Below are 438,259 nucleotides of genomic sequence, written 5' to 3' on the forward strand. Positions count from 1 at the left end.
GATAAACTAAGTGTAATATAATCAACGCGCCACCAAATTGTTTTAGTTTAGCCGGAAATGAAATTGTTTACTTCTCAGTGCCTGTGTTCATAAATATATTATTCGATGCATTTTTAGTACTTCGATGCGTATACTATACTTAAATAACAGAAATAACGCTTTACATACTACGAAACTTGTTAATTATGATGTATAAATATGGTTTAAGGCTGAGAAATATTGCAGTCACAAAGTAGTCGCAAATGTTTCGACTTTGTGTCGACTCTGTGTAGACACATGACACGCGCTGTCAAAAGTAATAACAAAGTTATTGGATTTGCAAAATGGCTCCTTGTGTTCATTTGTTTTCAGATATTCTCAAAGTGTAAAAATGCCGTGGTCAGAGATGGGACTTAATAGATTAACTGTTTATTCGACTAATTAATGGAATAAAAAAAGTTAATTCTCAAATTTTAATCACGATTAGTTTAGTCGACCTAACATAGATTGAAATTGAATTAATCTGAACATTAATCGAATAAATTATCGATTAAATCTCGGTTGGAAGTTGACAGGGGGCCATTTATGTACGTAAAAATAATAGAAATGTCTTGCATGCAGATGGTAGCCAAACACTTTGTCATAAAAGTCGAGATGGGTGTCGATTTATAGCTTTTAGGGAGTGCCGATTTCGAAAATGATGACCATTTTGGAATCCAAAATGGCCGCCATGCACTGTGTCATAAAAGTCGTCATGGATGTTGTTTTATACGTTTTAGGGGGCCCCAATTTTGAAAATGATGACCATTTTGGAGTCCAAAATGGCGGCCATGCACTATGCCATAAAAGTCGTCATGGGTGTCGTTTTATAGGTTTTAGGAGGCGCAGATTTCAAAAATGATGACCATTTTGGATTCCAAGATGGCGGCCATGCACTATGTCATAAAAGTCGTCATGGATGTCGTTTTATAGGTTTTAGGGGGCCCCGATTTAGAAAATGATGACCATTTTGAAATCCAATATGGCGGCCATGCACTATGTCATAAAAGTCGTCATGGGTGTCATTTTATAGGTTTTGGGGGGGCGCAGATTTCAAAAATGATGACCATTTTGGATTCCAAGATGGCGGCCATGCACTATGTCATAAAAGTCGTCATGGATGTCGTTTTATAGGTTTTGGGGGGCGCAGATTTAGAAAATGATGACCATTTTGGAATCCAGAATGGCGGCCATGCACTATGTCATAAAAGTCGTCATGGGTGTCGTTTTATAGGTTTTGGGGGGCGCAGATTTAGAAAATGATGACCATTTTGGAATCCAGAATGGCGGCCATGCACTATGTCATAAAAGTCGTCATGGGTGTCGTTTTATAGGTTTTGGGGGGCGCAGATTTCGAAAATGATGACCATTTTCGATTCCAAAATGGCGGCCATGCACTATGTCATAAAATTCGTCATGGATGTCGTTTTATGGGTTTTAGGGGGCCCCGATTTAGAAAATGATGACCATTTTGTAATCCAGAATGGCGGCCATGCACTATGTCATAAAAGTCGTCATGGGTGTCGTTTTATAGGTTTTGGGGGGCGCAGATTTCGAAAATGATGTCCATTTTGGAATCCAAAATTGCGGCCATGCACTATGTCATAAAAGTCGTCATGGATGTCGTTTTATAGGTTTTGGGGGGCTCCAATTTTGAAAATGATGACCATTTTGGAATCCAAAATGGCGGCCATGCACTATGCCATAAAAGTCGTCATGGGTGTCGTTTTATAGGTTTTGGGGGGCGCAGATTTAGAAAATGATGACCATTTTGGATTCCAAAATGGTGGCCATGCACTATGTCATATAAGTCGTCATGGGTGTCGTTTTATAGGATTTAGGGGGCGCAGATTTCGAAAACGATGACCATTTTGGATTCCAAGATGGCGGCCATGCACTATGTCATAAAAGTCGTCATGGATGTCGTTTTATAGGTTTTAGGGGACGCAGATTTCGAAAATGATGGCCATTTTGGAATCCAAAATGGCGGCCATGCACTATGTCATAAAAGTCGTCATGGGTGTCGTTTTATAGGTTTTGGGGGGCGCAGATTTAGAAAATGATGACCATTTTGGATTCCAAAATGGTGGCCATGCACTATGTCATATAAGTCGTCATGGGTGTCGTTTTATAGGTTTTAGGGGGCGCAGATTTCGAAAACGATGACCATTTTGGATTCCAAGATGGCGGCCATGCACTATGTCATAAAAGTCGTCATGGATGTCGTTTTATAGGTTTTAGGGAGCGCAGATTTCGAAAATAATAACTATTTTGGAATCCAAGATGGCGGCCATGCACTATGTTAAAAGTCGATATGGATGTCGTTTTGTTGGTCATGGTCATCATTTTCGAAATCTGCTTTTCCTAACACCTATAAATCAACATCTATGACGGCTTATATGACAAAGTGCACGGCAGACATCTTGGAATCCAAAATGGTCATCATTTTCGAATTCTGCACTCCCTAAAACCTATAAAACGATATCCATGACGACTTTTATGACAAAATACGTAGCCGCCATCTTGGAATATAAAATGATCATAGTTTTCGAATTCTGCACTCCCTAAAACCTATAAATCGACATCCGTGACGACGCAAGTTATCTTTATTTTCAGATCTAACAAATTGCTACAGAATACAAAGGACAAAAAAAGAAGCGAGGAGGTAATGAATTAAGCAAAAATACAGATGATTCCTCGACGCAATTGGATGCTTCTTAAATTGTGTCCAGATTTTTTTGTCATAAAAGTTTTTATTTTTCACATATTACTCTCACAAGTTCCGTGACATTTCGACCTTGTAATTTTTTAAGTAAATGTTTTTGTTTATCTATGAGGATCTCACTAGAATAATATAATCAAGGTATGTTTATATTTGATGATTGAAATAGTAACGCAAAAAAAAAAATATATTTGTGTTTATATTCCTGCCGAAGACTTTTATTTTTCCTTTTCCTTCTACACAAGTTTGGTCAAGTAATAAGAATTTAGGGCTCTCAATTTTATTTTGACTTCTACAACAGTAAAGCTACGAGGCCATGTTTGGTATCGTTTTCGTATAAATGCGCAGTACCAAATTTAGTTATGGTATCACATTGACACCATTCCAAAGTAAAAACATATAAACTTACTTTCTTTTAAACTCCTCTTCACGCTTAAACTGCTGAACAGTTTTAATTTAAATTTAGTACACATATATTTTGAGTCCCGAGACAGGACATAAAAAGTTATCTCAAAAATCATCCTTTAAAGGTGTGAAATGAGGTGTAGGGGGGAATTCAGAATTGACTTCTTGAAGTTAATACTGTTTAAGTTTAGGTTTGAAGTCATGTTTTTTTTATCATTTTTAACTAAATCAAAGATGTAGACCATCCCAAATTTAATATAAATCGGTTCAGCGGTTATTGATTTCCCGTACAAATTTCCACGCCACTTTTCACACCTTCAAAAGGTTGCTTGGTTATAAGATCTATCCTATGTCCTGTTCCGGGACGCAAACTATTTCTATACCAAATTTCAACGAAATCGATTCAGCGGTTAAGCGTCAAGAGGAGTTTAAAAAAAAACCGGCTAAGTGCGAGTCGGACGAGCGTATTAAGGGTTCCGTTATTCCGTACATTAAGTCCGACGCGCGCTTAACTGCACATTTCTAATAGGTTTTCCTGTCATCTATAGGTAAAGAACTATTTTGTGTATTCAGACGGACAGACATACAGACGCACGAGTGATCCTATAAGGATTCCGTTTTTTGCTTTTGAGGTACGGAACCCTGAAAAGATTTTTTTTAATTTTGTGGAATGGTGTCAATGTGATACCTTAAATGGATTCAGCAACCCATATTTATACGAAAACGATACCATACACGGCCTAGCACCTTCACTGATGTAGATATATCAAGATAATATTGAGAGCCCTAAATAAACTTTCAAGAGCGGATATCTCAAAAACTATTCAACATATCGAAAAAATTGACTGAATAAACTTGTAACAAATTAAATTAACTTTCATTTTGTATAAGTGGCCATGTCGCTAAGATGCATAGTTTCCGAGATATAATCGAAAAACCGGAAAATGGGACCATCAAAGCCCCCTCTCTTCCCCCTGCTCAAGGGCTACGGCCGGGGACTTTTGATATGTTCACCTCCTAACTTGTCCAAACCAAGTTACAGAGTCAAAAATTGTGTTCCGAGCATTTCCCTCTACAACGTTTTGGAGCATTCGTTGGCTGACCTAAGTAGCTTATTGCATTTCTTTAAAAACTTTTCTGTAAAAGGTTGACGGGTGTTGGGTGTTTATATGGTTTTCATTTGCATCGCCCATGATGACTTACTAGAATTACTTACGAGCACACGAGACACTAATAGTAGTTTGACAAACCTTGGTTTTCAAGAGGTATTTTATATTGACATTTGCTGTCACAAATTTTCTGTCAGATTTAGTCGCAAACCGCACGCAAAGTGCACACAAATGTGTCGACACCTTGTTACGGAAAAGTGTACACACGGCGACGACACTTTGTTTCGAAACAATTCTAGACACATTGTGTGGACTCTGTTACGACACATCTGACATTTAAATCATAAATCATAAATCATAAATCATTTATTTTTCGTGATAAACTTAGTGTACATACAAAAGTAACATGCAAGGCTTTTAATACAAACATAATTACAAATTGTTTACCACGAAATGGGCTCGCCTCAGCATAATGCTGACCCGAGAGTCGGCGCTGGTCTTCCGGCGAGTCCATTTTGGTGGGCCACGATCGCAGCTGTACGGCACGGCCTCGTAGAACTGAACGCAACCATGCGGCGGCTGCCAGCGCCATCTGGCCTACGGGTGTGACAAATGACAGATAACCTAAAAGGCAATGCCGCACAGACAGGGTGCTAACAATAACAATTGAGAATAATAGAACATTTCAAACATAAAACACATGGAATAACTGTGAAAACATTACAAATATTCGGATACAAACAAACAACATAAATAAATAAGACTACATACGTGATTAACGTTAAAAAAGGTTACCAAACACACTGTTTATTCTGTTTACCAAAGTGAGAAGTGAAGGAGAGATCAAGAAAATATCTCTTACATAAAAGGCAGATAAAACACACGCGCAAACAGACAGCGATAAAGAAGGGATATGACAGCAAAACTATACATACAGACGCATTGGGTTACTTACAGTGAGGAAAGGACATAAAAAACAGGTATTTATTATTATACAATTGCATTGCTATTTAGGATATACATATTAAAATTCAATCTAAAAATATTCTATTTATAATTATAATTACCTTAATATAGTTATTGACGAGTAGTTATATTCGCCAGTAATTACATTAAAAGCAACTGGTGTCATGCCTTAAAGTTTCCTGTTGCCGCTGGTGTTGTAGTGTGAATATTTTGAGTTTGGCTTTAAAACTTATAATACTTTCTAGGTTCCTGAGAGGGGGTGGAATGTTATTCCAGCAACGGGTGGCCATGTACTTGAAACTCCCACGGAAGGCAGCTGTAGCATGTCGAGGAGTTACCAACTGCACGCTGCAATTACGTGCGCCAAGTGATCTACGAGTGGACAATTTAGTTACCACTTTGATGATTCTGCGACTGGAATGGTTATATGGGCTGCCGGCCTAGCCAAGGTTATAATCGCTATCGCTTCGACAACGAAAAGCATTATGTCTCTCTATCACTCTTCCATATTAGTGCGACAGTGACAGTTGCGTTTCGATCGCTACGGAGCGTAAGCGATCGGCATCTTGGCTACGCGGCCTGCGTATACTCGGTGGATTCATCGAGAACCTACCGCCGATACCCATTTAGGGTTTGTTGATTGGTGCAAATCTAACTAAGCCTGCTCTGTACAGTCAGCAGCAGAAGTTACTAAGCGGGCGAGGTGTTCAAAATGATCTCGACGCGACTTTATTGTTTAGAGAATAAGAGCGTGTCAAGGTAATTTTGAACACCTCGCCCGCTTAGCAACTTCTGCTGCTGACTGTACTTTCACAGTTCACTGAGTTTCCATTCACAACATTCATAGTGACGCGCTCGTACCCAGATGGTTCTTTCAGTCCCTTTTATAGAACTACCAGGAAGTATTTAATAAGGTCTTACGTTGACAGGCACACACGACTTTAAGCCTGCTCTGTGGTTTTACCTGGTCGGTGGAAGAACTAGCAATGCACTCACGAGAACTTTCCAAAGTTGCAAAACTTTCCTTTGAGAATTTCTCGGTAACTTCTGAGAATGTTCTCGAGAACGAGAATTTATTTACGTAATTTATACCATGAATATTCACGATAGTTTAGGTGTAGTTCTTATAAATAATATAATTATTTTCTGAGCTGCATTCCAGTTTACTCCAGTTATCAATTATCATCTTATCAACGGACAGTAAAATCCATGTCTATTGAAGTAATTATAGTAATTGACATTGTTATATAAATAAGGTACTACGACAAAGTTTAAACAATAATTTCCATGTTGCAGGAATGTTCTGAGAACATTCTCGAGAACGTTACCGCTTTTTGGGAATGTTCTGCAATTTGTACATAGCTAGGAAGAACCCCACTGGTTTACAATATTTATAAACAATGTTCTATTAGGTTCTCTTACAGATATAGTAGGAAGTGTAACCCTATCAAGTGTAGAGTATATATGTACCTTGACTGGTATAAATTATAACTTTATGCCTACTCTATAGTTTCACCGTTGGATGGGGTTCTGCTCACAACAGTGATCGTGACGCGCGCATAGCCTGATGGTTCTTTCAAGCTCTTGTTGTAGATGATGTTCTTGGCCAGGAGACGGCAGCGGATCACCGTGCTGTTGGTCACTGGAACAGAATAAAGAATGACTCACGTTAGACCGGGCCGTGTCCGGGCCGGAGCTTCCGGCGCTTACTTTTCTATGATATGACAGGCGATCACGTGATGCTTTCCATAGACGATGCGCCGGAAGCTCCGGGTCGGACACGGCCCGATCTAACGTGATGAGTCATCGTTAACAGTATTAAATCAGGAACCATTACCTAAAATTTTTTAATAAAGAGTTTTAATTGGACCATTCTTAAGGGGCCCACAGACTACCAGTTCGCCGGATGATAGAGTTAGACCGTAAAAAATCTGCAGCGATTTTGATAGCCCACGCAGTGCAAGTGTCATTTTAAACGTCAAACTTTTATGAAATTAAACGTATAAATAACACTTACACTGCGTGCTGGGCTATCAAATCCGCTGCAGACTTTTATTGGTGCGACTATATCAGCCTGTCAATTAAATGCAAAAGGTGACAGTTCCGAACAATTGACAGGCAGATATCGTCCGGCGGACTGGTAATCTGTTGGTCCCTTTAGTTCCACGTGAGGCTAACATTGCAGTCATTGACGAGAGGAGCGAAGGTCTCCGTTTCTGCTTGAACGAAAATACTTTCGTATGTCGGGATGTTCTCCTCTACAGGGGACCGATTTTTGAAATTCGACCACTCGATTTCGTGTATTTCGTTAAATGATATCTCGACTACTGGGCGTTTAAATGCTACTAATAGAATTGAAATCCAGTGGTCAATATCACTAGATTCCAAATTTCGATCGCTCGTATTTCCAACGATTTTCGAGTGACGAAATCGAGCGATCAAATTTCAAAAAACGGCCCCCAGGTCGCATTTCTCACCGATTCTCGTGAAATTTTGTGAGCAGCTTCATGTGTAGATTTTTTGTCGATTCATGCACATTTTGGAAACATTATAAAATGGTTTCCGAGGTCTACACCTCACTAGTATACTTAGGTACCTTGTTTGAGTCTGACAGCTACTATAGGGTTCCTATACGTAGCACCAGCCTTGTAGGTCCGGAAGGCGGGTAGCGCGCGTCCCCACGGGTACTCCAGTTCCACTTGATGGTTCTCATCCCAGCACCACGCCCACACCCGGGAACGCTGGAAATAATAAGTATTATGACTCCTCTACACGATGGGCCAACGCCGGCCACTCCAAGGGACGCAGCCATGCGGTAGAATGAGATAGCAATATCACTTGCTCCCTCCAACGCATAAATGCGTCCCTTGGAGTGCCCGGCGTTGGCCCATCGTATAGAGGAGCCATGAGGCATTAGAAGATCGACCAACCCGGAATTTGACGCAGCTTTTTTTAATGCAGTTACCTATAGTTAAATATTACAAGCTTAATTTTTACGTTTGTATTTTCGGGTCAAATATTGCAAGCTAAATCAGACTCACTACCCATTATTCGATTGAGGACAATGGACAACGAATGGTCTTCACATATACATGTACAGTCAGCCAAAAAAGTGGTCTACCACTTTTCGACTATCTGATTGATAGAGGCCAAAAGTGGTAGACCACTTTCTTGGCTGACCGTACCTATAATTTTTGGTTTAAATCATTAAATCAGTTATTCATTTGCAAGAATGTAGTACACAAAACAAGTACTTAAAATTTAAAAATGTCCAATAACTATGTACATTCTGCTTAACAAAGCATGCAAAGAAGGTTTGCTTAAACTAAACTTAACTATTACTTTTAAGTATATTATTATAGGAAAGTTAGATATTCATATTTCCAAAACGAGAATTTTCTTTACTCCTAATTTATTCTCTGCTTTCTCTTTATGAAGATAAAACGATTTAAAACTTGTAGGTACTGCGACTTACTTCTGCCGGAGTTGCCAGATTCTTGATGTGATCAACCAGCTCCGTAGGAAAGTCCTCAGGCAGACTGGCAGCGTCGTCATAATAGTGGGGCTCCCAGTCGATTATCTGAAGCACACAGTATTATATTATTAGCACCAGCATACGTGGATCTTCTTCTTTATATTTAAGAGCTGTGCTCTTGTCGGTGGGGCAATCTCCAACTCGTCCGGTCTTCTGGAGCTGGTATGACACGACCTGAACCTTTTCTTTTATTTGGATGAATTATTTTTTCTGTATTTTCCCTTCTATGGTGTTCTTAAGGAAAAGGTCGTGTCGTAGCAGATGTCCACAATTAGTACGCCTCGTCTTCTATTTTGTATTGTCTTTATTATATTTCTATTCTCGTTAATCCTATCTAGAATCCTACAGATCCGTCTTCAAAAACAATGTGACATGTCATAAATTAATGGTCGTTATTAGGAATTTCACGTCACCAAATAAACCGGTAGTTACAATTTTAATATTTCATCAATTCCCTAGGATCCCAATATCAAATCTTGAACTTCTGACTTCATGGCTATTGAGACCAACTGCTGCCTTTCAAATTTTCCACTAATGCTCAGCCTTTTGGAGAAATCAGAGTACAAATATAAAAAGAAACTAATGAAATATCCTAATTTTAAAATAAAAATAGCAAGGATCAAACCAACACGTCTTTCAAAAATAGTAAAACAACTATATACAAACTTTTCAGTTCAATGACATTAATTTAAACATAGGTACCCTGTTTAATTTGAGGAGGAGACACGGAGTGTCCGGGTATCCGAAATTATCTGCGGGCACACAATCCGCATGCCCGTACAGCGGGTCGGTCACGTACGCTGCAACAAGAACCATATGGCTCCTCTACACGATGGACCAGCGCCGGCCACTCCAAGGGACGCAGCCATGCGGTAGAATGAGATAGCAATATCACTTGCTCCCTTTAACGCATAAATGCGTCCCTTGGAGTGGCTGGCCCATCGTGTAGAGGAGCCAATAGATTATGGATGCTGACGCGACCCCGTAAGGCCGCGAAAAGTGTCAAATTCAATACAGTAGGCTCGCGAAAAGGAAGCAGAATCCAGGCTTCACCTGCGTCGGCTGCGTCCCTTGGATCAAAAAGTTTGGAGAGAGAATTTTGTTTTAGAGGCCGCGTCTAAAGCCCCATTTAGACTATTCAAGAACTTGCAAGCAATATTCAATGCATTGCTAACTACAGAGTATAATTAATTTCAGTCGAACGACCAAATACCGCAGCGTATCGAAAATCGCATGCAAGTTCTTGACACGTCTAAATGGGGCTTTAAGACAGACCGACCGTGCCATTCAAACACGCTTTTTGCTAGTACCTATTAATGCTGTTTTTCATGACCTAAGGAAATAGGATAATAGAGTCATACTTCGACTTCGTATTTGTAAAGACATCAAGCTTGAGAATATTTACCTTAATGAAGTAGGATTTTACAAGATTCCGTGATTTGTATACCGCATACTGATCGTAAGCATTTTTTTGAGCTCTGCAGGGCTAATTGTTACGTTTTATGACAAGTGATAAAAATACGACCATGATACCGCCGCTGAGCACTAAATACTCTAAAGTTTTAGTAAAAATTCCTCAAAATATAATCCCGTACCTTAAAGTTGATGTTACGTGAGCGTAATAACCGATTATAACAGTCGAACTGCTTACAAATTATCGCAAACAAAATATTGCGTTTTTCTAAAAACTAAACTTACGCGCAAAAAAGTCGTTCAGCTGGTCAACGTACATGTTGGTTGAGTTCGCATCACCGTGGTCGATTTTGATTTCACCCGTGACCGATAGAGGGCGCGCTGTTACACCTGGATTTGAACCTGAAATAAAATATTTAAAAACCTTAACTCGCTGAATAACTGCGATATTCAACAAACCATACGTTGAGATAAAAGCAAACGAAAGGAGAACCTAAGTATTAACTGAACGTTCTGAAACATATTTGTCCGATTTTCATTTGTTTGAATTTGAACAGCGTGCATTGAGACTGTTCGCATACATTTGCTTTTGCTTATAAATATATCATGGGAGCCAGATGGGAGAGGGCTTGGCGGTTTTATCTGCGTGTACGTCTACTACTATCTAGTCTACGGTCTAACTTCTAAGTCAGGGGTTGCCGCTCTTTTGAGGAACAATTGCGGCTCTACGAGTGACCCAAAAAATTAACACTTGGGAGTTCTTAGACCCCTGTAAACAAAATTTTTCCTTTGAGCTTCCTAAAACGTGATTAGTAGTTGGCTCTTTATCGTTATAGTTATAGTTAATTTATTTATAAAATAATAATTTTACACGTCACATCATAAAAATATATCACAATTATTAATAGTAAATCACACACATATAAAACAATAATTTTGTGGTACCTACATCTACATATATCACATGCTTATTTTTGTCGAGTATGTATGTAGACAGTTAGTGGTTCGACTTTATACTTTTTTTTTTAGTAACTAGGTAGGTACATACTTTTTACTTACTTAAGAAATCACGCAACGAATAAAACGCAGTAGAGACTAAGTAAGATTTCAGTTTTGATATGAACAAGTTATTGTTTCTAGCGGTCTTTATGTCATCGGGGACTTGATTATAGATTTTAGGACCGATGTAGTTGAGACACTTTTTTGCCTTGGCCAACCGCGTTCGAGGAGCGCGGAGCTCCTGGCCGCGCCTGAGGTGATACTTGGGTTCATCAGCGTTTGATTGGAACTGTTCTAGGTTACATATCACCAGCTTTGCTACCTCGAGGATGTAAAGGGAAGGTAGTGTTAGGATTTTTTGACCTATGAACAGCTCTTTGGCTGGATGATCCCATTTGACGCCGGCTACTACACGGATTGCGCGCTTTTGTAGTCTGAAGACTCTTTCACGGTCAGCGGCGTCACCCCAAAGATCTACACCATATGATAATATGGAGTGGAAGTATCCAAAGTATGCCTTCTTGACGTTGTCGGTGTGCAAACTTGGGCGCAGTCTAGTGAGCGCGAAGCAGGCAGCAGCGAGGCGGTCACACAGCGCATCGATGTGCGGTCCCCACGATAGACCTGAGTCGATAGTCAGCCCTAAATATTTGACTATGTCCACTTGCGGCACAGGTAGGCCATTGCAGGTGATATTAAGGGTGTGCTCTCTCGCCCCACGCAGGCCGAAGTGGACAATATTGGTTTTCTCGATATTTAGGGCCATTCCGTTCGCTGCGAACCACGCCGCGACCTGGTCCATCACTCTGCCCAGTTTTAGTTTAAGTTTAAGTTTAAGTTCTCAAAAGTTATCTCAAAAGTTTTCCCATATTATGAGTATGACAGTTACCAATGAGGGACTGGTCCAGTGTGTAGGTAGGCCGGTCCTTGTTGAGGCTGAGGAGCAGGCCCCCCATGCAGATAGCGAACATTAGAGCCAGCACCGCGTAGAACACCAGGTAGAATGTTATCACGATTCCTGAAATATTGGACATTTTCCTTCAACATTACCACAGTTAAAGTAAAAGTCAAAGTTAAAATATTCTTTATTCAAGTAAGTACTAGGTATAGCATTAGCAACAAACACTTTAGTTAGTTTTTTTAGCATTAGAAATAAGGTAAACAATCTTATTGTCTTTTAATTGAAAAACACATTTTAAAAATAAGTTACGGCAAATATGTAACAATTATGAATCTATGAATCTAATACGATCATTTTAAATATTCTTCTGCTTTCATAAGTAATAGTTATATACTTACTGATTTTTAAAAAGCGTTTTTCAATTAAAAGACACGTCAAGATCGCTTACCTTCTTGCAAGTTCTTTCTAATGCTAAAAAAAACGAACTATAGACCGGGCCGGAGCTTCCGACGCTTCGTTTATTATGGAAAGCACCACGTGATAATCGATATAAAAAATGACATGTCGAACGCCTCGGCCCGGGCACGGCCCGGTCTAGCGTGAGTCATCCTTAAATCGTCTTCTTCTTCTTCTTTAAGTGCCTTCTCCATCCCGGAGGTTGGCGACCTTATGTCTATATGCCATTCTATCTGAAGTCATGCGAATTAGTTTTTCTGTACTGCCCACGTCCAACCAGTCTCTTATGTTCCGTGTCCATGATATTCTCCTTCTCCCACGTCCTCGTTTCCCTTCAATCTTCCCTTCGATAATTAGTTCGTCTTAAAAACTAACGTAAGTAAACGTAAGTAAATCGTCTTAAAAACGCTAAAAAAGTGGCGGTCTGGCGGATAATTTGGTAAAGAGACTCTTTTAACAACGGAATGACAGTGATTGTTAAATGATTTTCGGGATTACCCAACTCCCGAAATTACCCGAACACACCTTACGGTATATGTCGCCACTTAATGTAATGGACAATGGAATGCATGCCATTGATAGACTTTATTAATTTGGGGCCGTTTAAATTAAAAGGTCCTTTCAATCTTCAATCAGCAACTATAAATACCTACCACATACGTAGGTAAGTCTTATCAGTAAAATCAATACCTATTAGCTACATCAAGTGAAACAAAAATACCCTCACAAACACTATAGTTCGTTTTTTAGCATTAGAAAGAACTTGAAAGAAGGTAAGCGATCTTGACATGTCTTTTAATTGAAAAACGCTTTTTAAAAATCAGTAACTATTACTTTACTTATGAAGATGCTATACGTGCTATCACTAGGCTTCCTCCATGGGGAAGTTGTAGAGAACACTTTAAGAGTCTGAGAATACTTACTGTACCTAGCCTCTACATACTAGTTCTTTTAACGGATGTTATCAAGTTATGAAACGGAATCCGAAATGGTGTTGCGGGAAGCCTCTAGGACTAAGAACTTGACTCCAAAATTAGCTCCGAGACTGGAGGTTGTAGAACACAGCGCCAGAGTTCAAGCGGTCAGATTGTTTAACAAGATGCCTACAGATTTTAAAGTTTTAAAATGCGCCGCAACTTTTAGAGATAAGTTAAATGTATATTTGTTAGAAAAATGCTGTTATGACATTAGTGATTTTTAATGTAACACTTATTATTTATTGTTGCTGACATAAACTTATATACTTAATTGATTATTATTTATTTATTTTCTTACTTTATTATGAATTTGCTGTGGTTGTTTGTTGAAACGTTTAATGTCATAATAGAATTTATTTATTGAATAATCATGTATGTTTTGCATGCGTTTTTGTTTTGTTCACTAGGTTAATCATAATTGTATATATGTATATATATTGAATATTCAAACACGATGTAAATTGTTCTTGAATAAATAAACTGAAACTGAAACTGAAAGCAGAAGAATATAAGTGATCGTATTAGATTGATAAATATTACATATTTGCCGTAACTTATTTTTAAAATGCGTTTTTCAATAAAAAGACATATCAAGATTGTTTACCTTATTTCTAATGCTAAAAAAATCGAACTATAGCGACTGCGTCAACTTAAATGTACAAAGGAGAACTTATCCTTATATACAAGAAAAAAATTAAAATAAACTAATAATTATTTATGTACCTACAGTCACAAGGCATTGTTATGCCATTAAGGGTTCTAGTTAAAATGGAAATTCTATAGCGTAAGTATTGAGCAACCAATATAGCTAGGACCCTAAATGGCGCAACAATCGCAGAGCGTGATTGTACAGTTAGGAAATTATGGTTCAATTATTACAACAATAAAATAAACCTATGTGTAAGGTTTACTCGGGTAATTCCGAATGTCGAAAACTGTCGGATAATTCCGAAAAGAGACTTTTATTATGATGGAATTAAGGGTGATTTTCATCTGAATTTCGGAATTATCCGACATTCGGTATTACCCGAATACACCTTATTAAATTAAAATAAATATCTCAAAAACAAAAAACCTCAAAAAAAGATACAAAACTGTAATATGACTGTCATCTAATACATATTATAAGAAGAGTATAATATAAATGATTGCCTGACGTATTTACGGCGAGAAATGGGAGCGGCTAAATGCGGCCGCCAAGAATAGACGCGTCGATGCGGTTGGCCCGCGGCTACACTTTCTTTTTTATATAATCATTTTCTTTTTCAATCACTTAATTTTAAATTAAGTTCCATGAGACAAAAAATTCGGTCATGGTTCACTCCATACAAAAACGATTCTGAGTGCTCACTCATAATTTTTCCCGTTCTAGAACCTAGATCAGTCGCTATCCCTTGGTTTACTTGCGTTCCTATTCCCATCGGATCAACTTACCTCCGGCACGTTTAACCCCGCTCTCCCCTATTCAGATTAGTAAATCTTTCGCCAATCTGATTCTGATTCAATTTCCCGAGCGAATCAGGAGGTGCGGACGCAAATACCATTTTGGCTCGCCGAATTCAACCACCGTAATGACCGATATTACCGATAAATTGAGGTGCGGACGCAAGAATACCAATTTGTGAGGCCAGTATTTTCGTTCTGGGGCATTTTTTATTTATTTAGAGGGCCTTAATATTACTATAAATCAAAAATTGGAGATTGACGCCTATTCCGTTTCTCCCCGTCTGGATATACAACTTTATACGATACTTAACTGAATGATGTAAAAGCCTGACCACTAACCAGGAATATAATATGATGATCACGCGCCATGTTGCGGAATTTTATTATTTTTACAGTAGGCACATATGGTCGTACTTTTCCGCACTAGTGCGGAAAACACCACTTTTCGTGCGTATGTCAAAAGTTTAAAGGGCCATCATACTTATGTAGATAGGTGCTGTCAAACGTTGTACGATACACGTGCGGATAAGTAGTTCAGCAAGCAACTCGTGTCGCTTTAAAACACTCCCTTCGGTCGTGTTTTAATCTATAGATTAAAATATAAAAATGTATTTTGCAGACGGTACCTAACCTAACACACATTTATACCGGGTGTGGCCTGTAATATGAGCAAAAAATTCAACCGTAGGCTGTACTCCTCATACTGACCAACATTTGTAAAGCGACTTTTAAAAATAACTTGTGGTTTGATTTTTAATACAGTTTAAAGTTTATTCTAAGACGCAATGCATTGCGAATTTTGTTATGTTTAAGGCGTGACAAGCAACGTCAATCACAATGGTATGGCGTGGTGATGGCGTCCATTGAAGATAATATGTATTTATTTTGTATGAATAATAGGGAGTCTAGATAATTACTTCATAATTTTTAAAAGTTGTTGAACAAAAGTGTCATGGTTTGAGGAATACAATCTATGTTTTAATTATTTGCTCGTGTTACAGGCCACACCCGGTATAAAGATTACGGGAACTGAACGGCTATTAAAAATAACCCTAAGAATGGTACAAAGCCCGACCTTGTACCGGCAATCATTGTGCAGCCTCAATGGTTCGGACCCGGCCCCGTTTGTATAGAAACCTGATCTCAATGCGTGTGATTATAGATTGTATATACTGTAGTATGTAGTATGTACATTCGCCATCAGATATATCGGAGCGGCCAAGGTATTCACAATATCTGAACACGTACTCAAAGCCTTGACAATAGAGGTGTGTTCAGATATTTGTGAGCGCCTTGGCCGCTCCGATATATCTAATGGCGACTGTACTAACCTAAGGCCTAGGATACGTTGTAAGTTTTACTTACGTAAGTAGGGACACAGCTATACTACAGAATGAGAGATGAATCTTTATCCCATTGCATTCCAACAAATAGCAAAAAACTTAAATTTACAGGTGTCTCTTAGGATGCTAATTATAATAATGAATAATGAATAATTATTTATTGGTAAATAGTTATTTACACGTCATAGTAGGTACATTATGATATTATACAAGGTTGTAAACACATTTAAACTTATACTTATTTACATAGCATAATTTTAACTTAACATATTATTAAATAACGTTATAGTTTCCAGTTTGTGTTTTAATTTCCTAATTTATGATTGGGCCAATGACTTGTAGTCGGAGGAAAAATCATCTATTTTATGTATAACAAGCTAATTGTATTAATATAGCCTTTAGTTTCCTAACAAACATCTTATCGGTTGGTGTTTGTTTTATATTGTCATTCAATGTGTTAGGTATATAGTTTTATCCCGAGTACGTCCAGGGTTTTTTTTTGACTTGGCGAGCCGTAATATTCAATGAAAGGGTTTTATTCTAATAATTATATCACATCATAACTTTTCAGTCACTTTATTAAAATTACAATAAACATAATTTTCATAAGTTCATAACATACCAAGTTTGGGCTTCTCCAGATAAATAATTGAAAATAAATTGAAAATTATAAATTTCATCGTTTTTTTTTTTACCAATTTTAACCTATTAACGTTTTGCTTAGAGTCTGCCCTCCTCCTTTTCTTTAAAGTCGGTTAAAAACCAAAGCGGACGGAGGTTAGGTAAAAATAGAAGCTATCTTTACATTCGTGTTTTCGGAGACTAAAATAATCTTACAAACCAAACCTTTCTGGAGGTCAAACATTTTACTTTTACGAGTATACCTAATGATATTTAGAAGAGCATCACAATTGTTTTTTTTTTCATTTCTCATGCTCTGAAAGTGGGTCATTGTTTACCTATACCTAAAGTTTCTGCAGAAAGTGATACGTTTCGGCTCTAGGGCGTTTTAATTTCCAAGGTAGGTAGGTACCTACCTACGTTTATTTTTTATTTTTTAAAAGCAATTGAAATATTTAAATGGATTTGTTGTACCTACAATTTCCATTCGAATATTTAACTCCTCATTTCACAAATTAACGATAAATTTACCTAAATTATTATACATATATAGGTACCTAACTGAAGGTAAGATACAGTGGCGTTCAAAAGTGCATGGATAGAAGTCAGCCGTAATGCTTTAATACATATTATCGTTGAAACATCTCCATGCACTTCTGAACGCCACTGTCGGCGCGATTAGGGATTAACTAGATACAATATAGTAAAGATATGTGACGTCCCACGGGAAAAGGTACCTTATGGCGGTTGGCGCTTACGCTATTATTAACGCCGCTCCAATATTATTTCGGCGCTATGTGACGTAAGCGCCAGCCGCCATAAGGTACCTGTTTCCGTGGAACGTCACATATCTTCACTATTTCATATCTAGTGAATCTCTAATTAAATTCCCGAATCGCGGCGCCAGCCGTCATAAGGTACCTTTTGCAGTGGAACGTCACATATCTTCACTATTTCATATCTAGTGAATCTCTAATTAATTTCCCGAATCGCGGCGCCAGCCGTCATAAGGTACCTTTTGCAGTGGAACGTCACATATCTTCACTATTTCATATCTAGTGAATCTCTAATTCATTTCCCGAATCGAGCCGTGTATCTACCTATAGTCCTATACCATTTGTCGGCAGTGCTGAATCACGTCCTTATCTCTAACCACCTACGTATTAAATAAACGACATCCCGTCTCAGCTTCCTTCCATCCCGCTGTAGGTAAGGACGCCTTATGATTTATGAAGCGCGGTGGGGCCGAAGGCCGGCCTCCCCCACATCCCGACTTGGACCGATTAGCCATACGAATGACCCGACATCACAGCTGACAGCGATTTGCTAAAGTGCATAGAGAAGACAAATTTGCAACAACTATCAAAATCGGTGCAGACTTTTTTTGGTCAAACTCTACCAACTTTACGAATGAATTCTAGTCATAAAGTGGGTAGGTATCCACTTTTGCTTTTTCAGCTGTATGTACAATGCCAGGGTCTAAAGCCAGGAAATTAGAAAGAAACAAAACATGGTGCGCCGCGCGAAAAAATCAGCTGTTCTACAGAAAACATTGACTGATTCAATATAATCAAACCACAAGTTATTTTAAAAAGTCGCTAAACAAATGTTGGTCAGTATGAGGAGTACAGCCTACTGTTTAATTTTATGCTCATATTACAGGCCACACCCGGTATATTCATCCTTCAGAGTTTGGTCAGAGATAACAAAAGCACCCTATACGGTTACCTACATGAATCGGACGTGTGTCAAATCGGGCCCTGAGGGCCTAATACCGCGACCCACGTTCGACGTGTTGCCTCCCTGTCACCCTATACGAACTCACAAGTGCGACAGAGAGGCAACACGTCGAACGTGGTTCGCGGTAGGCCCTCCGCATGCATTGCCTAGGAACTATAGTACATATTATACATATGAATATGACGTCCGCAGTTCACTTCAATTATCGAATAATTAATCATTTCCTTCACTAGGGCGTTATCTATCCTATTACTGTGACCCTGTAACCGTTTTTAAGGGCTATTTGAGTACAACATTTACAACATTACTTTTTTAGCTATGATGATGAGAGAGGGAGGCAACAGGCCTTTGGTCTCGGTATCAGCCTTTGGTCTCGGTATCATACGAGCCATCAACCCGGTCCAAGGGAGAGCAGAGTTACCTTCTCTGTCTCTCCACTTGGATAACTCCTGTCCGGCGCGTCCTTGCCGCGGGGGTGGGCACCTCTTTGCTTCAGTAGGCCGGAGCATGGGGGTGGCTAAGTTCGGATGGGGACCCAGTTTCGTGGGGTATAACACGGATCCCATGCCCTGGGTAACGGGCGAAGACCCTAACGGCTGTGAAGGCGAAGATGGCGGAACATCAAATCGGCGGAACAGGCGGAAGGGGCACAACCCCAGCATTGAGCTACCCTTACATAAATGAGGTCTACAGGTCATGCTGGAGCTACGTTACTGGGCAGGGTGACGTAGTAGATTTGGTGGCGGAAGAGACTCCTAGCAGTCCAACGGCAGCAATCACAGTCCTCCACGAGGATTACTGTCTTGGCGTCAGGCGGCAGCCGGCCGTAAAACGACACAGCCAACCACCCATTTCTTGTCCAAATATGAAAGTACACAAAGATAAGTCTATGATAAATGCTAGGGCGTCCCCCGGAAGCGACGGTCGAAGAAACGAGCGCTCATCGATGCGAATGGCCACTTGGAACGTCGGATCTATGACGGGCAGAAGTGCCGAACTGACAACAGTCTTAAAAAGACGGCAAATCGATGTGTGTTGTGTACAAGAGACCAAGTGGAAGGGGTCAAAGTCAAGAAACATCGGCAATGGCTACAAACTTATTTACCACGGAACATCTACCACCAGGAACGGCGTCGGCATTATAGTCTCAGAATACTGGACTCAGCGCATAGTGAAAGTAACCAGACAAAGTGACCGACTCATACAAGTGAAACTAGCACTGGATAAACAGCCCTGCTTCAACGTGATATCTGCGTACGCGCCACAGTCCGGCACCTGTGAGGCAGAGAAAGAGATTTTCTGGGAAGGTCTGAGTGGCCTTCTATCAGATATCCCAAGTGATGAAACTATCCATCTTGGCGGTGACCTAAATGGCCACGTGGGATCGTCAAATAGAAATGCGGAAAGATGTCATGGTGGGTTCGGGTACGGAACCCGAAATAGTGATGGGGAGACCATTATAGAGATGGCGTCGAAGTTTGACCTTGCTATAATAAACACCTTCTTCCAAAAGAAAGATGATCATCTAGTAACATACCGAAGTGGTGGAAAGTCGACGCAGATTGATTATACTCTTGCAAGACGTATACACTTAGGTAGATACAGGGACAGTAAGGTTATACCTGGGGAGTCACTGACAACCCAGCACAGAATATTGGTCACCTCATATAAACTCCCCAAGCCTTTAAAACGAAATCAACAAAACCAGGTTCCAAAAATCAAATGGAGATCACTATCAGAACCGGTAGGACAAATTTTCGCACAGGAATTAAGGGATGCATTTATGGATAGAAAAGATTCAGATTCAACTGCCGCAGAAATGTGGAATAATTTTGAGATCTCGTGTAAAAATGCTGCGGAAAAACATCTAGGTCGTACGAAGGCAGGAAAAGGGCCGTTTAAAGAAACAGCTTGGTGGAACAAAGAGGTGAAAAACGCTGTCGCCAAAAAGAAAGAGGCTTTTAAATCCTGGCAGTCCACAAATGAAGAGGCAGACCGTTTGTTATACAATGACCTCAAACAGCAAGCCAAACGAACCGTGGCTATATCCAGAGCTAAATCCTACCAAGCATTTTATGACAAATTGGAAAACGCCGACAGCCAAGTAGACATACATAAACTGGCAAAATCGCGTCATAACAGCACCAAAGACATAACAACGGTCAAATACATAAATGGCGCATCTGGTAAACTTCTAACTCAAGATAAAGATATTCGGGATAGATGGTTACAGTACTACCAAGACCTATTAAATGTATCACACCCGAGAAACTCAAACATGTCTCAACCTAATCCAGTTTATGGCCCGCTTCCGGCGATAACACCTATGGAACTTAAGAAAGCTTTATTCCAAATGAAAAATAACAAAGCTACGGGACCGGATGAAATCCCGTCAGAAGTCTGGAAGCACTTAGGCGAAGAAGGCATGCTCTGGTTATCTGAAATGCTTAACAAACTTATACAAGGTCAACCAATACCTGAAAGCTGGAGAAACAGTCTTCTTATACCATTTTACAAAGGGAAGGGAGATGTGAGAGATTGTGGTAACTACCGCGCTATCAAGCTTATGTCCCACTCCCTAAAAATCTGGGAAAGAGTTGTGAGTAACAGATTAAACCAACTAATATCATTAACTCCAAATCAATGTGGCTTTGTAGCTGAAAAAGGAACATCGGATGCTATACAAACTATACGCATACTACTAGAGAAGACAAAAGCCAACAAAACGAACTTACACATGATCTTCATTGATTTGGAAAAAGCCTTCGACCATATCCCTCGTGACCTTATCTGGGAAGCACTGAGAAGTCAGCTGGTGCCGGAAAGCTACATCTCGCTAATAAAAGATATGTACACAGATGTGAAGACGCAAGTCGTGAGCCCAGCAGGTAGAAGTGATAGTTTCTCCATAACAACCGGTGTCCACCAGGGCTCTACACTCAGCCCGTTACTTTTCAATGTAACAATGGACTACCTCACGAAAAGTTGCCAAAAACCCGTACCTTGGAACATCCTTTACGCGGACGATGTTGCACTCATCTCAGAGGATATAGACGACCTCCAACACACATTTAACACCTGGATAGATGCACTTGAAAAAAATGGCCTCAAGATTAGTAGAAAGAAAACTGAACATATGTCGTGTGTGTTTGATGGCACTTCCGACGCCAGCAACTTTGAGATCTACATCGGCGCAACAAAAATCCCTACTGTGTGCCAGTTCAAATACTTAGGATCCATTATCAGCAACGATGGCAAGATCGATAAAGATGTCACACATAGAACCACAGTAGGTTGGCAAAAATGGAGAGAACTGACTGGCGTAATATGCGATAAGAAAATGCCAATAAAAGTAAAAGGGAAAATCTATAAAAGTGCAATAAGACCCGCTCTCTTATACGGCTCGGAATGCTGGGCAACATGTAAACAACAAATAAATAAAATGCATGTTACAGAAATGCGCATGTTACGCTGGTCAGGAGGAGTCACACTGTTGGATAAAATCCGTAACGACTTTATTAGAGGGAGTTTCAAAGTCGCACCAATATCTGATAAACTTAAAGAAAATCGTCTCCGGTGGTACGGGCATATTCTACGTCGCCCAGAAGATCATATGGTTAAGATAGCCCTAAATATGCCGACACAAAAACGAGGAAAAGGAAGACCACCTGCCACCTGGCTGACGACAGTCGAAAAAGACATGAAAGATGTAAATACAGACGCTGAAATAGCCAAAAATCGTGGATTATGGAGGAAAAGGACAAGAAAGGCCGACCCCAAGTAAATGGGAAAAGGTCAAGGAGGAAGAAGAAGAAGAAGAAGATGAGAGAGGGAGGCAACACATTACTACCTTATAAAGGCCTGTGCATACCGGCTGCGTGTGCGTGACGTGCACGTGCGCGTGCGGCGTTGTAGTATACAGATCCTTATGAGAGACGGCACACCGCTTTCGTGACGTGTGCGTGTGCGGCTCCAACATTTTAGCGCACGCACACGCTGACGTCACGCACACGCAAGCCGGTGTGGCTCGGCCTTAAAACAAAGTCCCCCGTCGCGTCTCTCTGTTTGTACCATAGACCTATACTACAGGTACAATTCGTTTTTTTTTAGCATTAGAAATAAGGTAAACAATCTTAATGTGTCTTTTAATTGAAAAACACATTTTAAAAATAAATTAGGGCAAATATCTAACAATTATGAATCTAATTCGATCATTTATATTCTTCTGCTTTCATAAGTAATAGTTACTGATTTTAAAAAGCGTTTTTCAATTAAAAGACATGTCAAGATAGCTTACCTTCTTTCAAGTTCTTTCTAATGCTAAAATCGGGCTATACGCCTCCGTGACGGACAAATCATACGCAAAGCGACAATATTAAAAACACTTTTTAACATTCCTGACAACATAACAAAATCAATCTACGTAATTCAGTCGGGTTATTTGTTGCCCACCATAAACCATACTAAATTTCTGGTGGGGAACAAACAAAAAGTGAGACTGACAAGGACAAGCAATGATACCGCTTTCTCTGCTACTCCTACTGAAATTTTCATAAGTGCATCTCGTTCGGTCGTTTGGCCCCTCCCCCTTGTCATCTCTATATTATTGTACCTCTATGATTTGTATGTATGTTTGCGATAAACTCAAAAACCACTGAACGCATTTTGCATGCAATTTAACCTATCAATAGAGTGATTCTTGAGGAAGATTTAGGTGTATAATTTCTAAAGGTTTTGTGTAACTAGTGTTGCCAGATGGTCGGGATTTGGCGGGATTCTCCCGATTTTTAGCATGTGTTCCCGATTCCCGACAAAGTGTAAACTGTCCCGAAAAACAGCTTCTCGTAATAAAACAATAATTTCAAGTTCCGAACTGTCGTCGAGCGAGCGAACTGACGTAGTGCCAGCAATGTAAAATATCGTTGTTTTTAATACAATTACTTTAGTTTGAATGTATTTTTTTTTCCCCGACTTATGTCCCAAAATCCCGAAAAATTGCTGTTGTTTCCCGATTATAGCGCCTTTCGATCTGGCAACCCTACACCGTGCGAAGCCGGATCGCTAGTTACAAATAAGGTTAATTAAATAAACATCACCTTTATCTATCTATTGTTTTTATTTCACACTTCGTCCTACTGTGACATTATGAATACCACATTGTCTTCTCGCCCTTACTTGGTCAAGCGTAGGTGTAGGTGCATATGTGACGTCCAACGGGTAAAGGTACCTTATGGCGGTTGGCGCTTACGCTATTATTAACGCCGCTCCAATATTATTGCGGCGCTATGCGACGTAAGCGCCAGCCGCCATAAGCTACCTTTTGCCGTGGAACATCGCATATTAGGTTCATTAACATAATAAATAATGATGTTTTGACTTGCTTTTGGAAGTGATAACGGCTAGCGAGATAAGATGGAATGTCGAATATTCAATTGTTTTGGGTTGTTAAAATAACTTTCTGATTACATACTATACACATAGGGGCATTAACTCGTTAATCGCTAATTAGCGAGAGCATTTCGATTACCGGTGCCCATTAGCTATTCCAGGGTGTCACATGCGTGTCGCTGTTTAAAAATCTGTATCTTTATTTTTAAGAATCCCATAATTCCTTCGAGAAAACCTTGGCAGGAAGGTAATTTCACATGCAGCTAGAGCGTTCGCGGATGAGTTTACCATATGGTTTAAACAGTATATAATACCAAAATTAGTCGAACGAAAATTATATAAAATGGTAGATTTTACCGTCTAAAACACAATAAACAGGCCGCGTAGCCAAGATGCCAATCGCTAACGCTCCGTAGCGATCGAAACGCAACTGTTACTGTCACACTAATATGGAAGAGTGATAGAGATACATAATGCTTTTCGTTGTCGAAGCGATAGCGATTGTAACCTTGGCTAGGGAGCCAGGCCGCGTAGCCAAGATGCCAATCGCTAACGCTCCGTAGCGATCGAAACGCAACTGTCACTGTCACACTAATGTGGAAGAGTGATAGAGATACATAATGCTTTTCGTTGTCGAAGCGATAGCGATTGTAACCTTGGCTAGCTACCCTGGCCGCGTAGCCAACCTGCCAATCGCTAACGCTAGGTAGCGATCGAAACGCAACTGTCACTGTCGCACTTATAAGGAAGAGTGATAGAGAAACACAAAGCGTTTCGTTGTCGAAGCGATAGCGATTGTAACCTTGGCTAGGGAGCCAGGGCATTGGGTAGTCGATTCGGAAACCGGACCATCATTTTATTAGTATCCAAGTTAACCCTTTATAAGGCATAAGGGTGTCAGGAATTATGCCAATATGAACCCTATCACTTTAAGTTAAAGTTCAAAATTAGGTGGGAAATATATTCCCTCTGCCTTATAAAAATTATCTTATTAATCCTTTGCCGCATAAGGACAGTTATAATATTCAACTCTATTGATAGTTATTAAAGATCAAATTCACCATTTTTTTTGACATGAAGTACCTTAGGGTTAACTTGCCGTGAGTTTAAGCACCTATATGTAGGTATAAAATTTATGCATATGGCCCGATTCGAACTTTTAGATACGTCAATTAATAGGTCTAGAAACGATACGAGTATAGATTAGATTATGTCAGTGTCAACAGTGACGTTTTTGTTTGAAGAAAGTCTTCTTCGAATCGGGCAGATATATTAGGTATTACGTCTACATAAATGGCATGCAAATGCTCGGTGATCATTGTGAGCGATAGCAATCAATGATCAAAGGCTTGGTCAATCTGCTGTGCACACGACATGGGCATGACCATATTGACCATTATGACATTATTGTACCTAATGATTGATTACATCCATTGCATAATTAGCAACAACGTAGCGAAGTATTCGATGGAGGTGGATTCTAATTAAGCAATTTGTGATGGTTTTGATATGACATTGATGATTGTCTTGGTATAATTATATACTCTTGGTGAATGGCGCGCATAACACGCACCACTTTCACTTCATCTATACTCTGTATTTTAGGTATTTAAATAAAAGTAAACAAACAATTTGTACATTTTCGGGTAGTTATAACATTTATTGGTTAACCAACCAAATACAAAACCGCCTGGATCAGTCACTGAACTACCTGACTTTAACCTACATTATTTGATCATGTAATGTTTTCATCTACCCTCAACTGGCTTAAGGAACCATTTGAGGGTAGATTTTGTTTACTTCTATTTAAATACCTAAAGATATACAGACTATAGTAATGACGTAGAATCTACGTCGTAGATCTAACAGTTATTTTGTTACAAGTGAAGATTAATATGGCCTGGAAAATATCGAAATCCTCTTCGCATTTTAGAACAAAAGACCTGCATATTTACTTTTGCATACATAAACAACATCCCACATAAGTAGCAGAAATGCTAGCCGAGCGAAACGAGCTGCAATGTTACACACCGGATCAAATTGCTGATAAACTTGGTTAGTGTAGGTACTGTAGGTCCAATATGTATAGCGATTTAGCTGAATGTTACCATAGAATAAATAATAGTAACAAAACGCGTCTGTTACGATCAGCACTAGGTGGCCACAGCGCCACGCGCGGCTTATGGCTTTCCCCAAAATTAGGGTGGAACGGATGTACTTTTAGCTACCTGTAGCAAAGCGACGAAATCACGGAGTGAGCCACGCCTGCCGTTACTTCGAAAGCGAGTTAGTTATGAAAATTACAAATATTAGGTATAGTTGTATTTTCATAACTAACCCGCTTTTTTAAGATCATAGTTCTAAACAGTCCGCTTAAAAAACATTCAACTAAATACATATCTAATAAACTTGAAGCACTTTCTACTGTAGCGTAACAACAGTAACTTAGATGCCTTGTTAATAGCGTCTCAGTAGCGTAAGTACCTGACCGTTGATCTCTCTCTCAAATCCCTCTAACTTCATTTTTTCATTAAAATAGTTTTATAATAAAAAAAACCGTGGAGACCGGATGAATGCTCTTCAGCCAAAAAAAAACCCTTCAATCTGATGGAGCAACGAATGACAGACAAGACGTCCCTAAATGACTTGCACGTTTTAGAACCATACTATTTAAATTTACCGCGATTTCGTTGCTTTGCTACAGGTAGCTAAAAGTACATCCGTTCCACCCCAATTTTGGGGAAAGCCATAAGCCGCGCGTGGCGCTGTCGCCACCTAGCGGCCATATCTGTGCTGATCGTAACAGACGCGTTTTGTTAGAGAGTGAGTCTTCTGTACCTAGTACTATTATTTATTTATTCTGTGGTAACGACGGCCCCAAATAACCCCAATGCACCTTACTTAAAAACTGAATTAAACTTGGTATAGCTTAGTCGACCACTTCGAGACCTCTGTCTAGCAAATTAAAAACAGGCGAATGGAACGAACGACCTAAATGTACATAACATTTCGATATGTCCCTAAAACAACAATACACAATAATGCAATTTTGTAAATACATTTTAAATACATATTTGGGGCATTATCTATGAAAAGGGACCTTATTGTCGATGGCGCTTACGCCGCACAACGTTGCGCAGCATTGTATTTATATCGGAGCATCGTTAATAATGGCGTAAGCGCCATCGACAATAAGGTCCCTTTTCATAGATAACGTCACATTTATAAACGGTACCTATTATAAAGTTAACAAATAACTATGCAAGAGTGAACCGGATTAAAAACAAGTTTTACTGGAAATAAACGATAGCAGGGGTGCTTTTTAAGGGCTGTGGACCGGCTATAAGATTAAGTAAATTGTATAAGTAGGTGGTTTGAAAAGTAAGTTAAAATGTGGACTTTATTTAAGGGAGGGGGGTGAATATAGTGTGAAAGTTTTAATGCACACGCCTTTCGTTAGAAACTTGTAGGTAATTTAATTTTAATTTTATTTATACACTGAATTAATAAAGAAGCATAGTGAAACATAATTATACAAAAATATTGTGTTGTAAAAATTATATTTTCCTTATTACAAAATATTGAGATAAATGAATTTACTTTTTACAATTTTATGAAACCACATAATGTAGGCAACCTCAAACCACATAATCATGACTGGAGGAATTCGATTTCAGTAGATGATTAATGTGGATTACCGTATGATGTCTACGAAAACTAGAACATATTAATATTTTTTATACATAGGGCACGAATGGCACGATTAAAGAGATCTGACATTTGAGATGAACTGTAGCTATAACTTAGGTACCAAATTATCTGCCATAATCCCTAAAATAATAATAAACAACTTAGCACCTGCTCCCTGTCAATAAATACTGAACCATCTAGATTTTACGGCAAACTCAAAACTTACAATAAATTCCACATTAACAAAAATATATATCAACATGACATTATGAAAATTAAAAAAGTTTATTGTTTTAAACAGTACAATTTGAATACAATTAGACCTGACTCCTCCTTGTAAGTATATGTATACCTGTATCAGGAGAACCCGCTATGCAAAACAATAACATAAAATGAAGGTACCTACTAACTTCACATAAATATTTACAATAATTTACATACAATCAAACTTACCCCACCGTTTCGGTGTGCGTCCCAGAAAACTCTTCTCCTCAGGATTATAAATGGCCTTTCCAACTCTGTGATACCATGGCCCCGTAGGGGGTGGTGCGCGCACCCATTCGGCCATATGACCGACGTCCGTACCATTCGATTTACCCGCCATTTTGAAAACTTAAAACACGTGCGCCTCTCTCGGCTTTCGAGACTCGACTGAGATGCGATTACTAGAGTGTATGCGCGTACGCTGCTATTCATCCAAAATGGCTTAAGTCTCATAGAGTTATTATGAATGATTGTTTTTTTTTAATTGCGTGGACGAACCACGTGTACGGTACACACGTGCGGGATCTGGGACGAGTAAATAAACATGTATAATGGGTTTTTTGTAGTGATGTACCGACTATTGATTTGGCCGACTAGCCGACTAGCCGACTAATCGGCGCTCGAATGGCCGATTAGTCGGCCGACTAGTCGGCTAGTCGGCCAGATCATTAGTTTCGTATAAGTTCAGGTGAAAAACAATAGTTTTGCTCTTTAGGTTGCGCTATTTGTATATTAGCTTGGCTAAAAGGTGTTCTCTACATGTTCAAAGACCTATCACAAGAATCCTCGTTCTATTTCTGTCTTTCTTTTATTTTGCGATCCTGAGCAGACCGTCAGTAGGTACAACTTGTAGGAGGTATTTCCAAGGCTCTATTTCTCGTACGTAGTCGCCAGTTAAGAACCTATCCCCTGGGGTCAGCGTCTTTTCGAGCAACGCATTTTGCAATAACATTAATAGTTCCCCATGGTTCCTCCATTAAAAAAAACAAAAACTGAATTATAATAAAATCCTTTAAGTATAGAACTTGGCCATGAAATTACACGAGAATCAGTTGAGATCGACCTGTAGAGGAAAACACCAGCCTACCACCATACGATAACGATCGGGTCTCTATTGTTTCCCAAATAGTTTTAAGTCATAATGTATTGTTTGTCCGAATTTTCGTTAGTCATAATTGGTTTTTCTCAGAAACGCGGATTTTTTCAGGATTGCCATAAAACAAACCTAACCTAACCTAACCTATCTACAGAATAACCTTACGAAAAGCCTGAAAAGTCAACGGTTTCAGTTTTATGACTAACGATAATATGACAAACAATACATTATGACTTAAAACTTTATGGGAAACAAAGGGACCCCATAACGATCAAACGGTCAATTATATGAACAAAAGTTTTCACACCCTGAATACGTATTTTGGTAAAATAGACATAAAACATATGGTAAATATTGACTGTTGGCTTCTTTTTTCTGTTTTTCTTTCACTAATAAGGTGCCGACTAATCGGCCATTTTTGCCGACTAGTCGCCGACTAATCGCCGACTACAAATGTGGCCGGATAGTCGGCTTTCCCGACTAGTCGGCGACTAGTCGGTACATCCCTAGTTTTTTGTGATGATGCGTTTGGTTTTGGATTTGGATACGCCTTGAGACAAGGAGGGATCTGTTTATGTCTAGTAATGTTTTCAGGCGTTATGTATATTTTTATAAAGAATCTTCAAATAACTACCTTATACCATAGTCCATATCCTTTTTGCATATTTATTTTAAATCCTGCAGCATCAACAAGTGTACTGTGTTTGGACTGTTTTATGGTAGATTTTTATCATACCCATCCGAAAATATCGAGACTTTACAATTCAAATCTGATTTTGGCATCAAGTAATTTTCTATATAATAATACAACCACATTTGAGACATATCAATAATATAGATTATTAACTGATATCTACAACTAAATTTAAATTTCAATTCACTAATCATGGAATGGAATTCCTTGCCGGCGTCTATATTTCCGTGCTCTTATAACCCGGCAACCTTCAAATCAAGAGTGAACAGGCACCTTCTGGGCGAGCTCGCTCCATCGTAGGCCACGTCTACGCCTCGGCTAGTCTGTGGCCATGAGTAAACCCATGCATAATAAAAAAAAAATAATAATAATAAATCATAATACTGGCATTAAAACAAGGAAAATGATAACAGCACATTGCATGGTTTTGATATTTTTATTTTATAAAAACTCTAAGGCACACATTACATTCGTCTTAAAATGTTATGATACAAAAATGATAAAAAATAAATTTAATTACAATGGACGGACGACAAGTTACGCATAAGTCACATTTTCGTCTTAAAAAACATTTGAGATAATGTAAAAAATATGTATATAAATTCTTGATATAACAATGATTTAGGTCAAATAATAAAATACCACCACTATGTTCATGGCCAGTTAAAGTAGAAATAATCAAAAATATATATTTTCATTCACTGGAATTGATACCTTTCATTCTTATAAGTATAAAAACCGTGATATTTTATAAAACAGTAAAAGCAAAAATAAGGGCAAAAACTAGTGATAAAATATATGTATTTTAAGGAAAAAAAACATATATTTAAGGTACAGTTACTTACACTAATAAGTTACACAACGAAGGCCGCAAAAATATGTGACGCGTTCTTATTGCACTACAAATAAGATCGTGTCAGATATTTTTGGCGCCTTCGGCGTGTAACATATTATTGCTGATACATGAGTTACATGAATTCTACTATTTACTAGGATACTAAAAATATTACTTAAATTGATAATTTTGGTTTACTTTCAATAGTTTCAATATGAAGGTAATAAAAGCCCTCTGCGTATAAATTATACCAAAAATATAAATAAAATATACCAAAAATATAGTTTGTAAACTAAATTCAAATAGAAGTAAAGACAGATTAAAAATAAGAATTGTAAAATTCTTGTTGTCAGTCTTTCATCTAAAATATTCTATGGTTATTTTTGTAGAGAATTATTTTACAAAATTAATAATGCATGTTTACACATTAAGAATACATCACACAAATAAACATAAACTTTAAAACTAAAACAGATCTTTAGTTTAGTCTCGACATAAAAAGCTTATTATTTACTCATAAGAACATATTTTAGACCCATTTTATGAGTTCTGCAGCTAATAGCACTGGTGGGTTAGTACACTAACGTTTATTTTTGAAATAACTTTTAAGGCACAATATTTTATAGTTAATCAATCAATAGTATTTTATGCAAACGTTGTTTAAGAGAGGTCAAAAAAGGCGAGTGGCGTGAGTAACAATTTGAGGCGAAGCCGAAAATTGTTAATAAAGACGCCACGAGTATTTTTTGACTCAGTTAAACAACGTTGCATACAAAACTTTTTCTACGGCCACTTACTTTGAAATAAAATTGAAAATTTAACAAATCTTTTTAATTCAAGAAGTAGCAAAAATAAAGAGTACTGGCGGGAAAAGAATGAATGAAATTAAAAAAAAAAACATGTCTATGGTTCACTTATTTGTCAGAGATGACATTTAAAATAAGGTTGGCACAACACTGTATTTCATTCCATATTTTTTAAGTGGTCATTACACGAAGTATCGTAAACTCGCCTAAAAGATACTGCGTGTATGCACAAATTCTTTTTGGGGAATAGACTAAAGACTTGTCTTGACAACTATAATGTAGAGTTTTAAAGGTGTGTGCACGACCCTTTAAATGACAAATAAAAGTACGGGAGTAGAAATTTTTTTAACATAGAAATCGGAATTAAAAACAATGATACATGTATAATGGTTATTTAAAATATGTATAGTAAACATATTCTTGCTGTGAACAATACGAGTAGTGCATTATTAATTAGAAAAAAAATCGCACATAGTTGAATAAACGCTAGTATACTAAATTTATTAAAATATCAAAAGCAAGCTAAGTCAATATAAAAATCTCGGAAGGTAGATGTGGCAATTTTTTAAGGCTTATTTCTACGGTGGGTCTACTCCTATTACATATACATACAAACAAACATTGGCATTTGTTATAATAATATTAATAATACACAATTAATACAAACACATTAAAATGGACGATAGTGTAAAGTCACTTCAGCTTACAAAATATCATACAATATCAAAACATCATGGACGGAGTTGTAATAAGTGTATAAAAATATGTCTTATTGCTTATTTAGATTAAAATGCTTATTATTGCTATGGAAATGTATATATATAAATGCTAGCTGATATATGAGGAGATTCATTAATTATTTATAAGTCATTTTTGCGTCGGTCTACTGAAAAGACCATTAGGTCTACTGCATAGAAAGGACTTTTCTTCTAAAAAAAATGATGTTTACATATAGTTTACAAGGTTTCCAAGTATTATGGAATGGATAAACTATGGTCTTTTTAGTAGACCGGATGAGAAGACTTTAAAATTACGTTTTAAATCATTTTTAAGAACTTAATTTTAAGTTTTTTCATAGGTCTTCTAAAAGCAAAGTTGGTCTTTTGAGAATACCATGTCAGTATCATGATTTCCCTAAATGTAGAGGTCAAATTGATTTTACTATTTTCTTACTTGTACTAGTAGCTGGGGCCCGTTTCTCAAAAGCTTGTAACTTGTAATACAAGTGGAAGTCCTTTTCTAACAAAAGCTATCAAAAACTGGCATCTGCTTGTATTACAAATTACAAGCTTTTGAGAAACGGGCCCCTTGTGTTGTCTACTCGATCATAAGTTCAAAATGGACGATTCCCTGTCTTTCTTTTCGGTTATAAATGATGTTCTTCGCCCACGCTCGGCACTCGATGTTGATTACTATGCCAGCTGGAAATAAAAAGTAACAATCCGAAATAAAATTCGACTACTCCAATTTGTCATAGCAGCGTCATATAGATAGCAATACCGTGTACCGATATATTTGGCAACTTTAGCCCTCGCTATATATTTGAAGCTGACTGTCCAACCAATCTGTCTGAATAGTAAAAAAAACCGGTCAAGTGCGAGTCGGACTCGCGTTTCAAGGGTTCCGTACATAAGTCCGACTCACGCTTGAATGCTTATTTCTAATAGGTTTTCCTATCATCTTTAGGTAAAATACTATTTTGTGTATTTTGTTCAAAATGTAAGGCCCAGTAGTTTCAGAGATAAAGGGGAGGAATGGTCGGATTGGTCGGACAGACAGACGCACGAGTAATCCTATAAGGATTCCGTTTTTCCTTTTAAGGTGCGGAACCCTAAAAATCACTCTTATTTGAAGTGTACAGGAGGTACAGTCAAATATTAGATTTCTATGCCACTTCATACCTTGTCACAGTGACAATCACTATGAAAACTGAGAGGGATACAAAGTAGCAAAAAATATCAAATTCCTTTACGGGTGTACCCATTTTATGGGTGTACCCATGCCAAATTACAGCTTACTAACATTAATGATTATTCTAAACAGGACGGACTGGCTACAAAGTAGATAACGAAACCCTAAAATCATATGGATAATTTTCCTTCATCTTAAGGTGGTTCTCCTTGCTCGATTTTCATACAACTTTCTTGGCACCCTAGCTCCTATTATATAGGGTTTCTTCACTTGTATATGTAATGTTTGGGTAGTATATATATTTCTGTCTTCGCAGAACGTAAAAAAATACTAGATTTTGATTAAAATTATTAAGAAAAAAGCCTTTGAATATTGGTAAAATTTTGCCTCATTGCTTGTTTGTGTGAGTGATGCTTATAGTATCGGTGTAATTCTAACATGGCGACTTCATTTGACAAGCAATCATTTTTAATTTGTCAAAGCTGTAACAGATGGCACTTTAAAACCGCAACACAGATTACCTGTGTATTTTGTTTTATTTTCACTCAATAGAGGGAGGTATATTTAATGCACAAAGCATGTTACGAGTATACCTACTCATTTAAGAATCTCCTTTCTGATATAATTTCATTCCCAGATTTAATATAACTTAATAATTATTATGATTATTACACAATAAAATACATTTACATATTTATAGAAAGGTCAGTCCAAACAATCATTCGCGTTTACAGTCGTCCACCGAAAACCCTTGTGAATTCTGCTTTCGTTTCGGTAGAAATATAAATGTTCTCTGGAAAAGCCTATATTTATTGTAACAATGATTTTTAAACTAAAATACCTGGCTATATTTTTCTCAAAAATATATAGGTACCTATGTGGAGAAAAATGTCATCTTCTTGTAAATAAACAAGATTCTATAATATCTTCTGCTTGTGCATAACAATAACATTAGTAGATGATATTTTTAGGGTTCCGTACCCAAAGGGTAAAACGGGACCCTATTACTAAGGCTTCGCTGTCCGTCCGTCTGTCCGTCTGTCTGTCACCAGGCTGTATCTCACGAACCGTGATAGCTAGACAGTTGAAATTTTCACAGATGATGTATTTCTGTTGCCGCTATAACAACAAATACTAAAAACAGAATAAAATAAAGATTTAAATGGGGCTCCCATACAACAAACGTGATTTTTGACCAAAGTTAAGCAACGTCGGGAGTGGTCAGTACTTGGATGGGTGACCGTTTTTTTTTGCTTTTTTTTTGTTTTTTTTTTGCATTATGGTACGGAACCCTTCGTGCGCGAGTCCGACTCGCACTTGCCTGGTTTTTTTTCCAAAAATGCTGCTTTTCACCCGAGTTAAAACACTCTACTTTTCATTTCGCATACGAGGAAAGTAAAACGCATGTGTTTTTTTAAATACATTTTTATAGTAGGTATTTTTGAGAGTAGGTATTTTCAATTAACAATTTGGCCAAAAGTATCGTTATTTATGGAATGGGGAGTCAAATATCAGAATGGAAATTGTATAACAAATCCATTTATACCCAAATTTCAATTGCTTATTGTAAAAAGAATAATAAAATCGTACTTGGAATTGGAACCTAAACTGCTCTAGTGCAGTAACGTATCATTTCTTGCACACCTTTTACAACAACAATGACCCTCTTTCATATATTCGGCCAAATTGTGCTTTTTGAAAAACTAATTACAAGCCTTTTATGAATGTAGAATGATACCTTAGGGTATGGTGCTTTACGCACACTAGCGTCCCTTCCCCTCCCCCTGACGCAACCCCCCCTTTTTGCATGAAATATGTCCCGGTTCACAGTTTTTTACATTTTTTGAGGAAAGTATATATTTTAGGAAAAAAGTGTCAATGAAAGAAATAATCCTTAATAAATTCTTAATAAAAAAGGTCATATTCATTTTTTTTATATGATGCACCTAATTCATGTATTAGCTTGTCAAAATTCGAAATAACATAGTTTTTACTTAGGGTTCGAAACTCATTTATTATACACGGTGTAACATGAGGAAACCGAATAATTTTAACAGCGTATTCCTGATCACGTTTAGAGACAAAAATGTCCTATAAACTTTTTGAAATTCGCCTAGTTTCAGAGTTAACACCAATTAAAAAAAAAACATGTTTCTCTTGTTACATAGTTCAAAACGCCTTTTTGATGGCGATGTTGCTACTATGGGATTTAGTCTAAATATCCTTATTGATATGTCAAAAAGTGACAAGTAACACTTTGAAAAAACTAAGTTTTACGAAAAAAAACCATTTTAAGTGACAAGTTTACCAATAGCATTTAATTTTTATGTACAAATTCATTCATAAAATTAAAAAAAAAAACCAAACAAAATTTTTTTTTTTGGCGAAATTAACCTAAACACATATTACATCTTTTCCTTTTTTGACCTCATGTATACATTTTACGATAAAAGTGTCAATGAAAGAAATAGTTCCTTATTAAATTCTTAGTAAAAAAGGTTATATTCATTTTATAACACTTATTATACAAGGTGTCCTCAAGAAATGCGAAAGATTTTATTTCTGAGGTCAAAAGAAGGAAAAAATGTATGTATGAGTTTAGGTCAATTTCGCCGAAAACAATTTTTTTTATTGTTTTTAGGGTTCCGTACCTCAAAAGGAAAAAACGGAACCCTTATAGGATCACTCGTGCGTCTGTCTGTCTGTCCGTCTGTCACAGCCGATTTTCTCCGGAACTACTGGACCAATCAAGTTGAAATCTGATACACATATGTAAGTTTGTAAACAAATGAATTTTAAACATGGGGGCCACTTTTGGGGGGTAAATGAAAAAATTCAAAAATAAAAATTTTCAAACTATATCATATTACATATCAAATGAAAGAGCTTATTTTAAGGATCTCAAATATATATTTTTTAAAATTTTTGAATAAACAGTTTAGAAGTTATTCAAGAAAATAGGCAAAAATGACTATCCCCCCCCCCCCTTTATCTCCGAAACTACAAGGTTTAAAATTTTGAAAAAATACATAAAATAGGTCTATACCTATAGATGACAGGAAAACCTATTAGAAATGTACAGTCAAGCGTGAGTCGGACTTAATTACAGTTTTTGATCCGACTCCTACGGATTTTTTAAAGATTTCACTCACGTTTCGCATAAATAATGTTTAGTTTTAAGTTTATAAAATACATATGTATGTTAGTCTGTAAGGTATTTGTAATATGGGCCTTGTTCCCTGAATTAAATATCTAAATAAATAAATAAAAAATAAAAAAATACATTGTTAAAAATTGTGTAATATACGGAACCCTTGGAACGCGAGTCCGACTCGCACTTGGCCGCTTTTTTTTAATTTTTTGAATATATATATTATATATGTATGTACATAAAAAGTAAATGTTATTGGTAAACTTGTCAGTTAACATGGATTTTTACTTTTTTTTCGTAAAACATAGTTTTTGCAACGTGTTACTTAATTGTCACTTTTTGACATATCAATAGGGATATTTAGACTAAATCCAAACAACAACATCGCCATCAAAAAGGCGTTTTGAACTATGTAACAATAGAAACTTGTTTTTTTTTTAAATTGGTATTAACTCTGAAACTAGCCGCATTTCAAAAAAGTTTATAGGACATTTTTGTATCTAAATATGATCAGGAATACGCTGTCAAAATTATTCGGGTTCCTCGTGTTACACTGTGTATAATAAATGAGTTTCGAATCCTAAGTAAAAACTATGTTATTTCGAATTTTGACAAGCTAATACATGAATTAGGTGCATCATATAAAAAAATGAATAAGACCTTTTTTATTAAGAATTTATTAAGGATTATTTCTTTCATTGACACTTTTTTCCTAAAATATATACTTTCCTCAAAAAATGTAAAAAACTGTGAACCGGGACATATTTCATGCAAAAAGGGGGGGTTGCGTCAGGGGGAGGGGAAGGGACGCTAGTGTGCGTAAAGCACCATACCCTAAGGTATCATACTACATTCATAAAAGGCTGGCTATAATTAGTTTGTCTTCCCCATACATTAGAACACAATTTAACCGAATCATATTTCTTGTTCTTGTCTCTCGATAATTTAATCAATTTGCAACATAAGTAGAAGAATCCTCATATATCCATAAATATCAAAATATAAAAGGACATACATTTTCAGAAGATTTCCCCGCGTGCGACGTTGCCAAATGGTTTAAAGTACAACATGCTCGCAACGTTGGATGTCAATAAGTCGACAATGAAAAATTATATTTCAAATCAATTCAAACTTGATATTTTTGACAGTAATGGGTTACTTAAATAAGAAGGCATTTTTCGCCCGGGTCTACTATGGTCAAATGGTCTAGTGGCTTTTAGCTATTGAGTATAAGTCTAACAAGTTGAACAGCATGACAGGGTTCAAACCACGAACAAAGACTCATTTCTTTTTGTATTTATTTTATTTCATCTTTTTGGTAATTTTATATGCCTTATTTTAAAAGTTATTTTAAGTAAATGTGTTGTATTTGATTATTTCATGTAGGTATATCATTTCAATAAAATTTTGGAAACTTTTATTTTATACCTGGTCAAGCAAATCTTGTCAGTAAAAAAAGGCGCGAAATCCAAATGTTCTATTTTTTTGCAGATGACGTCTCTCTCCTTTTTGATTTTAAAAATAATGAAAATTTTAATTTAAAACTGACACAAACCTTAAATCATATCAATCTGTGGATGCGCGACCATAATCTAGCAATAAATTCAAACAAAACCAAATTGATTCAATTTTATCCTTACCAAAGAACTCCATTACAATTAAAATTATCGCTTAATAACACAGAAATTGAAGAAGTAGATAATTTCAAACTCTTAGGTATTACTCTCGATAACCATATGAACTGGAAAACACATATATTAAACACTAAAACCAAGATATCACAGTTTTTGTATGGACTCTTTACGCTTCGCAAAACCACTAACTTCAGTACTGCACTAGCCGCTTACTATGCCTTCGCTAATTCATGGTTCAGATATGGAATTTTAACATGGGGAAACAGCACAGATGTGCATGACTTGTTTGTCATGCAAAAAAAATGCGTTCGTGTGCTAGTCGGAATCCGAAATTGGGATAGCTGCAAACCTTATTTCATCAAACACGGCATACTCACTCTTCCATGCCTTTACATCTTAGAGTTATGTATATATGTAAGAAAAAACATACATTTGTTCAAAGAGATACAGAATAAAAGACAAAAATACAAACTTGAATTACCCCAGCCAAACTTAGAAATATACCGCAAAAGCCCTCATTATGCGGCAGTAAAATATTATAATCACCTCCCAAATTATTTAAAATCAGTGGAAAGTGACACTTCGTATACAAAGAAGTTGAAATCGTTCCTTGCTGAAAAAGCATATTATTCAGTAACCGATTTTCTCACTGACAGTTTTGTTAAATAAGTTAGTTTATAGTAAATAAGTTTTGATCTCCTAAACTTATAAAGCTAGTTTGTAGTATTTTTTCTTAATATGTACCTACTTATATTAAGGAAATGTTTGCCATACCCTATTAGGGTCCATGAGATACTATTATTTTGTAACAACTTGTTTTTTACCATGGTGCAATAAACGATATTCTATTCTATTCTATTCTATTCTATGAACGATATCCCTTCGCGCCTACATTTTTCAAATTTGCCGCCTTTTTCTACTGACAAGATCTGCTTGACCAGCTATACTTCGTCGATAGTTGACTTCTTATGTACCTATTCTGCGATCCTAATTAGCCTCATGCATGACTTTTTTTAAATTATTTTAATCATTATTTATATCCTTTGAAAACCGGAAAATAAAAATACTTTTATATATCTTCCCATAATATTATTAAAAAATAATCAAATTACTGAAAATGTTTTACTCACGTAAGTTTAGTTTCGAAGAATAACATACGCTTAAAATAATTCAAAAGAGAATGTTAAAATTATAAAATAAAAAAAAATTGGCATTGTCGGGGTTTGAACCATGTATCTTAGCTACAATCTGATTTTTTTTCAAAATAGAGGCTACGGGTGCCACGAGCACATGACAGTTGATGGTCGAAAACATTAGTTGCTTCTGAATGCCTTGTAATTCTTAATCGTTGCTCAAACAAGAATTTATTATTTAATTTCCAATCTTTTTTCAACAATAAACATTTCATCCGCTGCGCCCTCTAGGTTACTTTACTGTAACATTACGAATCTGCTGACATTTGACACTGACTTTAAGGTGACTTTAAGTACGTAAGTGTGCGTGAATGCAAGAAATTGCAATATTTTGCAGTTGGATTCCGGTAATAACGAAATGAGACAATGTTGAGTTGAACATGTCTCGATTTGGATGTAGTATTTTTTATAGTTTTCGCACATATCAACACATCTTATGAAACTTTGTATTTTGGGAGAAATAGTGAAAATCCACAATTCGTGCACAGTGACGCCATCTTTTGGCTGATAATCGGCATCCCATCCCTAGACATCCACCTTAATAAACATACGTTACACGATAAGGCGAGTATGCGTGAATAATTACTACTTCAATGTTAAATAAACTTATTAAATTGGTTGTAAGTACAACTTTACTTCTAGGACTCTGTAGATACACAGCGACTGATGGATTAAGATAGCCTTCAGCGTTTTTATACGGATAGAAGTCACCGAGTCGTCGAGTTCTAGAGTAGCCCCATACTATAATGCCGTAACGCAGAACTGAGTCGACATAACCATGATATGCGTTCAAACTAAAACTCTGTTAATCTGTACTCAATCTACCGCCGCGGGGTGAGGTTATATCTTCTAAGTTATTATAATATGGTTGTACTTACTTCTAGGTCTCTTTAGATACAGCGCGACCAGTGGACTGAGATAGCCCTCGGCGTTCTCGTACGGATAGTAGTAGCCGGGGAAGCCTCGGTGCGGGAGGTACTGCACGGGGCCAATATTCTCGCGGTCGGCCGGCGTCTCGCCCTGGCAGGATATCCAGATCATGTTCGTCTAGAAATAAATAAATATTAGGTAACATCTTACACAGATCAACCTAACCCCAAACTAAGCAAAGCTTGTACTATGGGTGTTAGGCGACGATGTACATACTTATATAGATAAATACATACTTATATACATAGATTACAACCATGACTCAATAACAAATATCTGTGTTAGCACACAAATAAATACCCTAACCGGGATTCGAACCCAGGACCATTGGCTTCGCAGGCAGGGTCACTACCCACTAGGCCAGACTGGTTTGTCAAACAATTCAACAAATAGCAGATGTTTTGTTATATTTCAAAGTTACCAAATTGTGAGGTAGAAACATATAAACCCAAACTCAATAAAGTTGCTTAGCGCCACTTGCGTCATCCCACTAACCCGGGGTTAACCGGTTTAACCGTTAACCCAGTGTCTAATTGTACTGGCAACCATAGTAACTCCAGGTTTAACCCTGGCTAATTCCTGTGTCATATATATGTCGGCGGCCGATCGTAAGATCAGGCAGATCGTAAAGTTCCTGTGTATTGTTTTGAGGATAGTCACATTAAACCAATATATAGGTAAGATAGGTTCGTTAGGTTGCTTCAGATGCCCGAAGGGCAAACTGCCCCGAAATAGGATCCGTCGATTCAGGGAATGAGTCAAAGATTTTTACATTTCACGATATGCCTGAACTTACGATCGGTCGCCGACATATACATAGAGATGTATATGAATACATACATGGTTGTTAGCACTGGATAGACTCCTGATATGTTGCTGCAGATCTTCTGGCATGTCAGGAGGCAATTCGTGGGGCTCGTAGAACTCTGGTCTCCAACCATATATTCTGGAATAAATAAATATTATAGGACCTTCTTACACAAATTGAGTAAGCACCACAGTAAACTCAAGTAGGCTTGTGTTATAATATTTGCGGTGGTTCTTAGCTATGTTTGATAGAAATCGATTCAGCAGTATCAGCTCTTTTCCAAAATGATGAGGCATTTTGGCACGAAATGGTTTTTTGCATGCTTAGGGTTCCGAACCCAAATGGTAAAAACAGGACCCTATTACTAAAACTCCGCTGTCCGTCCGTCTTTTTGTCTGTCACCAGGATGTAACTCATGAACCGTGATAGCTAGACAGTTGAAATTTTCACAGATGATGTATTTCTGTTGCCACTATAACCACAAATACTAAAAAACAAAAAAATATTCAAGTGGGGCTCCCAAACGTCATTTTTTTGCCGTATTTCGGATGGTTCCGCCTTATAGTGCGAGTCCGACTCGCACTTGTCCTTTTATTAGGGTTCCGTACCTCAAAAGGAAAAAACGGAACCTTTATAGGATCACTCGTGCGTCTGTCTGTCTGTCCGTCTGTCACAGCCTATTTTCTCGGAAACTACTGAACCAATTAAGTTAAAATTTGGTACACATATGTAAATTTAAAATTATAAAAAAAATATGTCCATATTTTTTTATAATTTTTAAATACATAGGTTCGAAGTTATTTAAGTAAATAGCCAAATAATTACCATTCCCCGCCCCGCCTTTATCTCCGAAACTAATGGGTCTAAAATTTTGAATAACATACTCAAAATATACTTCTTTACGTATAGATGACAGGAAAACCTATTAGAAATGTGCAGTCAAGCGTGACTCGGACTTATGTACGGAACCCTAGAAACGCGAGTCCTAATACTCGCACTTGGCCGGTTTTTTTTAATAGTTATTGTCTTACTTGTTAAGCTTCAAGAAGATGCAGGGTGAACTCTTGTGGAAGGAGAAGTGGTTCTCCTCGGTGCAGGGCTCGTACCCGCTGCGTATGTCGACGTCGCAGATCTTGCCGGGCGGGGGCGAGCGGTTCCAGTCGCAGTCGTGGATGTTCTGACCGGCGCCGGCCGTTTGGCCCTTGCGCTTGTACACTGGAAAAAGTTATTGGCAAAAATTCATTTCACAGTACATAATTATGGTCCTATTTTTCCGCACTCGTGCGAGAAATAGCACTTTTCGTGCGTATGTCAAAAGTTTAAAGGGCCATATGTACCAGGGATGTTGCGAATATTCGCATCCGCATCCGCGGAACATCCGCATTATTTTCAACATCCGCATCCGCATTATTTTCAACATCCGCATCCGCATAAAATCGATGCGGAGCATCCGCATGATGCGGATGTCGACCAAGTAGGTAACAGGAACGGCGGCGCAAGTGCTAGGTAATTTCGTCATTATATATGTATAACGAAATCGTCTAGATCCCGAAAAACATTAAGCAAGGCAAGTTATTGTTTATTAATTAAAACACACCTATATTCTTGTTCAAATACTACACGTTTCGTTTTTTTTTAAATATAAAATACTAAAAATGTAACATTTGACTTTCTTTGTGTACCGAATAGAGATGCACCGGATATCCGGTTACTATCCGGTATCCGGCCTATCCGGCCATTATTTTACTATCCGGCCGGATACCGGATAGTGCCCTACTATCCGGCCGGATACCGGATAGTAACATTGCTTGATTTCGGAGTAAACAAATTGGATTTAAGAAACAGACACGGTCATAATCGTACTTGTTTATTATTTTAAAAGAATTTAATAATTCCACTAACATGCACGCGCACTCATTTCGAACCTAGAAATGAGTCCGCGCGAACGTTTACTAGGAAACAGGTCAAACCGGCAGAATGCGCACCTGAAAAACCGAAATGTAGGTATAGTTCCGCCGGCCGAATATCCGGCGGCCGGATACCGGATATTCGGCCAGTGTCTAGGCCGGATATCCGGTATCCGGTATCCGGCCAAACAACTATCCGTTGCATCTCTAGTACCGAATCTTGACATCCGCATCCGCATCCGCGAATGTGAGGCTTTAAATATCCGCATCCGCGGATGCGGATGTCAAAATAAATATCTGCATCCGCAACATCCCTGATATGTACTGTAAAACGTTGTACGATACACGTGCGAATAGGTAATTTTTAAATTTCGAATTTCCTCTTCTCTGCACTTACTTGTATCGTAAATAACTAATTTGGTACAAGCTTTTATCGCTGACTGTAATTTTCTTTCCACAGACAACTAATACTCGTCGAGACAATTTTAAAAACCCCAAACACAATTAGGTTGCGTTGTTTTATACCCATACCTATACTTATCGTATGGGGCTGTCCATAAATTACGTCATCGATTTTTGATGATTTTTGACCGCCCCCCCCCCCCTAAAATCATCCAAAAATCATGCTTCAAATGACCCCTTTCCTCCTACGTCATGCTACCATCATCCGATGTCCAGACCCCCCCCCCCCCCCCTAAATGTATGAATAGCCCCTATTACCTGATAGGAATTCTTTGAGCGCGTCCTCCCAGTATTTGTAGCTGTCGTATCCGGTGCCCTTGTACCAGATGAGGGTGCTCCTGACGTCCGGGGGCAGGGGCCGGAAACCGAGCCCAGGGCTGGTGCCGATTACGCTGTACTCTTGCTGTAATGAAACCGTTTCAGTTTGAATGAATGAATGAATGAAAACATTTATTTTCAGGCAACTATTGGCCCATAGGTAAATACCTTAAAACTAGGATACATATTATTGCAAAAATTACTAAATATATCGTAAAACTAAAAACACAATTATGGCTGCAATGCAGTTCGCAACTCCGCAGTGTCAGTGTTTGGTTACAGCAGTGTCAGTGTTTGGCGCAGACCACCTCGACTACTATAGTTCGTTTTTTTTAGCATTAGAAATAAGGTAAACAATCTTGATGTGTCTTTTAATTGAAAAACACATTTTTAAAATAAGTTACGGCAAATTTATATTCTTCTGCTTTCATAAGTAATAGTTATTGATTTTTAAAAAGCGTTTTTCAATTAAAAGACATGTCAAGATTGCTTACCTTCTTGCAAGTTCTTTCTAATGCTAAAAAAAACGAACTATAGACGAAAGCACAAAGTTGAGTAGAAATAACATAAAAAATATATAAATTAAAAAAGTGTAGTGAACAGTGAACACTTAAATAAAATGGCCCAAATGTCGTGTCATGAGTCACTTTCACACTCACATAGTTGTTAGAACGTGACAGACATAGTGACATACGTCAAATATTACGTCTATACTTCGTTTTTTTTACCGTTAGAAATTGGGTAAACAATCTTGACGTCTTTTAATTGAAAAACACGTTTTAAAAATAAGTTACGGCAAATATGTAACAATTATGAATCTAATACGATCATTTATATTCGTCTGCTTTCATAAGTAATAGTTATTGATTTTTAAAAAGCGTTTTTCAATTAAAAAACTTGTCAAGATCGCTTACCTTCTTGCAAGTTCTTTCTAAAAAAATCGAACTATAGTTACGATAAGGATTAGATATGTCAGTGTCTAAAGTGACGTTTTTGTTTGAAGAAACGTCACTTTTGACACTATCGCATCTATACGTAATATTTGGCGTATCTTAAAGTTCGAATAGGGCCGACAGACGATAAAGAGGCGGCCATGCTAACGCCGCATATGTGCTTAACACCAATAATAAAGAGCTTTTATGCTGCCCAGAAATAACTTGCAGTATCTTCGAGTAATCTATGTGAATAGGTTATGAACCGGAGTTTGCTAGACTAAACTAGACCTTATATCATCACAATAAGGTTAATACTTGTGTAATTGTTGTCTATCCCTTTAACGGGCATAGGTGTCAGAAATTATGCAAAATAGAAACCTATCACTATGCAATAAAGTTCAATATCAAAATGGGAAATATGTTCGTCGGCCTCATTAAGGGCTATGGTAAAATTAGAGCTTTAAAGTTGTCCAGAAATAACATCCAGTATTTTGGAGTAATCTATGAAAATAGTTCAAGAACCAGAGTTTGCTAGGCTAAACTAGACCTTATACCATGGCAATTAGGTTTATTTCTAGAGTAATTGTAGTTGGTACCTGCAACCGCGGTACTCGGGGGTTGATGAACTGCTGCATGAAGGTAGTCATGCAGATGGCGAATAGCAGCACCAGGGACGAGTAGAAGATCAGGTAGAACAGCAGGAGTTTACCTGTGGACAAATAGAGTTTGTATTTAAGAATTTTAAGATTTAACATGAATAAAATCGCCGCTATATGATCTAAGTTACACTCTCATTTTAAAATGGCATTCTGAAATGACATCAAATTTGACGTTAACATTCAGTAACATACAGATTCAGTGCATTCACAAATAGAATCCATGTCTACAATGTTTACATAAAACCCCCCTCCATTTGACCCCATGTCTGACCTCTGATTAATTGGCTTACGAGGCTTCTTCTAATTGGATCTTACACAAGTGTATCTTATTAATCCTATTTGTTTTATCACGGTTCATGTAAATCCAAGCGTTGATAGCCTATTACTTACCGTAATGACTGAGATCATAATGCTATCTCCTTCTCCCTTGTTAATACCAACCAAGAGTGAAAGAGATGGCATTATGACCTGACTTGGCACTTAGTTTTGCGAGTAGTACAACGGAAAGGACTTTCTTTAGTATGAATTAAGATTATGCATCTTTCCTGTGAACATCATACCATAAACAGACTTTAAAACCTAAATTTCTTCTTTTTCTTCATTCCCCTTAGCCTTCTTGAGCTTACTGTTGGGCTTAGTTAATTTATGTAAAAAATGTCCTATAAAAAAAAAATATATATTATAGGACATTTTTACACAAATTGACTAAGCCCCACGGTAAGCTCAAGAAGGCTTGTGTTGTGGGTACTCAGACAACGATATATATAATATACAAATACTTAAATACATAGAAAACACCCATGACTCAGGAACAAATATCTGTATCATCATACAAATAAATGCCCTTACTGGGATTTGAACCCAGGACCATTGGCTTCGCAGGCAGGGTCACTACCCACTAGGCCAGAGGCCGGTCGTCGAAATATAATAATATTTATTTACTTATTTATTCTCTTTATTCTCCGTCGAATTTGTGAGGGCATCGAACAAACTCCCCGAAGATGTGGTTTCAGCACAAAATGCGAACCAATTTAAAAATAAATTAGACAACCACATCTATACATCTACTTGTCAACGATAACTATCAATGATTACTGGATACAGGCAATATCAGTTGTCGCAACTGCCTGCCTGCTTACAGAATAATAAAATCATTATTTTCTTTATTTATCTTTCGTCTTAAGTTAGGTTTGTTATAATATGAATATAAAAGTAAAATATGAAAACACTTACAAAACAATAAAAAATACATATAAACACATTATAAATCATTATTATTATTATTCTTAGAGCAGTTGTGGTCACATTGAACGACAAACGATTCTATGCCAGTTCTGCCTGGCAGATGCTTCTCTAGCACATGTATGTGTTAAGTGGGGTGTTGGTAACGGCCGCCTTTATCTGATCGGTCCAACGCATTGGGGAACATCCACTTGACCTATAGCCTAACTTCCTTATTCACAAACGTTTACTAGTAATTTTTTTTATTTATTATTTTATTTAAGCCTTTGTTTTTCCTTAAATAGTATTTCATTATGATGTTGTTGTTTATTTTACTATATTAAGGACCCCTTTCGGGTATAGGCCTCTTCCAATTCTTTCCACCTTTTTCGGTCTTTTGCCGTGATCAGCCAATTTTCTCCGGCTGTGGCTATGATGTCCCTGGACCATCTTGTTATGGGTTTTCCCGCCTTCCTTTTGCCATGGGGTCCTGGCCACTTTGTGACTTTGTTGGTCCATCTGTCATCTGTCAATCTTCCTATGTGGCCGATAGATGTAGACGATAATAATAGTTTGTCCCTTTTCATGATACCAAAAGCAATTATTATCGGCTAGTCAACTTTAGTAAACGTTTATGAATAAGGGGATAAATTTTTACTCTATCCTTATCATCATCTTCCTCGCGTTATCCCGGCATTTACATATCGATTAGTTTTTTTTATCGTAACGATAAGAAAGTAATAAAAATATGAAACTAATTAACAATGAAAGGAAACATTAAACAAAAGCAAAAAGCAGTTATGAACTAATTGACAATCAAAGACGACCCATCTGGGTCATCTGCAAAATTGTTTACGAACTGTGTAACCTGACACAAAGTAGTTTTTGTAAAGGTAAGCCACACCCTCATTGTTTTTAAACTAATTGACAATTAAACATCACATAAAGTGTACTCCCCTGTTAAAACTAACTTATGTACTAAGTACGTTAAAGTACTAAAATCAAAACTTACCCCAACCCCTCAGCGATCTTCCCCTGGATGCATTTTTATCGAGAAAATGCGAATGCTTTCGTGAAAAAAAATCGCTGCCACTTCGCACCCCCTGGAATCTGGAGGGTTTTCTTTCAATTTCGAATTCTTCTAGCTTTGGATTTCGAGCCATTGTTATTAACTTAATACACTATTTCATAAATAGCCGAAATAAACAATGAAAATAATACGCCCAGCGGCGGCGTTGTCCCAACCGCTTTTCGTGGACGTGACAGAACTAGTGATGGACGATGGACCAATGCGGTAGTAATAAGTGTTACCGATTTTTTTCCCAATTTAATTTAAATTAAGTAAATATGTCTGAAACAAATATTCCCATATTATATTTGATAAAATAATGTTGTAATACAAATTTAAACAGACATTTTAAACCTAGAAAAACGTATGATTATTATCATATTTTAATTAGTAACCACTCCAATGAAAACAGACTAACTGAAAAAACAACTGTCAAACTATATTGTCTATTAAACTTCAGTCAATGAATTGAAGGAAGTCGATGAAGGGATTATTATTTACTTATTTCTCAATAATTCTTACTAGATTCAATCAAAAAATTCATTCACAACAATGTCATCGTCCTTTAATAAGATGATTATCATCGTTGGATTCATATCTCTATTCCATTCGGCGTTTTCTGCCGCACAACGTAAGATATCACACTGAAGTTTATTTTCACATTATATCCCTAAAAAACAGCACACTCATTATTTGGATGTTTCAGATCGATCATACCTACGAATAACTGCACAAGAGTTCACCGGGTTACCTTTGGACGTAAGTATTTCGGAATTTAAAATTGTGTACCATATCCGCTAGTTCCACTACCCAAAGTTTGTCTAAAGTTATCGCTTCGTAGTTCGTAGCTATAAGACCTCATGTTGTGTTCTTTATTTGTGAATTACATTGTTTTAATTCCTGTTTGGTAAGCAATAAAGACATAAATTCTGACCATGTTAACTTTGCAGAACCTTGGCAGTAAGAATGCATAGATATCCTTATAAGCTCTACACTTGACATAGCTCTTGTTATGAAAACTTAGCGTGGTATGACTTTTTTTAATGATAATTATTATGATCTAAAAACAATGATCTAAATAGTTTATAAAATGTTGTATTTTATTGTAATTGGTTGAATAATTGTTAAATTTTTTTACAGATTGTAGTTCAAGCAGTAACCAGCCTATTTGCAGTAATGTGGGGAGTCTTAAATGTAGCTGGCAACCTCCGTGAGATCCATGCTGCAGCAGAGCTCAATGCCATCAAATGGGACACCCAGCGCAATCTGCCCTCATTCTACATCTTTAACCATCGGGGCAAGGCTCTGTCTGCCGAGTACCTACCTCCTAGTAGCAAGGCAGAATTAGAACATTTAGAATAATGTAGGTTTATTATTTATTGTGTATAAGGGTAAATAAATTGGTTAATTTATAACATCCTGTGTTGTATCTCCCTGCCTAACTTGTTTATTTTCTAGTCTAAACACTTAATAGGGTGATAAAATATTTAACATACTATTCACTGTGGTATAGGGTTAATGGAATCCCATAGATATATGTGTTAAATATGAATCAAGCTAATTGGCACAATAAAAGTGACAGATAATTATAACTTGTATAACGACTACTACTACTACCATACTACTATTTATACTTTTTATTACATTGTAAACCATGTCCAGTTTGTCTGGAAGAAATTGCTTTTAGTGGTATGATCACCTGTTGTCTACCTTAGTAGTTTATTTATATTGTAGTTCTCTTTGAGTATCTCTTTTCTTGTATATCTCTATTTGATGAACAAAAAGAGAATTACCTTTTTTCATCAACAATTAAAATAGAAAGGATTCTTTCACTAAAACAGACAAAAATGTAAGAATAATAACTTTATTCTTAACAGTATTGGTACTTAAAATTAAGACAATAATTGGCCCTCGCCACAAAGACCTAAGTCTACATACACTTCTCAAAATTATATACAGTGGATTTCATTTATTACGACTGGTTGTAGTGACCATTCGGCTATAGCGACGTAAAATCCAAGTCCCATGGATTTAAAGCATATTTTAGTAAAAGATTCATGTGGATATAGCAACTTCGGGTGTAGCGCCGAATTCGGGTGTAGCGACGATTTTTAATGAACCATTTGTAACAAGTTCTTAGAAATCCCATGCAGATACTGCGACCGGAGTCGGTCGTCAAAGGACATAGAGCTTTACTTTCTTATCTTTTGTTTACATCGACAGATGGTTAGCAAATGTGGTGACCTTTTGTTTATTGGTAGATATTGACTATTTAGATTCACTCGTTCGAAACAGTACAAACAGCAACACTCCTAACTGTACATCAGTGGACCTTATTACAAAACGCATAAGGTCCACGGATGTACAGTTAACAGTGTGGGCGATGGTACTAACGTTACGGATTTAAATTGATACATATATGTCTTTATCTTTTTACCTTTGCCTATAACGACTTCCGGATATAACGACGAAATTTCGGTGGTCCCTTCATTGTCGTTATATCCGAAATCCATTGTATAACCTAAAAAGTAGCTACCTAAAGCTTTAACTAGGTACAACATATACTTAACAATCATTATATGGGGCATTATCTATGAAAAGGGACCTTATTGTCGATGGCGCTTACGCTACACAGCGTCACGCGGCATTGTGTTTACATCGGAGCATCGTTAATAATGGCATAAGCGCCATCGACAATAAGGTCCCTTTTCATAGATAACGTCACATATCAATACACATACACAATGTACAGTATTAAAACTGACAAAGTAGTAAAATATAATAAGGTGAAGTCAAATTATATCTGGCTACTTTGCCTTTTTATACTTAACTCAAAACTGGCAACTGAAATCATAATGCTATCTCCTTTACCCTTGTTAAGACCAACCAAGAGTGAAAGGGATGGCATTATGACCTGAGTCGCCACTTAGTTTTGCGGCAAGTATAGTATGTACAGAGTTAACATTGTAAGTCCCCAATTTGAGCTTTGAACTCTAATACAAATAAAAGAAAACAAAAATTGCCTTGAATCTTACAAAGTTATCCAAATTGGAGGTTAACTGTCCTTAAACTAAATTAGAGGCTGTATTTATTACTTCTCATAGATATTTTTTTGAACATAAAAGATTTGTTTGTAACAAACAACTAAAAACACATAATCATAGAAAGTGCTCCATCTAGCCCTTGTGGCGAGGGCCAACAGCTCACTCTCACAGTCAATATAGTCACACTACCACTGCCGCATGTAGACATACTACCGCCGGCCACCTCTGAAGCCACCTCCGCGGCCGCCGCCGCCACGCCCGAAGCCTCCGCCTCGTCCACCGCCTCCGAAGCCGCCGCCCCCGCCGCCGAAGCCGCCGCCACCGCCTCGGCCGCCGAAACCGCCGCGGCCGCCTCCTCCTCGGCCGCCAAACCCTCCGCCCCCGCCTCGACCACCTCCTCTGCCCCCGAAACCACCCCCACCTCTTCCACCGCCGCCCCTACCCCCTCGGCCGCCGCGCTTCGCACCAGGCGGCTGCGGAAGAAACCTCTTCAACGGCAACAATTTCGCCGGATCAATATAAAACTGCTGTCCATCCTTAAAACTCTTGGCTTTTATATTTTCACCTAGCTTAACTGAAACGTAGTAGTCTCGCAGATTGCCAAAGATCTCGTCAATTTTGCCGATTTGCTCTTTGTTTTCTAGATAAATGGGCGCGTTGAAGTAAGGTACGTCCTCAATGTCGACTTTGCAGACCAGGTCGTCCTGCACTGTCCAGCCGTAGTGCCCCAGAGGCGTCACGCTTTCAGGGGGGCCCATATCTTGTTGTCTGAAACCTCCTCCGCCGCCGCCGCGTCCTCGGCCTCCGCCGAAGCCGCCGCGGCCTCCCCGGCCTCCGCCGCCACCACCACCGCCTCGGCCGCCGAAGCCGCGTCCGCCACCGCCACCACCTCTACCACGGAACGACATTTTCACTGATAAACACGAAACAAAATGAAGCTAACCTCAAAACGCCATGCGTCGGCGAATGTCATGCGAACGCAGCGATTGAGCGTGTTTATTTTGACATTGACACTTGACAGTGTCATCGAGTTACCAGTAAATAATGAAAAAATCCCGTAAGTATTTTTATTGAACGATGTTTGTTCATAGTTCATCACCAAAAAATTATTAACTGTAGAAGAGTCTAGTCTTCATGCGACCAAAAACGTACCATGAAACTTAAAATACAGTAAATGAATGTATATTTATTATTTACACGATTAGAGTCAGACCAAGCTAATTTTAAAGCGATTTTGACAGCACAGACAGACAATTGTTTCTTTAAAAGTCATAATTTCATACAATAACTCTTGCACAGTCTGTGCTGTCAATATCACTGCCTAGTTAGCTTGGTCTGACTTTTACGCAGTGTACAAAAAAACAAATGTGTTTGACATGTAAAAAAAACTACTACAAAATGTACGAAAATAAGTTTTTACGTTAGACCTAGCCACCAAGTTAAGTTGGCAGTGATTTTGATTGCACAGACTGTGCAAGTGTTATTTTCAATGTCAAACGTCCATGAAATTATGACATTTAAAATAACACTTGCACAGTTCGTGCTATCAAAATACTGCCAAGTTAGTTTAGTCTAACTTCTAATTACATACCTCCTACAAACAAACAACGTCATTTACACAAATTCTCTAAGAATATCATAAAATATCCCTAATTTAGATGCGTATACTCAATGCTGGCAATACTTCCATAGACAACATATTTTTGTCATAGACTTATAATTATATAAAGACGGTGTGTCAGCGAGCTGTCACTGTTGCCACTTTTGTTTAGTGTACGATTAACAATGAGGCCCACGTTGCTGTAGCCATGTCGATAAAGTCATATCGATAAACTATCGACATTTCTTGCAATTTTAATTTTACTTCAAAGGCTTAACGATACCTAAAATGACCAAAAACGCTTTTATTCTTTATTGTGGTTATCAGGTCACAATTTTATAGTCACGCCCCAGCAGGGAACCAAGGGAAAGTTCAGATATTTAATTAAAATACATAAATACCTCCTAAAATAGGTGTTCCGCAATAATTGAATTATATTATTATATTATAATATATTCATTATCCATTAGCATTTCAATTATGTTTATGTTCAACGAAGATATTGAAGCTTCACTTAATCGCTATTTCGTTCCGCTGTGTAGCGTTTATCGATATATAACATGATTAAAATCGACTTTTCACATCCCTAAAAGAGCACACATATACGCCTTTAGGCACACATACACAGACTGGGCGCATCAAGAAAGGCAACACTTGATTTGAAGTCCACCTTGTCAACAGTATGGTTGTCCTTTTTTGACAAACGGCATTTTAAAAGAGCGAGGAGAGAGAAATGATACTAGTTGCTGCGTCTTGAAAGAGAACAGAAAAGGTTGGGCCCTTGATTTTTGTACAAGTTTACTTGATGTCGCACATTGTCGCATGGTGTAAGCTCGTCTTTACAATATTTAATAGGTTTTTTGTCTATGGTTGATTCGATTTTAATTGTCTAGTATTCCTCTGTGTTTTTAATTGTCTATAGTCACCTAATTTTCGTCGTTTTGAGTTTGATTTGTAGAAAGAACGAAAACATTTAAACATTATCAAAATAAAACACTTAATTTAGCAAGGATTTTACTATCCTTGTGTGTTGTAATTAAGTGTAACGTGTTATTGTTTCTTTCCCGTTTAGATAGTGTTCATGGCGGCTCAAGAAGATGAGATTAAAAGTCTTAAGGAGAAAAATAATGAATTGGTGCAAAAGGTTCAGTATTGGAAGATGACGGCGGCTCAGAGGGAAAATGATAAGTTGGAGCTAATGAAAGAGATCAATGAGCTGAGGCTCAAAGTGATTGTAAGTTTTACAGTTGCTCAACATCGCAGGAAACAGCTGTAAATGACAGGTCAATGACCGTGAAAGTCCCTTAATTTACCTTAAGGTTTAGTTTAGTCTTTATCGAATTTTCGGGTTAATGAAAATTTATGGATATTGCCTTGTAAAATTGCGACTATATTGAACTTACTCTTGCATGACTTTTAGGGTTCTGTACCCAAAGGGTAAAAATGGGACCCTATTACTAAGACTCCACTGTCCGTCGATTTGTCTATCACCAGGCTTTATCTTATAAACCATGATAGCTAGCTAGACAGTTGAAATTTATTCAATCACAGATGATTTATTTCTGTTGCTGCTATAACAAAAAATACGGAACCCTCGGTGGTCGAGTCCAACTCGCACTTGAAATCAAGTAATTTTACGAAATCATTTTTTTTCAGTAACCATACTGAATTATATTCCAAGCAAGGAAACCGCGAACCACTAATATAGGGCCCTGGAAGCTCCTAAAATCGTCTGCCAAGTTACTTGCAAACAATTGGTTGACCTTAATTAATATTATTGGTGTTTTAATCTGAAAAACCAGTGGTGTATTCGCCATAAAGTCCAGTAGGCCTAGCCTAGGGTACCCGAATATTAGGGGCGGAAGTCTATATGATGGGTGCTGAGAAAAGGGCAGCCAATTCTTAGTATCCTAGGGCGGCCTAGACTGCAAATTTGCCACTATCTGGAAAAAAATCATTTCTTTAAATTTAAGCAAATCTACCAACATAGGTGGTTGCAACATCGTCCTGGCATCGCCACTATGAGACGAGGCCAGGTTGATGTGGAAACTATATTTAAATGTGATGTAGTGGTGTAGGTAATACTTCACTACTACATCATTATTATTATTAGATCTCATTACGGGGGTGACATTGTCACACGGGGGTGACATTGTCCCTGCGTGACAAAACCCCTTATAAAAAAAAAGAAAAAAAAAATTAAAGCATGGCTCCAACTGGTTACACGTCATATCATTATCTTTTCCAGCGTCTCAAAAGCGGCGGTGCCGCAGACGCTCGCAAGCTAGATGCTGCACTCCAACAAGCTAGCGAGCAGGCTCTCTCCCATCTTGTGCAGGCCTCGAGTGCCGTCGCTCGCACCATTGAGTTAGCCAAAACTTATATGAGAGACCGGGAAGGTAAATTTCTTTTTAAAAGTTAGTTACATTTAAATATTATAAATATTAAATAAATAAATATTATATCCCATTTTTTACACAAATTGACTAAGTCCCACGGTAAGCTCAAGAAGGCTTGTGTTGTGGGTACTTAGACAACGATATATATGTAATATATAAATACTTAAATACATAGAAAACAACCATGACTCAGGAACAAATATCTGTATCATCAAGGTATCATCATACAAATAAATGCCCTTACCAGGATTCGAACCCGGGACCATCGGCTTCATAGGCAGGGTCACTACCCACTAGGCCAGACCAGTCGTCAAATTTATATCAGTTCAATGGTCAAATAAGTCCAAGAAAAAGGCTGTCCTGTGATACCACTGTCTACATATAACTACTGGGTGGTCCAATCCAAATCTTGACATCCAAGAATTTTTTTTAGATTCCACATTGTGGGCTATCAGAATATACCCCATGTATGTTAGCCGATTTTTCACATTTTTTTAATTTTTGTTAAAAAAATTCGGGGCAGAAATCTATTTTTTTTTATAATACTTAGTGTAAAACAATAATAAATGTTACTTTTTCTTTATTTATTTTATCCCTTTAATATTTTTACAAACTGATTTATCCATTTTTTTTAAACAAAAAGACTATTAAGTATGGGCGGCTTGCTCCCGGATATGTAAGGACTCCTGATCACGGAAAGGCCTAACTAAGTACTTGGTTAACTTGGTACTTAATATCAATTATCCGTTTAAACACAGGTGCAGACACAGTGTCTCCAAGATGGAGCAACATCAGCAATTCCACCGAGAAGGTGCACCGGGTGCCTCCCATGATGATGGGCGGACAGTCCATACAGCCCGTAGTCTCACTTAGCAGGGCTACTCTCAACATTAACACTTCTAGTAAGTATGATTTTTTTTTGTAAGTAGGATTATAAGATACAGATGTATAGTTCGTTTATTTTAGCATTAGAAAGAAGTACAAAGAAGATAAGCGATCTTGACATGTCTTTTAATTGTAAAACGCTTTATAAAAATCAGTAACTATTACTTATGAAAGCAGGAGAATATAAATGATCGTATTAGATTCATAATTGTTACATATTTGCTGTGACTTATTTTTAAAACGAGTTTTTCAATTAAAATACACATCAAGATTGTTTACCTTTTTTCTAATGCTAAAAAAACGAACTATAGTGCATAATTGTTTTCCATCGTATTTTCTGGGAAACGTTCGTATTTTTCAATCTACTTCAGTCAACGTCAGTAGGTACTTTTTGTACCGACACTGACTGAAATAGAAAAACACGTTTCCGTTAAAATACGATGGAAGACTACATAATTCTGTACATATACATATACAGCCATTTTTTCATTATTCAAGATTAAGATTTACTTACAATGTCAGTTATTAAAACTGTTGATGGCCAATGATAGATTTAGAGTGACATCCCATTTCCAACTGCAGCTGCAATACTGTTCATTTTACTATGGAAATTGACAATGACAGCGACGCGTTTCCATAGTAAAATGAACAGTATTACAGCTGCAGTTGGAAATGGAATGTCACTTTTAATTTGATACACGGGATACTACCATGGTTTACGAGTGTATTTAGTGTACAATTTAAATAATTTATCAAAACTATTTTTGATTTATTTTCCTTTAAATTTCTAATGGAATTATTTATTTTCAGGACAAACAGCTAGGAGTCCAAACTCTAGTCGCAATGTTACCGTTAGAGCCTTACCAATGCACATGCTACAAGGTACGTTTCACTACTACTATAGTTCGTTTTTTTTAGCATTAGAAAGAACTTGCAAGAAGGTAAGCGATCTTAACATGTCTTTTAATTTAAAAACCAAAAACTATTACTTATGAAAGCAGAAGAATATAAATGATCGTATTAGATTCATAATTGTTACATATTTACCGTAACTTATTTTTAAAATGTGTTTTTCAATTAAAAGACACATCAAGATGCTTAAATGGAGTTGGGCGGGACATGTTGCTAGGCAGAGTGATGGCAGGTGGACCAAAAGGTTGACGGATTGGTGGCCGCTTTCGGATGAAAGAAGCGCCTGGCGTCCGTTAGCTCGTTGGGTGGATGACATTCGGAAAATTGCGGGGCACTTTTGGATGAGACTAGCCCAGGACCGGGATAAGTGGCGTACACGAAGAGAGGCCTATGCTCAACAGTGGGCGACTGAAGGCTAGAATAATGATGATGATGATGATGAGACAGGAAGTGGCCATAGGAACTGTAATATAACAATGCAATCCTAATTGCGTCGGGAGTTTTTAGAATTGTCTCGATGAGTATTATAGTTGCCTGTTGAAATAAAAGTACAATCAGCGAAAAAAGTTTGAATTCAAAAATGACATTTTTGACAAAAAAATATTTTAAAATAAGCTAATGTAATTCGCCAGTAACTGGCCACCCTAAACTAAAAATGAATTCTATGCACCTACACGGTGTAACATGAGTAAACCGAATAATTTTAACAGGGTATTCCTGATCATATTTAAAGACATAAATGTCCTATAAACTTTTTTGAAATTAGCCTAGTTTTAAATTAATATTATTCCTCATGTTACACCGTGTATATACGGAATTCATTTTATTATAAGGTGCCTATTATTGAAGGCTGGCTAAAGTATATTTATTTGGTACACTAAAATGACATTTCATAGTATGAAATGACATTTTATGTTCATATTATGAAATGTCAGTTTAGTCTACGGAATAAAAAAATAGATTTTAGAGCCTACTGTAGTGGCCATTTACTGGCGAATTACGCTATGTATTTGAAAATTAAAGTGTCACCCGACAAAGTGTTTCTAGGCATTTACTCACCAGATGACGCTTTTTAAATTTCGTTGAGAGTTTATGTGAATGGTTAATTTCAGATGTATACATTCCGCTGACGAGGATAGACATGAGGGACATTCCGAACCACAACGAGACTGAACAAGAGGCTGCCGACGACAGCGGGGACAACATCCCGTTTGACTGTGAGTTTGTTACCAGTCCTACCATACCAACTGGCGACTGGGATCATAATGCTATCTCCTTTACCCTTGTTAAGTCCAACCAAGAGTGAAAGCGATGGCATTATGATCTGACTCGCCACTTATTGTTAGTTTTGCGGCAAGTATAAACTTATAAATGAAATATAATTTGTAAATGACTGTCTCATTTCAATCATAGACAAAGAGAATCATACTATCTTTGTCTTACAGTAGTACTAGCACCCAAAAGAAAAGGATGAGTATAGTTTTCCTGGTTCTTACTGACTGACAAATTAGTTTAACCAAGCTATAAATAGGCATCGGAGTTTTCACCGCACGGTAAGATTATAGTGAGTTATGCAGTCGATTTTACATTAAAATTAAATTCTTACTTATCCTTGTTTGCAAGTGTTATTTGTAAATCATAATTTCATAGACTTTGAGTTTAAAATAACACTTGCACAGTGTGTGCTGTCAAAATCGTTGCAGAGATATCTTGGTCTAACTCTAATAATTGTTTTTTTCCAGCAAGCATGGAGGAGGTGGCCGAGGAACCTCAAAACATGACCGACGATGACGATTACGAATCATCGTAAGTGTTTTTTGCAACTACTACACTGATATTTCTGGAATTAGAGGTTAATCGAAAAATCTTCAATTACTGGCCACTGTTTAATAACTAGCCAGTATAGCCACCTTATACTAAAAATGAATTCTATTCACCTATTGAATTTAATATAAACAGAATTCATTTTAGAAAAGGCATTTAATAACTGGCCACCCAGCAATAACTGGCCACCTTATACTAAAATGAATTCTGTTCACCTATAAACAGAATTCATTTTAGTATATAATCAACATTATATAAGGTTTCAATAACTAGCCACCTTTTACCTATACTAAAATGAATTATGTTTATAAGAGAATAGAACTCAATTTTAGTATAAGGTGGCCAGTTATTAAACAGTGGCCAGTATTTGACGAATTACCCTATTTCAGACGAAATAAAGTGTCGTAGTTTGAGGAGTAGAGTAATCTGTTCAACCCTTTTCCAGGCATAGTACGATTTGTCGACCACATACGCGCCACTAGAATTTCAACTTTAGCATTCCGATTTAAGATTCAAATTAGATTGCACTTTCGAGAAATTTGGAATATATTTGGATTTTTTGGAATTATTTGGATTAATTGGAATATATTTGGATTTTTTGGGAAAACCTTGTAGATTGGTGCAGTCTGGAAAAGGGTTAAGGCACTGGTCCCACCGCGAGCTAGTAAGCTATGAGCTATCGGCTATAAACACGAACAAAAGATAAGCACTCCCGTGTAAATAAAAGAGACACGGCGATATTTATAGTTACTCGCCCAGGCGGTGAGCTATAAATATTGCCGTGTCTCTTTTATTTACACGGGAGTGCTTATCTTTTGTTCGTGTTTATAATAATAATAATAAATCCGTTTATTTAAGACATCATAGGTCCAACACATCGCATTACAAATTACATAGGATTAAATTACAATTTCCATAGGATTAACAATAAAATAATAAACAATAAAAATTTTGAAATATTTGAACATTCCTGACATTTATAAAAATAAAATAACGAAATCACATTTAAAATATAAAATTGTTCAGTTAAAAATAATAAGTTACTTAAATTAGAATAAATTCATTAAAATATTGTAAAATCGTTGTCAAATAAATTAAAATATAAAAAGTCAAAATAATAAAAATAATAAAAATGTCAAGAATTTCAAATTAGGCACAGTCAGATGAATTCATAAATAACATGTTACTAATAAAATCCAAAATAAAATAAAAAAAATATAATACTACCTAATAATACTATATACATAACCTTACTTTACATTACTATTTACATGTATTGACATGCAGTGGTTCATGTAAGGGCAATCAAACCTGCTGGAGATCATGTCCAAGATGGTGTTGGGGCTAGCACGCACTCTGCAGAGCAAGGATGCGCACCGCCTGCGCAGAGTGGTGAAGAAGCACGCGGTGCGCGCCTCCGCGAACATGCCCGATGCACTGCAGTGGCGCGGCAACCCCAACATCACCCTGAACGCATCATTATATTGGACGCGTAGGGCGCTGAGAGATTTGCGTGTGTGATGAGCCCATAGAGTGCACGTATACAATGAGGTACAGTAAGCTCGGAAAAGAGTCACTTTGACCTCTCTCGTGCATCGCACAAATCTACGAGCTAGCATATTCGCCCTGACTGCCAGCGCCCTACGCTCCCTCTCGATGTCAGCGTCATCCATCAAATTGTCCGTGAGCAGGTGACCTAGGTATTTAAATTGCCTTACATGGCTAAGTTCGACCCCATTCAACCTAATTGGAGGCACATTTTCTGGTAAACGAGTTCCAGACCTGAAAACCATTACTTCACTCTTTTTAGAGTTATATATCAAACCGTGAGTAGATGCATAGTCTTCACATATCCGAAGCAGTCTCCTTAACCCGCAGACCGACGCGCTCAGCAGCGCCATGTCGTCCGCGTAGCTTAGGTTATTAACACACACGCCATCTATGTGGCAGCCGACATGTTGGCTGCTGAGCGCGACGATCAGCGCGTTCACATATACATTGAACAACTTCGGTGAAGTCAACCCACCCTGTCTGACCCCACACTGTAACCTGTAAGGCTCGGAGAGCTTATCGGCCCACCGAACATTATTTATTTGGTTATTATACCAATATTTAAAAATATTCATTACTCTAACAGGCACGTTAGACTCTCCAAGCTTTTTCCATAACAGATCATAACTTACTAAGTCAAAAGCCTTAGATAAGTCGAGGAATAAGGCGTAAACAGGTGTTTTCCGTGTGGTATAGTACCTAACGACATGCTTAAGGCTCAGTATGGCGGACTCAGTAGACAATCCGGGTTTGAACCCAAACTGATTGTCATGGACTGTCAGATATTTATCCAACTGAACATTAAGCAAGCCGTCAAGAACCTTAGCCAGAATAGTCGCTAAGGAAATAGGCCTATAGTCAGGGCCGGATTAAGCATGTCGGGGCCCCTAGGCAGTACGAGGCTCGGGGCCCCCCACAGTCAATTCTGTACACAGCATATTCAGTACAGGGAAATAAGTTTGCGTTTTTAATTTCAATCTTCAGCGTCGGCCAAGCCGATCCTAATCGAACGATGTCTTTTTCGCTCTTATTGCGTGGACTTAAAGCTTATTCTATTGGTTTTGGCCGATTCCGCGTCGCGTCAAGTGTGGGGAGAGCCCGTTAGGCTTAAGGTCAATTCCCAGTGGAATACCAAAGATGTGACCTTCAGCGTCACTTTCCTATCTACCTCTATTGGCAAAATTTAAGCGAGGAAAGCTAAGCTCAACTAGTGCCGCAAAGTTGATTTTCTCTATAGTTAATATTTTGCGAGGCTGAACAGCGATTGTCCGACCATAAGACCAAACGCCGAGCCACATGATTAGAATCCATATGTTAAAATCACTTAAATTACTAGAGTTAGACCAAGATAAGGCTGTAACAATTTTGATAGCACTCGCAGTGCAGGTGTTATTTTAAACGTCAAAACTTCTATGAAATTATGACGTATAAATAATACTTGTACTGCGTATGCTATCAAAATCATTGCATACTTTGGTCTAACTCTATTCATTCACCAGTCAAGCTAACATGTCGATGATAAAGGGGACAAGTAAAGAACCAAAAATAAACGCGAGCGCAGCGAGCGCGAATTTTTTTTCGCAAATTGTGAAAGCGTGTTAAAAGGCCGGGTATCGATCTTCATCTGGGCCTAAATGTCCGAACTGCCCCAGTGAGGCGAGCTTTCGTGCGAAGTCAAAGCCGTGCTTCATCAGGCTTCAGGATAAATAGTTGAGCACAGACACGAACCAATGTCTATTGTATTAAAAAGCGAGACCGCAGGCCAAGCGTGGCGCAACGAGGCCAAAGGCTAAGCTGAAGTAGAGGAGATGTGGAACACAAACCAATGGTAAATTGAGGTAAAAAGTGGGGCTAAAGGTCGAGCATTCCTATGAAAAACTGGGAACACGTTCGTCTTCTTTCTTTTTTATTCAATAGTCCTCGTGATTCTGAGTCTAACTAACCCAAAAGTTGATGGTTGTTCGAAAAAAAGTGAACAATTTTTCCTGAAAATCCCTATTATTACAACTTTACAACAGGTACGCAGAATACGCCCCGTAAACTGTAACGCTTTAATTTTATTACAGTATTTCATGAATTTAAAGAATGGATCGAAAAAAAAACAATAACAAAGCATACCTACTCAAAGAATAAAAAAATTACTCATGAATTTTGACCCTATGGAACAAAATTTTATTTGGTGCACGGTGAGCCATCGGGGCCCCCTAGCAGAGCCGGGGCCCCCTAGCCGAGGCGGGGCCCCTAGGCAGTTGCCTACTTTGACTTAGGGTTAATCCGGCCCTGCCTATAGTTACTCTTATCCGATATATCCCCCACCTTACTCTTTACTATAGGCACTACAATAGTTCTCATTAATTCCATAGGCAAATATGAGTGGCGGAGACATAGCGAATAAAACATTGCAAGCACTCTGGGCAAATGCGGCCCGGCGTAACGAAGATGCTCAACACTGAGACCATCGTGACCGGGTGACTTTCCTCTAGACATCTGTTTGAGCACTTGTGCCACATCTTTAGCCGAAATTTCGAGAACTGGGTCATCAGATTTAATCTCAGTGTCAAGCATCGACGTGGACGGTCCGAGTGGTGACTTCACCGCAAAATGGTTTTTAAATAAAGTAGCTATTTCTACAGGGTCGGTCACACCATTCATGCTCACAGGCAAGCCAGGCGCAGGGTTTAATTTATTAGTCGTTTTCCAGAAACTCCGAAAGTCATTCCTTGAGTGATGTAATGCAAGTTTGTCCATTTTAATTTGATCTTGATGGTTTTGACACCACCTTAATCTTGACTTAAATATTCTACGGCTTGCACACATCGCCTCATATAACCGACCCGTCGAAGGTTTACCGGATTCATCCCACACCTTGAAGGCTAGTCTAGCCTGCCTGTGTGCCTCACCTACGTGCCTATTCCATCCAATAACACACTTCGCCTTTTTTCTTTTGGGATCACTACCACGATAACTTAGCATAGCAGCCTGTCTGAGAGCAGTCACGATACTCAAATATATACGAGAAATGTCACTTTTGTGCCCCTCATTCATACAAATATTTGACCTACAACATTCACTCATTTCATGTGGAAAGTCAATTGAATTTAATAAATCATTACAAAGCATTGTATAATGGCTAATCTGATGCGCATTTCTGTGCCCCCATTTAACCTTAAGATTATTACAATCAAATGTATTAGGATCATTTTTCTGTCTAATAACACCTAAATTAATTCGTAAACATAACGGAAAATGATCGGACCAAACTGTGTTATAGTCAACATACACATTCATAACAGACTTCAGTGCAGTCTCAGTCACCAAACAATGGTCTAGCCACCGTCTAGATCCATGAGCATCGCTTATGAAGGTGTATGTTTCCGACGACAAGCCCAAAATATCTGTATCCGCTATAGTCCACTCGCGCTCACTACAGAAATCCGACAACTCAGTAAAAAACAAACCGCTAGGATGCGCATTCAAATCCCCGAGTATATACACAGACTCACAGTTAGCATTATCCACTATAGCACTCACCGCACCGAGACAATCCGTGAACTCCGCTAAGTTGCTATGCCTGTCTGTAGGCATATATACACTCGCAACCAGTATGTGGCGCTTTTCAATAACTATTTTAATCGCACAAACACGCGGGTTGTCACAGCTTAATACAGACACATCACGAAATACGCTTTTTCGCCACAGAAGGGCAACGCCACCATAGGGCCTGCCACGTAACATACCTACGGTAGTGTCAACTGCCGAAGTTCCCGTGGTACCAAACTCATCATCAATACTACTTAAATACGACACTTCACCCGGTAGTAACCAAGTTTCTTGAAGAGCAACCAGATCGGAGCACCTGCATATTTCCCTAATACTCTCAAGAGAACGCTTCACATTCTTGCAGTTATAACTAGGGCTCCCGGTATCCGTGTTACACGCCGAAACGAATACCCGTGTTCTTAAGACCGGCGGTGCTAAGAATACGGTTTACACGGAACCGCCGGGATCCAGATACGTATCCAAGAAACGTTCCCAAGAAACGTTTCTCAGATACGTATCTCCGTTTACACGGGTACTTAACACCGGCCCGAACGGATCCGAAACAGTTTGAGCCAATCAATGCTCTAGGTCTGGGTATGCAAGGTCTAGTATTGAATGTTGAATTCAGATGAACTCGTTTGGCGTACGATTTTTTAAAAATTACATATAACAGTTTTAACACATGTATTAATATAACATATTTAGCCAACTATACAATATATGAATGGAAGTAGGTGTCCCTATTCTATATAGTCTACTATTTTTAATTTTAAACCTACTCGTCCCTAGTTTAGAACCTTATTTTTTTTACTATTATTGCTTTTAAGCTAATTAAGCCGTGTGCCTGCTACACTGCCACATCTCAAAAAACCGTTTTTTCGAGAAATCGCGTCTCAAAGTTGTGAGAGTATAGTTCAGGGTGTTTAATACGATCTTACTCCTTTAGTTTTAGGTCTATGAATTTAAAATTTAGCTTTTTTTACTCGGAATGATATAACCTTCCTTATGACCACGCCACTTTTTAAAAGAAATGTATATTTTTTAAGACACAAGGCCCTAAAGACAGGTATTTAGAGTTGTGGCCGTATTGCAGAAACGTTTTTTAAAGATTTTGGGATGCGGCCAAATTTAAACACAAAATTATTGGATAAAGGTTACCATGCAAATATAAATTAAAAACACCAAAATAGTTAAAATCCCTTTATTTTATCAATTCTGATAGGAACAAGATCACTGTACGCGATAATATGTGTAACTCAACTAATTATCATTTTCTAGGACGCAACTCAAAAGCTTCATTTAAAACGTGTGCTATATAGCCACAACTCAAAAGGGCCGTCTGAGGGCCTGCCGCGAACCACGTTCGACGTGTTGCCTCTTTGTCGCACTTGTAAATTCGTAGGTAAGTGTGACAGGAAGGCAACACGTCGAACGTGGTTCGCGGTAGTCCCTCAGTTCATGTGCGAACGCCGCGGGAGCAGGCGGCAGACTGGTAAGTGGCTGGTGGTGGCTGTATTGCAGGGAATCGTCTGACAATTTATGGTCAAATGCATAAGGCCACTTGTGAGAAAAGGGCTCTTAAAGACCTTTTTTGCTATGGCTCTCGAAATAAGGTCGTAAATTGAACAATTTTGATTACGAATCTGCAATAATCCAGAAAATTAAAAGTTTTGAATTGTGGCCGTATAGCAGGCACACGGCGAATTTTTCATTACATAATACATTTCAATCAAAGAAACACATTTTATATATAATGGTGTAAGTTATATAGTTTCGCGAAGAATAGGTGTGCAGACAAATACTACCTGCTACTACTTTGTGGTTATTTGTTATTTTTATCAATTACCTAACTGTTGCGCGAGAACAGCAAATCTACCAATGCTGCAAAAAAAAGTACACACAAGCGGCATTTGAAACGCAGGATTTCACGCGAGAACCTTAAAAACCCATGCTAGCTTGGTTACCTTGCAATTATATTGTCAAATACATTAAGATAGAACTCGAAATTGGTAATCATTCATGTTCACTTGGGTCACTTTCACACTAGTGCTCAGGTAATAAATGCCGGCCGGTGGTGTTCCATTCATTTTAGAACGTATTGTTTTCCAATACCCTTTTGTCTGATATCGCCGAAAACAAGTAGCGTCCCAAACTATTATCAGAACTGCCACAACCAATTATAAGCTTTATGTCGGTGTAATAAGGAGAACCTACTAGGGTAAAGGCACCAGTAGTCAGCCTTATAACGACTTTTTTAAGTTTGAACTTTCGGCATTTCTACAGGATTACTCGGAAAATTAAACAAATGACATAGTTAGATCAATTGTTTATCATAATTTTAAAACAAAATATTTAAAAAAATAACAATCCTCTTTATAATATCTCTAATTTAGTTTAAACAAAAAGTGGCACTTTTCTCCAGTAGTCAGCCTCCAAAATCCAGTAAGCAGCCTCTGTGTACCCAGTACTCAGCCTTTATAATATTCATAATGATTTGATCAAAATCACTTATATTTATATCATAACCAACAATATGATTATCATTATTATTTTTTGTATATCTTTTTTTTTTATTAGTACATACAATTCTTATGACACGAAATTTGTTAGTTATGTACTTAACTAAAAAAGTTGTCAAGCGGACCCCAGGCTCCCATGAGCCGTGGCAAAAATGCCGGGATAACGCGAGGAGGAAGAACCTATTCGGTAAAAAATAATGAAACGATTCTATGCAGATCTAATTATCATTAATAAACAAAGTCTTATACCTACCAGGAAAAAGCAAAGTGATAAATAGTTATGTATAGTTAACGTCATAAATATGTATACACTTTTGAACCTTATTTCAATTAGATAGGGTTTAAAAATGTGGACTTATTTTTGGCGGCGATGTACCAAGCAAAGTCAATGGCTGAGTATTGGATCCGCGAACTGAAGTGAAGAAGTTCCAGTGGTCAGCCGCATTATAACGTAATTTCAAATGCGGCTGACTACTGGATTTTACTTAAAATTGACTAGGGCATGCTAAACTAAATTTGAAAATGTAAATTTAACGGTCCTAACGGTCGCATTGGCTCGAAAATAATAAAATAAACGAATAACCCAAAGGTCAGCCGTGGGGGGCTGAACACTGGATTTTTTGGAAAAAAGTGTTATCCAGTGGCCAGCCCCCTCAATTTATAAGTGAAATATTGTTATTTTCATCAAAACGTAATCCAATTTAATAGATAAACTAATAATCAATCCAAACATTAACAAAAATAATAACTTATAACATTAAAACATAGTTTTTCTTGCCTGTTAAGAGAACACCACGTGCAGAAAAAAATATGGCGGACATGACACTTTTGCACTCTTCGACAAACAGCACCTGTATGAACGAGTATATTTCTTCTCCCCGTTCCCTCACCACACCTGTCGTGTGACGTATTAACCAATAAGGAATCAAAGCTCCTATTTGAGTAATCGCGATTTGTTTAAACGAATATACCAGATATTTATGACCAATAAACGACTCAAAAGGCTGACCACTGGTCCCTGGCTGGCCACTGGTGCTGTTACCCTAGTCTACACATATGAAATTGTAAGAAATGCAGCGGCTAAAATTAAAGAAGCAAATGTATCCAAGCAAATGAACAAGTAATAAATATGACTTTTAAAATATTGTGTTTAAGTAGGTATGACTCCAGTTCGCCACTTAGTCGGCCAATTCGTAAAATACGGTCTTTCCAAGTTACTTTAATTTAAAATATTTTTGTTGTTTTGTTGCTAAAAATTGTAAATTTATTAGTACAGTCTTAAAGTTCATTTTATATGATAATAAGATAATGAATTTAAGAAAAGTCTTACTTTCTGTAAAAACAAGTTTATTTGAAGTCTTATATAAAATACTATTTTGATAAGTAGCATAGGTATACTGTACATATTTCTAATTTTCTACTCGTATTGCAACATTGCAAGGAAAAACTACCTGCTCAGAAATGGTTATGTAAACCGTTTATTGAATTTCGACTCTATGAACCACGGAATAAGGTTAAATATGACGGAAACTCGTCATGAATCTTTTGTCTATTTATTTGTAGCTCTTAAGTACGCCGGTTCGTTCCTTCGCTACTTGTCAAGGACGTGTCCGGAGCCACGGGTAAATAAGATCCGTTTCTTCGAATACCCGTTTATCCGTGGAGACGGATCTTAATTACACGTTTCTTAATTACACGTGCGGAACGGGCCAGAAAACCGTGTACGTGTTATTCGGAAACGGGTATTCGAAACGTGTAAACGAAACACGGATTCGACCGCGAGCCCTAGTTATAACTGACAAACTGATTTGACGTTATATTCATTAACTTAACGTATTTGTAGGAACAGTTCCGGATCCAGGGATTATACTCGTAACTTCCCTGGGCTTATTATTCACAAAGCGTCTAAATATGATACCTTCGGGCCACAGCTTATCCTCTAAAAACAATGACAACTTGTGCTGTGGTACAAAAAATTTATACGCATCGTAGTCATTATGTTTTTTAATGGCAATTTTATGAAGCCTGACGATTTCATGCGTTTTGTCCCGAATGTAATTGGCAATGTCGTCCTCTGCCGTGTCCTTATGCACGTTGGTGATAAGTATCGGTACCTTCATCACAGCGGCTTTGAAATTAGAATTTGACTCGCACGCTACGCCTCGTTTGCCTATAAGCCGTTTTTGCAGTATAGTCTTACGGCTCTCAACTTTCTTCCACTCATTCGGGTTCAGCTCAGGACTTTTTTCTGCACCTCGACTAGATACTGTCGTCTTAACGACGTCCGCCAACAATTTAGTCTTGTTATTTATAAAAGTGCATTCGCTGTTCGCATTGCTGTTACTAACAGGTAAACATACTCCAGCGGTCAGCTGTTTAGTTATCTCGTACGATGACGTCATCGCGGGTTCAAGTTCAACCGTCGCTGCATCTATGCTATCGCGGCGCTCAGGTGTACCCTCTTTGGCGCACGGTGAATTGCAATCATTATTCGCTGACAATATTTGGCTTTGCAACAGACTATCATTATGTGTTTCTCGAGCTGAAATATTACTATGCAGACATGAGGGCTGCTGTGGACTATTGGTGGTAACATCGAGATGAGTAAAACCAGTCGGACCGCTATCGAGATAAGCGCCGCGCCGTTTGTTTACATTGCAGTACGAGTCCATAATAGCGGGTGTACACCTTAAATTATTGAGCTCATGTCTGATCTCCTGTACTTGTTCGGCTGTTGCAAACCTAGATCGCATGTCGGCAACCTCAGCTTGGACTTTCAGTAGGTCTTTCAATAGCTTTGAAACGTCGATGTGATCATAGCTTAGAGGCGGCAACTTGTCCAGATCACGGGCAACAAATATAGGCATAAATTCAGGATCCGTATTTTTGAACACACTTATAATGTCCTCTAAGTCACGTTGTTCTCTGCCTTCGCCTTTTCTTAAGATTTTGCGTTTATTGATAGGCAGGGATTCAAATAATAACGATTTTGACGTCTTGATTTCCATTGACGAGAACGACGACTTGCATATTCGCACTAGAGTATCCTCCGTTGAAACACTGAGTTTATTCTGAATATAAGCTAATAATTCATCTATCACTATATTACACGTATTACACTTCAAAGTGGACATCTTTTTAGCGGCCACTACCGTAGTGCAGCGATAAGTGCACACACCCGTCGTACCCGAATGCGCGCGAGCAACTGCCGATAGCTCATAGCTTAGCGATGTTACGATTCGACTTCACAAATCGGTTCAAACCGATTTAGGTCTGAAGTCGACTAAATCGACGTGAGTGTTCCGTAAATCGACTTAAGATACGTTCACCCGCTCTAAACGCATCCTTTCATATTTGTTGATGCGTCACTTTCATTTGACATATTGAGGATTAAAATGTACGCAAATCGATTTCAAACCACGAAGAAAAATGTTGCCATGCACATTGCCGCCATTATTGAGTCGAGTCGAAACTTGGTATCTACAGGTAAAGTAAAATGAAACTTATTGTTTATGTTGTAAGGTTCAATTTCCGCAATTTCGCATGGGCTTAAAGCGATTGATTTGGCGGTATACTTGGATCGGTTTGGCAGTTTTGCGCGGCGTCGATTTGCTAACTCAACGATTCGCGACAATGACACGAAATCGCACGAGACCGCACGCTCTTTCCTGCTTTCTCGTATAGTGCTTTCCCGTTTTAGCTTTAGAAATTATAAAATTGTGATTTACCGCGCAACAAAACTAAAAAAATATTACAAAACTTTTAAGTCAAAATTTTTGCTGTCGATCGGATCGAACAAAGCGTAAAATTGACAATTCAATTTCCTCAACTCAAAGACTACGGAGCGGTTTGAACTACTGATACTTAAAAAGTAGAAGTTAAATCGACTTGGCCAAATCGGTTTGCAAACCGATTTGGGTTTAAATCGGAGTCGACTTATTCGGTTTGAAAATTTTTCGATTTGGCCCATCACTATCATAGCTTACTAGCTCGCGGTGGGACCAGTGCCTAAGGTATTTGCTGTTACAGGCCACAACCGGTATAAATTATTATGTTTCCGCAGGCGAAGATTAGACATAGTGACGGAAGACGTCGAACCGGAGGGTGAAGAACAGACACCACCTAGGTAATTACCAGGGCCCGGAATTTTGGGTGCGGCTATTGACAGATTGTAGGGAGAGAGCAACGCTTTTTAGGGTTCCGTACCTCAAAAGTAAAAAATTATAGGATCACTCGTGCGTCCGTCTGTCTGTCCGACCATTCCCCCCCCCCCCCCTTAATCACTGAAACTACTGGGTCTAAAATTTTGAAAAAAATACACAAAATGACAGGAAAACCTATTAGAAACGTGCAGTCAAGCGAGAGTCGGACTTATGTCGCCTTGGAACGTGAGTCCGACTCGCACTTGACCGGTTTTTATTTATATTATAAATTTCAGACTATTACTGTATATTCAACCAGTTTGTAATTTGTACTTTATTTCCATAGAGCTAGAGTGGACAATCCCCTGGAGGGTCCCAGCTGGTTACTGGACGCGCCGCGTGAGCCTGACTCCACTACTGAAGAGGCTCTTAACACACCTAACACTGACAGTCCTGAGGTAATACCGTAAAAAAACATTTCATTTGGAATTATTACTAAATATTGATTATTACAATTATTACCTTAAAGATGTTGAAAGTTTTCCAGTATAGGGTAATTCGCCAGTAACTGGCCAACGGCAAATAACTGGCCACCCTAAACTAAAAATGAATTCTTTTTTTTTTGTTAGCCTGGATAAGTGTCCCACTGCTGGGCAAAGGCCTCCCCTCGTTTCCTCCACTCAACCCTGTCTTTTGTAGTTTCCCGCCAACCCGGAGAAAATACGTCCAAGTCGTCCCGCCATCTCCTTTTCGGTCTGCCTGCACTCCGGCTAGCACCATCTATGGTGTTCCGTGGGTCCCACTCCGTAACCATTTTGGCCCACCTTTCAGGGTGCTCTCATTCTTTGAATAAACAAAATTAATTTAAGTATAAGATTTCAAATACTGGCCAGCCTTCAATAACTAGCCATTTTATATTAATAGTACATTATTGTCGAGGCTCGGAAGTAGCTACTTGCAGGCTGAGGATTCGTTTTAAACGGACGACCTTGGGAGTCCGTTTAATTGAATCCGAAGCCAGCAAGTAGCCTTCCAGCCGAGTCATATATAGTGCTTTTCTCAAAAATGGTACAAGAAATATAAATATCATAGAAATATTTTACAAAAGCAACGTTCTTACATATATATTTTGACAGAAAAAAGCCCTTGCCGCCTTTTTATTTTTTTAATAAAAAAATAGAAGTGTATTTTTCTGCCAAAAATACTCCAACCTATTTGAGACATCTAAATAGTCGCGGTACTAATCATCTGTTTGGCTGTTTAATGGGCCTGTGCCTTCATTTGATATGGTCATTTCAACTTTTAAAAAGTTTGGAACTCGACAAATAATGGAATTTGTATGCAACATTGCAGTCCCAAAATCGAGACTGCAATGTTTTTAACTTTTTAATTTTTGACTGACCATAAACTACGCGCTTCGCGACCTATTTTTTAGACGGCAAAGTCGACTTTGCCGTCCATTTTTGAGAAAAATGTATTCTGTTTATAGGTGAATATAGAATTCATTTTTAGTTTAGGGTGGCCAGTTACTAACAGGTGGCCAGTTATTAACAGGTGGCCAATTACTAATAGGTCAGGTCAGTTACGAATTACCCTAATTTTGACTTTTCGATTTGGTGGTTACGCGAAAATAACCTCTCGTTCAATAATACTGTAGGGTGTATTTTGATTGTCGTGCAGGCCCTGCCGGAGCCGGACTTGGCGGCGCGCGTGTTCACGCCCACCGTGCGCCGGCGCCGGCGCTCCCCCCCGCCGCCCCCGCCACCCGCGAGGGACGACCTCAACGGGTATGTATAACCACAGAATAACTAATTGCATTAATAGTACATTGTGCAACATGGGGCGTAAGTTAAATCGCGACGGCTCGCTGGAGCGATTTATAGACTCGAGTTTGCAATATTATTACGCCCCGAGTTACACACGATGTTTTTCATCACACTTGCGATACAAAAATTAAGTATAAAGATAAAAAAACTGTTAATTATGGCACTAGAAACTTCATAACTCCCTAGGGAAAACGCTTTTTCTATAACTCCCGCTAAACCTGCGTGCTATTGCACATTTAGTGAGCGAGTGCGATGAAATAGTATTATCATACAGAACGGCCGCGCACCGCCCCGCCCCGACTCGCATTACCTCGCCCCGCGACTGGCCGCGACATGAATCTGGCGGACTTCTGGCGTCCTCTCAGTAAAACGACTTACCCACACATACACAATGACGCGTCACAAACGTGCCGCGCACACATATAAACGCAAATGATTTTTAATGTTTGGCGTGTCCACCTTGTGGTATAGTGTATATAAATTACCTATTTATGGTGATCGATTCGATTTTACTCGGTGGGACTTGATCCCCCGACCAAAAACGGTCATATATGGTAGATATATTCGCTGTATTGAGTAAGGTCTTGGTAGCTCAGATGGAAGTGCACCGGGCTAGCGATCGAGTGGTCATCGATTCAAGTCCCACCCAAAACAGTGAATTTTTGTGAAAGTTTTTATGTCCACTAATATTAAAAAAAAAAAATTAAAGGTCTTACGTATACGAAATCTGCATATTCGGATTCGTATTTGGCGTCTCGAAAAACGTGTCTAGGATTTTCATTGGCCTAGGGGAGCCCCTTAATTTGTTTCGAAGCACAAAAATCGGCTTTCCTAGGATAGCGGTGCCGTCATATAGCGGCCGTTTCCATACTAAATAATACGGGTAAATATGGATGTCGTAGTCTACAACCCCGCACCACAAAACAGATAGGAACAGAAGTCAATCACATGTATGTACTTCACTTTTCATACCTACGTTCGGCGGTCGCTCTAGGGTTGTTAACTATAGCTTATGCACAAAAAACTATCGTGGTAGTGGCACTCGTATCAGCTCGTATCTAGTTGTTTGATTTATTGTTGAGGATGGAACGGAAATATAAATTAATAATAACTGAATTATTTTAATTTTAATGTCATTGTTAAACTGGTAGTTAAAAAAACGATAATTCACCGTTTATTGTTGAATTTAAACAACCATCTACTGAACATTTATAATAACTTTTTGTTTTGTTTCTCCATTATTGCACAAAAAAGTTCACAGACGCGTGTCTCAAGCGGATGGCACTCGCGCTCGCACTGGTCCCAACCGGTCCGAGATATCGTGTCCGTGAGCAGTGTCTATGTGTGTGTTGCTCGAGCGCGCTTTGTATGTAGATTGATTTCTGTACCTATCTGTTTTGTGCCCGCACCGCTATCCTAGGAAACTAGAGCATAAGGAGTTTTTTTTTTCAGTTCACTGTCCTGTTCCCGAGTCCTCCAAGTCCTGGTACCTAAATTACTAGTGACGGACCCAACGTCGCCCGCCCACAAGCGACCGAAGCCGCGCTTCGACGCGCCCAGCCCTAACGGAGCCACCGACTCGCGAGTCATCGTGTCGTGAGTACATTGTAAATATAGTGTAAATATACACATGTAAATCCTCTAGAGCAGCGGTTCTCAAACTTTTTTGGTGACGGAACCCTTTTGGAAAGCGAAATATTTGACGGATCCCCAAATTAAATATTTTCGTTCGTCACTGTCGACCAGATATACCTATTGTTATTTTCTTATTATTACAAGTATTTTCGTGGAACCCCAACAGAGGCTTTGCGGAACCCTAGGGTTCCGCGGAACACACTTTGAGAATGGCAGCTGTAGAGTCTAGACGGAGCTTAGAGAAATTATTTCATAAAACCGATGCTGCCAAAAATACAGGGGTGCGGGGGATGAGGTGAGCGAGTCCCGTGCCGTGATTGGTCCGTTCAAAGACACGGGCATCACACAAAGACACTTTGACTCGAAAATGGAGTAAAACTACCGTATATTTGTGGCAGAGGGGGTAGCGCTACTATGCTCAGTCTGGAGGATGTCTTGTCTGTGAGTTAGTCAAACCAATTTGTCAGCCAGTAAGAACCAGGAAAACTACGCTCATCCTTTTCTTTTGGGTGCTAGCACTAGTGTAATGGGGCCCACTGATTAACAGTCCGCTGGACGGTATCGGCCTGTCAGTTGTTCGGAACTGTCAAAATTTTGTTCTAACTGACAGGCCGATACCGTCCGGCGGACTGTTAATCAGTGGGCCCCTTAAGACAAAATAGTATGATTCTAGCTCTCTGTCTATGATTGAAATGAGACATTCCTTTGACAAACTATGTTATACAGTCAGCAGCAGAAGTTGCTAAGCGGGCGAGGTGCTTAAAATTAGTAAAATTACACGCTCTTATTCTCTTAACAATAAAACCGCGTCAAGATCATTTTGAACACCTCGCCCGCTTAGCAATTTCTGTTGTTAACTTTACCTGCTGACGATCTGTCTGGCCTAGTGGGTGGGTGCCTATGAAGCTGGTCCCGGGTTTGAATCTCGGTAAGGGCATGTAATTGTGTGATGAGGACAAGCAACCCATACCATTTGACAGTTCGTGGACTAATAATATTAAGAAATGACTCCCTAGTATAACCAGGCGTGCGAAACCCCTGACTTCGGTCAAACTCGGCTCCGCTCGGCTCAGCATTGCTCCGAGCAATTATTAGGGTTGGCACCACTTGACTTCCTTTTGCGTGCACGACCACAGATAAAGATAATCACTTGATTTTTGACAACCCTAAATAGCCGAAAGGGATAGTGCCATATATTAGAAAGAGACAGCATGATTCGACCCTGAACCGCTGTCAAACTTCGTTTTTGTAGGAAGTTTCGTTTCTGTACGGTTATTAATTATTCTGTGGTATAACTTTAAATTGTATAATTATTTATTACTAACAGGGAAGAATTAGAATCTCAAGCCAGAGAAATAGAGTCGGGCGAGCCTAGCCGCACGCCCACCAATAAACGCAACGACAGCAGACAGGGGCAAAACCAACAGCAGAGTTACAGGGACCAAGAGGGGCAGGGGCAACAAGAGAGTTACAGGTACCGGTATTACATGCCTTCTTCTTCCTGGCGTTATCCCGGCATTTCGCCACGGCTCATGAGAGCCTGGGGTCCGCTTGACAACTAATCCCATGATTTGACGTAGGCACTAGTTTTTACGAAAGCGACTGCCATCTGACCTTCCAACCCAGAGGGTAAACTGTAACGGTGCGTGTAACGAAGCGTTACACTATCGACCTTCATACTATTTCTGGCACCATACAAATTCTAAATTCCTTTTTGAAATTCAAATCCTATTCCAAATTCCATTCAATGATTTTTATTTTCAGTTCGATCACATACTTTGATCGATAAACATCATTTTATCTAACGGACTGTACTTCCCAAGTTTCTAAACACGACCGTTTAAGTGTGATTTTTATTAGTAAACGTAATAATTCATAAGTGCGTGCAGTTCAGTATAGTGCTCGTTTTGTGGCCCTGCACACCTTCCAGATATATACCTACATCATCACCAAGGCACATATTGTAAGTTATTTGATTTCTAACCTTCTGAATTACGAAAGTATTTTTATACATACCTATCTGTTAACACGTAACCTGTATTGTTACAGGTGCCTTTTTATTTAAATATTAAATACCCCTCATCGCTCTGGATCCTGACTTTCATTCCCATCATCCCCGTGAGGCTCCTCTACCTGCCCCCTCACACTGGCGCTACCAACGTGATCGAATCCAGAACACCCCTACGACGAACCTACCCACCCACCCTACGACGCAGAGCAGCCCTTCTCTTCGTGCCTCCTCCGCTACGCTCGTGCTCCTACACCACGCCGACGCCTACTACTTTTGACGACATTTTTTTTTTATCAATTTTATATATCTTGTAATAGTTAGCATAAGATCTTTTCAAAATTCTAAAAGGTTATAGTCGACCCAACCCAAATTTTCGCAATATCTCTCGGCCTAACATCATTTTATTTAATTTTCTATTTTACAACCAACCTTTTATCTAATCCTCAACCGTTTAACCAAAATTTCCCCCTTAAATAACCAATTACATATACATCTATCATCATTCATCATCTTATACCAATTTACCTATATCTATTTTCTAATCCCTATTATGCCAGCGTCCTACGCTTTTTGTCGCGCCACGTAACAAAACTCTTAACATAGTGATTACACAAAACATCTATCACATACAATTACACAATCCAAGATTTCCACTGAAATCTCACAAATTGGTTTCAATCCTAAGTGTTTTTAAAACTCCTTGGAGTCACTGAAGTGCGAACCAATCCTGACTTACGGCAGTACTGTTGGAGATAATCCGATAGCTTATCCTTCACCCGATTAAATAAATATACACAACTAAGCCTAATATCAATAAACTTCTCCTTTCGATTCAATAAAAAATAAAATTTAATAACTACATATTTTATTTATATTGATAACATCAATTATTATCTTCGTAATAGGTATCCACTTTAATAAACAATGAATCCAGCACTATTAAATAAACCTGAACTCATCTATGAGCTCAAACTCAGGAACATTCAGTTCCCAGCCACCGCGCAGGCTGATGATTTAAGACAGCTCCTCACTCCAAATTTATTCGCGGACCCGTGTTCGAATCTCTCCAGCCCATATGATCTTGAACAGGATATCACCGAAATTAGCAGATGCCTCACAATAGTTTCTTCTCAGCTACAGCTTGCGACCACCAACCAAGCGAAGCACGATAGAATAGCGGTTTTCTTATTTCATTTATGTAACAGAATAGAACGTCTCCATATTACCACTGAATTATCTCCAGAAATTATTGACAACTATTCGAAAATATGCGAATTATTGTCAAAATGTCAAACAAAATTTAACATGTCACAACCGTCAACAACAACGTCAACTTACGCGTCAGCAACCTCTTTGATAGATGATTCCACAAATTTAGACCTACTTGCTCGAAAATTAACCAACCTCTCTGAAGCAAAACCAAGCGATTTTAAAAAATTCAACTATAAAGGCGATAGTTGCCCTTATGATTTTATTCGAAACATCGAAGAGTTTGCAACTGCGCGTAACATTGACGACAAACGCTTACACAAATATATATACGATTTTTTATCAGGCACTCCTTTAGATTGGTATAGGTCAAAGAAAACAACCCTTACAGATTGGAAATCATTTAAAACCCACTTCTTAAAAGATTTCGAATTGCATGACCATGACCACAACTTACTACAAAATATACATTCCCGTAAACAAAAACAACATGAACGAATAATAATGTATTTTTCAGCCATGGAAGCCCTCTTTTCCAAATTACATGAACCCCTTTCTGAAAAACAAAAAATAGATATCCTCCGTAGAAACATGAGCCCTTATTACAGTTCCAGATTAGTTCCTACAGATGTTACGTCTATAGACACATTATTCCAATCGTGCAAATGGTACGAAAGCTGTAATACTACCTCTACTTATAGCTCTAGCAACTATACCAACATTCAACAAGATTCTAACCATACCCCCCCTTCCCAACCGTACATACCACCATTCCCATTTAATAAACCGGTCCATACTGTAACAGCACCACCTTCTACGTTACGTTACTCCTGTCCGCGTTGCAGAACAAACGATCATTCTTTAGATATTTGTACAAGTAAAAATATAGTATGCTTCCGCTGTGGCAAACAAAATGTCACTTTTGCAAAATGTACAGTTTGCCATAAATTTCCAAAAAACGCATAAAGGAGAAAAGTAACTTAAATAAAACTACTGCTACAGAATGGAACCAATGGTTAGATACCATTAAATTATTTATGTCATCATACAATACTACATCAGCACTTTTCACTCAAGATCCATACGATGAACGACCTTATGTCAACATCCAGACAAATAATTTAACTTTATGTGGCCTCTTAGACAGTGGCAGTGCTTTAACTATTTTCGGAAATAATTCCCATAAAATTCTCTCATCCCACAATTTTACCATAAATTACGACCATAAAGTCGTAGGCTCTGTAGCCGACGGCTACCCTATATACTCTATTGGTACAATTCAACTACCAATTTCGTACAAAAATATTGTGGCTATTATTACCGCTCATGTTATCCCTACTGTAAAGCAACCCTTGATTCTAGGCACAAATTTTTGGAGAAAATTCAATATAGCTCCCCACATATTACCTGACATAACGTCATATTCTGATAAACATATAGATACCCTAGTTATTTCCACCTGCGACCAACACATCACTAATTATGACAACCTTTCTGAAACTCAACAGTTAATTTCAGATACTATTATTGAAAAATTTAAAAATATTTCAACAGAAACCAAACCCTTAGGACGAACCCACCTCATTGAACATCACATAGATACCGGTGACCATCCACCAATCAAACAGCGATGCTATAGGCTTTCTCCGGAGAAACAAAAAGCTTTATGCAAAGAAGTTGATGAAATGCTAAAGCTTAATGTTATCGAACCCTGTGAAAGCCCATGGCTAAACCCTGTCATAATAACTCCTAAAAAAGATGGAACGTGGCGTTTTTGCATCGACAGCCGTAAACTAAATTCGATTACGCGCAAAGATGCCTACAAACTCCCACTCATTTCTGACATTCTAGATAATCTAAAAAATGCTAAATATCTATCATCGATAGACATAGCAAAAGCATTTTGGGAAATACCCCTACGCCCTTCCGATAGACCTAAAACTAGTTTCCATGTACCCTCAAAAGGCATGTACATGTTTCGCGTAATGCCTTTTGGATTGACTAATGCCCCTGCTACACAACAACGCTTTATGGATGCGTTATTCCCTTCTGACAACCTTGATAACTCAGTATTTACCTACTTAGATGATATTATCATCATAAGTAATACTTTCGATGAACACATCACTTTACTTAATAAAGTTTACCAAAGGCTAGTACAAGCCAACATTACTATAAACTTCCCCAAGTGTTCATTTTTCAAAAAAGAACTTAAATATCTTGGTTACATAGTTAATGAACACGGCTTTCAAACAGATCCTGACAAGGTTAAGGCAATACTTAACATCCCACCTCCCACAACTCCTCGAGAAGTTAAAAAGTTCCTAGGTACAGCAAGTTGGTATAGACGCTTTATCCCCGATTTCAGCACAAAGGTTGCACCACTAACTAAACTTACCTCCACTTCCAAAAAAGCACCACCATTTAAATGGACATCACTAGAAGACAATGCCTTTAAATCCATTAAAGAAGCTCTAGTCTCTACCCCTGTTCTTGCTTGCCCAGACTTCTCAAAACCCTTCGCAGTCCACTGTGATGCATCCAGCTTCGGCATCGGTGCCATGCTGACCCAAGAATTTGATGGCGTTGAGAAACCCATTGCTTATATGAGCAAATCCCTAACTGGTCCCCAAAGAAATTACTCAATTACAGAAAGAGAACTCTTAAGTGTCTTACTAGCCCTAGAACATTGGCGTTGCTATCTTGACAACGGCTTAAAGTTCACAATCTACACAGACCATTCCGCATTACAATGGTTTCTCCATCTAGATAATCCAACCGGACGTCTAGCCCGCTGGAGTATTCGTCTATCTACATTTAACTTCGAAATTAAACATAAACGTGGTAAAGATCATCTAATCCCTGACGCTTTATCACGCTTACCTTCAGTAGACGTTATTAACTACAATAGTTCTAATACCAATGACGACTGGTATAATAATATCTACGCTAAATGCAGTTCTAACCCCAACACCACTCCAGATTACATAATACATAATAATAAATTATACCGATACTCAAAAACACCTTCGTTACTCCAATCTGAGTATAATTGGAAAGAAGTTATCCCACTAGAGTACAGAATACCCATTATCACAGAAAATCATTCCACCCCAACTTGCGCTCATTTCGGAACATTTAAAACATACAATAAAGTTAAATTGAAATATTTTTGGCCAGGAATGTACAAAGATATTTCAAATTTTATTGCCAAATGCGAGACTTGCTTAGCTTGCAAACACCAAACCCAACTAAAACTTGGCCTAATGGGTAAACCTAAGCAATGCTCTCGACCCTTTCAATGCATTTCAATAGATTTGATCGGCCCCTTGCCTACTACACTAAAACACAACAGATTCATCTTTGTCGTTACTTGCTGTTTTTCAAAATACTGCCTCCTCTTTGCGATTAAACGTGCTACGTCATCAGTAATCGTTCATATTCTAGAAAACCTAGTTTTCCTAGTGTACGGAATCCCACAGACCATAATTCTTGACCATGGTCCTCAATTCGTTAGTCAAGAGACAACGGATTTATTCCACTCCTATCAGATCCCAAAAATACACTATTGCGCAATTAAATGCGCCCAACCAAATCCCGTGGAGAGATATAATAAAGTTGTTACCACAGCAATATCCTCATTCATACAGGATGACCACAGGAATTGGGATATCAACCTACATAAGATACAATTTGCTATTAATACTTCCGTAAATGAAACAACAAATTATACTCCTTCTTTCCTTGTATTTGGTCGCGAATTAGTCACATGTGGATCAGCATACGATAAATCTGATCTCACAGATGATATTATATTCGCGCCCAGAGACGAATACGCTGATAATCTTGGTCTTCTCCAGCCTGTCTTCTCCGAAGTACAAGCCCGTCTTTGGAGAGCACACCAAACCAATTCTTCATCGTATAATAAACATCACCAACATTTCGAATTCAACGAAAATGACATCGTCTGGAAACGAAATTACGCAATTAGTAATTCTCCTAAACACTATTCTGCTAAACTTGCACCCAAGTTTATTAAATGTTCTATCCTAAAAAAAATATCACCCTTAGTATATGTCCTACAAGACATGTCCGGCAAAATGCTCGGACGATGGCATATTAGAGACCTTAAACCTCTCCCCAAAATTCTAAAATAAATAATATACTGTTTTTCCTTAATTAGATTCTTATTTGGCTCAAACTTAGCTACTTTTCTCCTAAGCTCCTAACTTGTAAAATATTGTATATAATGTTATACATTTATAATTATATCTCATCCCCATTATACATTTCGGACTCATTACATTTCGTACATACCTACTTAGTACGAATTTATACGTTCATTTATACTATTTAATTTATATAACGTTATATTACGTTCATATAACGTTACTCAAAACTAACTCTACCAGAGTTAGAACAATACTTATTTATATATTTCTTCCCTTGACATAACGTTCATATTTACGTACTTAGGTACATACGTACCGTACAGTACATTTATTAATTCCATTAAGGAATTATCTTATAATATTTTGTAGTAATCCTACATTCCATACGGCATTACTTTGTTGAATAAATTTCAACAATCGTACTCTTTGTAGGTACACATTATTGTAGATATTATATTTAGATTCATTAATATTCAGCGGGTGGTTACTGATTAATAAGCCTTAATACCAATGGAGAGCGATTTAATGAGTACGTCCTCTACTTAAAGGAGTACTCTATTGAAACTTATTTTGGTTAAACAATTAACCAAAATTTTATAAGATGATGTATGAATGACCTTTGGTATGCATGTTTAAATCGCCTCTCTTGTATGATAAACATTGTATATAACATCCCCACCTTCTAAATTTATCACTCATACCCATATTCATTACATTATATTTACATTACGGAAAAATCCTTTGGCCATAAGCCCCAGGATTTTCCCTTCCAGGGCGACCCCGGTAGTGTAACGGTGCGTGTAACGAAGCGTTACACTATCGACCTTCATACTATTTCTGGCACCATACAAATTCTAAATTCCTTTTTGAAATTCAAATCCTATTCCAAATTCCATTCAATGATTTTTATTTTCAGTTCGATCACATACTTTGATCGATAAACATCATTTTATCTAACGGACTGTACTTCCCAAGTTTCTAAACACGACCGTTTAAGTGTGATTTTTATTAGTAAACGTAATAATTCATAAGTGCGTGCAGTTCAGTATAGTGCTCGTTTTGTGGCCCTGCACACCTTCCAGATATATACCTACATCATCACCAAGGCACATATTGTAAGTTATTTGATTTCTAACCTTCTGAATTACGAAAGTATTTTTATACATACCTATCTGTTAACACGTAACCTGTATTGTTACAGGTGCCTTTTTATTTAAATATTAAATACCCCTCATCGCTCTGGATCCTGACTTTCATTCCCATCATCCCCGTGAGGCTCCTCTACCTGCCCCCTCACATAAACTAGGCCTTATTGGGATTAGTCCGGTTTCCTCACGATGTTTTCCTTCACCGAAAAGCGACTGGTAAATATCAAATGATATTTCGTACATAAGTTCCGAAAAACTCATTGGTACGAGCCGGGGTTTGAACTCGCGACCTTCAGATTGCAAGTCGCACGCTCTCACCGCTAGGCCACCAGCGCTTCCACCGTACCAGTATTACATGTAAAATCATAAAAAATCGAAATGTGTAATGTAATTATAGTTTTTTTTTAGCATTAGAAAATGACTACGCAATCTTGACGTGTATTAGCTTTTTTAAAATCAGTAACTATTACTAATGAAAACAAAAGAATGTAAATAATCGTACAGGATTCGTAATTGTTACATATTTGCCGTGACTTATTATTCAATAACAAGATTCGTCAAGATCGTTTACCTTTTATCTAATGCTAAATAATGCTAAAAACGAGCTATAGTCAGACCGTAAAAAGTCTGCAGCGGATTTGATAGCCCACGAAGTGTAATGGTGCGACTATATCATGGACGACTGACGACGACGAATGCACTTAATGTGTGTTTTCATTACAATCTACATAATTGGTTACTTTCTGCACTTATTATACAATAGTTATTTACGATACAAGTGCGAAAAATAGGAAATTCGCAACGAGTGGCGAATTACCTACGAGTATCGTACGTTTTACAGTACATACATAGCCCTTTAAATTTTTGACACAGTTACGTAATGTGCTTATTATAGCACAGTGTGTCGTAATGGAGCATCAGATGTACTGTAAATAAGTATTTTCCACAGGAGAGACAGCGGTGACAGCGATAGCGGAAGCGGAGCGGACAGGGTCAGCGAGGGCAGGACGCGGCGGAACCGGAAACCGGTCACTTATAAAGAGAAGCCTTTAAATCGGTATGTTGTTATATTTTTTACAGTACATAATATGGTCCTTCTTTCCTTGTGTCACATTTCCTTGCCCCCCACTCCTGTGACGTAATCATGGTTGCCCCCGATAGCGATAGCGGAGCGGACAGAGTTCGTGAGATCAGAACTAGACGCAACAGGATGCCTGTCTGTTATAAAGAGAAGCCTTTAAATAGGTATGGTGATTTATTTTAAACTAGCTTCGTCCCTAACTTCACCTGCCCATTGATGATAATGTTTAGTAAAAAATTATATCCTATGGTGGCCAGTTATTGACCTTATTATACTAAAATGAATACTGTTTATAACAGAATTCATTTTAGTATAGGGTGGCCAGTTATTAAAAAGTGGCCAGTAGGTAATTGACGACGCATGCCTGGCGCTTGTAGCAAAGAGTTATAAGTTGTGAAAGAGATGTCAAGTGTAAGAATATCGTGCTTTAGATTTGATAGTTGATGTAGATGGCGCTGTACAGCTCCGTTACTGGCCACCGGGTAATAAGTGGCCACCCTAAACTAAAAATGAATTCAATTAACCTATGAACAGAATTCATTGTAGTATATAATAAACATTATATAAGGTTTCAATAACCGGCCACCCTCAATAACTTTCTGTTTATAGGAGAATAAAGTTCATTTTTAGTTTTGGGTGGCCAGTTACTAACAGGTGGCCAGGTACTGGCGAATTTTACTTAACAATATCATTTTTTCCGACGTCATTTAATTTTTTTTTCAGGAAACTGCGGAGATGATAACAGCCGTCGACTGTAGGCGAATTACACAATTATATTAATTACTTATTTATTGTTTTTATTACTATTTACGGTTACAGTTTACAGTGTAACATTATCTGTACCAAAATTTACTTCTTCCCACCTTAACTATTTTCAATGGTCTGCCTAGTATAGGACCCAATAATTGCGTTATAATGTAATTTTTAGAAGGTTATTAGAAGCTTTTATTTAATATAAAACGTTCGTATGTAATTATGTAAGTTGTCTTCAAAATTGACTGTGTAACCAGTATTTAGAAAATTGTTAACATCACAGTTGATATTGTTTGTTTTAGGGCCCTATCCCACTGGCGAGTTCGCTCGAGCGCGCAACGAGTTCGATATTCGCTAGTGTGATAGAGCCCTTAGCTTTATTTTTATAGTGAAAGTTAAATTGGTATTGTTTGATCTGAGGCAAAAATAGATAAAATTAAAATAAAAAACCGGTCAAGTGCGAGTTGTACTCGCGTTCCAAGGGTTCCGCACATAAGTCTGACTCACGCTTGACTGCACATTTCTAATAGATTTTCCTGTCAAATTTATAGGTAAAGTACTATTTTGTGTATTTTTTTCAAAATTTTCAGAGGTAGTACTTTCAGAGATAAAAGGGGAGGGGGGAATGGTCGGACAGACAGACAGACCCACGAGTGATCCTATAAGGGTTCCGTTTTTTTCTTTTGAGGTACGGAACCCTAAAAAACATTTATTCCTAACTTCTAAATAAACTGAATTTTAAAATAGACTGCCCATATAACCATTCCAGTCGCAGAATCATCAAAGTGGTAACTAAATGTCAGATGTGTCGTAACAGAGTCCACACAATGTGTCTAGAATTGTTTCGAAACAAAGTGTCGTCGCCGTGTGTACACTTTTCCGTAACAAGGTGTCGACACATTTGTGTGCACTTTGCGTGCGGTTTGCGACTAAATCTGACAGCAAATTTGTGACAGCAAATGTCAATATAAAATACCTCTTGAAAACCAAGGTTTGTCAAACTACTATTAGTGTCTCGTGTGCTCGTAAGTAATTCTAGTAAGTCATCATGGGCGATGCAAATGATAATAATCGACCAAAACCATATAAACACCCAACACCCGTCAACCTTTTACAGAAAAGTTTTTAAAGAAATGCAATAAGCTACTTAGGTCAGCCAACGAATGCTCAAAAAAGTTGTAGAGGGAAATGCTCGGAACACAATTTTTGACTCTGTAACTTGGTTTGGACAAGTTAGGAGGTGAACATATCAAAAGTCCCCGGCCGTAACCCTTGAGCGGGGGGAAGAGAGGGGGCTTTGAATGTCCCATTTTCCGGTTTTTCGATTATATCTCGGAAACTATGCATCTTAGCGACATGGCCACTTATACAAAATGAAAGTTAATTTAATTTGTTACAAGTTTATTCAGTCAATTTTTTCGATATGTTGAATAGTTTTTGAGATATCCGCTCTTGAAAGTTTAGTTTATTTAGGGCTCTCAATTTTATCTTGATATATCTACATCAGTGAAGGTGCTAGGCCGTGTATGGTATCGTTTTCGTATAAATCTGGGTTGCTGAATCCATTTAAGGTATCACATTGAAACCATTCCACAAAATTAAAAAAATCTTTTTAGGGTTCCGTACCTCAAAAGCAAAAAACGGAATCCTTATAGGATCACTCGTGCGTCTGTATGTCTGTCTGTCTGAATACACAAAATAGTTCTTTGCCTATAGATGTCAGGAAAACCTATTAGAAATGTGCAGTCAAGCGCGAGTCGGACTTAATGTACTGAACCCTTAATACGCGAGTCCGACTCGCACTTGGTCGGTTTTTTTTAAACTCCTCTTGACGCTTAACCGCTGAACCGATTTCGTTGAAATTTGGTATAGAAATAGTTTGCGTCCCGGAACAGGACATAGGATAGATCTTATAACCAAAATCATCTTTTGAAGGTGTGACAAGTGGCGTGGAAATTTGTACGGGAAATCAATAACCGCTGAACCGATTTATATTAAATTTGGGATGGTCTACATCTTTGATTTAGTTAAAAATGATAAAAAAAAACATGACCTCAAACCTAAACTTGAAACAGTATTAACTTCAAGAAGTCAATTCTGAATTCCCCCCTACACCTCATTTCACACCTTTGAAGGATGATTTTTGAGATAACTTATGTCCTGTCTCGGGACTCAAAATATATGTGTACTAAATTTAAATTAAAACTGTTCAGCAGTGTAAACGTGAAGAGGAGTTTAAAAGAAAGTAAGTTTATATGTTTTTACTTTGGAATGGTGTCAATGTGATACCATAACTAAATTTGCTGCGAATTTATACGAAAACGATACCAAACATGGCCTCGTAGCTTTACTGTTGTAGAAGTCAAAATAAAATTGAGAGCCCTAAATTCTTATTACTTGACCAAACTTGTGTAGAAGGAAAAGGAAAAATAAAAGTCTTCGGCAGGAATATAAGACACAAATATAATTTTTTTTTGCGTTACTATTTCAATTATCAAATATAAACATACCTTGATTATATTATTCTAGTGAGATCCTCACAGATAAACAAAAACATTTACTTAAAAAATTACAAGGTCGAAATGTCACGGAACTTGTGAGAGTAATACGTGAAAAATAAAAACTTTTATGACAAAAAAATCTGGACACAATTTAAGAAGCATCCAATTGCGTCGAGGAATCATCTGTATTTTTGCTTGTTTCATTACCTCCTCGCTTCTTTTTTTGTCCTTTGTATTCTGTAGCAATTTGTTAGATCTGAAAATAAAGATAACTTGCGTCGTCACGGATGTCGATTTATAGGTCCCTAAAGGGAGTGCAGAATTCGAAAACGATGATCATTTTATAATCCAAGATGGCCGCTACGTATTTTGTCATAAAAGTCGTCATGAATATCGTTTTATAGGTTTTAGGAAGTGCCGATTTCGAAAATGATGACCAGTTTGGAATCCAAGATGTGTGCCGTGCACTTTGTCATAAAAGTCGTCATGGATATCGTTTTATAGGTTTTAAGGAGTGCAGAATTCGAAAATGATGACCATTCTGGATTCCAAGATGTCTGCCGTGCACTTTGTCATATAAGCCGTCATAGATGTTGATTTATAGGTGTTAGGAAGAGCAGATTTCGAAAATGATGACCATGAATGACCAACAAAACGACATCCATGTCGACTTTTAACATAGTGCATGGCCGCCATCTTCGATTCCAAAATAGTTATTATTTTCGAAATCTGCGCTCCCTAAAACCTATAAAATGACAGCCATGACGACTTTAATAACATACTGCATGGCCGCCATTTTGGATTCCAAAATGGTCACCATTTTCGAAATCAGGGCCCCCTAAAACCTATAAAACGACACCCATGACAACTTTTATGACATAGTGCGTGGCCGCCATTTTGGATTCCAAAATGGCCATCATTTTCGAAATCTGCGTCCCCTAAAACCTACAAAACAACATCCATGACGACTTTTATGACATAGTGCATGGCCGCCATCTTGGAATCCAAAATGGTCATCGTTTTCGAAATCTGCGCCCCCTAAAACCTATAAAACGACACCCATGACGACTTTTATGACATAGTGCATGGCCACCATTTTGGAATCCAAAATGGTCATCATTTTCTAAATCTGCGCCCCCCAAAACCTATAAAACGACACCCATGACAACTTTTATGACAGTGCATGGCCGCCATTTTGGATTTCAAAATGGTCATCATTTTCTAAATCGGGGCCCCCTAAAACCTATAAAACGACATCCATGACGACTTTTATGACATAGTGCATGGCCGCCATTTTGGAATCGAAAATGGTTATCGTTTCGTAATCTGCGCCCCCCCAAAACCTATAAAACGACACCCATGACAACTTTCATGACATAGTGCATGGCCGCCATTCTGGATTCCAAAATGGTCATCATTTTCGAAAGCGGGGCCGTAAAACCTATAAAACGACATCCATGACGACTTTTATAACATAGTGCATGGCCGCCATTTTGGAATCCAAAATGGTCATCGTTTTCGAAATCTGCGCCCCCTAAAACCTATAAAACGACACCCATGACGACTTTTATGACATAGTGCATGGCCACCATTTTGGAATCCAAAATGGTCATCATTTTCTAAATCTGCGCCCCCCAAAACCTATAAAACGACATCCATGACGACTTTTATGACATAGTGCATGGCCGCCATTTTGGAATCGAAAATGGTTATCGTTTTCGAAATCTGCGCCCCCCAAAACCTATAAAACGACACCCATGACGACTTTTATGACATAGTGCATGGCCGCCATTTTGAATTTCAAAATGGTCATCATTTTCTAAATCGGGGCCCCCTAAAACCCATAAAACGACATCCATGACGACTTTTATGACATAGTGCATGGCCGCCATTTTGGAATCGAAAATGGTTATCGTTTTCGAAATCTGCGCCCCCCAAAACCTATAAAACGACACCCATGACGACTTTTATGACATAGTGCATGGCCGCCATTCTGGATTCCAAAATGGCCATCATTTTCGAAAGCGGGGCCCCCTAAAACCTATAAAACAACATCCATGACGACTTTTATGACATAGTACATGGCCGCCATCTTGGAATCCAAATTGGTCATTGTTTTCGAAATCTGCGCCCCTTAAAACCTATAAAACGACACCCATGACGACTTTTATGACATAGTGCATGGCCACCATTTTGGAATCCAAAATGGTCATCATTTTCTAAATCTGCGCCCCCCAAAACCTATAAAACGACACCCATGACGACTTTTATAACATAGTGCATGGCCGCCATTTTGGATTTCAAAATGGTCATCATTTTCTAAATCGGGGCCCCCTAAAACCTATAAAACGACATCCATGACGACTTTTATGACATAGTGCATGGCCGCCATCTTGGAATCCAAAATGGTCATCATTTTTGAAATCTGCGCCTCCTAAAACCTATAAAACGACACCCCTGACGACTTTTATGGCATAGTGCATGGCCGCCATTTTGGATTCCAAAATGGTCATCATTTTCAAAATTGGGGCCCCCTAAAACGTATAAAACGACATCCATGACGACTTTTATGACACAGTGCATGGCCGCCATTTTGGATTCCAAAATGGTCATCATTTTCGAAATCGGCACTCCCTAAAACCTATAAATCGACACCCATCTCGACATTTATGACAAAGTGTTTGGCTACCATCTGCATGCAAGACATTTCTATTATTTTTACGTACAAAAATGGCCCCCTGTCAACTTCCAACCGAATCTATGTTAGGTCGACTAAACTAATCGTGATTAAAATTTGAGGATTAACTTTTTTTATTCCATTAATTAGTCGAATAAACAGTTAATCTATTAAGTCCCATCTCTGACCACGTCATTTTTACACTTTGAGAATATCTGAAAACAAATGAACACAAGGAGCCATTTTGCAAATCCAGTAACTTTGTTATTACTTTTGACAGCGCGTGTCATGTGTCTACACAGAGTCGACACAAAGTCGAAACATTTGCGACTACTTTGTGACTGCAATATTTCTCAGCCTTAAACCATATTTATACATCATAATTAACAAGTTTCGTAGTATGTAAAGCGTTATTTCTGTTATTTAAGTATAGTATACGCATCGAAGTACTAAAAATGCATCAAATAATATATTTATGAACACAAGCACTGAGAAGTAAACAATTTCATTTCCGGCTAAACTAAAACAATGTGGTGGCGCGTTGATTATATTACACTTAGTTTATCAAATCACTCGAGCAGTTTAATTCCCCATAATAATTTAAGTCCTATTGTAATATAAATGCAAACAATATATAATTACGTCTTGTAATCCGTTTTAGAGATGGCGTATTAATGTCACTTATTTTTATTTAACTATTTTTCCATCTGACAGTTTCCATTTGACAGGAACAAAATGAACGAATGAACGAATGATTTTGGCATAAAGTAGTCGCAAACCCGAAACAATGTGTGCACACGGCGACCACACTTTATGTCACTTTGTGTCATGTGTCGACCCTTCCCCATTTCTGGTAACTGTGTCGACACGGCGACGACTCTGCGACTGGAATTGTGACCGAAACAGACGGTGTCGACACAAGATGTGTCTACACCGCGTCGTAACGGCGACTGGAAATGGTTGTATGGGTGACATATATGTTTTAGATACATATTTTACCTCGTACCGCTCAATGCACATTACGATGTACTCTGTTTCAATGGAATTTCAACTTTCATAAAAACAAACACAGTAGCATATCCTTTGTCTCGTAAAATTTTCGAAACTCCTCTATCATTTTAAATGGTGAGCGGCACGAGGTTAAAACAAAACATTTTTTTTTTGAGATATAGGGTAATTCGCCAGTAACTGGCCACCCTATACTAAAAATGAATTCTATTCGCCTACAAACAGAATTCATTTTAGTATACGGTGGCTAGTTATTGAAACCTTATACTAAAATAAATTATGTTTATAGGTGAATATAATTTCATTTTTAGTTTAGGGTGGCCAGTTATTGGCCGGTAGCCAGTTATTGGCGAATTACCCTAATAGACATCTGATATTCTCAAAATCTTTATTATTTTTAATGTTGAGTGTTACAAATAAGTTGTTGTTTGTTATGCAAAGGGAAAAAATGGTGTATTACCTCGCTTGCTTAGTTCTAGACCTAAGCGTAAGATAAAAAGTCGAGGGTTTCACAGCACGAGAGTGAAGTCTTGTAGAAATAAAATACCTGAATATTACATTGTGCAACATGGAGCGTACACACAATGTTTTTCATCACACATGCAATACAAAAATTAAGTATAAAGACAAAAAATTGTTAATTATGGCAGAAACTTCATAATTACCTAGGGAGAACGCTTTTTCTATAACTCCCGCTAAACCTGCGTGCAATTCCACATTTACTGAGCGAGTGTGATGAAAATATTTTAAAATTGAGAAGCAATAAATTGATACCACATCTCTAGATCCAATAAACTAGTGCCTTAGGATTTTACCAAAAACCATAGTCTAGCAAACCTTATTTAAAATATTATGTTAAATGTTTTCAAGATTTTGTTCACACATGCAATTCATACAAACGATTACATACAATAGCCATTCATTGTACAAAATTAATATTATGTTAAACTTATTTATTATTTAAAAAAATATTAGTGGGAAATGACATGTATTGTTGAATAATTAGAATTTAATTTAAATATCAAAATTAACTTAATGTCACAAATCAGATCTCTCACATGATTTAACAGTTAACTTGATCTAGGTGAAAATCTAATAAATAGCTAAGTTTTCTACCTATTATGGCTAGGCTTGCTACTTAAATAAAAATGTTAATGTGGCAAGCAGTATTTTGCCATATTAAAGTTTTTCTTAATGTCACATATTTATATACCTATAGCACGTTTTATTTGTCGTGTGAATCAATTGTTACTCGTCGCCATGGCTATATTCTCTAAAATATTAATACCCGAGGGCCCATTTCTCGATCGCTATTAGACTAACATTATTTAATCCATGAACTGTCAAATCGTAGGAGTTACCGTGGCAACATTAGTCTAATCTTGGGCCCATTTCTCAAACGATATAAGTCTAATATTATTAGTGTGTTGTCATGGCAACCCATACAATTTGACAGTTCGTGGACTAATAATATTAGTCTAATATCGCTCGAGAAATGGGCCCCTTGTCAGTGGCAAAAATTAGTTATGCTCTGGTTTCCTAAGATAGCGGTGCCGTCATATAGCGGCCGTCTCCAAAAAAAAATACTACGACATTCATAGTTAGCCGTATTTATTTGTATGGAGACGACCGCTATATGACGGCACCGCTATCCTAGGAAAACCGAGCTTTAGACCAAGGCAAGTCTGCAACGATTTTGAGAGCACGTATAATTTCATAGAAGTTTGACGTTTTAAATAACACTTGCACTGTGTGTGATATCAAAATCGTTGAAGACTTTTCTTGGTCTAACTCTATGAATTTGTTTTTTTTTTTCCATTTGTTGACCGCCACCATATATGGAATGATTTATATGAAAACACCTATTCCCATACCGGTGGGGACAAATGGGAAATACACCATGAATTTGTTTAGATATTATTGCAATCGTAGGCTTGCTAGCCCGGATATGTTTCATAGACTGAAATAAATTGTAATATTACTTATTTCTGTTGTTTCTTTTTTACATGTTTTATTTCACTTGCCTACATGTTAGTTTTGGTCAAATCTTGGAACCGGTATTACAACTGCCCCACCGGAAAGTTCCCGAAATTGGGAATATTACGTAAGACTGCGTAGGGGGCGCCACCAGCACAAACTATAAACGGGTTGCCTTGTTTGAAATAAAACCAAAATTGTATTCACATGTATTTATTACCAAGTAAATTAAATACAATGGAATATTAAGTAAACGTCTCGCTATAACAGATAAACTTAAATGTAACCTTAAACAAAATTCTTAAACACCTATCGAGGAGTGCCATTGCAAAGTAGACTTTCTTGTTATAGATTTATAGTTTATTATTTGTTTTTAACGATTGATGAGCGAAATTGGTGTTTAAGGCACTAATCTACACTTTTAGGGGACAGGTTAAAAAGGTGTTTATTTAATAAAATACAATCATTATAACGATATTTCGACTTTAGATCATAACAGTAAGTTTATACATGGAGATAGTATGTTGTTGATATGCGGAAAAATTGTAGGTACATAGTTAAAAAAAAATTATTTTGTTTGGTTCCAAATCAAGACAGTTGGAGTTGGAACCAATAATCTACGGGTTTGTAACCCCATTGCGAAGCGATTGTTTACGAATTAACCCATTCAGCGCTAATCAGTTCGCGGTGTCGTTGTGCCTTGAAGCGTTTTCGCTACATACCGGGAAACCCATGTTATCGGCTACGCGGTAGCGTTACGACCGTAGCTCAGCGGTGAATGTGTTAAGGCCTTAACTATTGTATAGTTAGTATAGTATATAGGTACTGAACTTTGAAATGCATCCTTGCCCATAGTCTAATAAAACTTGGTCTTCTCTTCCCAGAGTGACACAAGCCTACGTCACAATAACATGGCCGCTATATATAGCGCTATCGCATATTATCATATAGCGCTGTCGCACGATGACGTAGGCTTGTGTCAGTCAGGTGACCTAGAAAAGACTGGAAGAGAGTACCAGGCGGAGCATATTATTATACCATGTCCTTGCCCCTGGGCATAGTAACAGGAGATTGATACACGAAACCTGGCGCGGATTGAAAAAAACTTTGACAGTTGAATACAAATCTCGTGTCAACTTTTATGAATGGCTTAGGGTGGTATTCCACCTGTCCAATGTCAGTGCGTCTCACTCTCATTAAAGCAAAATGTGAGACGCAATACACATTGGACAAATAAATTGAACAGTACGGCTACCATCAGTTTGGCATTGACATAAACGCTATCGTGAACGTAATTTACTTTATATATATCAGTTTCGCACTAATATGTCAGTACGAGCGAGATGCATAGAAAGTAAAAGTGTTTTCCAAAAAAAGTGTACATTTCATTCTGTCTTCAAAATATTGACTTGTTGGGCTCATTTTACTCAGAATCATTTGTACATTCACGCCTCATACATGAAAAAATGCGTCCCAAAATTTTGTATGAAAAAAAAAATTCCAGTGCGTCACGTTCATACAAATAAAAAAATAAATTCATACAAGAATGTGACGATCTGGAAAGGAAATTTTTGGACACATTTTTTTATGTATGAGGCGTGAATGTACTAATGATTCTGAGTAAAATGAGCCCAAGAAGTCAATATTTTGAAGACATGAATGAAATGTCCACTTTTTTGGAAAACGCTCAAATTACGTTCACGGTAACGTTTATCTCAATGCCAAACTGATGGTAGCCGTACAGGCGGGAATACCATCCTTATTCAGAGTAAATTTGTGGTGATTCACTGGGGTTTCTCCTTGTTGTCGGGCGGCGCGGGGGAGGGCTGCAGCGTGATGGCGGCTGTGGCCTCCGGCGCCGCCCCGTCCTGGTAACAACGTATAGGATTTTAGCCTCCTTTGACCTAGCTTTTCGGTGAAGGAAAACATCGTGAGGAAACCTGCATACATCAGCGAAGAAATCCAAAGGTGTATGTGAAGTCCCCAATCCGCATTGGGCTAGCGTGGGGACGATAGCCCTTTCGTGCTTGAGAGGAGGCCTGTGCCCAGCAGTGGGACGTATATAGGCTAGATTATTATATTATACACTGAGAGAAAAGTACAACAAAAATACACTTAGAATTACAAAAATAAACTTAATCCGGGGACAAGGAGAGTTAACTAATAGGAACAAATTGACTTTTGCAATTTCTATTAGTTCTTGCAATTTCTATTATCTGTTTGTTGAAATTATATTTGGGATTCCTGAGCTGTTTGTAGAAATAAATAAACTTTACGGAAATAGTGAAACGTCCATAATTATTACTAAAACTTCATTTTTTTTTCCCAGTACAGAACTGTTTTTTAATTCCTGGTGATGATTTTTCTCTCAGTGTAGTATTATTATTGACCTCAGTAAATCCTAACGCCATCGTGCATAAACCTTGTCGGAATGGTTGGTATTGGTCTATAGCCGCGCGTCTGTTAACGCCTGGTATACCTAGGCCCACTTGCACCATTCCACAAACCCGGGGTTAACCGGATAAACTTGGCGTTACCATGGTTACCAGTACAATTTGACATTAAGTTAAAGGTTTAACCGCTTAACTACGGGTTAGTGGAATGATGCAAGTGGGCCCTAAGGGTTAAGAACAAGATTCAATGAGTTACAAACCTGCTCGTCTGTCGTAACAGTACTACTCCCCGGCTGTTTGTGCCGTTTCTCCACGTGTCCGAAGCAGTGCTCGCACTCATCATCGCTATCTTCCGAGTCTGATTCGCCGAACGCCTTCGGCTTCTCGTAGATACAGCAACCTGGAAAACGTTAGTATTGGTTGGTTGGTATATTCGAGGGTAGTACAATTTTTCACCTAGACAGTAAAAATGAAAACATACACTTCTTCCTTCCGTTATCCCGGTTTTTCGCCATGGCTCATGAGAGCCTGGGGTCCGCTTGACAACTAATCCCATGATTTGACGTAGGCACTAGTTTTTACGAAAGCGACTGCCATCTGACTTTCCAACACAGAGGGTAAACTAGGCTTATTGGAATTAGTCCGGTTTCCTCACGATGTTTTCCTTCACCGAAAAGCGACTGGTAAATATCAAATGATATTTCGTACAAAGTTCCGAAAAACTTGTGGCGCACCGCAATGCTGGCTGCCCACAACCCGGCTGCACGTCTATGTTCTACGTCAATGTCATTCCGACACAACGAAATTTTCCTTGTACAGCGCGGAAGCCTAAATCTTATTTCCGAATCAAATTGTAAATTAATCATTGTAAATAATTCTCTCATTACATGTAAATATTCGTCATCTCTATCTCCGCGTATTATTTCATATAAATAGTGCTCTAGGCAAGAACACTAAATTGGTGACCCGCGACATTCAAAATTTTCAAAATGACCGACGAATTCGAAGATTCCGTTTGCGAGAAAATAGAGCCCGAACGATCAGGCGCCGCGGTGGATCGGTTAACCATGAGGTTACCACCATTTTGGGCAGAAGATGCGGAAGTTTGGTTCGCCCAGGTCGAGGCGCAGTTCGCCGTTTGGGGCGTGAAAGCGGATTCCACGAAATACTTCCAAGTTATCAGAGAGCTAGATCCCAAAACGGCTCGAGAAGTACGGGATATCATAACGAAGCCCCCAGAAACAGATAAATACGAAAAGTTGAAAAAACAATTGATCGACCGTCTGTCAACGTCGCAGGAAAACAAAAGACGTCAGTTGCTGCAATTTGAAGAACTTGGAGACAGGAAGCCAAGCCAATTCCTTCGGCACCTTCGAGGATTAGCTGGCGATAGTGTCACTGACGATTTTCTCCGAAGTTTGTGGTCCACTCGCCTACCTACTCAAGTGCAAGCGATCATCGCGTCTCAGAAGACGGCTTCTTTAGACGACATCGCGATCCTTGCAGACCAAATCTTAGACGTGACACCTTGTTCTTCTTTTAAGCAGGTTGCAAGCATGACTTCGTTCGAAGACATGTTTAAGAAGATGGAGCAATCTATAACGGCGCGCATCCAGAGCGAAATGACTCAACAAATTGCTCAGCTAAGCACCGGTAACAGCAGCGGTCAGCGACGTCCGCGTTTTAACAGGAGCAGGTCGCGCAGTCGCAGCAGATCGAAGTCTCACGGTCGGTATCACGCTGTCAAATCAGGTATGTGCTGGTATCATAGTCACTTTAGTACCAACGCACGGAATTGCATTCCGCCGTGCAACTTTAAAGCGGAAAACTAGCAAGACAGTCTACCGTGGCGGCTGCTGACTGTCCTCCTACTAAAACCTGCCGCCTATTTATCACGGACAGAGTAACTAAAATTCAATACCTCATTGATACCGGATCTGACCTCTGCGTTCTGCCACGCCATTTTATGCCTAAATGCAAGTCGCCTGACAACTACTCGCTTACTGCCGCTAATGGTTCGCTCATACATACATACGGCATAATCAAGCAAAAGTTGGACATAGGATTACGCAGAGATTTTATTTGGAACTTTGTCGTAGCAAATGTAAACAAACCTATACTTGGCGCTGATTTTCTTGCACATTATGGTATTCTTATCGATTGCAGAAATAAAAGGCTACTTATAGACAGCTTAACAACCTTGTCTACTACGGGACAGCTTAAGCACTGCAACCAACCCAGCGTTAAGGCAATTTCGGGTGACAGTGAGTACCACCGCTTGCTAGCAGAGTATCCCAGTTTGACGAAACCATCTGGACTGCCGCGAGAGGTAAAGCATTCCACTGTTCACTACATCCGAACTACTCCAGGCCGCGTAGCCAAGATGCCAATCGCTAACGCTCCGTAGCGATCGAAACGCAACTGTCACTGTCACACTAATGGGGAAGAGTGATAGAGATACATAATGCTTTTCGTTGTCGAAGCGATAGCGATTGTAACCTTGGCTAGGGGGCCAGGTCCTCCTACCTTCTGTAGACCACGCCGTTTAGCTCCAGATCGCCTGAAGATTGCTAAGGAGCAGTTTGAAGAGATGCTTCGCGACGGTGTAGCGCAACCATCTGATTCACCGTGGGCGTCGGCGCTACATATGGTGCCAAAGAAAGGCAATGGTTGGCGGCCGTGCGGGGATTACCGCGCGCTGAACGCACGCACTATCCCTGACAGATACCCTGTCCGCCACATAGAGGACTACGCACATCGACTATAGGTTATAGGTTATAGGTTATCGCGGGCTTGTTTTCCGCAACTCGACGTCTATTATTGCGCCTATTTTGCGTGATGGGATGGCGGCACTATTCCTGCCAACCCAACTCCACCAAGAAGCCTAGCAGACCCTTAATGTTGCCGACGACTTCTGGGAGAGACCCCGGTGAGCCGAGGTGTTGTGCCCGGTATTTTGCCACCCCTGGGCATTCGAGAATGACGTGGGCGGCTGTCTCCTCTGCCTCCATGCATGCTCTGCAGAGGGGGCTATCTGTAACACGTAGGGTTAATAGGTGTTTGTTAAATGAGGCGTGTCCAGTTATTGCCCCAGCTAAAAGCCGGAGCTGTGGTCTCTTCAGCTGTCGAAGCCTCCGCGACAGATTGGGGTTGAGTGTCGGGAGGGCTTCCTTCGCCTGCCTGCATGTGCCTAGGTTAGACCAATATTGCTGGTGTTTTACCTTGGTGTTGTGTCGCAGCGTGTTCCGGAGCCAGGCATATGGCAGAGGTAGGATTGGCTCAGGTCCTGCCACCTTCAGTTCCGAGCCTCCTCTCGCCAGGATGTCGGCTGCATCGTTACCTCGTGAGTTGCTGTGTCCTTTGATCCACTGCAGAGTTACGCCATTGGTGGTACATACCTCTGACAGAGCTTTGTGACATTCGTAAATTAGCCCTGAAGTGAAAGTATAACTTTGTAGAGCTTGTAGTACGCACATCGACTAGCTGGTAGTAAAATATTTTCAAAAATAGATTTAGTTAAAGCTTACAACCAAATTCCCGTATACAAAGATGATATCTGCAAAACTTCAATTACGACTCCATTTGGAATGTTCTCCTTCCCATTCATGCCATTTGGACTCCGAAACGCTGCCCAAACCTTTCAACGGTTCCTGGATGAGGTGCTCAGAGATCTGGACTTCGTGTACTCCTACATCGATGACGTGCTCATCTTTTCTAAAGATGCCGAGCAGCACTTGGATCATCTACGGCAAGTTTTCGATAGGTTCCATGAGTACGGTATGCTCATCAATGAATCCAAATGTTCTTTTGGCCAGAAAGAAGTCACATTCCTAGGATTTACTGTCTCTGAGGAAGGCACGCGTCCCATCGACGAGAAGGTAAAGATTATGCAGGAATTTCCTCCTCCAAAGACCGTCGGTGGCTTACGCAGGTTTCTCGGCATGCTGAACTTTTATAGAAGATTCGTTCCTCACGCTGCCGAACACCAAGCCCCTCTTCACGACATGCTAACAGGACCTAAGCTGAAAAGTTCGTCTGCACTAACTTGGACAGATCAACAGTTAGAGGCATTTCAGAACTGTAAGTCTAGTCTTGCAAACTCTACATTACTGGCTCATCCCATTATGGACGCAGAACTAGCTCTAGTTACTGATGCTTCAAGCACGACCTTGGCCGGCGTTTTACAACAGTTGGTGCAAGGACAGTGGCAACCACTTGCTTTCTTCTCAAAGAAGATGACACGGCAACAGACGCAATACAGCGCGTATGATCGGGAGTTGCTTGCTATATATGAAAGTGTCAAACATTTCCGCTACATGGTAGAAGGCAGACATTTCGTCATTTACACGGATCATAAACCTATCACCTTCGCCTTTCAGCAAAAAGACAGGAAATGTTCCCCGAGACAATTCAATTACCTTGATTTCATTTCGCAGTTCACAAGCGACATCAGACACATCTCCGGGAAAGACAACATCACCGCTGACACGCTCTCCCGTATCGAGACCATTGCCGTGCCACCAGACTTCGAAGCCATCGCGCAAGCTCAGCAGGAAGACCCAGAACTACAAGACCTTCTTGCCAATCGATCTTCGTCACTGAAGCTTGAGAAAGTACCCGTACCAGGTACCAATGTTTATTTATATTGTGACACGTCTCAAGCAAAGCCACGTCCGTTTATCGTCAAGCAGCATCGACAGAAGATATTTAACACCATCCATGGCATGAGTCATCCGGGTACGAGATCCACAATCAAACTTGTTACTCAGAGATTCGTGTGGCCATCTGTACGCAAAGATTGCGGTACCTGGGTACGTGCATGCGAATCGTGTCAACGTGCCAAAGTGCAACGTCATACCTCCTCTCCTCTTGGAAATTTCAAATTACCAGAAGAAAGGTTTAGTCATGTTCACATTGATCTGGTCGGCCACCTTCATCAGGATTCCGTTACCTTTTCACAGCCATTGACAGGTACACACGGTGGCCCGAGGCAAAGCCACTGTCTGATATCACGGCTGAAACGGTAGCCCATGCATTCTACGATACTTGGATATCGCGTTTTGGTTGTCCTCAAACCGTAACTACTGACCAAGGACGTCAATTTACCTCACGTATGTTTAAGGTCTTGGCAGAGCTTTGTGGTGCACAGCTGCGTCACACGACGGCTTATCATCCTCAAGCCAATTCGATGGTGGAGCGTCTTCACCGCTCCCTGAAAGCTGCCATCATGGCCCACAACAGCACGAGGTGGACTGAGGTGTTGCCGATCGTCCTACTCGGCATAAGAAGTGCGTGGAAGGAAGACATCAAATGCTCAGCTGCAGAGATGGTGTATGGTGAGCCTTTACGCATCCCGGGTGAGTTCTTTCATTCTCATACCTCAAACACCCTGCAGCCTGATGATTTTGTCACTCAGTTGAAACGCCAGATGTCACACCTCAGACCCGTCCCCGCATCAAGGCACGGAAACAAATCAGTCTTTGTTCACAAGGACCTAAGTTCATGCAGCCATGTTTTCCTTAGACAGGATGCACTGCGTGGATCACTAGAACCGCCATACACAGGCCCATATCGCGTGCTAAATAGAACGGACAAGACCGTCACACTGGATTTACTACGAGGACCAGTGACAGTCTCCATTGACCGCGTCAAACCAGCTTACATGCAGAGCGACACAGCTTCACCTACAGGCACAAGTGCTAAGCCTACTCAAGCTGTTGTCCCGGTGAGAACCACTCGGTCTGGCCGGAAAGTAACCTTTCCTTCTCATTTACAGGCAGGACTCTGATTCTCCCAGGGGGGTCCTGTGGCGCACCGCAATGCTGGCTGCCCACAACCCGGCTGCACGTCTATGTTCTACGTCAATGTCATTCCGACACAACGAAATTTTCCTTGTACAGCGCGGAAGCCTAAATCTTATTTCCGAATCAAATTGTAAATTAATCATTGTAAATAATTCTCTCATTACATGTAAATATTCGTCATCTCTATCTCCGCGTATTATTTCATATAAATAGTGCTCTAGGCAAGAACACTAAAAACTCATTGGTACGAGCCGGGGTTTGAACCCGCGACCTCCAGATTGCAAGTCGCACGCTCTCACCGCTAGGCCACCAGCGCTTCAAAAATGAAAACATACACAAGAAAGAAAAATACGTCACGGTAGTCTATCTCGCGGGCGGGATACTGTCGCGTCAATCATGTGCAGACAGAGCGGCTACCGCAAAAACCGAGATTCGCAAATTGCGGGGATCTTTCTCTTTTACTCCAACGAAGGCGTAATTAGAGTGACAGAGAAAAATCCCCGCAATTTGCGAACTTCGATTTTCGCGGTTATAGCCCAGTAACTATTAGTGTAAATTTCATTCGATAGCGTGACGTGACGTACACAGAGAAAAATCATCACCAGGAATTAAAAAACAGTGGGAAAAAATGAAGTTTTTGTAATAATTATGGACGTTTCACTATTTCTGTAAAGTTTATTTATTTCTACAAACAGCTCAGTAATCCCAAATATAATTTCAACAAACAGATAGTAGAAATTGCAAGAACTAATAGAAATTGCAAAAGTCAATTTGTTCCTATTAGTTAACTCTCCTTGTCCCCGGATTAAGTTTATTTTTGTAATTCTAAGAGTATTTTTGTTGTACTTTTCTCTCAGTGTATGCGTTGTCATTTTGTATGGGACTTGATTTGAAAACGTCCCCCTTGGCGCGCTTCAAAATCCCATACAAACTGAGACTTATCAGCAACGCGTAGGTATATCCGTCACGCAATCGAATGAAATTTCAGAATCAGAATCTTTTTATTTACAATAGGGTTCTGTTTTTTTTTTCACGATCCTAGTAACACTTACACTTGGACTTCTTCTTATTCATGTGTTCATTGTCGACGGTGTCGTCCGTCCAGACGACCTTCTTCCGGGACTTGCGCGGCCGGAGGGTTATCACCGCTACCGGCTCTGCGGGCTGAGAGAAGAACAAAATTACCTTATAAAAACCGGGCAAGTGCGAGTCGGACTCGCGCACGAAGGGTTCCGTACCATAATGCAAAAAAAAAGCAAAAAATAAACGGTCACCCATCCAAGTACTGACCACTCCCGACGTTGCTTAACTTAGGTCAAAAATCACGTTTGTTGTATGGGAGCCCCATTTAAATCTTTATTTTATTCTGTTTTTAGTATTTGTTGTTATAGCGGCAACAATCATCTGTGAAAATTTCAACTGTCTAGCTATCACGGTTCGTGAGATACAGCCTGGTGACAGACAGACGGACAGACGGACGGACAGCGAAGTCTTAGTAATAGGGTCCCATTTTACCCTTTGGGTACGGAACCCTAAAAATGTTAAGGAACAATAAATGCAGATACAATCAAAACCACAAATACACATAAAATATGATGCAAGGGATGGAGCTACCCTGTAAGCAAAAATATATCCGTTTTGGGTAACACCGGTCTTCCCTATGTAACATATTGTACTAAGGTATACAATTAAATTAAACTAATGAATCGTCTCGATTTTGATACTTACAGTAAACACTTTTTTGCCATAGGTAAGAAATAAGATCTTAGACGCCATAAATATTAAACTAAAGTATTTACTAAACAAGACCGCGTGATCAAGTCGGCTAACTAAACCACAATGTGAGATGAATACAAATGAACTGAAGATTGTTTACATTGAACTGAGTTTACCTCCACTTTTATAGTTTCACAAATACACTAATTTGATTAGCATGACGTCAATAATAAGAAATCTAGGTATTTAAATCAGAATTCACTGAACCGTTGAATTGAATAGGTACCTAATAACGAGAATAAATTGATTTCAAAGTTGAGGAGCATTGTTTTCTTATCAACATGTACTTAAAAAAGTAAAACGAAAATATTTACCTACAAATATGATTAGTTTACATATTATTTTTATGTGAGAGTGGTAACTTCTATAATAGCCTCGAGTGAACAAAACCAGCGTAATACGCCTTAAGTCTATGTCCTTAAGGTTTAAATTTAAATGTATTTCAATATACGTTATCAAGACCACAAGTCTAGCATTTAAAGAACTAATTCTTATTTATTTGGGTTATTTTTCACGTTTCGAGATAGTTGATCCTTGTGCCGTCCGCTATACAAAATTATTGCCAGGGAAGTTTGAACCTAGTTGTATTTTTAATTGGGTTGAATTTCATTGTTTTGAATATTTTATGTGACAAACGAAATGCTACTTTGTTTTTTTTTATAAAAGTTGATATTCCATTGAAACGGAGTGTGCATCGTAATGTACATTGGGCGAGATAAGGGATAGGTGCGATAAGTTCCTAAAGATACTTTACATCAAGATATTTATTTGAACGCAAGTTTCTAAATGCAAGGAAAGGATAAGGAAGTTATTAAAATACGCGTGTAATTAAAAAACGTATTTATTAAAAAAATATTTACTTTCGTAAATACAATGTAAACTCATATATAGTTCCCATATATCGTCACTCTCTATAACGTCGACATGGTTATAGTTTCTTTACTTTAATATTAATTTATCTCTATATATCCCTCTTAAAAATATAACGAAAACTATAGCGTCAAAAAACATCCGGTCCCTTGAGTGTTGCTATGTAGTTTACATTGTAATACAATTCAATCATCATCGCACAACTTTAGCGTTAAACAACCCATCTATTTTCCCATCATCATACCCAAGGAATTCCGACAAAATTTCTTTAGTATGTTGTCCAAGCGTTGGCGGAGCCGTTCTCGCATAGTTCCCCCCTGCACTATATACCGTCGGCGGCCCCACCAGCTTTACCGACCCTACTGCTGGATGAGGCAGCTCTTTTACCAACCCTATAGCTTTTACATGCTCATCTTCGAAAACATCCTTCATCTTATTAACAGGACCATTTGGAAACGAGGCGTTTTGGAATAATTTCATCCATTCTTTATTAGTTTTAGTTTTGATAACTTCACTTATAATTTTTATTATTTCATCTCTGTTCTTAACTCTGTCTGAGTTATCTTTAAATCGCTCATCATTAATCAATTCCTCTTTCTTAATGATTCTACAGAAATCTGCAAATTGAGCGTTAGACCCTGTACCGATGACTAGCTCTCCATCTTTAGTTTCAAACGCTTGGTAAGGTACTAGATTAGCATGAGCAGTACCCCAGCGTTGCACCTCGATACCGCAATTCAAGTAAACGCTAGCTAAATTAATCATGCTTGAAATTTGTGTGGAAAGTAAATTGCAGTCGATTTTTTGTCCTTTCCCGGTTATTTGTCTGTAGTAAAGGGCAGCCATGACGGCGCCGAAGGAGTGCAGGCCTGTGGTTAGGTCGGTGATGGCCACGCCGGGCTTGGCGGGGCGGCCGTTGCGTTCGCCGGTCGCGTTCACTAGGCCGCCCATTGCTGCGGCTACGACGTCGTAACTGAAAGGTTATAGTTAGGTGCGACTAACATTTAAAAAAATTAACACACCTAGAATCGGAAGAAGCTCTGCATGGCATTTGCAATGACGAAGTGTGGAAATGTCAGGATTAATGTCAAATTTATATGAAATGTGACGATTATACATATATGACGTTATCTATGAAAAGGACAGTAATGTCGATGGAGCTTACGCCATTAATAACGGTGCTCCGATATAAATACAATGCCGCGTAGCCAGCGTTCAGCGTAAGCGCCATAAGGTCCTTTGTCATATATAATGCCCCATATAATAATAATGTTGCGCTATAATATAAATTAACCTCTATAATAGCAACAATCTCTAGACAATTCATATTTCTAGTCAGGTATATATTTTCTTTCTTTTCTTACTTTGTATGTATTTTAATATATTTCTCATTATTTCTTTTTAATTTGAGACCTAGTCTTACCCTGGTTTGTTAGCATAAGGCCCCGTGGGCCCGAAGCCAGTTACAGCGCAGTATATCAGCATGGGGTTGATTTGGCTGAGTCTCTCGTACCCGACCTGCATCTTATCCAACTTTCCCGGCAAGAAGTTTTCCACCATCACATCACACTTCTTGGCTAAGTCATACATCACATTCTTGCCTGAAATTCAATTTAAATTTCCTTCAATGTTAATATTTTACATTCAAAAGTTAATCCGTACAACTACATTAACATTAACGGAATAAAAAGAATTTAATGCCAGAAAAGTTAGTAATAGAAACAGATTGTTATTTAAAAAAATAAAACAATATTTATTTTGAGAGTAATCATAGATGTTTTATCAAGGTAACATAATCTTTGATAATGTTTATCATTCACTCGGGTGTTCAATGTTCATAAGATTGTTTTGATAAAATAAGATGTTTATTGAACTTCACACCGAACCTATTAGAAAGGAAAATAAATTCTTGGGACTTATGTACCTTGAAACTGTTCTTTAATACTTGCGTGGTTGTAGCAAGAGTGAAAGGGACATTAAAAAAAAACAACCATTTAATATGCGCACTATGGCACTGGGGCAATCAGCCAAACCCACTGCTAACCTTTTTAACAATATGCAAGTTATGTATGCCCCAGCAGGATTAATAGTTAATTTCTTAATATTGTTACAAAAGTACTAAATATAGAGACAGCTTACCTTTTTGTGACTTCAAGTCCAAACAAATACTCTTCTTGTTCCTGTTCACTGCTAAATAGTAGAACGAGTCCTTGTTGCTATCACCGTTCATGAAGGGAGGCCCCCATTTTCTGCTCTCATCCCCATCAATACTCTCCACTTTTATCACGTTCGCCCCCAAGTCCCCAAGGGTCATAGTACAGAACGGACCAGCCACGATCCTGGTCAAATCTAACACGTTCACATCGCTCAAAAGCCCGGGTAACTTCGTCGAATAATCCGCCGTTGATAAGCAAAATTGCTTGGACGGAATAACAATTTTTTTAAACATGGCCATAATATTATCTTGTCACGATCGAATGCAAATGAGCACTATAACTAACATACGGTCTGTTATCTCGTCAGATACATGAGTAAACAATAGTAGACAAAGTACCTCTTGGATCTGAGATGGGACGGTCGCTACCGCCGTGCTCGTGGTCGCCATTTCTTCAGGTCGCAGTCGCTCACCCATCAAAATAATTTGCACGTAAACATGAAACAATTTTCTCACATTATAAGCTGGTAAATATTAAGTGGTTAGCATGTGACTGCCGTAAACCGAGATTGATTGAATTTCGGATTTTTATTATCTTCAGATTGACACTATTGACAGGTGTGCTCTGAGAGTGACAGTGACGGGAGTTAAAGCAGTTCAGAAGACTTTTTTTGTATTCATATAATGTAGAACTAAAAATTATGCGGAAATTCTGCATATCATTAAAATTCAATCAAGTATAATTAAAATTTTATCATTTTTATAAATTATATTAAAGTATCGTAGTTATGGTACAGTTTTTTTAAAGTTTGAATCTGATGGTTTATATGATTAAATAGTTTCTGAACGTACACATACACTAAAACGTCAGAGTGACATTTGTTTCCCTTCCCGTGTATGTTTTTGTGTTTTTGTTCAATCATCACGCATATATTTATTGAATTTTATTTGATACCAAGGTTTGATAATCACCTAGAGCCATGGAAAAAGAATTAGATAGAGTAATCGAAGAGATAATGGCCACGCCGAACGTGAACGGTTGCCTAGTCGCGGATCACCAAGGGCTCTGTTTGGCGTCGAAGGGTGCCGCGCACGTTGACTCGGCGGGCGTAGTCGTGGCGATATCGGAGCAGGCCTGCAAGATACAGCCCAACCTGAAGCCGCCGACCGTCTGCCTGGAGACCGACACTAAGCAGTGTCTCATACAGCGGCACGGGACGATCACGGGAGCCATTTTCAAGCAAAAGGCTTAGTAAGTTTACTGATGTTATTCTTCTGTAAGGGTGTTTTGAAATGAGTTAGCCATGGATTAAAAAACAATGATTCCCTACCAAACGGCTGTCAATATCTTATTTTTATAATGGGAGAGTTGCCTGACAATCATTAAGCATGATAGGAAATGCTGATCAAGTTTACAGTATTGTAATAGACAGTAGAGTAATTGGGATTCTAATATTTTGTATATTTTATTGTTGCAGGTACCGTCACCCACACTGTTAACTGACAGTTTGTAAACCTTATTACGAAAGGCATAAGGTCCACTGATGAACAATTAAAAGTGTTGCTGTCTGTACCATAGACAAGACCAACTTATGTAAATTGGATTAATACTTTATTATAATCAATAATCATCATCTAATTCAACTATATGGAGCAGTAGGCTGTAAAGAATAAAAGTACTATGATTGTGAGATTAGCATTGCCATGTATGTATGTTGTCCATGTCTAGATTTATCAGTCTATTCATTTTCAATCTATTTATGTCAATTTTTGGAACAGAACTCCTAGCCTGGTAAAAATGTCCCTTTATTTAACATAGGGCCTAGCAACATTAACTAAAGTTTCATTTTGTCTGTAAATTTTACATTTTTCAAATATTTTACTTTGACCACATAAGTCACAAAGGGCATGACATAATTGTTATACTTACTTTTATAAAAATTCCAATAGATTATTTATAAGGTTGAATATAAAAAGAAAATTTGAATTTAAGAAAATGTATAATTTAGCTTTATATTTGTAATATAATCTATTATAAGTTTATTACTACAACGTTTCTTTTACCAACTGTAGAACTCCTTGCTTACTTGTTTAACCAATTAATACAAAATTGGTAACCAGTCACCTAGCCTATGGCAGGCGTGTCTCACTCTGCGATTTCGTTGCTTTGCTACAGGTAGCTAAAAGTACATCCGTTCGGCCCAATTTTAGGGTTTGCCATAAGCCGCGCGTGGCGCTGTCGCCACCTAGCGGCCATATCTGTGCTGATCGTGACAGACGCTTTTTGTTAGAGAGTGAGTCTTCTGTACTTAGTACTATTATTTATTCTGGCTCAACTTCAGCAGTGCCATTATATTTCCTTCAGCAGTATATTTCCATACTTTCAACCAGTGTGGATGATAGTACAGTCACCTGCAATAATATGTTACTCTTCAAAGGCCCAAAAATATGTTACACGCTCTTATGGCCCTACAAATAAGATCGTGTCAGATATTTTTGCGGCCTTTGTTGTGTAACATATTATTACAGGTGACTGTACAGTCATAGTCATCATCAAATTAATAGATAATTTATATATTGCATCCCATTCTCATAACTATGGTAACAAAAGTGTTGCAATATACCGGGTGTGGCTTGTAATATGAGCAAAAAATTAAACTGTAGGCTGTACTCCTCATACTGACCAACATTTGATCAGCGACTTTTAAAAATAACTTGTGGTTTGATTTTAAATACACTTTAAAGTTTATTCTAAGAAGCAATGTTAGTATTACGAATTTTGTTATCTTTAAGGCGTGACAAGCAACGTCAATCACAATGATATGGCGTGGCGATGGCGTCCATTGAAGTTAATATTGATTTTGTATGAAAAATAGGGTTAGAGTCCCTATTTTTCATACTTCATAATTGTTAAAAGTTGTTGAACAAAAGCGTCATCGTTTGAGGAGTACAATCTATGTTTTAATTATTTGCTCGTGTTACAGGCCACACCCGGTATATGACCACTTCGCCTGTCACTATTTCATGCTGACTGTACTTATTCCTTGATATTTTAAAACTAATAGTGAGACTTTGTATTCCTCTAATGTAAAATTTACATAAACATGATTCATTACCGCGGTTTGGCAAAGAGGCCGCGGAAGACGAAATATGATTTATTGCCGGAATATTATTTACGACTGAGCATTCCAAAAACTCTCAGATCTGTTATGCTACAGAATTATCGTGAATTATAAAAAATAACGCTCAGAATAGAATTGATTACCCAGTACCCACACTTTATTATCAGTATAATAGGTATTACCTAACCTACTTATGCCAAAGTAACAGCTTATCAGTACGAATTTACATGTGCGGTAGGCTCTCTAATAAGTATGTGCTTGTATAGTGTTTCCTGTTTCTTCTTCAATACATACTAGGATAAGACTAAGGCTATCAACTTCAAATTATTAGGTAGGCCTTTGGGAATCTAGTTGGACGCTCCGCCATTGTGCCCTTGAAAGTGTAGTCAAGATGTATAAAATCTAAGTTATCTAAGAATAAATCATACCCTCGAATTTTCCAGCGAAAGCATGTTTTAGGGGTAATAAAGAAGCCTTAGAGCGCTATGTCCATTAGCTCACAGTTTTAAACCTTAACCCTCTGACCGACAACACGTACGCGGACGAGCACGGATAAGGTTGATATTGGGCTGTAACCGCATGCGTCATCAGTTGGCGATCAAAGGGTTAATCTTCATGCATTCGTATTTCGTAATACCTAAGATTTACGATTATCTAAAATATCTAAATCAATGAATCATTGGTATAGTGTGCATATACCTATACCTACTTGTAATATATGCGCTCATACACCCATAAAACGGCCCACTGATCCTGACTCCTCTGATCCGCTGCCAAATTACACAATGTCTACACTTTTAGCGAAGTGATCCTTGTTTACTTTTGCGGTCTGAATTAACGTCTGAACAGCTGTTGGGGTGTTGGGTGCTTAAAAATACGTTTAACACGTGAGGCGAAACCAAAATTGTAGGTTTTATATTTAATTTATACGTTACGCTTTAAAAATCAAGGGCAAATGCCATATCAAAATCATAAATCAGAATCGGTTCCATATTGGGAGATTGTGTATTCAAATTAGGGTTCGTAGCGCTACTTAAACAAATGAGAATGGTTTTTGGTCAGTTTACAAACATGAAAAACACAACTTGTCAGTCAGTATATAGGTAAGAACCAGGAAAAATATACTCGTCCCTTTTGGTGCTAGTACCAGTACCAACGTAAACAGGAACGTCTTAAACTATGCTGGGGGAGCCCTATAAGAATTTGGGGCCCTTTTGGAAAGTAAAGAAAGCGAATTAACCCTTTAACCATTTGACATTCCTTTCTAGTCATTCGATTTCGAAACGTAATTCTTATTAGTAGAGATGCGTTTTTGTTTTAAATATGATGGCAAGTATATGTTGCCGCTACGGACTATATTATAGTCCGTAGCGGCAACATACAACCCTTTATATTATAAAGGGTTACGAACATTTTTCTACTATAGTATGATCTTCTATTTATTATGGGAATTAAATATACTGTTACTGTGTGTCCTTCGGGGCCCCCTGACGATGGGGGATGGGGGCCATGGGCCCCGTGGGCCCTTATGGTAAAACAGTACTGAACGTAAGACAAAGTAAATATGATTCTCTCTGGCTACTCGTATGTTTGAAATGAGACTCAAAAATCTCATTTATAGAGCCAAACTAAATATTGCTTTTAATCTAGTTCCTCTGTCCATATTACTGACATACATACCTAAGAATAACCCTCTCAATAACACTAGTTTCATTCAGTCCTCCATCAGTGTAATCGGTTGGCTGCCGGCCAACTGGGCTATTTCCGATGTACCAGCAGATCAGCGGATTTCAGTTTAAATTAAACAGATGTACCTACCATTACCAGTATTATGATTAAATCCATCTACCTAGAGTTACACCAAGAAATGACTGCAACTATTTTGATAGCATTCATCATCATCGCAGTGCAAGTGTTATTTATACGTCATAATTTCGCAGACGTTTAAAATAACAGTTGCACTGCGTGTGCTATCAAAATCGTTACAGACTTATCTTGGTCTAAATCTACCTATCTTGGTATACTTAAATACATACGCGGCCTCCTTTGACGAAGTGTCAGTCAGTGGTGTCGCTAAAAGCTAAATTGAAAAAGCTATGGCTCTCAAACGAAACAAGAGACAGTTGCCAACTGTCCAAGGCTTTTATAGATGGCGCCAGCATAGGTTAGGTTAGGTAGGTAGGCATAGGCATCCTGGTCATAGAATTTAAAAAAATGATTATAAATCTAATTTAATTAGTTTTTGAGATTATCGTTAACATACAAACACACAGACAGATAGACGAGGACTTTGTTTTATAAGGTGTATAGTGTTTGGTTCATAATTTCTTCATACAATTTCGCAGCTGTACGATTGTCGTCTTGCCTTAGTCCTAGATAAGAAATGAAAAAAAAAATCAAAGAGAATTCACATTTTGTTAAAAAAACTTTATTACAAATCTGTTGCCTAACAAAATCGGAGTTTTCATTCGTAGAGCTGTGATGTCTTTCTCTCTTTACTTATTATTTGGAATGCCCTGCACTTCTCTCCCGTTGGTGCCATCTGCCATCCCTCTGATCTTCCTTCTTAACTGTTCTTCCTAAATGCTTACATTGCTTAACTTAACTTATTAAGATTACGGTTTCTTAAAGTTAGCCGCCCCTCATCTTGGTTGTGAGCCGAACATCTGTAAAGATAGAAAAGTTATGTTAAGTAAAATATTCTGAAGCAAGCTAAATAGGTAGGTACAGTCAGAATCAATAGTGTCGAATGAAAGAACGCATCGCGCCAAAAGTATCTGCATGTCACCCTGGGTTAATTACTTTTGTAAATAGGATTTTTTTTTGTCAGCCTGGTTAAGTGTCCTCTACTGGGCAAAAGGCCTCCCCTCGCTTATTCTTCCACTCAATCCGGACAAAATACGTCCAAGTCGTCCCGCCATCTCCTTTTCGGTCTGCCTGCACTCCGGCTAGCACCATCTATAGCAGTGGTTCTTAACCTTTTCAGTCCGGTCACCCCTATGACTAACTAGGGAACCTGATTTTACCCCTCCTCCCAATGGTAATAAAAAATAAAACGTGTACGTTTGTTGTATTATTATATTAGGTTAGTTTATTACCCCCGTAAATTTTTTTACCCCCACGGGGGTAATTACCCCCAGGTTAAGAACCACTGATCTATAGTGTTCCGTGGGTCCCACTCCGTAACCATTTTGGCCCACCTTTCAGGGTGCATGCAGGCAGACATGTCAATAGGAATAGGAATTTATGGCAGTCAAAAGTAGGGGAGACTTAGGAAAGTTGAAACTAAACTTTTTGGTCATAATCATAACTTTGTTGTATTAGAACCTCTCCAACGCTTTTAGGTACACTTATATATTCCGATTATTCCGGCCATAAATGCGCTGATAACGGAATATCTCCTCGCGATGTTACTTTGAAAAATTATCCTTGAAATTTTATTTTCTTCACTTCTAGCCACATACCTACGTATTTTTGTACATTCTACTAAATACCCAATATGAAAAAGTTCATTTCTTTCGTCAAATAGCAAAACGAATTATAAAATAAACTAGGTAATAAAGAAAATGTAATGTTACTGTGGAAGATTAGCCTCACTAAAATGTCACAAGAATAACTGTAAAATAACAGCGAAAACTATTTTTGCTACTCCTTGACGCAGAGAACACATTTTTATACTTCAATTTAAAATGTCACGATATACGTTATTCACGTTATTTTTGATGCGTTACGAACGTGATATCATGTCTGTATTAAACGTTCTTGTATGTTTATTTTAACTTTCAGAAACGACATTCATATGTCAGGTTTGGTTTACTCTCGGTTTACTGTATGTCGCTCACTGGTAGACTTTTTTTTAGTAGATCACACATATTGTTGACTTTGTTGAACACGTTACCTAACTATTCGATTTATAAAAATTGTATGTCAAATCGTATAATTGTTCAATACGCAAATAAATAAAATGTAAAATTTGTATTTTATACAATCTAGTTATAATAGTGAGCTTTTCACTCGAGTATCGTAATGTATGTAATTGACATTATATAGTTCACTAAAGTGTTTGGTAAATTAACGTAATGAAGCCATTAGGTATGAGGAGTAGAAAATAGTTATTTACGACACAAGTGCGGAAAAGAGGAACACGACCGAAGGGAGTGTTTTAAATCGACGTTCGTTAAATCGAGTTGCGAATTACCTATTCGCACGTGTATCGTACAACGTTTTACAGTACATATGGCCCTTTAAACTTTTGTCATACGCACGAAAAGTGCTATTTTACGCACTTAAGTGGGAAAATAGGGCCATATTACTGTAAAATATTTAGCGCCATCTACAACGATTACTATTCTCGCGGCGTTGTATGAGGGTTGCCAGTCTTCTTTATTCTCTAGCCTCGGGTGCTACTACGTCTATCAAGAACAGTGCTATAACCGCGAAAATCGAAGTTCGCAAATTGCGGGAATCTTTCTCCGTCTCTCTTATTACGCTTTCATTGGAGTAAAAGAGAAAAATCCCCGCAATTTGCGAATTTCAGTTTTTACGGTAAGCCTGCAGGGTGCCTAGTCAAGATACTAAATGCTATTCTGTCTCTCTATCGCACAAATATATTATGTAAGAGTGACAGAGAGACAGCAAGCGTTTCGTAGTCGTAGCGCAATCGATTTGCATTATGGCTAGGCCCCCAGCTCGCTACAATTATCACGAGGACCGGTAACTCTTGATACCTATTCAACTACATATTCATATAACGCGGTGCGTCGTCTATCCACAACATATCTATGGCCCCTAGCGCCGCAGAGACAAATGACGATCGCAGGAAACTTGGCACCTTGTCTGATCTGTCGCAATTCGAATACCGCTGTTTAATTAATATGCGGATGACTAATGTGATTCTAAATGGTGGTAATTAGGAGGGTAATTATAATGTAATGTAACTAATTACCTAAATACTTTATGTGACTGACATATACAGCGTTATTTTGTCTGGTAACCTCTGAAAGGTGGAAGCGATTCAAAATGTCACATATTTACCCATTGCATCGGTTCAATCGAAAACTTACAAGTGGTCAAAAAATAATTTGCAGTCTTTGAAGATAATATATGTAACATACCTAATAAGTATTACAAAAAGACACAACAAAGCTTATAGAGTCTTAAAATTCTCATAAATAGACAATTTCAGGAAAAAATAGATAGTTAAGTAGGTACTTGTTATTTACTTATAGTTCGTTTTTTTAGCATTAGAAAAAAGATAAACAATCTTGATGTGTCTTTTAATTGAAAAACACGTTTTAAAAATAAGTCACAGCAAATATGTTACAATTATGAATCTAATACGATCATTTATATTCTTCTGCTTTCATAAGTAATAGTTACTGATTTTTATAAAGCGTTTTACAATTAAAAGACATGTCAAGATCGCTTACCTTCTTTGTACTTCTTTCTAATGCTAAAAAAACGAACTATAATGGAATGGATTCTCCAATGAGAATGACAGGCCATGCCAGTCAGACTGACAGGTGGTGATTTGCCTAAAACGTGAGAGTGCAGACCAAACATAAGTATTACCCATTCACCCCCTTAAAAAAATAGCCTATATACGTCCCACTGCTGGGCACAGGCCTCCTCTCATGCACGAGAGGGTTTGGGCTATAGTCCCCACGCTAGCCCAATGCGGATTGGGGACTTCACATATACCTTTGAATTTCTTCGCAGATGTATGCAGGTTTCCTCACGATGTTTCCCTTCACCGAAAAGCTAGTGGTAAATAAGGTGGTAAATATGAAATGATATTTTGTAGGTCCTTTAAAAACTAAATATATGTATCTAGCTAAATACATTACTCAATGGAGAGTCAAGAGTGAAAGAACTAGAATGCCAATGACAGTCGGACTGACAGGCGGTGATTTGTCAAAACGAAAAGGTGTGGATGTGGATACTTGAATGTCGGCCGGAAATACCCGGTGTATTTATACATGCGTGAAATCGTGCGTGAACTCACGCATTCCTGAATCGTGTGTATACTGCAAAACGTAATTCAAGACCAAAAAAAGTAAGAAATGTTGCCACTTTTTTTTTAGCGCGTCTTGTATTTATGTACAAATAAATAAATAAAAGTACTTTTTTAAATAGTAGGAGTAAAATTACTAATGAATAAATTATCTTAGCGTGATTATTTATCAAAAGGAATTTACAATTTTAGAAACAAATTATTGCAATGGCAACATTGTCTCACTTTTTTTGGTCTTGAATTACGTTTTGCAGTATAATGCAAAACAAAATGGTACTGTAACAGAAAAATAAAATGAGATTATAAGTTCCATAAGTTCATGTGACGGTGTCTGTCGCTTTTGTAAAAGTCCCTCTGCCAATTCTTACGAGTAGGGTGCGAAAGGGTTCGACAGACTAATAAAATCAAAACGATAATTGTAGTAGAGTCAAAAATTAATTTAATTTAATTTATTTATTCAAAAGACAACAATGGCCCATAATGGTAAGGTAGGTTTTATCATGAAATAAAACTATTGAAACGGATTATATCGCGTAGGTATATTGAATTGGTGACGTTTCGAATCCTTTACAGCGTTCGTGGTCAACGGGTGACTGGTCACCCGTAACCGTACCGTGGTTGAGTAACTAATCGCGGTAACCAAAGACAATATTATTATTATATATTTACGTTGTATGTTAAATAAATATATTTTTTTTAAACTAAATGTTAGTAGAACAAAAACAAAAAACGTACAGCAAACAAAAATAAACAGTAGGTATATATTATTATTCATACTCTTCAAATGTTTGCAATAAAACATGAAACATTTTTCACGACATACGTCAATGTTTTTCACTAGTTATTATTGGATCTCTGTCAGATGTAGCTCAGCCGAGTGCGAATTGCATAACAATAACAAATGCATCCCATTATTTCGTAATTCATGAAAACACTCCTGCCAACACGTTTCATAACACCCGCAGTGTATGATAACTTCATTTACATGATGAAATTGTTTTGAAAGCGTTTTACCTACATAATTACGAAATCTGCCCACAAAATTTTCCCAGAGTCAGTCATAAAATGTGATGTATAAAGGAGAACAGTCGTAAGTACCTAATGTAAATCGTTTTTGCCACAAACTAAGGAGAGTTTGCTTGTCAGGTAATTTCGAAAATGGACTCTGGTATGGTCTGGTGGTAGAAATTATTGGTGACTAGCGACCCGCCCCGGCTTCGCACGGGTTACACGAAACCTTAACAAATTATACACCTAAACCTTCCTTAAGAATCACTTTATTGATAAGTGAAAACCGCATGAAAATCCGTTCAGTAGTTTTTGAGTTTTATGAAGTATAAAGATTTTTGGAACTACCCGGGGATTTGGCAGTGATTCGAAACGAGTCGGACCAAGCTTATAATAATGCATGGCATTTGCAATGTCAAAGTGTGGAAATGTGTCATTGTGTTATTCAAATCGGTACAAAGTTAGTTTAGACAGCAGACTACCCAAATACAACCGTTAGGATCTTTGATCTTTTATATAATAAGTTTAAAATGTAGGGAATGTAGCCAGCCTTATGGGCACACTTCCGCAGGGGACAGATCTGGGGGATCTAAGGTAGGTGGGTAAGTTTTATTTATTTATTTATTTTATTAGTTTTAGTTTTAATTTATTTAGTCTATACTTAATTTTAATAATAGTTTGTATAAGTTTTGTTATTGAATAAATTTTTCAGTTTAAAATAAATAAATAATAAATATTATAGGACATTCTTACACACATTGACCAAGTCCCACAGTAAGCTCAAAAAGCCTTGTGTTGTGGGTACTCAGACAACGATATATATGTATAATATTATAAACTTTTATTAAAACAGATATTAAATAACAAAATAAATAAATCATCATTGATCGAGGGTGTTTAGGTATAAGTTTTAATTTGTAATAGGTTTAGTTGTATATTTTTTAATAAAGATATTAAATATAATTATCTAACTATATGTATTATGCGAAAAAAAAACATAAATCTAGCCCTAAATTAGCCTGAGGCATTGTTCCCAGGACCTGTATAATATATAAATACTTAAATACATAGAAAACAACCATGACTCAGGAACAAATATCTGTGACATCACACAAATAAATGCCCTTACTGGAATTCGAACCCAGGACCATCGGCTTCACAGGCAGGGTCACTACCCACTAGGCCAGACCGGTCGTCAGAGTAAAATAATATTTCACATTGCAATTATTGTTATGTTACACATTGTAGTATGGGCCACTTTGAACCACATTGTAGTTCAAAGTGGCCCATACATCTAGTCCGCCTATAACAATAAACTCTAGGAATTTTAACGTTCTTTTACATCCGCCATTTGAAACTGTCATTTGAGCGTTATTGTTTGAATGAAATGTTTGTGATAGAGTGGCATGTTTACCGAACTGAAGTTTGGCACGGACGCAACAATTCGCTAAAAAAACATGGTTAATTGGTCTCGGTTTTTAATATTTCATGAGGCGTTCGTCGAAAAGCGTGTGTGATTATAGAGGCTTAATATTTACAACAGATCAACTATAATTAAAATAAAGTTGGTCAAGCAGATCTTGTCAGTAGAAAAAGGCGGCAAATTTGAAAAATGTAGGCGCGAAGGGATATCGTCTCATAGAAAATTTGAATTTCGCGCCTTTTTCTACTGACAAGATTTGCTTGATCGTCTATATACAAAAGATCTAGACTCAAGTCTTTGAGATTATAAGTTTCTTAACTAAGCCTAACCTTAAACATAACCATGATTACCATGAAACAATGCCTGACTTTATTATTACATATATTAAAGAAATGGTAGCATCTGCTGAGGCCTTTGCCGGAATTAGCTAAAGGTACCTAGAGGTCGTCCTAGAACAAAATTAATTATACCTTATTAAGTAGTAACAAAAAAAACCGAGCAAGTGCGAGTCGGACTCGCGCACGAAGGGTTCCGTACCATAAAGCATATTTGTTGTTATAGCGGCAACAGAAATACATCATCTGTGAAAATTTCAACTGTCTAGCTATCACGGTTCGTGAGATACAGCCTGGTGACAGACAGACGGACGGACGGACGGACAGCGGAGTCTTAGTAATAGGGTCCCGTTTTACCCTTTGGGTACCGAGATTGAGTCCAGTCCATTGCTTGACTTATAAAAGCAGTGCTTGATTGTCAAAAGTTGACGTTTCAAGCGACAACAAAACGTGGCGCCATTTAGTTCAGCTGTCAAAATCGGAGGAGGACAGAACAATACTAGCAACACAACCTACATACCAAACTGTATGTATGTGTAATGACGATGTATGTTTGTCTGCTATGCTATGTCTGTTGTATACCGATTGTACGAGTACCACCACCCACACACTGAGAGAAAAGTACAACAAAAACACACTTAGAATTACAAAAATAAACTTAATCCGGGGACAAGGAGAGTTAACTAATAGGAATAAATTGACTTTTGTAATTTCTATTATCTTTTTGTTGAAATTATATTTGGGATTACTGACCTGTTTGTAGAAATCAATAAACTTTACAGGAATAGTGAAACGTCCATAATTATTACTAAAACTTCATTTTTTCCCCCAGTACAGAACTGTTTTATAATTCCTGGTGATGATTTTTCTCTCAGTGCATTGTTAACTGTACATCGGTGGGCCTTATGCCTTTCGTAATAAGGTCCACCGATGTACAGTGTTGCCGTTTGTACGTCTCTGTAAGCTGTGCGCAAAAGTACCTACCTGAGTAACCATCTGGAATGTTTGCGTACTATTTTTATACCCCGAATAAAACGCGCTCGTTAGAACGATTCAATCGGGATTGTTCGTAAACATTCTACTCGCACGAAAACGTTTTTATGATACGCTTTCTGCTTTATTAACTACAGCCAGAATATTCATTAACTCCGTTTAAAAAATGTTGAAAACTAAGAAGAAAGATTTTACAGTTAATATATATTTTTACCTTTTAGTAGGCAGTAAATTTTTTATTTCTGATTCAATTTTTGATTGAAGCCACACAAATCAATTCTATTACTCACCAATACAATTGCATTGTGGTTTTCCATTAGATAACGTTTAATACTAACGTTTCTGATGGAAAGCTCCTTATTGCACATAAAGCATAAGGACCCTTCTGTGGTGGAAAGTCACATCTTATTTTGTTAAGAAAACAAATGCACCTCTGTTCCAATAAAAAAAGATTTAAATGTAATTGCAGGTAATTATAGTAGGTACCTACTCTACTAGTATAAATGAGAACCGTGGGATGCTAGAGGTTATCATAGTAGGTATAATCGCAGTAAAAGTACCTATCTACATTGTTGACGCATTCAGTTATAATTACTACTTTGACGAGTTTGACGTGACAATTTCAAGTGACAACGCGCTACGAAGGATTCTCATAAATCAGTAAATACCTGCTACGCGCTACGGCGTAGCGCTACGAAAAGAACCATACATCTAGTTAGAGGTCGTACGTGGGTCATTTTGTATAGAAATGTATGTATACCTTATAAGGGATAAGTTTTTATTTTACTAGAGCTTTTGTAAATGAGCGACTGCGAGCGCCTCCGTTTCAGCTTGAGCAAAAATGCTTTTGTAAATCCGGCTGTTCTCCTGTACAAATCGCATCATGGCATTAATCGATTCTGGTGAAATTTTGTGACCAGCGGACGCAAGCAGCACGGTTCCATTTTTATCGACTATCACTATGCGCGTCCCTTTCGCACTTACATATTTGTTAGAACGTGACAGCCATGGTGACAAGCGATAAAAACTCGACCGTGCTAAGCCGCCAGATTCGATAAAAAAAGGTATAAGTATCTTTTAAGTGAACTAGTTTTTGGAAATTTTTCAAAATGGCAGAGCCATGGGCTTTCGCAAGGTCTACGCTATGGCTCATAGAATCACTAGTTGTGTGTGTGGCTTGTGTGTTTATCGCATATTTACAAAATATAATTAGTAATTAATTACCATTGTGACGACAATATGGCGCACAGAAGCGCCGAAGAATTCTGGCAAAGATTTCGCATCACGCCAGTTGCCAAAGAGGTGTGTCAAAATAATTAGAAACCTAGCCCATCCGAACATCATGTTTACACAGCCGAGCCGCAAAATTTACTGACGTCAGGAAAAGCTAATGACCGGGATATCTGACAGCCGGGTGGAATAACTATTTCTCCTCGTTTTTAAGGTTCCGTACCCGAAGGGTAAAAACATGACCATACTAGCTGTTGCCCGCGACTTCGTCCGCGTGGAATCTTATCTTCAACATTTTACATCTTTAGTAGGTAAGTAGGTACCTATAATTTTCATATCCAAGCAATGTTGAAATTAAGTACTTTTCTTTTTTAGCAAGTTGTATGAAGTTTTAAGTTTAGTGGATTTTGATGTTGGTCGCTGAAATTACTTTTCTTGTATTCTCATAATAGGTACCTATGCCCTTATATTCAAGTTCCGCACTCACAAAATATCTGATCTCCATACAAACTTACAACCCCTTTCTCATCACCTTGGGGGATTATTTTCAAAAATGCTTGAATTAGTTTTCATGTTTTTTAATTGAATACCTTTTTTTTTGCAAAATGTTCAAGTTCCTAGCTTAAAATTAAATTTACACCCCAAGACGAACTTTCATCCCCTTTTTAACCCCCTAAGGGGTTGAATTTTTAAGAACGTTGCAATTACTTTTTTTTGAAATCGGCTATTATGTTTTTCTAAGAATTTTCAGCCTTTGTAATGGATTCAAACTTTCAACCCCTTTTTGACCCTGTTAGGGGATGAATTTTACAAAACGCTGAAATTACTTTTCCTGTCTTCTAATAATATCCCTAAATACAAAGATTCAAGTCCCACACTCGAAAAATTTTTAGATATCCATACAAACTTTCAACCCCTTTTTCACCACCTTAGGGGATGAATTTGCAAAAACGCTGAAATAAGTTTTCTTATATTTTAATAATATATCTTTTAACGAAGTTTCAAATTCCTAGCTCAAAAGAAAACTTTAACCCCATACAAACTTTCATCCCCTTTTTAACCCTGTTAGGGGATGAATTTTACAAAACGCTGAAATTACTTTTATTGTCTTCTAATAATATCCCCAAATACAAAGATTCAAGTCCCGCACTCGAAAAAATTTTTGATATCCATACAAACTTTCAACCCCTTTTTCACCACCTTGAGGGATGAATTTTCTAAAACGCTGAAATTAGTTTTCTTGTATTTGAATTTGATACTTTTTTACAAAGTTTCAAGATCCTAGCTTAAAATAAAATTTGCACCCGAAGACGAACTTTCATCCCCTTTTTAACCCCCTTAGGGGTTGAATTTCCAAAAACGTTGCAATCACTTTTTTTTGTAATCGGCTATTATGCCTTTCTAAGAAGTTTCAAAGCATTTGTAATGGATTAAAATTTTCAACCCCTTTTTAACCCTGTTAGGGGATGAATTTTACAAAACGCTGAAATTACTTTTCTCGTCTTCTAATAATATCCCTAAATACAAAGATTCAACTCAACCACTCGAAATTTTTTTTGATTTCCATACAAACTTTCAACCCCTTTTTCACCACCTTAGGGGATGAATTTTCAAAAACGCTGAAATTAGTTTTCTTGTATTTTAATAATATATCTTTTTACGAAGTTTCAAATTCCTAGCTTAAAAGAAAACTTTAACCCCATACAAACTTTCATCCCCTTTTTAACCCCCTTAGGGGTTGAATTTCTCAAAATCGCTTCTTATCTCTTGTACACTTTATAAATGCAATCTGGTGTGCAAATTTCAACTTTCTGGCTTTTGTAGTTTCGGCTCTGCGTTGATGAATCAGTCAGTCAGGACACTTGCATTTATATACAGGGCGTCCCACGGCTATGCCACATGGAGGGAAAGTACCCTAAATATTGTAGATGGAACATTTTACTGAAAGAAGACATTATTTTAGTTTAAAAAACAATTTAAACTGCATTCATAGATTTTTAAATAATTACATGGTTGTACCGGGAATCGAACCCCGCCGCACGAGAAAAAAAATTACCCTGTAGCTTTATCATACCGATCGAAAGGCTTGATCATAAGGATTATTTTTTGCTAAATAACATAGTGTCGGAAATAAAAGGAAGCCCATGAATTTTAACATCTTTAATTCAAAATTAATCAATTTAATTTATCAAATGCTCAAAATGTAGTCTCATTCTGTTGAATACAAAGCCGCACTCTTTTGATTATTTCGCTAAATTTCACATCAAATGTTAAAATTCATGGTCTTCCTTTTGTTTCTGACACTATGTTCTTTAGCAAAAAATAATCCTTATGATCAAGCCTTTCGATCGGTATGATAAAGCTACAGGATGATTTTTTTTCTCGTGCTAGCTCAATAGTGGGACCGGATTTTTGCACGAAAAGTTTTGATAATTCTAAAGTTGAAAAAGTGATACTTATCTGATATAGGACATATTTTTAAGCATATATGCTATATATGATGAAAAGTTAGAACGAGCGTTAGATATAAATTAGGTATTTATATATTTTTAGTAATGATTTTTTAATATTGAATTAAAGTGCAATGTTTAAGTTCCATTGTTTATAATATGTATGACGCTTTATAATGTAAAATTATTAGAAATTTTTTTAACGTGCTTCTTTGTCAAACTACAATTAGCTTATTATTTTGTCGATATTGAATTAAAGTTTAATAAATCCACAACAACATATCTAAATTTATAAGTTAATAGGCAAGCTAAAAAGCTAGAAGAATAAGATATATGCTTTAGAATCAATATGCGTTTTTTGTCCTATAAGATCTAATATTGAATTAGAGTCTGTAAAAATAAGTCTATTACTATAAAATAATATATGCAGCGTATATATGGAAAGTAAGAAATTTCTGTGTGTAGCTTGCATTGTAATAGTAAAATCTAGTTAAAAAGGCGCGAAATTCATAGATACGCCGCGCTGGTCCGTCCGTCGCCGGCGCGGCGCTCGAGAGCCTATCATACCTCGCCCCTCGCACCACCTCCCGCTCAGTAACAGTCTGTCTTTTTTATCATTCATTTGTTTGTTTACCGTGCACATATATAAATTATATGCGGACATTACGTGAAATTAAAATATCTTATTAAGTAAAAATACCTACAGCTGGTCAATCGGATCTTGTCAGTAGAAAGAGGCGGCAAATTTAAAAATGTAGGCGCGAAGGGATATCGTTCCATAGAAAATTTGAATTTCACGCCTTTTTTTAGTGACAAGATTTGCTTGACCAGCTATATTTCATTATCTTGACTAATATTGTAATAAAAATGTACAAGATATTCACAACTATTTTTTACTATAAAATAAAATAATCTTTATTGCAACTTTGAGTTGTTACATAACATTGGTTCCTGGCTCTCAAAGTAGGTTTCCCTGTGTCTCAAGAGCCAGTTCCTTCCCAATTACAAGCGTAGGTAATGTTACAATGTTAGACATTTTATATGTACGACATATTAACAATATTAAAATTAATTTTAAAGAAAGATGAAACTGTGATGTGTGTGTACGCGCGCGTGTGTGAGTATTCTGTGTCTGATTTTTAGAATATGTGTGTGTTTCTGTGTGTTTACGCGCGTGTGTGTCTGGTTATTTTAGAATGTATGTACTAGAACACGCATCGTAATAGCTCTTCTGCTTCAGTATAACTTAATGATTTTAACCAAATCTTAATTTTGTTTTTTAATTGAAAATTACTAATGTTGTTTATATTAAGGGTTTTGTGTGCTTTGTTATATAAGTATGGTGCCAAAAATGAAAAATGCCTTTTAGACCATGCACTATTACAGCGAGGTACGGGGTAGTGAGCTATGCGTTTGTTGCCAAATGTGATTGTAGGGGCTATTAGTCTGTGGTATCTGCGTAATGTTTGATAAATGATAAAACTATACATAGTTTGTCAAAGGACTGTCTCATTTCAAACATAGACAGGGAGAATCATCATACTATCTTTGACTTACACTAGTACTAGCACCCAAAAGAAAAGGATGAATATAGTTTTTTGTTTTTATTTACTGACAAATTGGTTTGACCAACTATACCTATTTCTGGTTCCTATTGTCATGTCCTGTCCTATTCAACGTCAATATCATAATATGTATATTATAAACCAACTGCTCAATATTACACGGTATACATCCTGAATATACAATAAGGTAAGTGGCCTCACTTACCTTATTGTATATTCCGTGTGGGCCGTATATGCCTATACGGCCCACACGGAATACGTATGCCTCACCTTAAATTAAAATGGTTTTTTTTTAATAAACAGGACATGAAGTATGAAAAACTCACTCAAATAGGTTTCTCATTTATTTAAGTTTCTTCATTATACCAAAATAGTTATAAAAATATTACGATACTCTTGGAAAATATACCTTTTATAAAAGTCCTATTATGGGCCTTATTGAACACTACCAGAGTATTACTTAATCCCGCAAAAAATAATCATTTTGACAGTAGGTAATAACAGATTTTATTGTTTTTAACTTAAGAGTTATACATATACAAATAACAATATTTGATACTTCATAACAGGAGGATTTATTTATAATAAGTGAAAATAATTATTTTGGGTCTTAACCTCGTAAGGCCCAACGTCCTATTTTTAGGACTGAGAAATGTAGTCCTTCCGGCCCAAGCAACTATATTAATTTATCAATTAGCGGCCCAGAGTCCTAAAATTAGGTCATTCACTTCTGACACGTACCGATCCTAAATCTTTGCGTGTAAAGAAACCTTTATTTCTTAAATATGGCGGTACTGAACGCAGCTATTATGATTACCTGTCAGTTTGACGTTTGACAATCAAATGACAGTCTTTTGGCACGCGGATGTTGGGAAGATGGCGTCCTCGCGAAAACGTTGTAAGTAAATCCGTTTTTTTCACCAGAATCTTAAATTATTTTAACCTAAATTTAAACAAAAATACTTATTTAAGCTTTGTTTTATGACGATCACTAAAAATTTTTTTCCGTTATGATTTATTTCGAGCAGGAGATGCGAGCAAATTTCGATGTCCTAAAATTAGGTCGATGGAATGTTATTGCATTAGTACAATATAATTGTTTTGTCATAAATTTGGGACATCGGGCGTTTATTCCGAGTGTTGCATTGTTACAGGCTTGAGGGATGCAGAATTAGAAAATTATTTAAATCTAAACGAATCCGACTTAGAAATAAGTGATTACGATGATGACATATTTGATGCGGATTTTCAACCCCCGAGACGTGATCAGCCTTCTTACTCCTCAACATCTTCGTCATCTGAAGATGAAAATGAACTAGTTCCTCCAGAGACCCAGATGGTTACTGCTTCGGTTGGAAATAAAAATGTCACGCCTGCAGAATCTCACATTTCACGCCGTTCTCGTGGAAATTCAAGGACTCGAAGCTGCTCACGTGCTCGTGGTCGGGAAAGGTCATCGCGTGGACGTGGAAGGTCTCAAAGCATGTCCCAAGAAAATCATTCTGTTGTTATCCAAGATATTTCAACTAATGAGTGGACAGAAGGAGAATTCATTCCCAAGTGTATTCCATTTACACAACCAGCATATTTACCAATAAATCCAGAGCATTTGTTCGAGAAATACGATTATCTGCGGCAGTATATAAATGACAGCTTATTGCAAATTATTGTGGACAAATCCAATGAGATGTATTTTGCAAGAAATGGTCGGTTACTGAATTCTATAGTAATACTATAGTAATGTTACAGGAAAAACTATTTTTTATGATGTTTAATTGTTTATGTAAGTAATGTGAGAAACTTGATCTCATCCTTAATAAAGACTAAAGTGCAATTGTTAAACAAAGTTGAGGCTGATGTGATAATATTTTAGAAGAAAGTACTTTTTGTTGATGTTTAGAATACATAAGTTTAGATTTTTTGTACAACTGTAATGTACTACCTACCTATACATAAATAAAAATAATTATGAAATATGTATGTTCGTTTTTATTTAATGATTCACAGCTATTTCATTGGTTTATTGCAAATGTAGTGACTAGATAAAATAACAAATATTTACAAAATATAATCCCAGTGACCTAAAAATAGGACATTTTTTTTTCGAATTATTTTTTAATTAATTTTATTCATAATACTTACATTTACAGTACTTAATAAGACTTCAGCTAAAAACATGCCAATTTCAGATTTTATAGCAAGTAGAAGGTCTGGGCCGCTAGTATAAGTACCTAAAATTAGGCCGTTGGGTAGATATGATAAACGTCCTAAAAATAGCTTGGGCCTTACGAGGCTCAAATAGGTTTCTCATTTATTTAAGTTTCTTCATTATACCAAAATAGTTATAAAAATATTACGATACTCTTGGAAAATATACCTTTTATAAAAGTCCTATTATGGGCTTTTTTTGCCAGTTATCTACGCGATCGAAGGCAGTACGTTCGGCATGGGCATTTTATTTCAGCTCCGTACCATACCAGATCTGGCGTAAGTCAGGGCTCGATATTGGGTCCTTTCTTATTTGGGATAATGATTAATGACTTGGAATCGGTCGTCAAGTATGCAAAATGTTTACTTTATGCCGACGACTTGAAACTTATACGAGTATATAATGTTAAGAGTAGCGGAGACTGTGCCTCTTTGCAAGACGATATTACTTCGGTGGTCAACTGGAGTATTGCAAACAAGCTTCTCTTTAACACAGCGAAGTGTTGTGTATGTACATTCAGTCGTTCCTCCACCCCTCTACATGCTCATTACACACTAGGGACCGAGACTATTGATAGAGTTTTCTCTGTCAAAGATCTTGGTGTGGTTTTTGATGAACGCCTCACTTTTCATGAGCATATGCAGACACTCGCCAAAGGATGTTTTCGTAGACTAGGCTTCGTGATCCGCAATGTCAAGGATTTCCGTGACACTGGGACCATGGCTATCGTTTTCAACGCCTTAGTGAGGAGCAAGCTTGAGGCCTCATCTATTATTTGGAACCCGTACGAGTCTTCTTATGCCTTACTTCTAGAGAAAATCCAAAAGGCCTTTTTGAGATTTATGTACAAAAAAAGATATGGGTACTACCCTTTTTTGTACCCAACAAAATTCATATTAGGCTGCCTTGGATATAATTCTCTAGAGGTAAGGCGTAACAACATCTTACTAACTACTGTCTGTCGCATATTGCGCGGTGACTCGGACTGTCCGGAATTGATAGCTCGAGTTGTGAGGTTTTACGTCCTGGATATTCCTCGAGTCTGTTTGAGGCCGCGAATGCGTCCTCTGTTGGCCGTGCCGGCGGCGCGCACAGTATCGCACAGAAACTCGCCACTCCTCCGCGCGTTATCGCTGCTCAACGCACTCCTGACATCAGCACCAGAGTGTGACTTGTTTGCGTGGAGATGGGCGAATGTGTGCCGGGAGTGTCTGAGGTTTTGTGAGATGATGGATGATAGGCTTTCCAGCACTTGCATTTGAGTTTTAATGTTTAAGTATGTAATTAGTTTATTATGCGGTGTATTGGCATATGCTGTGATGCCGTGTAAATGTATTTAAATAATAAATAATAATAATAAATAAATGATAAAATAAATGAACACTACCAAAGTATTACTTAATCCCGCAAAAAATAATCATTTTGACAGTAGGTAATAACAGATTTTATTGTTTTTAACTTAAGAGTTATACATATACAAATAACAATATTTGATACTTCATAACAGGAGGATTTATTTATAATAAGTGAAAATAATTATTTTGGGTCTTAATAACTAAAGATATAAAAATTGTCTATTTTACGCGAAAATAGTAGGTAACTAAACATAAATCTTTATTAGTTACAGTAGTCTCATCCTTTAACATCTGGGGGCACGGCAGTGCCCCCGCCAAGACGAGAAAAGCGCAAGGGCACTATCTACCTTTTCTCGAAGCGCTTTGTCGTTTTTTGGAACCCTCATAACTTGGGGTTGGATTATACCAGATAAACAAAGTTCTCGGACTTATTAAGCATATCAATTGCATAGCTCTTATACTTTAAATTTTATTCATATCTAAAAACTTCGATTTCGTCACTGACTCACTCACTTGATGATCATCAATACCGGGTACTTCCTGAAGTCCTCTAAGAAGCTGAAATTTGGTATGTAAGATAGTTTTAGTACACAAACAATAAATAAATTCAAAAAAAATTTATCCCTAAGGGGATGAAGATGGGGTTTAATTTTGTATGGGAAATCAATAATCACTGAACCGATTTAGTTGAAATTTGGTATGTAGATAGGTATTGTTATGGGGAAGGATATAGAATAGATTTCAACCTCAAAGTTTACCCTTACGGGGTGAAGGCAGATTTCAACCCCAAAGTTTACCCTTACGGGGTGAAGGGTTTATATGGGGAATCAGTAAGAAGTACATTGTGTAACAGATGCCCCCAGATACTTATTTCAGGATTTTTAATATTAAATCACCCCCAACCCTTTAAATTAGGGGATGGAAGATTGTCATAAACAACTTACAAAAAGAAGTGAAATCCCATCAAAAACATTTTGATGTAAAATGTTGCCCAAACGAAACCATAAGGCTCGCACTGTCAAAAAGTTATCAGATCTCTTGCTAAGCTTCTAACTCTACAAGCCCTCTAACTTTACTAGCTCTACATCAAAAGTGTGTGGCTTGGCCGTTTCGTTTCTACAAGAACTATTGTATGTAAGTATAATACAAAAACCGCCCAAATGCGAGTCGCACTCGCGTTCCAAGGGTTCTGTACATTACACAATTTTTAACAATATATTTTTTTTAGAGAAAAGTGAGTAAAATGTCTTTAAAAAACCCCGTAGGGATCGGAAAACTAGGTACTTAAGTCCGACTCACGCTTGACTGCACATTTCTAATAGGTTTTCCTGTCATCTATAGGAAAAGACCTAATATGTGTATTTTTTTCATAATTTTAGACCCAGTAGATTCGGAGATAAGGGAGGGGGGGGCGGAATGGTCATTTTTTGCGTATTTTCTTAAATAACTTCTAAACTATTTATTTTAAAATTATGAATAAATATATCTGACATTCTTACAATGAGCCCCTTCATTTGATATATATATATTTTTTTTTGAATTTCTATTATTTACTTTACATGTATGTCCTTGGGCTATAGACTTACATGTGTACCTATACCAAATTTCAACTTATTGGTGCAGTAGTTGCGGAGCAAATAGGCTGTGACAGACGGACAGCCAGACACACGAGTGATCCTATAAGGGTTCAGTATTTTTCCTTTTGAGGTACGGAACCCTAAAAATAATGAATTTAATAAATTTTTCACCTTATGCCCATGTGGCGGTAGCGAAACAGTCAAGCCACATATTTTGACTAAGGTGTAGAGTTAGTGAAGTTAGGGCTTGTAGAGTTTGAAGCTTGGCTCGACAAGAGATCTGACAACTTTTTGACAGTGCTAGTCTTATGGTTTCGTCTTAGCAACAAAATTTACATGAAAATGTGTTTGGTGGGATATTTTTTTACAGTATAAATATTTATTCGTAACAGTAAGTATTATCTTTTAACATAATTTTTACAGTACATCTGGTGCTACATTACGACACCGGTGCTATAATAAGCACGTTAAAACACTCCCTTTGACCGTGTTTTAAAATTCGTCACTTGTTGCAAAATATCGATTTTTCGCAATTCTATCGTAAAAGAAAAGAAAACTAACGAAGAGGTTTTACGCATACTGAAAGTTTTGCGTAACTTTTGAATAAAACCATTTATAACCATAATAATACATTTATTGCTTCTCAAAATGTTTCCCTTTACATTCTATGCACATATATTCACTCGCTCGGACCATTTTTGGAAGCATGAGGCCCAATCACTTGACTGCAATTTTTCGACGTGGTGATGAAACGTAGTAACTGCCTTATCCGGGGTCTTAAATGTCAAACCCCAAATTAAATCCTTAATTTTGGGAAATAGATAGAAGTCACAGGGTGCAATGTCTGGATGTTATGGTCGCGCTGATAACGGAAACACCTTTTAAAACGAAATACAATTTTATTTACAGACAATTACACTAATAGGGTCTTGTTAAGACGAGGCTGTTTGTTAGACTGCTATGGTAACGTAAAATTCTAATTATTGAAAGCGACAGGGTTCTAAATCCAAATATAAAATTATGAATATAAAACACAGTATAAAACCTCTTTAGAAGAGCAGGAATACGTCACACTCCCGAGCGGGAAGAACCGGAAGGTTAAGCTACTCTTATTAGTCCAAAATATAATCAAACAGGTGTTGTGGCAACCTCCTGGCTCTTGTTGCTCGTACCTCATTAGTTACATTACAATCATTGCTCTCATTTGTCTCAGTTTGTGTTTGTTCGGTAGAGTCAGTACCAACTAACCTCAAAGACGAGTCAAGTCTGTCATGCGAGTTTAACTCCAGTGGAAAAATGCGTTGAACAGGTCTTACCTTTGTTCCGGCTGCAGTTCTAACACGAACCACTCTACTAACGCCATCAGCACCAGGGTAAACCTCTTCAATTATGGCCAGTGGCCATGACACACGCTTGTCTTCAGTCTCCACCAAGACGACGTCTCCAGGCTGAAGTTGTACAGGTCCATTCCGCTCACGCTTTTGTATGAGTGAACTTATGTACTCGTCCCTGAAACGTTTACGCAAATGTTCACGTAAATCTTGACAATATTGTTGCCGGACGTTGAGAGCTACTCTGTCGACTTCATCAAAGTCGGTTGAATGATTTGACAGCAGCGGCTGAATAAACATTGACGGCGTCAACGGTTGCAGATCCTTCTGACCACCTATGTATGTGAGTGGCCTGCTGTTTATGACCGCTTCACAGTCGCAGAGTACCGTTTGCAGCTCCATAAGCGAGATAGATGCCCTTCCTAAGACTCGACGAAGGATTTGTTTTAGGAATCCTATCAATCTTTCGTAGAACCCTCCCCACCAAGGAGCAGCTGGAGGCAAAAAGTTCCATTTAATCCGCGTAATTGAGGAAAACCGCTGTATTTCGTCCCAATCTAGGGAACCAAACGCATTGTCCAGGCCGCGAAAATTTGTACCGTTGTCGCTGAATATCGTTTCTACCCGTCCTCGACGCGCTACAAATCTCCGAAGTGCCATTAAAAACTCACCAGTTGACAGCGACTCCACAACTTCTAGGTGCACAGCACGGTAAGTAGCACAGGTAAATAGAACGATCCACGCTTTAGCACCAGAGCGTAAAGTCAAAGGTCCAGCTAGATCGGCACCTGAATGTTGAAAAGCCGTGCTCGCCTCCATTCGTTCGTTCGGTAAAACACCGGTGGGCGCTTGGCATCGTTTTGCTTTAAATCGTTTGCATCTTATACAGCGATGTATAATATTCCGAACTAAATTTCTGACGCCGATAATCCAAAATTTCTGGCGTAGATTATTGAGTAGCGTTTGTGCGCCAGCGTGCTTCAGCTCGATGTGTCTGCACTCAACAAGACGCCGAACTATCGGGTCAGATCCGGGAAGAATCACGGGGAACTTGAAATTATAATTTTCATTGCCGAGTGACAGTTTCGTGTTTAGACGTAAAATGTCATTTTCATCTATAAAGGTTTGTATGTTGCGATCATTTACTAAAGAGTTTATGCACCTTTTTTGTACTAACCTTATTAATATATTCTCAGCGTATTCGAACTCTTCGTAAGTTAGCTCCTTCGATGTCGATTTTTTCTTGAATCGTAACATCCAGCAAATCATTCTTACTAGCTTGATGTAGCTTGAGAAGTAGGTTAGCCTGTCTAGGAAAGATTCTTCTTCAACGTGCATGGCGACAGTAACAGTCTTCTTACGTTCGAGATCAGCTTCTGACGAGTTGAGTGCGAAATTTGCAATCGGCCAATGTTCCTCATCCAATCGTAACCACTCTGGGCCCTCCCACCATCGACTTTCTAGGAGTCCCTTGGGGTTGATACCTCTTGAAGGTAGATCAGCAGGGTTCAGATGGCCAGGGACGTGTCTCCAAGCGGAAGTGGGGCTCAAGTTTCTTATCTCCTTCACTCGGTTGGAAACAAAGACGCTCCAAGGTCCTTCACACTTTATCCACGTTATAACGACACTTGAATCTGACCAGTAGTACACCGCACAGTTGGGTAGGGCCAGAGATTCAATAGCTGTCACGGATAGTCTACACGCCAATGTTGCAGCAATCAGCTCCTGTCTCGGAATCGTAATTTTATTAACTGGTGTCACTCTTGAGCGTGCTAGGACAAGGCTTAAATTGACGTCATCACCCTGTTTTGACCGCAAAAATATACAAGCTGAGTAAGCATCCTTGCTTGCGTCAGAAAATACGTGCAAAGAGGTTTCGCACTCCTGTATGGACACGCTTGTAAGTCGTCTGGGAATAACGCAGTCGTTGATGGCGTAAGCTTGTTCTATCCATTTTCTAAATTCTTTGGCCAAATCTTCAGGTAGTTCTTGATCCCAGGTCAATTTCTTACACCACGTTGCCTGCAAGATCTTCTTAGGGATTATGGTCGTGGGGCAGGTAAAACCGATAGGATCGAAAACCCTTTGCGCTACTGAAAGTAACGTTCGTTTGGTCAATTTTTGTTCAACATTATTAAAGTTGACGTTACATTGTAGGGTATCATTTTTCACGTTCCAGATTACACCTAGTATTGACGTGTTTTCGACGTTCTTATCTACCAAAATGGGACTAGAGATCCAACCTCTAAGGTCAAATTTACCGTCTAGCATTACCTTTTTTGATTCGCTTATGAATTTCTTGAGCTCTTCTTCTGATTCCACACTTGTGACGCAGTTGTCTACATAAAACGATTTCTTCAATTTTGCTGCTGTTGCCTGTCACGGTCGCCAGATGTTATGGTCGCGCTGATAACGGAAACACCTTTTAAAACGAAACACAATTTTATTTACAGACAATTACACTAATAGGGTCTTGTTAAGACGAGGCTGTTTGTTAGACTGCTATGGTAACGTAAAATTCTAATTGTTGAAAGCGACAGGGTTCTAAATCCAAATATAAAATTATGAATATAAAACACAGTATAAAACCTCTTTAGAAGAGCAGGAATACGTCACAATCCGTATAAGAGACATTTTCCACGTTTTCGTAATTAAAAAATGTTTTTGCCTTTATTGCGGTATCGGTGGACGCATTATTATGACGCAGGAGGATGCGGCTTCTCGGTCGTCTCTCGCGGTCTTTTTCAATGACTGCGAGCACACAAATGGTAGTGTACTGCTCAGTATTTAACGTTCTTTTATTATTTAAAAGTACGGTACAAAAATGTCGCGTTTAAAAAAAACAGACGATCAAAATGTTTGGCAACGCTTTTGGCTTGTTGAACTTGTATGGGCCTCCTGTCACCTTCGAAAGACCCATTGACTGGACTAATGCCTTTTTTCCGGATTGTAGCAGTAAATCCAGGTTTCATCTCCTGTAACGATGTTATATACAGCATTTGAACTTCCTTGCATATACTTACGCAGCATTTCTCGGCACCAGTCAAAAAGTACCTGTTTTTGGACTGAAGTTAATTCGTGAGGAATCCAAAGACAACAAGGCTTCCTGACTTTTAAATATTCTTGTAAAATCTTTTGTATTTGTCTGAACCTATCCCTAATTGTCCTCAAATTTCGTCATAGGTGATTCGTGGGTTTTCTTCAATGAGTCGTCTCACAGTAGCCACGTTTCCTTGAATGATCGCCGTGGACGGTCGACCATCACGAAAATCATTACCTAGAATAATACTGTCTCTACTAAATTCACCATACCAACGCCTCACGATGCTCAGATGTGGTGCTTCAATCCCAAAAGCATTTTGAAGGCAAGCACTACACTCTTGCGGAGTAAGCGAACTTTTAAAATCATAACAAAATCATAGCTCTAAAAATATTTTCGCGTTAAAGCCACGTTCAACGCACTGACTTACTTTGACAAGCCATTAAAAACAAAAGACGATCGATTTGTCGCCAAAATTTGTCACATTCCATAATCAAAAGCCTGTATTTTTTTAAAATATACAATTCATAATTTAAATGTTTACCAGTGGCCAATAGTGCAAAACATTCAGTATGGCCTATGTAGTAGGAGAGAGGGGGAGTTTGTTAAGAACTATAGACAATAGAAGAGGAAGGATGCTTGGGCACCTGATACGACACGACGAATTTATCAAAAATATCATAGAAGGGAAAGTTGAAGCAAACAGGAAGAGGGGAAGACTAAGGAGAGCGTACATGGATCAAATAAAGGAAAAGATCAACGTCGTGTCGTATCGGGCTGTCAAAGAGAAGGCGGAGGACCGCCAAACATGGAAATTCCACCGACCTATGTATTAACAAAAAAAAGTCACTTGTAATTAGTTACTGCCTTTAAAAAGTATAAGTGCCTCAATGTTATTAGACTTTTTGATTCTTTAAAACGTCTTTAGGTCAATAAAGCAAGTGAAAAAATATTAGAGTTAGACCAAGAAAAGTCTGCAGCAATTTTGACAGCCCACACAGTGCAAGTGTTATTTATAAGTCATAATTTCATAGAAGTTTCTTCAAATCGACCTTATTAATAAGAGATTAAAAATATTGAAAATTATCTTAAAATATTTTAATCTAATATTTCATCTCATACGTTCAATAAGGCCCGGGACTAGACCTTTTTACCTGCACTGACAGTGGGCCTTCTTAGCAACAAGTACAAATTCAGAATAATTGGGAATAATAGGGAGCAACTGCTATTTTTGAATGCTGGGCCTTGTTACCCGCCGGGCCTCATATGCCTGCACCTCACCTACCTTATTTATTTGTTTTACAAGGGGAAAAGTTGTTGATTAACCGCTCGTGCTAATATTGATACCCAAACAAGCGAAACAATTTTTTTTATTAAATAGGAGGCAAACGAGCAGACGGATCACCTGGTGGTTAGCGATTACCGCCGCCCATGGACACCCGCAACACCAGAAGGGTTGCAAGCACGTTGCCGACCTTTAAGATGGGGGTCTTTGAAGGTTTGAAGGTCGTATCGGACAGTTCATTCCACAGTTTGGCTGTGCGAGGCAGGAAGCACATTCACAAATTCAAACATTCTAAAATTGAACCACGAGCGGAGCGAGTGGTTCGTAAAGTTGAACCTTGAGCGTAGTGAAGGTTTCAAGGGACGAAGGTTAAATAAAATTTTCACCACATCAGCTCGTAAAGGCCCTCTTGATTGTTCGAAACGGATAAGAAAAGTGGCATTTAATTTGATGCAAATTTTGAGTTGTTACCGTAGGTAAATTGGATCAGTTGGTTGGTAATATTGACTTTAAAATGATAAATATTGAATAACGTTAGTTTGAAATTGATTTTATGATAAAGTAAATATTATCGGAGATGATCGCTCTTATAAAATGTGTAAATGTATGTCATTTATAACCTAAAAGCGCCAAATTAAGCAAAATTATATTGAAATGACACCTGTGTATTGAATTTGAAGAATACTTTAACAAGGGTAGTTATCTGTATGACAATGCACCTAAAATAATTTTCAAATGTATCTATTATTTCTATACTTAACACGATAACGAATTCTACGTAAACGAAACCGCGGGCAATCCCTAGTACATATAGAAATAAATAAGGGAAGGTAAGTTTCCATTAGTGTACTGTGTAAAATAACTATTTACCATTGATAATAATTTTATAAACGCTTTGCGTATTTTTAAGGGCACCGCGCTAACCGCTAGCCCACGACCGTCGATCGCTGCCTCCTGCCACGGCGCACAGCGCGGCGCGCGCAAACGCCGCGCGTTTGAAATGTAACTTAATATAAGCTCGGAATGCATACTTACGTATCAGTATTTAGTGTCGCCGTGATTTTATATTTCTAATCTTTTGTGTGAGAAGTAAGATCTTTATTATGACCGTGTAATATTAACTCTACAAACTTTAATTCAATATTGGCTATACTGCTTAACGAGAAATCAATATCTAGACAAGCACATTGTCTACATTTCTAACTTTTTACATGTATACTAAGTTGATAGATAATATCGTAATTTTGCAATATCAGCTACTCTAATTCTGTATTTACATAATAATTCCTGTTTTTACGTTCACCAGAAAGCAGCTGTTCCAGATTTCTAAAAACCGAATATTGTGAATAAATTAAAGTGTTATTGAATATGTTAAAGTTTTTTGTAACTTTAATTTTATATTTACATAGTTATTTAGCAAAAATTGAAAATTTAAATATGGCCGAACGCTCCACCTAAAATTTTCTAACTTTTTACATGAATGTTATTTAACATGCTTACAATAACATATCAAAAAAGAAAAAACTTTAATGTTATCAAAACCCATTTTTGTTCCACCGCTGGTCTATGCGGCGGGTTCGATTCCCGGTTCAACCATGTAATTATTTAAAAATCTATGAATGCAGTTTAAATTGTTTTTTAAATTAAAATAATGTCTTCTTTCAGTAAAATGTTCCATCTACAATATTTAGGGTACTTTCCCTCCATGTGGCATAGCCGTGGGACGCCCTGTATATAGATTACTAAGACTCATCTGTCCGTCTCCGTCTGTCTGTCTGTCACCAGGCTGTATCTCATGAACCGTGTTAGTTAATAATTTTCACACATGATGTATTTCTGTTGCCGCTATAACAACAAATATACTAAAAAGTACGGAACCCTCGGTGGGGTCGATGGGAGAGTCCGACTCGCACTTGTCCCGTTTTTAGGGTTACGTACTCAAAGGGTAAAACGGGACCCTATTACTAAGACTCTGCTGTCCGCTGGCTGTCCGTCCGTCCGTCCGTCTATCACCAGGCTGTATCTCACGAACCATGATAGATAGACAATTGAAATTTTCACAGATGATGTATTTCTGTTGCCGTTTTGGATGGGCGACCGCTTTTTTTTTTGCCTTTTTTGCATTATGGTACGGAACCCTTCGTGCGCGAGTCCGACTCGCACTTGCCCGGTTTTTTCTGACCCGTCAGCCAGGGGACAATATAAGCACAATTTGTTAGAACTGTTGAACCATGATCAACTAGTATGATTGGAAGATAAAGGCTACTATCACAAATTAAATAAAAAATTAAAAACCCCCTACGCTATAGGCCAAAAATCTTTTATCATTTTACAAAAGAGCTGATACTCTTCTCACTGCCGGAGCGTTTTTTTTTTTGATTACTAGGCTCACTTGCACCATCCCACTCATTCGGGGTTAACCGGTTAAACTGATAACACAGTGTCAAATTGTACTGGTAACTATGGTAACTTTAGGCTTAACCAGTTAACCCCGCGTTAGTGAATGGTGCAATTGCACTTAAGTGGCTCTTAGTCAAATTTTTGCTTTTTTTTCGAAAATGTTTTTTGCTGCTCTATGTATACGGCACGGGCACGACCTACGATTATTGAACACACACGAATACCAAATGTTAAAAACACGATTTCGAGCACACTTTTTGCTATATTTTTACTGAGACTGACAGAGAAATAACATATTCTTTTGTAGTGAAAAAGGTAAGCAAAAAAGTACCTACCTACCTACATAGGCTAAAATAAGAATAAAATTGGTGTTTATGAAAAATGGCAGTCAAAATGTAAAAAAAAATCTGTGAATTTTGTGTCACTTTGTCTCACATATGTACATAAATATTCTATTTATTGACTCTGTCTTTGATCAATACAATTTTTGTGTTATTTTGAATAGATGCCAGCTTTCCAATGTTTACGCCGATGTCCGACCTCGAAGGAATCTGACTTGTTTATGCGGCTGTTATGTTTTCATTTATTTCGTTTAATACCCTGATTTAAAGCTTTTTGACAAATAAAAATAATATTTAATTGGGAGCATGTTTTTTATAGAGATTGGAAATAAAATAAACTCTAGCGTTTTACGAGTATAATTATAAAGCTTAAAACACATATTTGTGTTTGCCGTGTAATAAAAATCATATTATCGATCATGGGAAAGTATTTATGTCATAAATTTAATAAATCTGTATTAGAATAAGTTATTTACACGTTAATAACGTCGTCGAATTGTCTTCAAATTAAGTTTCAAGTGTATTTAAGAAACATAACCCATTTTGGTAGGTACTCCTGTCTGTTACACGGATATCTATATATAATTACGATTTTTTAGGGAACTTACACTTATTATCATTATCATAATCCAGACCAAAGTAAAGCAAGCACAAGGCTAACAAGTCAAGTGTAGACTTGAAGACTATTAGGCTGAAAAACAGACTTAAATCAGAGGACTCAAAGGCAGGTCCAGTCTTAACAACACATTTAGTCCTAAAACTATTCCAGAGTGTACTTATGTACCTATTGCAGTTACAAGTTATTGACTTTAAAACTGAAAATGCTACTTCGGTCGCACACTAAACTAGTTCCTTATATGCTACCTATTGAGTTTAGTAGCACTAAAATAAGGTAACGTAATTTGTCATGAATGGAATATTCAGAGCCTATTATACTGACCTAATCTAAATAATAGGGGCACGCCAATCCATATGGACTAAAAATGAGTTTACGTGACTCTAAAATAGATAGGTATCTAAAAAAACTTACAGTTTTCGAGTACAGTAGCCATCGGATATTGGAACGGCCAAGGTGCTCATAAATATCTGAATAAAGGCTCGGATAGCGTAAGTAGTTCTCGAGATATTTAGCCATGTGGCAGATGGACAGAGTAGCACCATAACCGAATAATTACCCTTTTGGTATGTAACCCTAAAATAGACTTTAGGAGAAAAGAGAAAAAAATCTAACTTACATTTTTAGAATAATCCAGAGTATAATAGCCACAAGCTAGCCAGCAGCAGCACCAGGATAAGGTAGGTGGCGATGAGGTTAGTGGTCTCCGCGTTAGGCATGGCGACGGTCAACTAGACTGGCAACTGATCGCTGGACTAATCCACTGGACACTGGACAACACGCCGTGCCGCCCACCACCAAGTTATAAATACGGAAGGACACCGACGTTATTTTACATTTTGATGCGATTGGTCAAAGTGGTTATCTAAGTTAGGATGAAAATTTAATTTCAAAATTTTGGGTACAGATGTGTTTAACGTTAGCCAAAATAGATCAACGAAGAAAAGAAATGCCACAAAAATCAGTGCGTTAAATTCTTTAACATTGTTCGTATGAAGTGCGCGGTAAAACCTAATTTTTCATTCATTGTTGGCATTCGGAAAACTTTGAAATAAATAAATAATAGTAAGAACCTACTTACTTAGTATACTTATTTTTTTAAACATCGACCAAATCCCGAAGTGTGCTCAATCAATTGTTGTGGATAGGTAGTACTTTTACTGGGATTCGAACTTAGGACCACGGGCTTAGGCAGTGTCCCTGTCCCTGCCGACTTGGCTATGGTAAATCAAAAATTTAACACGTTTCTAAATCGAACATGTATGTGAAAATCTCAAATGATTGTTACAGAGTGCATTGCATATGTGTAGGCTCCTAACTATTATGTATAGGCACAATCTTACGCAAATTGACCTAGTTCCAAATTATCGCATGTAACATTTACTATAAATAAAGATCAGAGATGGGATCCAAAGTATCCAAACTAGATACTAGCCATACTAGGTACAGGGTGGCGCACTTGGAGTTGGAGGTATACAACTTTTTTTTGCTGCTATTTGTTTTGGTGACAATATGACAGTAGTTGCATGAAATAGTTATTTGTTTTACAAGGGGGCAAAGTTGTTGTTTAACCGCTCGTGCTAATAATGATCCCGAGCAAGCGAAAGATTCCAAAATTGAACCACGAGCGTAGCGAGTGGTTCGAAATGGAATCTTGAGCGTTGCGAGGGTTTCAAAGCACGAGGGTTAAACAAAATTTGCCCCCGAGTGAAACACAAAATTTTTCACCACACCAACCCGAAGCAAATATTAAATGTAAAATATCAAACAAAATCAAACCAAATCAAATCCAAATGAATGTTATTAAATATTTATCATCCAAAATCATCATTTAAAAGTAAATTCTACCTAATTTTGATAGGTATTTTTAATTTTTAGTTTTAGTTATTTTAATTGTGGTTAGTTTTAGTTTTATATTCTTATTATAACATAAATATTCTACCAGCAAACATAAGGAAACAACTCAAAATTTGCATTTGATTACTTTGCCTCACATGGCTAAAATGGATAAAATGCAACTTTGCTATTCGTTTTTGAAGTGCAAAGTAATTCTTTCCGAGCTGGTGTGGTGAAAATTACTTTGTGTAGATACGGCAAATTTGTTATGGGGCGGTTACAAGACGGGGGCAAGTGTCACGAGGCACATTAAAACAAATTGCAATCAAGTAAACAACTAAACTCGCATCAAAACACAGAGGAGTAAAAAGAAACAAAATCGTTTTGACAGTTCCTTGTAGTACCTAGTCAAATACCCTATTGTCGGTTAAACAGCTAAACTCACGTCAAAGCACGGTAGAGTAGATAAGCCACAGAAAGAAGAGCAGGAGCACAAGGATCATGTACGTAGCGGCAAGGTTCACTGTCTCCGCGTTGACTTGCATTATATAACAATAGCTTTGTATCCTTATTGGAAAAGATCTGTCGAAATAGTAAAAAGTATCACTGGAAACAGTTGGTAGCCTCCAGTGCCCGCGATGGACTGTGGTATACGTTACGAGTAGGTACTAAAAAATTCGGTGCACCACAGGGCCAGACTTAGGTATAGTTTTATCCGCTATTAAATTAAGTTAAACTAATACATCTAAACATTCTAAACTCACATCAGAGCACAGTAGAGTAGATAAGCCAGAGGAAGAACAGTAGGATCACGAGGATCATGTAGGTGGCCGCGAGATTCACTGTCTCGGCGTTGACTTGCATTGTAACAGCCGTAACCACCAGTGCCCGCGATGAACTGTGGCATAAACTACTTGAGCATTCTATGGACTGTGCTATACATACATAGTTACCTACCTAGTGGAAATTTCGGCATGGCGCAGAGCCTGACTTGGGCATAGTTTTAACACACAAATATAAAAGTAACCACCTAAACTCACATCAGAGCACAGTAGAGTAGATAAGCCAGAGGAAGAACAGTAGGACCACGAGGATCATGTAGGTGGCCGCGAGATTCACAGTTTCCTGCTGCATGTTGGTAATCTCTACTGCTCGCGATGGACTGTGGTTTACGCTCGTTACTGGAGCTTTTCGTGGAGCACAGGGCCTCACTTGGGTTTTTAAATATTTTTAATAGTCCCTCAAAAAAATTGTTCATAAAATTCTGACTTGCACAAAATAATGCTTTTTCGCTGTGCAATTTGGTCGACGTGATCGGTATAGGTAAGCAAAGCTGACTCGTAGGTACTTATTACAAAAATTTACTGTTTGAAGGTTAGGGACTAAACACAGGTTCCCAAGACCTTAATTGAAACTATACATAAATAAAAAATCTTCATTCTACAAGTTCATGCCATATTAAATAAAGCTTCATGTAATAATCGTTTATTTCAGACAGTAAAGTAAATTTCATTTTTTTCTACAGTTCTTGCGTATTTTTTATTTGTGTCTGTGTGCCACTTATTGGCAAAAGGCCTCCTAAAGACCAAATAAAGCGTCATAGCCAGTAAAAGATGTTAATCAAAATTGCTAAAAATGATTAAACGTTGATAAGACCTTGATTTTCTCCAACGTCGCCATGGATATAGCTTTTCGACCAATGTGCAATTTATCAAATTATTTTCAACGTCTCTACTTACTTGTTTAGACGAGGAAAAGAAAAATGTTCTATTGTCAGTGAAACAAATTCGTGCTGCGTTAAAAAAACGCCGTCGGCACATACCTACCTACGCAACGCTCAATAAAAGTTTTAAGAGAATTCGTAGAAAAATAGACAAACTAATAATAGAAACATGACTCCACTCACAGAGGTCAAGATCGAAGTCATCTATAAATATCAGACACATCTTCCTGGATCTGAAGTGTTACTTAAATAAGGGATTGTTGATACTAAGTACCTCATACTTCGTAATTGTCTATCACAGGAGCTCCTAGAGAGTTTAACACAGACGCGCCTCTTAGTAACCCCGTACATTGTGTTGGGCGTTTTTCGAGCGTAAATTTTAAAGAGGGGATTTTTCCTATTAATCACGGGTAACGCAACAGTACGCACGGTTAATCCCACAAAGCGATTTATTTATAAAAGCCTAAAATAGTACAACACCGTCTATAGATACGGTTTTATAAACGAACATGATGGTTATATACCTACAGATATAGCCACCATATTGGTTTATAAAACGGTTACAGGTAGAGCACTAAGCACTTAAACCAAAGACAATGGACAAAACTCGAGAAAGATCTCCACTATGACGAGTAAAGCAAATGAATGGGGGCGATTCAACTATTCTCTTAAGATCTTTACTAGACCATACGATCTTGACCAGTAGAATATAAAAAGGCACATTTTGGCAGTATGAGACCCCGCACTCGAGTTGCATTACACAGTGTGTTATTCGATCAATCGGCTGATTAAGTTTGACCCTCAATGGACTATTCTTCAAAATCGAAAACATTATTTGCCTCTCTATCGCTTGAATTATACAAGAGCAATAGAAAGGAAAATAAATAAATTAGTCGGCAATGTCACTATACTGGTATACCAATTCTCGCCCCGTCTCCCTTAAGGGGTCCACTGATTACCAGTTCCCGGGACGACATTAGTTAAACGCAAAAGGTGACAGTTCCGAACACCTGACACTGACATGCCGATATCGTCCGGCCACTGGTAATCAGTGGGCCCCTTGAGCCTTAACGCGGTCCAATGTCTTACAATCAAGCTCTAGAACTTTATAGACGCATCGCTTCACAAATCTGTTCTGATCCAGCGTACCGTATTTAGTCTGAGTGGCAAAATGTATTTTTACTCACATGTGGGTGTTAGAACGCCGAATACATGAGCCACAAGGATACCAGCAGCAGGAGCAAGATGCAATAGGTCGCCACTAGGTTGGTACCTTCCGAGGCGTTCAGCATTTTGAGGATGTAAGGTTAGAAGTAGTCACAGACGCGAAACGACAGAGACTGAAAAGATTTTCAACTGTCTTCTGGTATTCTTTGTATAATTGTGAGACGGCAATTGCTTTTTGTCTCTACGTCATTAATTATTCGTGGTGGGGGCGTTCATACAAAAGTTCACAGTACGTTCTTATTTACGTTAAATATTTCCGATTTCTGAATTTTTTCGCTGCCAACTTCGAATGCGCATTTTAATTTTCGACTCGGCCTGGCTCCAAAAACTATTTGTGTCTATGAATGTATAAATAGTTGGTTTCTGATTTCCTTAATAAAATAGTTTAGTTATTTTTATGTCGAAACCTACTGAAAGTCTCGAGATTATGACGCCCATTAGACGTTTCCTGCTTAGTCTTGTGTTTGGGTAAATCCAGATAAAATTTTACATGTTATTTGCAAATTAGCTGAATTGACCCAAAACCTAAAAGTACTTGAAGGATGTACCTTATGTAGATACGTATAAAAGGATATAGTCACATTTTTTATCGTACCTACTGCTGTGGAATTTCTATGTGTGTATAACTGGTCAGGCATCGCCAAGTAGAACAGCCGTAACAGCCATTTGAAAACTCATTGAATTGTTAACTTTTTCTTTCCGAATTAATTCAAAAATTTACCTGTTACGGCTGTTATTTAAGGTAGAGTAGAACATACAACTTTTTTTTTTTATATTAACAGTATTGCTAACAATCGCTCTTTTCTCTAAAAAAATGCTGGAGTTCTCCAGCAGCGCCGAGTCCGGTCCTGTGCGCGTTTATGGCAAGATCTATTTGCGCATGCTCCGACAATGCAGGTACCGGCGTCTGCGCACATCCTCGGATGTCCGGGCCACGCCTAATGCGAACATAGATTTTTGTTAGCGCTTTATAAATATACCAATTTATCACGAAAATCGAAAGAGACGTTTATGGTCCATTTTACACTTTTTAGATTTGAGAATATTCTTCCGATCGCAATAGAAAAAAAACCGCACGAAGGGTTCCGTTCCGTACCATAATGCAAAAAAGGCAAAAAGACGGTCACCCATCCAAGTACTGACCCCGCCCGACGTTGCTTAACTTCGGTCAAAAATCACGTTTGTTGTATGGGAGCCCCCTTAAATCTTTATTTAATTCTGTTTTTAGTATTTGTTGTTATAGCGGCAACAGAAATACATCATCTGTGAAAATTTCAACTGTCTAGCTATCACGGTTCGCGAGATACAGCCTGGTGACAGACGGACGGACGGACGGACGGACGGACAGCAGAGTTTTAGTAATTAGGGTCCCGTTTTACCCTTTGGTTACCGTCATTCAAAGTGTATGAAACACGGTAAAGGAATTGAGATAAAAATTTTAGGACACTTGGAAAGACATACAAAAGTATCTGGGTAAACATAACATTAAATAAATCTATAATGTTTTAGTTTTATATTCCTATTTATGTCTTATAGTAATTTATTTTGTCAGTCTGTCAAGCCATATCCGTCAGTAGAAAAAAGTTTTTAGAATTTTAAATAAATCTAATAAATCACGTCGGGGTCACCAGCTGTGGGACTCCTATTTTAAGATTCAAAGGAATAATTAACCAAGTAAAATTAAAGCGTATTCAATTTATTCTGACATTACAAGAATCAATCTTTTACAATCCAAGTGACACCTAATATGAATTGTCGACTTAGCGGCCTGCTTCGCAGGCGGAGGTAAGCGACCGAAAAAGGTTCGCCACAAATCTAATTAAAAAAGTGTATGTAGATAGAGTGTAGGGTCTGTGCGGAAAGAGAAGAGTCGTGAAATGTATGGGCTCCCCTACGATTCACGACTCTTCTCTTTCCGCACAGACCCTACAACTTTAAATTTGATACAACAATAATTGAGAACGTACTTGGCATTAACTCATTATCATTCATTTAATTACAATAGGAAATTACCAATAAAAAACACCTTGATGCATTGATTATATTTCTGGCGGGTCACAGTTCAATTTCTCTGACCGAATTTCCCTTGACCAATATCTAGAAATAACCACAATTTAAATCAGTTTTGTACTCATTTCAATGAAGCAATTAAACATTGTAACGAAAATTAACAACAGTGTTTACAGTGAGACCTTTGAAAATAACTTTGTTTTTCAATTAGTCGGACAAAAAAAAATAGTTTTGGCACAAATCTTGTTATTTTTAAATGAAAATTTGTTAAATTATCGATGCACTTGTTTGTAAATGCAACAACAAAAGAAAACATTTCTTTACAGTCATTAACTCATTACACATTTGTTTATCGAAACCAGTTGGCATGTACTTATTCGATTCTATTTAAATAATTTTCCAAAAATTATGGAGTACTTAAGTAACAAACATTAAAAATAGAAATAAGTATATAAGTACCTAAATAAACATACGACCCAATCGGCAAACACCTCCTTTTGAAATTATGGAGTCGGTTCATTAATAGAAAAGCCATAAAAGCAGGGTTAAAAGGTAACCCAGGGGAACGTTATCGTGGCAGCGCGTAACTAGAAAAAGTTTAATTTACCCCGATTTTAATAGCATAACGCAATGCAAGTTAGTGTTATTTACACGTCACAATTTCATACAACACTTGCACTGCGTGTGCTATCAAAATCGTTGCAGAGTTGTCTTGGTCTAAGTCTATTTTTGTTGATAAGTGTCGGCACGGATAGGGCAGTGACATGGCCTGCTGAGACTGTCAGCTGTATGAGTGATGACACATGAGATGAGACTTGAGATGTGTCAGCTGAGTACGGGCAAGAGTGTTATTAAATCTATCCTTACACACACAATTCGAAAGGTTGATTGATACTGAAAGCTTGCTATTTTTGTAGATAAGTGTCGGCATCACAGATTTGTCGGCACTCATAGTGACGTGGAGTGCTGGGAATGTCGGCTGTGGGCGTGATGACAGATCAGCATGAGATGCCTCAGCTGGGCACAGTGGCGCCAATACAAGCAGGTTATTAAGTGACTGCAAGATTCTGTTATATGTATATTTATTTTGTCTATGTTGCTTTTCTAAAATTTGGTTTGTTGGTAAAAACTAGCCAAGTCAAATCCTCTATAATTTCAAGATTTTCTACACAGCACAGAACTTGGCACCCATATCAGCTCAATTCTTGTCGGCGAGTCAACAACCACACATTGAACATGACTCTCATTTTACATTTATGTTTTGCTGGGATAAGGTTTACGAATGCTCAGTAACGCAACTGACGACCAGAGAGCTGGCATAGTTACCTCGCTCAACGCATAAGTCTGGCAGTTCAGCGGGATAACGCAGCCAGCATCTTCGGGACCTTGCGGCAGGGGCCTTTATTATTAGATTTAGTTTAGTTTTATTTTAGAATTGTTTGTATTTAGATTAATTGTAATTTTAAGTTGTTTTTATTTATTGTTTTTGACATGTTTTTTGCTCAGTTGCTCTGTGGTTTGTCAGAAGAATGCATGTATTTAGTTGTTCGTAAGATTGAGAATAAACGCTTTATTTTATTTTTTACATATTTAACGTCGATAGTATTTTCGTATAACCGTTGCTACGTGTAATTAACTTCATCTGGAATATATCCAAAATGAATTTACATATTTCATTTCGCAGACGTCGTACAGCGTAAATTATAAACACAAAATAACGCGAAAAAAATATCTACAGCTAGATTTTGGACGGAGTGACGTCACGGACGGTAACACACACTGTCACACTCGCGGTACTTCATTAGCTTATAAATAGTATTCGTGAGATTTATCTGCTTCCGCAGTTATCGGTGTGTGCATCTCTGCTCCCTTAAGTTGTGTTAGTGTGCGCGGTCAGCGCGCGCCTGTGATAGTGGAATTAATAGCGATTGTTTACTATGTGATTTTTTATGTGTGGTGGGTAGGTGCCAATTAAGACAATTTATTCGGCTGATCGCTAAACTTTTATATTTTTTTTCCTTACGTATATACAATTGGTACTGTGGCATTCATTTGTAACTTTTAATAACACCACCGTAGTTCGGACTATTTACTTATATTTTTGATATAAATTATAGACACTTGTTTTAATATTAGCGCCATCTAGCGGCTCCCGTGGGAACTTTTTAAAAGTCTTACGATCGCAATCACAACAGTGAGAGAAATGGTTGTCTGCGCTGCGGCTTGTGGTAAACCCCTTGGAACGACAGGTGTCGCTAAATGCGGCTGCGGGATGACCTACCACAAGGCTTGTGTGGGCATGGGTCAGAATGCGCGCGTCGCGAGTACATGGGCGTGCCCAGCGTGCAAAGCGACGACCCCTCGGCGTGACAACTCCGACAATACGCCGGTGAAGCCGAGTGGGGCCGTCGAGGATGATGCGGGGCTGGAGCAACAGCATGACGTCGCTGAGCAGCTGCGCTTGCTACGCGCGGATTTCGGATCTGTGCGCGACGAAGTTGTGGGCCTGCGCCAAGAGGTGGCGCGCTTCAACGATCTCCTCGGTGGTCTCACTGGCCGACTAGATGTCCTGGAGGAGAAGGTCAGGCGCTTGGAGGAGCGGCCTGTGGACTCCGCCAGCGGCGAGCTGGATGGCAGATTGCAGCCAGGAGCAGCGGAAGAGCTGCAGCAGACGGTGGCACGCCTTCAGCTAGAGTTGAATGACCGCGACCAGGACGCGTTGCTCTCTGACCTTGACATTGGCCATGTTCCTGAGGCGAAGGGAGAAAACGTTGTCCACACGGTCACCGTCCTCGCGGCCAGGTTGGGTGTCGCCTTGGAGCAGCGCGACGTGGTGTTCGCCGAGCGAGTCGGGGCGGTGGGCCGGACCGGGGAAGGGGCCGACAGTGAGGCCGGAGGCCGGCCGCGTCGCGTCGTCGTTAGGCTGGCGCGGCGGCAGCTGCGGGACGAACTGCTGCAGGCCGCCCGCGTTCGGCGAAATTTCACCTTCTCTGTTGACAACCTGCCAGGCCCCCCGCGTCGCGTTTTCGTCAACGAGCGCCTCACACGTACGAACCGCCTCTTGTTCCACAAAGTTCGAGAGCTGTGCAGGGAACATCAGTGGAGGTTCTCGTGGACAAGGCGAGGCCGAATCTATGCCCGACAAGGCGAGGGAAAGCCAGCTTTCTCCATTCGCTCTGACGCAGACCTGCATCGGGTTTTTGGAGTCAGCACCGTTTGAGGTCTGGGCGGGCGTATGTAGCATATATTGTTTTGTCATTACACTATGGGACGGCAATTTCTGTTTGTTTATTTCACTAATTTTTAGCATTTATATAATTATAGAGTTGTTTATAATCTGCAGGCTCTGGTATCTATGCGACACTGGTTCTGTTACTGTTATACATTTTGTTAAAGTTACGTCATCTGTCTGGTGGTCTGTCTGGTCTGAGGAATATCTATATAACTATAATAGTAAATAAAACACTTAAAATAGGTTTGTACAATGCAGGTTCTCTTGGCACAAATCATGACAATTTCATAGCGGCTGCTACTCGGCAGGATGTTGATGTGTTGGCGATCAACGAATCATGGTTAAGGGCGGGTGAAGAAGGGCGGGCGCCGACACTTCCTGGATATAGTTTCCGGCATATTCCTAGACCGCAGGGCGACCGGTCGCGCGGTGGAGGCGTAGGCTTTTATATTAAGCGTAATCTCAAAGCTCGGACCTGGCCTCATCCCGTTGACCCGTTGCATAAGCTGGTGGAGCAGATGTGGATCACTTTTACTCTCAACGGAAAGAAGTTGGTAATCGGAACGGCATACCGACCACCTTGGATGGATCTGCAATTATTTTTTGATGCCTTAACTGACTCAGTTAGTGCAATCCGTGGCTACGATAATCTAATTATACTTGGTGACTTCAATGTTAACTTATTGAATGGCACCGACACAAAAACCACTCAGTTCAATAACTTCATAACAAGTACTGGATTAACTCAATTGGTGTCACAGCCTACGCATTTCACTGACACCAGCCAGACGCTGATCGACGTTGTCTGCTCTGACTTGCGGGCTGCTAGCACTCACATGGATCATGTGGGTTCACTGTATGGTCATTGTCTTGTTGTCTGTAATTTTAATATTAAGCGCGAGAAACTAAAACCTTACCACATTACCTATAGGCCTTTTAAAAATATCTGCGACAAAGATTTAGATGTGGACTTGCGGTGCGTGAGATGGGACTTAATATCAAACCTTGAAAATGTAAATGACATGATTAATGCTTTTAATCAACAAGTACTTAGTCTATTTAATGTACATGCCCCTGTAAAGACGTCCCTAGTTACAACACAATCCTACCCCTGGATTACTGACACCATCAAACATATGATGAGGCTGCGTGACAGTGCTGCGGCAGACTTCCACAAAAACCAGAGTGATGTTAAAAAGAAATACTACAAAGATCTTAAATCTGTTGTAAATAAAGCTTTATATTTTGAAAAAGTTGCATATTTCAAACAAAATATAAATAATAAAATAAAAGAACCTAAAGCTTTATGGAAAAACTTAAAATCAACAGTCTTGCCTAAAAAGGATAAAGAATTACCTACTTTTTTCAATAACCCCGATATCTTAAATATACATTTTCTAGAGCTGCCGGGAACTACAGGTGTCACTATATCACAGCTAACTTATTTTGAGTTCCATAAGCACAATGACTCTGTTTTCCACTTAGATACTATTAATTCTAGCCAGATTATCAAAATAATTAAATGTCTAAAATCTAACGCCGAGGGTTTTGATGGGATAAATTTGAATATGCTTATCTTAACTTTCCCATACACAATTGAGATCATTACAAGCCTAATTAATACCTCTATTGTTACATCCACCTTTCCAGATATCTGGAAGTTAGCATTAGTAAACCCCTTGCCTAAAGTATCAAACCCAACCATGCCTAAAGACCTTAGGCCCATAAGCATACTACCCTGCCTATCTAAAATATTGGAAAAAGTTGTCTGCTCACAGTTAACCACCTACCTAGAAAAAAACAATATTTTGCCAGATGTCCAATCAGGTTTCCGCAAAGGACGTAGTACAATGACTGCTCTATTGGATGTCACTGATAACATTTTGGATGCTCAAGACAAGGGAATGTGCACACTTTTAGTACTCCTCGATTTTTCGAGGGCATTCGATTGTTTGAATATTAACCTGCTATTATCGAAGTTGAGCTACTATGGTTTTGACCATAAAACTGTAATGTGGTTTGCCAGCTATCTGTCTAACCGATCGCAAATTGTAAAAGTGCATCTCAGTGATGGTTCTTCACTTTTTTCTGAGAAAGCCGAGCTAACTAGAGGAGTTCCGCAAGGATCCGTGATTGGCCCGCTCCTGTTTATATTATATTCTGCAGATATTACATCTCACATCACGCATTGCAAATACCACATCTACGCAGATGACATACAAGTATATATATCATGTAAGCCCGCCGATATCAACAGTACCATAGGGAAACTAAATGAAGATCTCACCAGAATTGCTGGATGGGCTACACAAAACTGCCTACTACTTAACCCTAGCAAAACAAAATACCTTGTGTTTGGCAGCAAGCAGCAACTGGCCGGTGCCAGCATTTCAGTGGATGTTCTGCTAATGAACAAACCAGTTGAGAGGGTGTATGAGGCGCGTAACTTAGGTCTCATAATGGACTGCGGACTACGATATGAGAAACATACCGCTGAGACAATTAGGAGTTGCTTTTATAAACTTAAGGTACTATATAAAATTCGGCCATATTTAAGTGAAAACTTGCGCATTCAATTAATTGAATCACTCGTCCTATCAAAGCTGAACTACGTGGATGTTGTGTTTGGGCCAAGACTTCTTGCAAAAACTAAACGACTCATACAGCGTGTTCAAAATGCCTGTGCTCGCTTCTGTTTCGATATTCCGTTGAGAGCTCACGTGACCCCATATCTGAATAGTGTTATATATTGACATGTGGGTAGATGAGAAGATCTGCGGGTACCCCCAGTTCGGTTCTAGCTAGCAAGCCAGCACACGTACGTAACATTCTGGCGACGGGATTTAATTCGGGAATACGCTAAAAGTGCTTTAAACATAGTGTTTGAATGTTTAAAAGTGTGTTTTAACTGTGATGAATAAAATGTCGGTAAAATTTAGTGAATTTCATATGGACAAAGACAATTGGAAAAATTACGTGAATAGGTTCGAATATTGTTTGCTCGCGAATAGTATTCAAACGGACGAGTTAAAAAAAGCGAATTTCTTTGCGGTTTGTGGTCGTGATTTATATGATCTAGTTGAGTCGTTAATTTCACCGAAAAAGATCGCGGACATAACCTATACAACTGTAAGGTCCGCGTTAGACGATCATTTTAATCCAAAACAAAATGAAATAGTGCAATCGTATAAGTTTCATATGAGGTGTCAATCGAGCAGTGAAAATATAAAAGAGTACGTGGCTAGTTTGCGTAAATTGGCTATAGAGTGCAATTTTACAGATTTGGATCGCACGTTGCGCGACCGGTTAGTATGTGGCATTCGTGATAAAGAGATGCAAAAACAACTGTTGCAGCAGACAACATTAACTTTTGATCAAGCGGTAAAATTGGCGTTAACGGCTGAAACGGCGGATGCCGGAGTGATAGTCATGACGACGCCAGCGGTGCCAGCGACGGTAGCGACCTCTAGCGTGGCGCCTACTGGTACAAGCGGTGACGAGCCAATGGAGGTTAATAAAATTAAAGCGAAACCGTTGGAACCGAGCAAGGATTGTTGGCGGTGTGGCAAAAGGCACGGAAATTTCTGTAGGTTCAGATATAGTCGGTGCTATGTATGCAAAAAACAGGGCCATATTGCAGAGGTATGTTCGGATACACGAGACAAAAGTAAGTCAAAAGAATCAAGTCGTTTTAATGGATTGTATGAGGATGTTTTGTGTAATTTAGTGTCGAACAAAGTGGATCCTTTTTATGCAAGTGTGCAATTAAATGGTCGACTAGTAAATTTGGAAGTCGATTCTGGAGCTGCATTTACTATGTTGAGAGAAAGTACAGCGAGGAAAATTTGGAATGGGAACTTGCCAAGGTTGGATGAGTCAAGAGTTAGGTTAACAACCTGGACTAAGAACCAGGTGGAGTTGTTAGGAGAAGCGGCAGTTGATGTAAGGTTTAAGAATATACATAAAAAATTAAACTTGCTGATCGCGAGAGGAAACGGGCCAGATCTGATGGGCCGTGATTGGTTTCCAGAGTTAAAGATAGATATCCAGGGAGTATATAACGTGAAATTGGAGGATGAAGGTATAGATACTTTACTGGAAAAATATAAAGAAGTTTTTCAGTCGGGTTTAGGAAAGTACACCGGCCCAGTAGTAACCATACCTTTGAAACCCGAAGCGAAACCAAAATTTTTGAAGTGTAGGCCTGTGGCGTTTGCAATTAAAGAGAGAGTGTTACAAGAGATTGATAGATTAGTTGCAGAAGATGTTTTGGAACCTGTCAGTCATTCTGAGTTTGCCAGCCCTATAGTACCTATCATTAAGAAGAATGGGAAAGTCAGGCTTTGTGGGGATTACAGGGCCACAGTGAATATGGCTACTGAGACTGATACTTACCCTCTGCCAACTTTAAATGAAGCTTTTGCGGTTTTGCAAGGAGGAGTTATTTTCAGTAAGATAGATTTAGAGCAAGCTTACACCCAGGTTGTAGTTGATGAACCAACTTCAAAATTACTGACTTTAAATACTCCTAAGGGATTATTTAGGTGTAAAAGATTAGCATTTGGGGTTAAAGCCTGTCCTGGAATTTTTCAGCGCATGATGAGCAACTTATTGGCAGGTGTATCAGGAGCAGCGGTACTGCTGGATGATATTGTGGTCACCGGACGCACAATACAAGAACACAGTGACAGACTTCAACGGATATTACAGATCCTTAAGGAAGCCGGGCTGAGAGTCAACAAGGAGAAATGCAAGTTTGGGAAGGCAAGCGTGGAGTTTCTAGGACATGTGATTGATGCCAATGGGCTGCATCCTTGTGGAGACAAGATCAAGGCTATAATGGAGACGCCAGCGCCAAAAAATGTAAAGGAAATGCAAGCTTTTCTTGGATTATTGAATTTTTATGACAGATTTATAGCACAGAAAGCAACTGTAGCAGAACCACTGTACAAGTTATTGCTGAAAGGAGCCAAATGGGTATGGTCACCAAATTGCCAACAAGCTTTTAGTCTTTTAAAAAGAATGTTGACTACCGGGAACACATTAGTACATTATGATTTAAAGAAACCAGTGGTTATTACATGTGATGCTTCGCAGTACGGTCTTGGTGCGGTTCTGGAACACAGGATGGAGGACGGTTCTTTGAGACCAATCATGTTTGCTTCCAGGACGATGAGCTCTCATGAACGGAATTATTCGCAGATTGATAAAGAGGCTGCTGCTATTATTTTTGCTGTACAGAAATTTTACTCATATATCTTTGGCCGTAAGATAGTCATTCAGACGGACCATAAACCACTCTTGGGTATATTTGACCCAAAGAAGCCAATACCTAATGTGATATCACCCAGGATGTTAAGATGGGCTTTATTGTTAAACTCGTACGATTATGAGTTACAATATGTTGAAGGGAAAAAAATTGGGAACGCTGATGCCCTAAGTAGATGGCCCGGTCCTGAAAGCAGTGGAACAGAAGAAGAGCTGCAAGAGGTGAATGTTTTGTTGCTCAATGAGACACCAGTTGAGTTACAGATGACGGCTAAGGATGTGGCTAAATTGAGTAAGACTGATGGTATATTAGCAAAGGTGATGTTCTGGATTAGGAATGGTTGGCCAAGTACAGTAGAAGAGAAATATAGAGATTATTATGTAAGAAGGGATGAATTAACAGAATACAATGATTGTATATTGTGGGGAGGTAGAGTGATTGTGCCTCTGAAGCTACGTGAAAGCGTTCTTAAAGAGCTCCATAGCAATCATGATGGTATAGTCATCACCAAAGCAATAGCAAGGAGTTACTTCTGGTGGCCTGGTCTCGACAGAGATATAGAGAGCTTGATACATAATTGCCAGACTTGTAGAGAAGTAAGGAATATGCCAGCCAAAGTGACCCACAGATGGATTACCCCACCAAAGGCTTGGTCCCGGCTGCATATTGATTTTGCAGGGCCTTTCATGGGCAAAGTTTTCTTAATATTAATTGACTCGTACTCAAAATGGCCGGAGGTCAAAATAGTTAATGAGCAAAGTTCAACTACGGTAATTAATAAGTTAGATGAGATATTTGCTGAACAAGGGCTGCCAGACACCATAGTGAGCGATAACGGAAAAGCGTTTGCGTCAGAAGAGATAAGTCAATATTTTAAACAGAATGGTATTAGACATATACTGGTACCTCCATATCATCCTGCGTCCAATGGACAGGCGGAGAGAACGGTACAGACAATAAAATTGAAGTTAAAGAAGATGCCACATCTTCCATGGTCAACCAGACTGCAAAAGATATTGTATGGTTTGCGGACAACACCCAGTTCTGTCACTGGTAAGACACCCGCGGAACTCCTGAATAATAGACGTTTCCGAACTACATTTGATAGGCTTCACCCCCTTTCGATTCAAGAAAAGGAGACAGAAGATATTGAGGAAAATGAAACAAAACGTGTGAGAGAATTTAGAGTGGGAGAGACAGTCTGTTTCAGGAACTATAGAACTGGGCCTAGATGGTTGGAAGGAACAATAGTCAAAAGGATTGGAGTGTTAAGATATAAAATTAAACAAGGAAATAAATTATTTATTAGACATGTCAACCAGATGCTTGGTTTTACTAGAAGTGGCACAGAAGAAGAAAAACAAGTTGAAATCAAGGCAAGACCATCAAGTAATAGTAAAGAAGTTCAACAAGGGGAAGAAGAAAGAGAAGATGAGGGTTTTGGCACAATAAGAATCCCTCCACCGAGACAGTGGGCAGAGATGATTGGTGTGAAAGGTCCTGAAGAGTGTTTAGTACGGGATTCGGATGATACAGTGCCTAGAAATGAACTGAACAGTAACAAGCGATCCCGGTCGAGTGAAAGCCCACCGTCCAACAGACCATCCTTGAAAAAGATAGCTCTTCAAGAATATGGTAGTACAGACATTGAGTCTGATAGTGGAGATGATGAACATTATAGTGCAGATAGCCAATAGTTAAATAGTTACTAAATAATTACAAAAGACTATGAAAGCATGTTAGGGTATAAGTGAACAATATAGTTAAGTGCATAAACAGTGTAGTTCAAAACTGACTTTCAATATTAAATTCTAAAATGTAGTGAAGTGTCATCTATCCAGAGGGCAAGGCATGTTATATATTGACATGTGGGTAGATGAGAAGATCTGCGGGTACCCCCAGTTCGGTTCTAGCTAGCAAGCCAGCACACGTACGTAACAAATAGCCATAGCATCCTCAAAATGCAACACCGCCGTAAACTACACTTGGCTTGTTTGCTCTTTGGCGTACTGAACTATAAAACTCCTTCATATCTCTTCAACAAGCTATCTTGCATCAAGCTCCGCGAACGCCGTGATTGTGGGATTCATCTGTTGACGCCGCGTCATGCCTCAGCCGCTTTCCGAGGAAGCTTTAAATATTCTGCGTCCCGCTGTTGGAACAACATTCCGCCCCCAGTGAGAAACCTGCAAAATATATATAGTTTTAAAACAAAGCTCAAACAGTATATGCTCAATCACCAGCTTAACCAGGAAACCTGCAGGTTAGAAACCAGCTGCCTGTAGTCAAGACTCTTGCTGTTGTTGTATTGTATTGTAAATTTTGTTACTTACCACAATGTTCTTGTTCCTTCCGCATAGGAGTCAACACCATTCCCGACACGCCATCCTTTTTATCTGTGTCATTTTCATTATGTTTCTATTTGTTTAACTTTGGTGTTGTTTTTGTTTATATATTTTAGCCAACTTTGTAACATTGTTTTCATGACTAAAAAGTTAAAACTGATTGAGATTTTACATAATATTATATTAGATTCACTCACTTTATTGTTTGTCAAATCTGTCATCGAATTTAATTTCGTGTAGCTACCGCTGGCGCTAGTTATGCGCGCTTAATGCCGCGCCACGATGTGACCCGACCGGATTGTACAAGTTCGATCGGTTAATCCGTGTACTTAATTCATCTCTTTTTGTATTAGCTGTGTAAAATGTGTGTAATCTATTTTTCGGTTTATTTTATGTTTCTTTACTAATTTTTTTTGTCTGTTACCTTCCGTGATTATTTCTCACTTGATGGTCTAATCGGAAGATCAGCGCTGGAAGTCGCCAGCAACATGCTGAGATGGGACCATTTCGTGACACTTTATTTTTCACTATGTTTTTTCTATGTATGTCTGTTGTCTGTGTGTTTACGAATAAAAAACTATTCTATTCTATTCTATTCTATTCTATTCTATTTTGCCTGCGACATCGTTCGCCCAGAAGTGCGCCTGCGACTTCTTCCCCTTTTAGTAGGTACCTTCAGCCAGCAGTAGTCTGTGTGGAAAGAGAAGAGTCGTGGAATGTATGAGGCCCAATACAGTCCATGACTCTTCTTTTTCCGAACATACTCTTGAAAAAGGTATACTGGACAGGTACCTACTGGACACGGTACACGGTGTCCAAACCAAATAAACATAAACAAAACTTAACTAAACCACACATTTATATTTTAAACAAATCGCCGTCTTACCTACTAATACTGCTGTATGACTGTAATGGGTGTTGCCAGGGGAGGGCGCGGTGACTGCCCCCCTCCCCCCTCCCGTGAAGTATTATTTTACATAAACAATGAATACCCCTCTTCCCCTCCCCTAGGCCTCCGCAATATCAACTTGTATATTACGTAGGTATATCAAAGAAAATATAGCGATAATTTGAAACAATCTCCATTCTAAATTTCATCTCAATCAGCTCAGCGGTTTAAGCGTGAAGAGGTAACAGAACTAACAGACATACAGAATTACTTTCGCATTTATAATATTACTGATTTAAACCATACACATTTCTGTTAGTTTTCGACCGGTAATGATTCTCCTTGACGTTTTCCTGGATATTTTATTACTGTTTTACGATCTCGCATTTTATAGTCCAGCAGATTGGAACTATTTTAAAGTATTAATTTCCGTTCCGTCCTTGTGTTGTGGTTCGTTCGTTTAAATTAGTTTACATTGGCTATTATCTTGGGCGGGAAATAGCATTACCATTACATTCATTACAAATATTAATTGATTGTAATAGGAATGACACAAAACACCGAGTGACTTACAAAAAGTTTATTCCACTTTCTAGTTAAATTTTAGATGCACCGACCGTTTCTTTTCTCAAACCAGCTGTCAAAGTCCTTCTTGTTCCAAAAGCGCGGCAAAACTAACTGTCACTTGTCAAACATTTAAAAATAAAACTAAGATCCGTTCGAGATATCCATAAAATTTTAGATTAGTATATGTTATAACTGTTATGATATCCTTAATATCTAATAATTGTTACTTACGAGTAGGTGTGTGAAGTTTCTGAAGAATGACTAATTCGTGCTTCTAATACGATAAGAGAATCATAAGTAGGCAATGTTAAAGACTTGCGACCAAAGAATATAATACTCACTAGGAGAAGAACGATAACTCCATACAAAAAAATGTCTTCAAACGTTTATACGTTTATACTAGTAGCGCCGCGTTGTGTACCAAGAACTAAAGTTGACAACCGGTTTAGCCTGGCGGGTATTGGTAGGTAGTAATTCTGTTGATAAACATATTTTTTATCTTCATATCACGAAATATATGAAAGATGCAAATATTACCCCTTGTTTGTGGTATTATCAATTGATTTAAATAAAAGGCATATTTATGTTTATAACATTGTATAATTTTATTTATTAAAAATATGTTTTACATATACACTGAAAATTAAACCCTGACAACTTAATAAAAAAATTTACATTAATAAAGCGCATTCACAAAGTTTCCAGTGTAATACAAATAACATTAGGCACGCCTAGCTATTACACTTTACACACAGATACACTACACTTTACACACGGCATTTTACACAGATTTCCAACTTGTATTCATACATTTCTTCACGGTTAATTAATACGCTTTCCAGATGCATTATGACTCGGTTCCTTCTGAACCCACTAAAACTGTGAATTTCACTCTGGCTGCTTCAACAGCCGTTGCTCCGCATTTAGCACATTTTCTATGTGCATTGCTGTAATCCATGTAGGTACAGACTTACAGTCTTAAGTGGTAGTACCGCTACGTTGTATTTATTATTTAAAGATTTAATAAATAAAATTTTCGTTATGAACTTTAACCACAGCAGTTGGACAGAGTCATTGACAAATATATTTTTTATTATGGTGGGTAGCCGTACCTACCCTCCATATATTTTATGGGCGTTGATGAAGACAGTTGGAAGCAAATATTGAATTTTAAAACTGAATCGCGTATAATTAAGTTTTACGCGTTTTAAGTCCCGTTTTATGATTAATAATGTATAAAATTCGTGATAATTTAAATCAGAGTTGGGAGCAATGTTGCTGTAGAAAAATGTTTTTATTAAACAACTGTACCGCTATTCGGAACCTAATAACAATATTGAGAATGGCAACATTCTGTTGTCGGTCGTATTGTCCTTTTCTTGCATATACGTCCCTCTCTCTCCCACGCTCCCACCACACAGCAGTTTGCTTTTTGGCGGTTGTCGCAAAAAACAAATTTCCAACTCATTGGCTTGCTGTTTTTCCATCTGGAAGGTCGTGAAGCTAAACTGCTGGTGAGTTTTTGAATTTGTACCCCAGTTTAGCTGACTATATTGAAAAACAGTTTCTAACGGCTTTTGCCGTTCGAAATAAATATTTTAAATTTAGTGTCCGTTAAACTATCTAGCAAATAAAAACGATCCGGAATAGTAATGTGTAAGTTTTCAAAGGCTGCCTGCGCGCACCGTGGCTATGCTAATGAAAATACTAAAATACATAATGTTAGAAAACACATCGAGCTGGTAAACCGTGCACTTGTCACCATTAGAATTAATTAATTTTATACCTACATTAAGTCTCTCCTGAGTCTTATTACTTATTACTTAAAATCTTTGTGTTGTCTATAATAACGGTTAAAATTATAACACTTAAATGGTGATGTGTGGAGGCATACCCTTCAGTTTTCAAGTGATTTGTGTTTTCAAATACGAAAGGATCGGATAGTTAATACGTGTTACGTAGAACTTACGTATCAAGGTAGAAGCTTATAGACGTGTAGGGTTTATCTGTCTAAGTATATATCAGCAACTTTCGTTTTATCCCGTTCCGGGTTAAATATAATATTGCAAAATGAATTTTTTTTGGTAATCAACTTGCTGATAAATAACGTGTACCCGCTTAGGAGTCGACGAAGCCTCGCTTCGCGGGGCTTCTATTTCCGCTCTGAGGGGCACAAGGTAACGAACAAACCTACATCGCAAGCATTGCATTTATTTTTGTGGAAAGTGAGTACTTTGGCAGTACGTAAACTTAAATCTGACTAGACAAAGAGAGAGATTAGCATGGTTCTGCGCAAGAATTACATGGAAATCCTTAAGTATTTCACTCCTTATCTACCAACTTATATCTCTCCAACTAGATCTCTGATTTCGAAAAAAAAAAAGGTTAAAATGTAGGTAGATAGGTATATGTTTAACTAAATAACAGGTAGCTTAACTCTTGCATGTAGTTGCTATATGTGCTGGTATTATTTTGGATTTGAATACCTTGATTATTCATTCTATATGTAACTACATACAAGAGGGTCAATCTTTATGCCTACCTACCTACCTACATAAATAGTACCTACACTGGTAAACGTTTTAAATAAAATCGGAAGCCTGTGACTTGAAAGGGCATTAACGATATGGGAATCTTTAGATTGATTCATTGACGAAGACGCATGGTTTGTTTCATATTGTCAAATTATATTCGCTAACTGTAGAGTTAAAGTTTAGTTATGGCAAATCTGCGCGTCACCGTGAATGACACTTTCTAAAAGTGCCTATTAAAGTAAATCCATTCCCCTTGTCGAGCGAAGAACTCGCAACTAAGGGAATATTACCCATAAACTTCATTTGAATGACATTCTTAAGCCTATGTCTGTTATGGTTCCACCTGCGTAAGGTGTGCCTAAGAGAATTTTTTATTCAGTCACAAACTAACGTCAAGTGATTTGTGATGAAACCAATATGTTGTGTACTATGTGTACTATGCGTATCTAAGCCTGCGCAAGGCTGCCATGTTTCCACCTGCGTAAGGTGTGCCAAAGAATCTTTGATTCATTCACAAACTGATGTCAAGTTATTGGTGATGATATTACAACCTACGTAAGCCTGCGCAAGGCATGTCAGAAATTAAATGATATGGTCATAACACAGGCGAGCGAGTAGGCCACAATCATAAAAATATTACAAAGATGAATATGTAAATACCTCCTTTTAGACAAAGTGAAAAGGGTTCTAACAAAATAATGTTCTGGGTAAAAAAAAAAAAAACAGTCGAAATAGGCAAGGCTTCATTAGTCGAGGTTTCATTTTTGTTTACCAATCTATTTTAAGGGTCCCGAACACCCTATTGGCTAAACCCAAATTTGAACATCTCTAAAATTATAATATAATAGCTATAAAAATAACCTAAGATTCCAGGCCTATCTCGACTCATTTTTATTTTAAAGAATCTTTGCACCCTAATATGAAATTGTGGTCTGGAGACGCTAAGCCTCATAACGTGGCATAGATAATAGTAAGAGATTTAGTCACCTAAATTCGACCATAAGCCCAGGCAGAATAGTGATAATTAGAATAAGGTCAATCCTCCAAGGTCCAGATAACCTGTGGACTCTAATTAAATCGGCCTGACTAAGCTCACGACACGACATAGCTTTCGGTTCAATTCTGAAATAAGCTATGTTTAATATCACTCATGGTGTGAAAATAAAACACAAACACAAACAGCCTGCTCAAGGTGTACAAAGGGTTCCGTTTAGCGGCCCTATGAATATCTAAAAAACCTTTGAAGTCTATGCCTGCTATGACAGACTAGAAATTAATATAAATTATATTTGCCTCGAGAGCACTAGTCTTTCAGTTAACATTTTTACGAGTACCTACCTATGTAGGTACACGACATAACCAAGGTTACCTATTTAATTATTATATCCCTGACTGGCATGGTATAGGAAAATGGTCATGTGCTGCACAAGCATGTTGGAAATAAAAATATACAAAACTGACCTAACGGGGCGTTTATGAATGATTTATTTTACACCCTTATGTCTGCCTTGTGACGCTTGAGGATTCGAACCACCTTGATCGTAAGTGCTCCCATGCACAGATTAAGTTTATTTTAAACTACCCATGCCCTAAACTAAAGGTCCTTCTATGCACGGACCAAATATTGTTATCACTTAATTCACTTGTCATTATTCGTCATAGTTTGATACTATACTTTTAACAAATTTACCCACCGTGGAATGTAATGTACCCACTACATAAGGTTTTTAAGAAACAGTGACTTAATGGTTTGCACGTTCTAGTATAACTTCTGGGCGGTCACGTCTAGGGCATGACCCTATAGTTCTCAATTTATACAAATTATAGCATTGTGATACTATTTGCTTTGCACATTGTGAAACAGGAGCAAACCTTGCGAAAAGGCGAAGCTATTTTGAAACGCGAGCACTTTTCAAAAATACATTGTAATATATATAAATATGTCTTTGTCGTGGAACAAGTACACCCAAACAAATGCAGTCATTTATTATAATATGTTGGCAAAACTCTGCCAGAGAGTTATATGTATAGTCTGTCTGTACAGTGTAACCTCAAGGCATCAATGCACTTGAATCTCTTGAAACATGGTGGATCAATTAATTTACACCCCGTCTGTATCTTGCTACTATTACCAAATCTACAAGTTAAGGACCTCAACCTATATATAGGTACCCTTCTTGCTCGAGACCTGTAAAAAATGTAGGTACACTATAATTTCATGCAGTCAAGTGTCGGAAAACTAGGTCCACACACTTAGCACTATCGTGAATATATATCTAAGAACCCTGTATATTGCCTCCCAGGAGGCGGGATGTTATTAGACTAACCTATATAGTAGGCCAGAGATATAGTATACAAAAGTACACTGGCCCAAATTAAGTAATATTATATTTTCAGAATATAAAATAATTTACAATCTTGCTATTATTGAAATATAAACAAGTAACAATTATCCTTAGTTCATAAGGAGGATAAGTATACCTAAATATCTAATAGATTCGACAAAGTGTTGATTCTAGCATTGGATGAAATAGGTCCCTCTTAAAGGGCTGTTGCTCTGCGCTGTTGGCTTTGGGGCCACGGGCGCCCGGCAAAAGGTCGGGGACCCCCTGGTTTCCCACAGCAAATAATGTAAAATCACGAAATAAGCACATAAATTTGTATTTCGGTTAAAAGCACCTATGCGATGAGCTAGGGTTTTCGAATTAAGTATCTTATTCCTTATAATTTACACACTGAATAGAGAAAATTGAATATTCAGAACGAAGTAATGCCTACGAATAGTTTACAGAAATTAAGCCACTTTAGCGGTCAGAACCAATAAAGTTTTAAGGCTTATGTCTACCAGTAGGCACCAGATAAAGTAAACCACTGAGAAACTACTCTTACTACATATATACAAATTAATAAGTAAAATTAAGGTTATGATAGCTAAACATGAATTTAATTAGAATGACTCTGCAAATATTATTGATAAAGTTCTGTGGCAATTCTACATTAACCATTTGAACGCCAAGAATACCAGAAAGCGTCATAACTAGTGTCACGGCGCAGTGAACACATTGAGTGTTGTGGCTTTAAGCTCTCAAAGTAACCTTCACACTTTTAAGTAAGGTTTATTTAAGTACATTGACTCGCGTACTCGTTAGTAAAGCGTTTAAAAGGGTTAAATGCATTTTATAACTATAACCAAGTATATGGTGTACAGCCATTCAATAAATTTAGTGATTCCCACAATTTTATTATTCATAATTTTACTAACTTTGTTTGTGGTGATAGTGATATAACGAATAATTAAAATATTCGTCTACCTAATCCCGATGGATTCTGGAAATAAGAAAGGTCCTGTCCTTGTTATATTCCTGCAACTGCTTACTTTACTATTATAGATATTTATTATCAAATTTGATAATAATTGCTAATTATAAATAAAAAACTACTCTAGTACTTCATTATTTTTATCTTTTCACACTTGAATTACATTACCCCTTAATAACAGATGTTGTATGCTCCTTGAAGAGTAGACTGACTTATCACATCTTCTTTTTCCTAGTTTTCACATACATGTAATTAAGTATAGTACCCTTGTTGTGACTCACTTATTCTTTTTGAACATTTATAGGTACATTAAGTACGTATATAAAATGTTAAGTTAGTATTTAAGTATTTATATATTATATATATCGTTGTCTGAGTACCCACAACACAAGCCTTCTTGAGCTTACCGTGGGGCTTAGTCAATTTGTGTAAAAAATGTCCTATAATATTTATTATTTATTATTATTATTTATTTATTAGTATAATAATATAATGTATGTGTACATTATTAATAACAAATATGAATATGAAATATGAATATCAAATACCTCTCTCCTCACAGGTGTTAAAATAAAGGGTGTACTGCATAATTAATTAAACACTCATAATATAATAATATTACATAATATATATAATAAGTACATGTATATAATCACATTGGCTTGGCGTCTTCCCACCACCAGGCGATAACAAACACGTCTCAATATTATTATTAGGTTCCGAATAGCGGTACAGTTGTTTAATGACAGCGTTTTACACAAAAATAAAACGCTAATTAAATAACTTACCCTATTCGGAACCTAAAGTTTTAATCCTGCCTGGTGTAAATATGTATAATTTTGAGACAATGAGTTGGAAATTTGTTTTTTGCGACAACCGCCAAAAAGCAAACTGCTGTGTGGTGGGAGCGTGGGAGAGAGAGGGACGTATATGCTAGAAAAGGACAATACGACCGACAACAGAATGTTGCCATTCTCAATATTATTATTAGGTTCCGAATAGGGTAAGTTATTTAATTAGCGTTTTATTTTTGTGTAAAACGCTGTCATTTTTATTGCTCGCAACTTTTTCTTGGAGGCCAACGCAGACATAGAAGCTTCAGGCGCACACATGCGCAATTGTTTGGGGACATAACTTTCTTAGGAAGTGAACAGGCCTTGCTTGCGACCCACCCCGGTTTCGCACGGGTAAACTTCAAATTATACACCTAAGTACACCTTACTCAACAATCACTCTCTTCGGAAACTAAACAAAAACAAGGCCAATATAAACTATTTTGACTGATTTTGACGTTTAATTTGACACTTAAAGTAGGTGACGTTGACATTAGAATTATAGTTGCCAGATTAATTATTATCTTAACTTATCTGCCGTGCGTGCCGTGTGTATGACAAATCATTGTCGATTATCATAACGATTTGTCATACACACGGCAGATAAAACTGCGCAGTTCGAACTGCACAGTTTTATCGCTACGATTTATCGTTACGTGTGTAGCCGGGGTAAGTCTTCGTACTTCATTTCATGTTAATTTTGGCTCGCTACGCTCGTGGTTCAATTCTGGAATCTTTCGCTTGCTCGGGTATCAATATTAGCACGAGCGATTAAACAACAACTTTGCCCCCTTGTAAAACAATAGTACATTATTGCAGAGGCCGGGAAAGGGCAATTCGTGGATGAGTTTCGATTTTGTCGGACGACGCGAAGCGGAGTCCGACAAAGAAGACGAATCCACGAATTGCTATTCCTGCCGAGGCATATATAGTGCTTTTCTCCAAACATGCGAGGAAATAAGCTAAAATAATTATTATTTAAGCATCAAGCATCACTCAAATCAAACCTTCACATCCAAAATGTCAAAAACAATTTCCCTCTTTAATTAATTTTTAAAAGTTAAAGGCACAAACTTATTCTGCCATTCAGTACCATTCAATATTCGTTCATTCAATATAATTGCGCAATATAGTTTGTCAAACCAACTTTTCAGTCAGTAAGAACCAGGAAAACTATACCCATCCTTTTCTTTTGGGTGCTAGTACTAGTGTAAGACAAAGATAGTATGATTCTCTTTGTCTATGTTTGAAATGAGAAAGTCCTTTGACAAACTATGTAAGCTTTATGAACACGGATGAGATTTAAAAAAAATATAAAAATAATCTTTGATTTTATTAAGCAGTATTCGCACGATCATACACGTGAAATGATAGCTGATCGGGTCGTGTAGAAGCGGCTCGCGGCAATAATAATTGGCTGTTTGCGTTTTTTATTATTAAAAAGTAAAAAACACTACAGTAATAAGTTATTACTGTAGTGTTTTTTTACTTCCCGTCCGCTAGAACAGGACAGCGATAGTTTGATGTTTTTTAGTTAGAGTTTGACATTAACGAAGAACTTCCCGTACTATTTTTGCTACAGTAAGGTGTACATTTCCGAGCATATTGGAGAAAATAACTATTATGCTTTTACGGTAAATAATTAAAACCTACCCAAATTGTTTATTTTTGTTGTGGCTTACATGATAATTTGTGTATTCTTAACCGATTTCGTATTTTTCTCATGGGGTTGGCACTGGCAAAGGTTTGTATAGATGGCGCCAGCATAGGTTTTATACCGGGTATGGCCTGTAATACGAGCAAAAAATTAAACGGTAGGCTGTACTCCTCATACAGACCAACATTTGTTTAGAAACTTTTAAAAATAACATGTGGATTGATTTTTAATACACTTTAAATCTTATTCTAAGACGCAATGTATTGCGAATTTTGTTTTGTGTAAGGCGTGACAAGCAACGTCAATCACAATGATATGGCGTGGCGATGGCGTTCATTGAAGATAATATTTATTTTGTATGAAAAATAGAGAATCTAGATACTTCATCATTTTTTAAAGTTGTTGAACAAAAGTGTCACCGTTTGAGGAGTACAATCTATGTTTTAATTATTTGCTCATGTTACAGGCCACACCCGGTATACCTGTCTCCAGTTCGGTTCTATGAAATTTGGCTCAAAATAGCACCCAGGCCATATAAATTCCCAAATAAAACAACAAATTGACGCTTATCTTAGGACATCGAGGTAGGGGAGGACAGATGGGCGGACTTTTTAAAACCTGTAGTACTTAATTTTTTTAATAAGCCATACCTAATTTAGCCGTAGCCTCTACTTCCCAGCCGCCGCTTTATAAAGATGTACATAAAACAAGTAAAGTCCGTAGTTTTGTAACTGAGCCCGAGCTAATCCTATTGTCTATTGTTAAGTAAAACCGCTCGTGCCACGTGCCACAACCACCTGCATAAAAACCTGCGTAATTCGGTTACTGAGTGCCGGCGAGTCGAACACTACAGAACAGAACGGATTATGCGATGTTTATGCCATTATTGTTTCCACCTAGTCGCGATTCTACACAATATGAATTCCACGCAGCTGAAGTTTATCACGAGCGTTATTCTTCACAGTCATTATTTCAACACAGTCTTGATTCTACCTAGTAGCGATTCTACACAATATTTGTTCCACACATCTGCAGTTTATCACATGCGTTATTCCTCACAGTCATTATTTCAACACAATCTTGATTCTACCTAGTAGTGATTCTACACAATATTTATTCCACACATCTGCAGTTTATCACATGCGTTATTCCTCACAGTCATTATTTCAACACAATCTTGATTCTACCTAGTAGTGATTCTACACAATATTTATTCCACACATCTGCAGTTTATCACACACAAATATATTACTATACAATCGTCGCAACTCTTATTAATGTTCGACATCGGTCACATTTCTGGTAAAAAGGCACCTTATATGAGTATTTTTTACCCGACTACGGCAACGCAAAAGGAGGGTTATGATTTTGACCGGTATGTATGTGGGTATGTATGTATGTATGTATGTTCATCTGTTCCCTCATAACTTCTAAAGTACTTATTATAATTTAATAAACGATGTGTCATTCGAATCGTCTTAATCGTCCGCTGGTTATAGGTTATATGGCGTCACAAAAAAATGAACACTGCGCCCTCTACAGGTCATTAAGTCACGAACCAAAAAACTAAAATTAAGTAATGATGATGTGTTATACATCATTGGAAAGAGCTCAATTAGCACATTTCAAATATATAAATATTGTTAGCGTTTGCACCCGGCTTTGCTTGCATGCGCCAGATAAAACATTAAATTTTCGGTTAGGTGATTCGAACTATGAATCTACAAGCGCTCTGGATTCTATCCGCGTGTTACGCGACTACGGCGATACAAGAAGGTTTTTGCAAAAGAACTTTGTTTGGCCGCTATACATGGTGTTTTTTTTAATGTCCTGCAACATTTTATAACGTGAATAGGTATAGAAGTCCTGATCAGCCAAAATGTATGAAACAGTCAATTCTTTTACAAGATACGTACGTGTTCCGAAGCCGGGCACCTTCGGCGCCCTCGTACTAAAATTGTCGGGCGTAGCCCGACGTACGCGTTCCAGAGCCGGGCGCCTTCGGCGCCCTCATACTAAAAGAGTCGGGCGGAGCCCGACGTACGCTTCCAAAGCCGGGCGCCTTCGGCGCCCTCATACTAAAAAGTCGGGCGGAGCCCGACGTACGACGTACGCGTTGCAAAGTCGAGCGCCTTCGGCGCCCTCATACTAAAACTCATTTAGTATGAGGGCGGCGAAGGCGCCCGGCTTTGGAACGCGTATGTCGGGCTACGCCCGACTCTTTTAGTATGAGGGCGCCGAAGACGCCCGGCTTTGCAACGCGTACGTCGGGCTCCGCCCGACTCATTTAGTATGAGGGCGGCGAAGGCGCCCGGATTTGGAACGCGTGCGTCGGGCTACGCCCGACTTTTTAGTATGAGGGCGCCAAAGGCGCCTGGCTTTGGAACGCGTATGTCGGGCTACGCCCGACACTTTTAGTATGAGGGCGCCGAAGGCGCCCGGCTCTGGAACGCGTACGTCGGGCTACGCCCGACAATTTTAGTACGAGGGCGCCGAAGGTGCCCGGCTTCGGAACACGTACGTATCTTGTAAAAGAATTGACTGTTTCATACATTTTGGCTGATCAGGACTTCTATACCTATTCACGTTATAAAATGTTGCAGGACATTAAAAAAAACACCATGTATAGCGGCCAAACAAAGTTCTTTTGCAAAAACCTTCTTGTATCGCCGTAGTCGCGTAACACGCGGATAGAATCCAGAGCGCTTGTAGATTCATAGTTCGAATCACCTAACCGAAAATTTAATGTTTTATCTGGCGCATGCAAGCAAAGCCGGGTGCAAACGCTAACAATATTTATATATTTGAAATGTGCTAATTGAGCTCTTTCCAATGATGTATAACACATCATCATTACTTAATTTTAGTTTTTTGGTTCGTGACTTAATGACCTGTAGAGGGCGCAGTGTTCATTTTTTTGTGACGCCATATAACCTATAACCAGCGGACGATTAAGACGATTCGAATGACACATCGTTTATTAAATTATAATAAGTACTTTAGAAGTTATGAGGGAACAGATGAACATACATACATACATACATACCCACATACATACCGGTCAAAATCATAACCCTCCTTTTGCGTTGCCGTAGTCGGGTAAAAAATACTCATATAAGGTGCCTTTTTACCAGAAATGTGACCGATGTCGAACATTAATAAGAGTTGCGACGATTGTATAGTAATATATTTGTGTGTGATAAACTGCAGATGTGTGGAATAAATATTGTGTAGAATCACTACTAGGTAGAATCAAGATTGTGTTGAAATAATGACTGTGAGGAATAACGCATGTGATAAACTGCAGATGTGTGGAATAAATATTGTGTAGAATCACTACTAGGTAGAATCAAGATTGTGTTGAAATAATGACTGTGAGGAATAACGCATGTGATAAACTGCAGATGTGTGGAACAAATATTGTGTAGAATCGCTACTAGGTAGAATCAAGACTGTGTTGAAATAATGACTGTGAAGAATAACGCTCGTGATAAACTTCAGCTGCGTGGAATTCATATTGTGTAGAATCGCGACTAGGTGGAAACAATAATGGCATAAACATCGCATAATCCTACAGAACCAGTCTAAAATGTGTCATCGAGATGCGTAACAAAGGCGCGTTATCGGAGAGCGCACCTACACTGGTTTTTTGAGCGTTGGACTAGCCCGCGCTCGGGTGCCAAATAGAATGAGTATGACCTTTTTTGCAGGTAAGTAGCACGTGCGGTTTTCCTTAACAATAGACAATAGGATTAGCTAAAATAGCAGCGTTTTACCTTACAATAAAACGCATATTAAGCGAAATACCTTATTTGAAGCCTATATTATTATATTTGAGAGAGCAATCCTGATGACCGATGACGTAGCGGTTCATTATTGGCTGACACCTACCGCCATTTTCCCCCACCAGTTTCACCTTTCCAGTTTTTACCACCACCAGGTGAGCTCGGCGCTAACGCGCGCCGTCTGCCTCATTGGTTCTCAAAATATAAACAAAAACGAAGTTGCAATAAGTATACCACTTACCAAGGGGTTGTATTTATTATTTCAATATGAAATAAAATAGACCTACCCGTATCTTGAACTATACAGATGTTGCTTTTTAGAATCTACATGGTAGGAGAAAAAGCAGTGATTCAAAAGTACCCTCAAAGGGCAAAATAAAAGTGATGTGGTTTATTGCAACTGAGTGTTATAGCCACAGGCGATTTTAAAATTATAGGCTTCAAATAAGGTATTTCGCTTAATATGCGTTTTATTGTAAGGTAAAACGCTGCTATTAAGCTTCCTACCGTTATTTGAAGCCTATATTATTATATTTGAGACGTGTCTGTGATCGCCTGGTGGTCAGAAAACGCCAATGTGATTAACTCATCATGATTCGTGAAACTGGTGGAAACAACCAGTACCTACAAGTGCACATTACAATCCGGGTACCCGGGTGAATAGTTTATTTCCACGAACTAAAATGTGAAGTGACATGTTCTACTACATTCCTAGGTAAGGACCTTTATTATGAACAAAAACAATGTATATAAGATCGATATGTTTATTAAAAGTTATTTCTGAAAACACCAAGATAGTTTTATTTTATTTCACCCATCAAACCAAATATCCTTAGGTTATCAAATATCATTTGTGTTTACATTTATTTTAGGATCGACAATCAGCGCAATCCAACTATTTACCTTGCAAAAGGAAAATAAACTTATGTGTTATTCATCCAAGGAATATTAACAGATATCAGTTTGCTAAAGCAGAATACGATTTAATTAGCAGGCACACAAAAACTAGTTTCTAAACAATATTTCCTTAGAGCCTCACTTGTTTATTTTCAAATTCAATATTTCTTCAGAGCTTAACTTCTTATAGCCTTTTCAATTAAAGTAATCCAAATATAAAGTGCACTCATCACCATATTCTAAGCAACATCAGTGATTTCTATTAAGTTTTTAGAATAATTACTATTACGTCTTCTGGGCAGTAATTAATAGATTAGCTGCCACTATTCTCTGCTGTTTAGCATGCTGTGTCCCAACAGTGCCTACTCTGTACAAACTGAACAGAAATGACCATTGAATGATATATTTACAGGCTGCTATTTACAGTTGAATATATTTTCGGTTGTGCCATCACAACTTTCTGTTACCTCTCTCAACGAGTTCAACTAGTTAAACAAATTTTGAACTGCATTTGTAGGCACACAATGCGCAGTTATTCCGTAAGGAAATGACTTTGTAATCTAGAACGTTTCATAGATTCAAGTATAAAGGTCTCATTATGTACCAACCCATACTTAATATACCACCCTATAAAGTGGTTTTATTTTATTACGTGTGTAAGTACCACGGGCCGTACGGTGAAGCACAGACTTTTTTAATTCAACCGCTGTACATAGTAGACTAATACTAAGCAGCAAGAATAATACTAAGGTTTTCCCTCATAGAGGCCTTTATGTAACAATAAGTCTCGTACCATCATGTTAGATGTATTAAAGGCCTTTACACATAAATAAACTTAACTTTGCCCTTAGTTCTAGATCTTATATTACTATGTTTTTGAAGAGAAATGCAAGATAAATAACTCCAAAAACGAGGTTTCAGCATCAATCCATCCCTCTGCATAAGCTATGTTATAGGCGCATAGCTCTCATGAAGTAGTTATTTACTTCATAGATTCGTTCATAGGTTATTGTTACTAAAAATAGGCAATGTATATACGAGTAGGAAGACTCTCACAGAAACAGCCATCTACGAACATTAGTATAGTACATACTAACCTTTGAGGTTGCCTGATTAATGCTTCCAGAGTAATTTTTAGTATTTGATACTGACAATCATAGCCTAGCCGTATTTTAAGATTGAAAGCAGATTTGTATCTTTTTACCTGAAAGGAACTTTGGTCCCCCTCCTTACATAAATGCTAAACCTGTTGTTAGCCTGAAGTCGTCTAGGTAGTCTAGATCATAATCTTTAACGACTTTAACACCAGTGTCATTCACTTGGATTGATAACCAAGCTGGCTTTCTTTCATTTGGACTGACACAGTGTAGTTTAGTTGCCTTGAAGTATGATTATACCAAATAAGGTTCATACACACTCTAAAGTAGGTACGGTTAACTCGTTCACGTCCATTCTGTAGAAGATGCAAAGTTAAAGGGATCCAAAGCTAATTTTCACGCTGCACCCTTACAGGCGGGGTACATTTCAAACATTTTTGTTGTTATGATCACACAAGGGCCTCTTTCTAAAATGTGTTTGGCCCATGGGCCATGGGGCTTGAAGCCATGGCTTCAAATGATGAATGCAGGGTCAAAAACCCTTGAGCCAGTCTAGGGCAATATATTTGTACCATTTAATTTAATGACTCGCAACATTTGCGGCCGATTAAGCCGATCAAAAATAAATTTTAAAATTTTAGTTATACAATTAGTATAACATGATTATTTGCTTGATTGGATGGATCGCGTATGGACACTCTCTAATACAAATTTAGGTTTGTTAAGAGACGGGCTTCACCGCGTCTCATGATAATTATATATACTTAGGGGTCTTTTCAGGGAAAGTTCTGTTTAGTGGAAACGTTATCTATTAATCATTCTTATATGCCCTGCGTAGGCGGGGATTTACGTATGTAATCATCCCCCATGTATATGGGGGATGAATTATTTTAAACAAATTTCATCATTATCATCATCTCAGCCGAACGTCCACTGCTGGACAAAGGCAAATAAATTTATTAAAAAAAGAAATAAAAGGCTTTTATTTCAGGCAGTCAGTATCCATATGCTAAGTAGGTGCTTATAGTATCAAAGCTTTGCAGTATCAATATTGAACCGATTGATACGTGCGCACACAACAAGCTAATAGATGTTTTATGCCCTGCGCAGGCATATTATATGATTTTAATATACTTAGGGCAAACTATGTTAGTCTGACTAGTAAAACAGATGAAAACAAACAAGAGTTTAAAGACAGTTTAGAGACTTTGTCTGACTGTTAGCTGTTCTACTAGAGAACTAGTTATAATTTTCACACCCCTTGCGCAGGCGATACAGTCTTAGTTATATTCTATTACATTAAATACCAAACATACTAGCGTCGTTGGATAATAAATTTCACACGCTTTACGTAAGCGACGGCTACTATTCAGTTGGCTAGCTGATAATATTCACACGCCTGGCGAAAAATTTTAAGATATTAACATGATATGTCTGGCTGAGAAGAGCATATGTTTGACTACCATCTGTTTGTATTAGCTGTTCTCCCAGACTGTATAATTTTCACACGCCTTGCGCAGGCGAGAAAGGGCTTAGCGTTACGAGCCCTGTTGTCATTTAAATAACATTCCATATCAATCTCATAGTATATTTTTTCCGTCAAACCAATGAGTATCTATCGATATGTACATTTGCATAGTACATTCTTTCAACGCTTAAGGGGGCAAGTGTTTTATCTGCTAGCGCAGCAGGAAAATGAAACTTACACGCCTTACGTAGGCGACAGACGGGTACATATTCAGTTGGCCAAATAATAGTATTTACACACCTTGCGCAGGCGTGAAATTTTGAGTGTTGGTATTAAATACGCTTAGCAGCACATTTAACGCCATGTTTACTCGATTTTTCCGCTAATACCCGCTTGCGCAGCAGGATAATCGCTATAGTAGGCCTTTGCCGATATTCTCAATGTAGATAGATATCAGAAACAAAATAATGAAAATAAAATAAAAAATATCTACGCCTTGCGCAGGCGAGAAATCATAGAATAACATGATAATTTAGTATAATGCAACAGTAAACTACTCTGCTTGCGCAGCAGAATAATGAACTTTTGTGCCTTTTACCGGCAGCTGAACTTAACAATCAGATTCAAGTACGTTTTTAGTAATTTTTGACAGGAATGATTGTTATAGCAAAAGATCAATAGTGACTCTCCTATATGTAGCTATGTGCAAAATTAAAACTATTTAATTTCAATCACAAAACTCACAATGACACATAAGCTGACTAAAGACATGCAGTAATAACATACAAGAGTTTCACTTTAAAATCTCTTGCTTTAACTAGATGGTGGTAAATTGTTATGAAGTAAAATCATCTACATTTAAACTTCCAAAGTCGGCACTCTTCAAGAAAACTTTCCAAAGTATATAAACCCAAAGATCGAAAAGCCTATTTTCGATGTAGGTTTGTTAGTTACCTTTTGCCCCTTAGAGCGGAAATAGAAGCCCCGCGAAAGCGGGGCTTCGTTGACCTTAAGGCGGGCCGGACCCTTATTGGGAAGCCAACATGATACTAGAGCCACTACTGTTTAATAGCGCCCCGCCTATACCAGATATGGTATGTACTTATTTGATTGCAGCTGTATCGCTTATTTAGATGGCTTAACCTCTTGCTGGGCCATAAAAATCAAAGGGCTAAACATACCGCACCTTTTTATGATATTTCGATTTCAATGCAAAAGACAATAATTTTTATCACAGTAGTGCCAAAAAATATGGAAATGCACGGAACATGTCAGGTCATATATTAGCTTACTTAATACAATAACACTGTTTGATTAGCATACAATATGACGTCATAGAATGCGTCTTTTTTCCTGACTGCGAAGTAAAACAGTCCTATTTTTAGTCTCCCTCTTGGGGAACAATAAAAACTGTGGCCTATATACATTGCCACTCCCAATTTATACTTTCTCAATGACCTGTTCCGTGCTTATGACGAATCGATTCACTGTAAATAAATCAAATAAATGCTCGTCGCTTACTTACTGCGACGCTGCGCCGATGTGAATCGGTCAGGTGTCAGCTATACTAACGAGGTGACGAACACGAGTTGTTCGCCAAAATATTTAAAATTTAATCTTAAACAGTCGAACGGTAACACCGTTAAAAATACATTAAATACATTAAATTAGTACCTACAAAAATTCTAAGAATCTCAGAACTTCTAAGAATTTTTGTAGTGAACCGTACGCTCCGACAAACAGAACGCCAATGAGGCAGACGGCGCGCGTTAGCGCCGAGCTCACCTGGTGGTGGTAAAAACTGGAAAGGTGAAACTGGTGGGGGAAAATGGCGGTAGGTGTCAGCCAATAATGAACCGCTACGTCATCGGTCATCAGGATTGCTCTCTCAAATATAATAATATAGGCTTCAAATAACGGTAGGAAGCTTAATACAACTTCACAAAACAGTAGACATGCCATAATTTTACCCAAGTTGCACACAAGGCTGTATAGCAGCCGAACAGTACGAATACGCTTGAAGCTAAATATAAAAGCTGTATAAGGGCTGTATAGCCAGCTATAGCCAGCGCAGCCGCCGGGCTCAGTTACGAATCTATACGGACTATACATTTCTATGTAGTTACCGTGGCGCCTGAAGTCGGAGCAATCATCCTGATGAAATTCAGTACTACCAGCTCCTCGAACGATTTTATCGGACTGCCTAGATCCAGATACAGAAAGAAAAATGGTTATTTATTTTTATTATTACCCGAAAGACCTAGTTTTCCCCCACCGCCTACGTAAGTAGGCTAAGTCTAATAAATTTTTGCAATGGGCTACTGTTACTTTGCTTTACCTACTTGCCTTCCGAAATTTCAACTTTACTGCACTAGCAATAAAGTCCAATCCAACTGCTTAACATAAATCAAAAAAAAAATCAAAATACATTTATTTCAGATAACTAAGATCCATACATTGATACATTCGACTCACAATAATATCACAATAAACTATAGTTCGTTTTTTTAGCATTAGAAATAAGGTAAACAATCTTGATGTGTCTTTTATAGTTCGTTTTTATTAGCATCAGAAAGAACTTGCAAGAAGGTAAGCGATCTTGACATGTCTTTTAATTGAAAAACGCTTTTTAAAAATCAATAACTATTACTTATGAAAGAAGAAGAATATAAATGATCGTATTCATAATTGTTACATATTTGTGTTTTTCAATTAAAAGACACATCAAGATTGTTTACCTTATTTCTAATGCTAAAAAAAACGAACTATAATAGAAAAACAAATTTTAAAAATAAGTTACGGCAAATATGTAACAATTATGAATCTAATACGCTCATTTATATTCTTCTGCTTTCATAAGTAATAGTTATTGATTTTTACAAAAGCGTTTTTCAATTAAAAGACATGTAAAGATCGCTTACCTTTTTTCAAGTTCTTTCTAATGCTAAAAAAAACGACAATAATTTTGTAACAACAAAAAGAGGGTACTTAGACAAAACATAAACGTACTAATACAAAATGGCCGGTGCCGCTCCGTCGAAGAAAATGAAGCGGTCGAAATCTTTAGATTCTTTGTTAGAAAATGTGTGTAACAATAGTGAGTGGAACGAGAATTATACTGGTGACGACAGTGGCGTGCAGTCTCATGATGGCTTCTTGAGTTTGGAGAGGAAAGTTGATAAATTAAGTGGTGAGTTCATTTAGTTTAGATGAATTGGAGCGCATTAGGCAATGTATTATATATACTCAGTCTATATTGGTAGGTATTTGTTACTACATAGTTTGAAGACTTGCCCCCTTATTCATAAAACTTTACGGGCCTGATTTAGTTAAATTATGTGTTATCCCTTTCTTACAAATACATAAGTCAAAATGACAGATAAAGACAAACGATTATGCTTAATTGAGGCTTGTAGCGCGTTTATGAATAAGGGGGTTAGTAAGTACCTACCTATAGTCGTTGGAAATTTTCAAATAACCCTTGGTCACATAACCCTTTGTGGTGGAATTTCAAAAAATCCTATCCTATATGTATGTAGGTACCTCTCGCGTCGAATAGTCACGTAGCTGTCACGTAAAATATTTTGAATTAGGCGGTATTGTTGAAGAACGTCTTAAGAATAACGCCTGACAAAAACCTCATCGCAAATCCGTCGGCCCTCCGTAGGTATTAGGTCAGAAAATTTATTTACATAAAAACTTATGTATCTTCAGGCGTGTCTCACTCCGCGATTTCGTCGCTTTGCTACAGGTAGCTAAAAGTAAGTACATCCGTTCGGCCCCAATTTTGGGGTTTGCCATAAGCCGCGCGTGGCGCTGTCGCCACCTAGCGGCCATATCTGTGCTGATAGTGACAGACGCGTTTTGTTAGAGAGTGAGTCTTCTGTACTTAGTACTATTATTTATTCTGTGGTATCTTTTGAATTTGTTTACAAATATTTAGAAATGGAAATAAGGTTTCGTTATTTTTTTTGTTCAAGAATAATTTATTTATACCTACCTATGTTTGTAAACAGCGCGACGAACGCGCGTAGGGTGTTTCTTTTTTTCAAAATTCAAAATGTAGGTATTCTGTCTTTTGAGGCCTACATAAGGGTTCTTTCACAAATCAATACAATACAACATAGCCCCCATTCGCACGACAGCTTTTTCAACGCGCGTTAAAAAAGCGCTTGAATCTGTCCGCACTCTAAATTCGATTTAACGACCAAGGCTTAAAGTCAAAAATCCAACAACGCTTGATAAAAAGCGCCACCGCTGTCGTGTGAATACATACATGATATCCATTTGTGTCATTCTTAAGGCGAGGTAAGCTTTTAGAAACGTAATTTTAATGCCATTTTATTAAGAAACGGCAAAGATTAAACACGTGAAAAAAATATATGTTGTTTTTGAGACCTTTATCTAAGTACGTCGGGTACTCGTAACATAATTGGACAAACTTCGCTCGATAGAAAAAAAATCCAAACATACCCTTATTTTCCACCTTAAAACTCATTTCATTTAAATATTATACTACTTTATGTATTGAAAATCACATCAAAATAAACGTCTGTAATGATGTAATGTCCGTCGGGTTTAATCTTGTTAATTTCGTAACACATATAACTTTAAACTCGAAATTTACGAATTCACGGCACCATTTACTCGCGCCCCCGCTGCCATCTCACCGCTCAGTCCCAAGCGGGACGCGTTGGAGGTCGGACGCTTGCCAATTTTTGAAGCGCTCCATATTACGATTGGCTGATAGTACCTACAGTTCTTCATGGTATAACTCTAGATTTTAAACTCAAGTGGGGTCCCCATATTTCTTCTATTTCAAATAGACTGCGTTCTGCAGCTTTTGCAGTGAGCAAAACGTTTGCTAACCTATGTGTAAACAACTCGATCAGTATATATTTTCATAACTGCCATAGCATTATGTCATCATAAGACAGAAGGAGCAACCGTTCAGATACTATGTAACATTGATACGACCGAATAGTTACTAGAGTTAAACTAAGAAAAGTCTTTAGGCGATTTTGATAGCCCACACAGTGCAAGTATTATTTACACTCATAATTTCATAGAAGTTTGACATTTAAAATAACACTTGCACTGCGTGGGCTATCAAATCCGCTGCAGACTTTTCTTCGTCTAACTCTAAATACCATTTTTGTTCTCCAGAAGAGGGCTATTCAAGCAATATATAAAATGAACCATAGAGACTTATTTAGAGATAAATTTCATTAAATTTACATAATAACAGCGTACTGTCAATACATTTATTAGAATATTCTGTATAATAATATAATATAATATTATTATACCTCAGAATATTCTGTATATAGGTACATAAAAATATTGTTAATTTTAGGAAAATTTGTGACATTCATAATACCTATCGATACCTTTGGGTTCAATTGGCGTAAAAGACATTTTGGCGAAAATTAGTTATATATGCAGTTTTATTCAGAATTCCAAGCGCTTTCGTCCTGCATAGTTAAAATTTCGATATCTTTTAAAAAGTTGCCTTTACGACCCAATTTTTTACTATGATTTTGCAAAAACACCTTAGCTCAGAGACCGTAAATGAACAGACATTTATAAAAATTACATGTTCATAGATGTTATCGTAAAGGTTACCGCTAAATATAAATATTGTTGTAAATGACTCACATTATGTCTTTTGTTGTCCTTTAAGCCCTTCATTTTTCTTGATGATTTTTCATATCGTATGGTCAAGATGGCCATAAAGGACATATTTTAGTATTGATATTATTTTACTTGCCCTTTACAACCCGCCCTAAAAATGATTTTACCATAAGTATATGAAGCGAACCAGGTTGTACAGGACTTTTCTAATATTAATGTGTCTTAATATTATGTTTTGATAATGTGTCTTTTACTACCACCAATTAGTTTCTAAACTCTAAATTCAAAACAAATAGCATGGACGTAGCGGTGTATAATATCAAATATAAAGTTTCCTGGGACCTTTATTACTATAATGTCCTTAAATTTGAAAGCATTTACGCTAAGAGTTTTTCCGCAGTTATCTTTATTCATGGGCGTAAAGGTCTATAATACCAAATTATTAAATAGTTTTATGGGCCCTTTATTACTAAAATGTAATGTTTGCCCTTTAACTTAGAAACCTCAGCTCAGGTTTTTTCAGCAACTATCGTTATTTTACTCGCAGTGGAATCTCTTATAGCCCTGCGACAACATACTGGCCTGTACATAATACACTCTGTACCTTTCTGATTCGCATTTTTTGTTGATTAAGAGAACAAGACAAGTGTATCAGCGACTGCCCATCGCCTCGCTATCCCGATTCTCATCGGAGATGCAGCTTGATCGGGCGCAGGGATATGTTATGCCTGTTATTATTCATCCCTGAGCAGTGGAAGTGGTTGTTTGTGTGTAATTTAATTATTTCTGTCATTGCATGAGCTCGGCTACACTAACTCGTTGATATAAAACAAAAAAACTTCGTTCCAAGCACTTTAAAAAGATTGAAACGTATCTGGACGAAGAAGTAATTAATATTTAATGACCAAATCGGTTTAAATTAATTCGTTTACTTAATTGTTTCATAATCGTTTTCAAAGAAGATACTCGATGATGTATAGAAAGTAAGTTACGCAGACGTTAGCGAATATGTCAGTGTCAAAGTCGTGGTAAGGCTATTGATTAAAAATTCTAATACTAAAAAGCTTTCACATATATCTTATACAAGAATATTCAGTATTACAAAAAAAATGAAAATTGAACGACTGTTCCAATTGAATATTATTATGATTTAAATTTCATCGAACTGAATAAATGAGAGGTAGGACCTTGGACCTTAGGAGGATAGGGGATTATTAAGGACTGTGTTTGACAACTTATACGATCGACAGCAGTATATTTTATCAATGGTATCGATATTATCGAACTTTTGTCCTACAATGTGGTTAATCTATCTAAATGAAACCACACTTAAAGACTAGTTAAATCTCTCAGGTTACCTAAACATTCATAGATGGCTCCGAGTACATTCATACTAAAAAACTCGGCAAGTTCAATAAAATATTTTCCGAACGATAGACAATATTATGTCCACTATACAATAAAACAATTAATATGAGCCTATTTTTAACATTACTTTTAAATTGATCATTTAGGAATAGGAAATCGTACGCAAATTAGTTATTGAACACTCGCTTATCTCGGCAGTCCAGTGTAATATTGCACGCGCCCGGTCAAGACAAGACTGAAGATACCTTTGGGTTCGATTGGCGTAAAGGACAAAATGCTACTTTTCAGGAGACGCGAATAACTGCGATGTTTTGTTTAATGTTGATATATTTTTTTATTTATGGAGCTATATTTTTGATGTGTATTGGAAAAGTATTCAAAATGTTAGTCTCTTTAACCTAAATTAGCGATCATATCTATAAACTAGTTTTGTGCGTTGTGCGCGGGGCCCGAGGGCCCCGCGGTCTTCTTTTTTGTTGTTGGTGCTGTTGTTTGTGCTGTTGTTTGTGCTGTTGTTTTTGGTAATGTTGTTTGTGCTGTAGTTTTGTTTTCCAAAGCGAAAAAGATGTGAAGTTGTACTTTTGCGTCAAAGAAAAGGTCCGCATGCGAGCACTTCATTCCCGCAGCTCGGCCTTCGGCCTCGCGTGCTTGGGAAATCGTAAGGGACGCTCCGGGCCTTCGGCCCTACGCGGAGCTCGGCCTTCGGCCTTCGCTGGGTTTCGAAGCTCAGCGTCGGGCCTTCGGCCCGCCGCTTCGCTTATTAAAACACTTGGAGGGTTGGTTTTGCTTCGGGGTGTAAGCGGGAAGTTGGAGCTTAAACACGACCCAATAGTAAAAGTGTCTTGACAAGCTCACGTCGGGCCTACGGCCTTCGGCCTTCGGCCCGCCGTTTCTCTTGTCTAAGACACTTTTCCTATTGGGTCGTGTTTAAGCTCCAACTTCCCCCTCTCGTGTGACGCTTCGGGCCTTCGGCCCTACGCGGAGCTCGGCCATCGGCCTTCGCAAGCCTCGACGCTCCACCGTCGGGCCTTCGGCCCGCCGGCTCCGCTTATCAAGACAGTTGATTTTGTAGAACGATTGGGACTTCATTCACGCAGCTCGGCCTTCGGCCTCGCGTGCTTGAGAGCTCGTGAGGGACGCTCCGGGCCTTCGGCCCTACGCGGAGCTCGGCCTTCGGCCTTCGCGAGCCTCGACGCTCCGCCGTCGGGCCTTCGGCCCGCCGGCTCCGCTTATCAAGACAGTTGGCTTGGTAGAACGCTTGGAGGCACCGCATTCACGCAGCTCGGCCTTCGGCCTCGCGTTTTGGGAGTCGGGATGCAGGCTCCGGGCCTGACGGCCCGTCGCGGGGTCGGCCTTCGGCCTCCCGGACCAGAGCTCGCCCTTCGGGCTCGCTCAACACAGTTTTTGTATAGGATTTTGCTTTGTTCGTCATTCCCGCGGCGAGGCCTTCGGCCTCGCCCAAAATTACTGGGGGTAGGACACGCTTGGACATTCGGGGTGAAGCTCCGGGCCTGACGGCCCGTCGCGGGGTCGGCCTGCGGCCTCCCGGCCTGAAGCTCGCCCTTCGGGCTCGCTTAAAGTACTTGGAAAATTGGTTTTGCCCGTGTCAGCCGCCATTTTGAATTTTTCCAAAAAATTTTTTTGACATGGTAATCTTGGGCCCCCAAGCTCGCCGCATGCCAAATCTCAGCGCGCTCGGACCAACTTGAAAAAAAAAAAAAAAGTCGGCCATTTTGAAAATTTTTAAATGCAGTTTTATTTCTCTCGAGGTCCTCTATGACATTTGGTCGAGCACCCCCCACCTATCACGCACCGTTTAAAAGTTGCCATACAAAATAAAAGTGGCCATTTTTTCCGCCATCTTGAATTTTTTCGAAATTTTTTTTTACCAAACGAATCCAGGGGACCCCGAGATTCCGTGACCAAAATTTCAGCGCGCTGGGACAAACTTGAAAAACGTCAAAAAAAAAAAGTCGGCCATTTTGAAAAAAAAATGGCGGCGTCAAAAACTGCCAGGGTCCCTCTATGACATTTGGTCGAGCACCCCCCCTCTACCTCTTACCGTTTGGCCGGGCCGTCAAACATTTTTCGACCCGGGAGTCGAATCCAAAAATCCATATTTTTCTGGACCTACATTTTTGGCCCTCTATACGAATCTGTTTTTTTTTTCAACCCATGTGCTACAGTTTCCAAATAAAACATCTATATTAGAAATGAGTGGTAATGTAGCTATATTAGCGATCATATCTATAAATTCAATACGAAAGAAGTTAATGTCCTTTAAAATTGGTCAAAAACACTATGAATGTCAAATTGTTTATATAACAATTTAAAATATGTCTCACGAAAGCTTAATATCGACTATGAATGTCCTTTACGACCATGACATTTTTGATAATTTAGTGAGTCTTGTTTAGTAGGGGGTCGTAAGTGACATTTATTTATTTACTTAAGCTTCATTTGTTCTACAGTCAGGTTGTTATTTATTTATTGATTTTTTTTTTTGTTTTGGGGCTGACTGCAGATCCCATCTGCTGGGTGAAAGCCTCCTCACTTTTTCTCCACTCATCCCTGTCTTGGGCTTTTTGGAGCCAGTCTTTTCCTGCGACGGAGGAGATGTCGTCTATCCATTTCTTTTTGGGTCTTCCTGGGCGCCTCCGTCCTACAGGTCCGGTCCATTTTGTCGTTTCTAATGTCCATCTTTTGTCCCGATATCTGGATACATGACCTGCCCATTGCCATTTTAGATGAAGAGTTTGTGAGAGCACCTGTAAGTTTGGTCTTTTGACGTATTATTTCGCTTCTAATTTTCTGTATTTTCCTTATATTTAATATACTTCTTTCCATAGATCTTTGACAGGTCATTATAGCTTGACGTACTTTATTTGTGAATGTCCAAGTTTGGCTTCCGTAAGTTAGACTAGGCAGGATACAGGTGTCCATTACGATTTTCTTATGGGCTATGCTGTATTCGCCTTTCAAGATTTCCTTCTGGGACCAAAACCTTTTCCATGCTGTGTTTATGCGTCTGTCCACTTCTTCCTCGTTGTTCGATGGGCTAAAAGATATGTGTTTTCCCAAGTATATGTATTATGTCAGCGTAAGTGACATACTCAGACATTTTTATTCTAAATTCAGGGTGTATTCGTTACCAACTACGGTACACATCGACTACCGTAGGCTCAAAGGGTTTAACGGACAAAACGCGATTTTTAGGAGAGCCAAAAACGGTTTGTTTTTGAGAAAAAAAAATCATACCTTTTTGTTTGTTTCAATAAACGGATGACTGTATGTATGGCTTATTCTTAACTTTTTGAGTTCTTTTGAACCGATTACTTGAACTTATAATACAATACTTATTTACGAGAACAGCATATCCGGTACGCCAAAAAACACGACTGTTTTTAAGAAGAGCGTCCCTTACGTCTCTTTTTTATGGTTGTCTTATTAGAAAAAGGGCGTAATGTACTTACAAACAATTTTTGCCACAAAACAATTTTTTTAATTTGTTTATATTACTTCAGCATAATCACTGCTGTCCTACCATCTATATCTATTTATTTATGTCTATCAATACAATTTATAACAATTATTTTTACTATACTATGTAATTTATAACTGGTCATTTACGCCCCCTGAGCTAAGATGTTTTTCCAAAATCATAGTATAAAATTGACAACTTTTAAAGAGATATTGAAATTTTAACTATACAGAACGAAAGCGCTTGGAATTTTGAATAAAACTGTATATATAACTCATTTTCGCCAAAATGTCCTTTACGCCAATTGAACCCAAAAGTATCGATTTCTAAAGCTTATTATATCACACAAGACTACATGAATTATAAAACAACGTGGAATTAAACGTGATTAGAAATGATTGATTTTTATTATTTTACTGTGGAATACTCTACATATAATTATCTATACTTACCACCATAGTAAATTTCATTAAATACTCATCAAAATACGAATTAGCCTATAAACAATCTTAATTTTATTTATTTCGTCAATATATAAAAAATATTCAATATAAATTTCCGAAAAAAATTCGGAACTAACAAACCAGAATACGGATGGCGACAGAATAAGGAAGTAGACGTGTTGCGCGGGAATCGTGCGTGGGGCGCGCGGGGTGCCCCCCTGTCTATTCTATCGCTGCGTCTGCTTCACCCCCTTGAAAACGTAAAACTCCAGTATAAGAGCGCCTTAAACGCTTTTTTAACGCGCGTTGAAAAAGCTGACGTGCGAATGGGGGCTTACAATGACATCATATTATTTAACATTGAGCAAACTTCGGCAGATATCTGCGCGGAGCAGACCCGACTGCTGGCCGACCTGGCGGCGCAGGTCCGCGTCCGGAGCGCCGGCGACGAGCTGGGCGCCGTGCTGGCCGAGCTGCTGGACAAGCTTGCCGAAGACGGGTACGTGAGTTGGCTTGCGTTGCTTGCAAAAATTGAATAGCTGGCTATACAGCCCTTATGCAGCTTATTATTTTGTGAAGTTGTGTTTTATATAGAAGTTAAATATTACATATATATTTTACTATATTTAGGGAAAAGAATGGAGAGAGTGGTGCGAGGAGTCTCCTGAGCGCCATTGAAGCCCGGCCCAGCCTGGAGCGCCGCGTCGGGACTGCGCTGACGGACTTACTGCAGAGCGAGGTAATGACAAATCACGATATGGACGAAATTCGGAATGGCGAATCGCGTTATAGATGAAATTCTTGACGAATCGCGAAACGGACGCGTTATTATATATTGACGAACTGCGTAGTAGGCCGGCTGTGTTTTATGAAATAATGATTTTATTATACCTATTTATGTATTGTACTTTTTATTATATTACCTTATTGTTTTCGGGGGTCTTTTGTGCAATTTCCCCCTAGAAAAGATCCGTCAACTACTCAAGAGCTTTTCCCACCATATCCATGTGTCGGATGATGGAGCTCATGGGTACTTTGTATTTCTTACAGGACTTGAAACAGCGCATAGTGTCGTCAACGACTGAGTCTATTAAGGAGCTTATAAGGAATTTATTCAGCATTGAGGTGTCGTCGCTGTACGTGCCGGTCATGGAGCGCGCGCACCGGCAGCTGCTCAAACATGTCACCAAGATGGCCGCCACTGCGTTTGCTGACCGTAAGTGTTATCATGTCAGCAAAAGTTAAAATTAATTGTAATAGTAAATAGTCTAAGATAAAAATATGGCGCGATTTCGTCGCTTTACTACAGGTAGCTAAAAGTAAATGCGTTCCACACCAATTTTGGTGGCTAGCCATAAGCCGCGCGTGACGCTGTCGCCTAGCGGCCATATCTGTCCTGATCGTAGCAGGCGCGTTTTGTTAAAGAGTGAGTCATACGAAGTAGTATCTTCTTAGTAGTTTATGGAGTGAGTCTTCTGTACCTAGTTAAGTACTATTATTTATTCTGCCGCCAGTTTGACGTCCGAAACAGTTAATTGGCCGGCGCTGTTTCTGACGTATAGCTTGAGGATAACATTTGCATTAAGCATGCCAATATGTCATCGTACGGATATCTTTCCAATCTACTTCTTGTACCATATTTTAAGCAAATAAAGAATTGTATTACTGTTCATTTTTTCCACAGTGGAAGAGAATACCGCATGCAACGCCGAAGCCTTGCGGCAGACGTCACAGTCCTTACAAGCAGCACTGCAGAGGCACGAGAGCTTGTTGAAGCAAGCGTGCGACGGCAGCAGTCGGCTGGTGGATGCTGTCACTAGTACTACAGAGAAGTAGGCTTTAACCTCCTGTTAGTCGAAGATCCTGCCCAACTTTTTATCCGACTTCAAAAAAAAGGAGGTTATCAATTCGACCATATTTTGTTTTTGTATGTAGGTATGTTACCTAATAACTCCGTCATTGGTAAAACGATTTGGAAAATTATTTTTTTGTTTGAAAATATATAGTTCCAAGTTGGTCCCGTCTTTATCAAATCCCTGCAGTTCTGATGATGGAATCCATGAGGAATCCAGGGAACTACTCGAATCTTATAATAGGCATACATATAGCGATTTTGGTGTTTTCATCATATAAAGCAAGTGACGTTCAGAAAAAGTGTAATTTTTTGAGGTGGATACAACGTTGAAATATACCATGGGGTCTTAAAGTGGGTTCTGCTTTTCTCAGGGTCATCGAGCGAGAGCTAAAACAATGGCGTGAAGAAGTCTCCAACACCATGCCGCAAATGTCGGAGTGTGACTCTGGCCGAGCTGAATCTCCGGACCCGCTTCCGGTAGCTAGCCCAGAGCTACCTGAAGTCAACGAAAGTGCTGGCCTGTCTCCTGTCGATCGCATGGTAAGCCTGATGCTAGGAACTGTATGATAAGATGTACCTTTTAACCACTGCATATAGGCCATACACATAAAGCGGGGCGCGTGGCGGGCGGTTACTCGCACCTCATACGGCTCACACCCTGAAATATAAATAAACATGCACGCAGTCTCAGAGGAAATTGCTTTCGTGAACACTCCATTGTATTTACAATACATTTCTGTAAAGGTTTTCTAAAGGAACTACAATAGTTCGGGAAAAGAATGTACGACACTATAGGTTTTGGAAGGCAAGACAATTTGCTTGAAGTTACTTGCGTGTGTACGCTTTTTACAGCCGATTAAATTTCCACAAAGGCCACACGACACTGACTGATAAAACAGCTCTGAGGGCCTATCTTCTCTGTCACTCTAATTACACCGTAACTGGAGCAAAAGAGAAAGATGCCCGCCATCTGAATGACTGCTTTCTGTTCTAGATGTATACAGCGGAAGTATCCATGCTGATCCGCTCCGGCGACGTGAACGGCGCGTTCTCCCGCGCGCTGCTGGCGGCGGACCTGGCGGTGGTGATGTCGGCGTGCCGAGCGGTTGCGGTGGCGGCGCGGCCGGCGCTGGCGCAGCCGGTGCTGCTAAGCCTGCTGCAGCAGCTGGCCACTGACTTGCTGTTGGATACGCCGCTCAAGTGCAGGTAAATTTAGTATTCGCCCTAAAAAAATTGCCCTTTACGTAATGAAGTATGGTGAATGTTCTTGGGCTAGATATGTGTTAACGACATTGGTTCTCTTGTGGGTCTTATCTCCTTAGACGAAGTTCTAGAGATAGATTTTAACTGTGAAACGCTTGTTGCAGTTACTTGGAGTACGCCTTACTAAACCTGAACCCCGCGGATCCCGTGACGCGGGTGCACCTGCCCCTCGTAGTGGGCGAGCTTCATCATTACCTCACCGCCTTCCTACAAAAGTACCCCCACCATTTACAGGCCCACAGAATAGCTACCATTATTGATACTGCACAAAAGCTTCTCTGATACGAAATGTTGCCTGTTGAAATTATTTTTTATTTTTATATTTTATTGAAAATTAGTTTTAAGGCTTGGTAGTTATAATATGCATCATTTTTTTTCTTTTAATTTTAATAGATATTAAAGTTATGAAAGAGAACATGTTTTATTATTTATTTAAATCAGTTATTGAAGCATTTTTTTACACATAATATGTTTTTGATCTTATAAAATTTTTATCACAGAACCCTAAAATACAAACATAATGTTCACGGTTAGTTAAACTTGTGACTCTGCTATAGCTAATAAAAAATTGACAAGAAATGACGTTGAATTTACAGAAATCGAGTTGATGCAGTTGAATGAGTTAAATCGAGTCAATACATTCAAAACTGTCACGATTCCCGAACGAAAGCTCGCGAGTCTTCTGTCAAGCGGGCAGTCAACCCTCATCTGTCAGCGGTTCTATTATTTTGCCTGAATGACGACAGTCTATTTTTGAAAATAAACTAAATATAATGCGATTTGCATAATAAAGCCATTGAGGTCTGAATCAAAAAACCGGATCGAGGGTGCGATAAAATGGCTTCGGCATACGTCCTGTCGTTTATGTTCGTACTGACGCAGTATTTGCTGCTGAACTGTGCGTCGGCGGCCGTGCATAACCACCAGGTGGATACCCAGGAGCGGGAGAGCGATGGCAGCTTCCGAGCGAGAGACTTCGAGCACTACGGAGACTCCGGGCATCATTCAGAGTTCGACCACGAGGCCATCTTAGGTGCGTTGTTTACATCTTTTTGTCTGTCGCATCTGACGTTTTGTGATGCAAACTTTTTACGATAAGCGGCAGTGACGATGTCGTTGAGGCGCGCGCTGGCCGCGGCCGCGCCCGCGGTGCTCATAGTCACGTATTACTATTCCATAGGGAGCGTGAAGGAGGCTGAGGAGTTTGACCAGTTGAGTCCTGAGGAGGCGAAGCACCGGCTCGGCGATCTACTGCTGAAGATGGACCTCAACGGAGATAAGATGATTGACCGGCCGGAGCTCAAAGACTGGATCTTAAATTCTTTCCGGTGAGTCCATTATAGAAATAGTTTACCATCATTTTCTTTATAATCTATTCTTGTTGAAGCATAATGAGAATAATAATTTTGTTACAATTTGACAGTATAAATATCTATAAGCTTAAACTAATAACGCATAGACAGATAGTCCCCATACGGTGAACCTGCCAAAAGTGAAGCCGAAACACGATGGATGTGTGCGTGCGACGCTCGTGTTTTACGCTCAGAAAACACACACATATATACAAAATATGTTGCCAGTATTCATTTACATCTCTCAAAGTAGGGGAATTTTAACAACATCCATACTTGGTTATTAATAATTTGGAAGTGTGTAGATTCGATTTTGTAGCAAAAGCTTTTTGTTTATTTTGGGATTTATTGCATTTCGTTACTTTGTGAAATAAGGTTTAAATAAATAGCTGATATAAGTTTTTACTGTTTTATTTTTATTCAACAAAATAAATGTGCATAAAATAATATATTTTGGGATTTATTGCATTTCGTTACTTTGTGAAATAAGGTTTAAATAAATAGCTGATATAAGTTTTTACTATTTTATTTTTATTCAACAAAATAAATGTGCATAAAATAATAAGAATGAATTTAAATATGACAGAGCATATTCGACTGTGTTTAGTCGGTTTCCAATGTTTCCATATTGCGTCATTCCGATTTAGTCTAATTTTTTCCTTCCATCTCGCAGACAGCAGATCAGTCAGAAAACTGAAACGAACATTACACGTAATAAAAATAAGAAAAAACTAAATACCTAAATAATTAACTTAATTATAATTTTCTATAATTATACAATGAAATTCAATTGAGCGTATTTATTTTAGAATGTAGACGTCATGTCCCATTTGGAGGAAAAAATATTCACTACACTGGCCACATTTAGAAGAAATGGCAGCTGACGAAAATTTGTATTTTTGTATTTACGATTATGTAAAAATATCACCTTAAACTCGGTACTTACGCGTGAAATGTAATATCGGGCGGTTTGTTTTTATTACATGATGTGTTGTGACACATTTCACTGTACAAACAACCATCTTTCCTGTAGTTTTTGATTTTTAAACAGGAGGTGTACACACACCGATTTGACTTTGAGTACTGCGAGGGCCGTTCGAATACGACGATACGAGTGTGACGTGACGTCGCACTTGAAATGGCTTCACTGGGGGTGTACGGACTAGGAATCTATGCCTTATAAATCTATGTCTATAAGGATGCTATGTCCACAATTTAGTAAAAGAATTTATATTTCAAATAAACAATAACTCACTTGAACTCAATCTTCACATAAAGAATAATCTTGTACATAAATTTTGCTATTGTAGTTATGTAGTAACTTCTCAAGTTTGTGATAAGGGCTGATAAACATGTTGCTAGTTACGGAAAAGATTCTTGTTGTAGAAATTGTTGTGACTCTTGTCACAAAATTATTTACTAGAAATTTGTGACAAAGATGTTTTATAATATTTTAAACTTTCGCGTTTTGAACACATATTAACTCACATATTAACTGTGTCGAACCATCAGTAAATCAAGGTAATTGAATATAATTCGCATTAGACCCGTCTATAATGTGAGTTAATATAGAGATGTTTTATCTATATATGGCACACAGTTTTTTTTATCTACACGCTTTTAGGCTCCTTATCTTCTCTTAGGGCCGAAAAGATTAAAAGAGATCAGTAATAGGGTTACCTGGGGCCTGTTTCTCAAAAGCTTGTAACTTGTAATACAAGTGGAAGTCCCTTTCTAACAAAAGCTGTCAAAAAGTGATATCCACTTGTATTATGAGTTACAAGCTTTTGAGAAACTGGCCCCTGCTGTAAGAGTGGTATTATTTTGTATAAGTTATGTCTTGTATTTATATCCGAGATACTAAAATGATAGTTTAATTGATCAATTTACTATAGAATCATCTTGCTTTTGTACCAATTTTCTATTAAAATGACAGGTTTGGACAAATATGAGCAATTTCAGTAGAAAAACAAGGTTAAAGCGTACATTCAAGATTAATATTATGTTAATTTTTTTAGCAAGTTATCCCAAGAAGAGGCAGTAGAGAGGATGAAGGAAGCAGATGATAACCGTGACGGAGTAGTCTCTTGGAGTGAATACTTGTCGGATGCTTTTGGAGTGGACTCCGAGGAGGAGATTCTGCCGGAAGATACAGGGGACACTGGCATGGTATGTAACTTTCAACTTACATTTCATTCCTTTAGGAACAATTACGGCAACTTGCACCATTCACTAACCTGGGGTTAACCAATTAAACTAACCATTGTTACCAGTACAATTTAGCCCTTGGTTAACAGTTTAACCCTGGGTTAGAGGGATAGTGCAAGTGACAGGATAAAATATATTCTAGCTAAAATGTCTGAATATTAGCAGTATACAACTTGTAAACTTATGAATTGTAGTTATCTGTAACGTAAACAATACTCACACTAATAGCTGTTTATTTGATAACATTCACTCTCTTACCGGAAAAAGGTAACAAGCGTACAATCGGGTCTCCATCAGATATATTGGAGTGGCTAAATTATTCACAAATATCTGAACAAAGCCTTTATTATTAAGATGTCATGGTGCGTGTTCAGATATTTTTGAGCACCTTGGCCGCTACGATGTATCTGATCGCGATTGTACTAAACTAAAACACATTATGAACAGCGACTTTATCTCATTGCAATAGGGTTTACAATACCTAATAACAATGGTGTTTAGTTGTTTACGGTATTAAACAAGTGCGGAAGCTCCTGTTTATATTATCGCACGGAAAGAATGAAGAGCATAACACAAATATAAACAACAGTGAGCATTAGGCCTGAGTTACACTTGTAAGTTTTACTTACGTAAGTAGGGACAAAGCTGTTTGTTAGAATGAGATAACGATATTCATCTCTCATTCTGTAGTATAGCCGTGTCCCTACTTACGTAAGTAAAACTTACAAGTGTAACTCAGGCCTTATACCTATACTCTGTATCTTTAGGTATTTAAATAAAAGTAAACAAAATCTATCCTCAAATGGTTTCTTAAGCCAATTAATTGAGAGTAGATGAAAACATTAGACGATCAAATAATAATTTGAAGCCCGCCCAAGGCATTTCTTTTATTTTTAGGGTTCCGTACCCAAAGGGTAAAACGGGACCCTATTACTAAGACTTCGCTGTCCGTCCGTCCGTCTGTCACCAGGCTGTATCTCACGAACTGAAATTTTCACAGATGATGTATTTCTGTTGCCGCTATAACATTAAATACTAAAAACAGAATAAAATTAAGATTTAAATGGGGCTCCCATACAACAAACGTGATTTTTGACCAAAGTTAAGCAACGTCGGGAGTGGTCAGTACTTGGATGGATGACCGTTTTTTTTTGCTTTTTTTTTTGCATTATGGTACGGGTTCCAGTTCGTGCGCGAGTCCGACTCGCACTTGCCCGGTTTTTTAATTAAATTCCTTGATTATTTTAATTCCAGCCCAAAAAAAAGGTAAGTATTTACAATAAATCAATGTACACTGCTACTACTTAGTTTCATAGTTAAAATAATATACATTGAAAACTTCTTTATGGCGAGCATCAACTCAAGTATCTTCTACAAAACATGTGATGGCAAAAATGCAAAGGTTTATTATAGTTTTGAAATTCCACAAGTAAGGTTGTAACAAGGAGACGAAATGTATGGGCCCAGGAGTATATTTTTTTCATGATTTTCATCATTACGGTCCCATGGGAAACCTTGTTCATTCAGTATGACCATCTCAATCCATTTTTGACATTGTGGATCGCTACCCCGAAACCACCAAGTAGTTCCGTCACACATTTTGTCAAGGTATACCGTGCGAAGTCGGGGCGGGTGGCTAGTATTTAGGGTTCCCCCACATCGGGCGTCTTTCGAGCGTCGGCGTCTACAATTCTATGGCCGCTGCTCGACGCAACGTCGACGCAGCGTCGAAGCAACTGCGCAGCGACGTCTACAGTGACGTAGTGTGACCAGAGTCAGCGCTATGGAAAATGACGCCGGCAGACGCCGACACTCGAAAGACGCTAGATGTGGGGGGCCCTTAATATTTTGTCATGAGCATTGACGTAATATATCTAAGGACAGGCCTTACGGGCATTAAAAATGGCACTAGTTCGTGTGTCACTGACGAATTGGAGCCAATCGTGCCGCAACTAGTTGTGACCAATCGCGTGAGTGATGCGAACTCATCAGCCAATCGCGTTGTAGCGGTGTCACACCGCTGTACAGGGGGCCTACCGCGAACCACGTTCGACGTGATGCCTGTCTGTCGCACTTGTAATTTCGTAGGTAAGTGTGACAGGGAGGCAACACGTCGAACGTGGTTCGCGGTAGGCCCTCTGGCCCTTGTCATGCCTCATTATTATTGCCCGTAAGGCCAGTCCTAAGATATCTACGTAAGTTATCATGAGGCTGTTGTTGGCAGCTGGTCCACGAGGAGAAACAGATGTGGGCGGCGGCGGACGCCAACGGCGACGGGACACTGGATATCGACGAGTTTGAGGTCAGTATTCATAATAGGCCTTTTCATCTGTATCGGATATTTTAAGCAGCATCCCGGTAACGACACTTGCGTTCGTGGCTGTATATAGCCCTATGCGAGAGAGGATCCCTCGTCCATACACGCGGCAGGTGTATATGCTCCCCCAGGTAGCCGGGTTGGAGGCCTGCTCGTGGCGCCTCAAGCGTTTTACTTAGATATTTGAGGTCATCTTGTTACACAGATCAACCTAGCCGTCCTAGCCCCAAACCAAGCAAAGCTTGTACTATGGGTGCTAGGCGATAATATACATATTTATATAGATAAGTAAATACATACTTATACATAGAAAACACACTCAGGAACAAATATCTGTGCTCATCACACAAATAAATGCCCTTACCGGGGTTCGAGCCCAGGACCATCGGCTTCGCAAGCAGGGTCACTACCCACTAGGCTAGACTGGTCGTCAAATGAGAGTTTAAAAATGTTTGCGACTTTAGGCTTTTTTAGGGTTCCGTACCCAAAGGGTAAAACGGGACCCTATTACTAAGACTTCGCTGTCCATCCGTCCGTACGTCCGTCCGTCTGTCACCAGGCTGTATCTCACGAACCGTGATAGCTAGACAGTTGAAATTTTCACAGATGATGTATGTCTGTTGCCGCTATAACAACAAATACTAAAAACAGAATAAAATAAAGATTTAAATGGGGCTCCCATGCAACAAACGTGATTTTTGACCAAAGTTAAGCAACGTTAACGTTACAAAGTTAAGTGGTCAGTACTTGGATGGGTGACCGTTTTTTTTTGCTTATTTCTTTTTTTTGCATTATGGTACGGAACCCTTCGTGCGCGAGTCCGACTCGCACTTGCCCGGTTTTTCAGAATACTCATTATATTTTTCTCTCAGGTGTTCACGAATCCGGAGGAACACGAGAAGATGCATGCGTTCCTGCTCGCGCAGACGATGCGGGAGAAGGACAGCAACAAGGACGGCAGCATCAGCTTCGAGGAGTTCATCGGAGACCGGGGTGAGGCTCATTCATTCACTCATTGGCCGTCTAGGACTCTAGGTACATCTACAGGGTATTTGTGACGTTCCACGGAAAAAGGTACCTTATGGCGGCTGTGTTAATATAGCGTAAGCGTCAACCGCCATAAGGTACCTTTACCCGTGGGACGTCACATTTTATCATCCCTTACTCTTAGCATTAATACGGAGTGTGCTCAAATCATATTGAATGACTTTTTTTAAAGTCAAAGTCAAAAATACTTTATTCATGTAGGCCTAGTAACAACTTAACAAGCACTTGCGAACGTTTTAACAAGCACTTATGAACGTTTTTGTAGTATAGGTATTGTCCATAGCAAATAGCAAGTACCTATACAGTCAGCAGCAGAAGTTGCTAAGCGGCCGAGGTGTTCAAAATTACCTTGACACGCTCTAATTCTCTTAACAATAAAGTCGCGTCAAGATCATTTTGAACACCTGGCCCGCTTAGCAACTTCTACTGCTGACTGTACCTATAATAAAACAGACCATAATTCGAGCTCGTATCGATAAAGCTAATCGCTGGCTCGAGTGAATGGTTTTACGTCCGCGATAACGAACTACCTACTCTACCATAAAGGCTCCTGTACACGGTGCCCCCTCCGCGCTGACACAGCACCGCCGCCGCACCTCCGCGCTATGTACACGAGACGAGTAAAGCCCGCCTCCGCGCCGACACCGCACCGATACCGCTCCGCCTCCGCTCCGCACCACATAGCGCGAAGGTGCGGCGGCGGTGCGGTGTCGACGCGGAGGCGGTACCGTGTACACGAGCCCTTGCAGCGGCAGTGCGGTGTCGGCGCGGAGGCGGCACCGTGTACACGTGCCCTAAGCGAGTTCGCTGATCTGTGAAATCCACTCTCGCGTTCGCGGCTTCGTGCCTCGATTCATGCACGAGTGTGGAGCGGTCTTTATGGCGACATATAATAGTAGAAAATAACGAGGGCGCCACTTTCTTCGTAACTGTCACATTTTTGACGTAATATGACATGGCAACAATTTTGTATGGAAATTAGTTCCATTTTATTTAATTTCTAACTCTTTCATGGGCTTATGCCGACCATAGACCTGTATACAGAATAAGGACTGAGTACTTCAACAAAACAGTGTGACCAAGAGAGAAGTCAAACTAGAGGGTCGCCTCTCGTTTTGATTAAGAGAGCAATGACGTCATTAGACAATAAGTATAAGGGCGGCTTCAGACTAGCGTTTTATAAATACGCGCCTATAATACTTGTAGCGTATTCTATGTCTAAGTCGTAATATATAGTTGTTATTTACCTGCATTAGACACTCTTTAACGTCTAGAATCAGATCGAGAAAATTCTGCAGCGATTTTGATAGCCCACGCAGTGGAAGTGTCATTTCAAACGTCAAACTTCTATGAAATTATGACGTGTAAATAACACTTGCACTGCGTGGGCTATCAAAATTGCTGCAGACTTTTCTTGGTCTAACTCCACTGAACCTAAATTTGATCAAGCTTTATTACAACTTACAAGTAATGATGGGGCTACCCGAGGTTTTCATCGATTTTTGACAAGTTTTGAATCGTATCTCTTTTTTTTGCACAACAGATAGAATTATAAGACAAACGGTTATCGGTTCATCAATCTTTTATCTCCGGTTTTGTCCACCGGATTTTGAAAAAAATGAATACTTATTTTTTATGAATTTTTTAAACATTGTCTAAAATCTACATATTTGGGTTCGTCTTCGAAGTCTCGAAAATCGTGTCCAAGGTTTTAAATTTAAACTTATTAACACAAAAGTTATGGCCAGAAAACCAGTTTTTTAGCCTTCTCTTCTTGATCGGGACACTCTTGACAGAGCGGTCGTGGTCATCATTGGAAGTCTCCCTTTGTGACACGTTTGACGGCTCGCCTCCACTCCTCCCTAACGGCTGCGCGTTTAGCGCATTCGTGCAAGGGGCCGTCCATTGCTGCCTTTATTTGGTCCGTCCACCTCATGGGCGACCTTCCTCGCGCTCGGGTACCTTCTACTCTGCCCTGCACCACCAGTCGCTCTATGGACACATCTCCACGTCGAGAAACGTGTCCAAAGAAAGTGAGGATGCGAGCTTGAACGATGGAGGATAGACGCTGCTTGATGCCGAGCTCTTGGAGTATGGAGACGTTGGTGCGGTGTTCGGTCCACGATACTCCAAGCATTCTTCGCCAAGTTTTTTAGCCTAAAGTTGTTCAACTTTGATGCCAGATATCTCGAAGACAATGAACTTTAAAGTAAATATGGAATACTATACAGACGACCGGTCTGGCCTAGTGGGTAGTGACCCTGCCTGCGAAGCCGATGGTCCTGGGTTCGAATCCCAGTAAGGGCATTTATTTGTATGATGATACAGATATTTGTTCCTGAGTCATGGGTGTTTTCTATGTATTTAAGTATGTATTTGTATATTATATATATCGTTGTCTGAGTACCCACAACACAAGCCTTCTTGAGCTTACTGTGGGACTTAGTCAATCTGTGTAAGAATTTCTGTAATATTTATTTATTTATATTGCTTAGAGCCGTTGCTTTTAATATGATAAGCTACAAAAAACATTAGAAAACTAAGGGATTCAGATCGAAGGTCATTGGCGTGGGGGAGCCCCTTAAACAAGATCGTAAACACCAAACTAACTAACTATCTAAATAAACAGGCAGTCATGAATCTATATTTAAGCCAATAATGGCAATTAACACGGCACTGGATTGAACCGGTGACCCGCAGCGGCCGAGGCGAATTCGAATGTTCTCAACATGATTTGATGTTGATGCTGCCGCGCCACCCACATTTCGCGCGTACTTGTATAGAGTGGTTTTGGCATTGACATACATTGTGTAACACGAGGAAACCGAATAATTTTAAACACGCATTTCAGAGGTCAAAAGAAGTAAAAAATGTAATATGAGTTATATGAGTTTAGGTTAATTTCGCTAATAGGTTAATATTATTTTTTGTTTTACTTTTTAAAATTTTTGAATGTATTTGTACATAAAAAATAAATGTTATTGGTAAACTTGTCACTTAAAATTGATTTTTAATTTTGTTTTGTAAAACCTACTTTTTGCAAATTGTTACTGGTCACTTTTTGACATCTATCAATAAGATATTATATAGACTACGTCCCATATCAGCAACATCACCATCAAAAAGGCCTTTTACACTATGTAACAATAAAAACTTGTTTACTTTTTAATTAATATTATCTCTGAAACTAGGCGAATTTCAAAAAAGTTTATATGACAAATTTGTCTCTAAATATGATCAGGAATACGCTGTTAAAATTATTCGGTTTCCTCATGTTACACCGTGTAGATACCTAGGAACTGGCTTTAAGGGCAATAATAATGAGGCATGCATCTTGTGGGCTACATCGGTAGCATAAACGACAAAACGACACATTTACGCCTCGCGCCAAAAATCTGACGGCTCCTATGCTGCCCCCTATAGTTCATGCACAGGCCTATATGGTGCTAAAGACATACTGCGAGTTACTTGAAATCAATATTAAAACGAGTTTATATTTTTATAGTCTGAATGTTGTTCCATGGTAATTTTCATCACACAACAGGACTCTGTTGCTTTAATAGCGAACGGATGCACGTGGCCCTTTGTATGGCTGTAATGTGTCTGGCTCAATATATTTGTTATTGGGTTATTAAAACCGGACTTTACAAGCCGTTGCCATGTCGCCTAATATTTATATGATGGTCTACGTTTAAAAAATAGTATCTATTTCTATTATTTATGAAACCAAAAGAATGTACCTACATACTTAATTATATACTTGCTATATGTATAATTGTTAAGCCGACCACTGACTAACAGTCCGCCGGACTATATCGGCCGGTCAGTTGTTCGGAACTGTCAAATTTTTGTTCTAACTGACAGGCCGGTATCGTCCGGCGGCCTGTTAGTCAGTGGTCGGCTTTACATATGTGCCGTCCCAAAGGTAAAGGTACCTTATGGCGGTTGGCGCTTACGCTATTATTAACGCCGCTCCCATACTACTAGGGTGCTATGAGACGTAAGCGCCAGCCGACATAAGGTATCTTTTTTCGCGGAACGTCACATATTTGCTGTAACTTATTTTTCAAAAGTGTTTTTCAATAAAAATATTGTTTGCACTTTTTCTAATGCTTAAAAAAACGAGGTATAAATATAAATGACAGCGTGATATTAACAGCGTCCGCCTTTTTCAATCGCGCGGTATTAAAATGTGACGGCAGTGGGGAGACACTCCTGACTTCGGGCAATCTCGGCTCCGCTCGGCTCAGCATTGCTTCAAGCAATAATTAGGGTTGCCAACAACAACTTGACGCCCCTTTGCGTGCTCGACCACAGATAAGATAATTTTGACAACCCTAAATAGACGAAAGGAATATTGCCTTAGTTAGAAGGGGATATCATGGGTGACCCTGAATCGCTGTCAAACTTCGGTTTTGTAGGAAGTGTCCTTTCTGTACGGTATGTAGTAGTATTACTTATTCTGTGGTGACGGTTGCTGTATCACACTTCTTTTTTCCTCCCAGCAGTGTCCGGCGACCGGATTGATCTAGCAACTCTATCCTCTAGCCGCCCATACGTCAAACCTTGCAAGGCAAAATTAAATTTTATTTTGTCAACACAAAGTTCAAATTAGAATGGAACAGGAGACCTTTTTATAGGTCTCTGGGCGGCTAGAGGTTAAAAGCATACATTTATAATGTAGACCTCGGCGGACTTTCTCTGATCAGATCGAGGAAATCCTGAAGAAAGGCCAGGTCAAGAGCACCCTAAACCTGCGAGCGTGTATGAGGAATGTTATGAATGTGAAGGAAGCGAAAGAGGTATGTCAGGATCGTAGCAAGTGGAAATCAGTGGTCTCTGCCTACCCCTCAGGGAAATAGGCGTGATTATATGTATGTATGTATGTTATAATGTATTTTCCAGGTGGTCACGACAAAGCGTGGATGGTGGCGGAGCGCGACAAGTTCGACCACGAGCTGGACGCGGACCGCGACGGGAAACTCAACGCGGAGGAGATCCGCCGCTGGATCATACCCGACAACGAGTCAGTATTTCAACATTTAAATACACATGTTGTTTAGAAAAAAGTGTATGGCCCTCAGTGGCGGCGCGTCAAACATATAGCCGGGGCTAATTTGGCTTACATATTTCCTTTACAACTCTGCTCAAACGTCCAAAAACAGGCAAGCCGGTGGGAATCGGCTTTTATGGACGCGCCGCCACTGATTGGCCCTAGGCCTGATCAGAACGGCGTCTTTAGCATTTGCGACGGACGCCAAATAGCCTGAGCAAATTAAAAAAACCTGCGGAAATAATTCGTGTAGTTTTGAAAATTGGTACAGGTATACCTTGTGGTGTCCAGATAAACATACTAAAAGTCCTCGAGGGTAGGGGGGGGTGCTGGGGGTGTAGAGGGGGGTTGAAGGTACTTTTTTTCATATTTTTGCTCATATCTCGAATATCTGTACGAATAGCATTATAATTACTTAAGGCAAAAGTTTTAACATAAAATTTACTACAAATTTGGTTATGTTTATTTTTACTCTGCGATCAATACTTTAGGGGCTACAGGCTGTTAAAGTTAAATAAGTAATAAAAAATAGACGGTTTAAGAAAACGTCGTTTTTTTGTAATTGTTCATCACAAATAAAAAAATTAGCTTAGAGTAAGCAAGCTAAGCAACTTGCTGATAATATATAAAAAAATAGGCCATATGCATGTCGGGCCATGCTCAGTGTAGGGTTCCGTAGTTACCCGTCTGTCAAAATAGACTATTTGCCATAACTCAAAAACAGCTGTACCGATTAGGTTCGCTATATTTTTCCTTGAAAGTATTTACTAAGTTATGTTTTCACGATTTTTTTCATATTTTTTGGACCCATGGTTCAAAGGTTAGGGGAACTAAGGGGTAAATCACAACTTTTTTTCTTTCAGATCGATTATTTCCGAAAATATTAAGTTGATCAAAAAAGGGTGGCTGCCGTACATTAAAAAGGGGATGAAATTTTTTTTCGCTTCCACCCTATAGTGTGGGGTGTCGTTGGATAGGTCTTTTAAAACGAATACGGGTCTTCGAGAACCATTTTTTGATCTGCTTAATATTTTCGGAAATAATCGATCTGAAAGAAATAAAGTTGTGTTTTCCACTTTAGTTCCCCTAACATTTGAACCATGGGTCCAAAAAATAAGAAAAAAATCGTGAAAGTAAAGCTTAGTAAAGACTTTCAGAGAAAAATATAGCTAACCTAATCGATTAAGCAGTTTTTGAGTTTTTGCAAATAGTCTATTTTGACGGACGGGTAACTACGGAACCCTACACTGAGCATGACCCGACATGCTCTTGGCCGGTTTTTTTATATTTTATCAGCAGGTCATTTAGCTTGCTTATTGTCAATTAAAATTTTTATTTATGATGAACAATTATGAAAATACGACGTTTTTTTAAACCGTCTATTTTTTATCTCTTATTTAACTTTAACAGCCTGTAGCTCCTAAAGTATTGATCGCAGAGTAAAAATAAACACAACCAAATTTGTAGTAAATTTTATGTTAAAACTTTTGTCCGAAGTAATTATAATGCAATTCGTACACATTTTCGAGATATGAGCAAAAATATGAAAAAAGGTACCTTCAACCCCCCTCTACACCCCCAGCACACCCCCTACCCTCGAGGACTTTTAGTATGTTTATCTAGACACCACAAGGTATGCCTGTACCAATTTTCAAAACTACACGAATTATTTCCGCAGCTTGCCCAAATTCGGCTTAATTTGACGTGGCTAAAAACTCTTTTGCCATGTGGTGATTTTTGGTCACCATGTTATTTTTTAGGAAACAAGCCTTCGTCAGGCTTCAAGTAATAACGCAGTGAAAGTAATTTGAACTTAAATTATAATTCAGATTTTGTCAGATACAGATTATTGTTCACTTCTTTTTATTTTTTTTCACCACAGTCACTACCTATTTTAAAAAGCTTGTTAGATTGACCGTTTTTTAAGGCACTTCGGAAAGGGGGCCGTAAATAAGTAGATTTATTTATATTTTTTGAGTATATTGATTAAGTCCGCCATTTGTACATTTTTGTATATACTTTGTGCAATAAAGTTTAAATAAATAAATAAATACCGGTGTACTAATATTACGAAGAACAGAAAACTCCTGTTAGAATGCTGACTAATGTGGCAGCTTTCGTTGACCGCCCCCCTTGGTCCCTACAAAGTGTGCCTGCGACAGCCTAAATATAACCTCTAGCCGCCCAGAGACCTATAAAAAGGTCTCCGGTTCCATTCTAATTTGAATTTTGTGTTGACAAAATAAAATTTAATTTTGCTTGGCAATGTTTGACATATGGGCAGCTAGAGGATAATACAAACCCGACTACTGAAACAATCTCAATGTTGGTATAAAGACTCGATTTGTGTAATACTGCCACTTAATATCTTTATATATTTTCCACAGCGAAATCGCACTAGAAGAGGTGGAACATCTTTTCGCCTCGGCCGACGACAACTCAGACGGACGTCTCAGCTTCCCAGAGATCCTCGACCACTACCAGCAGTTCGTGGGGTCCGAGGCCACGGACTACGGCGACCATCTCATGGGAGACCACTTTGACGATGAGCTATAAGCGAGGTATACTTACCAACTTTAAGACGAAACAGGAGAGCGCGTTCTCAATTTTGAGATTTCGAGGTGAATATACCCGTCGCTCTGACCTGGCGTAACGTTAGTGCGATAGGGACAACTTAGGAGAAAAATCCTGCGTAAAATCCTCAAAAATCGAGATTTCGTACTCGACTGTTTCCTCCTCCAAAACTTAACCAATCGTAACGAAATTTGAAAATCTAAATGGTTATGAAATCATCTGTGTCGGACCGTTTTGCTTTTTTGGCTAATTGATATCAGTTTTGAATTCCACGCCATAGTCAATTAGGCCATATTGGCCATTTTTGAAGGGCTATCGCCTTAAAAATATCAATAAAAGCAAAACGGTCCGTCATAGATATTGACAATATTAATGTGTTGAAAAAATCATTGCTCTATAGCTTCAAAAACCACGGAGGAAACAGTCGAGTACGTTTGTAAGGAGAAATGAGCACTCCTGTTGGCTCTTAATGGGGCTACTCGTCAGGTTACTGACTTTGATCATCCCATAGGTGACCGTTTTGAGGGTGAACTCTGGAGAGAACTCAGTGCCATCTTTAACGGAGAGACCAACCAATATAAGCAGTTCGTGGGGTCAGAAACTACGGGTTACGGCGACCATCTCTTGGGAGACCACTTTGACGATGAGCTCTAAGCTAGGAAGCGAGGTATACAGGGTGTCCCAGAATTCGACGTCAAGCCGTAAACGGATGATAGACCAAGTCATAACAGTTATCATAAAAAAACAAAAAAAAATCCAACTCATGTTCTTTAAAATTTATGGTCACTTTAAAAATTCACTAAAAAATCCACACCCTGTAATTATTCAAGATTACACAATAATAAAAAAATTAAAATAAATTGTGGAATTTGTAGTAACAAGAGTTAAAGAACCATCCAACCAGGGTGTGGATTTTTTAGTGAATTTTTAAAGTGACCATAATTTTTAAAGAACATGAGTTGGATTTTTTTTTTGTATTTTTATGATAACTGTTATGACTTGGTCTATCATCCGTTTACGGCTTGACGTCGATTTCTGGGACACCCTGTATATACAATCGCTTGCGCTCGCGGTATTCCACCCATCGGGCGATTCTCGTTTGAACGCCTTGCAGGCAGCCTTGTAAGGTGCAAGGCAAATTTTTCTTAACTGGAACACCGCGAGCGCAGGCGATTGTACCTAGTTTAAAGGGGCTGCTAGTCGATAATAAGGTTCTTTAACCGATTCTGTGCTGATGACACGCCTGCCGTGTCATCAATGTTTTTACGTGTGGCGTATGACACGGGAGGAGTGTCATCATATTCTATGGCGCATGGCATGGCTGCCGTGTCATGAAATGATTGTTCCGCGCCACAGTCAAAAGTTTTCGAAAATGGAACACGCAACGAATCGGTTAAAGAGTCTGAATATAATGAAGAGCTCTTAACATTCGGACACTTTAAGAAAAGGTCAATATACATGTATCAGTTTGTCTTCTACGAATGGCTACTTGTCAGTTTGTGGGGCCAGACACTACGAATTTCGGAGACCATCACATGGGAGACCATTTTGGCGATGAGCTCTGCGAGGTACATATGTGCAGTCAAGTGTAAAAATATGGGTGTAGACAATTTACTCAAAAATATGTCCCATAGTTCTTAATTTGCTGACATAAGAGGTATGGGAAACATTTTTGAAATGATTTGTGCACCCATATTTTACACTTGACTGTACCTACATTAAAGGGGCTACTCGTCATTATAAGGTTCTTTAACCTGTAGCCGCCCAGAGACCTATAAAAAGGTCACCGGTTCCATTTTAATTTGAACTTTGTGTTGACAATATAAAATTTAATTTTGCTTGGCAAGGTTTGACGTATGGGCAGCTAGAGGTTAAGGTGATTGAACCAAATTGTATACTGGCGAATAATTCAGAAATATCTACACCACTAATGTCAGATGTGTAAATATTTTTGAGTATCCGTCTGTGTAAATGTATTTTGCTAATGGCGCTAAGTCAGTCGGAGTTTGTACATAAGTAGAATAATTCTAAATAGAGCGTATATTGTAAAACAGCGTACATAATGATCTGTTTCTCAATGTTTTATTTTAGTTCATATTTTATTTTATTGACTTGATTTGTTTTACTTTGATTTTACATAAACGATAATATAAATTCAATATTATTATTATGCGTTGATATTTACCGTTCTGTATTTTAATATTTATATTAATTCTTTGTTTGCGATAATAAATATTGAGACCATAGTAGTGACGTCTAGGTATAAGAAGTCATACATTTTTTGGAATGTTAAGTAATGAATAATAATAAAATATAATACATATATTAAATGTTAACAACTACCAACCTTGACTGCCAACAAATTAAATAGCTATATCTTCCCAAGGCCCAGTCACATATATATAGAACTCAAAATTTGCCACTGAAATTTAAACCTATAGTGCAGGGAATAGACTTGATATTTATTTGTTTGATAATTTTACAAAACAAAAGAAATGCAACTCTGTTCCAAGTGAATATGGTTTAAATTTAATCGAACTGAAGAAGTACTATAGGCCTTGGACTTTAGAAGGATATCTCAATTATATCGTATTTTAACATGTATTTAACATTTCATTCTCACAAATGTTGAATCCGTTAGATGACTAGTCATAACTACATGTACATAACACATCTATCGCACGCGCATTTATATTGCTATCCCGCTCGCGCAGTGTCATTGACCGCCGTCATCATGTGCGGGACAGCAATATAGTTACACCGCGAGCGATAGAGATAGGAACAGACGGGTCAATGTACGAAATTCCTTGTGCTAAGCGTCCTTTCTTTAGCATTTATGCAATTATGATAATTCAAACCTTAGTTTTTAGGACTAATCATAACATTATTTTTTTATGATTATGACGATTGACATAATAATTAATTATATTTACTGAAACATAAAAATATTTTTAAACATTAAACAATAAACACCAACGTCGCCTATTTGTTGTCTCAACGTAAAGCCTCCTCCACACTCGTGCGCGAATCGCGGCGCGAAGCCGCGAACGTAAGTGTGGCGTCGATTTTCGCAGACAGCGAAATCGACTCCACACTCGCGTTCGCGGCTTCGCCCGCGATTCACGCGCATAGTCTGGAGGGGGCTTAAAACTACTTACAAAGGCCGGTCTAAAAAGGTTTTTTTTTATTGTTATCAAACCCTAAAGTCTTAACCCTTAATTTGGCACAAATGGCACCAAAATTGGTAGTGAGTTCAAACCTCCTTGACCCTCAATGGGAATAGGAAAAAGATACTGTATAACCCCTGATATTAAACTGATAGTTTGATTTATCCGGCCAATTTGTCATTTTAGTACAAAATTGTTTCTAAATAAATAAGAACGATTGGGTAGAAAATTGGCCAATCCAACTGTCAATTTAATATCTAGAATATAAAAACAATTTAATTTTCCGTAATGTTAAAGATTTTAATAAATCTATAATTAAGCTAATTTTATGGTTTGTGGTGATTTTAGTCACTCTCGTTTTAGTCGCATGTTTCGGAGAGCCTAGGTCTCCATTTCCAAGCACCACCCAAGCACTAAAGGAGCCCACTGATTATCAGTTCGCCGGACAATATCGGCCTGTCAGTTAAAAGACACATTTGACAGCTCCGAACAACCGTCCGGCGAACTGGGTAAACTGTAGGCCCCTTCATAGTCCATGACTTCCATGAGTGAGTAGCGGTCACGAAATCACGTGAATGGAATCGTAAAATTACCTTAATGTTAGTATGTCTCGCAATAATTTAAATCTTATATGTATAAAATGTTTCTCAGCAGAAAAACTAAGATCCGAATTTACAAGACCGTGATACGACCTATTTTAACATACGGATGTGAAGCCTGGACACTAACTCTGAAGGAGGAAAATAAGCTGTTGGTGGCCGAAAGGAAGATTCTCCGCAAAATCCTCGGCCCAACGCAGAGACCCGATGGCAGCTGGAGAATCCGAAAGAACGCCGAAGTTGAAGAACTAGCTGCTGAACCAAACATCATTGGTGTGACAAAGGCGCAAAGGCTTCGGTGGCTCGGCCATCTTCAGCGAATGGAAGGTGATCGGGCGGTGAAAAGAGCGTTTGAGGGAAAACCGATAGGACGCCGCCCGGTTGGTCGACCTAGGTATCGATGGGCGGATGTGGTGGACGCTGATCTGCGCGAGCTCCGGGTTGAGAACTGGCGAGACACGGCACAAGACCGGGATCAGTGGCGAGCAGTCGTGTTGGAGGCCAAGACACACTTTGGGTCGCTGCGCCAGAGGAGTAAGTAAGTATAAAATGTTTATTTCAGATTTTTAGAATCCATATTTGTGTCGCTTAACTTCAAACTCGGGTAAATCCATTGGGCCCTCACAGCAAATATCTACCCTATTACGTTTTCTTAATACCAAAATCGCATAATCTGACAGATGGATTTACCCGAGTTTGAAGTTAAGCGACTCATTTGTGTTAGTCTACTTGTGTTAAATCGAATCATAATTTATTTTATTGAATGTGGCCATATACTTTATAGTGTAGTATGATTATTGTTCGAGTGTATTTCTTGTACTTAAGTGACGCAATTGATATGCAAGTACTTGATTATAATAATTTAATAATAAAGTGAGTATTTATTAACATTTTTGTATTCCTACTTCGTGTCTAAATTTTGCTATTGACATATGATTTTCATAGTAACATATAACTTATTAGGGTCAGTTGCACCAACCACATTTGACAGACTGATCAACGCCAGCCGGCGCGCCCCGGCGCGCCACTATGAAACTTTCCATACATACAAATTTAGCACGAACAGTTTGGTGCAACCGACCCTTAGTGTCTTATCGACATAATTTTAGAGTCAAGGGTAAGACTGTTTGCATTAGGGTCTCCCCAGATATATCGACGCGGAATCAGTAAAAGTCGATAGAAAAAAGCTTTTTATGTCTGCGCAATAAGAGCGAAAAAGACTTCATTCGGTATAAAGGTAAGGTATTAGAGCAAAAAATGAAAACGGCAATGCTTAAAATATATATATTTAAAATTAACATCACATATGGCCATCTTATATTATTAGTAAGACTATATTTGTACAAAAGTATGAACTTAACTATGAAACGGAATTTAGAGCCTTAGAGGTAACTAAATTGAATTAGATCCGAAATTATCCAAATCAATGCTAAATGTCTAAAATAAAATTTGAGTAAGCACTACAACTTATAAAACAAACCCCCCCGCCGCGTCTGTCTGTTTGTGTCTATGGGTTTGTATGTTCGCGATAAACTCAAAAACTACGAACGCATTTTCTTGCGGTTTCTCGTATCAATAGTGATTCTTGAGGAAGGTTTAAGTGTATAATTTGTTAACCCGTGCGAAGCCGGGGCGGCTCGCTGGTAATATGAGAAAGAGTCATAGGTATAGTGAGATGATATTGAATTGTCAACCGTATTAAATGGAGAGAAAGTTCAATTTCGCATGAAGAAGATTGTTGTCCTAGCCTATTGCACCTTCTGATTTCGTAGATATTCTTGCCGGAATCCCTGGTTGAGGTGCCAGGCGACCTTCGTGCGGAACCAGACCGGAGCCAACTGGGTGAAGAAAGCCTGCAACAGGAGGGATTCATTTCAGGTTAGTTGGAACAAGTGCAAAGTGGGGTAACTGCGCCTACACGACGAATACAAACATTTTCTTTGTAAGTACTAGACTACAAAGCTTGAAGTTACAATTTGACAAGTCAGTAGCGTCAACACTGGCCGAAACTACATTAAAAACTACATTACAACTCATGGTCCTTCGAACCGCATAGACTCATCGCTGATGGTCCTTCTAACGGGATCCGTACCGTTACTATACTAACCTGAACTCCATGGACCCAGTACCCCGTCGTGTCCTGCACCCTTCTTAACAGTGACTGCATATCTTGCGTATGCTTCAGGGGTAGGAACTAACGGCCCACCGGCCATTACAGTGGCGGAGAACGCGTTCATCTTGGTGGACACGAAGAAGGCGCCACGTGCTAATGGTCCTTCTAACCGGATCCGTACAGTTATTATACTAACCTGAACTCCATGTACCCAGTACCCCGTCGTGTCCTGCACTCGTCCTAACATAGCGACTGCATATCTTGCGTATGCTTCAGGGGTAGGAACTAACGGCCCGCCGGCCATCACAGTGGCGGAGAACGCGTTCATCTTGGTGGACACGAAGAAGGGCGCCACGTGCTAATGGTCCTTCTAACCGGATCCGTACAGTTATTAATGTTATTATACTGACCTGAACTCCGTGGACCCAGTACCCCGTGGTATTCTGTACCCTTCCTAACATAGCGACTGCATATCTTGCGTATGCTTCAGGGGTAGGAACTAACGGCCCGCCGGCCATCACAGTGGCGGAGAACGCGTTCATCTTGGTGGACACGAAGAAGGGCGCCACGTGCTAATGGTCCTAACCGGATTCGTACAGTTATTATACTCAGTGGCGGATTTCCCATAAGGCACAGTAGGCCCGGGCCTAGGGCGGCAAGATATATTAGGGGCGGCAAATTGTGACAAAAAATTCGCTGATGATAACAAAAAATAACTCAAAATTAGACCAGGCAACAAATTCTCAAAAAAGTACCTATAGCGGGAAATGCTTGCAACACAATTTTTGACTTTGTACCTATTTTTATTTGAACTATCTAGGAGGTGAACATATCAAAAGTCCCCGGCCGTAGCTAGCCCTTGAGCCAGGGGAAGAGAGAGGTCTCCGAAACTGCCGGACCAATTAAGTTGAAATTTGGCACACATATGTAAGTTTGTGACCCAAAGATGGACGTGTAACGTAAATAATAGTACATTGTGCAACATGGGGCGTAAGTTGAATATTGCAAACGAGAGTAAGTTAAATCGCGACGGCTTGCCGGAGCGATTTATAGGCTCGAGTTTGCAATATTATTACGCCCCGAGATACACACAATGTTTTTCATCACACTTGCGATACAAAAAATAAGTTTATAGACAAAAAACTGTTAATTATGGCACTAGAAACTTCATAACTCCCTAGGGAAAACGAAATTTCTATAACTCCCGCTACGCCTACGTGCAATTCCACATTTACTGAGCGAGTGTGATGAAAATGAATTTTAAATATGGCCTCCATATTTTGGGGGGTAAATGAGAAAATTTAAAAATAAAGTTTTTCAAACTATATCGTGTTACATATCAATTCCAAGAGCTCATTGTAAGAATCTCAGATTTTTTTTATAATTTTAGGATAAATAGTTTAGCAGTTATTCAAGAAAATAGTTTTTAATGTTTTTGTAGGTACATGAAAGTCAATGTTATTGGTAAAACTGTCACTTAAAATGAAACAGTATTTGCTTATTTTTTTCATAAAACCTATGTTCCTAACATCATGTCACAAGGACGTATAGTTTCTAAGATATAATAAGCGAAAAACCGAAAAATGTGACCTTCAAACCAAAGCCTCAAACTTTTGATATGTTCACCTCCTAACGAGTCCAAAAAAGTTACTAAGTAAAAAATGTGTCCCAAGCATTTCCCTCTATAATATATCTTTCCGTTGCCTGATCTAAATGTACTCAATATGATGGGTGCTGATGCTGAGAAAGGGGCGGCTACAGGGCTTGGGGCCTAGGGCGGCAAAGACTGCAAATCCGCCACTGATTATACTAACCTGAACTCCATGTACCCAGTACCCCGTCGTGTCCTGCACTCGTCCTAACATAGCGACTGCATATCTTGCGTATGCTTCAGGTGTAGGAACTAACGGCCCGCCGGCCATTACAGTGGCGGAGAACGCGTTCATCTTGGTGGACACGAAGAAGGGCGCCACGTGCTAATGGTCCTTCTAACCGGATCCGTACAGTTATTAATACTAACCTGAACTCCATGGACCCAGTACCCCGTCGTGTCCTGCACCCTTCCTAACATAATGACTGCATATCTTGCGTATGCTTCAGGGGTAGGAACTAACGGCCCGCCGGCCATCACAGTGGCGGAGAACGCGTTCATCTTGGTGGACACGAAGAAGGGCGCCACGTGCTAATGGTCCTTCTAACCGGATCCGTACAGTTATTAATGTTATTATACTAACCTGAACTCCATGGACCCAGTACCCCGTGGTATTCTGTACCCGTCCTAACATAGCGACTGCATATCTCGCATATGCTTCAGGGGTAAGAACTAACGGCCCTCCGGCAATCACAGTGGCGGAGAACGCGTTCATCTTGGTGGACACGAAGAAGGCGCCACGTGCTAATGGTCCTTCTAACCAGATCCGTACAGTTATTATACTAGCCTGAACTCCATGGACCCAGTACCCCGTGGTATTCTGTACCCTTCCTAACATAGCGACTGCATATCTTGCGTATGCTTCAGGGGTGGGAACTAACGGCCCGCCGGCCATCACAGTGGCGGAGAACGCGTTCATCTTGGTGGACACGAAGAAGGCGCCACGTGCTAATGGTCCTTCTAACCGGATCCGTACAGTTATTATACGAACCTGAACTCCATGGACCCAGTACCCCGTCGTGTCCTGCACCCTTCCTAACATAGCGACTGCATATCTTGCGTATGCTTCAGGGGTGGGAACTAACGGCCCGCCGGCCATCACAGTGGCGGAGAACGCGTTCATCTTGGTGGACACGAAGAAGGGCGCCACGTGCTGGACGTAGATGCCTTTCGGGGCGTATTCTTCGCGGATGGCGTGCGTGAAGCTACGGAGGTACGCCTGTGGAAATAACAGAATTATTAGAATATATTATTCTTTTGACATAGTAAAAACATAATATGTTCCTACAGTATTTTTAACTAATTAAAACCGTACCGAGATGACGCATAAACTCCCAACTGACGGTGGTCCAGTATACCATTACATGTTGTAAAATAAGTATTTTGCTTTCTCACACGGTCATTAATGAAATGGCCTTGAAATATAATCCTTTTTTTATTTGACAGAAAACGGTAAAAAAATCTGCGCTAGAGCACAAAATAAATACTGCACTGTACATAGAGCACTGTACTGCCGTACAGAAAGGAAACTTCCTACAAAACCGATGTTTGACAGCGGTTCAGGGTCGAATCGTGCTGTCCCTTTCCAATATACCTATGGCACTATCCCTATCGGCTATTTTGAGTTGTCGAAATTCAGCCATTATCTTATCTGTGGTCGTGCACGCAAAGGGACGTCAAGGTGTCAACCCTAATAATTGCTCGGAGCAATGGTGAGCGGAGCGGAGCCGAGTTTGGCCGAAGTCAGGAGTTTCGCAACCCTGGCTAGAGTGAAAGTGCTAATGACACAAAAGAGAGAGACACAGGAGGGAAATAGACAGACCTTAGTTGCTCCATATACAGCCATAAGCGGCATAGGCTGCAGCTCCGACGACGAGGAGATATTAACGATGGCCCCCCGCCCCCGGGTCGCCATGTAAGGCAGCATGGCGCGGGTGAGCATGGTGGCTGCGCCCACGTTGACGACGATTAGGTCCCAGCATCGAGACGGGGGGGCGCAGCACAGCTCGACCGGACATTCGTAGTTTAGGCCTACGTTGTTTACTAGAAAGAAAATTAAGAAATATATAGAGAAATAGGTAAACTTGTGTCCACTCCAGACATGGAGAAAGACCCATTTCAATAGGTTTTAAGCGAACTTTGAGAAAACAATAAAATATAAGCTGAATGAATATATGTACCTATATTAAGTTTACAAAAAAAAAGAAAAAGTAATTTCCAAAGTTTTGTGAACATTAAGCAGGCCACTGACGAGCCTTCCAAATGGATGCCGTTACAATGGATTCATCCAAATGGACGGCATCCTAATATTAAACATTGTACGTTTTTGACATTCACGGACCGATTTTAGATTGCAGCCACGCTATTTGGACTGTTGGAAGGCTCGTCAGTGGCCTCCTTTAGATTCAGGTTAGGTTAGTTATTTTTTCTTTCGTATATATATGAATGACATATTTCAGTTTATAGGTAATTAGGGTTATTGGTTCTTTTTTAGGATTGAAATACTATATGATCTTACTAAGATTATTTCATTTTAGCCACAATTAAATAGGTATTATTGTATTTATTTTTTTGACTTACATATTTTTAATGTGTAGTTCTTTGTATTAATTTATTCATATAATTAACATGTTAAAAACATTGCAACATAGCTCACTTAGGTATCTTCTTACATCATTATCATAGCGATCAATAGGCACTAAAACATTAATTGCTATGGTTTGGCAATGTATAGTATAGGTTGATAGGTTCATGAGTCATGACTTTAGGTCAGAACTTTCACTTTTCGTAATGTACGAGACTATCATATGTATGTTAGGAATCCTAGCCGATTTTTTGTCATAGGTAGGTATTTTAGCTTTTTTTCGAGGACAATTTTTTCTGTCCTATATAGCACAACCGAGGCCAGGCGTGGCTCACTCCGCGATTTCGTCGCTTTGCTACAGGTAGCTAAAAGTACACCCGTTCAACCCCAATTTTGGGGTTTGCCATAAGCCGCGCGTGGCGCTGTCGCCACCTAGCGGCCATATCTGTGCTGATCGTGACAGACGCGTTTTGTTAGAGAGTGAGTCTTCTGTAGCTGTACCTAGTACTATTATTTATTATGTGCCGAGGAATCCTCAATGTTTGAAAAGTTAAAAAATGATGTAGGTAGTATATCTCACCTAAGATCCCCAAGTCCAGGTCTTTGAGCTGTTTCTCTATGTGGGGGTATATCTCGGCGCCCTGCGTGAAGTCCGCCACGATGACCTTGGTCTTCACATGATGCGTCTGCTCTGGAAACGAACGTAGACGGGCTTACCTACATTGACCAACCAGGCGGTCAAGCATAAGTTGCGTTCTCGCGCGCGAGTCCATAGGTACAAGTCGCGCTTGATGTATGGAGTCGCGCGCGAGAATACAACTCACAGAAGCCATTTCATGTATTAATAACTTATAATTTAAATGACTAAGTGATTATTCATAAATATTTCGAAAGGTATACTTTACTATAATACGAATACCTATTTGTGAACGCCTTCGCCCGCTTAGGGCCACCCCACATCCAGCGTCCCTCGAGCATCTCTCGTTATATCTGCTGGTTGCCGTACCACATATAAAACATAGGCATTGAATGCCTTAGCTATCGTCTGTGTATAACAATGTCACATCGACTTATAGGTACTTACCTGCATTTCATACAAAATTGCAAGATACCTATAATATACCTAAACATATTTTAGTGTAGGTGCAACCTAAATCATCCTTTAAGTTATTTGCTGAATCAATTGCCATCTGACCAGTCTGACCTTCCAGCCAAGTCACCTTTATATAAATACATTGTAACAGGACGACTAAATGGATTTATTAAGACGTGTTTAACTTTTAGTAGGTACGTTTAGTGGCTGGGTTTGGGCCATCACATATGTACAGTCACCTGCAATAATATATTACACAACGAAGGCCGCAAAAATATCTGACACGATCTTATTTGTAGAGCCATAATAAGAGCGTGTCACATATTTTTGCGGCCTTCGTTGTGTAATATATTATTGCAGGTGACTGTACGAGCTAAATTATTTCATAAATTTAAAGCCTGAATCGTTTAGGGTTTACGTTACCTATCATAGAGATAGATTTTTCTATTTTGTGACGTGACGTACCTACGCATGTGCGCTAAGTGTAATCTGCATGTATGGGATTTTGCGTTTCCAAAACGTCCCGCTCGGCACGCTGTTCAAATCCCATACTAAAATAAACAATAACGCGAACGCTCGTCATCACACGCTATCGAAAAAAATTTACACTAGGGGTGCTGCATTTATTAAGGTTTTATTTACTGTATCTACCTCTAAGCGCTGGTGGCCTAGCGGTGAGAGCGTGCGACTTGCAATCTGGAGGTCGCGGGTTCGAACCCCGGCTCGTACCAATGAGTTTTTCGGAACTTATGTACGAAATATCATTTGATATTTACCAGTCGCTTTTCGGTGAAGGAAAACATCGTGAGGAAACCGGACTAATTCCAATAAGGCCTAGTTTACCCTCTGGGTTGGAAGGTTGGGTTGCAGTCGCTTTCGTAAAACTAGTGCCTACGTCAAATCATGGGATTAGTTGTCAAGCGGACCCCGGGCATGAGTCGTGGCAAAAATGCCGGGATAACGCCAGGAAGAAGAAGATTTACTGTATCTACCTCGTTATTCGTTTCTTATAAAATTAATAATTTGGTTCATCACTCAATCAAAACGATTCGTGAGGTTGTTGCACGGTGTTGTTTTTTGTAGAAGGACAGTTTGAGGAGACTGATTTTATGCTTTATTTTGAATTTCTGTGCGTCAATAACAGTCTTTCAATGTCAGACTTTATTTACCCAATGAAACCGGATTAAACATTAATTATATTAGGTTGGAAGCCGGTGTTGCTCGAAGTTAGGTACCTATGTAATAAGCTTTTACCTGGTTTTTAAAGCTTATGATTAAGGAATATTACAACCACATCTTAATATTTTATGAAGCCACCCACATTAGGGCTCGCGCTAGCCCAAGTAGCATGGAAGTGTCGGCAACATCAATATAGCAGCCAATTAAGAACTTAGAGTGATTTAAGGGACGTATAAGAGTGTCAGAAAAGATTTAAGCTGTATAAAAGGTACTTTACAGACATTATACAGCTCAAGCTGTATAAAATCATTATAAAGGATTCTGCGGAAGCATGGGGTGCTTTATCAGAATATAAAAAATCTACTATAAAACTAAAAGTGTTGTGAGAGACTACAAGCTAATTCTATCGTAAAAGCTGTATACAGGCTGTATTGTAGTAACACTTGGCACTTTTAGCTGTACAAAAGTATCTGTCAACTCCGTTTTAAAACATTAAGTGTTGTGAAACACTACAAGCTAATTTTATCGTAAAAGCTGTATACAGGCTGTATTGTAGTATCACTTGGCACTTGTAGCTGTACAAATGTATCTGTCAACCCCGTTTTAAAGCTATTTCTTATGGCGAAATCTTACTCTCCTATAAGAATAGTAGTTGTATAACTTCTGTCTGTAAGGGTATTATAAAACCAAATGAATAAATGGCAGCTATAGTACAGCTTTTGTCTGTATTATTGATAGAGTCGCTTATAACAATCTTTTGGCGTAATTTTACACTCGTATAAGTATAGTAGTGTAATGATTTCTGAAAATAAGTGTATTATAAAACTAAAGGAATATATGACAGTTACAGTACAGGTTTTTTATTTGTTATACGGATCTCTAAAGAGAATTATAACTTATGTACGGAGAACCGAAATACAGCCAAACGAATACAAATATTCTATTATAAAGCTGTTTTAATTACAAAAGCTGTAAAAGACACTCCATTTATTACACAGCACAGCTACTAAGATTATAATGCTCTCCAACTATCCTGTAGGCTGTTTAAAAATTGTCGCCATTTTACAATAAAAAAAAAACGTATTTGTAAATATAATTAAAGAAATACTTGCAAATATTTAGACGACTAACGCCGTGTTCTGATTACCAGCTAAAATAAATTGTTTAGCCTTAGAATTAATATTTATAAATATTTTTGATACTCTAACCTTAAAAACAAACAGTAACTTTACCGATTTTTGATATTTTCCTTATGGTTTCTCTTTGTTATTTTGTAGGCGCGTAAATATTTTGCCAGAAAAGATACACAGGTTCACAATAAATAATAATCCGCACTTACAAATAATGTAATATTCCATTTAAGTCCTGTATAATATTTACTTTTACTTTTACCATCCACTATAACACTTTATTGTCGCCATTACTATATTACGAATGAACAAGTTTAAGACATTTTAGTTTCTTAAATGATTATTATTCTCTTGTAATTCTTTCTTATAACTTATTTAAAACTTATATTCTTATATCGTACTTATAAGAGATTATATGTAGTGTTAAGGTTTCCTGTTACACCGAAATATAGCTGTAATGCAGCTATTATGCAGCTTATGTATTGCTTATACAGCTACTCTACAGCTCTAATAACGCCAAAGGCTGTATAATTTGGGCCCTTTTTTTACTTATAAGGGCTGTATAAGCGCTTATACAGCCTTTGTACAGCCTAACTGTACAGCTTATAGTATACAAATAAACTTTAATACAGCTTATATACAGCTTGCAATGCTACTTGGGAGGCAACGTCCATAATGTTTATTTAGTTAGGGTCGCTGTCATCGAAAACGATGAGGAGGACTAGGTACATTATGTACATAATGGTACATGTATAATAATGAAACCCAGGTGACAATCATAGGTTAGTGATGAGATTTAGCTAGGTATTTTTACTTCCTAACGTGAGTTCATACCTTAATAACAGGATGTTCTAATGAAATATAAATATTCACAAAAACTTGATTAAGAACATTCAGACGTCACGTAATTGTGGTCTAAAAATAACTAAAACTGACTTTAACAAGAAGATCATAATCGAATAAGCTAGGTTTAAAAAACGACCTTTGCCTTTGCATGTTATCTAACTACTTGATCTCATATCATACGACTTCTTGATATTTGCATAGATGCATATAAAATAAAGGATCAAAGAATGTTCAAAAGATGAGTTTTCCGTTCGTAGGCGCTTTTCGCTACAAAGCGGAAAAAAGATAAAAGGAGAGTTAAAAAAGGAAGTAATTGTTGTTTACCGACCCCTCTTGCTAATAACGAGACCGGAATTTTGCGACTTTGTAGTCAATTTTTTTAGGGTTCCGTACCCAAAGGGTAAAACGGGACCCTATTACTAAGACTTCGCTGTCCGTCCGTCCGTCCGTCCGTCCGTCCGTCTGTCACCAGGCTGTATCTCACGAACCGTGATAGCTAGACAGTTGAAATTTTCACAGATGATGTATTTCTGTTGCCGCTATAACAACAAATACTAAAAACAGAATAAAATAAAGATTTAAATGGGGCTCCCATACAACAAACGTGATTTTTGACCAAAGTTAAGCAACGTCGGGAGGGGTCAGTACTTGGATGGGTGACCGTTTTCTTTTTGCTTTTTTTACGAGCAAAAAATTAAACTGTAGGCTGTACTCCTCATACTGACCAACATTTGTTCAGCGACTTTTAAAAATAACTTGTGGTTTGATTTCTAATACACTTTAAAGTTTCTTCTAAGACGCAATGTATTGCGAATTTTGTTATGTTTAAGGCGTGACAAGCAATGTCAATCACAATGATATGACGTGGCGATCGCGTCCATTGAAGATAATATTTATTTTGTATGAAAAATAAGGAGTCTAAATACTTCATAATTTTTAAAAGTTGTTGAATAAAAGTGGCACCGTTTGAGGAGTAAAATCTATGTTTTAATTATTTGCTCGTGTTACAGGCCACACCCGGTATACTTACATTAAATAATTACGCTTCTATTAAGTTAATTTATGTGAATAGCATAACAGATAAGTTCCTACTTACCTACAGTGAGTGCGTCAATTATGTATGCTTTCAAAACAAAACGCCCTTAACACTCCTTGGCCACATCATGTAATTTTCTGGGTTCCCACTGACTGATAAGAACGATAATCAGCCCTCGTTTGACCAGCTCGAGGGAGTAATGACACAATATCGCCGGTGTTATACACCTTTCAGTTGAATATTGTTGACGCTCACCTATCTCCTTGGCCACGGCGTGTAGTTTCTCCGGGTTCCGACTGATGAGGACGATGTTCAGCCGTTTAAGCGCCTCGAGGGAGTAATGCCACATATCGCCGGTGTTATACACCTTTCAGTTGAATATTGTTAACACTCACCTATCTCCTTGGCCACGGCGTGTAGTTTCTCCGGGTTCCGACTGATGAGGACGATGTTCAGCCCTCGTTTGGCCAGCTCGAGGGAGTAATGCTTGCCGATGCCGTCCGTGCAGCCCGTCACCGCTGCAAACAAACAATGTCCGTAAGGATTACAACTTTCATGCACGGTTTTGACAAATTGTCTACTATAAGGTGAACATCCCTCCTGTACATACGTCCACAGTTTAAGGGTATCCTCTAAACCTGTTATAATAAAACACTATTTGCATGTGAGCACTACGCGCGACATTCTTGGTGTCCATAAAAACAAAATATTACGTAAATTAGAAATACTTCAGTCTTATTATTATCCCTACTCGTATAAACGCCTTTTAGTGTCGACTAAAAGGCGTATAAGATAATTTGGTGAAGTAAGGTAAAATTGATTGTGCCTTCTGGGGCCCAATGGGCTATTGAGCCTCGGGACTTTTATAAGTGATATAATTTAGATAGGTAATACCTACCTACATAATATTGCATCACTAAAGAACCTGGCCGAGGACCGCGAAAATTGGCGCATACTCCACCGACAAGATTATTTATTTAGAAGTATGTACCTATACACAGACCTATATTTCGGAGATATTGGAAACGGCTCTAACGGTTTCGATGAAAATTGCTATACTTATGGGGGTTTTCGGGGGCGAAAAATCGATCTAGCTAGGTCTTATCTCTAGCAAATTTCATCGAAATCGATAGAGCCGTTTCCGAGATCCGCGAAATATACATACCTACCTATAAATAAATATACAAGAATTGCTCGTTTATAGGTATAAGATTTGTACCTAACTAACCTTATTGTTATTGGATTATCCAGTTCTTAGACCAGTGCCATTCTTCTAACTACGTAATTACGTATCATCTTACCGGTTCACAAACCATCTCGTTGTCTCGTAATGACACAAGATTGTTGCCTTGCGAAACTTCGCTGCTGCTACTGAAGAAAATTATGGCTGGAATACACCGCTTGCGGTTTACAAAACTTAAGATCGGTTTTCCTAGGATAGCGGTACCGTCATTTAGCGGCCGTCTCCATACTATTAAAACTTAAACATACTGATATTTGTATGGAGAAGGCCGCTATACAGGGTGTCCCAGAATTCGACGTCAAGCCGTAAACGGATGATAGACCAAGTCATAACAGTTATCATAAACATACATTTAAAAAAAATCCAACTCATGTTTTTAAAAAATTATGGTCACTTTAAAAATTCACAAAAAAAAATCCACAGCCTGTAATGGTTCTTTAACTCTTGTTACTACTAATTCCATAATGTATTCTAATTTTTTTATTATTGTCTAATCTTGAATAATTACAGGGTGTGGATTTTTTTGTGAATTTTTAAAGTGACCATAATTTTTAAAGAACATGAGTTGGATTCTTTTTTTGTATTTTTATGATAACTGTTATGACTTGGTCTATCATCCGTTTACGGCATGACGTCGAATTCTGGGACCCCCTGTATGACGGCACCGCTATCCTAGGAAACTAGAGCATTAGCGTCGCTGAATTGTTAACTGGTCAATTTGCATTAAGTACCTAAGTACGCTGACTGTTTCTCAAGTGAGTCTTTGTACTTAAAGATGCGTTCAGTTCTAACGAGTGCGCCTTGAGCGCGCAAACTAGGTACATATGTACAATTGTACAGTCAAGGATTTCAATTGCTAAGCCATAAATGTTTACTTTATATTGGAGATTTTATAGTACCTACCAAAGTACCTACCGGACAACCAAACCTTGGCCGTGCAACACCATCAGATATAACGGAGCGGCCAAGGTACTCATAAATATCTGAACACGCATCTGTCAAGGCGTCAGATATTTATTATGAGCAACTCGGCCGCTCCGACATTTTAAACAAATCTGAAATTATTCGGAGCGCGTACATCAGTGCTGAGCGGCTACCGCGAAAACCGAAATTCGCAAATTGCGGGTATCTTTCTCTTTTACTTCAATGAAGGCGTAATTAGAGTGACAGAGAAAAATCCCCGCAATTTGCGAACTTCGATTTTTGCGGTTATAGCCCTGAATCTCTGATCATTTCAGCCCACGCCTGGTGGGGAGTTAAAGTCTTGCACCGCAACCGCTAGCATCAATCATACACTTCTTTAAGAAACGGGTCTCTATCTTAAGTTTAGCTTAAGTAGAAGTCATAAAAACCAGCCGTAAAAGATGTCATAATAATATTAATAATTGAACATGTCAGACACACCTGCATCGTTTGACACGTTTTACGACCAAGCGATGAAAACCATCGTTATTGCCAATAGCAATTTGTACAGAAAAGAAGATAGGTATGTCCCTAACAGAGAGCCTACCGCGAACCACGTTTGACGTGTTGCCTCCCTATCACACTACGAACGAAATTTACAAGTACGACAGAGAGGCAACACGTCGAACGCAGTTCGCGGTAGGCTCTTGTCCGTTACCAATCCACACTTCCTAAATTTTCATGTTTATATGTATTTTAATTTCGTTTAACGCTTTCAACTGCTGCGTACAGTCACCTGCAATAATATGTTACACAACGAAGGCAGCAAAAATATCTGATCCGATTTTATTTGAACAGCCATAAGAGCGTGTCACATATTTTTGCGGCCTTCGAAGAGTAATGGCTCCTCTACAGGATGGGCCAGCGCCGGCCACTCCAAGGGACGCAGCCATGCGGTAGAATGAGAGAACAATATCACTTGCTCCCTTTAACGCATAAATGCGTCCCTTGGAGTGGCCGGCGTTGGCCCATTGTGTAGAGGAGCCCTAACATTATTGCAGGTGACTAGTGACTGAACATATATTTAGGTAGGTGTAGGTAGACCTACTACTGACATCAAGTCTCAAGTACGTACCTAACTGTCCTAACTTTCCACAATAACGTTACGTAGGTACCTAAGTAATACAGCAATATTTTTTTCGTAGGTAATATAAATTTGAAAAAAATTTTGCTGCTTTAAACTTTGAGGGCCTAAGATTTTATTAAACTCTTAGGTGTGATTTTTTCACAATGCGATGGTGAATGATGACCCTAGTTCGGTGCATGACCCGGCATAACCTACGTGTGACCTACTCTTACGTAATGCACCTAGTGCACAGATAAACAATAGATCTGCCTTTCACCGTGCTCATAACTGCACGTACGTGCGGTGTGCAAATTGTGCAATGTAAATGGGCCCTACGTGATGTGTCACACAGTGTTTAATGAGAGTTCGGTACTTAATTTAGGTACCTATAGTACGTGAGATGTTTAAGGTCCTTCAGATTTTGTGAAAGTTAGGCATTGGTCTTTGTATAGGTACTTCAGGACCATTGAACTAGTGGCGTAGCTAGGGGGGGCGACGGGGGCGGACCGTGAACATCAGTAGTGCCACCTATAAAAATTCGTAAAATTATGTAAAATGAAAGCGATAGAGTAAATCCTGAGCTATTTAACATAAATTTTACATAAATTACACTTACTCTTTTTAAATATATTTTACAATTTTGATTGAATTTTGGGGTGACACCCCCAATTTCCGCACCGGGTGCCACCCATGCTAGCTACGCCACTGCATTGAACTAACCATCAGTAGGTACGTCTATTATGCGTCATGTTGTTATCGATCTCCTCCCAAGTGTCCCTATGGGTATATCCCCTCTGCCACAAATGCGGTCGCAAATGCCGGTCCCGCATTGGCCCAATACAGCCAAGAGAGACGTTGTTCCTCGCTTACAGACGCTGCATAAATCATCTGTCATGATGTTAAAGGCCTATGATGTTGTTGTCGTGTCTGTCTCGGTATACCTACTACCGATAGCACAGAATAAATAATAGTACCTGTACTGGGTACAGAAGACTCACTCCTCACTCTAACAAAACGCGTCTGTCACGATCAGCTCAGATATGGCCGCTAGGTGGCGACAGCGCCACGCGCGGCTTATGGCTAGCCACCAAAAATTGGTGTGGAACGGATGTACTTTTAGCTACCCGTTGCAAAGTGACGAAATCGCGGAGTGAGCCACGCCTGCCGATAGTTAAAATGTACAAGTGTTCATACCAAGTAGGTATTTGATTTTTTTTAGTGTTCCGTACAAAACTTTGTTTACGGAACACTTATCTTGTGTTGATTTGCACTTGGTCGGGTTTTTATTGTAGTCAAATCAACAAAGACTAGACTAATCACGATATTAAATATTGATCAGACGTAAATAAATATTGATCATCCGTAACAAGCGGCGTCTTCCGCGAGCAAGAGCCTGATTCTGATTACCTAATATTTTAAAGTTTTGATCCTGTTACGACACGACTCACAGTGTATTTCACGCGCACCAACAAGTGCCCGACCCGACTGCCCATGGGGCACTTATTGGCGCGCCAACCGAGATAACTAATCGTTGATTGAAACCGCTAATCGAAACTTATCAATCAATCAATCAATTTATTTAATTCAGACCATGTCCATAGTGTTAGTATACAGTCCCTTAATATTATTTTAGTACTTAAACCTATACAAAATTATAACAAAATTAATAAATTATAACAACTTATATACTAAGTGTTTCCAGAAGGCGCAAGCAGGTGACTCTTCTGACACTAGGCGCAAGAGGCTGTAAATGGAAATATTCACGTGACTTTTCGTAGCAACAGTCATTCTGATAATTTTGTTTTTTCGTTTGGCGTTTATAGATGTACGATTTGTCATCTTGGCGAAGACCCCAGTGCATTTCGAGCGCACCAATCATTGCGAGCGATCGTCAATGTCGTATCAAAACTTTAGCAAACCGTTAAATCAGAATTGGCATCCTGGTTTCAAGTAAACCCATGGTATGCACAAATACAACAATGTTTATTTAGTAAAGGTACGTCGTAACTGATTCCTAAACAGGTACCTACTTACTACTACAGCCATTCTCAAAGTGTGTTCCGCAAAGCCTCTGTTGGGGTTCCGCGAAAATATACTTGTAATAATAAGAAAAAAACCAGCTCTTCTATACTGTATATCTGGTCCACAGTGATGAACGAAATTTTTTATTTGGGGTTCCGTCAAATATTTCGCTTGCCGAAAGGGTTCCGTCACCAAAAAAGTTTGAGAACCGCTGTCCTAGTAGTACGTACCTGGCTATGTACTTAATAATGCTTAGTATGTATATGTATGTAGTGTACAGTCAATAAATTCCATTGTTGAGCCATTTAGGGTTACATTTGACATTTCATACCGTTAAATACTAATATATTGAAAACCAAATTGACCATACTACCGAAGAATCCCTCAGTGACGACATAGACACCTACTTAGAAATACTACTCGGTACTAAGAGGGGGTTACGTCAGGGGTGCGAATCTCCTGACTTCGGTCAAACTCGGCTCCGCTCGGCTCAGCATTGCTCCGAGCAATTATTAGGGTTGGCACCACTTGACTTCCTTTTGCGTGCACGACCACAGATAAGATAATCACTTGATTTTTGACAGCCCTAAATAGCCGAAAGGGATAGTGCCATATATTAGAAAGGGACAGCATGATCCGACCCTGAACCGCTGTCAAACTTCGTTTTTGTAGGAAGTTTCCTTTCTGTACGGTAGTACTATTAATTATTCTGTGGTTACGTTAAGCTCATTGTGCGCTAGGTGGCGCTGTTCAGTCATATTATAAAGTGTGTCAAGTGTTTTTATCTAGCTAACCCTACAATGATGCATGTAGCTACTTATTTAGCTACCTAGCTACATGTAGTAAAAGCAGTTGACCTTTAAGGTCTGCATAATTTCATATCGTACAGCATTTAATGCACTATGCACTGCACAGGGCTTCGATCATATTGAAAAGTATAAAAACTATAAAAAGTACTACAGCATTTTGACTTATCCAGAATAGAAGGTAAAAAGGCCTTTCTCAATAAAAAAATAATGGTATTTCTAGGCCACATAGTTCGTCATGAAGTAATGGCAAACAAAAGTGCCAATTTTGTTTTGGCTCTCCTGAAAATTTGACTTTTTTCACATTCGGCCATATGGAACTCGAAGCCAGAGTTGATATTGATTAAGTAAATGTACCTATATAGTAGTCAGAATGCAGCGTAAACACGGCTAAGTCAAAGGAATGACGTAGCGCCGTAAATAATGCATTACTTGTATAATCAGACCAAGGTTTTTTTTTTTTTGTAATTGAGTAATTGATTTGAGTCAAACGGTCCTCGCTAGAGATACGGGCGGCCGTTTGCTCTTTGATTCAGTAAGAGCTGTGTTGGTAGTGGATTGCGGTGTCTGTTTAGTGGTTTTGGACAGGTTCCCACAATAGTACGGGTGAACCTGCCCCAAGTTGTTGGTAGGGAGGTATTCGCCATGATGGGCAGCAGAACTGCTGCAAACCAGGTAAGGGTAAAACCCTCAAGAATCTCAACAAGACGAATACAGGTAATAACCTATATTATATCTTGTTGAAATTCCTGAGAGTATCTATTATATATTTCGTGTATGTTATGAATGAGTCCAGTGTTTCTTCTTTTCCTGTGATATGTTTTATATTGTACGGGTCAATATCCTGATATTTCCCACAGATAGTCTCGTGGACACACCTTGCATATGCGTATCTTGGACAGTTCCTAATCAGGTGTTCGATTGTTTGTTTTGTGTCCTTGTCACATGGACAAGCATCATCATTGATTATGTGGAAACGTTTTAAATAGGTTCTATTGTAACCATGGCCTGTTAGTATTTGTGTAAGCTGGAAATTTATGTTTATGTGTTTACGGAGATGTTTGATGTCGTCCAGAGTAGGTAACCATTGTTTGACGTGTTTCCCCGTGGTGCTGTCTGTGTATGCTGTGTTGTGTGTAGTGTATGAGTTGCTTCTAATTTGTGTTTGATGGTAAGACAGAGGGAAGTAGACGTAGTCCGGTGATTTTCGTAGTGTTGCCGCATGCTTGGCCGCGAGATCTTCCCTCTCATTTCCATCTAGGCCAGCATGGGTCTTAATCCAGCAGAAGCTGATCTCCATTTTGAACTTGGCTCCGTTGAAGTCCTTTGCCATCGATTAATTAATAATAGAATTAACTCCTCAGCCGCAGCTATTGACCATGGGCAAGTGTTAAAGATAGATTATTATTCAAGTAGGCATTTACAAACGTGCAATATACCGGCTGTGGCCTGTAAAACGAGCAAATAATTAAAACATAGATTGTACTCCTCAAACGGTGACACTTTTGTTCAAGAACTTTAAAAAATTATGAAGTATTTAAACTCCCTATTTTTCATACAATATAAATATTATCTTCAATGGACGCCATCGCCACGCCATTTCATTGTAATTGACGATTGACGATGCTTGTCACGCCTTAAACATAACAGAATTCGCAATACATTGCGTCTTGGAATTAATTTAAAGTGTATTAAAAATCAAACCACAAGTTATTTTTAAAAGTCGCTGAACAAACCCTAGTAGCATTTTCGTTGGGGCCCACGGTGCCAACGGTAGGGAAAACGTTGGGATGAGGTTCGTTCCGTAGCCAACATTAATTTTGTATTGGCCCACCATCGCATTTACCAACATTCGCTGTGGCACAGATGCCCATCAATGGGCCTTTGTGTATTTTGGTACCGTTGGCTAAACAACGATAATATTCGTTGGCCCAATGATGACATATATCGCATTTACCAACATTGGCAGTGGCAGTGATGCCCAACAATGGGCCTTTGTGTATTTTGCTACCGTTCGCTAAACAACGATAACATTCGTTGGCCCAATGGTGACGAATACCGCATTTACCAACATTGGCTGTGGCATGGATGCCCAACAATGGGCCTTTGTGTATTTTGGTAACGTTGGCTAATCAACGATATCATCCGATGGCCCATTGATGACAAATATCGCATTTACCAACATTGGCTGTGGCACTGATGCCCAACAATGGGCCTTTGTTTATTTTGGTAACGTTGGCTCGTCAACGATATCATACGATGGCCCAATGATGACAAATGTCGCATTTACCAACATTGGCTGTAGCATTGATGCCCAACAATGGGCCTTTGTTTATTTTGGTAACGTTGGCTAATCAACGATATCATCCGATGGCCCAATGACGACAAATATCGCATTTACCAACATTGGCTGTAGCATTGATGTCCAACAACGGGCCTTTGTTTATTTTGGTAACGTTGGCTAATCAACGATATCATCCGATGGCCCAATGACGACAAATATCGCATTTACCAACATTGGCTGTAGCATTGATGCCCAACAATGGGCCTTTGTGTATTTTGGTAACGTTGGCTAATCAACGATATCATCCGATGGCCCAATGATGACAAACATCGCATTTACCAACATTGGCTGTGGCACTGATGCCCAACAATGGGCCTTTGTTTATTTTGGTAACGTTGGCTAATCAACGATATCATCCGATGGCCCAATGACGACAAATATTGCATTTACCAACGTTGGCTGTAGCTTGATGCCCAGCAATGGGCCGTTGTGTATTTTGGTAACGTTAGCTAATCAACGATATCATCCGATGGCCCATTGATGACAAATATCGCATTTACCAACATTGGCTGTGGCACTGATGCCCAACAATGGGCCTTTGTTTATTTTGGTAACGTTGGCTCGTCAACGATATCATACGATGGCCCAATGACGACAAATGTCGCATTTACCAACATTGGCTGTAGCATTGATGCCCAACAATGGGCCTTTGTGTATTTTGCTACCGTTCGCTAAACAACGATAACATTCGTTGGCCCAATGGTGACGAATACCGCATTTACCAACATTGGCTGTGGCACGGATGCGCAACAATGGGCCTTTGTGTATTTTGGTAACGTTGGCTAGTTAATGATATCATCCGATGGCCCAATGATGACAAATATCGCATTTACCAACATTGGCTGTGGCACTGACGCCTAACAATGGGCCTTTGTGTATTTTGGTACCGGTGGCTAAACTTCTTCTACTGCCATGCCCTAGCGGGCGTCGGCGGCCACCTTTGCAAAGTCTTCTCTATTCTCGGCCAGTCTTGTTAGCGTGGCCGCGTCTTTGATGTTTGTCCATTTTTTGATGTTGTCGAGCCAGTTCATCCTCCTTCTTCCCCTTCCCCGTTTCCCCTCTATTTTTCCTTCTATTATAACTTTCAGCAGATTATACTTTTCATTTCTATGTAGATGTCCAAAATGGAATGGATGGAAGCGCTGGTGGCCTAGCGGTGAGAGCGTGCGACTTGCAATCTGGAGGTCGCGGGTTCAAACCCCGGCTCGTACCAATGAGTTTTTCGGAACTTATGTACGAAATATCATTTGATATTTACCAGTCGCTTTTCGGTGAAGGAAAACATCGTGAGGAAACCGGACTAATCCCAATAAGGCCTAGTTTACCCTCTGGGTTGGAAGGTCAGATGGCAGTCGCTTTCGTAAAAACTAGTGCCTACGTCAAATCACGGGATTAGTTGTCAAGCGGACCCCAGGCTCTCATGAGCCGTGGCGAAATGCCGGGATAACGCGAGGAAGAAGAGTAGATGTCCAAAATATGCAATCTTTCTCCGCTTAACTGTGGCTAGTACTTCCTTCTTCTTCTTCATTCTTTTTAAGATCTCTATATTCGTTATTCTTGCGGTCCATGATACTCTCAGCATACGCCTGTACAGCCACATTTCGAAGGCCTCTATTTTCTTTTCTATTTTTTTATTCAAGGTCCATGTTTCAACACCATAATAAAGTATGGATAATACATAGCATTTTACTAGTCTCCACCTTAAATTTAGCTTAATGTCTTTATTGGTATACAATTTTTGCATTTTAATGAAAGCACTACGGGCTATTTCTATTCTCACCCTGATTTCCTGTTCTGGATCCCAGTTTTCACTCAGCCAGCAGCCCAGGTACCTATATTTAGAAACTCTTTCTATTTGTTTACCATCAATCAGAAGCCTGCCTGTTGGAAATGTTGTTTTGCTTATTACCATCAGCTTGGTCTTACTAACGTTCATTTTAAGGTTGTAGTGTTTTACCTTGGTATTTAAGCGGTCCAATAGCTGTTGTAGTTCTTCTATACTGTTAGCTAGTATTACAGTGTCGTCTGCATATCTTATGTTGTTGATATATCTTCCGTTACACTTTATGCCCATCTCAATACCGTCCAATGCTTCCACAAACAAGCGTTCTGAGTAAAGGTTAAATAGGCTTGGAGATGATATGCAGCCTTGGCGTACACCTTTTAGAATTTTCAACTCTTTTGTAGCAGATTGTCCGACCTTGATATGTGCTGTTTGATTCCAATATAGATTCGTGATAATTCTCATATCTTTGTTGTCGACATCTGTGCCATTTATAGCTTCTAGCAGTTGTTCGTGGTTCACAGTATCGAAAGCTTTTTCGAAGTCTATAAAACACGCATATACGTCTTTTTGGTGTTCTAGGCAGTTCTGTACGATTACCTGGATTGCTGTCAGAGCTTCCCTGGTTCCAAGTCCATTTCTAAATCCAAATTGAGTTTCCCCTATGCTGTAGTCAATTTTGTTGTACATTCTGTTGTGTAATATTTTCAAGAAAATTTTAAGGACGTGGCTCATAAGACTTATAAGACGATATTCATTGCAGGTTTTTGCATTGGGTTTTTTAGGGATTGGCAAGAAGGACGATTTCAGCCAGTCGTTAGGTAATTCTCCAGTCTCATAGATGTTATTGAATAGTTTAACTAGTATATCTATTCCAAAATTATCTAATAATTTGATTAATTCTACATGCACACCATCTGGGCCTACAGCTTTTCCTATTTTCATGCTACTGATGGCTTTTTCGACCTCTCTACGAATTATCGATGGTCCTTGTAAATCTCCGGTTATAGTAGGAGGAATTTGGGTTCTATTGTCTTGAAATAGCGTTGTTATATAGGTCTCCCATTCCCTTTTCTGTTCATCTATTTCAATCAGGAGTTCATTTCTATTGTTAAATAAATTTGCTGTGGTGAATTTTCTTCCTGTATTAGTGAATTCTTTTACTTTTTTATGTAAATTGAAACTGTCATGCTTAAGGTCTAATCCCTCTATTTCTAAGCATTTAGATTCCAACCACTTGTCTCTTTCTGTCCGGATATTGGTTCTGATTTCATTATCTATTGTCTTGTATTTTACGCTATCTATTTCTTTATACTGTCTTCTCTCTTCCATTTTTGTTAATATATCTTTGGTTATCCATGGCTTTTTAGTTTCCTTTTTCCAGTAGCCTAATATTTCTTTACCTGTATCAAGAGCAGTCGTTTTGATTTTCTCCCAAATATCTTCATTACTAATAATTGTACCATCGCTTGGAATGGTATCTTGGAAGCGCCTTCTTAGTTCATTATTAATTGTCGCAAGTGTTTTTGATTTTACTTCACTGTCTTTTAGCTTATCTACTGCAATTTTTCCATGTTGTGTATTGTTCCTTTTAACTATTTTCAATTTTAGATTAAGCTTAGCTACTACCGGGTTATGGTCAGACCCAATATCCGCCCCGGGATATGTTTTTACATTGACTATTGAGTTTCTATATCTAGCAGGCACCAATATGTAGTCTATCTGGTTTCGCACTATGTTATCTGATGTGTGTTTGGGTGACGTCCATGTATATAATCGTCTGGGCGGATGCTCAAACCATGTGTTTGCAATGATGAGATCATTTTCCATGCAGAATTGTAATAATCGGTCTCCACTCTCGTTTCTAGCTCCTAAACCATGATTTCCTACATATTTACCCACCGCTCCTTTACCAATTTTTGCATTCAGGTCGCCCAATATCAATGTGAGTTGTTGTGATTTTAATGATTTCATAACCATGTCGATCTCCTTATAAAAGTTTTCTAGGATGGTAGGATCTTCTTCCACTTTTTTAGCTGTTGGTGCATAAATTTGCAGGATGTTCAAGTCAAAAGGCTGACCGCTTAACTGTAGTAGAATACATCGTTCTGACACAGGTAGAAAGTTGGTGACGAATCGGTTCAGCTCCTTTTTGATCATTATTCCTACCCCATGGTAATGATGTTTTTCTGTTGAGGGTTTCCCTGAATAGTAAAGTATGGTGTCATCAGCAGTATATTTTCCGTTGTCTTTCCATCGTACTTCGCTAAGGCCCATTATGTCAATATTTAATCTTTTCATTTCTTGTACAGTGTTTTCAACTTTACCTGGTTTAATTAAACTTCTTACATTCCACGTCGCAAATTTTAACCACTGTTTCTTCTTCTTTATTAGTTTTAATCCCCCGTTGAATTTTCCTGTCCTGGCATCTTCTGTTTCTTCTCTCACGGTAGTATATTTCCCATCACAAGACCCGGAAATCTCGTGACGCCGGGTCGGGCCCGGATCGCATCGAACTGGCTCACTTGATTGACTTTGCATGGTGGCTTTCTTGGAGCTAAATAGGTGTAGTGGGGCCCCAGTTCCTTTTACACCAGCTGTAACCTTGCTGCAAGGTTTGGACGCCGCCGTTGATCTCGAGAGATTCATCCGCCGCCTGTCCTCCTGCTTGCTCCAGCCCGAGCCAGCAGCACGCCCACAGCCTCTACTCCGAATACGTCCGAGAAGCCTGTGGGCGGGGTTTTTTGCGGAGTGTCCATCTCCGGCCTGTGCGGTCCGCGGGAGGTATTTTATTTCCCTCCAGCCCTCTGGTAGTCTCTTCCGACCACCAGGAGGGCCTCCCCTATCCGCCACCTGGGGACGCGCTCTCTAGGGATATAGGCTTCCCCCGAGAGCCGACATTTTCTCAATTTAAATCTCAAAAAACATAAATCTCGCTTACGAAGTTTCGAAGTGCGGTTAGTATATATACAAATTAGAGTGTATAGTAACCATAGTAAATTAGAGTGTGTAGTAAATTAGAGTGTACTTGCTTCGGCAGTAAATATACTAAAATTGGAACGATACAGAGAAGATTAACTACAACTGCTGCCTAGGGCCTTCATGTGGATACAACCAATGCCTACCGTAGTGTAATTGTAATATTTATCAGCAAAGGCCCAACGTCGTATTACACAACCACTTACCTAACGTAGGGTAACTGTAGGACTCGTAAACAAAAGCCCATTACATAATTAGAGTATAGGCCCACTATAAATTACACAACTATTTACCTACGGTAGTATTGTAAGAATCCTACACAAGACCCAACGTTAAAGTTACAATGATGGCCCTTTGTGGGACAAGCTGTGTTGGGCCTTCAACCTGGTGCACGACTACCTACCGACCTACCTGACTTGCCGTTGGGTAATTGTTGAATTTGCAAACAGAAGCACAACGAAAAAATTGCCCTTTTTTAATTTTTTGCAGTTGGCCCTACAGCAAGCTATACGGCCAAATGTAACAATTAACCAACCATCAAACAAATGTGTATAGGCCCTACCACGGCCCAACCAAAACCACCACCGTTGAATAATTGTATGATTTATTTAAATAGGCCCAACGAAAAAAATACTCTAATGGCCCTCTGTTGGGAATCTTCGGGAGGGCCTTTGTCGAGGGCCCTCCAGCAAATCGTACGGCCAAATGTAACAATTAACCAACCATCAAACAAACGTGTATAGGCCCAACCACGGCCCAACCAAAACCACCACCGTTGAATAATTGTATGATTTATTTAAATAGGCCCAACGAAAAAATTACTCTTATGGCCCTCTGTTGGGAATTTTCGGGAGGGCCTTTGTCGAGGGCCCTCCAGCAAATCGTACGGCCAAATATAACGGTTGCCCAACTAATACGTAAACAAAGGCCCAACAAAATCCCTACAAGAAAATGCTATTAGGGAATGTTGGTCAGTATGAGGAGTACAGCCTACAGTTAAATTTTTTGCTCATATTATAGGCCACACCCGGTATGTATAATGCTTAGGATTCCTTATGTTACCTCAGGACTTTCAGGAGTCATAAAACGGAGTCTGACACAGATTTTTAAGGGTTTAAACTTATTTTGTAGTTTATTTATTTCGTTTAGTTGTACCACTGTATATATATTGTATGTAAATATTAGACAATTACTGGACTCAAAAAAAATAAAAAATAAACATAAAAATTGTAGTTCAAGTTAAAAATATACTTTATTCATGTAGGCCTAGCAACAAGCTCTTATGAATCGTAATTAATCTTAATCTAATTATTAGTCTTGTCTCGTGTACGACCTTGAAAATTCTTTTTTGTTGAATTGTTGAAAATTGCTGCTACTTGAAATTGAATTGGAGCATGCGAAATAAAGCCCACGCCAATGACCTTCGATCTGAATCCCTTAGTTTTCCAATGTTTTTTGTAGCTTATTCTGAGACGCGCCAATCACTGAGACGAGTCAAGGTCGTATCAAAACCAGTTAAAAACCATAACAAGTTGGTCTACTGTCTGTGTAAATCTGAATCAGGCTCCAAATGATTTACTAAGTTGCTTAAGTACCTCTTCTGTTATTTTTTTTTACTATCCGTCTGAGATTAATGGTAGACCAATGGGCATAATTTTGAAGTCAAAACGCTGTGTAAAACGGTAGTACTATACTATTAGTTATTCTGTGGTGTAAATACGGCTAACGCAGCACCGTAAATAGGTAATGCATTTGTAGGTATTCGAACAAGGCTTGAACTTGGCTCTGTTCTAGTCCTTTGCATTTGTGAATAAATAATAATATACCTATATACTCATGGAAAATTTTTGAGGAACGCTAAAAAAAGGTTAATTACAGCTGCTGGATTACAGCACCTAAAGTTATTTTTTAGATTGTACCTACCGTAAAATGGGGTGAGTAGGGTCAACACTGAAATTCAAACCTCGATAACATTTATTTTTACATCTGAAAAGTGAATGGTGTTTGTAATTAATAAGTGTTCCGGACGTTTGGATTTTTGTTTTTATTTTATTTTGGGTAGTTCCATTTCATAACTTTGACGATAAAGAGGAACCCACCTTACCCCGTAGTGCCTCGTATTTGGGGTGAGAGGGGTTTTCATACAAAGGTGATTTTGGAAGATTGTTGGATCGATTTTTTTTTTATTATGCGTATTACACCATAGCTCCATTTTAAATTAGAATACATTATTTTGTAGCAGTAGCCTTAAAATCCCTTCTCACCCCGCTCTCAAACCTTCTCTCCCCATTCATAACCCACCTCTCCCCGCGAAACCTACTCACCCCGTTTTACGGTAATGGTAAAAAAATTAAAACTATGTGTCTAAGTTAAAACACCATCATAACAGAATTCTCCTTGACGACACAACTAAGTTCCTTGTATAAGTAATTATAAAATAATTACATAAGTAATTAACTCTAACTAACATAAGTACCAACGACGCGGCGTATCGTTCGGACGTTATCGGCCTGTCAGTTAGAACAAAATTTTGACAGTTCCGAACAACTGACAGGCCGATACTGTGCGGGAGACTATTAATTAGTGGGCCCCTTAAAACAAATAACTTCCTACCTACTTTTATATGTATAATTTAAAGTTGTCGGCCTGTTGTATATGTAAAATTTAATATTTCGGAGTAAATTAGAAATGAACAAACCCTTGTTGTGAGAATTTCAAATATTTTTTTACGAGTAATTTTTATAAGAATGCCTATCCCTCCCTCCCCTATGCATACAAAGCATATGTATATGACGGACTTCAACTCTATTCACAGGTATTAAAGTTCCAATTTCGACAAATATTTTTTATTACATGCATACTGCAATGTCTGCAATAAGGGTGTATTAACTCTTAAGAAAATAGTAAATTAAGAAAATAGGCATTCATTATAACCAGAGAGCGCAACTTTGGTGCCGATGACAGACGTATGACGTGAAGCTAAATACAGAGTGTTGTTATCTAGATTATAGATACTTAAACAAATAACAATTTATTAGCCTCTTTAGTTTACTGATATTGAAACTTGAGAGTTTTTATACGTACTGGCCACGTATAAACACATAACTAACTGTCTTTGTCATGTTAAAAACAAGATTGTTGGAAATGACAACCAATTACTGTTTACTTATTTTTTTATTAGTAAAATATAACCGAAATATTATTGTTTGAAGTCGCTATGAAGTCTTTGCAGCCGTATTTGCAGCAAAAAGCAAGCAATATAGAGAACCATTTGGAAACAACAAAGCATATTGAACGAGAAGGAGATCGTTTCGTATCGTTTTTTAATGTTTACATTATTTTTTTGTGTAAATTACCAAGCATTTTTATAAATAAAGAATTATATATATATATTATCATTATTAAGAATCATTGAGGTGTTACAATGTTGTTTTAAAAAACATCCTATATGCGACTTAACGTCATAATGACGTCATCGGCACCAAAGTTGCGCTCTCTGATTATAACGCATTCAATGTCATTTTTTCAGTCGACCAGTTAACGCAATGACCTTGTTTTGAGTAAGTAAAAAAAAAACAAGAACGGTCTTATTGTAATTACCTGACCTTTACTTCGATTGTCATGCAAATGCTCATCAAATTAAATGAAGCTATCTTCAAGCTATGATCAATCAAGCTTTAATACAATAGCCTACGTATATTAGACAGATCATGAGATCAGTCATAAGCTTCTTTTTTTAATTGTCAAAACATTATACTTACATGAAACACAGACATTACCATTATGACGTGACGTCACGGTCAAGTTATCTTAATTATACACGGTGTAACATGAGTAAACCGAATAATTTTAACCACGCATTTCTGAGGTCAAAAGAAGTAAAAAATGTAATATGACTTTAGGTCAATTTCGACAAAAAAATATATTTTTTGTTTTGTTTTTTTTTTTCAATTTTGTGAATGTATTTGCACATAAATAATAAATGTTATTGGTAGACTTGTCACTTAAAATTGATTTTTACATTTTTTTTTCGTAGAACCTACTTTTTGCGAAGTGTTACTTTTACTTGTCACTTTTTGACATCTATCAATAAGGATATTTAGACTACGTCCCATAGCAGCAACATCACCATCAAAATGGCCACACTACACACAATGCAACAATAAAAACTTGTTTTTTTTTTTTAATTAATAATATCTCTGAAACTAGGCGAATTTCAAAAAAGTTTATAGGACATTTTTAACCGACTTCCAAATCACAAAGAAGGAGGTTATCAATTCGGTTGTATGTTTTTTTTTATTTTTTTTATTTTTTTTTTATTTTTTTTATGTTTGTTACTCCATATCTCCGTCATTACTACATCGATTTTGAAAATTCTTTTTTTGATTGAATGTATATGCATACAGATTGGTCCCGTTTTTGTCAAAACCCAGTTCTGATGATGGGATCCATGAGGAATCGAGGGAACTCCTCAAATCTTAAAGGCATACATATAGTAATTTTTGGATTTTTATCAACAAATCAAGCATATACACCCAAAAAAGTGACATTTGATGAAGTGGAACTGCTGATGATGATCAGAACGGAACTCTTTAACGACGCATAGTTCACGGTTGGCGATTTGTCCTCGTCGTTATGTTTGTTAAGCAAGTTAAGTTTTTAAGCCACATTTTTGTCAAGCTCGAGTTCTGATGATGGGATCCATGAGGAATCAAGGGAACTCCTCAAATCTTAAAGGCATGCGTATAGAGATTTTTGTATTTACATCAGAAAATTAAGCATTTTCATTAAAAACTGTTGCATTTGATGAAGTGGAACTGCTGATGATGATCAGAACAGAACTCTTCAACGACGCATAGTTCACGTTTGGCGATTTTTCCTTTTCGTTATGTTCGTTAAGCAAGTTAAGTTTTTAAGCCACATTTTTGTCAAGCTCGAGTTCTGATGATGGGATCCATAAGGAATCGAGGGAACTCCTCAAATATTAAAGGCATACGTATAGATTTTTTTGTATTTTCATCATAAAATCAAGCATTTACATTAAAAACTGTCGCATTTGATGAAGTGAAACTGCTGATGATGACCAGAACAGAACTCTTCAATGACGCATGGTACACGTTTGGTGATTACGAATTTCGATTTTGACTTGGACTGGGACCCGGACTCGGAGTCATACCCGGATCCGGTTCGGACCCGGACCTGGACTCGGATCCGGATTCGGACCCGGACTCGGACCCGGACTCGGATCCGGACTCGGATCCGGTCTCGGACCCGGACTCGGACCCGGACTCGGACCCGGACTCGGACCCGGACTCGGACCCGGACTCGGACCCGGACCTTGACCCAGAAAACCACTATGATACCTTAACTAAATAAACAACTATGATTACCTACCATAAAATTAATGTAGGTATAAAGTACGATGATGCCAATCTTACTAGCCCCTCCCGCTTAAACCCCCGTACACCGCACGGCATGCGCCATTAAGTGGGTTAGGTTAGGTTTGAACTGCGATCCTCACAGAACCGAACAAGGATTAGGTTAGGTTAGAACTGTGAGCCTTACAGAAACGAAATGCTACTTGAAAAGTGGGTTTGATTAGGTTCGAACTGCGAGCCGCACAGAACCGAACTGCTATCTGAGGAGTGGGTTAGGTTAGGCTAGAACTACGACCCTCATGGCTCCTCTTCACGATGGGCCAACGCCGGCCACTCCACGGGACGCATTTATGCGTTAGAGGGAGCAAGTGATATTGTTATCTCATTCTACCGCATGGCTGCGTCCCTTGGAGTGGCCGGCGTTGGCCCATCCTGTAGAGGAGCCATTATACAGAAGCGAAATGCTAATAGTAGAAAAGTGGGTGGTTTTACCTCCTTTTCTACATAGTGTACCATCTACAATAATCTTTCATCGGCCCCCATGGAAGTCGTTTTTTTTTTCTTAAAAATTATTGTCTCTAAATATGATCAGGAATACGCTATTAAAAATTTTCGGTTTACTCATGTTACACCGTGTATATACATAGATTTTTTTCCGATTATAAAGTGTTTTGTCTCATCGTGCGTGGTGTGGAATTTATTTTAAATACCTACTCGTACAGTCAACAACCCCATTATAGTACTTATTATTAAATTAATGATTGTATTAGGTTTTGTTTTGATATAAGGTCATTGCGCTAGTTTTCGTCCAGTTGACGAAATTTTAATAAATCCTGTCGCACAAATTTTGACTTAATGCAATCCTTAATGTCTAAATATTAAATTTATCTAAGTACATAAAATGATATTTCGCAGGTAGCGAATTAAATATAATACATTAAATTTAGAGATGTATTAGGTCCCCAATGCCGATTTGGAGGTGTAAAGTCTCTCCAAGTGTCATAAGTATAGTATAGTGCAATAAGCCTTAGGAAGGAAAATGGGGACTACTTTTGTAGAGAGAAGTGGTCATCCATTATCCTTTTGAAGATATATTAATTTAAATGGGTGTAGGTACGTTATAACGCATATTAACATGTTATAAAAATACACCGGCTCCGGCTAGGTCAGCAACAGGTTCCGAAACTGACCTAACCTAACAACAATAGCAAAACATAAATTGAGCCTTAACTCACCCGCCCAAGGTCCAAATCGCTTTGACAACGGCTCCACTTCCGATGGCAGGAAAAAGGGCATCAAATAGGACGATATTAATTCCAATGGTGTCCACAGAAAGTTTAGTAAAGAGAAAAACAACACCACCGCTCCAAAAATCGCGAGGATCGTTATTAACATGGCTTATTTTGTTAATCCAATTTTGCATAGGATAAAAAATCGTTACATAAATGCGCGGGAGACTATTTGTTTTGAAGTTTGAAAATGTTCGAAATTGGAATGTTTTTGTTGTGGTTTGTTTGTAAAGACTGCTAGCGAGCGCGTCTCGAGCGCATCACGAATGGGTGTAAACTGAGTGCAGCCTGCAGCCGACTCGTTAAGCGAATGAATGATTTGAATACTTTCGTTCGTTCGTTCATATTATATAAAATGAAACGCCTATACGTAACATTCATGCTACATATTTAGTACCTACACGTGCGTCTTTGCTATTGCACTATCTCCAGTATGTTAGAAACCGATCATAGTGTTATCCCGGTTGCATTTTTAAAAATTCGAGGGATGCGTGTGGCTACTGAGGGAGATGAAAACATTACATGATCAAATAATGTGGGTGAGAGTCAGGTCGTTCAGTGACTGATCCAGGCGGTTTTTTATTTGGTCGGTTAACCAATAAATGTTATAACTACCCGAAAATGTACAAAATTGTTTACTTTTATTTAAATACCTAAAGATACAGCAGATTATATGTACAGTCAGCAACAATAGTATCGGATGAAACGATGCTTCAAATGTATCTGCCACCCTGGAATTCTTGATCTTAAGTATGATTGAAGGTAGGTACCAAAAAAAATCAAAGTGGCTGCCATTTTTTACAAACTCGAAATTTATATTACGGTAAATTTACTACTCTTTAATTAGTTTGTTTTGGGTAAATATGACCTTCACTAAACAGGAAATAACTACTGAAGTGATTATTTGATTTAGATTTAGAATATGATGCCTATTGAATAAGCGCAGCAAATAAGTAAGTATAAGTAAATAAATAAATATTAAAGAACAATCACACAAATCGACCCAGTCCTACAGTAAACTTAATAAAGGCATGTGTTGTGGGTACTAGACGACGATAAATATACTTATTAATAATACAAAATCAGTAGGCATCACATATCCGTGACAAACATACAAAAAATGAGTGCTATAACCATGCTTCGTAGGTCACTACCGACTAGATCGCTATAGGTATATGTAGTAAGTTTCTTTGCATAATAGAAAGAAAGTCTCTCACTTTGCTATAAATAACGCATAATTGAACCCTATTATTTAATAAATAAATCAGTCTCGTCACGACATTCGTGTTGAGTGCACGCGGCGATCTAATATTGTTATTGCATTTATTGTTTACGACGTGCGGTATCTGTTGTCATGCAAGCTGTAGGCTGGTAATTCCGTAAACAACATGTCTACGGAACTACCGGAGTCGGACTTAGGCTCAGACATGGATGTGACAGAAACAGAAGTATTATCACAAAAATCAACATCAGCAGAAGAGAATGAAGTCGTAGAAAAAGTAACAGAAGTTCAGGAGCAGAAAGAAGATAACTTGAATGAGAGGGCTCAAAAACGGGAAAGACAGGATGATGAGCAAGAATCATGGCAAAAAGTTGAAAACCTTAAAAAACCTAAGAAGGAGGCAATAGAAGTATTCATTTCGAGTAGCGAAAAACTACCTAAACAATTTGCCATTGCAAAATTACTTACAATTGCAGGTTTATTCAAGATTAAAAAAATTAAATATATAAATCAGTACAAACTAAAACTCGAGGTGCCCGACGAGACCTATGCAAAAAAGGTAATTGACTGTGAGGAGTTTAAAAAGAAGGAATGGAAAGTTCAACGAGTTACCGAAGTGGAAATGTCTTACGGTATTATAAGGGGGGTTGACCTGGAGCTAACCGACAGCGATATACTTAGGGATATCTCCAGCCCTAGTAATGTCAAGATTGTATCGGCAAAACGGTTACAGAAGAGAGGAGAAGGTAATAAATGGGTACCCAGCGAGGTGGCTAAAGTAATATTTTCCGGATCGCAACTGCCAGCATACGTAAATATAGATAACTTACGCGTCAAGGTCGAACCTTTCATCTTTCCTGCTACGCAATGCTCGAAATGCTGGAAATTCGGACATACTAAAGCCAGATGTTCATCTCGAAATGTTATATGCCCCAAATGCAGCGGTCAACATGAAAACTGCGAGATTGAGATATTCCAATGCGTTAACTGCAAGGGGAATCACATGGCTCTAAATAGATCGTGCCCAGTTTACTTAAAAGAGAAAAAGATAAGGGAATTAATGGCGGAGTTCAACTGCACATATCGGGTTGCTTGCAACATTTATGTTGAACCAGAACAACATGCTCATAAAGAGATCCGTAGCGATAATACCATTCAAGAGCACACATTTCGATTAAATACGCACAACAGTTTTATTGATTTAGATCTGGAAGAAACAAGTCCCCATAAATACGTACCTATCTTATCTTCGTTTGCCCAAACGCTTAAACGTCCTAAGTCACCGCCCGGCAACCGGGCGGTCCCTAGAGACGCAAGTAGCAGCATCAGCAAAAATGAGCGACAACAGTACGAGCGCCCGGCGGACCGCATTCCAGAGAAATCAGCTGATAACACGGAAAACGATCAAGTACACAACTCGCGCAAAGTACATTTTAGTGAGTTATTAAGTCGTTTAAAAGAAATATTATTTTTAAAAGACATTAGTATGCATGAAAAAATTAAAAATATAATTAAGTCCTGTATTGAATGGTTAGTTCTCGTAGTAGTAGATTTTATGTCTGAGTGGCCTATTTTGAAAAGTATTGTGGAAATGTTAACCCGTCATGGAATTTAGTCGTAAAAATAAAAATATGAAGTTGAACATTCTGCAGTGGAATGCGCAAAGTTTAAGACCAAAAGTGTTAGCCCTTGAAAATTTATTACTACGAGAAAAAATCCATATATGTATCATATCGGAAACTTGGCTCGAACCAAATAGCAACTTAAAAATTGGATCTTATAATATCTACAGACAAGACCGCGATGACTCATACGGAGGAATAGCTATAATAACTCATCGATCGATTCGAGCGCAAGTTAATAACTTTAGTTTTCGTAATGGTTGCATACAAATTATGTGTGTTAAGATATTTAATTGTTCGTATTTGCAAAACATTATCGCCGTGTATTGCCCGCCTAGAGTTTCCACTACAACAGATGATTGGAAAATGATATTTTCGAAGTGGAATAGTAAAACATTAATATGTGGTGATTTTAATGGCCACCATCCTAACTGGTCGTGCAAGATTAATGGTAGGGGCTTACAAATATACGATGCCGCGTCTGATTATAATTACGTGTCGCTTAATAATGGTGTAGCTACTTGGGGTAAAATGGTTTTGGACAGATGGTTGTCAAGCTCACCTGACATTACATTTGCATCATCAGACATTGCACTCCGATTTTCTTGGACGGTTTTCAACGAGAGTTTAGGTAGTGATCACTTAATGATTTTCATGTCTACCAAAATCGAACTTAATAACATAAACACACAAAAAAGAAATTTTAAAAAGGCTGATTGGACTAAATATAGGGAAACATTGATTGAGCTCTTTAAAAATAAAAATCTTGATGGGGATCCTCAGCTAGTGTATGACACGTTTTTGCAGTACATTAATTCGGCAGCTAATGAATCAATTCCTCTGATTAAACTTTGTGCTGACCCTACTCGCACGTTTAACATTAAGCCATACTGGACTCCAGAGTTGTCTAGGTCAGTTGCGGTGCGTAGGCAGGCGTTATCTCAACTTAGAAGAAATCCCACTCCGGTTAATTTAAGTACTTATAAACAAAAAACTGCTGAGGCACAGCGCCTAATTAGGAAAGCGGCAGCAGAATCGTTTAAATTTTTTTGTAATAGTATTGACAGCACAGTATCTAGTAGTCATTTATGGAATAAAATGAAATGGTTGAAAGGATACAAAACAGTAAGAAATGCCTTAGATTTCGAAAAATCAGAGCAATTTCTTACCCGTTTAACGCCTGACTATGTGTTACCACAGGACCCAGTCTTTACATCAATAAACCCACAACTTGAAGCACCTATTTCGATTCAAGAACTTAATAATACCATTAAAAAGAAAGACACGGCACCTGGAATCGACGACATTTCTTATTCGATGTTATATAACCTGCCAGATAAACAAATTTTAGTTGATATGTTCAATATGTTTTTGAGTGAAGGAAAAGTACCTACCCAGTGGCGTGACATTAAAGTAATCGCAATACCGAAACCAGGGCGAGATCTCAATGACATCGCATCATTAAGACCCATATCTCTAATTTCTTGCATCTGCAAAACTTTACATACCATTATAACTAGGCGGCTAGAATGGTATTTCGAGAGTAAGAATTTGTTTTCTAGAAATACAGTAGGCTTTCGCAGAACCCAGTCGTGTCTTGATAATTTGGTTCGTCTTGTTACACATATTCAGATAGGGTATACTAATAAACAACAAACCATAGGTTGCTTTGTGGATATAGATAACGCATATAATAATGTTAACATTAGAGCAGTGGTAGAAAAACTAGATGCAGAGGGCGTGGGGTCCTCTATATGTAAATACTTATGGGAATTTCTGAAGGAAAGACATGTATCTGTCACTGAATCTACCGGTAATAGTCTAATCACAAGGTGGACGATGTTAGGATTAGCACAGGGAGATCCAGTGTCTCCGATTCTATTTAATGTAGTCACTACGGACATTTGTAGGAGGATAAATAATGTATACATATCGCAATATGCTGACGACTTTGTGTTATACGTATCAGGACAAAACTTAAGATTTATGACAATTACACTTCAAAGGGCTGTAGATCAAATGTCACAACTGTTGGAAGAGGTTAGCTTACAGGTATCACCAAGCAAAAGCAAAGTTTGTATTTTCTCAAGAGGCAGGACCCGACGTCAAGTTGATGTAAACATAGGAGATGTTAGGCTAGAAAATGTTTCGACAGTTAAATACTTAGGACTATGGTTAGACCAATCTTTAAGGTGGAATAAACAGGTTAACGACATGTGCCAGAAATTAAGAAAATTTTTAAATGTGTTCCACGTTTTGGCAGGTTCTTCATGGGGAGTTCATCCTATACACTTAAGGAGACTATATATTTCAATTATCCGAAGCCGGTTGGAATTTGCATGCTTTCTTTTTGATAACAGTTCTAAAACCAATTTGGATAAGCTAGATAGGGTCCAAAACCAGGCTATGAGAGTGGTTGGAGGTTTTATAAAAACCAGCCCAATACACGTTATGGAATCAGAATTATGTCTTCCACCGTTGTCAGTAAGAAGAAAGTACCTCGCATCAAAATTTTGGTTAAAGGCAAAATCGATCGAAAATAGTGAGAGTATTTCCATTATAGCTAACCTTGCGTCTATGTGTCACCGTAGTCCGTATTGGAATACCAAAAAGAAGCCGCTATTGGTCTTAGTACATAATGAGCTGTCTAATGAAGCAATTCAGTGTTCTCGCATGCTGGAAATGTTTTCACTTTCTACGTGGGTAACAAACATAGATATAAAATCACGAATATGCCTCACAATAGATAATGTCCAGGGACCTAAAAAGGGTTATAGCTCGGTGGACCTACTACGGGAAACTATAAAAACCATTAGGAAAAAGTACAATGAGTTCACTCAGATTTACACTGATGGGTCAAAGATGGGAAACGCGGTCGGAGCGGCATTTTACGATCCTCAAACTAATACCACAGCAGCTTTCAAATTAAACAATAGGATTTCTATAATGGCGGCAGAGCTATACGCAATTACTGAATCGTTGTCATACATACAGTCGTGTAATGGGACAAATTTTGTAGTGCTCAGTGACTCGAAGAGCGCGCTACAACATTTAGCTCGATGTACCTCTGGCGACAGAGGTCTCCCCGTAGCTTACACCATTCTGGATATATATTTAAAGCTTTTAAATAGTGGCAAGAATATACAATTCCAATGGGTTCCATCACATATTAATGTCGTGGGTAACGAAGTTGCGGATATATTTGCTAAAATTGGAGTGGACGAAGGTATTTCTGTAAACTGTATGCCTTTCTTTACCGACTTGCTAAGAGAAGTCAAAATAAAATGTTTTGAAATTTGGAAGGATCACTTCGATAAGAGGTCGAAAGAGAAAGGCATATGGTATAAAACTCTAGTTAGTGAACCACCGAAGATACCCTGGTTCTATGACGCTCAGCTAAACAGACAACTTGTTGTTACGAGCATGCGACTGCGCTCCGGGCACATACCGCTTAATGTGTTCGGGCACCTTATGAGAGTAGTGGATTCTCCAAACTGTTCAAGCTGTGGGGTAAGAGAAGATACCTACCACGCATTGGTGGAGTGTGCTCGGATCGGAGCCGACCGCAGGGCATTTGAAACGCAAGCCAAACTTAACCTAACGGACGTTGGCGTATGTAATATATTGCTGTCTAAACCTACATCTAAGCAGACTATTAAATTGTACCACTTAATAAACAAATTGTTAAATTGTAGACATTAATCATAATTATGTAATTCTTATGAGGCCGGCATCATCGCACAGCGACGAAGGCCTTTCTTTTTCTAAATAAAGATTTAAAAAAAAAAAAAAAAAAATAAAGTTAAAAATTATTGTGGGATAAATATTCTTTCCGCCTTATAAAAAGAATCATCGTCTTCGAATCACGTAGGTAAATTAGTCATAACGACGATTTGAACTTGAAAATTTTAAACTTGAATTCGTAATGCCCCAAACATTATCTATTATGTCAATATTATGCTCAAACGCTAAAACACATCCGCGTGTGACAACGTGTGGTCAAGCCATTACCTATTTAATTTAAATTTAAATTTTAAAGATGTTAGTGGCTGTAATTGTTTGTGTGTTATTAGTAGTGGTAGCACTAATTTTATCGTTAGAACTGGTTTACTTGTGCAAGAATAAAAACGACCAAAATAAGTTTTTACGATGTGGTATGTATTTTTTATTTAAGATAGGTACTATTTTAAGTGTTTTTCGTGTGAAAAGTTCTTGTAGGTAACGATTACTTAGAGTTCTTAATCTCTTACGCTATTATTAATGAATTAAGTGTTTCTGCTTTATTGTAAGTAATTAGAAATGACTTAGGGGTCATTGCGCTAGTTTTCGTCCACTTAACGGAGTTGCAACTAATATTTCATTTTTAATTCAAATAAATAGGACATATCATTCAATTGATATATCTATTGTTTAGACATTAAGGATTCCAATAAAACAAATTATACTTCCTTGTTGGCTCTAAACTTGTCAAGTGATATAGGTATTTAGTTGTGTAGTAACCTTGGCCGACGCCGGCGCCCGTCAAACTAGTGATTAACGCATTAACGCAGTATTGGTTGAGTCGCTGTAATAGTAAAATAGTATTTTTCCGTTATCAAGCTATTTATATGCGAAATTTCATTTTTATTATTGTAAGAAAAACGGAAACAACGCGCCGACTTGCGTTCATGCATGTATAGTAGTGTGCATGCGTAGGGCAGCGTACCAGTAGGTACCATGGTACCAGTACCAGAGAATCACTAGTATTTATCACTATACACGCTGAGCAAGCGGGCGAGGATATACAGGGTGGAAAGATAAGTCGGGCCCTGGAGGGAAACTACCTTAAATCCTTAAGCTGGCTCATTTTACTTAAAGGAGACATTCCTTTATTTTTTTAAAGAAAGAAAACTGCATTCAAAGTATTTATTCTTTTTTTCTTCAATTTGGCTTGTCTAAAAAAAATCTTTAGTACTAAATATTAGATTTTATGGATATTTTGTACGACAGCCGAGTGTAAGACCTAATGTTTCTTGGAGAAATGTTATCATTAACATTAACTGTATCGACTAGTAGAATAAAAGTGCAAGTTTTTATTTTTTGGAATTTTTTGTCGGTTCGAGTCCCGGGCGAGGCAAGCGAGTTTTAGAAAATATTTAAATGCAATTTTGTTTCTTTTTAAAAATAAAGGAATGTCTCCTTTAAGTAAAATGAGCCAGCTTAAGGATTTAAGGTAGTTTCCCTCCAGGGCCCGACTTATCTTTCCACCCTGTATACCTCGGTTACGGTAGGTGGAAACGCAGCCTACAGGCTCGTCAATCTCATCAAGTGTCTACAAATCTCAGTGGCGGATTTGCAGTCTTTGCCGCCCTAGGCCATGTAGCCGCCCCTTTCAAGGCACCCATAATATTGACTACATTTTGAGTTATTTCTTGTTACCATCAGCGAATTTTTTGTCACAATTTGCCGCCCCTAAATATCTTGTCGCCCTAGGCCCGGGCCTACTGTGCCTTAGGGCAAATCCGCCACTGACAAATCTACACAAGTACACACAATTTCATAATTGAAATCGGCGACCCAATGACCTTCCTGATTAAATGGACTTTTATATCATAATGGCTTCTTATTTCCAGTATCATTGGCAACACTACGGAATAAGCGGAAAGGGATAAACACGCTGAAAGAAGAATCTGCCGCTAACGGAAACGGAAACAACGCTGAAACCGTCTGAGAAGAAAACTAATAGACTGCTTGAGAAACTGAAAACTGTGAAAAATAAAGATACTATACTCCTAAAAATACGTGTGTTACCTCATTAGATTCGTCATGATGCCTAGAAAAATGTATTCGAAGCGTGTATTAGCACAAAAAATATCAAAAGTTATAAACAAAAAAGGGGAAAAAGATTTTTTATTTCCCGAATATCTCAAAAAGTATTAATATTTAAGAAACCAAAATAAATATTATAAAAGAGGAGGATATTTCCAATAAAACATTCCATGCTTGCAGAACGTTAGCTCCATTATTTATACTCTTTGTAGGGTAGTCCGTCGAACGGTCGTTAAAGACGCCGCTGTAAGTGAGAGCGAGAAAGAGATATTTTGACCGCACCAAGGTTACGGTCCGGTGCGGTCATCTGTAGACACTATTAAGTACAGATGGTCAAGCAAATCTTGTCAGTAGGAAAAGGCGCGTAATTCAAATTTTCTATGAGACGATAACCCTTCACGAGAAAAAAAAAAGAAAAAGTCAGTAGAAAAAGGCGGCAAATTTAAAATATGTCGGCGCGAAGGGATATCGTCTGATATCGTCTCATAGAAAATTTGAATTTCGCGCCTTTTTCTACGGACAAGATTTGCTTGACCATCTATATATTAGCCAAGAATTGCGCAGAAAGACACAAAGCACACACACAGAAAGTTGGCAAAAAAATGTAGGCGGGAAGGGTTGACGTCCGTCCACACGAAAATTTGAATTACGCGCCGGACGGCCAGACAAGGTGGGCGTGTTTGAGTATAAAATCCAAATAAAATCGCATGCCATTTGTGGCAACGTCTATACAAGCCTTTACTTTAGCATCCACAAAAACAAGAAGCATAGACAAAATAACGTTTTAAAAAAAACGTAGCTGTCAAAATACAAAATGGCCACGGAACTCTCTTTCCGAATGTGCGTTTTGGATTAGACTCGTATTTTTTTGTAGAATAAAAATATATTGATCATTAGAATTCATTTTTAATTATTGTGATTGTTAATTTTCTTTATCATGGATACGGATAAAGATCGTAAACGCAAGAAAGATAAGCATCGTGATGAAGAGAGTCGCAAGGAAAAGAAGTCTAAAAGGGCTCGCTCTAGGTCTCGTTCCCAGGATAAAGATCAAGATAGAGATTCAAACCGAAAGCGGAGGCATTCTAGATCGCAATCACCAGCCGTCAAACGTGAAAGAGATGACCGGAACCGCGAGGAACCCAAAGAAGCGGAGGTCAAAAAAGATGTTCCTGAAAGGAAAGCCAAAGATATAGACATGCTGAATACGAGAACTGGTGGTGCTTACATACCACCGGCGCGGCTGCGGATGATGCAGGCGCAGATCACTGATAAGTCGTCCATGGCGTACCAGAGGCTTGCATGGGAAGCCCTGAAAAAGTCTATACATGGTCACATTAACAAAATTAACGTGGGCAACATAGGCATTATTATCAAGGAGTTATTGAAGGAGAACATAGTCCGCGGTCGCGGTCTCTTGTGCCGTTCAGTAATTCAGGCTCAAGCGGCGTCTCCAACATTCACAAATGTGTATGCAGCATTGGTAGCCGCAGTCAACTCTCGCTTTCCAAACATTGGTGAACTATTACTTAAAAGGCTAGTCATTCAATTTAAGAGGGGTTTCAAACGGAATGACAAACCTACATGTATATCTTCAGCCTCGTTTATTGCACATCTTGTAAACCAACGAGTAGCACATGAGATTATTGCTTTAGAATTGTTGACTCTACTTGTAGAGACTCCTACAGATGATTCTGTTGAGGTGGCAATAGCTTTTCTGAAGGAATGTGGTCAGAAGCTGAGTGAGGTATCATCGAAGGGTGTAAATACCGTGTTTGAGATGTTGCGTAACATTTTGCATGAAGGTCAGCTGGACAAGCGTGTCCAGTACATGATCGAGGTGATGTTCCAAGTGTGGAAGGACGGGTTCAAGGACCACCCGGCGCTGATCGAGGAGTTGGAGCTGGTGCCGGAGGAGGAGCAGTTTACACACTTGCTGATGTTGGACGATGCTACTGACCCTCAGGATATCCTAAGTAAGTATTAACCTAGTATCGAGTTGGCTCGCGAGCCAGCCCGGTATTGATTGCGCGCGGCTGCCGCGCGAGCCAATGTTCGATGGTTTGCCGCGCGATATGGAGACGAGGTGGAGAAAGAAGAAACAGCCTCTCACGTGGTGCTGGAGTGCAGCGGATTGGCCGCATACAGGGCAAAACATCTCGGATCCCCGAGAGACCTCCCCGAGGTCCTACTCAACATGAAAGGTTTGATAGGATTCCTCGAGGAGCTGGGCTGGCAAGACTAGCCCACCCCCTATCACGCAAAATAGGCGCAAGACGTCGAGTTGCGGAAAATCGCCCGTACTACAATACAATACAATGGAGACGAGGCTTTAGGGTAAGTAAGTAAGTAAATCATTTATTCTGCCTAAAATGTGGTGCATTAGTTGGTGGTTGGTTGGTTGGGTGTGTGTATGTTATGTTTGAAGTTAAAAGTTTGATTGAATACTTTTCATTAAGAAAATTACACACAATTCACTGTTTTAGAAAAGTCTTATATTTCAGTCAGATTATATTTAAAAAAAATTTGTTATTACCTGTACAGTGCAACCTACTTTACATTATCATGTCAGAGTTTAGATAAATAGCTGGGTCCACAAAAAGCGAGCATATGCGCGAAAAATTGCCTCGCGCGTAGCTCTGTGTGGATCCGCTAATAGAATTTACACCAAAAAGCTTACAGTTTAAAAATCAAGATGTTTATAGTACATAATAAAATTAACTTACTTATTACACTAACCTACAGATAAAATTGACTTACTAATCTCAGCCATTGACTATTTCAGATGTCTTCAAACATGACGATAAGTATGAAGATAATGAGGACAAATACAAGACACTAAGCAAAGAGATCCTAGGATCTGATGCAGAGTCGGGAGAAGAAGATGGCTCCGGAGAAAGTGGCAGCGAAGAGTCTGATGATGAGGAAGAAGACGGGGAACAGAAGGAAGTCACCATCATTGACAATACGGAGACTAACTTAGTAGCGTTACGGAGGACTATATATTTAACCATTAACTCTAGTTTGGACTTTGAGGAATGCGCACATAAGCTGATGAAAATGCAATTGAAACCAGGACAGGAAGTAGAACTCTGCCACATGTTCCTGGACTGTTGCGCCGAGCAGAGAACATATGAGAAGTTCTACGGATTACTCGCACAACGATTCTGCAATATTAACAGAATGTACATCGGTCCGTTTGAGGAAATCTTCAAAGAATCATATTCCACAGCTCACCGATTAGACACAAATCGCTTGAGGAACGTCAGCAAGTTCTTTGCACATCTGCTGTTCACGGATTCCATAAGCTGGGAGGTGATGGAGTGTGTGAAACTGAACGAAGAGGATACCACGAGCTCGAGCCGCATTTACATCAAGATCTTGTTCCAGGAGTTGGCAGAGTACATGGGGCTCAAGAAACTGAATGATCGGTTGAAGGATCCGTAAGTTCTGATTCAGGAGGTGCTAGCATGCTGTTGTTGGAAAAGCAGCAATTTTCATGATATCATGCTAGCACCTCAATTTAGTAACTTAGTAAGGATACGCGTCGGCAAGAGGCTGCTGCGACCCGGCAGCGACTGCCCGGCAGTCGCCGCACTGCTTTATAGGGATTTGTATGACACACCGTCTGATGCAGGCGGCCGAGCGGCGCGGCACAAGTTTTCGCTTTCGTATATTTAAATTGTCAGACATCGTTATCGTTATTTGAAATAATACGCAACTGAATCGCACAACTGCTAGCACTGACTGCACGTGGCAGTCGGCAGTCGCCCCCCGGTCGCGCCTATCCGAATGCTTACGGCGGCGCTGCCCAGCTGCCACGTTCGGCGGCGGCGGTCGGTCGCGGCAGCGTCTTGCCGAATGCTATCTTCCTCATGCTTTGCTCTATTCCTCAGTTATCAATTATTAGTGATTGATTATTGTAATAGTAAATTTGTGACTGTTTAAATTAAGAATCTAAGATATGATTTTTAGGGTTCCATACCCAAAGGGTAAAAATGGGACCCTATTACTAAGACTCCACTTTCCGTCTGCGCATCTGTCTGTCTGTCAACAGACTATCTCATGAACGGTGACAGCTAGATAGTTAAAATTTTCACAGTTGATGTATTTCTGTTGCCGCTATAGCAACAAATACTAAAAAGTACGGAACCCGCGGTGGGCGAGGTTGACTCGCACTTATCCAGTTTTTTTTTCATGTATATTTTCAATTTAATGTTATGGTAATATTTGTAATGCTGGTATAATTGGAATTTATTAAGGTCTGTAAACTTAAGAGCTCTTCCTACAATTCAACTGTGAATGACAAGATGGACAGACGACCTTGTTAAGGTTGCCGGAAGACGCTGGATGCGGGTCGCTTCCAACCAGCACGTATGGAGGTCGAAGGGGGAGGCCTATGTTCAGCAGTGGATGTCTTATGGCCGAGATGATGATGGTTGACTAATGAGCTGGGTGTGTTGCAGGACGCTGCAGGAGGCGTTCGGCGGCGTATTCCCGCGAGACAACCCCAAGAACACGCGCTTCTCCATCAACTTCTTCACCAGCATCGGCCTCGGAGGCCTCACCGACGAGCTGCGGGACCATCTCAAGCAGATGCCCAAGGTACGTCAATCTTATTTATTTATTTAATTAACCCTTTAACCATTTGACATGCCTTTCTAGTCATTCGATTTCGAACCGTAATTCTTAATGTAGAGATGCGTTTTTGTTTAAAGTATGATGGCAAGTATATTGCCGCTACGGACTAAAGGGTTGAACTTTATTGCACAAAATACAAATAAAATGTACAAATGGCGGACTTAATGCCTGAAAGCATTCTCTACCAGTCAACTATAGGGTTAAACAGATCTTGTGTCAGATATGAGCACAGGTATTGCATTTCTTCTTAAGAAGCCTAGTTCATCATCATCATCATTTCAGCCTATTTCCGTCCCACTGCTGAGCACAGGCCTCCTCTCATGCGCGAGAGGGCTTGGGCTATAGTCCCCACGCTAGCCCAATGCGGATTCAGTGCTAGCAGTTGTGCGAGCCTAGTTACCTTTTGAAATAATTACACAATAGTACAATGTACGTTCAAATTAAAACCGGGATAGGCTGGGTGTAATTAAGTTTACGTGGTTACGGACCGTTGCTCCGTTGTGTAAGCGAGACAGCGCTATGCAAGTATAGAGCGATGTCTCGATTTGCCTGAAAATTGTACTTTTTGATATAAACAGATGTATTTATTAATTATATGCAAAAAAACCTTTGTGTCCAGAACGTGCCGCCGCCGATCACGCAGATCCAGGTGTCCAGCTCGTCCAGCAGCGACTCCAGCTCCTCGTCCAGCGAGTCGTCTAGCTCCAGCGGTAAGTCCACTTTACCGTCATAGTAGCTAGAACTTTACCACCTAAAAAAACTTGTATGCAACCCATATTACAAGTTGCAGTTGGGATGCAGTCAATACTGCAGTTTTGACATTTAGATTTTATTTTTGACATTTAGATTTTATTCTAGAAATTCTAGACTAGTATTTTTTATACATTTTTTTTAATGTTTGACGATCCTTTTGTGAAATTATTAGTGTTAAATTTGATCTGTATAATAATCCAATGTTAAATATTATGGAATAATATTAACATCAATAAATTGCTTTAAAAATTGGATTAAGATTAATTACGATTCATAAGAGCATGTTGCTAGGCCTACATGAATAAAGTATATTTTGAATTGAATTGAATATGTTGGCGAATAACTCCTTTACATCAAGGCGATTGTTTCGTCCTGTTATACTGTGTAGTGTGTAATTGTTAAACATCGGTATCAACGTTCAAATTTCGTGGCACTTGGTAAGGGTCGCAAAAAAAGAAATACATAGGTATCATTGTTTTATTTATTAGTAATAAATAACATTTAATTTATTTTTATTCTTAATCGTACTTTGGTAAACTGTACATATATTTAAAGAGGTTTATATTCTTAATACGTCATAGAACCTCAATACTCATTTCATTATCCATTTGTAAAAAAAATTCTAAATGCCAAATAGGCAACAAATGTCAATTTAATTGTCATGCAAAATAATATGTGGTAAAATCTTCAACGATAATAGTTCTTAAAAACACTTACAACTACAATTTAGCATTGATAAATCTTTACCCAACTCCCTATCAGACTTGAGAAAATGGATTTGACGCAGTATACTGATTTTATATTCACTAACGAAGGTGCTTGCTGTACTATTTGCGAAATGAATATAAAAAAGAAAAGGTACAATATAGAGAAACATTTGAAATCAAAATCTCATCAAGATAAATTATCTGATTCACGCTGCCATTTACAGGATATAATACGAGATAATGCTGATTTCGAAATTAAAGACGATATCGTATATTGCAAATTGTGTAATTCGAAATTATTTCCCTCTAAATCTAGTATCGACCGCCATTTAAAAACAGATTTACACAACAAAATTCATAAAAATAATGCACAAGAAAAAATTAATAAAGATTTAACAGAGTTTATGATTTGTTCGAATATACCGTGGTCAAAATTAGACAATCCTAAATTTAGAAATTTTGTAGAAAACCTTTTAAATCATAAATATGGAAACGATATTACTGTGCCGAGTGAAACAAAAATACGAGTAAAATGCTTACCTGAATTGTATGAAAAGAAAAAAAATGAATTGAAAGAGAAATTACAAAATAAAATGATTTACCTCAGTGTTGATGAAACATCAGATTCCGTGGGAAAAAAAGTGGCAAATATTTTGATCGGAGCTCTAGATGGAACTAGTACCCAGCCACATTTATTTGCTTCTAAGGTATTGGAGGCGACTAACCATTCGACAATAACCAAACTCGTTGAGGGAACCCTTGAAGATCTTTGGGGCGATGAATACAAAAAAAACATGGATAAATTATTATTTTTTATAACGGATGCCGGTTCCTACATGGTAAAAGCAGCTAAAAACCTTGTTCAGAAATATAAAAATATGACTCATGTAACATGCATAGCACATGGATGTAATCGAGTCGCAGAGATAATTAGAAGTCTTTACCCGACCATAAACAGTTTGATTGACTGTATCAAAAAAATATTTCGTAACGCTCCTTCAAGGACAAAATTATTTCATCAAATGTGTGTAAATATTCCTCTACCACCCCGACCCGTGATAACAAGATGGGGAACATGGTTAAATGCTGCCTCATATTATCACATGCATTATGATAAAATCAAATCTGTCATCGATGCCTTAAATCCGCGTGAAGCGAGTGCAATTTCTAAAGCAAAAAAAATTTTCCGTAACCGGAATTTAAAAACTGAGTTACTATTCGTCGATACACACTTTAGTATAATTGCTAAGTCAATAAAATTATTGGAGGATCCAAAACTGAGTCTAGCAGAATCATTAAACATTGTTCATGGTTTGCAAAAAAAAATATCAACGTTAAGGTTACATCAAAATGCCAGAAAAGTTTATTTTAAATTAAAAAGTGTATTAAAGAAAAATCCTGGTTATAAGACTGTACAAATAATTAACCAACTATCTAAAAACAACGAGGCTGAAATACCAGAAAGTGTAAATAAAAACTGTGTGCAAAATTTTCAATGCTTGACATACCTTCCTATTACCTCAGTCAGCGTGGAAAGATCTTTTAGTCATTTAAAATGGATATATTCTTACAGACGTCAAAGATTGACAGCAAAATCTATGGAACAAATTTTAGTGATCTATTCTAACTCGTAAAATATTGTATGCCACACCTGGACATAAAGTGGCTTTTTCCGCACGCTACGCGTACGGATAGAGCCGCTTTCTGGCCAAATGTGCACATATTTTTCCAACACGGGAGGTAATAAAGAAAGCCCTCGATCGCATAATTACGTCCCTCGCTTGCAGCTTGGGCCGCAACAATTGCGATTGCGCGGCCTTTCTTTGTTTTACCACCCTAATTAGGAAATGTACTATTTAGGGGCTTTTTTATTTACATATACAAAATAAAGGTTAAAAATACTAAGTGATTTGTTTGTATTTATTTTTCTGCCAACCGTACATTGCCACGAAATTTGAACGTTGATACCGATGTTTACTAATTGTGTATGCTGCTGACATTTTTATCCTTTTATTGAACAATAAGTAAGCTGAACAAGAAATATTATTATAGAATGAAATTCAATTAGACGTCATTACCACTACTTATAGTTCGTTTTTTTTAGCATTAGAAAGAACTCCACAGAAGTAAGCGTACAGTTTCTATCAGCCTCTTTAATTCTTAATAATTATTGAATTATCTAATGTAGCACGGTCAATACATATAATTTACTTCAATTTATTACCGTTAAAAGTGCCGGATTTGGAACCACAAGCTTACTTCTGCGAAGTTCTTTCTAATGCTAAAAAAAAACGAACTATAGTGTCTGATAAAAAATATATTTTACAATTTTCTTTTGCAGAATCCGAGGAAGAAAACAAAAATGACAAACGCAAGAAATCCAAAAAAGATAAAAATAAAGACAAAGCGCCGAGTCCAGAAAAAGAGAAAGAGAAACCTGTGGAACGCTGGGGACACGACGGGTTCTACGACCAGCACGGACCCGGCGCACGACGCGAGACAGGGGCTCCGCGACCTGACGACGGGTTCGCCCGACCCCGCGACCCGCCGCGGCGGGACAGGAGAAACGTCGATGAACGAAGGGAAAGAAGTCAAGATGATTCTAGAAGACAAGATAGAAGGAACGATGACAGACGAAGGGAGGACTATAGAAGTGACAGGGATAGCGGCTACGAGGACTCCAGAAGACACCAAGAAGATGTAAGAAATGAAGCGCGAAGAAGAGATGATTCGAGAAGCGGCAGAGATAGCGGAATTGAAGACCGTCGCAGAGATGAGTCTAGAGAAGATTCTAGAAAGAATAGAGACAGACGTGATAAGGATGAAGTTAGAGAGAAAAACAGAGAAAGCGACGATCGGCGACGGAGAGACGATAGAGAAAAAGATCGTGATGACAGTGACGATGACGGAGACAGACAAAGAGAACGCAGAAGCAAAAGAAGTGACAAAGATAAAAGTAGTAAAGAAAAACGGAATACAGACAGAAGAAATAGAGAAAGTGATAGTGATTCCGAAGAAGACGGGAGCAAAAATAAAGAAAGAAAACGTAGAGATTCGAGCGAAGAGAAGCGCGGTAAAAAGAAATCTGAAAAGGAAAATATTGAAAGTGGCCGGAAAAGGGATCGAAGGAAAGAGAGTTCAGATTCTGAAGATGAGAGGAGTTCTAAACATGGGACAGAAGATGGTTGGGACATAAGAAGAGCGAGTAGTATAAGAAGGGAGGCTCCGACTGGGTACTGGGACAGTTACAAAGTCGACCCAAGGGAGGAAAAGAGGTCTAAAGATAGGAGGGAGCGCTAAGCAAAATTGATTATTCAAAACAACACTGCGATCACTTGGATGAAAATTTTCAATCGTGAAAAAGTAGTGAATACTTCAATTATTTTGTAACATGACGAAGATGAAGTGTAAAGTACCGATCTGTAAAGACTTAGGCGTAATTCCATATGTTAAATAAGTTATAAATTAAATGAATGTGAACATATTTGTTAATTTATTATTTTCCTTGTCCATGCATACTATTCTCACCTTGAAGACCGTTTCCGAAAGAATGCATTTCTGTTCATAATAAATACATATATATGCAAAATATGAATAAGGTGAATGCAGCCAAATCCATCATAGGGGCTGTTCCGCAAACGCTGCCGTGTAGATGAAATTATCAAATGATTGTCTTATCACAATTAATTTTGCTGTTTTTAGGGTTTCCATGAATCTAGGATATACCTGGATCTGGCATGAGTGGTGGGGGTAACTGACAGAACGGGATAGTCTTATGTATCTTTCAGTAGGAGTAGCAGAGAAAGCGCTATTATTGCTTATCCTTGTCACAGTCTCACTTTTTGTTTGTTCCCCACCTTTTTATTAGTATGGAGAATGGTGGGCAACAAATGAATTCGACCAATCACAGTGTCGCATTTGCGTATGTTTTGTCCAGCGAACTGATATACATGGAAGTATTCTGTCCGCTCAGTTATGACCCAACGTAAACTATTCGATTGTAGGCGATGCTTACAAACTATTCGATTCGCAACTTCAGTTCGTCCGAGATGACAGTCAGTGACGGATGGCTAAATTGATTTATAAAAACAACGTTTTTTTGTAATTAAAAATGTCTTCATGTGTCGTGAAGTGGTGCAGAAGTTATTTTAGTTTATACCAAGGATAGTGGAATCACTTTTCACTTGTAGTAAACAGATAACTTCAGTAAAATTTGGAATAAACATGACGATTTGTTTTCAATACTACCGTGCTAAGCTAAAACGTAACAACTGCATACGACTTTCATAACAACATACGACTTTTTAAATTGCAAGGATAATAGGGATGGTGTTATGCCAAATGAAGTAGACTATTTTATTAACTTGTGCTTGGTTTAGGTATTTTCTATATAATTATAAATGTAGTAGGTAATGAATTCTTTCTTACAGATTTGTATTTTCCTTTTTTATTTCATGAGACGGAGCTGTAAAAAAACTACCTCATTCTTTCAAATTCATAATCAAATTTGATATTATCATTTTACATTACTTTCCATTCAGATTCCCACAAGATGCTATTCGCAGAGAACTATGGAAAAAAGCTGTCCAATTAGAGAGACATGAAATTAAGTGGATGCCTGGAAAGATATCTAGAATATGTTCTATTCATGAGATATATTATAACTCGTGAGATAATCATACCCGGTCTCCTATATGTAGATACACTTCCACTGAATTAATTTAACAAATACACACATTATCTGAAAATGTTGATCATTCGAATCCACCCTCTACCGTCACATATATGTCGGTTCTCTCTCAAGCCATTTTTGACCCGATTCGTGTACCCATGTAAATTTTGCAGGCTGTATAGCCAGTCCGAATTCTAAGATCAAGTTTACCATACATTTACAATGGCGTACTTGACCTTAGAAAAATGGACAGACTATACCTGAATGTGACTTCGCACTGCCATACAAATTGATAATAAAATATACAAAATACTTATTATAGCGGAATACATTTATACAACAATGATATATAAATTTACTTATGTTGAGTTAGTCTGTCATTTCACAACAACATTTTAACTAGTTATCTTTTAATCTGCATTAAATTATTATACGTGTATTATTTGACTGGTTCTTCAATGTATGGCATAAACCTATCCCTGTCCAAGTCATATTCTAATCAAATATGAACCGCAAACTCTCAGCGGCCAGTACGTACAGCAAGAAGGTTATTAGCGGATTAATGTCGCTGATTGGTAGTTATTGACATTATATGCATTTCATCTACACTTAGCTATGTACCATTAGTGTAATAAAGATGACTATTATTTTGTTTACCAGCTTTGATTACAGGCTCTGTAAACGCGTCGTCTTATTTAAATGTAGGCGTAATTTTGTATGTGTGCTAATTTGGCCCGAGAATTTGAACGGTAATGTTCCTAAAGGCGGTTTCCATACTAAATATATGCGTTCACTGGTTTTGTCCCTCACGGAGGCACGCGTATACCGCTTCTATGCGATCCTACCTTCTATGAGGGTTTCGTACCCAAAGGGTAAACCGGATCCTATTACTAAAACTTCACTGTCCGTCTGTCTGTCACCAGGCTGTATCTCATGAACCGTGATAGCTAAAGCTAATAGACAATTGAAGTTTTCACAGATGATGTTTCTGTAGCCGCTATATCTAACAACAAATACTAAAAAGTATGGAACCCTCGGTGGGCGAGTACGACTCGCACTTGTCCGGTTTTTTATTGTGGTTCGGCACTGCTTGCTTTGAATGTAAGTGACAAGAGACTGACAGTTTTGACAATTCTAAAGTAATGTTATTTGATGAACGGTAGTAAACACAATATTTCAAATCTATTAATCAAGACCGGAGGAACTAAAGTACCACTACCACTACAAATCATATCTACAGGGTATTGCAATGGAGACGCTGCTAGGTGCAGTGGGACCGGACACCAGTCCGGTCTCCGAGTCTTCCGTGTCTGCGGGCATTATGGCGTCCTCAGCTCCTCTGATACGGGTCCAGGTATAAGCATAGTTAATACTTTTCATGTTAAGGCCGTTTTGCAACATCCTACATTTAGTAGATTTTGGAAAGTAAAAACGCACGTGGATCTCTCTTAAGGCTGACTTAGACGATGCGAGTTTTATTACATTGCGGGTTTTGATCGGTCGGTTGAATTGGACGCAACCAACAGTCCGCAATGTAACTAAAATCGCATGCGAGTTCGCGCGCCGTCTAAATCAGCCCTTAAGCGGCGGCCGACGTACGCGACCAGCGAGCGGCAAATCAAGACCGTTCATATTGTTCAAATGTTCATACATCTCATCATCATTATATCAGCCAGAGGACGTCCACTGCTGGACATAGGCCTCCCCCAAAGAGTGCCACAATGACCGGTCTTGCGCCACCCGCATCCAGCGGACTCCCGCGACCTTCACCAGATCATCAGTCCACCTTGTGGAGAACCTTTCCGCCCCAACGGCTAGTGGAGCCCTTCATACATCTAGTGGAGTGCAGTATGAAATGAATGGTCTTGGTTTGCCGCTTACCGCCCCGCCATGCAGCCACGTGTGTCCTGGCCCCGGCAATATAATCAGTTAGTCTCAAGAATTAAATGTCTCGCTCACACTCAGGTATTATCAGAAGTGCGAGTGAAACAACAAGAATCAGCTCCCAGCTACTTCGAGTCGCTGAGTAGAAGTGCTGCACCGCCATTCCGACGCCCGGGCAAGGAGATGCGCCCCAGGATTATGTTAGGCACAGTATCGTAATATTCATTAAATAATACTATTCAAACGGATTATAACGCGTATTAGGGCGAGTTGCACCGACCACATTTGACAGACTGATCAACGTCAGCCGGCGCGCCCCAGCGCTTTACTATGAAACTTTCCATACATAAAAATTTAGCGAACTCTTTAACGATACGAACAGTTTGGTGCAACCGACCCTTAGTTATGTATGATACAAGTACGAAATTCGCAACTATTGGCTAATTTAAAAACACGACCGAAAGGGAGTGTTTTAAATCGACAAGAGTTACGGAGTACCTATATTCGCACGTGTATCGTACCGCCGAGCTTAGAATAAGAGCACAGTAACTCATTTTGAAATGTCAATCAATTGTAAACTTTGTACATCTGCTTCACTACCCACTATAGTGGGTAGACCGGTCGCCAAAGACATTAAATACGATCAATTAATCTTGTGTATTGTAATGAACTTGGGTGCTTATGTGGTCAACAGCAGAGGTTGCTAAGCGGTGAGGTGTTCCAAATTACCTTGATACGCTCTCAATTCGCTTAGGGGCTATTCATAAATTACGTCATTTCAATTTAGGGGGAGGGGGGGTCTGGGCATCGGATGACGGTAGCATGAAGTAGGAGGAAATGGGGTCATTTGAAGCATGATTTTTGGATGATTATAGGGGAGGGGGGGTCAAAAATCGATGACGTAATTTATGGACAGCCCCTTAACAATAGTCGCGTCAAGGTCATTTTGAACACCTCGCCCGCTTAGCAACTTCTGCTGCTGACTAAGTTAACCGTCATGTCATAGGCACCATCATGACCGAGCGAGAGGCTATAGAGATGGTGATGGCGACGGCCGACGCCCCTCTCGGACTTTGGAAGTATATCTGTAAGAACTGCTATTATAACTTGCTTTTTAGGGTTCCGTACCCAAAGGGTAAAACGGGACCCTATTACTAAGACTTCGCTGTCCGTCCGTCCGTCCGTCTGTCACCAGGCTGTATCTCACGAACCGTGATAGCTAGACAGTTGAAATTTTCACAGATGATGTATTTCTGTTGCCGCTATCGCTATAACAACAAATACTAAAAACAGAATAAAATAAAGATTTAAATGGGGCTCCCATACAACAAACGTGATTTTTGACCAAAGTTAAGCAACGTCGGGAGTGGTCAGTACTTGGATGGGTGACCGTTTTATTTTTGCTTTTTTTTTTTGCATTATGGTGCGGAACCCTTCGTGCGCGAGTCGACTCGCACTTGCCCGGTTTTTAATTTAACTCATAGTGTTTGTTATTGCTGAATCTTGGTATCAATTACTTTTGGCTCGTTACAATCATCGCTACATCTAATGGCTCCTCTACACGATGGGCCAACGCCGGCCACTCCAAGGGGCAGAATGAGATAGCAATATCACTTGATCCCTCTTACGCATTAATGCGTCCCTTGGAGTGGCCGGCGTTGGCCCATCGTGTAGAGGAGCCATTATAAAACAAAGCCTACGCCGCGTCCCTAGTTGGTTAGACAGTAGACAGATTGATGGATTGTAATTAGGGTTGCCAACCGTACTATATTATATAGTATTGTTCTATATTTTGGCTCTCTGTACTATATACTTTTGAATAGTACGCTAAAATACTATATTTCCGATTAAATGTATATTACACTCATGTTTAGTATTTTATTTAAAAATACTATATTTTTTTGGAAATGTACTATATTTTTGATGCCTTTTTCTGTAAAATACTATATTCCACCAACAAAAAGTTGGCAACCCTAATTGTAATATCTGATATATTTTGTGTAAATACTTGTCTTGACATTTCAGTTAACTTTGTAGTGGAAAAAAAAATAACGGAAAACTTCAATCTGTCCGAGCGTCAGTTCCTTGCGAGTCTTGTGTATGAGGTAAGCTCATAGCTTAATTATGCTGTAGCATTATTAAGCTATAGAATAGCGCTACGGAGTCGAGGAGGCGTAGCACCCGTGACACAGAATAAATAATAGTACTAGGTACAGAAGACTCACTCTCTAACAAAACGCGTCTGTTACGATCAGCACAGATATGGCCGCTAGGTGGCGACAGCGCCACGCGCGGCTTATGGCTTTCCCCAAAATTGGGGTGGAACGGATGTACTTTTAACTACCTGTAGCAAAGCGACGAAATCGCGGAGTGAGCCACGCCTACCCGTGACTCGATCAGTTTCCCTATAAACTTAGGTAATCTTGGCATTGACAGCTAAACTGTAGAATGAACTGTCCCCTGCGGTATTTCCGGACTTTTCGACCTTCAAACCAAGAAAAAGCGTACTCACGTATCCACTCCCCCACCTTAAAGGACGGCAAAGCACTTAACTCTGTTGCTGCGGGTGTCCTTGGGCGACGGAAGGTAATGCTTGCCCTCAGGCGACTCGTCTGCTAGTTTTGTTTATACCACGTCGGTGGCAAACAAGCAAACGGTCCGCCTGATGATAACCTGTCACCATAGCCTTATTTGGACGTTTGCAATTCAGAGGTGTTACATGCGCGTTGCCGACTATTTAAAACCGGGCAAGTGCGAGTCGGACTCGCGCACGAAGGGTTCCGCACCACAATGCAAAAAAACAAAAAACAAAAAAAAACGGTCACCCATCCAAGTACTGACCCCGCCCGACGTTGCTTAACTTTGGTCAAAAATCACGTTTGTTGTATGGGAGCCCCATTTAAATCTTTATTTTATTCTGTTTTTAGTATTTGTTGTTATAGCGGCAACAGAATACATAATCTGTGAAAATTTCAACTGTCTAGCTATCACGGTTCGTGAGATACAGCCTGGTGACAGACGGACGGACGGACGGACAGCGAAGTCTTAGTAATAGGGTCCCGTTTTACCCTTTGGGTACGGAACCCTAAAAACCAGTGCACTTATTATTTGAAGAACCCCATACCTACTGACTCTACTGTACACTCGGGAAACCCTCGACCTCTTTCCGCGTGAGGAAATTCCTCTTACACCCTTTCTTTCGTTTGCCTTCTATATTAAAAAAAAAAGTTGTTTACTTACTTTTTAAATGTTGGAGGTGATTGACTACGCGGCGCAGCGTGACTTCACCGCGAGCAAGTTGGCGTTGATCATCACGCTCTACCTCGACGCGCACAAGTACTTCAAGTGGTCCTACTGGCTGTCCCCGCGCGAGCTGTGGGCTTACTTCATGGAGAACTTGATACGACACTCCATTGAGGTGGGTAGTGTTACTGTACCCTCAGTGGGCGAGTCCGACTCGCACTTGTCCGGTTTATATATACATGTATATATAATATATTTCGATGAAGTTTGCTGCATGGGGGGTTTCGGGGGCGAAAAATCGATCTTTAGGTACCTATTGCAAAACGTAATTCCAGACCAAAAAATTAAGACAATGTTGCCACTTTTTACTGGCGCGTCTTGTATTTTTGTAAAAATAAGTAAATAAAAGTACTTTTTTAAATCATAGGAGTAAAATTACTAATGAATAGATTATCTTAGCGTGATTATTTATCAAAAGGAATTTACTATTTTACAAACAAATTATTGCAGTGGCAACATTATCGTACTTTTTTTTGGTCTTGAATTACGTTTTGCAGTACCTATATTTTAATCTTTCGCGTTTTGAGCCCATATTAACTCACATTATAGACGGATCTAACGCGGATTTTATTCAATTACCTTGATTTACCGACGTTTCGACACAGGTTTCACTGGTCGTGGTGGCGGCTGACTGTGTCCCAGCAAAATGTCAAAACGAATAAAATTCGCGTTAGACCCGTCTATAATGCGAGTTAATATACGTTTTGCAGTTTAGCTAGGTCTTATCTCTGAGAAAACGCGCATTTTTGCATTTGAGCAAAGCTCGGTCTCCCAGATATTAAATGATTATTCGTTCCCCAGTACTCCCCCGAAAGTGTAGAAGTGTTCCAGCCCGAAGAGAGCTACGACATCCTCACACACTTCCACGCAGCGTACATGAGCAACCTGCCGCTCGTGCACATAGCCACCTTCGGCGTCACTCGCCTGCGGATCAACTGGCCATTCAAACCCACTAAGTAGGGGTGGCGTAGGGTAGGCAAGAGGGCAAAATGCCACCGGCCCCAATGGGGTTGGCCGGTCAAAGTACTATACAAATGGCGCCAGCATATGTTTTTACCTGTCAATCCTACGAATAGTGTAAACTTCTTGTTTTTTTTCTTAATGCTAAGCCTTTAAGTCAAATTCCATAGAACAAAACTAGAGACAGGGAAAATCTATGCGGGCGCCATCTATGAAATCCTTCAACAGTTACCCCACCCCATGACATTTTAAACAATCCCATGGTATTTTATTAAACAATCTTTTCTTGTTTAAACCATTTATTTTACTTAAGCATTCACAGCACTTTTCAATTGCTCCTTCAAATGTTTGGGCAACTTCTTTTTCTTTCGCTTCCTAACTTTCCCCTCGCTCACTCCTGCCTTAGCTTCTAGCTTTTTTGCCGATTTATTTTTCTTCTTTTTGCACGACAAAGGATTAGGGTTGTGAGGTTTTTTCTTTTTAATTTGCTGTTTTGTTTCTTCTTGTTTAAGACCAAAGGCTTCTTTCATTATTTTCAATGCCTCATTTTGAGTTTCAGTAATGAAAGGGTTGGCTTCTAGGGCTTTGCCTGCCTTGTCATAGCTTGCTTGTGAAGGTTTTTCAAAAGTGGGAGACTTATTATGTAAATACAGGAGAGGCATACCAGCCTTCTGTCTTAGTTTTTCTTGCAAGTCCCTGTCTTGTGTTGCCACTATATAATGTTTTGGATTTTTCTTACCAACCATAGACAAGATACAGTTTGCTCCAGAAATGGCTTCTTTGTGCCCACATTCATGGGTGCCAAATTGTTTTAAAATGGTCAGGGCACCGTGGGTCTTCTTGGCGATCTTTTCCGTCTCGATTATGATGCATCTTGTGGTCAGGAGTTTTACTTGGCTGTTCAGATACTTGGGTACTTGCTCTTTTATATTAATGTGTTCCTAAAACAGTTATAGTATTGTAAATAAAGATATTTTAAATAGTTACACCAGTGTTTCATTTTGTGTTTGATAAGATTCTTGCTTTAACCCTTAAGTCCGTAGCGGCTACATACTTGACATCATATTTAAAACAAAAGCGCATCTCTACTATAAGAATTACGGTTCTAAATCGAATGACTAGAAAGGAATGTCAAATGGTTAAAGGGTTAAGTGCTTCACACACCTTACTTAATTCAGTAACTGAAGACAGGGGGTAGCTATTAGTTGACACTTCTATATATTGTATTGCATGGTCCTTGTCAAGGACTGAGTTAGGTGTGTGTGAAGTGATTGAGGGACTACTCATAATACATCCTTTTTGTCCCCAAAAAACAAGTCAATGAAACTGCTACTTTAAACATGGCTTACATGCTACCACAGAATAAATAATAGTACTACTGTACAGAAAAGACACTTCCTACAAACCCAAAGTTTGACAGTGGTTCAGGGTTGAATCATGCTATCCCTTTCTAATATATGGCACTATCCCTTTCGGCTATTTAAGGTTGTTAAAATTCAAGTCATTATCTTATCTGTGGTCGTGCATGCAAAAGGAAGCGGTGCCAACGGAGCCAAGTTCGATCGTGAGTGAGGAGTGTCTCCCCACTGACACTACCATTGGTGCCTGCTCTTTTCTTTAGAATAATTTAGCCATGTGTACAGCAGCCTAAAATTAGTTTTAAATACTAAAGGTAATACCTAGGCTAGATTACTGCTCGGTGTTAGCGGCGGGCTCGGGGAAGTTCTCCTGCCAGCGCATGCTCTGCTCCTTGAGCGTGAGGTGCGAGTCCGCGCTGTCGGCCTCGGGGTCCGGCAGCTCCTCCGCCGGCACCGCGATGTCCTCGTCGGGCAGACGCTCCGCGCGCCACTCCTCGTCTACCATGTCCAGCAAACGCCCGTTGCGACGGTATTTACTGTCCATTCTGAACAATTAAAACAACTTTAAAACACGTCTGCATTACCCACGTGTGGTTTAGTGACCGAGCAGTAACCTAGACCGGGTTTTAGCAGTAAAAAACTCACGGTGAATGCGGCGAAGCAAAATGTTCCATCAATCAATACTTGGTAAGGCTGGTGGAAACCGAAGTTGTTATAGTAGAACTTAAGATATTTCTGTACTTTCTTGTAGCGTGTGATTTTCATTTTGTTGGCTTACGAACCTGTTTTATTTAGAAGCGTTTACAAGTGGAAATCAAAAGAAAAACATTCGCAAATTTCGCAATCACGATTCCCACGCTGTGATACCATAGACCATTTGATTTGACAGCTGTCTTTTTTTTTTTGCAGTAGTAAATTTTTTTTAAACAGATTCCAATTATTTGATCATAATCGCATCGTGTAAACTAGGCTTAAACATAAATTTGAAACCATAAACTAAAACTTAACATTTTTTTACGTGACGTATCGGATCCATAGACAACTTTTGTGTGAAACGTCTCGCTCTCTCGCTTCCATGTTTGTTCGTGGTCATTTTGCATTTCTGTGCTAGATTTTCCAGATTAGCATTTAATTGATGATTTTATTCGTGTAACTGTGTAATTAATGAAATTTGTGACATCAAGGCGACCTCGCGAGGACTTGTCGCCCAACAAAAAGCGATAAACGGCGATATAATAACAGGGAGGGTACGTCTTGTTCTATGTCCTTATAATCTAGTAAATGCGTCATTTTATCGAATTTTACAAAAGATCGCAATTGTGGCAGTAGATTTAGGTCTACATTTTACTTTCGTGTAACTTAGGTGTTACGGGGTTAAGGAAAATGTTGCGTTGAGCGTTCTTGAAGGCCTCCAGCTGATTCGGCCGAGGGCGTCACTCGGGGCAATTGGTGCTGAGACGAGTAGGAAACGTTGATACGGCCAGATACGGTTAGTCATCATCACAACAGACACGTTTTCGATTGCGTCTGATAAAAAAGTGTAACTCACAGCTTGTGATGTGGAAAAATGTGCCAAATAGTTTGTGATAAAGTGTCAAGTCCCTTTTGTTTCTTTGTGTGAGCATGACGATACGTCGCTTGATAATGATCTTGTTTACCGTTCTTTATGCCAGTTTACATTATAATCCTGAGCACACAGGCGAGGCAGGGTTGATTAGATAGTTTTTTTCACCTGTTCTTATAAGAGAAGTGAGGCTAGAGAGCTGGTTATTCAGCCATATTTTTTTAATTAATTGCATTAAGAGGTTCTTTATTGGTTGTTTGTATGGCAGCAGTGTGATTGAGACCTGGTCAATGGTTTCTACTTGTGTTTTTGTTGGATTGCTTGCTGGTTAGTATTTTATTGCAAATTATTTCACTTTCAACATTCTGTGGCAACTGATACTATACCTAATTCTTAGTGCTGATAAGATATGATAAACAAAGTTTTTACAATGGGAAATTAAACAAAAACTTAACTTCAATGTATATTGTTTGTTTTTCAAGACAGCTGATGTTTACGAGCCAATTTACTTTAATATTTGATCATATGTTCATATATTTGAAATAAAGCCAATTGTAAATGTAAACATTCATTGCAAAATCAAATGCAGTCAATGTTGTTTCTGTTGCTATTTGTGACAATGACTGTTTGGCTATTTTATAAAATCTTGTTCTTTTCTGTAATAGTACTAAAATAACATTCTTTAGTGTCTGAAATGTTTATATGACATGTAGTTGGCCACTTTCTATTGGAAATTAAATAATGGCAGTAAATCTTCAAATTTACACTTAGATGTAAATTTTCTTCTATAGTTATTAAGAAAATGTTAGGTAGGATGGCCAATAGTAGGGTTGGTTACTTTACATGAAAACCGACATGTGTATGTTTATGTTTATGTGTGTTTATGGTTTGGTAAAGTTAAATTCTACCTTTCTAAGAAGCCTTATCAGCCAAGAAATGACTCCTACAGGTACCAATAGTTGATTTGCTCATGAATCACAGTTGTGAGAACATATACATGATTGATGCAGTGGTTGAATGGTACAGTCTACAGTTTTCCTTATAGTTTGGTGAATTTGTTTCATTTTCCTATTTTGCTAAAATTTGTTTTTCTTTAAGTTGCCCAAAGTATTTGGAATGAAGGGTACCTAATTTCAAATTTGACTGTCAATCTAAAGTTTGGTGTTCCAAAAACTGATCTCTTAGCTCTGATTTGTACTCATTTGATCATCAGTTGTTGTACTTTAAAATCTACTACAAGTATAAAAAAATATATTTTATAGCCATATATCAGGGTTGATAACACTATCCATTACAATTTAGATAAACATCATTACATCAAGAAGGAAAAACAAATGGTTTCTATAATATCACAACAAGTTATAACCTTTTGCCTGTATATGATAAGAATCCTGACTGAATAAAACTTAAAGAATCATCTTAGAGCATTTTTAGGGTTCCGTACCTCAAAAGGAAAAAACGGAACCCTTATAGGATCACTCGTGCGTCTGTCTGTCTGTCTGTCCGTCTGTTACAGCCGATTTTCTCCGGAACTATTGGACCAATCAAGTTGAAATTTGGTACACATATGTAAATTTGTGACCCAAATACGAACATGTAACGTAAACAAATGAATTTTAAACATGGGGGCCACTTTTGGGGGTAAATGAAAAAATTAAAAAATAAAATTTTTCAAACTATATCATGTTACATATCAAATAAAAGAGCTTATTGTAAGGATCTCAAATAATTTTTTTTTATAATTTTGGAATAAACAGTTTAGAAGTTATTCAAGAAAATAGGCAAAAAATTACCATTCCCCCCCCCCTTTATCTCCGAAACTAGTAGGTCTAAAATTTTATACATAAAATAGGTCTATACCTATAGATGACAGGAAAACCTATTAGAAATGTACAGTCAAGAGCGAGTCGGACTTAATTACAGTTTTTGATCTGACCCCTACGGATTTTTTAAAGAGATTTCACTCACGTTTCACATAAAAAATACATTGTTTTGTTAAAAATTGTGTAATATACGGAACCCTTGGAACGCGAGTCCGACTCGCACTTGGCCGGTTTTTTAGAACAATTTTTCCTGCTCCATACAACACAACCGAGGTTTGATCGCTCAATTTCTGACCAGAAATGGTAATGGTTCGGCCTAAATAATATAATTAATATAATAGGCTATCAAGAAATCAACCACTATCTAATTACATTAAACATTTGTAAATTATTTGAAAGTACAATCTAAACTTAAATGGTTATATGATTTATGAAATAACATTATGTAATGTAGCTGTTTTATCTAATAATACTAATATATGGTTCAAATCATAATGAGCTCATAGAATATTGGTTTCTTAGTGTTGGTACAATTTTCATCAGTTAATTGACAATTCTTAAGCCTTATTTCAAGCAGATAAGGTTTACCAATAGTTGCCTATTTAAGTATGTTAATATTAGTAAAATTTTGTCAAGTGTTTATTATTGTCAGTGGTTTTTCTTAAACCAATTGCAAACATTGAAACAGGAATAAATCCCACAAGAAACTCTAATGAGTTACTCTTCTATAGGTTTGTAAAACTATTTTTTTATAGCTGCCAAACAAAACATACAATTTGTGTAATCACACTAATCACCATTCTAAGGACTAGCAATTGATGTATGAGTATTTCTTAGCAAAGATATAGCCACTGAAAAATAGATTTTGTCTATTGTTCACACTGGGTCTATTCTTGATTGTTTATCATAGAGTATTGTGAGACTGAAGCACATTTGGTATGGCAGGAAGCAATGTTTACGTTTTACTTCCAAACATGCCTTTATTTCTCTCTATTTAAAGGTAAACTGCTTGTTACTTATGTTTTGGCCTTGGAATGTATTTTGGAATGAATGTAATGTATGTAAAAGCTACCCTGCAGCCAGACTCACAATTCTGAGCTAGTAGTGTGATGATAAGTATGAGACAAATTTTCAGCGTGCCTCAAATACCAACTCTAAAATGTCTACTAGGTCTCGGACCATAAGGTATTGTAGGGGTAGGGTAGAATTGCAACTTATTCTTTTGTAGGTAATGAGGCGACATGTTTACATATTTTTGACGTCGACTGTGGTGGAATCTGGATGTAGTTACATGTATGTGCATCCTTCAATGAGTTGTAGTGAGAATTTTCATTATTAGCGGTAATTAGTTTCGGCAAGGATAATAAACATAAATAAACGTGTAGGTAGTTAAGTAGTAAGACTGAGAAACAGCCAGCTGTTAGGTACCTAAACCCTCAATGTTTCCAACAGTGTGTAAAGTTGTGCGCTAGTCAGTGTTTGGTAAAGTTAAGTCCTCCCAAAGAACTAGTCAAAACATCCTGGCACCCGTGAACTTTGAATAATAATCCTATGTTAACCAAGAGAGTTAAATACTGCCAAGTGAACACTTTAAACATGTTGTCTACTCCTTTAGACTGGCTTTTTTCCATATATACATACACTCATTGACAAATTTAGAGGAACGCAAATACAATTAATTACTAATTTTGAAATTTAAGGTGCTGTAATCCAGTAATTAAATCTTTTTATGCGTTCCTCTGAATTAGTGCAAGAGTATATATTATAGGTGACTTTTAAGGGATTTTTCTAGTTGTTGTGAAGCATTGATTGAGGGTCGAGCTTATGTGAGCTTTAGAAACTTGTGACAGCACCCAGCGTTCTCATTATCGTTTTGTTTATCCAGGCGATGGCGACAAACAGGAGCGGTGCCGCGCGGCCGAACGGCGCGCCGCAGACCAAAGTGTGCCAGTTCAAGCTGGTGCTGCTCGGCGAGAGCGCCGTGGGCAAGTCCTCGCTGGTGCTGCGCTTCGTCAAGGGCCAGTTCCACGAGTACCAGGAGAGCACGATCGGCGCCGCCTTCCTCACGCAGACCGTGTGCCTCGATGACACCACCGTCAAGTTTGAGATTTGGGACACTGCGGGGCAGGAGAGGTGAGTAAACTAATACCTTACCGTGTTAACTTGTAGGTATGTAGGTACATATGCGGTTTAGTTACACAGGCCTGTTCAAATTCAAAGAAAAAGTGGTCGCCGATTCGAAATTTTGAGTCTTTGTGTGCGTTGAAGTTAGATGCGTACTAAAAGATGAAGAAGAAGAAGAAAAGAAGGGATCCTCGGAATTAAAACCGTAATCCAAACCGCAGCGCAGCATTGTTTGATAACTTATAAAAAATAATTGGTACTTAGTTAATTATCGAGGTTTTTTAAGCTAAGGGACATTGCAAAAATTATACAAGTAATTCATAAACAAAATTAAACCTAAATGTCCTAAATCATCACAACTCGTACACGTTATCATCTCGTACTTCAGAAGAAGCATAACTTCTGATGTTAAATAGTAGTTGGGTCCAAATTCCAAGCTCTACAATGAGTACAGAATGCTTGTTTATGCTTCTTTAGGTATTTTTTACTATATTTCAATAACAATGAGCTATATAAATTTATCCGGTTTATACGATAAATTCTAAGATAACGTTCGATACTTCTGACGCTGGTTTTCGACGTTGAATGCAGATGAAGGAACAATTATCGATAATACTGATGAGTCATCTTGTTTACAACTCGATAGTATTTTGTTTTTTGGAATGCGTTCCTCAATATTCAAGGAAATACAAGGAAAATTCAGACTTCAAAGAGAACTGACAAAATTTACTTAATCGTATGGCATTACATATATATGTAGAGTAGTATACTAACTTAAATATGACCTTTGCTTTAGGAAAAACCACGATTTGGGAATAACTAAAACAAAGAAGGTCCGCGGTGGGACGCATCTGGAAAATACGTCTGAATAATGAATAATATGGTTATTTTTAACCTGCAATTATTTGCAAGCTGTGTTAGAAAAACTAAAATATATTATAAAAACTTAAAATATCTCCAGCGTGTTTTAGGACACGAACAATTAATTCCAGCGTCATCGTCAACTGTCAAGCTATTTGCACACAGGCTGTTATAAATAGTAAACAATATCGCTCGGAAGCGGCGTAATTAGCATGTTTATCAGCGTTATCAGTACATTACTCCCGCACTTATTTGCGCATTGATCTACTTTTTTTTTTATTATTATGCATGGGTTTACTCATGGCCACAGACTAGCCGAGGCGTAGACGTGGCCTACGATGGAGCGAGCTCGCCCAGAAGGTGCCTGTTCACTCTTGATTTGAAGGTTGCCGGGTTATAAGAGCACGGAAATATAGACGCCGGCAAGGAATTCCATTCCTTGGCAGTGCGCATAAGGAAAGTAGAAGCAAAGCGCTTAGTGCGAATTGGCGGAATATCTACCAAGTAAGGATGGAAACCGGCCGTGCGTCTAAAAGTCCGATGGTAGAATGGGGACGGTGGAATGAGCTCGTGTAGCTCTTGGGCACACTCCCCGAAGTGCAACCTGTAGAATACCGACAGGCTGGCGACTTTCCGCCGATCGCGACTACTGCGGACGGTCAACGTCACACATGCCATATTCCACCTTATTGCGTTGGAGTAAGAACATATCTTTTGCGTCGATTGTATTAAAGACATAATCGTTACAAACCTTATAAATAAATATTATAGGACATTTTTACACAAATTGACTAAGCCCCACGGTAAGCTCAAGAAGGCTTGTGTTGTGGGTACTCAGACAACGATATATGTAATACATAAATACTTAAATACATATAAAACAATCATGACTCAGGAACAAATATCTGTATCATAATACAAATAAATGCCCTTACCAGGATTCGAACCCGGGACCATCGGCTTCATAGGCAGGGTCACTACCCACTAGGCCAGACCGGTTGTCGGTGGTCGGTTATGTGACTAGACTTTTATGCTTTACCGAGCGTTTCACGCGCGGTAAAGTTTCCGGATGATCCGTGCGAAGCCGGGGCGGGTCGCTATAGCTTACTGCGCACGGTTTACACAAAACCTTAACAAATTATCCACTTAAACCTTCCTCAAGAATCACTGTATTGATAGGTGGAAACCGCATGAAAATCTGTTTAGCTAATACAGTAGTGGGCAAACTTTCTTCATGAGGGGCCAAAACTTGAAGGAATTTCAGAGCCGGGCCAGATTTACAGCAAAAATGTATTTTTATTATATGGTTGGCCATATTATACATTTTTTTAAATGACCGGCGGCGGGCCAGATAAAACCCTTTCGCGGGCCGGTCCTGTCCCGCGGGCCTTACTTTGCCCACCACTGAGTTAATACCTTTTATCCTTAGGATTGAAAGAACTCATGATTCGAAGTAGAAATAACGTTAAAATTTACAAATTAGAGCAACTGGCTTGGACAGCTTTTAAATTAAATGGTCCAATGTAGATGATTGTAATCCAAACCACAATAGCCTCCAAAGTATGTAAGTAGTATTAATTGATTTAGCCGGCCATACCTGTTTCGCTGTCATTGACTAGGTCAAGTCGCTCGGCCGCTCCACTCGTAAACACGAGTTCATTAAGCGATTACAAACCTATGATGGATGTATCTTCTTTCTCTTATTATACACGTTACTGTAGGCAAACAGACAGACAGACAGACAGGCGGACAGCGGAGTCTTAGTAATAGGGTCCCGTTTTTAACCTTTGGGTATGAATTCATAAAAACCGGGCAAGTGCGACTCGGACTCGCGCACGAAGGGTTTCGTACCATAATGCAAAAAAAAAACACCCATCCAAGTACTGACCACTCCCGACGTTGCTTAACTTTGGTCAAAAATCACGTTTGTTGTATGGGAGCCCCATTTAAATCTTTATTTTATTCTGTTTTTAGTATTTGTTGTTATAGCGGCAACAGAAATACATCATCTGTGCAAATTTCAACTGTCTAGCTATCACGGTTCGTGAGATACAGCCTGGTGACAGACAGACGGACGGACGGACGGACAGCGAAGTCTTAGTAATAGGGTCCCGTTTTACCCTTTGGGTACGAATTCATAAAAAACGGGGTATAGCATCTATAAGTATCGGTATTAGATAGCTACCAAGTAACAATATAACACGGAGTCGTATTGTCCACAGATACCACAGCTTAGCACCCATGTACTACCGAGGGGCTCAGGCCGCCATCGTCGTGTACGACATCACCAACCAGGTCAGTTTGTACATAATACCCATTTTAGGCGGTTATCACACCAGCATTTTTTGGAAAACACACGATAACCGCCTTACCAAATTGGCTGCTCTTGGTTCATGTTCCAAAATATTTAATTTGGTTTATTTCTTTATTCAATACCAGTTTTAAATATATTTACACAATTTTCAATCACGGCTGAATGCCGAATGGGTCTGCGCCTAACCTGTCTAAAAATGACAATATGGCGGACAAATGTTTGAACTGTATGTAATAATAATTGCAATATATTTATGGCTTTACGGCAGCACAATCCCTACTCGCAGTACAGTCGCCGTCACAAATATCGGAGCGGCTAAGGTGCTCAAAAACATCTGAACACGCACTCTAACGCCTTGACAATAGAGGCGTGTTCAGATATTTGTGAGCGCCTTGGCCGCTCCGATATATCTGATGGCGACTGTACCGTCTGTACCGAAATGTTTGTCACAAACGAAGGCATTATTCTTCGTTAGCACGGCAGCAATACGGAGTGAACAGAGCGGATCACATGACTCAGCGAGTCATGAGACAATTATCACACAATGCTTTACATTTCTAATGTTTCCTTTACGTGTGACGTCACACAACATAGCATCATTCATTCATACTCGTAGATCCGTACTCTCTGCTATTATACCTACTCCTTTTTTTCTCCGTAACCATACATTTTCGTTGAACCTACATAATTATAGTGGTGAAATCGGTAGCTCTTAAGGTCCTCTATCGTTGCCATCATTGGCCTTCGTATACCGAACGCGACACTTGTATAACATTTACGAGTACACTTCAGAACCCCTAGTGTGAATTTCATTCGATAGCATGACGAACGTTCGCGTTTGCGTTATTGTCTATTTTTGTATGCAGAGCGTCAAGCGGGACGTTTTGGAAACTCAAAATTTCATACAAAATGACACTTAACGCAAACGCGTAAGTACGTCACGTCACGCTATCGTATGAAATTTGACGTTGAAAGATGTGACGTACTTACGCGTTTGCGTTAAGTGTCATTTTGTATGAAATTTTGAGTCAACCGCGTCCCGACAATGCACGATGGTACAGAGTAGCAGTGTTTTCTTCGCGGCGCTTGCTTCTAACTTCTAATTCGGCGCGCTTATGTAACCGCTTTCACGGTTTCCGGCGCTTCCAGGACGGCAAACAATTCTTTAAACTTGCGCAACTATAACTACTGTTGTTTCAATGTATTTACACTTAAGGGGCATGGAAAACGAAAGGCGTACTAAGTGGCTTTTCCGTTAGTTTAGTATGCGTGTCAGTGCGTAAATAATCGAAGTTGTAGATTAATAGGTGTAGGTAACACCTCTGTTGTCCATCATTTCGTGACCACGGAATTTAGATGGCATAGATGGTAGAAGTTTCTGTCGTGTCGTACAAGGGAGTTAAAAGGCTGGCCCAGCAAAAAGAAGAGTGGCGATTACTCCACCGCCAAGAGTATAGCTCTTAAATACTGATGATGATGAGATGGTAGAATCACGTAAGGTGTATTTGGATAGTTCTGAATGTCCACTTCCAGAAAATCAATATTTTCATCTTGTTAAAGTAGAACATTTTCGGAATTATCTAATATTTGGAAGTGGATCAGTATTACAGTGGAACCTGGATAATTGCAATCTCAAGGGACCGGCCATTTTTTGTCAATTAACCAGGTTTTTCATTTAAGCAGGTCGCGTCAATTAACGAGGTTCAAAAAATCGTTGTGTCAATTATAGAGGTTTTCATTAATAGAGGTTGCGTTCTGACAAATTTCTTTTATGGAGGTGCAAATAACCATTTAAAGTAGATTTACACGCTTACGTTCTGGGTTTCTGGTCTATATATTGCTTCTGTCTATACTTGCACTTTTACACTACATTAATTACCACTTTATTTTCTTATCATTTGGGTTTAAAAAAATCCCTTGAATTGTAAAAGAAAGTTTTATTAGAATGTAAAAAGCATACCTACTTTGTTTTTTATTGATCAAAACTATTTCACCTACTACAGGCTGTGATAGATACCCAATAAATAAATTTAATTCTGGATGGAGATATAAATAAAATGATCATTGCTATTAAAATATTGTTTCTGCTGTCTACAACTACATTATTTCAATTACAGAGGTAATAAGTAAGACTCGTTTCAATAATAGAGGTAAAAACAAGAGCAAAAATAACGGATTTTTTTAGCACAGTGTCAATTATAAAGGTCTTAAGTTGCGATGTGGTCAATTATAGAGGCAAAATTACGAAAAGCACTAAAATCTAAATTGCAATTATAGAGGTTCCAAAATTTCAATTATAGAGGCCTTTTGGTCTCAAGGGACCGGGACCGGACTTTTGGTTGCAATTATTGAGGTTTTCCATTTATCCAGGTGCCAATTAACCAGGTTTCACTGTATTCAGTATTACCCTAAAGGGGCCTAAAGGGTTAGTAGTTTTAGTATAAACTATTTTCTTATATAAATGGTTTTCAAGCAAAATCTCATAAAGTCAGTGCTAATGAACTTCAAGTCAAAATTAATATTTTGACTTTTTCCCATTATTAAGAATTAGACACAGAGACATGGCGGAGAATCGCTGTTTTATCAAGGAACTGTTTGGCATATGACAGGCAATACGCTAATTTAAGGTAGCTGAATAACATACTGTAAGAATTAATGTAAAATACTTAGGCGAAACCTGCTAAAATGATTAAACGGTGCGCACGATCGTGCCGAGGGCTGGTACTGCCAGTAACCTCCATTGCACTTAGCTCCTCATTTGAGCGCGCACGAACAACCTTCCCCTGCCTGAAGAAGCAAGGTTTCTATTGCCAGTATGAATTAAAAGGCCACTGCCATCTTTTTATGACACCTTTTTATAATTGTTTAATGCCATTTCGCGCAGCTTTAGATTTAGATTGTGTTTATTTGCAATAAACATGGTACAATGGTTCTTATGCTATATGTACTTGGATTATCTACTTCTCTCCAAGATGATCAAGTTTTTTGACACTTTCCCGAAATAGCAGAACATAACAGGCATAGTCTTATCTACGGATAGTCGGATAGGTACATAGTACATACCATGTCACAACACCTTACAAAAGACCCTGCCGCTGTCTGTTTGTGTGTTTTTTCGCGATAAACTCAAAAACTACTGAACGGATTTTCATGCGGTTTTTACTTATCAATAGAGTGATTCTTGAGGAAGGTTTAGGTGTATAATTCGTTGACCTGTGCGAGGCCGGGGCGGCGAGTTAGTCATATTACAAACAAATTAAAATTAGTTATTAATTAAAAAGAAACTGTTTTTTTATATTTAGTGTCACTATGATCTGGTTACCCCGCTCTCGCTTTTCAACAAAGTATGCCTGTAACCCCGACGACCTTAGAACCCAGAAATGACGCCCTTAACACACTTGTGACAAGTAGACTATTGTCGTAAATATTGTAATTTAATCAAACGGCTGTGGCTCTCGTAACTCTCAGGGAACCCCTAAACAATGACTCATGTATCGATAAAGCTACTTACAAATTAGTCTGGCTTTGTTGGCAATTTCATGTTGTTATTCAGCTCCGTTCCGTCAGACAGGGGACAACAGTAGTACAGTTTATTACAAGAAATGTTCTACAACGATTTACTAACGTGTTTTGTAGATGGCCCATTATGGGAAGGCCTTAACCACAAAAATGGATGTTTGGATAATTTAAATAACATAAAACCACTGTTTTAAGAGTGATCCAGGGGAAAGTAACCATGGTAAAGAGTGACAAAAAAGAAGTTGATTCGTCATACGATGCCTTGGCCGCAAGATTTGTTACCATTGTACCTAATTCAGATATCATATCACCCTTGGTTTGATACCGATACGCTCTGTAGCTTAAGAGCCAACAGGAGTGGTCATTTCTCCATACAAACGTACTCGACGGTTTTCTTCCGTGGGTTTTGATGCTAAAGCAATGATTTTTTCGACACAGATTAATATTGTCAATATCTGTGTCGGGCCGTTTTGCTTTTTTTGATATTTTTGTTTTTTAAGGCGCTAGTGCCCTTCAAAAATTGGCCAAAATGGCCTAATTGACTATGCCGCAATGAGAGACGTAGTATTCAAAACTGATATTAATTAGCCAAAAAAGCAAAACGGTCCGACACAGATAATTTCATAATCATTTAGATTTCCAAGTTTGGTTAGGATTGGTTAAGTTTTGGAGGAGGAAACAGTCGAGTACGAAACCTCGATTTTTGAGATTTTCACGCAGGATTTTTCGCCTTGTCCTTATCGCACTAGTTTTAGGAGCTGCTCCCGTTAGCGAGACGGGTATATTTACCTAAAATGTTTAAAACTCAGCTCCCGTTTCGTCTTAAGCGTTTGACTGTAAAATTTTCATGTCATCTACGAATGAAATAAGTATAGATGCAAATATCAGTATCACTATTGGTCCGCCGGAGGCGATGCTAATATTATTTATATTGTAAATCAAGTAGTCCAATGAAATTGCTAAAAATAGCTGATTGTAATTGGCGTAAGTTGACTCACACGAAGGCCGCCAGCAAGGTTAGGGAACACCAACAAAATATGACCTTATGTCGATAAACTGAACTTATTACTCATCTCATCTATACAGTTTGATAATAGCCAACTCAAGACCTGCTAGCAACCAATTTGGACTTTGTTACAATACCTTTGGGCCTATTTTGGAAAATCCTTGGCGTTGTTTGAGTTACATGGTGGATATTTGATATTAATTGTCTCTTGTAATATTAGTTGTAGAGAAAAGGCAAGAAACGCCTCAGTATCCGCGTGTTCAAGGACACAATATCGTCACGTTATCAGATAACTGTTAATTGTCGTTTGCGCGATTGTACCTACTGTTTGTACTTAGTCTTCACGTGTGACTATTGTAGGGCCAAAACCAACATGCTTGCAGAGAATGCAGAGTCGTCAATTATTAATCTGGCTGTTTCGCTCGCACTCGCAATCTCTAGCGATGCGTGTTGCAGTTTTCTTTCTTTAATTTTATTACTTTATCGGCTCGTTGGTTTGGGCCGCACTATAGCATCTTGTGATTAGTAGGTTAGTATTACATACCATACCACGTGTTGCGCGCACATGCAAACTAGAAATCGAACATTGTTGACAAAATCCATTTGAATAAATTCGTGTTCGGACTTGACGAAATGAAAGATTTTGACGTTTTACGCGACATCGTAATGAAGGAAATAGGACTGACGCTATTAATCATTGTGTCGCTTGGCTTCAAACTCTGGTAAATCCATTGGACCCTCTCAGCAAATATACGAGTATACCCTATTACCTTTTCTTAATACCAAAATCGCAAAATCTGACAGATGGATTTACCCGAGTTTGAAGTTAAGGGACTCAACCGTGGACTGTCTCTAATAATTACTAAGAAATTAGAATACTTATCGGAATTTGATAGTATTTCCTCCGAGTTTTTCGGCTAAGTTGCTCGTTGATCGTTGCGTCTTGGGCACGATTTGCAGCCTCAACTTGGCGGATATTGATCATGTGACGTGTTGTGAGATTCTTCTGAACTAGGTCAAAATTCTCAGATTTGGTCTAAATAGTTTGATATGTCAGTTTTTATTCACGAGACACCTCTACAGTCAAGGGGTTGTACGTACTGACAGTTGCTATCTGATATAATAGCGTAGGAGCCAAGGCGATCACAAATATCTGAGTAATACTGAGTATAATATACACCACCGTAGTTTGCGGGCATCATAGCCGGTCCGATGCAGTCGCGTAACGTGAACTAATCTAGCCATGGGCAAATTCGCACAGGCGAGGCACTTTTCTGTCAATGTGTATACTCAAAGTAATAAAAAAGGTTGGCTATCTCGGGGTCTTCTTATGTGCGTGACCGTGGGCAAGAGGCCACTTGACCCAGGCCATGCCACTGGTCCGACACATCTGACGGTGAACACTCGGAAGTGTGACCCGGGTAGCCCTGCTAACTGCCAGTTTGCTGAACGTTAACGCCCGGTTGTTGCCATTCGTCTATAAAATAGATAAACTAGTAGCCAAGTTCTCAAATATCTCAATGTATATCTATTTAAGAATACCGTATTCGGTCGGATACATCTGGCCAGACGGACTCGGAAATGTGAACAGGGTCCCGGTGAATGGAATGCGTTTATCTCGCTGGACGTGATAGCGCGCCACATGCCGGGCTAGTGTGACATGTTGCCGCGCGTACGTGGCCATTCATTTATCTACTGTCGACCTGCAGGAAATAGTATCTGTCGTTAATCACGGCCTATTGAAAACACACGTGTTAAGCAGTTTGCTTTTTGTATCACACGTATACTCTCAGGTGCCACAGTTTTATGGTGCGTCCAGGTCTAGCAAATGGGCCTATTTGCGAGTCGAAAATTAATTTTTTTTCGAAGAGGTAGGGACATATCTAAGCATGTATCATTGTGTTGTATCTTGACATTTCAAACACATCCGTACATATTATGTTACCTATTCAGCTCTATTTACAATAGATTAAATGAATTATTTAATAAGTTTTTGGCAAAAAATTCATTTTTGGTACAAGCTGACTGTACTTTTCTTACGTCAGACAACTAATACTCATCGAGACAATTCTAAAAACTTGCTTTGCTGGTTGCGTTGTTTCATCACAGAGTTCCTATGGCCACCTCCTGTCTCAGACTACGCCCCCAGTCATCAAGAAGACGTCGAGGGTGATTATATTATCAGATCACAAGATATAGTTACTTAAAATTGGCGACTAAAAAAATGTGTCTAGACGAGTTGCACCTACTAGTGTTCTAGAATATTGATCCCCTACGTCACATGGAGTCACAGGTCGTGTCGCAGTGTTGTCGTATGTTTGTGGCACTCGCCGCCCACCAGTATCGACGGCGCACTTGTAAGATTTCCGAAGTTCAAGGGCTCACGATACGTCACGATTAACTTAGTTGTTAGTAGGATGTTTTTAGAAACTCATTGAAATATGGAAATGTTATCTTTACGAAAGATAAATAAACATTAGCTAGTCGTAATACATATTAATAAACAACATTAAACAAAACTTATTGCTGTGTGCTGCAATAGTCAAGGGGTCTGAAACAGACGGTACGGACAGTAGATGATATTTATTGCTGGAACAACTTGATAAAGATATTGATATTAATCATTTCTTCTTCATCTTGGTCGTGACCTCATGTATAAGGGATGTGACTCCTATTAGGTATTCTTCCTACCACTGCTCTCCAGGCCTCTCGATCTTCGGCCTGGATCTTTTTCTGCATCGTTACCTCGAGCGAAGTCTGGGTAATTAATAATTTATTAAACACAAAATAGGTACCAGCATTACCAGCCAACTTAAGTGAGATAGATTAAATTTATTGGAATTACCTATGTCACTCCTACAGACTTGGAATTGGGGACTCCCCAATGAGGAAATACCTCTTATCTCAGAAAACCGCAGCCAAATCGAAAATAAAGCTAGACATTCCTCCAGACCCTGCCTGCGAAGCCGATGGTCCTGGGTTCGAATCCCAGTAAGGGCATTTATTTGTATGATGATACAGATATTTGTTCCTGAGTCATGGGTGTTATATATATATATTTGTATATTATTGTATATCGTTGTCTGAGTACCCACAACACAAGCCTTCTTGAGCTTACTGTGGGACTTAGTCAATCTGTGTAAGAATGTCCTATAATATTTATTTATTATTTATTTATTCATATTCAACGTGTATCCAGTCACTGCCAGCGACCTGCTATAAAGCAGGTTGTCTTGTTCGTAGTCACTTTTCGCTACAAAGAGTAAAAACCGTGTTATCGGCTACGCTCGTAGCTTGCGCTGGTAGTGAATGTGTTTACAGACACCAAGTAAAAAGGATATTACTAAACCAAACAAAATAGAAATACGAATCAATGGCTAAAATAATACGTCTTCTATTCAGTGACTTCGATGGTTGGGTGCTTTTTGCTAAACGCTGTCCGTTATCGTTTGCATGCGAATTAAATGTTTTTATCACCGGTTTTTATGTCCGGCTGTATAATTTTAGGCACGGTCACTTATTGTTAAGAAATAGCACCGAACTATATAAAACTCCTACAAACCATATATTCCAATAGCACAGCCGCCATAAAACTTCAATCTTCTGGCCCCCCCTTCCATGTACAAAGAGGAGTTAAACAGGGAGATCCGCTATCGCCGAAGCTCTTCACCAGCACTTTAGAGCACGTGTTCCAAAAACTTGCGCCGCGTTGGGGAGAGAAGGGCTTGATTGTCGGGGAGAGGAGGCTGACCAACCTTCGCTTCGCCGATGATATAGTCTTGTTTTCCTCAACTTCATCCGAGTTACGTCATATGCTAGAAGACCTTAGCAACGCAAGCCTCGAGGTTGGACTGAAGATGAATATGTCAAAGACCAAGGTCATGACAAACAGCACAAAACGTAGGATCGAGATAAACGGAGAACACATCGCATATGTCCAAGAATACCTTTATCTTGGCCAAATAGTCTCTTTCCAGGCGCGACAGGAGAAATAAGTCCAAAGACGCACCGAAAACGCCTGGAAGAGCTATTGGTCAATGAAACACCTGATGAAGGGAGACCTACCTCTATCACTCAAGCGTAGGCTCATGGACATGTGCGTACTTCCAGTTCTCACCTACGGTGCTCAGACCTGGTCATTGACGGAAGCTCAGAAGTCCAAACTCGGGGTTTGCCAGAGAGCTATGGAGCGCAGCATATTAGGTGTAAAATTAAGGGATCGAGTCCGAAACACCACGCTGCGCTCTAAAACTCGAATAATAGACGTAGCTCGGAAAGCGGCCAAGTTAAAATGGGACTGGGCTGGTCATGTCTGCCGAATGCCGGACGACTTGTGGGCCAAGTTAACCACAGAGTGGGAGCCCCACGAGTCTAACCGGGGAGCCGGCAGGCCTCGTCGGCGATGGCGGGATAACTTGGACTCCTTCTTGAGAGGCTGGCCAGATATTGCACTAAATAGAGACGAGTGGAGAAAGAGGGGGGAGGCCTTTGCCCAGCAGTGGGACACAGTGGGCTCTGAATAATAATAATAATAATAGTCCCAATGCCTGCTGAGACCGGCTCATGGGTGTCTATTGTTGCACCTGTGAACGGGTTCCAGCAGGCGTTCTACATGACATAAAAGCTCTCCAAGGGGCCTCTACGTGTTGGATCTGTGTCCCCACGCAAGCCTATCAAAAAACCGGGATTCTAAGGCCCGTGATATCCAAGGAGATACAAATAATAATAACACTTATTGTTATGGGGTGTATTGTATAGTCTAGCTAACTCTGCTCAGCCGGCCTGGCCAAGGTTACAATCGCTATCGCTTCGACAACGAAACGCTTTGTGTCTCTCTATCACTCTTCCATATTAGTGCGATAGTGACAGTTGCGTTTCGATCGCGACTGAGCGTAAGCGATTGCATGGCATTCTGGCTACGCGGCCAGGTCTCGTAGACAACACGCCAATCGCTAACGCTACGTAGCGAACGTAACGCAACTGTCACTGTCACACTGATATGGAAAACTGGAAGAGTGATAGAGAGACACAAAGCGATTCGATGGCGAAGCGCAAGCGATCCTCTCCTAGGCTTTAGCTGCACCACCATAAACATACAATTCTCTCTCTCTCTCTCGGTGTAACTTCGAAAGCGGGATAATTTTGAACATGGCAATTATCTATAAAACCAGCACTTCTCAATCTAGCAACACTTACGCTACGAGGAAGGATATGGGGTAGTTTTTAGCAATAAATACCATTCCAAGCATCAAACGTAATCGCAGGCAGAAGCTAATATGTTATACTTTAAGCATCTAACCTAATATAATGAAAATAGTGAAGCACCCTTAGGGCCACTTGCACCATCCCAGTAACCCGCGGTTAAGCGGTTAAACCATTAACCTAGTGTCAAATTGTACTGGTAACCATGCTAACACCAGGTTTAACCGTTTAACCCCGGGTTGGTGGAATTGTGCAAGTGGGCCTTACTTATTGTCCTTGACTATTCTAAAATTAGTAAATACGTAGTTTATTCCAGTACATTGTTACGTTGGTATTCGCACGGACTCCACATAAATTTGAGCACAGACGACCTTGAGGCCCCTACCGCCCGCGGCGGTGCAGGTGTATTAACTGCATGCCTAGATAAAGGTGCATGCATTAACTAGCATACAGGTGCTATTATTGCAAATATCTGAACACGCCTCTATTGTCAAGCAGCTAGAGTGCTAGTTCAGATACTTTTGAGCACCACGTTCGCTTCAATATATTTGATGGCGACATGTGTAATTAATTAGCGAAAAGCTCAAGTAAAACGCTATTGTATATGATATGGTTCAATGAAAGAGGGTTAAGAATTCAAGATACCCAGGCTTTTAATCCACTTTAAATTCTTTTTGGCGTCCTACTTTTCGACATAATTTTATTTTTACGAGCCGGGTATCCGGGTACCCGTAAATTCGTAAACCCGTGACGATGACGGTGAAATACTATAATAGCCTACCAAATATTGTGTAAATTGATTTATAAAATTTTTCATCACAAACAGTCACTCCGGGAGGAAAACGGGACTACGTTTGTATAGAGAAGCAGTCACGCCTGTCACGAGACGTCGTTCCAAAATTTTGCCCATACTATTACGTCTCACCGACCTGACATGTTCAAGCCGCACGTAGTGTCATCATCATCATCATCTCAGCCATAAGACGTCCACTGCTGAACATAGGCCTCCCCCTTGGACGTGCATTCGTACCGCACGTAGTGTGCACGAAAGAAATATCCAGACATGTATACATTGTATACTACACAACACAGGTTACGTTTCCCGGATTGTCGACGGTCAGTTGAATCGAGCATTGTAATAACTTATCAATTCTACTGGCGCATATAATAGTATTGATGGGAATCCACGCGTCTGAATGTTTAATTAGACGGCTTTATACGCGCCGGTTACATGCGAGCCGAGCTGCGGCCTTGCATGCGCCGCTATTCGTAGGTACAACAACTGCCCAATGTGGACCTTAGCTCTTTGGAATAAGGTTTACGAATGGGCAGTGAACTTTACGATGCCGTGGGGAACAGCTGTAATAGTCGAAAAATAACTGACAGTTACTTTTTAGCTATTGTACTTACCTATATCGTCCGTTTACGTACTCGAAACTTGTTTATAGATGTATCAAAATAACCTGAAATTGATCTTTTTTTTGTTCTTAAAGAAATTGAGAACGTCTGGCTGTGGGTCTTATTAGAGTTATTAGTTATTTGAAATGTGTCAAATAATACGAAAAATAAGTTTTTGATAGATGACCAGCATAAATTTTACTTGTCGCTAGTATTGTTCTATGAGAATTGGCTTAAAATACCACATCAAGGTCATTAAAAAACAAAGCTATGACATTTTTCGTAGGAACGACACGTAAAATCTATGCATGCGCTGTGTTAAATACTTCGACCGGCCAACCCCATTAGAATCTAGTTAACTTGTAGATTACTGTCAAAGAAAATAAATTCGGCGATGACGGTTTTCAACCAAAAAACTTAAAGACCCCTTTTAATTGCAGGACACATTCGGGCGCGCGCGTAACTGGGTAAAAGAGCTGCAGCGGCAGGCATCGCCGTCGATAGTGATCGCGCTCGCCGGCAACAAGAGCGACCTCGCCGCCAAGCGCATGGTCGAGTTCGAGGAGGCGCAGGCGTACGCCGACGAGAACGGCTTGTTGTTTATGGAGACCAGCGCCAAGACCGCCATGAACGTCAACGACATATTCCTAGCGATCGGTAAGTGCAGCTGAACTGGCGAGTTCGAGTTGGAATGGTCGAGTTCCAAGTCATTCGAAGAGGCCCAAGCGTATGCTGACGACTGCTTTTCATGGAGTCCAGCGCCAAGACCGCATTGAACGTCAACGATTTATTTTTAGTGATCGGTAAGTATGCTCGGGCGGCGTCCACAGGTGTGTCTCAACCTTAAGTCAGCGGCTTTGGAGTATCGCATAATCCTAATTCCTAGCGATCGATGGTATCTAGAGAGAGAGATATAGAGAGTGCTGATCAGTAACGGTCATTGTCACTAAGTGTATGGTCGAGTTCAGAAGGCGCAAACCTATGTCGATTCAGACTGTAATCAAAAGTAAAGTTGGAAGTTTCCGAGAAGTTAAGATACTAAACAGCAAACCCAAAACTTTTTTGAAATTAGTAGATTGAAACGTATAATTAAGTGTAAATAATTGCGTTTCAGCGAACAAGTTACCAAAGAGCGAAGGCGGCGGCGGCGCGGCGGCGGGCGGCGCGCGGCGCCTCAACGACGGCGAGCAGCCGCGCGCCTCCTCCTGCTGCAAGTGATACACGGGGCAGGTGCGTACCACACACGAGCACACGCACTGCACAACTGCTACTCGACACGGGTACACATACACGAAGAACGCGAGGATAGGGGGATACTTATAAGATTACATGCGTGTACACAACTAAATACACGACACGACGTCTAAATCTCTCAAAACGGATGAGTGTATGGAATGAACCTTCTTTAGAATGTCAGATACAGGATGGTAGTAGTAGTAGTAGTGACAACCATTATTGTACAAAAAAGAAAACCATTTTCTTACCTGTCTTAAGTAAACTTGATAAATAAAGCCGACAGACATGTAGGTATTGGCTTTTTATCAAAAAAAGTATACCAAATCAAGAAATCTTAGGTATATGAAACATGTTTAGAAAGTGATTATCGTATTATAAAAGCTACATTGCACTACTTAGTTAACTCTGTTAAAAGCCTTTTTTGTCAAATTCCAGATAAATTCGCTACCCTGGTCGGGCGCGCTCGGCGCATGATCCGGTAGCCGCGGCGCCCACGCTAGCTATAATACACGTACGAGATGTAATTAATAAAAGATATATTTAATTTGGTTCATGTTTTAGGGCGGACATAGCGCGGGGACGGCGCGGGCGGCGCGTGTACCTTAGAAAGGTGTACACAATACCACACTATGACCGTGTACACGTATATTCAGAATGTATTTGACTATCTGGGGTAAATTGGGCTATGATTTTGTTTATATCTGAATGGTATTGATGTGTAAACAGATACAAAACTGTAAGGTCAGTTGGTATACGGCCGCTGATTTCTTGTGAAGGGTACACACATGTTAATGGGCATTTTCATTTAACTTGTACAAGTTAAGCGCGACTTAAGTCGTGTTTCAGTAACGTCTAACCGTTACATTCCTGACAAAATGTATGGGATTTGACATTGACCCTCAGTTTTGTAACGATTGCTAACCGGCCGTTAAAGGTGTTCAATTAAGTGAAAATGCCCTAATAACTCGTAGTTACAGAGCTATTTAATATATTAAAACATTTACCCTATAGGGTAAAGTCCCTGCGTGTCCGTACTTGCGCCGCCCGCGCCCGTTTTAGTCTAATCTACAATTAAACAGTTAAATACTTGGTTAGAAAGCTTCACGGTTCTCAAACTTCACTTATTATATTTTAACCACTGAATTTACTTTTACACGCTTTCATTTTAAACTCTCCGGCCGAAGGGTCGCTCCATCGCTGTCCAAATTGTGGTGAAGGTGCATTTACATTCGTTCACTCACATCATTCGATCGTTCATTGTCATTACAGTGTCAAAGGAAACCCATCAATCATTATTATAAAAAACCGCTTATCTGGCACACATTTATAACCTAATAAAGTATAATTGCAATAAATCAATTTATTAGAATCTATGACAAGAAAATATTCTAAACATGATTTACTTTTTTACCCGTGTGACTATTGATATTTATGATCACACAGGAACCTCTATTCAGTGTCCATATTGTCATTTTAAAATTACAATAACACTAAAAAATATTTGATTCAATCGAGCTGGATTCTCGAGAAGGAATATTAAAACCATTAATGAATTATTATCATGAAACATATAACCAAGGCCAATGAAAACGATAACTATTGTCTATAATTTATACAAAAATATTACACGCTTTCATTGTTCTTGTGTTAGTAATGAGTAACAGAGCTCTGTCAAATGTCACGGTTTCTGTCGCTAAATTAAAATCCCGCTCACTCGCATCACTCATGCCTACTATGATATATCAGCTCACCACCGCACCGCCCTACACTTGCATCTCCATAAAGGTCTACAAACTGAACTTTTGATTATAGCTGGCCAGACTGTCAATAAAGACAGTGCACCACATGTCTTAATCATTCAGCGAATGTTGATTTGAAGGGACGCGTGTAATGTCAGGATGGCCGTGTCGGACATGGTAAATTATATTTACAACTGGTAACATTGATATTAAGATAATGTTCCTTTAATGTCAGTGCAATATACGTTTTAGAAAGAGATAATAGTTTATATTTAGCGACTTTCTTATTACTTATTAGTCTTATTGCGTTTGTATAAGATCGTTGTTTTTAAAAATGTTCCCATATTCGTTTTAACGGTAGTTTTTGTTCTGGTCAGCTAAATCAATAGTTAACGGGTAATAATCTTCTGTTTCAAGTAAAACTTGACAGTTACAATGGAGCTAGCACAACTAGTTTCTGTCCCTCTTACTCTGTACTTTATTTAGAGAGACAGCAACTGTGTGTGCCACTTCAGTGTTGCGTCGTGTGGGGCGTCCTCATACACATGTGCATAGTTATTTTAAATTAGATTTACATCTCAGTTAGGACGTTATTTTATATACCTAATAAAATAATCATTGGACAAATTTGTTCTATATTAATTGTATTAGTATATTTTCTGTATGATTATATATTTTTAAGAGAAGTGTTACTAGAGGGGGTGTTGTGGCAGTTAACTTTAATGTAAAGGTTATTATTTAGCATTCCACTCGCCGCTTGCTTCGCGAGTTTATATACAGGAGGGAACTTGGTGGCGCGCCATATGTTAAATGCCAGGGTTTTTAAATATCCCATTTTATTGTATCCTTTGAAGTTGTTGCAACTTTGCCCATTCGGTTTCATGATTTTTCGGGAAAATTATTTTAATCCTTAAATTTTGAGATTATATTTTCCGGGCAATGATAAAGGGTGGGCAAAGTTGAACGATTTTGGGTAATGTAATTTTTCTAACATCTTTCGGGCTTGGCATTATGTAAGCGACAGTACTCTTTATTCTTGGTCGTCTGTGTGCACCGCGTCACTCGTCTATAGTACGTGAAGGGAACGTGTGTAGAAACACCTCGAGAGTGCAAAGTCCTGAAGGCACATTTGAACCGGCTGCTAAGCATGCTTTTTACAATATTAAATCAATTTCAAAACAGGCAAAGTTGCTTATACAATACAGTAATAGGGCAAGGAACTATAGATACAGATATTTATCAATGATATGGGGGTAATGTGGCGTTGTCTAAGTATACAAAAAGGTGCTTCGCGGCCGGTCCGAGAGCGCCTTAAACTTGTATCGCTTAGATTGTTTGTGATAAACTTAACCGCAAAAACGCGTGAAGCTATATTTGTTATTAAAAATGTCCCGACATGTTGTATAGTCCCGGTATAATATTAAAATAGGGCATCGGCGTTCTAAGCCGCCATATTGAATACTTACACACTTGGTCATATCAAATGAAAGCAATCTTCGGAGCTATTTAGAGCCCTGAGTTCATGATAATAAATTAGCATGTGATTTTAAACTGTATTTATCAATATGGCGCCTTAGGATGTGCGGTGCATAGGATAACGAAGATATACTTAATGTAATACATATGGGGTTCCGAATCATATGTAAACTATAGTGCTTTGTAGTCGACACTCGCGTCCTTGCGTTTATGGCGGAGGTCGGTTTGTTTTTTATTACACTTAAATAACGTGTATAATAAATATCATTTAGTGAAATGGTAACTTTTTCTTCAATTGTTAATTTGAAACAATCAATATTTTTTTCTTTTTCACGTCACATGCTCAAAAATATTTGATATTGCCTACTATTCAGATCTCAAAAATGTTTTTTTTTTTCTTATGATGTAAGGCTGATTAAGTATTCATTTTGTAAGGTAACTTTCCCTTGGATTAATACGTGGGCAAAGTTAAAAATTGGCGCTTCCCTAATTAAAAGTGTAATGAAAACGCTATAGTTCCCTCTGCAATAGACGCAGCACGCGGCGCAACAACGTTGACTGGTGCCCGTCGCGAATATTACATATTGTTTATGTATGTCATACGCATCGACGTTGAATTATTGTTTAAATTGTTTCCATCGCGGCTGCACCACTGCAACGTCTTAGTAACACTGAGCTCCCACCGACAGATTCTTGGTGTTCATCAGCAATATATTTTATAGGTGAAAATGTTGTAAATGTATTCGAATTTATTACCTTTCTTCGAAATTATGCCTCTAATTTTCAAAACTTCAATATAAAGGCATCAGTATGTTTTCACGTTCAAAATAGCAATGTCGATGAGCGTGTGATCCTGGCTGGTGGGGCCGAGTGGTTTTGAATTCAGTATAACATAGCCTAGGACCGCGACAAGATAATGGAATTAACTTCGACTGTTCTCGCAACCGGCGTTAACGAAACTGTATGGTACTTTGAAATATTGCAACTTTGCCCAGGGGCAAACTTATAGATACCGTAGAGTGGGGCTAGAAATGTTGAGGCTAGATATGATTCCAATATATAGTTAGAGAAAAAGTTATATTCTGTAATATTTTTTCTTCAAACTTTATTTTTCACATTCTGCCTCAAAATTTATATAGCTACATAGTTACGTCACGGTATTTTTCTTGTTTGCATTGGACTGTATTAAATAAAGTAAATGTGGAACTAGTGGGCAAAGTTGCAAGAAGTAAATGGGGAACTAGTGGGCAAAGTTGCATGTTTCACCGACAGCTTATTCCGTGAAATGTAACGTTTGCGAGCCAGCCGATATGTCGCATCTATAGAACGAAAGATCAACTCAAAACAAATGCCAATTTGGTTTCTATTGAAAGCAGTTAAGGTTGAATTTGGAATGCATTTGTTATGTGACTTGTGCTCTTTAGTTGTGAAGGCGCGATAGTACTGGGGACGAACGGTGACATCCAGGTCAAACTGTATGTTTTTGTATTGTGTAAATATTTTGGATTTATTAAGATTATTATATTGAATAAAAAAAATATTGTAAATGTATGAAGCGTTTTATTTACGTGTGTACTAAAAAAATGTCCCCTAAGTTTCAACACTATCCAGATTTCACAAGTAAGGTTGCAAAATGTTTTTGCAGGCGAAAAATATGGAAAAAAAAGTTTGTAAAAAACCTTAACATTGCAGGTAAAGCATTGGTGCAATGTTTCCTTATTGCTTGGCTAGAGTTGTAAAGTGAAAGGTAGAGAAATAAGTTATGGCCAAAATTTCATTTTTGGTACAAGCGCTTATCGCCGACTGTACTTTTCTTTCCACAGGCAACGAATACTCTGGAGACAATTCTAAAAACCCCAAACACAATTAGCTTTCGTTGTTTTATCACAGAGTTCCTATGGCCACCTCCGGTCTCCATCATCAGATCAGATCGATGATACCATAATATTGCATTGTCACCCGATTTACGTTTGTATGCAAAATTTCAGCTCAATCGGAAACCGGGAAGTGGATCAAAGGACTATGCGTCAAAATTGCCCCAAAACCAACAGAGTTGAGAGTTAGGTCATTAGATCGGTATTTCTCTGTACTTCATTTCGTTCTATGGGCACCAAGCGGAATTTTTAGTCAAAATGTCGTCACCCTTATTACCTAGGCATTAGAGTCCACCGCCGGGTGAGCGCGGCAAATCATTTGTGCTCGCTCGGCGGTGCGCGAACATCTACACTGCAGCAATTAATTTACTTACTTGGACCCTATTGCCTAGCCTAGGAAATAAATGTGACGACATTTTGGCTAAAATACCAATATCTCAGTTCTGCAATGGAATTCCGCTTGGTGCCCATAGAACGAAATGAAGTACAGAGAAATACCTATCTAATGACCTAACTCTCTACTCTGTTAGTTGGGGCAAGGTTCCATACAAAGTTGCCAATGGTCCTTTAACTTACTTGACTTGCAAGATTTGATTACAGACAGACAACGGTCAGGTGAAACTAAATAAAAGCTTGTAAAATGAAAGAAAGCGTCCAATATACACACATTTATTACAGATATGCCGTCCTAACAGTAACGAGGCTACACGGAACAACGGTGTAACTATACAACCATACCTAAACAGGACTGACCTGACTGGCGGCCTGTAGTCATAGTCACCCTATACAGTGTCGTTACACTTATGGTTTATTGAATGTACACCTTATTGCAATTAAATAAGGTCTGTCCATAGTCAGTAAAGTCTCACGGTTTATAAAAAAAAATTACACCTGAGAAACACTACCTACTGTCGATGTCGATAATAGTAATAAATAAGTAGGTAAGTACTTAGTTTATTTTTCTACCAGACTAAGGTGAGGTAAGATACGGCAATGTATAAGGTATGTGTGTCAGGACTGTCAGACACAAAAACTAGTTTTTTTCCGCCAGTCATGGTAAATCCTGTATATAATAATAACTCAACTGACAATCGATTCCATATATAATTTACATGTGTTCTTAATTAGAAATTATTGGATGACTTAAAAAATATAAATAATATAATAATAAATCAATTTTAGATCATTAATGTTTAAAAAAGCACTTTAAAAAATCAGCCATACGATCGGTGTTGCCATCGCTAAAAAGATTGCGTTCAAAAATCTTAGCATGGTAACACCGCAAGCATAAAAAATACAATCACAAAATTGGCGGTGTGAGCAATAATATTTAACCTAACATAAACGTTGAATTGAAATGGTGTAGAATACAGCACAGCTTGCCCATGACGGCTATGACAAACAGATACAACAAGTAATAAGTAGTAGGAATTTGATACCTCAAATCAGTAATACTGATTCTTAGAGTAGAACTCCTAAAAATAGCTGCTTTAAATAGATACTTGAACATTTTTGGTGTATAGGCATATGTTATACAATGATAATATAGGCATATGTTAATTGCGCCACCAACCTGCCACCAAATTGGTGTGGAAAGGATGTACTTTTAGCTACCTGTAGCAAAGCGACGAAATCGCGGAGTGAGCCACGCCTAATTCCGCACAATATCACCTTTAATCATCAATTAGAGTTAAATATGATCGATTGATCGTCTATGGGAGGCTTAACCCTATGACCGCTACAGACGCGCACGTTTAGCCCCCATTCGCACGGCAGCTTTTTCAACGCGCGTTAAAAAAGCGTTTGAATGACACAAATGGATAACCATGTATCTATTCACACGACAGGGTGGCGCTTAATTCAAGCGTTGTTGGATTTTCGACTTTAAGCCTTGGTCGTTAAATTGAATTTAGAGTGCGGACAGATTCAAGCGCTTTTTTAACGCGCGTTTAAAGAGCTCTCGTGCGAATGGGGGTTTACAGTTTATAATGAACCTTGCATGCCAATATAGTACCTATACTAATAGTGTTATTTAACCCCTCTAGTAACACGCGTGTGATACTAAATCAATTTGGCTCTTAGCTACTGAGTATCACACGTGTGTTACTGTAGAGCAATATGGGTCAAATTGCTTTGCATCACTTTTAGTATTATTTATGGTGGTATTTTTGACAAAATATAAATTAAATAGTCATGTTCAAAAGGCTGTTTTCACACCATTCGCAATGCTTTAAATTACAAACGCTCTACCTAAAGACTAGGGTCTTAATAATACGGCCATTACCTAAATATATTACAAAAATATCTGCAGACAGTAACAGTGATATTTCGTTTACGATATAGTGATCTAGGGGTAATAACGGTACCTATTTGTATGATATGAGGGTTAACAAGCGAACTGACGGCCTAGCCAAGGTGAAAACCACTTGCGCTACGACAACGAAACGATTTGTGCCTCTCTATCACTCTTACATATTAGTGGGACAGTGACAGTTGCGTTTCGTTCGCTGAGCGTAAGCGATGGGCATGTTGGCTACGCGGCCTGATTGGTCAGCTGTTGAAGGGAAGATCCATTTCACTTTGACTCCTGAGGGCCCGACCACCAACATCGAAAAACCGAAAATCGTTATCTGCCTCTCTATCGCTCTTGCATATTTGAGCGATAGAGGTAGATAACGATTTTCGATGTTGCCGATAGGCCCTCTGAGATCGTCGCTTCGAGAGTTGACCAAGAAAAGTCTACAACATCGAAGCCATCGAAGGTAATACAAGTTGATTCTGACAACTTTGTCAAACTATTTCGACATCTTACCCCTCATTGGCCACCAATTTTACAACTTATTATTAATCTAAAATTTTCAACCAACAAATGAGCTTCTCTAAACATAACAGAGGTCATTTTCACTTATACAGTTTTGTGTTCAGTATATGTATTGCGTCTGTATCTAACAAAAACTCTACGCTACTATATTTTGCAAATGTGATTTAATTAATGTCTAAACAGTTTATGTATATGCCTACATACAGGATAACAAATTGACATTGCTGTAAAACAATGCTACAACGCAAGAAACAATAAATAATAAAAATATAATACGGTCTTAATACCGAATTCGAAGTCTTAAATTTCAAAAAATGGAAGGATTATGAAAATCGAAAAAATGAGCCTTTAATATTGGAATGTATAAATGAAGGAAGTCATTATCTTTTTAAATAATTATAGAAAATATGAGACAAATTCAGAGGTACCAAAAAAAATGTTTCCAATGGAATAGGTACACAAAATCATGTACCAACGCTCTATTTCGACATAACAAGATATCGTGGTACATATTTAAGGTTAGATATATTATGTTTTTATCCTCGTGCCGCCCAAAGTCAAATATCTAAACAATAGCTGTCAAGGAGCATGACTAACTGGAAAGTCTTTGACTCGGTGAATTTATGTAGTAATTCTTGTGACTAAAATGTCATTCTATGGAACTTGCTAACTATGTAAAAAAAAGTCACTAGTAAATTCGTCATTCTTTGACAATTTCAATATAGTGGTTTGTTTACATAGTTAGCAAGTTCCATATAATGACACTTTACAGCATTCGATTTGAATTGAAAATACGTTATATGGGATGGCACCTCTTTATATTATGTCACTCAGGCCCACTTGCACCATTCCACTAATCCGGGTTAACCGGTTAAACCAGGAGTTGCCATAGTTAGCCATACAATTTCACACTAGGTTAATAGTTTAACCGCTTAACCCCGGGTTAGTGGAATGGTGCAAGTGGGCCTCAGTAATACAGGCCAGTGATTAAACAGAAATCGGATAAGAATATCAATTATGAACTGTATTGCTAAAAGCACAAGACAGTATTTAGATCAACTACGTACAAGTGTATTACCGTCCTAAAACGTCTAGTACTAGTGTTTCACTGTTGACTATTAACTAGAGAAGAAACGCTTTCCAGATAGATTTTCGTACATTGACCCGCGTGTTGCTATCTCTATCGCACGCGTATAATTATATTGCTGTCAAACTAGCACAGTGATATTATATTACGCAAAAACAAGGATTTCGTACTAAATTAAGGACAAAATAGAAAATGTTAAGAACCCGTTCGTTGACATTCAAATACGAAGGAATGAAAATGTTTATCTCGTACAAATAGCAACACTCCTAACTGTACATCGGTGGACCTTATTACAAAAGGCATAAGGTCCACCGATGTACAGTTAACGGTGTGGGCGATGGTACAAGAAATTGACTCGTTTATGTTCGTTACCTAAATATGTGAAGTGTGAAGTGGCGTTTTAACTTTAGTAGCCTTACCACGGCTTTGACTTACTCGAGCGAGATGTATAGAAAGTAAATTACGCACACGCAAGCGAATATCGTCGGGTGACAAGCAAAAGTCACTAAGTACTATCAAAAAATCAAAGTAACAATGCACTTTATTACACTTGTAACACGGTTTATTGTCCAATAATTTCAATGGTGTTAGTTAGTGACTTTTGCTTGTCACCCGAAGATATATCAGTGTCAAACTCGTGGTAAGTTCGTTATACAAAGATGGAAAAAATACGATATACACAATAAATTAGACTATCAACAGCCCTGACTTACGTTAAGGGATTGTAGGGTTTGAGAAAAACACCCTTTTTTAGACCAAACACGATTATTTTAACAAAATTATACAATGTTCAGAAAACGTCCAATACAATAAGTTGGCAACGTTGCAACGGCTTGGTTTGGTCCATTAAGAGTTATTGCGATTTTTTAATACTTTTATTGAACCCCATAAACACAGTGAAAAGAGAAAAGTATAATAAGCCTATCTCCAAAATTGTTTGTAAAAAAAAATACTTATTATGAAAAAAAAACTTCCAGTCTTAGATAAAACTTATTGCACGCTTGTATATTATAAGTTTAGAACAATACTTTTCTCTTTCCCAGTGCTATCAACACATTTAATAATATAACAATATTATAATAAAATTGCAACTAGCCTACCATATTTATTCTATAAATTATTCTATTTATTTACTGAAGTCATCAAATACGTACATATATATAACGTTGGAACACTGTAAACAATCTCACATAACTATATCTACAAGCAACATGTATCATACATTATATTATATGTTTATTACATGAAGAAAAATCGATAATATACTGAGTGTAGTACGAAAATTTGACCATTTAATATAATTAATATTAGCCTCCTTTTACTCACACAATCGGCTAAAAAACGCTATCGAATCTTTCATTCACATAATAAGTAAAATACACCAAACCATACGAAAAAGAACCGTACCGCAATGAAGAAATTCATGACGAAATTGCAGTCAGTGCCCAAGACAGGGTCGAGTACAGAGTTGCATCTCCGTGTGAAAACTCCCCAAAATATAAGAGATAAGAATATGGGTAAAAATTGGCGAAATCGCCAGCTGCCTTAAGGTCCTATTTCGTGAGGTTGGCAAAATGACTGCCTTCAACTTGATACAATTGAAAAAAAATTCAGGCAGTTAAAATACTCTGTGTTATTATATTGTGTATCATTGCTTTTTAAAGGCTGTTTCCTATTTCTTATACCATACAACTCATATTATTGGCCTTCTAGTGTTTAGAATAAAGTCTATTACAGTTAAACTCATGGAAAATGTAGCCGGCGTGTTGTCTTGTGACACCACTAACTACAAAGCAAAGAGAATTGATTGTAATAGAGAGGTAAAGTCTAAGAAAAAATCGTGCCCCTTAGTTTGACATCCAAAACAGATGGCGCTGTACTGCGCCTTCATGTTTTGCGTTCACTGAGTTGTCAAACGTCAACTTTTGACAATCAGAGTTACCGCAAACAGAATGGAGCTGTACAGCGCCATCTCGTATACCTGTTAAAATCTAAACACGAAATTGTCTCAGATTTTACACATCTTACTCAATCAATGTATCTTTGCTACAAAGTGATATCTATTTGGCATTGCTTTTTGGAGGACTTATTACACCTCATGGGCAATGGAATTCACTGCGTGGTTGTATAACTTATAAAAACGTGTGTAGTCTAACTTTAGGAATGCTAAATATAGTGGCCGATAAAAACTAGCCGTCAAGTCTTGGTAACTTTTTTGATATAAATTAGAGTTAATAATAATTTAACATGTTAGAGTTAGACCAAGAAAAGTCTACAGCGATTTTGATAGCCCACGCAGTGCAAGTGTTATTCATACGTCATGATTTCATGGAAGTTTGACGTTTAAAATACCATTGGCACTGCGAGGGCTGTCAAAATTGCTGCAGACTTTTCTTGACTCTAACATTACATTTTACATTTTTAGTTAATTTTGAAATTGTCTTTTTAGAGGATTTAAATTAATTAGGTGACTCGGTTCATCAACTCATACATAAGTTCATAAGTAGCTACCAATATTTGATCTCAGGGCCTCAAGATTATCAAGCAGGCACAGGTTTTTTTTATAGAAACCAGGAATGCATTAAGCAGGCCACTGACGAGCCTTCCAAATGGATGCCGTTACAATGGATTCATCCAAATGGAAGGCATCCTAATATTAAACATTGTACGTTTTTGACATTCACGGACCGATTTTGGATTGCAGCCACGCTATTTGGACTGTTGGAAGGCTCGTCAGTGGCCACCTTTAGACCTGACGGATTGTAGAGTACGTGTTGAAAGTGCCCTAGAATACTACATAAACTGCTGTACAAATGTTTATTAGCGTTAATATAATATCTTCACTTCACATGCTATTAATGTTATTGTACGAAGGCATCAATTTACAGTCTGACAAAAAAAGAGTAGAAATTAAAAAGTGGCAATACTGTAGTGTCGTCCCCTTTTCTTATATAAATTGGTATGGAAGGGACGACACTACAGTATTGCCACTTTTTAATTTCTATTCTTTTGTGCCAGACTATAGATTATACCATCATAAACTTGTCGATTTAAGGTGGTTCGCCTAGGTTACTCAAAACTTAACTCTCGCTAGATGGCACCACTTTTGCAAAATTTCAGGTTTTATTTTTTTGTGAAATAGTCATGGTATTTGTGTACTTAAAAGTATGTTTCGCGCACTCTTTAAATAAATATTGAACTATTAAAATAAACATTGAATACTTCATTGTGCAAAAACCACCTTTTTAATTCGACGGAGTGTTGCTGTCACGCTTTTTCCTACTATTACTCACACATGCAAACAGTGTTTCCGTGATCCTTGTAGTAGACAATTTCACACAACGTAAGTATGTTGCAATAGCGTAACGGTATGTTCGTGGAAATACGTGCAAGAGGATTGGGGTTCAAGACTGGTGCGAGTAGGTAATTTCTTTTTGTTTCTCCTTTGTGTTATCTTACCTTTAAACGAGCAATTATTATGTATATGTTACTGTAAAAGCCCGAAGTACGGCAAAACCTAGGATTTACCGTTAAAACCTAGGTTTTACCGATGCCGATCGGTAAAAGCCCGAAATGTTAAACCTTACTAGTTTACTTCGGGCTTTTACCAACACCGATATGGTAAATCCTAGGTCTTAACCACGGCGACCGGTAAAGTTTGAATCATGCGCTGATTCTTGAGATTATTAGATGAAAAGTAGGTAGGTTTGGATCTCCCGGTTCTGCTGAAGGTGAAAGAGAACTCTACTAGCCTGCATCGTGGCTAGGCACCCAGGTTTAGGTATAGTTAACTTTAAAACCGAATCTGCAACTGGCCACTGTATTGAGTAATAGAAACGCGTTCCGTATGTGTTTCGCTTTCCAGATGACCAGGGTGCCTAGCCAAGATGCCAATGGTTTACGCTCCGTAGCAACCGAAGCGCAGCCGTGTCTGTCGCATTAATATGGCAGAGTGATAGAGAGAGGTATTACCCTAACGTTCGCTACGGAGCGAACGACTGGCATCTTGGCTAGGCACACAGATTAAAACGCTTTTTAAAAATCAAAAACTATTACTTATGAAAGCACAAGAATATAAATGATCGTATTTGATTTATAATTGTTACATATTTGCCGTAACTTATTTTTAAAATGTGTTTTTCAATTAAAAGACACGTCAAGATTGTTTACCTTATTTCTAATGCTAAAAAAACCAACTATAGTAATAATTGTGTTTTTCATTCATAGAAAAAATCCATTATTTTTAACCACAGGAATTTTTATACATTTCTTTTTTATTGCAGTGAGGATGTCCTGATTGTAAAAATAAGAGAGATTAGGTAGAGTATAATTTCTAATTCTTTGTCAAAAATAAACGAATACGTGTAGCCCATACTTAATCAATCGATTTATGATAATAAGAAAAATTTAATAAAAATAAAAAAACAATACGAAATTTAGATGTAACAAAAATACAAAAAGTTATGTTCCAGCATACAATGACTGGGGATCGAACCGGGAATCTTCCTTTTGTAAGCAAAAAAGCGACTGTTTGCATAACACGCCATGATAGTTCTTAGCTAAGCTGACGAACTTCGGGTACTTATTCTCGCTTAGGTCAATTAAGTACCTGTCAAACGTCAGTGTCAACAAAATTGCACTAAACATGACGGCACTCCAAATTCGCTCCGTGGTCAGCCCGGCAACGTCGGAAATGGTATGGCAACGTCGCAAATGTATCTGTACACGACATTTGTGACACACACATACGTAAAATTGATGAAAATTTAACTATGATTTTTGCATGATTTCTGTATGAAACATTGTTTTCCTGTTAATTTCCCGCTAACGAATATTCGAAGGAAGATAAATGCGGAAATATTTATGTACTAATAGTGTGTAGTTACTTCATGAGCTTTGATTGAATTTTGTATGAAAAGCGAACCACCTTAACCCCTTGAGTCCCATCATCTCATCTTCCTCGCGTTGTCGCGTTGCCACGGCTCATGGGAGCCTGGGATCCGCTTAGCAATTAATTCCAAGAATTGACGTAGCCTCTAGTTTTTACGAAAGCGACTGCCATCTGACCGGAAGGTAAACTAAGCTTTATTGGGATTAGTCCGGTTTACTCACGACCCCTTGAAGAGTCCCAAGGATTTTGCTAGCCAAAAAACGACCATGAGGTTTTAAATGTAGAATCGAATTTCGATTGTCATTACTGACGCGATATCGCATCCGTAAGACTCAAGTCAAAGGGTTAGGCTGCGTTTCCAGAGATGTGTGATAATGCGGAACAAGGTATGTGTTTGTTATGAACCAATAAAATCACTTCATTTACCTAAGCATACTCCGCTCACTCGCTCAGCCCAGCTTTAGTGGACGATATTTAATTGGTTCATAACAAACACACCCCGTGTTATGCGTCCTCGCACACCCTTGGTAGAAAAGTAGCCTTAACATTTCGGTGCCGGTCGCCCCGTTTCCAATACAAAATGAACACACGTTTTAATATGTACACTGAATGTGTCAACGTGATTCGGTAAGAGATATTGACGCTAACAAACATTTGTCAAAGTCCTTGAGATCACCTTACACCGACTTGCACCATCCCACTAACCCGGGGTTAAGCGGTTAAACCGCTAACCCAGTGTCAAATTGTATTGGTAACCGTGGTAAGTCCAGGTTTAACCGCTAAACTCCGGGTTAGTGAATGGTGCATATGGCCCTTAAAGTACCAGGGTGGCATAGAGGAGTGGAGATCACTTGCCGGGCACGCCGGTGAAGGAGACGGGCTGCTCGTTGGTGACGAGGCCGGCGCGCGGCGCCGTGGTTGGCAGCCCGGCCTCGATGGTCGCGGCCGACGTCCGCATCTCGTCCGCTGACGCCCTGGTCACAAAGTTAAGTTAGAATAGGTTGGACCTGTTTTCATTGCAAAACGGTTTGATCTAATTCCACTCGTCCTCAAACAACTACGATCTTATAATTAAGAAAATAATGTATGGGTTATTCCCACTAGTTACCACTAAGTTGTTAGCAGTGGTAACTAGTGGGCATTTTATTCCCACCTTTTACTAATGGTAACTACTGGGAAAAAAAATCCCAAAGCTATACCACCAATATGATCGAGCCTTTCCATATCTTATGAAGTTTCCATATGTAACCTTTTGACATGGAAAGTCACATACAGTTTGAACTTCCTATTATTCCGTAACAAGAGTAATAGTCCCAATTTTAATACGTGTTCTTTTTATTCATGGTGCCAATTGGGTAGGTAAAGTTTTTTGAAGATAGGCAAATTATATTTTTTTCCGATAGTATTTATTATAGCGATCACGGAAATGCAGCTCTTTTATTTTTATTTCATTTTATTGATTAAATATAATTTTTTAAATGATAGATATGACGTTTGTGAGATGGAATGGCAGATCCGAGTAATTCCTTTGCAAGTAGTAAATGGGACGAGATAGAAAAAAAAACGATGTCAACTGTCAGTGTCATTTAGCTCTCATTCCCGAAAAATAACGGACAAGCCTCATGTTACCTTGCGAATTGCTATTAATGTTATCATTGAGATTTTCGACGACCTCAGCACGACCCACGGACTTCTGATTCCCCACGACATCTGCGCGTATTTGGACAAAGATTGAATTTACTTTCGATAACTTGGCACTGCATAATAAAATTATTGGACAACGTTTTCTTCCCCACCCCTACACGACGGCCCCTACGCTGACCCTTGGACAGAGTTTTGCAAGAAAAATAAGCGAGTTTATACGAGATTGCGAGCAGATTCTACAAATTTGAAATTATTATCATAACAGTGATAAGCACAATGCCGTTGAATTAGAGGAGCAATGGCCGTATAGGAGTACGTATCCGTGAAATACATAGGTACATAAAACTTTCTTCACTTGTGTTTTGATTTTTATTATTAAATTGCCATGAGCTGTTAAGTTCGTAAACAAGAAATCGGTCTAATTTTTTCTAACAATTTCAACCATCTGTTAGTTTTGTGTGGTTATCCTCATTTTATGAATGTTGTTCTTATTTTCAGGTGGATGTAAACATTCATTGGCGGTATTATACTGATGGCTAATTAGAACCATTGAGCCATGACATACTTCCTTGCAGTGTTATTCGGCTAAGCCTCGAGCATCCTGTGAATCTGTAGGATATAATTATTTCCATAAAAAAGAGCAATCGAATTAGGACCAAGATATCCCGAGAATCTAAAGACATTTTATAAAAAATGCAATAAAATGAAAATGGGAGACTCTTATTTTAACAATGTTACAAGATCATGACAATGTTATGGTCTATACTGATTAAAATTTTAAAACCAACATGTCTTTATCTTTGACTTGAAAATGTACAAATGATTTGGGTTAAGTTTTATGAAATGCAACTTATGCTAAAAATCTATTATTATTATATGTCAAATTATCGTGAACTCGATATTGCTTAAGGCGTATCCAGATTAGTCAATTTTTCGCCAATCTGATTAAATTGCCCGATCGAATCGGGACGTACGGACGCAAACGCCAATTTGGCTCGCCGAATTCAACCGCCGATAATGACCGATAAAATGAGGTGCGGACACAAGAACACCAATTTGTGAGGCTAGTATTTTCGTTATGGGGCATTTTTTCAATTTAAATGGCTCTAATATCACCATAAATCTAAAATTGGAGATTGACGCCAATTTCATTTCTGATCAAATCGACCGATTTGATCAGTCCCGTCTGGATACCGCTTTAGCACCGCGAAAGGGCGCTGCGCGGTGCGCGCGGATTGACGCATGCGCGTACCGTATGCTTAGTATCTATGGTAATATAATTTAAAAAAATATGCAGATAAAAGGCGGCAAAGTTTATTCGTTGTGCAATACTCAATAAGTTACCGCTTGTTATTTTAATACTCGTAATAAACAAAATGAGTTCAAGTGACGAAAACGACCTGGAATAGACGGCACACCGCCCCATTTGAAAGCAGAAGCAAACTTAATAATGAATAACTAGCTTCCTGCTAAGTCCAGGGACAAATACAACAGGACTTACGACATGCTCATGCTGTGGAAGGACACAAGAAGGACAGCCAAAACGCAAGAAACACCTACTCTGAAAGTGGTTTTTAGCGGATTTCTGTGACCAAGTGAAAACTAAAAAGCCATCTACATTTAATATAAACTAAGAATATGCGTTGTTTTTTTAATTGTATTCGCGTCACTTTACCCCTATTAAATACGCTTTACTAAATTGAATTTGTTTTATTTCCTCACATAATTTGAGAATAGTGCTTACTATGTATACCTCAATGGAAGCAAAAATATAGTATTTTTGCGAGTTGATACACTTGCTACTTGTGTATAGTGGCAAATGTATTAAACCCGCAATCAACACTAATCAATATGTAAACAGGCCCCAACGTGAAGCACATTTACCCTACAGACATACTTATCCATATTGACCATATTTGAACCTCTCAACTCTCTTCAAGGGCACGCCACACAGCGTGATTCTATATACTGTTGTAATGTTAATGCTTAAGGATAATAATTTGTGGATTTATAAAATAAAACAAAACGCAATTTACTGGATTTATATTATATTATTTTGGATTTATATTATAAGTTTTCTGACTTTTTGGATTTATATTATAAGTTTTCTGACCAAAATCTTAATTGGATCTCTCAGATCAATTTACTCTCATCACGCGTTATAAAACTTATCTATATCTTTAAAAATATTAGACACCTAGGCGAATCACTGGTAAAGAGTGTTTATTTTGCTTTGTGTCAATCCATAGTAACATATGGTATTGAAGCTTGGGGAGGAGCCAAGAAATCACATCTGATAAAAATTGAACGGGCCCAGCGTGCTATTATCAAGGTCTCAACCTCTAAAAAAATAAGTTATCCCACTGCTCTCATCTATAAGGAGTTTGATGCTCTGACTGTTAGACAGCTATTCATCGTGGCTCTGATTTCCAGACAACACAAAAACACTTCTGGTGTAAAAACTCTGCAAGGACGACGGGATCGAGTCTTCAACATACCACCCTGTAAAACAAAATTCGCTCATAACTTTCAGTTCTTCTTAGGACCCTTCTTGTACAACCGCTTAGCTAAACATATAGATCTGCAGAAGTACACCAACAGAAATTGCAAAATTGCTGTAACTGCATACCTCAAGCAACAAAATTATGAAGATACAGAATCACTACTTAAGATATCATCCTGATAACATGAAACAACATATATAGATAACATAACCAAAGACCTCGAATTGATTTTATGTAGAAGTATGTTTTTCCTGCTGAGCACTGTTGTCTGGCTATACTGTGTATTGTTACGCTTTGCTGACCGTTAAGTTTTATTTGCACCTATATACATACCTACACACATTTATTTATATAGCACACACACAGACACACCATGACTTCACAGACATATCACACGCACAATATACACTAAATAGCACTTTCAAATTATACATTTTTTGCATGTAAATCTAGTACTTAAGTTTATAACATAGCCTGTTTTTATTATTTTAATGTATTTACTCTGATTCATTACCTATATGGGGTGACCAACTATGACATCATGGACCGCGGGCAGAAGGGGAAGGGGGTACCTTGCCGTAATACAGTGTAAACTAGTACGGAGGGTAGCTTGCTTTCGCTATACCTTGCATATCCATAAAAGTAAAAATATATCCATATGTATAGCAATTTACCACACCGCATTTTGTACCTAAGTTAAGTTCTTTTGTAAAGTAAGCAATAAATATATTGATTGATTGATTGATTGATTTCTAAAGTACAGTCGCCATCAGATATATTGGTGCAGCTAGGATGCTCATAAATATCTGAACACGCCTCTATTATCAGGGCGTGCGTGTTCAGATATTGTGAACACCTTGCCGAGCCCATATATAATAGCCAATAACGACCTAGTTATAAGACTATTACAATCTTAATCGTGTATGTATGTATAATACAACAATCACGTTTATATAGTCCTCACAAACGTATAAGTTACCATTTTGGCCAATTAGCTGGGGTTCTAAGGTCCACCACCTTGCATTTTGGAGACAAAGCAAACCGCTTAAAACAGGTGTTCCTGGGGATGATCTGAGCCGATTAAGCCCGGTTGCCAAGAGGTTCCACCCAGCAGGTGGGCAGGGGAGGGGGGGCAAAAGTGGCTCCGGCGCGCCTCACTCTAAGCTATATATCTGCATACATCTAGCAACTATATCAAGTTTGGTGTCTTTTTCGTGTAATTCGAGGATGAAAAATTCATTTCTGTGACTAAATTTTCACTCTTCCATACAAAAAAATCGAGAAATTATAAATTCCAAAAAAATCTTTTAACTTTTTATTTCGAAAATCCTCTACAAAATTAAAACTATGAGGATTTGCTCTAGAAAAAAAATACCTGTGAATAGCCCAGTTATCCTACTATATAGAATAGTAAACTTGTTAAACATTTTTTTTTCATAACTCTGATAAAAAAAATGTTTTGTGTCGCGCGGCGTACCTGCATTGTAAGAGCGGTATGCAGCGTTTAGGATTTTTAAGTATGTTTCGATGGTTTCTGATAAGTTGTTATTCTTCTGGTTGTAGAAAATTACTTCTGGACGTGATATATATACAAATATAAATTAAATGTATAAATATAGATGTTGGGAAAACTTTCGCCAATAGAGTTATTATAAATGTGATAAAATTAACAAAGCAGATATTTGATTAAAATGCGGGTTAAAATACGAGTAAGATATATATTGTTCGCAATTGCCACTATATGCCCATGGGTCCGTGCATTTTAGTTTTTTCTTAACGCAGTTGCACCTCCCTGCGCATTTTGTTTTGCAGCGGCAACGAATAAGCTCTAAACAAGCAGCAGCCGCCGCAGGTATGTAGGCTTGTACATATGGGCTCCCAATAACCATTTTGTTTGGACCAGCTCCAGTCAGCAGGACATGGAAGCTGTTGCTGAGGGGCTATAATCTGTCCCCAAACATAGCCTCCTTGGTAAACTGCACGGAGAATATGTTTACGTAGGTAGCGCATCTTCCATTGGAGGCAGATTCTCTAACTGAAGATTATTTTTTGTAAAAAGTACTTTTCGGCACTCTTTTACACTTGTACTTGTACCTGATCCGAACACTGTAACACAATGCATAGTATCAAAATAATGTCTAAGGACCAATTCACATCTCGTAATTCAAATCTGTTCAGATTTAATATTGTAAGACTCTACCTGTATTTTTAAAAGTTGTTAAAAACATATTTATTAGCGTTAAGGTAGTTTTTAAGCACCGCTGTACTCCTGTCCCGCGCCCGCGCCACCAGCAAAGTCATCCTATGTTCACTTGTAATATACCTATAGGTACATAGTAAGAAAGGGCTACGCTAGGACGGTAGGACAGTGCAAAATTATGTACCTGCTTTTGATGTACTTATAAAAAGAGCGAGCTCATCGCCAACAAACTGCTCCGCAGTTTGGCGAATTTTTGTATTGTGGTACGCATATTTTATATTTCCATGTTATTTTCAATAAAAAAAAAAAAAAAAAACTTGTCATACAAGACAATAACATTTTTTTCCAAAATTGGCTGCTCAATGTTGTTTTGTTTACCGTATTTAAATCCCTCCGGAACATTACAAGGACCACTAAAACCAGGATTGTCAGATCCCTCATATTTCCCACTTTTCTGTATGCTGTATGTCTCACATGGACACTAAGGGCATCCGAAAAACAGAAAGTGAATGCACTAGAGATGTGGTGCTGGAGACGAATGCTGGGGCTATCATGGACTGAGCATCAATTATTGAGGAGCTTGGCATTAAAGAGCGGTTGCTTTCTACGGGCAAAACTCGGTACTCAACTTCTTTCGACACGTGTCTCGTCGAGACGGAACCTCGACAGAACGTCTAGTTGTGCAAGAAAGAGTAGGAAGTGACAGGGCTAGGGGAAGATCTCTAATGAGATGTACTGACCAAACCAAATCAGTGTGTCGGTCACAGTAAGCGAATGCTTACGGAAAGCAGCTCTACGGGAGGAATGGCGACGTGTCGTTAAATGAGTCGCTCAAAAGTTTTCATAATGGCCACGACCACTCTATCAAGAGTGTAACGAAGAAGAAGGCCCTCCGTTACAGCAGGATATGCGCTTTAAGCTTGAAATACGCTTTTTTTCCCTTTCCACACACAAAAGAAACTGTGTTGTAACCTGAAAAGGCGTGGAAGAATGGCAAGACTACTATCCTTTCTGGTCCTGTAAAATAAATCATATATCTATGAGTTACAAATAAAATCATATATTTAAAGAAAGTTTGCAGCACGTGACCATTAGCCCAGTTGACCTGTCTCTTATTGCGGTGACATATTTATTTATTTTATTTACAATTAATGGAAGAACTACAAACGTTAGCTTAAGAAAATGCAATAGCATGGCACGAGAGGAACAGGTGATTCTTTCCTGTGCCAATCCTCCATTAATTGTGAATAAAATAAATATGTCACCGCAGTATACGAGACAGCTCACCAGGGCAATTGGTCAAGTGCTGCAAACTTTCTTTAAATATATGATTTTATTTGTAACGCATAGATATATAATTTATTTTACAGGACCAGAAAGGTCAGAAGTCTTGTCATTCTTCCACACCTTTTCAGGTTGCGACACTGTTTCTTTTTTGTATGGACAGGGAAAAAAGCGTATTTCAAGCTTGGAGCGCATATCCTGCCGTAACGGAGGGGTTTAAATACGGCAAACAAGGCAATATTGAGCAGGCATTGCCAATATTGATAAAAATTGTTATTGTCTTGTATGGCAAGTAAGAGTCTTACAATAGTAAGTATGGACAGATTTGAATTACGAGGTGTGAATTGGCCCCTAGACGTTATTTTAACAAAATGCATAGTATTTTGTTACTGATTTTACGAGTACATCAGGTACAAGTACGAGTGCAAAAGAGTGCCGAAAAGTACTTTTTACAAAAAATTATCTTCAGTTAGAGAATCTGCATCCAATGGAAGATGCCCTACCCACGTAAACATATTTCTCCGTGCAGTTTACCAAGGAGGCTATGTTTGGGGACAGATTATAGCCCCTCAGCAACAGCTTCCATGTCCTGCTGACTGGAGCTGGTCCAAACAAAATGGTTATTGGGAGCCCATATGTACAAGCCTACCTGCGGCGGCTGCTGCTTGTTTAGAGCTTATTCGTTGCCGCTGCAAAACAAAATGGGCAGGGAGGTGCAACTGCGTTAAGAAAAAACTAAAATGCACGGACCCATGGGCATGTAGTGGCAATTGCGAACAATATATATCTTACTCGTATTTTAACCCGCATTTTAATCAAACATCTGCTTTGTTAATTTTATCACATTTATAATAACTATTGGCGAAAGTTTTCCCAACATCTATATTTATACGTTTAATTTATATTTGTATATATATCACGTCCAGAAGTAATTTTCTACAACCAGAAGAATAACAACTTATCAGAAACCATCGAAACATACTTAAAAATCCTAAACGCTGCATACCGCTCTTACAATGCAGGTACGCCGCGCGACACAAAACTTTTTTTTTATCAGAGTTATGAAAAAAAAATGTTTAACAAGTTTACTATTCTATATAGTAGGATAACTGGGCTATTCACAGGTATTTTTTTCTAGAGCAAATCCTCATAGTTTTAATTTTGTAGAAGATTTTCGAAAAAAGAAGTGAAAAGATTTTTTTGGAATTTTTAATTTCTCGATTTTTTGTATGGAAGAGTGAAAATTTAGTCACAGAAATGAATTCTTCATCCTCGAATTACACGAAAAAGACACCAAACTTGATATAGTTGCTAGATGTATGCAGATATATAGCTTAGAGTGAGGCGCGCCGGAGCCACATTTGCCCCCCCTCCCCTGCCCACCTGCTGGGTGGAACCTCTTGGCAACCGGGCTTAATCGGCTCAGATCACCCCCAGAAACACCTGTTCCAAGCGGTTTGCTTTGTCTCCAAAATGCAAGGTCCCCTTAGAAAACAGGACCTTAGAACTTCTGCTAAATATATCTTCAAAGCTTGGCACCGAATCGCTGTTAAAGACTTTGGTGTGCTCAAATACGCTGAATTTGGAAAGTAACGTCTGTACTGTCTTGTAGACGGTACGACGCACTTTGAGTTCATCTCTGTAATATTCTATTTCCATTCGAACGTTTCCGGGATCGTCTCCATCTATTGTGTTGATACTGAGATCCAAAATGACTCGTGTAGCAGTCCAAGAGTCGTGGTGAAGGCGTTAATGAAAATGTTCTCCAAGAAGCAGTGCCAAGTAGTCGAAAGCAATCGTTATCATTATCAAAATATCCGTGTTGAGCGTGCTAGGGACGTTAAAAATACTTATTCTAGAAATCACACCGACATCCAATTACAAGAAAACACAAATGTTTCGTCCGACCATTATTTTCCAATTATTTGCAAGTTATTTTCCAAGAATGACACTGACAGTTGACATCGATTTTTTTTTCTATCTCGTCCCATTTACTACGGCAAAGGAATTAATTACTCGAATCTGCCATTTCACCTCACAAACGTCATATAGATCATTTAAAAAATTATATTTAATCAATAAAATAATATAAAAATAAAAGAGCTGCAATTCCGTGATCGCTATAATGAATACTATCGGGAAAAAATATAATTTGCCTATCTTCAAAAAACTTTACCTACCCAATTGTGTCGCTTACCTTCAAACTCGGGTCTTCAAATTCGACCCTCTCAGCAAATACCTTATTACCTTTTTTTAATACCAAGATCGCATAATCTGACAGATGAGTATGAAGTTAAGCGACTCAATTTAAGTATTGGTATTGAAAAATCAAGCTAAAATAAACTTGACATAGGCGGAACACATGTTCTGAGTACAAAATAATAGCGCTGAAAGAAAATTGAAAAAAAGAAAATCCCGCAAGTTGACGAGAAATAATTGACAACGTAAAATAAAATTTACCCTGGCCGCAGACGTTCGGAATATTCATTCGGTTTCCGTAAGAAATGACAGGTAGGAACGTGTCGATGTCGCTCTACAAATGCATAGCACTGTCTCGCTAGTACAAGTCATTCCGTACGTCTGCGGCCAGGCCGAAACTGCGCGATCACATGCTTTGTGCAACAAAATTGTGCGATGCTGAAAGAAAAGTTGTGTAGCGAAAATATTGAATAAAAAAGGGTAAACGACTAGTACGACTACATTCAAGTCGCCCTCTAGTGGGCAAGAAACAAATGTAATACAACATTTATACAGCGCGGTCACATGCTCCTTGCTACGAACTGCGCGATGCTGAAAGTAAAGATTTATAGCGAAAATACAAAAAAAAAAGCTAAACGACTAAAAGGCAATGTAAAATAAAATTTCAACACATGCCTTGTGCTACAGAATGAAATCAAAGTTTGCTAGCGAAATAACAACGCCATCTAGCGGTTGGTTGAGTTGCCTTTAGTTGGGACGCCACACGTCGGGGTCCTCCATGAGGGTCGCGTGGTGGTCCTGCGGTAGCGGGCCCGGCGGCGTGGCGCCGCCCGCCGCCATCGCCGCCATGTCGTCGCGCGTGCCCCTGAGCCGAGTCACGCCGTATAATGTTGTAGCGATCATTTAGATTTTATAACAAATGACAGTCAGTACCGTCTTTACCATAAGGGCACACGGGGCCCGTGCCCAGGGCCCCCATCCTCAGGGGGCCTCGAAGGACAGACAGTAACAGTGTATTTGATTACCCATAATAAATAGAAGATCATTAGTAGAAAAAATGGCCCTGATGACAGTACAATGCGATCTAAAATTTGGTATTCGGCATTTACTCGGTATATATCCGCAAGGCTCTCAGTTAGTGTTTTGTAAACGTATACCTTTTAATTGGTACTTTACATTGCTGTTTTTTTGTCTAAAATATGAAAAACATTGCATAATCCGATCAGTCAGATTGAGAAATAACTTTATCAAACAGTAGTACCTTCCTAAAAAACTGGTAGGTAACCCATATAAAACGGTAACCGAAGCTTTTTAAATGCATTGTTATTATATGCAGTAAAAAATACAGTAGGTACTAATTAATCATTATAAGTTTACAGGTAAAGAAAATATTCACCAACGAAACTCAACCGGCACAAGGTCAAAGGCCAATTTTTTGCCAATAAAAAGTAGATCAACAAAACACATAAGGAAGTGGCCGTAATGTGTAATGGAGCGAGTCACAATGCTCCGGAAGTCGCAAGGACGAATACCATCTACAGTCGAAAATAAATATTGCATCGCATCTAATCTATTACCACAGAAGAAATAATAGTACTACCGTACAGAAAGGACACTTCCTACAAACCCGAAGTTTGACAGCGATTCAGGGTCGATCATGCTATCCCTTTCTAATATATAGAACTATCCCTTTCGACTATTTAGGGTTGTCAAAATTCAAGTGATTATCTTATCTGTGGTCGTGCACGCACAAGGAAGTCAAGTGGTGCCAACCCTAATAATTACACGGAGCAATGCTGAGCCGAACGGAGCCGAGTTCGACCGAAGTCAGGAGTCTCTCCCCACTGCTATTACCAGAGACTAGTAGAAAGAAAATAACTCAACGCCGCGAGAATTGAATATACTGCAGTCATCAGCGGAAGTTGCTAAGCGGACCAGGTGTTCAAAATGATCTTGACGCGGCTTTATTGTTAAGAGAATAAGAGCGTGTCAAGGTAATTTTGAACACCTCGGCCGCTCAGCAACTTCTGCTGCTGCCTGTACCTATAGTCGCCATTAGATATATCGGAGCGGCCATGTGCTCTAAAATCTTAAAGTCCGGCAACGCTCTAACAACCCTTCTGGTGTTGCGGGTGTCTATGGGCGACGGTAATCGCTTACTACCAGGCGATACGTCTACTCGTTTGCCTCAATATCATAAACAAATATCTGAACACGCACTTGATATTTGTGAGAACCTCGGCCGCTCCGATATATCTGCGACTGTAGATGCTCCCCTAAATATTATTTTTACATTTCAGACTATGATAATTATAATAATAAGTACCTAATAGAATAATTCTACGTGTTGGCACTGTGTCCCCACGCAAGCCTAGCCTATCAAAAAACCGGGATTATATGGGCCCGTGATATCTAAGGAGTACCTAATAGAATAAGAATGACGACTTTGATTAACTTATGACTTATCAACATATTTTTGTGTAAACTCGCACATCTACAAATGTTATTGGCCTCGTTAGTGACAATATAACACAATAATTACGACATGAATGAGCCATCAGCCCGCATTGTAAGTAACCACATTATTAATAATTTGCATAATAACTAACACAAATGACATGACGGCAAATGACGGGCATGGATTCTTGACAAGCAAACATATCCAGACTATACCGAACTTGGGTCCAGCACAGCCACACAGAATTTAATTCTTAAAAGTTTTTTTCCTTTTTTATTGTGGGACCGTAGGGTATCGTCAATTACTGGCCACACTTCAGTAACTAGACACCTTATACTAAAATGAATTCTGTTTATAAGTGAATAGAATTCATTTTTAGTTTAGGGTGGCGAGTTACTAAACAGTGGCCAGTAATTGACGAATTACCCTACCAAAAACACGTGCGGAGTACATATCGCAGACCCAAATGAACTTCTTTTCAGCGTTTACGCAGTTTTAGCCCAAGGGGCTGTCCATAAATTACGTCATCGATTTTTGAACCCTCCCCCCTAAAATCATCCAAAAATCATGTTTCGAATGACCCCGTTGCCTACTACGGCATGCTACCATCATCCGATGTCCACCCCCCCCCACCCCCCCTAATTTGAAATGACGTAATTTATGAATAGCCCTCAACAGAATATTCGGTCGAATATTCATAAGTATTCGCTACGACCTGAACCGAGTATTCGTATTCGGCAAAGTCCATATTCGGCCCATATCTATTTACTAGTCAGTTATACGATAGATACTCACTTCTTGCCGAGCGCCATCATGCCGTAGATGACGCCGGTGGCGAAGATGAGCCCCGAGCCGAACCAGGTGCTGAGGCTCAGGAAACACAGGAAGAACGGGGGAAGAGCCAAGCTGCAAACAATAACAAACATTCTTAGGCTTCCGTACCCAAAGACACAGAATTAATAATAGTACTACCGTCACAGAATAAATAATAGTACTAGGTACAGAAGACTCACTCTCTAACAAAACGCGTCTGTTACGATCAGCACATATATGGCCGCTAGGTGGCGACACGCGCGGCTTATGGCTTTCCCCAAAATTGGTGTGGAACGGATGTACTTTTAGCCACCTGACTACTGACTGACTAAACAATTATAACAGTGCAGCAGAACTGCAGATGTCACTATGATGATTTCAATTAAAAAGGTACTAAGTACACTTGTTACTTAGTCGCTTATGACGTTCTGTATACGAGTTACTTTTGTATTATGCTACTAATTCCCTTGATAAGCTTAACGGTGTGATAATGAACACGATCGTAACGTATGAATGAAATATTGTGTAAATTATCTGTACAAGGAAACACTAGAGTAGAAATAGACCTTAATCTCGTGTCAATAAGGTTTAAATTAAATTATAATAAGTGTTTTGATGTTAAAGTGCAGTTAATGAAAAATGTCTTTACAATATAAACCTTATTATAATGCGGTAAGGTGCAAAATTTAACAATATTACACTTCACGTCCATTGTTTTGTATCGGCGCCATAATTGATCTGTTTCTGAATACAAACCGTGGTTTGGGTTTCCAAAATACTTCAGAGTGTTTAGGTTATTCCGAAAATCACCCATAATTTTGAATAACTGTCCATTTTCGGAATTACCAACAATCTGAGGTAGTGGACACTGGACAGTATCCAGCGCTTGTCAAGATAAAATCATTGTTGAGTAGTAAATATGAGTATGTGCTTTGTGCATGGCTAAATTATTTTTGAACTGCGGCCCGCGAAGCGTTCCAATCCGGCCAGGCTCCAGGTTTTCAGCCCTATCAGTATCAGCCCCCCCCCCCCCCCCCCCTTCGATGCCGACGGTGGCCCGCGCGAAAATTCTGAGGCGCAATATGGCCTTCAGGCAAAAAAGCTTGGAGACCCCTGGTCTACATTATGTTTCACTGATTGAACTGAACATACCCAACATAAGCGGCTGCCTTCTGCCAGTATGGTCGCGATTCCACCTTATCCGACAGCGTCTGGACATAGTCTATAAAGAAGCAGCAACAAGGGGCTTCGCACACGATGACTATGAAGCCCGCTAACATCTGCCAGATGCCCGCGATGAGGCACTGGACATCCAGGAGGATGATGCCCAGGCAGTTGAACAGGCCGAGGATTATTGCAACTGAAACAATACAGAATAAGTTAATAAAATGTATATATTTTTTTGTTATATATATTTTTTGTTCAATTGTATATATAATTTAACCTGTCCTATGTACAATAAATTGTAGTAAGATAATTTAGAAGCATTCATAGTTGATATAGATATGTAGCACACACACATTTCACACACATCACATTTTGTTTTGGATAGATTAATAAAAATGTTTGAAATGCATCATCTAGTTGTCTATGAAATCCAGTGACTCTAGTTTGAAACCACATTCAACACATTACGCATATTATTAGCTTTCAATTACCTGTCTGCTTCTATTCTACCTGGGTTAAAACCAGGGATCGAATACTGGTATATTTTTCATACAAATTAACTGATATTCAATTTCGGTATCTTGTTTATGTATATTTTTGCACTTAATTTAGCTAATCTGATCAATCATTATAGTTACCTAAATACTATTCTATAATATCAAAGAAATAATGTGAACGGTATGACATATTTTTATTTTTAGTTATACCGGTAACGGTCCCTGGTTAAAACTGGTTTGTTACGAATAGAGTGCCTACTGCAAAAATCGAAATTTCGTTATTTGCCTCTTTATCACTCTTACATATTCGACTGGTAGAGCCAGAAAAAAAATTTACATCCGTTTTTTGCAGTACATCCTTAGTAGGTAATTAATGTCAAGCCCCTCAGCCAGGTCCTAAATTGGCCCTAATTACTGACTGTTCTTAATGACATAATACATTTATTTTACATTTTTGTACAGTGAACCTTAATATCAATGTGCAAAGCCATTCGTGGTTTATACAGTTTAAATATAATTTGACCTAATTTTCATCCAGAGCATCTGAAATTCCTAATAGGCGTCTAACTGTCAGATGTGTTTGATAGTATCAGAATTAGTTTTTTTAGCATTAGAAATAAGGTAAACAATCTTGATGTGTCTTTTAATTGAAAAACACGTTTTAAAAATAAGTCACGGCAAATATGTAACAATTATGAATCTAATACTATTCTTCTGCTTTCATAAGTAATCATTACTGATTTTTAAAAAGCATTTTTCAATTAAAAGACACGTCAAGATCGCATACCTTCTTAATGCTAAAAAAAACGAATTATAGTAAAAACAAACAATAATTGTATGAACAAAGCTTATCTGAGACTGGACAGTTGATGATTCACTCAACAGAGGGACAGATAAGGAAAGTAGATAACTAAAGAAAACATAAGTACAAACAAATAAAAAACCCACATCACAGCCAAAAAATGGTATTATATACTGTATTACTATTATTAATCTCTTCTAACAAATTTCACAAGCCATGAATTTATAGTTGGTGTGGACTTGGCGGGAACCGGAATAGATTTCAGATAAAAATATCAAATTAGTTTAAAATTTGCCTAGTCCAGCAGTGGGACACTCTAGGCTCAATTATTATCCTGTTCTATTGGTTAAGTTAATATTTTAAGGGAAATTAATTGTAAGTACTTAAAACCTTTTTAGCGCATATATGGGTCGTATTGCCATTTAATAAGATTGTAAGCCAAAATAATAACTTGAAAAATGCAAACACATTCTAAACTAGCATTGCTACAATCAGGACTTTGTACAGTTGCCATCAGATACTCGGAACAGTCATGTCGCTCATAAATATCAGAACACGCCTCTATTGCCACAGTGTTAGAGTGCATGTACAGATATTGTGAACACCTTGGCCATTCCGATATATCTGATGGAGACTGTACAATTAGCAAAAAGAGCCACAGGAGCTAGCACATATTACGTTGTCACCACCATGAAAATATTTATTAAATAGTTTCTTCATGGCAAAAACATACAGCCTACAAAAGAAAAAATAGTATTTATTTAAAAAAATGTTATTGACCTGTTTATATGAACTAACAAATAAAGTATTAAATCTTTATGAGTAATTAACTACATATGATTGAGCTGCCCACAATTAAATCAAGAGCGCGAAATTTAAGCCTGTCAATAAATACCTACTAGATTAAAAAATATTTAGTTCCCTACGCTTAATGGGTATCTGATAAGATAATGAGTAACAATTAAAACCTGTAGTTCCTAATGCGCACGGCCTATGAAAGGTGTTTAATAGGCGTAATATTACGAGGTATTACGTACTGAAACTGCCAACTGTGCCCAAGCCTCGACCAGCGTAGCGCATCCACCACGATACATCGTCCTTCTGGATGTTGTCTCCGCCCGGCCGGGCCATAAGCATAGTAATCTTGTCTGTCAGCGACTGCAATCAAAGGGCACATGGTTCACGATTCTTCACAACACTTCAATATGGATTAATAGTAAAGTTACGATTAATTATTTCTTACCATTTTCGAAAAATCAATTCACTGTCTGCCTGCCTGCCTTGTCATCTGTCACATAAACTACAGATAACAAAGAAAATAGCAAAGACAAAGAATAATACGTTTTTGTTGCGGGCAAAAAAAAACAAAATAAAATTAATATTGTTTTTTATGAATATGGAATGTAAAAACTTAAATATTTCATGAATCAAGCCAAGCGCGCACCACGATTTTTTGTCGCGCGATAATTTAGTCGCAGAAATGTAACGTATGGGTTTATATGGCGGTGCGCGCATATGCGACAAAAAAATCGCAGCGATTTTAAAATTGTGATTTGTTACATTTTTCCGCGACAGCGCGCGACGCGATTGTCGCAAAGTGAATTGCAGCATACGAAGCTGTATGGCCCCGCGCGCACTGCGATAATAAAATCGCAGCCGGGACCTCAGTCGGCATTTCGCTCTCCAAGCGTCAACATATCGGAAGCTGCTTCTCCAATGGAGTTACAAGATGAGACGCTAGATGTTGACCGTTTAATTATAGAAATAGAAGGAGATCACCTTTGTGGTATAAATACTCAGTCATACAGCGATTGCATATTGTTTCACGACAAGCGACTGGTACGACATCCATGTCGAGAATGAACAAATCGTCGACTTTTTCATCGCAGTGCGCGCACTGAATTTTCTGCGATAAATTACAGCGCGATTCTAAAATCGTGTCGCAAAAATTAAAATCGTGGTGCGCGCTTGGCGTCACGTTTGTGAAAATGTACGTGTCATTTCATATTTGGCAAAAATGGGGTTAGATTTTTTCCTGATCATTTTTCAACTTCATTCAGCTAGAGTCTGTGCGGAAAGAGAAGAGTCGTGGCAGAAACGGGAACTAACATTTTAAATTTTATATGGCAATTAAACAACTGTACCGCTATTCGGAACCTAATAATAATATTGAGAATGGCAACCCTGTTGTCGGTCGTATTGTCCTTTTCTAGCATATACGTCCCTCTCTCTCCCACACTCCCACCACACAGCAGTTTGCTTTTTGGCGGTTGTCGCAAAAACAAATTTCCAACTCATTGGCTTGCTGTTTTTCCATCTGGAAGGTCGTGAAGCTAAACTGCTGGTGAGTTTTTGAATTGTACCCCAGTTTAGCTGACTATATTGAAAAACAGTTTCTAACGGCTTTTGCCGTTCGAAATAAATAATTAAATTTAGTGTCCGTTAAACTATCTAGCAAATAAAAACGATCCGGAATAGTAATGTGTAAGTTTTCAAAGGCTGCCTGCGCGCACCGTGGCTATGCTAATGAAAATACTAAAACACATAATGGTAGAAAACACATCGAGCTGGTAAAGCGTGCACTTGTCACCATTAGAATTTAATTAATATTATACCTACATTAAGTCTCTTCAGAGTCTTATTACTTAATTACTTTAAATCTTTGTGTGTCTATAATAACTGTTGAAATTAGGTATAACACTTAAATGGTGATGTGTGGAGGCATACCCTTCAGTTTTCAAGTGATTTGTGTTTTCGAATACGAAAGGATCGGATAGTTAATACGTGTTACGTAGAACCTACGTATTAAGGTAGAAGCTTATAGACGTGTAGGGTTTATCTGTCCAAGTATCTATCAGCAACTTGTCGGTTTATCCCGTTCCGGGTTAAATATAATATTGCATTTTTGGTAATAAACTTGCTGATAAATAACGTGTACCCGCTTAGGAGTCGACGAAGCCCCGCTTCGCGGGGCTTCTATTTCCGCTCTGAGGGACACAAGGTAACGAACAAACCTACATCGCAAGAATTGCATTTATTTTTGTGGAAAGTGAGTACTTCGGCAGTACGTAAACTTAAGTCTGACTAGATAAAGAGATATATTAGCATGGCTCTGCGCAAGAATGACATGGAAATCCTTAAGTATCTCACTCCTTATCAATTTACATCTCTCCAACTAGATCTTAGATTTTGAAAAAAAAAAAAAAAATGGTTAAAATGTAGGTAGATAGGTATCTCTTTAAATAAATAACAGGTACTAACAGCTTAAAAGAACTCTTGCATGTAGTTGCTATATGTGCTTGTATTATTTTGGATTTGAATAACTTGATTATTCATTCTATATGTAACTATAGGTACATACAAGACGGTTCTTTAAGCCTACCTACCTACCTACATAAATAGTACCTACACTTGTAAACGTTTTAAATAAAATCGGAAGCCTGTGACTTGAAAGGGCATTAACAATATGGGAATGTTTAGATTGATTCATTGACGAAGACGCATGGTTTGCTTCATAATTTCAAATTATATTCGCTAACTGTAGAGTTAAAGTTTAGTCATGGCAAATCTCGTCACCGTGAATGACACTTTCTAAAAGTGCCTATTAAAGTAAATCCTTTCCCCTTGTCGAGCGAAGAACTCGCAACTAAGGGAATATTACCCATAAACATAAACTTCATTTGAATGATATTCTTAAGCTATGTCTGTTATGGTTCCACCTGCGTAAGGTGTGCCTAAGAGAATCTTTTATTCAGTCACAAACTAACGTCAAGTTATTTGTGATGATACCAATATGTTGTGTACCTATTTAAGCCTGCGCAAGGCTGCCATGTTTCCACCTGCGTAAGGTGTGCCAAAGAATCTTTGATTCATTCACAAATTGATGTCAAGTTACTGATCATGATATTACAACCTATATAAGCCTGCGCAAGGCATGTCAGAAATTAAATGATATGGTCATAACACAGGCGAGCGAGTAGGCCACAATCATAAAAATATAACAAAGATGAATATGTAAATACCTCCTTTTGGACAAAGGACAAGTGAAAAGGGTTCTAACAAAATAATGTTCTGGGTAAAAATCAGTCGAAATAGGTTACGTTATTCGAGGTTTCATTTTTGTTTACCAATCTATTTTAAGGGTCCCGGACACCCTATTGGCTAAACTCAAAATTGGAATAATTAACATTTCTAAAATTATAATATAATAGATATGAAATAACCTAAGATTCCAGGCCTATCTCGACTCATTTTTATTTTAAAGATGAAAAAATCTTTGCACCCTAATATAAAATTGTGGTCTAGAGACGCTAAGCCTCATAACGTTGGTGGCATAGATAATACTAAGAGATTTAGTCACCTAAATTCGACCATAAGCCCAGACAGAATATTGATATTTAGAATAAGGTGTGGTCAATCCTCCAAGGTCCAGATAATCTGTGGACTCTAATTAAATCAGGCTCACTTAAGCTCACGACACAACATAGCTTACGGTTCAATTCTGAAATAAGCTATGTTTAATATCACTGATGGTGTGAAAATAAAATTACAAGAGCACAAACAGCCTGCTCAAGGTGTACAAAGGGTTCCGTTTAGCGGCCCTATGAATATCTAAAAACCTTTGAAGTCTATGCCTGCTATGACAGACTAGAAATTAATATAAATTATATTTGCCTCGAGAGCACTAGTCTTTCAGTTAACATTTTTACGAGTACCTACCTATGTAGGTACACGACATAACCAAGGTTAGGTACCTATTTAATTATTATATCCCTGACTGGCATGGTATAGGAAAATTGTCATGTGCTGCACAAGCATGTTGGAAATAAAAATGTACAAAACTGACCTAACGGGGCGTTTATGAATGATTTATTTTACACCCTTATGTCTGCCTTGTGAACCTTGAGGATTCGAACCACCTTGATCGTAAGTGCTCCTATGCACAGATTAAGTTTATTTTAAACTACCCATGCACTAATCTCAAAGGCACGTGCTTCTATGCACGGACCAAATATTGTTATCACTTAATTCACTTAACATTATTCGTCATAGTTTGATACTATACGTTTAACAAATGTACCCACCGTGGAATGTAATGTACCCAGTCATAAGGTTTTTAATAAACAGTGACTTAATGGTTTGCACGAACGATTCTAGTATAACTTCTGGGCGGTCACGTCTAGGGCATGACCCTCTAGTTCTCAATTTATACAAAATTATAGCATTGCGATACTGTTTGCTTTGCACAATGTGAAACAGCAGCAAGCCTTGCGAAAAGGCGAAGCTATTTTGAAAGGCGAGTACTTTTCAAAAATACATTGTAATATATATAAATATGTTTTTGTCGTGGAACAAGTACACCCAAACAAATGCAGTCATTTATATTATATTATAATATGTTGGCAAAACTCTGCAAAAGAGTTATATAGTCTGTCTGTACAGTGTAACTTGAAGGCATCAATGCACATGAATCTCTTGAAACATGGTGGATCAATTAATTTACACCCCGTCTGTGTCTTGCTCCTATTACCAAATCCACAAGTTAAGGACCTCAACCTATATATAGGTACCCTTCTTGCTCGAGACCTGTAAAAAATGTACACAATAATTTCATGCAGTCAAGTGTCGGAAAACTAGATCCACACACTTAGCGATATCGTGAATATATATCCAAGAACTCTGTATATTGCCTCCCAGGAGGCGGGATGTTATTAGACTAACCTATATAGTAGGTAGTAGGCCAGAGATATAGTATACAAAAGTACACTGGCCCAAATTAAGTAATATTATATTTCAGAATATAAAATAATTTACAATCTTGCTATTATTGAAATATAAACAAGTAACAATTATCCTTAGTTCATAAGGAGGATAAGTATACCTAAATATCTAATAGATTCGACAAAGTGTTGATTCTAGCATTGGATAAAATAGGTCCCTCTTAAAGGGCCTCTGCGCTGTGGCTTTGGGGCCACAGGCGCCCGGCAAATGGTCGGGAACCCCCTGGTTTCCCACAGCAAATAATGTAAAATCACGAAATAAGCACATAAATTTGTATTTCGGTTAAAAGCACCTATGCGATGAGCTAGGGTTTCGAATTAAGTATCTGATTCCTTATAATTTACACACTGAATAGAGAAAACTGAATATTCAGAATTAAGCAATGTCTATGAATAGTTTACAGAAATTAAGCCACTTTAGCGGTCAGAACCAATAAAGTTTTAAGGCTTATGTCTACCAGTAGGCACCAGATAAAGTAAACCACTAAGAAACTACTCTTACTACATATATACAAATTATTGAGTAAAATTAAGGTTATGATAGCTAAACATGAATTTAATTAGAATGACTCTGCAAATATTATTGATAAAGTTCTGTGGCAATTCTACACAAGAACACCACAAAGCGTCATAACTAGTGCCACAGCGCAGTGAACAATGAGTGTTGTGGCTTAAGCTCTCATAGTACCTAACCTTCACACTTTTAAGTAAGGTTTATTTATGTATTTACAGTGACTTGCGTTCTCGTTAGTAAAGCATATAAAAGGGTTAAATGCATTTTATAGCTATAACTATAACCTATAACCAAGTATATGGCTTACAGTCATTAAATAAATTTAGTGATTCCCTATGACATTTGAATAAGTACCTAATTTTATTAACTCTGTTTGTGGTGATAGTGATATAACGAATAATTAAAATATTCGTCTACCTAATCCCGAGGGATTCTGGAAATAAGAAAGGTCCTGTCCTTGTTATATTCCTGCAACTGCTTACTTTACTATTATAGATAATTATTATCAAATTTGATAAGAATTGCGACTTATAAATAAAAACTACTCTAGTACGTTATTATTTTTATCTTTTCATACTTGAATTACATTACTCCTTATAACAGATGTTGTATGCTCTTTGAAGAGTAGACTGACTTATCACATCTTCTTTTACCTAGTTTTCACATACCTACATTTAAGTAATTAAGTATAGCACCCTTGTGGTGACTCACTTATTCTTTTTGAACATTTATAAGTACATTAAGTACGTATACAAAATGTTAAGTTAGTATCATAATCATAATATAATGGAATATCAAATTGTATGCTTTACTAAATACCTCTCTCCTCACAGGTGTTAAAATAAAGGGTGTACTGCATAATTAATTAAACACTCATAATATAATAATATTACATATACATAATAAGTACATGTATAATCACATTGGCTTGGCGTCTTCCCACCACCAGGCGATAACAAACACGTCTCAATATTATTATTAGGTTCCGAATAGCGGTACAGTTGTTTAATGACAGCGTTTTACACAAAAATAAAACGCTAATTAAATAACTTACCCTATTCGGAACCTAAAGTTTTAATCCTGCCTGGTGTAATTTTGAGACAATGAGTTGGAAATTTGTTTTTGCGACAACCGCCAAAAAGCAAACTGCTGTGTGGTGGGAGTGTGGGAGAGAGAGGGACGTATATGCTAGAAAAGGACAATACGACCGACAACAGGGTTGCCATTCTCAATATTATTATTAGGTTCCGAATAGGGTAAGTTATTTAATTAGCGTTTTATTTTTGTGTAAAACGCTGTCATCAAACCTTTGACACCTTGTCATGTAAAAAGTAAACAAACTTCTGTCATTGTATATTTATTAACAAAAACCGCAAGTTTTATGTATAAAATATTTTCAAAACACGATAAATCCGTACATAAAACCACAAGGAAAATTATATTTAACATTGTTCGGTTTTGTCAGCGGGAAGAAAACGGCTAAAAGCCGACTATCAACTTACAAAAAGTCGTGGAACGTGTTTCCGCTATTCGCGGGTATTGATGTTGTATTTAATATTAAATAATTACCTATTTAATAAGCCCCCTAAGTAACTTGTCTCCGGTACATAATCGGTAAGTATATTCATTCAAAATATATTAATTTTCATAAATATGCAGGTCATACATGGTCTTTAAAATAACTGACAAATAGTCTTGATACTTGCCATTTTATGCATATTTATATGTAATTTTTTTTTCAGGATTATGTAAAAGTACCTACGGTATCTCGAATAAAAGACCGCTAAGTAGGTGATATGCAAGAATTCGTAATCTACGTGCCGGATTCAAGCACATCCAGTTCAGATGAAGATAGCTGGTTGTTCTGAAGCTAGCTCAAACATAAGTGACATTGAATATTTTAATTCAGACTTCGATTACAAAGAATAAAACTTTTTCTAATAAAATATTTCTTTATTTGTAGGTTCTGTTAGTTACGAAATTATATTTCATATTTAGCAGTGACTTTTCGGTGAAGTAAAACATCGTGAGATGAGAGAACCGGACATATCCCAATAAGGCCTACCTACTTATGCACTATTTTTATCCATAGATTTAGATTTATTTATTTCATAATATAAAATAACTGACAAATATCCATATTTATTATTAATAATGTACACATACATTACAAGTCAAGTTTACAATGGGTGAAATATATCCCAGATAAAATTACAGTTCTATTGCCCAATTTCTACCCGATCTACCCGGTTTTAATAACTGTTGGACTGCACAGATTAGGCAGACATAAATGAGACTCTATCTTGTTTGGTACTAAAATTACAGTTGTATTGGGCAGATTCTTAACTAGTTTTAGCACTTTTAGCAGTTTTGTCAATCGCACTCACTTTTTAGTATCTGAGACATAAAAACAAGTGTGTTTTAAAAAGAAAACTAGTGCCTGCGCTAAATCAGGGGATTGAGTTGACGAGCCGACACCACCACCAGGCTCCGTTTAGTAAGCCGTGGTAAAAAACCGGAACAAAAGGGATTCAAGTATCATGACCTTTAGTGTCGTACTATAATCACGTGACCAGTGTTGTCAGCATAGCAAAAATCATAAAATAGCACTGGCGCGCCCTCAAATCCCACGACTCTTCTCTTTCCGCACAGACTCTACAAAGAGAACAAATGTGCGTTTTGTTATTACACTTATTACCCAGTATTTTTTTTTTTACAAATTATTATTAATCAATATTATAGTATTTAAATTGCTATATATTAACGATTGTTCCAATGTACACATTATCACAAGGGTTTTTTAATCAAGATAGTCTATGTATATATTTTGATAAATGGTAAATTATATAGACTGGACCGAACAAAACGCTTTAAAAAAATTCAATGTCGGTCGGCTTTGTAGCGGATGTCGTTTGTAATTTTACAAATTGCCAATTTTCTGTAAAAGTAGCAGTAGCTCTGCAAATAAGGAATTCTATTTGAAATTCATGAGGGCCTCTGATTAATATCAAAATGCAACCTACGACGATGCTTCCGAAGTTAGCAGATTCTAAGCAGACTATGTAAGTGAATAGTTTAGTTTTTCTTGGAATGTGTGGGACGAAAAACTTTGTTGCAGTTTTGCATAATATTTTCACATTGGCTAGACTAACCCTGAATTTCCCCAATGCCAATGGTTTTATATGTCGCAAAGATATTTCTTTCATAACCTGTTGAATATTTTTTGTATGAGAGAAATGGTTTCAAATGGGTAAGTACTTCAAGGCTTAGGTACAAGTACTGTTTGCCTGAAGTAGTTACTGTTAGAGTATTTGGACTGAAACATTACCTATTATCATTAAGCTTCTTATACAATCTATGGTTCCCTAAGATATAGGTCATATAGGCCTCCCTCAAAGTTCTCCATTCCTTCTCTTGACATCACTGAATTAATATTCTTTATTACTTTTAAATCTAAACATATTGCCAACAGTACAATAGTTAGCTCTGTGTACAATTCAATGTCATTGTAACATTAAAATAGTTATATGACTCATTATACCAATAAAGTTTTTAATAATGTGTCTACCTAGTCTACCTACTCTAAATGCTCTGTTTTCTTTTTCGTAAAAAAGGGCAATAATATTTATTCCAGTTGATGTTTCCAGTTTCTATTCTTTTTTACCATAAACAGCCAGCACCTTAAACTTTTAGATCATTTTCCGATGGTGACGGAGTGTGTAGTTCTGAAGTATATGCCTGTGAGGTGGTAGTGACCACGAATGCGGGTAACCACAATCATGGCAGCTCCAAGGTGAAGCTCAAGAACCTGGTTGACTACAACTGGGAGCCCAAGTTCTACTCGGGGAACCTGCTGGCCGTGCATATGAGTGGGAAATACTTGGCTTATTGTATTAAAGGTATAACTTACAAAGCACTATTTAACCTCTAGCCGCCCATGCGTCAAACCTTGCCAAGCAAAATGACATTTTATTTTGTCAATACAAAGTTCAAATTAGAATGGATAAGAGACTTTTTTATAGGTCTCTGGACGGCTAGAGGTTAATAAAGTTTTTAAGATTCTATTTCAATATGTACAATTGCCATCAGATATATGGGAGCAGCTGAGGTGCTCACAAATATCTGAACACGCCTCTATTGTCAAGGCGTTAGAGTTCAGATGTTTTTGAGCACCTTGGCCGCTCCAATATATCTGATGGCAACTGTACATTGCTTATTTCGCTGTATTATACCATTAGGAGAGTCACTGTGTTTGTACTCTCTGTTTCAATCTCATTAGAACCATTCATAAACCAAATAAAGTAGCTATTTCTCAAAAATCTTAAGTGTTACTAACTATTAAGAAGTTAAATTGGAAAACTCTACTTGTTCATTAAAATAAAAATAAAATTTTTTTTCTACTCACAGGGACTTGGACCATCGTACTTTTTTTGCCTTTAAACAAACACGGATCTAATTTACTTTAACCCTATATAAGGCATACGGGTGTCAGGAATTATGCAAAATTGAACCCAATCACTTTGAAATAAAGTTCAAAATCAGGTGGGAAATATATTCCCTCTGCCTTATAAAGGCATAAATATTACCTTTCAATTGACAGCTCCAAACACAATGAACCCTGGCACTTGGACGGGCATGGTGCGTGTGGTGTACAACCCGGAGATGGGGAACGACCGAAGAGCACTCATCAAGGGGATGAAGGGAGAGGTAACCTTATCCTCCTAAGGCCCAGCCAAACAAATAAAAATCCAGAATTTGCCACTGAAATTTGAACCTTTAGTGCAGGGAATAGAGTAGATTTTGGATTTGTTTGAAAATTGAACGAAACAAAACAAATGCTCTGACTCTGTTCCAATTGAATATGATTTGAATTTCATCGAACTGAATAAGTACTATAGGTAGGACCTTGGGCCTTAGGAGGATATACACCTAATTTTGTAACAGCGCCACCCAAGAATAGCGTCGTTAAGCCTCATTACGCAAAAAAACGGCAACAACATCACGTTTCTTGTATAGGAGCCCCACTTAAATATTTATTTTGATTTTAGTATTTGTTGTTATAGCAGCAACAGAAATACATCATCTGTGAAAATTTCAGCTGTCTAACTATCATGGTTCATGAGTTACAGCCTGGTGACAGAGAGATGGACAGTGGAGTCTTAGTAATAGGGTCCCGTTTTTACCCTTTGGGTACGGAACCCTAAAAAGGTCCAGTTTACTTAACACATTCATTGCCACCAGCCAAACAAAACAAGAAACAGGCGCCAGGCCACAACATTTTCGTCATATAAAGCAGTAGTACTGTAGTGTGGAGTATGTTCCCCTCTCACTGTTCGTTACGTAATTATATAACGATGTATCCAACTTAATTAGGCAGTCTTATAATAAACCTCGTACCAACAATAACTTGTATTTCGCTTACACATCTCCCACATCACAGTACCACAATCCCGACTGTCGGGTCGTCGAACGAAATCATAAAATACCGATAGTCGGGTTTTCGGCAGTGAATGTGTTAACAAATGTTTCTGTTTGCAGGTGCAAGATCTCGCGTTCGCCCACATAATGAACCAGGTGGTGCTGGCCTGCATTGACGAACATGGCAACTTCTATGTCCATGAGATTGAACTTACTGACAGTGGCCTTAGGTAAATATATACACACTTTTTGGGTCACAATTTAAGTATCCAGTAAAAAAAAAAACAATACAAGTAGAAAATTAAAAAAAATTAACACACCGAAACACCCTTAAAGGCGACTCCGCTTATTAAATGCTCTAAGGGCGAACCAGGTCTCATCACAAAACTTGCGATCCTCTACATCATGTTCGCGCCATTCCGTCCGCTGTTCTGCGAGCCACTCCCAGTCTCGGTGGTTGATATGGAAGGCAATCAAATAGCCCAAACATCATTGTTTGTTATAGATGCACCCTAGCGTGTGAGATACGTGAGGATGCGGGTACTCCTGGCGGTCCGCATCGAGTGGTGTGGTGCCCCTACATCCCTGACGACCACGATGCTGAACCTGATGACGTGGCACGCCTGTTGCTAACTACACACGAGAACAAAGGTACCGTAATGTCGTATTTGTCCCTTGAGTTTCAGGGATTTATATATATTTTTTTAGCTATTATGGTGTCCCACTGCTGGGCAAAGGCCTCCCCCCATTGTCTTCCACGACTCCCGACATAGCGCCTGCTCTGGCCAATTGTTGAGAAAGGTGTCTAGGTCGTCCCGCCATCTCCGTCTGGGCCTGCCGCGTCCGCGCCCTTCTGGCATCCACTTGGTAGCCACACTAGCCCATCTGTCTGAATGCATGCGGCAGACGTGAAGGGCCCAGTCCCGTTTGAGCCTAGCAGCCTTCTCGCCGACGTCAGCAATGCGGGTTTTTGCGCGCAGCGTGGTGGTGTTCCGGATATTTCAATTTGCCAGAGTAAAAACGATCTTGTTAGTGTTCAGTTTAGAATTTAACGTACATATTATAATGTGAAGACTACCATAGTTTTAAATCAGGGCCATCAGGAGCCAGCAGTTTTGGGCAAAAATCAGTAAACTTACTACTTTCTGGAGTTTCAAAATGCTGCGGTTTGGCGACCCCTGTCCTAAGATAAGATCTTCTAAACTTTTAGATCAAAATCTTTGTTTATATCCTCGCAGCCCGGATGTGGAACATCAGCGTGGTGGTCCGCGCCCTGGCGAGCACGGAAGGTGTGGGAGTGGGCGGTGCGCTGACTCCTGCGTCAGGACGCGTGCCGGCGGGCGAGCACGGCGCGGCCATCGTGGACGCCGCCTTCTCGCCCGACGGCACCGCGCTCGCCACCGCCGCCGCCGACGGCCTCGTCATGTTCTACCAGGTACAAGCTGCTGCACCAGGACGCGTTTGCAGACCCCTGGCATAATGTCAAACTATAGTCAGTAAAGAGCAAGAGTGTTATTGTGTCTAACAGCGATAATAGACCCTATAGCAATAGGAATAACGTGTATTTTGTCCTGCAGGTGTACACACACAACGAGAGCGCGCCGCGCTGCCTGCACAAGTGGCAGCCGCACGACGGCGCGCCGCTCTCCTGCCTCGCCTTCCTCGACAACCACAACAACACGGACACCGAGTAAGTCAACACTTCCTTGAAATAATTCCGTACACGGCGGGAAGAAGTTGTTATCTGGTGGGAAAAAATGGAAGAAATTTGAACCTTATGTAATTTTATTTAAAGTTCAAATTTCTTCGGTAGAATATCTCGAGTTATCAACTTCTTCCCGCCGTGTACGGAATTATTCGAAACCCCCAAAACAGAAAGGTTATAGTGAGGATAAGCAATTTTGACTATGCGACAAATTTTTCGAATACCACCCCTACTTATTTACACAATCATTCAAGAGCTTAAGCTGCTGACTGCGGCAAATCAAGGTCATTCATATGTACATTGTATTGTCACGCTCCGTGATTGTTACGCCGTTTAGGGTTCTAGCTAAATTGGTCAGTCCATAGCCTAAGTATGGCTCAACCAATTTAGCTGGGACCCTAAATGGCGCAACAACCGCGGAGCGTGATGATAGGATTAGGTTGACCATCTTTTTTTTTTTTAGCGTCCAATTCTGGAAATTCGCCGTGACCGGCGCGGAGAACAACACCGTCATCAAGATCTGGTCCTGCAAGTCGTGGAACTGTCTCCAGACCATCACCTTCACCCCCACCCTGGGCGCAGAGCCCTCCCTTGGCCTCAAGGTGAAACATTAGGGCTTGGAGAGCTATTTATTAGTATTATTATTTTTAGCTTAATTTAATTTATTTACTTTATACTTAATTTTAATAATATCCTAACTTAATTGTGGAAACGAAACATAAATGATATTACTGTATATTTTGATATACATATGTGAAGCAGTCCTTCGACCACCATAGTCGGCAATAGCCGATAAAGGTTACAGTATAAAAATGAACCTTAATACATTCTAATAAAGTATGTCTGTATGATGACGAAGCCTGCGCTGTGGATAGTTTTTGTATATGATATAAAATAGTCGTGGCACTCGTGGCGGTCTAAAGGCGTTCGTGAAATCTATAAAATGCTGTTAAAATTTATACCTTTTATCTGTCTCTTCGTGTGTTTGTTAGAAAGAGACATAACACATTCAAAAATTTATAGAGGATTAATAAGGCAGGGAAAATGTATGCCACACAATGATTTTGGACTTTATTTCAAAGTGTTAGAGTTCAATTTTGCATAATTTCTGACACCGTTATGCCCGCTAAAGGCGTAAATGTTTTTTTTTTACTTGCAGGCCATGCTAGACGCCAGCGCCAACTACCTGCTCCTCTCAGACTTCAAGACGAGGAGCCTGTATGTGCTGAACATGGCGAGAGACAGGGACGACACTATGGCCTACTGCAAAAGTATATCGGAATTCCTGCTCTCGTATCCGGTGCTCAGTTTTTACATATTCGATGCTGGTGAGTTTTGGCTATATGTATTAAAGTGTATTCAGCCTTACCTGTCCTATGATGTAAACAAACACTTCTCGAAGACATTAAATCACACTTTTCTCTGGAATCACACAATAATCATCCCTTAAAATATTGTTGTACACTTAAATAAATTCACAAAGTATTTAAATCAACCAAATTACCATTGAAAAACCTAATTTCTAATAAGATTTTCAACAATAAACGCAGTCGTTTCAAAAATATCTGACATGTAAGCATATGTATATATCTATGTCTTATACTTAACAGCGCCTTGGTCCAGCCAGACTGTAAGCTTATTTGTAAATAAACTGATAAAAAAATGTACGTGTGTGTGTGCATGCGACTTTCTTTTTTTTTGTTTGTTTACACAAATGTTCCTAGTGTGCAACAAACAGTATTATAATGTAAATGTTACAGAGGAGGTGCAGACCAAATGCGAGTCGAGCTGCGACGACCCCTTCCACAGGAACGGCTCGGGCGGCGACGTCGGCGCCTCGCCCGAGGACTTCGACATACATCACGATGTAAGCATACTGTTCACTCACTCACTTAACACCCTTAACGCATGTGCAATTATATGTATTTGTATATATCCTTGTGTATATATATATATATATATATATCTATGTATTTAGTGTACTCTTAGTCTTATGGTATAACATAATTAATATATGTATATAGTTGGTATTTAGAATGTTGATATTTAACTTCGCTCAAAAGTTACGTTTTTTTTTCTGTTTATTTCTCACTGCACCCACATGGACGCTTTTCTGTTTCGCCCTATGGTTGACTGGTAGAGAATGCCTATACCGGCATTAAGTCCGCCTGTTGTACTTTTTGTATGTGCAATAAAGTTTAAAATAAATAAATAAATAAATAATAGTTATTTGTTTTACAAGGGGGCAAAGTTGTTGTTTAACCGCTCGTGCTAATATTGATACCCGAGCAAGCGAAAGATTCCAAAATTGAACCACGAGCGTAGCGACTGGTTCGAAAAATGGAATCTTGAGCGTTGCAAGGGTTTCAAAGCACGAGGGTTAAACAAAATTTGCCCCCGAGTGAAACACAAAATTTTTCACCATACCTACCAACCCTAAGCAAATAATAAATGTAATATATCAAACAAAATCAAACCAAATCAAATCCAAATGAATGTTTTTAAATATTTATTATCCAAAATCATCATTTAAAAGTCAATTCTACCAGCAAATATAAGAAAACAACTCAAAATTTGCATTTGATTACTTTGCCTCACATGTGAATAAAATGCAACTATGCTATTAGTTTTTGAAGTGCAAAGTTAGCCTTTCTGAGCTGGTGTGGTGAAAATGTAATTTACCTGATATATTCGCGGACGGTCTAGAACGCAAAATTACTAGTGTAATGTTTTGCCTATATCCCTTTTAGTCTACATCGCGAACGGTCTAGAACGCAAAATAACCACTTTTTTATATCAATAGGGTATAGGTTAGGTGCGTTATTTATCTTCAAATGGCCGAAGGCCAAACAGCACAGAATATATAATCCGTCGACATCGCTAACGTAAAGATAAAACGACGAAAATGATGTAGGCGTTTTGCGTTTTGGACTGTTCGCAATGTAGACTAAAAGTGATATAGGCAAAACATTATACTAGTCATTTTGCGTTCTAGACCGTCCGCGAATAACCCATTTATCTTATGGCGCTGTCACCCCCTTGCCAGACAAAGAATGGAGGACTTTGGAGCAGGATATCTGGAACCAAAGGACGTAACTTCCTCTGCTATTCAGAGGGAGGGGAGGAAAGTACCCATTAACATCCCCTGCGGCATCACCCTACAACGCCCCCCGACTCATACAACAAACGTGTTTTTTTTGCCGTTTTTTGCGTAAATGGTACGGAAATCTTCGCGCGCGAGACCGACTCGCACTTGTCCGGTATTTTTCTTGTTAAACAAATAATTATTGGTGCAGGAGAGTGTGGGTGCGGGCTGCGGGAGGCGCGCTCGGCTGCGGCTGTACGTGGTGCAGCCCAAGGGCCTGCAGGAGGCCGAGCTGGTGTACGAGCCGCCCACCCCGCAGCCCAGAGACTGCGAGGTGCCTGGTATGTATACTGGTCACCATTATGGATGGTAGAACGCCAAGGCCCACTCAACCCTTAGCCAACGCCTAGGTCCTACGTGTACGCGCTCAACGCAGCTGGCCAACTTTATTGTCACGCGTGCAATAGAGTATTTAAGACCAAGGTCGGCCTGGCCAGCCACATAAGGGCTCACGCTAGACAACGTCCATAATGCTTAATTAGGGTCGCCGTTATCGAAAACGATGAGGAGGACCTATATATGTTAACTTATCATCATACCAGGGACGTTGCGAATATTCGCATCCGCAACCGCGGAACTTCCGCATTATTTTTAAAATCCGCATCTGCATAATATCGACGCGTGGCTTAATGCGGATGCGGATGTGAAATTAGGTAGGTACAGGAACGTCTTTGCAGCGAAGTAAGTGTTAGGTAATTTCGTCACTAGCTAATAGGAATCTCGTTACGTTTTTGTCATTAGTCGATCGAGCACTTTAGTCTTTGACGGACGCCGATATAAATTACTAAAATGATGATAAAAATTACCAAAATGTAATATTTGACGGTTTTTACTGCCAACTTATTCAAAAATATGTCCCATAGTTCTTAATTCGCTGACATAAGAGCTATGGGACATATTTTTAGATGATTAGTGCACCCATATTTATACACTGACTGTACCTAATCTTGACATCCGCGTCCGCATCAAATATTTCGTAAACTCTGCAAGAAAACCAACGCCCCGCTTCTGCTAACTCGTGCTTGCTTCTACACAGTTTTTTCTAATCCTAAAACAAGTGTAACCGCCTCATTTGTGCCAGCAGAAGTGGCCGGCATTCCCGAAGAAGAGTCGACGCCGGCGCTCGCCTCCAGCATCCTCCAGCAACAGAGCCAGCAACTCAAGAACCTGCTCATGCGCAGTCAGGTACGCTCCACGTCTCTGCCTGTGACTTCATATTTATAAGGGGTTTCAAGTTCCCACCGTTTCAGGGTATCCGCCACGTCAAAGCTTTGTGTTCTTTGGCTTTGTATTACAACAGAAAGAAACCTTTTTAATAGCGTTGACCGGTCGAAATATTTTACAGATGGACCCAGCATAGGTTTTGCTGTCAATTCCTGCAATTTTGTCTAATCGTATTGTTTTTTTTAATTTTATGGCTTGGATGCTTTAAGCTAAATCTTGCCAACCTCATTAGCTTAAAAAAGGATTTTCTTTTAAAAAACTTGATTTATGAAAAAATAACGAAGAAATACATTTATTTAACATCTGGGTCACGGAATTAATAATAGTACTAGGTACAGAAGACTCACTCTCTAACAAAACGCGTCTATTACGATCAGGTTAGATATGGCCGCTAGGTGGCCACAGCGCCACGCGCGGCTTATGGCTAGCCACCAAAATTGGTGTGGAACGGATGTACTTTTAGCTACTTGTAGCAAAGCGACGAAATCGCGGAGTGAGCCACGCCTGTCTGGGTATAGAATAACACACAATATAAATTACACAAACTACTTAGATGCTAAACAGGATTCCCCACTCAGCATAAGTTGCGATAAGATACCAGTAGTCGTGATATTACAGACGCAGCCGGGCAGCCTGATCAGCCAGCGACCGGAGTCCCCGGCCGCCATCCCGCCGCTGAACCTGATGACGCCCGACGCGTTCAGCTCGCCGGGCAAGCGCGACGAGGACGACCCGCCGCTCTCCGCCACGCCCGACGTCAGCAAGCCGCGCTCTACAAGTAATTTTTTTTTTGATGACTCAGGGGGGATACTTTTATGGATCTCACTAGCCCGGGAGAAGCTCAGTGGGTATGTCCGACTTCCACGGACTAAACCCCCTGGGGTGTCCCGCCGCGCGCTTTGTTGGCGGGGTTTCGGGAACTCGATTGTAGAGCTCCGATACTCCGTCGGCGTTCTCTTGCGAGCCCATCATTTGGGGCGGCTCTAGCAGCTTACTCCGCTGAAGGCACCTCGGAACACTTGAGGGCCTTCCAGCTCGAAACCTCTTCAGGCGAGTGATCGAACTCCCGAGCCATCACCCGCAGGTTCCCGTTATCCTTGCTGCGAAGGCTCTTCTCCGCCTACCTGACCTCCTTCGACCACAAGTAACATCCCTGAGCTATCCCCTGCTGACCCCTTAAATGAGTCCTCGCCTGCGCCGCCCGCCCGCCGCCCGCACCCCCGCCCCGCCCGTCGGCGCCCCCGCACCGCGCAGGCGAGGACTCGTTTAAGCGGTCGCTCTATAACTTTCAGAATTCAGTTCAGCTTAATATCTTTAACGTTACGTTGGCTCCACTTTTTATTTCTATCAAAATGGCTGGTATTGTTCTATTCCAATTATAATCGTTTGTAGGTCTGTCGGCGGAGGCAGTGGAGCCGGTGAACAAGTTCACGTCGGGCGGGTCCAGCCCCAGCCGGGAGGTGCAGGAGATCATGTCGCACAACGACGACGACGCCTACTACAAGGGCAACATGGTGAGTCACACAAATGATAATTGTTTGTAGGTATATCGGCGGAGGCAGTGGAGCCGGTGAACAAGTTCACGTCGGGCGGGTCCAGTCCCAGTCGAGAAGTACAGGAGATCATGTCGCACAACGACGATGACGCCTACTACAAGGGCAACATGGTGAGTCACACACATGATAATTGTTTGTAGGTCTATCGGCGGAGGCAGTGGAGCCGGTGAACAAGTTCACGTCGGGCGGGTCCAGCCCCAGCCGGGAGGTGCAGGAGATCATGTCGCACAACGACGACGACGCCTACTACAAGGGCAACATGGTGAGTCACACAAATGATAATTGTTTGTAGGTATATCGGCGGAGGCAGTGGAGCCGGTGAACAAGTTCACGTCGGGCGGGTCCAGTCCCAGTCGAGAAGTACAGGAGATCATGTCGCACAACGACGATGACGCCTACTACAAGGGCAACATGGTGAGTCACACAAATGATAATTTTTTGTAGGTATATCGGCGGAGGCAGTGGAGCCGGTGAACAAGTTCACGTCGGGCGGGTCCAGTCCCAGTCGAGAAGTACAGGAGATCATGTCGCACAACGACGATGACGCCTACTACAAGGGCAACATGGTCAGTCACACAAATGATAATTGTTTGTAGGTATATCGGCGGAGGCAGTGGAGCCGGTGAACAAGTTCACGTCGGGCGGGTCCAGCCCCACCCGGGAGGTGCAGGAGATCATGTCGCACAACGACGATGACGCCTACTACAAGGGCAACATGGTGAGTCACACACATGATAATTGTTTGTAGGTCTAGCGGCGGAGGCAGTGGAGCCGGTGAACAAGTTCACGTCGGGCGGGTCCAGCCCCACCCGGGAGGTGCAGGAGATCATGTCGCACAACGACGATGACGCCTACTACAAGGGCAACATGGTGAGTCACACACATGATAATTGTTTGTAGGTCTAGCGGCGGAGGCAGTGGAGCCGGTGAACAAGTTCACGTCGGGCGGGTCCAGCCCCACCCGGGAGGTGCAGGAGATCATGTCGCACAACGACGACGACGCCTACTACAAGGGCAACATGGTCAGTTCACACTACTCGCATGCTACATCTCTCATACTCAAGTGTTTCTTTTATTTTTTGCCATTTTTATATATTGCGATCTTTTTTTGCCACTCTTGTGTTATTTCTAGTCAGGATCGCGAGCCCTTTTCATCCTTATAGGAGACAAAAGTGTCCTAAAATTTCCATACATTTTTCAAACTTTCCTGTAAACATGAGGTAACACAATAGGAAAAAAACTCTGGGGCTTTTTTTATACCATTAGGATCGAAAGAGCTCGTGATTCTCAGTAGAAATAACACAAAAGTGGCATAAACGGTCACAATATACAGTGTGGAAAGATAAGCCGGGCCCTGGAGGGAAACTAACCTTAAATCCTTAAGCTGGCTCATTTTACTTAAAGGAGACTTTCCTTTATGTTTTAAAACCCTTCAACAGAGCAGCTTTGAATAAATCCTGAATTCAAGCCTCATGTCCGCCTGGCGCCTTATATAAAAATACTGCCTAAGAAAAAAATACAAAAAGATGATGTTGAGTTTTCAATTTTTCCTTATATCTTGTGCCCTGTAAAGGGTTAACCGGTAAGGATAATTGCAGTGTTAATAAATAAGATCAAAATAACCTTCTTCATTTGTATTATATAATAGGTAAATATATTATTTCGTGAAACTTAGTATTAGTTAGTTGGTCAAATATCCGGTAGATGTCTCTGTATATAGGATAGAACGCGCTATCGTCTGTTCTTCGTTGTTTACATAGGTACATTTTAAAAATACCCTTGTATGAATTTGGAATTTAGAATATTATATTTTTTGAATTCGTTCTTATTAATTCCAGTAGGAACGAATATTGGAGACAACGAACGGTGTGGGGACTTTCATACATTCGTCAGAAGCTAACTTTTTAATAATGTATGCGTCCCATAGCCGCCGTGGCGGCACCACCATCATGCACCATTGCACATAAATAATAATTTGTTATCAAAGTATAAAGTATGTAATACGTAAGACAAAAATGGTTTCGCCGTCCAGCGCCATCGTGTTCAGCTGTCAAATTTGGTTTACACATCAAAGGGTGGTATTCAACTTGTCCAATTTCTTTGTCACGTTTTGCTTAACCCTTTAACCGCCAGAGTCTGATATATAAGACATTACATATCCAGCTCATTTCGCCACAGTCTGATAAATAAGACAAAGATCTGATTTGGTTTTTACAGCACACTTATAACTCCCGTAGGTAACTATGCCAACCTTACTCTGCGTGGTACAATTACTGTCGGTGGCGACATGAGCATGGTCGATCAAAAATTTCTGGCGGTTAAAAGGTTAAATATCTGTGAGACCGAGCTTTGCTCGCATAAAGGAGGGGGCTTCGATAGATAAGAGTGGAAAATTAATAACACAAGCAGTTGACTTGTTAGTCTTGTTACTACAAGATTTTATTGCGCCGTCAGTGCGCAATAAAATCTTAAAAGTTAAAACATAAAATAGACAAATCGTCGGGTGACAAGCAAAAGTCACTAAGTACCACCACAAGTTCATAGCCATAGTGATCCATATTACTACTAAAAGAAGGTCGATTTTTACACGACTGCCCAAACAAAGAGAGTGTTTTGTTTTTGTTTAATTTTTTTTAGTAATTAGTGACTTTTGCTTGTCACCCGACGAAATATACTTCAGTAAAAACAAGCTTATGAAAGACAAAGAACACATGTAACAGAATATCTGTTTATAACATATTTTATATTTATTGGTTCACCAACAATTGTTTACACTTTGTAAAGTATAACTACAAACGTTTTAACTATTATCGCTTAGCGTAACAATTACTTAAAGGTAAACACCACATGCATTGAATAAAGTAAGATAATTGCATTTACGTTACATACCTAATACCGTTTACAATAATAATGCAGGCATTTACTATTTACTATTGATTATTAACTATACATATATGTAATATAACAATGATACATACCGTTACAGTAACATTGCATTGCGTTATTTATAAACACTTTACAGGCCTGAATCAGCTATGAATCATGTTTATCTGTCGTTTTGACTTGTGTATTTGTAAGCAAGTGACAAAACACAATTTAACTAAATCAGGTCCGCAAAATTTCTTGTTTAAGGGGAACGGACTTTAAGATGCATATTATCTATTACATTGAGTGGATATCACCAGCTTATGATATTATTTTTTACTAAACAGGAGCGAACAGATTTTTTAAAGTGATGCGCAGAGTCAAAGTGTATATCCATTACATGGCTACAACTATTTATTACCTTGCATAATCTTGGGACAGGTGAGTTACTGCCGTGGACCGTCAGTCGGAGCGGGGGGCACAGGGGTGTTATCGGATTACGGGGTATTCTCTTTGGAGCACGGAAGTGAGAAGGCCAAGGAGTTGCGGACAGTCTATGTCATTATTCAATAATTTATACAAAAACATTGCATCCGCAATGCTTCTGCGTAGCGATAATGACTCGAGTTTAAAAAGTTTTAATCTTTGGGCATAAGAAACGGCTGTTTTGGCTTTGCCATCTGCAAAAATCAGGTGCCGCAAGAACCGCTTTTGAACCCGCTCCAGTCTTAAAGAATGAGTAGCATAGTGTGGGCGCCACACTACACTACAATATTCTAATATACTCCTCACAAGGCTGTTGTAAAGCAAAATTTTGGTACTGCTTCGTCGAAACACTTTGGCATTCCTTATAACAAACCCTAACATTTTATATGATTTCTTAGATATATGTTCCACATGAGGGATGAAAGTGAGTGTTTTATCAAACACTACTCCTAAGTCGCGTATTGTGTCGACTTCTTGAAGGTCATTGTTGCCAATGCTGTAATCAGACAAAATGATATTTTGTTTCCTCGTAAACTTGACAAGAACACATTTTTCGGCATTTAAAATCATTTGGTTACTATTACACCAGTGGACCAGCCTGCCCAAGTCACTTCGTAGCAAATCAACATCATTAGCTGAGTTTATTGTGCGTGCAAACTTTAGGTCGTCAGCATACATAAAAATCTTCGAGTATCTAAAACAGTCAGGTATATCATTAATAACGATATTGAACAAAATTGGCCCCAAGTGCGACCCCTGTGGTACCCCTGATGTAATACTGTGCGATGAAGACTTAAAACCATTTACGACTACATAGAACGATCTATTTGTTAAATAGGATTCAAACCATGGCAATAACGAGTGAAAACCATATGCCGATAACTTCATTAACAAAATTTTGTGGCAAACTTTGTCGAAAGCCTTACTAAAGTCTGTGTATACAGGGTGTGGCCTGTAATAAGAGCAAAAAATCAAACTGGAGATTCCTTGGAGTACCCAAAGTTACCACCAAGTGGTCCCGATGGTTCAAAATTCTTAATTTAGGAGAAATTTTAATTTAAAGTCAAGTTTAGCACGCAATGGATTTTAACATTGCGTTACGGTCGCTTAACTGTCGTAAGATGTCATGGTACCGGGACGTCTTGGTACGCGCCTTTTAGTACAAGTTATTTTAAAAATGAATACAGAGTAAAGTAGCTCTTATTATTAGGAAGTCAGAACTCATTCAATATGCAATGACACGTTATGTTTTGTTGACAAACTCGAAATACTTTTTTTTTGCTATGTAAATGGTAAATAAAATATTTTTTAAAATAATTTATTTTCGTAATAAAAACCTCCATAAAACACTTAACTTCATTACCTACCTATTTGAAAAATGCTTTGAACTTTGTCAATATTGACAACTGTCAAGCGAATGCACAACAATTATTTATGTAATCCAATCTTGTTTATGATGGAATTACATGATTGAACGGTGGAGCCAGAAGAAGTTCAAACCAAGCTGTTGCACCGCAAACGATTTCCTGATCGGAGGCAGACTGACAGTGTCATCGTCAACGTTGAACGTAGTGCCACGTTTGCGGGACAACGAGCCTGTCCGGGGCCCGGGACGGCGGTGCAGCCTCCGCCAGCGTGCAGGCGGTGATATGCGAGTCAGCGTGGCGTTATACTAAAGAATAGTCCGCAATTTCGACAACCACCAGTACCAAAAAAAACAGAACTATGTGTATTCTATGGATCTGTCACATAAGTCGTATTAGAGGAGAAAAATTACCTACCTGATTCATAACAGAGTCATTTGAAAGAATAAGGATACCTAATGATACATCGTATTATCGAAAAAGCAATTTATCGGCCAAGATTATGAATGGAAACTGAAAAGTGTTTGTTATTAATTTGTTAGTTGTGAAATGTAAGTACTTGTGTTATGTAGTTGTTCAAGATTAATAAACTCAGTAACTATACGTTTTTGTTTATTATTTTTTCCATGTGATGTAATTATTTACATGAAGCAATAGGCGTAGCTAAGGGTGGTATTCCATCTGTCCAATTTTTTGTCATTTTGTCTCACTCTGCCATTAAGCAAAATGTGAGACAAAATACACAATGGTAGGACAGGTCGAATACCACCCTTACACGTGGCCAAAATGATATTACCATTCCATTTACAAGTACGTTGCGTCATTTGACTACGTGTTAGATAGTTCTACTTATTAGCCCTCAGAAAGTTTCCAAAGTTCCAAAATTTTTATTGAATAGTTTTGGTAGCTTGTCGAAATGGTTATGTAAACTGCAATTCAGTCTCGTTGGACCACATTTTAACGGCTGATCACCAAAACGTCTTTACAGAAACACACCGGGTAATTATTGATAATAATATTTAACATACGTAATTTGCATTCGTGATGGCTTGCCCCAATTTGTTCGTAGGTTTTGGTCGGGTAGTTACACAAATTTCTGTTTTAACAATGACATGCCCTGGCTGTACATGCCCTGGCTCGCTGCCCTCGTGAGAGCAGCGAGACCCTTTGACTCGGCCGGAAAAAGCCGACCACATGACAATCGGAGAACGGCGAGACGAGACAAGGAAGACCGAGACAAGACGAGAGCAGTCTGTACACACTCGCTCTCGGTCTGTCTCGAGGTGTCTCGCGGAAAGTGTACAGCCGGCATAAGCGTGAGCGAGTTTACAAAAGTTATGCAAAAGAGTTAGTTCAAAGTAAAGAGCAACGAGACGGTTAAGATAGAGTCGTACCAAAAAAGATCTGCAGCGGATTTAATAGCCCACGCAGTGCAAGTGTCATTTATACGTCATAATTTCATAGAAGTTTGACGTTTAAAATAACACTTGCACTGCGTGGGATATCAAATCCGCTGCAGACAATTATTGGTCTGACTCTAGCGACAACAGGATCAGTGTGTCCCTTTCTATTATTGCCAGTTCATAGGCCTGAGTTACACTTGTAAGTTTTACTTACGTAAGTAGGGACACGGCTATACTACAGAATGAGAGATGAATATCGTTATCTCATTCTAACAAATAGCTTTGTCCCTACTTACGTAAGTAAAACTTACAAGTGTAACTCAGGCCATAGAAATAATAAAGACGGTACCTATCTATTAGTGATAGAGCTTAGCGAAAAGAAACTGCATTTTTGGCAGAAAGCAAGCCGCTTTGCCCAGTGATACTAGGGACCAATCTGAATGATTTCATCCGAGGAAACACAAATTTCATTCACTAGAATTCAAGATGGCGGACATTTTCCAAAATGGCGGCTGCAATATTTAAAAAAATTATAGACACAAAACGGTTGCACCGATGTTGGTGATTTATATATCGATCAATTCGTATTGACACCTGTAATCGAATAAAAAATATGGAATTTAAGAAATTAAAGATGGCGGCCGAATATTAAGAAAATTGTGTTTTTTTTCTTTAATTTTTTTCCTTCTAATTAAAATAACAACTAAATATTCTATAATATGATCACATATTCTTTAATTTAAATGAAACCTGATAATATTATCTGCAAAATAAAAAAATAATCTTAACAATCCGTTGAGTAGTTTTTGAACTATACGCATTTCAAAAAGCGCGTAACTGCCGTCCGAAACGGCCCGCTCGCGCGGCTCGCGTCAAAACTGTGAACTTTGATGATTTAAAGGCAAAAAAAGAACTGAAAACATGTTTACTATATTTACTGAGCTATAAATAAATAAATAAATTGTTTTTCCGCTAATTATTTGTGACCTTTACGGAAAAAGGTATGGCGGCTGGCGCTTACGTCGCTTAGCACCGGAATAGTATTGGAGCGGCGTTAATAATAGCGTAAGCGCCATCCGCTCTAAGGTACCTATACCCGTGGGTTCAAATTTATTTCTCTTTATCATCTGCGTCCGATGTGTTTGAACAGAAAGAAAAGAAAATTCATATGAAATCAGAACAAAATATACCTAATATAATTAAATTAAATATATAGAGATGAACTACGCCAAACTGTCCCGCCCCTCCATTACTATTTCAATGTGTGTAGTATTGAAATAGTAATGGAGGGCGGGACAGTTTGGCGTAATTTACGTATAAGTACCTTTCGTTTTTGCAGTTGTCTTTGCAAGTGCTGCATTGCACTGTGCAGGGTAGACCCACCCTCTGACACGTGCAGCGCATTGTTTCGCAGCCTTTTTTAGAGCCGCAATGGTCCAGGTATGATAATTCATGCCATATCTCCCTGGCACCAGATCGTTGCGGTTCCCAACTGCCATTAGATGACTTCCAACCCCAAGAGGATGGCAATGACACAGAGGCATCATGAAGAATCAGGTTTCATGGGCATATCACCCCATAAGTGGCCTGCTTGATATGTAAGACGGAGCGCGTGTTTATGTAATGCTGCCGATGTTGGTGGGATGGTGGTTACCAATTTATTATTAGTAGCAAATAGCTCCTTGCGTACCAAGTTGACCAACGAATGTGCTATTTGTGGGTCATATAGGTAGCAGGTGAACTTTTCCAGCATAGCCATGATTTCTTCAGGAAGGCTTTGTAATGGCTGCGATATTTCTTTCAAAGCTGGTGTAACTTCAGGGTGTGACAACCACGTTTTGAAGCAAGACTTCTTTCCTTTTGTATGAAAGTAAGAAGTGTCACACCCTGTAGAGGCGTGAAAGTCACGAAGAGCGGTTGATCTGTCAGGACCCAAAGTATTTGCTATTTTATGAACATCGACATAACGGCCTTTATTTGCAGTCCCAGTTAATAGCCATAACTCTTGCAGGCCACTCTCAATTTAAGTTTGATGAATGATATCTGTAACACCAAAACATCTGTATCGGAAGATCTAATCAAAATATGCCTAATTCCCTGTTCTCAATTTAAGTTTGATGATATGATATCAATAACACCAAAACATCTGTATCGGAAGATCTAATCAAAATACGCCTAATTCCCTGTTCTGCCTGATCTTATGAATAGGAACACATGCGGAAGAAGCTGATGGCCGCATCGTACTTCACGCGAAAGATCGGGAAGAACAGGGAATTAGGCGTATTTTGATTAGATCTTCCGATACAGATGTTTTGGTGTTATTGATATCATATAATCAAACTTTAATTGAGAGTGGCCTGCAAGAGTTATGGCTAATAACTGGGGCTGCAAATAAACGCCGTTATATCGATGTTCACAAATAGCAAATACTTTGGGTCCTGACAGATGAACCGCTCTTGGGGCTTTTACGCCTCTACAGAGTGTGACACTATTTCTTACTTCCATACTAAAGGAAAGAAGTCTTGCTTCAAAACGTGGTTGTCACACCCTGAAGTTACACCAGCTTGAAAGAAATATCGCAGCCATTACAAAACCTTCCTGAAGAAATCATGGCTAAGCTGGAAAAGTTCACCTGCTACCTATATGACCCACAAATAGCACATTCGTCGGTCAACTTGGTACGCAAGGAGCTATTGGCTACTAAAAATAAATTGGTAACCAGCATCTCCCCAACATCGGCAGCATTACATAAACACGCGCCTCGTCTCACATCAAGCAGGCCACTTATGGGGTGATATGCCCTTATTCTTGATGATGCCTCTGTGTCATCGCCATCCTCTTGGGGTTGGAAGTCATCTAATGGCAGTTGGGAATCGCAATGGTCTGATGCCAAGGAGATATGGCGTGAATTATCATACTTGGACCATTGCGGCTCTAAAAAAGGCTGCGAAACAATGCGCTGCACGTGTCAGAGGGTGGGTCTACCCTGCACAGTGCAATGCAGCACTTGCAAAGGCAACTGCAAAAACGGAAGGTACTTATACGTAAATCACGCCAAACTGTCCCGCCCTCCATTACTATTTCAATACTACACACATTGAAATAGTAATGGAGGGGCGGGACAGTTTGGCGTAGTTCAACTCTATATATTTAATTTAATTATATTAGGTATATTTTGTTCTGATTTCATATGAATTTTCTTTTCTTTCTGTTCATACACATCGGACGAAGATGATAAAGAGGAATAAGTTTGAACCCACGGGTATAGGTACCTTAGGGCGGATGGCGCTTAAGCTACTATTAACGCCGCTCCAATAATATTCCGGTGCTATCTAAGCGACGTAAGCCAGCCGCCATACCTTTTCCCGTGAAGGTCACAAATAATAAGCGGAAATACAATTAATTTATTAATTTAAAGCTTAATAAATATAGTAAATATGTTTTCAGTTCTTTTTTTGCCTTTAAATCATTATAGTTCTCAGTTTTGACGCGAGCCGCGCGAGCGGACCGTTTCGTACGGCAGTTACGCGCTTTTTGAAATGCGCATAGTTCAAAAACTACTCAACGGATTGTTAAGATTATTTTTTTATTTTACAGATAATATTATCAGGTTTCATTTAAATTAAAGAATATGTGATCATATTATAGAATATTTAGTTGTTATTTTTATTAGAAGGAAAAAAATTAAAGAAAAAAAACACATTTTTCTTAATATTCGGCCGCCATCTTTAATTTCTTAAATGCCATATTTTTTATTCGATTACAGGTGTCAATACAAATTGATCGATATATCAATCACCAAAATCGGTGCAGCCGTTATGTGTCTATATTTTTTTTAAATATTGCAGCCGCCATTTTGGAAAAGGTCCGCCATCTTGAATTCTAGTGAATGAAATTTGTGTTTCCTCGGATGAAATCATTCAGGTTGGTCCCTAGTATCACTGGGCAAAGCGGCTTGCTTTCTGCCAAAAATGCAGCTTTCGATGTAAATATCGCCGTAAGCCCTACTACTATATCTAGTTTAGTTTTTAATTTCAATTTGTATTTTCATTCTAAGGCGTTAGTTTTGTAGGTTGTTTTAATTTTAGGTTACATTTTATTGTAAATTTAATATTAATTATGTTTATGGTTTAAATAAAAAGTATTCATAATAAAGACAGCATACGTAAAAACAGTTTGTTTAAAGTCATACCCAGAATAGTCTGCAGCGAATTTAATAGCCCCAGCAGTGCAAGTGTTATTTTAAACGTCAAACTTCTATGAAATTATGACGTATAAATGACACATGCTCTGCGTGGGCTATCAAATCCGCTGCAGACTTTTTTTGGTCCAACTCTACAACTGTTTTCTGCCGGGGTACGTCACCTTTCAAAATATCATAAATATTGTAATAAACCTCCACAGGGACCTAAACCATGCATTCGATTGTTTAATCTATTCTCTCTTACAACATACATGACAATCTACGTCAAGTTGCTAATTTATCAAAATAAAGCAAACTTTACAAATAGGTACTTAATAAATAATATTAATTTAGTAAACTAATCAATTATGCACGTGAAATATGAAACATATGGTTTAACGAAACAACAGTAAATGAAAACCGAGCTTTATTGTCAAATCAGAGTTACGAATGTGGGTTGTGGTTGCACCAAATGTGATTCTGGTTGTGATCGCAGTTGTACAGCCAGATGAATTAGCAGTGAAATTCTTCGTTATTTTTGAGAAGGCCCTCCACCCAGTATTGCAAATGTTGATGTCGTGTCGGAGCAAACAGAGAACAGGTTGTACCATCGTTCGTAGCCGTTGTCGTGAAAAAGAATCATCCTTACAAAATTTTAAAAGTGCAAGTTATCTCGTGAAGTGGTTATCCATGTAGTTTGGCGTAGTTATTATCATTTATCAGTGATTTTATTGCACATTTTTTGTTGGAACTGCTTAATAAACAGTTCAAGTTACTTTATAGCGTTTTACTCATTTTGTCCTTTTGTCCGTTAGGCCTATTTGATAAGAAAACTGTTAAGTAATGTTGATTTCCACATTAAGTACTGAACATTAATTGAAAATTGCATACGTTTAAAAAGCAATATTAATACATTTAATAGGATTTTCAATATTATTGAAAACGATCGTAAATGTCAATGTCAAGTATTCCGACTGGACACATAACGTCTGCAGTACATTGCTGGCTCGATTAATTTTGTTAGAAAATAACAGAAAATTATTTTTTCATTTTAATTAATTAAAACTATTTGGACTTAATTCCTCATTACTTAAAGGGCGTATATTTTAATTTTTTGCTCTTATTACAAGCCACACCCTGTATAACATCTGTTTGCTTGCCGGAGTCCATTGCATTTGATAAAAACTCAGTAAATGATATTAAGTTAGAAGTTGTAGACCTACCACTGACAAACCCGTGCTGGAAATCGCTTATGTACATTTTAAAATGTTTTTGAGCATGCGGACAGACAAGGGACTCAAAAATCTTCGCAAACGAACAGAGTATGGAGATTGGTCTGTAGTTCGAAATAGTAGTATCGTCACCAGACTTCAAAGAGAATTTAGCATTTGTCAAAGTAAATTTTCTAGTCATAGTAAATTTACTGCCATTTTTCGACTCACGATTAAAACTTTTAGAACGTTATTTGACTTTGATCCTTGTTCGTTCACTGATATGTGTTAAATTTGTTAGATGTCAACAGGTGCCACCATCTGTAACAGGCTATATTGGTGTTTTGGTTTTTAAGAGCTATGGACTATCAGTGGTACTCCGGGTTCGTGGGTCTGACGCTCTATTGTCACACTACACGTCTGTGATATTCCTAAAAATCTATTTAATAACTAAAAATTAATTTTAACCAGGGAGAATGAGAAAGTATTGGGCGCCAGCACGCTGTAAAGCGTACAGAAAGGTGAAAACTAAGATGAGAAAAGAAAACTATTGTTTAAGCTCGAGACAATTAAATATAATATCAATGTTTCACACAAAAACAGTAGTACAGTAAGGCAATACAGAAAATAACCTTATGCTATTATTATACTAAGAACACTATGCTATCGGACTGGTTACGCAGTCTCAGTTAAAGTTTATTATGTCTATACACTAATTATGCACTGAGCACTTGAAGTTTATTAAGAGGCCACTATTGCGTGAAGCTAATTAAAGTCTATTGATACTAGCACACCTAAATCACGTGTCTATAGGAAGAGGCAGCCTAGCTGTGATCACGTGTCACGCCAGAGGCGCATAGGTGGCAGCCAAAAGCCGCGGTGACACGTGCCGAAACCGTCAGCCACGTGTCCAAGTGACCGCCTATCTACCACGCCAACGTCGCGATGCGCAACAGGAATCACGAGCTCGAAAGAGCCAATAACAAATTAGATCTGACCACACCTGAGTCACGTGTCCGTAGCAGAAGCCGGTGAAGCCGTGGCCACGTGTTGCTCCAATAGCTCACGGGGGCAGCACACAAGTCGCGATGACACACGTCGAAACCGTCGAGGCGTGCGTCCAGGTGGCTGACCAAACCCACAAGCCACAGTCGAGATGAGCAGCACGAAGCTCCAGCCCAAGGTCCACAGCAACGCCCAACGCCGACACGTGCCCGAAGAAAAAAACCCAGGGTAGGGACCGGCATAAAGGCTAAAGGAAAAAAAAACCACATATTGAAACCCAATATATAAAAAAAAGGATTGATTCTCCACTGAAATTAACTGGACAATTACTAAACTGACACACTGATCTGGCATTTACAGGAAAACCTACAAATTGGCCATGCGGTCATCCGACACACATGGGCAAGGACGAAAAAAAAGGTTACATTTCCTACAATAAAATCGCAAATGCTTACCCGGATCTCAAGTGAAGCGATTGAGGGTACACTGCTGACATTTATAAAAATATTTCTTTAAGAATTCCCTACAGGAATTTAATGTAGGACGCCATATTGTGCTGTTTGCTGTAACAAGGAAATGTAAAATCAGTAAAGACGAACGTTATAAAAACCTAGCTATATTTCTATAAAGATTTGCGCGGTGGCTCACCTTGCTACAAAAAGTGGAGGTGTATTTCCATATTTTACTGGGATGGCTCCCGTACAAAGCGACCAGAGAAGATCTGCACCAGCTTCCTCACATGGCTGCGGAAATCTCAGTGACTTGATCACGTTCGACAATCCATTTCCTCTCATGTTATTTTTTTTTCTTATCTATAAACCCACGCGCAGAGCCAAGGAATTTTGCCAGGCATTGCAAACGATGTCCCAAACAATATTTGAAAATTATCATATTATAAGACCAACGATACCGAGTACTAATATTTCAGAAGAATCAAACCTAAATATTTCAACCATTGAAGAAAATATTGAATACTAAATAAGAACCATAATGTTTTCTAGAGCAACAGCTCGCGACTAAGTGTTAAAGTGCCCTCTTGTGCGGATAGATGGCGCTGAAGACAATCTCGTTCGGCCTGTTTTATTACAATGTCGCTGTGAGTATGGAACTAAAAAAAAAGAAATTGCTTTAGTTACGTTTGAAACGTAAACACATCTACACGAGTATAGGCCAAACGTATGGCGCCATACCTTTGGCCTATCCTGAGAAAAATCTAGAATTTGCCACTGAAATTTGAGCCTTTAGTGTAGAGAATAGAGTTGATTTTTGTTTTGTTTGAAAATTAAACGAAACAAAATAAATGCGACTCTGTTCCAAATTGAATATGATTTAGATTTCATCGAACTGAATAAGTTCTATACTGTAACAACATTTTTTTAAAGCCTCATAGGCATTAATATATTTAGTTTCTAATATAAAGGCCATCTAGCGTTGAGCGTTGGTAATACTGGTTTTAATACTTGCATTGATCAACAGAGGGCGTGAGTAGCTCGCTATTGGATTTTTCTTTAATAAAATGTTTACTCTTATTAATTTACCGAAATTAAAATCTTATTAAATATTTTACAACCTTCTTCTTTCCTTTTTGGAAATTATTATTAAGTATCTTTTCTTATTGAAACGAGTTTTGGAGGCGGTATTTATTTACATCGTGCGCGCAACGAAACGCAGCGCAGCAGTGGAAGTATCTTCGGTTTGTTCTGTCAGCTGTCATTTTTATTTCGGATGTGATGGAGTAGGATGTCGATCCGTTTTCTTCAAAGGCCAGTGCGCCATATTGTTTAAATCGCGGCTTAAACCGCTTAATCGTAAGTATTTTTCTTGATCTACGTATCAAATTGTTCGAGACGTGTTCAGTGCTTATTGTTTTATTACTTATTTTCAGGGAGAATATTATGTTCCTCGTACCATAACCTCTGAAGGCCCCATGCATCGACATGAAAGCACGGACTTACAAGCCGGCTTCTTTTCTGCATTGGGTAAGTTGCTCAACCGTTCTGGCGAATTTTAACTCTCGCCGAGGATCGGCCAAGCCACTCATACTTATTGTTTTTTAAATTATTTCCAGGCCTTCAGGAACGGCCTTCAGGCAGGCCTTCAGGCAGGGCTTTCAAGAAAGGGTATTTCAGAAAGAGGTTTATTTAAGAAGAGGTTTTCGTTTACCCCTTCAGTCCCCTAGTTAGTCAAGGGCGTCGGCATGGCCGAGGATGTGCTCCAGACCGCGCTGAGCTGGTGCTTCCTTGGCGGCTTAACTAGCATGGACGTTCGGAGGCGGCGGCTGCGGCACCGGGGTGGTTGAGCTCACCACCACGAATCTGCAAGGCTCGTTTCTCATTCCTTATCTAACTGGAGGTCAGACGGTTTTTATTATTTTATAAAGGCGCCCAATATTCAAATATTTTTACCCCTAGTTACCAAGGTCTTCCAGCCTATTGAAACACAGACTCACCCCCTGTGCTCTAAAAATTAATACCTATTTATTTAAATTACGACTGAGCTAGTTATTATTATAATATTACCTTAAATTTCTTGTTGGTGTAATTAATATACTTGTTAATACCAATTTCTTTATTACTTTTATTTTATACCACTATAGGGCTCCCCGAACCGTTACAATACGTAGGCCCTACTAAGACTCCGCTGTCCGTCCGTCTGTCACCAGGCTGTATCTCACGAACCGTGATAGCTGACGATGATAACAGTTGAAATTTTCACAGATGATGTATTTCTGTTGCCGCTATAACAACAAATACTAAAAAGTACGGAACCCTTGGTGTGCGAGTCCGACTCGCACTTGTCCGGTTTTTAGTGCCTCATTAGCCGGCCGTCCGTTAGATAATATAGGTGATGGCACGTGGGCGTAGGTCGGAAGATCTTGAGGGAGTTGGAGACAAAACAGCGTGTGCTTCTTATGGCGTATATTCGAAAAGTGTCATGAGTACATTACAAATTAGCTAGCCTAAAATAATTAAAACTAATTACAGCGCCACCTATGCACTGTATAGGGAACTAAGTAGGTACCTTTATGTAGATCTAGGCATAAGCTAATAGCTAAGCAATCTAGGGATTCTAGGCTCGATAAAGTACATAAGAGGTGAAATAGATGGCGCTGTTAACTACACAAGTTAACAATAGGTCAATGGTTTGATAACTCGGTTGGTGGGCAGGAGGAAGACTCGGAGTCGCTGCCGGCGGAGGCGGCGTCGCCGGCGCCCGCCTTCACCCCGCTCCCCGCGCCGCTGCCCGCGCTGCCCGACCTGCCGCCCTTGCCTGCAAGTAAGTCCACTCTTACGGCCGAATTTGCTAACGTTTTTTCGACAAATCGATATATGTTTCATTTCTAAAGAATTTCCGCCTTTTGTACTTTTTACTTGTTGAATAAAGTTTAAAATAAATAAATAACATTTCGTGTTGTACAGGCAACGACACGTCCTGGCCCCAGATATCTCTGGCGCAGATCACCGAGGCCAACCAGCGGAAGGCGTCGAGCGACAAGTCCGGTAGCCAGTCGCTCAACAATTCCGTAGCCGTGTCCGAGCGCCCGCCCAGCGCCTCGCCGCGCCGCGACCAGCTCGAGCAGAAGATCGACCAGCTAACCGGTGAGTGATCTGACGACTAGTCGGGCGACCAGTCGCTCAACAACTCCGTTGCCATACATGTTCTAAGATAAAACAAACCCAACGACTTTTAGGTCTCTTACAATTAATAATCAATGTTTGTGTGACTCTTAGGGGCACTTGCACCATCCCATTAATCTGGGCTTAAACAATTATTAATCCATTAAATAGTACTGGTAACTCCAAGTTTAACCGGTTAACCCCCAATTAATCGATGGTGCAAGTGGTTCTTAATGGCTTTATTGTTATGACAGAGCAAGTGACGGCGCTGTCGCGGTCCGTGTCCAGCCTGCGGTCCACCATGGGCGTGTCCGTGCCCGCGCTGGTGCGGCAGGCGGCCGACGAGGCGCTGCAGGCGCACGCGCCGCGCACCGCGCAGGCGGTCGAGGCTGCGCTCACACACGGGTGAGTGTGCTGTGTGTCCAGCCTGCGGGCCACCATGGGCGTGTCCGTGCCCGCGCTGGTGGGGCAGGCGGCCGACGAGGCGCTGCAGGCGCACGCGCTGCGCACCGCGCAGGCGGTCGAGGCTGCGCTCACACACGGGTGAGTGTGCTGTGTGTCCAGCCTTCGGGCCACCATGGGCGTGTCCGTGCCCGCGCTGGTGGGGCAGGCGGCCGACGAGGCGCTGCAGGCGCACGCGCTGCGCACCGCGCAGGCGGTCGAGGCTGCGCTCACACACGGGTGAGTGTGCTGTGTGTCCAGCCTGCGGGCCACCATGGGCGTGTCCGTGCCCGCGCTGGTGGGGCAGGCGGCCGACGAGGCGCTGCAGGCGCACGCGCTGCGCACCGCGCAGGCGGTCGAGGCTGCGCTCACACACGGGTGAGTGTGCTGTGTGTCCAGCCTGCGGGCCACCATGGGCGTGTCCGTGCCCGCGCTGGTGGGGCAGGCGGCCGACGAGGCGCTGCAGGCGCACGCGCTGCGCACCGCGCAGGCGGTCGAGGCTGCGCTCACACACGGGTGAGTGTGCTGTGTGTCCAGCCTGCGGGCCACCATGGGCGTGTCCGTGCCCGCGCTGGTGCGGCAGGCGGCCGACGAGGCGCTGCAGGCGCTTGCGCCGCGCACCGCGCAGGCGGTCCAGGCTGCGCTCACACACGGGTGAGTGTCCTGTGTGTCCAGCCTTCGGGCACAAAACAGATAGGAACAGAAGTCAATCACATGTATGTACTTTACTTTTCATACCTACGCTCGGCGGTCGCTCTAGGGTTGCGAACTATGGCATGCACAAAAACTATCGTGGTAGTGGCACTCGTATCTATCGTATCGTATCTCGAATCTAGTTGTTTGATTTATTGTTGAGGATAAAACGGGAAGAATGGAAATATAAATTAATAATAACATTAATAACTCAAATAGGTATTTTAATTTTAATGTCATTGTTATATTACAAATTTGTCACAGAAAATATCTTGCGATGATTTCGAGATTGCCGACATGCACGATTATCATATTTTAAATTATAATAAATTCGCGTTCTCATGTACAATGTAATAAATTCGCATTTGCATTCTCTCTGAAACCACTGGTAGCTTAAAAAACGACAATTCATCGATTAATATTGAATTTAAACAACCGTCCACTGTACAGTTATAATAACTTTTTTTTTATTTCTCCATTATTGCACAAAAAAGTTTACAGACGCGTGTCTCAAGCACGATGGCACTCGCGCTCACAGTGGTCCCAACCGGTCCGAGATATCGTGTCCGTGAGCAGTGTCTATGTGTGCGTTGCTCGAGCGCGGTTTGTATGTAGGTTGATTTCTGTACCTATCTGTTTTGTGCTTCGGGCCACCATGGGCGTGTCCGTGCCCGCGCTGGTGGGGCAGGCGGCCGACGAGGCGCTGCAGGCGCACGCGCCGCGCACCGCGCAGGCGGTCGAGGCTGCGCTCACACACGGGTGAGTGTGCTGTGTGTCCAGCCTGCGGGTCACCATGGGCGTGTCCGTGCCCGCGCTGGTGGGGCAGGCGGCCGACGAGGCGCTGCAGGCGCACGCGCTGCGCACCGCGCAGGCGGTCGAGGCTGCGCTCACACACGGGTGAGTGTGCTGTGTGTCCAGCCTGCGGGCCACCATGGGCGTGTCCGTGCCCGCGCTGGTGCGGCAGGCGGCCGACGAGGCGCTGCAGGCGCTTGCGCCGCGCACCGCGCAGGCGGTCGAGGCTGCGCTCACACACGGGTGAGTGTGCTGTGTGTCCAGCCTGCGGGCCACCATGGGCGTGTCCGTGCCCGCGCTGGTGCGGCAGGCGGCCGACGAGGCGCTGCAGGCGCTTGCGCCGCGCACCGCGCAGGCGGTCGAGGCTGCGCTCACACACGGGTGAGTGTGCTGTGTGTCCAGCCTTCGGGCCACCATGGGCGTGTCCGTGCCCGCGCTGGTGGGGCAGGCGGCCGACGAGGCGCTGCAGGCGCACGCGCCGCGCACCGCGCAGGCGGTCGAGGCTGCGCTCACACACGGGTGAGTGTGCTGTGTGTCCGCCCATAGTGCGACACACATAGGGAATACACTACACACATTTAAGGGACTCATGTCAGATTGGTTTAACATAACGTTAAAATGATTCGTCAGTATGGAGTGCGTATAAACGACTAACATTTAACGTCATAATGTCGGCGGAACTAATAGATAGAGAGTGATATAATAGAGAGCTTTTCAGTCGAGTACCGTGTTTAGGCAACGAAGCTTGCTGAGTTGCCTAAGTCAGGTACGAGATTGAAAAGCTTGATTATATCACTATTGTATACAATACTTTTTTACGAGCCAACAAAAATAATACTTTAAACTAGTAGAATCATACAAACAAACCAAACCAAAAGTATACACAGCTAAGATACGCAAGCAGCCGCGATACCTTCATACTGGTACGCGCCCCCGCCGCCGCGCCCAGCGTGTTGGTCAATGACACCTTCTCGTAACTCATGAGGCCCTGGTACTTGCTCCGCGCTAAATTAAATTTTTAGACAGTTGTTTTCTCGATTTTGGCCACCGTAGCCTATGGAGACTAACAAGCAACACTAAGTGGTTTTCGTAGTCCATAGATGTTGCTATTTTAAGGGTATCACATGCGCGTTTCTGACTTATGAACCAATTGTTTCTACTATACAACCTAAAATAAATAATTAATTTGAGCTATGGTTTTGTTTCGTCCTGTTGATCGCGGAGAGCTGTGATTGGTCAATTTCATTATAGTTGACTAAACTGTATCGTCATGAATATTATAGTTGAGTTGGGAGCCCACACATTAAAAATACCCAATTGAAGTTTGGTATAAGAAATCTTAATTCAAGAATTATAGTCGACGAGTAGAAAAAATCTATTTTAGTTTCTTTATATCACCATAAAATACTTTATGTCGTATCATTATATTAATGAAGATTTTATGTAACTCTCGGTGTTTAACTCCTTATATGCAGCCTGTCAAATTTAATAATTGAGAAAAGTTACCTTGACATATAAAAATTTAAAGATGTCCACAATATATATATATATATATATATATATATATATATATATATATATATATATATATATATATATATATATATATATATATATATATATATATATATAAGGTATTTTGTTTTCTCGTGTAGCGGGTTCGATTCCCGGTTTAACCATGAAATTATTTAAAATGCAATTCAACTTGCTTTTTAAATCGAAATAATGTCTTCTTTCAGTAAGATGTTCATTTACAATAATTAAGGTACTTTTCCTCCAATGACGCGATAATTTTTTTCCATACATTTTTTTTCCAAAAAAATTAAAAAAGTATGAATGCAACTTTACTAAGTTTTAAAAATAAAATGAAGTCTTCTTTCAGCAAAATATGCTATCTATGATATTTAAGGTACTTTCCCTCCATGTGGCATCGCCGTGGGACGCCCTGTATATAGTCTCGCTGCATACGAGGGGGTTGAGGATTTCCCCACACTTATCGACGCGGAATCCGCTAACGCCCATAGAAAAAAAGCTTTGTCTACGCGATAAGAGCGAAAAAAATGTCGGAAGGCGGTCGTCTTCTTCGCTTCTACTGCGTCGAGTTTTTTTCTTTCTACATTTCCCATTACTGATTCCGCGTCGATAGGTGAGGGGAGAACCTAATAGCCTATTTACATGGTACGAGAACTCACATGCGAGTTTCGTTATATTGCGGTATTTGATCGGTCGGTCGAATGGGATATAACCAATAGTCCGCAATGTAACTAAAATAGCATACGAGTTCGCGCGCCGTCTAAATCAGTACTAATTAGGTATTGATTGTTAGGTGGGAGCGCATCGCGCGCTTGGGCGAGGCGGCCAGCGCGCGCGCCGCGTCGGCGGCCGGCGTGGGCGCCGCCAGGGCGCTCGAGCCGCTCGCCGCCGCGCTGCAGCATGAACTGGCCGCTAAACTTAGTGCCACCGACGCGCTGCTCCGGGACAACATACAGAAACTCGTCACCAGCAAGGTACGCACACCCTGAACGAAAACTACCCTCGCTCGAGTCACGAGCCGCTCCTCGTTCCACCGACGATGTCGACTGAACGAACTCTACGTTATGCAGGATATTAAAAAATTGTGGAGATCCGTTTAAGGGCATATCGTATTGTGATTAAGAAAAAGTAGAAAACAAAATTTTTTTCGACGCGAAAATAGTTATTTGTTTTACAAGGGGGCAAAGTTGTTGTTTAACCGCTCGTGCTAATATTGATACCCGAGCAAGCGTAAGATTCCAAAATTGAACCACGAGCGTAGCGAGTGATTCGAAAAATGGAATCTTAAGCGTTGCGAGGGTTTCAAAGCACGAGGGTTAAACAAAATTTTCCCCCGAGTGAAACACAAAATTTTTCAACACACCAACCCGAAGCAAATATTAAATATAAAATATCAAACAAAATCAAACCAAATCAAATCCAAATGAATGTTATTAAATATTTATCATCCGAAATCAACATTTAAAAGTCAATTCTACCAGCAAACATAAGAAAACAACTCAAAATTTTCTTTTGATTACTTTGCCTCACATGTCGATAAAATTCAACTTTGCTATTCGTTTTTGAAGTGCAAAGTAATTCTTTCCAAGCTGGTGTGGTGAAAAATAATAATTCCGTGAAGCGGGTCGTCTAAGTCGGCCGACTCTCCATACGGAAACCGAAAACTTTACACGTCAAAAATTTTTTTTTTAACTTCTTCGTGATAGGAACGCGATACCGAATAATGCCCTTAAATTTATTCTCACTATTTTTGTTACACCTTGTATATTTCATTTATTCGGTAAGTCATTACTATGTATATATATTTTATTTTGTAGTCAGTAACGGACCGCCTGAGCGCCTCGGTATCGCAGTGTGTCACGAACGCGGTGCGAGACGCGTTCCGGGACGCGATGAAAGATAGCGTGCTGCCGGCCGTCGAGCGAGCGCACGCAGACATGTTCCGACAGGTCAACCAGGCCTTTCAGCAAGGCACTAAGGAATGTGAGTACATTATAATAATTAACGCTTGTATTGATGTTTCTGATCCAGCAATAGGTGGTATTCTAAAGTCTACGATTTATCTCTGCTTTAAGTTAAAAAATTATGTAATAAAAATGTACACAAATCGACTAAGTAGACGTCGGAGGTGTTTGAGTTTCGGTGTGGATGGTACGCGTGCAAAATATGACATTCACAAATATTTTAGACGGTGTTTTTGGCAGCGAAATTGCCAATATTTGCCCTATATTTACGTTAGTAAAAAAATAGCAAGTAAAAGATTGACCGTTGGTAACAAAGCGGTGCCATCTAGCGACATTTTTAGTATCTAAAACAAATAGTATTTCCCATAGTCGCCGCGAACACGGAGGCCAGTGCACGCGCGGCCGTGGAGCGCGGCGCGGCGGGCGCCGTGACGTCACTGCGCGCGGCGCTCACGCGGCACGCCGAGGCGCTGTGCGCCGCGCCGCCGCCGCTCAACCAGCAACATCTAGCCGCCATGCTGCGCGACACCGTGCGACCGTGAGTACAACACGGAGGCTAGCGCTCGCGCGGCCGTGGAGCGCGGCGCGGCGGGCGCCGTGACGTCACTGCGCGCGGCGCTCACGCGGCACGCCGAGGCGCTGTGCGCCGCGCCGCCGCCGCTCAACCAGCAACATCTAGCCGCCATGCTGCGCGACACCGTGCGACCGTGAGTACAACACGGAGGCTAGCGCTCGCGCGGCCGTGGAGCGCGGCGCGGCGGGCGCCGTGACGTCACTGCGCGCGGCGCTCACGCGGCACGCCGAGGCGCTGTGCGCCGCGCCGCCGCCGCTCAACCAGCAACATCTAGCCGCCATGCTGCGCGACACCGTGCGACCGTGAGTACAACACGGAGGCTAGCGCTCGCGCGGCCGTGGAGCGCGGCGCGGCGGGCGCCGTGACGTCACTGCGCGCGGCGCTCACGCGGCACGCCGAGGCGCTGTGCGCCGCGCCGCCGCCGCTCAACCAGCAACATCTAGCCGCCATGCTGCGCGACACCGTGCGACCGTGAGTACAACACGGAGGCTAGCGCTCGCGCGGCCGTGGAGCGCGGCGCGGCGGGCGCCGTGACGTCACTGCGCGCGGCGCTCACGCGGCACGCCGAGGCGCTGTGCGCCGCGCCGCCGCCGCTCAACCAGCAACATCTAGCCGCCATGCTGCGCGACACCGTGCGACCGTGAGTACAACACGGAGGCTAGCGCTCGCGCGGCCGTGGAGCGCGGCGCGGCGGGCGCCGTGACGTCACTGCGCGCGGCGCTCACGCGGCACGCCGAGGCGCTGTGCGCCGCGCCGCCGCCGCTCAACCAGCAACATCTAGCCGCCATGCTGCGCGACACCGTGCGACCGTGAGTACAACACGGAGGCTAGCGCTCGCGCGGCCGTGGAGCGCGGCGCGGCGGGCGCCGTGACGTCACTGCGCGCGGCGCTCACGCGGCACGCCGAGGCGCTGTGCGCCGCGCCGCCGCCGCTCAACCAGCAACATCTAGCCGCCATGCTGCGCGACACCGTGCGACCGTGAGTACAACACGGAGGCTAGCGCTCGCGCGGCCGTGGAGCGCGGCGCGGCGGGCGCCGTGACGTCACTGCGCGCGGCGCTCACGCGGCACGCCGAGGCGCTGTGCGCCGCGCCGCCGCCGCTCAACCAGCAACATCTAGCCGCCATGCTGCGCGACACCGTGCGACCGTGAGTACAACACGGAGGCTAGCGCTCGCGCGGCCGTGGAGCGCGGCGCGGCGGGCGCCGTGACGTCACTGCGCGCGGCGCTCACGCGGCACGCCGAGGCGCTGTGCGCCGCGCCGCCGCCGCTCAACCAGCAACATCTAGCCGCCATGCTGCGCGACACCGTGCGACCGTGAGTACAACACGGAGGCTAGCGCTCGCGCGGCCGTGGAGCGCGGCGCGGCGGGCGCCGTGACGTCACTGCGCGCGGCGCTCACGCGGCACGCCGAGGCGCTGTGCGCCGCGCCGCCGCCGCTCAACCAGCAACATCTAGCCGCCATGCTGCGCGACACCGTGCGACCGTGAGTACAACACGGAGGCTAGCGCTCGCGCGGCCGTGGAGCGCGGCGCGGCGGGCGCCGTGACGTCACTGCGCGCGGCGCTCACGCGGCACGCCGAGGCGCTGTGCGCCGCGCCGCCGCCGCTCAACCAGCAACATCTAGCCGCCATGCTGCGCGACACCGTGCGACCGTGAGTACAACACGGAGGCTAGCGTTCGCGCGGCCGTGGAGCGCGGCGCGGCGGGCGCCGTGACGTCACTGCGCGCGGCGCTCACGCGGCACGCCGAGGCGCTGTGCGCCGCGCCGCCGCCGCTCAACCAGCAACATCTAGCCGCCATGCTGCGCGACACCGTGCGACCGTGAGTACAACACGGAGGCTAGCGCTCGCGCGGCCGTGGAGCGCGGCGCGGCGGGCGCCGTGACGTCACTGCGCGCGGCGCTCACGCGGCACGCCGAGGCGCTGTGCGCCGCGCCGCCGCCGCTCAACCAGCAACATCTAGCCGCCATGCTGCGCGACACCGTGCGACCGTGAGTACAACACGGAGGCTAGCGCTCGCGCGGCCGTGGAGCGCGGCGCGGCGGGCGCCGTGACGTCACTGCGCGCGGCGCTCACGCGGCACGCCGAGGCGCTGTGCGCCGCGCCGCCGCCGCTCAACCAGCAACATCTAGCCGCCATGCTGCGCGACACCGTGCGACCGTGAGTACAACACGGAGGCTAGCGCTCGCGCGGCCGTGGAGCGCGGCGCGGCGGGCGCCGTGACGTCACTGCGCGCGGCGCTCACGCGGCACGCCGAGGCGCTGTGCGCCGCGCCGCCGCCGCTCAACCAGCAACATCTAGCCGCCATGCTGCGCGACACCGTGCGACCGTGAGTACAACACGGAGGCTAGCGCTCGCGCGGCCGTGGAGCGCGGCGCGGCGGGCGCCGTGACGTCACTGCGCGCGGCGCTCACGCGGCACGCCGAGGCGCTGTGCGCCGCGCCGCCGCCGCTCAACCAGCAACATCTAGCCGCCATGCTGCGCGACACCGTGCGACCGTGAGTACAACACGGAGGCTAGCGCTCGCGCGGCCGTGGAGCGCGGCGCGGCGGGCGCCGTGACGTCACTGCGCGCGGCGCTCACGCGGCACGCCGAGGCGCTGTGCGCCGCGCCGCCGCCGCTCAACCAGCAACATCTAGCCGCCATGCTGCGCGACACCGTGCGACCGTGAGTACAACACGGAGGCTAGCGCTCGCGCGGCCGTGGAGCGCGGCGCGGCGGGCGCCGTGACGTCACTGCGCGCGGCGCTCACGCGGCACGCCGAGGCGCTGTGCGCCGCGCCGCCGCCGCTCAACCAGCAACATCTAGCCGCCATGCTGCGCGACACCGTGCGACCGTGAGTACAACACGGAGGCTAGCGCTCGCGCGGCCGTGGAGCGCGGCGCGGCGGGCGCCGTGACGTCACTGCGCGCGGCGCTCACGCGGCACGCCGAGGCGCTGTGCGCCGCGCCGCCGCCGCTCAACCAGCAACATCTAGCCGCCATGCTGCGCGACACCGTGCGACCGTGAGTACAACACGGAGGCTAGCGCTCGCGCGGCCGTGGAGCGCGGCGCGGCGGGCGCCGTGACGTCACTGCGCGCGGCGCTCACGCGGCACGCCGAGGCGCTGTGCGCCGCGCCGCCGCCGCTCAACCAGCAACATCTAGCCGCCATGCTGCGCGACACCGTGCGACCGTGAGTACAACACGGAGGCTAGCGCTCGCGCGGCCGTGGAGCGCGGCGCGGCGGGCGCCGTGACGTCACTGCGCGCGGCGCTCACGCGGCACGCCGAGGCGCTGTGCGCCGCGCCGCCGCCGCTCAACCAGCAACATCTAGCCGCCATGCTGCGCGACACCGTGCGACCGTGAGTACAACACGGAGGCTAGCGCTCGCGCGGCCGTGGAGCGCGGCGCGGCGGGCGCCGTGACGTCACTGCGCGCGGCGCTCACGCGGCACGCCGAGGCGCTGTGCGCCGCGCCGCCGCCGCTCAACCAGCAACATCTAGCCGCCATGCTGCGCGACACCGTGCGACCGTGAGTACAACACGGAGGCTAGCGCTCGCGCGGCCGTGGAGCGCGGCGCGGCGGGCGCCGTGACGTCACTGCGCGCGGCGCTCACGCGGCACGCCGAGGCGCTGTGCGCCGCGCCGCCGCCGCTCAACCAGCAACATCTAGCCGCCATGCTGCGCGACACCGTGCGACCGTGAGTACAACACGGAGGCTAGCGCTCGCGCGGCCGTGGAGCGCGGCGCGGCGGGCGCCGTGACGTCACTGCGCGCGGCGCTCACGCGGCACGCCGAGGCGCTGTGCGCCGCGCCGCCGCCGCTCAACCAGCAACATCTAGCCGCCATGCTGCGCGACACCGTGCGACCGTGAGTACAACACGGAGGCTAGCGCTCGCGCGGCCGTGGAGCGCGGCGCGGCGGGCGCCGTGACGTCACTGCGCGCGGCGCTCACGCGGCACGCCGAGGCGCTGTGCGCCGCGCCGCCGCCGCTCAACCAGCAACATCTAGCCGCCATGCTGCGCGACACCGTGCGACCGTGAGTACAACACGGAGGCTAGCGCTCGCGCGGCCGTGGAGCGCGGCGCGGCGGGCGCCGTGACGTCACTGCGCGCGGCGCTCACGCGGCACGCCGAGGCGCTGTGCGCCGCGCCGCCGCCGCTCAACCAGCAACATCTAGCCGCCATGCTGCGCGACACCGTGCGACCGTGAGTACAACACGGAGGCTAGCGCTCGCGCGGCCGTGGAGCGCGGCGCGGCGGGCGCCGTGACGTCACTGCGCGCGGCGCTCACGCGGCACGCCGAGGCGCTGTGCGCCGCGCCGCCGCCGCTCAACCAGCAACATCTAGCCGCCATGCTGCGCGACACCGTGCGACCGTGAGTACAACACGGAGGCTAGCGCTCGCGCGGCCGTGGAGCGCGGCGCGGCGGGCGCCGTGACGTCACTGCGCGCGGCGCTCACGCGGCACGCCGAGGCGCTGTGCGCCGCGCCGCCGCCGCTCAACCAGCAACATCTAGCCGCCATGCTGCGCGACACCGTGCGACCGTGAGTACAACACGGAGGCTAGCGCTCGCGCGGCCGTGGAGCGCGGCGCGGCGGGCGCCGTGACGTCACTGCGCGCGGCGCTCACGCGGCACGCCGAGGCGCTGTGCGCCGCGCCGCCGCCGCTCAACCAGCAACATCTAGCCGCCATGCTGCGCGACACCGTGCGACCGTGAGTACAACACGGAGGCTAGCGCTCGCGCGGCCGTGGAGCGCGGCGCGGCGGGCGCCGTGACGTCACTGCGCGCGGCGCTCACGCGGCACGCCGAGGCGCTGTGCGCCGCGCCGCCGCCGCTCAACCAGCAACATCTAGCCGCCATGCTGCGCGACACCGTGCGACCGTGAGTACAACACGGAGGCTAGCGCTCGCGCGGCCGTGGAGCGCGGCGCGGCGGGCGCCGTGACGTCACTGCGCGCGGCGCTCACGCGGCACGCCGAGGCGCTGTGCGCCGCGCCGCCGCCGCTCAACCAGCAACATCTAGCCGCCATGCTGCGCGACACCGTGCGACCGTGAGTACAACACGGAGGCTAGCGCTCGCGCGGCCGTGGAGCGCGGCGCGGCGGGCGCCGTGACGTCACTGCGCGCGGCGCTCACGCGGCACGCCGAGGCGCTGTGCGCCGCGCCGCCGCCGCTCAACCAGCAACATCTAGCCGCCATGCTGCGCGACACCGTGCGACCGTGAGTACAACACGGAGGCTAGCGCTCGCGCGGCCGTGGAGCGCGGCGCGGCGGGCGCCGTGACGTCACTGCGCGCGGCGCTCACGCGGCACGCCGAGGCGCTGTGCGCCGCGCCGCCGCCGCTCAACCAGCAACATCTAGCCGCCATGCTGCGCGACACCGTGCGACCGTGAGTACAACACGGAGGCTAGCGCTCGCGCGGCCGTGGAGCGCGGCGCGGCGGGCGCCGTGACGTCACTGCGCGCGGCGCTCACGCGGCACGCCGAGGCGCTGTGCGCCGCGCCGCCGCCGCTCAACCAGCAACATCTAGCCGCCATGCTGCGCGACACCGTGCGACCGTGAGTACAACACGGAGGCTAGCGCTCGCGCGGCCGTGGAGCGCGGCGCGGCGGGCGCCGTGACGTCACTGCGCGCGGCGCTCACGCGGCACGCCGAGGCGCTGTGCGCCGCGCCGCCGCCGCTCAACCAGCAACATCTAGCCGCCATGCTGCGCGACACCGTGCGACCGTGAGTACAACACGGAGGCTAGCGCTCGCGCGGCCGTGGAGCGCGGCGCGGCGGGCGCCGTGACGTCACTGCGCGCGGCGCTCACGCGGCACGCCGAGGCGCTGTGCGCCGCGCCGCCGCCGCTCAACCAGCAACATCTAGCCGCCATGCTGCGCGACACCGTGCGGCCGTGAGTACACCTTCACAAAACATGTTGGACCGATTAACTTAACATTGGTACACATATTTCAGTTTGTAACCCAGAGTAAAGATGGACATTTAACGTCAGAATTTCAATCATAGGGATTACGGGAGATAAACGAAAATATTAATAAGAAAGTTCTGGCAACTATATATTAAATGAAAAAGATCAGTGTAAAAATCTCTCTAATATAAGTGATATATTTGTAAGCATTCCGACATGGTGTGTTCCCCTCCCCCAGGGTGCTGGAGAAGGAGGTGGAGTGGTGGGTGCGGCAGACGCGCAGCCTGCACATGTCGCGCGCGCACTCCCCTGCCACGCCCGCCGGCTCCGTCGCCTCCGCGCACGACCGCCAGGTACACACACACACACACACACACACACCACACACACACACAATGACGCCAACCGCCACTAAACGCACGCTAGACGCTCACGACAAAAAGAATTGGCCACAGTTTTACTGCCATCTTTCGACACATGATTAAAACTTTTAGAACGCCCGCCCGAGCGAGCGAGAACAAAATATTTAGGACCAGTCGCACCAACCACTATTAACGGACTGATTAACGTCACTCGCCAATGAACTATGAAACTTCCCATACAATAAAACTTAGCGAATGCTTTAACAGTCACAGTCGGTTTGGTGCAACCGGCACTTACTCTCAAATCTTCGAGCGACAACACAAGACCGCATTGGCAGGATCGCCATGTGAAGTGGGACGTTGAATGAAACAAAGAATTATTTCATGCAACCGATGATGCCAAAAATGCGGGGGTGCGCGGGACTAGGTGAGCGAAGTCCCGTGCCGTGATTGGTCCGTTCAAAGACACGGACGTCACACAAAGACACTGTCTACTCGAACATGGAGTAAAATTACCGTATGCGTGACAGAGGGGGTAGCGCGACTATGCTCAGTCTGGAGGATGTTTTTTCTGTGAGTACAGACGTATAATGGCTTAAATAACTCTTATACACATATGTTAAAACTATGCTTGTGTGAGGGTGAGGCATAGCGCACACGACAATATATTGTAGATTCGACTAGCAGTAAGACACCAATGATCAGCCTAGTCAGTGGCGGTACTTCCATACAAGCCCAAAAGCCGGGCTTGCCTTAATATTTGCCTTAACGAAATTACGTAGTGATAAGATCAATATAGATTATTTCTAAACCGCGCGCCAAATGAACCCGTATTATTAAATGCAAGCAACAGCGCGCGGACCGCGGCGCCAGCGTGTTGCAAATTTTTGCCGCTGTGGCGCCTCCTCCGCGCGAAAGAAATCAGGCGTAGAATGTTCTAGCTATCCTGCTCGCACTCGTTGGCTTGCAACCGGACTTGCTTTTTCGTCCCGCTCTAGGCGCTCTTAGCCTACAAACCGCCATAAAACGATGTAACTATTTGTTGGCATGTATAGCCATTTTATATGGCGATTTAAGCCTGGCTTTTGGTGTGAAGTTTGCTGCATAAGTTCGCACGGGCACGCGTTTACTTCAAGTGTATTATTATTTAAGGACTGTATCGTTTATTTTAAATACAGATAAAACCTGGTCTAACTGTTGACGTGTGTATTATTTTGTATTACTATGTTCTTAAGGTATAATCTGGGGGTATTTTTAAGCCATATCTGATATAAGAAGGTTTTACATTTATTTTATTTTAGGGACTTTATGATGATTTTAATACCGTCTAGCAAATGTAATTCGGACAAGCCTATCGAGCTTAATTTGAGACTATTTCACCGATTCCTTGGTCCGATTTAAAGAAACAAAAGGTTAATATGCTGCCAAAATATGCCATCTAAGCGCTCCCTTCCCTCGAGCAGGAGTCTCTTCAGTGGAGCTTCCGAAGGACTCAAGCCGTTTCCATCTTTCAGACCACCATGCCGAAAGTGTGGTCTTCCCACAAATTGGGCTCTTGCGAGCGAGTGTCCCCAGAGGGGTTCCCAAATCAAATGTCCCTATCATTCTCGAATGATCTCCAATATGGAGTCCCTGAGAGCCCTATTAACAAAAGGTAGGGTGGCAGTCCCTTGAAGACACAAATCCCACGAAAATTCTGTCTGAATTATTTAGACAATATCACTCCTGAGCCTAAGAAATATATTTTTACCATTTAATCTAATATTGTTTCATTCCAGAGCCACTTTGTAAGTCTGTAATTTCTATGTTTTGTTTTAAATCGAAATTGTTTTTTATCTTATAAATCCTACCTACTTCATACAAAGTTTTCCTGGAGTGACAACATAAATATCTCAAGTTTTAATTATTTTTAGTCATATGACAACCCCGACAACAGATAAGCATCGAGAGGTGCATCTGAATGCAACAGATTATGCAAAGAAATGCAATCAATGTAATTTGTTTTGGACAACGTTAAAAACGTTGAAATTAGAAGAGGTATTTTTCTTTTAGTTATCAATCGACCCAAAATATTTATTTTAAATTTAGAAAAATGTACTACGTTACAGTGTCCTTTTCATGATTGCTCAATTGAACATCCACAGAATAAATGTGGTGAATTTTTATCTTTACATGAAAACGACTTTTTATGCAACATTTTGGATTCCCGTCAATTTCTGACGCCAGCGAAATGAGGGAAACAGCTAAAAGAATCTACCGAAATCCAAAGCCTAACGGACATTCATGGCGTTGCACCATGGCTAGAACAGGTCGATAGAAACGCTCCGTGATGGTTATATTGTATACCAAAGTCGGGGTTGTCGTAAGTAACATGCCATATTCTCTAAAAGGCCACCAAGCACAGATCCAAAACTTTTTTTCCAACTAAAAGAAATGATTAGACTATGCCCAGATGTTTCGCTTTACGAATCATATGTAATTGCTGTTTACATAGTACGATTTTTTTTGTGTAATATCTCGTCTTGTTCGCAAACCGTAAATTTTCTTGTAGTATTTGTCCAAAATCGTTGTAGTTATTCGGGAGGATTGGGTAAATATTGTCCAAACCATATGCTTTACGTGATCTCCCAGGACGAAATGTTACTTATTATTAAAGCACTAATTAAACTATATGTGTAATTTTTTAATAAAAATATAATACCAGAAAAAACGGCTAAGTAAAGTTGTATTCATAACAAACGATACAGTCCTTAGTAGAGTCGGAAGTAACGAAAGCTCAATTTATTTAAGTGAATTTGAATTAAGTAGTGAATGTGGATTTGTTTTTTTGTTGTGACGTTTATAAGTGTTAACAATTGATGAGGTTGTTCCTTGTGACGGTATGAGATGCGTCCACGTATTACTCAACGAAGGCAAGGTAAAATCGTTAAACTTTGTAGAAAAACGGGATATCATGTCAGCGCCAAAACCAACACCAGACTTGTGTATTCTCAGAAAAGTCAGTCGCATTGAGAGAAAATTTTGTACAGCCGTTTATAAAACACAAGGATTGTTGGTTTACTCCAATTAAGGCGTAATTAGAGTAACAGAGAAAGAAGGTACGCCCTCTGATATGTTTGTAAAATTATATCTAGTAGTTATAGTAGTACCTAGTATGCCTAGCTCGCCGCGATACTTACGCTAGCAAATCCATTCATTCTTCATTTGAGTTCAAAGTGAGATTGGACATTTATTACGAAAACATATCTTTCGGCTTGCCTTACTCCGAAACCGTAGGCACGCCGCTGAGCCTAGTATTCATAATAATTTGGTTTAATGAAAGCTATTGGAGCATTCCATGAAATTGTCTACCGTTTGTCCCGTACAAACGCGGATTTTCTGAAGATTTGCAGGTATAGAGTTTTCTTTTCTATGACAAATGGTCAAAAATATGCACAGAAATATAATCGCCTGCTTTAAGTGCCGAAAAAAAGTCGCAACATGGGAAATAAAATGCGTTTGTACGGGACAGCCCGTGGAATGCTCCTATTATGGTATAACATTTGTCCTTTTCAGAAACCTCAACGTCACATGACCCGAAACTGTGTCCAAGAATCCTTACCCTTCCTAGTACAAGTACCATAGCTTATTTTCCTTATTTAATCCTAAGTTTTACATATTTCTTTTTATTTTCAAATACGTAGTAGTATTTTAAAAGTTCTAAAGTAACATATACATCTATTTGCAATGAAATATAATAAAACATTTTAAAATAGAAGTATTAGTAGAAAAAGATAGTGTTATAAGTATTAAGATATCAGTAAGTTCTCATTTTTAAGGTTTCGTAGTCCACTAGGCACTAGGGTTTCTGCTCAAGAATTCTCGAGGCGAGAAATCTCGAGAAATTTGTCTTTCGGCGAGGCGGGAAAAAAAGACTCAATGCCTCGAGAACTCGAGAAATAAATCTCTTGTCATAAGTAAAAAGAAAACAGCGTTGTGTCTATAGTGTATTTCTTTGGTAGTTAAATAAATGTAAACAATGTTTTTTTACATTTTCCAGTACTTCAAATATTTATTAGTTAACCAAATAAATAAAAAAACTGCCTTGATCCGTCGCCTATCGGTCTGGCTTCAGCTGATTTTCATGTTTTGAAACTTTTGAACTACTATTATGTGTAAGTAAATAATTCGTCTCGTTTTAGGTTCATAACTATACTTAGTTTTTTTAACATTAGAAGAAAGGTAAACAATCTTAAAGTGTCTTTTTATTGAAAAACGCTATTAACGCTTTAAAAAAAATCGTTAATATAAAATTGTAAATGATCGTATATATTATTTAGAATTGTTACATATTAGCCGTCACTTATTTTTCATAAAATTTTCAATAAAAAGAGACGTCAAGATCGCTTATCTTCTTTATAATGCTAAAAAACTAATTATGGGGCCATTTAATAACAAATATTACAAAACTAGATTACATACTTTTGATAAATCGAATCACCTCGATATAGGTATTCTCCTATTAGAAAAATATCACAAGTTTGCCACGCATGCACCTATAGTTTTTCTTGTTTGTTGTTCATTTTTGATCATTTGTAGTAACAATAAAATTACCATTTGTCTGATTTTCGATCTAACCTACGACTCCTATGAGTCTAACTTGCAATAAAACAAAAAATAAGTGTTTTTTTAAACTTTCAAAATTTCTCGAGATACTCGAGAAATCGTGGTCGAGAATTCCCGTCCCTCGAGAAATAAAAAAGGTCGAGAAACCAGAAACCCTACTAGGCACCCTTATAGTTTCGCCATGTCCGTCGGTCTGTCCGTATTCTTTTTTGCACCGTGATCGTTAGTGCTAGAAAGCTGAAATTAGGCATGGATTCATAAATTATGCACCGGACGCATCGAATTTTAGTAGTATTTGTAGAAAGTCACACAAGTGCGTCCATTGAACCGTTACCTTATAACTCACTCGAACCTATAGTTCGTTTTTTTTAGCATTAGAAATAAGGTAAACATTTTTGATGTGTCTTTTAATTGAAAAACACATTTTAAAAATAATTTACGGCAAATATGTAACAATTTTATTATGAATCTAATATGATCATGTATATATTCGTCTGCTTTCACAAGTAATAGTTACTGATTTTTTAAAGCGTTTTTCAATTAAAAAACATGTCAAGGTCCTTTACCTTTTTTCAAGTTCTTTCTAATGCTAAAAAAAACGAACTATAATGAAACATATGTTGTACAGATGCAAGTCGCCCAGATCCAGTCGCTGATGAGCAGCGGCGACGTGAACGGCGCGTTCCAGCTGGCGCTGTCCGCCTCCGACCTGGCGCTGGTGATGGCCGCGTGCCGCGCCGCCGACCCCGCCCGCGTGTTCGCGCCGCCCTGCCAGCTGAGACAGCATGTGCTGCTGTCGCTGGTGCAGCAGCTCGCCGCCGACATGGCGCGCGACACCGCGCTCAAGCACAGGTATAACCATGCTTGTATGTAATACCACTCGTAGCAGGCCTGTGCAACTGTCCGCGCGACCTCGAATTCATACCTACACGTTGTACACCGCAGACGGTGCATAAGCCAGTAGGTTGCCATACACGCTCACCGATGGACGCCATTGTGCTCGCTTTAATTTTACAACAAAAGCGGTTTCGCCTCTTAAAACTATCGAAATATTCGTATTTTTTTATATAATGGTGAATAAATAATGCGAACCTAAAAGTGGGGTGTTTTTCAGGAGACTTTCATCAAAAAACGATCGACGTCAAATGCCGTCTTTGGCGTCGTTGTCATAATTTTGCGTTGACGATAATTGCCGTCAGTGGCATTTATTTACATCTGATTATAAGTCTTGTAGCTTGAAAAAAATATTATTTTTTTAATAGCAGAATCCTAAATGAGTGCTCCACTCCCCAGGTACCTAGAAGAAGCCATAATGAACCTGGACCCGTCGAACGCCGTCACTCGCGAGCACCTCCCCGTGGTGGTCCGCGAGCTGCACAAGCAGGTGGTCTCCTTCCTCAACGCCAACCCCACGCACCAGCTCGCGCGCAAGTTCAAGATGCTGCTCATCGTGGCCGACTCGCTCGCCAAGCCCTGACCCTGCTGCTGCCACAACACGTGTCGGTAGTGGTGCACTAGCTGACTATTACACTAGTGGACTAGTAAGGACGCTTAGCGCGAGGAATCTCGTACATCGACCCGCCACTTCCTATACAGTATGTAACTGAACGAAAAGCAATTACTGAAACCCGTTAATGTTTAGATTACTAAGCAACTTTTACTACCAACCCCTAATTCTCGAAAAAAAAATTTAACTCTCCCATAGGAAATTTCAACATCCGACCAGCAAAACGTATGAAACATCCAAATTTTTTTTTTCGTATTTTCAGGGTTGGTCCATAGCAAAAGTTGCTCAGTATGACCTAAACATTAACGGGTTTGAGTAATTGTTTTTCGTTCAGTTACATACTGTATAACGCACGAGTGTATTGCTCAAAGATGTAGAGTTAGACCAAGAAAACTCTGCAGCGATTTCGATAGCCCACGCAGTGCAAGTGTTATTTATACGATAATTTCATAGAAGTTTGACGTTTAAAATAACACTTGCACTGCGTGGGCTGTCAAAATCTCTGCAGACTTTTATTGGTCAAACTCTAGTGCATAATTGTTTTCCATCGTATTTACTCGGAAACGTTCGTATTTGTCATGCTGCTTCAGTCAACCTCAGTACTTTTTTGTACCGAGACTGACTGAGATAGCAAGACATGTTCGTACGTTCCCGTGAAAATACGACGGAAAATAATTATGCACTACATCTGGACACTGATATTTACGGCCTGCGTCATTGGAGGGACAGTAATTAAGCGAGTGCGATAGAGATAGCAAATGTAGGGTCAATGTACATAATTGTTCGTGCTTTTAGTCTTTATTATATCTTAATGTAACCAAAGATTCATTGGTTGTACAACATGTGTAAAGTTAAAACAAATTAGTTGAATTTGTCAACTGGATGGAACTGTTATATGCTCTGGTAGGATAGCGGTGCCGTCATATAGCAGCCGTCTACAAATACGACATCCATATTTAGCCGTATTATTTAGTATGGAGACGGCCGCTATATGACGGCACCGCTATCCTAGGAAACCAGAGCAATAGCGACAGCAAGCAACAGGTATAGGAGGCATGTTTGTTTGACTCTTACCCCCTTATTCATAAACGTTTTCTAAAGTTGACAAGCCGGTAGTAATCGTTTGTCCCTTTCCGACATGATGGTATGATGGAAAGGGACAAACGATTATTATCGGCTTGTCAACTTTAGTAAACGTTTATGAATAAGGGGGTTAAACTTTACTTTTACTATCAATAAATCTTTGGTTGAAATGACTACCAGTGCAGTGAAAAGACACTATCATAGTTAGTGATATATGATTATATGAACAAATTACATGATTGCAGCGGAGTTGATCTGATCAATTTTATTGATATACTTTGTGATTGTCCTGTAAGGAGATATGGCGTTTTTTAATTTGGACCTACTTAAACTATAGACTAGGAATCCTCTAGACCGAGTTTAGAGCAATTATTTCATGCAACCGATGATGCCAAAAATGCGGGGGTGCGCGGGACGAGGTGACCGAAGTCCCGTGCCGTGATTGGTCCGTTCAAAGACACGGACGTCACACAAAGACACTTTCGACTCGAACATGGAGTAAAATTACCGTATGCATGGCAGAGGGGGTAGCGCGACTATGCTCAGTCTGGAGGATGTTTTGTCTGTGACTTAAACAAAAACTATATTTACCAAAAATATCATAAACACAGTTAGAGATTTGCAAGTTGCGGAGTTTCCATAATTTTGGAACTGTTCTCGGAAATTATTGTTCACAGATGCCCAAGGCAATTAGCTGAGTGTACTTGTTCCTCACTTTCGCGTACTTATAGCATTAAATACCTGGGTGTAATAGTTGATAGCAACCTCCGGTGGGAATTACATATTGATACACTAAGTAAAAAAATTAGGAAATTAATCTATATTTTTAAAACCCTTCGCTCAGTAGTCGACCAAATGGCATTAAAAATGGTGTATTTTGCCTTGGCACAATCACTGCTAACCTATTGCATTAGTGTATGGGGTGGTGCTGCGAAAACCTTACTCTTGTGCTTAGAAAGAGCGCAACGTGCAGTCTTAAAGGTAATTTTCAAGAAGCCCTTCAGGTATCCTACCACTGATCTTTATAGGGAGAGTAAAGTGCTGTCGGTACGAGGTCTATTTTTCCGCCAAGTCATTTAAAAAAAACATAAGACCATAACCTTTGATAAAAACCTCAGGAAAAATAAACGTAGAGTTCGTGTCTGTGGTATACAGAAATTTCGCCTGGCAGTTTCAGGACGTCATGTTGATTACCTTAGTTCTAAATTGTACAACAAGGTTAACGACCTTACCGATATATATGCTCTCACACTAAGAGAATGTAAGCAGAAAGTCACTGATTGGCTACAAACGCTAACTTATAACGAGATTGAGGATTGCCTAGCCTCTCATTACTAAAATATAATTCGAGCAACTTACACAACTAACACACATACACACATACACACACACACACACACACACACACACACACACACACACAAACGCGCGAGCGCGAGCACATTCACATTTACAAATTAATCACACTTTCAACTCCTGTGTATTTTTCCGATATTTTTAGTTTTTATTTTTATTATCAGTTCTGTTGTACACTTGTAGATTTAGTACCAAAACCTATATAATAATATAGGTATACTTAATGTTTTCTCCGGGGTGAGAGCCTGGTGAACTGTAATACAGGTTTTTTACCTAGTTCAGACTCCAGTCTCTCACAAAGGATCACAACGTCATCTCGAATTTAAATTTTGTTATCATACTGTGAAATTGTTACAAATCCTTTGTGAGCTGATAAATAAACATTTTTTATTATTATTATTATTGTATGTCTTTCCCATCACGGAACAATGGTGTTCCGGACCTTTGGGAGGCGTGCGCGGAGCCGAAGCCAACACGTAGAGGCCCTTTTGACACTTTAATGAAATGTAAGGGGTACACCGAGCGGATGCTGCCCTTACCCGTGTCATGGGACGCACGCAGAGGCAGCACCCGCCAGGGTGTAAGGGCTATTGAGAGTTGATGAAATCTAAAATGAACTAGGTTATTGGGTGAAAGCGATGGACTAGTACTGAGCTATGGGGTAAAAAACCGGACGCCTGCCTAATAAAACGGTATGCAATTTTATTTCCGGCAGACGGTGACTCGCCCTTACAAGATGGGCCCCCACAAAAAAGCGACATCTAGGATGGCTCAAGGGCAACACCGGTGTGAGCGGCTCAGGGGTGTCGAGAGGTGTGCGCCGCTTTCTACCCAGTGGCTGTTAACAGCCACTGTGCCAACTCGCGTCTTATGCATATTTCACTTCCACCCCTGGAGCTTATAGCTCTAACGACTCCACTCTGGCCGGCCGGCTAAGGCAAGCCAGAGGCAGAGAATCCTGTCCCACCCACCCTCCTTGCGGGTAACAGAACTCCCCAGGAGCACTCGGGTACGTGAGGTCGCTAATCCCCAACAGCTCGCCACAAGCTGCCCTGCGTTGACTGATTGCACTGGTAAAACCAGCGGGCGATGGGGTCGTCACATCCCTACGCCTTATTATTATTATTATTATTCACTAGAAATAATTATTCATTTTGTACATGGAACAGTGTAATTCCATACACATCTTAAGGTGGTATGCCGCCTGTCCAATTTCTTTATTTATCCAATGTGTATTGCGTCTCACATTTTGCTTAGTGATAGAGTGAGACGCAATTACATTGGACCAAGAAATTGGACAGGACAATACCAACCTTACACAATTGTTACAAGTTTTTTTAATTACTCCATGTAAAAATATCGCAATAGTCCCGACACATCAGTAGGCCTGGTAGTAGTGATTCTTCCTAGTTGTTACTTCAATTTTCCAAAATATGTCTAATTTGAATCATACAGTAATTCTATCAGAATTACTATTAAAATGTCCTAACTTTGGACCTAAAGTAAGATTATTTTAGGGCCACCCCACATCTAGCGTCTTTCGAGCGTCCACGGAAAAAGGTACCTTATGGCGGTCGGCGCATACTCAGCACCGCATTACTATTGGAGCGTCGTTATTAATAGCACAAGTGCCAGCCGCCATAAGGTACCTTTACCCGTGGAACGTCACATTTTTTTGTATCCACTGACTGACCAAAGACTGGTCTCTTTATGTTTAGAATTAATCTCACATAAAAAAAAAACATTAAATAAACACATTGAATATGTTGCTGCGTTACTTTTATAATGACATACCTATTGAAAGAAAAACACAAAATGTAATTCGCCTTTTAGAAAAAAATATGCCTTTTTTTTTGTACAATACTAATGACTAAAAGATACTTATGTTAGCGTATCTAAATATACTATCTATAAAACTTCCAGCTTACAAATAATTGTAAATATAATTTATGCTTAAAAGACTGGACGAAAATATAAGTAGACCTAGTTATTCTTATGGATATTATTAGATAAATGTTATTCCTAGACGGGGTCAAGTTAAAGGTCAGATCACACCGGTAGGTGTGCGAAGACGTGCACGTCGTTAGAGCTATGCACGCAAGCGGTGTGCCGTCTCTCTTAATGATCCATTTAATACAACGCCCGCGTGCACGCCTACGCACACGCGTCCGGTGTGCAGTGGCCTTAAATACCCGTTATTGTTTATCCTCTGCCTGTATTTAGTCTCTGAGGGAAAAAAAGTAATATTTGCGATACCTGTTTTCCGTGAACCACATAGGGTAATTCGCCAGTAACTGGCCACCCTAAACTAAAAATGAATTCTATTCACCTGTAAACCGAATTAATTTTAGTTTAAGGTGGTTAGATATTGAAGGCTGGCCAGTTATTGAAACCTTATTAAAAAGGGGCCTTTTTACGATAAAGGAAAATGACACACCATTTCATTGTTACTCAGAAATGTGAGTATTGTTACTCGTCATTAGTCATAAGTATTATATTATAACTTGTAAAAATAAAACATATTTGATTTATAATTTGTGAACTTTCATTTATTCTTTCGTCTGTCTAATTTTTGTTTTAAATACTGTAGTGCATAACCTGGGGGGGTGGTGTCTGGACTGGATGATGATGGTAGCATGAAGTAGGAGGAAACAGGGTCATTCGAAGCATAATTTTTGGATGATTTTATGGGGGACGGGGCAAAAATCGATGACGTAATTTATGGACAGCCCCTATGAACTATCCAATTGAAGAAGAGAAGAGATCCCTTAATTAAAGGGATAAGTTCGCCTTTTTACTAATGACAAATGGTATTTTTTCCTGTTTTGATTTGATTTTTGTACAATCTGTTTTACTACTACTGTCAAAATAAAACTACATTGTATAAATCATAACAGTTTAATGTCATGGCACGATTGACGATAGACTTAACAATAGGTATGTTTCACAACGAAAAAAAACAATGGAATGACATAGGGTGACTACTATAATTTTTGGCCACTCTTAGTGCCAGTTGCACCAACCACATTTGACAGACTGATCATCGTCAGCCGGCGCGCCCCGCGCCTTTACTATGAAACTTTCCATACATAAAAATTTAGCGAACTCTTTAACGTTCGTAACAGTTTGGTGCAACCGACCCTTAACAAATCAGAAAAAAAATATGGCAATAGAAGTCTATTAACACATTCAGCTCCAAGAACCTGACTGTCGGGTACACTGTTCGTAGCGACTACGCGCTCCATACCTGCTACGAGCGTAACCCGTAGCACTTAGGGTGGAATCACATCTGTCAGCATCGAGCCGCATTTTGCGTACGCATCGGAAAGCTGGAAACATGCGTACGCATCTTCATACTAACGAGCAATTTCTCATATATAAAATGCGGCTCGATGCTGACAGATGTGATTCCACCCTTAGTGGCAATAAATGTGTTAAGGCACTCCTTGGCCACTGCCAATAACTACAGCAATCAATCTAGTAAAAAAATGAAAATGACTTATAGTCACATTTTACTTACAAAACATTATTAAGTACTTATCAGTCTTTATTATCAATCCTATTCCTCCTCCTGATCGCCCCCCTCCTGATCACTCTCCTCCTCCTCGACCTCGTCGTAGTCATCGTACGAGTAGTCGTAGTAATCGAAGTCATTGTCCTGGAATTCTTCGTCGGACTGCTCTTCGTCGTCATACTCGTCCATCGTATTCTCGAGGACTACTATCAAGTCTTCATAGTTTGTTTTCATTTCTTCGTATTGCCCGTTGCGCTCAAGCCCTCGGTCTTGCTGTTAAAAAAATAAAAGCGTCATGTTATTTTTCTCAAACAAGCACATACAGAGCGGCTACCGCGAAAACCGAAATATGCAAATTGCGGGGATCTTTCTCTTTTACTCCAACGAAGGCGTAATTAGAGTGACAGAGAAAAATCCCCGCAATTTGTGAACTTTGATTTTCGCGGTTATAGCCCTGAGGTAGTGCATTACGTGCATTTACCATCTTATTTTCACGTAGTCTCCGTGAGTCTTTCGACTTTCAGTCAATCTAAGTACAATAAGTATCGAGGTGAATTAGCATGACAAATACGAACGTTTCCGATAAAATATGATGGTAAAGGATTTAGCACTACATCTGTACATACAGGCTGGATTTTTTAAATGGGCTACCAGGTCCTGTGCTGCTAGGCCACAATCTAACTTTTCTTAAGAGATTATCCCTAACGTTTTGAGTAACAATTATATTGAAAAAAAAAGTTGTTAACGACAAAACCATCTATTTAATCTAAGATCAAAAACGTCTTAGAGATCAAGGTTAGGGCACTAGAAAAGCCACAGCCGAAGTAAAATGTTTATATATTTAGTGAAAAGGAAATAAAACATTTTCACAGGCTTCGAAGCGGCCAACCCCATAGTAACACCTGCAGAAGAGTCTTTAAGACCAAGTTCGGCCTGGCCAGCCACATTCGGGCCCATAACAGGCATAATCCCTAATTTTTTTTTTGAGGTCGCCGTCATCGATGAGGAGGACTATATGTTGTTAGAACACTGAACGGCACTTACTAGTCTGAGATAATACTCGTCGGAGAGGTTGGTGTAGCTGAGGTCGAGCCGCAGCGGCCGGCGCGGGCTGGCCGCGCGCCGCGCCGCCGCCGCGCGCGCCGGCAGCGCGCACGTCAGCCGCTCCGCGCCGCCGATGGTCAGCGACTGCACAGTTACCACAATATTAAATTAGTTAAACTTACTTCTACTAAGCCTTGGCGGCGCCGCTATAAGCGCAAACCGAGTACACGCTCAAGTGGCTTTGAAACGCTAAAATATACGAATGGCCACAGCCACAATCTATAAAACGATACAGCCATTCGACGAAGCCGTCTAGACAGGGCAATCGTGCGGGGTCGAGGGGTGCGCCGCGCGCACCCGAGCTGCATACGTCACCATTGTTTGTAGCTCGGTACTACTTACAGGGCTTATTTGAAATGTTTGTGTTGGAGTGTAAGTCTGTGACAACCCTACTGTGTTCTTGTGCGATGTCGACATATATACGCAAACATCAAAGGCGTCGGTCCACTGTTACTTTTTACACTGTGCCACAGAGCTATAGATTCCATTACACACTCGATGTATTGCAGGTCGTACCCTAAGTCATATTTACGTAGGATTTTGTTTGACTCGGTAGGTTGCCAAGTAGGTGCAAAGTAAGCTTAGACAGAGTCACAGAGCTAGGCGAGTAAGAGCACTTAAACACTGTTATTGAATTTTCCTTGAAGCACAAGCAAATCTTAAAATACGCAAGCGTGTAGCATGCTATACTATTTTAATCTGTTATGTTGGTACTATTGTTCTTTGGTAGTTCTTTGTCGTACATGTTGCTAATGCTTGGAGGACCAAACATATACACGGACTGATCAAATCGCTAGTATGGAAGTCCCGTCTCTTAAAACGTAGTGATTATATTCCCTTTGCACGTACCTGGAGCTGGGGGCAGCCTCGCACCAGCTCGACGACGTCGTCGTCGCGCGCGATGTAGAACTGGTCGAGCCGCAGCGCCGTGAGCCGCGCGCCCGCGTGCCGCCAGATCACGTCCACGCCCATCAGGTCTGCACACTCCAGGACATTAGTGCACTAATCACACACACCTCTATTACTTTAAATAAAAAATAAAATCATTTATTGCATCACAATGATCCATGATGTTATAGTAACAATTTTGACTTAATAACTAAGTTAGTAGGCACAGAAAATATACACAATACGACAAATTGCGGTGACCAATTTGTCGTATTGTGTATATTTTCTGTGGTCGCGGCCACTTAAAAAGCTATCTGCCACTCATTTTATAAGGTCATTGGCAATGAATATGATCCATAAAATGAACTGGCAGCGGAAATACTCAAAAAGTGCCAAAATCAATTAAGACTTTTTAGAAATATGTATTGTTTCTTTTTTAGATGATTTACGTGAGTTTTTCCGTTCAACCGTTTTTCTTTAAATATTTTAAAATATGCCTCACGAAAGTTTAATTTAGATTTTTTTGCTGTGGGACGTACAGTCAGCCAAGAAACTGGTCGACCACTTTTCGACTCTATCATCTAGAGATCTAGAGACTCTATCATCATGATAGAGTCGAAAAGTGGTAAACCACTTTCTTGGCTGCCCGTACCAAATTACAATCTATAAATTGTATGCAGAGATATCAATCACAAGAAAAAATCAATCAAAGATGTGGGTTCGAGTCCCACGCTGACCAGAATTGATCATCGTTCATTTATTCATTGTGATTGACATCTGTACATAGTATTTATAATGGAGTTGGTTAAAAAATACTCACATTGACAGTCTAACAGCTCCAAGCTCTGCAGTTCCTGACAACAGCGCGTAATGACGTCCACATGCCGATACTCCAGTTGATACGTCACACTGAGGTGCCTCAACCGGGGCAGCCGACTCAAGTGCTCAGACACATCCCCATGCACATACCCACCGTGCAGCTCTAGGCATTCCAATTTGGGCATTTTATTCAACACAGACTGCATTTCTCCGTCTATCCTTCGGTCAATGATTGAAATTATTTTGTCGTCCTCAAATGACTCGCTATTACATTCAATGGTGAGCGATTTTAAGTTTGATAAGTTCAAACTATCGAAACAAAGACCATGTAAAGAAGGGCAGTTGCGGATTTCTAGTTTTTCTAAGGCTCTATCAGCTATGAATTTGGTTACATAGCTGTCTTGTATCTGAAAAAAAAAGTATGTTTCTTTGAGTTGTGTAGTGGTGATGAAAATCTTTATTTCAGATTTAGATTGATATTTTGTTAGTAATACTAAAAAAATAATCATCAGCCTAAATACTTGCTTATTCTAATATTTCAAACTAATATTTTGGCAAAAAAGAAATGTCTAATATGTAACCCACTCACTTCAGTATACTTACAGAGCACTCTTGGAAAGAAACCCCGCGCAGGAATGTGAAGTTGTCATTTAAATTGTGTCGGAGCAGTTGTCCGGGCCCAATTACAATACGGGATAACTGTAATCATTTAATTAACTATACACAACAATCTAGTCTAGAAGAAAGTGTGAAAGAACTATCATACACATGCAGTTATTTTAATTTCTTGAGTATGCAGCAGGTCTTGTCTATGCTGTTATTGGTGGAAATTGATAATTAAAAGCTTTTCAATACCAGGAATTTGATCTGTTAAATAAAAGGAAATTTTCCCAATATTATGGTACTTTTGAGGGACCATAGCTCACTCCTGGTACCGGGCGGAATAAATATATTTTTTACGTAACATATGTAATTTTCCGTTGTGTAACAGCAGCATATAAAATTATGTTTTTGTAAATGAAAAGATTTTTTTAGTATACTAAAATTGCATTGAAATTTAAATTGACAGTGAAATAGCACTTATATTGTACAGAGTAGGAAACACTATTTAGTATTTATTCACCAAATTTTATTTGCAAAAAAAAATACTTGTCAACAATACCTGAAGGGCTTCTAAGTTGGGGCAGTTTTCATTGATTATTGCTAGATTTTCCAAATTGTGGCAGTATGCGGACACAACTGATGCCCCCAGTTTGTTGGTCCAATTTATAAACGACTTATATTTAGATGGCTTTAAACCACAGGTACTGTAGTTTTGTTGGATTTCTTCTCTCTCAATGGTAATTCGGACTCCTGTAAAAGAAAACATTGTACATTTGACATTGCAGCATCTTAAACATGTTGCCTGCATTGGGCGGCTAGAATAATGCCAGCATCCTCTAGGCCCAGGGCAGAGCGGCTTGGAGATCACTGGTGGAGAGTGCCCACAATTGTCATGTCCCTCACTGTCCCTCAGCCATGAGGTAACAACAAGGAAAAAGAAGCATCTTAAACCATATGTATAAATATTATACAATTAATGGTAGAGGTTCCTGGAGAAATTGTTAGACCCTTAAAAATATAAAAAGAAACCAGCCAAGAGTGACAAAAAATCACATTTATTGTATGAGAGCCCCACCAAGAAAATCTTTGAAGGCAGAAAATGCCTTGCTGCAAGAACCATTAGTTGAGTTTAAAACAACCAGAAGTAAGGGAAAAAGTAGGTGGATAGCATAGCAGACCCTAAACTGACATCTAGTGATGCAAAAGACTTGAGCCCTGTGAGCCCTTTTTAGGGCTCGCCTCATCTCTTGACACCTAAAAGGCTAATATAGCCTTTTTTATTTCATCATTAAAATAGGGGTTTAGCCTTTTAGGTGTCAAGAGATGTGGCGAGCCCTAAAAAAAGAGCTCTTTGGATCACTACTGACATCAGTAAATTTTTGATAACTAATATAAGATTTTCAACTCAGATCTGTTAATTACAAGATACCATGGAGAATATCATTTTAAAAAAACCTCAGCAGCTTGGAAAAAACTATCAGATCGGTATTATAACAGACTTTAAAAAGAACTACGCCTAAATCAACTAGGTACTACTTACCTTGCAAGTACGTCAGCACCATACCCTGCCACCGGCGGCTGGCGCGCTCTGTCCGTATGAGGTCCTGCGCGGGTACGTACTGCAGCACGGCCCGCCAGCAGTCCTCGTTCAGGTAATCCAGTACCGTTCGTTCATTGTTTACTTCTGGTTCTAACATCTACAATTTAGATAACATTGTTTTTTTTACAACTAGGTAATAATCTACGAACTTTAGCCATTGTTTTACTGTAATATCAAGCCTATACTTACTTTGGTCACTATAAAACCTTAACTTTACTTTGATTTAACTCAACATCAACAAGTTTAACAAAAAATAAGCATGTTTTGGTCAAGTCAATTCAAATTGTTTAGGTTAGCTCTCTAAATGACATTTCACATGATGTTGCCAGTCGACAGTCGCGTTCAGTGGACGTTGTTTTATCAAGAAATCGGTATCAATGGGAATCAACACTACTTGGAGGATATAACCAACGGAGACGCCATGTCTAAAATTTTCGGTACAAAATAGTCTGCCGTTTTTTGCGGGGGAGGGGCACATCAAATGTATAGGTACGTCATGTCAGATAAACGTCAGTCCATACATATGGTTGACATGAGGTTGACCATTGGCCGCCTATTTTCGACAGAGGGGAAGGCCCAAGGCCCCTACCTTTATTGTTCTATTTGACGGCGCAGCAACTAGTATCATTTCTCTCTCCTCGCTTTTTTAAAATGCCATTTGTCAAAAAAGGACAACTATACTGTTGACAAGATGGACTTCAAATCCAAGTGGCCCCTTTTTAGGCGACCCGGGTTGTGCATGTGTGCGTAAAAACGTATATGTGTGCTCTTTTAGGGATGTGAAAAGTCGATTTTAATCATGTTATATATCGATAAACGCTACACAGCGGAACGAAATAGCGATTAATTGAAGCTTCAATATCTTCGTTAAACATAAACATAATTGAAATGCTAATGGATAATGAATATATTATAATGTAATAAAATAATTCAATTATTGAGGACCACCTATTTTAATAGGTATTTATGTATTTTAATTAAATATCTGAACTTTCCCTTGGTTCTCTCCTGGGGCGTGACTACAAAATTGTGATCTGATAACCACAATAAAGAAAAAAAGCGTTTTTGTTCATTTTAGGTATAGTTAAACCTTTGAAGTAAAATTAAAATTGCAAGAAATGTCGGTAGTTTATCGATATGACTTTATCGACATGGCTACAGCAAAGTGGGTCGCTTTGTTAATCGTACACTAAACAAAAAGTGGTCCCACTGACAGCTCGCTTGGAAGGCATCTGTATATATTCTTATATCTATGGGAAGGCCTGTTAATGGCGGCTCCATTGTTAATTACTCCGAGCAACACTACGATCAGTCCTTGTAAAAAAAAGTCATATGCTTTGTTTGCACTGTCTGGTTCTATACTTGCACACGGTACACGGTGCATTTAACTCACACTGACGTACAGTCAGCAGCAGAAGTTGCTAAGCGGGACAGATGTTCAAAATGATCGTGACGCGACTTTATTGTTAAGATAATAAGAACGTGTCAGGGACTTCTTTGTCATTTCTGAGGGGCTATCGCGAAAACCGAAATTCGCAAATTGCGGGGATCTTTCTCTTTTACTCGAATGAAGACGAAATTAGAGTGACAGAGAAAAATGCCCGCAATTTGCGAACTTCGATTTTCGCGGTTATAGCCTTGTAACTTTCCCTTCCTTTTCGTCTTTGGTAGTGATCTGGCCTTTTCGGCCGCGACACCAATCTTTTCACAAAATAAGCTTTCGAGTGATAGAGACAGATAACGATTGTCGATGTTGGCGAGAGACCGCCACCGTGATTGGAGCAAGGCGAAGAGGATGGGAGGCGAGGGCAATACAAAGAGACACATACTTGTTAGTTTCATGAGTTCGTGTATAATTAAACTTTCAGGCTTTCTCCTTCCTTTTTAGGGCGTAGCCAAGAGTTAATCTCGTGGCTTTAAATCAGCTTAGTATAAGGAACAGTAATATCAAGATAAGATAAAACTGGTAACACTTGTAACCCTAGGGTTATTCCCACCTGTTACTACCAACTGGTTACCAAAGGTAACAACTGGACCTTTTGAACGCCAGACAGCGAAGGAATATGCCGTGGCCCGGACGCCAGGCGATCGCGATTTTTTAAGCGGAATTGAACTTTATGGAGTCCCGAGTAAGTCCCCATTTCATTGGCGAAGGTGACGGCAGTAGCCGTAGTTGGCGTCGGCGGCAAGACTTTCCTATGACCGCTACAGCCGACTGTAGCGGTAAAAAAGTAAAAAAATTTTTTTTTCTGATTATTAAACAAGGTACTTATAAAGATACAATAAAACACAAATTAATTAATATTTATGACTTTATTCAATACGACAATGAACCTACAAAAAGTACTTCAACTGCCCACGAACTGAAGCACATCAAGAATTAAAATATAAAATAACCGAACGCGCGGCGCGGCGCTAGGCCGACAAGCATCTCGCATACATGATTCCCGATCGTGAGAAAAAGGCGTCACAATACCCAAGGCGATTGGTCAGAAGGTTACACAAGCTAGTACTTACACCAGAGACCGATCAATAATATAGAATGCTAATTCATTCTCTGAAATAACATTAACTAGTACTTTACTTTTTGACCCTTGGGACCACATCGATAAGTAAGGACGCTAAGCATGAGGAACTACGTACATTGACCCGCTATTTTTTATCTCTATCGCGAGTAATTATATTGCTATAATCCCGCCCGTGATGCTGGCGGTCAATGCCAGTGCGCGAGCGGGACAGCAATATAATTATGCGCGTGTGATAGAGATAGCAAATGGCGGGTCAATGTACGTAGTTCCTCATGCTTGGCGTCCTAACTTTATCTACAGAATAAATTTTCATAGAGTGAGTATCTCTCCCTGTAATCGGTCCCTGTTTACACTAGTCCTTATCAGGACACCGAGCGAAGCCTCCGCGGCAAGCGATACCGACTCTAACTTATATACAATTATTATCCTCCCACTGACCCTAAATTAACCGCGAAAACATACTATAAAATACAGATGTAGTGCATAGTTGTTTTCCATCGTATTTTCACGGAAACTTTCGTATTTGTCATGCTACTTCAGCCAACCTCAGTACTTTTTGTACCGAGACTGACTGAAATAGCAAGACACGTACGTAAGTTTCCGTGAAAATACAATGGAAAATAATAATGTACTACATCTGAACAGGATCCTCTCCGTAACTTAAAACAGATTAATAAACGAATATACATGCGGATTTTATTAAGAATTCGTCACGAATTGGGCTGCTGTTTTTCAGGACCACTAAGGGTTGACAACGCGCGTGTGACACCAGTTTTGCAAGCTGCCATGGGCTAGGTTAACCGTTTATCATAAAGCAAACCTCAAAGTATTAAAAAGATATTCTAATTCAGACTCCGCATGTCTATAAGTTTATTTCCCTGCGCTTAAATGTATCGATATAATTTGTGCCTAACCGAAGTCGATACACATATCACTAGAGCAAAACATCACAGAAGCCGTGCCCGACTCAGCCCCACTACCTTTAAAAAAATATAAAACGCTATGAAAGGCAGTTTTTACACTCTATTGATATATGAGAGCCGATTATGATATAGTGAGGCACTTCTATTTTTATTGTTTCCTTGAGATCGAGTGAGCTCTGTCCGACGCTGGTGAGGCCTGCCCATAGATATCAGGATATTAAGCTGTTTTTGTTTTGTTTTTGTATCCCAGCCGGGATAGCATACGACAGTATCTCGCACGCGAAATAGACTTACCGTCCCTGTTTAGTTAACAGAAAAAGTCGCGCCCCTCCCGTGCTAGGTCTACTGGTGCTGTCATTTTATATATTGGTCATGCCCAATCAAGCTTTTGCACCATTTTTTTCAAAATAACAGCACGGCTAAGTACCACCAGTTTACTGCGAATACTGTGTAAAGTTACACAGACGTTAGGGAAAATGTCAGTTTGACAGTTGACACTGTCACACACAGACTGACACTGACACAGTCGTGATAAGGCCGGTGATTGGTCAGAAAAATTGAGACTTTCGTGGGCCAAAAATTATTTTAAAAATGTCAACCATTAATTAACTTAGCACTGTGGCAAACACAGCCAATAGAATTGGAACCTTTCATTAATCAAACAAAGTTGAAACATTTCTTTTGATGCAAGCAAAAGAAATTCAATCAATACTTTCCTATTAGACATTTATTTAGTACTAGCGGGGTTTACAAGGCTATAATATTCTGATATCAAAGACAGAGCACGCTCAAGCATATCCGAACATGTCTGGATATATCCGAACATGTCTTAGGGCCGACACAACCAGCGCACACCCACGACCAACAATCTTATTTTTCTAAACATTGCAGACCAAATAATTCATTTCAAAAGTGCTGTTATGTGAGTTATCCGTATTTTTATATAGGTTACTAGGGTTGTTACTTTTGGGAAGTGATGACAGATAAGTTTTATGGAGCTAATAACATTTGGTTGCAATGTCCAATGTGAATAATATCCTAACATCATGAGGAGAGTCTTTTCGAAAGGAATTATTTCCCTATGGACACCATACAAAAATAAACCTTTTGAAAAGACGCTCCTCACACGTGACAAACTCCAATGTTCAAAGTATTGTCATATATTTTAAACAACGTTGTTTAGATATTACTAACATGTAGCAAATATGCCACTGGTATCAAATTTAAGTAATTTCATAACTCCAAAGGAGAAACAGGACTAAAAAACGTTAAAATGTGACCAGTGACATATTTCATTAATTAGATCGTTGATCCATACAAACATTTTCGGTCCGATAATACACACAGACGGTAGCAATGGCGAATTATCGATACGAATGTGACAACTTAAATGACATTACCTTTATTATACTTTCCTAAAAATACTGCCGCGTATGATAAACATTTAAAATAATGATATAAGTCTATAAACTATAGGGATGTTTGAATCCCGAACGCCCGCTCAAAACCGTTTAAAACTTGAATGAATTGTTTAAAATGTAGCATGATTTCGATTTTAGCCCTTACGGGATGGAGTTAAGGTTCACGTATAAAACCGGGTAGGAGTTCCAAATGAGATCACGATATGAGGCCTCAGCAATGTTGCCATGATGAAATTAAAAAGTTTGAAATTAAAATTGTTTCATCGAAGCGTGACCACGAGTGTAAGCGGGACGCACCGCAGTTCTAACACCATTGACTCGACGCATTATATTTCCACAGGTCTATTTATCGGGGGGCACGGCAGTGCCCCCGCCAAGTCGAGCGCGAAGCAAACACTGCCGTATTACCTTTATTAATTGCATTAGATGAGTTTCAGACTATTCCGTGTTTCGAATTTGACAGTTACAAGAGATAGATGGCGCTGTACAGCTCAGTGGTTACTCCGGTTGACAAAAAGTTACGATTGACGATTCAGTGACCACAAAATATACGGCGCAGTACAACGCCACCTGTTTCGTTTGTCAAACTACGTGGCACGATTTTCTTAGACTTCACCTCTAATACAATCAATACAAATCAACTACAAATATTTTAAGTTAATTCAATGTAACTATGGTCCATTCAATATTAAGTTAGTTTCCCTCATCGGTATTTGTGGCAATGCATATTAAAATTACGTGAGCAATTAAATATGCATTGCTACGTTTTACCATTACAAAGCCTCTGAAATCCTTAAATAATATTCTATGGACCAGAGTTTGGTATTACTTTGCGATATTTGTAATAGAGTCCCATTTTTATATTTTAAGTTTTTTTAATATTATAAATTACTGCGAATACACGTTTAGAAAAGAAAATAAGTCATAGGCCTTCATTAAATATGTACATACAACTTATTTGATGTTCAACAGGCCAGGTGTTTATTAGTGGACTTTTTTCTGTTTTAAACGTGATTCGTCGCACATCACGTTTCAATATGGACCGTATATGAATAGAAACAAGGTTGAATGTGGAATATCCGGGCGTGGTGGTTGCGCTGGTCGGTGTCCCCCGGCGGGTCCCTCGTGTGTGTGTGTGTGTGAGCCTAGCCGCAGGAGGGCGCGGGCTCGGCGTCGGCGCGCGCGCTCTTGTTCTGCCGCACGAGCTCCGCGCGCCGCTCCTGAAACGAGGGATTCGTTCATTAAGCTCCGCTTTGTCTGTTTATAGCTTACATACTAAAATTATGTCTACTTAATCCGATTGGCCGATTTACACCAGGGTCCTGATTTTGTGCTAAATTGAGAGACCGGCGAATGGGGAAATAGAACTGTAATTTTTGTATCTGGATTGTAAACAAGATCAATGCTGTGTAATATGCAGTCTAAGGCTATCGATATCGACTACCTAGGTAATCTACAAGTCGACTTATGGCCTACCTATAACTACAATAGCTACGTTTTTTATTGTAAACAAGATGTTAACCTTGGCACTGAAGGCAGTCTGCCATCTTGTGGGCTACATTACAAGCTTAAACTTAACATTTACACTTCGCGCCAACAAAAAGGGGGCTGCTGTGCTGTCCCCTACTATTCATACACGCTACCTATATTAAGAAAGTAGTATTCTTGTCCTTAACCGCATTTTTACTTGATTTCCGAACGAATTACAACTGTCAAATTTTGACGTTTGAAAGTTAGGTTAGAAATGAGAATAATAAGTTGAAAGTTAGGTTAGTTTGCCTTGTAACATTCCGTTATTGTATAATTTATTTTATTAGCACTATGTTTGTGGAAGAGAGTGAGGATGTAAGTAATGCTAAAAGCCGTCTTCTGGACGTGTTCGCTGACCTTGACGACGATGAACTAAAAGCTATGGAACAGTGGATCGGTAGTAAACAGTTTAAAAAAGGTACCTATTGTTATCACTTAGTGTTCCTCAAACTAACTTAAATATTTCGTTAAATCCAAAGTCATTTCTTCCCTACTTTGTAAGGCAGACCTAACCATAATCAACTAGTTCTCTGAACAAGTGAATATAATGGAAAAAAATATAGTTGGTCAAACAAGTTTGTCAGTAGAAAAAGATGCGAAATTCAAAGTTTCTATGGGACGATAACCCTCCGCGCCTACATTTTTTAAATTTGCCGCTTTTTTTCTACTGACGAAAATTGCTTGACAGAGTATATGTAACTTTAATTTCCTTTTAATTTTTAATTTTTTCAGATTTAGAAAACAAGAAATCAATAAAACAATCAGAGGAAGTACTAAACAAAATAGCAGACGCGATCAAAGGGATGGTTCCGTTTGAGGCAGAGATGGCAACTGAAAAGATAGAGTTCCCCGCAGTGGGGGATGCAGCGGACTGCAACAGAGTGAACACTCGGCACATGGACGAGTTCCTGTATGACGAGGAGCAGGTTCAGGAGCTCGTGAAAGACGGGAGGCTGTCTAGACATTATTGTCTTGATTGCAATTCACAGAATATTAAAGTAAGCTTCTTTGGTTATGTGCTAAATGTGATTTCAGTTTAACTTTTTATGACCTTACAACCAGTTTTTGTTATCAAATCTTTGAATATGGCATCCCTTTTTAAACCCGTCAGTTCAAAGAAAACATGTCAATACCACAATTGTTTCAACTGCATAAATTTTTTTGGACCATAAGATTATATTACTGATTGTATGGTACCAGCCAGAGATATCATTAAGCACCACTCTCACCATCCCACTAACCTGAGGTTAACTAGTTAAACCTGGGGTTACCATGGTAACCAGTAGAATTTGGCACTGGGTTTACGGTTTATCAGGTTAACCCCAGGCTAGTGGGATAGTGCAAGAGGTGCTTAAGCTAAAGGACAAGGTCAAAAATGTGTAAACAAAAATTTGTGGAAAAGAACTCGCAGTCAAAAGATCAAGTAAACTTTTTTAAAGTAAAGTCATTTTCAGGAGCTGACATACATTTCACATTCCAAGTCCAGAGTACAGCTCCAGTACATATTCAAAGTTCTGCTGCCAAAGGATTTGGAGTGTAAACTAATTTTGGATGTGGGCTCCAGGTTTGGCGGCGTTTTGTTTGGTGTAAGTCATAATATGTTTTTTCATTTGTTTGTGAAAAGGAATGTTTAACTGTTAACTACTGTAATTTAGTTTCCTAGGCAAATTTTTTATGTTACAAAACATGTTTGTATTCTGAAAATTATTCTAGTGTAGCTAATTTCTTTTTCCTTTTCCAGGCATATTATTATACAAACGCTTCAAAGATTATTGGTATCGAACTTAACAAAGAGTGTTGTGAGATACAAGAGAAGGTGATAGCTCAATATAAAATGGACAAAACCAGAATACAAGTAGTAAATTCCGATGTACTAAACAAGGGTGATATAGTAAAGAAATCTGATGTTTGTATCATTAATTGTTTGGACTTTTTCGTGAGTACAGAGGAGCACAAAAGGTTGTGGTATTTTTTCAAAGAGCATTTAAGAAAGGGTAGCTTTGTTGTCCTGGACAGGAGTATTGCCGATACATTGCAGCCTCTGGATATGTTTGACGAGTTTGCGGATTGGCTGAGTGTTAGTAAACCACTTCAATTAGAAAACGAGATCTTGTTTGATGTGGAAGATTTACATGAGTTATATTTGTACACTGTTAATTAATAAGTACAGTCAGCAGCAGAAGTTGGTAAGCGGGCCAGGTGTTCAAAAAATGATCTTGACGCGACTTTTAATAAGAGAATAAGGGTGTGTCAAGGTAATTTTGAATACCTGGCCTGGCCCGCTTACCAACTTATGCTGCTAACTGTACAATAAATATCTAAACAAAGACATTTTTTTAAGTTATAGCACCTACTCACCTGATAATTAGATTTAGTTTTATAGTAAGTATCAGTTGTTTCTGGCCCATAAGATAATATGCCAGCTCTGATTCTATAAACTTTCACCTCTTGTCACTTTGTCCCAGCAATTTTTATTAAGATGACAATAACTTGTATACGAGCATTTTATATTGTTAAGTCCAATCAAGTCCAATTTATCTATACCACACTTTACCACAGAATAAATAATAGTATTTATCTATAATGATGATTGTACATATAGCAGCCACTTGCACAGGTTACATGCATTGTGTAGACAACGCTATAAAGCGTGTGGTTCCAGCTATTAATAACATGTACGAGAGCAATCAACCCACGCAAGTAACCTGCATGATATGCGCGACTGGAGTAAATGAAGCCGCAGCTATAGTTCGTTTTTTAGCATTAAAAAGAACTTTAAAGAAGCGATCTTGACATGCCTTTTAGTTGAAAAACGCTTTTTAAAAGTCAGTAACTATTACTTATGAAAGCAGAAGAATATAAATGATCGTATTAGATTCATAATTGTTACATATTTGCCGTAACTTATTAGTGTTCCGTACAAAACTTTGTTCACGGAACACTTATTTTTAAAATGTGTTTTTAAAATAAAAGACACATCAAGATTGTTTATCTTATTTCTAATGCTAAAAAAAACGAACTATAATACAAATAACTTGCACAAACTGCTTCTCTCTGCGAATAGCTCTCGGCTTTCACCATGTACAAGCACCATAAGTAAATCTTATTTCAGGTCTGCCGTTTAACTGAGGCGGCTGTTAAGGAGTTACTACGTTCAGCTAAGGATTAATAGAAGTCCCAAAAGTCGGCTACCTTCAATCAGAGCACAACTTTTTTATCAACCGCCTGAGATGAAATGGCAGACCTATAGTATACAGGGTGGCTAAAATAACTACATTCCCGTTGCCTGGGAGGTTTTGGGATTATACTGAGCAACTTTTACTATGGGACAACGCCGAAATCGCGAAAAAAAATTTGGCTGATTAAAGTGATTAATTTCTATGGGAGGGTAAATGTTTTTTCGTGATTTCGGGGTTCGTCCCTTAGTAAAAGTTGATCAGTACAATCCCAAAACCTCCCTGGCAACGAGAATGCACTTATTTTTTAGCCACCGTGTATAGTATTAAATTATTATGGTAGATAGTACTAAAAGAACACGGTGGAAAGCCACAGCAATGTGCACCGTACCTCCTCCTTAACAAAGGCGAGTTTCTTCTGTATCTCGAGCTCCCGCTTCTGCTCGGCGGCGCTGAGCTTGGTCTCGATGTCCTTGGTGATCTCCTCCACCTTGGCCGTGACGGTCGAGCGCGCCTCCTCGATCTTAGCGTTCTGATGGCGGATGAGTAACAAAAAATAAGGGAAAAAAAAAATGGTTGAAATAATTGTGATGAGAATGATATGATTCGTTGATTGTGGCCTATCGAGGTTTCTCTTGTATGTTTTTTTTTTAAGTTAGCAGAATCGTTTCGAGAACTTTTGAAACATTTGAAACATCGAAAGGCTATGATATAAAAAATCGACAAAATATAATTTTGGTAGAAAAAAATAAATAACAGGTTGATGTTGGATGATATCCTGTTAATTGTACCTGTGTTGTGGAGTCTGCTCTGCCCTGTAGATTCTGGTTTAGTCAGCGTCGATAGTGATCTTAGTCGCAGTTGTCTAATTCAAACCTCAGGAATCAAAACTGACATTGATGCTTCATGCTGCGATGCCAAAAGTCCGTAGTGCTAAGGCCTACTGTGCTTGGAGGTTTTGGTTATAAACCTTCGGAGGAAGCCTAATTGCCTTTGCAGTTCCACTTGTGATCATGTTACCCAACTGCCACAGCTCAATCAGCACCCGGGGAAATTTAAGTAGCTAATATTGGCATATAACCTAGTTGCCTGCTGATATTGGTATAACACAGGTATTTTTCTGCAGCAGGTCAGTCAGAATTATCAGGGGTTAAATAGCGGTCATTGGACTTGTCTCGGATGGAACTTTCCCAAATGATCTGGACATACCTTGGCTTCTAGAAGACCGTGTTCCTTCCGCACCGATTAAGCCGAAGAATGAGGACCTAAAAGACAATACAGCATGATATCTCACATGATGGCGCCGTTTCTCGCGCTGCTCGGCGTCGCGGGCGAGGCGGCGCTCCTCGGCCTGCTGCAGCTTGTCCTGGATGGAGGCCTCGAGCTGCTGGAAGCGCTCCTGGTTGCCGGCGCGGACCTTGCGCACCTGCTCCTCCTACGGCATATGGCCCAAGCGGACGACATTCAAATGAGGCGGTATGGAGGCAGAACAGTTTTGCTAATGAGTATCAAAGTCTATTAATTCGGCTACCATGGAGATACGAAAAGGGGCTGCTTGACTAGGTAGTTGCTAGGCCGCAGGCTTGCCGAGACAGAACATAATGTGACCGTTTCCCAACATATTAAAAAAAAAGAGCTTTCTCATCGTCAACGTTGTGATGCGCAAAATTAAACAATAAAAATCAGTGTTCCCCCAACTGTTTCCAATAAGGATAAGCGACTGACTTATTAAAATGCAAAAATGTTCTGTTTACTCTCCAGATGACAAAATGGTAGTGAAATTATAAACATTACCTGCCGGCTACCACGGGCGAAGCTCCCCTTATAACGTAGTTAAACATCTCCAGTAACTTATTGGATGGCAAATGGCTGCCAGCGAACGGTTAATCAAATTGGGCCGAGAGTGGCGCCCGTGGAGACGCCGGCAATCAAGGGATGATTTTGTAAAACTAACATCGATATTGTGCGTCGCCTTAGTAATAACACATTAAATGCAATATCATTTTGTTTTCTTGTAGTTTATAATACAGAAAGACAAGACGTCAAATATACCTGATAATGACAGTGTCAAACGCCTTGGTAAAGCCGAGTAGGACTAATAAGTTCACACAACAACACACAAACATTCAATAGTGCAGGAATCGGTAAACTTTTGAGTAGAGCCACAGTAGAAATCACCAGTTGAAGGAATCGTCAACAGCCAACAGTCGTTTACGAACTCCAAGTGTTTGAAGTGTTAATCTTTTGAGTGGCTTGAAGAGCCTCGGTTTGCCGACCCCTGCAACAGTGCAATATTTGGCTGCTAAGCTGGCGTGTACATAGGAATTTCTGAATTCGGACCACAGATCAATGTAGAAGATACAATGTATAAGAATACCTGTCAAATATCAAAAGTGCAACCAAAATCAGTACGGATATGATGGTCGTTCTTGTCTACGTGACAGCATGATAAAACGGTGTCCGTCACTTTCTATCCCACGGTGTTAAAAAGTGAGTTATTTTATCACGTGGATAAAGATGGATAAAGCGACCCATAATACACCGGCGGAATGATGTCAAGTGTATCATTGGAAGTATGGAATGCAGAAATAATATACTGGGTGTCCAGTAATTAATGGATAACCTTAAACCACCGACAGACCTTAGGCTGGTCCATAAAATTCACTTATAGGTCTAGTAGAAGTTTCGTGGTTTTCGAGATAATACAATACAAATACTTACTCTTTATAGTCTTTATTGCACGCCTCATTAGTCTCATTACAAAAAAACAGTTCAAAGAATACAGAAAAGAAGAGGTTTCAGACAACCCTTCCCATACCCTCCCCTTCCCTTTTAGGGGGAGATAATAAAAGGTAGTGGCACTTACATGTTCGCGCAGGCGTTCGAGCATCTTCTTGATGTTCTCGTCGCGCTGCGCGGCCGCCGTGTTCATCTTCTCCTCGATGGCCTTGTACACCTCGGCCGTCTGCTGCTCCAGGGTCAACCTGTACAACAACACCATGTAAGAGGGCCCATAGCCAGGAGAGTAGACAGGAACAAAAGATACGACGCGTCGCGCGAACATTGCAAGAAAGGTTTAGCGATTGTGTGGCTTTTAACATTTTATCCCAATGACACCAAAAGTACATTTCTGATTAGAATTTTGCTAGTCAAATTCCTCGGCTATATTTTATAGTTATACACTGCTATCGTATTCAGGGTTGTTACCCTGAATATTTTTATATAATACGATTGAAAATAAATGAAATTAGATATATTTTCGTAATTTTTATGTGATCGGACTATGGAGACGTGAGTAGCTTGCTTGCTTCGCCCGGGGCACGTCTACACAGACCGAGCTGCTTCGCGCGGAAATTTCCTCGCGCGGCAGCTCGTTCGGTATGAATCCTATTGATGTAGGTTCTCTAGCTCTCTCTCCTGTAAGTCTGATGTCTTCACTGACCTTGTCTTCTCGACGCCCTCGAGATGGTCCTTGAGCCGAGCCCGCAGCTCGTTGATGTACGCCTCGCGCTTCTCCTCGTGGGAGTCCATCTTGGCGTCCAGCGCCTCCTTGGTGCTGGCGATGAAGTTGTTGGACTGCTCGCTGCGGAACCGCGACGCCTCCTCGATCTTGGCCATCTTCTGGGCGATCGCGGCCATTTTGCTGGCTTCCAGACTCTGGAATGGAAATATGATTTTTATTTTATGTTTCGAATGATGTATATTTTTAGGACAACAGCATATAGAATAATTTTTTTTTACGCCAGTGCGCTCTAGCGACGAAAGCATCTCTCATGCCAGCGCGGAATGGCACCAGCACAATGACTGACTCCAAGACAAGATAATCTGGAGCAGACCAACTGGTGAAGCACTTCCACTATACAGAAGAATATAAATGCTAATTTGTAGGTATGAACACCAAACTCTTCTGTTAGGTTCCTGTTGGTGAATACGGTAGCCAGCAGAGTATACTCTGTTGCGGATAAGAGGCCTGAATAGGCCTCAGATTAAAATGTATTAATCAGGATATAACCATACGTAGGAACATTCGTATCCGCGCTCTTCAGCAGCCTGCAGTTTTCCCTGGATTTTCTTCGACTGCAGACATCTTCTCGAGTGGGTCAGCATACCAGGTAGCGACTCTCAGATAAGTATAAAATATACTCACACGTCTCTCTTCGTCAGCCTTCAGTTTCTCCTGTATCTCCTCGACAGACGGGGTCTTCTCAGGGGAGTCGGCGCGGCGCGGCACGGGCACGCCGACGGGCTCGGCGAGAATCACCTCGTACCTTACTCACTTGTATCTGATGTACCCTCTCCTCAATACTCAATACCCTGATGTGGTTATTACCCCTAGATTTTGAAGACCTCTCGAGTAAGGCAGCGCTCCTGGTTGTAGCGACTCCCAGGTAATATAAAGTGTACTCACACGTCTCCTCTCCTCGGCAGCCTTCAGTTTCTCCTGTATCTCCTCGACAGACGGGGTCTTCTCGGGGGAGTCGGCGCGGCGCGGCACGGGCACCCCGACGGGCTCGGCGAGGATCACCTCGTACGCCAGCCCGCCCTTCGACATCTCCTGACAGCGGATTTCGGTCGCTGTCGACAATATGTATCAAATTAAGACAATTGGTAACAAAGTAACAGCCCACATATGATTTTTCTAACTGTCAAATGTCAAATTAGTATGTTTTTCTTCGTTCGCATTTACATTCAGCTTATGTTTTATTTTGGAAAGCGTTTTCACGTCTTAAATGTAGAAGAGTTCGATGAAACTCCTAGAAAAAAAAATGAATATCTTTACCTGAAGTATACGGTAGATTAATTAGACCTACTAGTGCCTTTGGCCAATAATCAAATTCCAATGTATTTAGAATATTATTCAGACCAGTCCAAAAATTGAATAAGGTCTGTCCCCGATAAAAAGTGGTCAGCATTTAATAAAAAAAATATATAAAATAAAAGACAACTGACATCTGTCACTTTGATTGTTAAATAGCGGGAAGAATAAACTATCGTTTAGGGCTATTTGGAGTTTATAAATTCGTAACATTTATAAAATGTCGTCTAGCCAACTGGACATCCGAAAAAAGATCGTGTACACCTACAACCAAAATGTCGGTATATCGCAAGGAAACTTAGCCAAATTATTAAAAGTTCCGAAGTCAACCGTGCAAAAGGTATTGGCTAATTATCAGTCCAGATTGTCTGTTTCAAGAAAAGGTGGTTCGGGTAGAAAACGCGGTCCTGCTGATAAAACTAAGGCAAAAAAAGTAATCGAGCATTTTAAGAAGAATCCAACTCTCTCTGTCCGTGACGTCGCCAGAAAATGTAAGGTATCGAAATCGTATGTCCAAAAAATCAAGCAGCGTGCAGGTTTACGATCGTACAAGGCAACTACAGTTCCTAATCGCGATGCTACAAAGGATAAATTATGTAAAACCCGGGCTCGAAAGTTGTATACAAAATATTTGACGAAGTTTGGTTGTATTTTGATGGACGACGAAACATACGTGAAAGCAGATTTTAAGCAATTACCAGGTTTGCAGTTCTATGTGGCAAATCAAAGAGGGAATGCCGATAAAAAATTTACAACAAAAAAACTTGATAAATTTGAAAAAAAATTCCTTGTCTGGCAAGCCATCTGTACATGTGGTCAAAAAAGCAAATCGTTTGTTACTACGGGTACGATTAACCAATCCATTTACACGAAAGAGTGTTTGAAAAAACGTTTATTGCCGTTTATAAGAAACCACACCGAGCCTGTCATATTCTGGCCTGATTTAGCGTCCTCACATTATGCCAAATCTGTTTTAGAATGGTACACTGAAAATAATATCTCCTTTGTACCGAAATTAGCAAATCCACCAAACTGCCCAGAACTCCGGCCGGTAGAGCATTATTGGGCAATAATGAAAAGAAAATTGAAAAATAGTGGTAAAATTGCTACAAATGAGCAACAGTTCAAAAGAATGTGGGATACGACATGTAAAAAGGTGACCGAAAGTGATGTACAGAGATTGATGGAAGGAGTCCGAAGCAAAGTCAGGGCATTTTACCAGTGTTAATTTGTTAAACAGGAGGTTTATTAATTTTAAAGAACACTAATAAAACTTTAATTTAAATAGCCCATGAAATTGTTTTTCTTAGTTTTTTTTCTAATTTGTCGTTGTAACACCGACCACTTTTTTTCGTGGACGGGCTTTATATCTTGGACTCTTGGTAGGTTTTCGCTATAATAAGGGAATTGATATGGTAATAGTAGCTTGCTGGCTAAAGCGTTGTTACACAAATATTAATAAAATGTTTAGCTACAATGCAGATAATAAAAATATGAAGATAACAACAACAATTCGGTGACAAATTTGAGTAGGTACAAAAATTTGGTGATGGGTGCAAATTTCTAAGTAATTTCTCGTGAAACAATACATTTCCAGGAGAACTTTTCCGGTTAATTTAACTCTGCCAATGCAGGCGACAAAACAGTCTCAAGAAAATTAAATTACAAGGGGCTGCAACAAAGATGAATAAGTAAAAACGGGCAACTGGAGCAGAAGCGTGCATTTTAAATCCCCCTCGATTGTCCGCAGATAATCTCCGCTGAGAAAACAAGTACATAAATTGAATGAATAGTCACTAGGAAATGAATTAAAGAGACGAGTGAGTCTGGACTGCACTTGGGCACGTGGCCAGGATTCTTTCTGTCCGAATTGTTTAATGGTTAACACTAAGCGATATTTCTTGCAGGAGTTTTAAAAGGATTTTTCTGTTGAGCGACGTGCAAAAGGAAATAGCCTGCGTTATAGTATTTTGAGTAGGTATGCAATGTTTAGTGTAAACAGACACACAAACGTCTGGTGCACTGCACAGTAATATCATCACAATTCCACTGCTGAACAAAGGCCTTTAGAGTTTAGAGTATAGCCTCCACGCTTGTCAATGCGTAGGTACAGTCTTCTTTACACTAGATTTCATCTAACTTATTTTTCACTATACTCGTATTGACTTCGCAGAGAGAAAACTCATATAGACGGCGCGAGAACTGCATGCGAGTTGCATTACATTGCGGTATTTGACACTATCTATCTGAGCCTTAAGTAAACGGTGGAAAAGCACCTTCTATTAGCTCACTCACCTGACAATTCCATTTTAAAATTATGCGTATTTATTAGCAGGTAAGTAATTTACTTCCAAAAGACAATGAAATGATTCATCAAATCGATAACAGCGAATATTGCCTACAACTATACACAGTCGGTAGCTAACTAAGAAATGATAACGATAAAGGATACTAATTGTCTACATTAGGTATACATATTGCGGGTCAAAGGATTGTTATCATTCGACAACATGTGTATTAAAAAGGAGAAAGTTGATAACAATGCTACATTTACTAAAGATACAATCAATTGAAAAGAATAAGAACCTTGGTCGCAAGTAATTCAAATAAATATTGCAAATGAAATAATTCTGGAATAATGAATAAATTTGATTTGAGAGTCGCTCAAGAGGGAATTCAAAAATTAAATGCTATATTATTAATATTATTATGTATTATCATTGTGCGTTTATTCCACAGTTTATTCGTTTCGTAATAGGAAACAAAATCTACTAATAGAACGACAATACTACTAGTAATATTAAAATATGACTGAAATGTTTTATTATGTTTTCATTGTACGTTTGTGCGTGTGACAGCCATCAGACAAGTTTAATTTTTGGTTTGAAAGATAGAGAACGTCACAGATAGCATCGAGGTATATCCTATGCCCTTCCCCTGGACTCAAACTATCTCCTTACCGAATTTATTTTAATCGGTTTAAGCGCGAGGTGATGGTGAGAGACAGTGACTTTCGCATTTATAATATTACTATAGGGATCTAGAGACATGCACCTAGACGTCGAGACACTTGGTTCGTGGGGCAGAGGCGCACATATGCTCATTAAGGCGCTTGGGAAAAGGTTGAGGGAGGCAACGGGTGACCCCCGCGCGGGCAGCTTTCTCGCGCAGCGAATTGCCATCGCAATCCAGCGCGGGAACGCTGCCTGCGTGTTGGGCACCCTCCCGAGGGCACCAAATTTTGATAGGTATTTTTAATTTTTAGTTTTAGTTATTTTAATTGTAGTTAGTTTTAGTTTTATATTCCTATTTATGTCTTATAGTAATTTATGTAATTTAATATTTAATAAAATATGCACCTAGGGATTAATATAAGTTTATCTATCTTACTTAGGACATATCAGTTACAACTTTTTACAGGCACATGTAAATTGAACGAGCCAAATTCGTAAGCATAACATTAAAGCTAAATGTGCCCGACGTGCATAGAGGCAGTTTTCCGGGTTTTCCCCACGCCATCGGACGCTACCGTGCCCGTTACTTTTAAATGCGGGTAGGATAAACTTATGACCCTTTAGGTTAGTTTGGGGTCCTGTCCGTGCAATGTTTTTCTTTGCGGAATGTTTTTACGTAAAACTTTATGGTTTCTCGATCGGGATTTTGTTCCATTCATAAGAATTTGTTTACATAAAAAGTAGGAGGGATATTATGTTTATCTGGTATTGATAAATTTTGAAGCCTATTTATTTCGTCCACTACAGACTATTATTACTTTTTTTATTCAGTATTTTGTAACAAACAACGTCATTAATTATATCAGATACATACACTTATCTTTTTTGTTCTTCTGTGTAGAGATAGGTCTTCTTCCAAGTTTTCATGAACAGAAAGAGGACATTTTGTTTTCATGGAAATTAAGTAGTTCTTTATAAAAACCTTTTTTTATAACTAGAGAATAATGGCGTCCTGATATCATTTATTGGCCAACTCGTATTCTTCTACATTCGGTAAAAGAAACATGATCATCCCCAAACAAGTCTTAAACCTAATTTCAAACAAGAACTCCCATAAAACACCATGTATCATCCCTAAAGCTGCAATTTAGAAAAATCCGCGCATCATAGACAAATTTAAACGCCCCTTTATCCCCCACTTAATTAAGTTCCGACATAATTTAGGGGTAATTTTAAAAGCCGGGAGAATTTCCCCGTCGCATAAATTACCGTTATACTCAAGGTCGAGTGTCGCCGAACCTTTACTCACACTTGGGAAAGGACGTAAGATTAGGTAGATTACGTCAGTTTGGCAACTTTTGGCAGCATCTTACGTCATTTTGGGTTGCAGTGTGAACTCTTAACTAAGGGGAGTAATTATGAAAACTTTCTAAGAATGTTGAAGGATGTTTGGGCTTATAACGTTTGTGTTTGCGACCATAATACTCAGAGGGCCTACCGCGAACATTGAATATCATAAACTTCGTTATCTGCCTCTTCACAGCTTTTGAATATTATAGGGTAAAGATATAGATACTTAAGTATATATCAAGGCAAATAGACGAACGAACGTATTTCACGGCAGGCCCACAGGCCCTCTAACTCTAACTCTACCATATCACTTCGCGGAGTGTAATAAATAGAACACACACAAACACAAAAACACAAACAGCATTTATTTAATTACACAAACGGGTCTACCGCGATATAATTATTTCATTGTTTTTACGTCTTTTCGTGACCACATCTGGTGCAACTCAGCTGAAACGTCGGAATTAAAGGTAAAAACAATGAAATTATATCGCGGTAGACCCGTTTGTGTAATTAAATATGTGTACAAAACGCGAGAGTTTAAAGTGATATATTACAAACAGCATTGTTCAATTTGCGACTTCACGGCTAGTCATGAATGTAGACAAACTTCAGTTGCTTTATGAAATTTTCTTCTCGAGGCGGTTTTTCTAGCACGCTTTTGTTTCTGCGAACAATAGCGTTGATACGTGTAATTCCTGAGAGAGTTCCGTGTAAGCCCCTCGAGTGGGGGGAAACCACCCTTCAAGGATGACTCATAAGGACATCACCGTACCTAACTGTACTGTAACTAAAGATATGCGCGATATCTGTTGAATTAGAACGAAAACTCGTAAAACACGGAAATCTGCGAATTCTTTATTGAATATAAAACATGAAATGACGAGTCGTATATTTTTGTTTCACGATCAGAAGAAAGGTGCGCCCAGACCCGTTGTTGACGTGTCGGAAGGCAAGCAAACTATTTGAAGCCAAGGGCATATCGAAAACGTATTCGCCTTTGTGTCCACAATGAAGGTATCGACTATTTCGCTATCGGGTAAGCTTCTTGAGAAGAAACTTCGCTTGTGTTCAGTTCGATAAGTTGGCATTGGGGTTTGTCAATGTATTCGTACCTATCTTTAGCTAAGATTCCAAAAAGTATTTTCTTGAGGTGGGAAATTACGCACAGCTAGCTGCAGGCAGCATCAGTTAATAGTTAATACCCTAAGCGGATTTACTACATTAAAAGGACGGAGACTATTCTGTTTCTTTGCAAAAAGCAGAAGAGATCCATGAATGTTTGATCAGTGAATCAAAAACGTCACCAAACAACTGCGTTCTACAGCTGTGACGCAAGTTCGTGTGTATAGTAAGTTGGCACACAGAGCAGTATTGATTCAACCTTCCTAATGCACTCATGTTAATATTACACGCGTTGCACCAAACACTTACTTATAAATTTGACCTTCTTTGGTTGCTTCGTCCTTGGTTTGCCGACTGGTTTCTTGACTGGTGCCGAGCGCCGGTGTGCTGTGAGGAAACATAGAGTTAGGGGAGGCCTAGCCGCCGCCAAGGCCACGAGGAGATAAAGCCCATTTGCAAATTAATAAAACTCTAGATATAAACCCTATAATGACCCCATACGAATCTTACTCACTGCTAAGACTATTCAAAGGAAATGTATGGTATAAAATAAGTAGTGAAGATTGCTAAAAGTCGGAAAAACGGAATCCTACCGCAAGTACTGCAACAGTGAAAGAAAACAGAAATTTATCGAGTCGCCAACCATTCTTCTTCATTAAGTCATTCCTCGCAGGAAAACGCTCGAGGCAGTTTATTTCAATCAAGAAAAGCGGCAAATATTCATTACGACAAGACCTAGACCTTTAATGGGCAACTTCATATTTCAGCGGGCGACAATCGAAAAGCGATTACTGGCCGATGTTTATTTAAAGACCCTGAGGCCCAAATGAATCGATTGGAACCGACCCGATGCTCGCGTGACTAGCTGAAACGATAAAATGCGAGTATCGATTCGTTATTTTTGATGCTGTTTCATGAAGGTCTTTGTCCGTGACCGCTGACGCATTGTGGAGGACTGTATCCTTTGTTGGACTGGATTGTTGAACAATGTTTGTGTTGATAGGAACGTATAAATAGGAGCGGGCCGCTGGAGCCGTTAATCACTTCGTGCTTACAGTTGCCTGACTCATCTAAGCCGTGGCATGGATTAATTCAACATGAGTAGGTACTCAGGTGTCGTTGTCTTATTTGCTAGAGCTTTGTAGGTGTATGATCAAAGGCAGGATTATTTGCGCAAATATTAACGATTAAATATAAAATAGCGTCATACAACAACATTCATGTCTTATCAAACATAATTTAGTTGGTCCAAAACTTGTCTATTGTCACTTTTATTGTTACAAACACATCTACAACAAAAGTACATTTGTAGACTCTTCAAATAAGTACGGAATGAGTCATATGTAATATTTTCTTTCCGCAACTTTGTTCTTCGTACTTGCAAAAACACCATGAACATAACACGCAACGCTCCCCCCTCCCATGTTACAGTATGTCCCAAAAATTGAGTAGGAAAATAAATCGTCGTTTAGGCAGTTTCGGGTTCGACTTGCCCGAATAGTTGTGAGGTAATAAGGCGACACGAGACGTGAGGAGAATGCTGTGGGGTTGGGTAATCCTTGGCGATAAGTCCAGGGTTACACCAAACGGAGTAGAGACAATTCAAAAAGTGTTAGGATCACTAGAATATAGAAACTTAATTCACTTAAAAAGACTACGGTATTCGTGAGGCGTTACAAAACAAGGTAAAAAATTAAAAGATGGAAGGAATGAGGTAACGTGACACGGCGAGGGCGATATTGGGGATAGGTATTCCTTCACTCATTATAAGGCCTTTAACATCTTGACAGATTTTTATGCAGCGTCTGTAAGCGAGGAACAATGTCTCTCGTGGCTGTATAAGCCAATGCGGGACCAGCATTTGCGACAGCATTTGTGGCAGCTGAAGTAGGGACTGTAGGGAGCCATGTCGGCAGTAACATCAGGTGGATTCTGCCTCATTGCGCGTTCTTCACTATAAGTCCAGAATCCAGATGTACACAAGAGAGTTTGAAGACAGGCAGTAGAGAAAGTAGATGTTGGGAATATCTTAAAATTATGTAATAGGTCTTAGTATTTTTTGAAAAAGCTTCAATTTTCTTCAAAAAATACTAGTCCGGGTGTCCTTCAAGAAATTAAGAGATAGGTAATAAGGCTACAACACAGTATGGGCACGTGAGAGGAATAGATAGGTACTGTGTGCTCGAGTAATCCCTTGCGATAAGCCCAGGCTTACACGAGACACTGCGGAGACATGTCATGGAGAGTTGGAGAGCGTTAAGCTAAGCGTAAAGTATATGTACGGCTTACCTTAAATTAATTTAATATATAGCCTTATTCAAATTACGTGGGACCTTAATGAGTAGGGCATGCAGTACCGTATGATGAGAACCGGGAAGTACCGGTACCGGGTCTTCAATACCGGTTCGTTTAACACCATAAAATTCCCGGGAATTCCCGGGAATATGAGAACCGGGAATTCCCGGGAGCATGCCCTATTAATGAGTCCTATACTGATATAAGATATAGGCAATATGTGTAGGACATGATTGACATTAAGTTTACACAAAAGGTTGCGGAGACAGAATGCAGAGAACCTACTAGAACTAATGGATATAATTAGTAATGTACATTAGTGAGTGACAAAGAAGATATAGAAATAACTACATCCAGAGCAACAACAAAGTAAATGTGACATCAATATCGTTCCACAATCAAAACATCACTTAGTTGCAAATACCTACACGAACAAGAGCTCATAAGCTCGAGACGAAACAACGTGTTCTTTATGCACAATTCTCCGAGAGATAAAACAAACCCGCCAGACCAAATATCCCAGTGAGATTAAGGTTAACTAGTTCGCAACACCGCAGTGAACATGCACATTGCAGATAAACCAACCCTGAGATATAAAAAGCTTTGTTTATGTCCAAACTAAGCCATGTTAACGGGGATAAATCAAAAGCTGAATCAAACCTGGACCCCGGCGGCAATTAAAAAGATCGTAATCACCTAAATCACCTAGTATTTATCAAATATGAAAGTGCTATAGGATATGACGAGAGCTTCATGAAATGTTGATCACCTAACCTAAACCAAGTTAAACCGGGATAAATGAAAGAGTTAAATCAAACCAGAAACAGAACCCCACCAATTATAACATTAAAGAGCGCAAAAAACCTTGTGTAAATAGAATATAAATGTTTGAAATGGCAGTTAAGGCTGAAAGGCAGACCCCTCGGCGCCGCACGATACGACATGTAAACTGATAAAATATTTAGAGCGGCTTTAAACTCGCGAGGGGAGAAATGGTAAATTTACAGCCGTTGGGAATACGTACAAAACGCGACCGCGGAAGTTTTTGGCGGAAACGCATGGCAAATTTGAATTTAGACTGGACTGTGGAACTAGTCGGTATTTTGGGATATGAATTGTTTTCATTAGTGCTGTTGAAGATCTTAAATATTCGGTTTAGTTTATGATATTGCGAGTAATCTTCTGAAGACACTTTGAGAAGCGATGTCTTCACTCAAACAAAGACGTGTAGCAGAACAAGAACATAGATTGTTGTTAGAATCTTAGAATATCTAGTAAATTGCAATTAAACACACTAATTAAGCAAGTATGTACCCAGTTGCTGTAGGTAATTGAAATAATTTATGACTTGTTAGGAAAAAGCACCGTGAAAACTAAGTGTTCATTGTTCTAGCAATTATAAATGGGAATGGAGATTATATAATGAAATACAATACAATAATCTGTACGAAAAATATGATATAAGAAATAAAGTGTTAGAAGTGGATTAAAGCGCTCGACGGCAACATTATGCGTTTTTAATTTCCCCAGTTCCCAACCGTTCAGACAGAAGGGCAAGTGTAGAAAGCATGGACACGTTTGATGCCGGTCTCATTAGTGTGATGGAACGCGGTTGAAGTTTAAATTAAAAGTGCGGCGGTGGCTACGTGCCTCGCAGATGTAATGGCGTGCTTAGTCTTGTCAAGTGGATTGATGTGTGAAATATGTCATCAGAAGGATGGTGGAAAACGGAACACTTAGCTACTGAGATAGTGATTATGAGTTTGGTGTAATTTATTTATTTATTTAGATATTTAATTCGTAATACATGCTGGAGCTGGAGTATGGGACCAGCGTCGGACTCGGGTGACTCGGGTCCGAGTTTAGACAGTTGTCCTAGGCGAACTTATGCAACTTATAAAAGGTACCCCATTGGTATTAGATGGCTTTGGCATATCTGAAGTCACGTCACGCAATTCATTGCAGTTTATTAAGACAACCCCTCTACGAGCAACAATAGCTTTTAACGACTTAAATGGTCACTTTGTCACTCCCGTCTTCTAAAAACTATTTTGATTAGTTGATAAGTACCTAAGCCGTATTTCAATAAATAATTATTATTTGTTAAATATTAATTAGTTATGCTCAATATGCTTATCCCACAGTCCCACACCTAACGCTCGCCTATTCTCCTATGTCACGATTTTAAAAAGAATGAATTCTCAACAAATGTCTTATTTGCCTCAAACTTCAAAACTAAAACGAGCGAAGAGACCTTCTTAAATTCGCAAGTTTCAGCATAACAAGTGTAGCGAGACGAGGCGGGACACGCAAACTTCGGACCTGCAATGCATCACCATTAACTTTACAAGTAGTGTTTTACGTGCTTTAACAAACACAGACAATAAATTAAAATATTTAAAATACGCAGTTATATAACATTTGCGTTCCGAAGTTCCCACCCCATAAGAGCAATGCGAACTAAGCGCCGGTATTTAAATGGAATGTTCCAATGATTGTCCTGTTGCTCCCCGCGGATCAAAAGGGTCCTAAACTTGTTGAGTTAATTAAACTCGACTGTTAATCGCACCCTAAACAATTATGTAATCGCTATCCCCTATGCCTCTTCACAAATTGCCGGTTGACATACCCTCCGAGGTTGATGAGCGTTTGATGACATCACATCTGAATAATGTGCGGTGGAGTTTCGGGATTGTAATGAATACATTTTGAGGTTTTGATTATAGGGGGAGCGTAATAAGTAATTTTGTTCATATAGGAGTCATTGAAATAAAATTAGCAATATAATTCTTGTCAACGTACGGGTAAATTTTATAGGAGATACGTGACGCGACTTTATCGAGACACAAATGTAGACAAGAAAGAGCAAGCTTAACAAATACCTAAGCAAGCTTGATAGTATTGCTAAGGTTGAAGAAACTAAGCAACTCCTAGCATTATGTATTTGTAAAAGCAATGGAATGACAAAAAAATAACAGTTGAAAGGCCAGATGAGTAACAGTATAAAAATTGGTGACTTTCTATTATCCTATTCCTACAGAATCCCCTTTCTCAATGATCCTCCCGTTAATGATCACTGTTTTTAGACTTTTTAGCACAACGACAAGTGGTATCGACTGATTACGTTACTTTACGTCGGCATTGCGTGCTAAAGCACGATCAGCCGGCATTATGTAAAAGCCCTACAGAAACGTGCTACGATTTAACGATCAAAAAGAAAATAAAATTTCATGACGTCGAATTAAATTTTGAAGGGCCAAATAAAACAGTAGTCGAATCGGTCGTAAATTTTACAGTAGATGCTGATGAATTCGATTGATCTCAATTTATTAGAATAGTATTGTGAAGAGACTAAAAGAAAACTGATCACGTTTAAATAGAAAAGCATGATCCCAATCGTGGAGCACATACCCACAAAATGGTTGCCAGATGTAGTGGTACCGTACAAAATGGTGGACGATATAAAGTTTATGTTAAATCAATAGGGCTAGCCGCTAGCTAGCTCTAGTCTGCAGTCGTTCAGCGCAACCTATACGATTTATTCGAAATACGAAACACGTTGAGGTAAAAAACGGAGACAACTGAAACAAATAGTAGATTTCCCAGACTATCAAATAATAGGGCCAAGTAAAATGGTATGCTAAATCAAACCCAACAGCATAAAATACGCAACATTAATTTAAAAATAACATTGACATAGCGACCAGACACAAAACGAAACGACGCCGGCGTAGAGTTTCGCCGGAAAAGTTAGCATAACTTTTCCGTTTCCATCAACAAAGTTCTTACATAATGCCAACAGTTCATGACAGGGGGAGTTTGCAGCTTCGGCCAAATTAATAGGTCTAGATTACACAGGGGGGTTCACACAGCTCTTACTCCGACTGTCCCTCGATGTCCCTTTCACGAGGTTAAGTAATACCGGTAGACCACGTGTTCAGTGTCAAGATTTGAATAACCGGTATCGACGCCCCCACCCCTCGAATCACCGGCCGGCGTTTCTTTGAAGTAAGAGCTTTAGATTTAATGAGGATTTTGTAAAGATATTGTGGTTTGACGTTCAAGCTATGCTACTAGATCACCGTAAAAGCTATAGCGATGTTGTTGTTGTTGTTCAATATAACCACAAGTTTTATATTGTATAAAAGTAGTATAGCGCCAGAGACCAGCATAGATTAGATTAGAAATTAGTCCATTAAGACATTAACGACAACGAAGAATTTGTAATTTGTCTTTTTCCAGTATTAAAACCATCTTTGTTGCATGCGTAAAAGACCAGATCATACAATTACTCGTAGCTACAGACAAGATTAACAACTTGGAAAGGGAAGATATATATGTATAATTCTAACGAAGATCTTATCTTATTTGTAAGGCTATCTAAACAGTCAACAAATGGGCTTTAGTCTCCGTTGTGACAGCGGCCGGCGACGCCGGCTCGGAACAACACGAGCGGCGCCCAGCCGACTCCCAACCTGCAGGCAGGACCGGTGCTCTGCACGAGTGGCAGAAGCACTGCAGCACCGAGTCCCGAACGAGTCCTATCAGCATGATGAAGGATTCAAATTGACTATCTAACGGAACCGAGTCGCGGCGCGGGCGGACTGCGCGACTCTCGCCCGGAAACTGAGCCGCGCCGGGGGGTGTCGGTCGATAGCTACGCCCCGCGCCTCGCCGCCCGCCCTGCGGACCCACCCGCCACCCCATGCGCTGCCGCCCCTAACCTAACTTGATAACCCGCACAAGAAAATAAGCCTACCAAATGGAAAAATAATGTCACCCGCGACATCTATTACGTTACGCGTTCCCGTGAAACGATGGTGAGACGGACCAACCCTTGCACCTTTTTTTTTTATGGTTATGGAAGCATTAATGTAAACTCTTGGAAACACCCTAAGCTGATGCGTCACATCGGCGCAGAAGAGACGGGTGTAAAGTAACATGAAAGGCTAATACGTTTCAGTTTGCTGAAAGCAAACTCAATTCGCAGCCGGGAGGCCTAAGGTCGGGGAAGACAAAACTAATTTAAGAGCCGCCCAGACTCGTGCGGGTCTCGACGGGCTCCTCGCCCATAAAAACAGCAAGTGGGGGGAGGTCGGAGGGGGCACCATGCGGAGGTTCCACCGCCGTCTCGGCGCCGCCGCCCGCAGCCAATTAACGGCCAGCAAGCCACGCTGAATTTGTTTCGCCACTCGAATTGCTTCCGATTGATTTCCGGTGCTCGACATCCTTCATCAATGAATTCACTAACACCCTCTCAATCATCCGCAGCGCTTAAAATTGTCGCTCCGATTAACTGCCGGGGAGTGAGTTAGGTTTCCCACTGAACCGGGTAATTTTCCGGTTTGATATACATATTTTTTCTTAATTTTGATGTAGGGGAAGACGTAAGGACTGCAGTGGTTGGTGGTATAACCTCGTGCACCGGTAACACGGTGGTGCGGCGGATCGATGCGGCCAACAACCCCAAGACCGCTTCCCCCTGCGGTAATAACTGGAAATTCCAGCACCGAGCCACACAGACGTAGCATACACGTTGCTACGGGAATACCGCTCCTGGCGTCCGCCTGACTGACTGCCAGTTGCGATCGTAGCCAACACCTAATTGTTACGTTCATTAAGGAAATTAAAAAAATATCACAACTCGGAATCACTGCTACGGTACGCGCCCCGAATGTGAAGGAACCGAATGTGTCATTTCATTGATAGCCAAAGTTGTAGATTCTTTAAGTTGGGTAACACTCCATCAAAAACACATAAAACCTAAAGCCTGTCAACCCCTAGAATGCAGTAGGAAGATTATATCACGCCGGTGATAAATTAGCTTCCTCAATAAAACTTTGTCTGCGATACCCGGGGGATACGGTGACTAACACAGAGCAAACTTATAAAAGCTACGGCAAGAAAGCCAATAAAAAAACTTTGTCATTATTTTACTCTAACACAGAATTAATTTTACTTTTTAAATTTTGTTTTGCGTCGCAAATAATATAAATGAAATTCCTTGAGTGAAAGTTTAAGTGTAAAAAAGTGTATTTAATATCTGCGTTCACATCTTCACATTAGTGAAAATGTAACTCACACAAAACCATACAAACAAATTTCAGACCAAAGAGCACTTAAGGCACTTGTATTGAAAATTGTTTGAAAATTAAGACATCTTTGCGACTAAGGTTATTATGTCGCCAATTTAATTTAAATCAAGTGGCGCCCAACGTGGGACCGACAATAGTAATTCCATCTCAACCTCTTATTAGACTATACTATATTTTCCTCCTTCAAAGAGCGGCAACAAGTTGAGTCACGTGCCGGCTGGATTTGGCTAAGAATATAATTTGGAGGCGGCAGCGCGCGTCCGCCTGCGACTCTACCCGTATCGATTTTGCCTCGTTTTAGGCTTTGTTTAAACATGACGTTATGACAGGAACACAGCCTACAACAATACCGTTCAGCGCTGTTTCTTACTACCCAGTTTAATATGAAATTTGATGAATAGATACTTTACTAGGATTACTTCTAGAGATGAGAATCTAATATCTGTACATGAAGTATAAAGCAAGAAAATACGTGAGTCAAATAACTTGAACAACATATTGTGTGCCGCGGAACGAGATACTTTCAAGAATATTAAGTACGAAATATGGCTTTGCGTGTTTATGGAGATGATGATCAAGAAAATTCGATATATATTGAAAATGTGTGCTATGCCACACATACTTAATGAGATAAGTCATCGAACGGCAGCACGATTTTTCTTTAAAAAAGGTATTCATTAGAACCTGAATGTTGGGAATTGCGATTATTCTCGTTGTGATGAACATCACGTTCAGACATAAATAATCAGAGTTCGAAGGGTACGTCATTAATATTGACGAAGGACTTCAAAACAAAATTATTTGACCAAGCGATCTTTGATCCTTAATTTCAAATTAAGATCGCGCGGCGTTAATGAGATGAAACTGCATAAAGTTGGACAGTGTTGACTAAATAAACATATAACTTCCAATAGCGCGCGCAAGGAGAGCGCTGGTGGCCTAGCGGTAAGAGCGTGCGACTTGCAATCCGGAGGTCGCGGGTTCAAACCCCGGCTCGTACCAATGAGTTTTTCGGAACTTATGTACGAAATATCATTTGATATTTACCAGTCGCTTTTCGGTGAAGGAAAACATCGTGAGGAAACCTGCATACATCTGCGAAGAAATTCTAAGGTGTATGTGAAGTCCCCAATCCGCATTGGGCTAGCGTGGGGACTATAGCCCAAGCCCTCTCGCGCTCGATAGGAGGCCTGTGCCCAGCAGTGGGACGTATATAGGCTGAGATGATGATGAACTTCCAATATTATTTTAGGGAGAAATCCAATCGTGCCAGCATATGGTTGTGAGGTTGACTCACTAACTACCTTGGGGACAGATTTTCCGCATCTGGATGGCGAAACTTTGCAGGGTTATCGGAGAAAAATTAAGGAGGCGTCTCTGAAAATGAATTTATGGTACATTACGCGAATCATTTAGGCAAGACGTTTTGTAATTCAAATCGGGGCTTTAAATGAGCCGGTTAATAGAGACGAAGAATTTTCTATTCCGCCAGTGGCACATTGTAGGGCGATCACTTATCTCATTAATATTAAAAAGAAAGCCATACTTAGGGGTATCGGCCCCGTAGGTTTGGCGAAACATCAATTCGATATGACTTTCAATATCAAGTGGGGTCGGTTCTGAGGGGTAATATTGCTGTATTATAATGACGCTCGCTTTGTATTGCCGGCGTCTTTATTGCGGTAGTTTGTTTTGCGCTATTGGATTCAATCTCAAAGGGTGACTCGATCCTAATAAGATCTGACACGATTGTATGCGTAACTCAAAGTCAACGTTAAAATGTAATTTCGATAATCGAGTGACATTGTATGAACGTTTATTTATATTGTTAAACAATGTTATAATACAGAAGAGAGGAACGAAAAAAAGTTATATTATACTATTGTAAGTAATAAACTAATAAAATTTTTACCAACGGCTACTGAAAATATTACGTCCCACCAGGCTTTCCCCGATTTGGTATTTACAATGCGATATTGTATCATGTAACTTTGCTTATACCAAAAATAAGAATAAGTAAAGAATCCCAAGAAGTACATTAACAACAAAATGGGTTGAACTTTTTACAGTGAATATTCTGTTTCTTGCCGAGTTAACATTGAAGTTAAATCTCCATAAGTCATAACATCTGTTCGTTTAAAAGCGTGCAGTAAAAGAGCCTTAGCGTGGCGCCATAAAACCGTCGGGACAACCGCCGTCGGCGGAGCCCGTAAAACGAATCAGGCGCCACGGGTCGAACAAGCCCAGTGCGCTTAACATGCTCGTGCTCAACAACACGAGTATGCACGAGGAAAGCTATCAAAGCAGAAGAAGAGAATGGAGAATGTCGGTGACGGCAATGGTAATATAGACTATAGACAAGATAAAGCTGCTTGACAAAGCGTCCTAAAGGCTGACTCGATGACTCAAACAATAAGTCAACATTTAGTATATGAAATGTTTGAGACTTAATTCGAGTTTCAAAGATAAAAAATTTAATCGGTGTAAAAACTTTTTCATTGACGTAGGCCAGGGCGCCATGAAGCTGGGAGAACTTGTTTCATAAATTGGGTCCTTGAAATTTTCATGACATAAGATAAAAATACATATGTATTACATTTGCAACTTGTACATTGTGCGAGTATGTCATCATCATCATCTTAGGCCTCCCCTTGGACCTCCATACGTGCCGGTTGGAAGCGACCCGCATCCAGCGTCTTCCGGCGACCTTAACAAGCGAGTATGTATACGTATGAAATACTTCAGTCCTTTCAGTAGAGAACAATCTAACGTTTGAAAATTTTTGACACCCCCTGCTCCTCAAAGCTTTTTAGCATCTTTAAGCTACTTATTTATTTTATAACCAACGTTAAACCTTAATTAAATCAAGGGGAATTAAAACCAATTACAATCTGGTAACACAAATCGGGACGGCAAGACCGCAGCACGCAGGTCAAATGAAACCACATAATATTTGAAGCCGTATCAGTCTGCGGTCAATTGTAAAGTGTCAGCATGATATCAGGCTCGAGCGAGAGACATCTCTGAAACTAGGTTAAGAATTGAATAAAATTGACTTAGGGCTTTGCACTAATTTCGGCCGTTTGATATCAATTTAAAAGATTCGTTGGGAAAATGTTTCATTAGAATTAAATAAAGGAAGAAACAAGCATCATTATCTCATTGCAACGGCTTGCTTACAGACAATACAGACGTCTCTTGACTTACAAAACCGTCCCAATAAAATATTTTTTGGATTAATATTTAATAATATTATCTATTATTTTATTGGATAATATTTTCTTGCAGAGTTTACAAAATAAACATTTTTAACGGTTAAAAACATTGTTATATAATATAACAATTAACAAAGACCAATAGAAAACAGTTTGTCGGCCTAGACGGAAAAGTTTCGCCGCACAATATTGCGGATGTAATTTGTTCCCGGCTACCGCCGTTCGACTTTACGTCAATATCTAATCTCAACTCTGAGTTCAGGAAACTAAGTATACAATACAAATAGTTTCCAGGCGCTAAAATTACATTGAATACAGTCATTAATGTCATTATATTCACAGATAATGTAAGTCGTATGCAGAATTAGAAAAAGTAAACTGTTAGTTGCAGGTGTGTATTTCATGAGATCACCGTGATCTCGTATTCCTAAATCTGAATTTGAATTTTACGTGGCTTCATAACTTTATTTTTACCTAAAAAGATGTACTTAGTTACAGTCAGTCAGTGTTGGCAAAATATCAATTCGAATTGACGATTGACGATTGAGGATTGACCGATCAATTCGAATTGACGATTGACGATTGACGAAACTAATTCTAAATCTACTGATTGAAGATTGACGATTACTAATCGTTAATTCGAATTGACCGGTCAATCCTCAATCCTCAATCGTCAATTCGGATTGACGATTACTTTGTATGTACACCTAATGTCCTTTTTATTTAGGCCATTTTTTGAAACTGACTAAATGCGTTCCGAAGCGATGTCCGAGTTTACTAAAGGTTCCGAAACATGTTTCTGACGGCATTATGAAGGATGTCCTTTTTGGAACATTTTCGGGACTTTCCTAGAAATTACCCGATTGCGTTTAAAATCGATATCTGAGGTAGCCAGAGGTTTCTAAACATCTTTTCGACTGCAATATTGAAAGGTGTCCTGTTTCGGGACATTTTAGTGTCATTTTTTGAAAGTGACTGCTTGCATTCAAAATCGATATCTAAGGTGCAAAACATGGTTTCAATGGCAATATTTAGATTCTGCCAGGGACAGGAACCGGTTACCTTAACCGGGGTTTTTCATAGAGTTATTTTAGAAGCGGTTGTAAAAACCCCTACCATAACGGTAACCGTCTGATAAGGTAACACTTTGATTCGGTAACCGTATCAGATACGGTTAACCTCTGTTACCGGTAACCGAAATAAAAACCAAGTCTATTCAGTTACCTCATAATAAAGTTTTTGACCAGTTCAAACGATTGTAATCTTTACGCACACTTGAATTCAAGTTGTTATTGAATAACCGAGGTTGGCATGAGCGATCTATGAAGCCTCCAGCATAAACAAGTTTTTTTGCCGTTCCTCTGTTTATCTTTATATCTACCTGTGTGGTGTGTTCTTATTATAAATCTTATTATATTATAAATAAAATAATTAAAAGAAATAAATAATGTAAATAAAATAAATAAAAGTATATAAAATACAAAATAAATAAAATAAATAAATAATATAAATAAAATAAATAAAATAAATAAAATAAATAAAATAAATAAAATAATAAAATAAATAAAATAAATAAAATAAATAAAATAAATAAAATAAATAAAATAAATAAAATAAATAAAATAAATAAAATAAATAAAATAAATAAAATAAATAAAATAAATAAAATAAATAAAATAAATAAAATAAATAAAATAAATAAAATAAATAAAATAAATAAAATCAATAAAATCAATAAAATAAATAAAATAAATAAAATAAATAAAATAAATAAAATAAATAAAATAAATAAATTAAATAAAATCAATAAAATAAATAAAATAAATAAAATAAATAAAATAAATAAAATAAATAAAATAAATAAAATAAATAAAATAAATAAAATAAATAAAATAAATAAAATAAATAAAATAAATAAAATAAATAAAATAAATAAAATAAATAAATAAATAAAATAAAATACTGACATCAGGAACATGTTTCCGAACCTCTGGGAACCTCAGATATCGAATTTAAGTCCAGTAAGTAAGTCCCAAAAACTTACACCTTTGAAAAGTAATCTTAGGGACTATGGTTAATCTAGATTGAGAATTGATTTAATCCGAATTGAGGATTGATGCGTTAATTCAAATTGATTCAATCGGATTGACGCGTCAATCAGAATTGATTCAATTCGAATTGATCAATCCGGATTGATCAATTCGGATTGACGCGTCAATTCGATTGATCAATCCGGATTGATTTAGTTCAGATTGATGCCAACACTGCAGTCAGTTTACGTTTACACTCTCGAATTCTGGTTAAGGTATCAGTTTAGCGAGATACGTAAAGCACTCTTGCATTTACGCCCAAAAAGCACAATTTGAAAGTGGAACTGCTGATGCAGACCATGAAAATTTTTGTAAATTCGGTATTATGTGTTGAAGACTGAGAAAATGAAAAGAAAATGTTAACTATAAACGCAGTTCCTATTTGTAAAGTTAACAGGTAAAGGACGATGTTTAGAGCACAAGTTTAATAACAGTGTCTGGCTGTTATCGGACAAACACGGTTTGTTTCTCGGGCCTGGGGTTACCAGATACAAATTTAGAATTTCCTGACAAGATTCCTGATTTCCGAATATTTTTTCTGACATTCATATTTTTGACGACGACGGGGGTGTCTAGCCGTTAGCGATGATCACCCAATTGAGCCGATAGCCGCGTTTTATTAATTTATTACTTGTATTAATTTAAGTAAATAAAGGTACTTTATAAAAAAAGTCTATCAATTCAATAAAATCCTGACATTTTCGTGTTCCGTCCCCATTCCTGATAAAAGGCCAAAATTCCTGACATGTCAGGAAAATTCCTGTCATCTGGTAACCCTACTCGGGCCGCTATCAGGGGATAATGGGGTAATATTACAATAAACAGTACCGACTCTACTGTCCCGCTGTTTTGGTTACGATGCTCTTGGGAAAGGTGCAGATTGTGCTAATAATATAGCTAAATGTGTAAAGCGATTGAGATAATTTTAGATAAGAGAAGGTACAGGTAAATACGTATGTGTATACTAGCTGTTGCCCGCGACTTCGTCCGCGTGGAATCTTATCTTCAACATTTTACATCTTTAGTACCGTAAAATGGGGTGAGTTGGGTGAAATTTGACTTTCAAACCTCGATAAAATTTTATTTTTACATGTGAAAACTGAATGGTGTATGTATAATAAGTGGTTCGGACGTTTGTATTTTAGTTTGTATTTTATTTTGGGTAGTTCCATTTAATAACTTTGACGATAAAGAGGAAAACCCACCGCACCCCGTAGTGCCTCGTATTTGGGGTGAGAGGATTTTTCATACAAGGTGATTTTGGAAGATTGTCGGATCGATTTTTTTTTATTATGCGTATTACTATAGCCCCATTTTAAATTGGAATACATTATTTTTGTAGCAGGAGCCTTAAAATCCCTTCTCACCCCGGTCTCAAACCTTCTCTCCCCATTCATAACCCAACTCTCCCCGCGAAACCTACTCACCCCGTTTTACGGTACCTATAATTTTCATATCCAAGCAATGTTGAAATTAAGTCATCATTCACATCATCATTTCAGCCTTTATACGTCCCACTGCTGAGCACAGGCCTCCTCTCGAGCGCGAGAGGGCTTGGGCTATAGTCCCCACGCTAGCCCAATGCGGATTGGGGACTTCACATACACCTTTGAATTTGTTCGCAGATGTATGCAGGTTTCCTCACGATGTTTTCCTTCACCGAAAAGCGACTGGTAAATATCAAATGATATTTCGTACATAAGTTCCGAAAAACTCATTGGTACGAGCCGGGGTTTGAACCCGCGACCTCCGGATTGCAAGTCGCACGCTCTTACCGCTAGGCCACCAGCGCTTGAAATTGAAATTAAGTACTTTTATTTTATGAAGTTTTAAGTCAAGTGGATTTTGATTTTGGTTGCTGAAATTACTTTTCTTGTATTCTCATAATAGGTACCTCTACCTACTCGTATGCCCTTATACAAAGATTCAGGTTCCGCACTCACAGAATATCTGATCTCCATACAAACTTTCAACCCCTTTCTCACCACCTCGGGGGATGATTTTCAAAAATGCTTGAATTAGTTTTCATGTTTTTTAATTTAATACCCTTTTTTTGCAAAAAGTTCAAGTTCCTAGCTAAAAATTAAATTTACACCCCAAGACGAACTTTCAACCCCTTAGGGGTTGAATTTCCAAAAACGTTACAATTATTTTTTGTAATCGGCTATTATGTCTTTCTAAGAAGTTTCAAAGCATTTGTAATGGATTCAAACTTTGAACCCCATTTTAACCCTGTTAGGGGATGAATTTTACAAATCGCTGAAATCAAAATACAAAATACAAATACAAATGCGTTTATTTCATTACTTCACAAAATCACTTTGATTGTCTTCTAATAATATCCCCAAATAGGTACAAAGATTCAAATCCCGCGCTCGAAAAAATGTATGATGTCCATACAAACTTTCAACCCCTTTTTCACCAGCTTAGGGGATGAATTTTCAAAAACGCTGAAATTAGTTTTCTTGTATTTTAATTTAAAACGTTTTTACAAAGTTTCAAGTTCCTTGCTTAAAATAAAATTTGCTCCCGCAGACGAACTTTCATCCCCCTTTTACCCCCTTAAGGGTTGAAATTCCAAAAACGATGCAATTATTTTTTTTTGTAATCGGCTATTATGCCTTTCTAAGAAGTTTCAAAACCATTTGTAATGGATTCAAACTTTCAACCCCTTTTTAACCCTGTTAGGGGATGAAATTTACAAAACGCTGAAATCACTTTTCCTGTCTTCTAATAATATCCCTAAATACAAAGATTCAAGTCCCACACTCGAAAAAATGTTTGATATCCATACAAACTTTCAACCCCTTTTTCACCACCTTAGGGGATGAATTTTCAAAAACGCTGAAATTAGTTTTCTTGTATTTTAATAATATATCTTTTAACGAAGTTTCAAATTCGTAGCTCAAAAGAAAACTAACCCCATACAAACTTTCATCCCCTTTTTAACCCTGTTAGGGGATGAATTTTACAAAACGCTGAAATAACTTTTATTGTCTTCTAATAATATCCCCAAATACAAAGATTCAAGTCCCGCGCTCGAAAAAAAATTTGATATCCATACAAACTTTCAACCCCTTTTTCACCACCTTGAGGGATGAATTTTCTAAAACGCTAAAATTAGTTTTCTTGCATTTGAATTTGATACTTTTTTACAAAGTTTCAAGTTTCTAGCTTAAAATAAAATTTGCACCCGAAGACGAATTTTCATCCCCTTTTTAACCCCCTTAGGGGTTGAATTTCCAAAAACGTTGCAATTACTTTTTTGTAATCAGCTATTACGCTTTTCTAAGAAGTTTCAAAGCATTTGTAATGGATTAAAACTTTCAACCCCTTTTAACCCTGTTAGGGGATGAATTTTACAAAACGCTGAAATTACTTTTCCTGTCTTTTAATAATATCCCCAAATACAAAGATTCAAGTCCCGCGTTCGAAAAAAAATTTGATATCCATACAAACTTTCAACCCCTTTTTCACCACCTCAGGGGATGAATTTTCAAAAACGATAACTTCAGAGGCAAAAACTATCATTCTACTGTTACGGGGCCCAAACCAAACTATCTAGACACGCGGCAGCGTGTCAAGCCAAGTTCAAGCATATCTAGTTACACCAAATTTCATCTAACTAGGTTCAGCAATTTAAGCGTGTCACGCTATAGTTACCTACTTATCAAAATGTGAAGAAAAACTCTCTATAAGATAATAATAGATCTACAAAAATTACTCCAAGCACTTATTTTCCCATTTAAGGAAAGGCCTCGCGCGGTATTCTCATTTCCTATGACCTTCGGGCGAGCTGCCTATCTCATCAATCATTGGTCAACGGCTTCTATCCAAACCGTCTGTTATTGTTGACTCATGAGTCATATGTAACGGTTCAAGTCGAATCTGTTTATTCTCATTCGGCTCATTCCACGAAGCTGATTTTGGGACAACAAGACTCAAGCTAAATAAATTAACTGGTTAATTTAGAACTAAATTGGCTAGTCCTAATACATTTTGATCGGACCGAGATTAATCTCCGGCATAAATGCTTTCCAGAAGTTCGCATTCATAAAATTTTATTATAGGTAGTTATGACATGTGAAAAAATATCCCATCTCATACTCGTACAGCTACTCGTAGTCAAAACCAAAACGTGTGCTACTCATACAGAGTTACTGCATTATTTTTGATGACATTATTACGTGATAGAGATTTTTAGTTTTTTCAAAAGCTGTGGTGTTATGTCCATTGTACTTATAGTCATTGTATTTGTGGTTTTATATTATATCAGTGCCTGCAACAATCGAAGCCATGCCATCACTCCAACCAAACGGTTACTGAAAACACATGAGCTTCAAAAATTCATCAATGCAATGCATACACGAACATGGGCATCTCAATTATGGCGAGGGGAGCAAAGATGAATGCATTCCGTATTCATAAGTTGTAGACTGGAATAATCGAAGGAACCGTCGCGAGAACGAGATACAATTACAGAAACACACGCCATAGAGTATTCACCTCATTGCAGTGTTGTACAGTCGCCATCAGATATATCGGAGCGGCCAAGGTGTTCACAATATCTGAACAAGCACTCTAACGCCTCGCCTTGACAATAGAGGCGTGCTCAGATATTTGTGAGCACCTTGGCCGCTCCGCTATATCTGATGGCGACTGTACGCAATGGGTAATTCTCTAAGGTCAAAATTAAATGCTGTTGATGACTATGATGAATGACTCTCCCTCAATTTGTTCAATTCAAATCAGTGCAAAGTTAGCATTGACGGACTACACACATTGGCATACGACATCGTTGGTCTTATGGCCCTCCTTGACGTGATCACCCGTTTTGGGCACATTCCAGCGAATGTGATTGGATGAATTTCTCTAGAGACGTAATAATTTTGACCAATAAGGGGGTGGCAATTCCATTTGCAGAGGGTTTTATCTGTAAAGCAAATTGCTGGAGCGTACCTAAGTGAATTTTCCACTGTAAGACTGAAAAGAAACAAATTGTTTCTGTAATGTTAACCAATAAGCGTTTCGCAAGTTTCTACTAAAAATGGCGCGAAGTTGAAATTAGAAATGCTTTCAACCGAAACGTTGTTGAAATGAAACATTGCGCTCTTTAAATATTCAAGTTTTGCTTTATAAATCTTGTATTTTCTGACCACGACAAATGGACCTATCGAGAGATCTAGCATCCGGACATACCGTCGCCACACCAGATATATCGGAGCAGCCGAGGTGTTCAAAAATATCTGACCACGCACTCTATAGCCTTGAAAATAGAGGCATGTTCAAATATTTGTGAGCGCCTTGGCCGCTCGGATATATCTGATGGTGACTGTACGTTAGGGTGGAGCGAAATCCAAAATTCTTGAATATAGCAATGGAACCCCTCTAAAAGGATGTCTAATTTTTTATTATTTAAGGGAAAAAAAATAAAAAAAATATTGGTATATACTTTTAGCCCTCTACTCTTCGATTATATATAGCTATATATGTATATTTTTAATAAATTTAATTTATGCTTATTTTTTTTTAAACAAGTTTTATTCATTAAATAACATCTTTTTCTTACAGATATACTCGATTCCTATACTTATTTTTGTTTATAACGTATATTTTTATGACATGGTAAAACCACGTAAATAGGGGTTTTATGGAAAATGCCCTTTAATCCGGATATTGTGCACAAATTGGAGTTCTCAACCCATAACAGAATCGTGAAAACTATTTTGAACGTGATAAGATAATAAAAAGAATACTAGTATAAGTATATATATGCCTAACATACGTGTGAACATGACCCAAAAAGGGCGTAAGCGACGCCGAAGGGCGAAATTGGACGCTTACTTAAACATATAAGTAATCGTTTTTTTGCAGTAAAATGATACTTTTCGTAATCAATAACATCGTTACTTTGACACAAGAATGTCTAAAAAAAATAACTCATATTTTTTTTACACTGTAGCATTTTCCATGTTTTGCATGAAATTGCTGTTTAATATGAAATTTTGAAATTATATTATTTTATAAATATTGAAAAATGCGCTAAAATTTTGGTAATAACTTATTATACGCTTATTAAGTATTATATAATTTCAATAAAATGTACACATATTAGTGAAATGGTATATTTTAATAATTGATGAAAATTTACCTTTATTAATTTCTTTAGCGGCCGAGTAGAGGGCTAAAAGTAGTGTTGATTTTGAAAATTTTTATAATCACTATAATCTACTTAACAAACTGCAACTTTTGGTACCGGTTCCACATTTATAATCGAATTTTTATTTTTTTCCATACAACGACGCTCCACCCTACTGTACGTGTAGGTGTGTTACATGAAAGTTCATGTCAAATTTGATGTAGTTTTAAAATTAGAGGGTAACTTCGATTGTATGGCGGCGGCAATGAGCCTGTGTTAAATTTTAATTCAGAACAGAAGACAGACTCTAGATGACATGGAAGTCAAGTCATAATTAAAATGATTGTAATTTGCAGATTAGACCGAGGGTCCAAAGACGATAAAAAACTAGTAAAAGCGCAATTCCACGAATTTATACCTCTGCTAGCCATAAAGTATGAATTAATGGTCCGCCCCTGTATAAGTGTATAATACGGAGGGTTAGGTTTGGGATTTGACTTTGAGAAATTATTTTATTGCTTTTCTGTGGGAGTACTTTGTTGGGAGCCTTATAATTGCTTCTGAAATATAGTCGTTCAGTAATTGTGAGTTTATTTCGAATTTATAATTTTATTGTTCATTGCAATGACCTAGTTTCCTTATTATCTTATAATGATGTTAAGAAAAAGAAAAAACTCGAGATTTAAAATAAAGTGTATTTATTTATATGACAAAAATTTCATAGAATCAAAGTATACCCAATTGAGATTAAATTGTGTGTTGTATTTTACGGGTCACGAAAGGAGAAAGCTATCCAGACCGTCTTTTAAACCGACCTTGTTCTTGATTATGTCGATATTACAAAAAAAATCCGCAATTTCAAGCCCCTCCCAGTAAATCCTGGATCTACTACTGAATCTAAATAGGTTTCAATACTTTCAATTTAGTTGAAGGCATAACTAGAAACCGTTACAAATTAACCGTCGAGTCCACTGATGTCATACACGAGGTAATCGTTTCAATTATATTTCAGAATCAAATAGCACAGTTGCTTTATAAACATTTGAGTTACTTTTAATTCAATAATAACTTTCCAGGACCACAATTAATAAATGTCCTGGAACCTATAATCTGTCTGTCTGCCGGCTTTTATGAAACGCGACTTTGACATGGATAAATTTCTGAATAATGTGATAATTAACGACCAGCTAATGACAGGGAAAAGTTTAATGTTTTCTAACAATAAAACATAAAAATATGCCAACGTAGAGCGCAACGCTTATCAGAAACTGCTATAGAAATCAGGGAAATAATATAAAGGAATGCAAACAAACGGACAAGTGGACTCGGCTTCGATTCTATCTATTTCCACCGGCCCCACAGCATTTACTGAATAAATTATACAATAGGTACTTGAAAGTCCTCAACTCCAATAACACTTAACCTAATTTGAGAACATTGTTTTGTCCAATCTTCCATAACAATGGTGAAACGATGCGTACAAGTCCCCGTTCAATTTGTCTTGTATGTCCCAATGGCGGAGACAAAGTGTGGGTGTCACATCAAAGAGAAAGGAATTCATTATTTATCAAGACATTAGGGAAAGCAATCTTTAATATTAAGACTTTTAAATTAACAAAGCAATACAGAAATTTTAGAGACCGAGAAAGAATTTGTTTTGGGAATTGGTCTATTGGTGAAATAGTTTCGTCAACTGTCTTAAGCCGACCACTGACTTAGTGTTGAGTCGCTCACTCGTGAGGCACCTCATTTGTACCGCTCATTTTGTTAATTTGTCGCAGTACTTCATACCGCAAAAATGTCTTACATCACACATCACACCTCTATTCATTTTACTCATTTACTCGCGCGCATCACAAACACCTCTTGCCACACAAATCATTCACACACTTCAAATTTCAAAAAACTCTTATCCTTTCAATTTCACTCGCGACCCTGAAAACTAATACGCTCCTCATAACCTCGCAAAAGAGTCCCTGGATCGCGCGAGGCGCTCGAGGTGCTCACCCCTCACCCGCTCGCCGACACTCGAAACTCAAATGAAGAAACGAGTAATGGACGTAATGGTCCACACTGTCAACTGCCGAACTACAAACCTTATTGCAACGACAAAAGGTCCACCGAGAAAAGCGCTGAGTTTGTACCGCTCACCGAGGCGTTGTGACATGAACACCTCAAAATGAAACAATGAATTAGAAATACCCAAAGAGGGAGTGAGACAGACACGCGCCGTACTTCAATATCGCCTCGCGTCACCACCGAAAATACGTTAAAAATTAAACACGAAAGACAACAAGCGTAAGCGCTGCAAGCTTTCATACATCTTACGCCTTTTTGATCCTAACTTACGTGTCAAAATGGCGCGAGGAATCAGTCTTCAAAACGAATTTCGACGTGTTGCTTCTCTGTCGCACTTGTAAATTCGTACGTAAGCGTGACAGGGAGGCAACATGACGAACTTGGTTCGCGGTACGCCCTCTGTATACCAGGCGGGCATTTACGAAGCTTGGTTAGAAACAGAAATCCTTTAAGTGACTAAAATATTATTGAAATATAATATGGTAGCGGACACAATTTATGATAATTTCAATAAGTTTCAAGTTTATTAAATAAAAAGTAAGTATAATTTGCATAGGTAAAATAAACATGTAGATGTAAATTATACCGATTTGAATTTGCAATACTTTTTATTAACATTCTTTGTAAACGACTTCGAACGTCAGTTCGTCAGTCAGTAAGTTATGATTATGACATATTTATATTTATTTTGTCCGTACTTCGTTCTTCACTACCTAAGAGCTAATTTTAGTTCTCTAATACCTAATACCTAGTAATAATTCTTATAATCATAACAAAATATGGACATAGTTTTCGCCAGTAAATATACCCGCGGATCTTCCTTGGTGCCTTTTGCATGAAAAAATGAAGTGTAAATGTAGACGGTGCGGACGGCTCGAATGGTGCTTTGTTTATGTTTATTATCATATTGATGATATTACTGTTAAATTATAGGTGGTAAGTTAGTCACTTCTATATAATAATGATTGTGAAAACATTCAATTTGTTCTCCTTAGTTTGTTAAAAATTGTGGTAGTTTTATGGTTAATAGGTACTTATGAAATATATCACTACATATTATAAAACAAAGTCCCCCGCCGCGTCTGTCTGTTTGTGGGTTTGTTTGTATGTTCGCGATAAACTTAAAAACTACTGGACGGATTTCCATGTGGTTTTCACCTATCAAAAGAGTGATTCTTGAGGAAGGTTTAGGTGTATAATTTGCTAACCCGTGCGAAGCCGGGGCGGATCGCTAGTGATTATTATACTTAAAATTATATCAAGTAGCAAGGAGGAGGTCTAAACAATCTAACAATAAAAAAGAGCTACATTAGAACAAGTTTCATAAAAGCAGCAAATTAAGTTAGGTACTTTATGTTCTTAGTTTGATCCTAAAATTATCTTTCTCCTAAAAGTTCTATTCTTAACCTCCAGAATTGCACTCCAATTAAATATTACAACTTATTTATTTATAAAGGAAGTGATGAATACATAAATATGTATATACATTAAATATTTTTGTCGCCGTTGGAGTTAATGGAATAGTCGACGCTGAAAATATGCTAGTACCTCACCTCATTTGAAGTAAGACATTGTAACACCTCATTTTAGAAAATGAGTTACTCATACAAACTCATTTTAAATTGATGTCCTACCCATCACTACACTGACTAACAGGCCGCCGGACGATACCGGCCTGTCAGTTAGAACAAAAATTTTACAGTTCCGAACAACTGACCGGCCGATATCGTCCGGCGGACTGTTAGTCAGTGGTCAGCTTTAGTTTCACGGCAAACCTACTTATCATCGCAAACAAATGAGTCATATGACACACGTTACAGTTCCTTAATCCGTAGAAACTTACTGTAAATGTATTACCATAACTGGCGTGACCCGCCATTGTTTCAGGGATTACCTACTCATTGGACAATATGGACATGTACACTGCTACGGTTTCAATTTGACTAGGGATTAGCCCTAATACAATAGATATTAGCGGGAGAGAGAAGACATCTGATGGAATGAGTGGGACAATAATAAAGATTTACAGAAACACTCATATGACGGCACAAACATTTTTGTACGACCTGGAATGTACATAAATATTTCATTTGTGTCCCGTTTGTCATGCATAAGGATATACTTATAGGTATAATAACTGCCTTAAGAAAACCAGCCTAATTATTATGTGTGATAAGAACGTAAATAACCCTCGATGTTTTGTTTACACGTCCTTAACCGCGAGTCCAAGTTCATTGACCCAAACAAATCGCACACCTTGTTAGTTGTTGTGCACAAAGTGCGCAAACGCTTGCTGCTCTACAAACACGAAACGACGGAACGCGGATGGGAACTTGTAACATTTACTCGACGGTCAGAAAAGGAGGTATTTTTGTAGTACTTGCCATAAGCCAAAATGTAAATAAGGGTGTTGATATGAATGTTTCTGTCAAAAAACAAATATATTTTCTGCTCTTTCGTTTGCTATTTTCGGAAATAAGTTGAAGGTGTACGAAGATGAAGTATGACCCTGTACTTCAAAGTGGACAAACTAAATACAAAATGTACCTAAACTATCAAAGTCATTCAATATTAATATAAATAAACGCTAGACATAACAGACCATAAATTAAGAATCCGGGACGTAACTTGGCATAACGTTTTTCTAGTCCTCTTTTTTGCACGAAGCGCGAAAATTTGGTTGCACTGTTTTTTGCCTAGCATGCCGAGTGCCTGAATATAAATTCGCGCAGATATTTGCAGAACACGATACTGTTCAATTTTTTTTTTGTAATAATGAGTCCGTGGGCGCAGCAAGACCGCTCGCCCACATGTCTCCTTTTCTGGAATCAAACCAGCTTTCATTGCAGAACCCGTTGCCTTGCCTGACTCATGCACTATAACTTACTCAAATACACGAATATAGCTCTTCCTACGTCGACTTAAGGTTAGTTTAAAAAGCTAAAAATTGCAGAAAGTAATGTAGGAGTGATTGCTCTCAATTTCTTTTGAATAGAAGTAATGGATTGAATGATATTGTAATTAATGTTGATCGATCGTTGATTTTTGAAAGCCGACATGCAAGTTAACGGGTTTTTGATGTCTCAAATTAAAGTTTATTAGATTAAGTGATATCATGATAATATGTATATGACAATGAGATTACTGATTAGACGTTCGATTAAAGTTCAAACAAATAGGCTAAATGAACTTTAGTTGGACAAATTGATCCTAAATCATTTAGATGGCTCCTCTACACGATGGGCCAACGCCGGCCACTCCAAGGGATGTGATATTGCTATCTCATTCTACCGCATGGCTGCGTCCCTTGGAGTGGCCGGCGTTGGTCCATCGTGTAGAGGAGCCAAGAGACGAGAATTCAAAGTCAAAATTGCCCGTGTTGGTATTTTAATTGACTGGACCTAAAAACAGAGAGAAATAAACAAGCTAATACCAGACAAATGGAAATTGCGAATTTGCGAATTCAAGAAGCGATCCTATTACGGATCCGAGTGAAATTGCTTTAGATGCCGGCGTCCATCGGTCCACTGAAGTTCACTGACAGACGGGGAGCTAACCCTGGAATAAGGTCCGTGGGCGAATCAACTTTAAGACCATCAGGCCGCCTAGCCAACATGCCAATCGTTAAGCTCCGTAGCGGTCGAAACGCAACTGTCAGTGTCGCCCATTAGTGCGTGTGCATATTAATGGAAGAGTGATAGAGACACAAATCACACAAAGCGTTTCGTTGTCGTAGCGAAAGCCACCTTGGCTAGGCCGGCAGAACTGTCCAGTGTCCACGACATTAAAACTTTTAAAACTTCCGGACATTTCTCGTACCAGATGGACCTTAGTACCTATTCCTTTTTCCCAACTGAAAAGTTTGCTGGCCTAGCTGTCATCCTGACCACCGATGGACAACTGCCAGACGCCCGGATCTATACTTGTAGTAATAAGGATAGTATAGCAAACTGTAATTTTTTCTATTTTCCGTGACTACCTCTTAGCCCACAAGATTCAGACCCGCCATCGGATTTATAAAGCATTAGTATCGCCTCGGGCAAAAATCGAGAGTCGTGTAAATCAAGGGGCCTTTGCCCAGCGGTAGGACACTCAAAGAGGCTACAATAAAAAAGTGTTGCCTCGGAACTAGGTCATTGAATAATATACACATCTGACTTCATAAATCACGGCGTACGTGTACAAAAAGTAACACTCTTAACTGTCCATTGGTGGACCATATCACCATGTTTGTCTGGGTTGGAAGGTCAGATGTCAGTCGCTTTCGTAAAAGCTAGTGCCTGCGCTAATTCTTGGGATTAGTTGCCAAGCGGACCCCAGGCTCCCATGAGCCGTGGCAAAATGCTGGGACAAGGCGAGGAAGATGATGGTCACCATATGTCTTTTGTATTAAGGTCCACCGATGGACAGTTAACAGTGTAAGCGATGGTACTAAGTACAAATTAAAATCTGTCAAACTAGCCAACTTTGCCTCCAGGGCTATAACCGCGAAAATCGAAGTTCGCAAATTGCGGGGATTTTTCTCTGTCACTCTAATTACGCCTTCATTGGAGTAAAAGAGAAAGATCCTCGCAATTTGCGAATTTCGGTTTTCGCGGTAGCCGCTCTAACCATAAAAACATTTCTTTCCAAACACCTCAGTTGAACGGTCATTGACAGTAACACTGAAATCACTGAATTAACTATTACTTGAACCCGTTATACCTCGAGTGTGTGAATTCATTGTTCTGAATCAATTTCGTGTCGGAATGAGGATACAAAAACGTTTGACCTTCGAACATCAGTTTATATTACTGCCGGTCTTTAAACCTTCGCTTTTATATCAATGCCGCTGCAATATAATAAATGCTGTAACAAAGAACAGAAAATAAAAAGACGCTATTGAAGAAAACATTTTCATTGTCATTGTCACACATCGTAGTAAGGGGGCAAAAAACTACCCAGATATTTTCCCTCGTCAAACCGGGGTAAGGTAGAAGCCGTAGAAGTACTAGTGCTCGACGCTACACCAGTATTCGACACGGGCACTTTATTTCAAAGTAATATAGGTTAAATTTGAACGGCAAAGTTTTTTCTGCATTCAAATTTAATCCTTGTCACTTTGACATAAAGTGCCCATGTCGAATACTAGTGCAGCGTCGAGCACTAGTACTTCTACCTTACATACAGCACGGCCCGATGGAGCAATTTGGAATTTATTTTATTTATTCAATCGAGACAATTTTATCCTTTTAAGTAAGATTTTGGTGTTGGAGTCACCCTTGCAAATATGATTATGGTCTAGTTTCCAGTGTGATTTCCTTAAAAACTCTTAAGGTCTACAAATAACAGAGCGACTAGTAGGAATAGAACGTACCTCAAACGATGTTGTCATGCTCATTGCTCCACATTAGATACACTCCACACTCTCTAACAAAACGCGTCTGTTACGATCAGGACAGATATGGCCGCTATGTGGCGACAGCGCCACGCGCGGCTTATGGCTAGCCACCAAAATTGGTGTGGCACGGATGTACTTTTAGCTACCTGTAGCTGACCTGTAGCAAAGCGATGAAATCGCGGAGTGAGCCACGCCTGCCCACAGCTATCAACATAAGCTCCATACGCTTTCTCATCCCCTTTTTTCGAGTAATGAATGTATAAAGTTCCAGAACGGGCCATTACGCGGGTTCGAGGAATTGCATTACCGTTGGATTGTACTGGAATTTACCTCCCTACCTCCGTTTGTTAACTCAAACGCTTCCCGAGCTGAAGTCGGACTAAAATACGACCTTCGAATCTTCCAGAGGGTACTCTGGGTACTCCTATATTAAATGCCGGCAACAAATTTGCAATAAGGACCTACCGCGAACACCGAAGTTCGCAAGTTGCGGACATCTTTCTCTGTCTCTCTAATTACGCAAGAAGTGCCGTGCAGCGCCGAAATTTGTTGCCGGCATTTAATATAGGAGTACCCAGAATACCCTCTGGAAGATTTGAAGGTCGTATTTTAGTCCGAATAACCATAGGCGGAAATGCATTGGCCGTCTCAACCGCTCTGGACACAGCGTTGCAACAATCATCCGTCAGGGATGCAGTGGCCATTGATGATGCCCTGAGTCACGAAAACGTGTGGTAACTTTTAAGGGGCACTTGCACCATCCAACTAACCCCGGGTTAACCGGTTTTTCCTGAAGTTAAACCGTCAACCGGTTAAACCGTCAACCCAGTGTCAAATTGTACTGGTAACTCCATAGTGTCAAATTGTACTGGTAACTATGGAGTTACCAGTACAATTTGACACTGGGTTGACGGTTTAAGGTGGTTCGCCTAGGTTACCCAAAACTTAACTCTCGCTAGATGGCACCACTTTTGCAAAATTTCAGATTTTATTTTTTTGTGAAATGGTCTTGGTATTTGTATACTTAAAAGTATGTTTCGCGCACTCTTTAAGTAAATATTGAACTATTAAAATAAACATTGAATACTTCATTGTGCAAAAACCACCTTTTTAATTCGACGGAGTGTTGCTGTCACGCTTTTTCCTACTATTACTCACACATGCAAACAGTGTTTCCGTGATCCTTGTAGTAGACAATTTCACACAACGTAAGTATGTTGCAATAGCGTAACGGTATGTTCGTGGAAATACGTGCAAGAGGATTGGGGTTCAAGACTGGTGCGAGTAGGTAATTTCTTTTTGTTTCACCTTTGTGTTATCTTACCTTTAAACGAGCAATTATTAGATATATATTTATTTATTTATATATTTGGATGGTATCAGAAACGGCTCTAACGATTTCGATGAAATTTGCTATAAGGGGTTTGATCTCTTAGCTAGGTCTATGAGAAAACGCGCATTTTTGAGTTTTTATGATTTGTAAGCTTTGGTCGGTCTCCCAGATATTCAATCTCCGCTTGGCAACTAATCCCAGAATTGGCATGCGCACTAGTTTTTACGAAAGCGACTGCCCTGACCTTCCAACCCAGAGAGTAAACTTATTTGGATTAGTCCGGTTTCCTCACATTGTTTTCTTTCACCGAAAAATAGGTATCGGTGTATAAATAGGTAGGTATCAAATGCTATTTCGTACAAAAGTTCGAAAAATCATTGGTACGAGCCGGGGTTAGAACCCGCGACCTCCGAATTGCTTTCCGCTAGGCCAGCAGCGCTTCCCCCACATACTCAGTGTTATCAGGTTTTTTAAAAATCAAAAACGATTACTTATGAAAGCAGAAGAATATAAATGATCGTATTAGATTTATAATTGTTACATATTTGCCGTAACTTATTTTTAAAATGTGTTTTTCAATTAAAAGACACGTCAAGATTGTTTACCTTACTTCTAATGCTAAAAAAAACAAACTATAGTAATAATTGTGTTTTTCATTCATAGACAAAATCCATTATTTTTAACGACAGGAAATTTTATACACTTCTTTTTAGGGTTCCGTACCCAAAGGGTAAAACGGGACCCTATTACTAAGACTTCGCTGTCCGTCCGTCCGTCCGTCTGTCACCAGGCTGTATCTCACGAACCGTAATAGCTAGACAGTTGAAATTTTCACAGATGATGTATTTCTGTTGCCGCTATAACAACAAATACTAAAAACAGAATAAAATAAAGATTTGAATTTGGCTCCCATACAACAAACGTGATTTTTGACCAAAGTTAAGCAACGTCGGGAGTGGTCAGTACTTGGATGGGTGACCGTTTTTTTTTGCTTTTTTTTGTTTTTTTTTGCATTATGGCACGGAACCCTTCGTGCGCGAGTCCGACTCGCACTTGCCCGGTTTTTATTGCAGTGAGGATGTCCTGATTGTAAAAATCAGAGAGATTAGGAAGAGTATAATTTCTAATTATCTTTGTAAAAATAAAAGAATACGTGTAGCCCATACTTAATAATCGATTTATGATAATAAGAAAAATTTAATAAAAATAAAAAAACAATACGAAATTTAGGTGTAACAAAAATACAAAAAGTTATGTTCCAGCATACAATGACTGGGGATCGAACCGGGAATCTTCCGTTTGCAAGCAAAAAAGCGACTGTTTGCATAACACGCCATGATAGTTCTTAGCTAAGCTGACGAACTTCTCGCTTAGGTCAATTAACTACCTGTCAAATATCAGTGTCAACAAAATTGCACTAAACATGACGGCACTCCAAATTCGAGCCGTGGTCAGCCCGGCAACGTCGGAAATGGTATGGCAACGTCGCAAATGTATCTGTACACGACATTTGTGACACACACATACGTAAAATTGATGAAAAGTTAACTATGATTTTTGCATGATTTATGTATGAAACATTGTTTTCCTGTTAATTTCGCGCAAACGAATATTCGAAAGAAGATAAATGCGGAAATATTTGTGTACTAATAGTGTGTAGTTACTTAATGAGCTTTGATTGAATTTTGTATGAAAAGCGAACCACCTTAACCGGTTAACCCCGGGCTAGTGGGATAGTGTAAGTGGCGCTAAGTGGCCTAATTTTTTTATTTATTTAGAAATTTAATTCAGGCAACAAGGCCCATATTACAGACTAACATACATATGTATTTTATAAACTTAAAACTAAACACTATTTAGACGATAAAACGGTGTGGCTCCGTTGCATCGGCTGCTCTTGTGTCGGATTCGGCAGTTTGCCCCGGAACCTCCGAAACACGACACCTTTCGGCCAGAAGTCGGCGCACTCGATGGTCTCCTGCAGCGGTCGCGGCACGCGCACCACAAAAGAGTTGAAGTGCACGTAGTGGCGCGATCGAAGCTGGAACACCCTCAGCGTGTAGCCGGTCTTCTGGTGTACATATTCCACCACTTCAGCAGCCGTGGCGGTATAATGCAGGCGCGATACGTACAGCGCCTTACTCGGTGTAGCAATCCGCAAGCCAGAATTAGCCGGTTCGGCGGTACCACACTGAGTCTTGCGAGTCTGGCCTAAGCCAGACTACTGGTTAGCAGCCTACTCGCTAAGCAATGCTAATGGCATCACTTGTTTTTAATCAAGGCGCCCCTCAGAGGATTCAACCTCTTAGTGTCAATTTAATAAGAAACGTTAAATTTAAACGGGACAATATTGCCGTTTTTGTGATGGTGGTTTTATGGGGTCATCTGTGATTAAGATTATACAGGTATTAGGTAATGTATCTCATACTATTGTCACTCTGACGAGGTACAAAATGGGTTATAATATAAATTAATTCTTTCGTTTCGACTGTGTACAAACAAAGGTTATTGACATAAATGTTTTCGCATTCCATGTACAGTCTCGCAGTCACCACACGGGATGTTATGTAAATGGCATACTGGGTTCTTGCTAAATTGGACGTTTTATAGCGTAAGTATTGAACAACCAATCTAGCTGGGGCCCTAAATGGTGCAACAATCGCGGAGCGTGCACTGATGGTACCAAATGTCTGTTTTGTGGATAATTAATGAACCGTGAATATTCGGTTTTTACGGTTCACTTGGCGAAAACAGTTGAATATTATTGAAGGCGTTTCTATAGAAACAAAATATTCGACGTAGATACATTGTCAGATTCTCAACGTCACCGTTACATTTTTAAATATAGGCAGGCAGGAAAACTATTAGCTTAGCAGCCCTTCATACAAATTTCACAAATATGTATAGGGTTGCCGACTGTGCCAACATGATAATTTCGTAGTCTATACTATTAATAGATATAATTTACGTTAGTTACGTTGCGTTTATTTACGTTATGCACATTATTACATATAGGTCAGGAAATGAATGCTCAAAAAACGTTGTAGAGGGAAATGCTAGGAACACAATTTTTGACTCCGTAACTTTGTTTGGACTAGTTAGGAGGTGAACATATCAAAAGTCCCCGGCCGTAGCCCCGGTGCTGGGGGGTAGAGGGGGGTAAGAAGGTCGAATTTTTCTGTTTTTCATTGATATCTTGGAAACTTTGCGTCTTAGCGACATGACTACTAAGACAAACCGAAAGCTGATAAAATTAGTTACAAGTTTTATCCAGTCAAGTTTTTCGATATCATGAACAGTTTTTGAGATACCCGCTCTTGAAAGTTTATTTAGGGATTTTAATTTTATCTTGATATCTACATCAGTGAAGCTGTTAGGCCATGTTTGGTATCGTTTTCGTATAAATCGGGGGTGCTAAATTCATTTATGGTATCGCATTGACACTATTCCGAAGTAAAACGAAAATTAAAAAAAAATATAATTTTGAAAATCCCTCTTCACGCTTAAACCGCCGAACCAATTTCGTTGAAATTTGGTATAGAAATAGTTTCAGTCTCGACACAGGACATAGGATAGTTTTTATAACCAAAAGCATCTTTGGAGGGTGTGAAAAGTGGGGTGGAAATTTGTATGGGGAGTCAATAACCGCTGAACCGGTTTAGATGAAATTTAGGATGGTATACATCTGTGATTTAGATGAAAATGATACCAAACATGACTTCAAACCTTACCTTAAGCAGTATTAATCTCAGGAATTCAGTTTCGTCGACGAAGTTGAATTCCCCCCATACTCCAATTCACAACTTTAAAGGATGATTATTGAGATAAAAAGTATCTTATGTCCTGTCTTGGGACTTGAAATGTCTGTATACTAAATTTCAATTAAATCGGTTGAGCGGTTTAAGCGTGAAGAGGAATTTAAAAAAAAAGTTATTTGTTTAAAGTTTATATATTTTTTCTTAGGAATGGTGTCAATGTGATACCAAAAATGAATTCAGCACCCCCGATTTATACAAAAATGATACCAAACACGGCCTAGCAGCTTCACTAATGATTCTTCAAGATAAAATTGAAAGCCCTAAATAAACTTTCAAGAGCGGGTATCTCAAAAACTGTTCAAGATATCGAAAAATTTGACTGAATAAAACTTGTAACTAATTTTATCAGCTTTCGGTTTGTCTTAGTAGTCATGTCGCTAAGACGCAAAGTTTCCAAGATATCAATGAAAAACAGAAAAATTCGACCTTCTTACCCCCCTCTACCCCCCAGCACCGGGGCTACGGCCGGGGACTTTTGATATGTTCACCTCCTAACTAGTCCAAACAAAGTTACGGAGTCAAAAATTGTGTTCCTAGCATTTCCCTCTATAACTTCTTATTGCTTGGCCTAATAAGTATTTCGTTTTTCAGTAACCTATAGTTAGTTATTTAATTATGTTTTATTTATAGGTATGTATATTACAATTATCGGCAAAACATCTGCTTTAAAAAATGCAGGGATTTTTTTCTATTATTTCATAAAACTAGTTCCTTTTAACTTTGTTGTACACTGGGGATAGTAAATAATTAAAATATAATAGCGTAGGTAAACATCTTCCTGGTGGCCTTCACGACTGCTTTCTGACCATAACCAGAGCTATCCAAATACTTAGACAACATGAACACGACATTCACGATTACTAACTAGTAATCACGGACGCGTTTTATATAAGCATACAATTCGTTGTTCTTACAAAACTCTTCTCTCAGGACCATAGAAGTAGCATCCTATAGAAGTGGCGTGCGCGTGCCTCCGTGAGGGACAAAACATACGCAATGCGACAATATTTAAAACACGTTTTAACATTCCTGACAATATACCAAAAACAATCTACGTAATTCGGCAGGTTATTTGTTGCCCACCATAGCCCATACTAACAAAAAGGTGGGGAACAAACAAAAAGTGAGACTGTGACAAGGACAAGCAATAGTACCGCTTTCTCTGCTACTCCTACTGAAAGTTCTATAAGTGTATCTCGTTCGGTCATTTGGCCCCTCCCCCATGTCTTCTCTATATTATTGTACCTCTATGCTCAGGACCCTTTTATTACAAAAGTGTACAAAAAAACTTACTGTACTAACAAACGAAAAGGGATGTGCGTTTAAACACTACGACGGAAATAATCAAGCTAAAACGAATAAACGAAAGAATCAACTATGTAAGGACTTAAGGACATCTGGTGACATTAAAGGAGTTCAAGCCACTCGGTAAAAATAGCTTCGTATTGTAACAAGGACTTAAAGACGAGAAAACAACGCATAAGCATATTATTCACTCGGCTTACCGAGCACATACAGCAAGTGCCCCAACTTACGTACCCACCACCAATAGCTGTAGGAGGGTATAGAGTGTATAGACCAGCGGTCAGCAACCTTTTAGCAGCCAAGGGCTACATAGTAGTTAGCGAAGTGGCCGCGGGCCGCACTTTGTTAATATTTATCACTTTTATCAGACATTAAAGCCCGTCCACGAAAAAAAGTGGTCGGTGTTACAACGACAAATTAGAAAAAAAACTAAGAAAAACAATTTCATGGGCTATTTAAATTAAAGTTTTATTAGTGTTCTTTAAAATTAATAAACCTCCTGTTTAACAAATTAACACTGGTAAAATGCCCTGACTTTGCTTCGGACTCCTTCCATCAATCTCTGTACATCACTTTCGGTCACCTTTTTACATGTCGTATCCCACATTCTTTTGAACTGTTGCTCATTTGTAGCAATTTTACCACTATTTTTCAATTTTCTTTTCATTATTGCCCAATAATGCTCTACCGGCCGGAGTTCTGGGCAGTTTGGTGGATTTGCTAATTTCGGTACAAAGGATATATTATTTTCAGTGTACCATTCTAAAACAGATTTGGCATAATGTGAGGACGCTAAATCAGGCCAGAATATGACAGGCTCGGTGTGGTTTCTTATAAACGGCAATAAACGTTTTTTCAAACACTCTTTCGTGTAAATGGATTGGTTAATCGTACCCGTAGTAACAAACGATTTGCTTTTTTGACCACATGTACAGATGGCTTGCCAGACAAGGAATTTTTTTGCAAATTTATCAAGTTTTTTTGTTGTAAATTTTTTATCGGCATTCCCTCTTTGATTTGCCACATGGAACTGCAAACCTGGTAATTGCTTAAAATCTGCTTTCACGTATGTTTCGTCGTCCATCAAAATACAACCAAACTTCGTCAAATATTTTGTATACAACTTTCGAGCCCGGGTTTTACATAATTTATCCTTTGTAACATCGCGATTAGGAACTGTAGTTGCCTTGTACGATCGTAAACCTGCACGCTGCTTGATTTTTTGGACATACGATTTCGATACCTTACATTTTCTGGCGACGTCACGGACAGAGAGAGTTGGATTCTTCTTAAAATGCTCGATTACTTTTTTTGCCTTAGTTTTATCAGCAGGACCGCGTTTTCTACCCGAACCACCTTTTCTTGAAACAGACAATCTGGACTGATAGTTAGCCAATACCTTTTGCACGGTTGACTTCGGAACTTTTAATAATTTGGCTAACTTTCCTTGCGATATACCGACATTTTGGTTGTAGGTGTACACGATCTTTTTTCGGATGTCCAGTTGGCTAGACGACATTTTATAAATGTTACGAATTTATAAACTCCAAATAGCCCTAAACGATAGTTTATTCTTCCCGCTATTTAACAATCAAAGTGACAGATGGCAGTTGTCTTTTATTTTATATATTTTTTTTATTAAATGCTGACCACTTTTTATCGGGGACAGACCTTATCATTTATCAATATTCAATATTACATCCTCTACTAAATACTTAGCCAGGGAGGCTCACGGGCCGCAAGTGAGAGGTTCGCGAGCCGCATGGCATGCGATAGACAATAATGGTATAGACCAGCGGTCGGCAACCTGCGGCCCGCGGGCCGCATGCGGCTCGTGAACCTGTCACTTGCGGCCCGAGTGCCGCCTTGGCTATTTTGTATGTAATAGAGACAAACGACAATGTCTCATAAAGTCATAAATATTAACAAAGTACGGCCCGCGTCACCTCCGTTAACTACTATGTGGCCCTTGGCTGCTAAAAGGTTGCCGACCGCTGGTATAGACAATAAAGTGTCCGCCAGAAGATTTGATTATTTCGGCATAAAAATTATGTTTCGCTGGAAGGGCCGGTTTCGGTTATAAACTGCCGATTCTGGCGAACGAAATTGTTCTATGCGCTATTTTATTAAGATACACAGGTCACATGTATAAAGGTTTGTTAGTGTGTTTGTTATGTAAGCGACAACAACAGGCCAGGTCTCAGGGCGCGTAGGGCTATACGGAACGGGGTCCTGCGCCAGACAACCTTGAGAGGGAAATCGATGAAGGACTCGATGGCTCGCTAGTGAGGCTGTGACGCAACAGGGCACAGGAAGAACACGCGATGTTTGTACGTGATGTGTGTCGTATACCTACTCATAGGCAAACCCCGTTATCATTGAAAACTGAACTCGAGTCCCTTACAGTTGCACTTAAAAAATACTCAATAAAGGCTCGACTTAAGACTCAAAAGTCTATTTAGCGCAGAGTCTCAGAAAAACGAATCGAGTTATTCAAATTTAGACTCGAAAGACTCGAGTTTCTATCAACATACCGAACCGAATACCAAACATAAGAATGGAGAACTTCTACCTTTTTTTGAAGTCTGTTAAAAATATAAATGGGTACCGGTAGGCTATTGGATGTTGTCTCTTGGATGAGTAAGGTAGGTATAGAGAGAACATTGTAAAGTGCGGATGAGTCAACGCGACGGTTGCATCGGCCTTGCTTCCAACGGCTCAGTTTAAATTCGGAACAAAAAGAGAACTTTCTCGACTGGCCCCAACTTGTTTAACGGTCGCTCATGATTAATTTGTCGACTATGTTCATTTTTAATTTTTAGGATTCCGTACTCCGTACCCGAAGGGTAAACACGGGACCCTATTACTAACATTCCTCAGTCTTTCTATCTGTCTGTCCGTCCGTCTGTCTGTCTGTCACCAGGCTGTAGCTATCTCATGAACCGTGATAGCTAGACAGTTGAAATTTTCACAGATAATGTAGGGTCATTGTGCTAGTTTTCGTCCGGTGTCAGTTTCCGTCCACTTGACGAAATTTGAATATAAACCTTCTTTGCTGCACAAATTTGGACTTATTGCATCCTTAATATCTAAATAATTTATCTATCTTCATAAAATTTATACTTCGTAAGTAGCAAATTATAAATGAAATGTGTTATTCACGAATCTGTCAAGTGGACGGAAACTGACACCGGACGGAAAACTGACGCAATTACCCTATTTCTGTTGCCATTATAACAACAAATACTAAAAACACAATAAAATAAATATTTAAGTGGGGCTCCCATACAACAAACGTGATTTTTGCGTAATGTTACGGAACTCTTCGTGTGCGAATCCGACTCGCACTTGGTCGTTTTTAGGGTTCCGTACCCAAAGGGTAAAACGGGACCCTATTACTAAGACTTCGCTGTCCGTCCGTCCGTCCGTCCGTCCGTCTGTCACCAGGCTGTATCTCACGAACCGTGATAGCTAGACAGTTGAAATTTTACAAATACTAAAAACAGAATAAAATAAAGATTTAAATGGGGCTCCCATGCAAGAAACCTGATTTTTGACCAAAGTTAAGCAACGTCGGGAGTGGTCAGTACTTGGATGGGTGACCGTTTTTTTTTTGCTTTTTTTTTTGTGTTTTTTTTTGCATTATGGTACGGAACCCTTCGTGCGTAAGTCCGACTCACACTTGCCCGGTTTTTTTAACGGCCGTGACTTTGGCCGTGAATTCGGTGTGATTATGTTTACTACAAGACCTGTTTTTTTTTAAGTCGATAAATCGTCCAATTTGTTAATTCATAAGTGTAACGCATTTGCTCCCAATCTAGGGGTAAAAAACTGGGCAAGTGCGAGTCGGACTCGCGCACGAAGGGTTCCGTACCATAATGCAAAGAAAATAAATAAAAAAATAACGGTCACCCATCCAAGTACTGACCACTCCCGACGTTGCTTAACTTTGGTCAAAATTCACGTTTATTGTATGGGAGCCCCATTTAAATCTTTATTTTATTCCGATTTTAGTATTTGTTGTTATAGCGGCAACAGAAATACATCATCTGTGAAAATTTCAACTGTCTAGCTATCACGGTTCGTGAGATACAGCCTGGTGACAGACGGACGGACGGAGGGACAGCGAAGTTAGTAATAGGGTCCCGTTTTACCCTTAGGGTACGGAACCCTAAAAACAAGTTGGTAGGTGAGTAAACCTAAATAGGTACAAAACATACTCCTATTTAGTTGTGTTATATATGTAGGTAGCATAGAAATGAATATATTGACGGGTAAGATTTGTAATATTTTTACAAAAATGGAAATCTTAAGGGCCTTATTACGGTAGGCTTATTACCGTTAGCAATGAGTTCTTAACTCCATAAACAAAAAATATCAAATTTTCTTTTTTTCTCTCTTTTAAAAGCTTGGTGTTTTTTACTGTAGGTAGTAAAATGAACTGATATGTTGTTCAGTTTAATTTTAGGCTCTGTTTTCCTAGGATAGCGGTGCCGTCATATAGTGGCTGTCTCTATACAAAATAATATGGCTAAATTTGGATGAGTAGTATTTTATATGGAGAAGACCGCTATATGACGGCACCACTGTCCTAGGAAACCAGAGCTTTACATAAGCCCTGTGCGGTAATGAAACCCAATCAAAGACAAAAAATCCTCTATTAACATATATGAGATATTAAATCCAATCTGATTTGATCTTAAAATAAATTAAGCTAGTAAAAATATTTACAGAAATATGAAATGTGTGTATGTGTGTGTACTTTATAGTACCTATGTCATTTATATCAATAATATTAATTAAAGAAACCCAGCACATTTATTGAGTAAACATGCTTACAAAATTGCAGACAAAATAAAAATTCACATTTAAATTAATCAACATGTAGGTAGTAGGTACATATATTTCAGAAAAAACTCCAAGAACAAAGAAAGTTTTAAAATGTTTGAGCTGCTGCCATGAAAACGAATAAAACCACAGTAATAAGTGATAGGATACTGCGCATGTATCGTATATCAACAGTACAAGGTTTTCCAGATTTAAGAACGCAAAATATCATCGTCGAAAATAAATGTAATAACATTAAGAATAAAGGGCTAAAACAATAAATGTACTCACATTTGTTTTCCACTTCCATGGCTTTGTCTGGCACAGAACAAAAAGAAATATTTAATTGTTTAAGCACGAAGTGGCGTCTACTTAGAACACACGGCAGATGCTGTTTAAAAGTTTATTTATTAACTTCGGTAACTCTTCAACTTCTATCGCACCGTTATAACAGAAACCGAATTTAAAACTGAAGAATGGCAGGATGTGAAGTAAAATTGGCACCGCAATGTTTTCATCAATGAAGTTTTTGTTTGACACAACGGTCGCATCCTGCGTTGTGATTGGCCGAAATCAAATTTGCCGCTATTTTGTTCGAACGAAATCGACCTGTGATCTATGAAGCCGTTCGTTCGGAAACTGCAATTTTTTTTTAGATTGACTTAAGTATTTTTCTATTATAGTTTTGTTATAAGAAATCCGTTGTTACTTATAAAAAAGCTTGTATATTAATTAATAAAAGTGTTTGTATAAATTTATTAGTTTTATTACTGTTTTATTAACTTCACATATTTCAAAGCTGCTACAATGCAAACCAAAGAATATAATACTCACATGCAAAGCATTCTCCCCAGTTACATTTCAGTTCAGTTGGCAACAAGGGCCCAACGTTTTCTGTTCTCTTTCACGGCGCAGGAACTAGTATCATTTCTCTCTCCTCGCTCTTTTAAAAATGCCGTTCGTCAAAAAAGGACAACCATACTGTTGACAAGACGGACTTCAAATCAAGTGTTGCCTTTTTTGATGCGCCCAGGCTGTGTATGTGTGCGTAAATGCGTACATGTGTGCTCTTTTAGGGATGTGAAAAGGGGCTATCCATAAATTACGTCATTTCAAATGAGGGGGGGGGGGTCTAGATATCGGATGACGGTAGTATGACCTAGGAGGAAACGTGGTCATTCGAAGCATGATTTTTGGATGATTTTAGGGGGGGGGGGGTCAAAAATCGTCAAAAATCGATGACGTAATTTATGGACAGCCCCAAAGTCGATTTTTATCATGTTATATATATATCGATAAACGCTACACAGCGGAACGAAATAGCGATTAATTGAAGCTTCAATATCTTCGTTAAACATAAACATAATTGAAATGCTAATGGATAATGAATATAAGTATTACAATATAATAATATAATTCAATTATTGCGGAACACCTATTTTAGAAGGTATTTATGTATTATAATTAAATATCTGAACTTTCCCTTGGTTCCCTGCTGGGGCGTGACTATAAAATTGTGATCTGATAACCACAATAAAGAATAAAAGCGTTTTTGTTCATTTTAGGTATCGTTAAGCCTTTGAAGTAAAATTAAAATTGCAAGAAATGTCGATAGTTTATCGATATGACATTATCGACATGGCTACAGCAAGGTGGGCCTCATTGTTAATCGTACACTAAACAAAAGTGGCAACAGTGACAGCTCGCTGAGACACCATCTCTATATATTATAAATCTAT

General features: G+C 39.4%; 21 protein-coding genes and 2 long non-coding RNA genes across 28 annotated transcripts; 11 read left to right on the plus strand and 12 right to left on the minus strand.

Moving 5' to 3' along the window:
• Window positions 1-6,203: 6,203 nt before the first annotated feature.
• On the minus strand, window positions 6,204-28,400 carry LOC134663451 (sodium/potassium-transporting ATPase subunit beta-1-like). The gene is made up of 7 exons (XM_063519822.1): window positions 28,183-28,400; window positions 12,057-12,185; window positions 10,454-10,570; window positions 9,458-9,555; window positions 8,696-8,800; window positions 7,817-7,961; window positions 6,204-6,862 (listed from the first exon to the last, which is right to left on the minus strand). The coding sequence occupies exons 1-7, from the start codon at window positions 28,331-28,333 to the stop codon at window positions 6,720-6,722; spliced, it is 888 nt and encodes a 295-aa protein (XP_063375892.1). The 5' UTR covers window positions 28,334-28,400; the 3' UTR covers window positions 6,204-6,719.
• A 4,305-nt stretch (window positions 28,401-32,705) lies between these two features.
• Window positions 32,706-47,816, minus strand: LOC134663431 (sodium/potassium-transporting ATPase subunit beta-2-like). Its single transcript, XM_063519797.1, has 7 exons — window positions 47,566-47,816; window positions 45,270-45,382; window positions 43,679-43,823; window positions 42,083-42,266; window positions 41,084-41,189; window positions 40,192-40,360; window positions 32,706-32,845 (listed from the first exon to the last, which is right to left on the minus strand). Exons 1-7 carry the CDS (start codon window positions 47,714-47,716, stop codon window positions 32,742-32,744), a joined length of 972 nt encoding a protein of 323 aa, XP_063375867.1. The 5' UTR covers window positions 47,717-47,816; the 3' UTR covers window positions 32,706-32,741.
• Window positions 47,817-48,078: 262 nt separating this feature from the next.
• LOC134664104 (ER membrane protein complex subunit 5) lies at window positions 48,079-49,035 on the plus strand. Its single transcript, XM_063520691.1, has 3 exons — window positions 48,079-48,253; window positions 48,329-48,381; window positions 48,763-49,035. The coding sequence occupies exons 1-3, from the start codon at window positions 48,175-48,177 to the stop codon at window positions 48,982-48,984; spliced, it is 354 nt and encodes a 117-aa protein (XP_063376761.1). The 5' UTR covers window positions 48,079-48,174; the 3' UTR covers window positions 48,985-49,035.
• A 439-nt stretch (window positions 49,036-49,474) lies between these two features.
• Window positions 49,475-51,695, minus strand: LOC134664105 (probable H/ACA ribonucleoprotein complex subunit 1). The gene has a single exon (XM_063520693.1). The coding sequence runs from the start codon at window positions 51,572-51,574 to the stop codon at window positions 50,876-50,878; it is 699 nt and encodes a 232-aa protein (XP_063376763.1). The 5' UTR covers window positions 51,575-51,695; the 3' UTR covers window positions 49,475-50,875.
• Window positions 51,696-53,131: 1,436 nt separating this feature from the next.
• Window positions 53,132-85,412, plus strand: LOC134663383 (uncharacterized). Its single transcript, XM_063519746.1, has 13 exons — window positions 53,132-53,500; window positions 54,515-54,665; window positions 55,424-55,567; window positions 56,361-56,432; window positions 57,575-57,679; window positions 58,205-58,268; window positions 69,960-70,022; window positions 70,385-70,496; window positions 71,719-71,825; window positions 73,317-73,460; window positions 74,827-74,973; window positions 82,989-83,096; window positions 83,844-85,412. Exons 1-13 carry the CDS (start codon window positions 53,348-53,350, stop codon window positions 83,857-83,859), a joined length of 1,386 nt encoding a protein of 461 aa, XP_063375816.1. The 5' UTR covers window positions 53,132-53,347; the 3' UTR covers window positions 83,860-85,412.
• Window positions 85,413-92,233: 6,821 nt separating this feature from the next.
• Window positions 92,234-105,659, minus strand: LOC134663459 (uncharacterized). 2 transcript variants are annotated; one of them, XM_063519831.1, is made up of 4 exons: window positions 105,434-105,659; window positions 101,286-101,397; window positions 94,690-94,829; window positions 92,234-93,904 (listed from the first exon to the last, which is right to left on the minus strand). In XM_063519831.1, exons 1-4 carry the CDS (start codon window positions 105,509-105,511, stop codon window positions 93,821-93,823), a joined length of 414 nt encoding a protein of 137 aa, XP_063375901.1. In that variant the 5' UTR covers window positions 105,512-105,659; the 3' UTR covers window positions 92,234-93,820. The 2 variants fall into 2 exon arrangements, with proteins under 2 accessions (XP_063375901.1, XP_063375902.1); XM_063519832.1 differs by lacking the exon at window positions 105,434-105,659 and adding an exon at window positions 101,962-102,117.
• On the minus strand, window positions 102,920-105,426 carry LOC134663443 (succinate--hydroxymethylglutarate CoA-transferase). Its single transcript, XM_063519811.1, has 3 exons — window positions 105,019-105,426; window positions 104,303-104,480; window positions 102,920-103,852 (listed from the first exon to the last, which is right to left on the minus strand). The coding sequence occupies exons 1-3, from the start codon at window positions 105,332-105,334 to the stop codon at window positions 103,072-103,074; spliced, it is 1,275 nt and encodes a 424-aa protein (XP_063375881.1). The 5' UTR covers window positions 105,335-105,426; the 3' UTR covers window positions 102,920-103,071.
• A 295-nt stretch (window positions 105,660-105,954) lies between the features above and the next one.
• Window positions 105,955-107,086, plus strand: LOC134664106 (ragulator complex protein LAMTOR5). Its single transcript, XM_063520694.1, has 2 exons — window positions 105,955-106,286; window positions 106,513-107,086. Coding segments are annotated over exons 1-2 (273 nt in total). The 5' UTR covers window positions 105,955-106,014; the 3' UTR covers window positions 106,514-107,086.
• A 3,490-nt stretch (window positions 107,087-110,576) lies between these two features.
• Window positions 110,577-142,517, minus strand: LOC134663464 (uncharacterized). Its single transcript, XR_010098144.1, has 2 exons — window positions 142,074-142,517; window positions 110,577-110,822 (listed from the first exon to the last, which is right to left on the minus strand). It is a non-coding gene; the product is annotated as an uncharacterized LOC134663464 (long non-coding RNA).
• Window positions 123,773-125,151, plus strand: LOC134663433 (uncharacterized). Its single transcript, XR_010098142.1, has 2 exons — window positions 123,773-124,071; window positions 124,328-125,151. It is a non-coding gene; the product is annotated as an uncharacterized LOC134663433 (long non-coding RNA).
• Window positions 142,518-175,001: 32,484 nt separating the features above from the next.
• Window positions 175,002-186,473, plus strand: LOC134664107 (enhancer of mRNA-decapping protein 4-like). The gene is made up of 8 exons (XM_063520695.1): window positions 175,002-175,204; window positions 183,319-183,439; window positions 183,571-183,679; window positions 183,991-184,156; window positions 184,625-184,772; window positions 185,167-185,335; window positions 185,790-186,001; window positions 186,163-186,473. Exons 1-8 carry the CDS (start codon window positions 175,033-175,035, stop codon window positions 186,338-186,340), a joined length of 1,275 nt encoding a protein of 424 aa, XP_063376765.1. The 5' UTR covers window positions 175,002-175,032; the 3' UTR covers window positions 186,341-186,473.
• Window positions 186,474-186,746: 273 nt separating this feature from the next.
• Window positions 186,747-200,688, plus strand: LOC134663447 (reticulocalbin-2). Its single transcript, XM_063519817.1, has 7 exons — window positions 186,747-187,091; window positions 187,239-187,386; window positions 189,429-189,579; window positions 191,843-191,920; window positions 192,808-192,928; window positions 197,888-198,008; window positions 200,423-200,688. The coding sequence occupies exons 1-7, from the start codon at window positions 186,896-186,898 to the stop codon at window positions 200,589-200,591; spliced, it is 984 nt and encodes a 327-aa protein (XP_063375887.1). The 5' UTR covers window positions 186,747-186,895; the 3' UTR covers window positions 200,592-200,688.
• Window positions 200,689-205,640: 4,952 nt separating this feature from the next.
• LOC134663449 (inactive hydroxysteroid dehydrogenase-like protein 1) lies at window positions 205,641-236,059 on the minus strand. Of its 2 annotated transcripts, XM_063519819.1 has the most exons (6): window positions 235,827-236,059; window positions 216,403-216,525; window positions 211,304-211,414; window positions 209,962-210,182; window positions 209,131-209,358; window positions 205,641-206,228 (listed from the first exon to the last, which is right to left on the minus strand). In XM_063519819.1, exons 1-6 carry the CDS (start codon window positions 235,984-235,986, stop codon window positions 206,124-206,126), a joined length of 948 nt encoding a protein of 315 aa, XP_063375889.1. In that variant the 5' UTR covers window positions 235,987-236,059; the 3' UTR covers window positions 205,641-206,123. The 2 variants fall into 2 exon arrangements, with proteins under 2 accessions (XP_063375889.1, XP_063375890.1); XM_063519820.1 differs by lacking the exons at window positions 216,403-216,525; window positions 235,827-236,059 and adding an exon at window positions 216,263-216,343.
• Window positions 236,060-237,268: 1,209 nt separating this feature from the next.
• On the plus strand, window positions 237,269-241,020 carry LOC134663384 (uncharacterized). The gene is made up of 2 exons (XM_063519748.1): window positions 237,269-238,510; window positions 240,988-241,020. Exons 1-2 carry the CDS (start codon window positions 237,269-237,271, stop codon window positions 241,018-241,020), a joined length of 1,275 nt encoding a protein of 424 aa, XP_063375818.1.
• A 4,329-nt stretch (window positions 241,021-245,349) lies between these two features.
• LOC134663438 (pre-mRNA-splicing factor CWC22 homolog) lies at window positions 245,350-254,117 on the plus strand. Its single transcript, XM_063519802.1, has 5 exons — window positions 245,350-246,508; window positions 247,318-247,975; window positions 248,999-249,137; window positions 249,793-249,883; window positions 252,975-254,117. The coding sequence occupies exons 1-5, from the start codon at window positions 245,470-245,472 to the stop codon at window positions 253,931-253,933; spliced, it is 2,886 nt and encodes a 961-aa protein (XP_063375872.1). The 5' UTR covers window positions 245,350-245,469; the 3' UTR covers window positions 253,934-254,117.
• Window positions 254,118-256,554: 2,437 nt separating this feature from the next.
• On the plus strand, window positions 256,555-261,524 carry LOC134663385 (uncharacterized). Its single transcript, XM_063519749.1, has 6 exons — window positions 256,555-256,659; window positions 257,271-257,394; window positions 258,196-258,276; window positions 259,215-259,294; window positions 260,446-260,607; window positions 261,294-261,524. The coding sequence occupies exons 1-6, from the start codon at window positions 256,555-256,557 to the stop codon at window positions 261,450-261,452; spliced, it is 711 nt and encodes a 236-aa protein (XP_063375819.1). The 3' UTR covers window positions 261,453-261,524.
• Window positions 261,525-261,733: 209 nt separating this feature from the next.
• LOC134663434 (rRNA-processing protein UTP23 homolog) lies at window positions 261,734-263,593 on the minus strand. The gene is made up of 2 exons (XM_063519799.1): window positions 263,456-263,593; window positions 261,734-262,393 (listed from the first exon to the last, which is right to left on the minus strand). Exons 1-2 carry the CDS (start codon window positions 263,573-263,575, stop codon window positions 261,761-261,763), a joined length of 753 nt encoding a protein of 250 aa, XP_063375869.1. The 5' UTR covers window positions 263,576-263,593; the 3' UTR covers window positions 261,734-261,760.
• Window positions 262,254-263,586, minus strand: LOC134663435 (anaphase-promoting complex subunit 13). Its single transcript, XM_063519800.1, has 3 exons — window positions 263,456-263,586; window positions 263,132-263,355; window positions 262,254-262,393 (listed from the first exon to the last, which is right to left on the minus strand). Exons 1-2 carry the CDS (start codon window positions 263,482-263,484, stop codon window positions 263,142-263,144), a joined length of 243 nt encoding a protein of 80 aa, XP_063375870.1. The 5' UTR covers window positions 263,485-263,586; the 3' UTR covers window positions 262,254-262,393; window positions 263,132-263,141.
• Window positions 263,594-263,852: 259 nt separating the features above from the next.
• Window positions 263,853-288,623, plus strand: LOC134663456 (ras-related protein Rab-5B). 2 transcript variants are annotated; one of them, XM_063519827.1, is made up of 6 exons: window positions 263,853-264,057; window positions 268,083-268,330; window positions 271,405-271,477; window positions 283,062-283,278; window positions 283,736-283,851; window positions 284,293-288,623. In XM_063519827.1, the coding sequence occupies exons 2-5, from the start codon at window positions 268,086-268,088 to the stop codon at window positions 283,837-283,839; spliced, it is 639 nt and encodes a 212-aa protein (XP_063375897.1). In that variant the 5' UTR covers window positions 263,853-264,057; window positions 268,083-268,085; the 3' UTR covers window positions 283,840-283,851; window positions 284,293-288,623. The 2 variants fall into 2 exon arrangements, with proteins under 2 accessions (XP_063375897.1, XP_063375898.1); XM_063519828.1 differs by lacking the exon at window positions 263,853-264,057 and adding an exon at window positions 264,564-264,701.
• A 976-nt stretch (window positions 288,624-289,599) lies between these two features.
• On the minus strand, window positions 289,600-314,662 carry LOC134663457 (calcium channel flower). The gene is made up of 6 exons (XM_063519829.1): window positions 314,557-314,662; window positions 314,351-314,471; window positions 312,000-312,207; window positions 310,830-310,940; window positions 298,569-298,719; window positions 289,600-298,431 (listed from the first exon to the last, which is right to left on the minus strand). The coding sequence occupies exons 1-5, from the start codon at window positions 314,557-314,559 to the stop codon at window positions 298,593-298,595; spliced, it is 570 nt and encodes a 189-aa protein (XP_063375899.1). The 5' UTR covers window positions 314,560-314,662; the 3' UTR covers window positions 289,600-298,431; window positions 298,569-298,592.
• LOC134663445 (stathmin-4) lies at window positions 303,016-437,045 on the minus strand. 3 transcript variants are annotated; one of them, XM_063519812.1, is made up of 9 exons: window positions 404,715-404,876; window positions 398,254-398,331; window positions 392,108-392,274; window positions 391,142-391,356; window positions 390,566-390,683; window positions 388,994-389,134; window positions 388,091-388,231; window positions 384,139-384,213; window positions 303,018-303,028 (listed from the first exon to the last, which is right to left on the minus strand). In XM_063519812.1, the coding sequence occupies exons 1-8, from the start codon at window positions 404,788-404,790 to the stop codon at window positions 384,139-384,141; spliced, it is 1,011 nt and encodes a 336-aa protein (XP_063375882.1). In that variant the 5' UTR covers window positions 404,791-404,876; the 3' UTR covers window positions 303,018-303,028. The 3 variants fall into 3 exon arrangements, with proteins under 3 accessions (XP_063375883.1, XP_063375882.1, XP_063375884.1); XM_063519813.1 differs by lacking the exon at window positions 388,091-388,231 and having other exon boundaries at window positions 303,016-303,028; XM_063519814.1 differs by lacking the exons at window positions 398,254-398,331; window positions 404,715-404,876 and adding an exon at window positions 436,812-437,045.
• LOC134664108 (uncharacterized) lies at window positions 373,108-378,413 on the minus strand. Its single transcript, XM_063520696.1, has 8 exons — window positions 378,311-378,413; window positions 378,062-378,218; window positions 377,081-377,271; window positions 376,522-376,617; window positions 375,920-376,325; window positions 375,061-375,188; window positions 374,152-374,295; window positions 373,108-373,380 (listed from the first exon to the last, which is right to left on the minus strand). Exons 2-8 carry the CDS (start codon window positions 378,216-378,218, stop codon window positions 373,153-373,155), a joined length of 1,350 nt encoding a protein of 449 aa, XP_063376766.1. The 5' UTR covers window positions 378,311-378,413; the 3' UTR covers window positions 373,108-373,152.
• On the plus strand, window positions 384,546-386,744 carry LOC134663450 (uncharacterized). The gene is made up of 4 exons (XM_063519821.1): window positions 384,546-384,941; window positions 385,256-385,521; window positions 385,978-386,109; window positions 386,265-386,744. Exons 1-4 carry the CDS (start codon window positions 384,815-384,817, stop codon window positions 386,682-386,684), a joined length of 945 nt encoding a protein of 314 aa, XP_063375891.1. The 5' UTR covers window positions 384,546-384,814; the 3' UTR covers window positions 386,685-386,744.
• Window positions 437,046-438,259: the final 1,214 nt, after the last annotated feature.

The sequence above is a fragment of the Cydia fagiglandana genome, chromosome 4 (genome assembly GCF_963556715.1).
Source record: "Cydia fagiglandana chromosome 4, ilCydFagi1.1, whole genome shotgun sequence".
NCBI lineage: Eukaryota > Metazoa > Arthropoda > Insecta > Lepidoptera > Tortricidae > Cydia > Cydia fagiglandana.

Coding starts and splice junctions, on each gene's coding strand:
- LOC134663434 (XM_063519799.1), bottom strand. CDS start 263,575: ATGAAAATCACACGCTACAAGAAAGTACAGAAATATCTTAAGTTCTAC. Junction 262,394..263,455: donor TTTGCTTCGCCGCATTCACC/GTGAGTTTTTTA, acceptor TAACTGTTTTAG/GAACACATTAATATAAAAGA.
- LOC134663431 (XM_063519797.1), bottom strand. CDS start 47,716: ATGGCTCGAAATCCAAAGCTAGAAGAATTCGAAATTGAAAGAAAACCC. Junction 43,824..45,269: donor CCCGAGTACCGCGGTTGCAG/GTACCAACTACA, acceptor GTTTCATTACAG/CAAGAGTACAGCGTAATCGG. Junction 41,190..42,082: donor ATCTTCTTGAAGCTTAACAA/GTAAGACAATAA, acceptor TATTTATTCCAG/AATATATGGTTGGAGACCAG.
- LOC134663457 (XM_063519829.1), bottom strand. Junction 310,941..311,999: donor AAGGCAGCCGCTTATGTTGG/GTATGTTCAGTT, acceptor TATTGTTTGCAG/CTTGGCTCTTCCCCCGTTCT. Junction 298,720..310,829: donor ATGATGGCGCTCGGCAAGAA/GTGAGTATCTAT, acceptor CTTTGTGACCAG/GGCGTCAGCGGACGAGATGC.
- LOC134664107 (XM_063520695.1), top strand. CDS start 175,033: ATGGCCGGTGCCGCTCCGTCGAAGAAAATGAAGCGGTCGAAATCTTTA. Junction 175,205..183,318: donor GAAAGTTGATAAATTAAGTG/GTGAGTTCATTT, acceptor AAACTTCGGCAG/ATATCTGCGCGGAGCAGACC. Junction 184,773..185,166: donor GTCACTAGTACTACAGAGAA/GTAGGCTTTAAC, acceptor TGCTTTTCTCAG/GGTCATCGAGCGAGAGCTAA.
- LOC134663451 (XM_063519822.1), bottom strand. CDS start 28,333: ATGGCGGGTAAATCGAATGGTACGGACGTCGGTCATATGGCCGAATGG. Junction 9,556..10,453: donor GCTGAACGACTTTTTTGCGC/GTAAGTTTAGTT, acceptor TTCTTGTTGCAG/CGTACGTGACCGACCCGCTG. Junction 8,801..9,457: donor TCCTCCTCAAATTAAACAGG/GTACCTATGTTT, acceptor TGTGTGCTTCAG/ATAATCGACTGGGAGCCCCA.
- LOC134663459 (XM_063519831.1), bottom strand. CDS start 105,511: ATGGGTGAGCGACTGCGACCTGAAGAAATGGCGACCACGAGCACGGCG. Junction 101,398..105,433: donor TCCCATCTCAGATCCAAGAG/GTACTTTGTCTA, acceptor TTCTTCTCTCAG/CCCGCAGAGCCGGTAGCGGT. Junction 93,905..94,689: donor CTGTTACGACAGACGAGCAG/GTTTGTAACTCA, acceptor CGTTGTTACCAG/GACGGGGCGGCGCCGGAGGC.
- LOC134664104 (XM_063520691.1), top strand. CDS start 48,175: ATGTCATCGTCCTTTAATAAGATGATTATCATCGTTGGATTCATATCT. Junction 48,254..48,328: donor GGCGTTTTCTGCCGCACAAC/GTAAGATATCAC, acceptor TGGATGTTTCAG/ATCGATCATACCTACGAATA. Junction 48,382..48,762: donor TCACCGGGTTACCTTTGGAC/GTAAGTATTTCG, acceptor ATTTTTTTACAG/ATTGTAGTTCAAGCAGTAAC.
- LOC134664106 (XM_063520694.1), top strand. CDS start 106,015: ATGGAAAAAGAATTAGATAGAGTAATCGAAGAGATAATGGCCACGCCG.
- LOC134663450 (XM_063519821.1), top strand. CDS start 384,815: ATGTTTGTGGAAGAGAGTGAGGATGTAAGTAATGCTAAAAGCCGTCTT. Junction 384,942..385,255: donor TAGTAAACAGTTTAAAAAAG/GTACCTATTGTT, acceptor TAATTTTTTCAG/ATTTAGAAAACAAGAAATCA. Junction 385,522..385,977: donor GCAATTCACAGAATATTAAA/GTAAGCTTCTTT, acceptor AGTCATTTTCAG/GAGCTGACATACATTTCACA.
- LOC134663383 (XM_063519746.1), top strand. CDS start 53,348: ATGGCGGCTCAAGAAGATGAGATTAAAAGTCTTAAGGAGAAAAATAAT. Junction 55,568..56,360: donor TCTCAACATTAACACTTCTA/GTAAGTATGATT, acceptor ATTTATTTTCAG/GACAAACAGCTAGGAGTCCA. Junction 70,023..70,384: donor GAAGAACAGACACCACCTAG/GTAATTACCAGG, acceptor TTATTTCCATAG/AGCTAGAGTGGACAATCCCC.
- LOC134664105 (XM_063520693.1), bottom strand. CDS start 51,574: ATGTCGTTCCGTGGTAGAGGTGGTGGCGGTGGCGGACGCGGCTTCGGC.
- LOC134663456 (XM_063519827.1), top strand. CDS start 268,086: ATGGCGACAAACAGGAGCGGTGCCGCGCGGCCGAACGGCGCGCCGCAG. Junction 268,331..271,404: donor GACACTGCGGGGCAGGAGAG/GTGAGTAAACTA, acceptor TATTGTCCACAG/ATACCACAGCTTAGCACCCA. Junction 271,478..283,061: donor TGTACGACATCACCAACCAG/GTCAGTTTGTAC, acceptor TTTTAATTGCAG/GACACATTCGGGCGCGCGCG.
- LOC134663449 (XM_063519819.1), bottom strand. CDS start 235,986: ATGTTAATAACGATCCTCGCGATTTTTGGAGCGGTGGTGTTGTTTTTC. Junction 216,526..235,826: donor GCGATTTGGACCTTGGGCGG/GTGAGTTAAGGC, acceptor GTTTGTTTGCAG/CGGTGACGGGCTGCACGGAC. Junction 209,359..209,961: donor CTGTATATGGAGCAACTAAG/GTCTGTCTATTT, acceptor TTATTTCCACAG/GCGTACCTCCGTAGCTTCAC.
- LOC134663435 (XM_063519800.1), bottom strand. CDS start 263,484: ATGGAACATTTTGCTTCGCCGCATTCACC. Junction 263,356..263,455: donor TTTGCTTCGCCGCATTCACC/GTGAGTTTTTTA, acceptor TTAATTGTTCAG/AATGGACAGTAAATACCGTC.
- LOC134663443 (XM_063519811.1), bottom strand. CDS start 105,334: ATGGCCATGTTTAAAAAAATTGTTATTCCGTCCAAGCAATTTTGCTTA. Junction 104,481..105,018: donor GGACTTGAAGTCACAAAAAG/GTAAGCTGTCTC, acceptor ATTGAATTTCAG/GCAAGAATGTGATGTATGAC. Junction 103,853..104,302: donor CCTTATGCTAACAAACCAGG/GTAAGACTAGGT, acceptor ATAACCTTTCAG/TTACGACGTCGTAGCCGCAG.
- LOC134664108 (XM_063520696.1), bottom strand. CDS start 378,218: ATGTTAGAACCAGAAGTAAACAATGAACGAACGGTACTGGATTACCTG. Junction 376,618..377,080: donor CCAACTTAGAAGCCCTTCAG/GTATTGTTGACA, acceptor AAATGATTACAG/TTATCCCGTATTGTAATTGG. Junction 376,326..376,521: donor TTTCTTTCCAAGAGTGCTCT/GTAAGTATACTG, acceptor TTTTTTTTTCAG/ATACAAGACAGCTATGTAAC.
- LOC134663447 (XM_063519817.1), top strand. CDS start 186,896: ATGGCTTCGGCATACGTCCTGTCGTTTATGTTCGTACTGACGCAGTAT. Junction 189,580..191,842: donor ATACAGGGGACACTGGCATG/GTATGTAACTTT, acceptor TGTTGTTGGCAG/CTGGTCCACGAGGAGAAACA. Junction 198,009..200,422: donor TGGATCATACCCGACAACGA/GTCAGTATTTCA, acceptor TATTTTCCACAG/CGAAATCGCACTAGAAGAGG.
- LOC134663385 (XM_063519749.1), top strand. CDS start 256,555: ATGGAGACGCTGCTAGGTGCAGTGGGACCGGACACCAGTCCGGTCTCC. Junction 257,395..258,195: donor GCGCCCCAGGATTATGTTAG/GCACAGTATCGT, acceptor GTCATGTCATAG/GCACCATCATGACCGAGCGA. Junction 259,295..260,445: donor TTGCGAGTCTTGTGTATGAG/GTAAGCTCATAG, acceptor TAAATGTTGGAG/GTGATTGACTACGCGGCGCA.
- LOC134663445 (XM_063519812.1), bottom strand. CDS start 404,790: ATGCTGATAGGACTCGTTCGGGACTCGGTGCTGCAGTGCTTCTGCCAC. Junction 398,332..404,714: donor AGCACCGGTCCTGCCTGCAG/GTTGGGAGTCGG, acceptor GTTTCCTCACAG/CACACCGGCGCTCGGCACCA. Junction 388,232..388,993: donor GCGAGAAACGGCGCCATCAT/GTGAGATATCAT, acceptor ATCCGCCATCAG/AACGCTAAGATCGAGGAGGC.
- LOC134663438 (XM_063519802.1), top strand. CDS start 245,470: ATGGATACGGATAAAGATCGTAAACGCAAGAAAGATAAGCATCGTGAT. Junction 246,509..247,317: donor TGACCCTCAGGATATCCTAA/GTAAGTATTAAC, acceptor TGACTATTTCAG/ATGTCTTCAAACATGACGAT. Junction 249,138..249,792: donor ATCTCAAGCAGATGCCCAAG/GTACGTCAATCT, acceptor CTTTGTGTCCAG/AACGTGCCGCCGCCGATCAC.
- LOC134663384 (XM_063519748.1), top strand. CDS start 237,269: ATGTCTACGGAACTACCGGAGTCGGACTTAGGCTCAGACATGGATGTG. Junction 238,511..240,987: donor ATAACACGGAAAACGATCAA/GTACACAACTCG, acceptor ACGTTTTGGCAG/GTTCTTCATGGGGAGTTCAT.